At 38.0% G+C, this 557,434-nt stretch overlaps 52 protein-coding genes, 1 non-coding gene and 6 pseudogenes across 75 annotated transcripts; 23 read left to right on the top strand and 36 right to left on the bottom strand.

Moving 5' to 3' along the window:
- The first annotated feature begins 3,512 nt into the window (after positions 1-3,512).
- Positions 3,513-12,539, top strand: LOC131792006 (uncharacterized). Its single transcript, XM_066169586.1, has 10 exons — positions 3,513-3,794; positions 3,885-4,682; positions 5,452-5,686; positions 6,766-6,941; positions 7,702-7,935; positions 8,404-8,609; positions 8,880-9,414; positions 9,695-10,064; positions 10,565-10,765; positions 11,114-12,539. The coding sequence occupies exons 1-10, from the start codon at positions 3,633-3,635 to the stop codon at positions 11,746-11,748; spliced, it is 3,552 nt and encodes a 1,183-aa protein (XP_066025683.1). The 5' UTR covers positions 3,513-3,632; the 3' UTR covers positions 11,749-12,539.
- Positions 12,500-33,834, bottom strand: LOC131792007 (centromere-associated protein E). The gene is made up of 22 exons (XM_066169599.1): positions 33,722-33,834; positions 32,759-32,926; positions 31,857-31,960; positions 30,989-31,066; positions 30,151-30,238; positions 29,906-30,003; positions 29,361-29,460; positions 28,345-28,468; positions 28,211-28,269; positions 27,722-27,849; positions 27,320-27,358; positions 26,831-26,886; positions 26,447-26,545; positions 26,102-26,216; positions 25,847-25,951; positions 25,386-25,437; positions 24,854-24,957; positions 23,741-24,542; positions 23,158-23,232; positions 13,837-22,889; positions 13,485-13,569; positions 12,500-13,161 (listed from the first exon to the last, which is right to left on the bottom strand). The coding sequence occupies exons 2-22, from the start codon at positions 32,772-32,774 to the stop codon at positions 12,908-12,910; spliced, it is 11,634 nt and encodes a 3,877-aa protein (XP_066025696.1). The 5' UTR covers positions 32,775-32,926; positions 33,722-33,834; the 3' UTR covers positions 12,500-12,907.
- A 1,860-nt stretch (positions 33,835-35,694) lies between these two features.
- LOC131792179 (von Willebrand factor A domain-containing protein 5A-like) lies at positions 35,695-62,050 on the bottom strand. Of its 2 annotated transcripts, XR_010718157.1 has the most exons (4): positions 60,713-62,050; positions 59,299-59,416; positions 55,157-56,623; positions 35,695-36,350 (listed from the first exon to the last, which is right to left on the bottom strand). XR_010718157.1 is itself a non-coding variant. In XM_059109557.2 (3 exons), the coding sequence occupies exons 1-3, from the start codon at positions 61,930-61,932 to the stop codon at positions 55,400-55,402; spliced, it is 2,562 nt and encodes an 853-aa protein (XP_058965540.2). In that variant the 5' UTR covers positions 61,933-62,050; the 3' UTR covers positions 53,402-55,399. The 2 variants fall into 2 exon arrangements, 1 of the variants encoding a protein (XP_058965540.2); XM_059109557.2 differs by lacking the exon at positions 35,695-36,350 and having other exon boundaries at positions 53,402-56,623.
- Positions 36,345-46,069, bottom strand: LOC131792074 (von Willebrand factor A domain-containing protein 5A). Its single transcript, XM_059109439.2, has 3 exons — positions 44,759-46,069; positions 43,350-43,467; positions 36,345-37,764 (listed from the first exon to the last, which is right to left on the bottom strand). The coding sequence occupies exons 1-3, from the start codon at positions 46,066-46,068 to the stop codon at positions 36,583-36,585; spliced, it is 2,610 nt and encodes an 869-aa protein (XP_058965422.2). The 5' UTR covers position 46,069; the 3' UTR covers positions 36,345-36,582.
- LOC136282197 (von Willebrand factor A domain-containing protein 5A-like) lies at positions 40,063-40,932 on the bottom strand (annotated as a pseudogene).
- On the top strand, positions 47,023-50,629 carry LOC131792017 (uncharacterized; annotated as a pseudogene).
- A 2,238-nt stretch (positions 62,051-64,288) lies between the features above and the next one.
- LOC131792139 (papilin) lies at positions 64,289-83,472 on the bottom strand. Of its 4 annotated transcripts, none has more exons than XM_059109510.2 (20): positions 83,251-83,472; positions 83,023-83,129; positions 82,352-82,440; positions 76,968-77,086; positions 76,335-76,389; positions 75,513-75,615; positions 75,010-75,140; positions 74,216-74,333; positions 73,467-73,547; positions 72,172-72,335; positions 71,633-71,774; positions 71,238-71,364; positions 70,443-70,647; positions 69,642-69,815; positions 68,836-69,015; positions 68,156-68,338; positions 67,245-67,386; positions 66,548-66,958; positions 65,579-66,097; positions 64,289-65,007 (listed from the first exon to the last, which is right to left on the bottom strand). In XM_059109510.2, the coding sequence occupies exons 3-20, from the start codon at positions 82,421-82,423 to the stop codon at positions 64,859-64,861; spliced, it is 3,075 nt and encodes a 1,024-aa protein (XP_058965493.2). In that variant the 5' UTR covers positions 82,424-82,440; positions 83,023-83,129; positions 83,251-83,472; the 3' UTR covers positions 64,289-64,858. The 4 variants fall into 4 exon arrangements, with proteins under 4 accessions (XP_058965493.2, XP_058965494.2, XP_058965495.2 ...); XM_059109511.2 differs by having other exon boundaries at positions 82,987-83,129; XM_059109512.2 differs by lacking the exons at positions 83,023-83,129; positions 83,251-83,472 and adding an exon at positions 82,548-82,779.
- Positions 83,473-87,626: 4,154 nt separating this feature from the next.
- Positions 87,627-90,046, top strand: LOC131792180 (carbohydrate sulfotransferase 6-like). Its single transcript, XM_059109558.2, has one exon. The coding sequence runs from the start codon at positions 87,762-87,764 to the stop codon at positions 89,016-89,018; it is 1,257 nt and encodes a 418-aa protein (XP_058965541.1). The 5' UTR covers positions 87,627-87,761; the 3' UTR covers positions 89,019-90,046.
- LOC131792181 (DNA-directed RNA polymerase II subunit RPB9-like) lies at positions 89,315-93,083 on the bottom strand. Its single transcript, XM_059109559.2, has 6 exons — positions 92,930-93,083; positions 92,747-92,801; positions 91,934-92,007; positions 91,180-91,254; positions 90,042-90,093; positions 89,315-89,864 (listed from the first exon to the last, which is right to left on the bottom strand). The coding sequence occupies exons 1-6, from the start codon at positions 92,992-92,994 to the stop codon at positions 89,805-89,807; spliced, it is 381 nt and encodes a 126-aa protein (XP_058965542.2). The 5' UTR covers positions 92,995-93,083; the 3' UTR covers positions 89,315-89,804.
- A 132-nt stretch (positions 93,084-93,215) lies between these two features.
- Positions 93,216-100,562, top strand: LOC131792019 (uncharacterized). 2 transcript variants are annotated; one of them, XM_066169595.1, is made up of 3 exons: positions 93,216-93,528; positions 98,788-99,126; positions 99,498-100,562. In XM_066169595.1, the coding sequence occupies exons 2-3, from the start codon at positions 98,808-98,810 to the stop codon at positions 100,121-100,123; spliced, it is 945 nt and encodes a 314-aa protein (XP_066025692.1). In that variant the 5' UTR covers positions 93,216-93,528; positions 98,788-98,807; the 3' UTR covers positions 100,124-100,562. The 2 variants fall into 2 exon arrangements, with proteins under 2 accessions (XP_066025692.1, XP_058965363.2); XM_059109380.2 differs by lacking the exon at positions 93,216-93,528 and adding an exon at positions 98,144-98,468.
- LOC131792147 (uncharacterized) lies at positions 93,625-96,548 on the bottom strand. The gene is made up of 4 exons (XM_059109520.2): positions 96,197-96,548; positions 95,466-95,558; positions 94,844-94,969; positions 93,625-94,363 (listed from the first exon to the last, which is right to left on the bottom strand). Exons 1-4 carry the CDS (start codon positions 96,263-96,265, stop codon positions 94,253-94,255), a joined length of 399 nt encoding a protein of 132 aa, XP_058965503.2. The 5' UTR covers positions 96,266-96,548; the 3' UTR covers positions 93,625-94,252.
- LOC131792009 (uncharacterized) lies at positions 100,413-132,925 on the bottom strand. Of its 3 annotated transcripts, XM_059109370.2 has the most exons (57): positions 132,730-132,925; positions 131,319-131,417; positions 130,524-130,653; positions 126,668-126,748; positions 125,779-125,897; positions 125,393-125,453; positions 125,069-125,122; positions 124,840-124,926; positions 124,590-124,637; positions 124,313-124,481; positions 123,782-123,879; positions 123,344-123,454; positions 122,728-122,784; positions 122,532-122,565; positions 122,362-122,441; positions 122,196-122,264; positions 121,964-122,065; positions 121,480-121,555; positions 121,028-121,134; positions 120,578-120,698; positions 120,388-120,413; positions 119,955-120,053; positions 119,428-119,578; positions 118,975-119,075; positions 118,643-118,759; positions 118,379-118,435; positions 117,951-117,984; positions 117,360-117,439; positions 116,844-116,912; positions 116,195-116,290; positions 115,670-115,745; positions 115,228-115,334; positions 114,706-114,826; positions 114,572-114,594; positions 114,016-114,172; positions 113,764-113,864; positions 113,505-113,618; positions 112,913-112,969; positions 112,319-112,352; positions 112,106-112,185; positions 111,785-111,853; positions 111,478-111,579; positions 110,704-110,880; positions 110,122-110,239; positions 106,353-106,381; positions 105,923-106,120; positions 105,637-105,724; positions 105,294-105,388; positions 104,920-105,033; positions 104,689-104,745; positions 104,484-104,517; positions 104,297-104,376; positions 103,641-103,709; positions 103,307-103,408; positions 102,518-102,593; positions 101,936-102,048; positions 100,413-101,331 (listed from the first exon to the last, which is right to left on the bottom strand). In XM_059109370.2, exons 3-57 carry the CDS (start codon positions 130,623-130,625, stop codon positions 101,209-101,211), a joined length of 4,920 nt encoding a protein of 1,639 aa, XP_058965353.2. In that variant the 5' UTR covers positions 130,626-130,653; positions 131,319-131,417; positions 132,730-132,925; the 3' UTR covers positions 100,413-101,208. The 3 variants fall into 3 exon arrangements, with proteins under 3 accessions (XP_058965353.2, XP_066025680.1, XP_066025681.1); XM_066169583.1 differs by lacking the exons at positions 130,524-130,653; positions 131,319-131,417; positions 132,730-132,925 and adding an exon at positions 128,909-129,261; XM_066169584.1 differs by lacking the exons at positions 130,524-130,653; positions 131,319-131,417; positions 132,730-132,925 and adding an exon at positions 127,318-127,722.
- A 1,034-nt stretch (positions 132,926-133,959) lies between these two features.
- On the bottom strand, positions 133,960-145,965 carry LOC131792105 (cytosolic phospholipase A2). 2 transcript variants are annotated; one of them, XM_059109476.2, is made up of 16 exons: positions 145,657-145,965; positions 143,410-143,507; positions 142,879-142,960; positions 142,081-142,227; positions 141,468-141,583; positions 140,792-140,829; positions 140,313-140,448; positions 140,047-140,183; positions 139,309-139,534; positions 138,807-138,924; positions 138,073-138,210; positions 137,213-137,326; positions 136,790-137,065; positions 136,055-136,251; positions 134,969-135,158; positions 133,960-134,706 (listed from the first exon to the last, which is right to left on the bottom strand). In XM_059109476.2, exons 1-16 carry the CDS (start codon positions 145,865-145,867, stop codon positions 134,483-134,485), a joined length of 2,448 nt encoding a protein of 815 aa, XP_058965459.2. In that variant the 5' UTR covers positions 145,868-145,965; the 3' UTR covers positions 133,960-134,482. The 2 variants fall into 2 exon arrangements, with proteins under 2 accessions (XP_058965459.2, XP_058965460.2); XM_059109477.2 differs by lacking the exon at positions 142,081-142,227.
- Positions 145,966-147,254: 1,289 nt separating this feature from the next.
- On the bottom strand, positions 147,255-148,956 carry LOC131792136 (XK-related protein 8-like). Its single transcript, XM_059109508.2, has one exon. It carries the CDS (start codon positions 148,496-148,498, stop codon positions 147,299-147,301), a length of 1,200 nt encoding a protein of 399 aa, XP_058965491.2. The 5' UTR covers positions 148,499-148,956; the 3' UTR covers positions 147,255-147,298.
- A 311-nt stretch (positions 148,957-149,267) lies between these two features.
- On the top strand, positions 149,268-156,759 carry LOC131792170 (DDB1- and CUL4-associated factor 4). 2 transcript variants are annotated; one of them, XM_059109547.2, is made up of 13 exons: positions 149,268-149,747; positions 149,853-150,013; positions 150,402-150,475; positions 150,584-150,695; positions 151,474-151,535; positions 151,938-152,016; positions 152,313-152,365; positions 152,911-152,981; positions 153,164-153,253; positions 154,201-154,334; positions 154,475-154,648; positions 155,369-155,486; positions 156,086-156,759. In XM_059109547.2, the coding sequence occupies exons 1-13, from the start codon at positions 149,450-149,452 to the stop codon at positions 156,280-156,282; spliced, it is 1,623 nt and encodes a 540-aa protein (XP_058965530.2). In that variant the 5' UTR covers positions 149,268-149,449; the 3' UTR covers positions 156,283-156,759. The 2 variants fall into 2 exon arrangements, with proteins under 2 accessions (XP_058965530.2, XP_058965531.2); XM_059109548.2 differs by having other exon boundaries at positions 154,234-154,334.
- A 486-nt stretch (positions 156,760-157,245) lies between these two features.
- LOC131792020 (uncharacterized) lies at positions 157,246-166,075 on the bottom strand. Its single transcript, XM_059109381.2, has 10 exons — positions 166,043-166,075; positions 162,260-162,800; positions 161,423-161,529; positions 161,228-161,297; positions 160,839-160,922; positions 160,346-160,460; positions 159,775-159,906; positions 159,542-159,628; positions 158,898-158,959; positions 157,246-158,402 (listed from the first exon to the last, which is right to left on the bottom strand). Exons 1-10 carry the CDS (start codon positions 166,073-166,075, stop codon positions 158,368-158,370), a joined length of 1,266 nt encoding a protein of 421 aa, XP_058965364.2. The 3' UTR covers positions 157,246-158,367.
- A 2,198-nt stretch (positions 166,076-168,273) lies between these two features.
- Positions 168,274-184,118, top strand: LOC131792135 (inositol-trisphosphate 3-kinase A). The gene is made up of 9 exons (XM_059109507.2): positions 168,274-169,631; positions 176,098-176,200; positions 177,107-177,247; positions 177,921-177,993; positions 178,608-178,656; positions 179,351-179,500; positions 179,950-180,051; positions 180,903-180,974; positions 181,632-184,118. The coding sequence occupies exons 1-9, from the start codon at positions 168,831-168,833 to the stop codon at positions 181,824-181,826; spliced, it is 1,686 nt and encodes a 561-aa protein (XP_058965490.1). The 5' UTR covers positions 168,274-168,830; the 3' UTR covers positions 181,827-184,118.
- Positions 184,119-184,602: 484 nt separating this feature from the next.
- LOC131792146 (uncharacterized) lies at positions 184,603-187,250 on the bottom strand. Of its 2 annotated transcripts, none has more exons than XM_059109519.2 (5): positions 187,192-187,250; positions 187,091-187,127; positions 186,921-186,978; positions 186,078-186,151; positions 184,603-185,857 (listed from the first exon to the last, which is right to left on the bottom strand). In XM_059109519.2, exons 1-5 carry the CDS (start codon positions 187,243-187,245, stop codon positions 185,733-185,735), a joined length of 348 nt encoding a protein of 115 aa, XP_058965502.2. In that variant the 5' UTR covers positions 187,246-187,250; the 3' UTR covers positions 184,603-185,732. The 2 variants fall into 2 exon arrangements, with proteins under 2 accessions (XP_058965502.2, XP_066025695.1); XM_066169598.1 differs by having other exon boundaries at positions 184,603-185,860.
- A 64-nt stretch (positions 187,251-187,314) lies between these two features.
- Positions 187,315-193,938, top strand: LOC131792144 (DNA-dependent metalloprotease SPRTN-like). 2 transcript variants are annotated; one of them, XM_059109517.2, is made up of 6 exons: positions 187,315-187,665; positions 188,070-188,178; positions 188,436-188,480; positions 191,365-191,439; positions 192,216-192,239; positions 192,715-193,938. In XM_059109517.2, the coding sequence occupies exons 1-6, from the start codon at positions 187,388-187,390 to the stop codon at positions 193,597-193,599; spliced, it is 1,416 nt and encodes a 471-aa protein (XP_058965500.2). In that variant the 5' UTR covers positions 187,315-187,387; the 3' UTR covers positions 193,600-193,938. The 2 variants fall into 2 exon arrangements, with proteins under 2 accessions (XP_058965500.2, XP_066025691.1); XM_066169594.1 differs by lacking the exon at positions 192,216-192,239.
- LOC131776864 (uncharacterized) lies at positions 188,551-190,795 on the bottom strand (annotated as a pseudogene).
- A 1,194-nt stretch (positions 193,939-195,132) lies between the features above and the next one.
- Positions 195,133-197,374, bottom strand: LOC131792021 (sphingolipid delta(4)-desaturase DES1-like). The gene is made up of 3 exons (XM_059109382.1): positions 197,363-197,374; positions 196,658-196,809; positions 195,133-196,031 (listed from the first exon to the last, which is right to left on the bottom strand). The coding sequence occupies exons 2-3, from the start codon at positions 196,737-196,739 to the stop codon at positions 195,133-195,135; spliced, it is 981 nt and encodes a 326-aa protein (XP_058965365.1). The 5' UTR covers positions 196,740-196,809; positions 197,363-197,374.
- Positions 197,375-202,688: 5,314 nt separating this feature from the next.
- LOC131792183 (sphingolipid delta(4)-desaturase DES1-like) lies at positions 202,689-204,560 on the top strand. Its single transcript, XM_059109561.2, has 2 exons — positions 202,689-202,809; positions 203,434-204,560. The coding sequence occupies exons 1-2, from the start codon at positions 202,728-202,730 to the stop codon at positions 204,330-204,332; spliced, it is 981 nt and encodes a 326-aa protein (XP_058965544.2). The 5' UTR covers positions 202,689-202,727; the 3' UTR covers positions 204,333-204,560.
- Positions 204,561-206,972: 2,412 nt separating this feature from the next.
- LOC131792110 (aarF domain-containing protein kinase 1) lies at positions 206,973-212,131 on the top strand. Its single transcript, XM_059109482.2, has 8 exons — positions 206,973-207,182; positions 208,085-208,168; positions 208,607-208,969; positions 209,145-209,303; positions 209,505-209,621; positions 210,007-210,153; positions 210,584-210,781; positions 211,219-212,131. The coding sequence occupies exons 1-8, from the start codon at positions 207,036-207,038 to the stop codon at positions 211,576-211,578; spliced, it is 1,575 nt and encodes a 524-aa protein (XP_058965465.2). The 5' UTR covers positions 206,973-207,035; the 3' UTR covers positions 211,579-212,131.
- A 1,823-nt stretch (positions 212,132-213,954) lies between these two features.
- LOC131792104 (tubulin--tyrosine ligase) lies at positions 213,955-219,272 on the bottom strand. Its single transcript, XM_059109474.2, has 9 exons — positions 218,819-219,272; positions 218,465-218,546; positions 218,011-218,219; positions 217,504-217,636; positions 217,042-217,174; positions 216,495-216,562; positions 215,790-215,883; positions 214,960-215,078; positions 213,955-214,364 (listed from the first exon to the last, which is right to left on the bottom strand). The coding sequence occupies exons 1-9, from the start codon at positions 218,991-218,993 to the stop codon at positions 214,214-214,216; spliced, it is 1,164 nt and encodes a 387-aa protein (XP_058965457.2). The 5' UTR covers positions 218,994-219,272; the 3' UTR covers positions 213,955-214,213.
- A 172-nt stretch (positions 219,273-219,444) lies between these two features.
- On the top strand, positions 219,445-221,782 carry LOC131792022 (cofilin/actin-depolymerizing factor homolog). The gene is made up of 4 exons (XM_066169597.1): positions 219,445-219,631; positions 220,134-220,159; positions 220,389-220,669; positions 221,366-221,782. The coding sequence occupies exons 2-4, from the start codon at positions 220,157-220,159 to the stop codon at positions 221,529-221,531; spliced, it is 450 nt and encodes a 149-aa protein (XP_066025694.1). The 5' UTR covers positions 219,445-219,631; positions 220,134-220,156; the 3' UTR covers positions 221,532-221,782.
- Positions 221,783-223,041: 1,259 nt separating this feature from the next.
- LOC131792097 (kelch-like protein 12) lies at positions 223,042-226,507 on the top strand. Its single transcript, XM_059109467.2, has one exon. The coding sequence runs from the start codon at positions 223,042-223,044 to the stop codon at positions 225,079-225,081; it is 2,040 nt and encodes a 679-aa protein (XP_058965450.2). The 3' UTR covers positions 225,082-226,507.
- Positions 226,508-227,786: 1,279 nt separating this feature from the next.
- Positions 227,787-250,116, top strand: LOC131792054 (ribosome-binding protein 1). Of its 4 annotated transcripts, XM_059109411.2 has the most exons (39): positions 227,787-228,576; positions 230,198-230,319; positions 231,003-231,075; positions 231,593-231,638; positions 232,311-232,383; positions 232,572-232,718; positions 233,071-233,114; positions 233,694-233,841; positions 233,992-234,321; positions 234,703-234,786; positions 234,909-234,952; positions 235,089-235,200; positions 235,900-235,995; positions 236,673-236,710; positions 237,207-237,318; positions 237,897-237,992; positions 238,360-238,404; positions 238,508-238,555; positions 239,127-239,192; positions 239,505-239,600; positions 239,966-240,058; positions 240,486-240,956; positions 241,584-241,664; positions 242,333-242,368; positions 242,934-242,972; positions 243,532-243,627; positions 243,731-243,784; positions 244,485-244,538; positions 245,014-245,101; positions 245,628-245,722; positions 246,310-246,423; positions 246,498-246,554; positions 246,925-246,958; positions 247,059-247,141; positions 247,378-247,446; positions 247,740-247,841; positions 248,131-248,206; positions 248,491-248,597; positions 249,089-250,116. In XM_059109411.2, the coding sequence occupies exons 1-39, from the start codon at positions 227,907-227,909 to the stop codon at positions 249,209-249,211; spliced, it is 4,362 nt and encodes a 1,453-aa protein (XP_058965394.2). In that variant the 5' UTR covers positions 227,787-227,906; the 3' UTR covers positions 249,212-250,116. The 4 variants fall into 4 exon arrangements, with proteins under 4 accessions (XP_058965394.2, XP_058965395.2, XP_058965396.2 ...); XM_059109412.2 differs by lacking the exon at positions 244,485-244,538; XM_059109413.2 differs by lacking the exon at positions 241,584-241,664.
- A 6,350-nt stretch (positions 250,117-256,466) lies between these two features.
- Positions 256,467-267,258, bottom strand: LOC131792130 (apoptosis-resistant E3 ubiquitin protein ligase 1). Its single transcript, XM_059109502.2, has 19 exons — positions 266,973-267,258; positions 265,996-266,388; positions 264,994-265,202; positions 264,224-264,461; positions 263,756-263,919; positions 263,312-263,480; positions 262,598-262,851; positions 262,436-262,513; positions 261,990-262,131; positions 261,229-261,347; positions 260,820-260,898; positions 260,574-260,686; positions 260,038-260,217; positions 259,346-259,471; positions 258,871-259,000; positions 258,347-258,405; positions 258,148-258,234; positions 257,528-257,703; positions 256,467-257,037 (listed from the first exon to the last, which is right to left on the bottom strand). The coding sequence occupies exons 1-19, from the start codon at positions 267,124-267,126 to the stop codon at positions 256,935-256,937; spliced, it is 2,973 nt and encodes a 990-aa protein (XP_058965485.2). The 5' UTR covers positions 267,127-267,258; the 3' UTR covers positions 256,467-256,934.
- A 1,424-nt stretch (positions 267,259-268,682) lies between these two features.
- LOC136282637 (tetratricopeptide repeat protein 28-like) lies at positions 268,683-271,761 on the top strand. The gene is made up of 3 exons (XM_066170314.1): positions 268,683-268,756; positions 270,243-271,667; positions 271,735-271,761. Exons 2-3 carry the CDS (start codon positions 270,273-270,275, stop codon positions 271,759-271,761), a joined length of 1,422 nt encoding a protein of 473 aa, XP_066026411.1. The 5' UTR covers positions 268,683-268,756; positions 270,243-270,272.
- Positions 271,762-271,774: 13 nt separating this feature from the next.
- LOC136282244 (tetratricopeptide repeat protein 28-like) lies at positions 271,775-274,479 on the top strand. The gene has a single exon (XM_066169592.1). It carries the CDS (start codon positions 271,869-271,871, stop codon positions 273,861-273,863), a length of 1,995 nt encoding a protein of 664 aa, XP_066025689.1. The 5' UTR covers positions 271,775-271,868; the 3' UTR covers positions 273,864-274,479.
- Positions 274,480-274,635: 156 nt separating this feature from the next.
- On the bottom strand, positions 274,636-285,560 carry LOC136276924 (protein sel-1 homolog 1-like; annotated as a pseudogene).
- On the bottom strand, positions 284,876-297,714 carry LOC136282246 (apoptosis-resistant E3 ubiquitin protein ligase 1-like; annotated as a pseudogene).
- Positions 297,715-300,753: 3,039 nt separating this feature from the next.
- On the bottom strand, positions 300,754-301,203 carry LOC136282638 (uncharacterized). Its single transcript, XM_066170315.1, has one exon. The coding sequence runs from the start codon at positions 301,201-301,203 to the stop codon at positions 300,754-300,756; it is 450 nt and encodes a 149-aa protein (XP_066026412.1).
- Positions 301,204-302,165: 962 nt separating this feature from the next.
- LOC131792026 (uncharacterized) lies at positions 302,166-302,657 on the bottom strand. Its single transcript, XM_059109386.2, has one exon. The coding sequence runs from the start codon at positions 302,655-302,657 to the stop codon at positions 302,166-302,168; it is 492 nt and encodes a 163-aa protein (XP_058965369.2).
- Positions 302,658-303,550: 893 nt separating this feature from the next.
- LOC136282639 (tetratricopeptide repeat protein 28-like) lies at positions 303,551-305,885 on the top strand. Its single transcript, XM_066170316.1, has 3 exons — positions 303,551-304,439; positions 304,515-305,719; positions 305,865-305,885. The coding sequence occupies exons 1-3, from the start codon at positions 303,551-303,553 to the stop codon at positions 305,883-305,885; spliced, it is 2,115 nt and encodes a 704-aa protein (XP_066026413.1).
- LOC131792024 (tetratricopeptide repeat protein 28-like) lies at positions 305,884-307,216 on the top strand. The gene has a single exon (XM_066170317.1). It carries the CDS (start codon positions 305,891-305,893, stop codon positions 307,214-307,216), a length of 1,326 nt encoding a protein of 441 aa, XP_066026414.1. The 5' UTR covers positions 305,884-305,890.
- An 805-nt stretch (positions 307,217-308,021) lies between these two features.
- LOC131792025 (protein sel-1 homolog 1) lies at positions 308,022-321,178 on the bottom strand. The gene is made up of 23 exons (XM_066169588.1): positions 320,945-321,178; positions 320,732-320,799; positions 319,314-320,082; positions 317,516-317,557; positions 316,821-316,890; positions 316,662-316,740; positions 316,368-316,454; positions 316,030-316,143; positions 315,554-315,635; positions 315,212-315,282; positions 314,681-314,761; positions 314,129-314,185; positions 313,945-314,013; positions 313,385-313,462; positions 312,770-312,832; positions 312,540-312,627; positions 312,297-312,362; positions 311,370-311,452; positions 310,738-310,903; positions 310,119-310,193; positions 309,259-309,431; positions 308,710-308,832; positions 308,022-308,239 (listed from the first exon to the last, which is right to left on the bottom strand). Exons 1-23 carry the CDS (start codon positions 321,027-321,029, stop codon positions 308,117-308,119), a joined length of 2,712 nt encoding a protein of 903 aa, XP_066025685.1. The 5' UTR covers positions 321,030-321,178; the 3' UTR covers positions 308,022-308,116.
- Positions 321,179-321,279: 101 nt separating this feature from the next.
- Positions 321,280-328,006, top strand: LOC131792158 (N-acetylglucosamine-1-phosphotransferase subunits alpha/beta). Its single transcript, XM_059109531.2, has 3 exons — positions 321,280-323,849; positions 324,427-325,096; positions 325,768-328,006. Exons 1-3 carry the CDS (start codon positions 321,303-321,305, stop codon positions 326,466-326,468), a joined length of 3,918 nt encoding a protein of 1,305 aa, XP_058965514.2. The 5' UTR covers positions 321,280-321,302; the 3' UTR covers positions 326,469-328,006.
- Positions 328,007-328,529: 523 nt separating this feature from the next.
- Positions 328,530-333,440, bottom strand: LOC136282247 (aspartic and glutamic acid-rich protein-like). Its single transcript, XM_066169596.1, has 4 exons — positions 333,309-333,440; positions 331,490-331,851; positions 330,917-331,021; positions 328,530-330,456 (listed from the first exon to the last, which is right to left on the bottom strand). Exons 1-4 carry the CDS (start codon positions 333,421-333,423, stop codon positions 330,241-330,243), a joined length of 798 nt encoding a protein of 265 aa, XP_066025693.1. The 5' UTR covers positions 333,424-333,440; the 3' UTR covers positions 328,530-330,240.
- Positions 333,441-334,168: 728 nt separating this feature from the next.
- On the bottom strand, positions 334,169-336,145 carry LOC131792096 (potassium voltage-gated channel subfamily A member 2-like). Its single transcript, XM_059109466.2, has one exon. The coding sequence runs from the start codon at positions 335,947-335,949 to the stop codon at positions 334,639-334,641; it is 1,311 nt and encodes a 436-aa protein (XP_058965449.1). The 5' UTR covers positions 335,950-336,145; the 3' UTR covers positions 334,169-334,638.
- A 2,067-nt stretch (positions 336,146-338,212) lies between these two features.
- Positions 338,213-344,118, bottom strand: LOC131792118 (transmembrane protein 26-like; annotated as a pseudogene).
- Positions 344,119-345,282: 1,164 nt separating this feature from the next.
- Positions 345,283-353,889, top strand: LOC131792120 (uncharacterized). Of its 3 annotated transcripts, none has more exons than XM_059109494.2 (8): positions 345,283-345,418; positions 347,266-347,945; positions 349,811-349,874; positions 350,152-350,288; positions 350,733-350,795; positions 351,530-351,608; positions 351,816-352,936; positions 353,588-353,889. In XM_059109494.2, the coding sequence occupies exons 2-8, from the start codon at positions 347,313-347,315 to the stop codon at positions 353,714-353,716; spliced, it is 2,226 nt and encodes a 741-aa protein (XP_058965477.2). In that variant the 5' UTR covers positions 345,283-345,418; positions 347,266-347,312; the 3' UTR covers positions 353,717-353,889. The 3 variants fall into 3 exon arrangements, with proteins under 3 accessions (XP_058965477.2, XP_066025688.1, XP_066025686.1); XM_066169591.1 differs by lacking the exon at positions 345,283-345,418 and adding an exon at positions 346,784-346,899; XM_066169589.1 differs by lacking the exon at positions 345,283-345,418 and having other exon boundaries at positions 347,221-347,945.
- Positions 353,890-353,952: 63 nt separating this feature from the next.
- Positions 353,953-355,477, bottom strand: LOC131792198 (uncharacterized). The gene has a single exon (XM_059109578.2). It carries the CDS (start codon positions 355,443-355,445, stop codon positions 354,210-354,212), a length of 1,236 nt encoding a protein of 411 aa, XP_058965561.2. The 5' UTR covers positions 355,446-355,477; the 3' UTR covers positions 353,953-354,209.
- A 122-nt stretch (positions 355,478-355,599) lies between these two features.
- Positions 355,600-370,420, top strand: LOC131791997 (tubulin polyglutamylase TTLL5). Of its 2 annotated transcripts, XM_059109356.2 has the most exons (35): positions 355,600-356,364; positions 356,779-356,879; positions 357,486-357,568; positions 357,835-357,941; positions 358,308-358,371; positions 358,655-358,721; positions 358,925-359,007; positions 359,268-359,337; positions 359,709-359,793; positions 359,899-360,000; positions 360,387-360,478; positions 360,562-360,669; positions 360,858-360,939; positions 361,203-361,264; positions 361,635-361,717; positions 362,306-362,499; positions 362,776-362,838; positions 363,301-363,360; positions 363,572-363,632; positions 364,032-364,100; positions 364,273-364,327; positions 364,737-364,859; positions 365,250-365,463; positions 365,655-365,726; positions 366,059-366,113; positions 366,300-366,394; positions 366,878-366,929; positions 367,205-367,323; positions 367,407-367,574; positions 367,713-367,749; positions 367,807-367,891; positions 368,179-368,283; positions 368,557-368,640; positions 368,967-369,648; positions 369,838-370,420. In XM_059109356.2, exons 1-35 carry the CDS (start codon positions 356,225-356,227, stop codon positions 369,914-369,916), a joined length of 3,801 nt encoding a protein of 1,266 aa, XP_058965339.2. In that variant the 5' UTR covers positions 355,600-356,224; the 3' UTR covers positions 369,917-370,420. The 2 variants fall into 2 exon arrangements, with proteins under 2 accessions (XP_058965339.2, XP_058965337.2); XM_059109354.2 differs by having other exon boundaries at positions 367,713-367,891.
- A 624-nt stretch (positions 370,421-371,044) lies between these two features.
- LOC131791998 (BTB/POZ domain-containing protein KCTD3-like) lies at positions 371,045-379,426 on the bottom strand. The gene is made up of 18 exons (XM_059109357.2): positions 379,293-379,426; positions 378,626-378,679; positions 377,975-378,020; positions 377,344-377,417; positions 376,884-376,942; positions 376,419-376,499; positions 375,543-375,710; positions 375,323-375,407; positions 375,101-375,231; positions 374,746-374,814; positions 374,387-374,502; positions 373,943-374,030; positions 373,553-373,669; positions 373,067-373,393; positions 372,843-372,939; positions 372,197-372,329; positions 371,725-371,782; positions 371,045-371,495 (listed from the first exon to the last, which is right to left on the bottom strand). Exons 1-18 carry the CDS (start codon positions 379,334-379,336, stop codon positions 371,248-371,250), a joined length of 1,995 nt encoding a protein of 664 aa, XP_058965340.1. The 5' UTR covers positions 379,337-379,426; the 3' UTR covers positions 371,045-371,247.
- A 988-nt stretch (positions 379,427-380,414) lies between these two features.
- LOC131792159 (UTP--glucose-1-phosphate uridylyltransferase) lies at positions 380,415-390,139 on the bottom strand. 3 transcript variants are annotated; one of them, XM_059109534.2, is made up of 14 exons: positions 389,846-390,139; positions 388,673-388,801; positions 387,703-387,810; positions 387,079-387,261; positions 385,938-386,152; positions 385,604-385,741; positions 384,863-384,947; positions 384,670-384,738; positions 383,875-383,906; positions 383,619-383,715; positions 382,770-382,848; positions 382,460-382,626; positions 382,204-382,308; positions 380,415-381,636 (listed from the first exon to the last, which is right to left on the bottom strand). In XM_059109534.2, the coding sequence occupies exons 2-14, from the start codon at positions 388,724-388,726 to the stop codon at positions 381,529-381,531; spliced, it is 1,440 nt and encodes a 479-aa protein (XP_058965517.1). In that variant the 5' UTR covers positions 388,727-388,801; positions 389,846-390,139; the 3' UTR covers positions 380,415-381,528. The 3 variants fall into 3 exon arrangements, with proteins under 3 accessions (XP_058965517.1, XP_058965515.1, XP_058965516.1); XM_059109532.2 differs by lacking the exon at positions 389,846-390,139 and adding an exon at positions 389,692-389,831; XM_059109533.2 differs by lacking the exon at positions 389,846-390,139 and adding an exon at positions 388,891-389,007.
- A 2,659-nt stretch (positions 390,140-392,798) lies between these two features.
- Positions 392,799-412,126, bottom strand: LOC131792073 (kinesin-like protein KIF16B). The gene is made up of 34 exons (XM_066169585.1): positions 411,908-412,126; positions 411,366-411,730; positions 411,185-411,254; positions 408,795-408,914; positions 408,384-408,500; positions 407,841-407,873; positions 407,324-407,385; positions 406,669-406,787; positions 406,495-406,564; positions 405,711-405,783; positions 405,547-405,614; positions 405,354-405,454; positions 404,968-405,111; positions 404,777-404,874; positions 404,296-404,382; positions 404,091-404,210; positions 403,789-403,911; positions 403,581-403,632; positions 403,272-403,406; positions 402,906-403,006; positions 402,567-402,673; positions 402,418-402,462; positions 400,385-402,058; positions 399,520-399,726; positions 398,981-399,015; positions 398,819-398,883; positions 398,173-398,273; positions 397,694-397,765; positions 397,460-397,556; positions 397,253-397,295; positions 396,428-396,507; positions 395,705-395,782; positions 395,299-395,376; positions 392,799-394,937 (listed from the first exon to the last, which is right to left on the bottom strand). Exons 2-34 carry the CDS (start codon positions 411,410-411,412, stop codon positions 394,833-394,835), a joined length of 4,527 nt encoding a protein of 1,508 aa, XP_066025682.1. The 5' UTR covers positions 411,413-411,730; positions 411,908-412,126; the 3' UTR covers positions 392,799-394,832.
- A 1,307-nt stretch (positions 412,127-413,433) lies between these two features.
- On the top strand, positions 413,434-427,971 carry LOC131792151 (Fanconi anemia group M protein-like). Its single transcript, XM_059109523.2, has 19 exons — positions 413,434-414,135; positions 414,281-414,453; positions 414,676-414,753; positions 415,317-415,475; positions 416,244-416,378; positions 416,544-417,110; positions 417,526-417,732; positions 418,353-418,516; positions 418,970-421,884; positions 422,347-422,465; positions 422,819-423,765; positions 424,091-424,673; positions 424,858-424,923; positions 425,367-425,478; positions 426,119-426,245; positions 426,435-426,514; positions 426,679-426,776; positions 426,867-426,961; positions 427,703-427,971. The coding sequence occupies exons 1-19, from the start codon at positions 413,550-413,552 to the stop codon at positions 427,815-427,817; spliced, it is 7,326 nt and encodes a 2,441-aa protein (XP_058965506.2). The 5' UTR covers positions 413,434-413,549; the 3' UTR covers positions 427,818-427,971.
- Positions 427,972-428,200: 229 nt separating this feature from the next.
- LOC136282641 (cation channel sperm-associated auxiliary subunit epsilon-like) lies at positions 428,201-432,413 on the top strand. Its single transcript, XM_066170318.1, has 11 exons — positions 428,201-428,341; positions 428,433-428,481; positions 428,731-428,807; positions 429,332-429,410; positions 429,980-430,056; positions 430,466-430,556; positions 430,645-430,775; positions 431,237-431,329; positions 431,843-431,912; positions 431,992-432,039; positions 432,375-432,413. Exons 1-11 carry the CDS (start codon positions 428,253-428,255, stop codon positions 432,411-432,413), a joined length of 843 nt encoding a protein of 280 aa, XP_066026415.1. The 5' UTR covers positions 428,201-428,252.
- On the top strand, positions 432,379-445,656 carry LOC131792030 (cation channel sperm-associated auxiliary subunit epsilon-like). 4 transcript variants are annotated; one of them, XM_066169883.1, is made up of 25 exons: positions 432,379-432,409; positions 432,776-432,848; positions 433,111-433,228; positions 433,505-433,572; positions 433,885-433,920; positions 436,318-436,407; positions 436,790-436,870; positions 437,067-437,142; positions 437,418-437,513; positions 437,692-437,775; positions 438,006-438,085; positions 438,167-438,249; positions 438,937-439,012; positions 439,249-439,314; positions 439,414-439,461; positions 439,870-439,953; positions 440,164-440,213; positions 440,701-440,776; positions 441,455-441,553; positions 442,273-442,340; positions 442,682-442,781; positions 443,044-443,127; positions 443,448-443,602; positions 444,003-444,203; positions 444,756-445,656. In XM_066169883.1, exons 2-25 carry the CDS (start codon positions 432,846-432,848, stop codon positions 444,982-444,984), a joined length of 2,151 nt encoding a protein of 716 aa, XP_066025980.1. In that variant the 5' UTR covers positions 432,379-432,409; positions 432,776-432,845; the 3' UTR covers positions 444,985-445,656. The 4 variants fall into 4 exon arrangements, with proteins under 4 accessions (XP_066025980.1, XP_066025982.1, XP_066025983.1 ...); XM_066169885.1 differs by lacking the exon at positions 444,756-445,656 and having other exon boundaries at positions 444,003-444,207; XM_066169886.1 differs by lacking the exon at positions 444,756-445,656 and having other exon boundaries at positions 443,374-443,602; positions 444,003-444,135.
- Positions 445,657-447,533: 1,877 nt separating this feature from the next.
- Positions 447,534-453,011, bottom strand: LOC131792107 (retinol dehydrogenase 12-like). Its single transcript, XM_059109479.2, has 5 exons — positions 452,910-453,011; positions 451,782-451,904; positions 450,403-450,552; positions 449,235-449,783; positions 447,534-448,211 (listed from the first exon to the last, which is right to left on the bottom strand). The coding sequence occupies exons 1-5, from the start codon at positions 452,983-452,985 to the stop codon at positions 447,901-447,903; spliced, it is 1,209 nt and encodes a 402-aa protein (XP_058965462.2). The 5' UTR covers positions 452,986-453,011; the 3' UTR covers positions 447,534-447,900.
- Positions 453,012-454,586: 1,575 nt separating this feature from the next.
- On the bottom strand, positions 454,587-458,602 carry LOC131792069 (retinol dehydrogenase 12-like). Its single transcript, XM_059109434.2, has 5 exons — positions 458,497-458,602; positions 457,878-458,009; positions 456,825-457,088; positions 456,175-456,468; positions 454,587-455,453 (listed from the first exon to the last, which is right to left on the bottom strand). Exons 1-5 carry the CDS (start codon positions 458,576-458,578, stop codon positions 455,140-455,142), a joined length of 1,086 nt encoding a protein of 361 aa, XP_058965417.2. The 5' UTR covers positions 458,579-458,602; the 3' UTR covers positions 454,587-455,139.
- Positions 458,603-461,675: 3,073 nt separating this feature from the next.
- LOC131792102 (retinol dehydrogenase 12-like) lies at positions 461,676-465,126 on the bottom strand. Its single transcript, XM_059109472.2, has 4 exons — positions 465,019-465,126; positions 463,716-463,844; positions 462,357-462,905; positions 461,676-462,117 (listed from the first exon to the last, which is right to left on the bottom strand). Exons 1-4 carry the CDS (start codon positions 465,023-465,025, stop codon positions 461,804-461,806), a joined length of 999 nt encoding a protein of 332 aa, XP_058965455.1. The 5' UTR covers positions 465,026-465,126; the 3' UTR covers positions 461,676-461,803.
- A 1,453-nt stretch (positions 465,127-466,579) lies between these two features.
- On the bottom strand, positions 466,580-471,173 carry LOC131792137 (retinol dehydrogenase 12-like). Its single transcript, XM_059109509.2, has 4 exons — positions 471,081-471,173; positions 470,056-470,184; positions 468,851-469,399; positions 466,580-468,578 (listed from the first exon to the last, which is right to left on the bottom strand). Exons 1-4 carry the CDS (start codon positions 471,160-471,162, stop codon positions 468,265-468,267), a joined length of 1,074 nt encoding a protein of 357 aa, XP_058965492.2. The 5' UTR covers positions 471,163-471,173; the 3' UTR covers positions 466,580-468,264.
- Positions 471,174-476,144: 4,971 nt separating this feature from the next.
- Positions 476,145-477,506, bottom strand: LOC131792031 (transmembrane protein 145-like). The gene has a single exon (XM_059109392.2). It carries the CDS (start codon positions 477,477-477,479, stop codon positions 476,145-476,147), a length of 1,335 nt encoding a protein of 444 aa, XP_058965375.1. The 5' UTR covers positions 477,480-477,506.
- A 600-nt stretch (positions 477,507-478,106) lies between these two features.
- Positions 478,107-490,959, bottom strand: LOC131792003 (sodium channel protein 1 brain). Its single transcript, XM_066169647.1, has 21 exons — positions 490,772-490,959; positions 490,525-490,653; positions 490,082-490,176; positions 489,605-489,799; positions 489,095-489,155; positions 488,732-488,876; positions 488,011-488,145; positions 486,909-487,415; positions 486,637-486,825; positions 485,671-486,012; positions 485,099-485,297; positions 484,327-484,613; positions 483,295-483,468; positions 482,707-482,817; positions 482,067-482,330; positions 481,832-481,885; positions 481,222-481,359; positions 480,639-480,752; positions 480,314-480,457; positions 479,930-480,056; positions 478,107-479,484 (listed from the first exon to the last, which is right to left on the bottom strand). The coding sequence occupies exons 2-21, from the start codon at positions 490,620-490,622 to the stop codon at positions 478,214-478,216; spliced, it is 4,650 nt and encodes a 1,549-aa protein (XP_066025744.1). The 5' UTR covers positions 490,623-490,653; positions 490,772-490,959; the 3' UTR covers positions 478,107-478,213.
- Positions 490,960-503,473: 12,514 nt separating this feature from the next.
- On the bottom strand, positions 503,474-543,752 carry LOC131792001 (sodium channel protein 1 brain). The gene is given in 35 exon segments (XM_059109363.2): positions 503,474-505,671; positions 505,674-505,739; positions 505,742-505,973; positions 505,975-506,082; positions 506,084-506,148; positions 506,151-506,415; positions 506,417-506,503; positions 506,505-506,525; positions 506,527-506,565; positions 506,567-506,659; positions 506,661-506,825; positions 506,827-506,897; positions 507,353-507,484; positions 508,220-508,358; positions 508,661-508,774; positions 509,075-509,212; positions 509,928-509,981; positions 510,167-510,436; positions 510,845-510,946; positions 511,301-511,474; positions 511,747-512,321; positions 512,473-513,229; positions 513,907-514,095; positions 514,908-515,270; positions 515,593-515,739; positions 516,278-516,422; positions 516,548-516,611; positions 517,432-517,635; positions 518,261-518,352; positions 520,082-520,210; positions 522,027-522,103; positions 522,496-522,627; positions 529,419-529,540; positions 540,343-540,412; positions 543,732-543,752. Coding segments are annotated over 34 exon segments (5,418 nt in total). The 5' UTR covers positions 540,401-540,412; positions 543,732-543,752; the 3' UTR covers positions 503,474-505,642.
- Trnaa-ugc (transfer RNA alanine (anticodon UGC)) lies at positions 542,362-542,433 on the top strand. The gene has a single exon. It is a non-coding gene; the product is annotated as a tRNA-Ala (tRNA).
- A 1,356-nt stretch (positions 543,753-545,108) lies between the features above and the next one.
- LOC131792190 (fibroblast growth factor 2) lies at positions 545,109-549,347 on the bottom strand. The gene is made up of 5 exons (XM_059109568.2): positions 549,108-549,347; positions 548,863-548,896; positions 548,312-548,432; positions 546,512-546,624; positions 545,109-546,121 (listed from the first exon to the last, which is right to left on the bottom strand). Exons 1-5 carry the CDS (start codon positions 549,164-549,166, stop codon positions 545,924-545,926), a joined length of 525 nt encoding a protein of 174 aa, XP_058965551.2. The 5' UTR covers positions 549,167-549,347; the 3' UTR covers positions 545,109-545,923.
- Positions 549,348-557,434: the final 8,087 nt, after the last annotated feature.

Consider the following 557,434-nt stretch of genomic DNA (forward strand, 5'->3'; position numbering starts at 1 on the left):
GTGAGGCACACTTTCCAAGAGCCTCACTCCCAGAGTTCCGCGTGGTGCAAGAACAATTTTTTTTCTTCGTTGATTTTTTTGACTCGTACGACGGATTTCGCCGTAGAGGAGGGATTGTTAGCAGTCTAACACTGGCTAGTAATACTCACAAGGTCTATTTCCTACTTTCCTATTACAGATCATCATCTTGATCCTTTAGCTGCTGTTTCATCGAAAACTTTTTTTTAGAAACGATTGTAAGCGCTTCGTTCTTGTCTTGAATTGTAGCGGTGGTAAGTTTGAGTGATTTGAATTGAGATCTTAATTTGATTCATTCTGAATATTTGATGAAAAAGAAAATTGATGGGACAACGACTCAGATATTTCAAGCTGGAATCGGTTGTCGTTCAAGGAAATTATTTTTTAATTCAAGGAACATTAAGGAAGGCACCAAATATCGTTTGCATGGTTTTTAATTTCGAAAATTCAAGAAACGATAATTCATTTAACAAATGGTTGATTACGAACCAATAATTAAAGAAAAAAAAAACAATGGGTGTGTTCAAAGTTTCCCAACTAATTAATTTTCCTTAATTTGAAGATGGCACGGAAGTAGGTTTAGAAGGGCGTGTCTCTGAAACGTGCCGACTGCTGTTAGATTATTTAAATTAACAGACACTCCTTTCCTCAAAGTTCCTGCCTCGAGAGATCAAAAGAACGCCGCTTTTCCGTGAAAAGGCGTTTTGAATTTGAAATTGCCGCTGATTACGATAAATTAGGGATCGTATTTCGTAATAGCTGGCGTACACGAGGTTTTGCTGGACTCGACTTGCGAAATTCAGAGTTTTCTTCAATTGATGTTTGGTTTAATGAATTTTCCAACGAAAGTGTCAGTTAAATCAGCTATTTTAAGTTCTCCATTGATTACCCAACGATTATGAAATACTGGCGAGTTGCCATCTTAACTGCGGTTGGCTAGCGGTAAAATCTAAAGGAAAACTTTCCTTGTTGGTCTTCTCTGTCAGTTATATAACAGCCCTCTCTGGGCTTGACAGGTCATGGTAAACTGCCGTTTATGGAGTTTAACCATAGCTGCTGCGATGGAAAACGAAAGCAAACGAGAAATGCTGCCAAAAAAGGACGAATGGTTTTTAGTTGAGGAAAAGATATTTCCTTTACAGTCCTCCCAAGGGGACATTTCAAAAGAGAAGACAAAAAATCCTTTACGATCTGTTGCTAGTGGAACAAATCATCTTGAAGAAACACGACAGATAATGATGGCGCCTTCCTCAAACGAGCATGTCAACGAGTACAGAGTGCAAACTACCTCAAGGCGTCCGAGAGAATTAATTTCAATTGACAATGTGTCTCTGGTAACTTCAAGGCAAGGAAAGAAACTACCATACGGTCATACGATCTCTGCTCCTCTTCCAGCACGATCATCAGCCAGGATATCCCCATGGACTGTTTCTCCCGACAGAGGACCTCGTTCCGCTCCCGTGCAACATTTTCCCTTCGTTTTCCAATGGCCTTCGGTCCAGGAGGAACCAAACTCCAAGGAAGTGTCAAAGGCCACAAATGGTACCGAGAGTAATATGCACCTCCCCCACCCACCCTTGCAACGTGCAACTCCTAAAGAGAAAAAGCCATCTGTCTTACACCAGAGATACAAGGGGTTAAGCAAACTACAAAAGGCTGAAAACAGTCCCATCTTTCCACAAGATTGTTTGTTATCCAGGCGCAGATTAAAGAACAGTAACACAAACAAAGTGACACCTTTCTTTATGGGCCAAAATTCCCCAAGGGCAGAGAGCTCTCTATCGCGTAATTCAGCTGTCGAAAGCAGAGAAATCCCGCCGCCCGGTTTCCAGGGTTCACGGTCGAACAGGACTCAGAGTTCGGCAGACGACAGAGTACAACCTGAGAAAGAAAGGGTGAAAAGGAATCGTTTTATCACAAATCCATCCAGCCATGGAAGGTCTATGAATGGTTTTTCCCCCGTTTCCAGATTGTCTATGCCAACAGCACTCTCGTATTCACGGCATCTACGAGCGAGCTTTCAGCATACTACTGAAACGAAACCTGATCAAAAAAAATAATTTCTGATTATGGCCCTGGGTTGTCACGGCATCTACGAGCGAGCTTTCAGCATACTACTGAAACGAAACCTGATCAAAAAAAATAATTTCTGATTATGGCCCTGGGTTGTAATTTCTGAGTAAAAATGATGATAATAATGATTATTACCACTTTAATTAAAGCTTAATGTTTCCGCTTCCGAAAGAACCTGCACTTTTTCTTCAGGTAATATTGACGCCACCGTGAGTAGTGCGTGTAGTGAGTAGACACAAAATTAAAGTTCGCGTTTCAGTTCAGGACAAGACCTCGGGTAATCATGATTGTTTTTGGAGTAGAAGACAAGTTTAGACCGAAATCCTCGATAAAGTAATCAAGACCCGCGTACGTTGGTAAGCTACAACGTATTTTGTGATTGTGTTATTGTAGTTTTGATTTAAAGCGAAACTTATCGCTGGTTTTTACCCCTCTTTTTGGTTCATTTAACCCTTTAACACCCAGAAGTGATTAACATCCGACTTCTCCCTACAATATCCATACATTATCCAGGGAACAGGTAATGAGAATATTCAAACATATCAAGTAGAAATTGTTGTCTTGATCTAACACCAAATTCTCGTAACTAATTTAAAAGGAAGTATGTAGTAACTGGAGGGGAGAATTGACTATCAGATCTTGAGAGTTAAAAGGGTGAATTGCCACATGCATCATGTTGCAAATTGAGATTATCCTCAAAGCTGTGATCGCTCATTACTGAGGTAATTTCCTCATGTAATTATTTAAGTTCACCGCTTCGATATCAGAACGCCCCTAGGAATAGGAAAAGGAATAAATAACTTTATTTCACTCTCTGAGACTCTGTCTTACCTCTATTAGTGGTTGATAACAAACTTGACGAAATACCCTTACAGGTCCCCCCTCGGTGATCAGTCCCCCACTTATGTGCCTCCGTTTTCCCCCTTCCCCTAAACTTAAGTCACAAAAATAACAATATCAGTGACGATGCTAGGATAATACTTATTCCGTACGATTGTTATTTATTTCCTGTAGAAAACACCAAAGAAAACTTTTTGTGAAACCTCTGTTACTTTTGTTTTTAAACAATTTTGTAAGTTCTCTATCCTCTTTCAGGGGTGCAAATGGAATCATTTGACCATCGAGATTCGTCATTATTCACACTTACTTTTAGCCCAATAATTTATGCTTCATTCACATCTTTTTTTCTTTTTCAAAGTTTTAAACACGAAAATTCGTGCTTCCTTCTGGTTGAGCTGCTTTGTGATTTATGATTCTACTCTCGCACTGTACACAGTATTCATTACAGCTAGGCAACAGTCGCAAGAAAGACGTTTGCTATCATCAATGAGTTTTTAAGAGGCCCCTCCCCCACACACCCCCCCTTCCCCCTTATGTGAAAGCATGATGTTAGGGGCTTATTACAGGTCTTTTAATACCTGTTGCAATGTAATAGCACGAAAATAATACACGGCTAAATTACTTTGGTCACGCAATTATCTAGGGCGTCTGTTGCGTGACCTGGTTACCTAGGACCCTTGAAGGTTCGTGTTCCTGGCAACATGGACAACGCTGACTTGGAAAAGCTCTCCATTTCTCCGGGAAAACTAACGCCGAAATTCCATCATAACACGACTGAATATGCAGTTACTCTTGGAAGTGATGTTGGTCAGATCAAAGTCGATCCACTTACAAGTGATTCCGGCGCATCTTACTCCATTTCGGTGAGGATTATTGTTCGCGCCAGAGAATTATTGTTCGTGCATGAAAGCTCGATATGTAGACATCCTGCAATCTTATTTTTGTGTTTACAGGGAAGTGGTGGTGGAAAGACGGTACCTCTCAAAGAAGGAGAAGTTACTCCCGTTAAAATAGAAGTAACTGCAGAAGATGGAAGCACAATCAAAAATTATTTCATTCACGTTACGCGGTTGTCTGCAAGTGATGCGTCTCTCTCCGAACTCAAACTTTCCGTTGGCTTTCTTTCTCCAAATTTTGCTTCCAAAATCACAAATTATTCTGCTTTTGTTCCGTTTTCTTGCTCTTCTGTTGAGGTAACTCCCGCCGTAGCTGATAAGAAAACTGCAGTTAAAGTTAATGGAACTGAATCGAAAGAACCAACAGCTTTGAAATATGGCGACACAGTTGTTGAAGTTGAGGTAACCTCACCGGACGTCAGCAATAAGAAAACGTACGTGGTGGTGATCTCAAGATTGAGGCTCCCAAGACCGATTACATTTTCAGACGAGAAGCAACAACTGAGGTTTCAGTGTCCCGTTTGTCTGGGAATTCTTTATCGTCCAAAGTCCATTAAAGGTAGTGACCCCAAGCATGTCTTCTGTAAGCGCTGCATCGATGAACTAACTCGAACCTCAAAGGTAGACCCGTTAGATGGCTCTCCTTTGGCTGATGTATGGCGTATCGATGAATTTGAGCTAGACAAGGAGTTATCTTCCCAACAGGTGTTCTGTGTTTACAAGCACTGGGGTTGTTATGCGGAAGTCGAGCTTTGTGATCTGGGGTCTCACCTGCAGAAGTGTGATTTTAGACCTGTCGAAGTGGAGAAATCTGGCGAGCTCGTCCCAGCTAAGGATTTAGAGGAAAAGTCAAAGGTAAGATTGTTTAAGAACTGGATATTTACCAAGGCAGGAGAGAGCTGTAAACATAAGTTTTTTGTTGTTCTTGTGGTTGATTCGTACCAAATTATCCATCTTTTGTTGGTGTTTAGTGCAATTACCAATTCCTGTAATCACTGTTGGACTAAGATCTGTTATTTGACCTGTTATTATCAGCGGTAACTAAGATGGCACATGAATCGTGAAATTAAATAAATAATCACTGTCTTCATGAAAATACAAACAAAAAAACTCAAAAAACAAAAACAGCCTCCATCTGGTTACTTAAAGAATTCCAAACAACACCATGGCAGTTGACACATATAGTGTACTGTCCAACAACTTCAACAACTGATCTGCTCTCTTGTACCACACTGTCTAATTGCTGTACAACCATGATGTGTCATCTGTCTTATTGGGGCCAGTTTTCATTAGTGATGGAGGCAGAATGAGAGGATTGTCTATCTCATGAAAATGAAAACTAATTGTTTTTAAGCAGGGTTACATCATAAGCTCAATGGAACTGTAGACTGAAAAGTCAGAACATTTGAATTTTGTTCACGACTCAATTCAACACTTATGATTTAGTAACAGTTAAGTACTCACATCATTGTTGCAATAGTGAATCTTAAATTCAAGGTAAATAGACTGGGATAAAGAACAAGGTCTGAACAAGAGAAAAAGAAAGAGAAAAGATTAGAGAAAATTGTGAAATTGAAATATTTCAAAGAACACTGATATGCCTCCACATTTCTTGCGCATGTAGGAGGCTTCTAAAGGTTGCCCTGACTGTAACCGACCAGTGCGTAGTTCCGAGCTGGAGGAACACAAGACTTACATGTGTACTAGTAAACATACCAACACAGGTGTGAAGCACAAGTCTGAAATTAGAGCATGGGAGAAGAAGCTTCAGATGGAAACAAGTGAAAAATCTGCAGATAAGTTGGTTAAGACTGCTGAAGAACAAATTAAAGAATGCTTCAAGGTTTTACCACGTCATGGTGAGTACATTTTGTTGAAACAAGTTGCCTCTTCTGCCAAAATTGGTGCAATGCCTAAATTTTAATAATTAGACAAAGTGTACATGCATTTATGATGAACATTTGCAGTGTAACCTTTTCAAACTTATTAAATTGCAATCCCAATGATTCTGTCAAAATCAAGCCCGATTTTGTTGCATGACTTGTTGGATGTTTATTTTGTTTTTGGCAGCAATCAAGTGTACTATTAATATTTGTCAAATACTGTGCATGTAAATTCAAACATTGTGTTGCATGTAGCTGCATCTAGCTGCATCTAGCTGCATCTAGCCGTCAAACTTCACTGGAAACTCTTCAGGCTCTACAAGCTACTTCAATGATAGAAAACCCTAAAAATTGTCAGAAAATCCTGCCAATATTTTTTGACATTGTTGGACAACATTGTTGCACTAAACACCATGGACATTTTCGATAGTGTGCTATTATTGCTAATTAAAAAGGTTCATTAGCTTCTTAAAAAGTGACCAATGAAGATAGAATCAGTATGTTGGTGTAAGCATTCAATTTTTCGGTGAGGAACTTGTGTCAATAAACAATTTTTTTATCAACTGAATCATTCTTTAACCCTTTAACTCCCAAGATCTGATTGTCAATTCTCCCCTCTAGCTGCCACACATTTCCTTGTAAATAAGTAACAAGAATTTGGTGTTAGATCAAGATAAAAACTTCTACCTGATAAGTTTGAGTATTTTCATGACCTGTTTGCTAGATAATGTCTTAGATATTACAGGGAGAAGTTACATGTTAATCACTCTTGGGAGTTAAAGGGTTAAGTATGATCTTAATTTCTGAGCCAAGCATTTGTGTATGTTTTCAACGTTCCTTTTCCTTGTTACAATCATAGAGAATGCCAAACCTCTGAAAACAGCTGTCTCTACACAGTTGTTGAGCTTTTTTGTTTCAGTGCAACACACATCATTACTTTGGATTCTTACGGTGACTTAAACATCCCTTTAATGGCGACAGTTACTTATGCTCTAGAGTGGCTTATGTGAAAAGGTATAACTCTAAAACCATTGGATTTGTGGTACAATTTTTAGGAAATGCAGGTCATTATGATGGAGAAATTTCTCCACTGAGGTATCTTGAGAAGGCAGCAGAGTGGTTTGCAACAGCCATCAAGTTATCACCTAAAAAGGCAGATCTTCATTTTCAATTGGGGCAGGTATTAGAGGAAGAACATTATGTACAGGATGTTTATGGCATCAAACCTCAAGTAAGTTAATGCCTTTGTTACAACTCAATGTGGTTCATGCTGTCAGACCATATTCTTGTCTTCAATTTATGACAACACAAGGACTTGGCAGGTTCCCTTGCAGTTCTAGCAGTTCATTAGTATTGTCTTTGGAAGCTACGGTACAATACTACTTTCAATTTAAGCATGATGAAAATTTTTTCTTTCTGTTGAGTTAAACTTACTGAGATGCTTTTATTTATCATATCATTACAAGTAAGCCACAAGTCAATCTCTCCTTTTACAAAGTTAACATTTTTTATCCAAAGGACATTCATGATTATGAAATTAAAGTTTTTCACTTTCCAAGTGTCTATAAGATATCAGATAACTCTTTACTACTCCCAAGTTCTTTGGCCAAATTTTAATTGCCCTAGCTGTCTAATGAAACCACTGTTCTTCAAGTCACTATATTAGGAACCCTAATTATCAATTACCTTTAACTTTTTAACTCTCATGAGTGACAAAGACAGAATTTCTCCTTACAATGTCAATACAATATCAACCAGAGAAGTAATGAGAATAAAGAAAAATATCAGTTTGGGAATAATTAGTTGATCTGATACTAAATTCTCTGAACTAAAATCATAAAAAATTGTATGGTTGACAGTAAGGAGAAGTACAAATTTGATCTGGGAGTTAAAGGGTTAAAAAACTGATAGTAAGAGCTGATAGTAAGTACAGTTTATTATAACTACATGATCAGTATCAAATTACCAATGAGTTGCTTCTCTTGTTCAAGAAATCTTCTGATGATGATGATGAGATGGATTTCAACATGAAATCCAAGGAGAGCTCAAAGGAGGATGATATTCAAGCCATCTGTGAGATGCGTGGAGCAGGACGGAATGCTCCCCTTGCCCTCCAGTTGAAGGCCATTGATGAAGAGTATCACTACCTGCTGGATCAAGGACAGTCTGACAGAGCAGACTATGTTCAGAAGTTGTACGCATGGAAATCAAAACAGGCTACACAGGTGAGGGAATCTTGAACTAGAGATGTAGGTCAGACCTCTGTTAATAGTGGACTAATGCCTTGTCCATCTTATGTATTACCCACAGCAGTTTGTCAAGGAACAATAACATTTTCACTCCTGAAGCATCCATAATGATGCAAAGTAGATATTTTGTGTAATGTATTTTCATGAGTACTTTTCCTTTTTCCAAATAGTCCTACCTTTCTAAAAGTTGGTGAATTAAATTTTTGCTACTTCAATTGAAAAATACTAACTACACCATTCCTGTCTGATTGCCAAATGTGAATAGGAGATGATTGTGCATAGTTGTGGATTCCTACTTTGGTTCAGTGCTACCCATTCTCCAAACTTTACATTGTTTGTTTTTGTAATGCAATCAGTACCACCCCCAACAAGTTGCAGAGAAAAGGTATTTGACGATTATTCAAGTGTGAACATTGGTAAATTTATGTGGGATCCTGTCTACAGAACAAAACAGCTCAGCTGGCAAGCAATGAAGAGGAATCCCTTGGCAAAGCCTACCTAAAATACTTAGATGCCCTGGTAAATGGAGCTGATAATCACTTGTACAACTTGCATGTTGGCAGAATGCTTCTACTTCAAAGCAAACCAGAAGAAGCTGTGTCTCGTCTTCAAGTGGCTGTGGGATTAAAGCCCACTAATCTTGAGGCAAGGTCAGTGTGAAAAACAGAAGGATATAGGACGCATGTCATATATGAACTTCATAACAGGCCTCGCTCACCATAGAGTCTCTGTGGCTCAGTGGTAGAGCATTGGAGTGCAGAATCCAGAGGTCTGAGGCTGAGTTCCTTATGGGGACTCAGAAAAAATGTCTTTGTCTATTTCCTGACTGAGCTTAAAACTAACCATCTGTCTTATTCCATTTACAAAGGTCAATGTAGTGTGTGATATGTTTTGTGATTTTTGTGTGTTGTCCTTGGCAGATTTTACCTTGGCTTGGCTTTGAGCCAACAAAAAGATGGTCCTGGCAAAAGGAAAAATGAAGCTGTTAAATATTTGTCAGAAGGGATTGAACATCTGCTCAACCAAATGACCCTTGATGCAAATGACCCAGGCAAGGAAAATGAAAGATGGCAACAAATAAACCTGTCGTCCAACAACTTGGCGAGACCTGATAACATACAGTGGTTGCAGGGATGTGGTCTCTTTAGCAATGTGTGCAAGCAAATGACAAAACCACCATCAGGTGTTATGTCCAGAGTGAACGTCCTTCATGCTGCTGCCATGCTTGCATCTCACGTTTTGTCCAACCTTGTAGCCAGAGGTGACACCTATCATCAAGCTGAGTGGGTGTTATACGAGACTCATTTTGCTCTCCTTCAGATGAAGCTGGATGATGCCAAGGCCGTAGGGAATCAAAAGAGTGGCGAGATTTCTTCTTTTTGCGAGAATTTGTCTGCTTTACTAAACTGCTCGGTCATTCCACCTGGAAAGCAAATTCTTGAACTGAAAGAAAAGGTGAGAATGGTAGAGTCCTCTCGTGACTCTCTGTTTAATCAAAAGTGTCCAATTGTTGCTTTGATTAAATGAATGCTTCTGCAAATTTATTTTCAATGGGTAGCCGTTGTTGTTTGATTTCCATCTCTAGTATTTGTCCAGTTGTTGCTCTGATTAAAAGAATTTTTCTAAATATTAATTTACCATGGGCAGCTCTCTCTTTTTTATTTCCATCTCCAGTTTCTTAAGGCTTCATAATTCTCATGTACTGAAAATATTAATATGACTTGTTCATTTTCAGACCTGCCAGCAAGCTGTGCTACTTCAGTCATGTAACAGCCGTGCTCTATATCGCTTGGGTGATGCCCAGCTGAGCCTCTACGACAATGATGACCCTACCTCTGCTAATGCTAAGCAAACTCTCAAGGATGCTGAGCTGAGCTATCGAGCGAGCATTGAGCTTGAGGGCTCCTCTTCCATAGGTGGAGAGGCGCCGGTAAAGATTACTGAACAACGGTGGTTTAAAGAACAGGAAGCGAAGAAAGAGGCAGAAAAGAAAACAGCTGCAGCAGGAGGAACTCCTCAGAAGACAGCTTCATCGCAAGCTGGTAAGGCTGCATCCCCTGCTGGGCGAGGTGGCAACCAAGCGGGAAGAGGTTCATCCACACCAAGTGAGTGACTTAAGTTTTTCATTACTGTAGCGTTTGTAAGACTTGCGTTTCCCTTAAATTTAAGAAGTTGTGGAAGCCACCCTGAGTTGCCCCTGCCCCACGAGCTGTTCATGTCATTTCCACTGGCAAATTAAGCAAATTAAGCTTCCTATCGAGGAGATCAATACTAGACGATTTTGAATGGCTGATGAAGTAACGCTAGGAGGAATAGCATGAGGATACCTTGAAAATACAAGAAAATACCAGTAAGAGGATGAAAATTACTGGGCATGTAAACCTATATGAGACACAGTGATTCTCAACAGATCCTGCCATACGACTTTTTCAAAAGCCCTAAAGATTTTCCCTTGCTCTTAGACACACACATCAAGACATGTGCCCCTCTTATTAAAAGCTGCGTACTACACAGGAAGGTTCCGCAGTTTTCGACCATAAATTAAACTTGCCGTAGTACAATGCTTTCAGTTTTTTTTTCTTACGTTTTACACTTTATTTACCAGCACGTAGTAAACCTGCCATGGGAGGACGAGGTAGCTCACCCTCCACTCGAGGTGGAACTGCTGCAGTAAAAGCACCAGCTGGCGGAACCCGCGGTAAGACATCTCCGACTAAACCTGCTAGTACCGCAGTGAGGGGTGCTGCCACAGGAGGGAGGGGTACTCCCAGAGGAGGGAGCACTCTAACTACCAACAAACCATCAGGTATTTTATATTACATTACGTCTCAAAACCAAAGACTTCTCGAGCCCTTGCACCGTCGTTCCGAATTTAAGGACTGTATTTGAGACTGGTTTCGAGCTTTCTATCCCGGATTAAGCATTGAATTAATTACCAGATTTTAGTCGTTTTCAGTTACTGCTCTTCAGCCGTACGAACATTCAACGTGTTACAAATAATCTTGGAATTTTCAGCTTCTCAACGTTTTCCGGATTTTTAGCCATCACTTATTGTACAGCTGTACCCACGTTTAACTTATTTTTACATATGTTGCATCACTCTCGTATTTTTTAATACTTTGATTCATTAAGCTGTCCACGTCTTTACTTCCAGCTCATAAATCTGGGACATGCTCACCAACCAAGCCACAAGCCTTGTCCAAACAGTCATCACAAACAAAGCCAGTCGCACAGAGCCCAACAACACCATCCACGCCGGTCAAACCTGCCACGTCCAACCCCACGACTGAACAGAAGCCCAGCGGACCACCCAACAAACCTTCCTACAATGCTCGTTTGGGATTGGCCCGCGTGCTTATGCGTAAGGGAAGTGACAGCATCAGTGAAGCTCACAAGTTTTATGAAGAAGTAATCTCAATGGCACCATCAGTTCACGATGCTTACATTGAATTAGCGGACTCTCTGATCAAGTCCGACCCTATGAAGGCTGTTGATACTTACAGCAAGTACCCGTTTAAGGAGCCGCTGACGTTTGATGATGCATACATCTACGGTGAGATGGTTCGTTTGTTGATGAAGAATCAGAAATACGACGATCCCAGACTGGGTCCAAGTATGATCTCGCTTGGTAAAGTAATGGGTCTGACTGTCTTGGAGAAGTACGTTGAAACACTCGACAAGACTTTCAAGTATAGTAAACTGCTTAAGCAAGTGTATGCTGGAGTTCATAGTAAAAGCGTCGATGATCCGGATTTGCAGCAGTTTTTCAAGTTTAAATGTTGGGTTTGAGAATGCGATTGCCAAAGAAGAATACCTCTAGGCCCTCTATGTCATAACATTTCTCCGGTAGAGAATCGTATTTTGACAGTTTTACAGTTGTATTTCGAGAGTTGAGCATAGGTACATAGTGAACGTATGTGAGGCTGGCCATCCGCTTTAAAGACTTATACTCCTCAATCGTGAAACTAGGGCACATTGACTCGTGCGTTGGGTTAAATGTATTTTCCTTCGATGCACATGGCACTGAACAGCGGTTGCAGTCAAGAGATGTCAGTAGCAGTTTTTCGATTGCAAGTGTTTGGTGTGTGCAAGTGGGCCGCTGGTCAATTTTTTGTCGTTCTAGTTATCTCGCAATAGTCTTAAAAGAAACTGAACTTGTTTTTGATCGATATTTATTGTCTTGTATTTATTCACTGACAGTGTCTTAAAGGCACTGACAAATGCCCTTACTTAAGCATTGATATGTTACTCGTTTTGATACAGCATTGCCATTTTAAGAAAAAAGTGCTAACTTATTTTTATGTTTATAAATACTGAAATAAATGTTATGGTGCTTTTAACCTATCGTACTCACTCATGCGCTTTCAGTACCGTCAGACGTTTGAAAAACCAATATACCAGTGTACTCGTGCAGTATAATTTTTTTATAATTTTGCTACTGTATTCAGTATAAAGACAGAAGGAAAATAATTACCAAGAGAATTTAGCCTCACCTTAGAAGCTGGCCAACGTATTGCATAATGTTTAAATATATTGTTACATAAAAAATTAATCTTCTCTTTTCAGTGAAAATATCGTGAAATATAAAGCACAAAATCAGAAACACCTGTTTCAGTTTTATCATTGATTTAAGAGGGTTTCTGCGATTTATCTTCATTCGAGTCGACTACCATTGACACATGTTGCATTTAGCCTTTTTCTATGAAATGGTTTGAAATTCTTTTACACTTGAGTTGGAAAGTGGACATTTACGATAACAACAGCCTTATGTTTTACCTGTATGTTTAACGTATATACTCAGTCAAGGTAATTCTTACTAAGAACTGAACAATGAAACCCAGTACATTTGTTTTCTTTCTTATTTACAAATCTGCATGAAAGGAATCGTGTTTATACGTCTGTGAACACTTGACGGAAATCTTACATAATGACTCGTTCAAAAGACAAATTACTTCGAAGACTTGGTTTTTTTGCTGTGCTGGAATTTCCGTAGAATCGTTTTGATCTTTTTCTTGCTTTTGCTTTTGCTTTTGTCCCCTAGCTCGTCTTCGTGTTCGTCTTCAGTTTTTTCGTGGTGTTCAATTTCGTTTGGATCACTACCCTCACCAGGGTGACTTGCTTCACTGGTGAAGGAGAGCTGACTTCCTCGTCGTGACACAGGTTCAGAATATCTTGATCTGTCTTCGCTGCTGATCGAGTCTCCTATTTATAAAGCAATGACATTTCATACTTACAAGACATTTAAACTAACGAGAGAAATAAGTGCTTAGTTTCTGCTGGATAATGGTACCCTGTTACTTGTTACTTCTTCTGTGATGTAAAGTGATCTCCAGGTGGCTGTGACATATTTTTCCCATAGTTGCCTGCTATTTGTGAAAGTCTAAGAGTGTACAAACAGACTAGTGATTCCTATTAGGTCGTTGTCTACCACAAACGAGAAATTCCAAGAACTCTTTGTTACTTTAGCTTTACCTCGAGTACTATCTTCTCAGGTAGACCAATTAAAACGACCATACATAACTTACCGGATCCAATAAGTGTTTTGCCATATTGGTCGTCATCAGTGTCTTTTTTCTGGAGCTCTTCGGAAAGATTCAGTGGCGATAATTCCTGCGTGAAAGTTAACAAAAACATTCAGAGGATTGATCAAGAAAAACAATGGAAAGTCTGCTTTTATCATCTTAGAAGCTTCCAAAGTGACATGGCATCTAATAATCCTGAGATGGTGTCATCAAAAATACTATACAACGTCTTCATTTTCACGAATTAGAGATGCGCCTCTTGTTGTGTTTGTTGTGAAACATGTTGTTATGATTAAATTTATTCAATGGCAAATAAAATATTTTTGAAACGTCGAGGAGACGTTTTCTCACATACCGGACCTTGCGAATCTTCTTTTGACGTTTGCCGCTGGCAGAAAGTAAGATCGCTAATCACTCTATCGTGTAGATGAGTCGTGTTTTGTTTGACTTGTTTTTCCTGTAAACTCCTGCGCGATGTGCTCCTGTCACCGCGAGACACAGATCCCCAGAATGGCAGTTCATGCGACGCGGAGTCGTCACTACAAGGTCCATTTAGTCTCCTTGAGTCTTCCCTAAGCCTCTCTATGTCCAACTGCAATTTCCTATTCTCACTTTGCAAGTTTACCAGCTCTTTCATGGTTCTGTAGCTCTCTGCTTTAATGTTTGATAGATCGGATTTTAGTCGCTTGTTCTCAGATTTTGTTGCAGACATGTTGCGTTCAAATTTGGCCTTTTCTTTCTCCACTCTTGCCATCTCATCTTGAAGAATCATCGCCTGTTGTTGCAGCTTGTTATTCTCTTCTTTGATGTTCGAAACCTCCTTCTCCATCCGTTTCACAGATAAAGCCTTGTCGCACATTTTCGTTTTCAGGTGGTTGTTTCTGCTGAGTAGCTTTTGCACTTGACTCTGGAGATCTGCGTTGTGCTTTCTTATAATGGCCAACTCATTTTTAACAAGAACATTACTGCATTTCGTCTCTGCGAGCTCCTTTTGCATCCTTTGAAGGACCCGTATTTCTGAACCCACTATGGAGCTATCCTCTGACGAGATTTGATCAGAAGAGATGCTTACGTCGAGATCTGTGATCGAAACGAGAGAGCTGCTAGTATGGACCTCCATACTCGAATCATGGTCATCCGACTCCTCTTTTTCAGCTCCGTCAGCTTTGTAATGCTTTTTATGCAAAGAGGAACTTTCCTTTAAGGCTTTTCTTTGGTGTTTTTTGCGCAAACTTTTTCCCACTGAGATCGCCTCCAGCTCAGTACTTTCCACGATATTTCTTTTAGCAAGAGGTAGCAGCGATGATGATTCGGTGCTCACTGCGGCGCGGTGTTCTCTTCCATTGTCACCTTTTATCAAAGTGGGAACTTCATTTTTCTCCATTTGACGTTGCTCATCACCAAATCTGTTTCCAAATGTTTCAGATTTAAGATTGACTTCGACAATAGGAGTGGGAGTGACTGGAAACTCATCAGTTGTTGTTCCTTCTTCATCGCCTTTAACCTGATTTGCTTCTGTGGATTTTGGACTAGCTAAATGCAATTGATTTGTAAGATCTTCACCAAGCCGAGAATGTTGTGTAATAGACGATGTAGACTTCCTTGAAGAATGTGTCCTATCTCCATCGCTTTCATCTTCTGTCGTTCTCGGTGAAAATTGCGTACAGTTGTCTGTTATTTCCATAATCTTGAAGCTCTTAAGCATGCTGTTTTCGGCTTTGAGAGCTGAAAGTTCTGCAGTCATTTTTGAGTTCTCATCAAGAACACATGAAAGTACTGTTTCCAATTTGGCATATCTTTCACTAATATCATACCACTGTCCTTCCGTTGTGTGTTTTGATACACTTGCATTTTCGGCTCTGGAGCGAAGTAACTCACCTTCCACTGCCTCTCTTGTTTCAATTGCATCAGACAACTCGATCTCCAGTCTTGCTTTCTCACTTTCAAGTTTTTTCTTAGCTTCCTCGATTGAATTCTTTTCTTCAAGGAGGTCTTGCATATTTTGCTGGAGCTCTTCGTTTTCCTCATCGTTTAGAATCTGTTCCTTCAAGACGGCTTCATTCTGCGTTTGTAATATAGCTACCTTTGCTCTGAGTGATTCACATTCACTCAACAACGAAACGATTTCTCTTTTCATGGACAGCTGTTGTTCTTCAAGTGAGCCAATTTCTTGTTGATTCTTCTCATGGTCTTCAGAACGTTGTTGTAACTTCGACTTTAGGTTGGAGATTGTCCACTCCAATTCACGTCTTGATCTTAAACTCAAGGACTCCTCCTCTCCACCGTCGGGAAGATCTTCATCCCGTTGTACATCTTTCTGAGGAGGACTCACGGTCAACTCATCTTTTTTAGAACCATCTTCAGGCTCACTAATTATTTCTTGGTTATTTTCACCATTCCGTAGAGTTTGTTCACCATCTCCATCTGAGTCACTCTTGGTTTTCAAATTTTCTTTCGTCGTTTGAACTTCGCTTTTTACAGCGCTTTGCTCTTGATATGATGATGTTTCCATAGGAATAATCTGTTCATACACTGAAGGCTCGACATCGTCTTTCGTCGTCATGGGAGAAGTGTTTTGTTGGTTTTCTTCACCAGGAGTACTTTGATCATTTGGCGAATCTTTCTCAAAGTCCTCTAAACACAGATTTAGTCCTGTACTACTTTCGTTGTTGATTGTGGCAGTATCGTCTTCTTGGGTTATTATAATTATTGGAATAGGAAGTCCCTGAAAGCGATTGTTATCCATTAGAATTTTATTGATCTCGGATGTCTGTGCCTCGTTGTCTCCAGCCTTGTTTGATTTGTTACTCTCACTACGTACTTCGCTGGACTGTGGAAAGACCCTGTGACTATTGATGTCGTGATATTGTTGACAAGCCACGGCGTTCCCGGATTCCTTTACATCGGTTGCTGCAGTTATATCTTTAGGACCTTCTTCATCTCGGTTGACAAAAATATCAATGGTGGAGTAAGTTTGGACGCTTTGATCTTGGCGATTTTTTATGTTAGCATCCCGATTCATTGATTGCTTTTTCTGTTTTTCCAATGATCGTAATTTAACCTTGACGGTTTTTAATTCATCGATTAAATTATTATTCTCATCTTTCCTTTTTTCCATTTCTCCCTTCAGCTGATTGTTCATGGCGTGTAGATCTTCGATTTCACTCCGACAAGTTCGCAACTGTGTTTCCAGTTGTTCTATTTCCTGCAGCTTGTTTTGACAATTCTGAAGTTCTCTCCTTAATTCGTTTTTCATCTCAGTCTGGCAAAGTAACTCTTTTTCGAGCTCGGTCACCAGTTTTTCTGCCTCTGTGCTTTTCTTTTGAATATCTGCAAATTCAGAATCGATTTGTTGTAACTCTCGAAGTTTCTCTTTTGCCTTACGACAGTCTAGCCTTGTGCTTTCAAGTTCTTTCAACAAACTTTCTTTTTCTTGGCTGTACGATGACAGCAACAGCTTTATTTCTTGCTCTTGCTTTATACAAGACTCTTTATTCTGCCTCAGATCATTTTCTACGGCTTTATTTTGATTTGTCGCCGCTTCAAGTTCTTGGAGTAAACTTTGCCTTTCTTGTTTCAAAAGTATATTTTCCTGTTCTTGTCTAAGAAGAGTTTCGTCTTCTTCACTTTGGGTCCCAAAATCTTTTTTTTCTATCGAGTTAATCTTTTGCATCTCCCTTCGGCTTTTCAGATTTTCTAGTTCTTTCGTTACTTGCTCCAGTTCACGTTGTAATTTTTCAACGTTAGATGGGACTGGGAGTAATTTACTGTCCTCATGAGAAGACCCCATCTTGCTCCCCTCCTCTGTGTTTTCTCGCAAACTTGCAAACTCGTTGTCCATACGCTGGCCTTCTGTCTTGTCACCACTGTTTGGTAGTTCACTTGCATCACAGTCGCTCTCACTGTCACTGGACAACATGACACTTTTTTTCAAGTCAATCAACGGCAAGGCACCTGAATTTTTCTCCAGTTCATGGACACGTTCGCGAAGTATGTTTAGGACGTTTTCTGTTTCGCTGACTTTGTTCTTTAAATAAGTGTTTTCTTTCATTGCTTTTGAGAGAGACTGTTCTAGCTGCACCTGTGCTCTGACGAAGTACGATGCTTTCTTCTCCAATAGCAGATTTTCTTTTGCCATTAACGAAAGCCCAGCTTTCACGTCTTCTGAAAAGGGAGCACTGACCTTCTCATTTCCGGACTCAGTGTTTGTTTCTTGGTCGCGACTACTGGTCAGTTTGTTGTTCTTCAACTCGTCGAACTCTTCATTTTCTGGCTGAGGTTCGGTTGTTTCTTTTAAAACAGTGACACTCTGAGAATCCTGGTCAGGAACGTGGATGTCGTGAGTGTTTTTCGTAACACTGTCTAGTTCATCTTTCAACGTAGTGTTTTCACTTGCATGCTGTTCAATCATCTGTCGCGTATCATTTTCACTGTCTTCACCATTTTCGCCCTCCGATTTAGAACTTGCTTTGTCTTCCTTTGCGACACTTTGTTCTTGTTTTAACGTGTCCTTCAATTTGTTCCCTACACTCGGTACCCTCTTGTGATCATCCTTCCGCCGATGCACTTCATTATTTATCCTTCCCTTCAAAGCTTTGTTTTCTTTCTTCAAAGCATCGTTAGCGATCTCCATTTCTTTTATCTTTCCATGTGTTGTTGCCAATTCGCTCTCAAGATGTTGATGCATCGTCTGTAACTTGTCAATCTCATTGTTCAAGGAAGCGTTCATCTTCTCTATTGAACTTACCTTCTCTCTTTGCTCGGTAACTATCTCAAGCTCCTTACCCATGTCATCTATCCTTGCTTGAAGTTTTCTGTTGCAGTCATGAATACTTTCAAGTTCTTTCTTCAAAAGAGATTTTTCCGCTTCCAGTGATTCCTTGGTAGATTGGTGATCTGTTATGGCTTTGCTTGTGTGTTGAATTATGTCCACCTCCTGAGTTAGTCGATCGTTTTCCTCATGGAAGCAGTGAAGCTCTTTTTCCAAGCTTTCCAATGCCTTGGTCTTTACCTCCAGCTCCTGTATTAATTTATTAGAATCTTCACACTCGTTTTCGAGTTTTTTGTTTAGGTCGCGTAACCTCTCAAGCTCTATCTCCAAGTGTTCTTGCCTTTCTTCATTCTCATTTCTGTGATCCTCTTGTCCCGGTTCGGATGCAAGTTTAATATCTGAGAGTTTTTGCTTGAGCTTGTTACATTCGTCTTGAACCCTGGTTAGCTCTTTTTCCAAAAGTCCTTTCTCTTTTTCAAGCAACTTGGTCTTTTCCTCAATTTCCTTCTCGTCATTTGTGCTCATTTCTTGCTCATCCTCTTTGGCCATTTGTGGCTTAGAATTCGAGGCAAATGGGTCGTCCTCATTTGCCTTTAACCCCTGATCCTTAATGTGTTCAATCTGCTTTTCGAGAAGTTCCTTTACACTTTTTATCTCCTGTAATTCCATTTTTAACTGACTGTGATCTTCGGTAATTTTTCTTAGCTCATCTTGGAGTATTGTGACTTGTTCTTGGTCTTCTCTATGCAGCTTTCTGTATTCGTTCGATTCTTCAGAGGCTTCTATATTCATCGGCCAATCTGCCTTTTTGCTTTCATGCGTTGTCCTTTCAGGTACTTTCTGCTTAACTTCTCCCTGCTTTCTTACCTCGCCGATTTCTTTAATTAGTTCTTCTTTTGCTTTTTCTAGCTTAGCAATCTTCTTCATGGTTTCCTCTCGTGCTTCACGTAGAGCTTCGAGTTCGTGATGGAAAGAGTTATTTTCTTTGAGTGCATCTTCCAACCGCTTTTCCAATATCTCTTTACAGACGCTTGCCTCATGAAGGTGAAAACTTTCTTGTCTCTTCTGGTTTTTAAGCGTGTTAATTTCATCTTTGATTGTCTCGCATGAACACCGCATCTCCATCAGTCGTATTTCAAGGTTTGCTGCTCGCTCTATGTTGTCATTAAGTTGGGTGGTTAACAAGTTCCTTTCGGACTCGCTTTGATGAAGGTCACTCTTAAGTCGTTCACAATCGGCGTTGGCACTTCTTAACTCAAATTCAAGTTTTAGCTTATCGCTGGTAACTTTCAGGAGATCTTCTTCAAGTTTACGCACTTTGGGTTCGTTGTCAACAGCTCTTTTGCCAAGTTGAACATCACCTACAATTTGCTGAAAGTTTAATGGGTGACTGGTACTTCTAGTTCGCTCAAGTAATTCGGCTCTTGACTTCTCGTTCTCCTCCTGCAGACGGGCTACTTGCTCTTCCATGTATGTTTGCTTCAATTTGTTATCTTTCTTTTCACTTTCATACATGGCTATTCTTTCTTCCAGAGTCGTTTGCACCCGTTTTGCATCTTCCAGTGACCTTTCTAGCTGTCTGTTTGTGTTCAGACCCACTACTAAATTTTCCTCAGCTACTTTCAGCTTCATATTTTCACTTTCCAACTCTGTTATTCGATCTTGCAGGATGTTCTGCTGATGTACAACATCTCGCTGGGATGTCGTGATTTTCTTGCTAGCTTTTTCACCAACGAATGTGACTTTCTTCAAAGCTGCATTTGCAATTGACTCTTTGTTGATTCCTTTTTCCTTCTCAGTAACTGCCTCTTGATATTGCCGTCGAAGAATCTCGTATTCTCTCGTCAGTTCAGCGTGCTTTTCTTCAAGTAACTTGTATTCGTCGTTTGTACTTTCTGAGCAACCTTCAATCTCTTGGACAGTGTCATCCTTGTCTGACGGAGTTTTACATTCGTCTTCGGTAGCTTCATTCTTTGTTTCATTGGCATATGTCTTCACCTCTGCTTGAAGTTTGTCGATGAGATCATGAGCGCTCTCCAGATCTTGCCTGTACAGAGCTAAGACCCGCTCACTCTCCGCCAACTGTTGTTGTAAATAACCATTTTCGAGTTTCAAAAGTTGATTTTCATGTTCCACAATCTTGCCTTCATCTGCGGGTGATTCCGCTATGGAAGAAGATGTGTCGGCAATTTCGTCTTCACTTGTATGAGTAATGGTATAAAACTTCTTACTTGGTGTTCCGCTGAATGATTTTCCTCTGTGGCTTGGCTCGTCTGTAAGAGTGGCTCGAAGGCTCAAACTGCTAGACTTTTGTTCAGTACTCAACCCACGGTCCTGGGTATTTTGTGTAGCCGAGGCAAGTTCTGTCTCAAATTCTATCACCCGGGAGCTAATTATTGCCAGTTCTTGCTTCAACTTGTCTTCCTCGTTCTTTGCTTTGGAGTATTCACTTTCTAACGCTTCCTGATACTCGGCCATACCTGCTAGCTCCTTTTGGAGGTTGGCATTAAGCCGTTTCTGTTCGGTCACTTCAGCCTCCAACTCAAAGAATCGTTCCTCGTTGTCCTTAAGTTGCTTCTCTCTTCTTACCGTTTCCTCGGTAATTGAAAACTGTTGTTCTAACAAATGACTTTTCTCTTTTTTGATAGCTCCCAGCTCAAGAAGAGCTTTCTCTCGATCTTTCCTTGCTATTTGGTTTTCTTGATCAAGTCTTTGACATTCCTGAGACAGCAATTCGTGCTTGGCTTTCCAAGAGCACAGCTCAGATTCCATTTTCGATATTTCCATTTCGAGTATTTTGTTGTTTTTTTCGAGTCGCGTGCTCATGTAAGCGATCGCTTCGATGTCTTTCTCGAGACGTGTTGATTTTTCCCGGTATCTCTGAAGCTCTTCTGCCATGCTCGAATTTGTATTTCGTAAATCTGTTATCTCACCGGAGAGCCTAACCTTTTCCTTGGTGATCTCTGAGACTTCCTCTTTGAACCGACTGCAGGCATCCTCACTTGTTTGAATGACAGTTTTCATCTTGAAGGACTTTTCTTCAACAATTTTAAGTGATTTTTCCAAACGAACTTTTTCTTGTGTTGCGTTCCCTAACTTGACTTTAAGCTCTGCATTTTCTTCTACCAGAGAAATGAATTCAATCTCATTTGAGACAAGCTGCTTCTGCGGAGGAGTTCGTAGATCAATTTTAGGAACCTTTGCTTTCGTAGGTGACCTGAGAGGAGACTTTGCCTTTGTTTTGAGTGGTGATAGTGGATTATCTCTGCGTAAACTTTCCGGCGATCTGAAAACAGCGTTGCTGCTATTGCTATCTCTTAAAAGCCTCTCCGTTTCCGATCGTAAAGCCTTCAGCTTTCCATCGAGTATTTCGTTTTGTGTTTTGACGTTAAAGTACTGTTGTCGCACTTCTTCACAGGTTTCTTTTTCATCGACGATCTGGTTTTCCAGGTTTGTTATGGTCACTTGTGCTTCCGCTAGCTGGCCTTTTTTGTGATCCAGTTCCTCCTCCAAATCTTCGTTTGCTTCTCTGGCTTCAGTTAACTCATTTTCAGCTTTGTGCAATTTCCTTTTGAGTTCTTGTATTTGTTTAATTAATGCCTCTCTCGATTTGCCCCCTAAGTCCTCATTTACTTCATTTCCAATGTTGCTTTTACCTTTTTGGCCGTCACCGACAACCGGTTGCTTCTGTCCACTCTTGTGCGGCGACGACGCATCAAACGTTTTTTCTTTACTGGGACTTGCGCAAGGTGAGCGTAGGCTACGGGCAAGTTTTGTGATAATGATTTCCTCATCACTGTCGTCAATGTTTGCATCGGAAAGTGTTGGTTCTTGCTCGTCGGAAATCTCATCCTCACTCGCTATTTCTTCGGCTTGTTCCGGCATAAGCGTATAAATCTTTGAGATATTTTCCATACACGTTTTCAAGAAGGCTTCTCTAGTTTCATTTCCATCGGACATCTGAGAACTGTTTTCACTGTCGTTACTCTCATGCGAAGCTTCCATGACGTCCGAGAGTTCAGGATATCCTCGGGGCACAGGTTCCTTTGGTGACTCAAAATTCCCACTTTGCTCTAAATTTTCTTGGCTTTTTGATTTTTTGACGTCACTTTCCAAGTTAGATTTTTCAAGCTTTAGATGAAACAATTCCGATCGAAGTTTTGTCACGTGGCTCTTGATACCATAAAGTTCTTCTTCGACCTTCGTTCTCTCTTCCATGGTCGAAAATAGTTCTGTTTCAAGAAATGTCGTGTCTTCGTGCATCTCAGTTATTTCCTTTTCCAGTTCTGTTTTGGTGTGTTTCAAAGATTTCAGCTTCTCTCGTCTTGGTGAAATGGATGCTGTTGGCGAAATTGACCCAATGTCTTTGCTGTTAGAAGAGCTCTTCTTACCACCAGTGGTCTTTACTGGAGGAGTGCTTTGAGGCGAAGAGTTCGTAGCGGTGCTCTCTCCTGAAGCATTGTGATTAGCTAGCTTTCTCTTATCCTCCAGTGTTCCACATACCTGTCTCAGGTCCAGCAACTCAATCACCAGGAGACATGCTAGCAGAGCTTTATCAATAATGACAAAGCGAAGACAATTCTCCAAGATTGCGTTCAAGTCTTCAGAGTTAGCCCACATATCTGCCTCGCTTAAACCTAAAATAGAATTTTAAAAACAAGATGTAAGTGGCTCAAGCAATTTATACCATTCTCCCAAATTTAGATATGAAGAGCATGTTATGCCATTGTTACACCCAACTTTTCCCTAGGAAAATAAGCATAAGCTTGACGTAGTTCTTGAAATAACAAACCAGCTGTGTTGTATTGACCAGAATAACTTTTCTGTTATTGTTTGTGTATTTAGTTATTTATTAGTATAGGGAAAGGCTAGCGAGATTGGAACAATATGATATTTGCGACCTACCAGGCATGTTATTGCGTCGAAACATGATCAGCTTAGTCAGTTTATTTCCCAGCTCGTTCCATTGCGGACATTGTCCTAAGATTTAAGTAAATATAAGTTAAAACCTGCCAGTGACTTAGATAGAACACAATGGTCAAACGTTCAAATGGCCAAGAGCCTGCCTAACATCGCATTTTCAGGCTGCCAGAGCAAAGGTGTCGTACAGGAGATACAAACATGCCTGTAAATCACGGCGTTGTAAAGTTCAAAGCAAACGAGTGATCTAAAAGTTGATCCTTGTCTAGTTTCCCTTTCTTCGGTCTCCTTTTACAGACTTTTTGTAAGATTTGTGACACAAGTTATTTGTAACATTTTCCAAACAAGTGCGTGCGCACAGCTGGTCAAAGCTGACTTGCTCCGCATGCCCCACATTTGACCACTGTTGTGAAAAGTTGTGAACCAAGGCTTCCCCGGTTACGTCACTCAACCTTTGTACCTCACCGTTAAATAACTGACAAACCTATAGTCCTTAGATAGCCTATTGGTAAAATCTATGAGATAACGACAAGGAGGGAGTTGTGCTAAGAAGCTGGCTTTTACTGACCTTCATTTTTGGTGATTTGTTCGTCAAACAACGTCGACAATAAACTGAGAACTTGCTGCTCCACCTTCTCCTTAGAGCTGGTCAGGCGTGTTAATAATGCCTTGGTTTTAATCATGGGGTCTTCCTGATCATGCCCACGTTGGGTAACGTCACCACTAGGAACAGAGCATGCTTGGCCGCTGGGATGTGTGCCAGGCGAAACTGACGTCCTGTCCTTGCTCTCTCGACCCATGAGTTTACCCAACATTCTGCGCACTCCACCCGCCAGTCCAGAGGAATTTTCATCGGGACTGCTATTGTACATGGGTAGGCTGAGACAGGGTTCTTTAGGGACACCCCTAGGAGAAATTTTGATGGAGCAGTCTTTGGAGAACAATTCCACCGAGCCCGCCTTAGATAAATTAAACTGCAAATATTCCTTTGCATCGGAAGCTGCCCGCTTTCTTTCGTTTGCATCCAGTTCAGTGTCAAGATGGAGGTCTAACAACTGCAAGAAACACCCAGCATTGTTCAAAAGTGTTTCTTGGGTGTCAGCCAATGCCAGATGACTTTTAACTTTGGCTGGAAGTGAGTCATCTAAAAGGATTCCCTTAGCTGCATCCGGGTTTTGTAAATTTGCTAACAATTCCATGGACATAAGCTCGGCAAGTAAGACAGCCTCGACATCAGGGGCACTTGTTCCTATTGGTTGAGACACTTGTTTCTTCAGGCACACCAGCTCTGTTTGAAGATTATTCTTCTCCTCTTTCTCTCGTTGGACACTTTTGGAAAGATTAGCAATTACTGTCACTAACTTCTCGTGCTGTGAAAAAAAGGAAATAAAAAAAAAACGACTTAAAAAAAAACCCGATCTCTTGAAACCCGTGGCTGTGCATGCTCTTGGTGGGCATTTGATAGAAGTTAACTCCTACAAAAAGGTGAAATGCAAACAATTTAAAAATAAGTATAAAACAACGCCAACTTCACAGTGAAAAATTTTCTCTTATTTTCATATTAACTGTGTTCATATTAGTTATTGTTAAATTTAAGGTTTCGTTTGACTTCAGGTTTAGTTGGCGATCGCTTTTTCATCCATGTTGGTGAAGGGCTAGCAAAATAGATAATCAATCTTACATCTTTTCCTGCGAAATTCTCGCTCTCCTGGTAACAGCTTATTGCAGATTTCAGCCGCTGTATTTCTCTGAGGTACTCCAGCTTCTCGAACTTGTATTTAATTTCTAAACAAAACAGAATCACACCGTCGGTTGAAAACTTCATTGTACTTTAATAAATGTTTGGCTCAGTGAACTATCACTTTGCCAGAGCGATTTTCAAAAGAAACAGCTGAGCTCTGAAAATGTGTTGCTTTTTCATTTCTACCTCAGAGTGCATACCCAATTAGCCTGCAATTAACTAATGTTGCAGGACGATTAGTTCTTTTGCCACAGATTAGCGGAGGTCGTTCCTCATCGACTTGCCGGACTAGAACTAGCTGCTTTTTTTACTTACTTCGTTTATTTAAAATATAGGAAATGGAAAGCGAGAGGTGAATAGGCTGCACACAAATTAAATTTCAACCCCAGCATTTATTTTGAGTCTTGTTAAGCAACTGAAATTAAAGCAGGACTGTGCTCGGTAATAAAAATAGAATTCAACCTCCTCGTACCTTGATCCTCGAGTTTTTTCGCCAGTCTTTCAGCCAATACTTTATAGTCCACCTATGAAAATGCCATCGTAGAAATGGGAATAAATTGCTTTGACTCATGGTAATAAAAACTGCAAATGTTTGATTAAAAATTTCCCCCCATAGAGTGGATCATCTATCATCATCTCGTCACGCAATTTTTAAGCAGAAATTTTAATTTCATTGCACTCCTACAACATCTTGATGACGATTGAAAACAACTATGACACAATTTCTCACTTTTGCTCGTAGGAAAGACTTCACGGCACATTAATCGAAAACTACCAAGTAGGGAAGGATAGTAAAATTCCCTCATCTCGTCCATTTATCTTCATATCTCTATCAACTCGAAAGTCTCCAGACTAAGTCTCTCCTTTTAAGAAACCATTACTTTAATCCATTTGAATTTGTTAGCAAACACTCGTGGTAGTTCATGTATTCACCTCAACATTAAGGCGGGCCACATTGGTTATTCTCATGGCTCGAAGACCGAAGTTTAAACTGCACTTGGTCTCGTTTACTTCGCCGAGGGAAGGTGCTATGCAAATCTGTGGGAAAAATAGCAACACTGAGATAAATTGAATTAGGATGGTAAAGACCGTGTAACTGCTGTAATGAAAAATAGACAGAAAAAGAGCGAGAAAACATCTTAAGGGGCATAACCTAAATCAAAGAAAGAAAGTAAATTTGCCGCTTACGATGAAATTTGTTTTTCCATTGTCACCAAGGCAATCCTGTAGGAGTCTGGTGAGAGTAGAATTCCTGTATGGCACGTGACGCTTGTGTCCACGTGCAAGGGCGTGGATCACATTCCTGAGGAGTCAGAGTTAAAAACTGATTGGAAGCGGACATTTGGTTGCGAGCAGGCCAAAGGGTCAAGTAATTTAATGTGGAAAGGAAAATATGTAAAAAAAAAATTTGATTTCCTAAATGAGAATCTCCTCGAGGTTTTTTAGAGGATTACGGATTCAAGCTACGTTTGAGATTATCTATCATCTTGAACCTTAAAGCATGAACATGTTACAAAGTTCATCTCCACCTACCCAAGCTCCAATAGTGAAGTGTTTAAATATTTCGCCTCAGTTAATCGTACTCCTTCCGCCTTGGTTTTGGTTAACCTTTCACTTCCGGCTAAATCACACCTAAGAAAATGCCGGAAATACATTGATATTGCGTGTCAGTGGTAAAAGGTTAATCTCGTACCCAGGTCCTATCGTGTAACTGCTTGGCTGTGGAAGGTCTAAGTACGAGACTTAGCAGAAGGGTATTGATAATAAACGGTGCAAACACAAGTTTCATTCTTCAGGCTGTATAGGCTCACTTACTTTTCATTCTTAAATTATAAAGCTACTTGATCTGGGAAGTTTGGCAGAATAAGGATGATTGAAAGGTTCTTGGATGGTATTTTAATGTGATTTCCTACTCACAAATTGATTTTTCCTTTCACAATGAGATCGCCCTCAAAATTGTTCCCATTGTTGAGCTGTGTAAGTGAAAAAAAGTCAGCAAAAAGTTCATAAGTTACGTTTGGTTGAAAAATGTACAGTATTTTGAGCCTGTTTCAAAGGAAACCTACAGTATTCTTTCTGATGGCCGCCTTGTAGAGGTGAGTGCTTGGTGTAAGCTCTATTGACTTAGAAAAGGGACTTCAAAGATAGGGGCTTGAGGAGACTTTTGAGATAGGGGCTTCATGCAGAACGTGCGCTTGATATGGGAATCCTTTGGAATGAGGGTTTTTTAATTCAATTATTTGTACCATTCTCTTTCATGGCATCTGCCGAAGCAGTTCATTTCGCATTATAAGGAGGTGAATGACAGAGAAGGAAAAAAATCTTCGACTCGTTTCCACGACGAGGATGACATGTGGATTTAATCCCATGGATTAACCCAATAAAGCTTTATTATCAAAATCTTACCTCCTTCTCCATTAACTCTTTCAAACACTCTCGTTCACGCTGATGTTGAAAAAGGAAATAAGAATAGTAGTTAGTAGTTTGCCGAGTAACCTTCCAAACGGTCTTTCAACGAGATAACACGTCAAATAATTCAAAAGCTTTGTGTTGAAGTACATATTGAGAGAGTCGATACAGAAAAGTGTGTATACAACACAAGATTTTCAAATGACAATGATTGATTGCACGGTTTTTTTTTGGTAAAGTTCATGCATTTTCTACCAAACCTTAGACTCTTAGTCTGAACCAGAAGAGGATTAAACCTCTCTTGGTTTGAACTAAAGTCATGTTGAGTATTGTTTTACCTTCAGCAGTATACAGGTGTCTACTCAAAGGTTGCGCAGATATTCGAACTTAGTCCCTTACCTTGTGATGACTTTTTCTTTCTTGTTTCAGTTCCTTTATGAGATTGTTAATTGTTTCGTCGACTGCCATGATGGACTCTTGAACTGCCTCGTGGGATACAGTAGTTTCACCCTTGCTCGGGGGTTTTTCTGAAGTGAAAAGTTTTGATGGAAGACGTTTAATTCTTATTTCGAGTGAGTGACAAAGAAAGAGAGTCTTGTGCGAGAATTTGAATCCTAGCCAGGAGCACTTTTCTTGAAAGTGTGGGTAGTTGCTAGCTCTGAAGAGTTTTGTCTTTTGTTTGTCCCTTTACATCAAAATCAAGAAATAAATTGATTTGAAACACAAGGGATAAAAGTCTTTGGATCAGGTATGGACGAAGGGGAAGGAAGATGAAAGATTTTTTGCGCAGTTGTCGAGTAAAGAAAGGTTTTTGTTCATTTTTGTCAGCTACGAATTACCAGTGCAAAGATAGCTTCGTTGGACGTAAGAAATGTTTTTTCTCCTTACCATTAGCAATGTGTGCCTTCAGTCTTCTTTCTATAATAAGCTGCATGATTGAGTGGGATCTGTTGAACAAATCGAATTGTTACGACAAATAACTACAAAAAACTGAAGTGATAGTAAGTTTTTGAAGCCATTACCTGCTGGAATGCCGGACCATCTTGGTCTCCGCGATAACGAGATGTTGTTTTCCTATCTCTAAGAGTGCAAATACATCTCCAGCACTTTTTACTTCGTGTTGGGTCAAGTTTGCTACGTATACTCCTGAAAAGGGAAAGTGATGAACATACGTTATCGCATTATGTTAGGTTAGCGCGTGGGGATTCGAAGTATCAGTGATTGAGTGGCAAGTTTTAAACCTCGACTGGCAACGTGGTGTTCATGTCTCAACGGCTCACGCGAAGCAGGCGTCGGTGAGGAAAATACTTAAATGTATTAAGAGTTAAAAACTCCGACTGACTGGGACTTTGCTGTCAGCCATTTGTAAGCGTAGACTACAAATCGAACCGGCGAGACCTTCGAAATCACAATCCACTCAGGGTCATTACACTAATCAGACAAGGTTTGTGAGTGGAATGAGACAGATGGTAAGTTTTGAGCTCGGTAAAGAAAACGAGAAGGATGTTTTTCGTCTTGTTACGAGCGTGGTACAAAGAAAAAATTCAAAGCCCCCATGAGGAATCGAACCTCAGCACTTCGGAATCCGCGCTCCGGAATTCTCAACAACTGAGCCACAGAGACTCTAAGGTGAGAAAGGCCCGGTACGAAGTTCATATATGACACGCGTCCTGCATACAGCAAGGATCAGCAATGTCGATAGCGTCATGTTTAGTAAATAGAATGAGAAAGATCCTATTGGGCCTTGCTCACCATAGAGTCTCTATGGCTCAGTGGTAAAATATCAAAACGCGGAATCCAAAGGTCTGAGGTTCGATTCCTCATGGGGACTCAGAATTTTTCCTTTGTCCCACGCTCGTGACAAGACGAAAAACATCTTTCTCCAAGATTTGCGAGTTTAAGTTATTTGAAAACTACAGAATAAAAGCCGCTTTTACTCAGAAATTTTCAATGTTGCTGTATGAAATTATCTGATCGATGATCATTTACGATCTTGTTTTGGCATTCTGATTGAATTAGGGCACTTGAACGCGCTTACCTTTCTTTGGATGCTCTCTGACTGGTAAATCTACTGTAAACCGCGGATTCAAAAGATCGTAGACCTTCTCTTGGTAGACTTGCAAAAATGAGCACATGACCTGAGAACGAAGAACATCAAATGTCATCTTTTTCTCTCGGATTACGTGCATCCATTGTCGTGTCTTAACAAAAGTGTTTTTAAAGCATGTAATCTTATGATAGATTTAAATCGTACATAAAGAAAAAATCCAATGCAGATACAACTTGAATTCTGAATCCCCCGCCGCCATCATGGAGAGGCATTTTCTAATCAGAGTTTATATTTCTTCTTCAAATGTTACCCTGGATATTTGCAGTCAAGTTAAGTCATATTATCCATCAAGAAAAATTTCCAAATTATCTCCTTGCACATGTTCGAAGAGCACACCGTTACGATTTCGCTGACAAGTACGCCCGTATGACAGCCTTTAATTCTTCATCATCCTTCTTTTCATGAGAAATACACATCGATAAGAGCTGAGATTGGTAAGACAAACCAAAATGTTAAATATGTTTGGTCCTCACCTTGTAGTTGTGAATCTCATCGTTGGCGATTTTTTCGAAACAGTGTTGGACAACTCGCGTGGTAACACCATCATCTGACAGAAGTGTGAAGGTTTTGCCTGAAAAAATTTTCATAATAGATTATCTTTAATTGTTAAGCAGTTTATGAAAGACTGCACAACCGACCAAAGAGACACAGGATGTAAGATTTAGAGCTGTTCTCCCTATCTCTCTTGTGTTTAGCTTAAAGTATTCATTTTCCTTACCTGTACCGGTCTGTCCGTATGTTAGAAGTGTTCCTTTATAGCCATTCAATGCAGCGTAGACGAGAGGTTTTCCAACCTTGAGATATACCTTTAAGCAATTTAAACCATAAAATATCAGGCATTTCCTTTATACAAATCTATTATATGGCCTAGCTCCTCCTTACGGGAGAAGACTTTTCTTTTTCTGACACTTGAGATAAAAATATCTAACATTTTGCCAGCTGAAAGAAATTTTAGAGACAGAACCGACTTGTGTGCAATGTTTGTCACCTTAAGGATTGAAAGCAAAACTGACCGTTTAAGTGATTATAAAACATGAAGTAACGTGTTGGTCAAATTTATGTTATTTACACGTCATTTTGCGATGATAATGATGATAGTGCCCTCCTCGACATGACAACCGTACTTATTCGATTAAACACCGCGGCGTTTATTAAATTTGTCGTGATTCGAGTGCGGTGTTGATTCGAGGGCGGCGTTTATACGAAGGCGGCATTAACTTAAAATCCAAACAATAGTATGGTGACTGACCACTTTAATTAAAAAAAAAAAGAAATATGTCTTAGTGCTTGTCTAAAAGATCATTTTTTTATATTGTTGTCAGTTTCACTATTTGCATGTTAATACCACTGCAATACACAAAGTGAATAAAGATCTAATGTCTGATATGCTTCCTCGACATAAGAACTAGTACATTTAAAAGGATCTGTGTCTGTTTTACTCAAAATTTCTAACTGCCGTCGAAGCAATGATCGCTGTGTACCTTTTGAGTCTATTATTCGAGGGCAGTTTCAAATAAATATGGTATTTCGAACAGGATTAAATGTAATACACTAACCTCTTGGTTGGATGCTTCTGGGCTAAATACGCCATCAAAAAAATAGTTCGTTCGGCTTCGTGGATCCAGCACACGTATCTGTCAACACAATAAACAAATGGTATTATGTATGAACTGAGAGACTGGTGGTGTAGATCACAAACACCCTGTTCTTTTTTTATCATTTATTGTTCTTGTACAAACAACACTAGTTACAGTTCAAATTTGCGTGCACTATGCTACGTAACATTTCATAACGTTACGTAACGTGGCATGTGTTTAGACCGTATTGTTCATCACAGTTTGTTCAGTTTACTCAGTAAGTCCGCTGGCGAAGCAGAAGTTATATTTCATTGTATGGCACGTCTTGCAGCTTCTTCGCCGTTAGGCAGTAATTCTACAACATCGCAACAAATGTAAGTTTTGTATCACGTAATTTTCATCGTTATTTTCGTTGTAGTTTCCCTGAGCATATTTAGTTTTAGGCGTATTTAACTTGATTTACATTGTAATAAGTTTTCGCTCGCTATTTTACATGCAGTTTTAACCGATCTGATTAATACCAACTTGTATAAGCAATTGTTGAGATTAAATATATCGCAAAGTCGCGTTAAAACTGTCCGACCGATTTGCTGAGAGTTAGTCACCCATGGCAGCCACATATGGGTACTCAGGGGTTATGAAGTTTGGAGACGTGTGTCCAGGAAAAAGTCGCATTTAAGCACAAATGTAAGCTAATAGTCTTGTAATGGGAAAAGCCACATAATTACCACTGATTTAAATCGTATCACACTCAGAAAAGGTCATTGTAGCGGCAGATGACAACTCTGAAAGCGGAAGTATCTAGATGTACGCGCTGCAGTCCTATTTCACGATTCGCTCTGCTTACCAGCGAGTGTTCTTGATGAATTTCAATGGCATTCACTTCTCGTTTGTCCTTCTCTCTCTCCGTGAATGGACGCACGCGGACGTACACTTGAATTTTTCCTGCTTCTGATAGAAAAAAAAACGAGAAATCCCCATAGATTCAAAAGGCAAGTATGGCTAGAGGTGCATTTCGTAATACAAGAGGTCGTTTGCGGGAATGAATTGTACACATTCCTTTTTTTACAGAGTTGTATATTTGGAGCAAATTCATGAAGCAAAGGTAGATGGTAGAGAGCTCACATATCAACACAAAGGAGGACATAAGCAGTTAGCCGTATTATTTGGACTACGATATTCATTTGCCTTCCCCGTTGTCTGATGCAGTGATTTAACGGAGAATTATGCCTCAGAAACCATATGATCTCGGTCTCTGTCCTTAAAAAGATTGTGTGAAATTATAACGATGTGCAGGTTGTGGAATTTCACAAAAAACCAAACCCTTCGACAAAGAATTGTCTCCAAATGCGCCCATAATGTAGCTATGGGCGAAACCATCTTGGATCCTGCGTAGCAGCCTGGTCATATGTTTGTGACGTAATAGGCTTTCGTTCCTCTTTCTCCCATGCCAAGGTGATTCTCTTCAACAGTCAAGAGCACACGCTCTTTGCGGACTGCCCATTCAGTTCTGGCTTTGTATTTACGGCCAAGTTATTCTAAAAGTTTATTTCCAAAGTGACTGCGTCTAAAGTTGAATCTTTAGCACATTTTAATGCACCACTCATACGGTTAGGTTACTCCTTGGAATATAGAGCCTCTGGGGCGTTTTTACCTCTTGGATATAATTTCACAGAATCGGAAAAATTACTTAAGTTGACCGTGTATTAGTTCATGTGATAACTGTGTTAGCATAAACTTCCTACAAACCTTTTCCTTTGCTCATCTTTGTTTTTCCCTTTGAGCACTTTTTGATGAAAGACAGCTATCATTGCTCATCACGCGCAAGAGCCTGGTGTTAGAATTTGGTCGAGATTGCTTTGAAATCTTTTCGCCATTTCTTCATCTGAGTTCACATTATTCCGTTCCGTCCTGGACCTTTGATAAAGAAAAATAAGGATAGATTAGTTACAGCAAGAGAAAACAACGTCCCGTTATTTATCTTGGTTACAAATATCAAATGCTAGCACCAATGACATATTGAACCACTTCTGAGAGTAAGGAAAACAGTTGACTAATCTCACAGAGAAACATACTTCTGGTCCATCACTCTATTTACTCATTGTCTGTTTTTCAGTGCACTATTTTATTGTCGTAAGACGCAATCTAATACCGACTCGTTTCTGCCCAGTTGTATTTACTACCAAGATTCTATTCTTGTTTTAATCACTTATTTAATTTACTAATTTTTGAAAGATGCTATATCTAACACTATGTATAGTATCGAAATTGACAGCTATTGTAGGAAGCCACGTGAATCACTGGTTATTTCCTGCGGTGGAAAGTGGGTTGAAAAAACTACAGATAATCAAAAAAGCGTTAGTTCTTTCAAATTCAAAGGGTAGTCCTTCAATTAAAGTCATTGTTTGCGAGCGCAAATTAAAGATTAAACACCTGAGAGACCTTGGCTTTGGACCATCGCCGCGAACGTCAAACTACGTCGCATATTTCCTTTGATTGTCCTAATTTTGTACCTATCTCTAATTGTCAACAGTTTTGATGCGTCTAAGAAAAACAGTTTTTTCCTTTAATAAGCCATTGCACTGTTTCCAATTTAGATTTAAGTTCACTAAGTGTTTCAAAGCGGCTTTAAAATGTTTTGATCTTCGCCAGAACAAGTTAAAGGTTTCTTTGGACCAATGAAGCAAGAGGACCATTAATGGTTGTACTTACCAAATACGATGAAAAAAATCGCTTTTAACTTTTTCCCACAATTACTAATGGCTAATTTGATTAAATATCAAACTCTACACGCCACAAACCGACGTAAACATTGCGTCTTCGCGTGAAGCCACTTTCTTCGATGAGAAATCAGCGAAACGAAGAGAAACAAATAATTAATTATTGATCGGAGTAAAACGAGAACTTCGGAGAACTCGGGCATGTGGCGATTGTGTTTTACGGATCATTTGTTTCAAATCATCATTTCAGTCATTTCTGTTCCTTTGTTCCAGTAGAAGGGTAAGGCGAGGGAGGAATGGGGGAGAGGGAGGGATAGGACCACGAACGTTTAGGCAAGAGAGAGAACTTGAAGATCAAACATTAAGCTTGCTAACTTTCGCGAAAGTACTTTTAAGAATGCAAATTTTTCACCATTTATCACTCATTAGTAGTTTTTTTGTTTGTTGTTGAACTGAACCATTCTTTTCAATTGTATTTGATTTCTATCAGTGAATTTATATTTTTGCAAAGAAGGTGTTTTACTAACACGCTTTCCTGTGAAAGAAAAGCAAAGGCATAACATACAAGCGATTTAGAGTCGCGCGACGTTAATTCGTATGGTAAGGTTTGATAACTGTTTCAACACAAGACGTTTTAAACTAACAAGCTGGTATTTTCAGCAGGTTTACCTGCAAAACAGGTAGCCGAAATTAGGAAAAATCCCCGGTAATGAAACCTCCTCCAAAGCACAGTAGAACAAATTTGCACCAAACCTCATTCCACTCTGCTAAACTCTGAGTTCTTTTTTATATATGATAAATTTGAAAGTAACGACCAACTCCAAACCACGTGATCGGGTTCGATACTCGACAATGTTTATTGTATTGTGTTCTTAGGACACTAAACCGGTTCTACTGGATCACACGGTGCCTCTCTCTGCCGAGCGAGCAAGCAAACGACTCTAGCTTTCTCCCACCTCGTTGCTTCTTTGGTGCGTCAGGCGCGGAGAAACAGTAAACTTTTTAAAGTATCTCCTATTAAACCCGTTCAATCAAACTGACTCTGTTTTAAGCTCTTTCCTCAACAGCTCTTTATACATGAGAAGGTGAAATAGCCCGGTTACCAAGGCTACAAAATTTCTGATATTAGAGTGAAACCCATAAGTATTTTCTGAGAGTATTATTCATAGGAAGACTCCTTGTCACATTAGGAAATTATTTCGCAACACTACTTATATAAACAAAACAACAGCATCACACCAAGTATTTTTTACTAACCACGGAGAGTTCATGTCGCCAGTAAAAGAGAAACTATTTCTATATTGGCTTCTTACAAGCATGTTTAATTTTTTTTTTTTTGGGTTTTCTTTTTTGGTTTTTTTTTTCTTTTTGGTTTTCTTTTCTGGCTTTCTTTTCTTTTCTTTTTTTCTTTTTTTTTTTACAACCTTTCATAAAAATTTGAATAAATTGTTCACTACTGCTAAGATGCTAATCGGGAAAATTTGTTTAACAGTTAAGAGCTTCTTTAGTTGGTGATCAATTCCTTTATTCTCGTGACCTTAATGTGCGATTCAGGGGTGATATTATAGGGAGAAATTAAATGCTATTTCGTAAGATTTCAATTATCGCGTACAAAAGAGCCTATCAAATGCTCTTTTCCTAATCCACCATTAGAGGAAATATCAAAAATTACTGGTGACTGTTCCCAGTCTCCAGCCGATCATCACTTTCTCGCTTCAGAGGTAACGATTAGGAATGGTAATTAACCCTTTACATTCTGACATTAAAATTCATATTCTCCACACTGTTCTCTTTACATTTTCTATGGTTTTGAAAAGAATTAGTGATCATTTCCAATATTCTCATGACCATTACATTCAATTCAAGAGATACTGAAAGGAGAAATTAGAAGTCAGTCACTCGTTTGAGTGAAAGGGTAAAATCTTTCAATAATTGAACGCATACAAGTTTCGCACATTATTCACTTTTCAATCTTTATTTCAAGACTTAATGCCAGTTAACTTCCTATTTATTTAGAGGGACACTACAAGTATAACATGTATGACAGAGCTACTCAATTAATTTGATTTAAAATTGTGAAAATTTTCGTCCTTAATTCGTTTGCCTATGCATTACGTTAAAGTAACTTTACACGCCAACTGCGGTATATTTGCGGAACTCTTTTGACACTCGAGAGTAAAAATTCCCACAATTCACAAAAACACGACAAAGTATTCTCACTACATTATAACGCCTGCTGAATTATTCTTTGTCAAAGGTGCGAGACTAAAGACTGAACGACTGAGAGAAAACCAGTGGGTTTCTTGGCCCCTTGGTAATCTTAGTCCCTTTCGTTATGTCGCTTCTGTGCAAGTTACCACAGACTGGCTCCCTCGCACAGGCCATGAAATAGCCTTAAGCTGGTTGAAAATAAGCACTACTTAACGACGAAACGAGCAGGAAACGAGCAGGAAACAAGCATGGTACCGATTTTTCTCTTTGTTTCTTTAGATAATTTGAAAACAAGTTGGTAAAAAAAATCATCAGAATCACCGAGTTCGCACTAAACATTGGTATACGTAAATCATCATACTAATGATAAACTAACTGGGAATCTTGCCTCTGATCCAAAATTGATCGGCCTACTAACAAGAAAATTTCCGTCCCTATCCGGCCAGATCAAACATAGTCTATTTTTTCTTTCATTCTATTCTGATGGGATTTGAGTCAGCACCACGACAAACCTGGATTAACGGGTAGCCTACGTTTAGCTACTAAAGTAATGACGCGAGTTAGGTTTTGCGTTCTACATCAAATTCATGTCACTAAGGTAATTGTGAAAAAGGTGTAAAATACTGGTAATTATTTATCTGGTTACAGTCCAGTATTGACCTGAACTCCCACTGCGGTTGCTGCACTCTCTAGCACTTGATCCAGTGTTAAACTCCCCGGGAGATTCTTTTTCAGATATTTTTTGCCTTTCTCAGCGATCATTTCCCATTCATCTTTCTGATCCGAGTACTTCCCCATCAGCAGCACCAGAGCCAGGGCGGTGGCCCATATCAGCTTTCCTTCAGCTGTGTCAGCTGCAATCTCTTTTGAACATCCTTTGATCAAATCACTTCTACTTACATCGCACAAGGACGCCAGCTGATCTGTGAGGTCCCACGACCCTGACGCTTTCTGTAATGAAATAACTGACAAGGCAGACCGAGCACCTTTCTTTTTCTGGTTGTTGGCAGAAACTTCACGAACAGGAGCTTCAGGAGCTTCAGAAGCCTTTCTGCATAACTGTTGAAACATTAAAGGCCATGTAGCAGTTTGATTGGATGACCCATAACCCTTCTGGTTGTGAGTGGAAACGAGAGGAGCACCATGGTAGCTTGCCTTGGTCATTTTTGGCCATTTCATTTTTTTTAGAGGAGGTGGACGAGCTCCAGATGAAAATCCGGCTGCCCACGGAATGTTGGCAGACTGTGTTCTCGTTCTTGTTGCTTGTCTCCTATCAGCCGCAGACGTAATCATTGAGGCAAAGTTGGCCACTCGTTTTCGAAGCGGTCCAGATACAGGCTCACGGCTGTCTTTGTCAACAGCCACAAACGACGTTAACTTTGATACAACATTGGCCGACTTGCTGATGCTGATAACATAGCTCTTAGCTTTCTCAACCCTTGGCCCACTGTCGCCCAATTCATTGACGTCACCTTGTTTTTCTTGAATAGAATTCTTGGCTGCTAGCCAATGAAGAAGGATTCTTCCTTCGGTTCTTGCATCTCTATCCCAGCTGTCTTCTGTGGCGGGGGATGCAAACTGAATGATATGATCCACTTGAGCATCATTTTCTGCGTTACCTTCGAGTTTCACTTCATTCACTCCGCTACCGCTTTTTTTGTTTTCAGACGCCTTCAGAACGCCATAAACCACAAGCCTGTCTCCACTGAAAAGCGGAGGAAGAGACGAGGGGATCTGCTGCACAGTCCAGTCTTTTTCTAGTTTCCAGATTATGCTCACATCTGTGATGACAGGTTGCCGGGCTCGCTTTAGTGTCTTTATTACCTGTTAATTTAAAGTTGAAAACTGCCTCAGTCTAAAAGCACCCATCATTTCCCAGCGTTTTTACTATCGTGTGCAATAGTACTAATTAATCTAGGTGAATATGCAGTAGCTCTCCACGATTCAACACCAAAAAGGTCTTAACGAATAAATCAACGGCAAAAAAAAGAACATCACGAACCCCATCCACACCAATCTGGAAATTTTGAAGAAACAATCTTGGCCAACGAGGCCTTGAGGAGAAATTTAAAAAAAAAAAGAAACAGTGAACTTCCTACTGTGTGGTCGGCTGAAAATCAACGTCCTTCGCAAAACAATGACACTCGAATTAGACTCATAGTTTGCGAATCTAGTAAAGAAATCGTAGGTGCAGGTTTTAATTAGCACTAAGGAAGAAACGTGAGTCAGAGCCTGAACAAATGTAAGTTTCGCACACTTTTCTCGTTTCCAAAATGTGCTTCTTCACTTTCAATTTATTTATAGGAACGTTACATGCGTTTATAACATCTCTAATTAATTTTTCTCATTAAAATTGAGAAAATTGTTCACTTAACTACGTTAGACTACGTAACACGTTAGAATTACTTTACACATCGACCGCTGTATATTTGCATAGCTTTTTTAACGCTTACGGGGAAGAATCCTACAATTTACAAAGACACAACAAAGCCTTCGCAATTAATTCGAATAAATTATTATGCCTCCTAAATATTTTACTTTCAAATGTGTTAGATTTCCATCTCAGTAATTGAAGTTTTCCCAACGGCGTCTGTAAATTATCACTGATGCTAAAAACACTCGCAAAAGCTTCCTGAGGTGTAAAAACAACAACAACAGCAGCAACAACATCTCCAGAGCCTATGTGAAACTTTTAGCTGGTCGAGACGAAAGATTGAGCGGGTGAGATAAAATTTGCAAAGATCATCACCCCTCAGTAATCCTAGTGCCCTTCTTTCTTCTCTGTAGCCTGCTTCGCTTTTTTGCAAATTACCATAAACTGGTTACCTGGTACAGGCCATAGATAGCCTCGAGCTAGTTGAGGAAGGAACTTGCTACACGACAAAACAAGCAACGAACAAGCGTTATACCAATGTTTGTCGTTTTGCTTTAGATCTTTTCAAAACAATTTGGTAAAAAAGTCATCTGAATTCTCGGGTTAGGAAAGAGCACTTGTACGCCTCATACTGAAAACTAATTTAATTGAGAATCTTACCACTAATTCCAAACAGGTCGGTCGGACAGGTCTACGAACAAAAAAAATTTAATCATTAACCCTAATTGTCCGGTTAGATCAAATAGAGTCTAGTTTTTTCCTTTTCCTGATGCAAAATATGAATCAGCACCAAGCATACTCGGTCTACCGGCCGGCTTAAGGTTAGCGTCTTCAGTAGTTAATTGAGCAATGTTTTACATCAAATTTGTGCAAACGACACTGAGGTAATTGTGACATATTGAAATAATGGAAATATTTGGCCAGCCAGTCACAGTCCAGAAAGAACCGGAACTTCCACTACAGCTGCTGCACTCTCTACCACTTGATCCAGTGTTAAACTTCCCAGAAGATTCTTTACCAGACATTTTGTGCCTTTTTCAGCGATCATTTCCCATTCATCTATCTGATCCGAGTAATTTCCAATCAGCAGTACCAGAGCTAGGGCGGTGGCCCACATCAGCTCTCCTCCAGGTGTGTCAGCTGCAATCTCTTTTGGACATGCTTTGATCAAATCACTTCTATTTGCATCGCACAAGGACACCAGCTGATCTGTGAGGTCCCGAGGCCCTGACGCTTTCTGAAATGAAATAACTGACAAGGCAGACCGAGCACCTTTCTTTTTCTGGTTGTTGGCGGAAACTTCAGGAACAGGAGCTTCAGGAGCTTCAGAAGCCTTTCTGCATAACTGTTGAAACAACTGTTGAAACATTAAAGGCCATGTAGCAGTTTGATTGGATGACCCCAAATGACTTGTCATCACTTTACTGTCACCTTCCCCATCGACAACAGTTTCAGGTGCCGCTAGACCTACTGATTTTAGAGCTGGATAAGAACATGCTGCTTTATCTCCTTTTCCTTTCTTCAGTGAGCCCCCAAACAACGAAGAGAAGAATCCTTTTGAATGAGCGGACATCTCTCCAGAAGGAAGATGGGGAGGTGCTCCGAATGCACTTCCGCCTCCCAAAATGTCAACTTTTTTCGTCTCTCCCGAGGGATTTACGCGCACTAACAGTCTTATTCGCAGCCGTTCTTTTGATGTGTCACGGTGGCTCTTAAAGCTGATCCTCCTCAAGGCGTGTCTGAGCCATTCAAAGACCAGAGTTAATTTCAACTCCAACTGTAGCTGCTGCAGTCTCCAGTATTATAGCGACAGTGACAGTTGAAGGAAGATTCTTCTTCAGCCATTTTTTGCCTTTTTCAGCGATCATTTCCCATTCATCTTTCTGATCCGAGTATTTTCCCATCAGCAGCACCAGAGCCAGGGTGGTGGCCCACAACAGCTTTCCTTCAGCTGCAACAGCTGCAATCTCTCCTGGACACCCTTTGATCGAATCATATCTGCTCACACCGCACAGGGACACCAGCTGTTCTGTAAGGTTCCACGACCCTGACGCTTTCTGTAATGAGATAACTGACCAGGCAGATTGAGAACCTTTCGGTGGTGAGATAACATCAAAAGTTAAAGGTTCAGCCGCAGCTGTGATTTCTAGTGATGTTTTAGTCAGTGCTGCTGCCTTTGTTTTCTTTCGTGACCCTCCAAACAGCGAGGAGACGAATCCTTTTGACTTGATATGGGATTTTCTCGTAACTGCTGTGTTTTTGCTCTTTTTACCTTCAGAGTTAAAATAACCCGAAACATTTCTTCTTCTTTTTCCCTTTGCCGAGCAAGTTCTGGAGTTGTTTTCATACTTGTGAGACGCCTGCGGAGCCTGCGAGGTGCAGCTTTGAACGTATGCGTCGTGTTGGAGTTGCGACGGAACATCCCAAGTCCTGCCAGTGCTGTGAATAATGGAGTTCATCGGACCTGGCACAGGCTGACGGCTTTCTTTATCAACTACCACAAACGAAGTGAACTTTGATACTACATTTGTTGATTTGCTGATGGTGATTACGCCAGTTTTTTCTTCTTGAAACCCTTGGCCAAGTTTGAGTGATTCATCGAGACAGGGAAATCTTTCTCAAATTTCACCCAGGAGCTCTCCTGGTGCGTTGAATTGCAAAGAGAATGCAACCTAAATATTCATTTTTATGCACGTCGTCTACTTTATTTCGTTTGAACTCCTGTCAAAAACAGTTTCACATACACCGTGTATACCGATAATTTTAATATTTAAGTTAAATATACCAGAGTCATTCTTTGCTGAACGAAATTAAATTACAAAAATTTGGTTTTACTGTATTTTGGCATCCTGCTACTAACAGTGCATGGAAGCCCATAACAAAGCTTTCTTGATGACACATATAGCACAACATTTCTTCTTTTTCAAGCTTGTAAAATTAAAAAATTAAATAGTAATAAAAATGACAAAATTTGGGATTTACAATTACCAAGAAACACATTTACATACAGTATACTAATTACCATATTACTTTCAGACAAGAGCAGTGAATATATTCCAGTAACATAAAATATCACAATAAATTGAGATGATATAATATGATTAGAGTTAAGTGGAGTAATAATTTTATCAAATCTGTACAGTTCATTCATTTAAAATGTAGTTCACACCTTTGCACTACTGTGTCACTTCATTTTAGGAGGTTAAGTGCATAATCATGATAAATTCAACAGCTTTAAGAAGGTCTTTGAGTAAGTTCCTAGCTGTGTAGTTTGGTAACGATTAAACTACTGCATGTCTGAATTCAAATCTACACCAGCAATGCCAGTTGTGGTGATCTTCCTTGGACCAGTAAGTCATTTTCATAAGTACTGTGTATCCAACACCATTCTTTGCAAGATAACAAACTTTGGCCAGCCTTGAGGTGAGTCAGTGAATATTTAGACTACAATTCTTAAAAACAAGCAAATGTACAGCAGAAAAAGGAAAATTCATATCTAAATTTGTGACAGAAAGATTTCCTTTGCATTAAGCAAAGATGCCAACCCCTTGAAATCTGAAAGTCTCTTCTGCATTAAACCAAAGTGTAAAAAAAGGACAAAATTACACCAAAGTACAAAGATACATGTACAATTCTCCTTGAACAGAGCAACAGATTTTCCTACTTTTGTGTAACAAAATCCTATCTGCCAATTCTTTGACAGATATGATTGAAGGAAATGGATTCATCAATTATGCTTGACTCTTCAACCCATTAGAGTGACTGGCATCTAGTTTCTCCTTACAATACCACCATGGAATCAAACATGAAGGTCAAGAGAAGACAGGAAATGATCACGAACTTAAGAGCCTCTTGATTCTTAAACAAATTCTTCTTGCTAGTACCTTACAAAATATATAGAGAACAGTATGGAGAGAATGCATACTGATGTTAGGGTGAGAAGGCTTAAATAAAACATTACACGAGACTACCAAGTAATGCATGTCATGCCCTTTTCTATTTTCACCAATCATGTAAAACACTTAACAATAAACATATAAATATTAATTTAATGCACCCTTACACTTTGCAACAAAATATAAAACTTATACCACATTTTTTTAGTATTAATGTTACAAAATATAAAAGTTGTCATTTGATATAATTCACAACTGGGGATATTTAAAAATATGTTGTTTTGAAAGATGTAAAACTTGGCATTAAGACAAGTAGGTCATGCAGTATCAATTGTACTCAAATAATCCTGTCATGCCATAAGGCATTCTAGAGTGCAGAGAACAGCAACAACAGAGTCCTGTCATGCAATAGGGCATTCTAGAGTGCAGAGAACAGTAACAACAGAGTACTGTCACCCAATAAGGCATTCTAGAGAGCAGAGAACAGTAACAACAGAGTACTGTCACAAAATAAGGCATTCTACAGTGCAGAGAACAGCAACAACAGCAAAAAGAAACTAGAAAGTGATGACCCAAAACTCCTCCAAGGTTTTAATGGAGAATGGCTATTGAAAGTCCTTGTCAAAGAGACCAAAACAGAGTATACATATGTCAAATATTTTCACGAGATTGTCATGTGTAAGTAACCTTTAAAGTACATAGCTTTCAGAAAGACAACTACTGCAACAATCACTTCAAGAAAAAAACAGTGCCATCATACACTGTAAGCCTTCAGTAAGCTTACATAGAAGTCTACTGATGTGCCAAAAAGATGCAAACTTTTAACTACAGCTGTATAGCCTCCCACGAAAAGACACTTCTCCTTCCCTTTGCTCAGTACAGAAGTAGTCAGCATGTGTCTTCCATCTTCAGTATCTAATGCTTTGTTAATTTACACAAATGATGAGCATAATGAACTTAATCATGTTGGTGATTATAAGTGTCTGTAAATAAAATATTAAATTCTCTAACCCAGGAGGTGTAAGGTTCAAAAGACAGTTCAATGGTTCTGGTTCTCACTCAAGTTGTCTTTAAAATTATCTACTGATCATGGAGGTTTGACTATGACAAAACAGATTTCAAGTAAAATAATTTCATACCTTGGCCTGCAACCGGTCTTCCCTGGCTGTGACAAACTCTGCAGTCCCCTTCCCCACTCTGGCAACTCCTTTGACGAGTGCAGTTGATGCACAAGCCCCAATGCCAAATGTAAAACACCTACAATAATTGAACACAATTGAATCATGAGAAAATACTCTTCTTCGGAACCAAGTCAAGAGGAAAATTTGTTGGGAAAAGGGTAGGCCTTATATTACAAGTCCAAAATGTGTTTATTTTCCGGTATTCCCCACAAATTTTCATTAAAATTTTCAACACTCTCACAGTTTATTTCTTTACAACTGATTGCCAAAAAAGTGAGAGACTATGCCCTCTGACAGGAACCAGAAGGTCATTCTGCAGGAGTGTAGCAGATTATCCTTACGACCCTCTAGCTGGGAAAAATCATTGATATAGAGAGGTACTGATAAAACCAATTTTTTTTCACCATGAGATATCAATACACCTGTAATAACCAAAGTCTTTACACCAAATACCAAGAATTCATGCAGGATGATGTAATTAACCCTTTAAGTCCCACTAGTGACCAAGAAAGAATTCCTCCTTACACTATCAGTACAATATCAAGCAGACAAATAATGAGAATAAAGAAAAACATCAATTAGTGGATTATTTGTTGATCCAATTTCAAATTCTCCAAACTAACATCATATGAATTATATGGGAGACACTAAGGAGAATCAATAATGAGATCTTGGGAGTTAAAGGGTTAGGACTCATGATGGGAAAAAAGATCTTAAATGCCTAATACTACATAAAATCCCTAACAGACCTACATGTACTAATTCCTATGTTTTCCAGGTAAGGTACAGATTATACTGTTGGCCTAAAAGTCCCAATTAAAGATTAAAACACATTGCAAAGTGCACTGAGGTATGTGGGGGGGGGGGGGGGGGAGGGAAGGGGAGGGGAGCAGGGTGCATCCTGTGTACTAAACCAAGTGTATACTCCACCTATTATTTTTCCTCCCCTGATTGTTTTTGCTTCTTGCACACAAGCCAGAGCTTTTCATTCAAATAAAAAAGTCCAACCACATATAATTTTGCCAAGCATGATCGTGATGAAATGATTTGAAAAGACAACGAGACTGAATGTTTGTCAAACTAATGTTATGCTGCTCTGGTAATATCATTGGCACTTAAATGTGTGTGGGAGAGGGGGGGCAGAACTGCTCTTTTTTGCACTTGAGGGGGCTGTAGTCTCCCTGTATCCCATCCCACCTCCCCCCCCCCCCCCACTCTGCTGCTTATTTTATTGCACTGAAAAATTAGAAACAGTCAAAATTCTACATAGAATCACTACAAATTAATATTGTGAAATATGGAGATAAAACATTTCCAAAGAAGCAAACACAAGAACATTTCAAATAAAAAAGAACAAAAATGCATACCTGGCGCTGTTGGAGTGCTTTTGGACCAAACTTATAACCTGCTGAGTATTTCCAACCTCACCATCGGTCAGGAGAAACAGCTGTCTTGGGTGACCTTTAACCAGGGGCTGAGAAAACACCCACTGCAAAGGGGAAAGGATTTCGGTTCCTCCGAGATCGGCTTCCATGCTCCCAGCAAGATCGGTGGCTTTCTTTAAATTCTCGTCATTGTACAGTACACTTTTATCGAACAGTGTCTTGTAGCTGCTTCCAAAACCAACAACATTAAAATAACAACCGTCCGGCAGACTCTTAATGAATAGAAGGAGTGTTTCCCGAGCGCTGTCATTCTTACTTCCCCACATGCTCCAACTGCGATCAACCACAAACACAAATTCGCCCTTTTCCGACGACTCTGAGGTTTTGAATTCTGGGAAAAAATTCAGCATGACGACAGGACTTGCCATGAATCCTTCTTCGTCTTCCGTTCCTTCTGTTTTCACTCCTCTCTCTACGATTGCTTGCGGTTTAAAAGGCTCGCTCGTCAAAATGTGTACCTCTACGTCTTTGTCAAACGTATGCGCTTCTGCGAGCGTTATACTGGCTTGCGTTGCATCGCTCTCGTTTATCTCGACCTTCAAAGTGTTAGACGAAGAAGTAACCTCGCTGATGGAGGAAATAGCTTTCACTTTCATCTCAAACTCGAACCCGTATGGCGATGAAACGGCGGCTAATCGTGGAACTTGTGCGCTCAGACTGGGGGCAGTGTCTTGAGGAGTGTACCTGGGATTTAACACTGTTGGCAGCACGAACACGACTCGACCTTCGGATTCGACGGCAAGCTCTGTCACGAACCGCAGCTCGACGACAGCCTCCTTCTCCGGCGGTAAGTTTCCAACGCTAATCTGAAAAATGTCCGAGCTTTCTTCCAGCAGAAACGCGCTGTGACCGCTACTAATGGCATCGTCATAGGTATCTTGAGCTTCTTGCTTCTCTTGTACCTCTGCCACGATGGTTCGACCATCGATTGTAGCTTGGAATCCACACACAGCTGCCTGTTTATCCAGAGGAAAAATAAAAATTGCCTCAATGGGATTGCTCTCCTTGTTCGAGTATTTCATCGTTGCCAACACGTGTGCTGTAAAACCCTGCAAGTCGACTTTAATCTTGATGCTCTCCAAAGGAACTCTCGAACCATTCTCTTTTTGCACAAGGCCAAATCTTCCAGCCATTCTCGAACTATTCGCTGACAAATCGAAAGCTCCAGTGCAAATAGTTCTCAATTTCCTTGTTTGATCCTTCTTAAGCTTTTTATTCTCCAGCTGTGACATTTTTGGTTTCAACGTCACTTTCCTGACGTCATGTAAGTGAAAATTAGGTTTGTCAGGCTTTTTACCGTATTTGCATTCTTCATATAAAAAAATCTTTGCACTTTCTTTCCCTAGACGAACTTAGCTAATGATATAAGTAATTGTACTTTGTTATTGATATTTTGTTGAGATAAAAATTAAAATTCGCCACCCAAAACATCCGCGTCACTTAGATAACGTATTGCGTTACATAGTGTTACTGTTGTGTAACACTTGCTTACCTGGTGATTTCGAGTCACTGATAAATGCATGAGTTCAGCAAAAGTTATTTCGCCCCATGTTCAGAGATGAACTTTCGAAAAAGTATCATAAAAACAAGTCCTTCGCGTAGATTTTATTTTTAAAAAATGACGAATTGAAAATTGTTTCAGCTGTTTCGGAGTGATCAAGTTTCGCACGTGTAAAAATTGGGTGTGACAAAATGATAGAGCAAAGTTTTCACACAAAAATTACACGGTGGTTCGTTGCTATGCGATTTCCTCCCACAGCGTCCCTGTCGTCACGTGATCCAACAGGCCTTTGTTGTTTTCGCGTTCGATGGCTCAGTAGCGGTGGAGATATTGAAATTCGCTGCTCGGCAATACAATAAACAATATGAATACATTTGCATCTTACACAGTTGCCCAACATTCCAGTTATGGCTTTCTAATAATAAAGCTTGCATACGCTTCCGTTTGGTAACGAAAAGCGAGTTTTACTCAGTCCCTTTCTGAGACAAATTCCTGGTTTAAACGCTAGCTAAAAAGGTCAAAATCGTTACTTTCAGGGGTAGGTATATTCTTCCCATACTAAAGTATGTTTTTGATTTCGGGACCCCCCCTTAGGATTGTGTTTTCAAGGTGAAATCGTTTAAGAATGTGAATTTGGCGCGTTGTGAGGGGGAAATCCATCCTGGGTAATTTTCTATTCTCGTTGTATCCTACCTGGAGCAACTTCAGAATACCCCGCAACTCATTTACATGTCATTGAATAAGAATAGCGTGTATTATGTTACGCCTCGATCTTCAAAGCCTCCCGACACATGTAAGTGAGGCGGACCAAAGTTGCGGGGTATTCTGAAGTTTAGCACCGTAAATTTGTACATTTTAAACCCCGATTTTATCGAGCGCTCGATGCTTCTTTCTGGCAGCCATATTGGATTCTCTACAGATCGCCGATCGTTGTGTATAATTACGGCAGTGAAAAGACCATTCGAGGAAGAATCTTCGTATGGCCAGCAATTTTTCAGGGGATAAACGGGACGATAGGTAAGCAAAGCAATTCTGAACGTCGAATTTGCGTTTGTGTGGTTATGTTGAATAACTTAAATTTCTTGCTCACTTTGCAGTCGAAAACGCAGAAAATACAGTAAGCCTGATTCTCACCAAGGACGCTGTGATTCTAGTAGAACTTTTCACGCATTCTGGAAGAGTTCATCTTCACATGTAGCTTTGAAAAGAAAAGGAGAGTTACAAGAACAAAACAAAAGGCTATCACAGGACATTGAAGCCAAAAAGGCTCGGCTGGATGAATATGGTAATATTATAACTTTGAGTGTTTTCGAAACGTGCAAAAGATTTCATTTTTACCACCATGCTACTCTGAAGTTCGAACGGAAAATTAAGTTATGTATGTACAACATTCTGTTCCTTTAGTATTTTACTTACATGTGATTGCAAAAAATGTTGAGATCTAATTCCTCTGTTTGTTTTTTTTTGGTTTTTTTTTTAAGAGGGACAAATACAAACTTCTGTTGCTCAGAAAGGTGCAGTAGAAGAAGAGCTAAAAAGCCTTCAAAAGAGTGTGGAAGAAAAGGAAGATCAAGTAAAGCAACAAGAGGAAAAAGTAACACAATTAAATGAGCAATATCACAAATTTAAATCTCTGCTTGAACAAAAAGGCTTTTCAGTAGCTAGGAGAAAAAAATGCCAGTACAACTTATGATATGATTACAAATGTCAATTCCAGCACTAAGTACAGACGAAGACAGGAGACAAAAAATGTATTAGAATTTATTCATGGGGGAAAAGAAGGGTCAATATATGGGGCTTGGGGTTATATTTCATCTACTGCTGACAATCAAACCATGGACAAACTGATTTCTGGACTTAAACGAGGGAAATATCTCCAGGGTCTGTTTGACAAGACAATGAAAGGGTATCAAAATTCAGATGAGGCTTTGAAACAAGCTGTTTTTATGAAGTACCAGAACTTTCTGTCTGGCAGAAAGTATGCCCTTGTCTGCAAAACTCAGTCTTCAGTTTTTGATCCAAACTCTGATCTATGGGTACCCCGTAACATAAAATGTTTAGGTTTGGACTTAAGGGTGCCAAATATAGCTATTTCTGACAAATGGGAGGAGAATTTTGTGAGAAGTCTTGACATTGGTCATGTTAATCAAATTCCCAATGCACCGGGTGTTTCCAGAACAATAACTGGGTTGGTGTTTATGATAATTGATCTGCACCTTAGACTTCCCTATTTATTCCGTAAGCTAATTTGTTTAATGACAACATAAATCATTTCATCATGCAATTTTCTGATGATGGGACCCCTGAGTCAAGTCAGCTAACCATGTCAATTGGCAGCCTAAAATCATGGAATTTTGGGGACAGTGTGAGAAGCAGGGATTTCCAGTACATTTTACATTGTGTCATTCAAGGGGAGAAAGATGAGGTGTTGCAAAGTATCTGGAAGCAACACACTGATGAAATGGAAATGTTAGAGGGTAATGTATTTGTTGTTTCTAACAAGCAGTGTACTGTAGAGTTTCAGCCCAGTGCTGATATGAGCTGGCAAAGCTGGGCTAACAATGAGTTAAATCAAGCTGCCACTTACCCATCTCCTTATGCTAACGTAAGCAAAGGAAATATGTGTACTATGGGTGCCACTATTGGGATGGGGGAAGAAGATTTATTCAAACCTTATACTCTGGAGGTCAGAAATTCCCATGTTAAGAGGGTAAATGAGTTTATGATTTCCCTGCCATCTTCCCTGAGTGAAAAAAATCGCCATTCTAGAAAACTACAGTTCATGGCAGAGAATGGAATTCGCCAGTTAGGCACCCCCCGAATTGGAATTTTTGCAGAGCGGCAGCACCCAGAGCCTATCCACTGTGAAATTAATGCATGGCAACATGTGTTAAATATCATATACAGGGTAGCAGCACAAAGAGGTGTTTTTACCAAATTTATTGATATATTAAGTGCCTCAGCTGTAGAAAGGAGAGCTGATCAAGGAAATGGTAATGGGAATAGAAAATCACAAGTTTATGTTCCACATAATGATGGTGCTGGAGAACGATCTACTACGGTTGATTTTGTTAATGCCTCTAACCAAAAGTTTGTATGTGACCTGGACAATGCACTGTCAAGTAACCATAAGGAAGATTTTGGTGAACTTGGTTGTGGGTTGGGGTATTTAGCTTCTGTGATTAAGGATCACTATAATGATGAGGCTCAGAGGCACAAGAAGCTTCCAGTACGGTTGATAGGAGACCAGGCCATTGCTTTGGCAAACTTTTCTTTTAGGCTCATTGATGCCCTTAAAGTCTTAGATGAATCCCCAGCCCAGAAACTAGAAAGATTAGCCTTAGGAAAAATTGCACAATTCCTTAGGAATGCTGGGGCTCTTTTTAACAAAATTGAAGTTAGCCCTTCCTACCTTGGTGAGCTCACAGAATTTTGTACACTTTATTTTAATTTATATGCATTATTTTTTCATCGAATGTTAATGTAACTGTGTGGACAATAGGGTATGCCATACCATATCATGCAACTAAACTGAAATTTACAAAGTGGGTTATGGTATAATATCATTACAGACAAAGGAGGCTAAACATTCAGGGGTTAAAAATGACTTGGATTTGACAAACAGATCCAATACAACAACTGAAAAAGGGAAATGGTGGCAAGTCATGAGAGCTAATTATGTAAGAGCATTTTATTTGCCAGAACATCAACCAATGCCAAGTTCTTATACTTCTCACTTTAAGTCTCGGCTTCCTTCTCAGCTAAATTCAAGCAGCTTTTGCAATTGTGGAAGAGAAAAGGAAATAAATGATTATATATATGAGGTATGTGTAGATGCCAGGGTGACTGTCCAGTGTGCAGAGGGACAGCAACTAATACCTGAAGTACCTTCATCATTAAAACCAGTCCTATGCTCAGTATGTAATGAGAGATTTCCTGATACTGTAACATACCAGGCTCATAAAAGTGTTCACTTATGCAGCAAAAAGCCTGTTGGTCCAGTTACAAATAGCCGTAATCTAAACCCTAGAAATATGAAAGTGACCTAAAAATGGAGTTGCAAAGTAGGCAATTAAGCACTAGTGGAAACAAATATGTTCTTATTAGACGCCTTGAGGGTACATTAGCAAGTGAGACTATATAGAATAAGACTTTTCACTGTCAATGTATCACCAGAAAGCTCCATAATCATATTTTATTACCATTTATAAAGTTTACATAAGTTTACTTTTTAACCAGGTAAATTTTAACTGCAATGTCACCTAAGATTATTTATCATTGAAGTTGTAATAAAATTTAAAATAATATATTTTACACACCAGATGGAAAGCTCCCTGTGATTTCGGTTGTTAACTGAAATGTTATTTTCTAAGAACATCCTGGCCTTCGAATCTCGCCGGCGAAAATACTTTCTCCACTGCTTGTATACAAGATATAAAGAACTTTACAAAATTAACTAACAAGTTACAAAAAATAATAAATAGGGAATAATACATAGGCGCGCGTAGATATGGAATTAATCTTCGAGTGTTTAACTCGATAGCTCACGAGTGAGCGCAGTGAACGAGTGAGATGTCGAGTTGAACACGAGAAGAGAAATTCCATATCTACAAGCAACCATGTATTATTTTGTTTATCGTATAAACACAATAGCCCTTTTCTGGGAAGAAAATCCGACCTCATTAATGAATGCAAATGAAAAAATGAATTGACTATCCTCGAATAACAATCGTAGAGTGCGTTGGCGCTGACTCTTAAGATGGAAAATGCTTTGAATCATGATTACAAAAACTTCCATATATACGCGCGCCTATGTATGATTCCCAATGTATTATTTTTTGTAACATGTTACTTCATTTTGTAAAGTTCTTTAAGTCTTGCTGAGGGAATATAAAATAATTAGCATGCTATCGCATTTCATTTCGTGAGATGGTTGATTATACATGGGACCAGGGAGAGTAAGATTTCAGGGGGAGGTAGAGGTTTCGTTCGATTCTCGTATTTCGTGTACGTGCCATGTTGTCGTTTCGCCTTATTTTAGACATTTATGCCTTGTTTTAGATGGTTTTAGATAGTTTGCGAGTGGTTGTTGATGTTTTTGAGGTGGTTGTAGGTGGTTGTTGAAATTTTTGAGGTGGTTGAAGATGGTTGTAGGTGGTTTTAGGTGGTTTTAGGTCGTTCCTTGTTTTAGTACTTACGTGGAATACTAATGGAATTACCGCAGCAACGAACCACCGTGTTATTACCACTTTTTATGATGACTTGGTAATATCTTAAGAATGTGTAACGTGTGGGTTGGTAGCTGTCGCACCACGTACACATAATTGATATCATAAGTAAGACTTTGCCTTCAATAGGACGACATCAGACATCACGTCGATAGACATGAGATCAATAACCGAGTAAATATTTGTCTTTATTTTCGGCGCAAAATGGAAATTATTTTTTTAATAGAAAAAATCCGAGCCCCAGATGGGAAATTAATGGAAATTAATTTCAAAATACAGTGCTCAAAATATCGATGAGATTCTCGTGGTAAAAACACTTCGCTCAATATTTCTAACGCTCAAATAATTTCCCCTCGCAGATATGAAACGATCGGTGCCAGCTAAGCTGTCATTCTAAGTTCATCACATTTTCTCATATCTGTACCAAGGACTATATTTCATGAAAGTATGAAGAAAGCCGAGAGAAGTGTAGACACAAAAGCGCTACTCCAGTTGTGTAAAGGGCTGATAACACTATCGAACACTATATCCAAGCATAAATCGCTATCCAGCGGATAAGAGTGAACATTAACCTACTTCTCTATATTTCAACAAAGGATTTTTCGGAGTTTGAGTAGCAAATGAGCGCGCGTCTTCAACACCTGTAACTGTTTTAGTATTTACGAAAATTCATTATCCACAACCGTTTAAAGAAGTTCACAGAAATCGATTCGCGAAGCGGTGTCTCAACTATCCTCGCTTTTTATGGGTATTCATCTTCACCTATCTCCACTACTTATTATAATAAATTGAATACATTCTATAAATAGCTCTTATTACACTAGTAGAAGACATTTTTTGCAACCGCCATTCCATGAAGATCAAACATGAGTACTGTATGCATTTGGATTGCATATTAAGCATGTCGTTTATGCAACTGAGACCATTCCTAAATAATAGGTTTTTCTCAGCTGAAACTGTAAATTTAACGCCAACAGTGTCGTTACTGAAGCGGCATGGAGTTTTTTTTGTTGAGCTCCGTTTATTTACTAAATATGAGGGTTTTGATGGGGTTAACCGTTAGCCTTAAAACGTCGAAATTTCAGCCATGTGGGGTGAAAATTGACAAATATTAACCGTTGGTCACAAAAAAGTTAACTGTGACGGAAAGAAATTAACCATGAGCCGTAAAATGGCCGAAAATCTTAATCGTCAGTCGTAAAAGCCATCATTCCATTATGACTGTTTTATCTGTGCCTTCTTTTCTTTGTAGGTTTCAATAATTTAAGTCTGTCCTGTACCTGGGTGAATTTAGCGCCATAAGTGTTTTCTTGAAATAACGAGGGTGGTAAACTTGTTTCTTTAATTTTGTATCCTAAGTATTTGAAAATTCTATGATTAAAATCCTTATTTTCAATAAAAATAATACGTTAAAATGTAGTCATACAGTTTTTTCTACATAAAAATGAAAGTATCTAACTCGCACACCGGTAATGGCTCATGTCATAGCATTTCAACGTACATACTTATCTACCTCGAGTCTACCTATTCCCGGTTAAAATGAAAAGTTTCTGTCTTGGTTACCGCGCATGGTAATCTTGACAAGATATATACACTTACCTGTACATTTCATCGCTGATCTCTTACATTTCTCTCCTTTCTCAGAGACCACTTTCAAAACTCCTATGCAAGTTGTCAGGAGAAGCCTGATTTTCACGTAAAAGTCAAGCAAAAGACGAATTCATTTGGTGTCCAAGAAAAATGTGACAGAGATATAAAGCATTAGAACGCTTAAATTAATAGCTTCTCGATAAAAGAAAATACTATATGTATACGTTCAATGCTGTTTGTGTTTTCGAATATTTAATAACATTTTATTTCAGCGAATAAGAAACGAAAATGAAACACCAAACTTAGCGAAATCTATCGTTTCCATCAGGCAGAGTATAAGCCTTCTCTCATAAATGTTTCTTTAAACATTTTTGCCTGTGTCTGCAAGTAAACATTACATTTGTTGACACAGTTAATAATGAAATTTTAGCAATAAAACTACTAAGCTATGGAACAATCTTGACTCAACTATAGATGTCGTTATCGTCATCGCTATCGGTATTGATGTCGTTATCGTTGTCGCTATCGGTATTGATTTCGTTATCGTTATTGCTGTCGCTACCGTTATCGCTATCGGTATTGATTTCGTTATCGTTATTGCTGTCGCTACCGTTATCGCTATCGGTATTGATTTCGTTATCGTTATTGCTGTCGCTACCGTTATCGCTATCGGTATTGATGTCATCATTATCGCTAACGGTATTGATCTCGTTATCGCTATCGGTATTGATGTCGTCATCATTATCGTTACCGCTAACGGTATTGATGTCGTTATCGTTATCGCTATCGGTATTGATGTCGTTATCGTTAGCGTTATCATTAACAGTATCATTGTCGTTATCTTCACCGTTATTGTAATCGCTGTCGTCATTATTCGGTTAACTTTCTATTTATTTAGAGGGACGTTGCATTTACAACGTGTATAACAGTGCTACTCAATTAATTTAAGTCAAATTGTGAAAACCTTCCTAAATTCGTTAGCCTAAGCATTACACTCCAACTGCCGTATGTATGCAGAACTCTTAAACACATGAGAGCAAAAATTCCTACAATTCCCAAAAATTCGACAAAGTATTCTCATTACATTATAACGCTTGCTTAATTATTCATTGTCAAAGGTGCGAGACGAAAAAATGAACGACTGAGAGAAAACCAGTGGGTTTCTTGGCCCCTTGGTAATCTTAGTCCCTTTCGTTATGTCGCTTCTGTGCAAGTTACCACAAACTGGCTCCCTCGCACAGGCCATGAAATAGCCTTAAGCTATTTAAAAATAAGCACTGCTTAGTATAGGTAATCACATGAGGCCAAGTACTATTAAGGATTAACTGCACGAGAGTTTTCAAAATTTTCCAAAATTGCCCGAGTCGCGAAGCGACGAGGGCAATTTGGAAAATTTTGAAAACTCAAGTGCAATTAATCCTTAATAGTACGAGATCTCATGGGATTACTTGTTTATCAATAAAGGGCAAAATTTATACGAAGGAAAATCACGTGCGCAGTCTATTTTTATCTTTCGCCCACTTTTCAAAAATTCCTTTCCAATAGCCTGTGCTTCGTTTTGTGTTTTTGTTTTCACTTTCGCATTTCAAAAGTTCAATTAATTCGTCGTCCGCTTCAATAAAACGACAAGCCATTGTTGCAACAAAAACTTGATAACAAATTTCAAGATAACGAACCGTTGCTATGCAACGGATTAGCCAATCATTAACAGGTAATCATGCCCTCTCTTGATTACTAAAAATGCCCTCGATTAAGAAAAAAATGCCCTCTCTCTCAACCAATCAGCGCTCAGTAATTTTTCCCTTTATTGATAAACGACGAAACGAGCAGGAAACAAGCATGGACCGATTTTTCTCTTTGTTTCTTTAGGTAATTCTCAAACAAGTTGGTAAAAAAGTCATCTCAATCATCGAGTTAGCACTAAACATTGCTATACGTAAGTCTTTATACTAAAATAAAAATTGAATTGGGAATCTTGCCACTAATCCAAAATTGATCAGCCGGATCGGCCTACTAGCAAGAAAAATTCCGTCACTGTCCGGCCAGATCAAACATAGTTTATCTTTTTTTTTATCCCAATCTGATGGGATTTGAGTCAGCACCACGACAAACCTGGACTAACGGGCAGCCTACGTTTAGCTGCTGAAGTAATGAAGTGATTAAGGTTCTGCGTTTTACATCAAATTTATGTCCATGAGGTAATTGTGAAAAAAAGATTTTAAATAGTGTTAAATATTTATCTGGTCACAGTCCAGTATTGACCCAAACTCCCACTGCGGTTGCTGCACTCTCTAGCACTTGATCCAGAGTTAAACTCCCCGGGAGGTTCTTTTTGAGCCATTTTCTGCCTTTTTCAGCGATCATTTCCCATTCATCTTTCTGATCCGAGTATTTTCCCATCAGCAGCACCAGAGCCAGGGCGGTGGCCCACAACCGCGCTCCTTCGGCTGTGTCAGCTGCAATCTCCTTTAGGCATCCTTTGATCAAATCACTTCTACTCGCATCGCACAAGGACACCAGCTGATCTGTAAGGTCCCAAGACCCTGACGCTTTCTGTAATGAAATAACTGACAAGGCAGATTGAGAACCTTTCTTTTTCTGGCTGTGAGCGGAAACTGGAAGAGCACTATAGGAACCTATCTGCATATCTGTTGGAGGATAAAAGGCCATGTAGCTTCCACTCTCACCTTCCACCTTAGCTTCAGGTGCCGCTAGACATACTGATTTTAGAGCTGCATGGGAATGTGCTGCTTTTTCTCCTTTTCCTTTCTTCAGTGAACCCCCAAACAGCGAAGAGAAGAATCCTTTTGACTGAGCAGACACCGCTCCAGAAGGAGGAGGGGGAGGTCTTCCAAAAGCCTTTCCGCCTCCCGTAACATTAGCCGCTAAACAAAAGTTTTGTGGCCCGCTTAGGGCGAGTTTCATACCAAGTTGCATTGATTCAAGGTTGACCACTTGTTTTTTAAGCGGTCCAGATACAGGCTCACGGCTGTCTTTGTCAACAGCCACAAACGACGTCAACTTTGATACAACATTGGCCGACTTGCTGATGCTGATAACATAACTCTTAGCTTTCTCAGACCTTGGCCCACTGTCGCCTGATTCACCGACATCATCTTGTTTTTCTTGGATGGAATTCTTGGCTGCTAGTTGATGAAGAAGGATTCCCTCTTCGGTTCTTGCTTCTGTATCCCAGCTGTCTTCAGTGGCAGGGGATGCAAACTGAATGATATGATCTACTTCATCGTCATTTTCTGCGTTACCTGTAAGTCTCACTTCATTCACTCCGCTGCCATTTTTTTTGTTTCCAGACGCCTTCAAAACGCCATAAACCACAAGCCTGTCTCCACTGAAAAGCGGAGGAAGAGACGAGGGGATCTGCTGCACAGTCCAGCCTTTGTCTAGTTTCCAGGTCATGCTCACATTTGTGATGACAGGTTGCCGGGCTCGCTTTAATGTCTTGATTACCTGTTAATTTAATGTTGAAAACTACTTTAATCTAAAGCCACTTATTATTTCCCAGCACTTTTACTATCGTGTGCAATAGTAATGTTTACGTTAGACAGTGTTTCTTGTGTTTGTTAGTAGGAATCGACTTCATTTTGGTTTGTGAAGATGCAGTAGCTTTCCACGATTCAACATCAACGGCAAAAACAGGAACATCAAAAGCCCTATTCACACCAATCCGGAAGAATTTCAATACAGAAACTTAGACAACGAGGCCTTGGAGAGAAATTGATAAAAAAATGCCACCGACTTCTAGGACGGCAGGAAATGAACGTCGTTCGCAAAACAATGATGCTAGAGGTTTACTTACAGTTTTCAAATCTAGTCGAATAATCGTGGGTGCAGATTTTAATTCTAAAGAAAAAGTGCAGTCTTGAAGCTACACTGTTGAAACTAGAAGATGGTTTATAACAAGGAAAAAAAGATTACAAAACAATAAATTAAAAATTTCCGTTAAATTTATTACAATGATCAACAAGAGAAATGAGAGAAACGCCAGTTTTTTCTTCTTGAAACCCTTGGTCAAGTTTGAGTGATTCATCGAGACAGGGAAATCTTTCTCAAATTTCACCCAGGAGCTCTCCTGGTGCGTTGAATTGCAAAGAGAATGCAACCTAAATATTCATTTTTATGCACGTCGTCTACTTTATTTCGTTTGAACTCCTGTCAAAAACAGTTTCACATACACCGTGTGTACCGATAATTTTAATATTTAAGGTAAATATACTAGAGTCATTCTTTGCTGAACGAAATTAAATTACAAAAATTTGGTTTTACTGTATTTTGGCATCCTGTTACTAACAGTGCATGGAAGCCCATAACAGAGCTTTCTTGATGACACATATAGCACAACATTTCTTCTTTTTCAAGCTTGTAAAATTAAAAAATTAAATAGTAATAAAATGACAAAATTTGGGATTTACAATTACCAAGAAACACATTTACATACAGTATACTAATTACCATATTACTTTCAGACAAGAGCAGTGAATATATTCCAGTAACATAAGATATCACAATAAATTGTGAATATATAATATGATTAGAGTTGAGTGGAGTAATAACTTTATCAAATCTGTACAGTTGTTCATTTAAAATGTAGTTCATACCTTTGCATTACTGTGTCACTTCATTTTAGGAGGTTAAGTGCATAATCATGATAAATTCAACAGCTTTAAGAAGGTCTTTGAGTAAGTTCCTAGCTGTGTGATTTGGTAACTATTAAACTACTGCATGTCTGAATTCAAATCTACACCAGCAATGTCAGTTGTGGTGATCTTCCTTGGACTAGTAAGTCATTTTCATAATTACTGTGTATCCAACACCATTCTTTGCAAGATAACAAACTTTGGCCAGTCTTGAGGTGAGTCAGTGAATATTTAGATTACAATTCTTAAAAACAAGTAAATGTACAGCAGAAAAAGGAAAATTCATATCTAAATTTTTGGCAGAAACTGCCTCTTGATTCTCAAACAAAGTCTTCTTGCTAGTACCTTACGAAATATATAGAGAACAGTATGGAGAGAATTCATACTGATGTTAGGGTGAGAAGGCTTAAATAAAACATTACACAAGACTACCAAGTAATGCATGTCATGCCCTTTTCTATTTTAACCAATCCTGTAAAACACTTAACAACAAACATATAAATATTAATTTAATGCACCCTTAAACTTTGCAACAAAATGTAAAACTTATACCACATTTTTAGTATTAATGTTACAAAATATAAAAGTTTTCATTTGATATAATTCACAACTGGGGATATTTAAAAATATGTTGTTTTGAAAGATGTAAAACTTGGCATTAAGACAAGTAGATCATGCAGTGTCACTTGTACTCAAATAATCCTGTCATGCCATAAGGCATTCTAGAGTGCAGAGAACAGCAACAACAGAGTCCTGTCATGCAATAGGGCATTCTAGAGTGCAGAGAACAGTAACAACAGAGTACTGTCACCCAATAAGGCATTCTAGAGAGCAGAGAACAGTAACAACAGAGTACTGTCACAAAATAAGGCATTCTACAGTGCAGAGAACAGCAACAACAGCAAAAAGAAACTAGAAAGTGATGACACAAAACTCCTCCAAGGTTTTAATGGAGAATGGCTATTGAAAGTCCTTGTCAAAGAGACCAAACAGAGTATGTGTCAAATATTTTCACGAGATTGTCATGTGTAAGTAACCTTTAAAGTACATAGCTTCAGAAGGACAACTACTGCAACAATCATTTCAAGGAAAAAACAGTGGCAACATACACTGTAAGCCTTCAGTAAGCTTACATAGAAGTCTACTGATGTGCCAAAAAGATACAAACTTTTAACTACAGCTGTATAGCCTCCCACGTAAAGACACTTCTCCTTCCCTTTGCTCAGCACAGAAGTAGTCAGCATGTGTCTTCTATCTTCAGTATCTAATGCTTTGTTAATTTACACAAATGATGAGCATAATGAACTGAATCATGTTGGTGATTATAAGTGTCTGTAAATAAAATATCAAATTCTCTAACCCAGGAGGTGCAAGGTTCAAAAGACAGTTTAATGGTTCTGGTTCTCACTCAAGTTGTCTTTAAAATTATCTACTGATCATGGAGGTTTGACAATAACAAAACAGATTTCAAATAAAATAATTTCATACCTTGGCCTGCAACCGGTCTTCCTTGGCTGTGACAAACTCTGCAGTCCCCTTTCCCACTCTGGCAACTCCTTTGACGAGTGCAGTTGATGCACCAGCCCCAATTCCAAATGTAAAACACCTACAATAATTGAACACAATTGAATCATGAGAAAATACTCATCTTCAGAATCAAGTCAAGAGGAAAATTTGTTGGGAAAAGGGTAGGCCTTATATTACAAGTCCAAAATGTGTTTATTTTCCAGTATTCCCCGCAAATTTTCATTACAATTTTCAACACTCCCACAGTTTATTTCTTTACAACTGATTGCCAAAAAAGTGAGAGACTATGCCCTCTGACAGGAACCAGAAGGTCATTCTACAGGAGTGTAACAGAGAGTATACTACCCTCTAGCTGGGAAAAATCATTGATATAGAGAGGTACTGATAAAACCATTTTTTTTTTTCACTATGAGATATCAATACACCTGTAATAACAAAAGTCTTTACACCAAATACCAAGAATTCATGCAGGATGATGTAATTAACCCTTTAAGTCCCACTAGTGACCTAGAAAGAATTTCTCCTTACACTATCAGTACAATATCAAGCAGACAAATAATGAGAATAAAGAAAAACATCAATTAGTGGATTATTTGTTGATCCAATTTCAAATTCTCCAAACTAACATCATATGAATTATGTGGGAGACACTAAGGAGAATCAATAATGAGATCTTGGGAGTTAAAGGGTTAGGACTCAGGATGGGAAAACAAAAAAGATCTTAAATGTCTGAATACTACATAAAATCCCTAACAGACCTACATGTACTAATTCCTATGTTTTCCAGGTAAGGTACAGATTATACTGTTGGCCTAAAAGTTGCAATTAAAGATTAAAACACATTGCAAAGTGCGCTGAGGTATGTGGGGGGGAGGGGGGGGGAGGGGAGGGGAGCAGGGTGCATCCTGTGTACTAAACCAAATGTATACTCTGCCTATTATTTTTCCTCCCCTGATTGTTTTTGCTTCTTGCACACAAGCCAGAGCTTTTCATTCAAATAAAAAAGTCCAACCACATATAATTTTGCCAAGCATGATCCTGATGAAATGATTTGAAAAGACAACAAGACTGAATGTTTGTCAAACTAATGTTATGCTGCTCTGGTAATATCATTGGCACTTAAATGTGTGTGGGAGAGGGGGGGGCAGAACTGCTCTTTTCTGCACTTGAGGGGGCTGTAGTCTCCCTGTATCCCATCCCACCTCCCCCCCCTCCCCCCCCACTCTGCTGCTTATGTTAATGCACTGAAGAATTAGAGACAATCAAAATTCTACATAGAATCACTACAAATTAATATTGTGAAATATGGAGATAACACATTTCCAAAGAAGCAAACACAAGAACATTTCAAATAGAAAAGAACAAAAATGCATACCTGGCGCTGTTGGAGTGCTTTTGGACCAAACTTATAACTTGCTGAGTATTTCCAACTTCACCATCGGTCAGGAGAAACAGCTGTCTTGGGTGACCTTTAACCAGGGGCTGAGAAAACACCCACTGCAAAGGGGAAAGGATTTCGGTTCCTCCGAGATCGGCTTTCATGCTCCCAGCAAGATCGGTGGCTTTCTTTAAATTCTCGTCATTGTACAGTACACTTTTATCGAACAGTGTCTTGTAGCTGCTTCCAAAACCAACAACATTGAAATAACAACCGTCCGGCAGACTCTTAAGGAATAGCAGGAGTGTTTCGCGAGCGCTGTCATTCTTGCTTCCACTCATGCTTCCACTGCGATCAACCACAAACACAAATTCGCCCTTTTCCGACGACTCTGAGGTTTTGAATTCTGGGAAAAAATTCAGCATGACGACAGGACTTGCCATGAATCCTTCCTCGTCTTCCGTTCCTTCTGTTTTCACTCCTCTCTCTACGATTGCTTGCGGTTTGAAAGGTTCTCTCGTCAAAATGTGTATCTCCACGTCTTTGTCAAACTTGTGCGCTTCCGCGAGCGTTATATTGGCTTGCGTTGCATCGCTCTCGTTTATCTCGACCTTTAAAGTGTTAGACGTAGAAGAAATCTCACTGATGGAGGAAATAGCTTTCACTTTCATCTCAAACTCGAACGCGTATGGCGATGAAACGGCGGCTACTCGTGGAACTTGTGCGCTAAGACTAGGGGCACTGTCTTGAGGAGTGTACCTGGGATTTAACACTGTTGGCAGTACAAACACGACTCGGCCTTTGGCTTCGACGGCAAGCTCTGTCACGAACCGCAGCTCGACGACAGCCTCCTTCGCCGGCGGTAAGTTTCCAACGCTAATCTGAAAAATATCCGAGCTTTCGTCGCTCTCTTCCAGCAGAAACGCGCTGTGACCGCTGCTAATGGCATCGTCATAGGTATCTTGAGCTTCTTGCTTCTCTTGAACCTCTGCCACGATGGTTCGACCATCGATTGTAGCTTGGAATCCACACACAGCTGCCTGTTCATCCAGAGGAAAAATAAAAATTGCCTCAATGGGATTGCTCTCCTTGTTCGAGTATTTCATCGTTGCCAACACGTGTGCTGTAAAACCCTGCACGTCGACTTTAATCTTGATGCTCTCCAAAGGAACTCTCGAACCATTCTCTTTTTGCACAAGGCCAAATCTTCCAGCCATACTCGAACTGTTCGCTGACAAATAGAAAATTTCCTTCGTAAAAAAATATAACGCTTTGCGCTTGAAAGCTCCAGTGCAAATATTTCTCAGTTTCCTTGTTCGATCCTACTTAAACCTTTTATTTTCCAGCAGTGATATTTTTGGTTTCAACGTCACTTTTATGACGTCATGAAAGGGAAAAAAGGTTTGTCAGACTTTTTACCGTATTTGCATTTTTCATAAAAAAAATATATTTACACATTCTTTCCCTAGACGAACTTAGCTAGTAATATAAGTGATTGTTCTTTGGTATTGATATTTTGTAAAATAAAAATTCGCCACCCAAAACACACGTTATCTTAAGTAACGTATTGCGTTACATAGTGTCACTGTTGTGTAAAACTTGCTCTCATGGTGATTTCGAATCACTGATATATGCATGAGTTCAGCAAAAGTTATTTCGCTCTATGTTCAGAGATGAACTTTCGTAAAAGTAAAGAATAAAAACAACTCCTTCGTGTAGATTTTATTTAAAAAAAAATGACGAATTGAAAATTGTTTCACCTGTTTTAGAGTGATCAAGTTTCGCACGTGGAAAAATTGACGTGACAAAATGATAGAGCAAAGTTATTACCACTTTTTTGTGATGACCAGGTAATATCTTAAGAATGTGGAACATGTGGGTTGATGGCTGTCGTGCCACGTACACAGAATTGGTATCACAAGTAGGACTTTGCCTTTTACGACGTCAGACACCACGTCGATAGACATCTCATCAATAGCCGAGTAGATATTTGTCTTTATTTTCAGCGCAAAATGAAAATTAATTTCAAAATACAGTGCTCATAATATCGATGAGATTCTTGTGGTAAAAACACTTTCCTAAATATTTCTAACACTCAAATAATTTCCCCTCGCAGATATTGAAGAAATGTAAAATGGTTTCCGTGTTTTCATAGCCTGATGTAAACACGCGGGAGGTTGGAAGAACACGAGATAAGCGTAGGAAACCACGACGCGAAGCGAAGTGGTTTCCAGCTTATCGACTTGGGAGGTTGGGAGAACACTCGATAAGCTGGAAACCACTTTGCTTCGCGTCGTGGTTTCCTACGCTTATCTCGTGTTCTTCCAACCTCCCGCGTGTTTACATCAGGTTATGTAAACACAGAAACCATTTTACATTTCTTTTATAAAATAACTAATGAAAGAGGAACGAAAACCGTGTTTACATACGCTCATGTAAAATGGTTTTATGGCCAATTAGAGCGCGCGTACTATTTGAATTATTTTATAATAAACGATCGGTGACAGCTAAGCTGTAATTCTAAGTTCATCACATTTTTTTATATCTGTACCAAGGACTTCATTTCATGACAGCATGAAGAGAGCCGGGGGAATTGTAGACACAAAAGCGCTATTTCAGTTGTATAAAGGACTGATAACACTATCGAACACTAAATCCAAGCATAAATCCCTATCCAGCGGACAAGAGTTAACAAACGTACTGCTCTATATTTCATCAAAGAATATTCGGAGTTTAAGCAGCCAATGAGCGCGCGCCTTCAACACCTTTTACTGTTTAAGTATATAATAAAATCCATGATCCGCAATCCGTTTAAAGAAGTACACATAAATCGACTCGCGAAGCGGTGTCTCAACTATCCTCGCTTTTTATGGGTATTCATCTTCACCCATCTCTACTATATACCATATGCATTATAAACTGAATACATTCTATAAACAGCTCTTAACCGTCAGTCGTAAAAGCCATCATCCATTATGACCGTCCTATCTGGGCCTTATTCTTTTACATACAGATTTCAATCATTAAAGTCTGTCCTGTACCTGGGTGAGTTATGCGCCATAAGTGTTTTCTTGAAATAACAAGGGTGGTAACCATTTTCCTTTATTTTTGTATCCTAAGCATTTGAACATTTCATGAATAAAATTATTATACTCAATAAAAAATACGTTAAAATGTAGTAGTACAGCTTTCTTCGGTATAAAAATGGAAGTATCTAACTGGCAAACCATGGACGGCTTATGTCATAGCATTTTAATTTATTTTCACAGACTTATTTGAGTCCACCTATTCCCAGTTAAAATGAGAAGTTTCTGTCTTGGTTATCGTGCATATTAATCTCGACAAGATATATATCTTTAATTCCATCTCTGTTCTTTTCCATTTCTCTCCTTTCTCAGAGACCATTTTCCAAAATCTCATGCAAGTTTTCAGTAGATGCCAGGTTTTCGCGGAAAATTCAAGCATAAGATGAATTCATTTAGTGTCCAAGAAAAATGCGACAGAGTATTAGAGCATTAAGAACGCTTAAATTAATGGCTTCTCGATAAAAAAAAGACACATAGATAGGTTCAATTCTGTTTGAGTTTTCGTATATTTAATGATATTTGATTTCCCCGAATACGAAACGAAACTGAAACACCAGACTTGACGAAATCAATTGTTTCCATCAGGCTAAGTATAAGCTTTCTCTTATAAATATTTCTTTACGAATTTTTGCCTGTGTCTGTAAGTAGCTTCTGATACGAAAAGATTGCATTTGTTGACACAGCTTATGATGGAAATTTTGGCTATAGAACTTCTAGACTATGAAACAATCTTGAATCAACTATTAGCAAAAGGTACGATTCGAATTCATACAAAAATTCAGCTGTCACTGTCTCTTGACAGTGAAGAAAAGATGGCATCGCAAAATCGTCACGACTGTTGTAGTTCGGAAGCTGTTACTTTCACCAGTAGAATTGACACCATAAAAGTTCGATATAGCTCTTCTTAAAATATGTTTTTGGTTTTGTAAAAAGCGCGAGTACTTTGCTAGTGTTCTGCTCTCTGCTGCTGTACATGTGATAAAGATATATTCCTTATAAGGACAACAGTCATCAACTGGAACACTCCTGAAATTGTTTTTCCATGGAGTTAGCCAATTCAGTAATCACAGGAGGGTAAAAGATCTTCACAAGTCTTGCAGCACGCTTTCTTGTAATAGGGAATGCAACAGTAATTTACTCTCCTGACAATCTGACAGTGGGCTATCGCTGGATTGTCTTCGCATTTGTAAGGAGGCTCTGTTGGTTCTGTGAGACCAAAAAAATAGTCATATCAAAGTGATATCTTAGCAAGTGTTCAAGATGAAACACATACCCTAGTCTCGTCATCCATGGCTGCATAATTGTCTCAGTAAAAATGGATCACCATAACAACAGCTGTCGTTATCTTTATGGTCATCGTTGTCGTGGTCGTTATCGTTATCGCTAACGGTATCAATGTCGTAATCGTTAGCGTTATCATTAACACTGTCATTGTCGTTATCGTCATCGTTATCATAATTGCTGTCGTCATTGTTCCAATCAAATTTGCCCGCTAGGATAACAGACACCCAGAGTAAACTACCTAGGAAAAGTCAAATCTCGTCGAGCTCTCATCACACGACTGAAAAAAAATTCTGATATGGATCTCAAAAAGAAAAAAGAAAGTAAAAAGCCGCAAGATTCCCTGTGTCGCTTTAATTTAAATCTTGCTCAATACCCTCGATCTCAGCTTTCCAAACCCACGTCCAAACATGCAGAACTTGGGAATTTTCGTGGGCATTTCCCAGTTAGCAACAAAGATTGATTAAAAAAATAACATCTCTGAGGCCATACGTACCTTCTCTCTTTACCACATACAAATACATTTGGTCGCTAGCTCCGCTGTAGTTATTGCGACCACTGCACTGATAATATCCGCTGTCAGAAGGCTGAACTTGCGAAATAACAACATCGGTTCTCGACACCCTCACCCTTCCCTGCTTGCTTATGAGAGAATTGTCCTTGTACCACTCCACTATGGGGCTTGGTACACCACCTGACTTGCACGTGATCTTAACATCTTCACCAGGACTCACGGTCTTATTTTTCGGTGATACAGAAATGGAGACTGGGACTATTACAGCTAACCGGGCTTCTACAGTGTGCATTGGACCGACCCAATTAGTTGCAAAGCAAGAGTAAACGTCATTATCTTTCTGTTTAATGTCAATGATCCTCAGGTCACCATTTTTAAGTATTTGTATCCTTTCTGAATCCAGACTGCTGACAGGAACGGCGCCTTTTCGCCAGCTGATGACGGGAGCTGGATAGCCTGTTGCTCGGCAACGGAACAAAACTTCGGTGCCAACGTAAGCCACTGAAAATGTAAAACGTACCGAGTCACTTGCCCGAAGATTTCACTGGAACAAATTTCTGTCTTGTAACCAAATCAAAGTAATCGAAACGGTGTTTCAGAAAAAACGAAAAATCTCACAAAAATTAAAATTTTGAACGCGTCCCAATTCGTTTTAAATGTGCATCTGAGCCGCATCATTTTGCCCCTTTTTTTTTCGACGCCTACTTGAAAATTGCTTGGAAATCTCCATGATATAACTTGCCCCCCAGCACCTTCCAAATAACAAAAGGAAGGCACTTTTATCGAAAGTTCAATGTTTTCTGAACGAACCATTTATCTAGTCAGGTATTGGAAATATGCAACGAGTAGATAAAGTTTTGAAAAAAGAAATACTCCTACAATTTATCTTTGTATGAAGAAAATTCCTAAAAATCTACACCTGATCCTTTTTTTATAATCCCGTCAACTTACTTGTATCCTTCGGAGGTTGGACGATCTGCGCTGCCTGCAACTTTCGAGCAGTTGTCGGAGGCACGGTCGTGGTTTCTGGTGTTGTTGATGGAGGCACAGTCGTGGTTTCTGGTGCTGTTGGCGGAGACACAGTCGTGGTTTCTGGTGTTGTTAACGGAGGCACGGTCGTTGTTTCTGGTGTTGTTGACGGAGGCACAGTCGTGCTTTCTGGTGTTGTTAACGGAGGCACAGTCGTTGTTTCTCGTGTTGGTAACGGTGGCTCAGTCGTTGTTTCTGGTGTTGTTAACGGAGGCACAGTCGTGGTTTCTGCAGCTGTGTTGATGACTTTAGTCATAGTATTTACTGTGGTAATTTTTTGTGTCGTTGGCTCGGTGGTAGTAATTATCTCTGTTGTTGTTACCGTAACAGGAACTGTGAATAGAATCATAAAGTCGCTGTTAGCGAATCCTTGTGCTTTTTCACAAGAGTTTATTAAAAAAGTTTTTAGTCTTACGTTTCCTTCAGCTTAAGTGCATAGTCTACGAAAAAGATTATGCTCTTAGCGACGTCGGCATAAGATCAAAGGTCACAAAGAGGCAGAAAGACGAATTGACTTCTAGAAAATAGTATGTTACCCTGAAAAAAAGAATTGCGCTCGTTCTGTTCCTGCGTAAGAAGCTCTCACTTTAAAGTTCGTTTAATACATTAACAAGCAAACCTTCGCACTCTTTCTCGACACATATCTCTTCCGACACAGGTTTATCTTCCGCTTTGCACCATTTTTCTTCGATGTCCTCCTTTGAGTCCGCGAAGCACTTAACACTTCTTTGTCTGACACCCTGGCCACAGGACTTGGAACACTATTTGTGTGAATTAAAACGCAAACTCAAAAAACTTAAATTCTGGTGCGCCAAAATAAAAACTCTTAGTGCGAGCAAAGACTGTTATCTACAGAACTTCAAGCTCTTTGTTCGCGCATTTATTTTGATACTGGACTGACTAGCACCGAGGGTATTTTAGTGTTATCAACTGAGTTGATAACCTAAATTGGCCACCGTAAAGAGTTTAAAAGCTGACATTTTGAGCGTCAGCCCTTCGTCTGTGCACTCGGCCTCGGCGGGGCAATTAGCGATTCTTGTCTATCGCTTCCCGGTAAAGAAAGCTGAGTAACATGCGATCTGATCAGTTTCAACGAGTCCTTACCAGGGGTACCGCCCCTTAAACAACTAAGTTGACCTTTATCTTATCTTAAAACTAATTAAGCACAACTTAAAACCAAACAGTTTCAGTGTGTTGGTCTTCGTTGCCACTCCGATTGCCACACGACCAATAACAATAGAATCCACTAAATATGGATTTCATTCATGTACATCGAGTAGCGCAAACGAAAAGACAGAGTAGAAATATAACCACGAAAGTAATTGTAATTTTCGTCGAATGGTTGTTTACAGCCAAGAATCTATGTAGCTTATAAAACTTTGGATCTATTTCCAGCGAATTTGAGTTCTAAAACTCTTTTGTCAAACAGTTTTAGGTTCTGCAGAGGCTTAAGCAGTAATGCTTTCCTGAAACCCTTTTGATGTTTATTGTTTTAAGTTGAATTTTGAAACATCGAGATTGACCTCTTACCGGTTCCCAAGGGTAGATATACCAGCCCGCCTGGCAGGGTCGGACAGAACACTTTTGTATCTTTGACATCTCTTGTTCTCTTTTACACTGATCACTCGGCATGATGCGAAGGGTTTTCGCTCCTTCTCGTTTGGCACACAAAACATTTCTCATTTGCATCCCCAAACCACATGTAGCTGTACACTAGAAAAAGTCACAGAAAAAGAAGATACTAGTTATACTGTCTAAGTTGTCTAAAGTACAGGGTGTGCAGATGGGATCCGTGAACCACTTATTATGGCCGTTTTGCTCTCACAAAGAAGTTAATACGATTGTTATGGAAATGATACTCTAAATATTATCCGTACATAAATACGTTAAACTGACTGAGGATATGGAATTCATTTTTAACTCTGACAAACTCATTCTTTGCTTAAATACCTGTTTTATTATCTTTTTCTATACAAATTTAAAATCAAACTGTCTTGAATGAAACATCACGCGGTAAAATAAAATTCGGTTAGATTAGAAAGATATGGTATTTGTTCGAGCGTTGATCCGATACGAAGTTGATACGAAGTCTTCGTGTAAATTGAATAAGCGACTTTTATTTTAAGTTATCACACTGGAAAAGGGTCTATCTAAGGTCTGTTTCAATACGGAAAGACTTTATCCACTAAAACGTGTTTCATGGTGCTCACCCTACTCCACTGGGAAGCGTGCCACATGGCGGGGCACGGGGTTTTGCTTAAGCATTCCTTCTTGCTGATTGGTCGAGACGAAATGTCACAAAGTTCATCCGGGTACTTTTCCTCGTTGTTGGCGATGCCCACGCAATAAACCATTCTGGTGCTCATTCCCTTTCCACATTTTGGATAACACTAACGATTTATAAACAAACAAGTAATTATATATTATTAGTAAGAAAGACCGTTAAGGAAGGTGTCACTCGTTAATTTGCCACAAGCGTGGTACAAACCAAAAAATTGTCCTTTAAAGGAATCTAGCACCAGATCTTCGCAATATGGAAAGCACGCGTCACACACGAGCCTTGTATGTGGGCGAGTTCACCAAGTAAAACTCTATGATGGTGCATCGACCATAAAATCAGCAAACTCCCTGATTTGTTCTTTTTCTCACTTTCGTGAGAAATGAAAGATACCTTTCTACGTTATTGCAACTATGTAGTACATGTTTATTTACTGCTTTAAGAGTATCTCGATCTCTTTGATACTCCACAAAGAATTATCCAAAAACTTCTTTTACTCTTTTTCTTTAATTCGATGAGAAAGGACCAAAGCTTGATTGGAGTATGTAGAGAAAATAATGTCTGTTACTAACTTTTATATATCTCTTTTGAAACACTTAAATAAATCTGAGTTGAAAATTAACCAATATCCTCGACCAAATGTATCATGAGATTGTAACTCATATGTTTTATATCATGTCCATTTCACTCACCTAATTAGGACTTTTCACACAAAGAAGGAAAAATCTACAATCCTACCTCGCTCCAGTTCGACGCAAGCCAGGTTACAGTGCAAGGACCTGGGTTACACTTCTCGGTTTCTTTCGGCTTCGAAGCGAGGTCACAGCTTTCTTGGGGTAAAATAGCACCCGTTTCAAAGGCCTCACACGTAACATTTCGGTATTTATTGCCCATCCCACAAGAGGCAGAACACTGCAGGATAGAATTAAGCAACGATCGATGAGTTCGTGTAGTGCATCGGTTATCTTATTTAAAAAGAAAAAGAAGAAGAGCATTTCGAGAATATTTGCCCAGGTGAAAATAGAGACGCGCAGGCTCCGATTGGTTAAGGATTGCGTCATATCTCGCCATAATCACCCTGCGTGGGGTGATTGTTTAAGGGCGTTTGGGATCAAACTGGTTGCAATTGGCTTCTTATAAGGCATTTAAAGCCTGTTCAAAACTTTGCTCAAAGTCAACACAATCATTACACATTATCGCGCTATATACAGCTTCTGCGCCTGTCAAGTGCAGTCTAGAAAAAGAGCATGCGATCTACGAGCCAGACTCCCTCTCTCAGTTTTGTGATTGGTGAGAAGGTGGAAGCAAAGGAATGAATAAAATCTACGTTTTTGGAAATTCAAATTGAAAGAATTATTCGCCTCAGGAAGATTAAAAAATTCTTGAACAGTCCCCTCAACCTTGCGCATGGACAATCTATCAATATTCAGTTCTCCTGGGACAGTAATAGGTTCTGCCTCAGAAGCGATTTTGCCCTTAGACAAACGAAATCATTTTAAAAATCTTTTTTTTTCACGATAAACAACTACAAGTACATACCGATGACCATTGACCCATAGACCACTCAGGACAGTTTTTCTCCATATGGCATGCGCGCATAGTGATCGGTTTTGGATCTGAACACTGGTCATCTGAGATAATGGCAGTCTCCCCTCCTTCTACCGCGCGCTGACAGTGTACCCGTCTGACCTGTTTGCCTTGACCGCATGTAGTAGAGCATGCACTCCAGGCACTTACGAACCAACTACAAATGTAAAATGGACCAATACGAGGAAAGGTAAGTCAGAAAGAAATTAAAAGCAAGCTCAAGAACACTGAAGCGAATAATAACCGATTGCTTAAGGCATAAAACGGCCTTAAATATTGGAATGGGTGCGAAAAAGAAAAAGAAAAATCCCCAAAAAGGAAACAGGCCGGCCAACGGTACGAGTCTTTTAAACAAGGGTGCTCTTATTTGAGGTACACCCTAGGCCACAATGGAGAATGAGACACTGCTGACTGTCAGACACTCGAAAAAAACCATAGGAACAGTAATATTTATAAATGTACACCGAGGCCCAAACGCAATCAACACGAAGTCTCCTGCACAATCGATCGTACAACCGCACACACGCTCCCCGGGACAGATAACCGAAGTCTCGCGTAGCATAACTTCCAGATGTCACTCAAACGCAACAGTAACGAAAGTAATTTCCAACCATAAAAATGGTACTAAGCGTGACATGAAAACCTCGTAAGGAACGAGGCGGGCACCATAGTGGGTATATGTATAAAAGAAACGCTAATTTTTTTAGCCCCAACCAGGAATCCGGTATCCTTTTGTTATGGTCTTACCTTGAGGGACAAGGTTGAGTATTACATCTTTTTTTGTGGGATGGTTTCTGATCTTCAGCACAGTCTGAGTCAGAAACTTCCTCTCCGTTGTCATCACGGACACAAAATACTCGTCTCTTTCGCTCCCCTAAATAAAAATCGAGAAAACAAACCAACAAATTGAAAGTTCATCTTTATAAGAGGCCTACAGAGCTTCTTCTCGCAAAATTTTAATTAGTATTAAGCGATGACGTTGCTCCAGTTGTTTGAATCTCGATGTAGGCGAAGAGACATGTTTTTTAGCCTAGAGAATTGATCTATGATTGCAACCGTTCGGGTTTTGCATCCTAAAAACTCTTCCAATTGTATTCAACCACATATTTTTCAGTCCATGATTTTAACATTCACGCTCTTACCTCCTGCGCACGTTTTGCTGCATTTATCAAACTCGCCAGTTCTCCAGGAAAATTGAGATGGCTTCGGGTCTATTACCACTGAGTTTGGAACAGAATATTCGTATGAAATTCCTGGGTTTTTTTCTCCTTCCATAAAAAGAACCTGTTAGAACATCTACTATTAGTTGGAAAAGTATTCACAGTGTTTTTCAAAAAGTTAAACATTCAGAAGAAGAACCACATGTGCTCAGTAGAAAGCAATTTTAAATTGGGAGGATTGGTTTTGCTTTGTTATACTTTGTTATTGGTCGAAAAAAACCTGCTCCACACCCTCTCGTCAATCATTTACAAACCTGAAATTGATCACGAATTGGTCACGTGGGTTTCGTACACGTGAAACGCAGTAATATATCCTTACGATTAATTCGCTTCCTCCAACCCAATGGCTTAGCTGATACAATTCTTCGCCGGTAATGCCTGCGAGCAAGCTCTCGTGCGGAATGAGGTCTTTCTCTCTCATTGATGCATTAATAAAACAAACGTGGTTCTGGTTCACTTACCTCCACCTGTACAGGAACTGTTGTAGGTCCCAAAGCGAATATCCTCTCTTGTCCAAACCTGGTTCGCTCGTAAGTAAACACGGTGCCCGCAACTTTGTACTTGGCGGGATTTTTGATGAGATAGCCTCCGTTAAAGAAGTAATTTCTGAATACGTCAGAGAGAGCTGGAGAAAAAACAATAGAGAAAGAGCAAGTAAATGTGTATTCTACGTGATACATTGTAACTTATGCGACGATAATAAGCTTGACGTTTCGTTCTGATACAGAGACAGCCATATATCAGCTGTAACGATAAGTGGTTTTGTTATGGCGGATTGCTAAAACATTGACCGCGAATGTTGTTAACTCTTTACGACCAAACATCAGTGTGTATGTTCTCATTCTGTTCGTCATCAAGAGATTACAAACTGTCTATAACCTCTTGCCTTCACACGTTTCCTAAGGCGCTGACGAGGAGAACTTGTTTTAAAATCAAGAGCTTCTTTAGTTGGTGATCACTAGCTTTATTCTTGTGGCCTCAATGAGTAATTCAAGGGTGGTATCATATGGAAAATGAAATGCAAGTCACTCCTTGGGGTTAAACAGTTAAGGACCGAACGTTTGATCAGAAGTTATGGGCGTCTGATCTGTGATTCAACATCCCTCGTGGACCTACATATTTTGCTTTGTTACATATCTTACACAGGAATATGCTATAAAAATCCACAATAAAGTAAAACTTTAAAATGTTTGCTCAAGATAGGTGTTTGGTCGGTCTCGCTCCCAGTGTCTGCTTTATAGAAATGTTCTCTGAATACAGGTTCTCTAAACACGAAATATGTGAAGAAAAAAATCGAATATTTTATTTTTTCAGCTTGTTGTAAGACATATCTTCGACCTTGGGCCGACATATAACATGTCTTGCTGTAAATAACTTAGCTGACGCAGCAAGTGCCCCATAAAATCGGAATTGACCTGCAGTCTATAGAAGAAAAAAATTAAATATTTGATTTTTTCAGCTTGTTGTAAGGCACCTGTCTGACCTTGAGCCGACATATAACATGCCTTGCAGTACAAAACTTAGCTGACGCAGTAAGTGCCCCATGAAATCAGAATTGACCCGCACTCAGTATAAAAGTTAGGTGCGTATGACTTCTCGCTCTACATGTTTAAGCCAGAACACGCATATTAGCGGGTGATATGTTAGAATAGTTGACGATGAAACGTAGAAGGTGTTGTTTAACTTCACAAGTTGACAAAGTGTGACGTAGAAAAGGAAAGGCTCTAACATCTCGAAACTAGAAAGCTTGTAATACCTAAGAAATGCGTCGAGGGTGCCATTTCCTGAATATCAATATTGGTAGCACTGGCAGGAATCGTCAGAATTTCTTTATATCCTGAAAAACAATTTAACAAAACAGATAAATACAAGTGGGAAATTAAAGCACTCACTTAGAGGCTTCTCGTGTGGAAAACTAATCCCTATTCTAATAAACACCCCTACGGAGAAAGTACCCTCATTCCAACAAGCGCCCCTATTTCAATAAGCGCCGCTGTTCTGTTTCGGTAATAGCACTGTTAGAGTACATGTACATTGAGATCATCCTACTTTAATTGGTCACTAAAAGCCTCACGACAAAAAAGTGGTCTTCGTCTCAGTCTCTCAATTATTTATGTCGCCGTGAATGCACGGTTCTTTGATACGAAAGTTTCCGTCTTAAAATTTTGCGATGGTTGCTTGGCTAATCGTTCTAGCAAAGAAGGATCCAGGGGGCAACAAATGCGCTAACCAGTCTTTTTGAACCTCAGTGAAATAAACATCAAAGCTTTGCTTCAAATACTTCTTTTTCTCAAAAAAAGAAATAAGCTCCCTGTCCCTGTTTCGAATATGCACCCTCCCCTGAGGTATCTAAAGTAATTAGGCGCCCAGGCACTAAATCGAATCATTACGGCACTAAAATTGACTTCTCTTCTGGGGCAGATTCGTTCATAAAACTCGTCTGATTACGGAATATTCGTCTACCGCCAGCCAGATTATACATGACTCAGAAATTTATAGACTCACCATCGCCTTCTTCCTTGTTCACCCCCTTCTGTGTTTTGCAATTCTGTCCTTTACCATTACACACTCGACATTTATCTTCTTTCGCATTGGAATTCAAAATGAGATCGCAACCAAGTTTCTACGAAAAAATAAATCATGTCTGACAGGTCAGCTTAAGCCAGGCATGTAGAATTGTCCTTACTGCACTTGCGCAACAAAACGTAAAACAAACATGCACAGTCGGCTCTAAGCGCGATGAACGCAAGTGGCAAAGTGGCTTCGTTTTAATCTTGATTTTCTAAGACAATTGAACATCCGCAGAAAAAAAATCCCCGTCAAGAGTAGGAAATAAAACCAAAAGCAGTTCAATCCAGGAGTTATTTAGACACCTAATTATAACATTTCCTTCTGATAACATGCAAACCTATGTCTGTCTATCATTTTTAAAAACTTGTTACATGTTTGTGCAGCTACTCGAGATTTCCACATGCTCATCGAGCGGGAAAAGTCGATCCATTCTCGGTCCCTGGGCTGGTATATCAGAGTGAAGCGTTATTGAGCGACACACTTGAATTCCGCAGTGATCTCTACTCTTACAAGTATAATTGGGTGGCATCGAATTTTCCCAGCAAAATTCTGATGGTTACACTTGAACCCTTCGATGGACTTGCATCACTTCTCGAGGAGAGCTGCTGTTCTCCTTGTCACTCAAACAGGAATAAGCTTTGGTTCAATGGCTTCCGGGGTCGTGCGCCGCTGACTTACAGATCCAAAATGTAGACAGACCATTGCAAACTTATTACCCATTAACATACCTCACATCTTCCATCCACACAAATATCATACGTGTCAATATTGCACGTTGTTCCATCCACCACTTTGTCTGCCCAGCGCATGAAGAAGTACTCTCCTTTCGGCATACAATTTAATACGCATTTTCCGTTTACTAGACAGTAAACAAAAATAAATTACTCTTACGTTTAAAAATCAAATGAAAATTGGAAATAATAGGTATGGAACACCGACACTTTTCCAAGATTTTCTCTCTCTTTGGGAATTTAAAATAAGTTCAGATAATCCAAGGGAAGGGAACTGAAAACTTTTTTGAGCAGAACTAAACCGTACCAAAACTGTTATCAAAATCCTGAGAGATATTTTTATAAATGTGTTTATTCGGGTTAAAGATTATGGCTTTTCTGAAAAACGCCCGTCTGCAGCACTTTGAACCGGCAATGGCCTAATTTATATTTTGTTTACTGTAATAATTAGAAAGATTTGATTACAGAAGCAAAATTTTCTTCCTTGTTTGAAATCATACCTGGTATATATGGAACCCATTTAAATCTTTGCCCATCCACTATCCGATTGTTGAAGGCTTCGCATTGCTCGAGACGGAAATCCCTGGATCCTTCTGGACAATCCTAATAAATAGAGGAAAATAAGAGGTGCTGGAAATTTGAAATATTACGGTGCTTGTACTCAACAAGGTATACTTAACGCATTTTATCATTAACACATCTATTTTATGTACATAAAACAGGCTTTTTCTATTCCAGAAGAAAAATGTTTCTTCAAGCGTTAAAGCTGTTGACTGTCATTAATAAATCTTTGAAGAACAAACTGAAAGTATCATAGAAACATAAAACAAAATCCTTTTTGAGAATAGTGCTAAATGTGAATCTCGACACTGGCTTCTCTTCAATCTTTCATCCCAAATGTTTTACTTCAGAAAGTTGGAAAGTTTGATCAGTTTTAATAGTGCCTTTGCCTTCATTATCTACTTAACCCATTAACTCCCGTGAGTGACCAAGACAGAATATCTCCTTACTATATCAATACAATATCAACCAGTAAGTGTTGAGAATAAAGAAAAATATCAATTTGGGGATAAGTAGTTGATCTAATACTAAATTCTCGGAACTAAAATTGTAAAAATTGTATGGTTAACAGTAAGGAGAATTGCAAGTTTGATCTGGGAGTTAAAGGGTTGATCTAAGATAAGACTGGTCAACAACTGAACTAATGATAACTTGTTAATAACGTGAAGATAAAGTAAATTTAGACTGGCATCAAGAGAATGTCAGTTGGTATTCTCTTAGTGGCATCGATTGAGAGGAAAGGTATGGAAATAACCTATTACCTGGATGTTACATGTTCTATAAATGCGGTTACCTCCTCTGCAAAAGTCATCTGGTCTGAGAAAACAAAAACAAGATAATCAAAAAAGTAAAACTTTTCGACTGCAATATTAAATCTTCAACACAATTTTTGTTTAAATTTTGAAAGTTTTGGGAGTGTGGTGGTGAAAGTATCATTGTTGTAAATTCTGGCACTGTTTTGGTCCAGATTTTTTACCCTAACTAGGCCAGGTTCCATAAATTATTTCGGGTGAAAAACAAAATCCTTGTAGTGCAACTTCTAACTCAAAAGGAATGAATGGGTACAAGTAAATTGGATGGAAAAGAGGAAAGCTTACTAGTTCGACGAGCAATCTTCTTTTTCAGGAATAAAAAAACTGCATTTTTGAGTTATCAGTACCATGGCATGAACGTAAGTTAAAGTATCCGTATATAGCTCCGATCAGACGTAGAGATCCTAATTCGTCTACCTCTCCACAGATCCACAGTTCATATAATTTTAGCTTTTTATCTGGCAAGAGCGTAACTATTTCTTTTGAATAATATATCCAGTGGATCACCCGAACGTAATGGGATGTTTGATCAAATGAGAAAACAAAGACACAAACAAACAGACAAACATTTGACTTGGTAACCTTTCCTTCTCCTGGCACTCTCGTTCTTGATAAGAAACTCCTACTCCGCAAGTTCGGGAGCAAGGTTTCCACTCGCTCCAAGGCCCCCACTTTGACGATGATCCATCGTCACCTTGAGCCTACATACATTTGAAAAGAAAACGATTGAGAGGTACACAAGTTGGAATCATGCGATTTATGCGTAGTTACGAGAGATGTTCACCTATCAGATCACGCGGTCATTTGGCTGAGTTCGTCAGAATAATGATCTATAATCATTAGACTAGGGAGAAAAATAACGTGGAATGTTCTAATAAAATTATAGACAATGAACCACTTTATTTGTCTAGAAAAATTTTTCCCCTTTTTTGGCTCTGTCTCAGCAGCCTGACATTTACTGTAAACTGGTCGATAATGACCTGGGTACCAGCCGTCTGATTTACTAGTTGACTGGAAACGTGAAGCAGTGCTTGAGAACCCTTTAGAAAGCACGCTTACGTTGGAGACAGATGGCTGGAAAACCCTAAGTTAACTGAAACCTTCTGGTATAACTATCTGTGACTTCAAGGGAGACAAATCCGTTAATGAGAGGTTCTAGCACATCGGAGATAAATCTTTCCCGCGAATTAGAATTGGATAACAAATTAATAGCAATTGCTGTTGGTAGATGTCACATCCTTCTCTACTTTAATATTGCATGATGCAACACGATTTTTTTGGCTCTGGCCAAATGCTTCTCTTGGCCAACTGCCATTGTATATTTATTTCAGCTCATCTGATTCGCAATCATTCTATGCAGACGACACCGTTAACAGTAATTTTCTTGCAAAAGTCAATCACGAATGACCGTTCTAAAGTGCAAACACGATTGTACTAAGATATGGCCGGTGGATGGACACTTCAAATGATAAGCTCCTAACACTGAGTTCTAATTATTTGAGATGATCTAAATCCGTTGTAATGGGGAGCAAAACCAACCACAAACGCTCTTGTTCAACTTTTACGTGATTCTACCCGTTAAATTCAGGCTCACCGCAAAGGAATCTAAAGCACGAAAATTTGAAATACTTTCGTTAATTAGAACCGTACCGACCATACCCAATCGAAGAGCTCTTTAAAGTCATTTGCACTAAAAGATTGTCAGAATTGTCTCGTCTGGAACGGGGGAGGTAAACCTTGAGAGTGCTATTTCGTTCAGACTTGCCGAATTATCACTATACTCTGTGGCAAAGTCATAAAAGTCTTTCAGCAGTGCCCTCTTAGGCGCTAATTGAATTAAAAGGTTGTTTCGTATAGTTTACCGGTGGGAGGGAAATTTCAAGGAGATAAAAGGCAAGATAGTTTTACTAAAAAGGAGTCTAGACATTTCATCTCATGCCATTTACTAATTCCTCTGTCTCAACATTTTGTGTCTCTAATCATTACTTTCATGCCTACCGAAATACTGACGCGAAAACAGATTCCACGCGAGTATAGAATTTTCCACCCGCCAGATTAACCGTAATCTAATGACGGATTAAACCATAACTCTTCTCATGTTTGATTCGTAATCCCATAATCTCTTTGCGATTATTTTGTTAGCCTAATTGCCTGACAATTCAAAAACGAACCTGCAGGTTTTAGATACTGAGGAATAATCCGTCCAGAAGTTTTGATGTCACCCACGGAGTATAAAATACATTAATTCTGATTCAACATCGTTCGGACATGCTAGCTTTCAATGGGTTTGTGTACAGTGTTGTCTGCCACGGTTTTACGGTAATGAAATGTATGAATGCTACACTTGAATCTCAGCAACAGATTAGGCGTTGACCAACTTAGTAGATGACCTTATGAATATAGATACAACACAAAGTGCCCCTTTTCTAGAACCTTACCGACATTGCCTCCTTTCCGCAAACATAATCTTGAAATAATCAAACAATTGCCTATTAAATTAACCTAATTAACTGTTTTCGTCATCGACATCGACTCCGATGAAAAGATAGCTGATTAGGTATTCCCCACCTTTTTTTCCAGTCAGTAAACCGCTTGTCGAAAATAAGCCGTCCCTTTCAAACATGTATGAAAATACCGAAATCTGCCCGAAACACCAGGCGGGATCACGCAAAATCCCATAAAGTACGTCCTAAGCGTGCGCGCGGAGCGCACAAAATTCGTGATCGATTCAAGGATGGTTTTTAGGTGTTTTATAAAAAGGTTTTGTTATCGCAATGAATCTAAAGACAACGATAAGCTAACAATAGATAAGAAAAGTCTTTGCTTATCAGGACATGCGAATATTCTCTTAATTTGAGTGACTGAAGTCATAAATAAACATTTCCTTCAATTCTATGTCATCAACTCGTTGTTGATATTTGGGAGAATCAATAAACGCTTGTCATTACTTGTACTCGCGTATGCGTTGAGATTATGGAAAGATTATAATTGATAAGATACATTGCGGAAGAAAAATTTCTCTCACCACACTAAATGAGCAGCAAAAGATATTCTTCAGCAAAAAGCAAACATGTTATGTTGAATTGAACAATCTGGTGCGCTGACACAAATTATCCTATTAACTCTAAACGAAGAAAAATCAGAGCTTCATGATATCGCTAAGCCAAGGTTTCGAAGGTTATCTATTACTTCACGGAGGTTATCATGTGGCTAATTTAAAAGGCATATACAAGCATATAGCTCTTAAGTACATGCCAAGGTTTTTTTAGTACAAGGAGGTTGCGTCGCTCTTTTAAACTAAGTACAACAAATGAACAATTTATTGACGAAACACGGAGACGTCGAGAACTTATTTTGACTTAGTTTTACAACAAAGATTGGATTATAAGGAGTATATGGGAAGGAAATTACCTCTAAAATGATATAATTGCTGAAAAGTTGTCTCGCGTGTCACTTTTGATAGTCAAACTTGCCTGCGAACAAATATCCGTAATGGATTAAGATGAAAAAAACTATTTGTGGGGTGCGTCAATCGACCTTTCATCTTTCGCAATTGTTATTATTACTGTTATTAATTCCAAACAGTATAAGCTTACGGACAAAGCAAATCAAACAACGTACGGTAATGTACCACAGAATTATTAAAGTTATCAAATTGTAGGAATCAATAGGGCCAAAAGATATTTAAGTGTATTTAGAACAACCTGGAAAATGAGCGAAGTTTTAATTTTCTCGTCTTCCCAGTTTGTTAAATTGTCGTTCGAGATCATAGAACCTGGCCATTTGCTTTACGAAGGTTTTTTCCGGAATTTTTGGATACTTGATATGTTAGCTTTTATCTCCGGAAACAGAAAGCTGTGGTGTCTTAAAAAAGTATAAGCCTAAAAACAAAGCAAATCAAACAATGTACGATAAAGTAGCAGAGAATTAAAAAAGCTAACAAATTGTAGGAATCGATAGGGCTAAAAGATATTTAAGCGCATTTAGAACAACGTGGAAAATAAGCGAAGATTTAATTTTCTCGTCCTCTTGGTTTGTTTGATTGCCGTTCGAGATCATAGAACGTGGCCATTTGCTTTATGAATGTTATTTTTACTGACTTTTTCGATACTTGATATGTTAGCGTATATCTCAGGAAACACAATGCTGTGGTGTCTCCAAGAAAGCTGCCTCTAATTCCTCTTTAACCATTTTAAACAGGTTTACAAAGAAAGAATGCATTGAATTGTTAGCGGAGGCTCAAAAGGAGCCTTTCGTTTAACCAGATTCTTTATTTGATGCCTCTACGTCCGGAAAATGTCGAATAGCTAAATAAGTTTTATCTTCGGCTTTAAAAGAAACTATCTCATAGTTTTTCGTGTGGAGAAATTTCCTCTGAATTTTCCAAAATCGTCGCGATGACAAAAATCTTCTCTATCTCCAGGCATTTAATTTTTATCTCCTTAATGTTCATCTCACATGTCCTATATAGCAGAGGATGTATAATTCAATACTTCGTCGTAGTTAAAGCAGTTCTCTGTAACGCATGACTGATTGACCCAAAGCATACCAACTTCTGAACACTTCTTAAAATTCATCGATGGGGAAAACTGCTCATTTCCAACGACCGAATTAAATTCTTTCACAAGGTGCAACCTTTGCGTGATTCCTATTGAGTATCAGCCACTTCAGGGTTTAAAATCCCCTTTTCATCCCTACCTGTCGAGATTTGCTTTCAAGTTTAGGGTGAAAAATCCTCTTTGGGTTTTTTTAATTACCCAATAAAGATAAATTTAAGGCGTGCGTAGCTTTGTTGATGTAATGATATAGGGAGAACACTTGTGTTGTTGTCTGACAATACTTATTTTTAACTTTCCTTAGACATGAACACAAGGTATCCCGTTGTGAAGAATTTAAAAATTTCGAGGTTTCAAAGGGTGAAAAGTATAAATAAGGAAACGTTTGTGACAATTATGGAAAAGGTAACTAACGAAGGTCGCAAACTCATGGCATTTTGGCAATTTGACATTTTCCTCTTGACAGTTATACAATTAGCGCTCTCGGCGAAACTGTTTAGGAATGAAAGACAACCCGGCGATGTGCTTCTAATAACCACAGGACATGGGTCGATAGACAATCCCTAACTTGAATTTTAATACTGCGGTTATTGACTGCGTTTTCGAAACGAAGCCCTGGAATGCAACATGGGAAAGACTTCAACATTGTTCGCCCTTCGAGAATATTGTAACACCTGTAACACTTCAATCACGCGAGGTGCAGTTTTCCAGATTTAAAGTTGAAATAGATATCTTTTAAACACCGCGAAAACATCTTCTCACGGAGCTTTAGGAGAACAACAGTTTGGTCAATTTTACAGGATATGTTCGGGCCTAGAATAGCATCATTAGAGAATTTTGAGCGCGCCCTCAATGAATTTGACAGGGTGTTGTAATCATTGGCAATTTTTTCGTACAAAGGTCATGATTCAACCCAAAGGTAATCAGTTCCACACGTAAAAAAAAAAACAAAAAAAGAACAACATCGGGGAGTATCTCTGCGTCTCGCCTATTTTGGATAAATTAAACTTTTTAAGAACTAGATGTCTAAACCATTCACAATTATAATTGGAACGGCGGCGTTTCGTTGCAATTCAAGCGTCAATTTTCATGGCAAACAGTATAATTCCTGTTTACGTCCGGCTTCCCTTTTGAAAACTTCTTATACCAATATTTTTGTTTTCCACCCCCCAAGTGGGGCATTAGAGGAGTAAGTCAACAAAATACCAGTGGGAAAAATCCCTTGTTTTGTCGCCTGACACCCCCTCGTCGTTCTGAGAAAAACGACAATCTGGCCAACATTAACCCTTAGTTTGACTATATACGGGAGCTCGAGGACAAAATTAAATCAGACAGTGTAAGTTACGGTTAAATCTGCGGGGAATACATGACTATACAACATTACTACGGAGAAACTGTGATATTTCTCACCTCTGAACCGGTTGGCGCCAAAAGCCAACACAAGCCGGCAGAAAATGACAATAACCAGTGCTGGACCTTCATGATGACGTTCACTGAAACTGGACAACACAAACTCATTCGATCGTGAGAATCTAAATGTTGTATAGTCGAGTAAACTGATGAAAGATAGTTTAATTCACACGTAATAATCTAAACAGAAATTTACCAATAATTATCATTCACCACTCATAAGAAGTTCACGCGGCAGATCAGTTCGTTCTTTTGGCTAATAACCTAAATAAATGTGACGTGATCCTCAATTTTGAAATCAACCCTTGTTATGCAATTAAAAACTGTGCACCTCTCGGTCAGAACGTTTGTGCCGCACTGCTTCTCTGTTCAACTTCTAAATAACCAACGCAAACTGTATGCAAATCCTTAAACTCATATCTCGTCCCGAAGCATTAGAGGATAACTTTCAGCTATTGCGATGACACGTGCTACAGCGCGATTTGGGACTTCCGATCGCGCAAAATAAGCTGAGGAAATTGAAAGCTTAGAGCAGAAATTTACTGATCTAATCAGTAACGAAAATAAATGTTTCTCATGTTTAGCGACAAATGAGGTAAATCATCCAATTGCGCACTTCTGAAGGCAGAAATTACCTTCAAGACGAGTGAAGAACACAACTTTTTCCTTACCAGCTCGTAATTTACGTTTAGTTGACCAAGGAAATCAACAGAGTAATTCTGGAACGAGGAGTCGGCTGTCCTAAACTCGTGAGTCGCTCAGTTGAATTTTTTAGGTCCTTTAAAATAAACGCATATTACCTGGTTTAAGCATTTGAGAGAACTGAGAGTAAGAGTGAAAAATTTGTACAGAAAGGGATTTTATGTCATAACAGAAAACACAAAGGCTATCTCACACACCTTTTCCGGAGCATTGAACCGTTTCAAGAGCTTCTCTGACCCTCACAGCCACATTTATGTGTGTCTGACTAATGCCTCCAGAAGTTTTGAAACCGAAGATGGGTGTTACGATTCACGATATTCAAAATATGTTCATCATATTTGATTCGATCATTGAAAGGTTCTTTCATGTCTCGATTATCTCAATTAATGTGTAACGTCAACATGTTGACATACAAGACTGTCGTGTCCTTTCTCTGTGTTTGGATAAAACCACAAACATCCAAGGCTTGTAGTCTCATGTTATTGCGAGGGACGGAAATTATTACGGTCTACTTAATCTGTTACTATTTTTTCCCGCTGCCTTTCCTAAATTAAAATTCCCGAAGACTTTTTCACGAGTTTTTTTCTCCCGCGTTACAGATTTTCCACTTCAAGCCGCGGTAGTATTATCGATTATCATTCTCTTTCATTTTTGTTCGAGAGCTTCCAGGGTTCTCCCGTCTCCTGTCTCCTGCCATAAATACACAATCTGTTCAGTTCGAACCTCAGACCTTCAGATTCCGCGCTCTGATGCTCTAACCACTGAGCCACAGAGACTCCGCGGTGAGAATCATCTTTTTCTATTTCTTTACCGAGCTGAAAACTTACCATCTCTCTTAATTCTATCAACAAGGAAATTCATTGAAAATGCGCAAATTTTCTTTCGTAAACGGAGTCATAATTTACAGTATGAGCATGATTTCTCTCAAGCATAAAAAAAATCCACCCTCTAAACCCGCAAGCGGTAACAGGAGTTCACGTACGTGCTGACTCAGAAATATGATACCTGTTAAGACAAGAGTACACACTTTTTCACGGCCAAGTTTGCGAAAGCAGCCCCGCGCTTTCCAGAAGTTCAACCGGCACGATTCGAGAAATGTCATGTGAAAAGAACTCTCGAGAAATGACCCTTAAACATTTCTTGATCAGGTTTAAAGGTATTTTTGTGTGGCATTAACAACAAGTTGGCTGAATAAGTTTTGAGTTTTTTACATAGAACAAGAAGCATTGGTAGATAAGAGGATTTGTCATATTTTTAACCTCTGTCAATAATTTGGTTCTAACAACTAGCATTCTATTTTAGTCGAGTACTTCTTCTAAAAAATATTTTAAGTGCTAGGCTAATAATTTTCTAAGAATAACTAATGAACTTCGGCGACCACTTTGTAGAGAGATTTATTGGCCTGTAATTAAAATATGTAATTTGAATTTTTAATGATCGTGTGTTTATCTTATCTCATCATCTACAAGAGCAATTTTTATTTTTTTAGGTCCTTCCTTCCTTTTCCTTCCGGGCATAACAATTTCATGAAAAAAATCTCACCTTGAAGCCATAAAAAAAATACAAGATTATTTTAAGCATTACAAGGTTTGGTAGTTTGTTTCCACTGGTTCCATCAGTAAGTTTTTATTTGAGTAATTCATCATTCCTTTCAATCAGAAGCCGACTCCAAAAAATTATATTTCTTGGTGACAAACGTAATAAAAAAAAGAAAAAAAAACTAGAGTTAATTGAATTATGATGTAATCTATATCGGATATTAATAATTATTTTTTCTTATCGCAGTTTATCAGAAAGAGTTGTAATTAAAACAACGCTCCATTCACACCCCTGAGGACAAAACAACAAATTACAATTCATTAGATATGATAACCCTTTATTTCCTTGGCTGTTCCAATAACCTACAGGTCTGTGTGGTGGATGATTGAATTTCGTATACTATAGGTCGTATTTCACGACAATTGACGTCAAAGTACACTGAAGAAACAGAACATTGAAGAAGTGACACATCCGCCCACGATCTTAAGAACATACTTTCCTTTTTTTTTTTTTGGCACATACCTCCCATCTGACATTATTCAAACGCTTTACTTTTCAGTTCACTCCAAAAAAAATAAGAAGTTGTGCACCGTGTTGTACCAGATAAACAAAGCAAACTTAAACACGTATAAATATTGCAGAAAGTTTAACCTCGGTGCTACATTAACTAACACCGCCAGGAAATGGGTCGGGTTTAGGTGTGGGCCAATAACAGCACCCAAAAATTGATAAATAATCGAATAATTATTTTTGTACATAAAAAACAATGTCTTTCCATTCAGCTTCCTTAGAGTGTCGATGATGAGGCTATAATCTTCAGTTTAAGTGTTCAAAAATAACACACGCTGGGATTTTTTTTTGCCATTTTTAAATAGCAAGGCGTGATTGGTGACCAGACAGGCTGACGTTCAAGATAATTTGTAAAAAATGAACCTCGTCTGCATCATTTTTTTTTTAAATAAATAGAAATAATTTTTCTGAAAAAAGGAATTTTGGTAACTTTAATACTTATGAGTCTGTAGACTGAATATTTTGTTCCTTTGTTTGTTCTTTTCTGTTTTCAATCCTAAAGCTTCTCAAAGTCATACTACAGAATACTAATTATATTACACAGAATACTAATTATATTTCAAAACAAACTAGCAGGAACTGTTCAAGAGAAACTTTTGCAGCTTTAAAGGAAGAGTTTTTATCACTTTGATAGTGGACTAATCCCTTTAAAAGTGGACGTGACAACAGATATCAAAGCATGAAAAGGTTCAAACTGAACAATCGGGAGTCATGAGACGTCGCGATGTTGTCGCGACAAAAATTCAGAACATCCAGACGAACAGGTTAAAGTATAGCTTCGTGCCAGGAGCCATTACCATTATGGGCTCCTGCTACGTGGTTATACGAGACCATGACAATAATTACATGAGAACCTAATCAAACCAGAAACAAGTCGACTGTCTGTTTAAATATATTTAATAACATTTTAAAGTGAAACTTTCCTTTCGATTACATCGTTTCAACTGTTTTCATTTGTCTATCCGCCATTTTGAATTTTTATGCAGGTTACCGCTGAGCACTGTTCGTTATTCCATGTTCCTCGTTTCCCCGTCATTCTATACTTCAGTAACGTCTTTCCATGACTTACCACTACATATTTATTCAAATATAAAACTCAACACCTTTCCTATTTTAAAATCACCGTGACATAATTGCTCATGGGAGGACAAAGGCGACAGCCTTGAAACAATAGTCGTGTGCATGAGACCTCTACCGAACAGACAGTGCGAGACGAAATTTGTTGATGTCAATGATGAACTACAAGAAGTTGCTCAGGATCAGGAAGTGATTATTCCGTCTAAAGAAGCAAGTCAAATATCAAAAAAATTCATTATTACATTAATTGCATTTCTAAAACGATTAAAAATTTATGCACCTGTTCCTCTATTTGCGCGCTGAAATTAACCAAGCGGACACCGAGGGTCTCAATGGTGTGATGTCTTTTACGGCTAATGGTTAAAATTTCGCTATTTTACGGTTAATGATTAACATCTGACCATTGTTGTCACCAGATGTTTTCTTACGGTTAAATTTTGTTCCGAGTAATGATTAAAATTAGTCTATTTTTACGCCTGAAGGCAAAATTTTTAGGCTGTTTTACGGCTAACGGTTTACCCCATTGTGATTCCCCAATCCCCCATCCGATTGATAAAGGAAAAGAGCCCCCAGTCACTCTCCAATGGAGCGGAATATTTACTAGATAAAACCCTTTATTTGTGTAAACATGTCTGTTGTGTTTCATGCACATCAATACTTAAATCGAATGCTCGTGTTTTCAATCGGGATATAACCATCAAGCGCAGGAGCACTATGCCAACTCTCAGCTTAATTCATCCTTGCGTCTCGCTCTCCACACCAAGTAATAGTTGATTACCAGAGTCCAATTTCTTAATTGGGCACGGGCCCACTTCTTAATAAATCTGACAGAATTAGACAGCTGAATTGGGGCTTAAAGTATAAACACGTCGTCTCTTTTGAAAGTTTTCAGTGATTATTATATTATTTTACAATCAAGTCGTTATCTTAGCACAAAGAATCGCCCCAAAGAAGACCCAAGTCTTACTTCGAATATCAAATATCAGAGTTTGAACTTAGGACAATAATTGGCCCATTTTCTCTTATGATAGTGACACCGATTCCACCAGTTGAAAGAAAACAAAGAAATGTATGCATAATATATTCAAGTTCTACTGGCAACGTCGTCTCTAACAGAAAAATGCTCAGAACCGAGAGTACAATTTGGAAACTGATTTAGATACAAAGCGTGGAACTCACTAAAACTATAACGAAAGCTCTTTTATCGAACACGAATAGATTTTTGCACACAAAGCAGAGTAATTGTTTCAATTCATTTACTTCAGATATACATCTTTGAATATTCTTTCCTTACTTTCTCTCAACAGATTGCATACATTACCATGCGCTAACGCTAACCCGAAATTTGAAAAATCATGTAAATAAGATCTACAATAGGCGACTCGTTCTTTCCAAAGGGTGTTGAATTTCCTAGCAACACGTATCGTATCATTTGAGCGTTACGCACAATTCGCAAGTCATCAATTTTCTTTCCCACATTTTGCTCTCGTCGCTCTGTTAAGAATTCGAAACTTCAACCAACATGACTGTAAGACGAATGCGAATGACAAGGATTTTAAAATCTATCCCATTACTAATATGTCTGCTGGTGCTGTGTTTGATCGCTTATTTTACCTTGGAGTCGTACTCTACTGAGCAGGTAAATATACGAAAGACTCAACAAACTGATGAAGAACAAGATTTTAGTAATTTGGAAAAGGACCTGACTGACTCAAAAATGGAATTCAATGATGGATCAAAAGCAGCAAGGAAAAATCTTATCGTCGTTTCACACGGTCGATCAGGTTCCACACTCATGGGGGATATTTTCAATCATCATCCTTCTGTATTTTACATGTATGAGCCTTTACAGTCCGTCGAAAGAGTCCATACGAATCTGAAGCCTGAATCGGATTACAATGACCTCGCCAAAGAGTTTCTATCCGGCATTTTTCAGTGTAAATTCGACTCTCCCGAATTATTAGCGGATATCGAGCATTTTTATCGCAAACCGGATCATCCACGTGTCAGTAAAGCCATTGCATCGCCACCTTTATGTCCTTACAGTACTTCTGATGAAAGGTGGGATCAACACCTTTGTCCTGCCATGACTAGCGAGTCTTTGGGAAGCACGTGTAAAGAGCATTACGAAATGACAGTGTTAAAGGTCCTCGTAAATCGTGTACCCGATAATAACATCGGAAGTATTTTAGGAGCATGCGACACAATGGATACTAACTGCAGAATTATATTCCTCGTAAGAGATCCCAGAGCTGTAATCGCTTCCGCGCTCAGCGTGGGGTTCTTCAAAGACAACCGGGGAGATTCTTCAAGGCTGGGAACTCGAGAATTTAGCTACTGGACCTGTAAGGAGACTGAAGACAACTTGGAATCTATAAGAAAACTGCCGAAGTCTCTGCGCAACCGGATCAAATTCCAACGCTACGAAGACCTAGCACTGGACCCGTTGAAAGAACTTTCAGCTCTCTACGAGTTTGCTGGGTTGTCTGTCCTGGATAGTGTGAGGACTTGGCTTAACGAGACAACACGGCAGAGCAGGAGTGCCTGTAATCATGCACAGGACGGGGAACAAGCTACATGCACCAAGGATGACGCATGGCTGGCAGCAAACCGCTGGAGATGGAAAGTGCACCCTCATGAAATTGATGTTATTGAACATTACTGCCGAGGTGTGATGCTTCTAATGGGTTACAGACCTGTAGACAGGTCGCATGAATTACTGGCTAATGTAAAGATACCTCTTTTCAGCCGCAATTTTGAAGCAAGGAACTGGTTTTAACGTTGAAAATAGTCTGCGCAAGTTCCTCCATCGTAGGTCTGCCTACAGAATTAATTGCACTGTTCTTAAATTCAAATTTAAACAAGCTTTTCCGAGTCCATGGAATAAAATGTTACATATGTAACGATACTATGGAAGGAAAATTGAACAAATGAGAAGAGTGAGCAATTCGACACCTGCACCACCACGGAGCCATGTGACAGCCTTTTACACAATTAAAATGAATACATACGTTCTACAGCGTGTGAACCATAGGGATCAATCTGGATCAACGTAGCAGAAGCGCCAGACTAGTGTCTGAGAGGCAAGGCTCGAATCCACTCGAAGATTTTATTTTCTTTTTGGAATCGCAGCACTACTCCTATAACAACATTCTGTGATTCCTTATCAATCATGAAACAAAACAGAAAGCCTGCTGAGTCTAATTATCTTTTTTTCACGAACGACCGCACCAAACTTATCACAATGTGCATGCTCTTAAATCTCCTAGCGACTCGTTAAACCTTTTCCTCATGGGCAATGAAATCGATAGGAATTAAAATTTAATTTAGGGAAAAATAATGTGGAATCGGGGCTAACCACGTCATTACTTAGGACAGCGAAAAACTAAGTGAACTGAAAAACACACAGTCTCTCTCTTCTTATACTAAACATTAAATGTTTTCGAACAGTAATAATGGTTTCATCTTGCTTTTTCCTGATGAGCCATTAGGACGTCTGCAGCAGGAGTTGGTAATGTTCCCTTTATAATTTTTCACTGTACGTTGAAGTTCAGTGAGTTGTCTCTCATTCAGTCCACCTGTTTCCACAGTTAACCGCTGTACACACATAGTACAATCTCATTTGCTGTTAAAAAACAATGAGAAAAAAGGATATGTTCAGATTGGTTCACGCAGAAGGTTGAAATTTCAAAACCGAGTTTACCGGGACTTGATTGGGAAATATGAGAAAAAAATGGATAGATAATACGTACTGAATATCAACAGGTTAGTTAGATTAACAGTAGATTTAAAAAAAACTTACATCTGCTTTGCTGGATTGTGATTGGAAAAACACTGCCTCACTGTGACCACATCTAAAACAATAAAAAATGGTCAAAAAAGAGGAACATGTGTATGTATTAAATCAGTAGGAGGCATAGAGGTCTAATGTTAATCAGTTGAACAGCTGATCAAATATTCAGGGTTTGGGCTGAGACTGGGCCACTGTGCTGCTACACTCTTGAGCAAGACACTGTTCACTTACAGAGCCTCAGTCCAACCAGAAGTATGGATGGGAACCGATCAATGAATTGTACAGTACACACTAAGAACTCATAAATTTTGAAATCCCAGAAGACTACTTAAAGCAAAGAAACAGTTCTTTTAATTCAAGTATTGTGCTACTGTTAAAGATAAATGTAGTTTCTCAAACAAAGGTATATGTATACAAGCAAATTAACCCTTTAGCTCTGATTGAGATCTGATTGTTAATTCTCCTTTCTAGCTGCTACACATTCCCTAGTAAACTAGTTATGTGAATTTGGTGTTAGATCAAGGTAACCTCTACTTGACAAGTTTGAGTAATCTCATTACCTGTTTGCTGGATAATGTATGGATATTATTTGGAGAAGTGACATGAAAATCACTTTTGGGAGTTAGATGGTTAAGTAACTATGACAAATGACTCTATGAGCAACAGGTAAATAGTTGTTAACCCTTTCACTCCCAGATCAAATTTTTAATTCTCCTTGCTGTCAACCATACAATTCTTATAATGTTAGTTCAAAGAATTTAGTATTGGATCAACTAATTATCCCCAAATTGGTAGTTTTCTTTATTCTCATTGCTTGCCTGGTTGATATTGTATTGATATTGTAAGGAGAAATTCTGTCTTGGTCACTCATGGGATTAAAGGGTTAACCATGACAAGGCATGGTTAAATTACAGCATTTAGAATGACTCTGCGTACTGGTTACACAGTGCATCAGGTATAGAGGTATAGTTTTGACCCCTGATAAGCCACTGTGAAGCAAAATAAACCACTAATTGTAAATTCAAATTTTCACTGGATTGCTGTGAAATTTTCCCTTGCTTTGTTTAAAAGTCAACTCATTCTATTTATTTATTTTTTTAAACAACCAATAGAAAACAGTTTTTGTGCCAAATGGAAGTTCACTCACTTGGGACATAAATGGTCCTCTGTTCTTGGTAATGTAGGATCAGCAACAACATCTGTTACAATCTGTGTCAGTTCACTGTATCATAACAAAAATATATGAATGTGGGAGTGTTATGATTCATTTGGAAAGATAAGAACACTGACTGATCTAAACAGACAATTTATGTGACCAAAAGCCAGTTGGTGCATCCAGGGATTGAATTTGTTTCAATTATTTCTCCGTGCTATGTATTTTGGCCCAATTATGAGGGACCAAACACACTTATTCTCCAACTGCACTAAACAGAGTATGAATAACACAAGAATCAACCACAAATATTGAGCAATATAGCAAGTTGTTATCTGGAAAGTTCTTTTTTTGTGCATAAAAAAACCTGTTTGACAGGTTGGCCACTCTTGTGTTATTTGTTTCAAAGGAATACACATCATTGTTTGTATTTTGACTCAGCCTGTGAGATTGTCAAAATATGACACAACTAGTAAAATTATTCAGCAATAGTACACTCCAAAACATCTAACTAGAAATATGTCACAGATGTCATGAGTTCAACTCCTGTACAAGCCTGCATATCTATTTTTTCCTGCTTTAATTTTTAACAATTGCTTAAGTAGTGTTCATCACTATCAAAATTACTCTCACACTTAAGATATATATAGTCAAAATTCCTGTTCAAAATTCCTAGCACCTGATATCAAGCTTTCATGAAAAAAGAGTTGAATGCATGTTGCATTTGGTCTGGCTATGGCCCACTTACTTGACTTCATGTGTGATCTTGTTCACATAGATGCAACTGTTGTCGGCTTCTTGCTGATAGTCACAATTTCTACACTGAGAAAGGTATCCCCAAAGAAAACTTTATAAAACATTTTTTTCTACATTGTGAAATCAATATTAAGCCAGTGGTTTAATATTAGCCTGTTAGTGGCAATCCACAGATTTTAGAACAGCAGACCATATTCACTCTGACGAAGGGAAAAGATTAGAAAAGGCACCTTTCACACTCTTTGCAGTGGCCAATTTACATTATCAACTCAATTGATAATACCAAATTACTTGTCACCCTCTGTTTAGCCTACAAGTAGGAGCTTATATTAAAACTTCACCTTAAGACACTTCCACCTATTACAACATCAGCTGCCACTTAAGGAAAGAGTTGCTGAAACTCATGCAAAAACAAAGGCAGGGGGAAGAAACCTTGCAAATTCCATGTTCCTTAATGCTTCATAGTGATGTCTCTTTTTTTAAGCTGTATTTCAAATAACTGAAAGTGGGTTGTTGGTTTGTAAACTGCAGGTCGATGATTTCCAATTACCAGAGTAGATAAATTTCAACCTAGCAACAGGTTCACATGGTAATTATATATTTTAAAAACAGTAATGTTTGAGGACACGTGTAGATGAGTGTACTTGAACAACTATAATTCCTTGTAACTCTGAATATTTTGCCATGCGTCAGAAGCTATATGTAATAGACAATCTGTGAAAAACAATGAAGTTTTTCTTGATGTCGATCGGCCACAATACCGCCGAATGGTAGAAAGTTCTTAGGAAATGAAACTTTAACTTACAGCATATAACAGTATCTTGTTATCTTTGTCTTCCTTTGGGTACAACATGTTGTTGCTACAAAGGAAAAGAAGTGTTTATCCGTAAGCTTTTACAAGTTAAATTTAACTATAGACAAGCAAATGAAACATAAGAATGATTTGTAGGTAATTTACAAAATACCCGGCACAAAAACACAGTCTTACCATTCTTGGCAAAATTTAATGCCCACAAAACCCGGTCCATTATCTGAATGATTTCGAAAACTCATTCTCAAGAAGAATATTTGATGAGTTACAATAACACGCGATTCGACATGAAGAAAATGAAGGATCTCACAAAATGGCGACCAGAGGAGTGGGAAACTGGGAACTCTACGTAATAAGACCGCTGACTGCTTGCTTGGCCTCCCAGGTGTCGAGCTCTTTACTATAAGACACGCTCACGCCTACAAGACATAGTGAATTCCTAATCGCACTTGTGGGTCAATACGAGGGAAAACGTAACCCAAACGAAAAATGCAATTGGTGGAAGAGCAGGCGAATGCCACTGATTCGACTTTGGGTGTCAGTGGCCATGTGGGGCGCGGGGAAACGCCGGCTTGCAGACACATTTTGTCTCTAGCTCGCAGCGAAGTAACCTTTTTTACATAAGTGGACGGGATATTCTCGCCATCTTGCTTCGAGAAATTTCTAAGGGTTTTGCGTGCGGTATTGGATGCGAGTTAGACAGCAGTTCAGCCAATAGAAGTGGTCAAATTTGGGGTGCAGAGTTATACTGCAAGAATGGCCCCAGGGGGAAGTGGGTAAGTTCATCATTACTTGGGAACAAATACACTGCGAATTACAAGTGAGACAACTTATTGAAAATTCAGCTCTGCTGTGCTCTTTCGTAAGCGTCCTCGCTTTTTCCAATTGTATTACGTCACGAGAAAATTTCCCGCATGACAATCCTGTTCTGTAAATTCTAATTTTATTGTATTCTCCATTGTATATGTTCAATCAGAAATCTCGTTCATCGAGAAATGATTATTTCACGTTAGGATTAAACGTATCGTTGTAATTGTTTTGTCCACGTTCGGAGTAAAATGTTTGTACCACGTGGACAAGCGATTGATATGCAATTGCTAACTTAAGGCGCTGTCCATTAATCATTCACCAATCAAACATAATAATCTCTTCCTAATCTATGTTTGAGTTGAAGCCTAATACGCTGTTCGACATAAGAAACGATGAAATTAAAAAATTGTTGGAATCGCTAAGAGCTTAAATCGGTGCGCCACCTTGTTCATCTCGAGGTCGGTTGGCTCACTGAACGATGTTCCGCGTAGATCACGGAACTGAGGCGGCGCAAGCTAGATCTCAAATTTCCCGGTAGTAAAATGCTTACACTGCAAAAAAACGGCCACACAAGGATAACAGGGCAGAAGATTGCAAAAATGTTAGTACGCTGTAATTCTATTCTTTATGAATGTTTCTAATAATTAGTTTCAAACGGGTATTCCCACAGTTTCTTGGTGTTCTGGAGGGTTAGGACTTTGAGCCACTCGTTGATGAAGAACCGTTAATTGCTGGTAGTTTAACAGTACTTTGTCTGGGTTTTCCTGTTGAGCTGTCTACCGCTTGAACTGGTCCGCTGACCTGAAAAACAACAAATAAATGACCCATGAGATAAAAACAAATCGCCCTTGTTCACTACAAAATACTTAACAAAAATTCGAGCCATGGAGCAATTCCGTTTACGAGTAAAAAGTATTAATAGATTGGCCTAAACAACATACTTCCACAAAGTGTCCCAATACACCAGGAAACTGTGGGAATACCCGTTTGAAAACTTATACTGAACTACTGTATTCACCGTGATCTGATTTTTAGATAAGGCCTCATCCGTAGATAGATGGCAGATATTTTTTACACGATCCAAACGTGAGCTATGTGAGACGCCTTCTAATTTAGCAATTTGCTGATGGTTTTCTTATTCTTGGTTTTTGGATATGGTTTGAAGAATTGGCCAGGTGATATCTTGTAAGTGCGAGGTAGCAATAATTATTCAAGTCTACCGATTGAGTCATCTTTCATCTCTTTTCCTCAAGGGATGACCCTCGAGACAACTCGTTATACCTTTCTCTTTGTCTCGTTGGTACTTGTCACGGGAAATCTCTTCTTTTTCGATGTCATAATATCCACAATTCTTTGCAGTAGCTTGTGGTTTTGTTTTTCGATTACAGCCTGTCGTTGCTCTTCGGCCTGTAATGATCAAAAGAGGACCGCAGAAAATTAACATTCGTCAGTGACTGACGAAAACAGCCAGAGAGTGCAGTTGCTCTAAAATACTTAAATGATCTTTGTTTAATGGTCTTCCTTTGGACTTTCAAAATATAAAATCCTCTCTATTGAACAGCCACTATGTTAAATTAGTACCGAGGAAAGGAAGATGTGTAAGTATTAAAATTCTCATTTTTATGTCCACTCTAGCTGACGCTAACAAAGGTTGGCAGTCAGGAAAAGAGAAAGAATTGACACGCAACCAATGAGATCTCAAAGTAAACACAAGAAAACTTCCCGAAGTGCGGAAAAACTTAAGTAACTAAATGGCGATCTATTCTAAGTCAGTCATCGGATTGCGATGATTATTTGAGAGTGAAGCGTGACTTTTTTGGAACAATCACAGAGCGAAGAGAGAAAAAAATCAATATAGCCCCGAGTTGTTTTCAACATTCGATAGAAAATTAGGAAAGCTCACCATAATCCGCCTGAATCTCATTTGCATCTGGGCCTCTTCGTCGTTAAACTGAAGTGTGGTTTCTCCTTTTAACGTAGATTTTGTCTCTTTAAGCTGCAGGAGAAAAAGTACTTCAAAAAGTACCACAACAATGAAAATACTGAACGAGGCTTTGACTGGTAAATTATTTATGCAATCAAAGTCCTTTAAGCTCCTTTTAGTGCTTGTCGACATGCGTGAAGGTTTATGTTTGTACCAAGCGCGCGCTTATTGCGTAAGTCTAGAGATTCAAAATCTAATGTAGATCCCTCTGTTTTGAGAAATTACTCAAATATTTGGTAAGCATGTCAAGTAGAACTTTTATGGAAACAATTCCTTAACAACAATTTTCAAGGGGAAGACGTGTTTTCGAGCAATGGAGTTCTATAAAAACACCTCATGGTAAACCACAATAACAACTGCATTAACAAAGTAAACAAGGTAATGAAGGGATAACAAAAGCCAATTTTCAAAGATTCATGCATAACCTACAGTACCTCAAATGAAGCTCTCTTATTTCCTGAGGACAAACCTCACACTCATTGACTTTTCTAAAGTAGATAACAACTCTTGACATTGTAAGGTTTGCTTGTTGTTACTTGACACAAACACCAAAACATACACACGAAATTACAACACCGACAGGATTTCTTTACTTTGATTCCTTTAATTGTTTCTCCCTCAAGTAAAAGATGAATTGATAATGTTCTTACTCTCTGTCGGTGTTTTTCGTAAGTCATCTGCTGCCATTTCTTCTCCAAAATGTTTCCCGACTGTGCCATCTTTGTCACGTCCGTCGGCAACTGAGTTGAGAATGCACGCGAAGTTGTAATGGTTTCCTGAAGTAGATCCTGAAAGTACGGAAATACCTCTGCCGACAAACTTCTTGCGTTGCAATTGTTTATCACCCGAACGCAATATAAACAGCAACGTCTGCCCTCAACATAGCTGCGAATGGAAAACTCGAATTGTTATATCACCTTTCGTAATTTAATTAGTAGAATACCTAACTCCTCAGTTTAAACAATCCTCAGACAATGCCACTGTCCTTGCTAATCCATTGAATTCATTGTATCTTTAGAAACCAGATTATTTCATAGACACATTTCACAAACCTACATTGTCTTGCAAATTTTTGAGTTTGTAATTAGAGATGCCAGAAAACTATGCCGTATACTTCCGGCACTTTGAGAAGTAATCTATAAATTGTTGTGTTGTCTACATGAAATAAATACGGTTATTCCTAAAATCTATGCAATCTGTATGATCTCACATTTTTTTATGGTAAACAAAGAGATTTGAGAGGAGAATTATCCGTCTAAGGTGATTTTGAAATTGTGAGTAATTTGTACAGATTGACAATTTATAAACAACATATGTACACTTTCAGGAAATGAAAGCAGATTTACGGAAAGCGCATGAGACTGGCATAGAAAATTGGCGCCGAATATACATGCATTCTGACATGGCAGAAAAGATTTTTGTTTCCAAAAATATGCGTGTAACTACCACGAAAATTCGTCACACTTCCTAGAAACTGCAGCATACTCTGGAAAATTGGCCACTGATTCTACCACGAGTTCATATAACAGCTGATCAAATTGAACAACCTTATTTTTTTTCGCTTTAATGGCAGCTGTGCAAAGCGTCCCTCAATTTGTGGACATGATTAAGACACGGTCAAACTTGAATCCAGCGCCCATCCTTGAGCAGTTTTGCGACATCTTAGTAATGTTATCATCAAAGGTCAGAACTGGTTTATTGTCCACCAGATATTTTTCCTTTGTTTTTTTTTCCTCAGCAAACTCTCAGAACTTTGAAATCGATGGTCCCTCTTTGGGGACATGGGCTTAATCCAAAATGTCAAAACATTTAAAAATGGATTAAGGACAGAGTGGAGGTAGTGCAGCCACCAGATATTGCAAAACCATGGTCTAACATAGAAACCACATTTTTAAGGGGGCCCCCCACCCCTCAGGATAATAGAGCTATTCCCCGTCGAGTTCTCCCCGCTCTTCCCCCCATATATTTTAAGGCCTCTCCCCCCCACCCCTCAGCGTAATAGAGCTATTCCCTGTTGAGTTCTCCCCGCCCATCGCCCCTTATATGCATCGTGCTACACTCAAATCTAGAGGGTCATAAAAAGATCTTTAACAACGTTTTATGAATATCTCCTTCTAAAAGAAGATCTTGTGTTTCCTCGAATCACTTTTCCTAACCAAAACTTCGCCGAAAAGTCATATTTGCAAACCCGCCCAGAGGATCAAGAAAATCAGGTAAACAGCTCTCCCAGTAAACCAATCTTCTAGAAATTTAAAAACTTAGTATCTTAATGTATAATGACAAAGATAAACACCGGAACTAAATTTAAACACACTGAAAAAAATTTAAAAGGGTACCAACTATTTGTTTAAGGGTTTTCCGAAGTCCACTGGACCAATGAATAGTGCACCTTTTAACTGTTAGGGAGAAAAAAACCGCAAGTAAAGATTATTTTTTTCCTCTACAACTTTTTTCCAAATTATGCTCTTTCTCAAAAGTGATATTTTCAAAATTGGTTGGTTTCAGCTTCATTTAGTTAGATTCGTGTTTGTTTATATAGGACTTTAACTGCATTTGATTTACCAAGTAGATATAAAAAAAGCTCCTTCGATTGTTGTTGTTTGTTTTGAGTCTTGTTAAGTAAAGTTAAACACTGTTTACCTGTTGTGTGGTGATCATATTGTTTCTTCCATTAACTTGACATTGGCACTGGATGTTTAGAATAACTGACAATCATCGAGGGTGGTTATTAACGAGTTTGACGAACCATCCAATTAGCTGCGTCATGGCACAAGTAAATCCATAGTAGGGAAAAACTTCTCCTTCAATCGCTCTGATTCAAGATGAGAGGTGTTTTTGTCAAGTCCTTCTCCTCTCTGTTCACACTCATGCTGATAACGCCCTCTGTTTTGGCAAGGAGTTTGCATAGCAGTCAAAACAAAGGTAAGAAAACATTTGCCTCACTTTGTAACGAGTGCTATGGAAGCGTGATTCTTTATTTTTCTTGCAAGGCTATTTCAGTAAAATTAAACCTAGCAGGGTTTACTACACGCGCTTAGGTTGGTCAAAGATCTAGAGCCATCGTGTTTCATACTGACGGATGAGCCCATTGCTATTTTACATGCCCACTTGACCAAACTTAGAGTTGAGAGAACACGAGAAACCTTTGCCGTAATTATACGATGTTATATACAACAAAACTATATTTATCGTTGAGAATTAACCGCCTTAGTTATTTGTATCGTTCTTGTTTATCGATCAGGTGATTGCCGTTCTCTGAAAATGAGGAACAACGCAGGAAATCACGCCAAGAAATGTTATCCTGGGTACCCTCGAAAACAAGTCTCCTATTTGCCTTACCGAATTTGCTACCGAAGATTCTTCGCAGGTATGAAACCACCGGAAGGTTTGCGAAGAAGCAATTCGCACAATCCCAATATTAGATATATCTGTCAGAGGCCAGATGAAAAACGCAAGAGTCAATTTGGAACAATGTTTGACGAAAGTTTGGGACTGGCCGTATTTTCAGCTTACACCTTAACAACCAAAGATGTTGATTTCCAGCATCGAGCTCGCCCAGCTTCGTGGGCCAAAACACCAGGTATTTGCTTAAAATTTTGAGCTAAAATAGCTTTTTTTCGGAAATTTTCAAATTGTTGGAATCGTATCGCGAAATCAGAAGAGGCTGGGGTTCGAATCATACCGAGGGGCTCAACCTTTTAATCCATGTCCTTGCTCTCCCCCACACATCTTGATGACAAATACAAAAGAAATCACGAAATGGTCCTCACAAGAGAGCTGCGTGCAATTAAAGAAATTGCACGCTAGTTTATATAGTTTCTTGTTCGTTGGGTAAAGCAACCGATAATGGAGGCTGAAGGTAGAATCGTCACGAGAGACTCGGGTTTCTTCTTTCTAACCTCACGCTATAGTCACAAATGTTTAACATCTTCCTTTATCTTAAAAAAATAGGCATTGAAAATCAGGGAAGTGATGCAATATACCCCAGCTTACCATACGTTAGAGGTCAATTGGTACCAGCACTTACTTTATCAAACACCGGAAAAGGTGACGAGGGTTGGCTATCGACTTTCACCTACACAAACGCTGTTCCACAACGGCCAGATTTTAACATGGGAGAGTGGTTTGAGTTTGAAAACAAGATTCGATCTTATGCCAGAAATGACTGCATACCGAATCGTGGCAAGCTGTATCTTCTAACCGGCACGTCATTCGTTCATTCCGAACCTGACTGGCCGATTTGGCCGAGAGATCCTAAGAGACAACCTTGGTTGGCTAATATCAAAGATAATTATCTCATTCCTGATAGTCCTCCGATAGCCATTCCAGTATCTTTGTGGACGGCTGGTTGTTGTATTGACTCGAAAAATGGAACTGTGACGGGGAATTTTGCGGTGATTGGGAACAACGAAGAAGATCCTCAACTGATGCACACGAGGCAAATTTCAGTAGAACAGTTGCAAAGAATCCTCAAACAAGACGTAAAAGCAAATGAGAATTCAAACAGAGTGAAGCTCTTCCCAGCCATACGAGATTGTACGAAGGAGTCCAAAGAAATCACTTTACCATGGGCTTGAAGGGCTGCAATAGGTCTATACGTGGGTGGGGTGGGGAGGAATATGCACCTCTCCTCAGAAACTTTCTGCTATTACACTTGACTATTACCAGTCCCCCAAGGGGCAAACATTTCCCAAAATTGAACCGTTAATTGTGATGAACGATCCAGGGCGATTCGAAACGAAAACTCAAATTTGAAAAAGTGCGAAGGTTGTCAGAAAGATTTTGTGTGGTTGTATGTTACATCATATATAATAGGCCAAAGTTGAAAAGAAAAAGAGAGAAGGCAAAAAACACATCAAAGCTGGCATAACGTTATATATTTTCTAAAACTTTCGGCTGTAAAGTAAAATATAACTTCTATTGCGCTAAATTTAAATAATGAGAGTAAGTACTATGGAATTTTAATTACAACTTAAGTTACAATTACACCATGTAAATCTAAAACTATCCTTTTAATTCTCACACTTTCATCCTTTACCTCTTTTCTTGTTGTCACTATTCATCTTAATTAGCATTGTTCTACTTACTATATAATTCAACTTCCAATGCTTTGTACAGTAATTAACTGAAGATGACAGAAGTTTCTGTCGAAAAATGTTTTACAGACTCAAAAGTTTTGTTGCTTTCTCTAAATTCTTGACTTGCCTGCTAATATCAAGACCCTAAGTTAAAATTGAAGTGACTGTGATGATTTCTATAACTAAACGTACTTAGCTTTGGTTTTGTTTATATAAGAACAATAAATGATCCTTCATAAAAATTAGGGTTTCTAAATATGCAAAGTGCATGTATGGATAAATAGAATTCTTTCAACTATGTGTAACAAACTATTAAATAAAATTCCTTAGTCTACCCAACTTGATGAGTGTTTTCTCAAAGTTTGATGTAAGACTGCCTTCCTGATTTTTTTTCTAAAAGAAGTGAATAATTTCCCTTGCAATCCACTCTAAACATCCTTGAAACTGTCCATTGTGAAAATTCTTTAATATGTGCACAGGAATGTCAAAGTCCATTCTTGACACAATTCAATATGGTATAAATTTACAATTGTTTTTAACGGTTACTCAAAAGCAACAGTTGGTTATTTTCCTTTTGTCGATTGCTAATCACCGACGATCTGTAACAATAGTTTTTCAAGGTCTCCTTTCAATTCGTTCTCTATCGCAGTCCTTAACGTCTGTCCTGTCTTCTTTTGATATTCTGTTTTAACCTCAGCAAGATCAACCTACACAAACAAGCAAACAAAAAGATTAACCAAAAAAGAACAAACTAAAAAGCGAATCTTAATAACAATAATAATGATGATGATGAAAGAGCATAAATATAAGGGCCGCGGAAACTAGGGGGGAGTAAAGTAAGCCATAATAGTAACAGTAAGCCAAGTCTGTTGGAAAGTCAAATAGAATTTACCACAAATTACAGTTTTATAAATAAGAAAAGGAATTTAGACTTGGTTGAAGTTAAGCCTGAGGATGATTAGCTTCTAATTTGTCACAACACTATCATTAATGGATCAAGCATTAAACTCATACGAACAAAGGAAACGAATGTCCATAAGCTCTTGATTTTTAATTAAATTCACCCTGTTATTTCCAGAGAAAATTTACGAAGAACAGAACGGAGAAAATCCATGCTGATGTTGGAGTGTTTTAGGGGTTAAAGGTTTTTAGGTGGTCAGACAAAGTAATCTCAGCGTTTTCTGCAAAGGGGTCATGAGAACAGATAATTTAGTCAACTGGAAGGCGCTATCCTGATCACACACCAAATTCTCTCCTCTAATGTTCAAAGAAACATATTGCAGGGGGAATCATAGTTTCATAACAAATCACCTCTGATCTTGTGACCACAACACGAGTGACTGTTTTACTGTCAGATCCTATACCACTGATTGCTTTTTCCAACGTTTCAGCGAAAAACAGCGGAGGATTTCTGGTACATCGAACTAGAAAAAAGAAAAAGAAAATACCGTGAAAGGTTTGAACCCGGAAGAAACAGTTGATCTTGTTGTTTAATTGTCAATCATCATCCATGTAATGTTGTTAGTGACAGTGATTGAAAAGCTGAGCAGAAGTCATTATCAGTATCAAATTGACTCCAATGATGACTTTCGGTCGGGTTGTCAAAACTTCAGTCGCGGTCAGTGACAACGTTCCCTCTCTGGATTACTCTCACCAAGAAGATCACACTACACAATCGAGAGAAAATTAAATGTTCTTATCGTGGATTTAATATTTTTGAGATTATTGGAGTTCACGCAAAGATAAACACTTTGTTGGGAAACCATTTCGGGAGGAGATCCTAAAAGGCACAGGTTTGAAGGGGGGGGGGGGAGTGTTATTAACTTAGGGGTCATTGGATAAGGAGGTTAAGTAGAGCCTTAGAGATATTAAAAGCAATTTTTTTGGCTGTACCTATCGCTTCAACGGTATCGTGGAAATCTCCAGTGAGCTCAGAGTTCACAGAATCCATGATATCACACTTGGCAACCTGAGGGATTGATGTCAAAGAGATAAAAAAAAAGTCAACAACATCCCTTGGCCGCTTGAAATCTAATGATGTTAAATATCAACACGCCAGCTGGTAACAAGTAGTTGTCTAACTTTAAAACAAATTATGTCATAATATTGAGCAGAAATTGCCAGCAAGAGAAACGATGACTGAGTTGCATCATTGTTTGTACTTGAATATGAAAAATCAGTAGCTTTGTGGTATCCGTAAGAGCGGACCGCAACTTCTTCGACTTTCCGATATGTCATTTAATGGGGAGAGCCCCCTTATTCCACACCCGTGGTATCATCACCATGGTTTCACCGTTGACCGCATTATAATTTCGTTGAACGAGCAGGAGGCTTTCAGTTTGACAGGGTTTATCAGCTGAGAGCTGTGTGCAAAACGGTTGTTACAGATGAAGTTTGTGGTTTTTTTTTACCCTAATTGTTTTTGGTAGATTATCCACGCATCAGAGTTACACGTAATTATTAAAACGGGTTTGTGCGGTTCAAATCTTCAACGGGGACGCAAAATTTAAGACTGAATTTAACGTTGTTTAACGTTGAACGTAGAGAACGTTGAGTGGCAATTGAAAACACCCTAACCATATTTCCATCGAACTACACAACACAATTTCACATTCTACTCATCTTCTAACTAATGTCAGAAAGCTATACAAAGAGGAAGCGCATTGAGGTTGTTTAACTCACATGTTTGTACGCTTCAAACGTTGCTTGCAGCTGCGTGGTGCTTCTTGTTGTAAGAATTTTAACAAACACAGACTCATCTGTCCCCCACTTGTCTTCACCGGCCTAAAGGACATAAAAAATGTATTTAGAAAAAGATTTTTATCCAAGTTTACATTTTTACGGTGTATTATTGTTGCATTTGATTTGGACTTATGTTCTTGTATAAGATAAGAGTAAAGACAAGAGATATAACAAAACCCTGCAAATTCGTGTAGGAACTTAAAAGATCAGTAACCAATAAACTGCTGTTTGTCCACTGAGTTGATCCTATACACCAAGATTGCTTCGTACTAACCTCCAAAAGTTTCGTAGCATCTTCATAAGCAAGATCTTCATCGACTTTTTCTGAAGTACTTCGTTTTCCCTATAAAAAGTTAAGTAGTGTTCACGGGTTAGATCTGTAATGTATTTTGAAAGTAAGGATTGGGTAAGTGTCGGAAGGATTGAGTAAGCCCTTAAAGAAGATGTGAAAAACGTGCGTTTAACATTTTTTCTAAAATTGTAATTTCTGATGAGCGTTCAACCTAGCCAAGCTTGTCACGGATTCTTCTTCAAAAAGGGATCGATCAGAATCCTAATTAGTGACATTTTAGTTGAACACCGTACTCAGAGATCACAACAAAATTTATTTGAATGAAATTTAGAGAACAACAATCACTCTATCGAACACGTGTTCCTTCTTGTCAGATAGAATGCGACCATTGGGGAGGCTCTTTATTTTAAACACTCTTTATGATAGATGGGTTCTTTTCAGTGTCTTTTTCATTTGGCTCCGAGAACAAATTTTTCTTAACAAAAGAAGAAAACAATGGAAAGGGGAGCTAGAAAACTGAACTCCAATCGTGAAGTAAGGAACAGAGCTATAAAGAAAGTCGCGAATAAAAGGGGAACGTTGAACAAGTGAAGCTAACAGGTTTGATATATTTTAGTGTAGAGAAGAACGCATCCTACCTCCACCAATTTTATTAGAGTGGATTGAAGATCCCCACTAGTTTCACTTTTGATTTCCTCCGCAAGGTCTTTTCCATGAACTGTTGAAGGGAAAATAAATAAATTTTTTGTCATGAATAGTTCATTCGAGGGCATTATCTATCGCAGGAGTGATTTAGAATATGATGACAAAAACAATATAAGCTACCTTCTTTAAAAGTGGATTTGATCGCTTGGATTTCCTGTAAAAATACAACAGTCAAATTAGTTTCATTATCAGGATTGAAAATACCAGATCTGGAAATGTTAGGTTATTATTTAAGCAGAACACGCAGCGATATCTGGGCTTTTATTTTAGTATGGAATTGTCTTTTGCTTTGCGCTTTACTACAAGAAGGATTGAAAATACTTACCTCCGAGCTACGCGAGCATAAAATCTCAATGAGGACAGCCTCGTCTGTTCCTAGACCCTAAAAAGGAGGAGGAAAAGGTTTATCTAGTTTCAAAGGCACAGTTTTTGTCTTAAAGTATAACCAAGATAAGACTTTGCTGATCTCACTTGATATCTCCTTACTTAAATAATTTGGTGGATACTATACATAACGTCCCATGACTATGGAGACCCTGATTACTAGTCAACTTACAGACATAGCATCATGTAGTGAGTTAGCGTCGTATAATTGTGGCGTCGACATAAGAGCTACTATAGCATCTTCAAACTTTCCACCAAGCTCCGACTTCAATTCATCAACAAGGTTCTGTAAAGAGTTAAAATTAATAAAAAAAAAAAAGGTGAGAGGACGGTAAACAAAAGAGAGATACTCTCAATTTTCACATTTATACAAACTTTCAAATTTCCTGTAGATTGATATGTAAGTTTTTAAGTTTTTCCATCTTCGGAAGTTTATTGTAAATCAAGGAAACGTTTCCCTCTGGTTAGGTGGTACATTCTCATATCTCACCTGTTAACAAAGTGTTCATATGATATGTTAGAAGTTACATGTTCATCAATAATTACCTTGTCGTGCTCCTGCTGATACTTAGCAGCAATCTCCTGCCGTTGATGATTTGTTCGCGCTGCAAGAACCGCCATGATGGCATCCTCGTCACTTCCTGCGGTGAGTGAAATAGTTGTCGGAAGTCACAAGCTATAGACGATTTTTGCCTAAGCGTATTGCATGATTTACGAGGCTTCAGTGTGAAGGTTATCCAACTCTGTGAGACAACTATCTCTAGCAGAGTCTCGGAGACATAACGCCGCAAAAATTGGGGATTTTAAGGTAACAAAGATACATCTTCGTGCCTTTCCCTGATTGATCTGCGAGGACTTTCTAAAATCACTCTTTAATTAATTTTCTCACCAAATCCCTTCATGGCCTTCTTCAAAGTCTCGGCGTCCTCTGCTGCGTTGAAATTATCCGCTGGCTTTAAAGTACCGTGGTTTTCGGGCTAAATTAGGAAGAAAAAGTAAAAGCCAAAATCAGACGCAATTCTAGCCCAATGTCCCTCGTCAATTCTTTTCATCAACAAATTCATTGGTTGGGAGGAAAGTAATTAGAACGTTAAAAGTTAAATCTGACTTCCTCTGCCACAATTTTGTGATGAGTCAAGGAAAGTCTGCGATAGTTGCAAAATCAATTTTTGTACCTTCTCAATGTTCAGTTTCGGTCTTTCTTCCTTTTTCTCTCCTTCCTGTTCACCGGACCCTTTGCCACTTTCTCTCGGTTTCTCAGCAGTCTCCATATTCTGATCCGCTGCGGTTACTTTCGGCTTGCTCTCAACTTCCGGTTTCTTGTCAGCGTTGGGTTTGCTTTCAGGAGGTTTCTCGCCGCTAGGTTTTCCGTTCTATGAAGAAAACTTAGTCTATCACCTTATGTGGATCAAATTTCTTCTACAACGATTTGCCATTTGGATAAATTGTTCGGATTCTTAATCTTAAATTTGCATGGAAAATGCACAGGTTGGATCTAAGTTCCCTATACTTCTTTTAAAATTCTGTAGACATTCCTTTTGATATAAGTTGATTTAATACGATTGAATAAAAGCTTAGTCACATGAAAGTTAGTTTCTGTCCTACCTTTTTTGATTCTTTGTCAGGTCCTGTATCTGCGAAAAAAAATTTCATAAAATTTTAGGTTATCCTTTTGAAGAAACGAAGCTAGGAAATTTGTGCGGTGAAGTTGTGAGAGGAGATAAGTAAGATAATTTAAGCAGTTAAAAGCATAAACGAGTTTTGAGTTCGTATGACAGAGTTGAGTTATAAACTGCTCGTCTGGCTTTACCATTAAATAAGCGCATTGCATATTTATACGGAGACTGCGCTCTACAAATTCATCATTATCATGAAGCGTTAAATGAAAGGTAACAATTCAAAGTACCACATTTATTTTCTTAGCTGGCTGGTATGACATTTAGCATGCATAGCTTGTAGAAGTATCATTTCAGCCCCAAGTGGGAAGTTACTCTATCAAACATTTTTTAAACAACATTTCATCGGGCTTGGCTGGCAGTATTACTCATTCAAGACTTTGAGGGCCAGAAAAAAAACATCGATACCACTGAGCCCACCTTTGCGATTCACGATCAATATCACTCCAACCTTAAGCTCGGTTCAGACAATCTATTATTACGATCAGTTACAGTAAACCTGAATTCTCAACCATACATGGAGTCCTTAAAATGACCGGCTTCTTATCTTGTCTCATTGCTTTACCCTTGCCGCCCTCTTGTGAGAAACAGTACTTCAAGATATGCAAGACTTACACACTGCAGACAGCTTGGGGGAACACGCGAGTGATCAAGTCAATGTTATTTTTCTTGGCTTTCTATGTGAAATTGAAGGAGGATTTGCCAAGGAAAATCCCTGAGCCACTGAAAAAACTACGTCCCACCCTTTTTTCAGATACATCGTGAAACATTTTGCGATATATTCCAGTGAAATTCCAATCTACAGATAACTCTAGTCTAATACTTGCATGACTTTAGGAAAGTAACGGAAGAGTGAAGAGAAATCATATCGTATGGAAATTTAAGCCTGGTTTTATGTCACATTTTACAGTTCGCTCCTTCTAGAGTAGAATCAGCTGGTATAGTAGTGAGAAAAGTACAAAAAAAAACCTTTTCTTCAAGTTTGTAGGAAAAACGTGGCTTCTCGCAAAAGTTAAATTTTTGCTTCATTTGGAAGAAAGTTCACGCGCTATGTCTGCTCTTCAGCGCACCAGTCTGAGGATAAAATATGTGATCGAAGTCGGAAAAGTTAAAACCCACGCAACTCCTTTAAGTTTCTGCCAGGAGCAGGGCGTCTGCTAAAATGCAAGTTTCGAAAATTGGGCAAATGTGGTTGATTGACTATATAACTAATAAGTGACTAATTAGTGAACTTCCAAGTCTATCAGTTAAGGGTGGATGGAATAAAACTCAATTACTGAATTAACGTTGAAAAGGTACTTAGTGCAATATGGCAATGTAAATCGATGAAAAAAACACTAGAGTTGCTCTTTTAGTTCTCCGCTTGATGAAGTTCTGGACCATCGATTTTGGTGCGCACGTCCGCTTTATACAGAGAGCTAATTTACGACGTTGGAACTTTGAGCTTATAAAGTCTTTCTAACTATGCTTCGTGCTCCGGTTTGGGTTTGCCAGTGTTTTTTCATCTATTTCGTCATGTGTCTATTTAGTTACCTGTGATAACCAATACACATGACTAGTAATTGAGTGCTGAGTTTTATTTGAGAGGGTACCCTCCCCCCCCTTAGAATTCTTGCCATCATTGATAACTTTCTGTTCAATAGTTGAGCTCCTGTGAACGAGGTGCGCAAAAAGAAAGGTAGAGAAACTGTGGTTGTCATCAAATGGCCCCTCGGCCCGTGACAATGCAAAACTGTACTTTGCGTGAAAAGCTGCTGGACCGAGGCTCAGCCAATTTGTTCATATACTGCAAGAAAGAATTAGCTCTTGGGAAAGAAGGGTGAAACGTTAAGGAAGGAAGGGTTATGAAAGAGAAGTACAAAGAAAAGGAACTGTTTCGTCTATCTGAAGAAAATTAGTTTGCCTCTCTAATATTTTTGTGTAAAAAGGTGGAAAGAATTTGTATAAAAGGAGAAAAACAGAGAAAAAAAAGAAAAGACCATTTTGGACATCATACGCTTTGTTCAATTGACGTACAACTAGCTGGCTGCCCGTATGCAATTCCAGTGATATTCGTATCTCAATGCAAATTCTTACTGTTTGCACACGTATTTTCAATTTTTTATCAGTCCAGCTCGGGGCCCTCTGAGAATGGATATTTTGCAAAGAATCCATTGCCTCTCAATCGGAAGATGTCACGAGAGAAATTTGACTTTGAATGCAAACAAAGACGTGAAGCCTTTGGATCTTCATCCACATCTGTCATTATCGAAAGGAATAATAGTCACTTGAACCAAAAGCAGCGCTTTAAAAGATACACAATTTTAATGGGGTAACATATCTCCTTAGGATTTCTCTTAAACCTTTCATGACGTTCGCAGCCCCTGCCTCATATGGGCTCAATTTTGGTTATGGGTTCACGAAAGTTTTATGTGTTATACTGACCTCTGCGCCATATAGGGTCCGATTTTATTCAGATTTCTTTGCGGGGTGGGTTGAGGCTCGATTTTAAAGTTGATAAAAAACTTGTTTCCCTTTGTTTAAAATCGTTATCATCATTTAAATACCCAAAAACATTTTAAATGGAATTTTAAACCCATGATAAATTTATCCCTAGTGAAACAAACCCGTAGATCAGGGGCGGGTCCAGCCTCAAGTAGAGGACGGGAGTGAGGGCGGAGGTAAACGTATTTTTACAAGAAATACGGGCACCCCGACCCTTGGGGCATCAGAATTGATATTAAAAAAAAAATGGTAGGAGGCACCACAATGCCCCTCCCCGAAATCTTGATTTTAAGACGGTGGAAAAAGTTATCGAAGTTCAAAGCGCCATACGCATGAACGAAATGTTCGTCGTGACGGTTGTTACGATGTGAGGGAGACCATAAAAGGTGGGAAGGTGATTTACGAATTATTTACAGGGTCTACCACACATAACAAGTGCAACACAAGTGCTTTGTCACAAAGTGCATTTTTACAAGGTGCTTACATAAAGTACATTCTGAGTGCGCCATTTACTTTAGAACGTACACATTGAGGGGTAACCGTTAGTAAATTCACAATTGTCAATCTAATGAGTAGGTGCATTTTTACAAGGTGTTTACAAATGGGACATAAAAATTGTGCCGTGTAATTTACAATGTCCACGTGAAGAAGCCTACATTCCGCACTATAAGCCCTCTAGGTGCCAATACGTGCATATCCACATGGTGTTCATTGAGAGGACGTTTAACTGTGCCTTACACCTAAGCTTCTTCGAGCCATTATGTACGAGATGATTACACATTGGAATAAACAACTGCGTCTCATATGGGACGATTTAGATTTTCAGGACTTGCACGCCTCACAAAGATCCTTCTTATGGTAATGTTTCTGTAATTACAGTATTAAAAAGTCATTTCCAAAAAGTGGAATATGTCGATAAAAACAGGCATGCCATGCGTTCATTTAAAAAGTCCAAGTTCATGCTTACCGCCCGACGAAACACTCAAAGCCAGGGCTCCTAGCCAAGCCAAAAATTTTCATGCAGTCCTAAATATTAAATTATTATTCTCAAGGAAATATCGAAGTCTTTTGGACTGAACATAAATACATAAGTACATAAATTTATAAATCGGATAAAATAAAAGACTTTAACAAAACGCATAATTAAAGCTAAATTTTAAGTTATTTGTTTCAATTGATTTATAACTGAAAATTCGTTTTAATTTATTTTATACCTTTTAAATTCGGTAATAGAAGTTTCTTCAATTCATTGCTACATTTTGCGTCGATCTCAGCTGCAAGCTTTGGTTTGTAGGTTTGGTTGTATACTTTCTCTACCTCAGCAATCGCACCCTGGGATGAAGAAAGAAAATTGGTTTAGCAAACAGATCTAAATATCCCCTTTTCATGTCCACATTTAATTGCACGAAGTTTGGTTAAAAATATACTGTAAAACTGTATTTTTTTTTCTCTCACGAAGTGCTTTTAAAAGTTGCACACATAAATCTGTTTTGCTAAGGGAAAATAATGAAATCTGCTCCCTTATTTTCTCTTGGTTTTGTACAGTGACAAGTGATTAGACACAAACGTGCTCTGATTGGTTGGGAACTGCATGATTTCTTTTTTTTTATTTTGGCACTGTAATTTCACCCTGAAAATCTCGAACTTTCTTTTATTTAGACGCATTCTTGCCTGGCCCATAAAAAAGAAGACGGGATTTATTTGTATTACAAAGTAACTTCTAAAAGATAAAATAGACAAGCTGGGGGAGAATGAAACAATCTATGAAAACGTTATACCCTCAATAACATATTCACCTCTCCCAAAACAATCCGTGCGACTGTTGCTGTAGATTTGCCTTGAAGTGCAACTTGCAGCTTATCCGCGAGGAACTGGTTCTGATCTCTGATACACTTGACAAGTGTCTGCAATCCATCCCGAAGGTCACCTGACATCTCAGAGTCGATTGTATCTTCAATTTCACACTTGGCCCACTGCAAATAGATGTAACTCAAATTTTTTTTTTTTCGTTTTTTTTATTTAAACATATTTTCCTTTTTTTTTCCCAAAAGCACCTTGGGGGGATTACAATCAACTCCAACTATCGAAAATCAAACTTTCAAATCAAATCTAAACTGCATGGTGAGTTTTTATCGCTGCTTTTTTGATTTGTTATTGGAAAAAATCCTATCAACCCAACGAAATGATTTTTCATGGGAAAACAACCTGCTGCAGCTACATTCGCAAGCGAGCACAGTTGCAATTGGAAAAACAAACTTGTCGAGGGCAGTTATCGAGAAAAACTTGGTTTGGTAAAATTTCCATTATACCCTTCAATTTGTTGGACAACTGCCCTATTCTAATCATTTGCATCAGTAAATTTCCTTCATGATAAGTTTTCCTTCCACAAGTTGCCATACAAAAAAGTTGGCTGGAAATGTTTGTCTAGTAACTTCTAAGTCAGCTTTATTAGCTATGAGGCCAAGAAAAACTTGTCGAGGGACAATAAGCAACCTTCATTTCGACAGAAAAACAGACCAAAAATTTTTAGACAACAGTGACCAAAAACATACACTGAATTCAGTGTTTACCTTTTTGTATTCTGGAAGCATTAGTTTCAACTGAGGAAAGCTACGTGTTGTGAAGATTGCGATGAAAGTTTCCTCGTCTGTGCCCCATTTCTTTATACCAGCCTGTTGAGAATAATTAAGAATTAAAAACTGATAGACGGTCAACGGTGCGATGTGAATCTCTGAGTTAAAAGGATGCAAGCGGAAGGTCGCTTTCAACGATAGAATTATGTAATCTAAACCATCTCAAGATTCTTGACTTTTCCAAAAATTAGTTAATGGGAATTGTGCTCTCTCTTCAGCAATTTTGATTCCAAGTGATTCTCACCTCCAACAAAGATTCTGCGTCTTTATGTGCCAGGTCGTCACTCACATCAGTGCCTTCGTCCCGTTGACCCTAAAAGCAGGGAATACGAAATCAACAAATTTTTCCTTGATTCAAATTTCATTTACCTCAGTGTTTACATACGTTAACTTATGAAAATAGATTTTGAGACAAATAAAAACATAATGTAAGCCATGGATAAAAGGAGAGGGTTGTTCGTATTCATTAGTTCGTTTGCTCGTTAATCGATCCGTTCTTTCGTTTCCTCATTCATTCCCGTGTTTGTTTGTCGGGTATACTGAGGCCATTTTTAAGCACACAAACCTTGCTGAGTTCAACAAGCAGAGTTTCGAAGTCGCCACTTGTATCATCCTTGATAACTTGTTCCAACTCCTTCCTGTACTCTGACAACAACACAAATGCCAACTGTTAGATACAAAGAGTAAAATCATGACGGTTCCTATATTCAACTGTTATGAGGATAGCTGAAGGTATTAGAAAAATTAAAACCTCAATCATAAATAAGAAATGTCTTACTTTTCTTGTAGGCTTGTCTTATTGCGGCGATTTCCTGTTGATTAAAAGAGAGAAAGTTTTCAAGTAAAGTATATTTCTAAAGGAAATGACAGGACAGGCTATAAGCCTGTCCTTGCATTCATTAAGAATGTAACCAAAAGGGCTGCACGTGCACTGCAGATTGTCCGGTAAATGCAATTCACACCAGCTTATACCACGTTTCCTTCGAGCACCCAACGCTAAAATTCCAAACCAAATCATCACAACAGCCAATCAAAACAAAGGAACATATCGCGAGAAGCCCATTAAAAACTGAGAAAATATAAGCGTTGAAAGCCTCAAGAGCGGGAAAATGTGAATGACCGAGTCACTTCTGGTTTTAGTTTGACAAAAACTTAGTTCTGAGGTTGGCGCGAGTTTTCTCGACCGATCAGAGGGCGAAGGAAAACGCTATTAGTAAAAATCCCAGGTCACATCCCACCATTTTAAAATTGACTTACTATATAAATGTACCAAGGACTATAGAAAGCCAATCAGATGACGACCCTGATTATCTTTGGACTCCAGTGTATATCTCAAACAGAAAAAAGAGGTCGGAACATGACAAATACCTACCGCATTTGTTCGCGTTGAGAATACTTCAATTAGCACGATCTCCTTCGTGAATAAACCCTAAAGGTAAGTACAGATTTGTATAAATAAACAAACCGCAAGTTTACAAACCGACAACGTCCAGTGTGTGACAAAAGGTAATTATGACCCTGTAAGCATTAACTGATTGTTCCTTTGTTGCGTCGATATTGATATTGACGACGACGTATAAAAGATACGCGTACTGTTTCTGATCGGTAGTTACTTGCGCGCAAATTTCAATGGAAAGATTAAGCCACAAGGATAAAGGGAACAACAGCTACTTCAAGATGAAAAGTACAAATTCTACAAGTAAAGAAATGGCTGACAAAGAAGCTCAAGAGAATTCAGGCGTCAGAAACTTCGAACCCGTCCCTCTTACATAACGGCCCGGGGCGTTACTACCACAGGAGCGAAGAAGCCAAATGTTGGGATTGAGGAAACTTTTAGTAGTTTCTTCGTTCTGTAATGGAAGCTAATCACAATTGAATAATCTAAATTATATTTTGACCTTTGGATGATATTTAAGAAGAGAAATGATCCCAAGCTGTTATTCGTTGAGAAACTCCTGACCCACCTTCATAGCCAAGTGCAAAGTCCTTGCATCGTGCTGAGCTTTGTTTAAGGACATGGCAGCTAAAGCTTCCAGAAGGTCTTCATCTATTTTCTCATCCAAGGCTTCAAACAATTCCTGATAAAAATTACAAAAAACATATCGAAGTTATTTAAAACGCTTGCAAAAGTTTTAAGATAAAACTCTGGACACTATCAACCCTCTCGAGGGGGATTTTCCTAATTAATTCACATCAAGATATGAAGAATAATACAAAATTTACCTTTCCATATCTCGCGTTGTAGTCCTCGACAAGCTTCTTGGCCTGTTCCTTATCCTTGAGATTCCGGCATACAATCTCTTTTATTTTCTTTTTGTCGTTAGCTTCGTAGGTTAAAAAAGAACAAAGAACATACATTTAGTTTAAATAGCTTGAAAGGAGAAGATCTATTGCAAAGAACAATAGAGAGTGGTTGGCACAGAACCCCGCATCCCTCTCCTAGATAGTGTCCCTGAAATTTAGGACAATACCCACCGTCGATCGCTGCGCGTAGGTCTGCATATTCTTGTTTGTCGTCTTGATGCGTTTTCTTTTGCTGGGAGGGTTTTCTGTTAACAGTAGGTTTCTTTCCTCCACCGCCTACTTGTATGACGTCAGCCTTTTTCTTTTTCGAGTTGTTGCTAGCTTTTTCCTTCATTGATGAAAAATTCAAACGGAATTTTTTGTGAGCATTCAATGTCACGATTCTCATAAACGTCTAAAATTTCATTGAAAGATTAGCCGGTTGGTTCGCTCGGGCGGTCGTAAGCTTGTTTTCCTGTCTAGTGTTAATTCGTTCGGCAGCTCGCTTGCTTACTCGGTCATGTGCTCGCTCGAACTGATTCGGGCGGTCGTAAGCTTGTTTTCCTGTCTAGTGTTAATTCGTTCGGCTGCTCGTTTCATTGTTTGCTTACTCGATCATGTGCTCGTTCGAACTGATTCGTTCATTTGCTCGTTTGTCTGTGAATTTAATTCAGTCGCGTTTCCCGGAAGCGAATAGCGCAGGAGAATTTATCGGTTACAAGTTAGGCAGCTGTTACAATTTACTCACCTTTTCTTTCTGTTCCTGGCCAGCTATCATAAAAGGAAAACAAATTATTAAAAAAATATAAGGAATAATGTAGGCATTTTAATGTTGGACGGCAACAAAGAAAGAATGAGCCATTAAACGAAATAAATATTTACCTTTCTTGAGTTTGGGTAGAATCAACTTTTTCATATTTCCACTGAACTTTCCTTCAGCGTCTTTAGAGAGGTCATTTCCAGAAAGCTTTTTGTACCTTCCCATGATGTCTGCTAATTCAGCCTAAAACGAACAAACACACGGAACAAGGTGTAAGTATGATGACACCAGCAGGAACGTTTTTCGTCACGGAGTAACTTGGCTGAAAGGTGTGATGATTAAGTTAGGATGTATCCATACTTCTGTTTTTCCCATGTACTCAACTACTTTTGACGAATTGCAAAATTGTAACCTAACAATCTGGATTCGGTGACAACAACGATGTTACCACCTTAACCAAATCCCTCTCACAAATTTCTTTCGTAGCAGACGTAATAAATTGCTAACAAGTTTGCATCCCACCAGCTCGGATTCTAATCTATTCTTTAGGTTATTTACAGTTGCTATTTTAGCGAAGAGGTTCTGATTACATCTGTACTTAAAATAAAGTTACTCATTTTAATTCGATCATGTAAAAGCCCTACCGTTGAACTTGTAAGGATAATTCGACCTGGCGTGTCTGTTTCACCCTCTTTTAGTGACTTCTGAATTTTGTCAGCGTAAAACGCTGAAGGATCACGAGTGTATTTAACTATTAAAGAAACAAAAGAGGAAAATGAAGTTTTGGGCAGAATTCGTATCACATATCGTAACTTGCAATCACCCCTCCTTTCCCCTCCCTCCTACGGATAAGAGTTACGCCCATAATTCCTTCTTTCTTGAATCATGAGAACAAGAAGGATATTGATCCTGGTAAAAATACACTCTGGCTACAAAGCTTGACGAAATAGATGGAACCATCTTCCTCCTGAACATTTCCCGCAAGCAAACATTTCACCAAATCGTAACAAAACGCCTCTCTCAAGCTATCACTTACAAGCCAGTTAAGCCAACACTGATACTGCTTACGAGTGGTTTATATTTTACCTAAGGCTAAGAATCCCTTCTCAAGGTCTTGACTCATTTCCTCCTCGATGCATACATCCATTTCTTGGTTTGTTAGCTGTAGTTTTAAAAAAAGAACCAACATCAGTCACCCATGGATGGCATAGCTTACTTCAGGAACTAACTTTAGTACGCCCAAAGTGGCAATTTCTGGGTTTGTACATCTAGAAAATTCTTTCACGTGCAATCAGTTTTGACGTCTTCCATCCTCAAACGTTTACACTTCTCTTGATTTTTTGGACCAATGTTCAACGAGTGTTAAAAGCATTGTGGGTTTGTATTCTGCTTCACCTTGTGATTGGTCTAAAAAAAAAATCTTGCCATCCTCTCAACCAATCAAATGCAAAACCAATCTGTACTTAGTCTGTAACATTTTCCCGCGGTTCAGCCAGTTTGTTTCTTTTTACTATTTATCAGTTCTGATTGTTTCCTTGTAATTGACTGTTTGGTTTTGGTTTTAGAACACTTAATCGTACTGCATAATCAGTATAATTGTCTCAGCTTTACCTTTTTATATTCTTGGAAAACCACTTTGAGATGAGGGAAACTTCTTTGCGTGAAAACCTGCACAAATTTGTCCTCATCCGTACCAAGGAAGCTAGCCTTTAAAAATACAGAAGGAAGAAAAAAACGGTGATGATAATTCCAAATCAAAATAGTGAAGAAAATGGATCTTTTCTTCTACCCAAAGGACGAGCTATTTTGCACTCGTTTTAGACGCACACATTATCACTTCGCAAGAAACCCAACAAAGATCAGTGGCTCGCTCGAGCTCGTCGGAAATCTTATGAAGAGTTATGAATCCAATCTTTTTGTCTTACTGCACGGACTGTTGTCTCAGTACACGCATTTAATGAATTTTAGTTGACTGATTTACACGAACCTACGTGCATGTTCTATTACACGCAGGTGCGTGTAATGACGCGCAGTTTGCGTGTTTCGCGGTGCTGCATTGGAGTGTCAGATAACGATATTCCTAACAGCTCATTCTGTTTCAGGTATATGAAGCGCACAGGAATAACAATAAAAGCTTGTTTAATGATGTGTGTTTTCTCATTAAACCCTCATCTGGAGTGAGAAGATGACAAACAGAGCCTTCTCGTCTGGATTCACTATAGTAGCTAAGATAACATATTGCTTCAGAAAACATGAATACCTGCATAATTGCCTCTGCATCCTTTTGTGCTAAACTTTTATCAACTTTGCTGGATTCATCTCGTTTACCCTAGATCAAAAAGGATGACAGTACAAAAATGAGTTGAAAGAAGACCAGAGTGCCTCAGCGTGGCTCTCTGATCTTCCCTTTTCCAGATTTAAGCCCTCAGCATTTTTTCAAAAGTCTGTCTGTTTCAGTGTAGGGGTAAGTCTCGGATAAGCCGCCGAAATTATTTGACTGTGGAGATCCTGGGTAAGAGCTGCACAGAAACTATGTAAGGTCCTCCTGAGTGACCCGACAATAATTTTGACCAACAATTTGCGAGTACTCCATCTTGTTCCTAGCAGTTATCAACACTGTACACGTTCTGACTCTCCCTAAAACTAATTTTGACCTTGGTCAGAGCTAAGAACGGCAATTCCGCTGTGCACGAACTATCAGGTGGACACATCAACTCTAAAAAATTTCCTCCAAGCCAGAAAAATTCGTTAAGCGATAAGACGACTTTACACTTACCTTGCTTAATTCAACCAGCAGATCTTCAAAGTTGCCACTGGTGTCCCCTTTGATATCCTTCTCTAGCGACTGGCCATACACTGTGTAAAATAAACAAACATAAGAACAAGCAAATAAAAAATCAATGGGTTTCTGTATATCAAAATCCTGAGGACTGCAAATGATTACCGTTTGAACATCTTACTCTTTTCCCGCGCTTAGTGCCGCTTACCAGTGTTAAGTTTTCCTTACACTGGCCGGCCACAAGCTTACGCGCCCATTGCGGCTGCTTCAACGTAAAAGCACTTGAACCGTGCACTTTTTCCCTCCCTTTTGGCGGTTACCTGTTCGTTTTTAATCATCTATTTCTACATATATATTGGTAGTTTATTCATTGCGTCAATCATTTTTCATTCACATGCTGTTCATTTTCATTCATCTATCCTTACGGTCACTAAAAGTTTTCCACCTTTTCCACCTGTTTGTCACAATTCTGTTTTAAGATCCTTATAATCTTAAGGGATTTTAAAATTTCATGATTTATGTTTTGTTCTGATGTCTGACTCTGACCCAATAACTCGCTTTATTACTTCGCCTCAGCTGTTTACTTACTCGCTGTGTACTTCTCTCTAATTTTGGCCAGTTCCTGATCGGAAGAAAAAAAACATTTAAATCTGTGTTCCTACGTAATACATGTATTAATAAGAAAAGAACAAATTTGTCTTAGAAAAGCCAAGTGCGTAGTAAGTTAACCCTTTGACTCCTAAGATTGACCAGCATCTAATTTCTCCTTGCAATATCACCCCTGGATCAAACACTAAGGTCACGAGAAACAAGAAAATGATCATTAACTAAAAAAGCTCTTGACCGTTAGACAAATTCTCCTTAACAGCACCTTAGGAAATGTATAGAGAACAGTATGGAGAATATGCATACTGATGCGACGGTGCAAAGGGTTAATTAAGAGAGAGAGGCTACCACCTCTTTTGACTCAAAGATCAAAAGCTAAAGACAGGCAGACACTGCACATGCGAACCTACCGCGTTACTTCTTGAACAAAGAATCTCTGTCAACACATCTTCATCAGTGCCCAGGCCCTACCGAGACGGAGATAAAAGCAAGTAAAGTGATTCAATAAATTTTTCGAGGTAATGACTTTAAAAGATATGATCATAACTGCACTCGCTATGGTAATTTCCTTCAGTAAATAAAATAAACCTCTGTAAATTGAAAAACTTGTGTCAAGATTCAAGAATTTATTATTAAATCAATTAACATTCAAGTATAAAAGTTTCTTTTCCCACCTTCATGGCGTGGTACATGATTTTCGCGTCATAAGAATCACTCTCCATAAATAAAGAATCTGCGGCGTCTTGTAACTGTTCTTCTTCCAAAACCGGTTTGACAGCCTCCAGTAAATCCTGCAATCACCAAATGGACCTTTATTAGTCATTTATAGATTAAATGTGAAAAATTACAGAAAAATGACCATTCGATTCTATTCAACCAGAAAGATGTGACGATAAAGCAAAATCCCGAACAGTGCGGAAAGGTAAAAATTAGTCTATTGATAACAAGTAAAATGAAAGCAATCAAAAGAGATTATTGATTCCTATAACAACATCGATGTTTTCACCTGATCATGTTTTTCTTTGAATTTATCCTTCAGTTGTTGTAATTTGGATTTTTCGTCGCTGTGTTTAGCTATGATGTCCACAACTTTGTCTTTATCTCCAGCTGATGTCAAAAGAAAATATGTAATTTTAGACTCATTAATACTTTGAGTGTCTACATTTTATACATAAATATGAAGCCGTCAGCCGATCAAATTATGGGAACAAAATAACCGCTTAGATTACAGCGGCTTTATCGCAGACAACCACACTAAATCATGTTCACAAGTCACAAGTCGGAAGTCGTAAAGTCGAGGAAAGTGATCTTTACAGGAACGAAAAAAAGGAGAAATATGAAGGATAATGCAGAGAAAGTCCCAGTTGGTTTTCAATATTAAAATCAGTTTACACGTAAAGTCAACATAAAATGGAACAATTCAGAAACGCAGAATGTAAACGTTTAAAAGCGCACGTACCATCAATAGCTTTCTTTAACTCATCGAGATCTTTTTCCAGAGAGGCTTCCTTATTCTCGTTATTTTTGCCTGCATTTTTGTCTGTTTTCTTGTCGTTCTGACTCGCTGCTCCCTTAGGTTTGTCTTTGGCAGCGTCCTGTTTCGCTACAGGCTGTAGAAAGTAAAGTGGATGTAAAGCTTCTAAATTGTGATAGTATTTACGAGATCATTGAGCGGGAAGGGGGGGGGGAAGTATCCAAGGAGGGGGCAGCAATGGGGATGCATGTGACTCTATTCTTTTCTCTGTTCTAACATTTCGACACAACTTTGACGTGTACCACCCCCCCCCCCCTTTACCCCAACGGCTACGCCCATGTCGTTGGGTAGCTGATAAGAACAAAAATTCAATTTGGGTCGGCAAAAACCACGAATTTTGCATGCTAAAGTAAGCTCGCTTTAAAACATATAATATACCAGTTTCACTTTCACATTCCCCCAGCTCATCTCTAGGCTACATAAGGTTTTTTGAAGGAATCACCAACACTTACGCGTGTATTTTTATCAGTTTTCTTGTCCTGCACTGCTGTGGGTTTAACTTTAGGTTTTTCTTTCACAGCTTCTTTCTTCGCCTTGTCTTGTTTCACCGGCTATGAAATGTATTGTTTAAGAAAATGAAGACTTTATGGAGTTGTATCACTTGCGTCTTATCTAGTTGAGAAATTTACACTGCTTTTCCCATTTGAAACTTGAGTAAAGGAATTTTTTTTTGTCTTTGATTTTTATGATATCAATTTACTCAGTTAAGAAGATTACTCCGTGGTTTTTCTAAATCACTGAACACGAAATTCCGGGAGATAAATTGTAGAGTTTATAACTCTTTTTGAGTGTTTATTCCTCCTCAGTCTTAGGCGACAGTTTCTTTCAAAATCAGCCTTTTGATTTACAAACTTAAAGGTACTTTTCAATTTAAATACAACATACCTTCTGTTGTTTCTTGTTCTCTGCACCTGAAATTATATAACAAAAACGCTCAACATCTTTCTTTAGTCCACTGGTTTCGATTTCTCGCAGGAAACTCAAATTTTCAAAAAATTTTTTAAAAGGCTTTCGTCCCACGCTATTCTTAGATGCTAAACATATCATTATTTTGTTACTATTACCATCATATTACCTTTTCCTAGCTTTCCAAGCAGAAGCGTTCTCAAATCTCCACTGCATTTCTTGCCGATCTCATCCGCCAGTTCAGCTTTATGAGCTTTCTTATAAGCTGCTTCAAGATCGTCCAACTGCGCCTGCAATAACAGAGACCAGCTAAGTCAGCTCACCATTAAAGTAGTGTCAAGCCGAAATTGTAGCCTGGGTCAGTAATGGATACGTGCAATTGAATGGTAGAGGAGTTTTTCAGTTAAAACCATGATTTCTCTTAGAATCAGTTTTTCTTTAGTAGTTCACGATATTCAACGTGTTTTCAAAACTTTATAGTTTCATTTATGCACATTTGTTAAGTTTTAGGTACAAGCAAATATAGTGTAATTAACCAGAATCATGCATCCCTCTTCAGTAACAACAGCATCAACAAAAAACACAAAATTATTTCCAAGAGCATTTCTTTTGCACTCACCTTATTTTTCCCGAGAATAATTCTGGCCACAGTCTTGGTGTCGCCCTCCTGCAACGCGTCATGAAGTTTGTCCGAATGAAATCCGGTTGGATCACGGATACATTTAACTGTTGAAAAAAATCGACGGAATAAACTATTTCTTCAAAAGCGAGCTAAGTGAACAGAGCATCACACCAAACTCTCTGACGCCTGACACTATTGAAGAGATTCAGCAACTGTTTGTGAAGGTTTGTAGGGCGCATTTCGTCTGAGTATCGGAAAACTTTAAACCAAAGGGAATACAGCACTATAATCAGACGATAGGATACTATCTCAAGGAAACCATAGGAAAAGAAAGAAAATACATGAAAAAGTCGTCAAATAAGAAAAAGTGTGAGGTGAATTACAAAGCAAATTACAGTGTGGTGCATTTTACTTGCAAAAAGAAAGCCAAGAGGGGGGAGAATGCTTACCAAGCGTTAGAAACGCCTTTTGTAGATCCCCGTCCATTTCGTTGTCGATCGACTCTGCGATATCTTTACTTGTTAACTGTAAAATACACGGGTTAGTTGTTTAACGAGTTGCATGAATGTAACGCGCGAGGTCTGGAGACGAGTGGTCACTCTTTAACAAAGCAGAAAATAAGAGAGCGAGTTTCTTTGGGTAATGACTTCTCACAAGAACAGCAAGCACCACTCCAACGAAAAATTTCGACCTCAAAAAATTTCCCATTCGTTTAGACGATTGTTTCTTTGTTCACTTGATAAACAATATCTGCCGAAGAGCACTGCTATTTTCCCGCGACAAATGACAAATGCAAAACAACAATGGTAATGGCAGAAAAACTCATTTTGACATTTTACAACAGCAACCTCTTAACCTCACCTAAAAGTAACATGTTGAAGTCTTGACCTTTAAAGATAAACACTGTTTTATTATTACGTTACTCTGACTCACTTTTTTGTACTCTGGAAAAGTTGCGCCGAGTTGTGGACGGCTTCTAAGCGTGAAAATGCGAATAAACTTGCCTTCATCCGTTCCCCAGCTGGCCGTACCCGCCTTGAATACAATACCACAAATAAATAAACAAGCACACGAGTGAGCAATCGAAGAGACAAGTGAACGGACGAACACGAACTAATGAACAAAAACACGAGCAAACACGCGAAATGAGTGCGATATATTTTACCTCGTAGATTTCCTTTGCATCTTTCTTGGCCATCTTGTTGTCAACTTCAGTGGATTCATCTCTTTGGCCCTATTAATGTCAAACATTCACTGTTTAAGTACGAAATTCGAATATAAATTTGGGTGGCTTTAAATTCTTTACTTCTTATGTGAGTCATTTCTGTTACCTTACTAAGTTCCACCAGTAAAGTTTCCAAGTCACCACTAGTGTCACCTTTCAAGTCTTCTTCTAACGAATGTTCATAATCTGCAACGATAAGAAAGCATTTTGCTCAGTTCCAATATTACACCTTATCCTTTTTACTGCTTTTATCTTTAATGGCTCAAAAATACCCACTTTTGCTGTAAGCTGCTCGAATTTCTTTCAATTGCTGTAGAGAAAGAGCATGTAGCAAATCGATTAGTTAAAAAAACATAATGAAAGCCTGTGTCAAATTCACCTGTGATAAATTTATCGAAGACAGAACAGACTTCAACTCATGGATCACAGTTCTGTCCACGAACCTAAATGAAAAAAAGGGGCAAAAACGTACCGCGTTTGTCCTGGTACATAAAATCTCTATCAATATGTCCTCATCGGTACCCAGGCCCTACAAAATGTAAATGTTTTAGCGAGAGTTTGAAAATATGTTGAGCAATGAAGGGATTCTAGCCTTGAGATAAAGTTACGATAAAATTGTAAGAGATGCGGTGGGCCAAGCAATATCCCTCTGGACGTCGAATCGGGGCGTTAAGACACTTCGTTCTCATCATTTGGCCCCTCCGAACCCAGGAATAAAAATGCGCTTTATCAGACGGAGGGAGAAAGCTAGCGACTGGCATCTGGCATGCTATCGAAACCCGCGATGAGTTGAATAAAAATGTAGTAGATTAAAACTGCTGTTCACTATATTATGACAAAAACGTAATGACAGTCCCAGAAACAGAAAAACAGGAGTCAAGTCGAGACTTTCCATCGTCACGTAATTGCGTGTTGCGTGCGCATGGAAATTAAATGCCACTACACGCAGAATTCTACACGCAGCAGCCAGTCAGACGTTGTACATATCTCGAAAGTTATTTCACCAGTTAACGAAATTTTCGCATCGAACGTACACGCGCACGGATGGATCACAGTGTCTTATCTTCACATTAACTTGAATAACTAACCTTCATGGCTTCGTAAAGTTTTCTAGCGTCCTCTTCGGCACCTGAACCAAGACAGTCTAAAGTTTCTTGTAGCCCCTCGTCCAGTTTAGGTTTTACTTCCTCCATCAAATCCTATTCAGTTTTCACATAATGAAAAGACGAGGAGAAGAAAGTAATTGAGCGAGAGATACTGGGAATGTTCAAACAACGCGAGAAGATTTCTTTTTGTGAAACACTGCAGCTATGGGTTCACCGGTGCAACATACGATAGTTTTTTTTTTTTCGCAGCGCGCGTATTCTTTCATCTATCTTATTAAAAATATGGAAGAGATAAACTTTCAAATGATCACGCTTGGACAATATCTGAAAAAGAATTGTGATTTTTTGAAATTTTAAAATTTTTGTCTTCTTTCTTATTGCGGGGAATCACAATCATAAAGATATCTTCCTTGTTCTTACCTTGTCGTAAAGCTCTTTGTACTTCTGTTTTAGTTTATCCATTTTCTTCTTTTCTGATACTCTCCCCAAGATTTGAAGAATCTTTTCTTTGTCGTTCTCTACGGAGAGAGAAACAGATGAGACGTATCTTATTTTGGTCCACTTTACCTGTGGCGACGAACTTTGATCGTCTATTTAAGCAACAGACCGCACTTTCTGTCTGTTTACTGGCGTGATTTTGGGAGAACACGAGAAAAGTTTGTCATTCACTCGCCTCCAGCTCCTAACTTACAAATTTTTCTAGTGTTCTCCAAACTTTCCGCATAGGTTATTACGCCGGTAAACAGGCAGAAAGTGCGGTCTGTTGCTGTAAAATAAACTCCAATTTTCTAAGGTTTTACCGGTGCAATATACGATAAGTTTTTGACCAATCAGGGTGCTCGTAGTATCTCATGCAATCACTACATAATTTTTTCTGATTGTCCAAATTAAAGACGCTCAAATTAAGAGAAGGCCTCGAACGTTTACTGAGTTTTAAAACATTTTTTTTACCTTCAATTGCTTTGTTGATGTCTTCTGCGTCCATGATCACGACATGTTCTGGATAATCCTCTTTCTTCTTACCGCCGCCATCTTTGCCTTTCTTTTTGTTCTGGATGGGTGGAAGTTTTACTTGTTCTTCATTTTCCTTCTTCACATTTTTCTCGCCATCCGGGCTATCCTAAAACGCGATTCAGGATAGCAGAATATAAGCTGCTTCTGGTGAGCAACGGGTGCAAAATGCAAAGAAACTTCACGGTAAATTGTAAAACGCGTTGGTTTAACTTACAACAGGAGGCAGTCTTTCCTTTTCTTCTTCTTCGTCGCTATCGTATTCCTGAGGAAAACAATTTGTCAGAAAGCTGAGAGTGTGACGAATTTGGGGTAGTAGATAGGTTTTCCACCAGGGAAGGGGGGTAGAAATTAAATGCTGTAATGGTTTTTGGAGGCAAACACATACCAACCCCCTTTGCACTACACCCTTATAGAAACTCAGCGATAACTAAAATAGTGCTCTTTTTAAAAACGTCAACCTTTACCTCGTCTTCATCCTCAATCTCTTCATAGTCCTTTGTTCCCCCATCCAACAGCGTCAAGTAATACTGATGCTTTTTAAAATCCTTTTCCTGCCAACACAATCACATCAAACATCAACATACTAATCTCGTCCAATATGCAAACAAATTTTTGAGGAACTAGGAAAGAAAATTTGACAGTTACAGTCACTAAAACAGATTTTCCCACACGTTTCATATAAGACAGTCTTACCCATTTTTCTATGTCATAATATGGCTGAATATTCTTCAATCTCTCTTGTTGTTTCTGAAAATTCAAAGAAAAACACCAGAACCATACTGAGAACTCATCAAATTCTCCTATTCTTAGTGTGATACAACATTATCCTACATCATATATTTGCCACCTCAGTTGAGGGGTTTTACTACTATCATAGGCCAATAAAGTGTGCAAAGTTGTCAGTGTGCTCACTGCAGTTATAAGTCAATTAGCCTACCTTAGTAAGTTGGACATATTATAAAAATTCTTCTTTTTACAATAAAAATGTTAAAACCACAAATATCCAAAACAACACACCTCATTTTCCAGTTTTATTCTTCTCTGCCTTCGTTCCCTAAAGCTTCTCAACCTGTCATGGCTGATTAATGGCAACAAAAAGACATTTTTGGCACTGCTCAAATATAATAATTGCTGATCATCTATTATAATAATTCCTCAATAATCACTTTGGGTCTTTAAACATTAAATATTCTGTAAATGTTTAAGGGTGATGATTCCAGTTCAAAACAATTGTTAAGAACTTATGGTTATGAAGCTGTATTTTTTGTCTCACATTTCATGCATACAGATGACTAATTTTCAATCAATATCAAAAATTTACTGAAATGCACTCATCAGTATGTTATATGAAGTGTCATTAAAGGTTATGAAAGTGAAATAAACTATTTAAAAAATTTCCTTACGTAGGTCTCCAGTCCTTGTTCCAGTTATCAACCCTTGCTGGGGATTGCTTGATTTTCATCAGCTGATTGAGAATCACTTCATTTTGCCGATCTATAGCAGCTTGCCTCTCCTGTTGCATCTGAAAGCAATTCAATGGAAAAGGAAACTTTGATGTCATCTTACTGCCATTTTCAAAGGTGGACTGCCCTTGTCTGGCATAAGTTTCCATCAATGAGGTATTGATTTTAAGAGATTTGCCATAAATAGCAATTATAACTAAATTCTTTCAATATCAGCATGAGTTAATAGACTTGGAAACCTGGTTTTCATCATAATTCATTAAACAAGTGCTGAAAAGAAGTTGCGTTAAATCTCTAAGCAGCAAACTTCCCAAATTTTGGTTCTGCGGAGTTTTTCTCCATCCTTAGATATGAATCTCAGCAGAGACTTTTCAATTCTTTCCAAGTATCACCATGAATAATGAAGCAGGGTGGAAAGAAAAAAGAGAGGAGATCTCATTTCACCACTTATATCCCCCTCCCTCCAGTACTCGTCCAAAAACAAACAAACAAACAAACAAAACAAGTAAGGTTGCAAAATTTCAAAATATCTCATTCAATGTCTAGAAGTCCAAGGTTGCCAGTACAGCAGGAAATGGACTGGAAGGTCAACCCCTCTTCAGATGTGGTCACAGTTTGGAGGCTGTAATGCTACAACCCTTCTCCGAACATCTGCGAGGTACCTAGCTGATTTACTAAGAGGTCAAGAGCTTCACAGAAAGTGGAATTTGGAATATTCAAAATAAAAAATTTATGTATTTCTTCTTAAACAAAGCCAAATCATAAACTTTGCCCTCACGCACAGCACGCTTTTTTTTTTCTCATTTCGCTGTTTCATCATGTCACATACCTGAAGTTTTTTAACAGACAGCTGAAGATGTTGATACTCTTTTGGTGGCGAAATTTCAAGATACGGCTTCACGTTTTGCAACTAAAAAAAGAAAATTTAAATTTAGTTTTAATCACTAAATAATTGGATTTACATGTAATTACTGACAGCATGATAGCTAAGAGAATCAACACGATTAAGTTAAGCAATCTTCTCATCGAGAAAGTTTGTTTCTGAGTTAATTTTGGATCTTTTGAGACTTGAAACATTTAGAAACCAATTTAAATGAAAGACTTAACGGTTAATTAAAGAAAATGGCTATTGTTCAAACTGCAGTAAACTTATAAAATGTCAATCGAAAGTAACACCGGTAATGTGCAATTACTATGTAAATGACAGAACGATCAAAATTAGGAAATACCGATTATTCTAGAACATGTTTGTCCCGCAAAACATTTAAACTCACAACACCGCAAACTAACATACTAAGCGGGCAAATTATATTTGAGAAGATTAAACGATCGCTTCAATGAAACAGGTGAAAGCGGATGACAAACATATGGAGTGCAATTACAATCGCCGGCATAGAGACAGACTATGAATAAGAATTACAGTAGTCACATGAGAAAATTGTGGTTGTTTTCTGTCGATATCAAATTTTCAGACCTTACCCGCTGATAATAATCTTCAGTCTGTCGCCTTCGGAAGCGTCGATCGACAGGATTGCTGCGAAATCCTGTACTCATTGCTCTGTTTGTCCAATCGATGTTTATACTTCGCCGTTAATCAAATACTCTCCGTAAATTTAAGTGCGAATGTTGACAGAATCTTTGGGTTTTGTAACCCGCCTGAGCTGTTGGGAAATCTTACTTCGCTACCTTCGGAGCGTACATGAGCCTTTTTCGTTCGACAGCGACGTTTTCACACGAAAAGAGAAGAAAATTATATAGGCACATAATCTTTTTGTCAGCCCTTATTGTTGTTTTAGTGACGGTGTGAGAATTGCCTGTGTTATTCAAATGAAGTTCGATTTGCCTGTAGCGAACAAACAGAGCCCTTCGTTCCTAGCAACTCGGTTAACACTGGGAACCACCCTAGAGCTGCCCATAAGTCACGCAAACTCTAAAAATATCTCATTCAGCTCACATTTCCTCATTTACTTCCTGAATTTCGAGTTACATTAGGACTTTGAAGCGAACGCCTTAAGATGTATGTCTGCTCTGAAGAATCATTTCAAGCTTTCATCCAGCCCTTGTTAGTGTCTTAATTTAAATAGCGTGACCTTGCAAACAAAGTCAACATCAGATCAAGTAAAACCGACCAATATAGGACTTTTTGAACACTGAGAGCCACGCAATTTGTATCGAAGTTATATTTTGCTTCCAGAAACAAATCATACTTGACCATTTTTTTATTCAAATAGCAGCTGATTTTGAACTTTTGGAGTGGTATATTTGGTTCGTTCATTAGAATTATACGGCGGCGTAGGTAAATATGATCTTATGTTGGTTTAAATAAATGTACTGTCAGCTATAGTGTGCGATTTTTAGGCTAACTCTGTACAAATATTTTGATGTACTCAGAGAGTTATTTAAAATTTGTTTCATGACAAAATCATTCTTTTATCGAAAATAATTTCGTTAAATTGTCCTGTCCTTAAATTCTATAAAAGGTACATTTTATGGCAGCTACCGTAAATGAATCTATCAAAAGTCCATTGGAGTTTTTTAAGCATTTAACACATAAATGATACACAAAGATTCGAGACTGATTTGACGTCTTCAATTTTTAAGGGTGGATCTTTATCAAAACGAAAGTGAAAAAATATCGTTTTACGCATCAGACATCAGAATTACCAAATGATTATTGACAATTGGAAACATTCACATTGATGATAGATAAACACTAATATGTAATCTACATCATCGTAACATCAGTAAATAATTGATGTTTTATTTGCCGTTACTTAAAAGCTAAGAGCATAAACAAATAAATCCCTTGAGCCTCTGCCTTCCTTCCTGGTCGAGTTTTCTCGAAGCACGTGGAAGAAGCTGGCCTAGTCTTCCACATGCATTCTGAACAATCGAAGGAAAACTAAGAGAAACTATCGCCAACTTCTAGAAAATTTCATCTTAATATATAATAAAGCCAGATTGATACAAAGAACCAACTGAACGTGAAATCACGCGAACTCTAGCGATTCCGGCCCTGAATGAACGTTTAACACCTTGATAAGGATTTTTGACAACATTTGGCTCATACCTTTGAGAAATACTCCTCTTTCCTTTCGTCATTAAGTCTCCTCTCCACTGTTTTATTGCAAGCGGGCAGCTTCTTCACAGGTAAACAACTATGCATGGCTTTGCTGAGAAGCACACCTGATCACTTGTCCTTAAATTTAAAATGGCCTCCAGAAAGAGTTGTGCAACTTCAGAAACTAATCAGGCGCTGTTATGCGCGCAGATCTGAGAAACTTCCTCCCCTAAATTTTCCCAGACGAAAATGATCAACTGACTTGTATTTGATGTTAAATCGTGTACAGATTAATCTGTTTATCTCCCTTTGTCAATTGGGTTATCGCGTGAACGCTACACCTTATAGATGCTGCTTTGCTATGACAACGCAAGAGTAGCTAAGTGTTGCAGTTTCAATTTGCATGTTAAGAAGCGACAGCAGGAAGTATTTTTCTTTCAGAGTATTCATGTGGAACAAAATTAGGAATGAAAATAATACAGCGCCAAAGTCTGCCATTTAAAGAATACTTTCCTCTTCAGACTGCGATCATTGGTTAAGCCGATTTTACTCATCAGTCAGCGTAGTACGTCTACAAAACTAACCTGATAATAAACAACTTTAGATTTTGCTTGATTGGTGAGCACAGGACTACCATCGATAATTGAGCAAAAAGTCACCCAAACAAGAAAAAAAAAAGACCATTAACAAACAAATTCAAATCCTTTCTTTTTCCTGTGTTAAGCAGCTGGAGGACAGTAATTTTTAGCTAAGACCATTTTCATATTGTGATGTTTCTTATTGACAAAATAGGAATTTTTTACGCTAGCGGCGAAATTCCCAACCAAACACAATCGCCATTCACGCTCCAGTCAACTTGACAGCTCACTATTTCTCGCAACAAATAAATACAAACCCTTAAATACCTGTCACCATATAAAAATATGAGACCAAGAAAGATTATAGAAGCCAAAGATTTTTTACAGTTTTTCAAGATTAAATTTCACATACGAAGCTTTGTTCATTGCTGATTTAAGCAGTGCGTAGGAAATTTGTCTCATACAAACCTAGTTTATGGTCTAACTCAAAAACGAGGTTTCGGTGAGTGTCCGTAAAGCATCCGAACGAAAATTCGGAAGCACCGAGCGAAGTTCGAATTCTCACGATGATTTACGATTTTCTTTTCGTCCCACGCTCGAGACAAATCAAAAAATCAATATCTTTCGTTCAAATAACAAAAGTTTAAACTAAGTTTATCTAATCGCTTGAAATTGTAACTTTCAAAGATTTGAATATCTAAATTGATATACTCGTCGGTATATAGCGCCTTTAAAAGGCCAGCCAAGCGAGTTTCGGTTATGCTCTCACAGAAGTGGCTAAATATCAAATGCATGGAGTGTGTTCCACAGAGTAGCTCAAGGGAAATGAAGAACTGGAACTAGAAGAAACCGATGACACAGAAGATTTATCAACGAAAACTTAAATCAACTGCGCATTTAGCAACGAAAGGCATTACCATGCTTACTTATGCAGCTCAGTCATTTTAATGCAATCGAAAAAAAAAGTCGACGAAAATGTTGACTCTTTACATATTATAGTATTGTGCAGTGAAAACTGCTAGTTGTGAGAAAAAGATGATAGTTACCTTTTTCCTGTGTTTCTTGTAGTTCTCATAATTCCACATCTTAGTCAATAACTTACTGGACGGGGGAAATCCGCCATTTTTGTATGAATGTAGTGACGTCATTGCTTGTGTTTGGTTGAAGAGAATTTATCTGAAAAAGAATCGATCAACACTAAAGTAAAAAAAATTCTACATTCTTCACATGTTGAGTCGAAGGAAAAAAGGGATCAGATCTCATCCACTCCTAAGAGAACAAAGTAGCAATAAAAAGAGATTGCAAAATCTCTAAACCCAAGAATAACGATTATTCATGTTACGTATCCTTGCAACGATTATTCTTATAACGTATTCGGACGACATCCGCTCAGAATGTCGAAACTTCTGTCACACCAAACCATCATAGTGGATTTCATGAAAAGCTGGATCATCCCTCTAGTTTAAGATAAGTATTCGATAAGTATTCCACAGGGGGGGTGTGGGGAGGGAGGGAGGGAGGAAGGAAAATGCTCTCGTGTTCAAACGGGAGGAGAGGGAAGGGAACTGGGAAGAAGCTGCAGTATCTTTGGGGATTCCACATAATTTATTCTATTTTGTGGGAAAGCAGGCCCCGGGCTCTGCTGTTCCTGTATACTCAGTAAGGAGGATATAGATCAGAAAAGGCACTGAAAATGATTCCTTCCAGAAAGATATGCAATGAGGTTTCCAATTGTTAAATTACAGCTATATATCGATCGATCGCAATACGGTTGTCATCGATCTTAAGCCTATAAAGGATATAGAGTGCGTTGAAGAGCATATGAAGAACATAAAACTTACCTTTCGTAGTATGCAGTTGGTTCAGGTTATTCACTCGCTGTCTCCTGTGCATTTACCTCTTATAGTGCTTCTTAATAATTCCGCATGGCGCCTCACAATCTGTAATATGGATGAGTGTTAAAATGAATGAATCGGAAAAATTAAGGAAATGAAGCACAAGCTAAAGTAACAGTAACAGACGTACGTAATTTCGCATTTTTTAGATAAATATAATTTTTGTACATTTTTGGCACTTTCGTTAAATCAGGAGACGTGTATGACAGTTTGAAAGATTTCCAAATTTGCTGACATGTGAAAGCTAATGAAAGTCAATGAGTCGTCATTTACTTTCGTCAATGTTACCTGGCAAAATGAAAGACCAAGATATAAATATGCTGGAACACTGATCATCAAGGAGTTTTAAGGACAACGCAGAAATAAAATGGTAAAATTAATCTTTTTATCTAGAATGAGCAATTTGTCCCAAAGTGAGATAAGGGAATTTATCAATAGCTATACAACCACAGATCGCAGCAAGTTCTTTTTTATGCAAAAGCGCGAGCGGACACTTGGAGCGAATTTATTAAGATTGAACCTCTCTGAAGGAGGATGCATTTTGAACCACTACAATGGATCTTAGGACTCGCGGTGATGCCTGCAACGATAAAAGTTTAGCCTCAGTGGGATGTAACTTAACAAGTCAATCAGATATGTATAGCTTGTGCGCGCCCTACAGTGCCCTAAAATGAGGTAGAATAAATATATTTTCTTTCAATCATTTATTTTTTATCTTGATGAAAATTTAAATAATTTTCTATGGCCTTGTTGAATGTTTGAGTCAGTGAAAGAAAATTATGAAGGCGCGATGTAATGTCGATCAAAACCAGGTAACAATCTACGTGTTAAAATTTGCTTTTCTGCACAGGCAGATGTTGCTTTCAAACCACAGGACTTATCAGAGGAAAACGCACTATTAAAATGTACGAAGGACCGCGATAAAATTAATTGTTTACAGTTTCAAGTTTTGAATTAGTAAACAAATTTTAAACATGAAATGTTCCTGAATATTAAAAACCACTAACTTTCTTATCATGCTTTTAAATAAAATGCGTGTTGTAACTTAAAAAATCCTTCAATATTATCATTGTTTGATGGTGGGTGGAGAGATCTTTAGAGTCCATACGAGGCAAGTAAAACAAAAGCAGTAGTTTTCAACGATCGTTTGACAGCCAGCGTCTTAATATGTGCACAAACTTTTATTTTTCCTTGGCAGCCAAAGTTAAGCTTTGACTAGGTTCGATTCGCAATTGAACGTGGACTGAATTCTTTTGACAAAGAAACCAGCTGAAAATTTTCAGGAATGCGTCTTATAGTATACGAATATCCATACAATCTAGTTTATGTTTACAGACTCAAGGAAATTGAGCAGTACCTTGAAATAAACTGCATCAGAATAAACGTCTTCCATGGAAACTTCTTAACCCTTGAAGCGAGAGATCATTTCGAACCAAACTCTTGAAGGAAGACCATTTTCTTCGCATGCCATACGAAAAAATTGATTCAATCCAAAAATTTTGCACAATGTGAGGAAAATTTTCGTGAATTTCGGGTCACAGCCCGCTCAAATGCGCTTAACATGTAGTTCAACTTAAGATGTATTGCCATGGAAATAGCGCTGATTATTCTAACACATCTTTATTAACTTGACGTATATAAAACTAAGTAAACAAAATTTAATAACATACAGAAGATGCATTGTTTGGGTCTGTTTAAGATAATAATTAAAATTCAGTCTTCCCGCTCCTGACCAGTTTAATGATTTTATCGTCACGAGATTTCATTGATTTAAAATCAGCGTAAAAGTTTTCTTCCTTTGAATTATTTGACTGATGAATGAAACAAAACAGAACGAGAACTGATCGCTGCATTCACCTGCGCGCCACTAAATAATTGATAATCCTTGTTGATTGGTAGAGCCGTCTTCGGGGCGATAATCTGCTTACACTGCCGACGCATTCGTGATTAGACGCGCAGTAACATAGCCTGTGTTTGACCTCTTGGTTCAATTAGTTTAAAATATATTTTTTCAAATGTAAATGAGCAGAACAAAAGGATGCTTTCATCAGTTTCCGTGCGAAATTATTGTTTTCAGTTTTAGCAATAATTGAAAATTACCATGTGCATTCAATTCTCGGCATTTCCCTAACGCAAACCGCTAAACATGTGTGATATATCGTGAACATGTAAAAGGATAAGAAATAAAGTACATTTTGAACTCGGCCGTCAAATAACGAAAGTTGTTATTCATTCTCACATGAATGTGGATAAAAGAAAAAATTATAGAATCAAACTTGGACCTCCGGATCTTGCAGTCCGGGATTTTATTCCTCGATTCCTCTTGGGGAGTTCATTCCTATGACGAAACTTATAAAAACTTCCATTCCCTCAATCTCATATATGGGACAATGTTGGATTGACATGATACCTGAATCCCAACAAACTGTTCATTAGGCCGTTATTGAAGAGTTTGTTACTATTCAGGCGCAGCAATGTTTTAAAGTTACAATACCAGATTTAAACCTGAATTTCTAAGACTATCACAGATTCTATGGGTGAAAATTGTTCGTCAACAGTCGTTCAAGAAAGAAATTTAAAACATTGACATTTGAAAAAAAAATAGTATTTTATTTATCTGATGTACATTAAATGTCTATTAAATAAAATTTATTACCATATCTGGATAAATAATACATATATGATTTATCATATAAAGCCATCAGGAAAGCAGTGTGTCTAACAGAGGAAAACCATAATATTTTTTACAAAGTTACCCATAATATTTGTTGCTTAACAGGATCGAATGAGATGCGACGAGAGCACAGTCTCGTATTCATGATTCCAGTCCTTTCTCGTGCAAAGACAGCCTAAGCCTCAACCATGAATCATAAGAATTGCCTATAACCCTTTGAAAAATTGTGGCTAACGCTTACGCACTACGTACTGATAAAGTGTTGCCTTATAATCTCTTTATTGCTAGCCATTGGAGGAAACTCACACCATGGTTGCTACAGAACCTCTGTTATGCTCCCCGATGGAGAGACCTCTTTGTTGAGGTAACAACATTTTTATTCTTGGCAAAACTCGCGTCAGTATCGCAAAAAAAAATTAGTCTAAAGTTCTATCAATCACGATGATTCCACAGTTTGTTGACGCCGTCTCTTTACACAATCTGCCAGAACGTCTTTAATGGTTTGTTCACCGAGTAATGTGTTAAATTCATTGAGATCAGCCAGGCGGCTAAACTCTTTTTCCCGATAGTGGAAGTTGAACGTGCTATAAGGGTTATGGCGACCTTCGAAAAGTGAAAAATTAGCGTAATCTATTTCTTCTTCTGTACAGCGAAATATCCCTAGAAAAATAAAAGAGCAAAATGGTACTAAGATTTTTCTTTTGTTGAATAAAGTTCAGCCTTTAGGTATGGTATGGGCATGCAAGACTCGGGGTTAGCGTCTTAGGGGTAGTAAACCATGCGAAGTTATCGTTATCATTTTCCGATACTTTAAATCATTACTTGGTAAAACTTGGATACCATAACTCATCACAATCGTTTGATCTACGTACAATCTAACAACTGACTCTCGTGATATAAAATAATAGGAAATAAGTAATACCTGGTCTAGATTCTTCCTTGAACGTTTTATTCGCCAGCAAAAAATGGATTAAAATTGGGCAAGTTGGATCGCTTGGATCACGAAATATATAGAACTCTTTTATGCCGTGTTTTCTGTACTGCGATTCAGCTGTAATGGGAGGAAATTTCATGTTGTGTTCTCTGGCCCATTTTTCCGCCAATAACAGTTCCTAAGGAGACACAGATAAAACAGATTGAGGTATATGAAGATCAAATAAGGAATTCGTATTGGTGAGCTATATCTGGGCTGAAGTATATCTAAAACCATAGCTTTCGACCGCATAGACTTTCAGTAACATACAGATAAGGCATTTGACCGCGCAATTGCAACTCGCCAAAGATATGAGCTCTTAGCAAAAGTTTTAGGACGAAACCCTTCTCCTGTGACACACGGGAAGAATAACTTTACCGGAGAGTTTTTGACCTCAAGCCAAGATTATTTTATCATATTGCTATGAACTATTAAGAATTTGAAGTATTTGGGAACTACTAAAATTAGGAATGTTCTGGGTAAGCTTTTGGGGTTTGTTAGATTATCTTGGACTCAGACAAGGGTGCGAGTCTTGTGAGCCTGGGTTTGCTATTTGGTGCAAGACCACGCATTTATTTTTACCCTTTTAGTGATGTGTCCTTGGCCATTGTAGTAGGGCTTAGTTCTCGTACGATAATTGTTATCGCTAGTCGTGTTTGCATTTGTCCTTGACCTTGCTCAGAGTCCTCAACAGGGAGTTTTAATTAGGTTTTAGTTCTATAATGTCGGATTTTTTTCAAGTACTTTGTTGTTCATTTCGAATGCCCAAAAATGCCAACCGATAGGGTATTTAAGAGTGAGTACTTAGAACTGAAATAGTTAGAAAAGAGACAGAGCCTCAGGGAGTGAAATGACGTTTCTGAACAGACTTCTGCTGCCTTCCTTATGCGCGTGGTTTTCGAGCTGGCTTACCCCAACTGTCTAACAATATGTTAATGACAAAAATTCTGCTCAGGCTTGTGCTAAGTCGGTAAAAGCCTACAACTGGGTTTATCTTAAGTAGTCGAATCTTCAGATGCAATCTTTTTACAGTACCTCAAAAGGAAATTCAACATCTCTCTTTCGTATACTGAAGTCAAAAGATATGAAAACATCCACTTTGCGTTGTGGTCTCAGTAGGGGAGGGAATGGGGAGTTGAACACGAGCCCGCTGTCAACCAAGTAAATATGACGAGAATTGAGAGCTAACTCGTCAGCGGCATCCGCCGTAACATCTTCATCATCATCCCCTTCTGTAAAACATGATAACAGTATGAAATCTATATTCACAAGACTGTTAAGGAAATCAAATTGAAGTAAGAAGGTAAAAGAAAGCTATCCACTGGAATACACGTAAATTCTCAGAATTAGTTAAAAGGCGGTGACTAAGGATTTCCCAATTTGTTACAAGTAAATTGTAAACTACAGCCCGGCTCTATTTCCCTATTGCTTCATGCATGCCTCAGTTTTCGTACGACCTCATTAGTTTGCAGTTGTTTCTCTTTCGTTTGTGGCTAATTAGGATTCCGTATAAGTTTGCGGATACATGTGAGAATCAGATTAACTGCGCACCCTACCGCTTTCCTGTTTGGAAGTTTGATAAACCAACCAAATAATCATTTGGTTTTCAAGTGCAAGTGGATGATTTATGCGATGTTATTTCAGTCAATGTAATCATTACTCGCCAGTCTCGCTCCTGAGTTGCTCATGGCCTGTTGTTCATTCAATTCAACAAAACTAAAGAAGCCGATGGAAGAAATTACAATAATTCTGATTAACAGAGGCACAAACCTGAAAGAATTGGTGCCGCTAAAATTTGAAGACCGCGAAGAAAGTTATGTACCAGTCCCGCTCGGCCAGTGCGCGTTCTAAATACGGCAAGTTTATCTACAAGGACTTCAAAGAATCGACCAAAGAAACCTTTTCCCTCTTTATCCTTTTCCTTAATTTCATCACTATTATTGTTTTCGAGCATGACACCATCCACATCATCATCGTCATCATCTTCTTCATTATCGCTGTCACTATCTACGTCATCACGTCCATCTTGGCAGTCAATCATTTCCCCTAAAATATAAAATTGAAACCTTAAGTATTTGCAAAAATGGTATATAACTGTCAAAGCTTGACCCAGTTTCCATGTCATGAAGTGGCTAGGAGTATGGTAACTTCTACTGGTTTTTACGTGAAAAAAGACCATTTAGAACCACATACTCAATTCCTCTCTGAGATCTCCACGATTACTCATATCAGCAATTGTGTCATCTGGGATTCTTCCTTCAGTGAGAACACGCTGCAGGAGTATGGTGAACGCGCTTCCCCATAAACCTACAATCACATTAAAAATTCATATTAATCACTGACGACTTCAATGATGATAAAACTGGAACAACTGTAAATGGTTGATTATTTTAGCAGTTAAGTCTTTAAAGTTCACTCAAAGCAAAATTTTTAATGCGATAATTAAAACGAACTCGTTGGGAAGCTCAAAGCGAATTGAGACAAATGGCGCACAGACATGACGAAATATTCTCGGAGGACACATCAAAGTTTTCACTAAGGACGGAGTGTCAAGGTGAGATCTTCGAAAATAATCCGGCCTTACAGAAAGGGATCATATGAGAAGGCCAGGTTGAGGTGTTTGTTCAACCAGCTTGAACTTACATCAACACCCCCCCCCCCCACCTCCCCCTTCTCCCTCCTTGTTTGGTATAAAGGGTCATGAGCCACTAAACTGGATGTGGTTTTCGGGTTCTCGAGTCTTAAATAGGGTATATAAAACTTCACTTTTTAGCCTCCTGAGCAAATTGTCTCTCTTTATCCAAAGTCTTGAGTAGGATGTGAGCCTCAGCGAAGCAAGGTCCACAAGTGAAATATTGAAAATTTTCTTTGCACCAAATTTTAAATTTTCTGTCCGAATTTACTAGATGTAACTGGACGAGGTCAACGTACCAAAACCTTTGAAAATATTTGTCTCTAATAAGGTCGTGGCCCACGCAGCACGCTAAGCCCCACCCACCCACAACCTCCCCCTCCTCATGCGTTGGTTGACAATCAAGAGATCACTTACTTACCTTGTAAATAGTGAAGTGGAGGCTCAGGGTACGGAGTAACAAGTTTACCACAAAAAAACTTGCTACCAAAGCGTTCCGTCCTCATATAAGTCCCATACCTTGCTATGCCTATTTCGAACGGAGAAAACTCCAGCCATTCTGTCAATAGTGAAACAATTCAGTCATTTGCAAATCTTAAGCACATAATTAGGCTTCACTTTATCACCTGAACCACGGGAAAGAGATCTAACCCTGCACATGGAATGTTCCAGAAGAGTTGGAAAGGACTCAGCCGTGACTTTACACTAACAAATACCTGTTGGCGTTCGCTGTTTAGCTCTGTTTTTTAATTGTACAGTGCGATTTTTTTCGGATGCGAAAAACAGCATGCTCCACCTACTGATAGTACATGGTTTTTATCCATAAGTTATTTTGCATACAACTTTCGTTGTATCCAGCCGTAGGTGCTAATCAAGGGACTTTCGAACTGATTTATTGGCATCACAGATCATGACAGGCGGTTTTTAAGTCGCTTTTTCCACCTAAGCATAGTAGGCAAAAGAAAATTCGCCGTTCATTCAGTTTGTGGCCATCACCGCCACTGAATGAGCTTCGTAAAACCACGTTCAGCTACAATCGATCTACGCCGATCTCCAGCCGTTTCAGACGGCTGGTTGTCATACTCAAGCTTCCCAAAAAACGTGGTGAGAAGCAATATAGGCCTTCAGGTTACTATGCCTACTAGTTGAACCTACCACAATATTCTTTGGCAGATACGTCTTTTTTCACATGCACACAGGTGTACAGTGGAAATGGTACTGTGGCATCTTTGATTTTCTTGCGTTGTTGACTTAGTTTCGGAATGTCGTCTCTCTGTTAGAAAAAAAATGAATAAATAAAAAGGGTATTAAAGTTATGTGAATTAAGGCTATGTTCGAATTCGCTTTGTTTTATTTTGTTTGAACTTTCGTTTATTTTCGAGTTTTTGTTTTTGTCTTTTGTTAATCGTCACATCAAAGAGCGACCTCGTCTTTAGAACGTAAGGAGAACCAACCCCCTTCTCCCTTTACTACGTCGTTTGAAGAAAAAAGCCTCCTGGCGATGAGGTTGTCTTAACAACTGTTATAGAACGGATTTTTGGAAAGAAAATTTTCAACGAGAGTTTCTCCACTACTGTACTATTTCCACTGAATAGCTTTATTTCACCACTAACTATGTAGACTGCCGGCTAGAAAAGAAAAGGCTTCACTAACTTACATCCTTTAGGATTGTTTCGCCGACCAAATAACCAAAGAAGTCAGTAAAGCTGACTGGCTGTCCTTGCCTTTTCTTCTTTATGATAATCTTTAGATGTCTGTACATCCAAGATGGCGTTATCAACAGCCACATCCAGTTATCATTAACGTTTTCTTGCAGTGTCTTCCGGATCACTCTTGGATGAACGTACGGCCACTCAGGGTGAGAGTACAAAGTAGACAGATACCTTGGAAATCAAAACATTCGCGTTAAGAATACTACCAAAATCAAATGCTAAGATCCATTCATTCTTTGGCTCGCTTGAGAATGGCCTAAACCATAATTTCTTGCCTAAACGCATCACCTGACGCACTGCCTGTTTAAATGATCCTAAGAAAGGAAACCAAAGAGTCAACATCGCGGGCAATAAATGTTTTGACATAAGTCTATTTCTACCCATTCCATTTTGCCTCGCACACAGCAAAAAATATTTGAAGATAATAAACAATTGCCTCCATTTGACTAAAAAATATGTTTTTATATATTTTAAATTTTTAATAAAAATTTAATATCATCAATTTTCCAACAATGAAGTAACAACTAGGCCAAGATATCCACTTGCAACACTTCCACAACCACATGTTTTCTTATTAGCAAGCGCCTTTATTCTGCGCGAAATTCACCCTTTAGTTCGCCTATTCGTGCATCCAGCGACATCTGACAAGAGCATGTACAAACAAAACACGTTGAAGTACTAACCAAGCTGAACCTGATAGTCCTGCTGCATACATGGCACAGTCCAACACACCCATGTCCTTCAAAGCACAGAACACACCACTCAGAGACACCATGGCACGAAACCCGCCCCCAGACCCCAGAACAGCGACCGTGGGAACCTGATTCAAAAATGCAAGTCACGTCAACAAAATTTTGAGCCAAAACTAAAGTTAAAACTGTCACATAACAACCATCTCTCTAAAAATACAAGAAACGAAAGACGTTGCAAGGATTTACAATTTACTTACTTCGTCGATTGTTTTGGGTCCACGTTCACCAAGAAATGTTTTCATCGAGTCAAAAACAAACCGTTTTCTTTTCGAAAGAAATTCCTCTTCCTCCTCGCAAAGTTCCATGCTGTATCGCATATCTTCGCTTGCGGTGCTGTAAAGTAATGGACTTACAATCAGTCGTCAGGCGTGTTACCGGGACTCACCTCTAAATTGGGAACATTTCCCCTGAGAGGATTATATATCAGGATGGGGAGGGAGGGGGGTGGGGATGAACGGTTGGTAATAAAGGGAAAACTTAGCTGCACTAAAAAAATCAGCTCCCAAGACGACAAACATACGGAACAAGATGAAAAATAATTCTTGTTTGATAAAATTCGAGCAAAAGAAAATCCCAAGTCACGAGTGAAACATAATGGTTTGTTTTCAAATTTTCACACACTTTCAGTCGCACTAAAGTTCTAATACAGAGACTCAAAATCAAAAACAGTGCATACCAATTTTCCACTCTCATTTCCACGTCAACTTCAGACACCTGATAAAGTAAAATTTCAAAGAAAAACAAAGTCTAAGACTAATTTAGCAAAATGGTTTGAAAATCGATTAAAAACAGGGCCGTAGCTAGCATGAGGCAAGACGAGGCAATTGTCTCATCTTGATTTTGGCCTTTTTTTCATTTTGAAGAAACGTCTAATTAAGAAAATAATCCCTAGAAAAAAATTGAGCATTTCTGAGCCTCTAGATTTCAACATTTTCCGGGGGGGCATGCCCCCAAACCCCCCCCCCCCCAAACTTGCCTCGTCTTGTTCTGAAGTCTGGCTACGGCCCTGAAAAACACAAAATCTTAATTGGGACAAGTGTTGCGTGACGTTAGCAGGACTCGATAAACCTTAACAGGGTGATTTAGTGATATCAACTGAGTTTATAATGTAAATTGGCCATCGTAAAGAGTTTAAAGGCTGACGAAGGGCTAACGCTCGAAACGTCAGCCTTTAAACTCTTTACGGTGGCCAATTTACCTTTTAAACTCTGTTGATAACACTAAATTACCCTGTTATGCTCTCCCACCGACGCAGCACCACATTTTCTTTAGAAACTTACTCCCTTTGTTCATCGATAAACTTTAACCAGTTTCTCAACCCAGTTTCCATGGCTCATAATCAGTTGTTTTACCTTCCGAAACGTGAACGTCTTCTCATAAGTCTCGTCGACCTTCAAGGTTGCGAGATCGAAGATTTCTTTCTCGACCAAATCGTCATGAAACAAGTCACAGTCCATCAGTGTTATTTCTGAAAAAAGAACAGTTGTATTGGAAAATTCTAGATTTTTGGAGAAAAGGCTGATAAGATTTCCTGCGTTTTACAGTTTTTTAAACTGCTTTAGACTTAACACTTTTGGATCTTTTTTTTTTTTTCAAAAAAGAACCCAACAAAACAAAACGTGCAATTATATCACCTTTGTAACCATTTCCCAACCATCCCTGAGCCAAATTCTCACCAGCTTACCAAACATGACAACAAAAGACAAACAACTAGGATGTTCTCTTGAGCGCAGAGCTTATGACTAGCAATCTCCACTAAGTTGAACAATCATTTGCATCATTTGACCTACCAAACAGGTATTATTCTGTGTGCGTGTACGTGTGTCATTTTTTGGCAGATTGAGGTAAGCCCTTGGTGAGCGCGAATCACGCGCTAGTCACGCACATATTTCAGCTGACCTTGCTTCTAGTAATGTTTGGACTGTTATTGTGACGTACCCCTTTATACGTGCAATGCCTACTTACGTAACAAATTCATCTTATCCGGGTCAAGAAAAAACTGGAACATTTCATCCCATTCCGGATTAGAGGTATTTCTCTGAGCCTTGGTTCTTCGTTTCCCGTTTGGTGAAGTTGGTATAAATAACTTGACATAAGGATCAGGAGTATCAACTGAAGAGAATTATACGGTTGAATGTACTCATTAATAGGTGTACACGATTGGCTGCTTTCTCGAGGTTAACGTAAATGCGGCGTGAGTGTTTTACGAGGTCTGGAAACAAAAATGCCAGACCCCTCGCCGGCCCGAAAGCTATGGGCGTTGCTCTCGTGCCGCGATACCAGTATGCGCCTGCTTCCAGACTAATTTTATTTTTACAGTTACTACAGTTGATTTAAATACTGAAAAGTATTTGAAAACGTTTTATTTTAATGCATTATGCAGCCTTTGGCAGATATTATTAAGGAACCGTACTGCTTTCCTACAACACACAGTTCTGGATCCCTAACGGTTTCTCGTCTAATAATGTCAGTAGTCTGCGCAAAAATTGCGTCGTTCGTCTCTGTTTATCATTTAATTACCATATCCAACCCTCTAAAGGGTTTAAAAATACGTCTTCACTTATCCTTTTCAATGTCTGCTTTTCTGTCATCGTTTCCCTCGCTTTTAACCTTTTTAATCACAATTTGTCTGCTTAAAGTCCACTTGAATCTTGAAAAAATTTCAGAAACAACCGAGGCTTTTTAATGCAAGGGACTGAGCCAAGAAAACGTCTGATAAAGGTGACTACTTTGAACATGCACAAATGTTTATTAAATACTTACTCATGCCTTCCAAGTCGCCTACAGTTATATTACGTCCACGAAGTACTCTGATTGTAAGTCTGAGACATGAACGATACGTCGCCTGTAAGTCAAATAGAGAAACATCACTGGTGAAGCAGATAACTGAAATTATACCTTTCTTTCTCGAGTGGTCCTTAAAATCGATTGTTAATCTGTTCTCAACCTTGATACACAATATGTTTTCTTTCTGATAAAGAATTAACGGCGAAAGGAAATGAACAAATAGAAAAAAATTGAAAAGAACATCATCGTTTATAATATTTTAAATTTCCTTTTTCTTTTCTATTGAAAAGAAATACCGTCTTAAAATAGGAAAGTGATTTTCAGTCTTAATGAACATTTAAGGAAGATGTAGAGTAGTTGTACATTGTCCCTTATTAAAACACCATGTCGAATTAAAAAAACAAACAAACAGAATTTTAAATTAAACGTTTTACTTCTTCTACCACAGTACTACGTCTGCAGATGGTTTAAGAAAACGATAAAGAACTAAGCTTGCAAATGCCTTACCTGCACGAATCTTCGCTTGGGCCGTTTTCCGAAATCTCTCTGCGATCCAACATTTGTCTGGGTGTTGTTTGCATCGAGAGAATGCGGTTTTCTCTCACCTAACAAAAAATCCAAGCAACTGTCAAAACTTAGTCATGTGTTACAGTTCTCCTCGCACGCTCGTATCCATCAATTACCTATAGAAACGCATACCATGTTTTATCGTCCGTACATGAAAGCTGATGGTTTGTGAAACTTATAGATATTGATAAAGAACACTTCAAACTTAAAGTACTAGTCTGTCCTGTTTCGAAAAAATCTTGCATGCTTCTTGAAAGTAAAATTCGCCATAAGGGTTTCGAAATGGCTTCAAAGAAGGAAACGGTATAAGAAAAGACAGACATACAAGCTACAATTAAATTTTAGAACGTGTTTTGTTCTCATGGATTACCCTACAGAAATGCCTCAGACATCACCAGTAGAGCGTGGATTTATTGTCCTCACCCCAACAAGTTCGTAATTAGTTTTCCGCACATGTATGTACGCGTCGCGGACTAACGTGTTAGTGAGTCGGGTAAAATTTACGCACAGCGCCATACTATTGCTAAACAAATCTGTTTTCCCAATGGCAATGTATTGTTTTTGTCATTGTTTTCTCTATCCAGGAACTGAATGCATAATGTAGTATGTGGCTGCGCGGAAATTTTACCGTGAGTCGTTCGTTGAGAAATAGTAATATGTTGAATGGAACACATTTGCAACAACTCGATGAGGTTTTCGTGACTGATGATAAGTTTTCCTAGTTTAATTGAACCACGAAAAATGAATCGTCCACCCACAGTAATTAACCTTGAGTCGCATTAACAAACACAGTTTGTAAAACCATGAGACATACATGTCAGGCCTTTGTCTAGTAAACGATAGCTAAAACTGACACAAAAACCTAATTGTGACGAAGTCATTAAATTATTTCAACCAGCGTTAATGAGCTCAACTGAGCGTCACCAGAAAACCTTGTTTCAAAGGAGAGTCAGTGAGACTCGAAGACTGAAATTTACGAAACAATTAGTTGGCTTCGTTATGTTTTAAGCAAACGCTACGCAATTTTCACTTCAATCTATTTCACAACTTACCGCCAACACATCCGTTCTTAGAGCTTCTTCAAAATACTTAACAACGATGGCAAAATTTTGTTTCCATAGCGTTTTTATTGACATTTCAAAACATTGTAACGCTCACGTTTGTCAAAGAACGAAGAGCAGAATTAACGTCGAAGACATGGGCGAAAATTAAGCTACTGAATCAAAACCTGGTTAGGGAGACTAACACTTACAAAGGATATACTGGAGAAAATATACTAGAGACTTACATGTACACCCAGATTGAATTAGTATGATGCGTATTTAAAAGTGATGGACTAAACACTGACCCCAGTCCATAGGTTACCCCGTTGGATTACGCAAATGGACTAACAAATACAACGAGAGTGGGGCGATTGTTTTAAACATTTAAAGTCCTTCCAACAAAAAATTGCTCGAAGTCATATGTTACTTCCCTTCGTATTGGTCATGAATTAAGGCGGTAATTAGATAATAATATTCACTGTTTTGTGCTTCAGTATAACGATTGACGCAGATGTTTGTCATGCACATTAGAGATTCTTCACAGTCAGCCATCCGTCTAGATTCAGTGATAAATGTAGTTTACAGCAGCAATGTGATGCCAAGGTGAAGCAAAGCACAACAACACGACATATTGTTTAAACCGTCACGTTGCTATTGCTCTAAATAAGAGAAAACGTGTTTAATTATGAGTCGACGTGTTTACAAGCGTGACGAGTTGAAGCTCTAAGTAGAAGCTCTACGGTATAGCATTGAAGTGGACACAAGTATTAAGTGCAATGCCGGTGGAACTGAAACTCTGAATTAGACTGCTGAAACGATTTATTGCCATTCCCCGCGCTGAGTCGAAGTTAATTTTGGCTTTCGACTAAAAACTACTGCGTGTCAGTAAATAACGAAGGCACGAGCAATGTAGGAATATAGATAGCAGTGCTCTCAATAGAACTCATTCGAAACAAGATTTTGTAACGTTGGTTAATATTGGCAGTCTTTACGGGTAGTGCATGAACAGGGGATCAGTCCATCACCATATTAAATTATTGAAGATAAGGTCGATAAGTAAGAAGCGCAAAAACGGCATAATTTAAACTGTCATCTGTAAGGATTTCGAATGGATGAAGAAAAGGTATACTGCATTGCTTCTTACCTCGACAAGCCAGTTGATTGAGTTGGGTCTTAGGATGAGCAGTTTGTCTTTCTGGAGTCGTGGACTCTTGGCTAGTCAGGTGTCTGTCGTGATTTTGATGATTAACGGTTCCATTGCGGTTTACTTCTCCACATTGTTCCTTGTCTGAGCGCGATGAAGGATTTACGCTTTTGATCGAAGATTTACGCACCTTTGATGGCCTAGAACCCATACTTAAGAACAGCTACGTGCTACGTTTCTCCTCTCTAAGTTTTTTAGACTTAAAAAGAGCAAGGTGCAGGATTGCGGAAAACTTGTGACACATGTCACAAAGTTTTTTTTTTATCATAAATAAAAGAAACAAAGTATGCTTACAATTCGCAGCTTCTAGATTTTAATGACGTCATTAACATTTCATCTTTGTCAATGCTTGTTTACTATAGCTGCCGGCAGCGTTTAAGATGACGTAATCAAAGCAAAAATTTAAATATTTTTCTTGTTCCAGAACCTTTTTCGTTCGTCTCTCGGCGCCCTTTACTTTTAAAGTTCGTCGCTTTAAACCCTTGAAAATCTACTCCCTCCTCAACTCTTCCCTCCCCTCCCCCCCTTCCCCTTTTGGCATTTGCATCAGGTCTATTGATTGAGTATTGAGAAAGTTTAATGGTAATCATCGACAAAATGACAGGGCAGAACTCATTTTAATACTTGTTGAAGCATCTCTTTTTGTGAAATACACTCGTTGTTGGCGTCACTGTAATCTTAAGGAAACCTACGGAACTGCTGGGCTGGAATTACGACAAGGGGCTTAAGTTTTGTCTACAAGGCTACAAGGCGTCTTCTAGGTTAGTGCAATGATATCCTTCATTTAAAGCATCAGCCCCGAAGAAGACCAGAGGCGCAAGTCGAAGTTTTGAGCCTTTTTAAAAGGTTAAAACTCTTTACACCATAACATCAGAACTGTTCTGTAAACATTTCCTATGTTACCACTGTTTGAAAACCACGAGCTTCTTTAATGGGCGATGATTTCCTACATTCTCATATCCTTAATGTTTGATTTAGGGGGGATACTCTGAGGAGAAATTTGTTGCTGGTCACTCTTAAACACGAAGGCGCGCTATATAGGGAGAGGTGCCTTAGGTACCTCTGGATCATTTGTCACTCAACCGTAATGGCATAAAGAACTCCAAAACAGCTTGAGCTGCAGCCAATGCAAGGAACTGACCAGAGGCGTATTTCTCGGTAAATTTCTACGTTTTCATCACAATGGAAGAATTTGTTGAGGTTTGTATCACCTTCCTCCGAACGAAACCTTCTTCATTTGTGGCGGTAAATTTGAAATTCGAAATGATTCGCTTCGCCATCGCGTAAAACTGCCATGGCGTAATTTCATGTCTGCTTCTAAATACTGGATGTAGATGACCGTAAGAATAAAAAGAAAAGATGAAGAAATGAGAAATGACTATGAGAGAGAACACTTGCGCATGGGTAAAGTGGGAAAAGAAGCCCCTTTTGATAAACGGAGGGAAGTAGGAACAATCCTGTTAAATATACGTTAAAAACCTACACAAGTTATATAAATATTTAAATGTCTTTCCCTTTTATGGACTCTTCAAGATGTAAGCAGTGTTTTTGATCGTGCATTTCATTCATTTAATTTTTATTACTATTCTGGTACAAACTGTGGAATATATCTAGAGTCACGCGGTTTTACCTGTGGATTCGATTGGTTAACAAGGATATCGATGGGCTGATAAGATTCTAGACCGTGAATTTCTGGCTCAGGATCCGGCGTCACCCTTGTTGGTTTGTGAAAGAATGAAAACGTGAAAAAAATGTGTATGACCGTCCCTACTACAGACAAAACAATGACAGAAGTTGTGATAACTTTAAAAATCCACGGATTCCACCGCGAGTCACTGTTCGTCTTTGACCATGAGTAAAACAGCAAAATCATCACAACGTTTTCACCGGTAAAACAAGAGTAAAAGAGAGTTGAAGAAATCACGGATCTGCCAAGTTTTATGTCGAACAATTTGGCATTGAGATCCATTACTTTAAATCCCAGGTAAACGAATACGTAGCATGGCATAAGTAGCAAAGCAATCCACCAAACTTCTTTCTCGCTGAAGTATTTGTGATTTCTATAGACATAAATTGTTATGCATATCAACTCATGGAAAGCCAGGACAGCTGAGGTAAACCATTTGAAAGCAACAAGGAAAGCTACAATTGACATCCCACGAGCTGCGATAAGGCAAACGTTGTAAAATATCATAGCCAAAAAATGTGTTACTGTGGCCTCTTTAACAAAGCTGCAGTACTCGAACAAGGTCATTACCCAAACGAGGTTTATAAATGTAACACAAATCGAGAAAATTTGTATCGGATAAATTTTTTGCTCTTGAATGACTGTCACGTAAATCTGAAGAATAATTTGCGGCATGTTTTCCAAAAGGCCTTCTACATAGTGATAAACTTTTTCAGCTCTGTAATCCTGTCGAAGTTTTTCGTCGTCCACGAGCCAACCCCGGACGCTTCGCACTTCGTCATAATTCCGTAAACAAACGAGTAGAAGCTTCATCTTCAGAAAGCCAGATCCGCATGGATTGGCAAAGAAAATAAATTTTCCCACCAGTACAATCTTGCTCTCTTGTTTGCAACGTTGCAAGAGGTATGCAAGTGTTAATAGGAACGATGGCAAAACTGCAAACGCCAAGCAAAAGCCAAACCAGATAAACTGTCGCTGTCGGTAATAAGTTGTTGCTGTCAATATGTCGGTTGCTACGTCAGAACAAGTTAGGAACGCACCAAAAGAATACTTGAGAAGTTCGTATTGGCCAAGTCGTATAGTATTTTCAGCCATTTTCCCATTACACTGGTTCACTGATCATCGAAGTTTTGATGTTGCTTGCACAATTGTTAAACGTGAAAATCTAAACTTGCTCTCAATCCGTCTTTGGTCTGAAAATAAATCTCATCGATGAAATCATGCGTGACTAGTGTGTTATCATACAACGTAGTAATGCAGCAATTTGTGATCTTTCTGTCGGCTGCAGACGTTCTTTTGTCTTGAATTAAATCGTTTTTCGTCCAGAATTGATCGACGATTTGATTCCTTCATCGTAGAAGTTAAATATATCTCACCAAAAGCTAAACCACTAATTAGTTTGCATATCACCTTACGGCATTTGCAATGAAAATTAATTACATTTCTGACGTACACGAGTCACGGCCGACCGGATAATACATTTTCTGAAGAAATGTCTTCTTCGATAAGTGTTTTACTGGTAAAATAAACGACGACAGTTCTTGCCGAAGGAAAATCTTTCTCGTGGATTGCCCTAAATCGCAAAAATAGAGCTCTAATTTTGTCAATATTTAACTTTGTCATGTTTTATATTATCTGAACAAAGCTCGCATGTGGTGATCGTGATGTAAGCTGAAAACCATTTATGACATTTTTTATTAGCCTATGAAAGCCTTTCATAATCCCAAATAATAATTTTCCCTGATATGACGAGAATATCTTAAATGTGTAACTTCGTAGATTTAAGTGTATTTGTAAATTTCACGTTCACGCGAATCAGGTTTGTTATTATGTCACGCAATAAATGAAGAGACAGAAGAAGACTGGGGCGGGTTATGAGAACTGTTGTGAAACATTTTAAGATGGTGGAGGGACTACGCGAAGCAACGGTTTTTGTGTAGCAAATGCATTTTTCCCATCCGATTTCGATCTAAACTGCATGGGAAATTTCCCTTTTGTCTGAGGGATCATAGATTTATATTGGATGAGCTTTTCGTTTGGTGAAAAATGGATCAAAACGAATCTTCCGTACCGAGACGTGATGCATGTGGTCGACAGAGGGAAACACACGGAAGAAAAGATATGACTCTTCGTAGGAGAAACTTCTCTTTTCCATCTGAAGAGAGATCAAAAACCCTCCAACTGAAAATTAGAATGATGAACTTCAATAAATTTCGGAGGCGAAAAGGGCCGGCTTGGACAAGAAGTGAACAGGAAAAAGCGAGGTCTTCACATTCAGGAAGCAGTAAAAGTTGTACGTTGGAAACAGCTGATTCAAATCAACCTCGGAACTCTGGTGTTCGAGATATCCTTTTACAATCCTGTCAAAAGCCGTAATTGATATAATTTTCCATTAACCGAAGTATATACAAAAACGATACAGCCATTATTGTTCCTTTACCAAGACTACAAATTCCAGGGTTTTATTATGATCCAGAGAAGAAGCGTTATTTCAAAATCACCAAAGATCACCCTGGCAAAAATTTTGCGATATGTCAGGATGGAGGATATAAGAACATCTCATCCAATAATCATAACAGAGTAAAAGCTGGAGATATTAAGGTTATCAAAGTGAGTATAACTCTATTTACAAGTTTTTTACATTTTGCTTCCTGGAAACGGTTATTTCCACTCACTATGATTGTTTTCGGATTTTGCAATTCTTCAATTTGCTGTCAAAAAAATTTAAGTTTGCAGTGCCTGCAGTTGTCATTGATCAGCCAAGAAAATTATCTTGTCTCTTGACCAATCAGATGCACACAAATAAAATCTAGACTCAGTAATTTCCAGAATGACTGTGGTTGTTAAAACGTCCAACTCTAAAAACTTGTTGATGACATTCAGTGAGGTAATTTTCTGAATGGTTACTGGCCATTCAACTGATGATCTGTGATGTTCACAGTTATAAAATTGCCAATAATTATTAAGATTTCTTGTGTTTACTATGTTACAATTTCAGAAACCATCAAGAATTTCTATCTTAAATAGTCTTCATGATAGGGAGTACTCTCTCAGCACACAAACAACTAGTAGGTAAGTCAAGAAAATGACATGATTTTTTTAGATTAAAAATTAAACAATCACAATAGATATTTGATATACACTCAAATTGAAATTTCATAATTAAAATTGATTTTACAGGAATATATTAGAAAAGCTTACTCAACTGGTAAAGGTTAGGCAAAGACTTGTGTTAGATCCTTGTGCTGATCACCACCTTGAACTGGATCAGTTTGCAGTGTCAAGGATTGAGGTAAGTTTCTGTCGACTCTTTAGAATCCATCAAGGGCATAGCTAGGGGGGGATCCAAGGGTGTATGTGACCTCCCCCAGTAAGCCTCTTTTTGTCACATTAAGTAAAACACAGCATGTAAGTTGACATGACAATCTGGTGATTACCCTCTATTTGACACAGTATGACCTGCCTTTGAAAAATCCTGGCTATGCCCCTGTCCATCATTATTAATACCTCCAAGTGTGGAGATGAATTAGGTGTCTTGCTTGAGTCTATCTAATTTTGTTTGTGGATCCCTTTAGTATGGAGTTGAGCTTGGGAAAACCACTGAGCCATCCCATCCTCCAACTTTTGCTGTACAACAACCCCATAAAGACAATCACTTGCCACAAGATGGTTTTGTCCATCATTACTCCTAGAAAGTGTTCTCCCTTACTTTAAGCAGGAAAGGTAATAAGTTTTCAAAACAGTAGTCAAGAGCAATTCCCTCTACTTGTTGGACTTAAAAAATTCTGAGATATTTAAGGCAGTAATAGGAGAAACTACAGGCTCTAATTTTACCAGTTACCACCTGAAAAGGAAAGCACTACAGTTTTATGTTCTAAATATATTTTATGTTTTTTTGTGAATTTATAGTAATGAGATGTTAAAGTTGCATTACACATCCTTGTACAATATGTTTTGTCACTGCATACTCACCAGAAATTGTGCCGTGGATGAAGTAAGGGGAACTTGCTTACCAACTAACTAATAATTATCATCAAATCTGTTTTTTATGTTTAATTTATTCTTTACAGCCTGATGCATGCTATGAGAGGATACTAACACTTTATGAGACCAAACCCACGGGGAACCAAGTGTAAGATGTTTTTTAGCATTCTAATAACTTATAGAAATGTGCTACAAAGGGAAACGTAGTTCTTTTTCATGCAACCCCAACTGCCTCCCGATATCACTTGAAACCTTACACTAACTTGTGACAGTATAACTCACACACCACTAATCTCTTACTCCTCTGAACTTGTCGCAGATTTTTCATATTCTACTTCTGGTAAATGCAAATTACTAGGTAGTAATAATAATGTATAATAAATATAAAAAGATTTTTTTTTTTAAGTCATTAGATATATGTAACAGCACATGTTAAGATCTGCAACTCACTGTGGCATTTATTGCACAGTATTTGTGCAGTCTTCAATCAATCATCACAGTAAATTTTTGAATTCTTTCACTATTTCTGTTTGTGGTTTTTTTTCTACAGAGTACAATTTCATGATTTAAAAAAGGACAGAAACAATAAGTTTGAAGTAGTGCATAATATGGCGATGATGAAAAACCAGGTATTTTCATGTAACAGGCTGATTGAACTTGATTAAAATTCGTAATGTTTTCACATTCACTCAAAGTTGGTTCATACATGGTTTTCAGCTTGAAAATTTTGCAGAATTTCACTGGTTCTCTATCATATTTTAGGCTACTTGAAGTGATAAAACTTAACTTAATAGTTGAAAAAACAGAATTATTTAGAAATGATCATGATAAATTTAAATGTAAAATGGCCAGTGGATGTCAAAGATGTTTTCACTTCTTAAATTTAAGAATGAATGAATTGCTTTTTGTTGTTGTTGCTCATTAGAAAATAACAGGCCTTCTTTGGAGTCCACATGAACAAACAAAGAACATGTATTTGTATCCTTTGTAGAGAAATATCTTGTAACCATTTGTCTCAAATGTTGGACAAACAAAAGTGTCTCTGGTTGAGTCAGGTTAACCCCTGAGAGTTTTAACCCCACTGAGATTCTTTGTCAAATGAGCTGAGAAGAACTTAAGTAGTTAGGCCATACATACATCATTCTGCATGGTAAATATGTGACAAGTGCCTGTAAACTGCTAACAGTGGGCAACATTAAAAAAGTCCTTTATTGGGGGGTGAAATGATATCCACTGAAAATTAACTATTTATTTTGAGCATGTTTATCAAATGATTGAAGATGTTACCAATCAGTCGCAAGCATAGGAAAAATGTTGTTCAGTTGAGGAACTGTTTTACAAAGATGAAGGACTTAACTGAAGGAGGGAATTCAAAGAGTTATCTGGCATTGTTTTTACATATATCTTTCATTTTCATATCTCTAGTGAACTGTTTTACCCTGTTACTGAGCTAATTTCAGTTGTAGTCTGTGATAGTGTGGATTTCAAGTGTGAAGTTATTTCTCTAACGGTATAATTTACAGAGTATCTTTACTTGGTTATGGAAATATGTCTGGGGAAACCATGATTTTTACAGTGGAAGGTGCTTCACAACGTAAGTGTTTGCTTTCCAATGAGATTAAATCTGACCTTTTTGAAGCATTTAATGTTTTAATCTGAGAATAATTTCCAGTAATAGCTGCTAAACACGTTTTGGAGGTTTTCAGCACTAGATTTGTTATAAGTACATAATTGTAGCTTAGAAAAACTTGGTATTGTTGCTCTGGTTTTACACAGGGATAGTTGGTCGAACTTCAGTACAAGGGAATTCAGTGTGGGCTAATTCATGGAACAGAAACCCTTTGTACAGTAACATGATCAGTATTGGTGAGTGACGATTGTTTATAATAACTTACAACAATTATTTATAATAAAATTATCTTGCAGTCAGCATAATAAGGAGAAAATATTGGGTTTGGTTTCTTTGCTTCTTTTCTTTGCTCTCTTTTTGATAATTGACAAAATGGTGAAAAGACAGACTACCTGCTGACTTTCACTGATTCTGATGGATGTTTTAACCCTTTCACTCTCAAGATGTAAACATTAATTCTCTATACCATTCCTCATATGTTGCTTATGATTCTAGTTCTGTGATTTTGATCTAAAATAAAACAAAATTCCTTTCTTGATATTTTTTTTCTTCTCATTATGTTTCTGCTCAAAAGATATCGAAAGGAGAAATTCAATTTTGGTCACTCCTGAGAGCAAAAGTATTGATTGGTTGACTGTCTAACCAAATACCACTGGACTACCAAAGGAAGGAAAGATGAATGACTGGACTGGCTGGTCGAATGTTTAACAGACTGACTTAGGCTGTCCAAATGATTGACTGAAAAATCCACTGACTGTCCTGTCTTACTGACTGACTGATTGACTTCCTGTCTGTCTGACCAGTCAACCAATAGACCACCCTGTCTGACTGATTGGTTGATTGATTGATTGATTGATCAATTGAGTCACTCACTAATCATTTGTATAATCAATTAACCAACTGAATTAGTAAATGATTGACTTTGACAGACTGAGCGACTCAGTATTGATTGAATGACTGATGGACTGACTGACCTACTGGCGCACTGATTGACTGACAGTCTGACTTATCAACTGACTGACATTCATTTGTATTGACAGATTGAGTGACTGATAGTTAATTGACTGGTCGAGTATTATACTAACTGGCTGTCCAACTCACCAACAGACTTGCACCTGACTGATTAACGAGATAACTGACCAGTTCCATAAGCTTAATGAACTCTATTCCTTCCCAAACATAGAATTAAACCTATGGATGATATTTTTTCCCCTAGGAGCAAGTAAGGTAGCTCTAACATTTGATGTATCCATGAAGAGACGTGTGATACATGTCAAGTGTCAAAGTGCTGTGCTTGCTCAGGAGTTCTCATGGAGTGTAAGTTGATGTTGCAAAATTTGTGCAGGTTTTATAACATGATAATAATTATAGGGTGTGTGTTGTCTTCTCTAATTATTTAATAGCTCCATACTTCTTGTTGCTCAAGATATTTTTCCTTGTTGATTTTTTTCCCCCAGAATCCTGTTCTCTATAATGGCTCACGTGATGGTTGCATACGTACATGCGATGTGCGTGTGATTGGTCCCAACTGGCCAGTAATGCGTCTTAACCAAGGAGAGCTGGCATCAATCACATGCCTACGGGTTTTGCATGATGAAAACTACCTGTTGGCCAGTGGTTTAGATGGATCGGTAAGGATTGACTTGAGAGATGAGACATAGGGCACAAGAAATGTTAACTCTTTAACCCTCAAGAATGACCAGCATCTAATTTCTCCTTACAATATCACCTCTACATCACACATTAAGGTCACAAGAATAAAGGAAACAATCACCAACTTGAGGAGCTCTTGATTGTTAAACAAATTCTCCTAGTCAGCATATAAGGAAAAGGTGTAGAAAATAGCACAGAGAATATGCATACTGATGTTGTTGTGTAAAGGGTTAATAGTCATTGCAAGATGCAAATGGAGTTCCTTCTCAGTTGTTGTTTGTTATTTTTTCCTTTGGCCTTCATATCAGCGGGCTCACACTTCAATTTAGCAAGTTCTTTCTTGAGCAACAAAATCTTGTAAAGAAAGAGTAGAAATGCACCTCATACAGTAGAGGCAATGACTTGTTTAAAAACACCAGAATTTTTGTTTCCACCATGTGTTGATCTTTTAATCACAACTGTGCACACAAATTACAGCTGTAATCACTTTGGTTGGGAAATATAGTTAGTATATTTGTGAACTAAGCTTAAATTAAGTCAGTAATGAATGCAAACATTTATTCTTGAGAAACCTTTTACATGTACTTTGAGACTATAAATTCTAACCATTTGCTGTAAAAGAGAAGTCTTTGTGCCCATAATTTTTGTGTCAATCTAACTTTGTCTCAGAAAGCTACATCTTTTTTTTTTTTTTTCAGCTGAAGTTATGGGACATAAGAGCTAGGGCCTGTGTGCAAGATTATAGAGGGCACGTAAATGAGATCACACATGGGCTACGCTTCTATGTGGACCCAACTGACTCATTGATTTTTGCTGGTAAGCTTGATCACTTCCTCATTGCACTCATTTCTGAAAAGTACATGACTTGCATGAAATTTTCTTTAGATGGACTTGGATCAGATTATATTCAAATCAAAGTAAAAAAGAATGGCTATTAACTTAGAACACTCCGAAGTAGTTGCTGATTGATATAACTGATGTTCGTTTGGATGCCAAAAAGTAATCCCAACTGATCCATTTTGAGTTTGGTAAATTGGACCTTCAAGAAAATGAAAATTATATTTTTTGGGCCCTGTGTTACCTTACTATTGAGTTTTAAAGTTTTAAGGAAAGGTATGTTCCAGATTGAAAATGAGATTATTTTTAGCTTCACCGTTTAAAAGTGTGATGATAGTATGTGAAAATGAAAGCCACTGCAGTTTAAGCTTCTAAAAGTAATCTAATCTTTAAAAGTCATCTTCCAATGTGTTAAAACAAACATCATGGATTCCATTACTTTGAACCCAGCTGATAGTTCAGAAAATTTATGATCTTCAGCTTGACTGATTAGCTTTTAGATCATGGGAGCAAAAGCAATAACAGCAAGGCTTGAGAATTTATTTATGAAAAGTGTTTTTCTTGACACTTAATTGCAGCGGGACAAGATTCAGTGACACGCATCTGGAGTATTGGAAGTGGTAAACTACTTCACACAATTCCATTTCCTGCCACTGTGGACAGATCTCTCAGCCCCATCCCAGCTCTGTACTACTCAGAGGAATGGGGTGGTAAGGGAGGCATGCCAGGTCTCCTGTATGGTGCTGGTGATTCAATTTATTCATATTCCTACTGAGGAGGGGTAGGGAGGGTGGCACTACCAGTGTACCATAGCATGGTGGTGGTGATTGAAAGGATCTGTAGTGGAGTGAAGAGATGGTGGGGAGATGTCTGCTTTCTTCTGGTCAAGGGAGAGGTACATTTGGTAAAATGATCCACCTATATCAGAAAAAGTTGATAAAGAACAATTTTTTGACAATTAGATGACATATAGATCTGGAAGTCCATCTCACATTGACTGCTTGACAAGTGAATTTAAAGAAAAGTCATATGGTTGGGCAAGATGCGAGTCCTTCAAAAGAGAAAGGTGCAGGAAAATTTTCACAAAAATGGAAGCCTTTTATTGTAGGATGGCTGTTTCAATAATGGGTCAAATCAATAAAATTTAATGTGTGGTTTCATTGATAAGTAAACTAACCCTAGGATAAGTAAGATTTCAAATACCATTGACTCTGTAAAATTGAATTCAATAAACTTCGCATTTCTTAAAGAACTCTACTAGTGTGAAATATCATGCCAATTTTAAAAGTTTGTTGGAAAATGGGTGGCCCAGTGGTCGCACACTGGGATCAAGGTCAAGAGATCAGGGGTCAAGCCTAGTGGGGTCAACACATGGGAAAGAAGACATTTTACCCTCACAGCTGTGCCTCTGTTTACCCTGGAGTATAGATGGGTACCAACAATCTGTCAGGGAACTCCAACTGATGCAATGCTATAGGTGTAAGCTGTAAATGGACCAATGTCTCATCCACAGAAAGTATGTACAGTTGCTTCACAATGTGGAAGTTAAGATAAGCTGGGGTAATGTGGGTCATGGCTAAGGCTCAAAAGCAAACTTCACTTTTTTCTTAACCTCTTATGAACAAGCTGAGTCAGTTCACAGGAAAATAAAAAGAACTGTGTGTCGTTAAGCTTTATAGTTCATGCACTGTTTTGAAACAAAGATAGTCTCTTGATGATAGTCACACTTTTAATTCATTTTACATCTCTCAGTTTACAAAAATTTAAAAAAAAAATATGCCCAACTTCTTTAGTGAGAGTTAGTAAGTCCTAACTCCATATACTATAGTCTACATACTGCACATTAATCGTTTGCTGTCACATTTGGTACTCAACAAGTTGATAACAGAAAGAGAAGGTGCTATAAAACTCTTTCCTTAAAAAGGGTCTCAAGGGGTGTCTGAAATAAATTGAAATTATGAAATTAAGCTTGCAGTGTATCATGCACCCAGTCTCTGATGTGACCACCAGGAGAAATAACTAATGTTGATGGCTGTTACATTGTGAATGTCCAAGCATGAACATTATGACTGTTTTCAGAGTTTCCAGTCAGACCTTGTTGGTGTCTTTGATACATGCCTCCATGCAGAAGGACAAAACACTCTGAAGTGAGTATCTCCAAGGGAAATATGTCTGACTAAGACTTAAACATTGACCTATTTTCTTAAAGATACTATTGAATTAAAAAAAAGCCCCTAAAATATGAATATCCTAAAAAATCCTAATAAAAGCCCCTAAAATGTATCTCCAAAAGAATAACTCAATGACTAAGTTTTTGCTTATTTCCTGAGAAGATTCTTGCTTTAGAGTGTTTTGTCTTTCAACATGGAGGCATGCATTGGAGACAGGAAAAGGGAATGACAAGAAACACCTGAAAACTGATAAGATCAAACGGTGACACTGAAAAATCTTAACTTACTCCAGAGCACTACCTTTACCAACAAGTACCAATTGTGACAGCTATCAATCACTACGCCACAGCTTGCCAACTGATCTGCCATGGGCGGCATGCAACATTAGTGATGCAGTATACAGAAAATTTTAGGAAATAATTGTTGGCAACTGTTTACAAAATATTACGAAATGAAAAGAAAACAAGAAATATTTCCCTCCCTTCCCTGACATGATATAATAAAGTTTACAGATTATTTTAGGAATTACTCAAATGTGACTTTTTACAAAATATGTGAAACAAAAAGACAATGAAAAAACATTCCCTCCCCTCAAGCTCCCTGGCATGGTATAATAAAGTGTAACAACAAAAGAGTATTTGAAATGAAGACAATAAGAAACATTTCACCCATAATAGTATCTGAAGTTGCTAATACCAATATCGCAAAACAGTGTCTGGAATGCCTAAAACAGAAAAAACAAAAAATTGACATCAATTGAAATATGCGCTTAAAATTATAACATTATGCAAATTACATGCTGATTGGATAAACTTCCCAGGTGTTATGGATCTTAACCCTTTCACTCCCAAGATATCATTAGTAATTCCCTTAACTAAGTGCCATACAATACTTATGATGCTAGTTGATATTGGATTGTCTAATACATCACCCAATTGATACATTTCCTCATTCTCGTCACCTGTCTGCTTGATATTGTTTTGATATTGTAAGGAGAAATTCCGTCTTGGTCACTCATGGGTGTTAAAGGGTTAAAGCATTTTCCACTTTTTCTTCAGTATAACCCCTAATTATACCTGTTAGAATTTCCACTCACTAATTAAATGCTGTGGAGTGGTAAGAGTGAGAGTTAAACTTTAATGTCACCGTTGTGACATTAAGCTGTTTGAGAACACAACAGCGCTCATGTGTTTGTAACATTGTTTGTTGCAATACTTACTGTGGAACCAGACAAGTTCACAAATGTCATTTACCAAAGAAATCTTCCGTTTCATGTCATTCCTGCATAAAAATTATGACCAATTAGAAAACTACATTTGATATTCAATTCACCAATAGTTCACAACACAAATCTATAATTATCAATCTTTAAGTCGCTTATTTAATCTTCCAAAGTTTGGGTTCTTTATGTTGATGGAAATCAGATTAACATTACCTTTTGAAACATACATTACATTTGAAAAAATCTTTAAATACACCCAGCGACCATTCTTGTCTGTTTTAAGCCCAGAAGATTGTGCCTTCCCCCCTTCTTCTTAACCTGAGCTAACCAATTGTACATCATGAATTGTCTTCCCTCATGCCTTATCCAGTTTAGAGTCTTGTTTTCACTAAGAACTTTAAGAAGCTCCTTGTGATTATTTCCCCTTTGTTCTGATAAGCTGTTTTGATGACTTTGGTGTTAGTTTTAAGAACTCAAATGAAGTGCTGTTACTTTTAGTTAACAGCTAGTGGAAACTGAGGAGCTTTGATCTGCCAAGCCATTCAGTTTTAATTTAATCAAGGTTAGATTACATTGGATATCAAGCAGTATCATGTATTACTAACATAAATGGAAATACAGAATTTGCTCTTTATACTCACTGCATAAACAGCTTTGAAAGCTTGAAAACACATTTCAGGGTTAGTTTGGCCCTTAAGATGATGCAACTTTTCAGATCTTTGCTGAACCTTAAAAAGAAAAAATACAAAAAAGTACATTTTGATCCAGTAATCAGGTGTTAAAGATAGAAAAAGTCATCAGCTACAAGGAGCTATTTTTTTTAAAGTTATAAAACACTAAATTGTTTTATACATCTGACTCAATCTTCTCTAACCTTGCCTTCAGGAGGTGGTAGAATTTCTTCGCCAAATGAATTGAGCCGAGCTTTGATCCATCATCCCCTCCATGGATAATTATGGTAAACTTGTCTGTGGCAAGATTGTCTTTAATGTACTTCTCTACGTTTCTAAATTCAGTAACAGGGTAAAGTTAATTAATGATAAAAGTGTTACTTATTGGCAATAGGAGATGCAAAATCTTTGAATGCAGGAAACAGAAATAGAGACATCTCTATAAAATATTCCCTGTATTTCATACTTGACAGGCCAGCCTATTTCTCCTGTGTTGTTAAGGACCAAAGCAAATAAACAACCATCACCTTTGACACTTCCTTTTAACCCTATAACTCTCAGATCAAATTTGTAATTCTCCTTAGCGTCAACCATACAATTCTTATAACATTAGTTCAGAGAATTTAGTATTAGATCAACTAATTATCCTCAAATTGATATTTTTCTTTATTCTCATTACTTATCTGGCTGATATTATATTAATATTGTAAGGAGAAATTCTGTCTTGGTCACTCATGGGAGTTAAAGGGTTAACATACAGGAAGCCTCACTCACATGCACAGATTGTTGTCAAGGGCCTTTGATTTTGAGCCTGGGAAAAATTTTGATACCAGAGGTACTTCCTTGGTGTTCAACAGAAAAATGTTATCTCCCACCTCATCACAGTGCTCTAATAGACAAAATAATAAACATATTTCAGAAAATAATGAAATGCCAGATAACTATGTAACAATACCATACATTTATACCAAACAAATACAGTAGCCACATTATTTGTTTGAAAGCAAAGTTCTGCTCAAATTGTTATTTTTAGTAGCAATTTGGATCACAACTTGACTTTACGCAAAACCTTACAATCAAGGTTTTCTTGAAAAAGAAAAAAAGTAACAACAAAGCTAAGCCATAAGAGAGATTTTAACAGAAGCTTCCATTTTGATTAAAATATACAAATTTAGGAGTGATTTCAATCATAGAACTTATTGTTTACTAAACCTGAAACAAACTTACAGGTAAATTAGAACTAAGCCATCGTGATCTAATCACTTACCACTTTTTGTGATGAAAGTGCTGACATTCATGTCACTGGTAAGATGGGGTTGATCTTCAAAGGCCACTTTATGGGGTTGCATTTCTGACCAAAATAAAAAGCATTGTTGATGATTTGTATTCCCCTTTTGATTCCCCAGTTAATCATCTAAAAAAAATTGGGATTAACTGACATATACCTTATTTCCCTATGCCCACACTCTAATAAGCACCTTCTGCCAAGTAAGCCCCCCCCCCCCTGGCCAAAATGTCAAACAAGCATCCCTTTGAATAAGCACCCCCCTCCTTCCTCACTTTTTAAAATGACCCTAAGCACAATAGGATGCTGTTGTCCTGATTAGTTCACCCAGCTGCTAGTTATAGGCAGCTATTTGCAAGATGCAGGTTTACCTTTCAGTTTGTCATCTGTCACTGGCGCAACTGCTGAAGACTTTCGGCGTTGTTTGAACCGGCCAAATCTCTATTCATGATGAAATAAAATGATAATGAAAGATCAATAATGATAGCTAATGATTAACCATGTTTGTTCAAAAGGAAATCAATTGAACCTCAGAGCTGGTGTACTTGATTACAAAAGCTACTTACCTTTTTCTTATTACCAGCCTTAGGTAATGATGGACACTCTTGTTCATCCTTGGACGAATCAAGGGACGAATCAAGGGAGGAATCAGAGCTCAAGTCCTCAATGGGCACTGTATGGAGAGGTGAAATAAGGTCTCAGTTGGTCAGGAATTTGTTATGTAGTAGACAGCATAGTGTAAATGTGTGAATAATCAAGGAAAATTCCTTGATTACTCCACATAAAAAAACACTACCTAATTTTCACTGGTGTTGAGATAAATAGATCTAGTCTACAGAAGTGTAATAATTGCAACTGGGTTTTCTTAATTATGACTCAAGTTGTGCATTACCATGGGTTGCTGTGTGCAGCAAAGTGTGCAGGTATCTCCACAAATTGGCTGACGGTCTACTTCATCCACAGGTAAGAATGTTACTATATAATTTCAAGTTGATTGTTCTCATATTCCTTTGCCAGGAATACAGAACATAATACAGAACATAAGAACTCTAAGCATATCAACTTAATCCTCAGTCGGCAGGTGAGTGTGACTTAAGTATCAAGGAGTCACAGGTTCAAATCTTAATTGTCACACCACGCTAAAGACAAGGCTTCTTAATTTTTTAATTGCTTTAATTGCAAGGATTGTTTTTACAAATAAGAAAAATATGCAAACCAATCCTCTTAGTCATAGTTATACATAATCCCTGTCTCACAATCAATCATTGTAACGCTCACCTAAAATACAGAAGTTGATAACTCCATGTACAGAAACAACACTGGAACTGTAGTTATAACAGACAGATTAAACATCCCTTGCATAAACAACCTTGCACTTATGCTTACTGCTATGAAGGGATTACCTTGGGCAAGCTTCACAGATGACTCCAAGGTATGCCCAGTTGGGCTATCTTTCTCCTGGCTGTCCAAAGTAAAGCTGTCATCTGCAGTACATTTACTAGTGTCTTCCTCAGTAGTACAGCCTTGCTCAGATTTAGTGCAATCCAAAATAACTTTCTCTGTTGAACCAGGGCTTAGCGCTTTAATTGCAACATCCTTTGAACTTGATGTCAAGTGATTGCCTTGGAGTATTTTAATGTCATTGGAGTCTGTAATCTGAGAAGTTTGCCCAGCTTTCTCTAGGAAATGCTTTCTAGGGCTATCTGGTTGCTGGCTCTCCAAAGTAGAGCTGTCATTTTCAGGAGTAGATCTATTCTCAGAAGCATCACCAGATTGTGTGGTTTCACTTGAAAAATATCTGTCTGTCCCCTCAGGGCTCGTCACCCTTAGGACAAGACCATGTAAGCTTGATGCAGCTGTATGGATAATGTTATCAATAAACAAATCAAGTTGTTCTTCATCAATGTCAATTGACTCTGGGGAATACCCAGTACCAACAGTATTCTGAAAGAAATAATAAGTGCAAGATCACCAATGAATTTGCTTATTATTTGAAATTATACTCTTATTGAAATCGATTTATAAAAACAGTGATAGAAATAATTTTATGGCCATTGCTTTTGACACAAGTACTGCCTGGAGTGAAGTAAAAACACACTATAAAGGGGTAAGTTTCTAAAGAAACTGTGGTGCTGCGTCGGTGGGAGAATATAAAAACACACTAATTTGACAATATTTCAATGAAAAAGTTAAACTTTGTAGAGACTTTTCTATGGGAAGTAGCACACAAGCAGTTTGATGCAGCTGACTGAATTACATCATTGATGAAAAACAACTTGACCTTTACATTGGAAATGATTTTCAATTTAAAGGTCAAGCTGTTTTTTATCAATGTTTATCGACTCCTGAGAATACCTGGAAACAACTGAATTCTGAAAGCAATCATGATCAGTAGAAAGATATGCAAGCTTAGAAATTGTGCAAGATCGTGACTAACAAATTTACTTCATTGCTGTAATATTCTTAATGAAATTAAATTAATGTAATTATTTATAGAAAGAATTTCGTGACCATCTCTTGATAAAGAATTGCTTGGAGCGAAAGCATTAAGAACTTAATTAACTCTAATTTGGAACAACATTTGAAGCCAGTCTGAAGACTCAAGCATCTACACAGAAAAGTTTTACTTCCAAATTGTATATTGTGCCTTGGAAGTTGAGGTAGCCTGACACATGCACTCGAGATCTAAATGGGTCCAGTTAAAATTCTGCTAAAGGAGAAAGAGACAAAGAATAGGGCGCCATATTATAGCGAATGTGTAGAAAAAAATAAACACGCTCGTTCCTTTAGAGTTCTCTTTCCCGTTTTTAGACTGTGATACGCTAATTTCAATGCAGTATCCTTCTTTTTTCATAAATCTACAAGCAAATGAAGAAAAACACGAAGACAAAGAAGCCCAACAAAACATATCCTTCCTGAAAACATTCCGGTGCTAGAATTCGCTCGAGTCATTTGTAGTTATAGTTTTGACATGCTTCTACTCCCACAGACAAATACATTCTTCTACGGAAATTGCGTCGTAAGAAAGCCTTGCATGTAAGTTCTTTTAGCTTGTGATACAGTTCCACTTTTAATGAATTATGATACAAAAATTTCTAGATTGACATCGACTGGGTCAAAACTGAAGTTTCGATGATAACTCTGTGTTTTTGTGACTTGAGCCCTAGTTCCCGAGTAAGAATTCAAGAAGTCTTTTAGATTCAAATGAAAGAATTTGTGCGTGACTTACAGCCTTATATTACCACACTACGTCAGTTGCTGACTAACGTCAAAGTCAAAGACGAACCGAGGAACAGACAGGGAGCAGTATATAAGATCAGTTGCTCCGACTGCCACGCCTCCTACATCGGTGAGACTGGCAGAAACCCCACAACTAGACTGACTGAACACAAATAAGCGACGAGGAAAGGCGATGTCATCAATCACATTGCTGAACATCACCGACTTACGAACCACACTATTGGCTAGGACTCTCCGCAATGCCTAACCTACAGCACCACCTACTTTCAACGACTGACCCAGGTAAGCTGGTTTACTAACTTGGTAAAGACTCCCCTCAACAGGTGTCAACCTTTACCGGCACCATACAAACGACTCATTCACGACATGAACATAACATACGAACCTAACAGAGTGACCTAATTTTATTAACGGATCGAGACCGACCAATCACGACTGACTTACGCCACTTGAGTTTTACAGCCAATAACATCACGGCAAAACTGACCAATCGGTTTATACAAACCGGATTAGGTACATTCGACTGACAACAACTATTCACTTGACTACTTCCGCTCAGGTTGTCGAAAAGTTAGTCACCAGTACCGACAACAGTCCTTCTAAGGACTACACTCACCCGGACGATCAAACTACACTATTACAGTCCTTATAAGGTTGTCATTACAATCAGCGGTCTGTTACTGGATGATTTAGTGACGTAATCAATAGATAACTAGTTGAAATTTCACATTTTTGCAAAAAATCGAAAAAGGTATATCAAACAAACAAAAAATATGTTAAACGTAAAATTATTTTCTCAAAAAACCATGTGCCTTGCTCGTTAAGATATTTTCCCCCAGTTTATCAGCGCGCTTAAAAATAAGATATCATTGTACGCTAATGAACAACCGAAATTGTTTTCCAATCGTATTCAGGAATAATTACGGCATAAAACGTTTTCCAGAGTCCTCTTCTGCCTTAGAAAATTCTTTTTCTCTCCTTTGTCAACACTTACCTGGTTATTTAACGATTTGCCATAAATGTTAGATCACTGAATCCGGCCCAGATTAATCTGCCACTTGAGGATGAAGCGCGCGCGCATTATATCTCCATTTCGGTCTTGCAAAGATTTATGAACTTTCGTTTGTAACACAAAAATCTCTACTCCAGTTGATGAGAACTTTCAATGTGCGACCTATCTGCGCAAAAGTCTGAAATTTTTGAGGCCCCGATTTGAAATGCCCTTGCCATTCATCCTTTTGGCCAAACGACGAGTCCACCCTAAGCGCTGAGATTCCGTCGAAATCTGAGAATCTGCTGTCGTGTTATCCTTTCCTTCCTTTTTTATATTTGCAAAGGACATATTCCAAATTCGGAAACTTGTGCGTTGTGATTTGACACGTTTAGCTTTCCATTAGTAACCCCAAAATTTCATGAAAAAAAATTTAAATGAGATTTCCTTCGCGCTTCGTTCAAGACTTTTTCCTTTCCAACCGGCCTCGCTTAATTCCGTGCGCAGAATGCATTTCAAATGTTCCCATTTGTCCAGGAAGTGTTGCAACTGTAATGTAGTCTATAAATGGTGTTGAAAACATTTGCGAGATGCCTCCGTCAACAAAAAACAGAGCAAAGCGATTGCAAAGAAAGAACTGAAACCACCGTTCGAAACTTTGATTTTATTTCTGTTTTGACATTACTTATAGCTAATCCTTTACCCGTATTAAATAATTTATTTTTGGCGTCACATTTTCTTTCGCTCTCCTCTGGTCTTTAATTCCCTCACTCTATCAGTTTTCATCTTCTTTCAGTACAGTCATCTTCTTCTCACATCATACCACTAAACTTATGGGCGGCTGAAGCCCGAAGACTTGGCACCCGAAAAAATCCGAATTTTTGCAACGACTCATCGCTAGGACACCTTCCAAACGCCCTCAGTTACGAGGTAAGAAACAAGAAAAGGCACTTACCTCAAAAGCTTTTGATCTATTCGCTTCTTCCATTTTTTCCATGAACTTTGACTTTATCCTCTTAAACGAACTGAACTCTAACCCACGGAAAGAGAGAATGGTGGAGAGAAGTTTGCGCACATCGCAATGACGTAACAGACGAGATAATTACTATACGTAATATCTGCCACCTACCCAGGCGCCTTTGCGCTGGTTTGGAAATAGCGTGGGAAACTGAGGAAAACGCCCTTTGCGCGGACCACCCTCTGGCCACAAAGAGTCTCATAAACGTTTGAGCATAGACCGTGCCACGCTCTCTCGGTCAGCCGAAGCTGTTACAAAAACGGGTGGACGAGCCAGTGGCTTCGCTTGCCACGGGGCTTTTTTAATGGTCTCCACTGACTTAGAAATTGGCATAAGCTTCATCGCAAACGGAAGGTCGGGAAAGATCCGGAGCTTGTGGGAAGTATTGATAAAAGGAGGACGCTCTACCAGTATAAACCAGCTTAGAACTGCTCGAAAGTGCTCCGTTTTGAAGCTAACACTTGAACTCTGAAATTCCGCTTCGTGGCATGGAACATCCCAAGCGCTGACCAAACCTGAATTGTAGAATAAAATTCACGGCGCGTTCTGATCCAATTTTTTAGCAAACCATTTCAAGAGTGTAACACGCCGCAAGCAGCACTGACTAAGGACAATATACATTTGAAAAAAAGACATGAGAATTTTCATGCAAACTGTGAACCTTTTCCCTGAAGGAAAAAGAAATGGGACCAGCCTCGGCCTTTTTCACAGAGCCGACCGTCCTCCTGTCAATGCTTTGATTCGATAGCTTACGGTCTTTAATTTGCCACCGAAAAAAACATATTCCACCAAAGCAGTGAAATTTCTCATAAAGCTAACTGAATTAATCAACTTGTCCAATTTTCTGGTAATTTCGGTAAAGACGATATGTATACTTTCGATATTATACTTTCGGTTCAATTTTTTTCCCATCTTTTCTTTTTTTCCTTCTTTTTATCTTTCTTTCTTGAGAAAAGCGATTGCATCTTGTTTTCTGCCGAAAATACCGCGTTCACTTTAAAGATTAAGAGTAGCCTTTTCCACGTAGTAACCATTGTAGCCGGTTACACCTGTTGTTGATCCTGAGCAGATAATAGCAGACATTTTGAATCCTTTGCGGCGAACCGTCAATCCTAAATTGACGTCAGCATAACCAACATGGCCGCCGCAAATTCTGCCCAAACGGTTTTTCATTAACGATTGAATAATGCATAGGAGCGTTTTCTGTTTCCTTTGGACTGCGCGGGAGGTTCAGGAAGCAGAGCAGAAAAAATACATATCTTGTCCGTTTTGTTCGTTTCTTTGTTTGTTTGCTTTGCTTAAACTCATTGACCTTGCCTTCGTAACTCCCGCCTGGCAAACAAACAAACAAAAAAAGAATGAAAAAATACAAAAATTGAAAGTAAATACGGCTGGCGTGCAAGCGATCTGCTCAGGTGTGAATGAAAGGGTAATGTACGTAAAAAAAGATCGTAATTCACGGGTCTGCTGAGAACTCAAAGAAAAAAGTGAAAATGTATCGGAAAAAAGCCATCGTGTGTTCAAAATAAGCTCACAAGAAGACCGTCAACAAACGATTTGACTTCCTCAGAGAGGAATGACAGCTGAATGTTATATTTAAGACACTGCATGTGTTAGTGAAAGCATTAATTAGCAGTCAAAGAAAACGAAAAATTATATTGTGAATCTGTGCTGATTCCTTTAAAAAAACTTTCATTAGTGAAATTTACTTGAACAAAGATAATAGTTATGTAATAACGATATATATGCCAGACAACATGCTGAACAATTTTAATGTGCCTCTTGAATAGCTCCGAGCTTGATCTTTTTTTTTCTCCCCTCTTGATGAATGAAAATGGGAGACAATTCCGAATCTCGATCGCCCCAAAATTTCACGTTTTTCGATAAATTGTAATTTGGGTCATATATCACCAAAACAATCGGACTAAAACAAATTTTGCTTCAAGCGCTCACTAGCTACATTCAGTTGTTGGTTACATCGGCAGTAAGTGAATCGATAGACTTTGCGTGCTTGAAAGTGTCAAAGCTTCGTAACAATCGATCACATGTGTCAAAGCATTACTGAAAGTGACATTTACATTCATCCACATCACTTGTCTTTTCTATTTGTTTATGTCAAGTATAAATTTTTGTAAAAGCAAATAAATGGGTCTCTAACCTAACACAAAATACTAGAATATACTGATGTAGCTTTAAGTGGAATTTCTTTGGAGTTTACAGCAGGGATTCGTGTTGTATACGGTATGAGGGCATACGTTTGACATTTTGATTGCTACGTTGACACACGGGAAGAGAACGTGTGACATAAAGCTACATATCAGCAAGGCTACCACCGAAAAGTGCTATGAAATCGCGGATCGAAAGGAATTAATTTAAATAATTTCGAACAGATTTCAGTTAAATACCGACCTAACTGATGTTGGAACCGACCCATGGAACAGAGGTCGTCACGGCTTTGGTTAGAGTTGTAGTAATCGATTGTTTCAGTTTCTACCGTGTGTTGCAACTCGAAATTTGCCTCTCGTCAAGCGAATCAACAGTGCCTAATTTCAATCAAGAATGGGAAACACACGCATCGATAAGACAGGATAAGCCATCTTCAAACGAACTCGCGTGCACTGGAGTAAACAAAAGCGATATTTCTGTCGAAAATTTCTCAGAACCAAGATAATATCCGTTGGAACTCAGTCAGCCGATCACACATTCCACTCGGCCATGCAATGCGATGAGCGACCGTCAAAAAACATGGAGGTCGACGTCTACGACGGGCGCATTCGTGGAAGAAATTCTTCACAAGTATAATTGCTATTCGGAAACCGATAATTTCTTCTCAAGAATGTCTAGTCAAGCCTTGGCCGATCGAATAGCGTCATTGAAAGGACACGTTTTCTCCAATACAAACAGTCATTCCGACAACTGCGATCAAACCAATAACTGCGAAGGAGGCGAAATTGACTTATCAAATAATACCCCTCCCTTGAGGCAGCGTATGTTAACTTATGCTGATGCAGAAAACAATCAAAGCACCCTTCAGGCCGACTCAAGCAAGTCTGTTAAGGAAAGCGATCAGCGTGGACAAACTAAACCAAGTTGTTGCGCTTCGAATACGAAAACCAACGAAGACATTTTGGATCTCAGTGCAGAAATCAACTCAAATTTGGCGCTCACGAGTAGAACTCTCCCGGGGGATGGTGAATTTGGATTGTCGACTCGATCGTCAGCTTCGAGTTCCTGCGATAAAACAGATGATAACGAGGATGTAATTTGCTTAGATCACTCTAACCTGTTAGTGACGACCCCGGTAGTTGTAATAACGCCGGCTGTTATGGAGGAGTGTGTGGATGAAGGGAAAACCATCGCTATGGTGGATACGAATGGTGATCTTTCTGCCACCATGTTGGCAAAAGATTCCACTGATACTTGCTCTTTGTCAAGTTACGGTTCTTGCTCGGAAAACGAGATCCTTACCGACGATGAACCATCAGATGATGAAATGAGACAACCATTGGAAGACAAATCTGATAAGGTACCAAAACAAAACTCAAACTTGTTGAAAATTCAGTCACTTTATTTACCAAGTGTACTACTTTTTGCAATTCGCTCATGTTGCCTTGCTTGCACAATTATTGTGAATTTTGCCGGTTTGTTTAATTGTTTTGTTCACAGGTTAGAAATTTTAATGAAATACTCTCATCATCCGTTTAAATAAGGTCTCTTTTGATTTCATAAAATAGTGACCGTTTACTTAGAGTATTTCAGTGTTTATTTGCTTTGGCAGCACTGCGGATAAGGAAGGCTTCTTTTGTTGATGTTTCTTATGAAATATGTTTATCTCAGTAAGCATTTCCTGAATATTATTATTATTACTTCAAAGTGGCCAAAATTTCTCTTCGAAATGGCTTCTAGTTTGTTTTGACCTCAATCGCGTATTTTGACTTAGCTGCGTTCAGTAGGGCTTTCCTTAGCAACCCCAGATTTCACATATATAATTTTTTAACTTCTACCGTAGACATTTGCAATGGGATGGTAAGAAACGTTTGTCAATTTATTTATTTCCAACCGCCGCAGGGTTGGTCACGATCATTTGTCATTAGCTGCGATTGACGTCATTTACCACTTGGTTGGAAACTTTTGGCTCGCCAACTAATCGTTCTCGATCTATAATTAAATGAAATATTTTGAAGCAAAACTTTTCAAAGAGCGATATGAAATGTAAATACAGTTCAGTTTACCCAAGCCTCTTGATCGTGCTTTCCTAAGGATTTTCGCACTGTGTTAAAATCTCATTTCTCCATCGGTTATCGGTTACAAAGTAAAGCACCTTGAGAGAACGATTACAGAAAATCATTATATTATACGAGTTTGAACTATTCCAATGTTTTAAATTTGAACATTTCTGTGAACAATACAAAGATATGCATAGCCAATGAATTTAGATATTCTGTATGCCCTTGATTTTCGCTTTATTTAAGTACAGCACTTGCTATTTTTGTGTGTTAGGGTAGAATATCAAATTGCAATTTCCGTTGCAGATAGGTGCTAAGATGTTCCCTGTGATCACATAATTAGGTCACATTGTAATCTTGGGATGAAAATTACTCTTTTGATATTTGATCATACCGTGAATTGTAGCAATCACAAGGTCATTGCAATCATTGTTTTACAAAATATCCTTGTTTGTGGTTTAAAAATACCTCCACCTGCAACTGAGGCTGCTAATTTTGGCAGACTGAAGTGCTTTGAACTTACAAACACTAGCAATTATTAATAACCATCTTAAAGAACTTTTAGCTTGACCATTTTTATGATAATCAGAAAGCTTGTGATTTGACTGACAAGAAAAAAAAAATTCTTAAATTGAAGGGACCTGAGTCACTTTGTTATCAATATAACAATACAGTAACTGTCTCTCATTTAAATCCAAAATCAAGCAGGCAATATTTTGTTTGCAAATCTTCCTTGCCATTTTTGCCAAAATAGAATTTTAAAAAATCTTAGTCAAAAGTGACATTTTGATGACTTCAAGCATGCTAATAGCCGTTAATTGTGTTTCATCTTGCATGCAGAAGTATAAATTGTAAAATTTGAATAATTTAAATTTTTTATTATGTTGAGATAAATTGTGGTAGCATTTTGATGACTTCAGGCAAGCTGATAGTAGTTAATTGTGTTTCATCTCACATGCAGAAATATATAAGAGGAACTTTTTTTATTATTGGCATTGGTGATCATTGACATGATTTAAAAAAAAAAAAAAAGACTTAAAATGAATTAACAAGATTGACAGCAAAACTTATTAGCTAACCACAAAATGATTTTTGCATCAAATTATACATGTGTGTAAATTAATTGAAGCTAAGGAAAACATCTCAAGCAAAGTTTAAGGAGAAAATAAGCACGGAAATATCATAGTTGTGAGTATTTTTCAGGCTTTTGTAGACAGCAGAATATGACAGATTACAGTAGTTCATCTGTTTAGCTTAATTATGTAACAACTATGAACTGATTGTGAATTGTGACAACATCAAACATACTTGCAATGCAGATAATGTGTTTTAAGGCAATATTAGAAATGTCACAGGCTAGATATTTTGTAGAAACATGTTAAAACCCTGAAACCCTTCATGGTCATAGCAAGTTTTACATAATTTATATATGGTGTGGTATTGCATTTGTGCATGATGGAAGCTGAATAGAATAACACTCGCATGCAAAAAAAATTATAAGTACTGTGTAAGTCAGCTGTGACAGAAACTGTTCCACAAGGAGTAATAAAAGGTCATTAAACTAAAGTTTCAAATTATTCAAATTTTGATTAATAAGTGAATTTAAATTATTGAAAAAGGAGTAATTTTTCAAAGTTAAATATGGCATCTCTTTAAAATGATCCTTTTGTTAGAATGTGGAATTTTATTTTGTATGTTATGTTTTATGTAATTTCTAGCAAGTCTCACATTTACCTTGTAAAACTATAATCATTTGGTTTTATTATATATATTACGTGATTTTATGGTTACAAAGCTCATGTAGTATTTTGTAATAGCCATTTTTATTTAGAATAGTTATATAACACTATCAGGATTCATGCAAAATTTTATTTAATGATATCTTTTAAATCCTATTTGATGCGTTGCCAAGGTATTTACGTCTAGGTTGCCGATATCTTTGTGATTTGAAAGTTATATCTATTTTAAACTCAGAAATATGCAATTTTCAAACAAGATGATTTAAGTGATAAGTGCAGAATTTTAATTTGTGTAATTGTCACAGCCAATGAGAACGAGACTGATAATGTGTTTCGGATCCTTGATTGATTTTCTAAGAAGTCATTGGAGACCAAGGTGTCATGAAAGAATGAAGATTAAAGAACTATATACTTTGAATTAAAGAAAAGCATTTAAAAATTGATTGTTACTCTAAATAAGTGTTTCTTTTTAGCTAAATTATCTGTTTTTCATTTATTCACGCGTAACATCTCAAGTTGGTTTAGTGTCCTTTCTAAAGCTAGGAATTATTAATGCGCATTGAGAAAATCATTTTTGTGTTGTTTTTATATTTACTGCTTTTTGAAGAGGTAGCAGTTATTAACATATTTAATATTAAACAAATTAAATTGGTGAGCATTCATCATCATTGCAACTATTTTACAACCTCTGCATGTACATCTGAAGGTTTGATACATTCAGTAGCATAATCTGACATGTCTGAACATATAATTATGTAACTAAGTTGGTTAATATAAATTTTTGGATTGGAATGGGGTGTTTCAATGCTAAAAAGCAGCAGAGTCATGAAACATTTTCAGTGTGATATGTAGTGTGTTCCTTCGTTTGTTTTGCATTATGAGGCCAATATATGTTTTCAATATGAAAAAAGGTTGCAGGATATTTCAACACTTCTTGTGATCTCGAAGGTTAGCATAAAATCTCTAAGAATAATGTATACAATTTTATTAACAGTTCTTTCAAGATTTTTATAGATAGTATGGTGATTTATGAAAGACTGTGGCAAGATCCCATTACAGAGAATCTTCTAGGTGATATCAAAATCCTTTTTTATTTTGTGATATCCTTAAATGAAAATCTGTAATAAATATGAAAATCCCTAAAGGATTCTGGAATGAAAACCTAATAGGATTTTGGCATTTTTGCCTGGTTTTTTAAGGCTACTTGATAGATTTTTCAAGAGTAATGGAATAATGGAAAACTGTAAGGATTATTCTGTCACTCTGCAGTCGGATATAATGATTTTCCTGAAAAAAAAAAAAAAAAAAACCTCAATTCTTGGTCATACACATCAGTGGGAAATGAGCCATTTTTTCTCTCTGATTTTTCCCATGAATGTATATCATAGTATTACCAGTTTATGTAACTTGAAAAGTTGAAACACAATGCTTTATCTGTGGCAAAACTGAAAAAAATATCTGCATTTTTAACTTACAGTTTAATAATAATGTATTTCAGTTCCCATGAATATAATTTGTTTCCCTTCAAATTACCATTTTTCTCCCAGTTAGGAAGCATTGTTTTTGCTTACAGATTTATGTTACTACAAATGTATTTTTCTGTAACTTGGTGTGAGTCCAGGCGGCAGTTACTTGGAAATGAAATTTCAATTGTTCAAACTTCCTCCTACGGTAATTACAGGTCGATGTTTGTATTGTGATGGTACTCAACTGTGCGGAACCTTGGTCATTAGATCTCCTGCCATTGAAAGCCCAGCCACACGTATATGAATTTTAAATTACATTCATTTGTCATTATAGTTGTTTCTTGCTTATAATTCAGGTCACTCTTGGGGGGAATTTTACATAACAATTAATATTTCTCCAGACAGTTAATGTGAATAAAGAACAACCTTTTTATAAGTTGTATTTTTCCACAATTGCAACCAGATTATTACAAACCATGAAATCATCTGAAGGTAAATTTTTTTTTCCCTTGGGTGAAAAGTTTTTCCCTTAAGGATTAATAAGGTTTTTGTGCTCAAAAAAACCTAATAGGTGATTGTGTGCATTTTATGATTCAGTTCTAACACCTGCTTGTAGATAAACAGTCTGGTTTCTTGAACATACAAAATCTCTTTTCGACATTTTGGAAGATTAAATATTAGTTAGTTTAGAAAAGCTAGGTTATCTTAACAATTCAATTTAACATTACCTTGAAATCTTTTAGAGAGAATGTCTTGCCAAGATATTATTAATTTGACCAAAAATTAAAAGAGGTATCCAGTAGTGTTCCATTTTTCCCAATTCACATTTTAAAAGGCTTACACAGAAAGCTTTTGAATGGGTGATGAGCAAATGTACAAATATGGAAAGATTTTATTTCAAACTTTTGAAATATTGATGGCCTCCAAACAGCAAGGAATATTTCTCACACCTGAAGATACTGTGTTGTAATTTTAACCAGTTAATCTTACCTTGCTCATCACAGAAATTGATATACAGTCAGTACATTTTAAAGGAAATATTTTTTTTATTGTCTTTGAGACCTCCTTAATGTGCAATGAGTTAAAAATATCTGGGTGTGAAAAGTGTTTGTGTTACAGCTGTGGTAACAATCCTGTGCTACATGAATTGTGTTTGTGAATTCACTTTTTTGAAACACCTTTTAAAACTGTGCAAAATGTAATTTTTTAAGCTCACTTCTGTTAATATTCATTTACCTTGAAATGCGTTTTATTTTGCAGATTTTAGATTAATATTTTAGTTGCATGTTCATGTGTATCATTTCATTTTAAGTTTCAAAGCATTGAAAAATGTTTTTCAGTAAGGATTTCTATTGTTCCACAAGTGCAAGTCATCTTCTTTTGTTTTCCAATCTCTTAGTTGCATCCCACACTTGAAAGTAGATTTTGTTTTTGGAACAATAATGTACTGTGTCATATGTTTAACTAATTTTTTTTTTTATGCTTATTTTACACATACATGAAGCTCAGAATTCAAGTTCTAACAAAGTTATCATCAACCTCTAAATTTGAGTAAAATACCAAAAGCTATCTGCTGGTGATGTAAATGACAAATGAAAACTTCCAGTAATGTTGTTGTACAACCATTATACAGTTGAATTTGTGGTTAAGTGATGTGAATTGGAAATTTTCTCACACAGAAAACGAATATTTTGTCATCAAGTTTTTAATTTATTATTAATTAATTATTAATAATTATTTTTTGGGGATTGGTTATATTTTTATTCATGAAAGCTTTAAAATTCACTCTTTATGAGTTTGATGGCAGCAAATGTAGTACCTGACTTATTTCCTGGTGTCTCTTATCAATCTCTAAAACCATAGGATAGCTGGGGACAAGAGAGCTGAAGGCAACAAAGGCATTAAGGGAAGGGTGGAAGGGAAAGGAGAGAGATTTCATCCATGCCATCTACCCCTCCCCCCTGTCTGCGCCTCTTGATTTAAAAAAAGAGATAACTGGGGACGAGTAATATTTTACAAACCAACTCCATCCCCCTCAGAAAGCAGGACTCAGTAGTTTATGTTTATTGTAACTCTGTTAAGAAGCATGTTCGTAGATTTACAATGTGATATTACTTAATGTAATGATCGTGTTAATTTATTTTGTAATAGTGTTGTTTGATCTTCCAGGTGAGTGAAGTCCTGAGAAGGACTGTTGTCAGTAGTGGTGACTGACATTTCAACAACCTGAGCAGAAGTCATCATCAGAGTTAGATGGAGGCCGACTAATCACAACCAACCTATGTCAAAATGAGTCTTACAGCTAATAACATCATGGCAAAGCTGACCATTCAGTTTATACAAACCATACTAAGAACATTTGACTGACAACAAGTATTCACTTGTCTCTGATGATGACTTCCGCTCAGGTTGTCAAAATGTTAGTCACCAGTACCAACAACAGTCCTTCTCAGGACTACACTCACCTGGACAATCAAACTACACTATTACATGTTACCCCTGGGTTCAAACCATTTACTGTATTAATTTATTTTGATTAAAAGTGATGTGTTGCCTTGCAGACCCATTCACGCTGGAAGAAAATTCGTAGTATGATCCACTGGTCTCCATTTGTACAGAACTTTAAAAAGAAGTATCCCTGGGTGCAGTTAGCTGGACATCAAGGTCAGTGTTAAGGAATTACTTCTTAGAGAAATTTTATATTAAGTGTTTGAAGTAATTCATGACTTCTTTCAATTAGATAATTTGGTTTTTATCAGCTGAGTTGATGATGTAAACTGGCCACTGTGAAGGGTTTCTTAGGTTGATGTTCTAAGTGTTAGCCCTTTGTCAGCCCTTTGTCAGCCTATCACAACAATGACGAAGGGCTAATGCTCAATATATTAGCTTTGAGACTCTTTCTGGTGGCCAATTAACATCATCAACTCACATCAACAAAGCACCACAGTTTCTTTAGAAACTTACCTCCTTTACTACTTTCAATTAGTTTGCTTTACCTTGCTCTATGATTGCTATTAACCAATCATTGTTCCAGAAGCTATTCTATCAACCAATCATACACAAAGGTACAACCAATCATGACTTCATAGCCCACCTTGGTAGTTTGTCTGTTTTAAATGTGACTCCTCATAGGCTGATATTAATGTGAACCTTTGATATGATTGGCTGTTCTGATTACTTTTCGTTTTCAACAGTCAATTACAAACTGCTCCAACTCACTATTAGTTCTTGTTTTGCATTCTACTTGTGGAAGGTGCAGTGGTCATATGATCAGTATGCTGGGCTCTTGATCAAATGATCTGTTGTGAAATTTGTTGCAGGATTTGTATGGGGCATGGAAAACCTGGAAATTTCTAAAATCTAATCTATATGTCTTTTCAAGGCCTTGAAATTCATAGAAAATAACTGAAATTCATTTTATTATTTAAAGATCTTTTTCGCATTACTTGGAAACTAACTCTCCCATGAAGTTCATAGAAACCATGCAAAGAATCAGGGAAAAGATCATGGGAAAGTTCAAATGAGTATGAGCCCTGTCTTGTAATGACAGCTTTGTTTTCATTATCAAAGGGTGTTTTAAACCAGGAGAAAATGGCACAATTCTAAAGAAATCCACAGACAAAGAGAGAGAATGTCTTGTGAGGCTAATGAAAGACATTTTGAGACCTTATATCCCTGAATACAAGAAAGAAGTTAACAAAGGTGGAGAACGTATCCTTTCAGTTATAAAATGACAAAACTGATGGAGTTTATTAAAAAAATAGTTAACAGTCAACTCCTGCTTTTGCGGACACCCTTGTGGGGGGGGGGGGGGGGTTTTAGTGTTTATAATAGTGACTTGGTAATAGCTGGGTACAAGAGGAAAAAACTGTTTTGTCTCTAAACATATGAAATATTACAAATCAGCAAAATATCTGGCTACAAGATGAAAATTGGCATCTTAATTTATTTTCCTTTTTCAAAATGTTGCTGTATATCATGCCAGTCAAATGTTGCACCTTGGGGGGAGGGGAGGGCATGAAAGTGCCTACATTTCCATAATAGTGAGAATCCATAACAACGTGAGTTTGTTTCAGTCCTTTCTTTATGCGTTTCGCCTGGGGGCTGGCCCTTGTCTGCAATGGCATGGTGTCCTTAAAAGCAAGGTGTCCACAGGGCTAGAGTCAACTGTATACCAGTCCTTCAGCATTGCCATCCTATCATTGCCTACAAATATTGTGGACACACGTACATGGGAGAGCTGTTTTTTAAGAGAGTTGACAAAGAAGTTCTTAATCTTCCCTGTGCTGGTGAAATATTCCTTTCTGCCAATTTTGTTTACCTCTTTAAGAATCATTTTAAACTGGTTTGTGTGTTCATCGGATTGTCCTTGACAAATCTAAAGGATATCTTGAAATGCAGGATTTACTACAAGAATTTGAAACTCCATCTGTCATGGACTGTAAGATGGGAACAAGGTACCTCTTAATTTTGTCATCCTAGCCTAATATATATCTTTTGGAAAACTTTTTTTATTTAGTTCACTATAATGTCAGGAGAGATTATCAGTAATATGATTTCATGTGAGCAACACTTATAAGATCTAATTGCTTGCTTATTGTTTTTCATGAACTTTGTAAAATTTTATTTATTTTGTTCTTTATTTTTTTTCATATCTCCTTGTTTGTGTTTTTGTTGAGTTTGTTAGCGTTTCTCTTTGTAAGTTACACCTTTTCACATGTTTCTTATACTGCATGTTATTTGGCAGTCCTCTTGTATTCAAAGCCAGTTTTTTTTATGCAATATCACTTTTCAAGTCAGTTTATCTAAATTTGCGCGTGGCGTAGTTCTCTGTTTAGAAGTCTTCAAGTTATTTGATTTTGCAGTTATACAGTCATTAATGATAATAATAATAATAATAATAATAATAATAATAATAATAATAACAATAATTAGGCATTATATCAATGTAAGTTTTTTTTCCACTTTGTTTGTACTCATTTTTTTTTTTGTAGTGTTTTATCTTAATTAGTCAACTTAACTCTAATTTATGACCATGACTGGAAATCTTTTTGCTTTCTTTGATTTTCAGAACATACTTAGAAGATGAATTGGCAAAGGCAAAGTCAAAACCCAGAAAAGTGAGTACCACTTAATAAGCCATTTACTCAACTTTTAAGTTTAGGGGAGATGGTAGTCATGTGTACATAGAGTGTAATGGACTCAGAATGAAAGGTGCAGGCTGTGACACTAAGCTCTGGCAGGGTCTTTGCATTTTTTTCTTGGAAGCTTGAAAAATTTTGGGAGGGGAACTCTTCAGATGGGTTACCCTGTGCTGGACAGGCCACCCATCTGGAGTGGGAGTTATAGTACTTCTTGTTGCCTCATGCTGCAGAAACTGCAGTAAGTGTGACAGGATGTCCTCTCTTGAGAACAATCAAATATAATTTTACCTTGGTTGGAGGTAATGTTGCAATCTAATTGGCAAATTTGCCATTGTGAATAAGAGTACAGACAGTGCTGCTTGGGTCAACATGTCATGATGTCAGTCATTTGATGTTGTTATTGTCATTGGTTTAAAAAAAAAAAGATTGACTGTGGTTTAGCATGGTCTGTACTCTAATCAGCAATGATAAAATTGGAAGTGGACCCACACTGCTGTGCCTCATACAGACCATGCTAAACCACTGTTAATTTGTTACATTGATTAATTTAGAATTAATGAGAAATATATGGCAGATAGTGTTGAGAACTGAAGATTACATCTTGGGAGTGAAAAAATGAATCCCCTTTTCTACATTTTCCAATTGTTAATAACAATGATTCTTTTCGTAGGATTTGTTCCAAAAGATGGTAGAAGTAGACCCCAGTGAACCCACTGAGGAGGAAAAGAGGGAAGGTGGAATAACCAAGCCACGTTACATGCAGTGGAGGGAGCAGCTGAGTTCAACTTCAAGCCTGGGTTTCAGGATTGAAGGAATTAAGGTTTAGGATACACTTTAAGCTTATAGTGATTGTTTCTAAGCTTCTCAGTTTTTGGAACAATTTCAAATAGTCACACAGTGTTGAAAGTAGCAGGATTGGACTGGTGTTATTTTAGTCTCCAATGTGATTGTTTGTTGCAAAGCAACACTCCTTTCTTGGGTGGGGGGGGGGATTTGTGAGACCTTTCTTACAGTTACTACCATTGTTGCATTAGTGGGCTTTTCCAATGATGGCTTGAAAATAATTACCTAATCACAATGTGTGAAAGCTTTACTATTCAGTCCAGAATTCAATTGACAAATTTTTAATTTAGTTGCTTGGAAATGTTTGCATTACTCTATCTAACACACATCATGTGATGATTGTATAGTATTGACTTACTATTGCATGTTAAGGTTTTTATATAACTTTGTGTTAATCTTGTATCTTGATCTTCCCTTTCTTTGAAGAAAGGTGATGAGAAGCCCAACAAAGATTTTAAGAAAACAAGAACAAAAGAAGATGTTGATAAAGTTTTTACAGAGTTTATTGGTGATGATGAACAGATAAGAGTAAGTTTTTTGTAGTGGTATAAAAACTTCTTGCTGCCATGAAGTGAAATTGTGCACAGAATCCTAAAGAATGTGATGGGATAGAGAAGCATCAACTAAAATTGTTTTCAAATTTTACAAAGATCACTGACCGGTTTTAGTGGAACAAATCACTCTAGATGCTGTCTATCCTTCCCCAATAGCCACCTCCCCCAATGGCCTCCCTCCCTCCCTCCCTCCCCTCCCCTGTTACTGTAGGTGCAGTTGTTCAAGGCTGGGTTAACCCTTTAACTCCCATGAGTGACCAAGACAGAATTTCTCCTTAAAATATAAATACAGTATCAAGCAGATAAGTGACATGAATAAAGAAAAATATCAATTTGGGGATAATTAGTTGATCCAATACTAAATTCTCTGAACTAATATTATAAGAATTGTATGATTGACAGTAAGAAGAATTACAAATTTGATCTGGGAGTTAAAGGATTAAGATAATGCATTCTAAGTGTGAAATCAGACTTTTGATCTTAAAGCTTTAAATTAAAGGAAATACAGTATAAATTTATTCTGTTTGCAATTTGATAATTGAGTGCTTTAAAAAGAATACAGAAAATTATCCTAATGGTGCTTTTGAACAAAGGAACAAAAAAACGTGGATTAACATTTAACTTTAGGTTAGCACTAATCTGCATTTAAACAACTGGGCCCTGATCTGTACAGTGTTTTGGAATTGACTTGCTCTGACAAAAATGTATGTACAGTTGAAGTTTGAGTTTTACGTCTTCTTTCTTGTTTAGTTTTTCTTAATTTCAATGAATTGATAATGAGGGAGTATTTTCCTGATATTCATTTATTGTTTATTATCCATTTAGAAAAAATATATAAGACGACTAAAAGCTATAAGAGCAACTTTAGAATCTTCACCATTCTTTCGCTCTCATGAGGTGAGTGAATTATGCTGTTCTTGCCTTGCATGTAATTTGCTAAGTATAAACTATCCTTACTTGAAGATCCTTCTCCCTAAACTAAGCAACTTCAGCATTTGCAAATTGGTTTGCTTGCAAGGAGGCTTGCACAAAATGTAATCATGTTAATAGTCTTGCTAATTCTTAACTCACTACCTCACACAGATGGAATATGGGTGTGGGGGGTATCTGGGGGCCTACACTTCATCCAGGTAGCCCCTTAGTAGAATAACATGCTCATGTCATGGCTGGCAATTACTTGCAATGTAATGCAGTCAGGATTGCCCATTCCAGGGTGGAATGGAGTGTGCCTGTGAAACAAACATTACAAAACTGTTCAAGACCCTTTGAAAACAACTTCTGCTAAACAGCCTAAGAACTACAAAATCTAGCCATAATAAAGTTGCAACATTCCATATTAGCCTGTACTTATAAGATTTACCACAGTACTGTCTGGAAGATTCTGCCAATCCTTTGGCAGTTACTTTTGTTAGATCATCATTAAGATAAATTTTAAAATATTTTTCAGTTTTCACTCTGAAAATTTTCAAATTCCTTTCTGGTGTTTGAAGACATTCATTTTTTGTGATGTAATGTTATTACTAAACATATTTGTTGTATCTGTTTACACTCCAGGTGGTTGGTAGTTCACTGTTATTCGTCCATGATGCAGATGGCCGGGCCAGCGTGTGGATGATTGATTTTGGTAAAACCACCCCACTTCAAGATGGAATGTGGTTGAATCACAGAACGCCTTGGGAGGAGGGCAACCATGAAGATGGTTACTTATGGGGTTTGGACAACATGGTTGACATTTGGTCACAAAGATGATCTTTACTCTGAATTGTAGGAGCTTAGCTAAAAGTAATTATTGTTGACAATTCTCTTTTATAAAATTATATCTGTCAATGAATGCATGTGCTATATGTAGGTTTTGTTTCAATGTAGACTGAGGAATGGAAGGAAGTGGTTACAAAAGTCGTAATGCTTACCAAGAAAGTCATAGAATGCATGCTTTGGTGTAAAAATGATATAAAATCATCATACTTATAGTATGTTGGAGGGGCCCTATGCTTTTGGTAGTAAAGTTCAAACAATTAATATTTTTAAGTTCTTAAAGCAGAAAAGTAGTGAAAATCATGGAATTGTGAATGCTGTAAAGACTGCAAAACCTGTTGTCAAAGGTTATTACAACTAACATTTCATGTTGGTAGACTGGCTTATTGTTTAGGAGTGAGATCAAAGGAACAAAAAAAAATTACTGTTCAGAGATGGCCTTAGAGAGAGGAAAAATATAGAAATAGACTGTAGAATTCTATGAACTTTTAGAGCTCTTCCATCCCAATCCTTTGTGAATCAGGCAATCCAGAAGGAAATGTTTACATACAATCTGTGAAAAAATTATTTGACACTTGACTGTGTTAACCTCCTCCAAGGAATTATTATGTTGCTGGTGAGGAGTCAACCTGTATGCTTTAGACAGTTTCTAGATAGTGCACCTTGAAAACTTATTCTGTTGTCTCAGTAACCTGAAACATTGTCAGCCTGCCTTAGAGCAGTGTTACAGTTTGAAATGACTCGAGAATATTCTCTAGGTCGTTAGGCAAAATACCATAGGTCATGACAATTTAACACAAGAATTGTAAGAGATAGCAAGGAAATTCAGGGATCTCTGAAGTCTAGTGGACATTAAACCACAGGTTGCCAGAATTCACATTTTCCTTTATTCAACAGTGTATATTCACAGAAAACAAAGCCCTACAATATACATGGAAGAGGGGGTGAGGCAGTAAGGGTATTTCATGTAGGAAGAAAATTGCTATGATAAACCGAATTTTGAAATCTCAGCAGCAATGTGTCAACTAGTTTTTCACAGATTGTAGATGATGGACTTTGAAATGATGGACTATGGAAAATACAGGGCTGGTGTGTTGTACCACAATATTAATGCTGTGATTTAGCACGTTTTACCACTTTAATTCCATAGAAATAATTTACAATACAATATCAAGCAGACAAGTGATGAGAATATAGAAAAATGTCAACTAAGAGATTATCAATAACTGATCCAATGCCAAATTCTCCAAACTAACATCATAAGAATTGTATGTCAGACAGTAAGGAGAATTACTTAGGAGATCTTAGGTGTGAAAGGTTAAGGATGTTTACTTGTTTCCTGTTTTCCCCCAAAATCATCAACTGCGCATGCTCTGCTGTATGTTGGCTTGTTAGGCAAAAATTTGCAGTCATTAAAACGATGCTAAATGCTAGTCAATTTAGAAAATAATCAGTAAGAATAAATATATTCATTGTCATAGTTAGTTTGACAAGGGATTTCAGTTGTCCGGGGAAGATTGTTTAACATCATCAGTACTCAACTAGCTATAAGCTGTTTCCTTCACTGTTGATGGTTTCAAAGTGTTAGTTCCCAAGTGGAATTTCAGTCACTGTGAACCACAAACATTTGCTTCAGTAGAACTGATGCCAATGTTGATGCTTATTAAAACCACTGCAAAATTTTCATGCCACATAGTGAGTCAGAGACCTCTTACAATTGACTCATGGCCGCTTTACCCTGCCTCATCCCTACTTTTTGTTCAGGAAAGGGGCACTCTTAAATAGGCTAAAGAGATACTGCATTTGTAGAGACAACTCAGTCTGTCTCTCAAAATAGTCCAAAGTAATTCAATTTACAGTTTCATTTATTTACAAGATGTACATTGTCTATTTGAGAAGTGGTCAAACCAACTCTGTCAAGAATATATTTCTTAGTCTGTAACTCTGACCTCTTATTTAAAACGTTAGCATTTTGGTTTACTGTGACTGAGTACTCTAATACTCTGACTTGTAAATATCTAATGCTCATTAACTGTGCATGTGATAAATGAAGATATGTACATTGTATATTAACAGTTAATGTTGAAATTCAGGGCTGTTTTTTTTGTCCACTTTTTTGTTACACGGTGATTATGTTAAATTTCAGTCACTGTCATGATGTAACGACCATTAAATTTTTTTTGTACAAACTTGTTTCATTTTGCTGATGTAAGCCTCATTTGAAACTCAGCTGAGTGCACCACCAAGCTTAAATCTTTTTACATAAACACATTCAAACTAATTTCTAGCAGAAATATAATAAAATACTGCATTCTTTACCAGACACAAGGAAAAGAGCCAATGAAGGGTGCAGGACAATTTGTTTAACAATGGAATGGAACAGAACAGTGAAAAATTAATATCTTGCGGCACTGCTGGGAAAAAAAAGCAGGCATCCCTGCAATAGTTATTTGATGCAGCATTACTTAAGGGTTGCTGCATCTAAGGGGTGGTCACTTCCAGAACATTAGAGTAAATAAGATTACAGAACATAAAGAAATTATAGTCTTTGAGGAGAAATGCTCACCTTTTCATCCTGTGGCAATACACTAAATGGAAAAAATTAGGTTCAGAAAAATTTTCATTGACCAAGGGATTGTCTTTCGAGAAAGTGACAAAGGGTGGGAAGAAAAAAAATATATTATGAAACACCAATAAATAATTATGAAATAACTAGAAAAATACAACTTCCACAAGCTGGAGCAGTATCTGATAACAACTTCAAGACAACTACCTTTCATTACTGTTTTTAATGAGATGGAAACATGAAATACACAGTGAGCAAGCAAGCGTTTAAGAAAATCATAGGCTAGCATATACTAGTATCAAAGGCAATGAGAACTTACAATAAATAACAATTACTTGTCTAGTTAAATTATACAATAAACACCATACTAGGAACAGACTTGGAGAATTTCTATCCATTATAAAACATTGCAAAGACTTGTAATTAAGATTTAAGAATTTAGCAATCATTTTCACAAGGGTTCCTAACCTTATAATCCCCTATGAAACCAAAAACACAGAAAAAAATCCAGGAAAAAAAGTAGAATGACATGCAAAAGAAAACTACCATTAACAACAAATTTTAAAGTTAAAAAAAGTGTTTTAACATGATGCCAAGCATTAAACATAAAAAATCCATCTGCAGTACAACATCTTGAAGAAGTCATTGACAATGGCTGACACTTTGATTGCAAAGTGTGATTACCTCCTCCACAAAATTTCATACTACTGCTCATACTGCTTACATTAATGCTCCTAAATGAACTTCCTGTTCAATAATACTGCTCCTGAAGAGATTTTTACATTGAATAAAAAAAAAATGATCAACATTTCAATTCATATGGCCCAGACAAAAATTACACTACAGCTGCTGTAATGAAACCTTCACTTAACCCTTCAACTCCCAGGATCTGACTGTTAATTCTCCCCTCTAGCTGCTTCACATTTGCTTGTAAATAAGTTATGAGAATTTGGTGTTAGATCAAGATAACAACTTCTACCTGATCAGTTTGAGTATTCTCATTACCTGTTTGCTGGATAGTCATGGATATTGAAGGGAGAAGTTACTTGTTAATCACTTCCTGGAGTAAAAAGGTTAAGTAACACCAATCACTATTTTCTGAGAGGATTTTTCCACACAACCTCTTATTATACAATTTTCAAAAAAATCCCACTTCAGGAGTTCCTGAATCCACCTGCACAACTCTGGTTCAAAAAATGTATAATAGTTTGTATTTAAGAAATCCTGGCAAAATGTCAAATCAGAAGAAGTCTTGAGGGACAGCAATAAAACTGCATTTGTAACTAAATAACAGAATTACATACAACAGTTATTGTATGTAAGGAAAACCAATGTTATAAATCGTCGAGTTTCTCCGGCGCCTCGATCACTAGTCCCTCGTCTTCACTAGCAGATACTTCCATCATATCTGAGCTGCTTCCAGTACATAACAGTGATCCACAGGTAGACACTGGTGAAGCTGCTAACAAAATATTTCCAAGATCATCATTTTTTGTTTTTCAATAAATCACTTAGGAAATAGCAACAGAACAATTATTGTTTACATGACTTGGGTAATCCAGAATTGCATTCACTTGAGATTCTTTCATCCCCAGAAGGGTATATAATTTGTTGAATTGATAACCAAGATCCTGAATATAACAAAAGCTTACAACAACTAAATTACCATCTGGACTGACCTGTACTCATCATAGCACAAGCAGAAGCTGTCCTTGATATACTAACAGAAAAAGTCCTCTGGGCTTGTCTTGCTCTGAAAAAAATGCATTTTACACAAGAAATTAAACATACCATCTTATTAGGGCGAGTCAACGTTGAAAAGCTTGTGAGTGATCACCCCCACCCCTCTCCTTATTATTGACCATTGCTCACCCCCTTGGTACAAATTTCTTTCTCTACCCAGCCTTCTACTGCCATTAAAATCAAAGATGACAGCCATAATTTCCACAAAGAAAACACTACACACTTGCTCGCCAAAATTATGCCTGCTCTGCTGGCTACTGTGTATCATGAGAGCTGTTTGATTAAATATCCCAGCGAATATTACCAATGTTCGCCTAATACAGTATTGCTGACCCAAAATAAGAGAGGTATGGGTTCACAATGGGGCTAGGTTGACAACTTTTTGAGGAGCAAGGAAACTGGCACTAGACTTACAGGACAAGGTCTTCATTTGTAGCTCTTCTTCATCAGTCAACAAGTTTGCTTGTACTAATTTTTACTCAAGTTTAATAACAGCACGCTTCACTATTATGTAACTAATTGCTCCTGTGGATCGAAGCACTCTCTGTACACAACGGACAACGTTGGGTCATGCATGTATACATCCCATAGAATGGAAATGTTTTCTCTCTGTATTCTTGGGAAGGCAGGAGCAGAGAGTGAAGATAGGGGCATTGTGCCGAGGAGAAGAGAACAGGAACCAGAGAAGTAAATTATATAATCTTGGCTGATTGGCTGTACAGTGTTTATAAAGCGATGCAAAAGAATTTCTGGAATATCTATTGACAACTTGTACTCACAAACTTATTCCTGCAGCTTGATGAAGAGCCCGAACTGTCTGTAGTTTTGGGCTTCCGGCTTAAAAATAAAATATCGCAAGGCTGATTAAACATGGGAAAGTTTCTAGCATGATGGATTGACACACGTGCAGTGCTCAATACTTTCTCCGATTTACTATCGGAACAAATACCTTGTGACGCAATCCGTCCACTCTGTGAGCTTGCAGCCTTAAAAAAGAAACGACCTTTCAGTATTTAAACGTCATACAAGGAATCATCATGGCGAATTTACCTGTAAAATTAAGCGAGAAGCGCTTCGTAAAGTTCGACCGGCTGACGACGCCATTTTGTTTTTGCTAGAGTACCAGTTTTTCACGGTCCAAACGCGAGAGACTGGCTCGAGTACACAAGCAGATAAGTTTTAAGCACTATCATTCAGTTAATCGTCATTTTCGATTAATTTGGCGAAAAATTCGATCGGTTTACCAATGATCGACATATCTGAGGATGTCGATTTAGCCTATGCCCTAAGCTTACAAGCAGAGCTCGATCAGGAACAGGAGAACGAAGCTTCAAGGCACAATTCATTGGTTTCGTCCAGTTCCCGTAAGAACACCATTCCTAAACCAGTGTCAGTTGTAGATGAATCTTGGGAACTTATTGATCCTATACCGGACATACGGCAGTTATTTCTACAATTTAATGATGCTTACTTTAAAGGAATTTTGGGATCTGTAGAAGTAAAATGGAGTCCACGAATGACTTTGTAAGTAGGAGTTATTCTATCGGTGTATATTGTCAAATCATCTTGCTGATTGTTTTGGCGGTACATTTAACTCTGTGACTCCCTTGAGTGACCAAGAGAGAATTTCTCCTTACAATACCAATACAATATCAAGAAGTCTAATGACGAGAATAAAGAAAAATATCAATGAGGGGATTATCAGTAGATTCAATCTAAAATTCTCCAAACTAACATCACTAGAATTGTATTACAGACAAAAGGGAGAATTACTTATGAGATTTTGTGGAGTGAAATGGTTAAGCTACAGCATAAGTAAATTTATGTGATATTCATGGATGGCTTTATTTATTCTGGGTGCATTAAATAAGATTAAGACTTTTAAATTGACAAAGTATAAAAAACTTAACTTGCTACTTGCATGACAGATGTGCTGGATTATGCTGCTATGAAGGCCGAGGAGGACTGTGTTCTATTAGGCTCAGTGCACCTTTACTCAAGCTGCGTCCAAGAAAAGACTTGGTTCAAACCTTACTGGTAAATTATTATTGCATTTTATAGTTTGATATTACAGGCAGCATTCTAAAGACACTATCGATGTATTTACTTGCTTCACTTTATGTCAACTGGATGGAGGATTGTTTTTACATTTCTAAGACTTCAGCATTCAGTACGGTATACATAAATGTAAAATTATTCCTGCGCTAGTAAACATTTTGTGCAGCTTTTTCGTCAGGTTAAAGTTTCCCTCTGAATTTCTCCAATTTAAAACATATTTATATTTTTTTTTCTAGCATGAGATGATCCATGCTTTGTTGTTTGTGACACAGAACAACAAGGTTAGTAACCTTTGGTAATAAATTATGCTTAAAAAACACATCTTTTGCTCTTGGATGAACAGCCTTGTGTTTATTGATTATTATTCACCGAATGCAAATATGGCGGACCACTTGGGAGGACTGGGTCTAGTTGTGCGAAAGCGAGGCTAGTGAGGCCTCGAGTTTGTTTTGACAACGCGTCCTTCGAGTCCATCGAGTAAGTGTTTTGTAGTCGTTCTGTTCTACGCTTTTCGATATGGTTACGAGTTGTTGTGTCCCTGAATGCAATCCTAAAATAATGCAGTTTCAATGTGTCCTTTAAATTGTTCCAAAATTGCACGTCAAATGGAATTCGCTCGATGCTCATTCCCTTACTGGTGTAGACGATGAAATCGCACCACTTTGCCCCGGTCACACCCATCAGCCCTTGCACTTGGACATGGTATTTATGGGTGCGTTTAAGTTTAGGCTTTCCATCGACTTCTTCCATGAAAAAGCTGCTATCAGAGCATGCATCCAGTGGGGTGACTCAGTACTTGGTTTCTGGGCACTTGACCTCAGAAAGACCAAATTGATCAGAGCATCCAGGATCAATAACCTTGCCATCTGGTGATGCACCCAAGTATGGGGCATCCATACTTATTACAAGTCCTGACTTAAAAACCTTCACTGACTTGTTCATAGAGGACATATATGTTTGGTATTGTTCTAAGGCAATTGGCTCATATTTAAGTCCATGATTAGTATATCTTGATGAAAAAGGCTTTGGATTTATAAGATTTTGTACTAAAGATTCATGGTTTCTCTTTCTGTCCCGTATAAGACCAAAATTGGAGGCAGTAGATCGGAATTTCCTTTCCAACTTCCATTCAGGGCACTCTGATTGGCTGCGTGTTTTAATTTCAATGCCATTCAGTTTATCTTCATCAACTTGCAGATCCTTTAACAGTGATTTTTCTGCTTCTGAAAGATCAGCAGGTATCTCAAACTGTTCATTAGACTGACTTGATAGGCGAAATCTTGGATATGTCACAATATGCTCACCATGGTTGGCAGGGTTTGCCCTTGGGATAGACGTGATGTCACAAAACACTTTGAAATTATCTTCGGTCACTGCAAGTTGATAGCTAGCATACGAGTCTTGTGGACTTCTGCCAAATTTGGTTTCTACTAAGGGAATAGAATCAGCCTTTGGGGTCATAATCTGTGCTAGGGCCATATTTGGGTTCAATTCTTTCAAGGTTGCCAATAGTTTCTCTTCATCTGCCTTTTGCCCCCGTATATTATTCCTTGCCTCATATAGTGTACATCTGACACCAGGTTCTCGAGCTGATGATCTGGGCTGCTCCAGGTAGGTCTTTGCTACAAGCACCTCCATTGCTGGTTGTGGATTTATAGAGTCTCCTCTTCCCTTCCTATGCCACCTCTGTAAAGAGGAAGTACATGCTTGCTTTGGCTGCATGTCTTCTTCGTTTTCAAGTTCATGGACAGTTTTACATTCATATAATGAGAATTTGCAAATCTTCATCAAGAGTGCTAATATATGGTTACAAAAACCAACCTTCCCAGCAACGCAGGAACATGTAGCATGTTTCACTTCCCCACTTAAAATGCACAATGCGACTTTCAAGTTGTGTGGGGCATCATTCTTCCGAAAACTGTGATAGCAGTGAGACCGGAAATAAAAGTAGTTGTCATCGCTTGCTGCGGAGATACCCTTCAAATATTCGTCATTCAGAAAAGTTGTCGCTTTCCGAATACTCGTTGGCACTGAATGGGCTTTACTTGTCGGATCAATTCTTTTTCCAGACTTTGAAATGTGGTCATTCATTTCGGCGCGGGTAAAAAAGGGCATCCGCCGTATGTCTGCAGACCAGCCATCTGATGGGAAACTCAAAGGATGCTGAGTTGCGGCAATTCCGGAGTTGTCATCTTTGTTTTTATCCAAGCGTTCCTTGCGCTTTGTATATACGGAGTCAGGATCCGGATCTACTATATTTTGATCACGACCTTCTTTGATATATTCCTCAACCCTAAACAGAAGGGAAGATAAGATCATTTTTAAACTTTGGTTACCGCAATTGCAATCAAGGCAAGCGAGGCGCGAAATCTCCGCGAATCGGTCGAAGTACGAGCATCCTACCTTTTCACTAATTGTGCTTTTGTTTTCAGTCCTTTCAATGTATCGCCCCTACATTTCAGCCAGAAACGAAGTTCTTCATTTTTTAGCGTGGCAGGCGATCTACCTCGAAGAGAAGCTCCAGGAATATCGTCTTCTGTGAGCGCACGTGAAGCAGCCATTCGTGACGATCAAAACACAGGGAAAAGCCGGCCTCACTGGCTGGCCTCACTAGCCTCGCTTCCACGCAACTAGCCCCGGGCCGCCCGAGAGGTCCGCCATATTTGCATTCGGTGTATGGGTCAAAGTAAAATTTACTCACTTGTCTCATTAAAGGGAATTCTTGATAAATCACCTGATGATCAGAAACAGTGTCAAAGTGGAAAGATTGCAATTCACAGTTGATGGTGACCCTACACAATATGATGAACAATTTACATTTCATTTATCAATATAGCCATTATGAAAAAATGTATAGAGAGCATATAATCCTCATTTGTTATCTGAGACAAATTAATCAGAATATACTGTACCTTTTGGGTACTCCACACTACTTGCATGTTTTAATCTGCATGTTTGCTTTTGGCCACATCACACCCTCAATGAATTCTTCTATATTAAAGCAGATTTTGGGTCATTTTTTAAGGTATTTGTTCAGTTGATTCAACTTTTTAAGAACCTCCTCAATTCTATTGGAGATAGAGAGTGCTGGTTAGTTTTGTTATGTTATGTTTCACAGAAGAAAAAAAAACTAGCTAAAGTCACTTTTATTGTTACTGTCCTCAGGACCATGATGGTCATGGACCAGAGTTCCTTAAACATATGCAAAGGATAAATGCAGAAAGTGGAGCAAACATTACTGTAAGTATTTTTTTCAATGATCCCCACCTTGCAGAGGTGGGAATGTTTCACCAATATATTACCAATATATCACTTTGCCTGGACCTGGGTGAGATGAATTAGGATCTTATCTTAATTATGTATTTCTAGTTTTCAAAAGAGAGCTGTCTCAGAGACATACACAACACTAGCCTGCAGAGCAGGTGTAATTTTGGTGAGCAAATGCCCAGTATATTCTTAACAAAAATTGTGGCCATCATCTTTGATTTTAATGGCATAAGGCTGGGGAGAGAAAAGTTTGTACTAAGGGGGGGGAGGGGGCAGTCAACAGTTAAAAATAAGGAGAGGGGTGGGGGTTGGGGAGTGAAGAGTACTCACCTCTTCTCACTCTTCCCCCACCCCCTACCCCCACCATCCACTCTAACTCCAAATCAAACATGGCCGGTCAGATAAACGATCATGAGCTTATAATGTTAGCTCACCATAATAAGACACCTGCACTGCAGGCTAACACAACACCCACAGATCTTGCACAAGTGAGTGTTACTGAGTACAGAAAAGTGTACAAAAGGATCAATATCCTCCAATCACAAGTCAGAAAAGGATCCTTTTGAACAACTTGAACTATGCATGTGTTTTCAAGAGGTTTACAACCTAACTCATGGCAATGAGATACTCATTTTCAATGATGAATGTAAACTTCATTGTTTACTTGTGTCTGAAAATTGAAGTGATAATTAATTGTCAACCAAACAATCAGCCACTAAACCCCCTTTTTTTGCCCTTTTTTGTTGTAGGTGTATCATAATTTTCATGATGAGGTAAGTATTCAGAAAAATCATGAATAGATGTTCTGTAATGAGCTCATTGAGCTGTTTTGATTTATAATTTGTAATCTTAGGACTAAGTGGAGTCCAATTCAGTTGGGAAACACACCTGAATCAGCACTGGGTGACTGTGAACTCGAAGATTTTTAAATCATAAGAATGATAACAGGCAGAATTATCCTGTTCTACTACACTGTCTAGTTGCTAGAATGACATGAGCACTGTCTGAGAAGTGCTCAAATCAGGCTACTGATAACAAATAAATTTAAGAAACATGATAAGTTTTGATCTAGTACTGTAGTATGTTAAACCTGGGTGCAAACCATCAACAGGAATCAGAGAATGACAAATCAGGAATGGTACGAGAAGGATGAAAAAAACCACAGTGATTAACCCTAAAGGTTACTATTGCTATGTAAATGATTTAAAGAGAACTGCAGTATGAAATAATGGTCTCCTATTTTATTAGGTAAATGTATACCGTCAACACTGGTGGCAGTGTGATGGCCCTTGCCGCAGGAGACCACCTTATTATGGGATTGTAAGGAGAGCAATGAATCGAGCACCGTCACCCAGAGACACTTGGTGGGCAGACCATCAGCGAACGTGTGGTGGGACATACACCAAGATTAAAGAGCCAGATAATTATGGTGCAAAAAAATCTGGCAAGGCAAAACAAGGAAAAGGTGAAAAAGAAACAGGAGTTGCCAAGAACAAGGGGCATGTGCTTGGTGGAGGAAATTCTGGAACACTGCCAAGATTTTTTAAACGCAAAACAAGAGACAGTGATGATAGCAGTTGTAATTCTGAATATGACCAAGAAATGGTGAAACGGAAAAAGAAAAGCCTTGTAGATGATGGTGCTGTTGCTTTATCAGATCACAATGAAGACACGAAATCAAAGTTGAACCAGCCTGGTTCTTCACAGTGGACTACAGATGTGATACCATTTTCTGGGCCTGGCAGAACGTTAGGCTCAAGCTCTGACCAACATGACTCAAAAACATTTACCAAGGAATCTAAGAAGCCTGCTTTTATTGAGATAAAAACACCATCACCAAATAAAACTAAAACCAGCTCTTCACCAACTCTCACAATTGTAGATGCTTTTCAAAGAGCTAAAGATAAACACAAAAAGTGCAACAGCAGAGGTTATGACTTGACTAGTCCAGTATTGGGATCCCAACAGAAGCCAATTGAGTTAATAGCAGATTCCCCCGGCTCATCGACAAGGGAAGTTAAACATTTACACAGTGATCGTTTCAACTCAACTGATACAGTGCTGTGTCCTGTGTGCCAAACATTAATTTTAAATTGCAAGATCAATCAGCATCTTGATTCGTGCTTACAGTGATATGTTGAAAAAGCCGATTTTCAACGTATGTATGCTGCTGTATTTCACGTAAATTTTTAAGCGGAGAATGTTATGGATTAGTTGATCGATCCAAAGTATTCAATCCAGGCTTTTGACCAATGAGATGCAAAGCGAAAGCCAAACGCGCCTTGGTCATCTGCATTTTCCCGCGCCTCGGTCATCTGCATTTTCCCGCGCCTCTGGCAGTTTGCCTTGTTTTCCTTTGAGTTTCGAACAATTTCATTTCTTATTCCTTGGCTTTATATCATGAGATGGAACTGAAAATACTCTAATACGCGTAATAAATAAAAGAGAAACAATATACTCAATAAAAGTGCTTTTAATAAACTTTGCTACACTCTACCTCGGTGTCTTACAAGTCTTGCGGACCCGTTTCAGCTGGCACTAGCCTTCAATCAGTTTTAGGGGAAACAAGACCTTTGTGGTTGACTCTGGATCAAGATATTCAGTTCGTGCCCCAGCTGAGTCATTGTGCAGTGTTCTCCGACAGAACGTTATAACCATGACGTGCCCCTCTTTATCCGGGTTCCAGTTGTATAAAGGTCGGATAACGCAATCCAATGGATAAATCGCTATCCAGCAGATAAGTGATAGCGAAACATACAGCGTTATCCATCGGATAGAGTTTTATCCAATGGATAGCGCTATCCAACCTTCGAACAACCGGGGCCATATGTTCAAATAGGTACTAACGAACTGTCAGGGAACGGTGAGGGGGTTGTTTGCGACTTATTGACATCCATGCAGAAGAAATGATTAAAACAGAATTCTTTTCATGCCACAGAGACTGGTTCAAAACACTGGCAGTTAAGGATGAGTTTAGTGGACAGCGAATATTCCAAGTGAATTTCGCCATTGATTGGTGTATGTACACTTAACGACTTTTCGTAAGGCCGACCGAGGTCATTTGGCCCTTAAACTTCGTTTTCAGTCTCTAATTTGAAAAGCGTGTGAAAATAGTTTGCCAAACATGGACTTTCCTGGTGGTAAGAGAATAACTTTCACCGCCGGCTCATTCCTGGCATATTAGAGGCATCCAATCCCGCGAAATGGAACGCGATTCCGATGGAAATACTTGTTGTAAAAGTTGCCTAATAAGAAATAAAACAAGACTTGTTCAGGGCGAATTAACTTAGCAGGTCGGTTTGAACTATCGCAGGAACGGATTTATGAGAGAAAGGAGAATAATTGAGGCCTCTTTATTACACCCTTAAAGACTAACCTGTACTGAGTCGAAAAGTTTGTAACTGTTTAAATAAAGAAAGAGGTGAAACTGAGTCAACAATGATTTCAACGTTCGTGAAAAGCAGCCTTGCTTTAATTGATATTTGCTCGAAAGTAAGGTTTGAAAAGAAAAGTGCGTATACGAGTTGTAATGGCGATTTATTCCCAGCGGCTTTATCACGGTTGTTTACGTCACAACTTCCAATTTATAACAACCGACCCTTAAGCATAATTATTATCGTTAAAACATTTCGTTGTCGGGGAGAGCATGCTGGCAGACCATGAATACTAGGCAAGCTCTATTCCTTTACGCTTTTTGACTTTCGGCCTCTTGACCCTAGCATAAGGGCCAATTCTGGGATCTATTATAAAATCCCACATCACTTTGATCCAAGAAGTATGGTACGGTAGGTTGTCGTAATATTCCGCTGCAATCTTCTTTACCAAAGGGAGCTTTGAACCTGGGATACTTGGGAAATCATGATGCTCGTTGTGATACCCGACATTAAATGTCAGATAGTTTCCAGGACCGTAGTAAGAATATGTCTCAAAGCCCTCTTCGAACATGTAATGTTCAGCTATGAAGTGGCCCGCCATAGGATGTAAGCCTGCTCCAAGGATCGTACTGCTAACCATGAATACGAGTGACTTCACCCCCCAGAGGTACACTACGGCGCAATTCACAGCAAATTGAACAACAATGTTGAGGATTTCCAAGCCGTTTGGGGCTATGGGGTTGATGAATAGAGGCCTCAATGCATACCAAAAAGGTTGCAAAATTACCCAGACTAGTTTGGTGATAGAGTTGTAAAACATTCGAGCTTCAAAACTGGTTGGCAGGTCGGGATCCATTTCTTCCACTCCCATATAGCGGTGGTGGAGGAGGTGGTACTTCTTGAAAGCAATTGAGGAAGGAATACCTGTCGGTAGGTTCGCTAAAATGCCAAAGAGTCTGTTTAGTAAAGGCCGGCCGTTTCCGAATGGGATATTATGGCAGATGTCGTGCACCCCAACGATGAGGGCGTGGCTAGGGAACGCCCCTATGAAGTAGGCTGAAAGCAGTAAAATGGTCCAAGATACATCACGCAGGAGAAACGTCAGTGCAAACTGAGCCACTATCAAAGACAGGATTTCGTACTTGAATGAAGGATCACTGCCCATAAGTCTCTTGATCTCGGGATATTTGGCTAAAACAAAAAAGAGGAAAACACAGAGTTAAAGGTCTTTTTTCTCAGTAATATTATGCTATTAGCGACAAAAGATTACTTGAAGCACAAAAGAAAGATGTATCGACTAAGGAAGAATGTTGGCTTGATTAAATATATGTACAGCTGAGTATAATTTCGATGTGCGATAAGTTATAACTTGAACACGTATGATGCTCATTAAAACACCTTTCTGAGAACTAATCTTGCCATGCAAGATTAAAACATTTCACCGCTTGTGTTATGGAAGTAATTCAATGAAAGGTTTCCAGGCAAGGTTTGATATTTTTATTCTAACAGCACCGACAGCGCATCAGGTTAGAGGCTGGTTGTTTGTGGTAAAAAAAGAGCATAGTGAGGTATAAAGGATGTGCTTAAAAATTGAGGACCTTGAATTGTGGTGAAAGTTTTATCAAGGAGAAATGATACCCAAACGTAGAAAAGAAAAGGATACGAGAAAATAGCTTATTTTTAGAAATACACATTATTTAAAGTGAAATAACGGGTTGTAAAAGCTGGGAAGGAACAAGTAGCTAGTAGGTAAATTAAATTTTTTACATGAAAGATCTAGTTACTTTTAGAACTTGAAAAAAAAAAGTACAACATACCAAGAATTTCTTTTCTTCTAGTCGCATGCGGCTCTGCGGTGTAAGACCATTCAAAGTCGCAACGTGTTACTTGGCCGCCCATCTTGGATGTATGGATAGTAAATGCAGCCAAAGCCACGGAACAATGATTTTAAACGACAGCGTATTTGAATCTGAATGACAAATTTTGGATGCATATTCAAATCAGCAGAAACGTAGGCAGGACATGGTCGTCAACATCTGGAGGGTGTATTAGTGATGCGAATAATGATTTCAACATTTGAATAATTAGCTTCAAATTTAATTCTATTCAGTGACGTTTGACCTGACATGGTTGCAGAACTTATTTCATAAAAGCAAGTAAGAATAGAACAGAAAATCGAGTATTTCTGTCGTTACGGTTGAACCTAACCGACAGGAAAACACTGCTTCCACGAACTAAACTACTTTATTAAAGTGCCAATGACGCGCCTTTTTTTGGCGTAAATATTCAGCTTATTGTACGTACAAACCAATTCCGCAGAAGGAAAATTTCAAAAGACTTAGAACTAGGTTTTTTAGGGCCCTAAAGTGCTTTTACTTTGTCTTAAAAGTGTCCCGTGGACTGGTAACAATTTAGCAGGTGATGACGTAGAAAAGTGTGAAACTTCTCACATCTCTTGCGATTTTGTATAAGTCAGCGCTGAAATACTCTTGAAATAATACCTGCTAGCGATGTCTACCTACCTTCAGCGAGCTCTACCGAGAGTTGTAATACATCGTACTCAAGTACTAAAGAAGAACGACGGAGAACCGCACTGCATCAAACGAAGATTTCGACGAAGACTGATAAAGACGGTTTCTCGCCTGAGTTGTATAGGACGATACCATACCGCGTAACCAATCACATAGCCGGATATGGCACACGTGACCACTAAGAACAATAGACTTCACACCCATAGGTGGTCGGCAAATTTACAAAGTAGAACAAAGGGACAATAGATCGATTGTTTTCAATTCGACGTCATTGAGGGGTGTTCCTGCATGCCATCACTAGATAACAATTATAAGTAAATATGTGGTGGATTATATATATGTGTCTAAGAGGGATTTTGTCATCCATGTGGGAGTCTTTTTTAGGCCATCTTGTAAACCTTAAGTCTTTCAAACCGGTGAATCTAATGTTCATCCGTTTCTAACATCGTCCTCACTCACTTTAGCTCAACAAACAATGCATGCGCAGAAAATGTAAATATGATTCAAAATATCTAATTAGTCAAACACCGCACATTTTACAATGGAAGGAAAAGTTTTTAAGTCGTGTGAGAATTAATTTTCAACACTAAAGCGCGATAAAAAATCCTAAAGCGCAGTAAAAAAAAACTCATAATCCATATGAGAGTTTTTTCCATTTAAGCGCATGAACAATAAAAACTCACACAAACAAATAAACGTTCAACATGTTTATTACAAAAAGTTTATTATTACCAAACAATTTTATTATTACAAGAAGTTAATTACAAAAAACAAGGGTGAAAGAAAACAATCTGAGCGAAATTTACAAAAAGCAAGGAAAAAAGTAAATGCGAAAGAAAAAAGCCTAAGCGAAATTTACAGCAAGCAAGGAAAAAGGTAAGGGCAAAAGAAAAACCTTAGCAAAATTTACAAAGAGCCACGACGAAGCTAAATTCTTCGTCCACGAAACGTTCTTTTACGTTCGGTCAAAATCCCAAAGGGCCTTTTTCTTGAGCTTTTGTGAATATCACACTGAGTGTGTGTGTAAGCGTCTGTTTAGTCCCAAAGGCCTTTTTCTTGAGCGTTTTGTAAATATCACACGGTGTGGATGGGTGAATCTGTATGTTTGTAAGGGTCTGTTTGGTCCCAAAGGGTCTTTTCAGCTTGAGCGTCAGTCACGTTCGGGTTCTTTGCCTGATCAAAGGTCCATGCTATCAAAAGGTAAGTTTCTTTGAATACACTTTACAATGAAGGAAAGAACAACGCTTCTTAATCAATACAGCCTCTTTTGCTCAATTAAAGAAAAGGTGCATGCTATTCAAAGGTTAGTTTCTTTGAATACACTTTACAATGAAGGAACGAACAACTGTGTTTAATCGATACAGCCTCTTTCGCTTAATTAAAGAAAGAGTCCTTGCTATTCAAAGGTAAGTTAATTAAGAAACGAACAGCGCATTACAGTATACAAACTAAGAAACATTTGAAATTGTAATCACAAAACTTGCAAAACTTCGGTACCACGATGGCTTGGAAACCAGAGAAGTCAGTAAAATGAAGGAGGACATCCAAAACAGAATCCTGGTAACAACCATGTAAATCGTTTCAGCTCCTCATGGTCAAGACAGAACAAGTTTCATCCAAGTAAGCTCACCAAGTCACCAAAATGTTACAATTGCTGAAAAGAAGGTCACCTGATTTCAAGCTGCCTGGAAAAGTGGAGAGTGGCGCAGAAACAAAATAGCTTGGAGCCTAAGCCTAACGGTTTTATCGCTAAGACTCAGGCAAGTCCTATAAGTGAAGTCAGTGGCCTGTCCAAATCTGTCATAGATATTTTTCAGTCCTTCATTCACGATGGTTCGGTATTATTGTCAAGTGATATTTCCGACTCCATACCAATCAAGATTACAAGAGACACTGGAGCCTCGCAGTCTTTACTGTCGAAACAGTAAACCGGAAACTAGTCGAGGTCGAGCTCGGGGGCGTGTCTTTATTGTTGTAGCGAAGGCAACTAACTGTGATAGTGTCCAAAACATTGAAGAAAGGAAGAAATTGCTTGTCGATAAGCGTTTGTGCTTCAATTGTACAGGTGTCCAGGTGACAAGAAGGAAAGACGAGAACCAGGTACGACTGCAAATTTAATCGGAGATTCTAGTGTTATTTATCCGGTTGTGGTTATAAACATGGGCGGATATAAATTCAAAGCCCTGTTGGACAGTGGCGCCAGCCATTCCTATGCTTCGGTCAAGTTCGACACCTCTCGTTCTTAAAGGTGTAAACGTGTGATACCTTCATGTTTTGCAATTAGAAAGTTATTATCACTAGCAGGTAGCAACTTGGGGGCGGTGCGTGTGAACGCCCCTTCTTCTCCAACTTTTGTAATCATGATGTTGTTATGTAACGGTCTTCTAAGGCAAGTTTCTCTTAACATACCCCTTTAGATGTGAATAATATTCCGTCAATAGGATAGTAATGATTTATATATTACCAATCTCGTTTCTGTTCTGGCTGATCTCAACTGTAAGAATAAGAAATTTAAGGTAGAAGATGATTTTGTAACTGCGCAAATAACTCGAAGGCGCATACCGAGTAAGCAGAAACTGTCACACGTAATCTAACGTGATTCCCTGGCTGAGATGGAACGATGACGATACAAGAAGATTGACGATTAATAGTGTCATCTGCAGTGTCACTTTTATAAACGGTAACCCATCCACACCGTGTGATATTTACAAAACGCTCAAGAAAAAGGCCTTTGGGACCAAACAGACGCTTATACACACACTCAGTGTGATATTCACAAAAGCTCAAGAAAAAGGCCCTTTGGGATTTTGACCGAACGTAAAAGAACGTTTCGTGGACGAAGAATTTAGCTTCGTTGTGGCTCTTTGTAAATTTTGCTAAGGTTTTTCTTTTGCCCTTGCCTTTTTCCTTGCTTGCTGTAAATTTCGCTTAGGTTTTTTTCTTTCGCATTTACTTTTTTCCTTGCTTTTTGAAAATTTCGCCCAGATTGTTTTCTTTCGCCCTTGTTTTTTGTAATTAACTTCTTGTAATAATAAAATTGTTTGGTAATAATAAACTTTTTGTAATAAACATGTTGAACGTTTATTTGTTTGTGTTAGTTTTTATTGTTCATGCGCTTAAATGGAAAAAACACTCATATGGATTAAAAATTTTTTTCTTTTACTGCGCTTTAAGATTTTTTATTGCGCTTTAGTGTTGAAAATTCTCTCACGACTTAAAAACTAATTTAAAATCATATTTACATTTTCTGCGCATGCATTGTTTGTTGAGCTAAAGTGAGTGAGGACGATGTTAGAAACGGATGAACATTAGATTCACCGGTTTGAAAGACTCAAGGGTTACAAGATGGCCTATCAAAGACTCCCACACGGATGACAAAATCCCTCTTAGACACATATATATAATCCACCACATATTTGCTTATAATTGTCATCTAGTGATGACATGCAGGAACACGTCAATACATTAATAACGTCGAATTGAAAACAATTGATCTATTGTTCCTTTGTTCTACTTTGTAAGTTTGCCGACAACCTATGGGTGTGAAGTCTATTGTTCTTAGTGGTCACGTGTGCGATATGCGGTTCTGTGACCGATACATGTGACATGATACCTTCATGTTTTGCAATTAGAAAGTTATTATCACTAGCAGGTAGCAACTTGGGGGCGGTGCGTGTGAACGCCCCTTCTTCTCCAACTTTTGTAATCATGATGTTGTTATGTAACGGTCTTCTAAGGCAAGTTTCTCTTAACATACCCCTTTAGATGTGAATAATATTCCGTCAATAGGATAGGTATGATTTTTATATTACCAATCTCGTTTCTGTTTTGGCTGATCTCAACTGTAAGAATAAGAAATTTAAGGTAGAAGATGATTTTGTAACTGCGCAAATAACTCGAAGGCGCATACCGAGTAAGCATACGCTCAAGCAGAAAAGACCCTTTGGGACCAAACAGACCCGTACACACATACAGATTCACCCATTTACATTTAACTTCGTCGTGGCTCTTTGTAAATTTTGCTAAGGTTTTTCTTTTGTCCTTGCCTTTTTCCTTGCTTGCTGTAAATTTCGCTTAGGTTTTTTTCTTTCGCATTTACTTTTTTCCTTGCTTTTTGTAAATTTCGCTCAGATTGTTTTCTTTCGCCCTTGTTTTTTGTAATTAACTTCTTGTAATAATAAAATTGTTTGGTAATAATAAACTTTTTGTAACAAACATGTTGAACGTTTATTTGTTTGTGTGAGTTTTTATTGTTCATGCGCTTAAATGGAAAAAACTCTCATATGGATTATAAATTTTTTTTTAATGCGCTTTAGGATTTTTTATCGCGCTTTAGTGTTGAAAATTCTCTCACGACTTAAAAACTTTTCCTTCCATTGTAAAATGTGCGGTGTTTGACTAATTAGATGTTTTAAATCATATTTACATTTTCTGCGCATGCATTGTTTGTTGAGCTAAAGTGAGTGAGGACGATGTTAGAAACGGATGAACATTAGATTCACCAGTTTGAAAGACTCAAGGGTTACAAGATGGCCTAAAAAAGACTCCCACATGGATGACAAAATCCCTCTTAGACACATATATATAATCCACCACATATTTGCTTATAATTGTCATCTAGTGATGACATGCAGGAACACCCCTCAAAGGGACTGTACCGTACTCGCAACCTTTATATCTTCTTTAGTACTTGAGTACGATGTATTACAACTCTCGGTAGAGCTTGCTGAAGGTAGGTAGACATCGTTAGCGGGTATTATTTCAAGAGTATTTCAGCGCTGACTTATACAAAATTGCAAGAGATGTGAGAAATTTTCCCACTTTTCTACGTCATCACCTGCTCAATTGTTACCAGTCCACGGGACACTTTTAAGACAAAGTAAAAGCACTTTAGGGCCCTAAAAAACCTAGTTCTAAGTCTCTTGAAATTTTCCTTCTGCGGAATTGGTTTGTACGTACAATAAGCTGAATATTTACGCCAAAAAAAGGCGCGTCATTGGCACTTTAATAAAGTAGTTTAGTTCGTGGAAGCAGTGTTTTCCTGTCGGTTAGGTTCAACCGTAACGACAGAAATACTCGATTTTCTGTTCTATTCTTACTTGCTTTTATAAAATAAGTTCTGCAACCATGTCACGTCAAACGTCACTGAATAGAATTAAATTTGAAGCTAATTATTCAAATGTTGAAATCATTATTCGCATCACTAATACACCCTCCAGATGTTGACGACCATGTCCTGCCTACGTTTCTGCTGATTTGAATATGCATCCAAAATTTGTCATTCAGATTTAAATACGCTGTCGTTTAAAATCATTGTTCCGTGGCTTCGGCTGCATTTCCTATCCATACATCCAAGATGGGCGGCCAAGTAACACGCTGCGACTTTGAATGGTCTTACACCGCAGAGCCGCATGCGACTAGAAGAAAAGAAATTCTTGGTACGTTGTTCTTTTTTTTTCAAGTTCTAAAAGTAACTAGATCTTTCATGTAAAAATTTGAATTTACCTACTAGCTACCTGTTCCTCCCCAGCTTTTACAACCCGTTATTTCACTTTAAATAATGTGTATTTCTAAAAATAAGCTATTTTCTCATATCCTTTTTTTTCTACGTTTGGGTATCATTTCTCCTTGATAAAACGTTCACCACAATTCAAGGTCCTCAATTTTTAAGCACATCCCGTTTATACCTCACTATGCTCTTTTTTTACCACAAACAACCAACCTCTAACCTGATGCGCTGTCGGTGCTGTTAGAATAAAAATATCAAACCTTCCTTGGCAACCTTTCATTGAACTACTTCCATAACACAAGCGGTGAAATGTTTTAATCTTGCATTGCAAGATTAGTTCTCAGAAAGGTGTTTTAATGAGCATCATACGTGTTCACTTTATAACTAATCGCACATCGAAATTATACTCAGCTGTACATATATTTAATCAAGCCAACTTTCTTCCTTAGTCGATACATCTTTCTTTTGTGCTTCAGGTAATCTTTTGTCGCTAATAGCATAATATTACTGAGAAAAAACCTTTAACTCTGTGTTTTCCTCTTTTTTGTTTTAGCCAAATATCCCGAGATCAAGAGACTTATGGGCAGTGATCCTTTATTCAAGTACGAAATCCTGTCTTTGATAGTGGTTCAGTTTGCACTGACGTTTCTCCTGCGTGATGTATCTTGGACCATTTTACTGCTTTCAGCCTACTTCATAGGGGCGTTCCCTAGCCACGCCCTCATCGTTGGGGTGCACGACATCTGCCATAATATCCCATTCGGAAACGGCCGGCCTTTACTAAACAGACTCTTTGGCATTTTAGCGAACCTACCGACAGGTATTCCCTCCTCAGTTGCTTTCAAGAAGTACCACCTCCTCCACCACCGCTATATGGGAGTGGAAGAAATGGATCCCGACCTGCCAACCAGTTTTGAAGCTCGAATGTTTTACAACTCTATCACCAAACTAGTCTGGGTAATTTTGCAACCTTTTTGGTATGCATTGAGGCCTCTATTCATCAACCCCATAGCCCCAAACGGCTTGGAAATCCTTAACATTGTTGTTCAATTTGCTGTGAATTGCGCCGTAGTGTACCTCTGGGGGGTGAAGTCACTCGTGTTCATGGTTAGCAGTACGATCCTTGGAGCAGGCTTACATCCTATGGCGGGCCACTTCATAGCTGAACATTACATGTTCGAAGAGGGCTTTGAGACATATTCTTACTACGGTCCTGGAAACTATCTGACATTTAATGTCGGGTATCACAACGAGCATCATGATTTCCCAAGTATCCCAGGTTCAAAGCTCCCTTTGGTAAAGAAGATTGCAGCGGAATATTACGACAACCTACCGCACCATACTTCTTGGATCAAAGTGATATGGGATTTTATAATAGATCCCAGAATTGGCCCTTATGCTAGGGTCAAGAGGCCGAAAGTCAAAAAGCCTAAAGGAATAGAGCTTTCCTAGTATTCATGGTCTGCCAGCAAGCTCTCAATTTTAGCGCACCGGCGTTTCTTTGCCCGAGCGTAACTATGAGCCCTTGAGCAACGCGAACCAGGGAGAGGTCTGGAACAGGTGTATTATTGATAAGACTCCCGGTAAAACTTTCCCCGACTAATCTCAAATCTTCCCGCGGGCGTAGAAATGCATTACTACTAAAGAAGGCTTGCTCCAGGCTAAAGCAGTCATTCAAGGCCGAACTTTGTAGATCAAACTGATTAAATAACTTTTAGATTTTAAGTTAAACGAACTTGGGAATAAAATAATCGCAGTAATTAGATATCCAAAGACGTGACTTCCGCTATGAAGAACGAAGGAGACCAGGGTGACAAGTGGCCTTCGGGATAAAGAAGTTAGGTCTCCTTGACAACGAAATGGTTTAACGATAATAATCATGCTTAAGGGTTGGTTGTTATAAATCGGAAGTTGTGACGTAAACAACCGTGATAAAGCCAGTGGGTATAAATCGCTATTACGATTGATATGCGCACTTTTCTTTTCAAATCTTCTTTACGTTCGAGCAAATATCAATTAAAGTAAGGCTGCTTTTCACGAACGTTGAAATCATAGTTGACTCAGTTTCACTTCTTTCTTTATTTAAACAGTTACAAACGTTTTGACTCAGTATAGGTTAGTCTTTAAGGGTGTAATAATGAGGCCTCAATTATTCTCCTTTCTCTCTTAAATCCGTTCCTGCGATAGTTCAAACCGACCTGCGTAGTTAATTCGCCCCGAACAAGTCTTGTTTAATTTCTTAATAGGCAACTTTTACAACAAGTATTTCCATCGGAATCGCGTTCCATTTTGCGGGATTGGATGCCTCTAATATGCCAGGAATGAGCCGGCGGTGAAAGTTATTCTCTTACCACCAGGAAAGTCCATGTTTGGCAAACTATTTTTACACGCTTTTCAAATTAGAGACTGAAAACGAAGTTTAAGGGCCAAATGACCTCGGTCGGCCTTACGAAAAGTCGTTAAGTGTACATACACCAATCAATGGCGAAATTCACTTGCAATGTTGGCTGTCCACTAAACTCACCTTAACTGCCAGTGCTTTGAACCAGTCTCTGTGGCATGAAAAGAATTCTGTTTTAATCATTTCTTCTGCATGGATGTCAATAGGTCGCAAACAACCCCCTCACCGTTCCCTGACAGTTCGTTAGTACCTATTTGAACATATGGCCCCGGTTGTTCGAAGGTTGGATAGCGCTATCCATTGGATAAAACTCTATCCGGTGGATAACGCTGTATGTTTCGCTATCACTTATCCGCTGGATAGCGACTTATCAATTGGATTGCGTTATCCGACCTTTGTACAACTGGAACCAGGATAAAGAGGGGCACGTCATGGTTATAACGTTCTGTCGGAGAACACTGCACAATGACCCGGCTGGGGCACGAACTGAATATCTTGATCCAGAGTCAACCACAAAGGTCTTGTCTCCCCATAAACTGATTATGCCATTAAAATCAAAGATGATGGCCATAATTTTTTGTTAAGAAAATACTAAGCACTTGCTCGCTAAAATTATGCCTGCTCTGCAGGCTTGTGTTGTGCATGTCTTTGAGACAGCTCTCTTTTAACAACTAGAAATACATATTTAAGATAAGATCCTAATTCTCTCCACTCGGGTCCAGGCAAAGTAATATATTGGTGAAACATTCCCACCTCTGCAAGGTGGGGATCATTGAAAAAATACTTACAGTAATGTTTGCTCCACTTTCTGCATTTATCCTTTGCATGTGTTTAAGGAACTCTGGTCCATGACCATCATGGTCCTGAGGGCAGTAACAATAAAAGTGACTTAAGCTAGTTTTTTTTTTCCTTCTGTGAAACATAACATAACAGAACTAACCAGCACTCTCCATCTCCAATAGAATTAAGGAAGTTCTTTAAAAAAAGTTGAATCAACTGGACAAATACCCAAAAATGACCCAAAATCTGCTCTAATAGAGAAGAATTAATTGAGTGTGTGATATGATTATTTTTCATATGGTAAAATGAAAAATAAGAGAAGGCTTGGGTATGAGTAAGGGAGACAGCAGCCGGCAGTTCACTGACGATTTTTTAAGGTTTCACCCAATCATGGCAAGTTCGCCCCCTTCTGGTTCGCTCGATCAAAAAATATTCAAATTTGCCATTTCAATTTGCCATCAACCATTTCGCCTCCTACTCTTTAACCTCGCTTCCGTACAACAGAATGTGTTCTTTTTCTGAAGAAATTAAAACTCATTCCGATCAATATGATAATTGACTGCGAAGCAATAACGATTTAGATCAACAAGCAAATTCTTAGATATGTGAACTTGCGCGCAACCTCGCGAGTAACAGAAAGCTGCTCTTGTACATTGGTCCGTATGTCACCGAAAAAAAGTGGAAAAGTTGATATGCACTGCGCGGGAGTCTGGGAGTTTCGCACGGCGCGCTAATATCTATTTTTTAATTATTTTTTTTTTGCTGATTTGTTTCTTACCTCTCCAAAAAGGAGGAACTGATCACAGTCTGGATTAATCTGATATTCCTGCACCGGGACATAAAGTGAACATTTTACATGACAGTCGTACTGAGGTCGCTGACTACTTGTTACGTAACTTGTTGGACCGGACAGTCACTTTTGATAGGAGTTGTGATCGCTCAACGCGGAACGTACATGTGAAATTCTTGAGTCGATGAAGTTGCTGAGGAAAATAGTTGGATATGGAACAATTGTTGCCGGATTGACTGGTATTACAGCTGGTCTAGTGTACGGACCAGAAGAACTGAAACGTGAAATAACTTCCAATGGTTTGGTGAGAGTTGCACGGGCTGCTCGAACGGTGTGTACCTATGCCTCAATTTTTTAGTTCATAGAAACGTTTATTTATTTATTTTTTCATTTCCAATCAACTAAACAGTCGGTAATGGCTTTGCCAAGAAGTCTGGTGAGCGCGAATACCTTGCTGCGATATTTCCACCACGAATCCTTTTACATGCTTTGTATTCCAGGTGTACATGTAACACTGACTGGTGAAAGAGTAGAAATGTCTTGTAATACGTTCAATCCATTCCCTTGGGGTGTAGTAACATATTCTAAAAAGTGTACTAGTTGTTGCTGTTTAATCAAGGGGTGGGAAGAAGGTGGTTTTTTTTTCAACAGGGCGCCCAATACTATCATAAGGAGCGCCATACTAAGGGCATTGAACAATGTACAGCCACCTCAAGATCAAAGAGGTGGCTGCATGCTGCTGATTGCCATGGCCACCTTCTCACCATAGCTACCTCCCATCAAACAGTCTTCACATTTCCCCCTTATTTTAATCCCATTTTAGTCTTTGCACAATGACCAAAAACTGCAGATCCCAACTGCCCAAATAACCTCTTGAAAAAGGCCAATTTATCTTTAAATGATCAAATGGTTTGCCTTCTTTTAGTTTAGGTTTTAACAGTATGTGTCAAGGTATTTCTGTAGTTTCTAAAGAGTTCAGGGTGGTTTGACATGTTATCACTTTATGTTTTTTATTTTCTTCTCCCACATACTTATAGTTCTAAAGTTAACCCTTTAACCCTTAAGAGTGACTAACATCTAATTTCTCCTTACAACATCACCCCTGGATCAAACATTAAGGTCATGAGAATAAGGGACATGATTGATGTCAGGGAGTAAAGGGTTAACCAATGATCTTGGACCCAATTTAGCAATTGGAACTCACTGAAATGTGTTTTCTTGTTGTGACCCAAGGTGATTGTTATTAGTTATGACTACAAAAGAACGCTTTGGGGAATAGACAGAAGTTCAACTAAATATTTAGAGCTCAAATCTCAGGTGAGTGATGGATACAGACTGTTCCCCTTATGATTGATGTACACCTGGCAGTACCAGTTTTGCTTTAATGACTCCTTACATCTACTGCTCCCAGTTACTTCTGAAGTGTCAATCTCCATTTTAGTAGAGTAAATAAGACACTTAAAATAAGTCTCTTTCACTACAAAAGTAGTGACCAGGAATGTGTGGTGAGCTATTATGAAGCCCTAGCAGAATTTAATTACTGGATCTTATAGGCTATAGTTTATCATCCTTCTCCTATAGACAGCACAGTGAGATAGGAAATTCATAGACTGGAGTCTGAACTGTTAAATACCAGGCTTCTGCATCTCCTGAAGAGGATGTGTTCAAAAATCCTTTGCTACATTATTACCTTTATTTCCTTTCACAACCCTGGTAGGGCCACCACATTTTTGTGTATTATTTTGTGCTCAATAGGTTCATTTGAGATCTGCTGAGAGTCTGCGAGACTTGTGCTGTATCAATGGAGGAGCTTATATCAAAGTGGGTCAACATGTTGGCTCCTTAGACTATCTTTTGCCCTCAGAATATGTACAGACCATGAAGGTCCTTCACAGTGATGCCCCACAGAGCCCCCTTGGTGATATTTATCACGTTTTAGAGGAAGAACTAAAATGTAAAGTAAACCAAGTCTTTGCTAGCTTTGAAGACAAGCCCATAGGAGCTGCGTCATTAGCACAAGTTCACAAGGCAACACTACATGATGGTAGAGTGGTGGCAGTTAAGGTACAACACAGAGATGTTCAAAAACATGCAGCTGTTGACATGGCAACACTTGAGGTTAGCTCCTGAATCATTACTTCAAAATAAAAATTAATGTAGTAAGTTATTTGTCTGATGAAGTATACTACATGTTCGAAAAAAAAAGTCACCAGAGCAGTTTGGAAACCTTGACTTGCTGCATTTCCAATATTTTTTAATAAGTTTGATTGAATTTTGACTAAATTTTTTCTAGATTTTAGCTGTAGCAGTTTCATGGTTGTTTCCAGAATTCAAGTTTATGTGGCTTGTGGAGGAATCTAAGAAACATCTTCCTCTTGAGCTTGATTTTGAGCATGAGGGACGAAATGCTGAAAAGATTGTGCAGTTTGTCAAGAAATTTCCATTTGTTAAGGTTAGTCAGTCAGTGAGTTTTTCCATGGAAAGGAATCACCCTTTTCTTGAAACCTAAAGGCTGCCCTTAAAGATAAGTTGTCATTCTGCTGTTCAAAAATTAACTGTTATGTCTAAGTATACTTTCTTTTTATTTGTTTCATTTAAAGCAGTGAAGATGGATGCATGTTTGTTATTTGAATTTTTCACTTCTTCTTTAAAGATTCCTGAAATATATTGGCAGTTTTCAACCAAACGTGTGTTAACAATGGAATTCTGTGATGGGGGAAAAGTGGATGACCTTCCATATATGAAAAGTCACAAGATATCCTCTGATGAGGCAAGTTCAAGCTTCTTTCTGAGTGGATCATTTTCTTAAAGGTCTAGAATTGCATATGATGGGTCCTCTGGTTCGTAAAAAAAATTATTATTTAAACTGATTTGGTTCTCATTCCCAGAATGCCAGCAATTTCAATTGGTGATTTACATTTTTGTCATACAAAAGACAGCTAAGAAATATGCAAAGGTTAAATGCTCATGAGCAAAGTTGTATGTGTTGAGTCTCTCGTTTTACTTTGTTCTTGTTGTTGTAGCTGTCTCGGTTTGTAGGAGGTCCCTGATCTCCTGCTCATGAGAGGTGAGGGTGTAATAGACAACATTGTTCACTTCCAGATTCAAATTTTTTTCTTTTATTTCTCTTATTTATTTATTTATTTTTTAATCAGATTGCCTACAAGCTTGGCCTTCTCTATAGTGAGATGATATTTGTTAATGGATATGTGCACTGTGACCCTCACCCAGGCAACATTTTTGTCAGGCGGGATCCTAGCAATGGGGTTGAGATTGTCTTCCTTGACCATGGCTTATATCAGGTATGGGAGGTCTTAAGTCAAGTGTATCAGGGCTTACATAGTAGGTGAAATACTACGGATATGGGCTTCCTCATTATTTTTTTTGAGGTTTACATGTTCTGATATATGTTTAATTAGTATTATAGAATCGTTGTTGTTCATCGCAGTTATGTAGATAAAGATGTAGACTCAGGCTATTGATTATAGTGATCATGATGTTTCCATTGGTGTACTGCTTGTCTTCTTAAAGGACTCTTTGATAGGGGGTGAAATAAAACGTTAACATAATAGTTTGCAGGGCAGTCAAACAACCAACCATCAATAAGTGGCAATGGATTAGTCAAAACCAAGAATGGTCAAGGAAGGAGTGGATTAGATGGAACGTATATGAATAATAAAAGGCTCATTTTTCCAACTGCACACACCACCTCCTTTGACTTTCCCTACGCAGACGTTATCCAATGAATTTCGAATCAACTACTGTAAATTGTGGCAGTCGCTGATCAAGTCAGACTTGGAAGGAATCAAACAGAGTAGTAAGGTGTTGGGTGTGGAAGAGATGTACGGACTTTTGGCCTGTATACTGACCGCAAGGTCCTGGGACGTAGTCACGACAGGCATAGATCAGGGACCAGTCACTGAGGATGAGGTTTGCACGGGTTCAATGTATCATTGGGTAGAGATACGTGAGGAGAATTTAGGCTTGGTACATCAGTAGAGGAGGTTTCTTGTTCACTGATTTCCATTCGAATTGAAATTCTGCGTGGCGAGAGGAAAGGCAAAGAAGCCACTGGGAAATTCTTGAACAAGGACTAGAGCCAAACTTGCACATTATTGAATGAAGTTGCTAAAAGCGGTACTTAGATTGAAGTGATAGGCTTCTATTGGTAATTATCTCTAAAAGTCTCCCTTCACTCTTGAACTCTTGAAGCTCTGCCACTTAGACAAGTGAGGAGAATCATGAAAATTATCAGCGGGGAGATATCTTTAAATTCTCACTTTAAGCCAGCAAAAAAAAATTGGGGGGAAACTCGCTGTAAGATCTCAAGAGTTGATTCAAACAAAATGTATTTTATCTTCCAACAGGCGGAGCTTATCCGAGTGAACGCAGCCACATATGTTACAGAGATTACGGAGCTGTTGAACCGTGTTCCTAGGCAACTGCTGTTACTGTTAAAAACAAACGATCTGCTACGGAGTATAGACTACAGACTGAATACCAGCGCCACATCGCGCTCGTTCATTACAATGTCACGTTGCTGTATTCGCGCTGTAACCAAGCAACGGCTAGAAAATTGTCACGGCTGGGTGGAGTGGGTCCAAATTCAAGCAGATTCTACCATAAACCACCTCAGAATTTCACTATATCAGATGTACGCTTCTAGTGTTGTTTTATCGTTCAGAAGACTTTTAACAAGACTTATGGGTGGAATGCCGTTTCTTTGATGACTGAATTCGTAATATTGATAATGAAATGGACAAGTTTTTGGCGTCCCTGATATATGAATGTTTATCGACATACATTAGCTCGCTGAATTATTGAAAAGGTGAAAGAATAAAGGTGGTGTTGCGTCGGTGGAAGGTAGAGCAAGATAGTTTGGTTTTATCACTGAGTTGTTACGTTGAAGAGGTGATTTGCGCCGATTGAGGATTGAAACAGTTTAAACTTCTGTGACCCTTTGTAAAGCCTAACCTATGCTTTTACGATAAAACTGAAGGCAAAGAAATAGGCAATAAATTTATCCGTAATTGGACGAAGGGTTAGGTTATTCGTGTTTTAAATAATCCGGTCTAAGACAATATAGTTTATCAGAAGCTTAGAACCTGTCCCACATTCACACCAGCAAAACATGTTTAGTTAAACCGGGTTTAACTGAATGAAGATCAGAAACAGAGAACTGAAAACTGAATTTTCAATAAGATTCAAGTAATCGCTAACTTATATTTTCGGTGTGCTACATGTGAAGGCGACAAACATCGGTTCACGCAGCTTCTATGCAAGGAGAAAAAAATTTTTAAACCGTGTTTGATAAAACAGCATTAAAATATGGTTAAATTATTTCCTTTTGGTCATACACATTTTAAGGTGGAAGTTGACGTTGTGGTTGTATAGTCCATCACAGATCCTCTATGGTAGAATTCCTACGACACTTGGTCTGTGACCCGAATTTGAAGTCCTACTTGTCGCATGCCCTAAAGTTGGAACCACGATATCAAGGCAATGACTTGATTGTCAGCGCATGGTAGTTTTTGCCAGTGATAATTTGCTCCTGAGTTTTTCGTCCGTTAATAAGAAACCACAACACGGCGCGAAAATTGGAATTTCACGGAATTCACAAGAGATGAAACTCGTATCCCAACAGTGGTTGTAAAAAAATATTTCTTCGATTTCACTGGCTTTCATTCAAATTTAGTTTCCATAATTCGAGATAACTTTCGCGTTCATATTATTTTCGTTGCAGTAGTTCACGGTTTATTCCTCTATTTCTTTTTCATTTTAAAAAATTGCGCATCATTTGTAGTGAAGCCATAAATTTTATTGCTCTCTGTTTTCATTACCTGTAGTTATTCAGTTAATCACTGTAGTCCTACGTCCATGTGATAGATTTTTCGTTGCCAGGACACGAGTATCCTTCAAAGCTATGAGTACAAATGAGTTACAACGAGATTTTTAATTGACCCAGTTTTCGCTGTGGGGCATGGAAAACTCAATGGAGTGTTTCCTTTTCACTCTTTTACCCACAGGCTTGCTTGTGGGCTAACAGTAATGAGTAAATTTTACCACTTTCTAGTCCCTGCCTGGATACAGAGCTTGATTTCATGTTACTATTCACTAATCGGCAAAGATATGTTATGCAAAGTTGAAGTGTCATTTTCTCCAAGACTGCTAACAGTCTTTGACCTTTGTCCTTGTTGGATTTCCCTGATTTCTCAGGGAATCTCGTAGATTAGCAGTTGTTAAAACAGCTTTTCGCCGAAGTGGAGGCGATGCGCGAAGCAGCGGGGTAAATACCCACCGCTAACCACCGACACTGAGGTGAAATTTTTTTTGTCATAATACCTAAAACATAGGTATTATACCAAAAAAAAGATGATTTAAACTCATTCACTCTTGCAACAACTACATTTTTTCGGGAACAAGTCCCTCGCGGGTTGCTCAAAGGTCAATAATAAAGCCGGTATATTCTGAGTTTGAGTATTCAATCAGAGCGCGCCTTCAATACTATTCACTGCTTTATGCATCGTCCGATTCGAAGGATTTAGAAGAAAGATAAACAGATGCGGCTAGTGACTCAATTAGGAGCTTTACTGAATTTCCCAGAATTCGTCATAACTGCCAAGGAGAGCTGACCACATAAAGTTCTGATCAATGTCCCTTTTTCGGAGCCCATATCAAGGCTCGCACGAGGAAGGGTTCTCATCAAATTTTTTGCATTTTTACGACGAAGGAGCCATGGTGGAAGAGCAGTGACAACAAACTCGTGCAGTTTGACCAGTCTCATTTTCTATCTGTTTCTTGTACTTTATGGGTATTGACATACTATGCTTGAACAGACCCTGTGACATTTTACTAGTGTACTTTAAGACCGTTGACTTTTAATCCTACTATAACATGTGAGAATGGTTTGAAGGAACACGAACAATGATTGGAAAATTTGTTGTGTCTGAATCTTCAAGCATTAGGTGCAAATTATTGTATACAAACGGCTTAGTCCAACTAAGTCGACATTTAAAACAACTGGCAGCTGAGAGGGAAGAATAACCATGGGTAGCTGCTGCATTAGCCTACTTTCTAAGCAACTTTCACAAAAACACAATGCCGACACGGCCTTTCTTTTTATTTCGTAGCTTGCAGCCCTTAATGTTACACATTAAAGTTTCGTTTTCAGAAACAGATGTGGGGCTGAAACCCGCAATTTGCCCTCTTAAGCTAGACGATCAGCATCTCGAGGCAAACTCATGAGTTTCCTTCTCTGTGGTGTGTTTCACACAGTTGGTGATTAAAATCAACGAGTGTGATCGTTGGATGTTCTGTACGGCAGAAGCAGGATTCAGGCGTGAGGTTACATCGAAATGTTTTTCAAATAATCACAAAGTGTCCCTTTGTCGTATCTTGAGTCTTGCTCTCTGACGAATCACTCTCAAAAGGCTCGTCGTTTCTAGAATCTCTTGGAAAGAGAGGGTCTATGGCTTTTCTCACAAGGTCTTTAGCTAGGTCTGGTAATAATGCCCTAAAATATCACAGAAGAGGAGTCCAGTTTCCAGAAATACTCTGATCAAGCTAAAGCGACATACCAAGATAGTTATTCATGTGATTAAACCTTCTGATAGCATAGAAAAATTATGTGATATTAAACCAAGTATTACATTTTTATTATTTAAACATCTAAATCCGTACTTGTTGTTGATATTAAGCAGTGAAATTTCTTGTTAACAAGCGCACAGGATATATGCAATTGGAGGCACCGTTTAGTTGCGAATCTCCAGGCGCCTTAAGTCATGTGGCCTTGAAAATATTTTTTTCCCGGGAGACTCTTCAGGGTCGCACGTTTTAGCAAATCTGAATTGTAAAATTCGCATAGTCGAGTAATTTGCAAAGTAGTTGCAGTTTATGAGTTGCTGGGAAAAATTGCCCTGCACACACAATGATCAAATTGATCAGGAAGTGCAATCATCCTAGTGAGTTCTGTCCCTGAAAATAGCTGTTGTTGGGAATAGTTTTCACTGACAATTGTCCTTATCAGGATCTACCCCACATAGAGGATCAAACCACACCTTTGGTTATTTTATATGTAATGAACACTTCCTACAACAAATGGTACTTACTTTGCACAAGCAGGAGCCCCATTTACTTCCAGGAGCCAGACATGAAACTGGGCATCAATCATAAAGTCAAACCCAAAGAGTTGAAAACTGTGATAACTCAAACCTTCCGTAGTCAATTCCTGAATATTTAATAAAATTTTGCTTTCAATAAGTTTGTTTGATTAATAATTCAGCTCTAAACAGAAGTCAAGGCTCAGAATACCAGCATTTCAAGATTTGGTTTCAAGTTCTTTTGATAAATAACCACAATGAAGATTTCAAATTTAATCAAATTCAATTCAAATTTACCTAGCTGAAAATAAGCTGTTTTATACCTATCTAAACTCCTTTTGTGGATATGAAAGCAATCTTTGCAGTTATGAACACTACTTAAGCAAAAAAAAAAAACAATTCAGGCCTGTATGGGATTTGTTAGCTCAGTTGGTAGAGCACTGCACCAGTATCGCAGAGGTCATGGGTTCAAATCCTGTACAGGCCTGAAATTTTTTTTTCAGGCCTTCTTTTCACTACTGCCTAAGAAGTGCTCATAACTGAGAAGATCACTTTCATATCCATGTCTTTATCCACAGTTCAAATATATGACTTTCATATATTCACAGTCGTTTAAACTCCTTTTGTCCCACCAAGGGCTGACATTTCACAACTCAGCTCATTTAAATGTTGGTTTACTTTACCATGACAATTCAAGAACACATTTTCATCATGAACCAGGTAACCCTTGACAATCACAACATCTATTGTCTTTATTTAACATTTAAGATGTAGGTCACATTTACACTGACTGAGGCAGAAATCACAACAAGCATTGTCGTACTATCAAGAATTCTCACCTCTTTGAGCCCAAGCAGGCATTTCTTAACAATGGAATTAATCTGAGGTAAGATTGTCGTAGCAAGAGAAACACCAAAAGTTTCCTCTAAATACCTATATACATAGAACATAATGGCAATAATTAGTAAGGTTGAATCCTAAGACCTTAAAAATGTGACCTAAAATATGCTTCTAGCAAATGAAATTTATACACTTATCAAGTCAGCAGAAGTGAAGGTGTTTACCAAAGACAAATTACAGTTCTCAAAAATTAGTAAGACAGCAAGTGCATGTTGCACCAATACAATTGCAATTTACTCTTATTTATTTAGCATTATTATTATTTTTTGGTATCTTAAATCTATTTGACAAATAGATTCCAAATTGCCATGCATCTGTTCAGTCATAGATCACAGATGACATCAAAATGAGGTAAGAACAAAAAAGTGGCACACGAGGCCCAGCTGAGTGTGTCACTGATGTTCTTACCACATTTTGACATCATCTGTGATCTATTACTGAACAGACACACAGCAACTCGGAATCTATTTGTTTTATATAATAAAGAATTAAAATATACGGAAAAAAAATTTTAATGATGACATCATCTATATGTCTGTCCTCCAATACATCAGAAGTAAGAACCAATCAGAATGCTTGCATAATTGAGCTTATTATATAAAACCCAACAGATACCTCTGATTATTAACACAAAAGGTTCTTACCTTGAAAATTCACCATAGAACATTTCATTTCCTTCTTCATATAGTCCAAAATTACCAGAGTATTCCTCCTGAGAATAAATAACTAACACTGCAGAGGATTGGATTTAACTTTTTGAGAGGAAGACAGCCTAAAAATACCAAGTACTGTTACATGGAGTAGTCTGTGCCTGCAAATTATCCTTATGAGCAACACTGATGGCTTAAAGGTTTTTTTTTTTATTTTAACTCAGGTTTTCCTTGTCAGATACACCACAAATATAGAAAACTGGACTAAAATGATACTGAAACTGAAGGCAGAGACAGAAAAAGTTGACCTGGTCCAAGAAACTTGTGTTACATGGAAAATGCTAAAATGCCCATGAAAGAAAGAATGGAGAAAGGAAGGAAGAGGAGAATGGAGGAAAAAGAAAGATGGAAGGTCATGTAATCAAATCCTTATAGACTGAGTTGGGCTAAGCTGAAGGGGAAACATTTAGTTCTTGGTCATGCAGTCAGTCTTAACTTACATCCAGCCCTCCTACTCAGTCAATAAGTACACATTATTCACCTGTATACAATGATTTGTCAGATGACTAGTGATATTTTTTAAGTTATCAACATCATATGGTTCAGATGAGGTTCTTAGGACTCCTTCTGAGAAAATATAAATGGTGTATGTATGATCCAGGAGGACCCAGCACCTGAAAGTTAGTTAAAAAAAAAAATTTAAAGATCTTGAAATATAATTGTTATTGTTATTCTGTGCAATTTTATTGATCGGTTGATTTCAATTGATCCACTTAAACATTGTGGGAGAGATATTCAAATGAATATGACTGTGCATCATCCTTTGCATTCATTTGATGTTTCTGAGTGAAGAGTAATCAATCAAACTCTGTAAGAAATCTTCCATTAATGTGAAAGATAATGATGAGTTTCCGAAGATGACACCTAACATCTGTGTTCTTTACACAGACTTACAATGTGCCACTAAGTGAAAGATGGAATAAAACAATGTTTCAGCACTGACCTTATATCAAATTTTCTGTTTTTATCCAGCAACAAAGGGTTTTCAATGTACTTCTGTACCACAAATCCTTGTGTCCGCTCATCAACAAAAGCCACAATTTCTTCTATGTCATTAGAAATGAAAATGTCCTTCCCTAGTTTATGACCATATAGAAGTATAAAATTCATATTAATTCTGATTCCTTCAGCACTTGATTTCTGGTGAAACATTTTGTTAGAATCTTTATGTTAAGATCTACTGAAGGGCTTAAAATAATATTTTAATATTTCCTAGAGGTAGTTTCAATATTTGATCTGAACATTGAGAATTCACTTGTCAGGTAAACATCAGAAAAGAGGGATTGTTTACATTACATTGGAGATTACTAGAAAACAACCTGAGAAAAATGAAATGAAAAATTTTTATACAGTTTGACTTGAGTGTTGGTTCTCCTCCTCCTTTAACTACCTGTAATTAGCTATATATAACTCCACTTGTTTCAAAAAGTCTACGCAACAACAATGTCACCTTTAGCTCCAGATGAAGATTTTGCAATCCAGACTTTCTCCTTAAGGCTGTTGGCAAATGCTTCAAGCTTCTCTCTTTCATCCACATATTTTGCACTGAATTTCATTCTTGAGTCAGATTTTGATTTAAGTTGTGCAGGTAAAATGATAAAGGAAACAGGAATCCATTGATAAGTTTCAGCCTCACTCTGTGTTATTGATCTAACATACCTAAAGGAAAAAAATTGCAATTTACCTTTACATTACAGCCAGTAGAGCCTACTTTTTTCAAGGAATTTACACACATGGGGAATTCTTTTGATTAATCAAAGTGTTTTTAGTGAATTCAAAAAAGTCACTGTTACAAATTTGATTACTAAAGCCAAAAAACTGAGCAAATGGCACTCCTTGTAAAAACTGCATGATTTCATCTTTCATTTGTTCAAATGCAATATCATCCAACTTAATCCACTTACTTCACTAAAGGTACCTTTTTACAGAGAAGATTTTCAGAACCTCTGTAGTAATTGACTGCTTGACACAGCCCTGGAACATGACCTACAAACCAAAATCAAAACAAGCCTATGTGAACATTTCTATCCCCTTGTTTATTGCCTTTGTGTTTCATTATAACCTTGTCAGATCTAGGTAAGAAGATGCTTCAATTCTGCACGGTCTATATTTCTCTAAAAGACCAATTGCAACTCAATATGTGGTGTAACATTATGTTGCACAATTCTGTGCCTCAAATCCTTTTCAACCATGTGCATCGTAAAACGACATGAAGGAATTGGTCTGATCTTTACAGGGTTTAATACAAATGTAAATACCTAGCCTTGTATAATCTAGTCCTTTCCTTTTCCTCTCTCCAAACATCAAGTTGAACCGTTCGAAATCTTGATGAACTTCTCTCCATTTCGTCTCCTCCGATGATCCTTCTAATAACAGGTTTTTAACACAATTATACACTGAACTCTCCTCGTCTCGATTCACTAGTGTGTACATTGCTAAAATTTTAAATATGTGCAGCAAAGCGAATTCATGTTACCCGCCATTTTTTTGTTATTAGAGGACGCCATTATGAATATTCTTAGAAACAGCTGGACGCTTAGCCGGAAGGCTCAGCTGAGCATCCCTTCCCCCCCGTCTCAACTTTCAAAACTAATGGATTTTAAAATGGTTTGGTATATAAATGTTTACAATCAATAAGGACAGTGGTGAGCAATCTACAAGGTCAAAGAAACATAAAACAACGAGAAAAATTTGATACAAAAATTGATCGAGGAAAGAAAAACCAAAACAGAAGTCACGAACAATGAAGAGCTGCGAGAAGGACTAAAATAAAGAGAGTGTTTTGATGCAAAGCGAAAACCAACCAATCAGCAAGCCACTTTTATCTAAATTCTCCAGTCAGGAGAGACTTGGCTGCAGGCGCGCCGAGCAGTGGCGGGAAAATCGTAAACTAGACTGAAAAGCTACCTCAGAAACCAATTACCATTAATTTTTCACTTATGAAGCAAATTTAAGTTCAACTTCAGATGTTTTCCATTCTGACTTCACTGATTAATTGAATCTTCGATAAACATACGTCACAGATACACAACAGTCTTTGCTAACAAACTACTACTCCTGCGAATTAAAAGGTAGGCCACTTTTTCTTTCATTAGATTCAAGTAAACTCATCCTATACTTCAAAATATATTTAAAAGAGTTTAGAGCAAGTGTAAAGCAAGTGTCCGGAAGCTTCAGCAGTCTTAGGCATTCGAAAGAAAGCAAATAATAGGATATTTCGGACAATGTGAAGTACTAGGGAAAATGCACTTTAGGGGAAATGGTGTTTTGCCCTGATTCAGCGGTGTAAACCAAAGTGAACTGCACATGGAAGGTGTTTTCAAAAAGATTTCGTCGAGCCAAAGCTTATGGTGTCTAAATTACAAATATCTAGTCTATTACCTTAGAAATTCCACTTATGTTCCATTTCGCAAGAGAAGATGAAATGATTTTTCAGCATTTTGCAAAATTAACTTCTCGACTTTTTCCTTACTTTGTCAATTACAGTTTTGTTAATAAATTCGAAAAGCATAATTGGAATTAAAATTTGGGACACGACTTACAATAGTTCATCTTTATTTCTTTTTGTTTCAGAGTGAATTTGATCTGCAAAGAACATGGTGAGTACTTTTTTCTGATATGGTGAAACAAAGTTTTGAAATTAGTTTCTTAAAAATCTTAAGCGCCGCATTAGCTTGTAATTTGCTGTGGAAGAATCTTTCTTTTGCGACCAGAGACACGAGGTGGAGGCACAAGAACTTAAACTTTGCTACAGGTACTCAGAAACCAGTAATAAAGATCACAATATCAGATGAAATACTTTTCGATACTTAATTTTCGTGTTTTCAGTCTTCTGGGGTGGAAGTAGACCAAGCTGTCATGGATGCTTTTAATGACATCAAGCTGAAGAAAAGGCATGCATACGTGGTAATGATGATCAAAGACAAAAAGAAGATCGTCGTGGAAACCTTAGGAGATAAACTTCCTCTAAACTGCTCTGAATCCCGAAATGAGGATATATTCAACAGCATGAAAAAGTCTTTTGGAAACGAACCTCGTTACATACTTTTTGACTTCTGTTTCACCAGACCGAATCATACTACAGCGCAGAAGTTAGCATTAATCAGTTGGTAAGACTTTTTCAAAAAAATTTTGCTGTATATCCAGTCCTCCTAATGCCTTTCGTGCGAGTATAATATACTTTTTAGCCACATCTTTTATAGTTTCATCTTCTTGGTATCCTGTAAGGAATTTTTATTTGTAAAGAAGACTCAACCGATACTTGTGAACACATCCAATTCTGTAAAGAAAACTTTTTGAATAAGTGTAAAGAGCAATCGCGCACTCTTATTCAAGTAGTAAAAGCACTATAAAAAAAAGTTGAGAAGTCATTACCATTATTTTGATGATGATTATTATAATTATCTTTATTTTTAAGTACGGAGTATCTAACTTCGAAGAAGCGCTGGAAATCTAGTTTTTCTGCGCCGGGATTTTAATTCTTCAAAAAGATTTGTTCCTCCCTGATCAATCCGTATTTCTTTTGGTGGTCCGTGAACTTAAAATTTTTTGATCCACCTGAGGTGTGTACGATTTATTTTTGATGATCGCTCGAACTCCTTGCTTCAAAAATACTGAGACAATCTGTTTCCTCCACCTTAAGACTTAAATACATACGTTTCATTCCTTATTATCCTTTTACAATAATAACAATAATGGTGATGATTAGATGATTAAATGATAGATGAGTTTCGCACTTAGCTAAGACATGATAATTCTTCATTTTTGTATTAGAGTTTGATTGCCCATTTCTTGTTCTTAAACAGGTGTAATGATGATGTTGCAATCGGCAAAAAGATGATCTACGCCAGTTCAAAAGATGCGTTGAAGAAATGCTTCACCGGACTGAATATCGAGTTCCAGTGTACAGACCCAACTGAATTTCAACACGCAGAACTGGTGAAAGAAATGATCCATAAAGACAGGGTATAAACCTGATAACACTTTGGGAGTCACTTCTGAACCCTTACTAATTTGGCTTTTGATGGAAAATCTTTTTGCTGTAAATTTAAGGCATGCATTAAAAGATTAGAGACCTTTCTTTAGAAGAAGTTACCTTAATTCTGAAACAACTGCTCGTACATTGTTGAAATATTGCTTCTGTTTCGTTTGGCAAAATCCACTTTCCTCATATTACTGATCATCTTGTTGCGTGATCTATAAAAAAATAAAACAACTTCTATGCAAGGAAAATCAGTGTGTTGTTTGTTACTTTAACTCTGAGAAACCACCGAAAAAAGGTGTCATAGACATTAGGGCTGTTTCTGTTACCATTCAGTTCAACCTGGGTTTGAGTCGAGTGGTTGCATAAAACGAACTTCACCGCCGAAGGACCCGAAGCTCTCAAGGGTTGTTAGCAGATAAATTCAAGTCAAGTTTCGAATAAGTCAAGACCAAGTTTCTGCCACGGCCCTTCACCTTCGTTTAGTTGCTTTCGTGGTTCTTGACAATTTTTGCATGAATCAGCTAATTGTTTATGTCACTGGCCATTCCAGACCAAAACACCACGCCTCAAGCTCGACGTTGCCCATAAATGCATCATGAGGATTTTTCTCGACGCCCACTTTCGGTGCAGAGGAAATCACTGTCACTTCTCTCTTTACAAGTAGGCCATTCATCGTACTATATACAGTAAGTGAGTCACGCAGGTCGAAGTATTGAGGTACGGTACATTTTAAGATTACAGTCTAACCTGTACTCTCGTACTAATGGGTCATCCTGTAAAGCGGTCGTTTGTCAAGGACCCGAAGTTGTTTCCCCCTAATCATTGCAATTTTCGCCTCTATTAAGCAATGTGGTCACCTTTGAGTGACTTCTAGCGGCCTTTTTGTTTTGTCTCCCACCTGTATTGAACGGCCACTTGAAACGAAACCACTAAAATAAAATTAAGAAGGATCTTTCAATTAAAATATAATCCATGTTTCTCTCCCAAACCTTGCGAGCTAATGTACCAATCATGTTTGAGGAAATTGTGATGGTTATGATTATTAGGATTATCAATAAAGGGCAAAATTACTGAGCGCTGATTGCTTGAGAGAGAGGGCATTTTTTTCTTAATCGAGGGCATTTTTAGTAATCAAGAGAGGGCATGATTACCTGTTAATGATTGGCTAATCCGTTGCATTGCTAATCCGTTGCTTCCCAGATAAAAATAGACTGCGCGCGTGATTTTCCTTCGTATAAATTTTGCCCTTTATTGATAAACAAGTAATCCCATGAGACCTCGTACTATTAAGGATTAATTGCACTTGAGTTTTCAAAATTTTCCGAATTTTGGAAAATTTTGAAAACTCTCGTGCAATTAATCCTTAATAGTACTTGGCCTCATGTGATTACCTATACAAATCAGACTTGAAATTATTTTGGCGGGAAATCGATAGCTTGGCACGAGAAACCTGCTTTTGTGTCCCGCCATTCATTGCGATACATCTTTCAAACCAACATGGCGACCGCCACTGAAATCGAAAACAGGCTGAGTGTAGCGAATCTTTTCGAGCTACAAGACAATGAGAGACTCGTGGAGTCTAATTCCCATGTTCCTGGCCGAACTATGTTCAAGGGAAGAGACAGCAATACTTTATCTTTGTTAAATGCATTAAGAGTCGAAGGAGAAGCAGGTTTCTGCGATATCATCCTGGAGGTAGAGGGACGTCAGCTGACAACACATCGTTGTATTTTGGCGGCCAACAGCCAGTTCTTTTACACCATGTTCGGTAGCGGTATGAAGGAATCAAACCAAAAGATTTTGAGCCTGTATTCAGTTAGTTTTACAGCTATGTCGCTTATTCTCGATTATTTTTATACCCGTGAAATCCTCGTCGATGAGGACAACGTTTTAGATTTGCTACATGCGTCGAGTTTCTTACTTGTAATACCAGTGAAGAACGCCTGTATAGACTTGCTCTCCAAACAGCTTACAAGTGAGAACTGTTTTAGCATTCTTCAGGTAGCAGAGCAGTTTGGTGCGGACGTGCTGGCAAGAAAGGCAAAGAATTTTATCAAGGTAAACTTTTCCATTGTAGTAAAGAATGAAGAATTTGCGTCGATTCTGCAAAATGATTTGGTGTCCTTTATTTCTGATGATGAGATTCAAGTGGAGAAAGAGGAGGAGGTTTATCAATGTGTGTTGAAGTGGGTTGAACACGATGAGGCCAATCGTGCCCCTGCTTTACCGGAGCTACTGAAGCACTTAAGAATGGCTTCTCTTCCAAAAGGATTCCTTCAGTCAAGCAAAGAACCACTTTTGAAGGCAGCTAAAATTCTCACTGTACCTGCCCCAAAGAAAGTGAAAAAGAGAACATGGACAAGGAAATCCAGAAAAGCAAAGGATATGAAATCTGTTTTAGAGAAGCAGGTGAGGCCATCAACAGAGATGCATGATGTTCTTGTTGGTGTTGGAACTGGAGACTGCTGTAAAGCATTTTGTTATGATTTCAAAAAAAAGGAGCTTTTTTCCATGGCAGACTTGTCACTCTTTCGGTATGATCGACATTTGGCAGTAGTTGGACGGACCCTGTATTTAGTAGGAGAACAAAAGTATGGAACTGAGGGTGTGAAAAGGGTCAGTGCCATGTGTTTAGATGATACAAAGAAACTGTGTTCTACACCAGGAGTTAAAGTTCAACTTGAATGGAAAGCAAAAGCATCCTATAAAGAACTTGGAGCAAAGGGATCCCTTGTTGCCTTTCATGAGCTTTTGTACTACATTGGTGGATGGCAAGCATCTGGTTGCTGTGGTAAAGTGGAGTGTTACAATCCAGAATTGGATGAGTGGAGTACTTGTGCAGGACTTGATACACCCAGATGTTGGGCTGGCTGTGTGGCAACTGAGTCCCACATTTACATTGTTGGTGGAGGAACAAGTTATAATAGAAATACAACACTTTCTAGTGTTGAAAGGTATGACCCAGATAAGGATTCTTGGTCTTATGTTGCTCATTTGAGAGAAGCCAGGTCAATGCCAGGGTGCGTGTTCTGGGGTGACAAGATCTATGCCATTGGAGGAATTGATCCAAGTGGAGTTCAAACCACCAGCTGTGAGGTGTATGCCCCTAGAATCAACGAATGGCACACCATTGCAAAACTGCCCTACCCTCATTGTCCAGTCAACAATGTTATCATTGTTAAAAACCAGGTTACTGTTCCTCTCCAACCTGAGACCACATCCTTCTCCTGCGATGCTGTGAAGTACAATGTAAGGTCCAACAAGTGGCAGAAAGTGAAAAACCTCACCATAAGTGACAAGATAGGCTCCTTTAACCTTCAAACCATTAAGTTACCACAACTGATTTTACAAAGAATGTGTAAAGAATATTGGCCAACAGATTTCTTTGCAGATTGGAGAGATTCTGATGATGAGGATGATGCCTATTTTGACAGTGATAGCGAAACTTCAAGTTTTGACTGGAATTGGAATTCAGCTAGTGATTTTGATGATTACCATATAGAGTCTGAAGGTGAATTTGATTACTTGTTTTTCTAACCACTGTCAAATTTTCCTAAACCCTGAAGATACAGGTGATGCAGGATATGCCTCTGGCTGCTTTAAATACTCTAACCCCTAAAAACTGTTTTGCATTTTCCCTTTACATTGCCAAGCATCTTTGTGTAAATTGGTTCAGAGAATTTGGGGTTACTACAGAGAAACATCCTTGAGCTTATAGCTTATATGTTGTCGTCTTAAGCTGGCTTTAAACTTAGTGTTAATGTAGGAAGGAGTTACCTGTCAACCACTGAGTGGAGTAAAGGGTTGTGATTTCTCTTTGGATATAACTACAAGAATGTGTAGCCAATGGCTGTGATTTTTTCAATGTTTTAATCTGGCCTGAGGTTGTAGATTGGTATTGAGTTTGCTTGTAGGTCTAGATATGTGATTGGAATTGAGTTGAGTTTTCATAATATTTTAACAAGTTACATAGGACAAGAAAAATTAGCTGGTAGCTGGTTAGGGTTGATTAGTGCTGATTTACTGATTAGCGCCAAATTGAGCTTTCATAATATTCCAATAAGTTGCATAGAACAAGGAAAATTGACTGATTGTTCTCCTAAGGTAATGGTGTTGGTTTAGACTTGAATTTTGGAGCTCTAAGAGTAAGGATGCCTTAAACTTGTGGCAAAGCTATAATGTACTTTTCTTAACTGGTTTTTTCAACTTCCTTGTTATACATTTTTTTTTTGTGATTGAGAACTTTTGCATGCAAGTGAAGAATTGTTCATTAGAATAGCACAAACCCACATGAGCCACCATTGCTCTGTGAAGCAGAAGAAAGAAGCAATTAATCATGTTGAATAGTTTTGTTAAAAGACGTCAGACTACCAGTGCTTTGGGGAGATTTTGGTTGCAGTGGTTAACAGAAGATTTTTTCAGATATTTCACAAAATGTCCCCTGGTTGGTGACCAAGCTTTTGTTTTTTTTAAATCTGCTTTTGTTTTTTAATCTGCAGTCCATTATTTTACTTCAGGTGGCCAAATGGCAGCCTTGTAATGAGTTAAGCTTGGAGCCTTGGCAGTGTTACTGTTAATGTAATATTTGTTTGTGTGGTCAATTGATTTGGTCATGTTTATTGTTGAAGATACTTTAATCAGTTTTATCAACATATCTTTGTTGTAAAAGAGGCTGCTTTTAATTTTTTAACATTTTATTGGCCAATAAAAAAAACCTTAGGCAAAAAAGAGAAATTGGAAGGTGGATTTAGTTATTTGAAATACTTAAGCAGATTAGGATCTCATCAATATAAATACAAATTTTTTTGTCTGGTGTTAATTATTGAGGAGCTTAGTATTTTGTTAATATGTTGTTTGTAATTTAGGACTAAGAGCTAAATAGACTTTCACATCTTTCTATTGCTGGAGAGAAATTAAATGTTTCTCATTCAAAGATAAGCTATTAAATTGGTAAAAGGCTGTATTTACATTTGTTCTACTTGTCTTCATCAGTCAAACCATTTAAAGCTCACACAATCATTATTGGAATATGTCAAATTTCCTCGTTCTCATCCTTCGTGAGGGTAAAAAGGTTGACTTGACTCAGCCTTTTTAAGAGAGATTTCTCCTGGGAAAAGGTAAATAGGGATGGAAATAAATCTGGAAGGGGAGAGTGGAAATAGAGTACAAAACTGATTGGATAAATAGCATGATAAGTACATTAATGAAATTAAAGCTGAGCAAAACGGTAGTCCAGAGGAAGATTTTAGCACTAACTTTTCAACCTCAACCAAAGAGGGAGAGAAAATGCATGCAAGAGGAATTTTAATGAAGGGAAGGTACAGCACTTTCCTTCATTCTGTTAAGCTTATGTTGGAAGGCATGCTAGAAACAATGGTAGACTGAACTTTTACCGAAAACCAGTTCCCCTTTTGTGCTTGAGATGTCTTCAGATTCTTTTTTCAAATCCGGACGCCTTCAACCACAAATCTTTAGTCCTGTTTACTCCGCGGCATTTCTGTGATATCTCATTCAAGCGCGCGCAATATAGACCAGTTTGTATCTAGGATACTTTTACGCAACGACTCTGAGGGCTGCATTGAGAAATGAGCGTTATTGAACTCTCGGTCATTAGACACAAGTGGAGAAAATAGCGGGGGACGGGCAAAGAGAAAACGAGGGAGCTGTTCCCGTGACAATTACATTCGAAGTTCGCGGGCTTTTTTGCCTACCACGACGGACTGGAGGGGGAAACAGGCCATCTCCTCTGATGATCCAAGGCCTTCTTAAATAATGACGAAGTAACATGTAGTGATATAAGATCTTAAGACGTCATTAAGACGTCATTAAAACGGATTTCCGAAAAGTTCTGCACTACAATCATTGACCCGAGAGACCAGTGCCTGGTAAAAGACGTATTTCCTTTTGCCCTTTCTCTGATTATCAAGTAAGTTTCCCTAACAGAATTAGGGTAGGAATTGATATCAGTATTAAAATATGATATTTTTGACGCCTGCACTGCAGAATATTAAGCACCAGGTTCTTCTTGTCGGTACTAGCCCAAAAAACCTTTTTTCGAAATCACCTAGAACATTGAAGAATTGCACTTTATTTCCGTAAGATTTAAAACCACATACCACTCTTTTGTCAACACAGCTGATCACTACGTACTTCCGGTGGCGTGCTGAATGTTCATTGGCTAGAACCCTTTCACGTGTCAGTCAATACTGGACGCATGCTCCATGTTTGGGATTGAACTTCCCTTGAATTTGTTGTACAGTATTCGCGAAGTCTGATCACTTTTTTCCGTGAGGGACGTATTAGCTTAGAGCTAAAGCTAAGCTTCTTCTTCTGTTTTTTTTCAAGGCTCTTTGAGCGTTAAGATGCAGCCTCTCGATCCTATAACTTTGGCTATCATTGCAGTTGTTGTAGCAATCGTGCTTTCTGCACTTCTTTTACTACTCTTTGCAACTCGCGAGGAGCGATATGAGGATGTTCTCGCAGCTCAGCGCTCTGAACAAGAGGCTTACATGGCTCGCACTGCGTCTACAAAACCCGTGAAACAGCGGAAGAAGTCTGGAAAAGGAAAGAAAAAGTATTCAGATGATGGAGAAGGACAGGAGGAGGTTTCATCTCTCCAAGTGGAGGAAACGATCGAATCGAATGTGGAGATATCGAGATCAAGTAACCTTGATACTATGCCTGATGATGAATTCCTTCCCGATCGTCCTGAAGAAAAGATTCCCACAACCGAAGAGAAGCCTGGCTCTGGAACTGCAAAAGACCGGCAAGGGAAAAAGAAGGCGAAGAAAGCTGTAGTAAAAGAAGACACGAGTTCCGTGACCGATCGACATGTAGTTCTCGACAAACCACGTGAGGTGGCTGAAGAAATGGTCTCCGAAGTTGTTGATTCTACAATCGAAAGCGAACCTGATAAACCCGAGGATTTCGAAAGTGAGCAGCCGAAACCCCTGAACAGCAGTGAAACAGCAGCTCCCGCGAAGAAGTCTAAAAGCAAACCCAAAACAACAAAAGATAGGGACCCCATTCAAGGTGAGCAGAAATTTTAGTGAGATATCGTACTATATTTCCTCCTGGTCAAAATTATTTGCGCTACTTTCCAAAAGCTTACTCTGGTTTGGGGAAGAAATACAACAAAGAATGAAATAATTACATCTGCTTAAATAAAATTCGTGCCGTCCTGACAGTGGAACATAAAGACCTTTGTAATCGACCAATAGTCTGAATTTAAATCAAAGTTGTACACTTCAGCGGGATGAAAGTCAACGTGGCAAATAGAGAAAATTGTAGTATAACATTCTTTTTCAATGGATCTTAATTGAATGCATTTGGTTAAATAAACCAAGATCGCTTACAGTGGCTTGGAAAAGTTAATGGATCGCTCGTAAGAAATGGAAAATGGAAGGAAAATGTTTCTTGAATAGCTATTATATTTGAATGTTGCTTAAATTATTCAATCAAATCGTTGTAATGTTTTTCCTGTGTTATGCTGTGCTGATATGTTGTAGTGGTGCGGAGTCTGTTTACATGTTTATTTCTGTAAAAAGAAAATTTTCTTTCATTTTCATTGAACGACGTTTCAAAGTAAGCGTGACAGAACATCATTTTCTGGGACACGTAGGGTTTTGTACTGGCCAAATTTAAATACCTCATGACTTGTTCAATTTCGTGTTTCTTTCTTAGTCGAAATTTTAGTTCCACATAATCATGCATAAGAACGCGCCAAATTACATTTTGTGAACCCATTTTTTCCCCACAAATATTCTGTCTGGATCTTAGAATTTGGTTATAAATTCACTTTAACGAAATTACTCTTAATGAAATGAAAATAGACGTTGGTTTACATAGTATTTTGAGAACTGAAAGTGTTTTATTGATTTACATATAGACGAAAGGTATTCAATGAATAATGATTCGTCTGGCGGTTGTAAATACGACTCAATATAAAACTTCTCCTAATGTCTTCTCATTACTACATGTAAACACAAAACAAAATTTAAATTTTATTGTTTCACCAAAAACTGCACAGCTCATGAGATACTGATTTTTAGCCCTTTTGTTAAGTTTTGGAATTTATGCTCTAATTTAAATTTCCTAATGACATAAGACCACAAATTGCTACCCTGACACCCTCTAATCAATTCATAATAAATAGTTGGTCGTATTTTTGGTTTCTTTTAGGAAACCAAAAATATTCGACATTCTTGAGTGGGTTGTTTATTTTGTTGAAAAACAGGATGTAAGGCCAATGTTTTTTTCTTTTTGTGACAGACCACCTTAGTAGTTTGAGTGAATTTTGATAACTCCAATGTGGTAGCTGCAAGATTTCTCTGTATCTCAGTTGTTATTGTATTTTGATCTAGTAGGTATCATGCATTTTGTGATTTGATGGACTACAAGTGCTATGACTGTGACAATGACTTCAGGCCTAAACAATAATCCTTTTGAGGACCTCTTGACCAGTTATAAATAGTGAAAATTTACATGTTAAAACTTTTGAGGTCATCTTAGTTTGTAATGTGTGGTTGGTTAAAAGTAAACTAGCCTTTACTATTATATAAATTTTAAAACTTGTAGTTTGTTGAAACAGAGTAGATTTGTTGACAAGTTTATATCAGATTTTCTAATTTATTTGTCTTTTCTCCTCATTTAGGTGAGGTGAGTACTAAACGCCTCATGGAAATGGTGACAGCTTCAAACCTGAACTCAACTGAAATTCAATCTTTGATTGATGTTCTGCTCAACAAGCAAGGAGAAAATAGTCAGTGGAAGAAGGTAGGGAAGTTAGCAATTATGCCTCCAACAACTAATGGCAGGCAGCCCCAGTAGCTCCCTTCCCTCTTTCAATACTGTAAGATCACATAAAACAAAGTGCGCTATTGTAAAGAGGGAGAAGTGGTGAAGATAAGGGTACCAGGAGTAAATTTAGCCTGCTATTGCTGTCTCTATGGTTGTATTTTAATAGTGGAGCTCACAGAGGGTAGCCCATAATTATACAAAATAGTAGTAACCCATCAAGCCAAAAATATTTGGATGTACGACCATACAAGGTGCTACTTTTAACTTGTGTGGTCAACTGTACCGCAGGCACATCAACACCACGGCTTTGTTCAGTAGTCCAGTGGTCAGAGCACTGGGCTCCGAGTCAGACTACCCAGGTATTAGTCCTGGCTGAAGCAAGGTGTTGGGACGTGTGGGGGAAAAAAAAAATGCAAGCTCCGCTTTTAGGCTTGGCTAAATCTATATATTAATTTTGTTGGTGATTGTAGGCTACAACCTTAGGTCACAAGGTGAAAGTTACTTTATAACCCAAAACAGACGCATCAGTTTTCTTAAGTATGACAGTGATAGATAATTCAGTTTTGATTTCCTGAACCAGCATTTAGATTTGAATATGAATTATTATTGTGTATATTTCTATGTATTTTCTAATGTAACGGTGATCTTTTTCTTAATAGTCATCTTCCAAAGGTGATACATTGGAGTTGTTGAAGAAACAGCTTCAGGAAAAAGAGACCCAGATATCAGAAGGTGTGTAAGATCTGAAGCCATTTAATTATACAGGTGTTTAGCATAATCCATCTTGAAAATTTTAGAACTTCTGGAGTTCTTTTTAAGGAATGAAATCAGTATTTAAAGGATTTCAGTCAGTCATGTTCCCATTCTCTTAGCTACAGATGCCTTCATAATGTAGTTCTGTGGTTATACGCATGGGATAGAAAGATAGATCTGATTTTCAGTTTGGAAGCCAGAATGCTTCTATGAACTTCCAATTACTGATAACTCAGACACTCTTCAATGGGTTTGCTTAACAGTTTCTCTATCAGCAAAAATATTAATTTTGTGAGCATCAGTTTTTTAACATATTTTGTACTGACCTGAAGTTAACCAATTTTGAACTTCCTATAAAAGTCGAGCAGTGTAGTGAGCTGGTGTATTAAATGATGCACATGAAGGTGATTCCTTCCAAAAGTTGAAATGTTGTCCTTCATAAAACCACAATGCATTCTTAAAGTTACAAGCTGAGCAATGTCATCCTTTTTTTTAGAGCGTCAACAATCTCAGAATGCTGCTAATAAGCTAAGGGAGTTGAGGTAAGGACAATGTTCAGACCTGTTCAAGTTCAATATTGTGATTTTTAAACTCCTTGTAGCTGGTACTCTTCTTAGCCAACAGCACTGATACCTATACATACCTGTATTTTGTAATTTATACCAGAAGTGTATATGCTATTGATAGTGAGGCCTAGTGAAGGGTTAAAATGGCAAGAAACACAATTCTGAAACATAGCAGTACAGAACTTTCTAATTGGCCTACAAGAATAAGTATGCAACATTGAAATTTTACAACAATGTAAGAAGTACCCAAAGAAACAGAAATTGAGCATATCATTGAGACAGAGTGATAGGAATGGGTTTGATTTTTTCATTGTAATTGTTATTGAAGTGCATGTGCTGTTGGGGTAATCTCTGAAAAACCTATTGCCAACAGACCCTGATTATTTCAAGACACTCTTATATAAGAAGTAAGCCACTAAATTATTACTGTAAATTTATCTTGGGGGATGACCACAAATTTTGGCCTTCTTAGGGTGCTCATTATTTAATGTCCATGGCATGGGCTTTTGTCTTTTGTTTAGAAGGTTTGTAAGGTCTGTAAGAAACTGGAACAAATGAACAGATTTGTAGTCTGACAGACTAGTTGGTCAAGGAACTTTGAACTGCAGTTATTTATGGTATGATAATGTATTTTTTTTTCCCTCCAAGGGATGAACTACAACAAGAAAAGCAAAAACTGAAGAATCAACAAACTAATGCAACAAGTAAAATCAATGCTCAGGTAAGTTGAAATGCTCAACTGCCACTGATATGGATTAAAACAGTAAATCATGCGAAACTTTTTAAGACTGCTGCAATGCTGCCTGTCAGAGTAATGCTTTCTTTCCTCCTCACACAATACCACAGCAGGGTGAGCTAATTTAGTTAATCATGCAGACATGTTGTGACTAAAACAATCTCTCCTTACAGACCAAAGAGATCCAAGCTCTCCAAGCTCGCATGCAGGCTTCTCATGATAGCCATGCATTGGAGGTGCAAACTTTGCAAAGTCAGTTGCGCCAGCTGCAGGATGTGGTGGCATCTTCATCTGTGGGTAATGTTCAACGCCTTCAAGAGGTAAAGATGTCTTTTATTTCTTTCTTCTACCCATCAGCTTTTAAAGCCATTTCCCTTTGTAAGTGATATTCTATTCTCTCAGGCATAACCTCACCTCCCCTTCATTATTCAGTACCATGGTCTACTTAGATTATTTGTTACAAATTCACTCTATCTATCTCGCTCTCTCCACTATTTACTAGAACTTAGTCTCTCCACCCTCACTTTGTTTTGTCTCCCTTCCCCACCCCACTATACACCTTTTTCTCCCACCCTCCCCTGTCCTATTCTTCCACCTGTTGTCACCCCTCTCTTACCTCTAGCAAATTATGTATTATCCTTAGATGACTTTTTTACATTATTGTAAAAATAGGAAAATGCTCAGCTGAAGAATGCATCCATGAGAGCAACACAACTGTAAGTAAATCAAGTTCTGTTCAAGTTTAAATGTAATAAATTGAATCGGAGAGTACATTTTTGCAGCAATTGTCTCTGTTTGGTCATGCACCTGTTTGATATTCATCTTTTTTGCTCTTCCACTCACTTGATCGTTCTATCCATTCTCTTTACTATCCTATGGTTTTGTTTTAGAGTATTTGTTGTTTAACAAAACAGAATATTCTACTTGATATTCTTCTTTCTTCTCATCACCAAAGATTGTATTGATGTTGTAAAGCCCCCCTATTGATGTTGTAAAGCCCCCCTTTACCCCTTTATTCACTCCTGGGTGTCAAAGGCATAAATGAAATGTGGGTGCATTTTGTTATTGGAAGGTGTAGTGGCCTGGGTTAGTGAATGGGACCTCCACTTTGGGTTGGGTTCTTGTTCTGGCCAGTTCATGGTGTGTGTTCTTGGCCCAGTCAAGTTGCTCTCACAATGCCTCTTTCAACCAAAAACAGGGACTAGGTGGGGGAGGGGGGTTAACCAATACTCTTAGTCACTTCATCATAATGAAACTAGACTGACTTCATCTTTGTCTTCTATATTTGGTTTTAGAACTGCAGATAAAGAATCTCTTACCACAGAGCTGACGAAACTACAGCAAACATACCGTCATGTTAAGGGAGAACTTAGTACCAAAGTTGATCAGTTATCAAAGAGTGAAGAGCAAGTTCGGCAGTTGACAATTCATCAGAGCAGTGTGGTAAGAAATTGGAGAACTTTTTAATATATCACTAATAGATGTATCTGTTTGGGTTTTGTTGACAGTGAAGTGTTAAATGATGTGTTGAACCAATTTTGTTTTTCTCTGTTGGATATCACTTAGCAGTGGGTGATGTATTTTCTTTCACAGAAAGAGGCAGAGAATGTGTTATCAAAGCGACTGGCTGAAGTGAATGAAGAGCTTCATAAGTCTCAGGCTAGAAACACTACATTGCAGAAAGATCTGAACTCAACAGCACAAGCTCTCAGAGCTGAAGAAGCCAAAACATCTGACTTGAAGAAGCGCATGAGTGACCTTTCAGCTGCTGACTCGAACCAAGCAGATGCTCTGAACTCCTTGACAGCCAAACTTCAGGAAGCAACAGCAAGGGTTTCTGAGCTGGAAAAAATATGTTCTGATGTAGAAGTTCAGTTGAAGAAATCACAAGAAACTCAAACACAAAAAGAGAAAGAGATACAAGTAAGTTGAGACTCAGAGGAAAATATTTGCCTGGTTTGGCAAAACAAAAATTTGGATTATATGCTCAGACCCTAATTGTCTGTACTTTTAGACTTGTTTAGTAAAGTTATGGTTTTTTTGGTAGCATGTTTGGGTCAATAATATCTGCATTTCCTGGAAGAGTTTGGATTTGGGGGGGGGGGGGGTTGCCTTGTGTTGGTATTATAGTAATTCATCACGGTGGGTTGCAGCAATATGTCTAAGTTTCTCAGGTGCTTGTGGTTTAAGTTCCAGTCAGTGAGTGACAAGGCTTTTTTAGTGGACTTAATTGACAAGACTAGTTTATACTCCCCTGAAATTAAAAGACAAAGGAATCTAATGGTTTTGTATTTTACAATAAAGGTACTTCAGGAGGAACTTAAATTGGCAAAGGAGAGTGTGCAGACTTCTGTTGCAAATCATGTGAACAGTGCAGCTCCTGCTGAGGTAAACAAACTTGCCACTTCAGATTTCAGTGAACTAGTTTTAGTTCCTTATATGAAATTGTTCTTCATGTGATCCAGCCTTTGTGTAGTGATGATGTAATTATGATTTGATCCATGTTTTAGAATGGCAGAGAACCTAATGTGTCTGCAAAGATCCAGGAAGATGCGTAAGTGTAAATCAGATATTTTGTGTATTGAATACTCCAGGTTTTTAGTGAATGGTTGTAAGGGTTTTTGTGGCGCATAATTTGTTTGTATTGTTGTATTGGTGTAACTCAGCAATTTTTTTTTAATGAAATGTAGGCTAAAGGTCAAGGAGGATGTCATCGCTGAACTCCATGGCAATGTGATCAAGAAAGATGAAGAAATTGCCAGTCTCAAGAGCCTCTTAGATGAACAAAAGAACAAAAATAATGTAAGTTAAAATGGTGCAGTAGATGTAGTGTTGATCCCCAGATTGTGACCATCTTTGGTCAGTCTTTCAGTGCAGAATAGATCACCAAGACCATCAAAGGAAGTCTTACCAAAAGCTGATTAAATATCTGTATTCTCCCTACTGTTCTCTATACATTTCCTTTGGTACTGACCAGGAGAATTTTTTTAACAATCAGAGCTTCTTAGGTTGGTGATCTTTTCGTTATTCTTTTATGATCTCAGTGAATGATTCAGTAGTAGTGCTGTAAGGGAAAATTAGATGATGGTCACTCCAAGGGTTTTAAGGGTTGAAATTTAAAAACAAAATGAAGATACAGACACATAAGACCAAAACAGTTTCCTAAGAATCCTTGTTAGGAACTTACAATATCCCTTACAATGGTGTGTTATATTCACTCAAGTATTTTGACAATGATTATTTTTGTTAGGCTGATTTTTTAATTGTCTTTTTTCACTATGGTTAGTTTTCACTCATCCTGCATCTGGTATTCTTGATCCTTTTACATCTCATCTCCAGATTCTCCACTCTTACTTTGGAAGAATATTTAAAAGGCTCATAAAGAGAATTTAGATCTTAATCCTGGGATTGGAAGGGTATACCAAAAAAGACCTGTTTCACTGCTGAGTTGTCAGTGCTTAACCTTTTTTTGATACAATTGAGTATTCTTTTGTAACTCAGGAGCTTCGAAAGAAGAACTGGAAGGCTATGGAAGCCGTAAACGATGCCGAGAAAAATGCTCAGGCGCAAATTAATAAGGCTCTTGAGGCAGCCAAGGTACCAAGACCTTCTGCCAAACACTTATTAACAATATTAACAACTTCTTCTTGATTCACAACATGTTTACAACACTCTACCATCCAGTCATAAACAGATCTCAACAACAATCTTGTGCATGTGGTAATAATTATCTCTCTACTTAATCATTAACTTAACAATCTCATACTGTCCTTTTCTATTCAAAGTGGAAGATCAGACTGTTTTGGATTATCACAATAGCATCATGTCAAAAGCAAGGCCTAGCTTTGTGTCTTCCCTTTAGTATTGCCATAAATCTGGCACTTTAAAAGGAATACTTCACTCTGGTCTCATTCCAACTATTATTATTCCAGAGTCGTGATAAAATGTCAGGGGAAGCCTGTATAAGGTGTCAGGTTTGCATGTGATGCATAGGCTCACATTTTCTCCTTTCTCTCTCTTCCTGTTCGTGTTTGTGAAAATCTATGTAAAAGTTCAATCTTAAGATTTTCTCCCATCAATTTCTGGATATGTGTGCACAAGTTTCTCTACTTTTTGAAATCTTTTATGTCTGCATGATGCACTGCTCTTTTTCCTCTTTATGTTGCTGGAACAGTGTTGTGTTTCATTAAAATGCAAACACTAAACAATGTTAGTAACTAGTGTTGGTAGGGTTAATTCTGGTAAACATTTCCTGATGTTTGTTTTGTTTATAGGCTGCAAATGATGCTGTGGCTAACGGACAGAGTGATGTGTAAGTGATTACCTATACCTTCTTATTGAAGCTGCTGTGATGATCTTAAACACCAGGGAGAGATGGAAAGATTGGATGGAAAGAGAATGATTGTCTAAGTTTGTTGAAAGGAAACTTCTTCAGGTCAAAAAGGATGACACTGGTACATTTTCTAGTGGCAATTAAAATCATTGTGCTCTGGAAAGAAATTTTTTCCTTGCATAAATTTAAAGAAGTTTGAATTTGTACATTTGATAGCAACATGAAAATGAGGAACATTTTTTTAGAAACAATACTCATGGAAGGGTTTGTTGCATGGAACCAATACAGCAGCTTGTAACTCTGTTTGTCCCAACCTTAATGAGTATGTTGAACAGAACACTGTAAAATGTTTTGATTCCTGGTGAAAGTTGCTTCATGATGCCATACACATTCAGTTTTGCTGTCCAAGTTACTGATAGTTTACTTGCATCAGTTCCTTTTGAACTTAATGATAAAGTTTCTTCTTTAATTTCAGTGTGAAGGAAAGAGATGATGCAATAACAAAACTCAAGGAAGAGCTCAAGGAGAAAAAGGACGAATGTAGCAAACTAGAAAATGCTGTACAACAACACAAGGATAAGAATAATGTAAGTATGGATGGAAAAAGATTTCAACCTGTTCAGTTCTCACCAGTTCTGTTATAAAGCCTTATCATAAAATAATTCAAATAGTATACGCACTCTGATTGGCCATAAAACCATTTTACATGAGCATATGTAAACACTGTTTTTGTTCCTCGATAAGCTGGAAACCACTCTGCTTTGCGTCATGGTTTCCTACGCTTATCTCGTGTGCTCCCAACCTCCCGCGTGTTTACATCAGGCTATGTAAACACGGAAACCATTTTATATTTCTTCACTCAAAAATACCAAGCGGTGCCAGAAAAGTAGTATATCACGTGCTGTGTTTGGTTGTTAAACATTGTACAGCCAGGGATGTGTGCAGTTTATTCATTGTGAGCAATTGTGTGTTTGAGTCTTGAATAAGAAAATATTTAAACCTATAAACCATGTTTTTTATATACAGAGATGATACAGGTTTTGTTTTAGCATAGAACTGAACTGATTCTCTACTACTGATAACATTTGTGTGAATGAGACGACTCTCGTGTCCCTTTCACATAAGTGAATGCTTTACTCCTTCATTTCTCTTTTGGGGTATATAGGAATTACGTGAAAAGAACTGGAAGGCAATGGATGCATTGTCAGAAATGGAAAAAAGTGTAAACAGTAAAATCAAGAGTGCTGTACAAAGTGTCAAGGTATGATCACCTGAAATTATTGTTAGTATCACCTGGCAACACTGACATACCCAAGGAAAAAAACAGCTACTCCTTTTTCAGCTGACAGGGGCCAAAGCCATGATCTACTGAATAAAATGTATTGGGAGATTCATTTTATGGTTGGTTTTTTAGGGTTTTTCTTTGGGTTTTTCTTTGGGTTTTTCTTTTTTCTTTTTTTTTTTTTTCTGGGAACAATGTCTGGGTTCATGGTCACTTTAAGAGGTGTTACACAAAGGAAAATAAAAATCTTATGGCAATTGGATTTTTTTTTGGTAATTTTGAAAATCTTGCTTTAATGTCAGTGCAAATCTTACAACAGGAAACTAACTGTGTTTGTTGTTGATAGGATGAAAACAAGACTATTTTGACTGAAGAACAAAATGAGACAAAGGTAATTATATTATCCATTATTGTTGTTTTGTTTTGTTTTGTTTTTTACTAGTGTTGAATTAAACGCTTTCAGCCATCTGATAATTCATTTTGAACATTTGTAGGCAGTCCTTTGTAGAGTTCATCCAAATGTCATGGTAGACACCACATTGGTGAGTGAAATATATCCTAAGTACCCAAAAGTAAAATTAATGAACTGTTTTTGCCCACTCTGCTGTATGCTTCTAATTTTTCTTAAACCCTTTAACTCCCAGAAGTGATCAACATGAAACTTCTCCCCATAAGATCCTTACATTATCTAGCAAACAGGTGACGAGAATATTCAAACTAATCAGGTAGAAGTTGTTATCTTGATCTAACACCAAGCTCTCGTAACTAATTTACAAGGAAATGTGTAGCAGGTAGAGGGGAGAATTAACAATCAAATCATGGGAGTCAAAGGGTTAAAAGTGTTTTGACTAGTTTGTGAGAACAAATAGAGGTAAGAGTGGTAATAGCATGAGATTATCTTCATAGTCTAATGGTGCGCATTTTTCAGTAGGAAAGATACTTTTCTTTTGGCATATCCAGCCTTACAGCTAAACTGCATTTGAATAGACAAATCAAAGATTTCTGTCCATGGGAACTCGAAAATGGCAGTCACTGAATAAAGGTTTTTTGCAGTGTTTAACAAGTAATGGTATTAACATGTATATCATATACATTTGTCTTCTTGTCTCTCAGGCATACAAGAAGTGGCTTGGGGAGTTTGAAAAACAAGCATCCAAATCCTCTGGCGATAGTGAAGAGGTTAGTATTAGCTGCCTAAATTGTTGTCACCAGGTGCGTCCATGCAGAACTTTCTGGGTCTGAAATTGTAACTGGTTGGCCACTAATGCAACTGGTGAACAGAATTTTGGTCAGTTTCTAAGCATGCCTTCAAAAAATGTTGTAGCAAATGAAACCAAAAAAGTTGATTTTGGACCCTGATTCACCTTTAATTTGGACATTTAAACCTCAAAGTTAGGAATTATCTTGAACTTGCAAAGGTCAGTTCCCTTACTTTAATGCTGCTGGTGTATTTTTGTTTTCCTCTGAGTTTTTTTATGTTTTTTATCATAGTTGGAAGAGCTTACCAAAAAGTTTGAAGAAGTACAGGCACAAAAAGACACTTTGGTAGCAGAATGTGCTCATTACAAAGTCACACTTCAAGAAACAGTAAGTAATGAATAACCAACTTCAAGATCTAAGATGATCAGATGTCTCAAAAAGACCTGATCTAATAATTTAAAGAACTCTTTTGGTGGGAGGTAAGCATCTTTTAGCTAGTCAACCCTTTAACCCCCAGATCAAATTTGTCTTTCTCCTTACTGTCAACCATACAATTCTTATAATGTTAGGTCAGAGAATTTAGTATTGGATCAACTAATTATCCCCAAATTGATGTTTTTTTTATTCTCATCACTTATCTGGTTAATATTGTATTGATGTTGAAAGGAGAAATTCTGTCTTAGTCACCGGCTTATGGGAGTTAAAGGGTAAAGGAATGATATTGATTTGGTTTATGTGCTGTTTTGTCTCAGGAGTCCTTGCTTAGAAAGTTAGAAGACAATGTTGAATCTGAAATGGACAACTGGCAAAAGATTGTAGAACGAACTCAAAGAGAACTCAAAGAGGTATCCTTAAAAATTGATTATTAAATCTAAGCTATCCATATTTTTGCAACTGTGATGCTTTGTTGAATAAGACATATCTTGCACAATGGGATTTGTTTGAGGAGGAAAGGCATAGGAGTGAGCTCACTTGCCTTCCTCTGGTGTGGCTGTGGTCAGGGCTCTAAAACTTCATTTCATTTGGATTGAGTTCATTTGTAGTTCTCCTCCTCAAGGGATGACATTTTTCAAGGATCCCTCGCCCTTCTCTCTGTGCATGGAATTACCATTTTAGACTCCCAATTATTCTGAAGGCAATGTGGATCCACTGCTAAATTATCAGTGATCAGTTCAATAGTAAGCTTGTAATGTTCTCAATATTAAATGTTAATATGTTAATGCAATGTAAAACATAGAAACTCAGTTTTTATCATGCCATCTTGTGTTGTAGGCCAATGATAGAATATCAATATTAGAAGGAGATCTTCAAAAGACCACAGGATCAGCTTCTTCTCAGCTGGACACAATAGCATCTTTAGAGCAACATCTCAAGGAGGCCAGGGCTGCTGAGAGTGAAGCAAAGCAACGATTCTCTGAATTACAGGAACAGCTCTCAAAATCTACAGTCTCTGAAGACAGTGACAAAATAAGAAATCTTGAGAAAGAACTTGAAGTGCTAAGAGCACAAGATAGAGAACTTACTGATACAATTTCCAAGCTAGAATCCACAGAAAAAGATCTTATAAAGTGCAAGCAGCAAAGGGAAACTTCAATCAAAGAAATTGCTGAACGTGATAATGAATTGAAAACAGCCAAGGGTGAGCTTGCCAAGGTTCAAAGCTCAGAAGACGAACTAAAGAAGAAAGTGGCATCACTTGAGGAGGCCTTAGCCAAGGCAAATAATGACCTTGGAAAATCACAGGTGTGTTGGCAGTGCTCTGTTTTATTTTGTTTTATACTAGTGCAAAGCCTGCAAATTATACCACTGGAGGGGGGGGGGGTGTGTGTGAATGGGGGAATGGTTGACACATTGTTATTTATTTGGCAGAATTTGTAACATGCTAAAACCTTTTGATTGGAAGCTTTTTTTTCTAACTAACATTTTTGGTCAAGTGAATGGCAAGTTATTCATCTCCTGAGGAATCATAAATTTTTAAAAATTTACATTTGACAATTTCTTAACTAAGATTTTAAGGACTTCAAGCAAATGTGTATGAACTTAATTAGCCTCAATTTAAATGAACATGTGACAAGCAATGCAACATTTTTACTTTTTTGAAAGCAAGTTAATGTTTCCTCAAAGCAAGTTTATTTATCGTAAGGTTAAATTAAAAGTAAAATTAAGCATTGGATAATAGTTTGAATTAAACCTATAAGAAAGGTTTAGGTTCATGGAAATCAAATGGTAAATAGGTTGCGTAAATTAAATCAAACATTTATGTTCAGGTTATAAAGTAATTCTTAAAATATCACAACAGCATAGTAAAGCTGGCTTTTAAAGGACTCATTTAATGTAATTCTAATTATTAACCAATAAAATCAAATGTAGGAATCACTTGACAGTTTAAACAACAGCCCTGACAAGAAAAAAAAGGGACTGAAAGGAGCACTGAATAAAGTAAAGAACAAGGTTTGTACTGATGGACTGTGGCTTCTCTTACAGCAGGCTTGGGGTCTGGGTTGTGAATGCCGTTCTTTAGATATTTGATGGAAATATATAGCTATCAAATTATTATACATTCTTGAGTTCTGCCTATCAAGTTTAAATTACAATAATTTGCCTTTTTGCTGAGTAATTTTTGTAATTCCATTTTTGAACCTTGCATCATTTTGTATTATTTTTATGACTTAAATAAAATATCAAAATGTATTCACTATGATTGTAAATTGTTTTGGTCCAAAAATGAATTCTTTAAAGAGGATATTTACTTATGAGGTTTGACAGTCGCCAGGATCTTGTGTAACTGAGGAAAGATTTGCACAATATTTTTGGAAAGAAATGTATTTTATTACAGTACTTATCAAGAATAAACTATTTCCATAAGCATGCCATAAAGCATATAAAAATAAATTTAAACTGTGTTTTAAATAAAGCCCAGGAATGTTTATCCTCTCTTTGATAAGAGAAGGTTAATTGTTAGATCCATATTCATAGTTTATATGACAAATTTTGACAAGGAATCTGCAAAGGCATAGTGGTGTTTTCATTTCACAAATGTTTCTCTTCGTTTAAAGTCTCTCTCGGGGGCTGTTGGAATTGAATTTCATTTTCACGTTATGACATCTATTTTATTACAGAAGGATAAAGAGAAGGATGACGGTAAACTGGAGGAGGTGAGGTGTTAGATTGTCCGCTAAATCTATACAATTGAGTTCTCTAAGTCTTAAAAATATTTATGGAAGCTTTAATTTTGTAAAACAATATGAAACCTTGCACAGGGACAACAATTCCGATATTTAGAAAAAAATAACTTCAAGGTCTTTTTTACATGGTCGTGGAAAATAGTTTTTGTCTGAATTATCTGAAAAGGGGTAGCTCGTGCGTCAAAAGCAGCGTCCACGATAACATGCTTTTTATTCTGTGGGGGATTGAAAAAGTAGTGTCTTGTTGTGTTCTTCTTCCTTCTGTTCTGTACACTGAACCCTTATAAAGTGTGTCCATTCTAATGAAACCTCTATGGCCGAATGTCTGTATAGAACAATTTTCCTTTCTGTAGTTTCCAAAGTAAAAATGTAACCGTCTTTTGTCATTCGTGTTGGTGGAAGTATTAAATGCTTCTTAAGTTTTGTTTTGTCTTCATTTTGAAGAAAGGGTTTGTGAGCCTGAGTGAGTTGTTTTGGTTCTTTATGAAGGAACAGAAACTTAAATTGGTTTTCTTACTCTGTCCGTTTTCATCAGGCTGAACGAAGGATATCTGAACAGCGAGCAGAGATTGATGTGAGTACCGAGTTGTACATCAGTACATATTGATAAACGCAATTTCAGTATAGAACAGTAGACACTACCACATGGCTGGGAGATTGGGTAGCATACTTATTGGTGTGCTGGCCTCTTAATTGACTCTGAAGAGTACTCCTCTCTACCCGATAGTTGGACCAGGTACTAGCAAAATCTTTGAGAAATCTGACGGAAAGCTGGGGGTGGGGATCCTTCTACGAACTGTCATTTCCACCCAGGGGAGAGTAGCAGCACTCCCAGACACTCTGTGTTACTGAAACAGAGATAAGCTTTTGAAAGTGCGAGTCTCGATGCTCTTAAGCTGAGCTTATGTGTCTGCTGGGAGTAAACGATACAAACACCACCGGTAATTCCACCAAAGCGTAACGTTATTTAAGTCTATTGTTGTAAGGTTACTGTAATATATTTCAAGTTTATTTTTAGTTAAGGATATTGAGTTTTTTGTTGAATATTAAAATTGAGCTTTGGGAATTGTTTGGTTTTTATTTTTAGTATCTTATGCTTAGTTAACGACATGGTTGTCATGTTTTTTTCGAAGGATCTCAAGAATTCTAAACAAGAATTGGAAAAGCAGCACAAAGCGTTAGAAGTTGAATACAAAGAGTTGAAGAGACTTTCAATTTCTGTTGAAAGCGTTAGTATTTCCACTTCGTTGGAGATTTTAGCCTTTAAAATGTGCTTATCAACAATTTTGTGTGTAACTGCGGGGTCTGAAATCGTTTGCTTTGTTTTTCCAGGAACTGGCTTCATCGCAACAGATAGAAAAAGATATTTCAGAAGCGATGAGTGAGGTATGTTCCCTGTTTTCAGCTTATATTATTTTATGTAGGACGACTTTTATTGGTTTCATTTTGGGGCACTAACTTTTTGCAACTGATACACACAAGTAATAAACGCGACTGGAAAATTTATGGCGATAATTTTTAAATTGTAACAGTATTAATTCTAATATTAAGACAATTAAGCTTTTAATATAAATTTAACTAGAAGTGATGGACAGTTTTATCAAAAGTTTTTAATATTTTAGCTAACTACCTTTTTGATAAAGACCCTTATTAAGATGCTTTGTAATGATTTTGATATACAAGTCAGATGAAAATTCAAGTAAGGACATAGTTGATGTTGAAAAACTTCGGCAGCGCTGTAATAAATTGACGAAGATATTGAAATATGATCGTAAACGCAAAGCAGTGATTTGTTTTCGTAAATCCTTAAAAGTAATTATAATTTTTATAGGCCTCAACCTATGTCGCACGCTTGCGTACGCATAAACTTTTTATTTTCTTTTTGCAAAATTTTGTAAATTTAATTCAAGAGATACATGCATCAACGTTTTAAGACGGAAGGGCAGTCAACATGTGACTTTTTCTTTGCCAAACGGAGTCGACTAGATCCGGATGATTATCGCTCGTTATGCAAAACCTCTTTTTTCGTCGAGATAAATATGATATCATAATAACGCATACGTCACGTTGCTTTCATGTTTAACAGACAGCTATAAGCCCCGTCAAGCCCCGCCCTGCCCCCAGTGACAACTCACTCAAAGTAAGTACCGCCTCGTGCCCAAAGGGAGCATGCGCAGTCAAACATGCGCAGTCGAACGAGCGCACAGTATACATATACAAATCTAACATGTTAATCAGCTGAAATTCGGTGCAAACTGACATGTTTTCTTTTCTAACTCGTATGAATTTTTAACTTATCGTGGCCCCAATGTAATTATAAAGTTGAGAAAGAATTGCTCTAACTGTGATCCTCAGTTTTGTTGCACAGTAGTTTTAATTTTCCTTAGTAAAATAATTGAATTGTCAGGGCAATTTGCACTGAATTTTAGCTATAACACGAGTATATTTACACCATTGTCAAAAGTGGTCTTAGTGTGTTCTTTTAGGAGTGAAGAAGCTTGCCTTCAACACTGAATAATTCTCCTGCGCTTCAGGAAAACAGACATAAAGACAGTTTGTTTTTGCGTGATTTGATTATTGTCTTTATTCTTTTCTTTTCTCGTTTTCTCCTTCAGCCCCAGTTCCGTGGGACATTGAAACCAGCAGATAACTTCGATGCCTTAAAAGACGCAGAAGCTTTGAGGAAAGCCATGCAGGGCTCTGGTGAGGGACATGGCTTACGTATAAAAATACACAAAAATATATTTAAAAAAACCTTTTTTTTCAAAATCGCGGTTGAGACTTTACACTAGTAGTTATTGAAACATCCTGTAGTTGACAATACTGTAGATAGAGAGAGGGGGAGGGAGAGAGGGGGGGGGAGAGAGGGGGGTGAAGGGGGAAACAGCCGTTAAGGTAGCGACCAAGGAGGACAGGAATATCTTTTGTCGCAAGGTCACCATGGCAACTTTGTTGCAGCCTTCTCCTAAGCACCCCTGCCAACAGAACACCAATAACTTGAAGTTTTCAGGAGGCGTCTGGACAACTATGTTTCTTGTCGCTTTTACAATTGTTTTTCCTTGAGATCGATTTTTAATTTATTTTTTGCGCCACCAGGAGAAAGTTGTTTTTTTTGTAAAGTTACCTGGGAAATGCTAACCTATCTTCCAAAGATTTTGTGACCCAGTTGAAATCATGTGTGTCACGCATTCCTTCACTCTTTTCCTCACGTTATGTGTTCAATCAACAGGAAGTGACAAAGACGCAATTGTGGCCATTCTTGGAGCTCGGTCAAATAAACAGAGACAGGAAATTGCGGCCAAGTACCAGCAGAAGTACAACAAGGTAAATTTTAAAAGCGATCACAGCAAGAGGTTGATAAAACAGCTCTAAACAAATCTTTGTCTTTTGTTGTCGTTAGCGATAGAATAATATCAAAGCGAAATTTCAAGGCTCTAGATGTGCCACGGATGTGCGAGATCGTTCAGTTTAAATCCAAAAATAAAGCTATAAATTGCTATTCCCAAGCATTCTTCCCATAGTTTGTTGGGGTTCCACTGCATGTCACTTTCAGTATCACTTTTGGGCGGAATTTGATCGTTTTGTAATTTTAACCGTTTAACCCCAACGAGTGAGTAGCATGTAATTTCCTCGCATAGTTTCACCCCTGAATATAACATTTGGGTCATGAGAATAAAGGGAAGTCGTCAGCAACTGAAGGAGCTCTTGACTGACTGTTGAACAAATTCTCCCTGCTCTTGTCGTAAAAAGGGGCCGAAAACAGTATGGAGAATTTGCATACTTTGTTTGGGTGTAAAGGGTTCAATCATCGTGAGACTCCAGAACAGCCAGAGTTAAAGTTATCCTAAGAAGTTGCCTTGAATCCTTGCTTACGCGTGGTGTCTTCTTTTTCTTCTAAATGTTTTACATAGAACCTCACGGATGACTTGAAATCAGAACTGAGTGGAAAGTTCCAGGATGCAGCAGTCGCTTTGATGGCCGTTCCAGAAAATTACGATGCAGTTTCTCTTCATGACGCCATGTCGGTAAGTCGTGGACCTCTCAGCTGTTTTCCGCTTTATCTGCTCATATTTAATCATGGTTGGTGTTTGTTTCTTAGGGACTTGGAACTGATGAACAGGTCCTCATAGAAATTTTAAGTTCACGGACTTACGAGGTGAGTGCAGTTTGCTGCAGAAAAAGTTCGTCGTTGTAGTCATGGTTGTTTCAGTGGCGTGAAAATTATTCACTGCTTTCATGGAATCACAAATTACCACGCATGTGTTAACTTTGCATTGTGCGGTGAAACAATTAAGCAGTGAAAAAATTATTTTCCTAAAAGTTGTAAGAAGACTGACTTTTCAGCAAATTACCTTTTGAGACGAATTCTTTTAAGTTTTTGTGCTCAAAATGGTTTCCTTGAGTCCAATTTTGTTTTCTCGTGGTATTAGCCACATTGCTAATCACACAGTTGTATGTTTTAAAGGAGTTTTAGTTGTTTACGAATCATCAAAAAAGTTAAAGCCTGTGTTATTTTGAATTTACAGGAACTTCAAGTAATGAAGTCAGCATATACGAAAAGTGAGTGGTAGAATGTTTCTAAAGCCCCCTCTTCCTCCCTCCCAAATTTTTTTGTGGCCTATTTGTAAACGCTTCCTTCATTGGCCTTTCTCCTCTGTAGTTTATACCGGTAAAGATGTGCTTAAAAAGATCAAAGAAGACACTGCTGGGGAGTTCAGGACAACTCTTATGAACTTGATAGAGGTAACTGCTGTAATGCCATCTGATTGTGATTGGACCAGAATGTATAATATAAGTTAAAATGCACGTGATCAGTTCGTGATCAGTAACAGACTTGGAAACAGTTCGATAAATAAGTTCACAGTAATAAAAGTTTTGACACTGATAGTGAATTGGTAGATTTAATGATGTCTTGCTGTATCTTAATTGTTAAGCTTTCGTTGTTTGCTCAGCTGTTCTTGATGTATTTTGTCCGACAGAAAAATCGAGATAGCAACGAAAAGGTAAAGGAGGACCTGGCAAAGACGGATGCCAAGAAACTCTTTGAGGTGTGTTTTTGTTTTGATTTATTTTTTTCTTATTTTGTATCATTATCTTTTTATGTATTGACTCATATATCTATTTTATTATTTCTCCATTTTCAAGCGTTCTGTTACATTGATAAAATGACCTTGTTTGGGCGTCGGTTCACTTTGCTCTGTGATTCATCGAGAAAACTCCGGTCCACTTCAAAGCGTTCTGTACTGGTCGATCATCAGAAAAAAAATAAGGAACAGAAACAGGGCGTGAATGGTGGCTTGTTGGTACAGTCTTTTAGTTGATTTTTTTTCTTTTTTTTCAGGCAGGGCAAGGCAAAAAGGGAACAGACAAAGCAGTATTTGTCGAAGTCCTTACAAGCAGAAATTATGCACAACTGCGAGCCACCTTAGACGCCTACAAAACTGTAAGTTTCCGTGAGTGATTTAATTAACTGAATCTTTTTCTTTTAAGATCAGAGAGTTACTTCTCGAACCTGAATACTTTGACTGGAAATAGGGGTCAGGTAGTAGTCAATTTCCTTCGTTGAGAATTATTTTGATTCTTCCTTTCTACTTGATCGCTGATCACCTCTTGGAGGCAAAAGGATCATCAAATGGAAATGGGGAAGAAATCTAAGTTTGGAAATCATGGTGTGAAGCAATTGTTTGTTTGATTGTTTTATGCTATCGTAACTGAATGCTTTATGTTGGCAGTTGGCCAAAAATGATCTCGTGGATTACATCAACGAGCACCTAAAAGGAGATTTGCAGAATGTCTTCAGGGCGATAGGTAAGTAACATAGAACTCGTACTGTTTACTGTTTTTAATGACGAGTTAACCGCATTTCCGAATATAAATTTTTCTTCCAGTCGATCACTTTTGTAAATATTCCCTTATGTTTCGAGCTAGTTGTAAAAGAGAGTTATTTTACCTCCTCTCTTATTTTTTCAATGGTGCTTCATTTGGATCGATGATGAAGTGAAAACGCTCATTTTTAACATGGCTCTTACACTGTTTACACTTTGTAACCTACTGTGTACGCAAATATTGACCGAGATTGATTTAATTCTCAGTCCGATGCGCTCAGGATCCAGCTCTGTTCTTCGCTGAGGTGTTGGAAAAGGCGTTGGAGAAAGGAAGCAGTAAAAATGTTACACGTGTGCTGGTGACAAGATCAGAAGTAAGTATGAAGTTTCATTAGAGTGTCTAAAACAATCCATGATAAATTAAGTTTTGCTTCACCTGGCTCTTTGTTTGGTGTTGAAAACCCCCATCACCTTTTCAACTAATCAGATGTAAAACGAAAACCAATTGTAGCTTTGTCACTAACGATTTCCTGTTCTTAAGTTCACACGTATTCATATGAGTTCTCATCAGTTCGTTATGTTATTTCCACTGGATTTGATTGGACATGGTGATTAGTTTGTAATGTGTCGTGTTTGGAAAAATTCGAGCTCCGCACGGAGACTCGAACCACACGAATGTGAGGAGTGTTTCAACGTTTTTCTGCATTCAACGATCGAGCTCAGAGGTTCGAAATTAGATTTCTCCTGGGTGACTGGGATTTTTTCCCTTCTTCCTCCTCGTCGTGGCAAACGTGTGAAATATTTTTTTCTCTTTCCAATGGAAACGGAAAGAGAATAACTAGAGTTTTCTCCTTTGTCATTTCAGATTGATCTGGCTGATATAAAGACTCGGTACGAAAAGAAGACCGGACAACTTCTGAAAGATGTTGTAGCGAAGAAAATGAAAGGAGACCTCGAGAAAATTCTTCTACAACTTCTGGGCAATTGACGAAAGGGCAAGGGGAATTAAGACGGGTTACACCCGTTGTTCATCTAGCCTTAGTTAAAATTGTCTAAAATTTAAATTTGAAAATGGAATTTTGTTGTTCGTTTGGGTTCCTTGTGATGCATCATTGTTACGCACTGCTGTTTTCGTTTCGTCCAATCCTAGCAAGCGCTCGGTCATGTTGAACCGTGAGCATGTCAGGGAGATTGAGACAGGTTTTACAATATTTCTGTGTACGTGTCATTTTAGTGCGAGCAGATTGCAACACAAGGAATCCAATGTAATTCAAACTTCAAAACACGTCTTATCATACAAAATAACAATATTACATCTTGCTCCGGACGAATCTTCGGTGCTCGAAATATTTTTTGAATTTCGCCTCTTACATAAGTTAGGCTTTGTACTAAATTATATATAAAGCAAATTGTCTTTTGGGGCACAACCCCCAAGGAAAAGCGTAGACGTTAATTGTAATGAATTTGACCCCATCTTTAATTGATTAATTACTAAAAAGGCGGATTAGTGGAGAATTAATATAAAATAATCAAACCAGAATTAATTTGCGTTATTTCCTGAGCGTTAAAGTCGCGTATCGTTTGAAATTCAAAAGAAATTTAGACGTTTTATTTTGATTCAATTGTTAGTGTCATGGTAGCTTTAGAAAATTGGTGTGATTGCAGTGAACATTGTTGTTGGTGGCTGCAAAGATCGGGTGATATTTATTCTTCTTTTGCTGTTTTAACAACCAGCTTTGTTGGACAGAAACGGTTTACACTGTGTAGATAGTAAGCACAATTAGAAAACTTGAAAGCCAGTTCTGAAGGGAGTTCCTCTGAGCTGCTGTAGATTCAGTTGAAAATTTTGTAGAGTACTGAATAAAACTTTCGTATTTCTGCCTCACTTAGAAACACTTCACCGAATCGATAGTTACCGTTCCTAGGAATGATCACTGCCTAAATTTTTCCATACAATTTCTAATAAACCCTCCAACAGACAGGCAGCAAGAGGCAAGGCAATTATAAATTGTGGGTTATTGCCCGGATACAACATCAAATAATAAGGAGAAGTTGAAGTTCTTTGAGGACGCAGACGACGCCTCCTGGTGATATGCCATCGTCACAAGTTTTAGGGATTTCCGAAGTAGACATGAAAACTTCAAGACTGGACGGATTTAAATTGCAGTATTCGTTGTGCTTGTTGAGGGTTTTTTTCAAAAGTGGTTCGCGTCTTCCCTTGCTTGATTTAAAACAGACATACTACGCGATGTAGTAAAAATTGACTCGGTGGAGACTAGTAATGTCTCGGAGAGTTTGGTTTGTAGTAGATAAGTTTAAAGTTGTCAAGAAATAAAGCACCAACGGTGAGATTGTGTTGTTAAGGAGGTAGTTAACCCTTATTTGGTATTCAATAAAACAGTGGCATATCTTTTTAATGATTCAACCAAACTCCATGAAATTTGGACAGAAGATAGAACTTATCGAGTTCAAAAGATTGACATGACATATAAGGTGCCACGCCCACCAGTTGCCATGGCAACCTCAGAAAACTGCGGTTCACTCTATTTTATGGCAAACCTATCTTGGCAAATACATACAATGAAGCAATGAAACTCTGCAAGGACACTTTTATGGTTGTAAATTGTGCAATGAGTGAAATAGTTTTTGAGTGTCGCCAATTCGAAGTCGCACTTGTTTAAAGTAGCACGTTTCCATAGCAACCAACTGAGTTGCCGCAAAGCGATAAAACTAATACACTCATTGCACAATACTGCTCAAACTACACATCCTGTGAAAAAATGGTAATAATCCATTGAAAATTGGCAAAGATATAACTGCCACAAGTGTGTGAATGAGATTTTAAGAAAAATGCCTTTAAAATTTAAGACATGAGCTGTGAATGTAGTTCACCGTAATTCCCTTCCATTTTGGCAGTCAAGAGGCTTTTTAAGTTTATGATCAACTGAGAGCATTAAGTATAACTGGAAAGTTTTTCTCCAGCCAAAGTACATGGCTGGATGGCAAAAAAAAAATCAGTTTAGTTTATTTCTCTACATGAATATGCTGCTCTTTTGAAGGGGCCACAAATTCAAAAACAGGTTACATACATACATACATACATTCTTTATTTGATAAGTAGGTTGTGTGAAAGGCAGCCAAAGGGCTGATGTGGACCTACTATACTAAATATTAAGAATTACATATATATAAAAATTGCAATAATAACTTAGAACTACTATATACAAATAAAATGGTGTTCACTAAGACTAACATATAAATCTAAAAGTAAATGAAATGGTCCTTTCTGTTGGCAACTACTGTTGCCTCTTTCTCAAATGAAAAATTGTCAATAGTCTTAACATGTTTACGTAAAATTTGTTTAAAAGAATAAAAACTTTCAGGTACTTTAACTAATCTATTTACAAAATTCCAAATAACAGGACCTCTGTATCGTAGGGAGTTCCTGCCGGTCTCTGATCTAAATCTAATGACATTAAATTGGTTAGGAACACGAGAAGATCTAGAAGAAACTCTTTTAGAAAACAGTTCACATATCGACTGGGTCGTTGTTCCAAAATATACTTTGTGCAAGAGAAACAGTACAGATTTTTTATAGAAGTAAGAGATGGGCAGCCAGTCGGATTTCATGAGACATGTGTCATCTGCCATCGTTGAGTCGAGGTTATTCACAATACGAGCTGCTCTTGCATGAATATGGTTTAGAGAGTTCAGTGCGGAAGGAGAACAATTTCCCCATACCGAAATTCCATACGTTACACTGGGGATAATTGTTTTAAAGTATATTTCCTCGAGAACCTTCTTCGGAAGGATTCTCATTCTCTTCAACGCTCCAACCTTCTGCGTAAAAGATTTCTTCACTGAGTCAATGTGCACAGACCATGTCAGCTTATTGTCAATTTTAACTCCAAGACAAGTGGTGTAATTAACCAGGTCGATATGGCCAGTGTTAAAGTGGAGGGGAGGTATAGGCCCAACAAAAGAGGTTTTACTTAGTATCATTGCTTCAGTTTTAATTGGGTGGATGGTTAGCTGATTCTTAATGCTCCACAGGAGAACTTGCTCCAATGATTTATTTAGTGACAACATAACCTGGTCAACATTTGGTCCAATACAGTAAACTGTAGTGTCATCTGCATACATGTATAGATCTCCCGAGTCGATGTGGTCAGGGAGATCATTAACATATATGGTGTAGAGCCGGGGGCCAAGAAGCGAGCCTTGAGGGACTCCATATCGCACATAGTCAGTGACCGACCTGCAATTATTAACTTCAGCAAATTGACATCTATCAGTAAGATAGCTCATTAGCCATTCATGAAGAGATCCTGATATTCCAATGGCGTGTAGTTTATGCGATAAAATATAATGGGGGACAGTGTCAAAAGCTTTCTGGAAGTCAATAAAGACTGCTCCAACTGTCAGACCATTGTCAATTGCTGTCTTCCATCCTTCAGTCATAGAGGTAAGCATTCCTTCAGTCGATAGTCCCTTGCTAAACCCCCACTGTTTACAGCTTTTTATGCCACAGCTGTTCAGATGGGTATCAATTATGTTGCAGATCTGGCTTTCGAGCAGCTTGCTGGGGATACTTAAAAGTGATATTGGCCTATAATTTGAAGCATCTGCTGGGTTTCCTTTTTTAAAGATTGCATTAACTTTTGCAATCTTCCATGTGTTAGGGAAGCTGGACTGAGCCATGCTGCTCTTGAAAACAGTTACAATGCCCTCTAGGGCGGATGTTCCTGCAATAGCTAAGCTACGAGAAGAGATGCCATCAGGACCAGATGCTTTGTTAATTTTAATTGTCTTGATATCAGTTTTGAGTTTGTTGATGTTGACCTCCAAGACCTGCACAGTGGGGGTAACTCTGTACATGAATTGATGGGGTTCATCAGCTTCGGGGAATTTTTCAGCTAGTTCCTTGCCAATATTTATGAAGTAAGAGTTAATCAGTTCAGCTTTCTCGTAGTCATTTGTGATTTCCTTATTTTCAGCATCTCTGAGGGGGCCAATATGTTTATTCTTAGGTTTTCCAGTGGCCTCGTTCACAGTTTTCCAGAAAGATTTTGAGTCCTTGGTCTCTGTAAATTTCTTTTTCCAATATTGAGCTTCAACACGTCGTAGCATCTTAGATACTTTGTTCCTAGAGGATTTGTAATCAACCCAGAGTTTATTAGTAGCGGGTGTGCCATCACAGGCTTTCAGAAGTTTATATCTCTTATTCATCTCTTTCCGGATCTCACTGTTCATCCAAGGTAGTGAATTTTTTCTAACCTTGGCTTTACGTAAGGGAATGTGACTGCTTGCAATAACATTATACATGCAATTCCAAGCCCAAGTGATGTCATCCAAGTCCTCAAAGGTGGAACAGACCCACCAGGGAGCACTTTCCAGGTCATGTTTGAAGTCTTTCGGGTTTTCCAACACGTTCTTGAAGTTGTGGACATATTTAATAAAAGGCTTTGGATTCCTGATCTTCAGCTTGTAGATAACGTAGATGAATTTGTGATCAGCTATGCAATACTCAATCACATCAGACTTTGAGACCTTTGAGGTATTGATAGTCAAAATCAGATCGATCAAAGTGTTAGAATGTGCTGAGGTTCTTGTGGGTGCTTTTATGATGTTACAAAAGTTATAAGATTGTAAGATGCGTTTGAATTTCGCACCATTTCCATTAGTAGCAAGCTGATCTGAATTGAAGTCACCAGCGATCACAACATTCCTGCGAGACATCCAAATTGTACTCAATACTTGGTTGAATTCATCAAAGAAAGATGTAACGTCAGGAGGTCTATATACACAACCCACAAGTAATCTTTGCGAGTGAGCTTTCAATTCAATCCAGAGAGCTTCAATGCCGTCGTTGTCATATTTGGATATACGTACACAATCTAGGCTAATGTTAAAGTAAATAGCGACTCCGCCTCCTACTTTGTGTGACCTATCTCTTCTCAGAATTCGGTATCCATCGATGTTTACTTCGTTATCGCTTATATCTTGTGTCAGATGCGTTTCAGAAATGGTTAGGATATCCAGGTTGGTATGCTGTAAAAGTATTTTCACTTCGGGGAGGTTCTTACGGAGGCCTCGCACGTTCGAGTGACCGATGGATACTCCTTGCTTTCCATTGTCTCTCACCACGTGAAGTGCATCAAACAGAGGGGAAGCAGGCCCCGGGTTAGGACATATGTCGCCACATAGTTGTAAATATTCAAAGTTGAAGCTTGCATCGGAGTTGCTGTAGTAGTTGACTCTCGAATTCCTGAATCTGACTCGAGCTTTCCACACGAATCCAATATGGCGGATATTGAGTCGAAACAAAATGGATGATATCGGTTTCAAAAACCAATGATTATCCCAGCTTTGCTTGTTTACTTTGACGAGGCGCATATCTAATCCGATGTGTGCATCTTTGCCACTTGAACATGCCAATATGTACAGAGAAAAGCCAAAAAGAAACCAAAGTATAGGCGAACTAAAAATTTTGCTTCTTCCCGCCATGATGACCGCTGACCTTCTGCGAATGTGATTTCCACATGTTCCTCTCTGCTTGTGGATTCTGCAACTGTGATCTCCACATGTCTTCAATTCTATCAGGGTGTCGATCCTTAGTAACTGCAAACAGTCTCCGAGCAGCATCTTGCATTTGAACCTTAGCATGTTCTACAGCAGCCTTTTCAATTTGAATCAAGTGTTCATTGAAAGATTTCTTGGCTACTGGTGGGGGCAGATTCATCCTGGCACAAAAATCTGTTAATCCAGCCTGGCCAAGTTTCTGGGAAGCCAACACTGACCTCCTGTTGACTTCATGTGCTCCTCCACCAACATCTCCAAGTTTCTTGCTGGTTTTCAAGTCAGTCTCATGATTACAAATTGAGCATTTCAGAAAAAGACATTCAGCAAGTCCTTCCCTCTGATAATCTCGCTAATAGAGTTTGAGAGTTGATTGGGGTTTGCGACAAGAGCTGCAAATTGCAGCTGAAGCAATACCTTCACTCAACAGAGTGGTATCTTGCAATTTAAACCCGCTTGCAACTTGGGAAACATCTGCTGATGCGACTCTGAGTCCAACGCTTATCGACTTCTTTCGGGTCAGGGTACCTTCTTGCTCTTCAAAACTCGAAAACGAAGAATTGTGAAGTTTTGAGGCGGAAACATTCACTCTCACAGGCAAATCTTTGGTTTCACGGAGGTCAATTTCGTCTCTGGCTTCACCTTCGCCGCCGCCATCTTGATCTGCTGGCGCTTTCTTTGTCAGCTTTGGCCGTTTGTTTGCCCCATTGTGGCCACAAAAACCTTTTCTTTTTTTTCTTCTTACCGATCTAAATTTCCTTTTTCCATGTTCCACCATCTCATGAAGCACAACAAGTAAAAATATTCGAAAAAAACAATCTAAATTCACCACACCACGCTTTTGAGAAAATCGCAACTTCGAATCTTCGACAACCGCGCTGTATCATGGTTACTGCAAATGAAAATCTAGACTGGACCCTGTGAAATTTGGCTTTTAAGGACTGTGGAAACGACTTTTAGGGGACTTTTGACCCAACGCGGAGCAGAAAGTCCCATGACAACCAAAATAAACAAAGTGTAAACAAACGGTTGCTATGCATCAATAATGGACCGCTCCCCAATTAATTAGCCGTTTTAGGCGGGATTTTCAAATTTTTCAAAAAATAAGAGTGGATTTTAAAAATTGAATAGATAAGGGTCTTAGGGGGGATTGAATAAGTTTTTATGAAATTTTCGAATTTTTTCTTAAAATAAGGGTTAACTACCTCCTTAAGCTCAACATCACTACGTGTCTTCGCTACGATCAAGGGTGGGGAAGGTAGGGGGTCACGAAGATCCGGCGTAATCTTGGTGTCTCTTTGGGACTAAAGAAAGCCTGAACCACACCTATATAGATTCTTAACGAACCTTCGGGGAGTCGACACCAACCCCCTAGGGGAAGGAGTTGTTAAGTTCACCCAACCGCATATTCTTAACCACGCGTGTCTGAGAAGCATTCGCTAAACAAAGTACAAAGCGAGGGGTAACAAGGGCTGAAAGAGGCTAATTCCGAATTACCTTTGGCCTCGTGTTCAAAACGAGGCCTGATGCTCATCCATTCGTATGAAATGAGTATAATTTGCATGTGATTGAAAACTTATAATCACAGAAGAGGCTAAGCACCAGGGCTCACTTTGAGAACGGGCCAAAGGTAACTCGGAAATTGCCAATTGAACATCACTTAATCACTTTACCAGCTTTAATAAGAAAAAGTTGTTTTGAGTTGCACGTAATAAAATCAATCAGATGGGTTTGAGCAGCTCCTTTTACAAAGCTACTTTGTTCTGTCTACAATGTGCCCGATTTCGCAGAATCGTTATGTCAGTACTGCTGACTGTACGGCTATTAAACTTTTGATACTATTTCCTACAGAAAATACAAGCGAAGCGTTACTCCTTAAGCCCTCAGTACGTTTTCGTAGGACGTTATTTCTAAGAATTTGGTTATCGATCAATTTCCCGCACTCGGGGATGACTTGCTCTCTTGTTACTTCTCTAGATGCTTAACAACGCGCAGATGCTGTGATGAGAAAATCCCTTCCGATCAGAGAAATGCGAGGGTCTGCGTACTAGAGAAAATGTCTTAGTCCCAGTCAATTTTCCATCCAAATAATTTTTCGAAGCACATCTAATGATCTTGTTAATTCTCCATTCTTACGCAAAACCAAATCCTTCGCTTCCCTCGTTTATTGCAAGTAAAAGTTTCTTCTGCATCTCTTTGAAGGACGAGTAGGAGGGTAAACAGAGCTGGTTAAAACTACAAACAAGAAAAGGTTCTTAGAGTAAAAAACTGTTCATTCTTGACCATCCTGTAAAAAGATTTATTTTGGGCGTTTGATAAAGTAAATTGGCCACGGTAAAAGAGTTTCAAAGCTGACGTCTCAAGCGTTAGCCCTATGTCAGAGCGAGTGGAGGAATTGTGGGTTGTGTATGTGTTTATATGCAGAAAATGGTGCTATGCTACTGGTGGGATATTTTTTCAACGTTATGAATGAAAGGACAAGTTTTACATCGCACACAAGCGCATTTGAAAATTCCGAGGTAGTCATTAGTTTGTAATGAACTTCCGTCCAAGAAGTTGCCTATATTTTGGTCACGTTTGATGTAATAAGCGGAAGTTGCGAAAAGATCTATCTGCATATCGGGCCCAAACGATCCATTAAGATTACTGATCTCTTCACGCCTGGGCCGAGCGTTCCCAGGGTCCTCTCCGTCAAGCTAAGTAGCGGATTGTAGACTGTACTTACCAAGTATGTGCTGTGGGAAGTGCGTTTGTAAATGGAGCGTACGAGATCTGTATTTGGGGAGAGAGTTCAACAAATCCCCCAGGGGGAAGTTGAGAAGAACCTGTGATAAACTGCACCAGTCGAGCAAGCTCTTCTTGAGTAAAACTTGTCACAATCGTCCAAAACCACTCCAAAGTCTGAATAAGAAAAAAAGCTTTATGAATTGTAGTTAGAACTAAAAAAATACCCTCGCCACTATGTCCGCGCCGTTTGGGCCGCTACACTTTCATCCGTCGATTTCTTTATCGGGCCCCCTCATATCATCCCGAAAACTGCGGGCTATTCTGCAAACAAGTACTACGTCGCGACAGAATTACGAGACGAAACGGCTCTGAGCTGTGAAAGAAATTATCAACATTTTGAAAAATTTAAGAATAGGTATCCCTAGTTCTTGATTCCCATTGCTCCTGATTGGTCTGGAGCACTCGCGTCATGCACCCTCTCAACCAGTAAGATGCAAGACTAGAACCAACAGTGACTTGATCATTCGCGTTTTTCTGCGCTTCAGGCAGTTTGTTCCTTTAATTGATCATTAGTAACAGCGCTCTAACTACCCAAGTAATGACTAAAGTTAGCTTTACCTTTCTAAATGGTGCCATATCATGCGTAACAGTATGATTGTTTTGGAAATCTGTAACACTGATGTTTCCAGTCCCACACATCAAAAGCTGCGGAATACAGAGAAAATGAAACGGATACGCAACTAAAACTGACCCAGAAAAATATAACCAAATTTAAAATGAAAACCCGTTGAAGAGTATTGGTCACAGGGCACATTACCTCCAGCTCATATTCATCGAACACACTCAGCAGACTGTCTGGTACAATTTCATTCAAACCTACCCAAAAAAGAGAAATTACTGATTAACTTCCTAGTCGCGCCTCATTGACATTGACCAATGTTCCTTGGTCATGAATACCAATTTTTGCTTGGAGTTTGTACGAATTGCATATCTCTGTCACGTGAGAAATGACCCCGTAGTCTTTTGGTTTTTTGGGTCGCCGTGTTGAAATAAACGTTTGAACTCTGCTCTGTCTAAGAACTTAAAATTGGAGTCAAATCACCAAAAGATGTCCCCTAGTTTATATTTTTCTTTCTTCTATTAGCCTCGGGAAATTGCATAATCAATCTCGTTCCCAGATTCCCTCCTTCTTCCCGCCCAAGGAAGAGGAGAGACCCTGGGACAAAGTAGGTGCATAAACAACTATTGAAAATACCACGCAAAGAATGGAGTGGACTAATGGACCATGAGTAGACTGAAAAAATACTTAATGACGAGGCGTAAAGTCCTTTTTAATCGTACCTTTCACAAAAGCTTCAATCTCCTGTTTAACAGAGGTTGCAAGACGATACTGAGCCAATAAGTCCAGATATTCTTTCTTGTTCGATTCTGTGACTGGTATCTGAGCTCCACCTGGTTTTAACTCCTCCAACTAAGGGTTGAAAAGAAATTAACTTCAGCTGATGAGAACTGTTTAAGAAGCCAATCTATAAGTATGTTACCACTTTACTTGACATCTCCAAAAAGGAAGGTTTCGACAACACTGATGCAAGTAGCATGCTGGAATCCGTTCCCATATGATTCCAACTTACAGCCAAGCTCACCTAAAGGTTGTCCTGAGCTCAAATGGTAGAGCATCTGGACTACGAAAATCGGGAGATCTGAGCTTTGGATACTCGAAATATACAAGTATAATCACCAAAGGTTGCAAAAAACACTCAAGAGAAAGAAAAGTAAGAGATGAGATGTTTAAGAATTCGAAGGACCTTTATCCCACCTTCTCTAAGCGCCCCTGCTGATCGTACTCCTCCTCTGCAAATACTAGTGTCAAGTCCTCCGGGTCATTCTCCTCGATGAATTTGATTTTGCTCCGATAGAAGTCCTTGTCATCAATCTCGAAGTACTTTTTTGTGGATTGAAAAATAATTATCGGTTGAAAAATGTTTACACAAAATATTGAACATGGATCAGAAAAATGTAACGGCTTTTTAATTAAATACAAATTCTGTCACAGTCTGTGCATTCTCCTTTGCAAATGTTCTTATGATGTCCCGGAAAGCTAGAGCATTGCTTGACATCAAAAGAGCGGCTGAGAAGGTAACCGGCGAAAGTTGAAGCGATCAGCGGTTAATGTGCGACAGCGCCTAAGAGAAACTGTCATCGTTGCCATTAGGCTCCTGAGAAGGACACAATATATCTTGAAAAATGAAACGTAAATACCCCAAAATTTTTGTTAAAATAGTTCTAATTCATTCGCCCCTGGCTAATAATCGTAAGTTTCTACACGTGTTTGTATTTTCCTCAGCGACCGAAAAAAAAAGACTCCTACAAAGGCGCCAAGTAGAATGAACTTGTTTAAAACTGAAATGCGTCAAACCAGATTTTTGTCTCGGATTGCTCGTCTGTTCAAAAATTGTTCCACATAACTATTTTTTAAAAATATTACTTGGAAAAACTTTGTTGTCTTACCCTGTAACTTACACGAAGACCAAGTAGCTGAGCAAGGAATGATCTGCTAAATCGCGCTTTCACATTTAATCTCCGTGTTGATCCCATAGCGGACTCGTACAAGCATTTTCCCACGATGCGTCCGGCGAACTCGTAAAATTTAACTTTCAAATGAGCAGGTCTCCGCGGATTCGGATGAACCTTGAACACACAAAAAAGGAACAATGAACATCATAATTCTTTCTACCGGCGCCGAAAACTAACTATTTTCTTAAAATTGTTCTCCTCAAAACATTTTAGACAGGCTGTGGCGTGGTAGGACCTTTGATCCTGAGTTCAGAGCACTGCTACCCTGACGGGCTCATCGTGTCGTGATCTTTGGAAAGACCCCTTCAACCTGACATTGAGAGTCTGGCGTGGAAAGAGAGGGAGCATTATGCAGGTTGTACTCCAACTTGCTCCATGCAGTACAGACCAAAACTCGATGGTAGTTGTGAATTACAAGGCTGCTCCTTTACAATAAAGCAATACAGAGCACCAAACACTCCTGCACTCACCAGAGCTTGAGGATCATCAGCGTCGAAGCGACTGAAGAATCCAGCTTCGTGAGAAAACAGCGCCTTGCATAACAACTCAAACCATTCACGCCGCAAGCCACCCCAGTCAACACCTTGAAAAGTAAAAGAGACAAACATGGTTTTAAATATAATTACCAGTTCTACTCTGATCTGAGACTAAGTTATCTTATATTCCACAACAAGTAGCTTCAAAATAACAGCGTGAAAAAAATTATCATAACCTACCTGGTTCGTCTTTAAACGTGATTTTAAAATATTTTAACCAGTCGCTGGAATAGAATGTCTTCATTGTGGCTTGATAGGACTACGGGGAAAGAACACGCGCTATTTAGCACTGAATAATAAAAAATAATATCTAGCAATCGCACGTTAGTTTATTGGGTTGAATCTCACGTCGTCAAAGAAAGTTTCTGTGACGACGTGAGATTCAACCCAATGACGTGCTGATTTTAGGATCTACGACTGACTCGCACCACGAACAGAGAAACAAGCGATGCAGAGAGGATCTCTAAATACCTTGGCATTCATATTCGGACAAACTCGCTCAAAAAAAAGGGCAAGGGATGAGTTTCCTCCTCAGATTATTTTCGTTCCATTGCATTTTAATCAACGTAGCTCGTTGTGCTAAACTTACACTCTCCAAGAGTTTACGTCGATCTATCTTTAACTTCACTTCACCCGTTTTTCGCCCGTGGTAGTTGAGTAATTCACGATAAAAGAATTCCTGTTTGTCTTTGAAGCTCTCTGACCCTCCTGTGAAAGAAAGTTAAAATGAAAGTTATGGTGAAGAGATTACTTAAAATTTTAATCTTGGAAAGCATGGAAAAATTGAGGAAACTGTAAATGCCTTACTGCACTACAAAAGATCTGCAATCAAATTGTCACAAGATATTACTATTACAAAGCAACGTCGTCTTAGAACGTCACGGAACTACACCTTATTATAAGTAGGTGTATATGTTATCTAGTGGCTGAGTGGTGCTCATAGTGAAAAAGTGTGGTCAATATTAGACAACGGCTTTAAAGGACACTAGGAAAAATCTCTGTGTTGATAGACAGATAAAGGAATTTTTAATTGACTGTCGAGCCGGTTAATCTTGGATTGAGTTGGTTTTAATTCACTTTGTTCAACGATTGGTCTAGAAAAATTGCGCCACCTTCTCAACCAATCAAATGAAAAACTGCCAACAATCACTCATTAGAAAAGCGCTCTACTACACATCCTTTCCAATCCTGGTCAATCTTCTCCCCGCCACTGTTTTGGTTTTTTTTTTTTTTCGCTATTTTTGATGTTTTCTTATCTTACCAAACTAATATTTTGTAATTTTCCTCGGCTGAAGAGACAGTTCGCGCGTTGCGACTATAACAACATCGTCGATCATCTGTTCAACTGACCTATTTTCGTGAGCAAAAGTCTTGAGAAGGTCGCCACCAATACATTTCTTTCTTTGCACATCACAGTTATCGGAGGCTGCGAACCATCGTCTACAGTAAACGCTGGATAATCGACACTACGGTCAGGGGGATGCAGAATAATCTGAGGGAGGAGTGGGTACATAAAATATTTAGTTTCCCGTATTTTGCATAATCAATTATAAACAAGAAAAGTTCCTCTAAATATCAATATGACGAAACAAATACAAGCATTTTAGAAGTTTTGCACGAGTAATAGAAAACCTTTTGTGGAGAGATGAAAAGAGGGATCTTGATTCAAGTTAAAAGTGTTGTAAGAAAGATGATTTACTCTTTTAAAGGCCTTTCCACTTAAGAACAAAAATGGTTGCTATCAAAATATCACTTGTAAGTCATAGAGGATAAAAAACACAACTAAAACAACATACCTTTGTTGTGGGCCGAACTCGGAATCCATACAATCTGTGTGGAATAATCCTCATGTAAAATTCTTTGATTTGTAATTGCTACAAAATTAATGAAAAAAATTTGAAAAACAGCTCCTTTAAGATATTGTTGTTTGAATGAAGCAAAGAAAAACAAAAGCCCACCTTTTTAGAGATGTAACAGTAGACTTTGCGAGACTTTTTCAGGCCATTGATATTCAATCCAGTTATAGCAATAGAAGCTTGTTCAAAATTACTGGATGGTCTTCTTGCCCCAGAGGGCATGTTGGCTGTAGCAGGGGTACTTGAGCCAGAAGATGCTGCTGGAGATGTATCATCGTTCACCAGAAGATATGCTTCATACCATACATTCCAACATTTATTCTTTATATTCTTGTTGACATGTTCAGCATCTTTAGCTAAATATATGTATAAAGGAAAGCAAAAACCAAAACATTTATTGAGATTTCTCATAAAATACCACAAGCAAGGGATATTGAAACAGGTGATTTTACATGTATCAGAGAGGGACTCAAACTGAAAAAGAATTGGTCCTTTTCAAACTACAGCACTCACTCTTAATCACATGACAAAGTAGGAGATAAAACAAATTCTCAAAACACTAAACAAATAAATTTTTAAGAAAATTCTGTGACACCTCTTGAAAAGCAGCAAATTGGCTGTCTTGCAATACAATCTAATAATGGCTGGCCACGCAGCCCAGCCATCATTAAACAAATCATTTAAAAATTTCTGAAAGTTGAATGCTGGACTATGCAACGTAATCCTTGTTTTTATTTCTTAGATGGTGTGATATAAATTATTACAACACTATACAAACTGAACAAAACAGGTAGCAAACACATATTTTGCTCTTACGATTGAGGGAAATGACACTAAGCTTTCCTTGATTCAGTGTAACTCCATTATATTTAACAACTGCATTGAAACATCCTTCATCATCCAGCTTTATGTGGAGGACATTATTCTTGTCAAATCCATCTGGTAGAATCACAAGTTCAGGGTCTGTCTTTTCACTGCTTCCAATCTGACAAAACAATTAAAATATAAATGTGTCAACTTGTAGAGATAAATCCAGGAGCTTTACACACATTAAAAAATTCACCACCCTACTAACATTTATACAGTCAATCGAAAAAATCATGTCCATGCTAAAACAAATTACTTTCTACTTTAACAGTGTATATATTGCCATATTATTCACCAATTAAAAGCCTGTTTTTCACAAATGCCATCTATCTAACCTATAAATATTAGTTGTAACTTAAGTACTTACACTCAAGTGGCAATTCTGTCTCCTACCTCAGTTATTTCCACACAGTAGGAGTGAACATCTTGAACTGAAAGAGGACAGACATTCCCAAACTTGTCACGAGCCTCAACAGTGAGAGGAGTATATATCCCTTGCTGCACCTCAAGCAGTGAGCTGCCTTCTAGAATACTGCATTTGGATGGATCAACCACACCTGTCAATTAGTAACATCACAAATTAAATGCAATTGCAAACCAATTTAGAATCCAATGAACAAAGAGGAAGAGTACTATTGGCTACCCCTTAAATTTGTCACATTTTCTGGACAGTATCTAACTACCTCCTGGGTGGATAGAGGCACTGTCAGAGAGAATCATGCTCCACACACAAAACCCAATAACCAGTGTAGCGTTAGAATCTGGACATTTCAATCCAGAGCCCAGCATATCAACATATTGCTGTAGCTTCTCCCATGCCCAAAAACACCCTTTTAGTTAATTTATCTAAGGATACAGAACCTGGTAAAAATGTTTTTGTAAATGGACTGTCCCTGATTGGTTTTCCCTTCACCAGAACAGATATTTTATAGGCTCCAGCCTCTCGGACAGTAAAGGAAACTCTCATGGCATTCCCATCTCTCCATTTTTCACCACCATATTCCCGTGATGACACAATGAAGTTGTTGTTGTGCATTATTTCAACTAGGATGTAATCTTCTTTTGATACAGAATATGGAGTGGCATTCATTCTGTAAAACTAAAAGAAAACAGACAAGGCAAGAGTTAGTAATAATTTCCCAGTCTAATGTAGTTCTCCTTTTTCCTTTCACCTCCACTGTAAGAGTTTTTCTTGCTTATTAATAAGTAATAAACTTATCAAGTGCAAAATATAAACCAAAAAAAAAGTCTTTAGCTAGTCTGATATGGTAGTGAATTATTGAATAATGTACCATAGTATTCCTCTTCACAAATGTGTAACATACCTATTAAGTAGCTAGACAGCTATATCACAGAATGATTTCAAGTTGCAAGACTCCACGAAAGTACAAGGTCTTGCACAACAGCAGCTTTTGAGAGGTCTACATGTGATCTAGCACTGATAATATTTATGTCAGATTCCTTACAGACCTTTCGCCAGCTTGTTTTGCAAAAGACATTAAACTTACTTGCAAGCAAAAAAAAATATCACTAATAATATAAAGGCCTGTCATAAACACCACAAAATAAGGCTGGAAATATAAATCTCATTAAACTAACTCTTTTATACATATTGCAATTTCAACAAATACCTTGAGGATAAATGACATTGATTCACCCACAATATGGGGATCTTCCCACTCCCAAATAACTTTTGTAAATGAAGGCTCAAGGGCTAAGCCAAGAACATATCCAAAGAAACTAGACTTGTGTTGCTGACTTCTGGATTTGATTCTAGAGAATCCAACACTGAGACATACCAAGAGTGCTATGCTGCCAACCATGACAAGAAGCACTCTACCTATAAATGGAGATACAGTCATTTTATTAGTCACCCATCCTAACAACCTTAAATCATTTGGGTTCTGTTAAACATGGAAAAAACTAATAAGTTTCCCAAATGGTAACAAAAAGTTCAGGCCTTTCCTCTCCTTGGGGAAAAAAAAGACTTTAAATATTTTTTACACCTAAGCACATACTACAATTTAAGAAGCCATCTCATGGTAAGGAATGTTCTTATCAAATTATGACTTAGTAATGTAAGTGAACTGAGTAGTTCACTGTTCTTGGAAATTCATCTTGTCTAACAGAAGTATCAACATCAAGAGTTTGTAGATTTAATTTTTGCAAATCCTTAGATTGTCATTGGTCCACAAAAGTTAGTTTCTGCAAAAAAATCCAGAAATAAAAAAGGGAAAAACCTAAGATTTGCCATCTCTGGTGCAATTATAGCTCCAAAGGAGTAAGCTGTTTACTCCATCATGTTCATTTGTTTGTCCTTTGGACTCTGACTGTTATGAGTTCTCTGTCACTAAGACTTAGAGTGTGCTGTAACTCAACATCTCAAGTAATACAAGCTGAGAATGTAGCATTTCTATGTTGATATACCATTACTACTGCTTGACCATGAAATTGGAAAAAAAGAAATAGTTTTCAGATGTAATTTCAATTATCTTTTTTGACAAAAAAATGCTCCCAATAAACAAAAAACAGTAAAAACTCCCAAATAAAAGTTCTGCCAATTTTCAGTGCAAAATAAGTAGATGACAAAAGGGATGATTCATTCTCTTTTGCAACATAAAAAAAAAACTTACCTACAAATTTTATGCTCCACCAAGAAAAAGAAAACAACATTAATACACCCCTCAAAGGAGGAGAATCTACAAAGTGACCTTGTTGCTTTTCAACTGCTTCTTGAAACTTTTTAAAATCCTCATCAGTAACAATCTTTCTCAACAAATCAGATTTGTGGTTTTTTATCAATCTATCCACACTGTTTATCCCTTGTGACAACAGTTTTGAGTAATAGGTATCCAAATGAATTTGTTGTAGCCAAGACAGAAGTTGTAGTTCAAGTCTGGCTTTCTGTACAGCCTGCTCTAGTTTTTCCTTCTCAGATGTAAATGTAAAAACTCCCCAAAATGATCCATGTCTTGTTAGAAACCTTGTAGCATCAAGGGTTGCAAACTTGACTTTAGTAAGAATACCTAAAAGAAAAATGTCATCATCATCATCATTTATAAACAACACAGAAAAATACCTTAAAAAGATCACGATATCAGGGTCCAAATTGCAATCAACTAAAAATTTACTGATTGTCACCAGAATTTTAACTCTGGTCGCCAATAGGCGACTCATTTCAAGTTTGAAATTACGTATGTCCCCACTAAGAAACCAACCAGCACCCTATCATTATAGCTTGTTTTTTCGAATCGTATAGGCTACGTTATATGCTATAAATTATCAAACAATATCATATACTGACAGAAGTTATTCATTATTTATGTTGCAGAAGAATTGAATGTGATAAAAGCAAAAACAAAGAGTGGGAAAGCCTCACCTATAAATAATTCTATAAGATATATTTTTAACCGTAAATAACAGCATATCAGAAATACTTAATATAACCATCGTAAGTCCTTGCCATGTACTGGATCATGGTAAACTGTGGGGAGTTCTCTAAATTATTACGTTTGAGATGTTATTTAAAGAAATTCGATTATGCCTCATGAAGTAACAATAAATTACATTGCACAATACTTAAATGCAAGGAACTAACTATCACACATACCAAATTTGTGCAATTTAGTCTCATAATCCAGAAGATCGTGCTGCTCTAACCAAGAATGCAATTCAGCTTTTTCTTCGCGAACAATAAAATAAACTTGCATGCGATAAAACAGAAACCCCAAACCAAAAATCAAAACCGCGATCTTGTTAAGCATCTTGGGTAAATATTATGCATAGCCGAGCTCTTAGCCGCTTTAGAGACGTTAGAGCTTTCCCGTTATTTCTTCATCCATATAAATCAGAATTTTCTGCATGAATTTTACCTCGCATGGTCTAGAAGGTTTCGATTTCAAACAAAATTTATAAATTTAAATTCGCGGGCGCAAGTGCTGGTCAGTTGAAGGACGATCGCGTGACAGCTCCATTACTTTCGTGACTAGGTGTCCGTGACATCAGTAGATTTCTAAGGTTTTCCTGATCAGTTTCATCAACTGTCCAAATTTGAGCGTGACTGACATTTTCAATGATTCAGAATCACCATGAGGCGTGCTATATTTACACTCTAATCTGAAGAGTAAAATGTTATAAGTCTCTCTAACCTATATCAGTCAATCTGTATAGCTGTAATTAATTGCTTGATCAAAGCAAGGGTCGAGTAAGCGTTCAATCTCGATCTGATAAAAAATAAGCTTTGTGTTTTGAATCCAACTGAAAATGAAAATAAGTTTCCTGAACAATCCGATTTTATAAGAGCACCATTGTATTCATTTTAGGTTTTATCCAACCCTATTTTAAAGATTTCTGTGACGTAGTTTGTCCGTTACAATTTATAAGCGTTTTACATGCAGCTCATAAAGTCGTCGAGTTACTACTCTCTGAACACTTTTGCTTGATTTTATTTGAATTCTCCTTTCTAGCTATCAGAAAATCCTTGTAAATCACGAATAAAGAATTTGGTGTCTGATCAAGAGAACATCGTTAGGCTGATAAAAGTGTTTCTTCTCGTCACGTTTTTGCTAGTTAATGTATAAGTATTACCAAGAGAATTTACTTGGCAATCATTTCTGAGGATCGGAGTTGTTTGTCATCACTTTGTGAAAGGCAAAACAGGAGAAACAAAAATATGGGGTTGGGTTGTGGAGGATACTGTAACAACTTACGAAAAGTTTTAACCTTCCACGTTTCCTCCTTCGAGCAAGAAATTTAAATTTCCATTTTCTGGAAATTTTGCCCGCGTTATTCAGTTTCCGTAGTGATCAAACCACGTGCCATTAAATTTGTATTTCGCTCCATCACGACAATTGAAAGTGAAGGGAACTATCTCATTTCTATACATAAAAAAACATATGACTCGCCGGTGTAAAACTTGATTCTTTTGCTCAGTAAAGTTTCCTAGTTCTATCATTTTTTTCCTAGTTTCTATTATACGTATGAACATTTTCTGGTTGTAGTTGCACGAGAGCGAGAATTGTCAGGCCGAAATTCTTAAACTTGAACTTGAAGATTTTGAAAATATTCCAACTTGTGCAATGCAAAAGCTGGAGCCAGTAATAAACATGAAAGAACACGTTTTATAATAAAATCATTACAATCGTATCAGGAAACGCTATCGGTTAGAAACTGAAATTAAAGTATGAAAATAAGCCCATGCAAATAAGGAAAAATGTCGTTTTTAGACAAAACTAAGTCTTTCATTTTCCGACATCGACATTATAAAATGGTGATAACGCGAGAAGAAGCTGTATTGAATCTTTGACTGGTGGATTTATTGTTGACTGGTCCGAGTTAAAATTCAGAGGAAGCAGCTCTCCGACCGGAGTTTTATTTCAAGGCATTCAATTCTTGGTAAGTAATAACTAGAAAACTGATTCAGTATTGATCGTGTCATGTTGTCCTTCAGAAGAATTTTAACTGAAATGGTTGTAATAGGAGTTTCCAGTGAGGTTTTGAGCTACTGTAAAAATAAAAAAAATAATGAAAAAAAATGAAAAAAAAAGGCTTCGAGCTTTCGACGATCCACGGCATGATCAGGAAGCTTAAGGCTCCACTGGATACTTATATACCATATCATTTCACATTACGTTTCTATATGAGAGCATCGATCATATGTATACGAGTAAAATATGACGGAACCGAATTAAGTGCCGCTCTCGCTAAGAGCAGTCCTCTCGACTTCTCGTCGCTAAAAAGTTTTCTTTGATTTTTTGCCCATGAAAAGGGTTTAGAACGCATGTTTCAAAAATCGGGCTAGTTAATGGGGTTCCGTGTGCTAAATTTCGGGAGAAACTGCAAGAATTCTTTCAGGGTGTATGCGTGTTGTTTTGTAAATATCAACACTGTAACGTATTTTAACTCGTTTGTGTGTCCTTTTAAGCAACGCAATATGTCTGTAATGACCAGAGTGCCAAATTTTATTCTTCAATTTTGATCTTCTCCACACTGTGCTTAATTCATAATCTGATATTTTAACGTAAATTATCGAGAAGGCGCCTTCCGATCACCTCTGTTTACTTTGTAAGTCACGCAAGCGCGCAAGCGTTACGACCGATCACGTTTACGCAACGTTTTAGGACAACTCGGCACCTATTCTCCATTCAGTTGTTATGAAAACCTAAAATCCTCAACATAGAAGATATAAACTACGCACTAATATGCTTTTTCAGCCAGATTAACGCCTGCGTTTTGAGAATTCTTTCGTCCAAATTAGTGAACATTTGATATGCGAGTTAACGTCGAAGAGAAGGGTCTCCTCTGACACGCTGGTATGAAAAATATTTCAGCTGAAGTTTCCATATTTTGTCTGTGAACTAACTGAATACATGTTGTAACTTTTAGCAAGATAGAATTCCGTGAGCTATATTATTGCAGTCGCTGCGCGCTGGACAAAATCTGTGAAATTTACACTCGGTTTGTGGCGACGCAAAAAGAGAGAATTGGAGAACTACTAAACTATTTTTGAAACATGTGTCCTAAACCTTTTTCATGGGCAAAAAAATAAAAGAAAACTTTTTTCCGACGGGAAGTCGAGAGGGCCGCTCTTGGCGAGAGCGGCACTTAATTATTCACACCACACGTGATAACATTATAATTAAAAATTAATAGTGAAATTTTTATCCCTTATCCAATGATTTTTGTCAGTTCCGCTTTAACGATGCTGCCTCTCTTTGCAGTAATCGGAGTTTTCAAATTTTCAACAGCAGTTTCTACCCTCACGTTATTATCTTGAGTCATCTGAGACTAACGCTAGCTTTGCTGTAGGCCAATTTTATGGAAAAGTTGATACCTGTTCCAAAAACGTACTTACTACACTTTGTCATATTTTTACGCTTAGTTTTATACTAGATAAAAAGCACATTGAAACATGGCAGAAAAAAAATCTGACCTGCTAGAGCAACGAAAGCAAGATCTCGTCAATGCGAAACTCGATGGCGACCCAAGGGAAGAAATGTTCGCTTACAAAAATCTTGGCAAAGCGTACAACGAGGTTGATGATACTAAAAAAGCGATAGATAACTTCATACACAGTTTAAGGATTGCCCAACAAGAACACGACAGAGCTTACGAAGGCAAAGTGTCCCTCATTCTTGGATTGGCTTATGGTAAACTCCAAGATTGTAAACAAGCCACAACACATTTTAACAAATGCCTCACCATCTACAAAGAGTTAAGAGATAGAGCTGGAGAGAAAGATGTACACCACGTTCTTGGCCATTGTTATCAGTTCGTGGTTGATTATAAAAAAGCCATAACGCACTATAACAAATTCCTTATTATTTCAAAAGAACTAGGAGACCGAAATGAAGAGGGACGTGCAAACCAACACATTGGCCAATGCTATAATGCACTCAGTGATTATAAAAGAGCCGTAGAACACTTCAACAAGTACCTTGTTATCTCCAAAGAACTAGAAGACCGAGATGGAGAGAGACGTGCAAACCAAAACCTTGGCCAATGCTATCATGCACTCAATGATTGTAAAGAAGCCGTAGAGCACCTCAACAAATACCTTGATACCTCCAAAGAACTAGAAGACCGACATGGAGAGAGAAGTGCAAACCACGACCTTGGCCATTGCTATCATACACTAAGTGATTATAAAGGAGCCGTAGAACACTTCAACAAGTACCTTGTTATCTCCAAAGAACTAGAAGACCGAGATGGAGAGAGACTTGCAAACCAGCACCTTGGCCGATGCTATCTTAAACTCAGTGATTATAAACAAGCCGTAGAACACTTTAACAAGTACCTTGTTATCTCCAAAGAACTAGGAGACCGAGATAGCGAGGGAAATGCAAACCACAACCTTGGCCATTACTATCATGAACTCAGTGATTATAAACAAGCCGTACAACACTTCAACAAGTACCTTGTTATCTCCAAAGAACTAGGAGACCGAGATAGCGAGGGACGTGCAAACCGCGACCTTGGCCATTGCTATGATGCACTCAGTAATTATAAACGAGCCGTAGAACACTTCAACAAGTACCTTGTTATCTTCAAAGAACTAGGAGACCGAGATGGAGAGAGACGTGCGAACCACAACCTTGCCGAATGCTATTGTGCTCTCAGTGATTATAAACGAGCCGTAGAACACTGCAACAAGTACCTTGTTATCTCCAAAGAACTAAGAGACCGAGATGGAGAAAGACTTGCAAACCACGACCTTGGCGCATGCTATTTTGTACTCAGAGATTATAAAGGAGCCGTAGAACACCACAACAAGTACCTTGTTATCTCCAAAGAACTTGGGGACAGAGTGGGAGAAGGACTTGCAAACATTTTCCTTGGATATAGTTATTACGCCCTCTGTGATTATAAACAAGCCATACAGCACGCGAAGCAAAGTGTGATCATTGCCAAAAATACTGGGAATAAAGTTGAGGAAGGAAAAGCTACATTGTTCTCTGGACGTATTTATCAATATCTCGGCGATTATGAAAAAGCAAGAGAGGTCTATATGCAACAACTTGCCATCGCCAAAGACGTAGGGGACTGCGATGGTGAACTAGACGCTTACAACAGACTTGGGGTTGTTTATGACACCCTTGGTAAGTTCAGCACAGCCAAAGATTACTATGACACAGAACTTGCCATGGCTAAAGAAATCAAGAATAGGAAAGCAGAGGCAAAGTCCTACCTCGGTCTTGGCTCAGCTCATCTGCAGCGAAGAGATTTTATGAAAGCCATCGAATTCTTTGGCCAATTTCTTAGCATTGCTGAAGAAGAGGAGGTAGGAGAGCCAGAAGAATGTGTCTACCACAGGTTGGCTGAGGCCTATCTTGGACTCAATAATTTCAGGGAAGCTTCTAACTGCGGTGCAAAAAGTGTTGTCTGGGCAGAAGAAAAAGGAATCAAATGTTCCGAGAGATGGGAGAATAACCTTGGCCGTACTATGGAAAGCTTCAATTTCGTACATGAAGCTCTAGATCATTATCGGTCCGCTTTAAAGGTCTTAAATCATGAGAGGGACATTATGAAGGCTGAGGACGCTCACAAAATATGCTTCCGAAATTCTCGTCAGTCCACGTATGATAACGTATGCAGAACTTTGTTGAAACTTTCAAACTTTGGCGAGGCTTTGTGTGTTGTTGATCAAGGAAGAGCACAAGTCTTACTAGATTACATGAAGCAAAAATATCAGATGGAATTTCCTCTGCCCAAGACATCAGAACCAGACATAGCACGTTTGGCATCCACACAAACTATTTTCATTGCACTTGAAAAAGAGAAGATTAATATATGGCTGTTGACCAGTAACGGAAACGATGTTCAGTTTCGACAAAAGGAAGCAAATCACGATTACAAGTTCGGCAATGATCCCTGTCCCTGCTGTTTAAAATGTTTGAAAAAAGCAGCTTTCAAAGAGAATGAGTTTGCTACTCGAGTTATCTGCGAGGATCGTTCTATGAATACATTGAAGCCGGATCTGTTGGAGCAAGACGAAGACTCTTGTCATGAAATGTCGGCTTTACTGTCAGAGGACCACTTTCTTCTGGATATGCCTAGAGAGGAATCGCCACTGGACAAAGAAACTTGTCACGAAATGTTGAAGTCACCACAAAGTCAGAGGAATTCCTTGCGGCTGTTGTATGACGCTGTTATTGGTCCCATCGCGAACGAGTTGAAAGGTGATGAATTACTCATTATTCCCGATGGTCTACTAGGTCTGGTTCCCTTTGCTGCCTTCGTCGATAAAGATTCCAAGTACCTCAGCGAAACGTTTAAGATTCGCATTGCTCCGTCACTGACCACTTTGAAACTAGTCAACGATTGTCCTGAAAACTACCATTGTAAGAGTGGGGCGCTGCTTGTGGGTAATCCATGTTTCGAGGAGATAACAGATCTCCTTGGAATACCTCGGTTTCAGCCATTGCCTTACGCGGAAAAGGAGGTGCAAATGATCGGAGAAACTATTAATGCCACACCACTCGTCGGAAAGGAAGCGACTAAAGACGAAGTACTGAAACGCATTGCTTCTGTCGCTTTGGTCCACATCGCAACGCATGGAAGCGCGGAGACAGGTGACATTTGTTTGGCCCCAAATCCTTCAAGGAAGTACTGGAAACCGGAGAAGGAAGACTACATGCTAAAAATGTCAGATCTCAAAGCTCTGAAGCTCCGAGCAAGACTTGTCGTGCTTAGCTGTTGTCACAGTGGTCGAGGGGACGTTTCTGCCGAAGGCGTGGTCGGTATTGCATGGGCTCTCTTGGCTTCTGGTGCCCGCTCTGTTCTGGCGTCACTCTGGGCAATTGGTGACGAGGCTACAATGGAGTTGATGAAAACATTCTATAAACATCTCAGAGATGGCGACAATGCTAGTACGGCTCTCAATAAAGCTATGAAATGCCTGAGAGAATCTGAGAAGTTTAGTGCTCCAAAGAACTGGGCTCCTTTTGTGCTCATTGGTGATGACGTTACGCTTGAATTTGAAGAAGACATCGAACAATGCTAAAGAAATGAGAACAGTGTTCCGTCACTTGATCATTTACACGTGGATTGACTTTTCTATGTAGACAAGTTCAAGGCGCTGGTTTAGAGCGCAATTTTGCGATCCTTGTATTATTTTATTCTGTGATTTTTTTCAAAGTATGTCGTGAAAATCCCCGTTATCAAGATGAGCTTTTAGTACCTGAACATTTTAATTTGTCGAGTTGACCAGTGATTACGTAGCAAAAAGGTGAACAATGATACAACTAGTTGATGTAGCTTCATACACGACTTTGAAGCGTTGTGACTGATTTAATGACTAACAGGCGACAAAACGGCGCTCAGAAGTAAACCTTTCAAAAAGTCAAATTTTTCTTGCGCATCATAATTAAGTTCCCTCGTAGTTCGAGTTTGCATTAATGTACGATAATGAGTTTGAAACAAAGGAAAATAAACAATTTTGTAAAAGAAGAAACTGCAATCAAGTTGTTCTGATGGGAAATTCTCCGCTAAAAAAATCTCAAATGGTCATGCAGTGTTTCTGAAAAAGAAAATTAAGAACTAGAAAATTAAGAACTAGAAAATTGAAGGATAACTGAAACAAATGAATTGCGATGGCATAAAATTCAAAGGATCTCTTGGTTAAAAAGGAATTAAACGAGAGATGATCCAGCTTGTAAATCCTGCCTTGAGTGTCTGAAATCTCAGTTTTTCGTCGATGTAAATCTTTTCCATCCTTAGCTTAGCCCTTTACAGCAAATAGAAACCCCAAATGTAAAAAATCACCCAACCACAAGAAACCGGAACATTTTATTATGCTTAAAATCAAAAATTTTTTGCAAAGTCATACAAGCTACCGTTACTGTACAAATTCTACAAAAGATGTTTATTGTCTCCTTCGAAGTAGAAGAAGAATTCCAAACAGGAGGGCAAGTCCTGTCATTGCATAAATATCCCAGTCATCGCCAGCAAAGTTGGTAAACTTTGACAAGTTCAATGATCCGTAATTCTGAAAAACAAACGATAAAAAGGGAAAACTATAAAGAGAGACGTTAATTTGAATATCTCAAAGATTAGTCTGGCCCAGTCAATCACAACCTCTTCGTAATAATGGTTGGCTGTGCCAGGCTCTCTCGGTCAGAGGAGACAAGCAATATAGCAGGGGAACAACGCTTGACGATTGTCATGGGAAACAAAAGCGGAAATTTGAGTCCACTTTAATTATCCTATTTTCCTCTCGACATTCCGTCCATTTTCTACTTCTAGGGCTATTCTGTGATCTTTTGAACGATGTATGTACATTTTACATCTCTCAATTCTGTTTAATCTATTTTTCAAAGTATCTGGGAGAAGCTTTGTGAAAGCTATCAATGCCGGTAACTTTGTAGAAAAAAATTTCTCTACGTGAAAAGGCGAAATTCTGAAAACAGATGTGGGAGGTGAATTTAAAGCTTTAAGAGGCAATTTCCTCTGATACCTCTTGAATCCACTCCCAAGTAAAAAACACGCCTAGCTTCAGCAGAGCAAGAGAGACAGGAGCCTGGGCATCAGGGCTGGTCTGAGCTGCCATGTCATAAAACCTTTTGGCAAGATGAATGTCCTGACAGAAAAAAATGACACAAGTCATTGATATTTAACAAATAACTTAGACCCTTTAGTTACATACCTTTTCAACCTTTAAATTTCAAGTAGTGAGTAACATAAAGTTGTCTGAATTTCATTGTACGGTGGGTTTAAATTAACTTCAGGGAGAGCATAACTTTTAACAAACCGGAAGCTTGTTTGTCTCAAGTTTTGAAGATTTTGGATTCAAACCCAAACTTGCAAAGTTACAAGAATTTTGGATGCTTCTCATGAACTTCAGCTGTATGCTTAAGAGATGGGTTTCAAACTTATGTAACCATCATTAAATCAGGGTATTTCTTGCTCTTCTGCTCTGGGAAGAATCATTCTCTACAACCTTCCATGACCTGCATTCAAATTTAATTTCACTTTTAAGTGTTCCACCAGAAATAACATTGCTTTACCTGTCTCATACCCAGTCCTCTCTCGTGCATGTAGCCCAGATTAAACATTGCCTGCGCGTTATGTTGCTGTTCAGAAGCCAGTCTGTAATGGAATGCCGCTGTTTCATAGTCAATATCTGTTCCATATCCATAGTAATGATAATCACCAACTTTCACTCTTGCTGCAGTGTTTCCTTTCAATGACAATGAAGAAAAAATAACAGTCAACTACCTGTAATTACAGTGCTAAGATCTAATGTGTAGTTGTCTTTTTAAACTTCTATTCATTTTCTCCTTAATCATTTAAGAGAATTTGTTGTTACATCAAGACATCACCCATCAGCAGACAGGTTTATTTACTCTCTGTAACTCCTTGCTAATGTTTTGATATTGTGAGGAAAATTCACATGTCAATCACTTCTAAGGCTTCACTTCAAGGTTTTACTTCTTCTCAATCACTTCCTAGTAAGTTAGGGCTAATACTGAAAGAAGTACATTCATTTTTTTACTCAACCACCAAAAAATGAAGTTTTAAAATGTACTGTTGAACAATACCTCAAACCACTGTGGAGTGTGTTTTGTCAAATTAACAGCCTCAAAAGTTGCTCTAAAGTGTGCATTTTGCACACATAAGTATTAAGCAACAAACATACAATCACAAGGCCTGTTTTGCAGTCATTTTGGCAAACAGCTGTCAAAATATCAACCTGGGAAATAATTTGACTAAAATATAACTTCCATCACACAAATGGATATCATATCTCAATCTCATGTGCTTCCATGTCCTTTGAATACTGCCACTACTGCTTTGATCAAGCATTTTGATGCTTTACAATTAAAATTGTAATGATTCCTTCCAAGTTAATCTAATTTACCTTGAGAGGCTGCTCTTGTCCAGTACAGCAGGGCTCAGGGAAATGTTTCATTCTCAAGTATCACTGAAGTCAAACCTGTCGCAAATACAAGCAATTACTATCTGTCCACTACATGAGGTTTCCCAAATCAATTGTCTAGTATCTAGACACACCATGCTTTCAGATTTTCACAAAATCCAAATGTTAATGGTGATAGTGCCATGATAGGGAATACCAAACTTTAACCAGAACCATGTGTTCAAAATGGTAGAGGGATCTCATAAGGACTAACTCTATTTAGACTATCCTTCCTTTGAATATCAATTCCCTTAATTCTTTCCTCTTCCAGACTTTTTCTTAGAGCCTTGAGTATTAAAGAAAATAGGGCATTAAATTTGATACCCTACCTCTACCATTAAGCACTACTCAGAAACCGCAAATGGAAGCAGGACCCTCAGTGAACAGTGTATGTAGCCAAGATTTAACACTGGCTATGAATTTTGTTATTATAGAGAAGCCAGTCTGTTATAGTAGACTGCTGTTTCAGAGCTTAAATGTGTCTTTTCATAATGATATCCACAGTGCTGACTTCCATACTCTACACAACATGGTGGATTACAAAACAAAAAACTTACCATGATCAAGAATGTACGCTACATTGCTTTGTGCAACTTCATATCCCAGTTCTGCGAGCAAAGCATACTTCAGCAAGGCAGTATCTATATTACCAGCTCGGTATGCCTCGTGTGCTTCCATTAACATCTGTGCTATCCGTCCGCGCTCTGCAACATTCTTGAAAAGCTGTTTGGGAAAAGATAACCCACACCCAGAACAATGTAATTAATTATGTCCTTCACCAAAACTCAGTGTATATGGCAGTCTACAACAAACATAACTTGGTCCTAAGGAGGAAAGGGGCAGGTATGATATATCTGGTGTATAAATGTTTTGATTTACTTGAAGAGCCATTCGTTTTTACCAGCATACTTAGCATGGCTTAGTTATCATCTCCTGGGGTGTAAATATAAATTACCTAAACATTTGCCTTAAACTGGAAAAATGACTGGTAACCAACAGTTATATACAATATTCTCTCCAGCAAACCATAGCTTTTGCTTCACAACAATTTCATACAACAAAACAGGACTAGGAAAGCAATTTCTGTTCACAATAGAAATGTAATTAAGACATGGGTTCATTTCAAACAATCATATTCCATTGTTTTCTATAGACTCCTTAATCTTTCCACACTTTAACTGAAAACCTACCTCTGTTGCAGTGTTACAAGATCTCAAGACTCCTGTTCCAGATGCGTGCATGACAGCAAGATTGTAAAATGCCAGGACATGACCTAAAATAGTACATTTAGTGACATAAATTCTATGACTTATCAAGCCTCCAAAACTGATTCTTCATGCTCACTGAACTAATTAACCTTTCAACTCTCAGAAGTGATCAACACGAAACTTCTCCCTCTAATATCATCACATTATCCAACAAACAGCTGATGAGAATATTCAAACTTATCAGGTAAAAGTTGTTATCTTGATCTTAGACCAAATTCTTATAAGTAATTCACAAGGAAATGTGTAGCAGCAAGAGGGGAGAATTAACATTCAGATCTTGGGAGTTAAAGGGTTAACAGTGTCAGCTGTGAGATACGTTGCTCCATAAAAGTACTCCTCAGAATTTGGTTGATTAAATATCATTCTAGTCAATTAAAGGATTGATTTTTATTAACTGTTATAACAGGGCAATCTTTTCATATACTTTTTTTTTTAATTCAGTACATTTTAGACCAAGGAGTGAAATTCACTTGTGTAGTGTGATTGTCCTTGAGAGGGCACAGAGGTAGTCAAAAAAAGACTAACATCCATTTCTATTAATAAATCTTTGATAATCTAGTTAGAAGTCATCATCAGATTCAAGTGAAGAGTTACTCCATAGTTGAATAAAGTAAATCTGTTTTGTGAAAACTGATTGGTCAGTTTTATTACAATGCGATTGGCTGTAAGACTCGAGTAGCATTTGTTGGTTGTGATTGGTACTATTCAGGACTATTGTCAGCTAGATTATCACATCAGATAACTGTAATTGTAATAATGTGCTTAAGTTGTTGGGGATAGTCAAGAGCATCCCTTACCAGTCTGTGATGCTAAATTAAAGAACTTGATGGCCATCTTATAGTCGCGCCTCACACCAAGTCCATCTGCAATGAACAATAACCCAGTTGGAGTGAGAGACAGATAGTTTGACTCATTACATTAGGGTGGCAAGCTTTTAGGGAAGCCAGCGATGAGTACCAGTATTCCCAACCAAATATTTTAAGGATAACACAGTTAGATTTCAGCAACACAAAAAAAGGAACCAACTTTAGGAAAGAACTTACGGTAATACAGTGTTCCCATTTGGAGATGTCCATCAACCCAACCTTGCTCAGCAGCCAGTTTGAAGTATTGGAAGGCTTTCTCATAGTCCTGTTAAATTTAATGCAAAGGCAAGCTTCTGATCATTAATCTCAAAATTGGCTGATATGCATTGACAGAAACTTTTATTCAGACACACTCCTACTTCTTGCTCTATGGACTCAACAAAAAAGTGACAATCTTAGTTAACTCACCTTCTTCACCCCTTTCCCAAACATGTACATCAAACCCAAGCCACTTTGGCCAATAGCATTACCCTGCAGCCATAACAAAAGGAAACAAGAATAAGAAAGTTCTCATTTGTAGAGATCTGGAAGCCTCACAAACACATCACCTTTCAGGTATTATTCACTTACAGCATCTGCAGCTTTTTTGAACCACTGGAAAGCTGTCTCGTTGTCTTGCTTGACAGCAGTACTTCCCTCTGAATACATCTGAAAAATACAAGTGATTTGGTGATTTACATCTACATTTGCTGCAAGTAGAAAATGAAACTTCCATTAGCATTGAGCTCTCCTTAGATAAGATGCTAACCAGTTATGGGTATATTGTCCACTACGGTAATCATCTCCACACAGGTTATTTTGGCCAACGTTAATACTAGAAGTGTGCACAGTGATAGTCGCATATGAAAAATCAGGTTCCCTCAGCAATAAACCATGCAACTAAAAACTTACAACTGGTTTGAGTTTCACAAGGCATGAGGGACTTAGATTGATTCACACTCCTGCTTAACTTCCACAACTTACCTTATTACAGTACAATAAATGGTGTATCATATTCCAGTAAAAATTTGCCTACTTGCCTCTTTAATTCTCATGGAGAGTGTATCATAGGTGCATAAAAACAAAGATAAGGTTATGACATTGTGTACATTGAGATCACAATAACTGATATTAACTGCATGACTGTATACCTTTCCCAAGTAGGCCATGGCATTTGAATTTCCTGCATCAGCAGCTTGCTGGAGGTATCTGAAGGCTCTCTGAAGGTAAAAAACATTTTTTGGTTAATTCACCAAAAGGGTTTCATAATAAGTAACTTTAAGTCCAAAACGAAATGCCACATTTCAGAGAAAAATAATAAAGAAGAGTCTTACTGCATGATCCATTTCAACTCCACGCCCTCCTTGGTAATGTAACTGACCAAGGCCAACCTACAGAAATGTTTTTTTAAATACAGAAAATGTAAATATGTCAAAAACATCTTTACTACTCTATTGTTCCTGAAATAATTATTGAATCAGAACAAATGCCTGGCCTTCGTGCACCAAGGTGCAAGTAGCTACTGAAATGTGGAATACCAGACTTGCAGATATTTAGAGCCTTCTTATCAGCATGCCAACACAACTGCATGTATCACCATAAGGCAATGTTTGTGTGTGGTGAAAATCAGCCAAGAGAGACATTGATTTGTCTCAAAGGGCAGAAATAGAACAAAGCTTTGAATACATACAATGAATCGTTACATTAATGCTGATTAGAAATATCCCTAACCTTGGGCAACCTGTGCTATTTTGCTTCAAAGATTAAGAATTTTCCTCTTAAACATTACACTGTACTCTTTCTACTATAATTCTTTATGAAAAACCTGCTTTCTGGCAGGAGAGTCCAAGTGAAACATACCTGAGCCTGTACATCCCCTTTATCAGCAAGAAACTGGTAATACTGAATGAGGTCTTCATCTAGCACTGAGCTGCTTCCACCCTTAGAACACAAATATAAATTGAGTGAGTTACCTCAGTGTTTTAGGGATTTGTCTCAGTCTGTCATTGTCTTAGTTTTCCTGTCATCATGAGGGAGTGAAACATAGCAACTAAAAATCACTATTGACTTTGTTGATCCTAGCATGATGCAGGATGTGTGTCATATGAACTTTCTAATAGATCTTGAACTAGCCATAGAGTCTCTGTGGCTCAGTGGTAGAGCATTGGAGCATGGAATCCAAAGGTCTGAGGTTTGATTCCTCATGGGGACTCAGAATTTTTCCTCTGACCCACACTTGTGACAAGGCGAAAAACGTCTTTCTCTAAGAATCACTTATTTGAGCTACTTTCTTCATTGCCAACAACTCTGCCCCACACAAATACAAAACCAAATCAACCATAAACAAGAACTGTTTCTAAGTGGGCAGTAAAACATATTCTGCATGCAATTCACCTGTTCTTCTTCATCTATAAGCCGTATTCTTTGAGTGGCAGCTCCACCAGTTACGGGAGACATCCTCTGCAACTATAAAAAAACTTCCTACATGAACACACGGTAGCTGCCTTGTGGTTACAACAGAACTTAAACTACAGTGATCTGATGGGATATTCACCTTCTAGATGGCATCAATTTTCCTGTGTTATATTTATAGAAATTACCCTCTGAATGATAGCTACAAGCATGTCCACCAACACTGTATTGAAATTGCTAAGAAAACTTAATGTACAACATAATCCCATCTGGGAGTCAAGGGTTAAATAGGACCTAAGTATATAGTTTGTCTACATAACATACCTTTGTTGGACACTCTACGGTAATAAGTCAGTGCAGACTCACAATTAGCAGCTACTCCTATCCCTGCCCAATAACGATAACCCTACAACAAAATAATATAGCAAAAAGAAAAACTCTTAAATTTCTGGTCACTATAAGTGACCTAACATATTTTCTTATGAGCTGCTTCCTTGTCAACCTGAAATTTGGAGTATTTGTTTTAATTAGGAGGAAACCGAGAAGACCTGGAAAAATATGCTTGGAGTAAGAACAAGAACTATCCAAATGATTTAAAGATCAAACAATGGCCCCTGAGGTGGGAAGCAAGTGAACAAAACTTGTTGTTTCCAATCCCCTTGTTATTGTGTCTTCTTTGTGCTATTATCCTATTAAGAGGGTAAAACACAAGGAAATACCAAAATAATAACAATAATAATAATTATAATAATAATAATAATAAACTTTAAAGAGAGGAGTCTATGAAGAATGTTGGCAAAAGATCTTACCAGAGCCATTTGAGCTTTGAAGTCTCCTCCTAATGCACTAAACATATAGTAAACAAGAGCCTTGGCCTGGCTAGAGTTGACACCAATACCAGTAGCATACAAGAATCCTAGAGTCTGCAACAAATCAAATCAATTTTAAAATTTCATACCACACCACATGTATATGTTGTGGTTAGCATATAAGTTTTTCTTAGTTTAAATCATTCTGAACCAATTTGATTTTCATTATCCTTTTCTCCTTAAAAAAATCAATTAAGGAAAAATTGAACTACAACATGCACACTGTTCCCTAGCAATGAAGGAGTGGACTGAATGAATACAGGAATTTATTGCCATTACCTGTTGGCCAACAGCTGAGCCTTTGTTGGCAAGGTCTGTCAACATCAGCACTGCTTTGGAAATGTTGCGAGGAAGATGATCACCAAACTGTCCAAAACAAATCATGTATAGGAATAATGTGTTTCTGACTTGTGTAGAATAAAATGTAATATAAAGAAGTGGTTATACCAAGTTTTCTATTCCCAAAATTCTGTTTCAAATATACTGATAACAGGATGCCTGATTACTTTCAAGTTATCATCAAAAGTCCACTTCACAATTGTATTTTAATAAAAGGATGTATATACAAACCAGATAGGATAGAGCAACCAGTTCTTGAGCCTTGGTAAAGTTGTGAAGAAAGGCAGCTTCTTCCAGTAAGCTATATGCTCTGTAACAATAAATGGTGAGTATAAGTTCATAGAGACACATTACTAAAATCGACAACACATAAATGTCCAGTTCATACATACTTCTTGTAGTTTGGTTTTGTTTGGTTTAGGAGTGCTGTGGCATCTTGGTAAAGCAAGTGGCCAACCTCTTCTAATCAAGCAAACATAACAAAAACTTCTATTTTCATAAAACTGTTTTTATTTACTGGAATTGCACTTGGAATATAGAACAAGAAGTAAAGTTGAATAGCTGTTGACCAACATCAGGTACAATGATCATGTACTATAATTATATAATGTGATTTTTTTCCTACTCTGTAGTGACTTTTAACCCTTTACCTCCCATGAGTGACCAAAACAGAATTTCTCCTCACAATTTCAATTTCAGTATCAAGAAGCAAAGTGATAAGAATAAAGACAAATATCATTTAGGGGATTATTACCAGATTCAATACCAAATTCTCATTATTCACATTATAACAACTGTATAGTACTCACTAAGGAAAATCATTAGTGAGATGCTGAGAGTGAAAGGGTTAATTGAAGGTGCTATGTTTCAAATTTCCTAGCCTTTATAAAAGGATGTGGTCACCTGGTTTCAAGACACTGACAATGTTACTTCATCAGAGTAATAGGTCATTAAAATGGTTTTGTTGCTATTACACATTGACCAATTTTGATCACACATTACCCTCAACTCTTTTACTTGACCTGAGCATAATTGAATGAGAAAATACACACCGCAGTATGAATAACCACATTTGTAGGCAAAATCTAACCTTTGAGTTCTTGATTTTCTTTCTTTATTTCTTGGTTTTGTTCTAAGGAAGGAAAACACACAATGTGTTAAGATCATACGAGTCAGACTGGAACCATTTCCAATTACATTACAGTGAGGTAACTTTATTTCAACCCTGGAAACTGTTGATAACATAGATGTAAATGTTGGCAAAATAAATTGTTTTTCTCCTGTGTCCATCCTTCAGAAAACATAAGTAATTATAACAAGCATGATAAAATTAAACATACTGTGAATTACAGTCAAACCTGTATTAGGTGGTCATGTACAGCCAAAGGCAGGGTGACCACTTAACCCTTACACACCTGAGAGTGACAAGCATCTAATTTCTCCCAACAGTATAACCCCTGTATCACACATGAAGGTCATGAGAATAAAGGAAACAATCACCAACTAAATATTTTCTTGATTGATAAACATATTTTCCTCATCGGCACCTTAAAAATTGTATCGAAAACAGTAAGGAGAAAATGCATTTTGATGTTAGGGTGGAAAGAGTTAATACAGTTTCACCACAACATTAAGGATCCACATTTTACTGTAGTGGCCGTGAAATGCAATCAAAAACTCATTTTTGTCCTTACAATCCTAAGAAGAAAGATAATCTGCCATGTGTAGAAGACATTTGAACTCAAAGTACTAACATGGTTTTCATGAGAGAAAACATGGAAATAATTTGACTTGAAGGATTTTTCTTAGTTTTATTTGAGTGGTTCTGCTTAACCCTTTAACTTTCCAAGATCTGATTGTTAATTCTCCCCACTTGCTGTTACATATTTCCTTGTTAATTGGTTACGACAATTTGGTGTTGGATCAAGACAACAACTTCTGTCAACTTGATAAGTTTGGGTATTCTTGTTACCAGTTTGCTGGACAATGTATGGAGATTATAGGCTGAAGTTAACCATTTCTAGGAGTTACTGGGTTACATTACAGTTCAATAGAGCTGGAGGACAATACAAACGGGCCATTAGGACTTAGTTAAAGGTAACCACAACCTCTCGATGGAGGTAGCCACTTAACAGAGGTTGACATTACAGTAATAAAGGAAAACAAATCAGAGACTTAAAAAACTGACTACCTAATACAGGGTGACCATTTAATATGGTGTTGCTTAAAACAGGTTAGATTGTACTATAAAATAAAGCTTAGCATGTGACAAACTTAGGACAAAAATACAACCTGAGAGAAGTCCTAAGCAAACAATTACATTAACTTAAACATACCAGAAAATAAAGCAGAGTTTTCATATCTACCTTTGAGCTGTTTGATCTCCTCCTGCAAATCTTCTTGTTCTTTAAGTTTATCATCATCATACTCATCATCAAAATCTTCTGATTCATCCAAAGGCTTCTCTGTCATTTTCCATGAATCAATACTATCAGTTTCTTCATCATTTAAACCTTTCTCACTCAAAACATCATCATCCATAGTTTCATCATCCTCCATATCATCATCCACATCGTCATCATACAGCTCATCAACATCATCGTAATAATCATCATTGTCAGACCAATCCTCTATTCCCTCACGTTCAATCAATTTCTTTTTTGCTCACCCTTTTCTTGTCTAAGATTTCTTTCTATTACTTTGCTGCGATGTTTCTTTCTTATTTTCCTTACCATCTACTCTTGCTGACCAAGCAGCTGCCCCTGTGCCAGAATCATATTTATCATCCATGGTTTCAGGAAGACCATGTTGAGATAAATGTTTGACCTCTGCGAGAAATGCAGTCCTTAATTTGTGTTACCATTGTTTGGCGACACACCTTCATTAACACTTCCTCACTATCAACTTAATATCAGCTCTCCTTATTGTCTGCCGTTAATGTCTGACTTTATCAGAACTAAGAACATAAAATTGATGTAAAATCACTGAAAGATGTCCCCCAGTTGATATTTTTCTTTCTTCTTTTAGCCTCTGGAATTTGCATAATCAACCTCCTTCCCAGATTCCCTCCTTCTTCCTGCCCAAGGAAGAGGAGAGACCCTAAGCAAAGTGGGTGCACAAACGACTATTGAAAATACCACGCAGAGAATGGAGTGGACTGACAGACCATGGGTATCCTGAAAAAATACTTAATGACGAAGCGCAGAGTCCTTTTTAATCACACCTTCCACAAAGCTTCAATCTCCTGTTTAACAGAGGTCGCAAGACGATATTGAGCCGATAAGTCCAGATATTCTTTCTTGTTTGATTCTGTGACTAGTATCTGAGCTCCACCTGGTTTCAACTCCTCCAACTAAGGATTGACAAAAAAAATTGACTTCTGCTGATAAGAACTGTTTAAAAAGCCAATCTATAAGTATGTTACCACTTTACTTGACATCTCCAAAAAGGATTTCGACGACACTGATGCGAGCAGCATGCTGGAATCCGTTCCCATATGATTCCAACTTACAGCCTATCTCAACTAAATGTTGTCCTGAGCTCAGATGGTAGAGCATCTGGACTCCGAAAATTGGGAAATCTGAGCTTTGGATGCGCGAAATATACACAGCCTTTTTTATTTGCTCTTCGCTTGTTACAATAGGCCATTTTACAGTTGTGTATTTAGTTGCCAAGCCTTTGATTTGGAGACTGAGATATTAAAGGTAACCATATTGTGATAGAGACCAGTATCCAGTGTCATGTATTACATGACGTACTGAGCGCAGACAGGCTTCATGTACTCATATATGAAGTAGGTAAAAAAAGAAGAAGCACATGGTCGATCAGTGTGTAAATCTTATCTGTACGAATCCAAGGCATAGTATATGCATTAGGAGGATACAACATTGGCGACGAGGATGGGATTCCTAAGTTCGATTGTCACTCGGAACCTGCCACGTTAGGACCACGCTGGACGCGATGGTTCACATCTTTTGAATTGTTTGCCGATGGCAAAGGTCTGATTATCACTGAAGGTACAAATGCAACAACCAGACAACGAAGAAGAGCTATGCTACTCCATTTAGCGGGACAAGATGTGCAAGAAATTTTCTCTACTCTCGCGAACACCGGCGAAGCAACGGACTACGCCGCCGCTGTAACAGCACTGAATGGCTATTTTCTCCCCAAAGTTAACTCCGCTTTTGCGCGTCAAAAATTTCACCGACTCCAACAACAGCCAGGTGAGACCGTTTTGCAGTTTGTAACCCGACTGAGAAAAGAAGGGAAAGACTGTAATTTTGGGGCAGACTTTGACAATCAGATAAGAGATGCGATTTTATGCAAATGCAGGTCAGATTATGTCAAACGTAAATTGCTTGAAGAAAGAGATGAACTTACTCTCGCACGCACATTAGAGCTTGCAGAACAGTGTGAAAGTGTAGAACACCAAATGTCTCAGCTTAGCTTGAGTGAACAGACTACAGAAGCACACAGGGTCTATGAAAAACCTGGGAGACCAAAAGATCAACAAAGAAACAAAGAGAGCAAGAACAGAGACAGTCAGTGTCCTCGTTGTGGGTGGAGTGGTCACCTTGGTGGAGATCCGAAATGCCCTGCCAGAGGTCAAACATGTAAAAAATGTAAAAAGAAAGGTCACTTTGCTAGTGTCTGCAAAACCAAACCAAAGAAGCCAGGAGTCAATCAGGTGCAAGAAGAACAAAAACCCGATGGGGAGCAAGTCGATTATGCATTCAGGGTCACCAATAAAGGTCAGTCAAATATGCTCAAATTGTCTGTGGGTGGAGTAGAATTGGAAATGTTGGTGGATTCTGGGGCCACCAATAACATTATCGATGAATGTACATGGGAAGATCTGAAGGCTAAAAAGATCAAGTGTAAATCACAAGCAGCTCCCGTTGACAGAAAATTGTACGCTTATGCATCCAGCAAACCCCTCCCAGTAAAAGGTAGCTTCACATGTGAGGTACTAGTGGGCAGAGGAAGAGTCCAGACCGAATTCCTGGTTATCAAAGGAAAGGGAATACCACTCTTAAGCAAAGACACCGCAATGAGGTTGGGGGTGCTGAAAATAGGTGTTGACATTGCCACAATTGCTGAAGGCAAACAGACGCTGCAGCAAAAATTCCCTGAAGTGTTTAGTGGGATAGGAAAGTTGAAGTCCAAGCAAGTAACATTGCACATAGACGAAACAGTGAAACCAGTAGCCCAACCCCTGAGGCGAATTCCTTTCAATCTGCAAGAGAAGGTAGAAAAGAAGGTTCAAGAGTTGTTGAATTGTGATATTATAGAGGAAGTAGACGGGCCTACACCATGGGTAAATCCAGTAGTGATCATACCAAAGGCAGATGGTGACATACGACTCTGCATCGATATGAGACAAGCGAACAAGGCCATAGTACGTGGCAGATACCCAATACCAACTGTAGATGAACTGCTACACAATATGAATGGTTCCAAAGTCTTTAGCAAGTTAGACTTAAAGTGGGGATACCACCAATTGGAACTTAATTCAGAGTCACGACAGATCACCACCTTTGTGACGCACAAAGGCTTGTACAGGTACAAACGTCTATTATTTGGCGTGTGTTCAGCGAGTGAGCAGTACCAACATGAGATATCCACAGCTTTAGCTGGAATAGAAGGAGTCGATAATATATCTGACGACATCATAGTACATGGCCCGGATCAGGCAACTCATGACCAACGCCTATATAAGACAATGGAACGCCTCAAGCAGCATGGCTTAACTCTCAATGCTGACAAATGCCTATTCAATGTGGACAGAGTGATTTTCATGGGAATTCTTCTCTCTGAAAAAGGGATTGGCCCAACAGAAGAAAGAATCAGAGCCTTGCAAGAAACAAGGGAACCTGCCACCGTCAGCGAAGTAAGAAGCTTCCTGGGATTGGCCAATTATAGCAGCAGGTTTATTCCTCACTTCGCTACTATCACTGAGCCACTAAGGAGCTTGACCAGAAAGGCTGTTCCATTCCACTTTGGACCTGAGCAGAAAACCGCTTTTAAGATTCTGAAACAGAGCATGGCTGACGCAGGAACACTTGCATATTTTAACAAAGGCGCAGCAACCAAAGTAATAGCTGATGCCAGTCCAGTCGGCCTCGGAGCTGTGTTACTACAGAACCAAAATGAAGCATGGGTGCCAATTTGCTATGCAAGCCGCAGCTTGACAGAGTGTGAGCGCAAGTACTCCCAGACCGAAAAGGAAGCCCTCGCTCTCGTTTGGGCATGTGAGAGGTATCATGCATACATTTATGGCATGAAATTTGATCTGGTAACTGACCACAAACCGTTGGAGGTCATCTACGGGCCACGTTCCAAGCCCTGTGCCCGCATCGAACGGTGGACAATACGGTTACAACCCTACGACTTCCGAATTGTATATACTCCAGGGCAGAATAATATAGCTGATCCTCTTTCCCGCCTGCTTAAGCAAGACAAAGTGACGAGTCATCCACATGGGGCAGAAGAGTACATCCGATTCGCAGCTATCAGTGCCACTCCCCAAGCATTAACCACGAGAGAAGTCGAAGAAGCATCTGCAACAGATGAAGAATTAAAAGTCCTGAGAGAAGCAATCAAAACTGGCAGATTTGAGAAGTGCAAAAACTATGCACCAGCCGCAGGAGAACTGTGCGTGATTGGACAGCTAGTCTTGAGAGGTACCCGTATTGTGTTACCAAACAAACTCAGAGCTCAGGCAATCAGCTTAGCCCATGAAGGACACCTAGGAATTGTGGGAACAAAGCAAAATTTAAGAAGTAAGGTGTGGTGGCCTCGTATGGATAAGGCAGCAGAGAAATTCTGCAAGTCCTGTCACGGATGTCAACTGGTATCTCGCCCAGACCCACCTGAGCCATTGAGATCCACGACATTACCAGAAGGTCCTTGGCAAGACCTAGCTATAGACCTCCTAGGACCACTTCCTTCGGGACACTCAATCATTGTTGTTGTGGACTACTACAGTCGTTATTATGAGTACGCCATCATGATGTCAACCGTCACAGAGAAAGTAATTGACAACCTGGAAGAGATTTTCAGCCGCCATGGCCTTCCTCTGACCATAAAGTCCGACAATGGTCCACAATTCCGCTCCGAAGAATTCCGGGAATATTGTAAGCAGAATGGAATTGTTCACACCAAGACCACACCAAAATGGCCTCAAGCCAACGGGGAGGTAGAGAGACAAAATGCATCGCTGATGAAGAGGATCCGCATTGCCCAAGCCGAAGGATTAGACTGGGTGAAGGAGCTAAGAAGATATGTGACTAAATACCGAGGTATTGATCACGCGACAACCGGTAAGAGCCCTGCGGAATTATTGTTTAACAGAAAGATGAGAGGAAAGCTACCAGAGCTACGTGCCGACCATCACTTGGACCTGGAAACTCGAGATAGAGATGCCGAAGTGAAAGCAAAGACCAAAGTAATAGCTGATAAATCCATGAATGCAAAACCATCAGAAGTTCAAGTTGGTGATCAAGTCCTGGTGAGGCAAGAGAAAAGAGACAAGTTTTCCACGCCATTTAATCCAGTACCATTCCAAGTGGTTAGCAAGACCGGTAACAGTGTTGTTGTGGAAACTCCAGGTGGAACGCAGTATTCAAGGAATACATCCCATGTCAAGAAGTTTGTGAGCCCTGACAATCCGGAAGAACCACCTGTCAGTGTCGATGTACCGACAACACCTGAAATTACCGTGGTACCAAATCAAGTGATGAGTGGATCTACACCAGTAGTGCCTACAACACCTCCCAGTAGACCCCTAACTCATCTCACACCTTTAGCACAAGCAAGTGCAGGAAGCAAATCTGGTACAACCTCTGCTAGTAAGAATGCAGCAGTTGATCAAGCAACAGTACCTAGCCCACCAGCAACACCAAAAGGTGGAAGACCTCAGAGACAGAGGAGACTCCCTGGGAGATATAAAGACTTTGTTTTAAAATGTTGAACTTCGTTTGAAACAGTGAACTTTGATTCGAAATGTTAAATGTTGTTTTGATACAAGGACTGCTTAGAACCGGTGAATCTCGTGTTGAAATTAAGCGAATTAGTTATTACCAGCTCTCCGTCCAATTTTCAGATTCGCATGTTTTGTTTTGATTAAGTCTTAAGGACTATTGTTTTCTTTCTTCAAGAAAAGGAGGGATGTCATGTATTACATGACGTACTGAGCGCAGACAGGCTTCATGTACTCATATATGAAGTAGGTAAAAAAAGAAGAAGCACATGGTCGATCAGTGTGTAAATCTTATCTGTACGAATCCAAGGCATAGTATATGCATTAGGAGGATACAACATCCAGTTAGAACGATAACAGAGTAATTCACATTTGAAAAGTAGCAACGTTTGTACCATAACAAGGTCAACCTTAGCCTCATTTCTGTTCAAAAAGGCTTGGCCACCAAGCAGGCAACTGTAAAATGGACCATTGTTCCAAATCTTTGTATCAGACAAAATATTTTTGAGGCTCTTTTCTCGTTTTAAGCCCTGACAACTCAGGCCACAAGTATATTCACAAAAAGTTGCAAAAAATACCCAAGAGAAAGAAAAGTAAGAGATGAGATGTTTAAGAATTTGCAGAACTACACCTTTTTGTAAGAAAGTATATATGTTATTTAGCGGCCGAGCGGTGCTCATAGTGAAAAAGTCTGGTCAAGATTAGACAACAGCTTCAAAGGAAACTGGGAAAAATGTCTTTGTTGATAGACAGATAAAGAAATTTTTAATTGACTGTCGAGCCAGTTAATCTGGGATTGAGTTGGTTTTGCTTCACTTTGTTCTACGATTGGTCTTGAAAAATTGCGCCAACTTCTCAACTAATCAAATAAAAAACTGCCACCAATCGCAATTTGGTCACCCGCGTTTTCCCGCGCTTCAGCCATTTACCTGTTTTACTTTGAGTTCTCAAGGGCTAATTGTGATATTAAACCTTTCTCCTGATTGGCCTTTGTGATTATTTCAAACTTACGTCACTCATTAGAAAAGCGCTCTACTACTCATCATTTGCAATCCTGGTCAATTTTCTCCCTGCCACTGTTTTGTTTTTTTTTTTCTATTTTTTGATGTTTTCTTATCTTACCTAACTAACATTTTGTAGCTTTCCTCGGCTGAACAGACAGTTCGCACTTTGTGACTACAACAACATCATCAACAACAGTTCTACATATAAATAAAGGGGGTAAGTTTCTGAAGAAACTGTGGTGCTGCACTGGTGGGAGAGTATAACAGGTAATTAAGTGTTAACAAAATGAGTTGAAAATGTAAATTTACCACCGTAAAGAGTTTCAGGGCTGATGTTTTGAGCGTTAGCCCTTAGTGTGATGTTCAATAAGTCAGCCTTTAGACTCTACCATGGTTAATTTATGTTTTCAACTCTGTTGTTAACATTAAATTAACAGTTCAACATAGCTCTTTTGAATCATTTATTCAACTGACCTATTTTCGTAAACAAAAGTCTTGAGAAGGTCGCCACCAATACATTTCTTTCTTAGCACATCGCAGTGATTGGAGGCTGCGAACCATCGTCTACAGTAAACGCTGGATAATCTACTCTATGGTCAGGGGGATGCAGAATAATCTGAGGGAGGAGTGCGTACATAAAATATTTAGTTTCCTGTATTTTGCATAATCAATTATAAACAAGAAAAGTTCCTCTAAATATCAATATGGTGAAACAAATACATTAAGTAATTTAGAAGTTTTGCAGAGTAATAAAAAACTTTTTGTGGAGAGATGAAAAGAGGGATCTTGATTCAACCTGAAAGTGTTGTAAGAAAGAAGATTTACTCTTTTAAAGGCCTTTCCACTTAAGAACAAAAATGGTTGCTATCAAAATATCACTTGTAAGTCACAGAGGATAAAAAACACAATCAAAACCCCTTTGTTGTGGGCCGAACTCGAAATCCATACAGTCTGTGTGGAATAATCCTCATGTAAAATTCTTTGATTTGTAATTGCTACAAAATGAATGAAAAAAAGCACAAGCAAGGGATACTGAAACAGGTGATTTTAAATGTATCAGAGAGGGACTCAAACTGAAAAAGAATTGGTCCTTTTCAAACTACTGCACTCACTCTTAATCACATGACAAAGTAGGAGATAAAACAAATTCTCAAAACACTAAACAAATAAATTTTTAAGAAAATTCTGTGACACATCTTGAAAAGCAGTAAATTGGCTGTCTTGCAATACAATCTAATTATGGCTGGCCATGCAGCCCAGCCATCATTAAACAAATCATTTAAAAATTTCTGAAAGTTGAATGCAGGACTATGCAAGGTAATCCTTGTTTTTATTTCTTAGATGGTGTGATATAAATTATTACAACACTATACAAACTGAACAAAACAGATAGCAAACACATATTTTGCTCTTACGATTGAGGGAAATGACATTAAGCTTTCCTTGATTCAGTGTAACTCCATTATATTTAACAACTGCATTGAAACATCCTTCATCATCCAGCTTTATGTGGAGGACATTATTCTTGTCAAATCCATCTGGTAGAATCACAAGTTCAGGGTCTGTCTTTTCACTGCTTCCAATCTGACAAAACAATTAAAATATAAACATGTGTCAACTTGTAGAGATAAATCTAGGAGCTTTATGCACATTAAAAAATTCACCACGCTACTAACATTTATACAATCAAAAAATTCATATCTATGCTAAAACAAATTACTTTCTACTCTAACAGTGTATATATTGCCAAATTATTCACCACCACAGTATAACCACTTCAAAAATGTGTAACATACCCAGTAAGTAGCTAGACAGCTATATCACTAGCTACTAACATTTATACAATCAAAAAATTCATATCTATGCTAAAACAAATTACTTTCTACTCTAACAGTGTATATATTGCCAAATTATTCACCAACTAAAAGCCTGTTTTTCACAAATGCCATCTATCTAACCTATAAATATGAGTTGTAACTTAAGTACTTACACTCAAGTGGCAATTCTGTCTCCTACCTCAGTTATTTCCACACAGTAGGAGTGAACATCTTGAACTGAAAGAGGACAGACATTCCCAAACTTGTCACGAGCCTTAACAGTGAGAGGAGTATATATCCCTTGTTGCACCTCAAGCAGTGAGCTGCCTTCTAGAATACTGCATTTGGATGGATCAACCACACCTGTCAATTAGTAACATCACAAATTAAATGCAATTGCAAACCAATTTAGAATCCAATGAACAAAGAGGAAGAGTACTATTGACTACCCCTTAAATTTGTCACATTTTCTGGACAGTATCTAACTACCTCTTAGGTGGACAGAGGCACTGTCAGAGAGAATCATGCTCCACACACAGAACCCAATAACCACTGTAGCATTAGAATCTGGACATTTCAATCCAGAGCCCAGCATATCAACATATTGCTGCAGCTTCTCCCATGCCCAAAAACACCCTTTTAGTTAATTTATCTAAGGATACAGAACCTGGTAAAAATGTTTTTGTAAATGGACTGTCCCTGATTGGTTTTCCCTTCACCAGAACAGATATTTTATAGGCTCCAGCCTCTCGGACAGTAAAGGAAACTCTCATGGCATTCCCATCTCTCCATTTTTCACCACCATATTCCCGTGATGACACAATGAAGTTGTTGTTGTGCATTATTTCAACTAGGATGTAATCTTCTTTTGATACAGAATATGGAGTGGCATTCATTCGGTAAAACTAAAAGAAAACAGACAAGGCAATAGTTAGTAATAATTTCCCAGTCTAATGTAGTTCTTCTTTCTCCTTTCACCTCTACTATAAGAGTTTTTCTTACTTAATTCAGCTGATCTCTGAGTAATAAACTTATCAAGTGCAAAATATGAATTAAAAAAAAGTGCTTGGCTAGTCTGACATGGCAATGAATTATTGAATAATGTACCATAGTATAACCACTTCACAAATGTGTAACACACCCAGTAAGTAGCTAGACAGCTATATCACAGAATGATTTCAAGTTGCATGACTCCATGAAAGTACAAGGTCTTGCACAACAGCAGCTTTTGAGAGGTCTACAAGTGATCTAGCACTGATAATATTAATGTCAGATTCTGTACAGACCTCTTGCCAGCTCGCTTTACAAAAGACATTAAACTTACTTGCGATTGAAAAAAAAAACACTCACAACATGGAGGCCTGTCATAGACACCACAAAGCAAGACTGGAAATATAAATCTCATTAAACTAACTCTTTTAAATATATTACCAAAAAAAAATTGATAAATCAATAGGTATTATATTCAGGTCTCGCTTTCTCCTATCCTCTACAACCAAACTCACTTTGTACTACACCTTAATTTATCCTTATATCGTCTATTGTAACTGTGCCTGGTCGTCCATATACATATCTAACTTAAATAGAATTTATTACTTGCAAAAGCGAGCTGTGTGGGCTATCACCAACTCAGACTATCAAGCCCATTCTGCTCCTTTATTTTCCATATCAATACATTTGAAATTGCCAAATTTATGTTTTTATTATAGAAATAACTTATTGCCTCCATTGCTTCTCAATCTTTTTGTAACGAATAGCCAAATTCACAACTATGGTACCTGAACAGCTAGCAATTATCGAACACATTTGTGCTGTACAAATCTCAAGCAATTTACAATTCTCTATCAAAGTCCTAAAATTTGGAACTCTCTTCCTGTTTCAGTCACTTGTTTGTCAAACCTTCTTAGCTTTAAGACAAAAATGCAAGAGTTTTTACTTAAATAATCACTGAATTGGCCTAGGCACACATTTGCAGTACTTTTTCTTTACTTTATTTATTAATGTAAATGAGGGGGCTCTCTCATTAGCCCGGTGGCTTCCTGGGTCTCCTTGCCTTCTAGCTATGACTGCTATAAATAATTTTTTTGTATTGTGTAAATAAGGCAAATAAAAAAACGATGATGATGATACAATTTCAACAAATACCTTGAGGATAAATGACATTGATTCACCCACAATATGGGGATCTTCCCACTCCCAAATAACTTTTGTAAATGAAGGCTCAAGGGCTAAGCCAAGAACATATCCAAAGAAACTAGACTTGTGTTGCTGACTTCTGGATTTAATTCTAGAGAATACAACACTGAGACATACCAAGAGTGCTATGCTGCCAACCATGACAAGAAGCACTCTACCTATAAATGGAAATATAGTCATTTTATTAGTCACCCATCCTAACAACCTTAAATCATTTGGGTTCTGTTAAATATGGAAAAAACTAATAAGTTTCCCAAATGGTAACAAAAAGGTTCAGGCCTTTCCTCTCCTTGGGGAAAAAAGATTTTAAATATTTTTTACACCTAAGCACAAATTACCATTTAAGTAATTGTCTCATGGTAAGGAAAGTTCTTATCAAATTATGACTTAGTAATGTAAGTGAACTGAGTAGTTCACTCTTCTTGGAAATTCATCTTGTCTAACTCAGGGGAAACCAGTGTTCTTCAGAGAAGTATCAACATCAAGAGTTTGTAGATTTAATTTTTGCAAATCCTTAGATTGTCATTGATCCACAAAAGTTAGTTTCTGCAAAAAAATCCAGAAATAAAAAAGGGAAAAACCTAAGATTTGCCATCTCTGGTGCAATTATAGCTCCAAAGGAGTAAGCTGTTTACTCCATCATGTTCATTTGTTTGTCCTTTGGACTCTGATCGTTATGAGTTCTCTGTCACTAAGACTTAGAGTGTGCTGCAACTCAACATCTCAAGTAATACAAGCTGAGAATGTAGCATTTCCATTTTGATATACCATTACTACTGCTTGACCATGAATTGGAAAAAAAGAAATAGTTTTCAGATGTAATTTCAGTTGTCTCTTTTGACAAAAAAATGCTCCTGATAAACAAAAAAAAAAACTCCCAAATAAAAGTTCTGCCAATTTTCAGTGCAAAATAAGTAGGTGACAAAAGGGAGGATTCATTCTCTTTTGCAACATAGAAAAAAACTTACCTACAAATTTTATGCTCCACCAAGAAAAAGAAAACAACATTAATACACCCCTCAAAGGAGGAGAATCTACAAAGTGACCTTGTTGCTTTTCAACTGCTTCTTGAAACTTTTTAAAATCCTCATAAGTAACAATCTTTCTCAACAAATCAGATTTGTGGTTTTTTATCAATCTATCCACACTGTTTATCCCAGTTGCTACAAAAGTTTTGAGTAATAGGTATCCAAATGAATTTGTTGTAGCCAAGACAGAAGTTGTAGTTCAAGTCTGGTTTTCTGTACAGCCTGCTCTAGTTTTTCCTTCTCAGATGTAAATGTAAAAACTCCCCAAAATGATCCATGTCTTGTTAGAAACCTTTTAGCATCAAGGATTGCAAACTTGGCTTTAGTAAGAATACCTAAAAGAAAAATGTCATCATTTATAAACAACACAGAAAAATACCTTTAAAAGATTACGATATCAGGGTCCAAATTGCAATCAACTAAAAATTTACTGATTGTCACCAGAATTTTAACTCTGGTCGCCAATAGGCGACTCATTTCAAGTTTGAAATTACGTATGTCCCCACTAAGAAACCAACCAGCACCCTATCATTATAGCTTGTTTTTTCGAATCGTATAGGCTACGTTATATGCTATAAATTATCAAACAATATCATATACTGACAGAAGTTATTCATTATTTATGTTGCAGAAGAATTGAATGTGATAAAGGCAAAAACAAAGAGGGGGAAAGCCTCACCTATAAATAACTCTATAAGATATATTTTTAACTGTAAATACTTAATATTACCATCGTAAGTCCTTGCCATGTACTGGATCATGGTAAACTGTGGGGAGTTCTCTTAATTATTATGTTTGAGATGTTATTTAGAGAAATTCGATTATGACTCATGAAGTAATTACAAATTACATTGCACAGTACTTAAATGTAAGGAACTAACTATCACACATACCAAATTTGTGCAATTTAGCCTCATAATCCAGAAGATCGTGCTGCTCTAACCAAGAATGCAATTCAGCTTTTTCTTCGCGAACAATAAAATAAACTTGCATGCGATAAAACAGAAACCCCAAACCAAAAATCAAAACCGCGATCTTGTTCATCATCTTGGGTAAATATTATGCATAGCCGAGCTCTTAGCCGCTTTAGAGACGTTAGAGCTTTCCCGTTATTTCTTCATCCATATACATCAGAATTTTCTGCATGAATTTTACCTCGCATGGTCTAGAAGGTTTCGATTTCAAACAAAATTTATAAATTCAAATTCGCGGGCGCAAGTGCTGGTCAGTTGAAGGACGATCGCGTGACAGCTCCATTACTTTCGTGACTAGGTGTCCGTGACATCATTAGATTTCTAAGGTTTTCCTGATCAGTTTCATCAACTGTCCAAATTTGAGCGTGACTGACATTTTCAATGATTCAGAATCACCATGAGGCGTGCTATATTTACACTCTTATCTGAAGTGTAAAACTGTTATAAGTCTCTCCAACCTATATCAGTCAATCTGTATAGCTGTAATTAATTGCTTGATCAAAGCAAGGGTCGAGTAAGCGTTCAATCTCGATCTGATAAAAAATAAGCTTTGTGTTTTGAATCCAACTGAAAATGAAAATAAGTTTCCTGAACAATCCGATTTTATAAGAGCACCATTGTATTCATTTTAGGTTTTATCCAACCCTATTTTAAAGATTTCTGTGACGTAGTTTGTCCGTCACAATTTATAAGCGTTTTACATGCAGCTCATAAAGTCGTCGAGTTACTACTCTCTGAACACTTTTGCTTGATTTTATTTGAATTCTCCTTTCTAGCTATCACAAAATCCTTGTAAATCACGAATCAAGAATTTGGTGTCTGATCAAGAGAACATCGTTAGGCTGATGAAAGTGTTTCTTCTCGTCACGTTTTTGCTAGTTAATGTATAAGTATTACCAAGAGAATTTACTTGGCAATCATTTCTGAGGATCGGAGTTGTTTGTCATCACTTTGTGAAAGGCAAAACAGGAGAAACAAAAATATGGGGTTGGGTTGTGGAGGATACTGTAACAGCTTACGAAAAGTTTTAACCTTCCACGTTTCCTCCTTCGAGCAAGAAATTAAATTTCCATTTTCTGGAAATTTTGCCCGCGTTATTCAGTTTTCGTAGTGATCAAACCACGTGCCATTAAATTTGTATTTCTCTCCATCACGACAATTAAAAGTGAAGGGAAGTATCTCATTTCTATACATAAAAAACATATGACTCGCCGGTGTAAAACTTGATTCTTTTGTTCAGTAAAGTTTCCTAGTTCTATCATTTTCCTAGTTTCTATTATACGTATGAACATTTTCTGGTTGTAGTTGCACGAGAGCGAGAATTGTCAGGCCGAAATTCCTAAACTTGAACTTGAAGATCTTGAAAATACTCCAACTTGTGCAATGCAAAAGCTGGAGCCAGTAATAAACATGAAAAAACACGTTTTATAATAAAATCATTACAATCGTATCAGGAAACGCTATCGGCAAGAAACTGAATTTAAAGAATGTAAATAAACCCATGCAAATAAGAACAAATGTCATTTTTAGTCAAAACTAAGTCTTTCATTTTCCGACATCGACATTATAAAATGGTGATAACGCGAGAAGAAGCTGTATTGAATCTGTGACTGGTGGATTTATTGTTGACTGGTCCGAGTTAAAATTCAGAGGAAGCAGCTCTCCGACCGGAGTTTTATTTCAAGGCATTCAATTCTTGGTAAGTAATAACTAGAGAACTGATTCAGTGTTACAACTATTGTAACGACGTAATATCACGGTGGTCAAGAAACCTGTTTTCTTTATTTGTAAATCTTAGAACATCGCGCACATTGTGACGTCATAATTACATAATTTATGACACTCTCCCGGGCCGATTAGATAAGAAACAGTATGGAATGATTAGCAAAGGATAAATGTTTAATAATAGAATTGTGATGAATCTGATATCGTTCATGTCAAGTATTCATTTCTGATTGTTCCCGGATTCTATGAATTGCCTTCTGAGCGGCAAGTCGTACTGGGGGACGTTGTTTATCGGCTATAGCTTCTTTGTCTTCCTTTTCAATATCTTGTGCACTGTTCTCGCTCGACACTTCCAGTGGATAAAGCTTCTCTATAGGTCTTAATAGTTCACTACCAGAGCTTATTCTTAAAGATACAGATCTGACTAATCCGTCTTTCCCTTTATGTAAATCAGTAACGACACCTATTTTCCACTGATTACGTGGTACATTTCATGTATGAGAACAACGTCTCCTAAAGCAACTGCTGTCTTGTTTGATGTTTTCTTTTGATAAGAGTTATATTCACGCAGACTTGTCAAATATTCCTTTTGCCATCGAGTCCAGAAGGCCTGTATCATTATCTCGTGATACTTTGCTCTCTTCGTCAGCTCTTTTGTTGAAATACCAGTTGGGATATAGTCTGGATCTGATTCTTTGACGCTAACCCTTGTGTCTGGTAATGTCAGAAGACGGTGTCCACATAAGAAATGTGATGGGGTCAAAGGAGAGGCATCGTTAATATCCACGTAAGGATATGTCAAAGGACGGCTGTTTAACACTGCCTCTACCTCAATGAGTATTGTGTTTACTGAGTTAAATCATGTTCAGATAGGCTTTGCCTATAGTAGGTAATTTAGTGTTAACAACTGGGTTGAAAACGTAAATTAGCCACCGTAAAGGGTAAAAAAGCTGACGTTTCGAGCGTTAGCCCTTCGTCAGAGCGATTAAATCGATTGATTAAATCAATCGCTCTGACGAAGGGCTAACGCTCGAAACGTCAGCTTTTTTACCCTTTACGGTGGCTAATTTACGTTTTCAACCCAGTTGTTAACACTAAATTACCTGCTATACTCTCCCACCGACGCAGCACCACAGTTTCTTTAGAAACTTACCCCTTTATTCATTTGCCTATAGTATTTTTTAGACATCTTTTCACTAGTCCAACAAGTCTTTCGTAGAATCCTCCCCACCACGGGGCTCGTTCTGTTATGAATTTCCATGTGATGTTATGGTTGGCGAGGAACTGTTGTGATGCATTTGGCTTGAGGACTTGGTTTTTCATCGTTTGGAGTTCTTGAGCTCCAGCTTTGAAGGTTTTTGCATTCTCAGAAATGATACATTCGGGAACTCCTCGTCGACTGATAAATCTTCTGAATGCCCTAAGAAAGGCATGGGTTGTCTGATCTTCCACTAACTCGAGATGTAAGGCTCGTACAGCGGCACAAGTGAATAGACAAATATAAACTTTAGATGAAGTTTTATTTCCTTGGTCGCGAACATAAAGAGGACCTGTGTCGTGGAAGGGTCTGTGTTTTAATGGGTGCAACTCTGGTTTTAGCCATTGTGAACGCAGTGTATATTTCAGCTCCTGACATTCCTCTTAGGTAAGCTACTGCTCCGTAAGCTAATTGACTGCTGTCACAGAATATATGAAGTTGTCTTTTAGAAATGCTTGTGAAGAAGTATGGTCTGGGTATTTCAATCGATGTCAAATTGCTGATATCGCTGATCCAGTTTAGCCATTGGTCCTTATGTTCGCTTGGAACATCCTCATCCCAGCTTAAGTTTTGTTTCCATTGATCCTGGATCATGATCTTTGCTTTAACTGTAATGGGTTCAACATATCCCAGGGGGTCAAACAATTTTGACTCAAAGCTGATCGTGGATCTCTTAGTAAGTTTTGTGATAGCTTCTGATTTTCTGATCATTTTTTCGAGTGAAAGGGATAGCATGTCATTTGTTGAATTCCACGTCAGTTCTAGGATTTTTGTCGTTTGAGCTGCATATACATTATTTTCTTGTGCTCTGCGATTTAAAGCGGTTGAATTAGAGGTCCGCTGTCGAAGATCCACGCCTGCTTCTTGTAGATAACTTCGCGACAAGGAATAATATTCTAAGGCTTTATCCAGTTCTCTTTTTCTTTGAGGTGATATCGTATTGTTGCGTTTAGTAGAGAGGGTTGAGAGCCCTGCTCCAAATAGAACGCGGCAAAATCTGCAAGCTTCCAAATAATCCGCACTGTTAACGGATTTGTTAATGTCTTTTAGCCACAAGAATCTAGGCCAGATTAATAAAGGTTCTTTGTGATCCCGTATTGAACAGGATGCGAGCTTGACGATATTGTTTACCGGCTCTTATCTTTGTGATGGCGGATTGCATCAGGATATGATTTGTAGGATGAAAGGAATGCGTTCCTCCCATGTGGGTTGAATTCTTGGCTATGGTATTTATAGGTGACTGACTACTATTTGAATTTTTGCTTTCTTTCATTTTATATGATGAGCTTTGTGTTGGATTTCTTTGTTTTTCTCCGCAAATTGAAGTATGGTGTTTCTTCTTACATTTCACACATCGACCTTTTGAGTAGCATTGAATTTTCGTGTGTTTGAGTCAGTTGAGACATCTTTGTTGGCGTTGAAGGATAGATCGCCGTTCCTCTACTGATGTAATTTTGTCACATTTCTCTGGGCGGCGTGTTTCCGCGCCGTAAGTGCATGGTCGTGATACTTTCGGTTTTCCGTTGAGAAATCTTTGTTTTTGCTGAGCATTGGTTAGTAGAGCGCCAGCGGTTGGTACGAATAATTCTTCGTCCAAGGAATTCTAGAGAGAATTCTAGAGAGGATATGTGGCCATTCTCTCGTGTTTCAATTTCTTGTCGTATGGCTACCCTCTATCTGTCCAGGGAGCTATCTGCCAAAGGATCCGCTTTGAATATTAAGCGGCGTATGTCTTCGGGCATTTTCTTTAGGAGTATGAGAATTAGCAAACTTCCATATGATTCGGTCATTACTCCAAGTGTTTCTAAGCCACGAATATTGGCTTCGCATAGATCGTCAAATTTCCTCAGATTTTTTGTGTCACTTGATGGCGCGTGGATCTTGGCTAATGATTCCATGTAATAGTTGGTCAAACTTTGGGTTTTGCCAAAGCGATCTTTTAATAGCTCAGTTGCCTTTCTATAATTTTCTTCAGTCAATGGCAGCCCGGAGATAGCGCGCGCTGCTTCTCCTTTAAGCATTCCATTTAGATAATTCATTTTTCCAACATCACTTAGTTCAAGATTTTTATCGATAGCTGCACTAAAGTTATCACAGAATGTGAGCCATTCAAGTGGATCACCTCCAAAGGATTTGATGTTTATCTTGGGTAAATTGATAAGCATTCGGGGCGTTGATGCTTGTTTGAAACTACTATGATGGTACTGACTCACCGGTGTTTCTTGTTTACTCTTGAGAAATTGTTTAATTTTGAATCGCTAGTCCGTTATATTGTCTTAAAACAATAGGGCTGATTCTGTGTCTTTTAGAATGTCTTCCTCTGTCTCCAAAGACATCACAATTTTAGCATCCATCTGCGCTATTTCCCCAGCTCTTCGTGTGAGTCTGTCCACAAGTGCCTCCAATTCAGCGTGATCTGAACTCTTTAAAGATACGAGTTTTTCTGCCTTGTTAAAATCTTGTGTACAGTGTCCTTTGTAGGCTGCTCGGATCGATTTAATTTTGTTTATATCTTCTGTCATCCTAGTCACGGCACCAATGTTACAACTATTGTTGTAATAACGACGTAGTATCACGATGGTCAAGAAACCTGTTTTCTTTATTTGTGAATCTCAGAAGAACATCGCGCACATTGTGACGTCATAATTACATAATTTATGACGTTCAGTATTGATCGTTTCATATTGTCCTTCAGAAGAATTTTAAAATGGTGATAATAAGAGTTTCCAGTGAGGTTTTGAGCTACTGTAAAAATAAAATAATGATCACAAAATATTAAAAAAAGGCTTCGAGCTTTCGATGATCCACGACATGATCAGGAAGCTCAAGGCTCCACTGGATACTTATATACCATATCATTTTACATTACGTTCCTATGTGAGGGCACCGGTCATATGTATACGAGTAAAATTTGACAGAACCGAATTAATTATTCACACCACACGTGTGCTGTAGGCCAATTTTATGGAAAAGCTGATATCTGTTCCAAAAACGTACTCACTGTACTTTGTCATATTTTTACTCTTAGTTTTATACTGGATAAGAAGCACATTGAAACATGGCAGAAAAAAAGTCTGACCTGCTAGAGCAACGAAAGCAAGATCTTGTCAATGCGAAACTCGATGGCGACGCAAGGGAAGAAATGTTCGCTTACAAAAATCTTGGCGAAGTGTACAACGAGGTTGATGATACTAAAAGAGCGATAGAAAACTTTATACACAGTTTAAGGATTGCCCAACAAGAACGCGACAGAGCTTACGAAGGCGAAGTCTCGTGGGATCTTGGAGATGCTTACTATGCACTCAGTGATTATAAACAAGCCGTAGAACACCACAACAAGTACCTTCTTATCTCCAAAGAACTAGGAAACCGAGATGGAGAGGGACATGCAAACCATCACCTTGGCCGATGCTATCATGCACTCAGTGATTATAAACAAGCCGTAGAACACCACAACAACTACCTTGCTATCTCCAAAGAACTAGGAAACCTAGGTGGAGAGGGAAATGCAAACCGCGACCTTGGCAAATGCTATTATGAACTCAGTGATTATAAACAAGCCGTAGAACACCTCAAAAAGTACCTTGTTATCTCCAAAGAACTAGGAGACCGAGATGGAGAGGGACGTGCAAACCACGACCTTGGCCAATGCTATTATGAACTCAGTGATTATAAACAAGCCGTAGAACACTTTAACAAGTACCTTGTTATCTCCAAAGAACTAGGAGACCGAGGTGGAGAGGGACGTGCAAACCATCACCTTGGCCGATGCTATCATGCATTCACTGATTATAAACAAGCCGCAGAACACTTTAACAAGTACCTTGTTATCTCCAACGAACTAGGAGACCGAGGTGGAGAGGGACGTGCAAACTACAGCCTTGGAAGATGCTATCATGCACTCAGTGATTACAAACAAGCCATCGAACACTTTAACAAATGCCTTATTATCTTCAAAGAGTTGAGAGAGTTGCCCATAGCTGATTACAAAAAAGCCATGGCGCACCTCAACAAATTCCTTTTTATTTCAAAAGAACTTGGAGACAGAGATAGAGAGGGACGTGCAAACCACGACCTTGGCCAATGCTATTATAAACTCAGTGATTATAAACAAGTCGTAGAACACTTGAACAAGTACCTTGTTATCTCCAGGGAACTAGGAGACCGAGGTGGAGAGGGACATGCAAACGACGACCTTGGCCGATACTATTATGAACTCCGTGATTATAAACAAGCCGTAGAACACCACAATAAGTACCTTGTTATCTCCAAAGAACTAGGAGACCGAGATGGAGAGGGACATGCAAACCACCGCCTTGGCCTATGCTATAATAAACTCAGTGATTATAAACAAGCCGTAGAACACCACAACAAGTACCTTGCTATCTCCAAAGAACTAGGAGACCGAGATGGAGAGGGACATGCAAACCACGCCCTTGGCCATTTCTATGATAAATTCAGTGATTATAAACAAGCCATCGAACACTACAACAAGTACCTTGTTATCTCAAAAGAACTTGGGGACAGAGTGGGAGAGGGAAAGGCAAACCTTCAGCTTGGACATTGTTATCGCGTCCTCAGTGATTATAAACAAGCCATATGGTGCGCGGAGCAAAGTCTGATCATTGCCAAAAATATTGGGGATAAAGTTGCGGAAGTAAAAGTTAAAAGTTGCTTGGGCGAAACTTATCGATTTCATGTCAACGATTATGAAAAAGCAAGAGAGAACTTCATGCAACAACTTGACATCGCCAAAGCCGTAGGGGACCGCGATGGTGAACAAGACGCTTACTACAACCTTGGGTCTCTTTATAACATCCTCGGTAAGTTCAGCACAGCCAAAGCGTACTTTGACAGAGAACTTTCCATTGCTAAAGAAATCAAGAATAGGAAAGCAGAGGCAAAGTCCTATTTAGGTCTTGGCCAGGCTCATCTGCTGCGAAGAGATTTTATGAGAGCCATCGAATTCTTTGGCCAATTTCTTAGCACTGCTGAAGAAGAGGTATTAGAGACAGAAGGATATGCCTACCAAAATTTGGGTGAGGCCTATCTTGGACTCAATAATTTCAAGGAAGCTGTTAACTACGGTATGAAAAGTCTTGCCTTTGCAAAAGAAGAAGGAAAAAAATGTTGCGAGAGAATGGCGAATATTCTCCTTGGCCGTACTATGGAAAGCTTCAATCTCCCACATGAAGCCTTGGATCATTATCGGTCCGCTTTAAAGCTCGTAAATGATGCGAGGGACATTATCAAGGCTGAAGATGCTCACAAAATATGCATACGAAATGCTCGTCAGATTGAGTACGATGCACTGAGCAGAACTTTGCTGAAACTTTCAAACTTTGGCGAGGCTTTGTGTGTTGTTGATCAAGGAAGAGCACAGATCTTATTAGATTACATGAAGCAAAAATATCAGATGGAATTTCCTCCGCCCAGGACATCAGAACCTAACGTAGCACCTTTGGTTTCCACACAAACAATTTTCATTTCACTTGTAAAAGAGACGATTAATGTATGGCTGGTCAGTAACGGGAACGATGTTCAATTTCAACGAAAGGAAGCAAAACACGATTACAAGTTCGGGAATGATCCCTGTCCCTGCTGTTTAAAATGTTTGAAAAAAGCAGCTTTCAAAGAGAATGAGTTTGCCGCTCGAGTTTTCTGCGAGGATCGTTCTATGGATGCATTGAGGCCGGCTCAGTTGGAGCAAGACGAAGACTCTTGTCATGAAACGTCGGCGTTACTGTCAGAGGACCGCTTTCGTCTGGATGTGCCTAGAGAGGAATCGCCACTGGACAAAGAAACTTGTCACGAAATGTTGAAGTCACTACAAAGTCAGAGGAATTCCTTGCGACTGTTGTATGATACTGTTATTGGTCCCATCGCAAACGAGTTGAAAGGCGATGAATTACTCATTGTTCCCGATGGTCTACTAGGTCTGGTTCCTTTTGCTGCCTTCGTCGATAAAGATTCCAAGTACCTCAGTGAGACGTTTAAGATTCGCATCGCTCCGTCGCTGACCACTTTGAAACTAATCAAAGATTGTCCTGAAAACTACCATTGTAAGAGTGGTGCGCTGCTTGTGGGTAATCCATGTTTCGAGGAGATAACAGATCTCCTTGGAAAACCTTGGTTTCAGCCATTGCCTCACGCTGAAAAGGAAGTGCAAATGATTGGAGAAATCATCAACGCCACACCACTCGTCGGAAAGGAAGCGACTAAAGACGAAGTACTGAAACGTATTGCTTCTGTCGCTTTGGTCCACATCGCCACGCATGGAAGCGCGGAGACAGGTGACATTTGTTTGGCCCCAAATCCTTCAAGGAAGTACCGGAAACCGGAGAAGGAAGACTACATGCTGAAAATGTCAGATATCAAAGCTCTGAAGCTTCGAGCAAGACTTGTCGTGCTTAGCTCTTGTCACAGTGGTCGAGGGGACGTTTCTGCCGAAGGCGTGGTTGGTATGGCATGGGCTCTCTTGGCTTCTGGTGCCCGCTCTGTTCTGGCGTCACTCTGGGCAATTGGTGACGAGGCCACAATGGAGTTCATGAAAATATTCTATAAACATCTCAGGGATGGCAACAATGCTAGTACGGCGCTCCATAAAGCTATGAAATGCCTGAGAGAATCCAAGGAGTTTAGTGCTCCAAAGAACTGGGCTCCATTTGTTATCATTGGTGATGACGTTACGCTTGAATTTGAGGAAGACATCGAACAATGCTAAAGAAATGAGAACAGTGTTCCGTCACTTGATCATTTACATATGGATTGACTTTTCTATGTAGACAAGTACAAGGCGCTGATTTAGAGCGCAATTCGCGATCCTTGTACAATTTTATTCTGTGACTTTTTCAAACAAGTTTGTCATGAAAATCCCTGGTAGTAAGATGAGCTTTTAGTACCTGCACATTTTAATTTTTCGAGTTGAACACCAGTGATTACGTAGCAAAAAGGTGAACAATGATACAACTAGTTGATGTAGCTTCATACACGACTTTGAAGCTATTGTGACTGATTTAATGACTAACAGACGACAAAACGGCGCTCAGAAGTAAACATCTCGCTGCCTTTTTCTTGTTGTAAATGAGGATAAAAATATTTTGGTCAAATGTTTCTTGCGCATCATAATTAAGTTCCCTCGTAGTTCGAGTTTGCATGAATGTACGATAATGAGTTTGAAACAAAGGAAAATAAACAATTTTGTAAAAGAAAAAACTGCAATTAAGTTGTTCTGATGGGAAATTCTCAGCTAAAAATTTCAAATGGTCATACAGTGTTTCTGTAAAAGAAAACTAAGAACTAGTTCCCGGAAACTGTTAAAAATTGAAGGATAACCGAAACAATTGAATTGCGATGGCATAAAATTCAAAGGATCTCTTGGTTAAAAAGGAATTAAACGAGAGATGATCCAGCTTGTAAATCCTGCCCTGAGTGTCTAAAATCTCAGTTTTTCGTCGATGTAAATCTTTTCCATCCTTAGCTTAGCCCTTTACAGCAAATAGAAACCCCAAATGTAAAACTCACCCAACCACAAGAAACCGGAACATTTTATTATGCTTAAAATCAAAAATTTTTTGCAAAGTCATACAAGCTACGGTTACTGTACAAATTCTACAAAAGATGTTTATTGTCTCCTTCGAAGTAGAAGAAGAATTCCAAACAGGAGGGCAAGTCCTGTCATTGCATAAATATCCCAGTCATCGCCAATAAAGTTGGTAAACTTTGACAAGTTCAATGATCCGTAATTCTGAAAAACAAACGATAAAAAGGAAGAACTATTAAGAGAGACGTTAATTTGAATATCTCAAAGATTAGTCTGGGCCAGTCAATCACAACCTCTTCGTAATAATGGTTGGCTGTGCCAGGCTCTCTCGGTCAGAGGAGACAAGCAATGTAGCAGGGGGAACAACGCTTGACGGTTGTCATGGGAAACAAAAGCGGGAATTTGAGTCCACTTTAATTATCCTATTTTCCTCTCGACATTCCGTCCATTTTCTACCCGTTCTAGGGCTATTCTGTGATCTTTTGAACGATGTATGTACATTTTACATCTCTCAATTCTGTTTAATCTATTTTTCAAAGTATTTGGGAGAAGCTTAGTGAAAGCTATCAATGCCGGTAACTTTGTAGAAAAAATTTCTCTACGTGAAAAGGCGAAATTCTGAAAACAGATGCGGGAGGGAATTTAAAGCTTTAAGAGGCAATTTCCTCTAATACCTCTTGAATCCACTCCCAAGTAAAAAACACGCCTAGCTTCAGCAGAGCAAGAGAGACAGGAGCCTGGGCATCAGGGCTGGTCTGAGCTGCCATGTCATAAAACCTTTTGGCAAGATGAATGTCCTGACAGAAAAAAATGACACAAGTCATTGATATTTAACAAATAATTTAGACCCTTTAGTTACATACCTTTTCAACCTTTAAATTTCCAGTAGTGAGTAACATAAAGTTGTCTGAATTTCATTGTACGGTGGGTTTAATTAACTTCAGGGAGAGCATAACTTTCAACAAACCGGAAGCTTGTTTGTCTCAAGTTTTGAAGATTTTGGGTTCAATCCCAAACTTGTAAAGTTACAAGAATTTTGGATGCTTCTCATGAACTTCAGCTGTATGCTTAAGAGATGGGTTTCAAAATAATGTAACCGTCATTAAATCAGGATATTTCTTGCTCTTCTGCTCTGAGAAGAATCCATCTCTACAACCTTCCACGATCAACATTCAAATTTCATGTCACTTTTGTGTGTTCCATCAGAAATAACGTTGCTTTACCTGTCTCATACCCAGTCCCCTCTCGTGCATGTAGCCCAAATTAAACATTGCCTGTGCGTTGTGCTGCTGCTCGGAAGCCAATCTGTAATGGAATGCTGCTGTTTCATAGTCAATATCTGTTCCATATCCATAGTAATGATAATCACCAACTTTCACTCTTGCTGCAGTGTTTCCTTTCAGTGACAATGAAGGAAAAAAACCAGTCAACTACCTGTAATTACAGAGCTAAGATCTAATTTGTAGTTCTCTTTTTAAACTTCTATTAATTTTCTCCTTAATCATTTAAGAGAATTTGTTGTTACATCAAGACATCACTCATCAGCAGACAGGTTTATTTACTCTCAGTAACTCCTTACTAATGTTTTGATATAATGAGAAAAATTTACATGTCAATCACTTCTAAGGCTTCACTTCAAGGTTTTACTTCTACTCAATCACATCCTAATAAGTAAAGACTAACACTGAAAGAAGTACACTCATTTTTTTTATTCAGCGGTCACTAGAAAATGAAGTTTTCAAATGTACTGTTGAACAATACTTCAAAACACTATGTTGTACGTTTTGTCAAATTAACAGCCTCAAAGGTTGTTCCAAAGTGTGCACTTTGCACACATAAGTATAAACAACAAATGTACAAATACAAGGCCTGTTTTGCAGTCATTTTGGCAATCAGTTGTCAAAATATCAACTTGAGAAATAATTTGACAAAAATATAATTTCCATCACACAAAGGGATATTATATCTCAATCTCAATTGCTTCCATGTCCTTTGAATACTGCTGCAAAATGAGCATTTGATCAAGTATTTTGACACTTAACATTAAAATTGTAATGTTTCTTTCCAAGTTAATCTAATTTACCTTGAGAGGCTGCTCTTGTCCAGTACAGCAGGGCTCGAGGAAATGTTTCATTCTCAAGTATCACTGAAGTCAAACCTGTTGCAAACACAAGCAATAACTATCTGTTCACCACATGAGGTTTCCCAAGTCAATTCTCCAGTGTTTAGACACACCATATTTACAGATTTTCACAAAATCCAAGTGTTTATGATGATACTGCCATGATAGGGAATACCAAACTTTACACAGAACCATGTGTTCAAAATGGTAGGGGGATCTCATAGGGACTAACTCTATTTAGACTATCCTTCCTTTGAATATCAATTCCCTTAATTCTTTCCTCTTCCAGACTTTTTCTTAGAGCCTTGAGTATTAAAGAAAATAGGGCATTAAATTTGATACCCAACCTCTACTATAAAGCACTACTCAAAAACCACAAATGGAAGCAGGACCCTCAGTCATGTACAGTGTATGTAGCCAAGATTTAACACTGGCTATGAATTTTGTTATTATAGAGAAGCCAGTCTAATATAGTAGACTGCTGTTTCAGAGCTTAAATGTATGTCTTTTCATAATGATATCCACAGTACTGACTTCCATACTCTACACAACATGGTGGATTACAAAACAAAAAGCTTACCATGGTCAAGAATGTAGGCTACATTGCTTTGTGCAACTTCATATCCCAGTTCTGCGAGCAAAGCATACTTTAGCAGGGCAGTATCTATATTACCAGCTCGGTATGCCTCGTGTGCTTCCATTAACATCTGTGCTATCCTTCCGCGCTCTGCAACATTCTTGAAAAGCTGTTTGGGAAAGATAACCCACACCAAAACCAAGGTAATTAATTATGTCCTTCACCAAAACTCTGTGTATATGGCAGTCTACAACAAACATAACTTGGTCCTAGGGAGGAAAGGGGCAGGTGTGATATATCTGGTGTATAAATGTTTTGATGTACCTGAAGAGCAATTCATTTTTATCAGCATACTTAGCATGGCTTAGTTATTGTTTCCTAGGGTGTAGATATAAATTACCAAAACATTTGCCTAAAACTGGAAAAATGACTGGTAACCAACAGTTATATACAATATTGTCTCTGGCAATCCACAGATTTTGCTTCACAACAATTTCATACAACAAAACAGGACTAGGAAAGCATTTTCTGTTCACAAATGAAATGTAGTTAAGACATGGGTTCATTTTAAACAATCATATTCCATTTTTTTCTATAGACTCCTTAATCTTTCCACACTTTAACTGAAAACCTACCTCTGTTGCAGTGTTACAAGATCTCAAGACTCCTGTTCCAGACGCATGCATGACAGCAAGATTGTAAAATGCCAGGACATGACCTAAAATAGTACATTTAGTGACATAAATTCTGACTTATCAAGCCTAAAAAACTGATTCTTCATGCTCACTGAACTAATTAACCTTTTAACTCTCAGAAGTGATCAACACGAAACTTCTCCCTCTAATATCCTTACATTGTCCAACAAACAGCTAATGAGAATATTCAAACTCATCAGGTAGAAGTTGTTATCTTGATCTTAGACCAAATTCTTATAACTAATTTACAAGGAAATGTGTAGCAGCAAGAGGGGAGAATTAATAATCAGATCTTGGGAGTTAAAGGGTTAACAGTGTCAGCTGTGAGATAAGTTGCTCCGTGAACATACTCCTCAAAATGTGGTCAGTAAAATATCGTTCTAGTCAACAATAGGATTGATTTCTATCAACTGTTGTAACGGGGCAATTGGCTTTATTAATCATGTAACAGGTGCCTTGAATCAATCTTTTCAGAGACCTTACCTTTTCTTCCTTTTTTTTTTAATTTAGTACATATTTTAGACCAAGGAGTGACATTCACTTGTGTAGTGTGATAGTCCTTGAGAGGGCATAGAGGTAGTCCAAAAAAGACTAACTTCCATTTCTATTAATAAATCTTTGATAATCTAGGTGGAAGTCATCATCAGATTCAGTGACGAGTTACTCCATAGTTGAATGAAGTAACTCTGTTTTGTGGAAACTGATTGGTCAGTTTTGTTACAATGTGATTGGCTGTAAGACTCAAGTAGCATTTGTTGGTTATGATTGGTACTATTCAGGACTATTGTTGCCTGGATTATCACACCAGATAACTGTAACTGTAATAATGTGCTTAAGTTGTTGGGGATAATCAATAACTTCCCTTACCAGTCTGTGATGCTAAATTAAAGAACTTGATGGCCATCTTATAGTCACGCCTTACACCAAGTCCATCTGCAATGAACAACACAGTTAGAGTGAGAGACAGATGGTTTGACTTGTTACATTTGGGTGGCAAGCTTTTAGGGAAGCCAGCGATGAGTACTGGTATTCTCTACCAAATATTTTAAGGATAACACAGTTAGATTTCAGCAACACAAAGAAATAAACCAACTTTAGGAAAGAACTTACGGTAATACAGTGTTCCCATTTGGAGATGTCCATCAACCCAACCTTGCTCAGCAGCCAGTTTGAAGTATTGGAAGGCTTTCTCATAGTCCTGTTAAATTTAACGCAAAGGCAAGCTTCCAATGATTAATCTCAAAATTGGCTGATATGTGTTGACAGAAACTTTTATTCAGACATATTCTCCTTCTTGCTCTATGGACTCAACAAAAAAGTGACAATCTTAGTTAACTCACCTTTTTCACCCCTTTCCCAAACATGTACATCAAACCCAAGCCACTTTGGCCAATAGCATTACCCTGTAGCCATAACAAAAGGAAAGAAGAATAAGAAAGTTCTCATTTGTAGAGATCTGGAAGCCTCACAAACACATCACCTTTCACAGAGTGTGAAATTAATTTTTTTTTCTAATAGCCACTTGGCTCCTAAATTTTTCAAAGTGGTAGCCAATGCAAAAAAAGTTGGTCGCCATTTTTAAAGACAAACAAAACCTTTTTTTTTTTTTTAACGCTGTCAGCGTTTTAGATAGACCCTCCAAAATTAAGTTCTGCAAAGTGGACACTAGGATAGGTGATATACAACGTTCAAGTTCACCTAAATCCAAGATGGCGTCTAATTATCGATCGAGATGCGTGTGCTGCGTTTTGGAAATTAAACAAACTTAACAAGGACGTTTCTCTTTGAAAATCTTTCAAATTCTCTATATCTCTAAGTATGGTTATGATGAAGCATTCTAGTCGCCAATTTGGCGACTACTTTTCAGGATTTGGTCGCCAAAGTAAAAAATGTAGTCGCATTGGCGCCTGTATCAGGCGCAATTTCACGCCCTGTTTCAGGTATTATTCACTTACAGCATCTGCAGCTTTTTTGAACCACTGGAAAGCTGTCTCGTTGTCTTGCTTGACAGCAGTACTTCCCTCTGAATACATCTGAAAAATACAAGTGATTTGGTGATTAACATCTACATTTGCTGCAAGTAGAAAATGAAACTTCCATTGGCATTGAGCTCTCCTTAGATAAGATGCTAACCAGTTATGGGTATATTGTCCACTATGGTAATCATCTCCACACAGGTTATTTTGGCCAACGTTAATGCTAGCAGTGTGCACAGTGATAGTCACATATGAAAAATCAGGTTCCCTCAGCAATAAACCATGCAACTAAAAACTTAGAACTGGTTTGAGTTTCACAAGGCATGAGGGACTTAGATTGATTCACACTCCTGCTTAACTTCCACAACTTACCTTATTACAGTACAATAGATGGTGTATCATATTCCAGTAAAAATTTGCCTACTTGCCTCTTTAATTCTCATGGAGAGTGAATCGTAGGTGCATAGAAACAAAGATGAGGTTATAACATTGTGTATGTTGAGATCACAATAACTAATATTAACTGCATGACTGTATACCTTTCCCAAGTAGGCCATGGCATTTGAATTTCCTGCATCAGCAGCTTGCTGGAGGTATCTGAAGGCTCTCTGAAGGTAAAAAATAATTTTTTTGTTAATTCACCAGAAGCATTTCATAATAAGTAACTTTAAGTTCAAAACGGAATGCCACATTTCAGAGAAAGATAATAAACAAGAGTCTTACTGCATGATCCATTTCAACTCCACGCCCTCCTTGGTAATGTAACTGACCAAGGCCAACCTACAGAAATGTTTTTATATACAGAAATGTAAATATGTCAAAAACATCTTTGCTGCACTGTCGTTCCTTAAATAATTATCATATCTGAACAAATGACTGGCTTTCACCAAGGTGCAAGTAGCTACTGAAATGTGCAATACCAGAATTGCAGATATTCAGAGCCTTCTTATCAGCATGCCAACACAACAGCATGTATCACCCTTAGGCAATGCTTGTGTGTGGTGAAAATCAGCCAATGTAGAGACATTGATTTGTCTCAAAGGGCAAAAATAGAACAAACCTTTGAATGCATTCAATGAATTGTTACATAAACCCTTTAACTCCCAAGATCTCACTAGTAATTCTCCTTCTCCTCCCTAACCTTGGAGAGCCTGTGCTATTTTGCTTCAAAGATTAAGAATTTTTCCCCTTTAACATTACACTGTACATACTCTTTCTACTAAAATTCTTTATGAAAAACCTGCTTTCTGGCAGGAGAGTCCATGTGAAACATACCTGAGCCTGTACATCCCCTTTATCAGCAAGAAACTGGTAATACTGAATGAGGTCTTCGTCTAGCACTGAGCTGCTTCCACCCTTAGAACAAAAATGCAAGTTGAAGGAGTTACCTCAGTGTTATAGAGATTTGTCTCAGTGTGTCATTATCTTAGTTTTCCTACCACCATGAGGGAGTGAAACATAGCAACTAAAAATCACTATTGACATTTCTGATCTTAGCAGGATGCAGGATATGTGTCATATGAACTTCATAGTAGACCTCACCAACCACAGAGTCTCTGTGGCTCAGTGGTAGAGCATTGAAGTGCGGAATCCAAGGTCTGAGGTTTGATTCCTCATGGGGACTCAGAATTTTTCCTCTGACCCATGCTTGTGACAAGGCGAAAAACGTCTTTCTCTAAGAATCACTTATTTGAGCCTCTTTGTTCATTGCCAACAACTCTTCCCCACACAAATACAAAACAAAATCAACCATAAACAAGAACTGTTTCTAAGTGGGAAGTAAAATATATTCTGCATGCAATTCACCTGTTCTTCTTCATCTATAAGCCGTATTCTTTGAGTGGCAGCTCCACCAGTTAAGGAGACATCCTCTGCAACTATAAAAAAAACTTCCTAAATGAACACACGGTAGCTGCCTTGTGGTTACAACAGAACTTAAACTACAGCAATCTGATGGGATATTCACCTTCTAGATAACATCAATTTTCCTGTGTTATATTTATAGAAATTACCCTCTGAATGATAGCTACAAGCATGTCCACCAACACTGTATTGAAATTGCTAAGAAAACTTAATGTACAACATAATCCCATCTGGGAGTGAAGGGTTAAATAGGACCTAAGTATATAGTTTGTCTACATAACATACCTTTGTTGGACACTCTGCGGTAATAAGTCAGTGCAGACTCACAATTAGCAGCTACTCCTATCCCTGCCCAATAACGATAACCCTACAACAAAATAATATAGCAAAAAGAAAAACTCTTAAATTTCTGGTCACTATAAGTGACCTAACATAGTTTCTTATGAGCTGCTTCCTTGTCAACCTGAAATTTGGAGTATTTGTTTTAATTAGGAGGAAACTGAGAAGACCTGGAAAAATAGGCTTGGAGTAAGAACAAGAACTATCCAAATGATTTAAAGATCAAACAATGGCCCCTGAGGCGGGAAGCAAGTGAACAAAACTTGTTGTTTCCAATCCCCTTGTTATTGTGTCTTCTTTGTGCTATTATCCTATTAAGAGGGTAAAACACAAGGAAATACCAAAATAATAATAATAATTATAATAATAATAATAATCTTTAAATAGAGGAATCTATGAAGAATGTTGGCAAAAGATCTTACCAGAGCCATTTGAGCTTTGAAGTCTCCTCCTAATGCACTAAACATATAGTAAACAAGAGCTTTGGCCTGGCTAGAGTTGACACCAATACCAGTAGCATACAAGAATCCTAGAGTCTGCAACAAATCAAATCAATTTTAAAATTTCATACCACACCACATGTATATAATGTGGTTAGCATATAATTTTTTCTTGGTTTAAATCATTTTAACCAATTTGATTTTCATCATCCTTTTCTGGTTAAAAAAATCAATTAAGGAAAAATTGAACTACAACATGCACACTGTTCCCTAGCAATGAAGGAATGGACTGAATGAATACAGGAATTTATTGTCATTACCTGTTGGCCAACAGCTGAGCCTTTGTTGGCGAGGTCTGTCAACATCAGCACTGCTTTGGAAATGTTGCGAGGAAGATGATCACCAAACTGTTAAAAACAAATCACATATGGGAATAATGTGCTTCTGACTTGTATAGATTAAAATAGGATATGGAAGTGGTTATACCAAGTTTTCTATTTCCAAAATTCTGATACAGAAGTACATTTTAAATACACTGATAACAGGATGCCTGATTACTGATGTCAAAACTCTGTACTTCCTAATTTTTTTAATAAAAGAATGTATATACAAACCAGATAGGATAGAGCAACCAGTTCTTGAGCCTTGCTAAAGTTGTGAAGAAAGGCAGCTTCTTCCAGTAAGCTATATGCTCTGTAACAATAATTGGTGAGTATAAGTTCATAGAGACATTCCTAAAATCAACAACACATAAATGTTTAGTTCATACATACTTCTTGTAGTTTGGTTTTGTTTGGTTTAGGAGTGCTGTGGCATCTTGGTAAAGCAAGTGGCCAACCTCTTCTAATCAAGCAAACATAACAAAAACTAATATTTAATTAAAACTGTTTTTATTTCAAGGAATTGCACTTGGAATATAGAACAGGAAGTAAAGTTGAATCTGTCGACCAATATCAGATACGATGGTCATATATTATAATTATATAACATGATCTTTTTTGTTCTCTGTAGTGACTTTTAACCCTTTACCTCCCATGAGTGACCAAACAGAATTTCTCCTCACAATTTCAATTTCAGTATCAAGAAGCAAAGTGATAAGAATAAAGACAAATATCGTTTAGGGGATTATTACTAGATTCAATACCAAATTCTCATTATTCATATTACAGGAACTGTATAGTACTCACTAAGGAGAATCATTAGTGAGATGCTGAGAGTGGAAGGGTTAATTTAAGGTGCTATGTTTCAAATTTCCTGGCCTTTATAAAAGGATGTGGTCACCTGGTTTCAAGACACTGACAATGTTACTTTATCAGAGTAATAGGTCATTGAAATGGTTTTGTTGCTATTACCCATTGACCAATTTTGATCACACATTACTCTCAACTCTTTTACTTGACCTGAGCATAATTGAATGAGAAAATACACACCGCAGTATGAATAACCACATTTGTAGGAAAAATCTAACCTTTAAGTTCTTGATTTTCTTTCTTTATTTCTTGGTTTTGTTCTAAGGAAGGAAAACACACAATGTGTTAAGATCATAAGAGTCAGACTGGAACCATTTCCAATTACATTACAATGAGGTAACTTTATTTCAACCCTGGAAACTGTTGATAATGTAGATGTAAATGTTAGCAAAATAAATTGTTTTTCTCTTGTGTCCATCCTTCAGAAAACATAAGTAATTATAACAAGCATGATAAAATTAAAGTATACTTTGACTTGATGATTATATTACCAACTTATTTTAACACAAACTGTGAATTACAGTCAAACCTGTATTAGGTGGTCATGTACAGCCAAAGGCAGGGTGACCACTTAACCCTTACACCCCTGAGAGTGACTAGCATCTAATTTCTCCCAACAGTATAACCCTTGTATCACACATGAAGGTCATGAGAATAGAGGAAACAATCACCAACTATATATTTTCTTGATTGATACAGGGCGTGAAATTGGGCCTAATACAGGCGCCAATGCGACTAAATTTTTCACTTTGGCGACCAAATCCCGAAAGTTAGTTGCCAAATTGGCGACTAGAATGTTTCATCATAACCTTACCAAGAGATATAGTGAATTAAAAAGATTTGCAAAGATAAATCCGCGGCAAACTTCCTCGTTAAGTTTGTTTCCAAAACGTAGCACATGCATCTCAATCAATAACTAGACACCAACTTGGTTTTAGATGAGCTTTAACGTTGTATATCATCCATCCTAGTGTCCACTTTGTAGCACGTTAAAGATCTTTTCCCTAACTTAATTTTGGAGGGTCTATCTAGAACGCTGACAGCGTAAAGAAAGATTTTGTTTGTCTTTGAAAATGGCGACCAACTTCTTTTGAATTGGCTACCACTTTGAAGAATTTAGGAGCCAAGTGGCTATCAGAAAAAAAAGTTAATTTCACGCCCTGTGATAAACAAATTTTCCTCATTGGCACCTTAAGAATTGTATAGAAAACAATAAGGAGAAAATGCATTTTGATGTTAGGGTGGAAAGGGTTGATACAGTTTCACCACAACATTAAGGATCCACATTTTACTGTAGTGGCAGTGAAATGCGATCAAAAACTCATTTTTGTCCTTACAATCCTAAGAAGAAAGATAATCTGCCATGTGTAGAAGACATTTGAACTCAAAGTACTAACATGGTTTTCATGAGAGAAAACATGGAAATAATTTGACTTGAAGGATTTTTCTTAGTTTTATTTGAGTGGTTCTGCTTAACCCTTTAACTTTCCAAGATCTGATTGTTAATTCTCCCCACTTGCTGTTACACATTTCCTTGTTAATTGGTTACGACAATTTGGCGTTGGATCAAGACAACAACTTCTGTCAATTTGATAAGTTTGGGTATTCTTGTTACCTGTTTGCTGGACAATGTATGGAGATTATAGGCTGAAGTTACACGTTAACCATTTCTAGGAGTTACTGGGTTACGTTACAGTTCAATAGAGCTGGAGGACAATACAAACGGGCCATTAGGACTTAGTTAAAGGTAACCACAACCTCTCAATGGAGGTAGCCACTTAACAGAGGTTGTCATTACAGTAATAAAGGAAAACAAATCAGAGACTTAAAAAACTGACTACCTAATACAGGGTGACCATTTAATATGGTGTTGCTTAAAACAGGTTAGATTGTACTATAAAATAAAGCTTAGCATGTGACAAACTTAGGACAAAAATACAACCCAAGAGAAGTCCTAAGCAAACTATTACATTAACTTACACGCACCAGAAAATATAGCAGAGTTTTCATATCTACCTTTCAGCTGTTTGATCTCTTCCTGCAAATCTTCTTGTTCTTTAAGTTCATCATCATCATCCTCATCATCAAAATCTTCTGATTCATCCAAAGGCTTCTCTGTCATTTTCCATGAATCAATACTATCAGTTTCTTCATCATTTAAACCTTTCTCACTCAAAACATCATCATCCATAGTTTCATCATCCTCCATATCATCATCCATGTTGTCATCATACAGCTCATCAACATCATCGTAATAATCATCATTGTCAGACCAACCCTCTATTCTCTCACGTTCAATCAATTTCTTTTTTGCTCGCCCTTTTCTTGTCTGGGATTTCTTTCTCTTAATTTGCTGCAATGTTTCTTTCTTATTTTCCTTACCATCTACTTTCTCCAAGTGAGCAGCTGCCCCTGTGCCAGAATCATATTTATCATCAATGTTTTCAGGAAGACTATCCACATGGTCTTCCCTTAATTTTTCTCCTTGTTTATCATTTTCCTCACTTGACTTTGTTAAAGGAGCCTTTCCATTTGATTTAGCAGTTCTATCTTCTCTATATTCCCCACTTGAAGGTTCATTTTCCTGTCCAGATACTTCTTCCTTACTGTCACTATAAGCTTTTTGGTTATCTAAGTCTGCTTCATGTTTTTGGGATAGAGTCTCAATATTGTGGACCTCTTTTTGAACTTCTTCAGTCCATGAGTCTAAATTATCAGTTTGTTCACTTGGTTTTTCATCAATTCTTTGTTTATCACCTTGTGCAGAATCTTTAACAACAGACTCCTTAAAAAAAAGATAGAACCCATCAGCGTTAGCTACTTAAATGCTTCTCTGAACAAGACAATTATAACTCCCTAATGTGACCAAAAAGGAAATTCTCCTTGCATTGTTGAAAAATTTCAAGCAAAAAAGTTGTGAGAAGAAATAAAAATATCAGCTGAGGGATAACAAATAGTGTAATATCAAGTTCTTAATTCTCAAATCTAAAATTTTCAATTATCTGAGCTAAAACTGAAAAAAGAGTATAAAAGACAGCATAGTGAATTGATTTTCAGATCTTGGGCTAGGAAGGATTTAAAAAAAAATTCCATGAGAGGGATGTCTATTCAGCTAGAAACCAAACCCTGAAAGGAAAAACTAGTATTTCTCCCTTGTCTTGAAAGAGCCCTATTTTTCCCTACACCAGCTGAAAACAAATCAGGCTCACTTAGTTAGTAACAAGGGTTGGACGGGAGGGGAAAGGGCAGGTATTTATGACAGTGAAGGTGGGGGAAATCAAATAGATTTAACAAGAAAGACATGTAAACGCAAAAATCTCTAGATTAGAAATAATCACAGGTCTGCATCCGTGTATTTATAGTAAAATTAACGCATCCTAGCCCACACAGACACTCAAAGGATTTCATGCATCCCAGAACATTAATCTCCATACCTCCTCCGGAGCGTTGTTTACGGTGTTCCCAGGAGAATTGTTGTCACCTTGTTCTGAAAGTTCCTCACCTATGCACCAAATTATACAATAAAATCTAAAAATAACTACGATATTTTATTCAGCACAGCTATCTATGCCATTAAGCTCCGTATGATTTATACTATGAATGCAAAATATTAAACGATGGTTGGTTTGATGGATATATATACTTACATAATCCCTTCTCTGTCAAAATTAAGAATACGCTATAAAACAGGCTTGTACGTAAGATATTTCGTAAAAGTATAAAACGCATCATGCCTTTTTTTGCAAGCTTATATGAGAAAAAAATATTACTCTGATGGCAATATTTGTCAGTCAGGCACAGTTCAGCCTACAGATGTCGTAAAATTTAAGGTAAATACGTGTATTTTCAGATGTTTTCATCATCTCGTCCCTTTTAACGAAACGATGCCACGTAGGGACGCTAGTGCGCATGTCGTTGAAACAGCAGTAGAAGTCACGCGCTGATCAGTGGTCATTCCCCTTGTAATCATATGACAGGTGAATCGAACATGGCGGACACCCGGCGATGTTTAATGGTCCACAAAAGATTCACAGAAAGCTCCAAGATTCAGTAAAAATGAAACGAGCAGTATGTCAGACGCTTTGGAAGCTTGTACAAAGGCAGACGTACACATGCCTGTCGTCCCGATATGGAATATGGCTCTGTATCGGAGGCATGTTGTTGACCTTAATCTCAGCATTTCAGTTTGGGGAAGTTTTTCTCGAATGGAGTATGCAGAAGTATGCAGTCACGTTTAATGCTTACCACGATAATATTCTTGGGAATTCGTATCAGAGCAGGCTTTGTCTTCCGTTACCGATTGATATCGTGTATACATGGGTAAACGGAAGCGATCCGAAGTTACTTGCAGACTTACAGAAACTCAAACTAGAAATTGAACTCCAACAAAATCGTACGAGATTGAATGAAATAGAAAAGATGAGAAAGGGAACAAACGCTACAGACCAGGAAATTCGTGAGCTTCTTGCTGCAAAAGCTGTAAAATCAAAGGAGAAAGAGAAGAAGAACAAAGAAGGAGCAGCAAAAAGTGAAAATAAAATCGAGAACTCTCGCTGCCCATTTGAAAATTGCGTTCCTGCCTTTTGTGTTATTGTAGAGAATGGTCTCCCTGGTGACGTGCAGTTATCACAAATACGTGCGATTGATCCCTCGCTCGCGAAAGCAACTAATTATTACAACATATCTTCATCTGGTTCAAAAATAGAACACGTAGGTGTAATTCAATTCCGTGGAAAAAGCGACACTAATGACGCTTTGAAAGTTAAGATCCGACTTCGGGAGAAGAGTTTTCAAAGTAAAGAAGGTTACTTCACAAGTGATGCATCACGGCCTAATGCAGTTAACAGTGACAAAGAGATCATGATTTTAAACTTAAAAGGAGAGAATGAAGTTGAAAAGGTTAAGAGAGATTTGAGAGACCACTTTGGAGACAAATTTGTTAATTTGATTTTTCATGCTGATAAACTTATTGGTGTAGCTTACTTCTCTGACAAGACCACCACCTCTTCTGCTTTGAAATTAACTTTGCAAGTGAATGGTAAATCTTTAAAATTAACCCCTGCACTGTTGATCTGGGGTTCATTTTCTGTATCACATGGCGCAGATACTGAGGACAAGGAAGATGCTGACATTTCTGCAAGTCGTTTTGCAGACAATGAAGAGCTGAAATATTCTCTCCGTTCAGTTGAAAAACATGCACCTTGGGTGCGAAAAATTTTTATTGTCACAAATGGCCAAATACCATCTTGGCTCAACTTGGATAATCCACGTCTTAACATAGTTACCCATGAAGAGCTCTTTTTGAATAAGAGCCATCTTCCAACATTTAGTTCTCCAGCTATCGAGTCTCACCTTCACCGTATTCCCGGATTATCCCCAAAGTTTATATATCTCAATGATGATGTTATGTTTGCTGATGATGTTTGGCCAGACGATTTCTACACTCATGCAAATGGACAAAAAATATATTTAACCTGGCCCGTCCCAAACTGTAAAGAAGGTTGTCCATCCTCATGGGTTAATGACAAGTATTGTGACAAGGCTTGTAATGTGTCAGAATGTGATTGGGATGGTGGTGATTGTATTGGAGTGAAAAGGAAGACACAGTTTAATTATCAAGGATGGCAAAGTCAACATGGAAGTTATCGCATAATGTTTTGTTCTCCAGGATGTGCAGATACATGGGTTGGTGATCGCTATTGTGATGTAGCTTGTAATGTTGCTCAGTGCGGTTTTGATGCAGGTGACTGTGGAATATCACAGTTCAATGAGTTGTATCATGTTGATGTTAATCACGATAGTCAATCTGTCACTTTACCTCGTGGCATTTCCGTGCTTTATTTCAACATTTCAACATTTTTCAGTGAAGGAAGGGTCACCTCTGGTGAATACTCTGAGATGCGCTGTGTTCGTTCTGCTACTGTGGCTCAAAAATTTAAAGTCTTTACCCTCACTTTGCGAGATAACTTTACAGTGGAAGGTATTCATTTCAAAATTGAAGGATTTATGGACAAGAATGAATCAAGAAAAGTGGTTGTGAACTTAAATGTAACCATAGACACAAGAAAGTTAGAGGAAATCCAAAAAGTTCCAACAACAAACCCAAACATCGGCAAATTAAGGATGACAACAACAACAACAACAGAGGTGACACCTTCTGCAAATGTACAGTCACTCCCAAGGACTATTTATCCAATCAGAATTCAGAATGCTAATAGATCGCTGAATTATTGGGTGGTGGCTGGTAATGAGTCAATTACCAGACCAACATGGCCTCCCTTAGCCAGCCATGAATATGAGATACCACACATATCAAATGACACAGTTTTGCCACAACATGTTCAAATCTCTCTGGAGGAGGTAGAGAAAGAGTACAAGAATGGTGACCTGACACAGAGAGGTTATGCAAGAAAGAAAGCTAAGATCTTACATGACTTTTTCAATGTGGTTGCCACTGAACCAGCTCACTCACCAGTAGCTGTGTTAACTGCACCTTTCCCTAAATCAGAAGTAGAGGTAACCCCTCCTGCAAAGTTACTCACAGGACAGCAGGTTTGTTACACCTTAGTATGGGTTAGGTCCTTATAAAGGGGGAGGGGGGGGAATGGAAGGGAGCACAAGTTGTTTTGGCCATCAAAACTCATGGTCTTTTATTGTCTTTAATTTGATTACAGTGAGTTTATTCTTTGGATTAAAAGTTTATCTTGACATTAAAAAAGAAAATATGGTTGATTCCAATCCCTTAATCCTTTAACTCCCATGAGTGACCAAGACAGAATTTCTCCTTACGATATCAATACAATATCAAGCAGACAATTGATGAGAATAAATAAAAATATCAGTCAAAGTATTATTAGTTGATCCAATAACAAGTTCTCAAAACTAACATCACAAGAACTGTATGGCAGACAGTAAGGAGAATTACTAATGAGATCTTGGGAGTTAAAGGGTTAAGTTTCCTTTTAATTTTTGTTGTGCTGACTGTGAACCTTAGAGGATTTTTGATTTTCATGTTTGCATGCTATTTAAAGGCATTAGAAATACTATTTCACTTTGCTTATGTAATTCTAGTTTAGGCAAGTTTCAAGACTCCTCCATTATAACTTGCTTTACACTTATTTACTCCTAGGAAAATAGGAAAGACAAAATAATTGTTGATTCTGAGCATCAAGGAAGGAAGCTGTTATCCTTAGAGGTGTCTGAAATCGAATCTCTTTTTGCTGAAATTGGTACAAAGAAAGATCAAGACCACAAAGCAACTGAGGATGAGATATTCTTGGCTGACTGGATTGCAAATACAAAACAGAAACAATTGTCATTTGAAAAAGACCAAGTGGAGAGCACACAGCGGTGGAGAAGTCGTTATGGAGACTGGTCACCAAAAATATCCCAAAGTACAACAAGTTTCCTCCCTTGGGAAAGGCACAAGACATTTGAGGAGCTTCTGAAATATCATGACAGGCAAAAGCATTCACAAGAATTCACAAATGATCACAAACCTGGTAGAAAATTACTGGACACTTTTGCTGATTCATTGCTTCATGTTCATCGGATCTATAACCGTAAGTTTGGGTACATGGGACGTAAAGTTCCTGCTCATATGCCGCACATGATTGATGTAAAAATCATGGAAGAGCTGCAATCTCTTTTGCCAGAAGAATTTGACCAAACATCCTCACATAAGCTACGAAGCTCTGAGGACATGCAGTTTGCATTTTCTTACAACTATTTTGTGATTGGTCAAAAGAAGGATCCAAACGTTACTGAGTTCTTTGCTGATGTTGATGCAGATCACTCAGGTGTGTTGAATATGTTTATTTGAACCTTTGCTGATGGATGCACTATACCTTGTAGGCAAACATGAAGCCCCAGTTCCATAACTTTTAAATAAAGGTGCATTGTTTACAGACCTTTTTATTCAACAGAAACTTTAAAGGTGCAAATGGGTCTGTTGTAATTGACCTTTAATAGTTACCATTAGTGTACAATAGAGAACACATACATGTAAGCCAGTTGCTTTGTGGATACCAGATACTGATTGGTTCATTTAAGTTTTCTACATGAAGCAATGATCAACAGTTCTACTAACCATTTTGTTTCAAGATAGTATGAGAAAGATCAGTGCATTACAAATTTCAGCCTGGTTTTTTTTTTAAACCTTTAACCCCTATGAGTGACTGGTATCTAATTTCTCCTTACCATATCACCCCAGAATCTAACATTAAGGTCAGGAGAATAAAGGAACTGATCACCAACTAAAGAAGCTCCTGATTGTTGGACAAATTCTCATTGTCAGCACCTTAGGAAGTGTTTAGAGAACAGTATGGAGAATATGCATAATGATGTTAGGGTGTAATGAATACAATGCTACAAAATACTTTTCTCAAGTCTGGGTAAAAGACCTATTCATTTACGAACACTTAGTTATATCTTACTCACTAATGCAACACTTTTTCTTTTAATTTTTTAGGAGTATTGTCAGAGAGAGAGTTACGTACCTTAGCTGCACGGCTTTACACATTACCATTGGACCTAAATGACTTAAATTCACTTGAGAAAACCCTTTTGAAGTGTGACAACAAATCAGTGCCAGATACTAATTCATCCATTCCAAGTTACCACGGAATGCCATCAGTTTCACTGGAATTCCTTCAACAGTGTGATCCTTTGTTAAAAATGTTGAATGACTCTTACAAGGGTACAGCAAAGTACAAATATGAGACTGTGGGAGATGAAGACGTAGCATTTCACATGATTCGTGACAATGCCACAGCTGTCCTGCGACAGTTGGATAATATCAGAGGGAAGAAAAAGAAATTTGTTTGCTTGAATGATAACATAGACCACAGCCAGAAGGATGCAGAACTCATCAAAGCACTGCTGGTAGACTTTTATGAGTCTCTCTTCCCCATCCCATCGCAGTTTGAATTGCCTCAAGGATACATGAACAGATTTCTACATGTTAGTGAACTGGAGGCATTTATGAAGGAAAGAGATATTGTTAAATTTTGGACAAACATTATTTTGGTAGTATTAGTCTCAGCAGTTTTTTTTTCAATTTTTCCAGGAATTTTATTTTACTTAAGCCAACTATTGTGTCCATTAAGAAGGCTTTTTTCTTTCTCTCAAAGGAATAGTTCCTCAGCTACTTCACGTCTCATGACTGTTTAAAAGTACATTAACTTTTATTGACATTGTTGAAAAACTTAGGACTTTCTAATTTAAACTGGAGGTAACAAAGCAGATTGGGTTAAAAGTGTGTGTACCAAAAGTGGTTTAATCCAGACAAAAGACCTAGTGAAGGGCTTCTATTTGTGGTTTATTGACATGTAAGTGATGTATTGTTACACAGAATAATTTCGTCTTCATTCTATTGCTCAATCACCCAGAGATTCTATAGTAAAAGAATGCTGCATAAGTTTCCTTTGTACTTCTACAACTCCTAAGCATATGAAAGCCATAGTCATGTTTTGCATATGAACAAACATAGTAAGATTTTGTTGTCATTTAATAGAAGTTCCTTACCCAAAAAAATTTTTAGGTGTTTGTAATTTTAAGAAACAATGATATGAAATGATCACTGAAAATCATACATAATGAGGTTTCACTTTGTTTAGCTTAGGTCAGTAAATTCTACATACTTCTTATATGCAAAATCTTAGAAATCTAGTCATAGTGTTTAATTCAGCTGCTTGTGAGCTGAATGTGAATATTGAAAAATTTCCACCAATACTAGAAAAATTGAATCTGATTTATTTACTTGTTTTCATACTTTTTAGATTCTTTATAAACAGGCAAAATAAAGTCAAGGCGAGTTTTTAGTCAAAAGCTTTATAATAATTAGAATTATACTACATACGTAGAAATGGATAGACATTAACTTTCATGTTTACTTGATTAAATATCAACCTTAGATGAGTGCCAAAGATGGAGGAAAAAGTTACTAATGTTCTATACCCAGAATGAATGCTGCACCCAGTGAGAAGAATGAAGAGTTAATTTTAGGACTGGGAGAAAAAAATGAAAGGTGCAATAATGCACCTTAGTAAACTACACCATCCTTGAAAATTTAGATTGACTCTTGATTAACTTTCAGAGGTGATGAATATGTTACTTCTGCCTGTTAATATACATTCAGAATTCAGCAAACAGGTAACAAGAATACTCAATCTTATCAGGAGAAAGTTAATTATTATCATGGTCTCACACCAAATACTTTTAACGAATTTACAATGAAATGTGTAGCAGTAGAGGAAGGAAATTCACAATCAGATCTTGGGGGATAGGTAAAAGAATGAGACATTAGATCTTGAATCATAGACTTTATTCCTTGGAAACATTGAAAATGTTATGATGCGATGGTGTTATGTCAAGTAAATATGCTAATGCTAAAAGGTAATAAGAAATTTATCATATTTTGCCTACATTGTGGATACTGTTTGTTATTTAATAAAATTATTACTGTCTGATGCAACAATGACCAAAAACTAATAAAATAATACTCAATGGAAAAATATTTTTAAATGGGTGATCAGACTTGGTTATTTATCATGAATGTACTCGGCCAGAACAATTTTCTTAAAAAGGCTGATCACTGGTTACTGTCTGAAAGAGGTAAAAGGATAACATTGTCAAAGATTATTTAGTCAATTACAGTATGTAGTGCATATTTTTAACATTGAATGACTAATTAAATTCAGAAAAAATGATATGGAGACATTTGTTATAATTCTATCCAAATTTCCTTAACATGAAGTAACTAAGAATATCGCTTTACCCCCTCTGTCCCATGGATGTGGGACCATTCCATTGCAGGGTTACCCCCTTAACATTTCATTAAGCCTGATAATTTGATGGTAACTGTTTTCTCCTGGGTAGAGGGTGGTTCTGTGAGGATAACATGTTATTCCTAAGAACACAACAATATGACCTGGCCAACTCTTGAACCCAAGCTTCCACCTAAAGTTCACCACCCTGACTCCAGAGGCATAAGTATGGGCTCATAAGCAGTCACAAATAAAGACATCAAAAGTGGCTCGAGTCTAGTGATTCTCTGGAGATTCAGGGGTTAAAAAAACTGGCTTGTCTGCTGCTATGCCAACAGACAAGCCAGTTTCACCAAAAGAAGGGGGGAAATCTTCTTGTCCTTGACAAATGAACAGTAACTTTTTTCAGTTCTGTTGGACTTCCATGTAGTTGAGAAGTGTTTCCTAACAAGAATTCACACATTTTGAAACAAATGATTGGCTAAAAAATTCTTTATTCCCAAAAACATCTTTATTTATAATTTTCCCCAAAACCTGTTATAAGCTAAATTGCTGCATATTTAATATGTTATTATACTCTATTATGCCCACTGCTTTTAATTATTGGGCCAACTTATAATTTATGTCCTTGCTGAATAATAATTTTACTTTAATAGCTTTTTTTACCCATCTTTAGGAGTCCATCATCTATATGAAAAGTTGGTCTTTCTCAAAATTTTCTATCTTAATCATAAGCTTTTTCCTGTAATTGTGAATGGTGAGCCAAAGAATCCCCACCACCAAATGAAATCAATGGATGGAAAATTCAATAAACAGAAATGGAAATATACATATGTACCACAATCCTGAGTATCTAAGATTAAGAGTCAAATAAAACTCCAAAATATTACATTTACTAAAGATAAAATTTACTTTAAGCATTTTAAGCCACAAAGGCAACAAACTGATGAGCACATAAATTAACTCCTTAGTCTTGTTCATGTAGTATTCATGATGTCATAATGTAAACTGATGTATGTATATACAATAAATGCAATTTACAGCTGTAGATCACACATATATAAACTGATAGAGAGTGTGGTCTACTGCTATTATTAGATAAACTAGGGGTTAACTGGATCAACAAATGTCAGGCTTTTGACAAATCAGGCTGCTTGCACCATCTCACTTATTTTATAAACTTGCATGTATCCTCTTAACTACTTAAAATAAAAAAAAGTTTTTTAAAAATTGATAGTTCCACCGATTAAAAGTTATGCAAAGCAAAAAAAGGAAGTTGGAAAAAATGCACATTTCAGCTGAGTATTGCAAATCGTACAAATATACAACATATCAGCCAATCAAAGCAAGGAAATTAACACCAATAGAAAAGAGAAGTAAAAAACAAGTAAGTTGCAAGAGGAGAAAAGTTGCTATTGGTTTTAATTTTGTCTCTAATGGAGTGAAAATGGTGCAAGTTGTCTGGATTGATCTTCAAGCAAAGCAAAGAAAAACAAAATAAATCTTGGATTTCTTCCAACATACAATTGCAGACTGCTGTAACCAAGATCATACTCTACTCATTTCGGTGATGATACATTGATTAAAGTGCTCTAATTGATTGCTCTTCTTGATTAAAGTACTCTAAAAGCAGATGTAGACTTGATAGATGAGTCCATTTCATGCAACAACATACAACAATTACTCAAAGCCTGATGTTTATCTGTGCCTGAAAGACATGTTCAACAGCAGATGAGGAGTTTGGATCCAATCATCTGTTCTACTACATACATGATAAATTGTGACAGGCCTTGCACACAGACAAATTTCACTTCCCAAAACTTGAAATTTTCCATAAAAACAGGAATTTCAGTTATAATTTTTTCTGCAATTTGGGTGAATTTCCTTGGCTGCAACATTAGCAAACAGATGGTTTCAACACTGGGCACTATTGTGTTACTCAAACTAAAGAACAAAAACCAATTAAAAACAAACACAAATGGAACTGGAAGCATGCAGACCAGGGTGTATCTCACCACAAGGTAACTGGACTGGATCGGTTTTAAGTGTCTGCATGGTCTTAAGCCTCCATGTTCCAAACCACAATTCTTTTACTTTATAAAAGAGAGCAAAAACTGTGGCATAAACACCATTTCATAAAATGATATTACAAATTACCAACACCCTTAAGTTCTATTTTAATAATCTTCATCAGGAACTGCATTAGTATCTTCCCCAATCTCTGAATACTGCCTGGCCACAGCATCACCCCTAGAAGTTTCCTGTGGTGCATCAGCTTGTTGGAGGTGTCTAGGTGTATCCTCTTCATCCTTGTTAATAGTTGAGTATCTGTCCTTGTAGCTTTCATCACCTTCTACCACTATTTTACGGTCTACTGAGGTATCAGATGAGCCCTATACACCAGAGGGACAAAAACTTATGGAATAAATAATTGTGTAATTAATATTAAACAGCTCTGCAATCTAAACAGGAGTCATACTGTCCTAAGTCTACAAATAACTGTAGATGGCAGTTTTCTTTGTTTACAGAAAAATCAACTGGCCCACAAAAATGTAAAGAAAAACATTTCCATAGAACATTCCCTGATATTTTGTACCTTTCTCCTGTTGATAACACAAATGTAAAAGCAACATTTGAAAAAATATGCATAAATGGTAATCACTTGCTTGACCATTTAAAGTGAGTCACTACAAATCAGATTAGAAAGCCATGGCACCAAATGCTAGTAAAAAACTATTTTTCTAGTAAAACATTCCTCAACATAATTATTACACTGTCCCATTTTTGTGTCTGGTTAAGAAATTTGTTAACACTAAAAATAGCAGCCAAAGTTCTAAGTCACACATTACTTACAGGTCCATTTTCATTGTTTGAAGAGAGGGCTTCATCAATCTTCCTTTCCATTTCATCTATTGTCATTTGCATATTCTCATTTACTTTGTGGAGTTCCTTAACTCTCTGAAAAACAAAGAGAAAAGTAGAATTCTCAAAAAAATCTTGCACTTATAATACGAAGGCCTCAAAATTGGAAATCCTGGCCATTAATTTCCTCATTTCCTTCACCTGCTTCAAGCCTCAACCATTCTTCTGACTGTCATTGTCAGCTTAAACTATTATAAGCCTGACCTACTTAACCTCTTCCTTAACCCTAACATCAGTATGCATATTCTCCATACTGTTCTCTATACATTTCCTAAGGTGCTGACAAGGAGAATATTAAGAGCTTCTTCCACTTGGCAATTGTTTCCTTTATTCTCCTACCCAGTATGTGTGATTTGAGGGTGATAGTGTAAGGAGAAATAAGATGTTAATCACTCTTAGGGGCCAATTTGATTTGATGCCATCATCTATCCTAGGTTCCTAGTGGCTCAATAGTGAACTTACCATGAATATGAAAGTGATCTTTGCAGTAATGAGTGAACTTACCCTTTCAAAGTCTTCCATTCCAGTTTGCTCTGGTGAATACACTTCGACATCATCATCATCAGGCAACGGCATTCCTCCTTCATCACCGTCCATCATTCGATGATCTTCTGAATTTTTCCCCTCATCTTCTTCTTCCTCACTGTAACCTTCATCGTCATCTTCATCCTCTTCAGCCTCCTCATTATCATCCACTGATCTGCCGGGTATACTCACTACTTCCTTATCTTCAGCTCTTTCTCTACTGTCTTGGTTGTAACCGTCATCTTGGTCTTCTTCATTTGCTGGATCTTCTTCATCCTCTGAGTCCCTAACATCCTCTATTTCCTCCTCTTCTGCTTCCTCATCTTCATATTCCCTAGGATCTAAACAATATCAGATTTATGATAACATCATGTTATTAGATAGAAATAAGCGAGATGGTAAGCTTTTGAACTCAGTAAAGAAATAGAGAAAGATGTTCTTTCTTCTTGTCACGATATTTGTTTCCTTATTTACAGTGTCCCCAATTAGCACAGCAGTGCTAAAAAATACACAGACACTTAAATAAAGTTATTATTATTATTATTATTATTATTATTATGGGACAAAGAAAAAATTCTGAGTCCCCATGAAGAATCAAACCTCAGACCTCAGATTTTGTACTTCAATGCTCTACCACTGATCTAAAGAGACTCCATGGTGAGCGAGGTCTATTATGAAGTTCATATGACACGTCCTGCATACTGCTAGGATTAGCAATGTTGATAGCATAATGTTTTTAGATAGAAATAAGAGAGATGGTAAGTTCATGTTATTGTTTGGTTGACAAAAAAGACAGTTCTTTTCACTGCAAAGTACTGAGTCTGTGGGTGACTTGGGCATTGAAGGGTTGTAAGAGATGTTCAGAGACATGCACTCTACGTACAGTTCACTTGCTGTAGTCATACAGGTTGCAGTGTCATTTGTTTAGTTACCTGCAGTAGATCAGAGAGTGCTTCATCAGATGAAGTCATCATTGTAGGTTGTTTTTTCAAAAAAGCATGGTCAGGGTATTTGTTCTCGTTGAATAACTTCACAAATTCAGCGCAAATACCAGGTGTTGTTTGTTTATCACGTTCCCTAGTCCCTGCGTGTCCCTGAGTCCCCGCGTCCCACGTCCCCGAGTCCCACGTCCCCGAGTCCCACGTCCCCGAGTCCCACGTCCCCATCCCACTTTTAGTCACAGCCCATGTATGTGTAACTTTTGAGCAAATGTGATTAGGCTATTGCATCTCAAATAATGCTGAGTCTGAATGCAGGAGTCTAATTTTCACGGCACTTTGTGAGGCAGAGGTTAAATAACCCACAGATTCCAAACTGCAAGCAAAAAATTCCCTGTGCATTTGCCTCCGCTTAATACAGTAATTTATTTGTGTGTAAACTAGCATAAAATATATTTAATCCATTTTAGACACTACTTTTTTTGTTATTACATTTTAAACCACTGAATTATATTCTTGACTTAAATTCAACAAAATTTGTACTTAAATTCTTGACCTTAAGCTTAAAATTATTGAAGTCGCGTTCATCCGCCTTACCTTAATTACGGCCAATTTACGTATAATGTAGCTTTCAAATGAAAAAAAATATATGATGACATAAACAAAACATAATAAACGAATCGTTTCCTCGTGCTTCGAAGGATTTGTAAAATGATGTCGAAATTGACTTCAACTTAGGTGGACTTCGATTCTGAGCTGGTACAATGTTTTGTTTACAAGTACAATATTGCGCGAAAGTTTGCGTGGTCGACCGATAAAGCGATTAGTAGATCGTGATTTTCGATAAAAGATAATCTTACCTTCAACATGTCTTGAAGAGGATATCGATAATCCAAGAACATAAAGCAAAACTAAAATAAAAGCTTTCCTGGAGCCCTGCATCTTCGAGATTTTATTAGTGAAAAACACTTGCATCAACACTGGAGATTCGTTAGTACTTTGTGTAAGCTAGACACAAAATGCTTAGCAGCCGAGCCTGAGAGTGCTATGAAAACGAGGCGAAAGAAAATGTGGGGTTCAGAGCCACCTAACCTTTTTGCTTAATCAAAGTAACTCTTAATTCTTGTGATCACTGGAAGTGAGAAAATGGATGGATTCATCAAATTAATCTTTGGATTGATCGTGAAACAAAAATAAATGGCGCTTTAGACTTCTCTATTTATCAGGGATTTATTTCCGGAGAATAGATTACAATTTGTAAGAAATCTTACGGTCAAGCCCTAAGACAAACTTGGCGGTGTCAAGCTTACGATGTTATATTCTTCGATCAAGGAAGATTTCGATTTTACTTTTTTTTTCATGTTACGCCAGATGAAATCTCAGACATGTTTCTTGAATATTCAACTCTGCACTAGTTTCGGAAAACGAGTTTTAATAAAGCGGAAATAGAGTAATACTATATAGTATTAATTGTCATGTCTTCTTCTGTTTCATCTGTCAGTTTAGTAAGCTGTGGTCATGGGTGACTATTTTCAGGAAAATTAGGAAGAGGAAGGGTGGGGTGGGTGGAGTCTTTGCCGGTCTTCTAGCTTCTCCAGCTGCAATAGTTCAACCAATCACAAAGAGCAAGCGGAAAATTTGAATAAAACAAAGACGATTGAGTTTATTTACATATGATATTTTTTTACATTATGTGAGTCGAAATATAAACTTCATTTGTCTGTTTGCTTCATACGGCAGAAAAAAAGCGCAATTCGCTACGTATCCAGTTTCACTTCAAGCAAATTATCGGTATAACTTTATAGCGAATTAGTCTGAAAGATTCGACCAAATGGAAAAGCCAAGCTATAAAATATGTCTTAAGATAGCGGATTTTTTGTAATCTATTAAGAGGAAAGCTGTTGGTTGATTTTTTAATCTGTAAAACGTTCCGGTGTAATACAAGCCAAAAATTGATGTCTACTTGCAACTTGTTATGAAAAGATAATATTTCGAAGTTCTGATGCCATCGAAAAAACATGAGATATTTTTTCTTTGTCTAATTACGAGCTCCAGTTATACTTAACACGTTTTTCTTTATTCATAATTATTCTGCGCGTCCTTTTATTAGTGACAACCCACGCACTTTGATGATGAACGCTAGAGCGCTGCGTGTAATTCACAATGATTCGTACCTTGAAGCAAATGACACTAAAATTTGTAACTGGCTAATTTTTTCCTCTTTTTTTTCTCGTAATATAGACGAAATTTCGTGACGATTACAGTACCAGGTAATGCTATTACCAACACACCTGCTATAGTGCAGATAGCACCGAGCAGCTTCCCCATTAGAGTCTTTGGAATCATATCCCCGTATCCGACATTTGTTATTGAAACTATCACAAACCAAGCTGTAGCGGGGATACTGGAAAACGACTCCTTTTGCTCCTCATATTCTACGTAGAATGTCCACCCAGAAAAAATAGCGGTAGTTATGAGAATAAAAAACAAGATCATGACAAGTTCTCGCCAAGTGGAGCGCACTGTTTTGGCGAGAACTCTGAGCTCTTCCAGATGTCGGGTTAGTTTTAACAACCTGGGAACTCTTAAAAGTCTTATGGCGTCGATATTTTTGTCATTTTTAGATTCACTCAAAGAGAGCTCGAAGTAGTAGTATGGCAGAATAGCGGCTAGGTCTATCAAATTCAAGATGTCGAGGATGAATCGCAATTTGTTTGGACATGAAATCAATCGCAGGATAAATTCTAAAGTGAACCAAGAAATGCAAACTTTTTCCAAAATGCGCATTGATGTGGGGGGTTCCTCCTTGTATTTAGATGAGTCTGTGGATCCTCTAAAATGTGTCTCCGCGCATAGAACGTAGATAGAAATTACGATGAAAGTAACGGAGAAAACCGCAAAAAGTTTAGCAACTTTGGAGCACTTGGGATACTCAAACCACAGCCAAAGCTTCGCTAATATAACATTTGATGGCAGAACGACTTCTTCATCATCATCTTCATCTTCGATCCCACACTCGTCTCGTTTGAATTCACTGACAATTTCTTCCTCGATTTGAAAAAATTTCAGCTCGTCGCAAAATTCTTGTAATCTGATGTTATTCGGTCGCGTGAGGAGACCATTCGATTGGTAATAAAACAGGATTGCATCAAAAGCATTGCGATTCCGATTAAAAAAATATTCTTGTCTCGTTTGATCAAAGTATTGCTGTCTTTTAGCGGGATTTCCAAGAAGGGTGTTCGGAAATTTCGCCAATGTTGAATAAAGAGTTTCATACTTTTTTCCACTAATGTTTATCTTCACTCGTGTGTCATACAGTCTTCTGTCCTCTGGTGTAGAATCTCCCAATGAGCTGAGCGCTTCTGGTGGGCAACTCGCCCGTCGGTTATAGTTTTTACTGTACAATTTTGGCTTGACCCTGAAGTCATTGGTAGCCCTTAGAGCAGATTTCATCTCCGCTGTGTCTGATGTGGTGGACAACTTATTTATATATGACAACATATCAGACGGGCCAAGCTTATCACAATCACATCTCAATTGCTGATTTGTTCTGTGAAAGAGCGTTTAGTTTTAGCGTGAGAAACCACTACATTGCGACGTCTGGGCGATATGTTTTCAAAATGGTCTGCCTCCTACTGAGTATAAAAGTTGGTTGAGCGCCGATATGCTCTCATTAAGAGTTCCAATATTCTGCTTCGCCGCTCTTCAGTGACTGTGTGAATTATTCATGTTGTTGTTTGTATTTAGCTTTTTTTGTATATCAAGAGAACAACCCCCGCGTTGCTTTTGATTGATACCTTTCGGTGAAATCAACACGAACAAGTTGTAAGATTGTTAAAAAGGATAACGCAAAATTGTCCTTTAATTGCTGAAGTTTTTTGCCTGAACAGTTACACTGAGGCGATTAACGACAATAAAACTCAAGGCGTCAAACGATTGCTGCAAGTTATGTGTTATGACGGTAAATAAAACGAAACAATGGAAAGGGACAATCAAACAACACAGGAGGTGTTATATTCAAAAATTTTAACAACCTCTTGAATTTACATGCGTATCTTTTATTAGGAGCCGAAACAATCTTTCTTTTCTAATAAACAGACGTATTTGTTATAGTTTAAAATTTACTTAGAAAGCTTATTTTCCTTTTTAAATGCTAGCTGGTTTTTTTTCAACAGATGCTATTGCAAATGAGCTTGTGATTAAAGTTTGGGTTTGTCGTAAAAAAACTTTATCACACTTTGTCTTAACTATTTATAACGGAAAGATCGCACGGATGCCAAAAACCAGTGTTAAAAGGTTTGTAAGAGATAATGAGATACCAAAAGAAAACATGGAAACATTTGAAACTTTGAGCGATAATAATAATTCCGGGTTTAGTTTGGGTTAAAGACAGGTGCAAACTTACGTTGGAAAAATTATACAAAACCAAAAGCATGAAATAAGCAAGTTAGTTAGCTTGATCTATTTGACAGAAGCCATCAAAGAAACTGACCTGGATGTTATGGAGTGCTGTCGAGTTTAAAGGCGTTTTCATATATTGCAATGACCACTTTTGACAAATTGTTTTCGAGAATATTGACGCTGAATTAAGTTTTTCGAAATATGGACGCCTAAATTTGAATACAAATATTTTTAATGGTTTATTGACGTCATCCCTAGTTCCTAATTTGTCCCAGCTGTCAAAAAACGTCGGCTTGTTTGAGATCCAGCAAGATGTGATACCCCGAACAGTTACGAGTTTTTCCTCCAAAATCAGTCATTTTGCAAAAATATCAATGTTGAGTATTTCAATCAATCCCTTGATTTCCGACAGGTCTTTGGAAGATCCCCTGTTAAATGACATTTTCTTTAAAAATGAAGCCAAAAGAATTTCTCAAATCTTGGGAAAAAAAATTGCAGCTTTGCGATCATTCGATTTTGTCAATACATTTCCTAATGGGAAGCATTGAATGGGGTGGTGTCTCTTAACGGCGAACGGTTAAAAAAATTCTGGCCATTTTACGGCTTATGGTTAATATCTTTCCGTTGCCGTTTAAATAAAATTTTTAATATAAAACATTTTTTTAGGACTACCAGTTAAAATTGGTTAGTTTCAATGCTGAACGGCTAATTTTTTGCCGTGTTACGTCTAACGGTGAACCCCATTGAGACCTCTAAGGGGATTAGATTAGAAAGATTCAGGTCGTGTTCTCTTGTGCACACCGAATTTGAGTGTGCTCGAGTCTGTCTCTGATACGCATTAAACGCAAGTGCTCTTCAGGGCTCATGTGTTTAAAAACGTGCATCATCCTTGGCTGAGTGCCATAATTATCATCCCCGTTTATACTTCCTGTACAGCTTGAGACTGCAAACAGTTGGAAAAAATTGCGACTCTCCCCTCCTCCCCGCTCGCGACCACGTCGAGTTCCTAATCGAGTTGACTAGTGCCCTGTTATCAAGTTTCCCGTATTTAATTTGGAACCGTATTCATTGAAACAGGTCGGTCCTGAAAGGAATAAAGGGGGGTAAGTTTCTAAAGAAACTGTGGCACTGCGTCGTTGGGAGAGTATAGCAGGTAATTCAGTGTTAACAACTGAGTTGAAAACGTAAATTGGCCACCGTAAAGGGTAAAAAAGCTGACGTTTCGAGCGTTAGCCCTTCGTCAGAGCGATTGGAAAGGAAGGAAGCCTCTAAGTCGAGGTCCGATATTTGACAAAGGTGTGTTCCTTTTTTTCTTCATCTTATTTTTTCTGATAAAAAAAACAAGTTTATTTACTACTCTAAGAATTTTTCAGTATTCGAATCTATGGAGAAAGTAAGTTATACAAATGTTTTTAAAGCTCTAAAATCTACTGATAAGTTGCTGATAAATAAATACATTTAAATATACAAAGTTACACTAATTGTTAAAAAAGGCCCAGTTTTTGAGACTTTGACCCACTTGCTTTACTCTCTTCTTTCAGGAAATAAACAACAACTATCACATATTACCAACCTTGCACTGCAGTGTAATAAATAGTGAGTCGCTACGGAAATTGAGAGTAACTTATCTAAATTTTGAGAACATTATCAGTTTGTCTGATCGGGAAGGGAAGAGCCAGAGAAACGTAATTAACTAGATAAAACAGACGTAAACAGATGCCAAACTGATAAACGGACTCGTGAAGCTACGGATAGACTACCGGACTGTTCCACGGACTGTTCCACGGACTGAGGAATAACGCGTAGCAAGCTACACGGAAAGTTTTAATTTTGGTCGGCCATTCCTCAGTAAAAAAAATTAATACATGAAATAGTGGTGCGTGCAATTGCAAGAGGCAGCCACACCCAAAGAACAAACGTTTCCCAATTCTTGTCCTGTTCTGAAATGGCTCAACATTGAACGAAGTCGTAATACCTCTGCTGCGTCAAAACTTGTTCAAATCATTTATGGTTAGTGTAAAGTCATCGCCAAGTGACGATGAAAACATCTTGTCGCAAAGGCCAATGAATCCATTAGTTTCGGCATGATTTCGCATTTCCTGGAAGTTATTTAAAAAACTTGGAAAATGAAACTTCACATCTATGCCTTTGACAACTCATAAAAATCACTATCTTTATCAATTTCTTCTTCGTCTTCACTCGATTCCATCACCAAAATAACAAGCCTGTAAATGAGCAAAGCTAGTGCCATTGCGTTCTTGCCGGTGAAGAAGATATGTAACAAGGCGTCCACTTGATAAGCAATTATCAAGACAAGCCGCACGATAAGAAATGGTCCATCCTGCATTAACATTAAAGTCAAAATTGAATACAAGTCACCGTGGAGTTTAAGTTTCTGCCTTTGTTTTATCTGCTTCTCGAGGATTTCTTCCTCACGTCGGACTTCTCTTTGCACTTGTACAACCTCTAATGCTGTGTCGTGAATGGAGAATCTTGCCTGTCTTCCGCGATCTTTATAAGCTTTGAGTTGTCTCATTTGGTCGACAGCTGCGCGCAAATCTGTGTTCTTTTCAATTTTAGCCAGTTCATCTTTTTGCTTCTGTTTTATGAGTTTCTTGATGTACTTTGGTAACTTTGTATGATCGTCACCCGATCGGTCTGTCTTATTTTCCTCTAGGGCTGGTGGCTAAGAAAAAAAAAGAAAATAAAAGATTGTTAATGTTTCTTTTTTACAGATCTCAGATTAGGCCCTGGTTGAGTTATAGTATTGTGCAATTTGGCAAGATATTATGCTCTGACAGTACCCACCCTCCCTCTGTCCTTCTTACCCCCCAAGAGTTTGCTGTCCTGGAGGGAAATGAGGCTTATGTGACTGTCTGCGAGTGCCTCAAGACTGTTAGTGGAAATTTTGTGAAATCCTTAAAAGGCGGGTAGGCGGAGGGGGGGGGGGGGGGGGGAGAAATGAAAGAATAAACTGCGATATCCAACCCAGGAGGGAGGTGTCGTTCTCATTACATATGTAAGGTCTTACACGGTCGCCATATGCTCGACTCCTTGTTGAAATAACATTTGTCGAGCTATTGTTCTGGAATCTTCAGTTTTCGACTCCTCGAAATCACAGTACATTACAGAGGGGTAAATACACCACAGAAATTGAGGTACTCTCGGACAGTAATAAGCAATAGGGGCTCGTAAGTCTAAAGCAAACATAGTACATTGAACTTGGTTTTTTCTTCCCTTTTTCTCTGCACATAAAGTCCACACTTACAAATTACCTGATCTGATTGGTGGTTGATTTCGAATTTCGCACACACAATAAAAAAAAAAAGTCAGAGGGACCCTACAAATCAACCAATTACCACGTCATCTCAAGGAAACTTTATGATTCAGTCTTGTTCCTGAACAGTCAGTGATGAATAAGCAATGCGATGAAAAAATCTGACAAATGATTGGCTCAAGAAGAATCCAATACAGAGCGTAAGTGACGTACCTTTGTGTCGGGAACAGTCTCTGCTGTGGCAGTGAACACGAGAGTAAACTGCAAGAACGACCAAGTATATGTGGCCAGAACAGCCAAGGCTACTCCCTGTATACACCACAGATTTGGCTCTTGGTCAAAAACTTCAAACAATTCTGTGGTAAAATTAAGAAAGTAGGTTTAAGACAATTCTAAATTCCCTTTCCCTTTAGCTTATAACGAATCTCAGATGGCAGGCTTTTACGCAGAAAACAAAATTAAACATAAAAGGTTTCAAACTCAAAGTCATAACAAGAATCATAAAATTGTAATTTACCCATGATATCCGCGGCATTTGCCACATAAACCAATAAGAGCGAAGAAAGCTGATCACGTGTTAGTTCTCCTCTGGGAAGCAACCAGCGGCCCACAATGATTAATAGGATCAGACCGAGTTTGGAAAACTTCTGCGCCAGCTGACCAGAGTCTGTCCTGACTGTTATCTGGTGAACAAATACAATTCAGTCATATACAGAAGAGCCTGCGCAATAGGAAGTTTCTTTTGCGCTTTGAAGTCAGTGAAAACCCACGAGATTCTAAGCTACTGTATTATGAGCTCGCACTCGATCCCAGCGAAGTACCGTTAGGTATAAACGCACATACAACGCCATATTCGAGACAACATCACTCTCATTTTAAATACCTATCATCTGTTTTAGAACTAAAAAACATGACGTCACGGGTAACCTTAGGACTTCACGACAAGGGCCAATACACCTTGTCACTTCCTGCCACAAAAACTGCGGATGAGCACTGGAAGTAAAAGGTCAGCAAACTCATGGCGCTTTCGACCTATTACTCTCGGGTCGCCTAATCGTCAGTTGTCAATACCGACACCAGTCCTTCTCAGGGACTACTCTCACCCGCACGATCAGACTGAACGATCATAAGATGACATTTGGTTTGGTTTTCATAAAGTTTTGAATATTTTTATGTAATTCTCCTTCAAAGGAGCAAGGACGGCTCTGAAGTCAGGTGCCCTTAAGAAATTAGGTTTATCAACAGTTTACACAATGTGGAAGAAACCAGATAGGACAAATATTACACGGTAAGTAAAACAAACTAACAAAAACAAACAGAGTTTCACCTTCCAAAAAAATTGAAAGGTGTTTTACAAAGGCGTACAATGAAACTAAAGGGTACATACCAATCCACCAAATTTATCGTAATTCTGTTCTGCAGTTAACGTGCAGTTTTTTGGACCTGATTCGAGCTTCTCATTCAATATCGCTAACTCAGCCACCCAGATGGCAGGTATCACGGTCGACATGTATAGAAAGCTGCTTGGCCAAAAACTAGAAAAAGAGTACAAAATTAATTTCATATGTTGCTGCTTAGGCGGGATTTTCACCAATGAGGTCCTGCCTACAAGAGCTTTTTGTTAGGGGATGGGACAATTAAGGATGGTTTTGCTGAGGTGTGCCGCTGACGCCTTTAAAGCCTGACCCTGTCCTCCCCCCAAAAAATATATCTATTTCATTACCCCGTGCAAGGCAAGAGATGTTAATTAAATTAATAAAATTAATTTATCGGCGTCATTCACCGACAACGAGCGCTTCCAGATAAGATGTTTGAATCAAACTTAAAAGACTTTTTACCACACAATAATGACTGCAATATAACTGTTAATAGTGGTAACAATAATAATGATGATAACAATAGCAATGAAATAACAAGGCTAAGGGTCAAATGCTCCTCCCCCCTCTCTAGTAAGGTTACGCCCATGAATACCTTGTTAAGCAATCTCTGATGTAAACAGATGTAGAGACTTCATCCGATTTAAGCATACAGACTGAGGGAAAATGATACCCTCTGTAGCTTGAGTAGTAATGCAGTTTGGAAGTGATGTAGAACTAAAATATTAGGACAAATGTCGCTGTATCTGAACGTCAACGTCCGACGATATTTAGACGTCTTCAAATAGCAGTTTCAAATTTATAATTCTACCCGTTTTATGTGTAAAAAAAAAATGAATACAGGACTCACAGCGACTATTCATTAAGTTCGTGAAACTAAAAATAAATTAATGTTGAAGCAACGAACAATTTGCATCAACAATTTGCGTGCTAAGCGTAGGATATGTCAAAATGATTTCGAAACGTTTGAGATGCCGACCCAGTTCAATTGAAATTTGGACAACACAATTGTGTCTATAGCCTTTACGCGCCTTGATTTTGAATTATTGCAAAGAAGGGATGTTTTAAAGGCATTTTTGGATGCATCGTACGAAAAGAAATGTCCCTACATTTGAACTTGTGACCCATTGCTATCCAATTACCAGATCGGCAGATTTCCGTCTAAGAAAACTTGTTTGAACAACCATCAGTTAATTACAACTGGTTCAAATTTTCCGGCTAACTCGTGCAAGAGTTGTTGTCTCAATTTCGGCCTAAATTTATGATCAGCGAGCCTCGAATGAGAACATTTTCTTACTAGGTGAACCTAAAAAATCGCGATATTGAAGAAAGTACTTCGTGCAAAGATATCGGACTGCAATGTGTTTATCTTTTGTTATAACCCAGTCAGTATCATTTCAATGGTTTTTCATTTATCCCTCGGCTAACTCAATCAGTACTTAAAACTGCCAAACAAACCGCAGCTATCCATCGCTAACAGAAGGATATTGTTCGTATATATTTCTCATCAAAAACTGATCGTATCCAAACACACATTTGACTTTCCTAACCCTGATGACGTATTCAAAGCGAATAATTTATCGAAGCGGTGCCACTAGTCTTAATTTGGTGTACGATCGTCTTTGTTAAACCAAGGAACAATTTCACACAGCTGTTCAACAAAGCACTTATTTTCGATTGCGATTAAAAAAAAACATGGAATCAGAAAACAGAAGCCCGACGTTTTGATTAAGTGGTAATTAACAACCAGTTCTTCGCTTTCACAACCACAGTGTAATAATGCGTTATGGATGATAACCCTTAAATCCACAGGATGTCTATAAGCTAATAATATTCTCGCACAACTGATTGCTCTGAAATAGTTTTAAATATGAGAGAGTCGCTATTTGCTGATCATATCTCGATAGAGCAAGGTTTCCAGATATTAGAGCGCCACTTGAAAAAGATTTATCAACAACCAAGTCAAATTATTAAGTATAAAGCGAGTTAATCTAAATTTAAATTCATATGCAATTGAGTAAATGCAAACATCAGTATGTCTAAGCGTACTCGGGTTTTAGTTTGGCGTGTTTTCGTATTAAAACAAACATACCACATTGCGATCACTCATTTGCAAAGAATCGAGAAAATAAGAGAAAGAGAGAAGCCACGCTATGAAAATCATCACAGATATTCTACTTACTATTTATATTCTTTGCCTTTCCGGATGACGATGGTGTAAAACGATTCAATCAAAAGTAAAAACAGTCCAGTACATAGCCACCAGTAGATTGTGTCGTTATTCTTGTAAAGAACCACAAGATACACGCTTACTACTCCGTGCACAAGAAACATAACCCGGGTGAAGATTCCGCTAAAGAAGGTAAAGAAAACCATGGCACATTAATGGCGAGATGACTTCCTTAGAAACGCAATCCTTCGGTATGTGGTACTGCGTGAGTAATCTCGCGTGATTTACATGTTGTGATGTTTGACCGCGATGATTCCATGGTTTCCCCACTTGAAAGGTGTTTGATAGTTTGTCAAACCCGTGCTTGATTGACAGACCTGTCGGCATCGAAATGACTTTGTAATTTCTCAGAACAAAAGAGCGCTAGACATTCCTATGAAGACAAGATCTTTTGTGTCTATTGTTCTTCTGAACCTCTTTTGTGTGATGGATTTCATCGTTAGTTACGCACAGTGAGTGCACACGTGACGTCCTGTCATTGTAACGCCATCGCACCTTATTAACCCTGGAAACACCCGTGGTTTTTATCATTTTCCGTGAATCATACGGATGTCGACCTCTTGAAGTCTGTCTAATCCTTAATAATGCTCCGTTTATTTTTTTTTTAATGTTTTGATAAATGAAACCACAGTATCGAGCATCAAGCAAAAATTCAGTCTATTGGCCAGCTTCCCGACACTGACGTTATCCAAGTGTCGACAGTAACGTCAAGGTACGAATATGACGCCATGCCGAAATTCATCCGACACCGGCCCGATTTACATTCGTTTTTGTGTGCCTTACTACTTTCTGTTTAGTATCTCAGTTGCAGCGGTTCATTGTAATGCTCATGGTTTTAGTTTGAGGCATAACGGAAAAAAAGCGGAAGAAAGTCTACTGACATATCCACAAAGAGAACCCGTGTGCGACTTTTTGAAGTTTTCAAGTTTTCTCATTGCTAGGCTATGCATGTAGGCGTAGTGGACAAGACGAACATCACCCAGAGAGAGGCAAAGAGAACTGGCAAAAATAGAGTCCGCTAGATGCACGAAAAGTCAACGGCATCAAAGGTGCGCGTCAAGGAATTCCTCGGCTCTTTTTGCTTAACGTCTATTGTGACCTTCAGCTTAACGTGGGCAAAACATAAGTGTAAAAGGAAAAAGAAAATAAGCAAAAAAAAACCCTAGCCTGAAACAGGTCAATCTGCAAATTTTAGTGAGTTTCGGAATACCCATAACATCAGCATGGCAAAACCCTTTGTTCCTCTCACAAGCCATCCTTTGCAGAACGACGTCAATTTTTTTTAATTTCTGGGAAGTGGAACATCGGCGGAAATTTTATTCAGCACGGCTCCTACGACATTTTTTTTTCTTTGCAGCCTTTTATTTCCTGAAGAGAACAAATTCTTTTAGCAGCACATATTTCGATGGCACTTTTTATTTAAAAAACTAAGAACAAAAAATGTAACAATCTCTGTACAACCCTACAGTTTTCTTTTCCAGGCTTTGGTCCGACTATGACGGAGTCAGGAGTTGGGAACTAGTGTTCAATCTAAAAGAGCTTTTTATGTTCCATACGACAAGCACGTAAATCATTTACCGAGCATTTTATCCAGGACTAGCTAGTTGGTGGTACATGATCAAATTTAAGTGTAGTGAGTAAATTAGTTGCTAAAACGGGATTATCAGCCGGCCCCAGCTGTAAAAGGTAAGAACTGATCTAGAATTCCAGGTTACCCACACACCCGTTTTCAAATGCATGACATAAAATATCGCGCTTACTGCTTATCGTCCACAAGCGCAACTTCTCAAAAATATGAGAACCATAACCTATTAAAAATAATCATCTACATAGTTTCTTTTAAATTCATGGTCGAGTTATTATTATTATTTTTAAAAAAAAACAGAACAACATTGGCAAAACAAAAAGTGTTTACAATAAAGTTCAATATTCTATTTCAATAGCTCATAATTTATGATTTGCCTTTTGTAAACCAAAAGAGCGTCTCTCCTTGAGAGAAAAAATGATCATATTCATTTAGCAGGTCCATGAAAGGAAAAGTTTTACTTTCCATTTGTTGTCCTTGCGTGGCTAATTTTTGCACTAGATACTGCTTGAAAAAGAATACTTAAACATAGTCTTTGGCATTTGATTTACCTCAAACAACATCAATATTAAGATCACTTCAAGCTATAACAGACGAGATGATAATTTATACACCATCTATTTTTAGATAGATTTTGGCGCATGCTCTTGGCGGTAAGCTTTTGATCCGTGAAATGTTGCATAATATTTTCACTGTCAGCAATCTCTGTCTAGGTCAATTAAAGGCAGGGGAAATTGGGGGCAAGCGAGGTGATAATCTGTGCAAAATTTCTTTTGTTACAGTCTCCCAAGTTTAACTTGCGGGAAAATTAGGGAAGAAATGCGGATGCTGTTGAAATGAAATTTAAGCTTTTCAATCGCTTTTTTATGACAGTCTAGCTTTACACGCAAATTAAGAGTAGATTAGCTATAAAAATGCCACTAGAAAAAAAATGAGGCACCGGCAAATAGGAAGAACGAGTTTAAACCAAATTCATTCTTATTTAATGACTTTCTTACGCGCAGATTTGGTTTCAGGTTACAAAAACCAAAATTCTGGAAAACGCGTGTTGAGTGACAAGTGTGGGCGTTGAATTTTGCCATCATTATGTTTGAAATAATAAGTGTTTAAAGATTTGGCGTCCGAGTGATTGGAGCGCGACACAGATTGAAATCAACAAGTTCGAAAACATCAAGATTTTCATTAACGCTACTCCATTAATCTTACTACGAAGATGTTTATTTAAATCAAAGTTATCAAATCGTAAACTTTTGGTGAAATGTTTTGATTAATTCGAATGCATGGGTGTGTTATATTCGTAGAGAGGTAAAAATATTCTTTCTATGAATTCTAATTGCTTGTACAGTTGGGCAGGTGCCAGACACGACAACGAATCACATTAGCATATATGAAGCAGCTGATGGTTACTTTCAATGTGCCTTGTAGTTCAACAGAAAATTTGCATATGGTTTATTGCATTGAACAGAGACGAAATCAAATTGACAAAGGCTTTTTCATAACCGAGATTATTCAACCCTTCAGGAAAGAAAAGTTCCATTTTTAGAAACTACACTAATTGTCAAAGAACACACCATTAATCATTGTAAGTATTTTCTAAAACTTTTTGTTTCAACGAAGCGCATGTCGCAGTGAAATACTTTGCTTCAAGAATCATATTATCTCACTCCGCCGGGAAATTTTACCATATAATTTCTACTTTTCATACGCGCTTTAACTCATCCATGTCGTAAAATCATTACCAAAGCGAATATTTTATAGAAAAAGGAATATATTAGTTATTGTATGAGTCCGCGCTTAAGGCGTCATTTGATACGACAATTATTCAAAATTTTCTTCCGTACCTAGTTGATATGCGCATAATTTAGAAAACTGAATCGCAAAGAGAAACAGTATTATTCCTCGCCTGTTTATTTATTCTCGTCCTACTAACTTTTCAATCTCTCGTAAGTGATTTGTCAGGAAAGTTTTCGCTCTTTTCGTGAAAAACACTCAACTATGAACAAGCCAATAGAAAAGACTCCGAAAGTTTTCATGAAAACTTCAAGCAAAAGTCGAGGAGGTAAAGACGTTGAGTTTCGTTCGAAAAAACAAAAGAATGAGTTGCATATATTGAAGATGTCACAAGAATGGGATCTGAGGAGACAGCAACGTCGTTTAGATCGACAAAAATGGGTCGAAGAGCGACGGAATCAGAAGTTGCCGATATGGCAGCGCGTTGGGAATCTACGAGTGCAGGCCAACGAAGAAAAGATTTTGCATGAAGCTGGCAACCAAAATGTAAACAACAAGGAGCATACCGAAAATTCAAATGAGATAAGCAAAGCTGGAGTTGCTAATAATCATAAACTGGAGGAGAAAGTCAGACAAACTCTATTAGAACCTCAAGCTAAGGAAAAAGGTGACACGCTTCATGACAAGTCCCCGCCTGGATCTGAGTTCGTTCAACAGCGACACAGTACAGACCAGAAAAGAGATTCTACGAGTAAAATACAGTTTATTAAATCTGAACAGGCCAGAACAATGAAACAGTCGTTCTTATACAACGTGAAAGCGTTAGAGACAGCAAATGTCTCCACGGCACAAATCAAAGAACACGGCACTAGCATAGCAGTTAAGAACTCGTCGAAGGTAAGACGGTTTTTGAATTTGTTACAGCGCTCACACAAGGTTTATTTACACTTTCGTGCGATGTAGACACAAAGATCAATACAGGCTCGTTAATATTTGCATACCAGTTCCTTGTTTCGAAAAGATGATAAAGCGGTTTGAAAAATTATGCGAAAAAAAACAGGGGTTCTAAATGTGCGCGTCATGAAAAGTCGAGGTAATGAGTTTTTGGGCGACGAGATGCGCCTGTGGCATAATGGCAGCCTTCAATCTTTCGCGCAAATTAACAGACTTCTTTTCAACTGATAATGAAACTTTTAGGGAAGATGACACTGCCATAGAAATTTATTATGTAGTTGAATTTGGCCATTGCAAATATTTCCGCAAAGTAATTTCGGAATACGAAATATGATATTCGAGCCGTCGAAAAAGCAGAAGGAAATTGAAACTGAAAAAAAAACCGACTCATTTAATTTTTTCCCCTTTAAGCTAATAAATAACTGAATTAAAAAGATATAGAAATACAGTGACTGTGATTCTTTTTCTAATAATTCAACTTTCGCTCTCCTTTTTTCACTGGCGGGCCAAAATATATCTGTAATTGTTTGCTTTAAGTTTTGATAAAACGAATAGTTTCTTATTTGCTGTCCTGTTTACAGGTGCAAAGAACGCTAAATTCACTATCTCAGGCAAGAAATCACGTTATGTGTAATGAAAATCTTGACGTGGCTCGGTTTTCTCGCAAACTTTTGGTCGAAAATGCTTTGTTCATACCGGCTTTGTTTGTAAAATTTTCTTCAGACCAAAGATAACTATTGCGAAACAATACGTTATCAGAGCATATCAAATAGAGGGCTTGACAACCATTGTGAAAAAATAATTCATCCAAAATCATTTACCACTGATTGGCTATAAAAATCAATTGATTTTTACAAAGCTTTTCATTCACTTCCTCAATCTTCCGAAGATATCCGAACACTTCCGAAGATATCCAAACACTTCCGAAGATATATTAGATGAAGTCGTGATCAGAGATGATTAGCTCTGTTTTTGATTTTAAACCAATTAAGAATACTGAAGAAGTAAGATTTCGTCCTCCCAAAAAAGAGGAATCTCTCGTTGACTCGCCATCTGTCAAATTTCACATTTCTTATTTAGAGCTCCAGAGTAAAATTTTACTTAAAAAAAGACAAAGAAACTATTAACTGTCAACTAACTTTTGGTTGAGTTTAGATGAAATTTAAATTTTAGAATTTAAAAGTTATCTTTATTTATTCTTGGCTGTGTTTATAACACAAAGGCTAGAAGACCTGAGTAAATGAATGAAACAAATGCTGAGAAAAACGCATGACAACTGCAGAAGACAAACAAGTTGCCTTCACAAAAGTTTGGCTTGAGACTCGAACCAGGGACTTCTGGATTGGAATTGCAACACGGCCAACTACTTGGCTGGACAGTTTTAAAATATTTCATTCGGAAATGCTGAAGAAATGTTAAAGGGGAGGGTGCGAATCACAAAAATACTTCAAGCTAAAAAGATTTACATAAACAAAAATAGTTTATGTCAGTGCGCAATTTACTTTGACAAATCGATGTCTTTGTCCGTTTTTTTTATCCGATTACTAGTAAGTTAACGACTTGATAAACCTCTCGCGATAGATAGATAAAGATAGATAGATAAACCTCTGCGCTCTCGGAGAAATGCAATACTTAAACAATTTTATTACTAGCTCTGATTATTTATAAAATTTTGAACGAATTTTTATCATCAATGATCCAGTAACACAGACAAGGTATTGTATATTAAAGTATCCTTACCAACATCAAATTACTTGCGAATTTATGCCGAGTCTTGCTGATTATCCTCAATATTTTTTTTATTGCAGTCTCTGACAGCTAACGAGAATTATGAGGTGCAGCATTATGAGAGCAAAACAGGCCTGGAAAAAGGTAAACAGATTGGATAATTTTCCCATGCCGTGTAGTGACACCATTCCTCATTTACAATTATTACAACGATTACTACGTGAACGCGGTAACAATATTCTTGCACACTTCCATTTTTCGCGAGCCTTCATCACCATGCCATAGCTGTCAGGGTAGAAAATGTTCTCGAAAAACGGATCAATTCTACTCCGCAAAAACGATCCTCCTCTTACGATGTATGAGCTTTTCAGATATGGTAGAGAGATATTGTGTTGAAGAGGTCTTGTTTCCAAATTTACAGAAACCAAACCCGCACACAGTCCTAAAAGAGTTGATGGTTCTGTAACCATTCAAAAACTTCCGACAGTAGAAGGAGTGCGGAAAGAGAGGAAACGAAAGATAGAGTCAGGAATTATTGATGATGAAACAAGACTAATGGTGAGTTTGTTGAATACAATTTCTCTATAAAAAAGATCACCTTTAATTTGTTTGAAGAGATAGTTGAATTAACGATATTTTGTAGTGCATCAAACTGTAGTAAATACTGATGCCCTTTTTGAAAATTTGAATACAGAAATTTGAAATATTTATCACGAGTCAAGTATTAAACCTAACAGTTGATGCAATGTTTTGTTTCTGATCAGATAAATATGTAACCGATCGTTAGTTCAAAAATTACCCAAAAAATGTAAGGAACTGGCCAAATACTAGGAGAACTACGTCAATAAAATGTTTTACTCTTTGGACTGTGGTAATATGAGTTTGACTGCTTTCGAAATTGGCACATGCAGCTCAACTTTCACAAATTACCACGGCCTTTAGCATCTTTATGATTGCACTCTCGTATTAAGGGTGACAAAGGCTATCTATTTTGAATCGTAGCCTAAACTTATGTGCGTCGATAAACCAACAACTCTGGAGAATATTTTTGAAAGAGAAAACAAGGTAAGTCTACATTATTTACTGCTAACCAGAGGTAACATATATTAAAGAAATAAAAAAACGCACCGAGTGCATTGTTAAATTATATAAGCACTTGGGAATTTTTATGAACACGAGAGAAGTGCTTATATAACTCAACAATGCTCGAGGAACAATTTTTTTTTAATCTTTTATAAAACAGTGCACTCGTGTGACGTAAGGTGCGTGCTCTGAACATTATATATATATATATATATATATATATATATATTTTATATGTATTGAGATAGAAAAAAAATAGAGACTACACTGGATGAAAGTGAAGTCTTCTTATTTTTCCTAGCTCAATATATATCGCGCTCTACTTCTATATATCGAGCACTATACTGCGGAAAAATCGAAATACAGACTTCCCATCTATATCTATATATATACATATATATATATATATATATATACACCTCTTACAAGCCTCGTTTTCTCGGTCTGCAATGTAACTTGCGCTCGGATCCATGGCCCATGCAGGCGCGAAGTGCACTAACCATATCTGAACTGAAATGGAAAACGCCTGCGATTCCCCCCCCCCCCCATTCCGCCCCTTGATATCCAGTTACTGTCGTCATTTCAGCAGAGATTCGAACGTTGAGGTATTTTGTGCAAGCACTGTAACTTGATGGTTATTGGTAACATATTTGCTCATTTACTTCAGCGAAGAAGTTAAAGTAAATCGATTGACTCTTCCTCTTTTATCTTTGTAGCCTGGCATGACCTCAACATCCAGCAATTCTAATACAATATTGCACCACAATCAAGGAGACCTGGGCACGAGCGTCAAAGGTTAGCTCTCGATAAACTGGACACGATAAACTTTCGAGAAGAGACAGTCAAATTAGCGCCAGATGAATTAACGAAAAGAGACAGGAGACCATTGCACAATGGTCTCCCGGAAGAGATCAAGAACTAATTTAAAAACAGCATGTGATAAAGATGCATCATACGGACCAAAAAAACTTCCTAAAATAATTGTTATTTTCTTTTGAATAGGAGAAAAAAGTGTGCCTCAAATAACACAATGCTACTCTTTGGTGGACCGAAGAGAAGACGAAAACTCCTTCTTCGTGAAAACGCCACAAAGCAAGTCCACCCCAGCCGCAGTGTCCATGACGACACCAGTTGTCACGACGAGCCCGTCTTTCGCTGCCAAGGGACAAACGTCGTCACCATCTGTTGCTCTGGATCCCGGATGTATTGTGTACCTTTCAAATTCAACGGCGCAATCGCACTTGTCTGGCATCCCTCGGCATCCTCGGTCGGGTTATCTAGTCCCAGTGTATAAGACGAACAAAAGAGAGCCAGCCTATGCATTTTTACCGGCAACTTCTCAGCATTCCCACCAGGTGAGGGGAAACTTAAGCCCTGAAGGCCACCCGTCAAAGTATAAAAGCGACGATTGTGTGTCAGTTGGAAGCACAAGCACGCCGATGTCGTACCCGTTTCCACACTCCACGCCTTGCATAAAGGAGACACATGGTGCGTGTACCGGTGTCGTTAGCAAGGGAAAGGTCGTTCACCCTGCACAATCACAACCCTCTTTGTACAAAGACAATGCGTCGTCGAATGCAAGAGCTATTTCAGGTTACGAGTCAAGTAGTAGCAGTGCAGCTGTCACGCTTACGAACACATCGCAAACAGATCCACCTTACGTAAACGGTGCTCTTCTAGGCGGTGAAGGAAAGCCTCATTTGCCCGGCCGTACACACACGTACGCGCAACATCACAAAACAGGTGCTCACGTAGGTCCCTTGCGAATGATAAAAGATGAGAGAACTGACTCTCCGATGGCTTCAGATGATAAATTTTCCACTGTCCCTTCAGAGAAAGTCCATTACCCAGCTGTTTGCCGTACACCTGACTCTACGCCAAGTCAAACGCCAAGCACACAAGATGCCATCTTCAATCCCATGTCCATATATGTTAGGCCCAGATTGGTACCCAGGGAGGTGGTTTCAGTGAGTCATGGGTCAGAACTCAGTCCCCCACTGGTGGAGTATATAAAAACTGATGCCATCTGCGATAAGGAGTTGACTAAATGGGACGCAAACAACGTGCGAGATTTTATTGCTGCAACAGACTGTAAGGATAAAGCGGAACTTTTTCTGGAGGAGGTTTGTATCTGACCAAAGAACTTTGTAGTTTTAATGTCGTCTGTTCCGTTAAAAGTTTGCCTTTTAACATGGAAAGTTTCCTCTCTTAGCTATTTTTCGGATATATCGAAAGTGAAACTGGTAACACGCAGGCCAGAGGTCCGTATAGTGCCTCTGATTGGTTGCAATTTAGCATCAGACAATCAGAATTGATCACCACTGATCTTAACGCAGTTCTTCATAAAGACGAGAATGATCCTCGCAGATATTCTGCCGGGTCTGCAACTCTCTTTGAAACGAACCTATCCTGAATTAGAGAACAACCGCGCACTTTCGTGATGAGTATGGTAAAGACGTCTTGATGAGTATGGCAAAAACTTCTTGATAAACTCTACCCCCGCCTCGCTTAGCAAAAATAATATTTTGAAAATACAAGTCGAAAGGTGTTCAATTTTTTTCATTTTGCATATGACTACTAGAACTGTCTTCCCCAGGCTTCCCACGAACCTCATTCTCAAGGCCTTTCCCTTGAAATTGAAAAATAGCCTTAGAATGAACTTGGTTTCCCACAAACGGTTAAGAAAAAAAAAGGGGAAAAAGAAAGCTGGGAATATTCTACAGCTTGCATTTTCATTCAGTGACTAAGTTGTATTTTTTTCTTCCATTTTGCAGGAGATCGATGGTAAAGCTTTACTCTCACTTTCGCCAGAGATGTTAATGAAAGGAATGAGCCTGAAATTGGGTCCCGCTGTAAAACTTTACAATCATATCGTCAATCTCAGAACGGCATTGTCGATTTAGAGTATTACATTTACTTGGTCTTGGCAAAAATATATTTAACTCATTTGAAAGCCGTTCCTTATACATGCGAGTGAAAGTTAATCCAAGTCATTGATCAGTTGTAGATATTCGTACGCGCTATTTATTTTGGACATTTTGTATTATGATTCATACGTGATTATTGATTGGTAATTAAAGAAAAAAGAAGCTTAAAAATAAAAAAACTTTGTGCAATAGATTCAAGCAGGGACATATCGGAGACGGAGGTGGGCGGGGGGGGGAGGGAGGGAATGTTGCTAACAAAAGCTAACTTATTTTGTGAGAATTTGAGGGGGAGAGGCCATTCCATAATATCCTCCACGTGGAATATTCAGAGAATCAAAAATAAAGCAAGACTCGTTTGCAACAATCGTTACTCCTATTACTAAAACAATAAGAATCCACTTCCGTGTTTAGCTCACGAGGATAAGTTTGACCTCATATTGTTTCTCTCTGAATCTGTGGTGTGACATGATCACAAAACTTTCACGCCAACTCCACACATTGCAATAAGTGTTGAAAACCACGCAAAATTGGAGCCAAAAGTGACCTCGCCTGCTCGGAAGCCACAGTCAGTGTACTGTGCATATTGAATGAACAGAGCCAGTTGCGTGCGGCTATGAAATGGGTGTCCTGTATCCCATTCGTCATTCGAAGTTAAGTTAAGTTCTTTGAGCATTTCATTGCATCTTGAAGTCACTGATGCAGCGCAGTAGCTGGGGTAAACAAAGGCATATAAATAAATTGCACTTATGAGAGTGACTTGATAGAAATCATACCACCCTGTAGCATTTTTGTGGAAAAACTCCACCATGTCTGCTACATAAATGACTGCTGTTACAGCCAATAAAAACCAGTGAATCACAAACCACGGCTTCAAGGAGTCAGAAGTACAGAAGATCTGTTCACAAAGATGTTTATGAATGCGTATGATGTCATCTAAGCTACTGTTGATAGAGTTTCTGATTTCTGCTTGGCATGATGTCACGCAATCCTTCATTGCGTTGGTGATCAAAGAAAATAGAAAACAACTAGTTAGTGTTGCCAACCGGGGAATTATGCCCAGGGAGATTGACAAGTTATTGATAAAAAGTCCTTTAAATGTCAAATTAAACCAAACAATCATTATCACGAGAGAGAAACCAAACAGAAGCAAGGTGCAATTCATGCGGACCCACAATGACCGACCTGCCGAGGAGTAGGCCTTTTCTAATGTCACGCAATTTGGCGTGTGACGTTTCGTGTTCCACATACACCAGAAGAAAGCTGTATTAGACATCAGCACAGCGAGACAGGCAACCAAGGATAAAATATTGACCAACTCAACTCCATGCAGAAATGCAAGTACGGGTATGTTATGAGTTGATGTGGAGTTTTGGGAAGCATTTGGACACATCCATTGATCGAGGGGAGTTTCAAAATGGCCGCAAAGAAAAGCGTAGTACACGGCTTCAAAGAGATAATAAACATCCAGAAATAACACGATTATTGCCATTAAAACACGTAATCCTTTTCTGGGATTCCAGAATCCCACAGCATGAGCGACGCCCTTCAAAAACACGCCAGAACAAAAAAGGTTCTTCGTTTTCTCAAGGAAACTACCGCTTGCGTCGTAGGAAGGGCTACTTATGTTCGAAGACTCACCACATAATCTTTCCGAAGTTATCAGATCCACGAATTCCTGGTTCTGGTCAAGGCATTGCTCCATCATATAAAGAGGACTTAAAGATTCCGTGTAGTAACGTTTCTGCTTTGTGGAAGGTCAAATAGACGATTTGTGACGATCACGCGATGCGAACTTGTCACGCAATTTGATGCCTTCCCAGAGATCCTTGCTTACTTGGATGGCAACGAGGAATGTACATAAAAATGGCGGATTTTTTTAAACCGGTAGAAAAGCTTATGCTTATTTTCTGCTAGACTTTAAGGAGTTTCTTCACCTTGGATCACAAATTCAAAGTCGTTGGGCCCGAATATTTTGTGGTCAATAGTTGAGCTCTACTGGCGACACGGTTTTTTTGTTAAGTGCCTTGACAGTTCACGGAAAGAGTTGTTAACTGCTCGCTTCAGTAAGCATCGCTGGAATTTCTTCCAAGCTTTGCATTCTTCTCGTCATTCTTCCATTGTGCATTGGAAAAGCGGAAAGAGACATACTTAGGCTTTTATTCTGTAGAGATAAACTGGACAAATTTACCCTGGAATGATTACTTTGTTGTAGGTTTAAGCAAGATTAATTGATGGACTAATATCAACAAATTATATCTGTTAAATCAACATAGTTGTGTTTCAGCAGAGAGGCATAAACAGCTGGGGAACTTGTCTCGGTGGATGTATCAAAACATTATCATACTGCCGTTTTGTGACTCTGTTCTTACTTTTGTGTTAAAGCAGTTATTCTGACAAACAAAGAATTAAGTTTATGAAACTTCTCAAAACAAAATCAAATTAGGGTTTGAGTGACCAAACAGTAGCTACAAAGAGGCTATAAGTATGGCCCGGCCACAGATATGTGGTGGATATTCTGATACAGACTCTTTAGTGACAGAAAATGATGAATGTGGAGAAGAAGCTGAAATACCAGTGGCTTCTCAAGTGGAGGAACCATCAAAGGAATTGCAAGAAAAAACTAGGTAACAATGTTGATAATACAGCTCTGTGATAAAACTGCACAACATATCCCCTTGGGCTTAACTACCATGTAATGATATTTTGAAGATATTTTTGTACTGTCCCATGGACCTTCAAACATTGGGTCTACATGGTTTAGGTTTTAAAGCTTGGTCAATGAACAGGAAGTCACTGTCACTGATTTTCCCTTTTATCATAAAATTGATCATCAGATCTAGCACTTGGGTAGGGCATTTGAACACAATTTTGGTCCAAGAATTTGAACTAACCAATCTTCAAAAATTAGTTGGGAGATGTTGAAGCCTCGAATTGATCAAAGCCCAAGTTTTGTTGATTGAGATTGAACCTTCCCTCTGAAATATGCTGTTAGTACTACCCTCAGCATTAATTGATTAAATTTAACTCTCCTTTTTCAGCATCATTAAGTGGACCGGTCCCAATAAGAAGCATCCATTGATTAATTTCTCTCCCCATGTTTTATTACTGACTTTGCCTCCAGAATCAAAAGCAGAAGCAGGTAAGAAAAATCTTTGAATCAAATAACTCATATTTAATGTTAGTTTTATTGCTACAGCAGAGTCAGAGTGACAAGAATTCCTATAAAAATTGATATTCAATCTATGCCATATCTTTGAGTGAATCTTGAATGGAGCAGTTGACTTGTAACATAGCCAGTAAACCAATACAGAGTAACTGGTACAGTTTAAAAGCTGCCAGCTCAGACACACAACATAGATTATGATTAACTGAAGTTAAGATATGCCTGATGTTTAGCTCAGTTGTAGAATTTTAAGCCTGTGAGAAATGCTATATCAGGAAAAGTAGGATATTTGTCGAATCATACATGATTCCTACACAATATCATATTAAATTTGTCAAGATTTAACTCCCAATAATGTAGACTTTTATTAGAAGAGATAGGAAGGAAGTCCAGTAGAACCCAGAGGCTAATTAAGGGAATGGGTTCCCTCCTATAAGAGGCTTGAACTGATACAAAATAAAACAACAGTCAGTGACAGAATAGAGTATGGGAGTATTTTTTAGATCTTAAATAAATCATTTGAATCTGGGTTAGTGATGTTTATTTATCAGTAACCCGATCTTGTTACTGTCTTCCTAACAGAAAAATATCATTTGACTTACAAATTTGTCAAGACAGAATGCAAACTTGTACGAAGTATCTTGAATGTTCACTGCTTTAGAGAGGTAAAGATCTGAGGATAAATGGTAATCAAAATTATTATACTAATGGGTAATTATTATAGTAATTTCTAATTTTTGAAATGCACCACTGAATAAAGAGTGATTCTTACTAGATGCATTTTCTAATAAATTCTAAACTTAAGGAACATTTTATGAAATAAGCTGTTCAATTGTATTTGAACCACGTTTTGATTACCAGTACTTGCTCTATCAATCTACAGGTAAACTCCTTTCTTATTATAAAACATATTTAAATTTTCCCTCTTCAGGTTCATCCCAACAGTTCAAACTTTAATTTGATGTGGACTGGCTCACACATCAAGCCTCACACTCTCAGAGGTCTCCAGGATTTCCAAAAGATCAACCATTTTCCAAGGTATCAATGGTCAAATTTAATAATGGTGCCACATACTTTAAATAATAATGATAGATTGGGTGAAGGCTGTCAGAGCAATTGAAAAACCAAAAGGGAACCCTTGGAAAAAAGATGGACAGGAGCTACAACTCATTCCCAGTTGTCAAACACAGGCCAAGCCAGTGCAAAGCAAGTGCCCTCATTACTTTGCAATCCCCAATCTCCTGAAATTCAGTGAAATAGTTTGTTCTCACCTCTATCAGTTACAGTTACCCCTATAACCTATGCTTCTTTAGGAGATCCCTCTGTGTAGATGTCAATTTAACCACATCTAAGAGTGCTCTATTTTGAAATTGGACATTATAATTACACTTTGTTTTGGAACAGGTCTTATGAACTGACCAGGAAGGACAAGTTGTACAAGAACATTCAACGAATGCAACATTCAAAAGTACAGTACTGTTTACATCATCAGTCTTTATTTTACTTTGTCATAAATGTGTAACTTATCTCTAAAATATCAGGACAGTAGGTAAGAAACAGGTGATTGGATTAGTCAGAGTTATCAGGTAACAGCTCAAGTTTGTTATTTAATTTGATATTGTAAGCATCAAATGATTTTAACCAATTAAAAAGGGACAGAGTCTGAAATAAAATCTTCAGAGTTAAAACTTGTGGTAATGAGCATGATGCTATCATTCCAAACTAATAAGCCTATTGCTTTTTTTTCTAAGGGTGTCAAACATTTCGATTTCATACCAGAAAGTTATATCATACCTGAGGAGTTTAATGAGTTTAATGGTAAGTACTGTTTAGAAGGATCTGTAACACTTGATGTATGTTATGAACTATTATAAAATTGGTTTGTCTTGTGCATGAACCTTTTCTGTCAATCATGTGGATGACACACATTTTTCGATCACATGCAATTACAGAACATTGTAATATTTTACAATAAAAAAAAACTTTAACCATTATTCTATATACTTGTATCATTATCTTAGCGGCATTTCTAAAGGACAGAAGGCCGTGGATTGTAAAACCTGTTGCTTCTTCACGTGGCAGAGGAATTTATCTAGTCAATCATGTGAGTTTACTGAGGACTATTTGCATTATACATATGTTCTTGTTGGTCCTAAAAGTTTGTATGCTGATGTAACAAAAAGTACAATCAAGTTGCGTAATTACTTACTCTTACTTATTTCTTGATGAGTGGATCCTACTCAAAAATATTCTTTAAAATGAATTTTTCTCAATTTTCTTAAGACCTTTTTGTCAGCTCTGTATTCTAGAAACTGTAATATATTTCACACATTGCTAAAAGAACTCGTTGATCCTTCTTTCCAGCCGAGCCATGTTCCACTTGATGACAATCTCTTAGTCTGCAAATACATCAGTAATCCGCTGCTTGTTGATGGTAAGATTGATGTACTTGTCCTACCATTGGAAAAGACTGCTACACATGATGATGGATGTCTTGTCTACTGAAATTGGTCACCAGTTCTGCTACTGTAATTAATGTTTTCAGATCTTGTTACTCAATTAATATAATAGGAGTGCTAACCAATAACCACAAGTTCAACATCTCGTTAAAGTGTGAGCATTTTTACTTAGGCTTTACATTCTGAAATTACTTTATTTCAGTTTTCTTTTGAGAAGAAATTTTTGCTGACCATCAAAGGCAAATTGGACTTATTCTGTTTTCATTATATGACATTTTGATATTTGTGACATGCTATAATAGAATGATTATGACTGATATTTACAAGCTGTTTGTTTCTATTTTAGGTTTTAAGTTTGACCTGAGACTGTATGTTGGTGTGACATGTTTTGATCCTGTCAGGGTGTATCTCTATGAAGAAGGTTTGACAAGGTTGGTCATGATATTCAGAGAGTTTCTTACACCATGCACTGTATGAAATATAAATATGGTCTAGAGATGCAATATTGAAATATAATTGGGACTTGTCTCTTTCAGATTTGCCACTGTGAAATATGACAGGACGGGCAAAAACATTAAGAATGTTTGCATGCATTTAACAAACTACAGTGTCAACAAGAAAAATGCAGATTTTGTCAGGTACGTGTGGTAAAAAAAAAAGCTTTCTGAAGTTGGAGTGTCATAGGCAATCAATTTTTGTCAATGGGTGACTTAAACAACCTTACTTTTATGAAAATTTTTAAGAGCTTGGTACACCGCATTTTTGAGGCAAGGGGCTCCAGGCCAACAGAGATTAATTTCGTATTACAGGTTTAAAAAAGTTGGTGTATGAATCTATTTCTGATCTTCTCTTTGCATCTAAATGTTTATGATTTAGATCATCTGTATCCTTTCCCTGAAAGAAAAAACGATCTAAAAAAACTTTCTCACCAACTTAAAGATAAAAATTGGAATAAGTAGACATAACAGTAGTTGAACTTAAACTGTTAACAGACAATGAAAACCTTTATGTTTGTGTAATTAAGGTGTCCAGATCCTGAAGTTGAAGATTTTGGAAACAAGTGGAGCATGAGTGCCATGTTGCGTTACCTCAAACAGATTGGCAAAGACACCACAGGTATGCTAACTAATCAGAAAAAGTTATTGAGAAATAGCTAGTGAACTTTAGGATCACCAATATTGTTAATTTTTTTCATGTAGCTCTTATGATGAGAATAGAAGATGTAGTGGTGAAGACCATCATTGCTGGAGAGCTTCACATCGCCTCTGCCTGTAAAATGTTCATGCCCTATGCAGGAAACTGTTTTGGTAAGAAACCTCTGAGAAAGGTTTTTTGACCATTTAAAAATTTTGCTGCCGTCTCTCTGTTATTTTGTGTCTGTCTCGCTTTCTAAGCTCTTTTATATTCCAATTTAATGCAACCCAGCCTGACGAACTTAACCATTTAGTGTGGTTGAAATAAATTATTCAGCTGATACCTAGATCTTATCTCGTAGAAATATATGGCTTTGACATCCTCGTGGACGAAAATCTACGTCCGTGGTTGCTGGAAGTTAATTTATCTCCATCTCTTGCTTGGTGAGTTAAAATTTCATTTTATTCTTCAAGTTGTATTTTGATTGATTTTAACGATTTTATCGTTATTGTTGTGCTTCAAAAAAGGCAAAACAACACGTTTCGAGAACGTTTGAGTAACAGGATCAAACGAGCTGTTTAGGTGTTCGTTTACAATTTTAGGATATGTGGTGTAAATGTGTCTTGTACCTTTTACCTGTTTATTTTTTGTGTTTTGTTCGTTCGTTCGTTTTTAATTTTGTTTAATTTGACTCTCATATTTATAGTGACTCGCCGCTGGATCTGAAGATCAAGTCTCATCTAGTATCGGACATGTTTAATTTAATTGGTGAGTGATGCCTGGTGACAGCAAGAGAAATTTTCTCGCATCTCCATAATATTGTGCCGAATGTATTCTTTTGTCAAAATTTAAATTCACTAAAAACATCATTAGCGTGTCAGACAGCACCCAACTCTGTTACTTATTTACTTTGTTACACTACTAGGGCACCAATTGGGCTAGAAAACTCATGCCATCTTTCAACCAATCAGATACAGGGCTTAAACGAATGTTGGTGACTCGCATGGTTTTTCAGCCCCTGATTGGCTGCTGTGGTTACTTTACTAGCCCTGCTTGACTGTACCATCGTCGTAGTCTATTCTAGATCCTCGGCTTTGAGTTTCTATGTACTTCTTCACAGTAAATTGTTTGTTTGTAGGTTTTACAGCTCATGATCCAATGGTTCGTAAACTTCCTAACCGGCGATTTGTTGCTGATAATCCACCAAAAAACAGATATCAGGTAACAGATCTCTTGAATTGGAAACATCTTTCCTCAGCATAACGATTAAAGTCTACGTGTAAAATGTCTGTTCTATAAAGATTTATTTTGCTCCGTTTTATGGTTGGTTTTAAAGCCTCTCTTGGAATGCTTAACATGATTTCAATACTACAAGCTCGTTTACCTCTGAATTTAATAATGCAAAGTAATATAACTGGATAATTGTGTCAGAAAAAAAATGACCAAAAACATGCTAAACAGGTGGGTTATTTCATGAAGTCGAGCACCACTTTTGTATTGTCAATACTAATGTTCAGTAACTATACCGTTTTCCAAGTTTTCCTCTTGGTGAATTTCGTTCAAGTGGTCGTTAAAAACCAAGGAAAATACCGTCCTCTGACCAATTAATTTCATTTATATTGGTTTTTTAAGCTGAATTTCTTTAACCTGCTTACCCAAATTATATTCTTTATTTTACTCATTACCGTTATAGGTAACACTTGTTTTTCTGCGACTTTGTACCAATAACTCGAGTCCTCCATAGCCTAAAATTTGTTTTTTGATTATCTTTAACAATATTCGTTCAAAAACCATTTTGTATTTATACAGAGGCAGCGATCAGCCACAGCTGGTGGAGTTGTGATGCCAAACTCACGACCCTTGTCTTCAGGAACGAGAAGAAAAACTGAAGATGGTTTGTCAGCAGAGGAAGCAAGAATATTACGTCACACGCGCGAAGAATTCTCCAGGAGGGGTGGTTTCGTCCGCGTTTTCCCTTCCCCTGACTCCTGGGAGCTCTATGGGTAAGCAAAGTGTAAGCAACGTGTGCAGAGTTCTTTGCTAAAACACGTGGATTTGATGAGAAAATGAGGACAGATGAAAAATACCACGCATTTGTTTTGGGGGGTAGAGGGGAAATTTAAACATATCTGTAAGGACCAGTTTTTATCGGAAGTTGCGCGCTGAAGCAGAAAGATTTTGTACCTGTTCAGCAATCCCGAAAAATAATGACAAATATTCCTAACATTAATAAATGTCTTCATTTTATGAGTTATTGATATATTTTTCTTTCATTTTAGGTCATTTCTAGAGCATCGTACAACCCATAATCATATGTTGCATTCAAAACTGTTTCCTGGAAGGTAAACTAATCTAGTTATTTTATTTTAGATTTGGAACAATTTTCTGATTTGACCAATCCACACTTAATACTGAATATGGATTTATATGGCGCTATTCAGCCAATATTCCATAGCGCTTTACAATCATAATGCTAAGGTAAAGACTTAATAAATTTACAAAACAAAACAAAAATAATAATAATTATTATTAAATAAATACATATGTCAAAATCGATTTTAAAAGTGATAGGCTTCTTTAAAAAGACAAGTCTTTGAATTCTTCTCAAGAATAACTATTGATGGAGATTTTCGAATGCTAAGAAACAATTCACTCTATAGCCTTGGCGTTGCAGCACTGAACGCCCGGTCTCCATAAGTCCTACGTTTTGTCGGTGGAATAATGAGCAGTTAGTAGCTACACTTCAAAACGCTCCTGAGCACACAATTCGGTATGAATTAATTCGGTAAACACTGATTTTACAGAAAATCCTCCCTTCAAAGACCCAGTACAGCAAGCTTTTCCTCGGCAAGTGCAAGGGCAAGGTAAGTTTAACTAGTGCTTTATATTTAGCTTCATGTTTAAACTCAAGAGTACGTGTAATCATGATTTCACGAGGGAGTATTTTAGTCAAGGAGAGTCCATTTAAGTCAGGTTGGCAGGACAGATTTTGCCTCTCTAAAATATAAAAAAAATTAGTCTTGTCAGCGAAGTCTCCCATCCTTACATTTGTGTTGACATCGCATTCTTTTTCAGGAGCATAGCCTTGTACGGAGCTCCTCAGTCTAAAGTTAATGTGATAGTTGAACCTCCTGAGGTGAGAACAGATTCACTTATAATTACACGAGTGGCATTACACTGTTTGGAGTTTTGAGATGGTCCAGAAAATATTGTTAGCTTAGGAAAAATTACTTAATAAACAAATTGATTTAAGAAAGAAGTAGACAAGTCGCTTTTGTTTTAAGTGAATTATTGTATAGTTTTGACGGTTTCGAAAATAATGCTGTACAAAAGTTGATTTTAATGTGTCTTAGATATCCTTAGAAACTTGTAACGAAATAAATTTGACGTGCGGATGAAAATCAAGCAAATAAAGCAATTGCAGTTAAGAGGCCTAAAAAAATTCAGGATTAGAAATCCTCGCCATTCAAAAAAACTTCGTTAACGAGAAGAAGAAATCACATTTTAATTCCAGTATTTTTATCCCTTTTATCAGGTTTCAGGGGATGTCTCTCTTGGTATCAAGGAAAGACTTATTTGTTACGAGAGAAAACTAGACAGTTGGGTATGTAATACAACTTTTCCGATGTGAAATGAAAGTTCGTGAATGTGCAACAAATTGTTAAGTGGGTAGGATAATCGATCAGAATTTTAAGATGCTCCGTTAATCCTGATTTGTCCCCATGACCCTAGCAGTAAAACGTAAAGATAACATTTTCTTTTGTCTTATCCAATAGAGTCCGTCTCTCCTCCGAACGAATAAAGCCCTTGGCAGCACGACTCCGAGTGCAAGTAATGTTAATGTTTTGAGCTTATAGGAAAGTTTTTAATTTTTCTCAGGAATACTATGTGCGAAAACACTGCGTAATGTTGTCAAAATGCCACTGCTCTGAGCTCAAGTTGCAAATTAGTCCGAACACATTAAGTTCTGAGCAGTTTTTTAGAAGAAAAAAGCCATAGACGTGTTTGTAAGGAAGAATTTTACATTTGTAGATTTTTAGCGTACTATTTTATACTACTCTGTCTCGATATAAATAATTATTGTGTTGATTGTAACATAAATGAAATGTCGATGTGGGGAATTTTGGCGTTAAACTAATACTTTGTGATATCTCCACATTTCTCAACAAAATCAATCCATATCTGTTTTTACACCGTTTGTGGAAACATTATTGAATTCTCGTCACGTGATTTATTTAAGGTACCCCCAACACAAGCCAAGAGATGTCAGAGAAACCACGTGATACTTCCATCGCGCGCACTACCCCCGATGGACAAGTGGTGACGAATTACATGGAAGGAAAATCGGTTTCTTATCCTGGAGGTATGTTCAAGTGACTTGTGCTTCTTTCTTATTGGTCAGTACTGTATGAATTCCGCCAATAATCACAACTCAGCTAACGCGCGTGCGCAGCGACTGTTTTGTTCAATCGCTTGATTAGGACTGTTTTCGTTCCCGATGCCGACTCGTAGTCTAACTTATCAAATTCTTTACTTTTGTCTGGTAAGCACTTTGTGAAATAATACTCCGTTAAAAAGACAACGATCAATGCGATGCAACATTATCACAAAGGACTTTTTCGAAATTGATGATGCTAGCGGTATCAAGGACGCTTGTCACGAATAAACCTAATGAAGGCCTAGCTCCTTTTTGAGTTCTCTGTAGTTCAGGCGGAAGAGGATACTCGACTTTTTTCCTTCATTCTTCTTTTAGGACCAAAGCCCTCATTGGACTCAGAGGGAAAGGCACCGCCGTATCGAGTGTCCTCAGCAAGCCCTCAACCAAGACCCTTCCAGGAAGCCACGCGTGTGCAGAAGCCACCACTACCAAGCAGCGGCGAAACAGTGTCAAAACGTGTCTTATCCGCGCAGCCGCGATACCAACCAATCAGAGTGGAGGAAATCATGGCAAAGGCGGGAACCCTGACGTAAGTGTTGGAGTTTGTAGTATACCGTTATCGAGTCCATGGCTACTGCAGACTTAAACATGAAGTTTGATTGTGCTTGGTGTCTCATTCTTCTAAAAATTCCTCCTGAGATTTGGTTGATATGTTTTGGCTGCTCGTGAATCCCGCCTTCTCTGAAGGGAGTGACGGAGCTGTTATATTTATATTTACAGGAAGCTGCAAGCCAGGCAGGCATTTGCAATGTATTTACAAAGAGTTCAACAAAGACTGATGCACGAGACAAGGTATGAATTCAACCCGAGAAAGCACCTCTTTCTGACTGAAAATATTATATTTGCACCGTTTTGTAATTACAGGCAGTTTTTAGGGGAGTAGCATGCCCGTGTGGCTTAAGGCGCCAAATTTGCAGACGGGAGCTTCCAGATTCACGCTTTCAAGTTGTACACTCAGTTGGGTTGTTTCTCGGTGGTCTAGAGTTCATCTCTTCCGCTTCGCCATTCGTTGTTGATTGTTTCTGGACAAATTTCATTGAATTTTCTCTAATTTAGCCGAACATATTCAGATTCTGGAGGTGAAGATGTCAGCTATTGCGTTTTTCTTTTGTTTTCTTTGTCAGCTATGACTCAGATGATTCCAGAGATAGTAGAGAATCCAAACAAGACGACCAAATGGTTTGTGCAGTTTACATTGAATGTCTCAATAAAAACTAAAATTTTGCAGCGGTATTACAACACAAAAGAACGTCCAGCCTGCTTCTTTCCTTTTTTTCCCTTCGATATCACTACACAGCTTCCCTTTTATGTTGTGCAGAGACTGAGAATAGGAGAATCTCTTTCATTTCATATTGTTATTTTCAGAACTTGGTGATTCGTTTCCTGAAGAAGGCAGCGAGCAATTTACAACAGCCTTTCAAAGTTGTTGTACCGAGCCACAAGTTACCGTTACATGACAGGTGAGATACCGCTTGGACCGATGATTATCTTGGGAAAATTTTGAAGAAAAACGATCGTCAATTTAGAGGAAATTCAGTTAGTTTCAAATGAACGAGTTGAAGCCAAAGGCTGATTAGAAGGCCAGTCGTCGTCAAAATTTCAGCACACCACTTTATTTAACATTTTTGACTGTTAGATAATCGACTCGCTCTCTCAAGTTCAGTTTTTATTCTTCTCCGAATGTGCTGTCGTGAGATGAGCTCGGGCTCATTTCCTGAACATCGGCTAATTGTTGCGCCAAGCGATCCACTTGTGTAGGTATCAGGTAGTTAAGACTCGTCTGTAAGGGTTAACCTTTCTTCGAAATACAAAATTCAAGTCAGCTAAGGCTAGGTTAAGTCTTCAGCTGGTGAGCTGATAATGTGAATTTTTCAGTGCGGAGAACGTTTTGCATCTGTTGTCCAGGGAAGAAGTGTGTTCATGCGCTTTTCCTTTTCTTTCAGGCGGAGAATTTTGGCTAAACAGCTCGGGGATTTCGTCCGCGTCTATGGAAAGGTTTACTTCTCTTTACTTAATATGGAAATACGTTAGGGCTCGTACGTCTTATCACCATCCTTGTTTTTTTTCTCTTTTTTTTCTATCAAATCCTGTTTTCTCCTTTCATTGTCTATTCATCCAAACTAGCTAGGTTACAGGCTTCTGATCATACCTAGAGCGGTGTGTGATATGACACCCATTCCCAAGAACCAGAAAATGTACAGTAACCTTACAGAAATTGAAAGTACAATTTGTCTATATTTTACAGCTTTTGAAATGATATTTGTCAACAGGAGACCATGCAATTTCAAAAGCGACTAGAAATCAACCGCACGTATGGGCTATCAAGAAGCAACTCCTTCACCGGTGAAATCCCGGATGAAGAGTTCAAGGTCTTTATGGCAATTGCAAGGTAAGGATGCATACTGAAAGAGATCTGAAAATTCTAACTACGAGGAAAAAATGTGAAAAAACTTGATTGCTCCATTTCTACAGCGAGACAGAGTTGGAAGATCTTTTAACTACGTATACCAAATTGAACAAAAACGCCAGCGTGTTTCTAGGAGGCCGGCCAGAGAGGAGCTCGGAAGAGAGTTCAACTAAGGCACCTTCAAACGACTCTGGTCTGCACAAGAGAAAAGAAGGAGACAGGTACTCCAGGAGGTAAATATGGCGATTTGTTGTTTCGTTGATGTCAGAAGCTCCCAGTTCAGTGACTGTAGTTGTTTTTTCACTTGTCACAACTAAGGAACTAATCTTTGTCTAAGGATTGAGTTAATTTCTCTCTGCATGTTTCTACAGCTCAAATCCCACCCCGGATGGGGACTTCATCAGGCCCACAGAGGACCTCAGCAGCACGGGACCCATGGTCACAGATCGACACGCACGGGCGCTAACAGCTGTTTCAGCGTATGGCACCTCGGTGGCCCTTAACAAGACCCGACACAGGCCAATGTCGGCCAAGGTTGCAGGTTCACCAGGTAGGTTGAAAGTGGTAGGCCAGAATTTTTTAATTTTTCATGTTTTAGGGTGAAAATGTTTTTGTGATAAGATTCAATTGATGAATTGATTTGTGTGTCTTATAATTCTTCTTTTGCTGGAGACTCGACCCGACATACTTATGACATAGCTTGTCTCCTATTAGCTAGTAACCAGATTCCGAAAATTTAACTCAGTTCGCCACAACAGGTTTAGTAGAACTTAAGACTTCTGTTACCCAACTTTTAGACAGGCTGACGTGTTAACTTATTCACACATTTTTCATCAGGAGCTGATAGAATAAATCAGGTTGGTCGTCCTGTGTCAGCCAAGCCATACTCACGTTTCACGAAAACGGATGAAGACTCTGGTGACCCTAGGAGCTTGGTTGGAGGTAAGAGATCATGTGACTTGCCAAGATGAGATCTCTCTCTTAATAACCTTACCCAAGTGTTTTCTCAACTGTTTGCGTAACTGATTACTCAGGACTTTTAAAGCTCGGAGAAAATTAAGTTTTTGTGCCAGGTAAAGATCTCTTGCAAGCGAACCTAGAGGTCTGGGTCGAGTTCACGAAGGCGAGGTTTACTGCCAAACTTCTCAAGAAAAATAATCTCTTATATATCGAACACGTGCTATTGTAACATGCTTTTGTTCAACGTGTTTACAGCTCATACTCACAGTGTCCAGCGGAGTCGCGTTTCCTCGGCACCAGTCCGACGCCTCAGTCAAGGATCAGACAATGAGCCCAAAGGTTTGATAAAACCTGATTGATTTTAAGTTACTAAATTGAAACAAAACTTCCAAGACAAGAACTTTTGGCGTGATATATTTTCGTTGAGTAAATTTGTCCCCAGTTTAGAAAAATTCAGCTCAGTTCTTGCGATGATGCATGCGTAAAAAAACCTTTTTATATATATTTTTTGCCGTCGTTCAAATATAAACCATTTAATAATAGATCAACGGAAGTATTCATTTTTCTGTGGCTTTCCCCAACACAAATTCCGTTTGGTAATAGGTAATTTAATACTTCGCTTAGTTACCATCTTAAACTGAAATGAATTTAATTCATTACTAAAGGTCCCAGTGTTGCTGATGAGCATGCAGTCACCTCTGCTCTTCAGCGGTTGGCCAAACGACAGGCTGCGCGACAGTATTCTGCACACAACACTTCTGGCCGCAGTGGAAGTAACTGGGACGAATTGTTTAAAAAGATGGACTTCAATCACGAGGTCGAAGTTACCTCCCCTCTCAATGTAGATGAGTTCATCAGTGTCCGTGACGACTCCACCAATCCGTGGTCACATCCTGACGGGAAAGCACCACGATCTGCTCACAGACCACATGACCGACATGCAAGTGCGAACGCCACGTTCGAAACATTTGTCAACCACGACCAACAGCTTGACGGCAGTCATAGTCACGTGGTTTGGTTTAACAGTGCTGCTGACCAAGGCCGTTCCTATACTGCAGGTGCACGCTCTTCTGACGAGAAAACTATTCATGTTGACTTGAAAAGAGAGTACGACAAGACACAAGAAGTGGAAAGACAGGAGAGAAAAACAGCTGGCGAAGCAGTTAGAGGTCCAGCTGTTTCAAGAGAGGAGTATAACAGACAAATGAAAGTCTTAAGTCAGAAACTTTCCGAAGAGAAGGTTCGCCTACAGATGCAGTTACAGCAATATCCATGCTTGCCACGCCCACCAGCTGCTCGACCGAACCCAGGCCCCAAGAAAGTTCTTAGCCACAACAGAATGATTAGGTAAATCACACATTATTGAAACCCTAGGCCGTTAAACGAAGTTTTGCTGCTTTTTAAGCAAAATCAAGTTCTACACCATCTCCAATTTAACCAAACTGTTTATTTAACTATCGATTTTTAAGTACAGTGTTAATTTACTCTCAACAAACAATTGTTTCATTTGTTTTTGTTTTGTTTATTGACATTTAGGTTGGCTGCTTCCAATCCTCCGCCCGTTTTTGACGTCATCACTGGTATGACAGACCTTCCAAATGGTGATTCTCTGTGATATCAGTGCTAAACTTCCTCATGTTAATTATCAACTTGTCGTCACAAAGGAAGTTGTCTGAAGGAGGATTCGTCCAGACGTGAAGAAACATTTTACCACTCGGAACTCATTTTAGCAGCGAATTATGTTACTTTTGTATGTAAAGTCAGTTGCGCGCAATTAAACGTGGATGTCCCTGTAATTGAACTGACTTTTTAAGTCTTGAGTTCAGGAGAATTGCCAGGTTTCGTACGTAAAATCACAAGAAAAACTACTCATTAAGTTCATCGCACATTTTTATTTCAATAAATTAACAATTTCTGCGATGGGAAACCAAACCAATCAGAAAGTCAGTATTTAAATAAAGTTATCCTAAAGTCAAACTGGCTTCATTAAGTTTCACAACTTTTTTCTGTAAATGCCAGTTGTTCGAAGTAAACGTGACTTGTTGGTTGAAGAAAACGCTCTGGAAAACCCCGTGCCATGCCACGCCGGCTCCGTGTCATTTACTAACAATTTACGGAATTTCAACTCCAAAATGTAAAATCCGACCCAACAATCTATGAATTATAAATCAGTTGCAACTGTCGCGACAACAAAATATGAGACTTCAACTCCCAGATGTGATTGTGATTGGCATTTAAATTCTTTTTCAATCAATACATACCCCTGCAAATGAGTCATGAGAAGACACAAACTCATCAATTAGAGGGTGTAATCTTAATAAAACACCAAATTGACAACACTATTACACTTTGAAGGAGATAACTTATCAGATCTTGGGAGTTAAAGTGTTAAACATAACCTTTTCATTAGTGATGGAAATTTTCAAATATGTCCAAGAGAGTTACTGGCATTAGTTGTCGAAACAGAAAGCCAGTCGTGGAATATTATTCCTTCGCATTTAAAACAAGGTTTTGGTTGACATGGTAGTTAACTACATGGAAAGTGATTTTTGCTACCGTGAGAATTAGTAGGGGTGACAGCAATAAGTAAAGTCAGGTGGTGATTCCCACAAACAAAACTTAACTTCGGTGTGATCAAGGTCGATTACCTTACTACTTACCTCTTTAATGCCATTTAACTAAGAATTGACGGATTCTTTTAAGCACGGGGCGACGACCAATTGAGCGATAACCGAAGCGGTAACCGAGGAAAGGGAAAATTTTATTCCAATCGTGTTTGAGTCTTTGAACAATTAATGAATTCAGCGTCTAGCCATTGAAAAAAAAAATCGAATACAAAGGTGTCAGGTTCAAATATTCCGTACTTTATGTTTAGAGCCTGTTCTGGCTGTAAATTATGTTAATATTCCCAATTATTTGTAAGGTGTTTTCAATACATCCAACATTTTAACATTGCGACACTAGAATTCCGTACTTGGACTTTCCACCACTGCCTTCAGCCTCCTCGCGGTCATCTTCGCCCAAACTGGGCCATGAGTAAGAAAGCTTTAGTCGTGAGCCCGTGAGATTTGTGTGCAGGAGTGACGTGGCAGGCGACATGGAGGGAGTGGTACAGCGTGAAGCACTGAGGTCACATTGCTCTAATGTTCTTAACAGTTCGCCTTGCGTGACATTGCCAATATCGTCGCGTTCGGCTGTGAAAAACGAATGTAACAAAATAAGTTACGCGCAGTTTTAACGCTCTATGTTGGTTCAGTAGAGCGAACAAATGGTACTTGGCAACTCTGAATATATCCTAGCTGTGAGTGCATATTTTATGTTCGAATCCCTTAAGAGGTCTTAAGTTTGTGTCCTCATACCAAAGATATTCTCAAAAAGGTTTTATTAACTAAGATTTTCTGGTCCCTTATTAGAATCGCTCACCTGAGTTTTCTCCTGTGGTTTTGGTTGCAATTTCTAAAGCAGTTGTCAAGTCCCACATCTAAATCATCGCAAAAATAGATCGCATTAATCTAATTTCCTCGAATATTTCCGTAAATCTCAGCTAAGATTACCCAGTTTCACAGCCACGTCAGGCAACTGGCCATTCGAAATATTCTCTAAGCAAAGTGGTTTAAGTAAGAACCATGAATATGAAAATAAATTTCTAAAAGATCCAGGGATACTATATTTCATCAGCGTTTTTCTGAGCGTCAAAACTTCTTAGCCTTTTTTTTCCTTTAACACTCCATTCCCCTACAGTTGGTTCTTGTTCAAAACATCCTCCAAGCCAAAGTCAAAAGTTCGAACATGTCTTGGTTTAAGTTCTTGTTGCGATGAAATATCCTTTGTTATGATTTCAAACCCATTTAAGCACAGAGAAGAATCACTCTGCATTTATTTCATAATTTCTTACTTGTATACATCCGTTCGAATGTCCTGTTATCAGGAACCGCCGGGGTCTGGATCCCATTCGACTAGAAGCATCACATTCATGTACACAATATGAAGTGATGTTGCTGCCGTCCACTGAACGTATCGTACAGACCCTGTAAAACAAAAACAACCGCATAAATAAAACCTCCTCAAAGTACGCTATTTTTATCCTGTAGGTCTCAGCCTAGTTGTTTCTTAACTGACAGTACCATCCAGTGTTGACGATTCTGGGTCAGGTTGTTTGAATAAGCGAAACCAGAGTTAGTGTAAAATTCCTAATTTCAACTTCTAGCCACAAAAAAAAGGGAGAGCATGTTTGGCTAACCCTGGATTGACGCTAATCACCTCTGGATTACAATTTTTCATTTTTTAAGTTTTTATTTTCCACTCAGCCAGTAGCCTGGATACTCTTGTTAATATCGTGTGTTCCGAGGCAATTCTCAAATGATTGTTCTTTTTCACACAAGAAACTTCAAGCGACAACATCACTTTACCTGAGCTCATTCCTTCAAAGTACAAAGACCACCTGGTTTAATATTTCAAATCTGGCGTAGCTAGATATGGCACCATGAGTAGGGAGGAGGTGGGCTTAGATTGATTTATAGATTTCAACTCAGATTTGTTACCTTTTTCCTGTGGAGGAGAAACGCACAATCACGTGATCGGTGTCAGGTACGAGCTTCTGAATGAACACTTGTTGATCATCACGCTCGCCGAAGGGGCCTAGAAACAAAAAAAGAGAAAAAAAATGCAATTTTTGCGAGAAAAACTCGTAAAAAAACCGACTTTAGAAACCGTCTTTCTCCAAAACATGGCAGACGAAAATTCAGGTGATGAGATTCCCACTCACCGATGCCATTACCAGCTAAGGAACTTGGATGAGCGTCCTGCGCCTCGAGAGAAACTACGTTAAAAGATGCGAGGGGCGTGGAACCTGGTTGCGTGGAGATCATGCCCCGAAAACGCGTCACGTTCCACGAGCGCACATGGTTATACTCGGAGCAAATGGAGACAAGGTTTTTCTCACTTAGCATGACTTTTATAACTGGGTTCCGATGTACCATGAATGTCTGGAAGAGCTGTGGTCCGTGGCCTACTGTCTCGGGATGTTGAACGATCACTCGTACCGTTCCCGAGCTTGTACCGTATGCGATCTCAATCCAGTTACCACTTAAACCTGACACACAAACGATATGAAGCAAAGATTTTCAGTTGGTAACAACTATTTTTTAGTTAATATTTAACAAAAAAAGTAAAAAAAAAAAACAGGACTTTGTCCTATATTTCTATTTGCAGACACAAGGTTCCAGGACAAATCTCATGGATATTCACTCACATGTCTTGGGTGTTAAATACACACTGAGTGCAGTCACCATGTCTTCATTAGGATCTTTATACAGCTCTGTAACCAGAAGGTCGTTATCCTTCATTCTCAGTGGAAACTTTTGCATATCTGTGAAGCAAACAACATATTGCCTAAGATAAGGGAGAACGAAACGAGTTAATTGATGCAACCATGTGCTTCGCGCATCTCTGGCTCCCTATTCTTGTATGAGGTTAATGTTGGTAATACCGAGTTGGATTTGTAAACGAATTCGGGAAAAAAAAATTGTTGATCTGTATTTCCTTTTTGTTTTATATGGCTGTATTCCACTAAAGACGGAGTCAGAGTTTACTTGGAGCTATAAAAGTGCTTGCGACCAAGTGAAAATAACTTACAACGTACCAATGTAATAAATAGAGCCATTTGTACAGCCAAGAAGAAGGAAGGAACCAGCGGTGTCATAGCTGGAAATCGGCGTCACTTCTTGGATCTAAACAAAGACAGTAAGGATAAAAAAACGTTACAACAGAGTTCAAGAAGATGCAGGAATACTACTACAGAGAAGGATTTAGTATCACAGTAACTAAGAAGCTGACATGATCATATGAATAAAGGGGGTGTGTTTCAATGGAAACTGTGGTGCTGCGTCGGTGGGAACCGAATTTAAAGAGTTAAAAAGCTGACTTCTCGAGCGTTAGCCCTTCATCACAGCGATTGCCAATAACCAATTCGCCAATCGCTCTGACGAAATGCTTACGCTCGAAACGTCAGCTTTTAAACCCTTTACGGTGGCCAATTTACGTCATCAACTAAATTACCCTGTTATGATCAGATATTGTTTCATACCTGCCAATGTTGTGTCATTGAATTCCACACCCCAATTTTTCCTGTGTGGCTTGTGGCTACAAGTTGGCTTCCAATGAAAAACAGAGCATCTACAGTGACACCAAGATCAAAGGTCCCTGTCCCCAACAGAAAGCAAAACCATATTTCTTATATTGCTTAAACCAGAGTGTCAAATATACAACAATTATAGCTGTTATTACGATGACCTTTTTAACAGATGGAATTTTTTTTAATCTGAAATGCTGGACTCTGCCACAGACTGGAAAAAGCAATCACACTTATTATGAACAGCCACAAAGACCTTATTATTGATATAAATGCACTGTAGAAGCAACCACAAGATGCAATGAACAACTCACCAATTTCAAATTTCACAACATCTTGAGTGTGGTCAGTTGTGTTAAAGCTCCATAACCGAATTCTACCCTCTGAAATGCAAAGTTAGTTGGTTCCAGTTATACAACTTAATACTAGGTCAGTTCAAAACACTTACGCTCTCATCAAACCTGTGAGGTCTCATGAAAGTGTGCCTATTACACTTAACTCAGTTGGTAGAGTATCCAGTACAATTAGCTGAGGTTAGAAACCCACAGGAGACTCAGGTTTTTCTTTGTCCCTGCTTGTTATAAATTTGTTAAATCTTCCTTAATCTTGAAGTAATGTTGAGTTGATTATGTGTCCCTCAACACCCTTAAAACGTTTTAATAAACCAACCTGATGAAACTGCCAGCATTTTGTCTCCAAAAGAACTGGATGACACCTTTGCATTCAAAGCCATTCTTTCCACAGTGTTATGCAGATAAGGAGTAGAGAAAATAAGCTCCCAGCCAACTGAATCTTTGGATCTAAAACAAAGAAACAAAAAAACAGAGGCACAATTAGTAAAGCAAAGAGCAGCCTTTTGACAACATGAGAAGGAACCTTCAGGCCACTCACCGGTAACAAAAAACAGAATGTGCAAAAGCTACGGCAACAAAACTGTGGTGTCCTATCACCATCAACACTTTCCTTGGGTCTACATCTGTGAAGGGAATCATAAATACATGACTTTGTAAAACAAAACACTGACAATCATTAACGCCATCATTTCAATAATGCCTGGCAAAGCTCATCTGCAGTCTGTTGTAACAACCTTCCTATTTAAAAAGACACTCACCCATAACAACAGCACCTTCATTATCATCAGGGACTTCTCTGACACCAACATCTCGGTAGCTTGCAGTGTCAGGTTCATAACGAGAGGTGCTTATTACAGTTGATGTAGAGCTTCTCCTTGTGAGGGCAGCTGATGATGAGTGCCTTGACACAGGAGGAGCTGGAAACTCTGAAAAGTATATTGTTTAAAATGTGAAAACACTTTTCATCTGAACTGCACAAGTATGTCATAGCAACACCTCATCATTTCAGCAATCTTCACGCTTATCCTTCCCCTGATTAGCCATGGAAACACTTGTTTTAAACTCTTATTTTCATGATGTGTTATCTTAGTATATGCTTGTATTTTTTTTATTTCTGCCAAGTTATTGGTACTCCATCTTTCCCACTATTGTCGGTAATGAGGCCTTCACTGCAAAAATACTGAAGAAGTACCAAATATAGCACAAGGAAATGCAGCATAATTCACACACTGCCTGTAATTTGCTCTCACAGTGTCTTACAGTGCTTGTTACAAACAACCTCCTTACAAATTATTGCAAATGCAATAAACATAAAAAGTTTACTTTTTGTAATTTTACAACAAAAAATTAGTGGAAGCCACCCAGCTGGAACTCTTTGCAAACTTCATGCAACAAAAACAAAAGGTTTAGAATACATATCATTTTCAGAATGGCTTACAGTCCCACTGTTATAAATCTACTGTCAAACTCAGAGAGCTGTGAACACCAGATATTATACATTCCCAAAATATGTATTCCCAGATCATATATCATTGTACCAATTTGTCAGCAAGTAATTTATCTGGTTTATAGCTTGACCATATGCCAGATATTTGTTGATGGGCACCCAGGGAATTAATTGACAATCCCATTACCTGGAGTGTTGAGATATCCATGGAACAACACATTGCCACATTTGGAATTGGATACCTCTTCACATAAGGCTAGCCTCTTGGCTGCAAAACAAATGAACCAAATGAAAATGAATTCAAAAGTTGTATCTTGCATCACTTGGTGTAAAACATACAATTCAAGCCCATGCTCTGGCAGAGCCTAGATGCCATGGGTGACCTACTTTAATTAAACTTTTCTTTACATGACTTATGAAAGTTTGTGTTATTGATAAAAGCTCAGATTCTTTGACCACAGACCTCAGGTCACCGGAGATCATTCTAAGAACACAATCTTTTAATTCTACTTGGTATGCATATAAACCACAAATAATATCAAGGATAAATTTTTACCTTTCAAGTCTAATTGATTAACCTCATTGTTGGATGATTTAACAAATTATTTAACCCAGTCTATGGTTGAAATGTCATTAATTTATTCAATCTTACCTAGAGGAGTGATCCCATAAAACTCAGCTTCATGTTTGATTACCCTTAAGTCTAACCCTCTGTAAAGCAAAAAATATTTAGTTTAATATATTTGTTTGTTCTTAAATGCTTCACAGGTTAATTTGCAAGTAATATAAACCATTTCTTTCTACAATTTTTATTAATTATTTTCAACAAGAATGGCAGAGTCCATTATTTTAAACAATCAGCTAGTTCTGTCAAAGAAGATCTGCAAATCATAAACAAAGTTAAACCCAGAGTTTCAACTCTGAAATCCACTACTGATATTTCACAGCATGAAATAAAAACAAAAATGGTTCAACATGAGAAAACTTTCCAAAATACTTACTTTCTTCGTCTACATTTGATACATTTTTTAAATTATTTTTTGTGCAAATGGGGTTTGTTTCCCAGATCTTACATGGACATAATGAATGAAATTGTATTGAAAATACAATACCTTGCATCAAGTTCTTTGGTTCTTAGAAAATTCAATATGGGAACAAAGGCTTCTGGATCTCTGTCAATAAATATCTATTTTTGAAAGAGTGACAATAATTAGTATGGACCTTTCATGAGCTCTAACACTGTAAGACAGATAGACAAATGGTGGGAGTGAAGAGAAGTTTCAAGTACCATATGATTAAAGAAATGTAGCTGGCAATTTGTTTAGTAGCACAGTACATGGTTTGGACTCAGCTGAGAGTAACAGTTAACTTGGTATTATGATGGTCCAGTCAAGTGTTTAAAGAGTGACTCCTGAGCACTGATAGGAGAGACTATTCTAAATGTTATAGGTAAGAAGACTCATAAAGTATGTCAGCTACAATTGGTCAGTTTCAATCAATTGGCAAAGTTATATCTTTGATTTTGATCTGGTTTGTTTGTGAACACATAAAAATAGTCACAGTGTGTGACATGAGCAGTGTGTTCCAAATTTATAAACCACATTCCCAGTGAGTCAATTGTTTAAAGTTATTTATGTTGTAGGTTGACATTGAGCAGAGTCCTAGCAAATGGTATGGTTGGCATCTCCACAATGATTAGGATTTTGATTGTTGAAATTACAATTACAAGGCCACAGCACTTACCGCTCCTGTTTCATCTCTTAGAGATGAAATTCGCCCACTTAGTAAACTAAAAAGAAAAATAATGAATGGTCAACATCTGGAACTAACAGCTTACAATATTACAAAATGACCAAACAACAATTCAAATTCAGTTTTGTAATAACTGATGTTATTCATTGTTAATTCTTTATTATAAATGGTCAAAAATATTTGTCATGAATAGAAAGTTCCATTTATACTTCTATTTTAACATACTTGTGACATTAGATAATTATGGCACTGTAATAAAGCCCACATTAAAGCTTAACCATTGTGACATGTTGGCTAATTTTAGCAACACCTTCCAAGTTTCCAATTCCAAGAAGGGAAACAGCTACATAGCAGAGTTAGCAGGACCATTATCCCATCATGGACTTAAAATGTAGTCATCTAAATGTGGGAGTTGTATAAATGAGGCTTCTAAAAAAGAAAGCTTTTGAACTTCTTGTCATTTTAGAGCAGGTCTATCAATTTCTGTCATAAATAAAGTTATCAGCAGGTCATATGGCTGGGATTCACCTTTCCAATATGATGTAAGTAAGTCAATACGAACATTTGTAGAGAGAACAAAGTCTTTCGTAGCCGTGCACCTCTGTACACTTCCCATTAATTGAAATTAAACATTTTTATTACCTAGAGAAAAATGAGTCTGGAATCCACGTCAGTGTCTGCTTAGAAGTCGAGAATCTGCAGAAGTTCAACATGTTTCAGAATTAATATGAAAAAAAGTATAATCATTACAAATTACAATCAGTCAGCGACGAGTCGATTCACCAAAATTATATACGTAAACTGAAGACGGTAGTAAAGGTTCTTTGGATTAATAAGATGGCTGATATTGTAAGTGTTAATTCAAAATTATCTTTATTCAGGTCTTATACTCCAGGCTGTTAGCGTGGAAACAAACTAGCCTAGTATTGGTTTGATTTCAAATTTCTGGTAGGAAATAAATTAATTAGGAAGACCTAGAACGTAACCTTTACCTTCCATAAATTAGTTCAGCTCCTATCAATCGAGAAATTATTTTGAAAAAGACATTTCATATTTTTCTGTACAATTCCAATTGTCTACCAGCTTGAAGCTTTATGAGCTCAATTTCCACTGATTACTGATAATTTCATGGTTAATTTTGTTTGTACAAAAACGGTTTCGTCTCTATTGCATAAAAGTACCACTCTAAAGCAAAATAGGGGGTTTGACGTATAGCAACACGCAAAGTAACAACCCTTATCATTACCAAAGGTTCTTTGCCTATTTTAAAACAACAATAAAATAAAAAATTGCAGCGAATTACACATACTTTCTTCCACCAACATTGAGGGTGACAATTTCTCCCAAGCTCATTTCCCACCAAGTGTTTTCAGGGAAAGTTTTCCAGTTGTCAAAATCCCTCCATCATTTCACCTGTCTGTATGTTTACCAAGATGGCGGCCGTTTATGTATACAAAAAAAGTGTGCTCGTATTGGTCAGTTTAAAGTCCTCGACAGTGACGTAATAGACTTTTCTGGGAGGTTCGTATATAAAAAGTCACAACATTTTGCTGAGTAAGACAGGAATATTACTCTTACGGAAGACCAAGATCAATGTATGAAAACAAATTCCTAGAAAAAAATAGTCTCGTTCGCTCTCGTTTCATTTTCTTTCAATCATTAGTGATATTCTAAGTTGCCTTTGTAAATTTTGTAACAAAGGCAATTACCGCGAAAACTTGCCAGAACAGCGGTAAATTTACCGTGATTGCACTTTGAAGTTTCAAATATGTTTCCGTATCAATCAAATTTGAACATTTTTAACGCCTAAACTATCAAGATTTCAGTATCAATTCTCTCTCTCTCAAGTGTGGTCTCTGAGAAAAATTGGTTTTAAATCAAGCAGTATTCCCCGATTAATATTGTACCTTTCTATCTTCACGTCACCTTCTTGTATAATGTGTTAGTGTAAAAGAGTTACTTTCAAAACATACACTCTTACTTGATCAATGTTTAAAGCAATACCTTTGTGATTCCTTAGGTGAGTAGCTTCCACTTGAGTTGGAATTATTAAGAAGCTTTTCTTTTCTGGTGTGGCTGTGCCTCCGGACCCTCTGAGGCGCAAGGCGCATATGCCTCTGGCGCCCCATTGGTTTCTCTGTGCATACTGTGCCCGTGCCAGGGGAGGGATGGGGGAAAGAGAAAGGGAGAGGGTTCGAAGACTGGAACTGAGAAAAAGAGGGTACTCGAGCCAATCGAGCGTGGCCCAGCCCAGGATTAACAAGAAATGCTGTAACAAGGACTGAAATTATATCGAGCATTACAATGGACCTTACGCGAAAACGAACTGGCTTTCTGATCCTCAAGAGGGGAGATTTTAAAGGATGATTATGTGTAAAGAAGGAACACATGGGTCAAATTTCAATGAAGAAAACAAAGTAAAAAATCGATGTACATGAACTTATAAACTTTATTGTATTCCCAAATTCCGAGCTAAGTACTTGCCTCCATCTTCTCAAAAGCAGAGAAATAAAGTAGTGTGCTTAAATATATTATCACTACTACCATTTGTAGGAAATTTGTTCACAATTTATGTGATTTCCATGTACATTCAAGGTCCCAAGATTTTGCCGATGTAAGCTTTAATCGAGAGAAAGTTGTCGACCGGAGATACGTACAGAAAGGGTGAAATTCTCGCCAAATTCTGCCTCATTCTCTAAATGTATTGAGGACATGAGGTGAAATGAGAGGGAATGGGCTTCATGCAACAGCTACAGTTTAAGTAATAATTTTTCCTCAAAAAGCAAATTTTGTCCTCTCCTTGTGTCATGGTTTTTAAGGGTCAAAACTAACGAGCTTGACTTGATATCGAGGTAAAAAAAGAAACAGGAATGTTGTTCGTGATCTTGTTCTGAATCTTGTCGCTGTTTGGAAAAGGTGGAAAAAATTAGAGCAGATCACCGCTAGGCATGCAAACTAGCAAGTGTTGAAGGTACTTAAATGAAGCAACTATGATTGCCCTGATCACTGTAATAACTAGTGTTACTCCGTATCATAACCCGCCTTGAAAGGATATTTAAAGGTAATGTTGAAAACGTCCATGCACTCGATATTTTGGTCATATGTTGTTTTACAACAGTTTCTAGAAACCTTAAATAAACTGCTACAATCAATATTTACCCATTATTACGTGAACTAGACACTGACTAACAATTACAAACGACACTTCATAACACAGTGCAGAAAACGTTACTCCTAACACGGCATCACGCAATCGCACCTGTAGCGTCACGAGTCAGACGAAATATTTTTCAGTCTATCCCAGGCTCATTGGAGACGAGCGAAAAATAGGGCGCGCGAAAAAACTGCAACACAGTCGTTTCCCTGACAACACCACCGTCGCATCAGCTTGCTGGCCATTTTTCGCGCGCTCATTTTCTCGCTCGTTTACTCCAACTGACAGTTAAACACAGGCTAAATATTTTTTACGATTAATATAACGAGAAAAATCACAGTCAACATTATCGGTAACTGATAAAATACGTAATAAGCTTTTTTCCTGTTTGTTAATGCTGTAAAATTCTCAGATTTCCAGAAACAATCTTGTTTTCTAAAAGTGAACCTGAAGGAATATCAATCCTTTCCCCATGATTGGCTATGATTATAACTGTTCCCTGTTAAAATGACAAAAGAAAAAAAAAGAAAAAAACGAAATAAAACACCACAAAATCATCAGGCAAAATCAAGCCTGTCATGCAGGCGTCTTTTTAGGGCGCATTGGCCTTGCAAGCTTGCGACTGTATATCCAAAAGGCCATTATTGATTTAGAGTTGGAGTGGAAGGGATGAGGAGGGGAGGGGAGAGTTGCAGTGGAAAGGATGAGGGCGGGGGTGGAGGGGGTGGGGGGAGAGAAGTCGAGGAGACTTCACTGCCACACCCCCTCTCCTCTCTCTCTCTCTTTTTTTTTTTGATCGTGGCTCACCCCATTGTTAAAAATATATTTTCCTCCCCTGCCTTCCACTGCCGTAACAATCAAAGATGGTAGCAATAATTTTCAAGAGAATACTGTGCAAATGCTCGCAAATTACGGGTGCAATCAGATCCATTCAAATGTTTGCCTTGCAACATGGAATTTACGATAGGTTGACTGAGCGATGTACGGAAATTTGTACAAACTAACTCTTGAATTTAACAATTTGGCACACATTGTGAAGACCATCCTTCCATGTGTGACGACCTACCTTCAAAGACACTCCTTTGCCAAACGTGACGTCACCAGACACTGTCAAATGATCCAGTTCAATTAAATCGGGAATGGTCTCAAAACGATTCAAGAAATCCTTCACCTATTGATAAAAAAATAAAATTAAATAATGACAGAAACTTTGCTGAAATTGACTACAAAAAAGAAAGACAACGAAATGATAGCGGCATGTATTCCATGATTTAAAAAATGCAGACGGAGACAAGCTCTAATATAAACTTCTGTCCACGCACCTTTTTAAAATAACCACCACTGAGCTGCACTATGGGCACAGACGGAAACTGTCTCAGCGGACTCATCTCGAGTCGACCGTGCTTCATGTCATACAGGTTCGACATCACCAGCAGTAGATCTGAACAAGTCTTGACTGGGAGGAAACGTCTACGTGGTACATTAATACCTATACAGGCAGAGAGAGGACGAAGCAGGTTTAACCAAAGAAATAAATAATGAGCTTGTGATTCGCTTAGTATTCTATTAGCGGGAAGGAGTGGGGGGGAGTGGAATTGACAAAAATTACCCTACACCACCCTTCACTCTTACCATGAGCTCCTTCAAAGTTTTTCATAGCAGCACCCACAGCTGTCTCCAATTGAATGATACGCATTCCATTATCAAGGGTCTAGAAGGGCAGAGAGATAGCATGAAATAAATTGACTTTAGATGTCATAAATTGACTGATAAATTGTTTTCTGTCTTGCAATTGCTTTAAAGTTGACTGAAACCTCCAAGAGCGACAAGCACTCTCCATCCCCATTCCAGAATTCAACGACTGTTCGGAAGTTTCGACCTCGAAATTAATTGGTACAAATATGACGAAAATTAGAGAAAAAACGAGTTTCTTTTCTCGTTTGACTTCCCATGCAGACCATCTACAACGTAGCACCTCTGGGGTGATCACGTGGTTTTCAAGGGGAACATAGGGGGAATCAGTCGTCTCTAACTGAGTTTAAAGGGAGAACAATAGAAAGTTGACTACTGATGAAATGGAATCATTAGACTACTAAAGAGGCTTATTTATGGGGGAGGGGAGTGGGGGGTTAGTTAAATATTATTGTGACATGTCCAAAATCCTCCAACCTCCCCTCCCCAACACCCCCCTGGGTGATAAATAGTGGCCAGTCCCTCACTCACTCTTGACATAAACAATGCTTACTGTAATGATTCAATTTTGTGCCCAGGGGGCTTATTTACTTTGGTTAACTACAGGGAGGGCACTTATTTGGAACAAGGTGCAGCACTTATTGTGGGCAGGGTGCTTATTCTTTTTTTGAGAATGATCAAAGCATTAGCAAAGACTGCCAGATCCTCACAAATGATACTTTTCCAAGTTTTAAAACCTATTAAACAGGCTAGTTTGAATAACTGAATCATATCTAAGTAGATCTACACCTTGTTGTTGATAATAACTTCCATGTGCATCTTGTCTTCCTCAACAAGCCTCTTAATTGCAGTCAACTTCATCCACAAGTTGTTGGTGTTGAAAATTCTAACCACAAAAAAACAAAAGTACCACTTGAATAAATAACACTTGATTTTTAATCTATTGCAGAAACACATAGTATCTTTAAACCACTTTAACAACTATTTTTTCCTCTCCCCAGAATTTGTTTGGACAAGAATTAGCCATAGAATGAATGGAACATACCTGAATTTGTTAACTGATTTGAACTCATCAACCTAAAAAAATAGATTTTCATTTAATCACATCAACTTGGGATTTATTCTTAGATACATTTACTACCTCCGTCTTCCAGAAGAAAAGTTGGGCCCAGAGGGAACCTAATTCCAACAACAGTGACTTTATATCTCAGTTGGCTTAAGCATCAGATTGACCACAACATATCCTGTTAAACTCCTGAAATTTTCAGACCATTTAACTTAATTCAAATATACAGTTTACCCTGAAGATCATACCCTCATTACTAAGATTTTTTAAAATCTAATTCTTGATGGTTCCTTTAGATTTTTTAAGGGCTAAGATAATTTACAAAGTAACATGGCATAAATGTTTCTGCTCTCTGTGTGCAAACATACCACAAAAGAAATATGCCACTTATTTCAACAATTTGACAATTATAACATGGTTGGTAAATTTGTGTAATCAAATCCAATTGCATGATCATGCTTCATATTCCTATTGTGCACGCTCATGACGTCAGCAAACAAATCCCTCAAGAAAAAAAATTTTCCATCGGGTTGAAAATGTTATAAAACAATTGGTTCATGCGTCAGCTTGTGTTCGTTGAGATATGAAGCACTTGAGAAGTTTGGAGAGCACTCAAGAAGCTAGAGTTGCTCTCGGCTATGCCTTGAGCAACTCTTACACATCTTTCATGCTCTCCAAATTTCCTGTGTGCTTCATATCTCGATGAATGCACGCTGACATATGAATCAATTGTTAAGTGATGTGCATTGTAAAAGAAAGGACCTTTTTACTTACATGTTCTTTAGGAACTTGTGCAATTTCTAAAAGTCTTTGTTTTCCTTCATATTCTATGAGGGTTCCTCCCTATGAAAATGGAAATTACTCTCTTAGTCTTGCCATAAATGCACATCAAAATACATAGCTGGATTTCTGGATTTTTCATGCAATTATCACTTATGACTTAAGTATTAAGAGTGCTTTTCCTTACCTTTACATCAGCCCGTGTTTTATCAGTGACTTCCATGACAAACTCAGGAGCTGGTGATCGCGAAGGATTTAACATGTAATTTAAAATATCTGAATATGGTTAAGGAAAGTTTGGTTTCTCTCAACACAATTCTGTTTCAGTCCTTGAGGCTAACCATGGAATAAAACAGTTGAGTTATATCTATGAGGAAGCCTACATCAATAACAAGGTAATTTAACCCTTGAAATATCAGCTTTGAAACTCTAAACAGTGGCAAATTTACCTCATCAACTCAGTTGATAATACTGAATTACACAGTTATACTCTTCCACTGATGCGGCACCACAGTTTCTTTAGAAACATACCCCCTTTATACATAAATAATAACCTTAGAAACTTGTGTGTCTAGCAAAATATCAGTTATGACTTAAATCCAGAGAGCCAATTTTCTGGTCTGTGCCATTCTCATTAGTGACAAACGGTGGCAGTATAGGGAAGAACTAGAGGACTGGACAGAGGGACAACTTCCATTTGTCAGGGGAAACTAGTAAGAGTGTCACATCAAACGTAGCATCATGGTTCTTTTTGGTTAAGGCAAAATGGTTTGGGAAAAGTGTGAACCTTTTTCTAAACAGATTTCAATTTATCCCCCAAGAGTCTAGTCTTGAAATCTGCTACAAAAAATTGAGGAGGGGGAGGAGGAAAATACTCCCTGTTTGAATGTGTTGTCACACTTCTGCAAACTTTCAACAGTGTTAAAGGATATTTACATCTACAGTGGCTCCTAAGTTGTCAATATTTGACACAAATATATACTCTTTGCCATCATCAATGAATTTTTGGACAAGACCAGAGTTGTAGAATGAGCCATAAATATCGCCATGACCTGGAGGGTACCAGCTGTTTGAGGAAAGAAATACAGTGCATGTATCAGATTTGAAACTTGTGGTTTAATTTTATTCGAGGTAACAAGACCTTTTTCAAGGTATAAATTAGCACCTGCTGGGAATTTCAGTCCCTCAAAAAACTCTCCACTAGGATACATATTCCCTCTGCCTATACTTGTAATCTAATGTATGTATCTGATATTACTTACCATTCAATATTTGACTCATTTTTCTGAGCTCCTATGAGTCTAGGTAAGGGGAGCAGAGACTCCTTTACAATGCGGGGATGTTGGCTCTGATTAAAGCAGTGAATTTGAACATTATTTGCTTTGTACTTCCTCAAGGTCTTCTGAGTCTCTTCGTGTGTGTTGAAAGAATTCATAAGGACAAGTGGAACAGAGCAGCCATACTTGTTGTTTAAATGCTGTAAGAGAAAGGGTGAAAGGCATGAATTATAAATCTTAAACTTAGAGATTTTATAAACCTTTGGAGTTTTGTCACTCTCCTTTCTAGAAACTACCAAAAAATAACCAGGGAGTGCTTTCACTAAGCTCTTTAATTCCTAAAAGTGATTAGCATCTAATTTTTCCCAACCTTGTCACTGTTGAATCAAACATCAGTGTCATGGGAATAAGGGAAATGATTGCCTAGAAGCTCTTGATTGAGAAACAAATTATCTGTGTAAAGTCCATGTGTACCATAGGGAAATTGTAAGGAACAGTTTGCAGAATATAGATTATGATGTAATAGTGTAGAGAGCAAAGTTATGTTGAAATAGATATCCTCTCGAAAAGAAGTCTTTTTCCAATGTTTTTCCACTGAGGTCATTCTTGATCTGATATTTTGAGTAAACACACCATAATCATTAGGATAGATGAAGACAACTTCTGAAAAGAAGTGCAATGGTATTTTTTTGTGGTGTTAAACTAGCCAGCCATTACTCTTATTTTTCCCCTCTGTCCTCTTATTTTATCTTGCTGCTTCACATTTCATACTTCATCAGTTGCTGAAATTTGAAATTTCAAAATTCCAAAGAGAACCTAAACAGTAATTATTCCCAAGAGTGAAAGTCTCAAAAAGTCCACAAATAAACACCATCAACTGACTCAAAAGTGCGATAGAATTTGTGGTCTTAACCCAGTAATTCCCATTAATGACCAAGACATAATTTCTCCATACAAACTCCATACAATATCCATACAACATCAAGGAAACAAGTGACGAGAATAAAGAGTTATATCAATTAAGGAATTATTAGAATTACTAATGATTCAGATCTTGGGAGTGAAAGGGTTAACATAATTGATTTTAAAGCATGTCACATTTCATTTCAAGCATAATTTTTGTTACCTCAATTTGCTGAACATTCATGTCAAGGAAGGTTAAATCCCGACGTAACGAGATAAGACTTTTGGGTCCAGTACATCCCATACTTGTACCCAAACCTCCATTAAGCTTGATCACCACAAGTTTATTGAGGACTTCCTTAAAAGTGCTAGCTGGAACCTCTGGTATTGCATCATACATGACAATCTAAAGGTTAGATTGTTATATAAACATTAGAGAAAATACTGTCTTACTGCTGAGTGATGTAAAAGCACTGTAATCAAATAGGATGACTGTACTAGGATTATAGATAGTTGATTGTTGAATAAAGACAGAATGTAGATTTAGCAATGAAAGAATGAGTGTCTCCTGACTGACTCAATAATCCAATACACAACAATGTACATCCAGTGTGCTGGATCAGTTGGACATATCAATATCAACTCTTTTATTAACAAATATTGGATGCCACAAGAAGTGTTATATTGGAGTTATCTTAAATCATCTTATCAACACTTTTTACAATTACAAACAGAGACATAAGAATCATTGTCATATCGTTGTCAAGAATCTTCTCAGCAGAAAGCATGACCAACTAGATGTAATCCCTAAATCTTTGTATAGATAGTTCATGAATGTTCTACTCACAGATCCTTCGGGAGGAGGTTTGATTTTGTCCCAGAGTACTGATGGACCTTCTTCCTCAAGATACCTGCCAAACAACTCTTTGAAGCCTTTCATATTCTTCAATGCTTCCTAGAAAGCAAACAAAAAATCCAGCATCTTGAAAGTCTCCAACATTTTGAGGATGGTGTTAAAGGATTATGGTAAACCAGCTGTTTATATGGCTTTCTGCAAGAATCCTCTCACTGGCAGAGACGAAATATTCCTCCACCACCATGCAGAATTCTTTGGCTAAGTTTCAATGACCTGAACAATTTATTCATTCACTAATATCCTCTTGTTACTTGAAAATATTTCCCTTAGCTTTTTGGATTTCTTGACGAAAACCCTGGATTGATAACATTTTGTTCCTGAAAATTACGTTCTTGATTCAAAACGTCTTAAACGAAATGCACATTTTTAACTGGCTGAAATCAGTGATCCAGTCTCAATTAGTTGTAGATAAATTAACCATGGCAAAGACTTAATTGGATTGTTTTTATTGAATGATCTTAGGATGAAATCAAACATATATTCCACTTGTGAGTGTGTTTTCATACTTTTCTCTCTTTCTCGAATCATAGGCAACGAAGGCAAAGGTCATCCTATATCAAAGATATATACCTTGAATAAACTTACACCGAAAAACAAATGCTTTGGAAGGTAAGGCAATATTGAGGTATGGCTTTGAAGTCTTTGTACCCGAGGTATATTATCGGGAGAAACTTTCTGTTCCTCTGATGGGATAAGCTGTTTATCTTTATGACTATGCATCCCTTAATTCACATTTTGGACACAGGTAAGAATTAATTATCTCCAGTTACATGTTAAGCCGTGATAAGCCGGTGTCAGTGTTTACACTACCTCTGAATTGCACAGCTGTGTTTAGATTTAAAACTTTGAAGGTGGTTTGCAACACTAAAAGCTCTATAAATACAGTTCAGAGAGACATTACCTCCTTCTTGTCTTCTGGTGCTGTTTCAAGTAAAATCTTCAATTCAGAGTCCATTCGTTCAAAGGCATCTCTACGAGCGAGATTTTTGAACTCGACCACAGGGTCTGACTTTTGATCTGAAGATGTCGTCTGAAACAACGAATAATCAAACACAGTCACCACTTTGCTCGCAACAGAAAAAGAACATTCACACGAGTCCATCGCATCTCACGGCTTACCATGATATGTCTACGTTGCAATGACGCTAATTACTCCCTAACAAAGGATACAAGAAATAAAATATTTATCGTAGAGGTAGACTCTCTCCACTACATGAGTTAATTACAACTTGTTTGGATCCCAGACTCCCACGAGCAGATACAATAGAATGCGTGATTCCGTGATAGATTGATAGATTTGCTTTAATTTCATGTTTGATTACTTTCTTTGTTTAAGAGTATTTAGTAGTGAAAGTAATAAAAAGACAAGAGACACTTTATTGTAGCAGAGACTCATTCGCACGATATCGGAGAAGGATTACAGAAATACACTTCTAAAAATATAGGTATCATTTCTTGGGATACGCCTCAACACAGATCTACAAATCGCTTCCCTCCAGTTTGAAAGATCAGTTCTTTTCATTTTAATGGTGATTGAATTCAACTCATAAGTTAATGAAATCAGAATTTTTTCTCCAAAACGGGACCCAAGATCCTTTCTAGTTACACTCCTAACAATCCAGTCAAATTTCGCTTTTCATTGTAATCGTCGTTTACATATATTACAGTAGTGCCTATTTTACTGCGTGGCATTTTGAAAGTTTAATCAACCATGATAATTTATCACAGCAACCCTAGATAACTCGACCAAAATGAAACAAAAACATGGCTGAGACTCTTACTGTTTGTTTCTACTTTCACTGTAGAAGCAGTTCGTTGATCGGCCTCGAAAACTCGTAGCTGCATAATTGTTTGTCTACACCCGTGGTATGCTAAAATCGATTGGAATATTTAGTTACGTAAGGTTAAAAGTTCCGGTACCTTGAATGATTTCCAGACATCATTTTTACAGTCAAGGTTATCTACTGTGTTTGAAGCCATGGTGGCTTCCTCCTTACAATCAATGGCTGAATCCGAAAAACCAAGTTAAACCTGGGTGGAATTTACTACGGTTAATATTAACAGATGACGTGACCTGATAACGTGACTCCAATGGGACTCTTCTCCACCCAGGGGTTATAATTTCGCGATAGCGTTCTGTCTGAGAAATCTGATCAAATGATGTGGGTTACTTGCGCTGGACTATCTTTTCATCACAATACTCCTGGTCGCTTAATGAGACTGCGACAGACTCAGGCTCCAGCAGTGCGGACCACCTTGCTCATGAGCAAAATCCTATGACATTAAAGCCTCCGATGACTCCAAGGTTTATACCACACTATGATGGGTCACTCCAGAGAAGTCCTCTACTTTGTGAGGAGAATCTGGGAAATGATAATTGTGATCTGCGATAAAATCAGACATAAAAAGGTCAAAATGGCATGAAAGATGAATTCGGGCCTCGACTGGCTGGACTGTTGCTCATGCTTACCTGCGGACGATAAGTGATGAAGTATTCCTTGATGGTAAATTCAGTTAAAACAATCTCAGAATGAGATTAAAACCTCAAAAAGTGAGTTCAGATGATTCCTTCAGAACCCGCTATAGAGGGATGATCCGAGTAAGATTCCATGAATAGAACGACGCGATCATAATAACGCGATTCTCCTTGCAACTTTCATGTTTGGCAAGGGGCCATGAAGCCATGAAGGAGTGTGTCCGCATGTGTGTGTTGGGAAACAGGGAAGGCGAAGGGGACGAGGAACGGGTGGGGTGAGGGTATTTCCCTATCTGCTCTTTTTTCGGTTACACGAGGAGCCCCCGACCAAAACTGGTACTTTTTTATTTAAATAGAAATATATATCTGACAAGCTGTAATAAGTAGATCCAAACTGGGACACAGACCGCTCATCGTGTGGCATATTGGGCTCTTGTCATTATAATATACTACGTACCACACAAGTGAATAGTGCTTTTTATCTTCGCCCTGATTGGCTGGTTCAGAAGTGATTAGCAAGAACTATTCACCTTCGAGTAACCGAAAACATCGCGTGTCAACAATGTAATTTCCGAGCATTTCTTAGTATGTTGACAGAAATAATTTAATTCTCTTTGGCTTCTGTGTGATATATGCTAAAACGATTATTCACCTCAGTGTCGGTGAAAGTGCTGGATATTTTCTCTACTTCGGTGATTAATTGTCTACTTTTCAGTTAAGTATCAAAACTAAGGGTTTGGGACTTCTTTCAGTTCTTAAACATAGGAGCAAGAAATGTTTATGGATAATATTATTTACACAGGCGAATTTGCGTTCTTTCGACTAATGCAGGTTGCTGGTGTACGCAGCACCGGTATAAAAGAACACGCCATCAAAATAGCTGTGTGTGATTTCATATAAGAACTCAGGAATGAGAAGATTTAAATTACCTAACTCGGCTCAAGAGCACTTTTTCCATGCCCCAGGGATGATGTGGTTTTCCCAGTACCCTATGAGATATATTCCATACAATCTTGCAAGAATAAAGAGCTCATGAATTGAACAGGGGAACCGGCAAATTATGTAATTGGTATTTTGCGCCTTTCGTAATACAAATTCATGATTCTGTGAAGAGCATGATTTTTTAAATTGAATTTTCTCAACAAAGTGTGGCTTACCTTAGTCTTGACATGCGGTGTTTCAAGCCATCACTCCGTTACCTAACGAGCTAACAAGATTTAAACTGAAAAATTGATTGGCAGTCCTTAGTTTTATTATTTTGAACGTCCCACAAAGATCATTTGCATATAAAAAGGTACAAGTGATTCAAATGCAGGGATGGCCTACCGAAGTTAATTACACCCTCAAATTATACTGTTGAATCAACTGGTAGTTACGAGGATGAAATGTTAACTGTTCATTGGAGACTCTCTAGACTCTCTCGTGCAACTTCGAAGTGATTCGCGCTTATTTCGAAATCGCGAAATTATCTGAAACAATCGCGACAAAACCGAAACATTGCTGTTGGAAACGTGGACGTTTCTTCGGGTTACCTGGCATCCACATTAGATTGAATACTATTGTGATTTAAAATCATATATCCAACGCCATTAGTCAAAAGAACGAGTTAAGTTCGGAATCATAAACATTGCAGTGCTCCTGTTTTGCAGGTTTACAGCTAAGAGAGTACAGACGGAAAAGACAGAAAAGGAAGCAAAAACGAAAAATTAACTGGATAAAAAAAAAAGATTAAAAAATCCAACGTTAGTTTTAAGCATGCCAATCATTGATCACCTTTTATTTTCATGTAAGTTAAGTCATGTCACTCTTTTCTGTTATTCATAAGCGCTTGGTACTGCTGCACAGGTAATTTGTGATTTACTCCCCTGCCTGCGGGCGTGCCACGATCTCATTAATGCTGCGGCGTGAGCGTTTGCTCGCGGGTAAGTTTAGCAAAGCCAGCTGGCGAGTGATCTGCAAGGAAGCTGGCTGTCTGCAGTGCTAAACCACTTCCTCATCTCTCGCGGGCTATCGTTACTCAGGGCCTCAAACTTTATTGCAGGCAAAGTAACGCTTGTACTTGCTCGAAGACTAGAAAGATTTATTTCAATGCCTCTCAGAAACTGAGAAAACAAAAGCGCGAAGAATAATGATTCCGGCACTGGATTATTTTGCCCAGTATGTGAAGTTTTTATGTTACTTGTTGTTCTGTTTGTTTGAAAAAACCATCGAATACGATCTGGTGTTTTTTTTTTCTATTTCCTTTTACCGGTAAGCCCTCCTCATTCACAATTAACACGATTTGTGGCCTTCGCTAGATACACAAAATCTCGCTTCCAAAGTAACTCCTTCTTGAACTCTGAACAATTCCATTTAGTACTACATTATTTGACACGATAACAATAGATTCACACTTTAAAAAGATCATTTCGTTTCCCTCAGCGTTGGGACTGTGAACTGGCTTCTCAGATGGGATACAGATTATGCAAACGAATTGACGATCGCCTGATTATCTTCTTTTAGAGTGGTGGGGGCAGCTGCACACAGGTTAGGAAAAACAAACGAACCAGACTCTCATTAAACTTAATTTTATTCAGCACCGCGGGTAGCTTCGAAAAACGCTTGACACCTCTTCTAAGTAATCATAATTTCCCGAAAACTCCAGCATAAATAAGGTTAATTAACATCAAACTGTATTTTGTACTCCTAGCGTTATTAAATATAGAGCCCTGTTTTATCAAAACTGGCGAATAATAAGTATTTTATTACTAGCTGCAAATCACATGTGTAGCAAAGCCTAGGAATTAACTTGAAGAACTGTTTAAGCGCGTTGTTCTCAGTTTGAGAACCTCAAGAACATAAAAAAATTTTCTTTACACCTGTGCAGAATTATAATTGCAATAATTTAAGAGAAAACAAAAGGTAACGAAAGTGCATAATAGATGAGGTGAAATTTGGATAAATTTAAACAATTTCAGTACAGTTTTTTACTTTTTAATTAGTGGATTTCACTGGGAAGTATTCTTCGCGGAAATGTTTCTGTGGCAGACATTTCATTGAGCACACAAATACTCTGTATAAATTAAATAATAAAAGGAACAAAAAAACATTTCTCATTTGCTCGAAGAAAATGAGAAAGATTTAGATGTAGAGCTACATTGACACGACCAACAAACGGCGAACCGTGACAATTTCAATTCAGCCTTTTCCTCGTTTGAAAATAAAGTTGAAGGCTGAATCCTGAGATCGAAAAATCACCAGGTACCTGGAGGATCTGGTTTCAGAAATAAACTGCGCTTAACTCTTAAAAGCTCTCATAAGGGCCATCGGTCAGTCAAATTGTCCAGACGGAAAAGTTTATCGCCTTTGGCACCCGGGTCTTGTTTAAGCAGAGCTCTGAGAAAATTAAACTTTCGCATTTGTTGCGAAAAAATGCTTTTACTTTTCTGTCACATATTTTCAGCAGCTTGGAGACAAGGAAGAAAATCTGAAAAGGTAAACCTCTTTGCCGTTCGCGTCAACAATAAACTAAGTTCTAAATTGGGCGCAAAGACTAAGCTTAATAAATCCTTGTTGACTTTTTAAACCACTTAGCCAATCAGATCGCCACATAATCATATGCGATTTGCATCTTTTTAATTTTGTGCGATTTAGTTTTATCTTATCCCACTGGCACAGAAATACAATTACATCACAAGTGTTCCCGTTCAAAAACATCTTAATTCAGCCCTCTAAATGCCCAGCTCTTTGTGATTGGCTGTAAAGCATAGAAAACCGACAAAAGCACATCAAAATTACTAGAACACGATTATCCTCCATATATTTAAAATGGCGAGAAAGCTCCTTTTAAACTCACTAACTATTTCTAAATGTTTCTTACTTCCCCAAAATATTAATTAATTTGTCCTATTACAAAAAGATTTTTATTTATTTATTTTTTTATCCTTAGATAAAATATTCCTTCATCATAATGAAACATGCAAGTGAACAAGAAAATATTACAATTTGGACTAAATATTTGAGTGTTTTACACTCCTATTTGTTTTCAATCCGTTATTTTTAACACTATAGAACAATTTTCAACTGAGTGTCGAAAGACATCTGGAATTGCTTTGGTCTTTTTACTTAACTCTTTTCTGTGATTGGTCGAGAAAACTCGCCCCATTCTCTCAACCAATCAGATCCTAAACTACAAACAATGGTGAGTGAGTCACTCGTTCTCATTGGCTACTTACAATGCTTAAAAGCTTTCTTCTGATTGGATGCCGTAATTAGTTTGGGTTGATTTTTCGACACCCAATTGAAAACTGCTTTAAACGTTCAAAGCCTATGCTTCAAACGTCTTCTGCAGTGAATTTAATGACATCTATCGATTTATATTAACAAGCTGCTGCACACAATAACACTCTTGTTATGTCTTTTTCTTAAAGCAGGTAAACACAATAATTCTGACTGAGATAAACAGACTTACGTTACACGTAGAGTTAATTTTTTCTCCTGAAATACATACATTCATCTCTCTGAATACGCCAAAGGGTTCCTTATCTTGACTCCAGCGGCCATCTTTACTTCTGATGGTGCCGTGCGCTGTCATTAATCAGTATTGTCAAGGAGGTGTTAAGTAGCTCCGTAAGAACGCAATACTGAGGGGCTGGCGTTTGGATAGCAGGTCGATCAGTCGCCAGGGTAGCGTAGAAGAACCAAGATGAACCTGAAAACAGAAAATTTCAAATAAGTAGAAAGCAAAGCTACACTGATAAATTAAACCTCTCAGTGCTAAGGGCAATCAATTTCTGTGGCACTCAGTGACTAGGCGTAGTGTTGCTCCTGTTGGATGGAATGCTTGTCGCATCGCATCGTCCTAGCTGCGCTGACTGTTCATCGCTACCCATCCATACTCCTGAGTAGAGAGGGGCATGGTGAGAAGACAGCGTTTTACGCAAAAACACACCACAACTAAAACCCGGAATAGTTCAAGCTTGGACCTTTGATTCAGACAAAGGTGCGCTGAACATTTGGGCCATGGGTCTCCCATAGAGTGAGAGTGAAGCTACTTTAAGAGAAAGAATCACCTTGGTGATGTACCACACAAGAGACATTTCTTGTCCTTCAACACATAACGGTTCTACAATCCATCCACTGGACATGATCTTTGTATGAAAAGAAATAATAATGTTAAATTATTTGCCCTGGAACATTCAAGAAAGATAGCTTAGTAATCGTAAAATGCTTTATCTGATCTAGGATATCTTCCATATTGGTTACTGGACAAGATAATAAAATCTTTATGAAAAATACAATTATCCCGGAAATATACATAATTATCCATTCTAGTGCTGCCCTCTGCAGAACAGAGAACGGAACGAATCTGCCCCCCCCCACCTCCCCCCCACTGAAATTAACTCTTCACAGAGTGGGTCTGGTCCCAATCCAGGTTCTTCGTTCACGTAACGAAACATCTAGGCTCTTATCACCAACCTGTCCCCGGATGATTGAAGGTGTCAGAGGACACTTTGGATGCTCAATCGACTGAGATGCAAGCACGTACTTGTCACCCTAAAACAAAAACAAAAACAAAAAAAATTGGTACAACGGCGCCATTTTCAGTTGATTGTCAAAAGTACCCCGGTATTGCAACAGATACACATTACTTTTAATCCGAGGTTAGACTTCGAAACTTACGCCCCCTCTCAAACAATGAATGCAAATCTAAAGCGAATCGCGACTCGGTCACCCGCGTTTTCCCGCGCTTTAGGATTTTGTTTATGTTTACATAGAGTTCTCATTGGTTCCTTGCAATATTGTCCCTTGCTCTGATTGGCTACACTCATCACACTTAAGAGTGAGATCACGACGTTTCAGGGAAGGTTCATTATTTATCGCCGAAGAAGAGGGGGGAGGGAAGTTGAAGGATTTTTGGATCACACGGTTTTCAGGGAAAACGGAGGGGGGATCAGTTGTCGCCAATAAAATAGCAACAAGTATATAAGAAAATTGAAACGAAGAAGGGGTCAATGAATATTACAGATTGTCATGGGGGTGCAGTAAGTTTTATCGAGACGCAACCAGAATATTCTGGACCCCCCCCCCCCCCCGCGAGATAAGTAATGGGCCGTCCCTTAGTTTAAAGCAACATAATATCCAACAACCATTGTGATCTCATAAAAAATCACTTTATGATAAAGGTATTATTCAACTTACCTCTACGCGTTCTTTAGAGACGTAGCAGAAGTCACGTGAATGTGTCATAAAGCACTGAGACGTCTCATGAAGCATATACACTGTGACAAACAAACATCATACGTCAGTAGCAAACCCTTTGGGTCGGTTATTTAAACAAAGTTCAGCCGTTGTTTAACGAACCGCGCTCTAAACTATTTTCAATTTATCCGTCTCCTTTATCTGAACATTCAATTTTGTGATCAGTGTCTAGAGGGCTAAATTCTAAAAGTGGAAGGACATTTACTCAATTAAATCAACCCTCCTATAGAAAATACCTAAGGCCCACTGCTTGCGTAAAACCGCGATTTCGGTTAGACCGCATGTAAATGATTAGCCTTTTGTCTCTTAGGAAAGATCAACAGTATAATTCTAACAATTTGTCAAGTAGACAGAAAAAAGGGCGACTCGTTTAAACATTTGGTTGTAAAATACTGCGATTAAATATTGCCTAAAATAATTTAAACGTCAAGCAAAGACAAAGTTTCGACGTTCAACACATCTAAGCAGGAATGATTCTGAGTTTGAGACACAGGTTCATGGTAAAACAGCCAAGCTACTGTAATTTATGCGACGCTCTGTTTAATAAACATTCTACATTTTCACTGGTTTTCATTTTGTTATTTTATCTAGCATCTTGAAATTTCTAATCCGTTTCATTTTCTGATTTGATAACGTTAGTTAAATGTCGAAAATGATTTGCTTTCAACCGTTTTTTTGTTTCAAACTTTTCAAAAATGATTCGAGCACTGAATGAATATTGTTTTGACGTACATAACACTTATCATAAAAAATGCCTAAACTCACCAACTTTCAGTCCTTCTTCCACATGCTCTACAATATTAATTTTCTGCAAAAAAATTTAAAAGAAACACACACAGAAGTTGAGGCGTAGATCGCTAAAATAAGGTAAGCTTCCTTCAGCGAAAAAAAAAAAAAAAAAAAAAATATATAACAGTCTCACGATTGTGTCATTTAAATTATCAAATCTGAACTGATGCACGACATGTCTACCTTGAGCATGTTGTCGTAAATATATCTGGACAGCGGGTTCTTGACTGCCTCCCACACGGTCGGTGGTGGTGCCGGGATGACTCCTCGCCCCATAAAACTGAAAAATCAACACACAGTTCCGGAGATGGAGTAAGAAAGATGGCAACTCTTGAGCTAAAAAGAGAGAATCAAATTACCACGTATTTTTTGTCCGTTATCTATTCTTTCACTCATCAATAGCTACAGCACTCTTACCAGTGTAGGAGACTGCCACTGCACTCTTCCCTTTTCCGCACGATAGTGACGTCTTTCTGAATACTGTGAAACCTAAAAGAGACACACAAGTCATAATCATTAAAATTTGCCTGAAACTGAAGTAAATCAGGAAGGATAGCGATAGATATAGATTGAACTTGGTCTTTCACTGGCACCAGCTTCATACGAAATCGAATAAATACTTTTAAGTATATAAATTAAAACGTCCAGCAGTTCTTAAGTTGTTGATTGCTGAAAACAGTCGGTTGGATTGGAAGAATATTTGGGACAATTTGATAGTTTCAAGTGTTACTATAGTCACACTATAACCGTGACAATTTTTTTTCCGTTTTGGACGAACACCTGTGAGGCTTTTTCACTTATTTGACAGCGCTGCAAATTCGAATCCTAAATCTATATCTCTACAGGAGAATATTCATTGCAATCAAACACGAAAAAAAAAAAAAAAAAGCTCTTACGTCCATCCACCGTGAGAAGAGTCGTTTGTCAGACGCTGTGGAGACCTAAAAGATGCCGGTGCCGTTTTGATCATCTCGGGAAGACCTGAAGCAATTAGGGCCTGAAAAAGAAAAACGTTCTTTGATATTTTTCCTTGCATTATCAGCAATTATTTTTCAGGGTTCGTATTCATTTCTGCGCGAAAGTTGAATAATTTTTGGAATTTATCGAAACTGTATTTTCACCATCAAGACTCAAGGTTATGACTCATGTAACATGATCTGGACAGAAACGCAGTTGTCGAGAGTTTGCCCCAAAATTAATAATAGTCCGATCGCACTAATTCAGGAGTAGGTTATTTTGGTAAATTGGGCTACCTTTAAAACATTCACACCTTGTAACTGAGAACTTGTTGCTCATTTCATGAGGCTATGCCTCCACTTCACATGCTATTCCCATTTTCAATTTTGAAAATTCTGTTCTCTTTTGGGAAATCAGGGCTGTGCAAACCTTGTCGATGCCTAAAACAGACAACTTGTCGAAAAAAAAACAATAAAAGGATGTCTTCTAAGTAAGACACAAACTATTCAAGGAACCTGTATTGCTCACGGTAGAGATAATTCGACATCTGACCAATAAACACCTATGCATCAATCCGTGACCTACCTCTTTTAAGACCTCTGCCGCAGCGTGGTTACCAAGAATACGAAATTTAATGTGAAGCCGATTTACTGCAAGCAGATGTAAAATTAGTTTATATTAATAATTTCGCACAGTGAGAATTTCATATCATTTTGTTGAGATTTGACCAAGCCGAAATTAACTTACCAAGAGGTTTTTCTATCACTTCGTAGTCTTCAGTTCTGCAAAGAAAAACATTAGTGGTCATTGGTAACCAACAGAGAATCTTGGGCGGTGTAGAATGCAACTTTTTAATTCAACACGAAGTAAGATATCATGCCGGGTTCGTACATATTTTTGCGTACTTATTTTTGTCAATTGTTTCCAGTTTTGTCCAAACCAATACTTCAATTTCCAGAATCGGGTTTATTACTGAGATCACAGAGGCCAATGACTGAGGTCATCCAGCAATTGAACACAAGTTTTTCCGTTATTTCAGTAACGTTTATTTTCTTTGTCTCAAACATTATTTGGCAAATTTCTGAATTATGAATTCTGGATTCTATTAACGTGCCTTCAATTCTTCATCTGCAAGAGACTGGGCATAAGTAATTGCACTGAAGATGTAGCATTACATTTCTGATTGGTTAAGGCTATGCGCGCTAATGCCTAATCTGGTAGCTGTGCCCCTCCCACCCTTAGGGGAAAGAAAATATCTGGGAAGGAGACAACTAAGCAATTCTTACTTGAGATTATCCAAATAGCTTTGCTTCTCCTCCTCCATTTGTCTCTTCAAATCAGATATTTCTTTCTCTTTTTGAAGTTTTTGTTCTTCCAGATCCTTTAGTCTCTCTTCGCATTCCTCTCTGTCCTCCTCGCTGGTTCGTAGTTTTGCTCGCGCTTCTTCCAGCTGCAGATGGATATTTTCTTTCTCCCGCCGCTCATTTTGAAGCCTACCCACGTCAAATAGTATATAGATTTAGCCAAGCCTAAAAGCGGAGCTCCCATTTTTTTTTCCCGCACGTCTCAAGGGCACAACGCCTTACCCCGGCCAGGACTAGAACCTGGGTCGTCCGACTCGGAGCCCAGTGCTGACCACTGGACTACTGAACAAAGCTGTGGCGTTGGCGTGCCCGCGGTACAGTTGACCACGCATGTTAAAAGTAGCACCTTGTAAGGTCGTACGGTCGTACATCCAAATTTTTTCGGCTTGATGGGTTACTACTATTTTTTTTGCGAGCTCCGCTATAATAGACTCAAATGAACAAAAGTGACAGCCTCTAAACGAACTAAGGTTTTTACGGATTGTCACGAACGTAGTTCGACCGAAGAATCTAAGTTATTTTGGGTGGATTTTAACCCCTGACGTTCCAACAGAAGGCGAGTTGATAAGGCGCGCGTGAAGGCACTACAAGGCCCTGTTTTTTATGATGTGTCCCCTTTACCGAAAAAGTGTTTCATGCAAAGACGACCACTCACCTAAGCACCAACAACACAGGCTCTCATTTATTCGAGCTAGAAATTAGCCCTGATTTTCTTTTGAAAAACGTTGCGCACGACTTTAAAGCTGCATAAACGTGACAATTTAAGATCTTTTAAATCCTTCCTTACCTCATTTCACTTTCTTCCACTTTCTCGAACGTCTCTCGAAGTTTTCTCGCCTCCTCCTTAAAGAATTCCAGTGCTTCTTCATTGTGCAGATCACCAGATGACTTCACACGAGACAGCCTTCCTATACGCGAAGTAATTAGTCGCCTTTCTCTGGCTCTTTCCACATGGAACCGTTCCTTTTGTCCTGAAAGTTTCAGCAGAGCGACTTCTTTCTCTTTAATACCATCCATCATCTTCTCTGAGATCTTTCTTTGCTGCTCGTGAACTCTGTCTTCGTCTTTCTCAAAGTGAGCTCGTTTAGCGACGTATTCAAGGAATAAGACATCTTCGTCGCTACCAATTTGCCTTAATCTTTTCTTCACTAAATTTAGAACTTCGAGTTTCTTTTCATCATTTGCTCTGACATCGCTTGTTGTTTCCCCTTCCAGCGTATCGCTGGAATTCAAAGATGATTCAAACGTCTCTGAAATTAAACTTTCAATCTCGCCATACTCCTTCCACAAAAGTTCCACATAACGTTCACGATCTTGGTCTACCAAAGCAATGTCTTGCTCTTCTTTAATTTTTAAGCTTTCCAAACACAGACGAATTTTCTCTGCGTGTTGTTGACGAGATGTTTTGTACATTTCTTCGAGTTCAGTTATCTTAGCCTCGTTTTCTAGAATTTGCCGTCCATAGAACTCGACATTTGTGATCTCACGCGTTAATTCACTGCGTGTCTTTTCGATTATCTCCTCTTTTTCGTTTTTAAGCTCAAACAATCTTTGCAGTTGTTGTGTTACTGCGTCATCGTTAGCTCCCCCTGAGACAGACAATTTTCTGGATGGAAAATTCCAACTGGCTCGTCTGCGTTGCCGCAAGTCCAAAGCTACAGTTTTAGATGTCAAACCAGCGTCTGAAATTCTCCGTGTCTCGTCACTGTAGTCAACCTTGGTAACTGTTCTTTCGTCAAAATTTTCTTCCGAGCCCACTGAATCGTCTACAGAGCTTAGGAAAGTCATATACTGATCGTGTTTTTCTGCTATTAGCTGGATTTTTTGTTCTAACTCGTCAAGTTCGGCTAAATTTTCGGCGAGAGTCGAGTCTAAGGTCAGTTTATCTCGATTTAATTCACCCTCAGCTTCAGCCTTGGCTATTTCAAGTTTCTCTTGTAACTCTAACAACTCGACTTGTTTTTCTTCCAATCCTTTTAAATCATTCTCCATCTCCAACGCATGAAGTTCCTCTTGACGGACTCGTTCGATCTCCGCTTGAGCAATCAATTTCCGCCGGTGCAGCTCAATGTCAGCCAATTTCATTTCATATTGAACAACCTTCTGCCATTCGCCCTCCATAAAACGAGCCACCTCTTCCCTCTCCTTTGCTATTTCTTCCGCGGCTTCTTCGGCTTCTCTACACTGTTTAAGTTTCATTTCGAACAGATCCTCCAGCTGCTTCTCAATCTCTTTTCTCGAATCCTCGTGCTTCTTGTCCATGTTAAGTCGAACTTCTTCCAGATCCTCGCGCGCTTTATGCGATTTTCCATCGTGAATCTCGCGCAATGTCTGAATATGCTCTTTTTGGTTGTCAATCTCTTTCTGCTTGTTATCGATTTCAGTCTGGAAGGTTTTTTCTATCTCCAGCCGCCTGACTTCTGCTTCTTTGTGTCTGGCGATTAAATCTGTCACTTGATTTCTGCAAAAATAGATAGCGATGTACACCGTTAGAGGTACAGCCTAGATGAACAGCTAGTTTCGCCCTGGCGTACGAAATCCCGGCAACAACAACTATTCACATTTTGATACAAAAAAAAAAATTAAAAAGCACTTTCAAAGTTTCCCTTCCTCGGAGGAGGGGTGCGTTAGAGAGGAGGATATTTTTCAACAGTTTCCCTCCGTCCTCTCATTCATTTTAATTTCTGCTGATTAACGTAAGAGTTTGTAGAATATTACGCACTAACACAGCTCAGATGGGCATGGTCATCACAGACCAGCCGATTGAGGAAAATGAGAATTTAGGCGAGATTGAATTTAAAAGAAACTAATTCAACTTACTTTATTTCTTCTAAAGAATCTGGCCCCGGAAGATCGATTTCAACACTGAAAGAAATTAGAGTAATGATGAGTTATCTCTCGATGCCCCTCTCTTGATTTTAATGTTTAATATAAACAAGCTTGCAAGATTCATGGAATAAACTTCGTACCCAGAGTCCAAAGTCATCGGTGAAGAGGAATCGGATCTCACACTCAGGTCTCCATGACTACCACGGACAGGTGAGGTATGTAAATTAGTCAAAGACTCGGTCGATTCCTGGGGCGAAAAAGAAAGACCATTACGATTCTGTCGTTTCTTCCAAGAAAGCGCACGAGTTCCTTCTTTCTTGCAGTCCTCTTGCGTGTTCGCGCGGGAATGGTCTCGCTCTACAGCTTGTGCGATTACGTGATTGTGTATTTTTTTTTTTGATGTTAAGCCTTCATTTTTTAGCATATGTGCAGCAGCCAGAGAGGACAATCAGCCATCAGATATAGGGAGAAAAACTCACCGTGGTGTACAGAGCAGAGCGCCGTTTTTCCCTCAGTTTTGCCGCTTCGGTTGGAAAATTGAATTTGAACACATCGCTCTTGCCAAGAACAATAACATCACCTACGAGAAATGATGTGCAGTGCTTGGTTTCGTTTACTCTACAATAATTAAATATCACTGTTTAAACAATGATCAACAAGAAAATTCTACTTGGAGATGAAGAAATTTATAGACACAAAAATATGATAATGAGAAAAAATCTAGTATTTCCTTAATATGCGACCGAGTTACATTAACCTAAAAAAAAGAAGCTCTCAGCTCGGCGGGATTTTGATCACAGACAAAATCCTCAAAGATGTTTCACAGGAGAACAAATTCAACTTACCCTGGTTTAGTTTCGTTGGCTGAGACACAGCCACCCCGTTTACCCAACACAATGAAGAAATCGGCTCAAACGTGACTCGCCCTTTGACAAAATCCAGCACACAGTGTTCTTTGTCGATATCTTCGCCTTCAAGAACTAGGAAAAAGGAAAAGTAACATCAGCATCTAGATGGTTTACCTCCAAACATAGCACTTTTCACAGAACTCGGTTTTAATAACTGAATGGCTGCAAAGCAGACGAGAGAACTGTTAGCGAATAACTCAAAAATCTCATTACACGCGTTTACATTGTCTAATATCGTGGACTTACCTATATCTTGCGGGTTTGGCGCATCTTCTCGTCCAATATGTGTTTTTCCATGCTACAGAAAATAATATTCCAGGAGAAACAAAATCAATTTGGCGTAGAAAATTGGGCCTGTTGCCTTTCCGCAGTTTAATTGGGCTGACAATCAAAGCGTCAACTTTATAAAGAAAAATTTATTTTGTCTTGATTTGCACACAGTTATTTTTTTTACCATAACACGATACAGCATTATCTCTGTTCTGAGTGGATCCTCCTCCAAGCGAACCAAGTGAGGGAGCTCCAGATCAACGAGAACCACGCATGATCCGTGACGCCGAAGCTGTAACTCGCTCTCCTAAAAAATGAAAATAAAACGCAAAATGATCGTTAATCTTCGCGACGTAATCGCCTAGTTTTTTAAATCTTCACTTTAAAAAAGAACAAAACACACTGTCGAGTTCATAGAAGATCTAATTACCTCGCTAACAAAGCCAGACAGCTCCCTACAAATCTAACCGACCCCTCCCCACCCACCTGCATGATCGATTTTGCCTCCTTCCACTTCTCGGTCCAGTCTTTCGTCAGCTGTTCGACGCGCGCCTGATTTTCTTGAAGTTTCTGATTGACTTTCATGGGGTCATTTAAGGTCTTTTTCTGACAGAAAATATAAGGAATTAGCGTCAAAACTGAACAATGCCGGTATCATTAAGAATGATTCACGAAGAGTGGCTAAACTTACCTCATCGCCCGTTCCGGAAGTTCGTATGAGGGCTTTGAGACGCTCGATTTCAGATCTAAGTTCCCGGATGAGTTTGACGTTCGGATCCTAGTAAAGAATTTAAAAAATCTTAGAATTTATGAAAACGAAACTTCTCAACTATTCTATGGGAGCCCGAGCGAAACAACTTTACTTTCAATATCAAAAAAAGCTGAACTCAAGTATGCGAGGAAAATACGTTGGCAAGTGATGGCTTCAATCAGCCGCAGTAATTTTCTAGCTATTTGCACTAACCCTCAGCAGGGTGAAGAGAGAGTGGAACCTCTCTCCGCCCTGGCCCCAAGGCTATCGCTTTTTGCATAAGCTGCTTGGTTTCCCGCGCTTGGAAAAAGCTGCACGATTCTTCGCGCTTACTATTACCTGCGCGGTGACTTGCTTCAAAATATTAAACAACCCTTCAACATAAAATATGCAAACTAACCGTAACTTAGGAAGTGTTTACCTCGTTTATTGTCGGCATGTTGATGATGCTCTTTGCTCGATGCGCATACCGCAAAGTACTGAGCGTTTCACCGTAGTTGCATTCAGCAGGAGAAATGGCTGAACAGAAACAAACATTCATTTACAAATTGATCGCACACAAAGGAATGCAAAATTAACAACAAAATCAAATCTTCCCCATAAGAAACCAACCTGCAACCATGACGGTCTTAGAGTTTCCGCCCAAACTGTCCTTGAGGAGAAACGTGAGGACAGAATCACGGTAAGGTACGAACAGCTTCTTCCTGAATGAAGGGCGCTTGAATCCAGATGAAGATGCATTGATAGAGTTTTCCGCTAAAAGAAAAGTACAGTTAGGTAAATTTACCACCATTAAGCCGGTTGAGCATTTGTTGCTGCTGATGAGAGATTAAGTTATGGCGAATTCTCTTACAGGCATTAAAAATTTTGATACGCGAAGTCTGGTAGAGTCATTGAAAATAGAAGATGATTTCTTGGCGGAGGTTCTGCATTCTAATGAAAGAACTGCCTAATAAGACCTGTCATCTATGCAAAAATAAAAAGAATGCTTTGTTTACCAAGAGTGGAAATAACAATCCCCAATGTAACGAGGGATTTGTTGATATTCGCTCCTTCTTTAAGCCTTTCACCAGCAGCGCCACTCGTACTAGCTCGCTCACTAGAAAATGAAACCAAGACAAGTTATAAGTCGGAGGAATATTTACTACCTACACCTGAAGAAAAAGAACGGAGATATGTAGAGAGACAAACCTGCCAGCCAGATCTACTAAGTGTATCTTGCTTATCGTTTCACTGGGCATATCTCCCATGAATCTGGCCTGAAAAATATTTGATACAATCACAACAAAATTAATGATAAATTTAGTCCTAGTTGGTTAAGTCTTTGTCTAAATTCTTGTGATTTTCTTCTCTACCTGAGTAAATTTGATTGTAAAAATTGCATGTGAACGACTGCTAGTATTGTTCATCTTTGTTGAAGCAGTTGCTCTGAAAGAGAAAATACACAGTTAACAAGAGGATATTTTCATGTAACAGAAAGGTCTCTGGCAGGGCTATATCTCATTCCTTAAAAAAACTTTGAAAAAACATCTGACTGTCCTAGAAGTGAGGAAAAATGAACTGATTGACAAGTAGGATAATTTGGTTTTATCGTCTGAGTTGTTAATGTAAATCGGCCATCGTGAAGAATTTCCTTACAGCTAACGTTTCAAGCATCAGTCCTTTGTCGTTTTGCTGTGACAGGTTTTTAGCTGGCTTGTTTCTGTGTTGGATGTTAAGTTAACTACCACTGAGACCACAAACAACAGCTACTCACAGCTTACAATTATAGGTCCGTCAAAGTCAGTGATAGGTGAAATTCACGCTTCCTGCTGTTAAATTAACTACCACTGAGACCACAAACAACAGCTACTCACAGCCTACAATTGTTTGTCAGTCAGAGTCAGTGATAGGTGAAATTCACGCTTCCTGCTGTTAAATTAACTACCACTGAGACCACAAACAACAGCTATTCACAGCCTACAATTGTTCGTCAGCGGTCAGTCAAAGTAAGTGATAAGTGAAATTCACGATTGTAAAAACGTATATAGCAGAGCTTAGCAATTGGTGAAAAAAGCCTGAATTTTTTTCTGGGGTAAATATCTTCAAGATAAGTTGCTTGAAATAGCAGATTAACCCCAATAGCCTTAACGTACAAACCTTAGCCTGTTTCCTTGCTCCATAAGAACTTCAATTGAATCATAATCAGAAACATGTTGCTTTGTCAACCCTACAGAAAGTGAAAAACAAAGAGAGTTCATTCATATGGCCTTAATTCAATGTAAACAACTTAACGCAATTTAATGAACGTGAATAATGTGTGTTAATTGTTACCTTCCACATACGGCCCTTCTTTAGGATGTTCACGCACTTTTAAATTCTGCTGAGGAAGCTTCTTCAACTTCTGCGGCCTCAACAGGTCACGGGCATTTTCATTATAAATTTCAAGATAGCTGCAACAACAATAAAACATAATAATTGAGTATGAGTATGGTAATCTTTTAATTTCCTGCTATGTACATTCTTCCCCTCCCCTCCCCTCCCCTCCCCTCCCATTACCCTGCCTCCCCCCAATTTTTTTTTAAACTTTATTCTTAACTGTTTTAGGGCTCAACAATTTTGAAAGCAAGAGAAATAAAAAGCCACACTGATGCAAATTATTTGCATGGTGGGGGGGGGGGGGGTGTGACAGAAAAAGTGTCTTATTGGGGATATATAACTCTGAATACAGTGTTGATAATTAGGATTGAAGTTTAACCCTTTACACCCTAACATCAGTATGCATATTCTCCATACTGTTCACTTTACATTTACTAATAAACTGGCAAGGAGAATTTGTTTAACAATCAAGAGGTTCTTCAGTTGAATATCATTTCCTTTATTCTCATGACCTTAATGTTGGATTCAGGGTGATATTGAAAGGAGAAATTAGATACTGGTCACTCTCAGAGATTAAAGTGTGAAATGATATCAGTAGGTCAATGCTTACCTCACTTCAGTTCTGAATGATGAACTCAGAGATGTGTTCTGGCTAATGTATTCAAATAATCCCTGTGAAGAATAGAATATTATACAGATGTTAAATTTCTCAGGCCTCAGTGTGGTGTACTCTCTGATTAATCTTATAGCACCCCCTTGCAAAAACTGGAATCAAAAGCAATTAACTTGTATGGACTTTCATGTTTTTGTACAGTTAAATGAGGTCTCATACTGGCTGAACTTGAGGTCATATATTCTTGAAGGGCACATACCTAAAACATCAGCCTAAGAAAACCTTTATGAAGACCATTTTCCATTATCAGCTCAATTAATTAAACCAAATTATCTTGTTATTCTGCCCCACCAACCCTGCATCACAGTTTCTTTAGAAACTTACCCCATTTATTTTCAGTCTATAACTGAGAGTTATTTTGTTTCTATTGATAAACCCTATATTAAATTTAATCCATTTATAATGGTCAAGTGGAAATCCAAAATTAATACAGCCCTAAGCATAATACAATTACCTTGCAGATTCTGGGAATGAGTCCAACTTCTTCCTACAAATAAAAAAATTGTTAAATCAAATAAAAAATCTTATAGAGTTAATAACTTGAGAAAACCTTTCTGTCATTACAACATAATAACTTTTGAAGGTCAAGACATTAATTTAAATTATCTGAATGGAACTGCTAAAAGTGCTCTAAAAAGCGACTGGAGAGGGGTGGAGTGTATCAGTTTCCAGGGCAGTGGGGTAGGAGTGGGAGGGGAGACTTGTTAAAGAGAGTATACCCCAGAATGCATTTATTATCATTTTAATTATAGTCGTTATTCAAATTTAATATTAAATATTATAACAGTATGTATCTCATGGGTTGAAAGGCTTTCATTTGAATATATGGTTAAGGGTATTTAAAAGTGGGAATTAACGCAAAACTCTTATTAAAACAGGTTTTTTATATTCGAACACACTTGAACTCATTAAATAATATTGTACAACTGTTACATATTGATTAGCATTGAGTAATTGTAAAGAGTTCAAATATTTGTGCAAAGCATAATTGTCTTACATTTGTTCCCATCATGGTGTAAGTTTTCCCAGCACTTGTTTGACCATAGGCAAATAAACAAGCATTATAACCTTCAAATGCTGATTCCAAAACTCCCTGACCAAGGTCACTGAAAACCTGCAAAAAAAGAAAGTTACTCTACATGTTAACAGTTATGAAGCTAATATAATATTGGTGATAGTGCATATGTCATAAAACTTTTGACAAATGGTTTCTGAATTGTTGAAGGTCATTTATATTTTCTAAGGTTTGCACCAAAGTTCAAAATTTCATAATGTAGCCGTCATTACTGACAATAAATTGAAATATATTTCATGCTGATCTTGGTTATTGTCATATTGACAAACCCATGCATGTTTGATCACACAGTGTGTCCTACTAAAATATCAATTTCAAACTTTTTGCACATACCTGGTCTTGGGAAACAAAATTTGAATCATTAGAGTCAGCCGACCAATAGGAGAAATCAAAGATAAATTCCTTCTTGATATCTCTTGACTTGTCTCCTTCCAATCCAACCTCACCATACAGCTTAAATGGCACAAAAAAATATTTACTTTTCCAAATATTTATTTCACTATGAAGATACATCAGAGTCACCAAATAATAATGTCTATTCTTGGTTTTCCTCATCTAGACATATCTGCAAGAAATGCTTCTCCCAACCATCAATCCATTTTACATGCAATCTACCATTTGGAATGTTATTATTCCTAATCAAAATAAAAAGCAATGTTCAGCTGCTTTTAAGTCTGCATTACATCAAGTAAATGATAATCAGAAAAAACTGGGGAAATATACAACATATATCACCTGTGTCACTCAAATGTTTAGACAGTTTAAAGTCCAGATCATGGTATTATTTTCTTTGGCAAGACACTTATTACCCTAACATTCCCCCTCTCTCTCCACCGAGGAGTATAAATGGGTAGTGGTAAATGGCTAGGGAAACATGACAAACAACTATGAAAGGGGTGGGGGGTGGGAGGATTGGAAGGGTCGACAGGAGGGGCGGAAAGGATGATCTATGACAACTTGTATAAACAGGAAGTAGCAACACCCCTGTGCCCTTCAGTTGCTCAAAATCCAGTTGAAAGATAACCTTCATTCATGAGAGTAAGTAGTATAAAGCATGAACTATTATTCATCACCAGAAATAATTAGGATCAAAAGGCAAGGAAAATTTTGTGAGATCACCAAATAAATATACTGACTCTGATATAGATTTAAGATTTAAGATGCGTTAACACTTTAACTCCAAGATCTGATTGTTAATTCTCCTCTACAACTGTTACACTTTTCCATGTAAATTAGTGACAAGAATTTGATGTTAGATCAAGATGACAACTTTGATAGGATACATCTAAGTATTCTCATTACCTATTTGCTGGATAATATATATATATATATATGAGAAAAGTTGCATGTCAATCACTTCTGGGAGTCAAAGGGTTAAGTTAACTGATATTTCAGGATTGCCCTCTGTCATGGCAAAGGAAACAATTTCAAGCCATGAAAAAAACTATTCATTCACACTTGATAATCAAATTTAATTCTAGACACTCAGGAATTTTAGACATCAATCACACTGACACCCTGACATCATTTGTAACAATTTTGCAAGTTAAAAAGTGGAATAACTGTCACAAAATCTCTGTGTGATAATTTTTATCTAGGGGAAAGGAATAAAACTGATATTTATCCTCTCAAAATCTCCCAAGTGTGATTAGCACATGTACAAATGTATCACAAAGGGATGAAGGTCAGCAATTACCAGTCCTTATATGCAACTCAAATTTCCCCTCAACAAACAATTACTTTCAAAAGCAATATTAACCATTACATTCTATACCTGGGCATAACTGAGTGCATTCTTATCTTTATCTTTTAATAAAATAAACTTAGAACTAAAAATTAGCAGTCAGAAAAGAAACATGGCAGACAAAGAAATTGAAAAAGTCTAAGTGTTTGTAAAGAAACTGAATGGCGTGTTTAAAATCACAGCAGGAACAAGTCCCATGGGTATCCATCTTTGAAATGAACGACAAAACAATTAGACTTTATAATAAGCAGACAAGCAGATTCGAAGTACACTGCTCTAGCTTAGACATAAATCTTTTATTCTTTGCTTTCGAGCACTGCGACGCAGTTTCTGCATTGAGAAAAAGGCCAGGTTTGAAGTTTCTTCGCGAATCTCATATTGTCAGGTGAACAACGTTTTGATAAATGCAAAGAGTGTTTCTGGGTTGAATTTCGTACATAAACGCATCGCGCGTTTCATGATTACAAAATTAGCCTAGCCCTGAACTTTGCTTCAATAGATGACAAATAAATGATCAACTGGAACTCTAGATACTTCAAAACGCCCTTATTCAAATATACTGCGGTTGAGGATAAACGTTCGGAGCACTTCCGAAACGCGGTAGTCAGAGTCATTACCAAAATCCCGCCGATTTCTTCGACGAGGAACAATATTGATCGAATTTCTTCTGGTTTATTTGTGAATAAAATGCCATTTATGTTGTAAAATAAAATAAATCCCGGTGTTTCGAACAGTAGATAGAGAACTTATTTACATAAGTTCAAGACCTTACTCGTGACCGCTTCCAAGAATTGAAGCGACTTGGTGGATCTTGTGATAATGAACACGTCACGAGTAAAATATGGAATCTTATTCAAAGCGCTGTTAGAAACAAGGATGTCATTCTAAGTCGTGAAGACTTAAAACTTTTGTTGGACTCGTGTAGGGATGTATTTTAAAAAAAATTTAAAATATCGCAGTTTTCCTCATTACTTATTACCTTCGTGTTGAATATCGTTGTCTTCTGTCCCTCCATTTGAATTATGCATTTGGATCCGAGCTCTAATTCCCTAATAATAGAAATTGAGGCAAGAAAAGTAGTAAGTAGCTCATATTCAGCTAAAGTTGCATCGAAATAAAAGTAAAATAAAACAACATTAAAGAGTAATTCTGCAACTCACCTGTTGTTTAACGGACGAGCACGGACTGCCACTTTCAATGAAGCCATTGTGGAGTCCACAGCCACGACGTTTGCTTCCTACACCAGCTCCAAAGGATGACACAAATAAAATCAAACAAGGTCTCACTAGGGTGCCATTATTGTTGAACGAACTCTAAAAGATTCTCTACTGTTCCAGCAGCGGTGTTTTCACTCAAACTGCTCGGTCAACGGTGATACATGATTTCTCGTGACTCGGCTTTGTGTCGGGACGCTGCCTTTCAGCAGTCGTCAACTGTTCTCCGTAGATCTCATGCTGAGCACATCTTCACAGCGATATCACGCACAAGTGAAAAACAGGAAGTCCTTCCTCTTAGCAAATCCGTCCTTTAAAAATAAAAAATTAAAAAAAACGATAGTCTGACGAGTATAAAAATTGGTGCTTGTTGGCAGAATGGGAAGCGCCGTGTGTGGCGTTATAACACTACAGCGGAAATGGGCGATTTTGCGGATTTCCGAGGAACGTTAAACTCCGAGAAGAATGCAAGGAAACGTCGAACCTACTTCCAGTGATAACTTGTGCAAGATCGAACTTGAGATCCAATCTTGCTCGATTAAGATGATCGAGAGGTTCTCAAATCACGAGTCTCGATTCGAATACGTCCTAGTCCCGGAAAATATTTATTCGCGGTTGTTTCCTTGACCAATGAGAGCTGAGTTGATATTGTACCTAGCCAATCAGAGGTGTTGTTTAGTAGAGATTGAATTTAAAAGGAAAAGCCCGCCAATTTTTGCCACAAATTTCAGCTTTCCAGAAAATCGAGAGAATTCCGAACTATTGTCATTCATAGTTTGAATTTCGATTGTTTAAGGATGGTGTTTTTGGTAGAATTTTGGAAATTTGAACGTTATTTTGAAATAGAAATTGGCGCTGTCGCCTTTTTTTTTCACCTTCCTGGCTTAAAAGTCAGGAAGGTGTTGACGTGTTAAGACATGTAAAATCACACCTCAGGTCAAAGCACAATAGTCATTTAAAGATTTTAAAAAATTCTGCCTTCAAAATAGATCCGATTTTTACTGTGATTTTTGTTTACGAAGTTCGCTGCCCCTAAAGATAGATTTATGTAGCACTTGTCTAGTCAAGTCTAGAAATTGTGTCATATCTATTTGCATCAAAACAAATAACATGAATTGATTTTGAAAATAGAAATATTCCGTTCTAAAAAGATCAGAAGAACCGCAGAACGCAGATGAGATCCCATTCACATCCGAAAATCTTTCTCTTTTTGGCCTCGAAAAATAAAAATTCTACTCATAGAATGATAAAACCGAAAACTGCCTTTATTTTCTCAGCTGTTGTTTTCATTGCTTTGAATAAATTAAAAATATTGGCCATCAAAAGAATATTCATTGTCAAGTGCATTCTTAAGACCTGATTAACATTGTTTTCGTGTAAAACCCCTCCTAAAAAACATTGAAATGCACAGGGCAGACTTTGATCTCTGTGGAGCTCTTAGAAACCCTCTGCAACGCAATGACAATTCAGTGTTAATTCTATCGAGTTATTTTTAAAATCTTCAAATTATATAATTCACTACTGAAGATAAACAAAGATTTAAGCCTTTGAAACGTTTAGAAAGTTGGACTTGACCGTAAACCGTGAACCCTTACTGATGTCCCTGCTAAGCTAAGGCATCACGAGGTAAATTCTGCAGCCAGAGATATGTCACTAGTTGGCCTCTTTTCTTTACTTGCACTTTAGAAACTTGATCCGGTTAAGTGTCTTGTTCTGAGCTTCCGTCTGTCTTTTACTCCTAACGACCCCAGTTGTTGGTAGGAATTGGGGAGGGGAGGTCTAGAGGCGCTTAAAAACTATTATTTTGACTTATTTAATTGAGCATGAAGAAAAATTTTGAGCGTAATTTGCGGCAAAATATAATGTTTTCATGGGTGAGTTGCTTGTGAAGCGTTGTCCCTGCGGTCGAAGCTCGAAGTAAGCTGGTACTTAGTTCCAATTTTGAGATTAGTAATTGGATGATTTGCATCACATGACCGTAGCGCGCCATTTTTAGTCCGGCAAAATCAAAATGGCAGCCTTGGCGAAAAAGAATCATGTGTGTCCTGATTGTTTCATTTTGTCGCCAAAATATAGCATTTAAAGAGGATCAAGTTTTGTTAATCCTTTCCTTAAGTTATAGGATGCGGAATGAAAAAGTCCAACGTGTGTCAAGCCACGTTGTTCCAGAGTTGGGGACGACCAGCTCAATCTACCTCGTTGAGAAGTACAAATTCGAAGACGCCTGGAGCAATCAAAAGTCAAGTTCACAACGATGCTGTAGATTTAATAGAGATAGGAGATGATGACGGTGATGATGAATTACTGGCTGCTGCAGAAGGAATGTTTCCTTTCGACGAAGTTGCGTTTGAAGCGAAATACAGTGGGGGCTGTGAAGTGAACGCCAATAACATCACCGAGAAATCCGACGAAGTTGAAATTATTCCAGGTTTTGATGTCGAGGCTGGAAATGTTTGGATTTACCCGACAAATTATCCTATAAGGAATTATCAGTTCGATATTGTTGAGAAAGCTCTTTATAAGAACACCTTAGTTACTTTACCAACCGGATTGGGGAAGACTTTCATTGCTGCTGTTGTTATGTACAATTTCTTTCGATGGTACCCACAGGGAAAGGTTATATTTATGGCTCCCACTAAACCACTGGTTGCACAACAGATTGAAGCGTGCTATAAAATCATGGGTATTCCGCAGAGTGACACAGCAGAAATGACCGGTGAGGTTTGACATTTTTTTTTTGTTTTGACATCACACTTATTGGTTAATTTATTTGTCAAGGTACATTACATGAATTATGAACTGGTTTATTTTAGTTAGCTCAGCAACTTAGCTTCGAACCTAATGCTCTCCAACCTTTTCAGGAAACATGGCTCCTAATAAACGGCAGTCTTTGTGGAGGATGAGAAGAGTTTTCTTTCTAACTCCACAAGTTCTGCAAAATGATCTGATTCGTGGATCATGCAAAGCTGAAGAAGTTATCCTTCTTGTTGCTGATGAAGCTCATAAAGCTCTTGGAAATCATGCTTACTGTCAGGTAAAGGAAAGAAAAAACATGATTGTACTATTTAGTTCACATGGACAAGCACATGCATATGTGACAGATTTTTTTTGCCAACACTAGTGTTACTAGGATGCTGATATACTTACTTGATACCCTTCAGTCTTTTTTTTGTGTTTTTATAAAACATCTAATTCAGGAGAAGGCCTAAATATGACATTGTGTTCTTGTTAGTAAGTTGTATTATGTTCCATTCAGGTTGTAAGGGAAATCTCTGGCTATAACAGGAATTTTAGAGTTCTTGCTCTCAGTGCAACACCTGGGGATGATCTAGAGGTAAAAAAGGAAATCAATAGAAACAGCATTTATGTTAAAAACATAAGTATATAAACTATTGAAAAAACAGTCTAACTTATTTGCAGGGCAGTCCAATGAAATAATTTTGAGGGGTGGAGGATTTTTAAGATCAATAATACTTTTGATGTTCTACCCACCCCTAGTGACAGTGCTTTTCTCCTTGAAGCTTCATTGATATCTGAGGCTCAACAATTCTAATGCAAAACAAAAGGAATTTCATCATGACTTTTTTTCAAGGAGGCAAACTGGTGCTTAGGAACTTCAGTTTACATCAGACCCCAATCTTGCCCTAACATCAGTATGCTTATTCTTCATACTGTTCTCTACACATTTCCTAATGTGCTGGCAAGGAGAATTTGTTTAACAATCAAGAGGTTCTTCAGTTGATTGTCATTTCCTTTATTCTCATAACCTTAATGTTTGATTCAGGGGTGATGTTGTAGGGAGAAATTAGATGTTTGTCACTCTCAGGGATTAAAGGGTTAAAGTTACTGTCATTACCTTGAGCTGCTTCTCTCTCACTTTCCTTACTTTGATTGTAGGCTGTTCAACAAGTCATCACTAACCTCTTGATCTCACACATGGAGCTGCGCTCTGAAGAGTCCCCTGATATTCAGCCCTATACACACAGTCGGCAGGTTGAAAAAGTGGTTGTCTCTCTTGGGGAAGATATTGCTAAAGTAAAAAGTTCATATCTGAAGGTACATTAGATTCTCCCTTAGTTAATGATGCCCATGTAAATAAATTAATTATTATGATGAGATCCAGTATTGAAGGAGAGACTCTCTGATGTCTTTGCCTGTCATGCTGCAGCAAAATGCTAGCCTGCTTGCAGGGTGAATGAGATCTTGATTTTTTTATATCTTGTTTTTCCCTTCCTTGCCATGCTTTTTTTTGCTCATACCCACTAACTAGCTGCCTAGGAAAGGTTATGGCTCATTCAGAGTTCAGAAAAAAATTTTCAGATTCAGGACTGTGCATTAACAGTGACTGAGGGCAACAGGTGATTTACTGTTGTCTTATGGAAGCTTGTGAGACTTGACTTTTATGACAACTGTTAAGCACAGGGCATGTCAGATTTCTTAGACAAAAACCGTAAGGTACCTGATGATTCATGGTCATGTACAACTTCAGATTCAAGGTGCTCTTTGGGCCTTTCCCTTTGGGCCTTTCCCTAATAAAATTATTTCCTCTTGTTCTTAACAGTTGGAAGCTATCAACATATTTTAGAATGTTGTAGAATTCTTTCTTGAAACTTCAATATCAGATCAGAAATTCTAGCTTTCAGCTGTCATTCATTTCCCTTTTTATTCATTCACATTACTTTAACTTAATTGTTGGTTAATATCAAGGTATTAACCTTTAGCCTATAAATGTATTTATCCTAGCAATTCAGGATAATGAAATGTGATGATTTTATAACCGCTTGGGGTTGAATGAATAAAACTATGATTAATTTTTTCTTACAGATCCTTGAAGCCATTGTGGGCCGTCTGTTTTGCCAACGAGTGTTGTGGAACAAAGATCCTCAACGTGTCACTAAATTCATGTTGTTGACTGCACGAGACCAGTTCAGGAAGAGAATGAATGAACAAGGCGGATGTGTAGGAAAACTTTTTATTTTAGCGTGAATTAATCTAAAACCAAATCTTAAAATCTAGCATTGCAATATGACTGGGTTGAAAATTCAAAGCTGTGCATAATACTAGCAGCGAGCGACGCTTTGTAATGGTTTTATATTAAGCTATCTATTTATATACCTTTTCAAGGATCGCAATCGACTAGGACAAATTGAAGGGGACTTTGCTATGTGCATCAGCCTGTACCACGCGTATGAGCTCCTACTCCAGCATGGAATTTTGTCATTCTACAACTTCATTAAAGCCATCATTGATGGAACAAGAGGGATGCCGCGCGCCAAGGCCGAAATCATGAAACACCACGAGTTTACACAGCTGATGGATGAATTGCGAGAGGAAATTGAACCTCCAGTGGAAAGCAGTGCGAACGAAAGCCTTCTCTTTTCGCAGTTTTCACCAAGAAGGCGCGCGCTCATGAATGTTCCAAAACCGAGTACTACATTCAAGAGTCATCCCAAGCTCTTGAAACTTAAGGAAATTGTGCTTGAACACTTTGAGAAGTTCCAGGGAAAGAGTGATGAGGACTCAAAAGGCGTAGCTACCCGTGTGATGATATTTTCACAGTACAGAGACAGTGTGAACGAGATAGCCGCGTTGTTATCTCGTCATAAGCCTCTGGTGCGAGTAATGAGTTTTATTGGACAGCAGACAACTGGAAAGAGTGTCAGAGGACTTTCACAGAAAGAACAGTTGCAGGTATTACCTTGGTTATATTGTACTTTGAATTAACTAGGGATCCCATTGGTTTTCTTTGCTTCGCTCAGTGATTGTGTAGAAAACGCGCCCAGCCCCCATAACCAATCAGATGCTTAACTTAGACCAACGGAGAGTTGGGTCACCCGCGTATTCCCGCGCTTTAGGCCGGGTTTTCACGCGGGTGCGAAGTGTTGATTGAACAAGTTTGTTTCAATTGCCAGATGGAACAATTTGGTCGCCGAAAAATCCGATACAGTAAGGTTTTGCCTCATGATGAAAAATGAAAACGCTCTTATCCTGTAGGAAATCCAGGCGTGTTTTACTTTTTACTCGTTTTTTTTCCTTTTTGGCACCAACCGAGAGTTGTGCTTGTGTCCGATGTGGTTAATTCACCTGAACTCCATTACATCCTTAGGTTGTACAGCGGTTTCGTCAAGGTGGTTACAATACATTGGTAGCCACGTGCGTCGGCGAGGAGGGTCTGGACATAGGCGAAGTCGACCTTATTGTGTGTTTTGATGCGCATGCGTCTCCCATACGCCTTGTGCAGAGAATGGGGCGAACAGGAAGGAAAAGAGACGGACGCATAGTAGTTCTCGTGACCGAAGGCAAAGAGGAACAGGTACTAAATAGGCACAGTTTCTGTATACTTGGTTTCCATATGATTGCTATGATCGCAACTATTGTTGTGCTCAATGAAGAAAGAAAGTTAGCAATCGTATTTGCGGATCGTGTGGAAAGCACTCCATTGCAGCCGCAAGGACCCTGATATCAGACATAGACCTCAATTGAATCCTTTTCATTTTTTTGATTTCTGATCGTTTGTTTTGCAGTCGTGGACGTCGTTTGAAAACTAATGCTCATAAATCCCCGAAATTCCAACTTAAAATGAAACGGTTTGCGTCATTCTATTTGGAACGTGTTTAAAGGATGGACCATTGATTAGGATGACACATTTTCTCTGATGTTCAGTGGAATTTAGAGAAGTTTGAATCTTCTCCTTTTTCCTTAAAGCCAATTTTCCAATGGAATGGTCAGTTTGGATGGTAAGAACCTGAGGTGCAAGTTGTCCAGTTGTCAGAACAGAAGTGGATAAGCTGTCATTGCGAGTTTAGATCTTCTTTTGAACCTCTCCAGTATTCACTTAAAGGCTAATTCATTTACCTTTCATACCACTACAGTAACTCAGGGGCGTACTTAGTGTTTTCGTTATTTTGATATACCTTTTTTCTTCCTGGCCAGGTTTACATGAAAAGTCAAAGGAGTAAAAAGTCGATACACAAAGCTGTCGCCCAGGCTACCAAATCTTTTGATCTCTACTCGGACAACCCTCGAATGGTTCCTCGTCATATTGTTCCGTCTGTGCTGAAAATGGAGATGACTGTTGGGAAGTTTATAGGTCAGAGGTATGGCAGAAACTTCTTTTTATGCGCTAAATTAACCTTTAATTCCTTTTTCCCGCTTTTTCATGGACCTTTCTTGAACGGTTTGTCAGGGCCTGGGGTATGTCTATCGATCAGTTGCATAGTCCGTCTTTATAGCCTTTAGTCAGACAGTCAGTCGATCGGTCGGTCCATCTGAACGTGGGATCGATCGGGCAGTCAAACAGTCAGTCACCTTGTAGTCAATTAGTCAGGCAGTCAGTAAGTCAGGCAGCCGATCAGTTAGTCAGGTAGACGTACAGTCAGTCAGTCAAGCAGCTAGTGAATGCGTCAGTGAATCAGTATGTTACAGTTGGTCAGCCAGTCTGTCGGTCGGTCTGTCTGTCGATCTATCTGATTAGTCGGTTGGGTTACGGATAAAATATTGTGCCCGAAATAGGTCCAAATGTTTTAGACGGCATTTTATTTCCTTCACAGCAAAGGGAAAAAGAAGGAAAGGCCTTCAGAAGGAGCTGACATAAAAAATTTCACAAGTAAAACTGCAACAACCACATCAAAGAAAGACAACGGTCTCTTGACCTACGAGGAATTAGTTTTCTGGCAAGAACATTTTAAACTTCCCGATCACGAGGCGGGTTTGTCACCACAACTAGCAATTACTAAGAAATCGAGGCGTTCATCAGCAGGGGCTAGGAAATCTGTCGTGCAACCCTCTTTGACGGAATGGCTCCCCTGGCAGACTACACTACAACCTGTGAAAGCTGTTACGCATTCCCGTCGCACAGAACATTTTGTTGAACTGTTGGAGTTCACGGAGCTTCATAGTGGCGGAGGAGTTGACGATGAAAGCTATGACCTGGAAATGATGTCATTTTTGAACGAAGGAGACATCATAAAGCTGGGGCAAAAGGAAAGTGATGAAAATAATAGTGTTTTGCCTGAAAATGATGGTACTGTTTGCGAGGGAAGCGAAGGCCGACGCAAGGTCACCAAGAAAAGCAAGAAGACGCGAAAAAAGCTTGAAATGGAAGGTGGACCTGATTTGCAAGTTGACGGAAAGTATCCGAGCAAAGAAGAGAATTCAGTTGGTGATACCAGCGATAAGAACTCGAAGATAAGTGGCACGAAGTTAAAAAAGCGCTCACCGAAAAACAAAGCTCGTTGGAAAGCGTTTCTGAAGCAGTTTGACGATAAAGAAGACGAAGATTTCCAAACTGATGGCATGAACGTGGCTTCAGGTGTAGACGAAGACGATGAAGTTAGCAATTGTCTCCTAGGACAACCTGGCGATACAGTGATGGAGGATTTGCCCGATGTGGGAGAACACTGGGAACCTGACAAAAACCCTACAGAGGCTGATGGTGAGTGTGCAAGCCTTGGCGACAAGAAAGAACCAGAAAAAATGGAAGGAAATCTAGATGGTGAAGGCAGTGACCTCTCCGATGCAGCCTCTGACGAAATGACGAGTCTTTTTCCCAGTGTAACTACCCAGTCACAAGGAACCATGCCAGGTTTTCTGCCTCTGAAAAATAGATTTTCAGTCACAGTCGGGGCAGTGCCATCGCCACCCAACTTAGACGCTTTGGACAAAATGAGTTTGTCGTCTGAGAGCTCAGACTTGAATGACTTTAACAAAGACATGGAGGAGATCCAGAGAAAATATTTTGTAAACTCGCTTGATTCAGGAGCTGATTTGCCGCGAGTTTGTGTGGAAAAAGACTCGTTGGAGGAGGAACCATTTCTTATGGCTGATTTTCTTGACACGGAGGTTATGGAAAGTAAGGATTTAGAAAATAGTAGCAAAGAGCAGAAAGATTTTGTTTCCTCATTTTCTAACGAAAATAAACCTTACAAGGACCAGGTTATCTATCAAGAAATGCATAATTCGACATATGGAAACCCGAAACCCAGCCATGGTGTAGACATGCTTGAAGAGCAAGACGAGATTGCCGCGAGGAGGAAGAATTACGCGCAGGAGGTCACGATGAACGTGCGCGGAATCTCGAATAGTTTTCTGTCAGACTTGGAGAGTAACGTCTTAGAAAAAGCAGTAAATGATTCTGGCAAAGAGGAGAAAGGGTATACTGAAGATCTTTTTATGGACGCGGCAGATGATGATGCCCTCACAGATGTAACGCTACCTACAGATGGTAATGTTGGTGAAAAGTACGCCAAAGATGACAAAAACAGGCCTGGCGACGAAACCTTGTCACCGAGAAGTGAACATGTGGGAGAGATATCGATTAAGAAAGACAACCATGAGGCTAAGAAGTGTGAAGCTAAGTCGGAGATTTCGGAGGGTGTTGGTGAACAGTTTTGTACGGCAGGGTCTTCAGCAAAGATGGATCAGAAAAGTTCAAAGTCTCATGGTATCAACGGCTTACGACACCTTTCAACAAATGAGCAAAATTCCAGAAATGATGGAACTGAAAAGATTTTTAAGGAAGGAATTGAACTGCGTGCTTCATCTTCACTTGAAATACGTACTAAGGGAGAACATCCGAGCTCAACTCCTCACAATGATATATTTATATCAGACATTAAGGAATCAAGGAATTCTGGCGCAACCCCGTTTATAGAAACAGAGAGTTTACAAACTGGCAAGTTAGATTTGGGAAATAAGCACCAACCGGGCTATTCTTGGAACGAGTTACCGTCGTCGGAAATAAATAAAGAACCACACATAAATGCGCTTGGAAAGAAAGTAACTGTGATTAATGAGAGCGGCTCGGTTGGTCACAATGTTGGTGATAATGGTGGTCGCAATGTTGGCATTAATACTGGTGACAGTGTTGGTAGTAATGCTGCTAACAATCCTTGTAGGTCACCGCTACCCAAGAAACTAAAGCTTAGCTTGAAACGCACCTCGCCAAAAGACAAGAGATCTCTTCCGATGAAAACAAAAGACAATGGTTTACTTTTTCCAGGGACGAAATCGTTGAACTTGAGTCGCTCAAAGTCGCTCAGCGATAAATCAGTGAACAACAATTCCTGTGGAGTGAACATAGAGATACCAGAAGTGAATTCGTTAGCTAGGCCCATGGAATGTAGCAGCCCAGAGACATCAGTGAAACAGTCTTCAAAGACAAGCATGGCTTTCACTGGCTCATCTCTCGACCGTGAGGAACATTTAGCGAATTCTTCAAATTTACGAACTGAGAATGGCAATGTTGTAGCGGTAATGGAAAGTGATGATGAAGATGAAAGTGTCATCCGTCCTGTGGGAAGGGCGATTTCTCGAAGAAAGAGAGTTTTGTCGAGTCCCTGTTCCCAAGAGTTTAGAAAACCGGCCAGTCCTGAGAAAAGCAAGTCCAATCAGCGCATCGGTTTTTCGTCATGTAATCCACAGCTAGAATCAAACAGCGATGAGGAGTTTGAAACCGGTAAACCAGGTTAGTTTTCACCGTTTTTTTTCTGTTAAACTTGTAAAGAACTGTTGAACAGAGCTCTTCTTTGTACGCTACAATTTCCTCCCCCTTCCCCCCTCCTCTCTCGCCCCCCTTTTCTCTAGATGACGTTACTGTTTACAGATCCTGTATTGTCTCTGATTAGCTGTTTTAAAATACACATTTTGTACTTTAAAGTGACCAGTCGGTTCGGCGTCATTTGAGAGAGACTAGTGCCATTTTCTCCACCAGTCTGACTTAGCACTATAGTCAATAGCGACTTGGTCACTTGAGTTTTTCCGCACTTGAGGATGGCTACGTGTCTTCTGCTTGTGATGTGTACTTTCGCTCGTATCCTAATAGACAATCATTCTGTGGATCTCAGACCTAAGATTCGCCATGCTCTCTAACTTTAGGGTGATAATATTTGTAAGTTATGTGCTTTAATGAGGCTGTTTTCTTTCTTAGCTCGAAGCCGATCTGACGTTGGAAGAGCTCCTTCCGCTACATTCAGGGCTCGCGAGAGAAATTCTTTTGAGATCGGTGGGAAGCAACGTTCGCGAAAGTCAGTTTCTTCTCTCCCAAAGGTCAGTTATTCTCTCTAACAATTTGTGGGTCTACTTTGAGAAAATACATTTCGGTTTTTTTGAATCGTGTCATGTATCCAGCTAATCACTCATTAGTTTAAAGAGTTGTTTCCTTGTTTAAGAATGTATGTACGAATTTATTTAAATATTAAGGTATTATATTTAATAGTTATTTACTATCTAGTATTTAATACTTTACCGGCATTATCTTGAACATTTACGTGATCTGTAGTGGTTGGGAGTTGGACCAGAGGGATGGGAACGGACAGGTTTGACATTAGTTGGGCTGGACACAATTGAAATAAAATCTACGCCATTAATATTTTAAAATTTTTGTCTTGTAATCCTAACAGAAAATCAACAACAGATTTCGGAAAAACCACTTCTTAGACGATGAAGCTGAATTGTCAGACAGTGACATCAACGACTTCTCGTCCGATGAAGCAGACAACTGTGATGAGGACGAAGATGAAATGGACAGCTTCATAGATGATGCTACTCAACTGACTCAAAGACCTCCTTCGGCGGCGAAACAGCATCACGCTAGCTCCCCAGTGGACATGATGGCGGTATACAGACAATCTTTACGAAGTCCTCTTTGCGGCGCGTTAAAATTTCGAACGCCTTTGTTCCATAAGCAACGAAATAAGTATAAAATGGTCTATAAACGCGGAAACGTTGATGATGATAGCCAATCCGAAGCAGAGGAAACTTACGAATCAGAGAGCGTTCTTGAAAACGAGGTTAAGTCGGATAATGAGAGCGAGGCAGAAATTCAACTTGAAACCGAGGTTGAGAATGGTCACTGGAACGGTCAGGCATGCGCAGACGCATCTTTCGAGGGGAGCCAAATCGGCCGTCCGGCGAAGCGTATGAAGCGAAAGCGAATTTTAGAAGACAGTTTTGACGGGGAAGTTTCACCTAAGCTGAGCAAGGTGAATTCGTCGGCTATCGGTTGCAAGGAAGGAAGTAATGCAGAGGACACTACAAAACCCGATGCCTCACAAATGAAAAAGACAAATCAGCACAGAAGCTGTGCATTTGGGAACTTTTCGATCGAGAGAAACGGTAGTAGGAAGACACTTCACACTGACTTCGTCAAATCATCTGATGTTGTGGCCGCGAAAAAAGAATTTCAAAGGAGCGACTCGGCTCTAAGGCGGTCAGCGGGTGGTAAGGGAAGTATTCGCAAATCTGGGGCTTTCGTGGACGACTGGAGCAACGATGTCAGTGACAGTGATTTATTGGTCGCCCTTGACGACAAAGATGTGCGGGCTCCGGAGAACGCAAAGGCCAAAAGGTAAGTGAACTTAAGCGTTAGTGGGAAACAACAACCCAAAATCCTGTGCGAACCTCTCCTCTCGTCCGGGTAGAAGTCCACCCCAACTCTCCTTACCAAACTGTAATCCAAGTGCTTACTTACTTGCCGTATAACGCCGGACGAATTTTGTTTTCCAATTACACCCCCAGACCCATTTCGTGATCTTACTTTTTGGAACCTTTATGCGTATTCCTCTACCTTTCCAAATATAAATATGTCTGCATTTGCTATTTCAAAACAAATTCATGTTGCGGAATCGAACCTCAGAAATTCTATTTACAAATTCATCATGTTTCATATTTAGGAAACCTTCAAGTGACCAACTGAAGGGTGACGGCTTGGATCAAATTGATGTTGCCATGGATATAATAGATAATGATGCTGCCATGGATATCAAGAAGTCTCCAAATTTCTCACTTGGTTTTGACTTTTTATGGGAAGTGGTTTATGCAAATCGTGAAAATACAGAAAATGACGACTCCTCAAAAGACAAGTCAGCGATACTAAAGGAAAGAAATGAAATCTCAAATGAAACCTTCACCAAGATAAGGCAGTGCTTGAACCAGACCTCAGAAAAATGGTACCAGCTGCCACTTGATCCACAAGCAAGGAATAAAGGTTTTGTTGAGAAGGCTCCACGTCCATCCACCACAAAACAGATAGTTGAACCATTGAACGTTACAAAATCGAATATCTGTGATGAAAGGACAGTCATTTCTGGTCAAAGACACACTTTGAAAAATCCACTTACGCTGCAGAACAAAAGTTCACTGCATAATGGTAGTCAGCGTCCATCCGTCGGTACGCATGCGAAGATGCAAGTTGTAACTCCTTCTTGTCGACCTAATAATCTTGGTTCCAGACCAGCGATTAGCCATTTACTCACAGTAAGATATGATTTCACCACATTGTTTTATATAGAGATATTTCGTCGGATTTTGTTAAATCGCCGTCGGAACACCCGTAGACTTTCCGATTTATACCGTTCACGGCCATAAGAATTTGCACGAAAACGGCTTAAAGAGATTTTGTAAAAAATTTAGACCTCTTTAATTTTTATTGTATTATTAGTCTTCACAGAAGGACAAGGGAAAGACCGTTATCCTAGTTGACGCTCGGGAAATCTCCAGTTCTCAGGTAAGTAACTTCTTCTGAATTTTATTCCGTGTTGAGAAACCAGCCAAGATTTCTTAAATGCAGTCCTATTTGAAACAAAATTTTTCTATTTCTTACTCTTCCCTTGGTAAAAAGGTAGCACGATCTCTCACGAAAACGTTGTTGATGGTCCCATCTCAACTGTTTTAACATATGATAATTTTCCTCGGGAATTATGGCTTAGCGAAGGATATGGCAGCAAGATGCAAACATGGTGGATGTTTCAGCATAGAAAAATTCATTTGGTGTGGCACTTAATCTTTGCTTTCCTATCCAGTGGATCGCGATTGCCCTACTGTGAGCCTTTCTTTGTCTTTTCAGTTCTCGTGAAATATTAGAATTTGTTTCACTACTTCGGATACTAGTTACTCTATACAGTAGACAGATTTTATTCATTGTCTTCCTTCCCTCCCCACCCCCCACAGGTTGTGTCAACTTTACGCCTAAAGCACAATATCAAGGCGGAAGTATGTCAGCTGACCAGCTGTGATTACATTGTCAGTAACAGAATGGCTGTGAAGAGGAAAACAGCTTCCGGTATGTTATGGTTTTGAGAAGTTCTTCCTGCACTCATGCGAATTATTTTATCTCGTTTTATGATGTTAGTCACTACCCCCATGACTTGAACATCGCCGGTTTGCCGATTTCCTTTGAGTTAATCTTTCGTGACTGGTTGAGAAATCACACAACATATCGCCAATTTATTTTTATGATATTCTTTAATTAACGCACAAACCTTAAGAGAGATCAAGAACATTATCGGCTTTAAGGGGATATTTTCCCTAGATTGAAACGTTGTATCTGTCAACAAAAGGCGTTGACTTCTGAAGCGTCTTTCGATTTTCGGAGTTTTTAAATCTCCTAAACCAATCACAGGTCTGATAATCGCACGGTGAAATTCAGCAGCACGCAAGCGCTCTTTCGCCGCCCAAAATAAGCCGAGCAACTTCTCATTGACTGAGTTTTTGACTGATTGCTGTGTAAACCCCCAGAGTAGTCACATCAGCCGATCAGATCGAAGGCAAATATCACAAGTAAACACACAAGTAGCCGCCTTAGGCGCTGGAAGATGCGGGTTGCAAAGATTGGTTATAGCAATTGGTTTTAGCAAAATTGTATTTGATTGACAAAATACTGATTAACTGTCGTTGTCTACACTTCGAACTTTTCTGTTCAGATGTTGCTCATGGAGCAAACAGTCACAAGCTTGTGGAGTGCATACGCAGAATGTGTGATCTGTATGACAGGCCTTGCTTGATTATTGAAAAAGACCGCGTTAAACCTGGAGAAACAGAGAAAAACTTGTGAGTATAGTCATCTTTTAACCCACCCTCAAGCAAACTTTCAGTATTTTCAAAACAACTGAACTTAAGGCATTTGTAACATAGAAAATCTCTTAGCTTAGTACTTTATGGATATAATATACCATAAAATGTCTCTATCTCTAAATAATCTACCCATAAATTTATAACTTACTTGTTTTCGTATTGCAGTATTAAAACCAAAGCATATATTTTCACTCTGGCTAGTATTGCGCAGACTCACGTCAAGATGGTGTTCAGCGACTCACAAGGTTTGTCATATGATGTGATTATTTCAGAAAACGTCGGCCTAATGAGTTTACATATGGCCTGGTACTCTGATTTTCTGACGAGAAATAGGATGTTCCAGTTAAGAAATTAATTGGAAAAGCAAGCTTTAATGTTGGATTGTTTTTTTTCTGTTTTGTTATCTTAGAGGAAACTGCTCGCCTTTTAACGGATCTTGCCACCGTTGAAACTATGAAGGGAATGGCGATTACAGCGTCAACTGCTCTGAACAAGGAACACGAACAGGTAAAATATAAAGCGGCAAAATTCTCTTAGATTACCTAAGGTACATTAAACTTAATATGCAGTTTTTCGTGTTTTCTTCTAATTTTTCAGTTTTTCCGTGTTGTGGCAAGTATTCCACGTGTCAGCTACGTTACAGCCCTTAATCTGTGCTCGTCGTACAGAACACTTGGCGAAATCGTGAACAGGTAAGGCTTATCTGGTCGGTTTTACCAAACTGACATGTCCCATCGTTTCGCATCGGCAACTTGTCTATCAAGAGAGACAATTCGTAGCCAAAGGTGTTCAGTATGGGACCTTCATGGGTTTTAAAACAGGGGTGCACTGATTACTCCCGTTCTTGGAGAAATTTTAAGTCTGGAGTTGCTACAAGTTGTTACTGATCTGATCCCTATGACGAGATGGAAAAAAATTTGGGCAACTTGATTCGCAACGAGATTTGCTAATTTGAGGATTTTAGTCGACTTCAGCGATCATGCATAACTTCGATTGTCTGTTACAAAAGAATCAAAGAGCAAGACATACTGTACGTTAGAATATCAAGTCTTCCCCATTTTGAATATTGATGAAATTTTTTTAATGTTATATAAGCCCTGGCTTTGTGTTTATGAAATGAAAACTGTTCCAACTGTAATGATTGTGCAATGGAAACAGTGTGAAACAGAAATTTTCCCTGTTAGTGTGAAGAAACTCAAACAATGAGCCCTGGTGACAAATCGTGCTCGAGACTGCAGTAATTAATGGTAGTATCCGAATGAAATCTGGAGGCGATATAACGTATGCTTAATGCCGAAGATTCTAAACGTCCGATTTCAACGTTTTCGCACGTTTTGAGACGATAGCATTCCACGATGCGGACGCTATCGTCCGATTTTCAGCGCTTCCGTCCTTTTTCCTTTATTCGTTCATTCCTGATTTTTACTTCACAGCACACCGGCAGAGCTGGAAAAAAGAACTCCTGGCTTGTCAAGTCCTCGTGCTGCCGAGATCCACAAATATCTTCGACACAAGTTTAACTCCAACATGATTTCTGTCAAGAAATGAATATTTTAGGTTCTTTCCACAATTGTGCAATAAAAAATTAGCGCGTTTAGGTAGCACGGCGCCTCTTTCGTTCTGAATTGAAGAACGTTTGAGAAACAAATATATCAAACAGAACAATTAATTTAATGAAATGAAAATGGAAATTATTTAAAATAAAAAGATGTAAAATGTTTCAGACTTGGTCTGTTTTGTGTGCTATGCTGTTTTCATGCCCATCCCGCTCACGTGATAGGATTTGGCTTCCCTGTCTAAATCTATTAATGATGGTCGCTCCATTTCTCCTCACCTTACGCTCTACTTACTTGGAGACTTTTGTTTCTCTATACTCGAGGACGGTCTGGGGACGAATTATTATTTCTAAATGGTGCGAAGTGATGAAGGCGCAAGAATTGTGTAACTTCGTCTTTCTTCTTTTTTGATCCAATTCCCTGAAGAATGATCGTTTTCGCTACGTTTGTGCTCAACATTGTTCAGGTCATCATCTTTTTCTGGCTGCTCAATATTTCTAGCGAGGAGATATGGCGGTGAGTTGCCGTTTAGAGATTTCAACAACGGAATAGTCATTACAAATTTAGCTTATGTAGTTTTCATCTTCTCGTTTCAAAATCGAAAAAGATACTCAACCAGAGAAGGTGATGGGACTTTGTTTACTACACGTCATACGGTAAGTAAGGTCAGATAGCTCTGTGAATAAACCTTTTTTTTGCGAAAACCAAAATCTTAGAGCCTTACAGTTCTGCTAGATTTGTTTTAATGAAAGAAGCTCATGTGTACATGTTGGTTTCTTTGCGTCCAAAGTGATCATGACCTTTTTTATCAAACAGTTATCTATGAACTTCCACCAGCATTTGTTTGTGGGTTGATTTGTTATTGCCAATTGGTCAAGCAAATAGTCTTTCCTTTTTTGCGGTAGATATTTGTGGAACATTTAGAAGCCGGTGAAGAGGTTGAATGGTGTTACCCTATGGAGTGTTCTCTCAAGAACAAGAGGTAAGCCAAAGAATTTATAGATTTTGCATCTAACGAAATAAATCCTGAATTTAGCAGACCTCCTAGTAAACAGTCACCTAAATTAGTCCTCACTTAAATTGAGCCCTTGAAGGTTTGTTTTTTTTTTATATTTATAATGGAAAGTGGTACGGTTTCAAAATTGCAGTCCTATTCTAAATGTTTTAGGTTGTAAGAGGCAGATGTATTGATAAGGCAGCTTGGTCCACAAATTTAATGATGAAAACTTTGTCACAATCTTACTTGCAGACAAGTCTTTTTTATAGTGATCAGTGCTCATACATAATAAGAAGAAGTCTTGAAATATTTGAGTCAACAAAGTAGCCAATCAGTTGTATGGTTGATGCTGTGATGGGCTGAAAGATGAGCTTTTTGTCTTAGTGCAGTTCAGTACAGCTTGTATTAGACATACATGGAAACCTGGAAGGGTTGATGTGTAGGTCTGGACTGTTTAGTTCAGGTTTCACTGTAATTTTATCTGGAAAAAAAACACTCTGTGTTTTTAGTTTTATCAGTGCTATTCTGCATTGTCCAAAGCCAGGATTTCATCCTATTGGTCCTATCACAAGAAACTCTGATAACCAGGTTAGTTATTGTAGATGGCTTTGATAGCTTGTTTGTTTGTCTTTTGTTTTTTGGGTTAGAGAGACTGTGTATTAAATAATTTGATTACAGTCTTCTCATACATCGCACAAAAGTATAGAGAGTACATTCATGTTATTTGCTGAAGCCATTTCCTCTAACCCTACTGGCTCCTTACAACCAGAGCTGATCCTGGTTTAGATAGCTTGTTTAGACATTCAGGAGTGTTGGTATTCCACTGTATTTCACCACCTTGCTAACATAAAAGGCTTTTGAACATAGACATGAAGAAACCTGAATTAATTTTAACCCTGGGTTAGCGCTAATCAGACTTCAAACAACCAAGCCCTGAGCTCTAAAGACAGGAAGGCAATTTGTTTCGAGGCCCAAGAAAAAAAACAAAAATATTGCTGATGAGCCCAAATTAAAGCTTCTAGATCCATCATTAGACAAACTTACCAATGAGGTAATATTTAAAAATGAAAAGGTACAACTTAGGCAAAGTTGATTCCAAATGACTGTAACATTTTTTTGTGTTAAGTGATGTTTTGTTTGTTTGTTTGTTTGTGTAGAGTGTGAGGCACATCAATGTGGTACTCAGTCCATTTTACTATGAGTGGTACCTTGGTTACAACAGACAACAGCAAAAGTGAGTATGGTTTTCAAAGAGAGTGTGTGGTTTATAACAGTGCAATGGACAAAAAAATCAGACATATTGGTAATTAACATGTTTTTGAATTGAGAGATTGGTACAAGACCAAAGCAAAAGCTATCAAAACAGTCACTACATCACAAGGAAAAAATGAGAACTCAAAGTAAATAAATAGAAATAAATGAAAGCAAGGGAAAAATAGAACAATTAAACTTCAGTTAGTTCTGTGGCACATCTCATTGTCAAGGTAGAGGAGGTTTTCTATTCTAGACCATTTATAGAGAAAAGTGTAACTAAACCAAATGGAACTAAATGATTAATTTCCAGATAACTTCTTGTACTTAATTAAACACTTCCAGGGGCAAGAAAAAAAACTGAAAATGCTGGCTGATTTTTTTCTTAACAGTGGAAGTCAAGAAGAGTTCAAGCTATGGATTATTGACCCAAAGCATACCTCTGAGTTTGAGAAGAACAGAACAGTTTTGTTTCCTTCTCAAGTTAGTCTGACTCTTAATAGTGTTCCAATTTGCATTTAGGAACTTTCACAGTCATTGAAACTAGATTTGTTTTATTTCTTTTTTCCAGTATTCAAAGGAGCTTACAAGAGTTTTTTTCCAACTTGGGCAAAGGCCATCTGTGAAACTGAAAATGGGTCACAGGTTTATTGACTGGGATGAGTTACAGATTGACCGTCAGTCATTTAATGCAACACATGGGTAAAGCATCAATAGCACTAAAGACATGTGTAAATCATTTTCAGCACAATACCTTATACATGCACTGACTTAACATTGCCATAAGACAACTGCTATACTGTCATACAAACTATTGAAGTAACTTATTTTGTTTTTCAATTCCTTGTTAGTTAAACAGGTAACCAGTTATCTCTCTGAAATTTTTGGGAAAAAAGGTCTCATTACAATTATAAATTTGTTCTTCAGCTTTAAACTGTAATCTTTATGCTGAATGGTTCATTATGAGGTAAATGTTGATTGCTTGAAGGTGGTGCTGCTGTAATTTTTTATAAATCAGCTCACAGGCATGAGAGAAATTGTGTATATTACATTGTTCTTATTAGTAAGAATAGTTTTTTTCAAATCACCACTAGGGAATTAGGTCATATCTTTGTCTGCATATCAAAATATTCAGAATCTGTTTTTTATTACATTTGTTGTAGCTACTGGAAGTTCTCTGTAAACAGTGCAATTGATCATCAGATGAGTTTCGAGCTAGATGGACAGTCAGTTGCTCTTCATGATCGCTTTATCAGGTTGGCTTTTAACTGCTAACCTCTTAAGATCATGTAATTGTTGCATGTTTTCCTTCAAGATCATGATCTTGTTATTCATCTCACAATCATGTTTAACTTTATACTTCTCTATTCATTATTCTTCTTCATTTTCCCTTAATTTTCATCACTTATTTGTTGGATGATATATCTTTAAGTCAAAGGGAGTAAAAGGGTAAATAATATTCATTCAGTAATGACTTTACAACTATTGGTAAGACACAAGCAGATCAGGCACTTTGCATTCAAAGTCAAAATCCGACTTGAAAATCACATTCAAAACTGCCTTGAGTCTTAAACATTTAATTAATCTTAGCAACACACAATTATTATGATGGTAATTGTAACATGTGATGACATTTTTTCTATACTTTTCCAATTTTGAGATTTTATCAATTTTATAGTTTTTATTACTGGAGCTCAGTACAGTTTGTTCTATAGATTTTTATACTTAATAACAAGACTTAATTTCACATGTTTAATAAATCTCTGCAGGAAAAGCTTTGTACAATTGCTGATAACCAAGTTTGACTTTCCTGCTGGTAGCATTCCAAACCAAGCAGAGGTAAAAAAATGAAGAAATGAGACTTTTCTTAAAGATTACTTCTTGTAGACATTTCTTCAACACTATGGTTCATTCACAGGAGGTCTTGAAAGGAGGAAAAGGTTCCGAACAGCCTTTCATTGTTCAGGCAAGAAAATTAGTTTTCATTATTTGTTGAATATAATTTTGTATAAATCAGCTCTGACTGAATTGTTTTGAGAAGGTGAAAACTTTGGATATGCTTGTCAATATGCTACTCTCTGTCTTTTATATTAAAAAATCTTGAATGAATAGTTGTTACTGATTATAACTTGTAATTTTAAAATTACAGTTTATTATAATTTAAACCCTTACATTGCATTTTTTGGTGATTTTTAGTCTACTGTGTTAATACATGTATCCTCTCTTTTGTCTTTTATTTCGCTTTTGTTTTGCTTAAAGTTGTGTGTTTATTTTTCTGAAGGTAAATTTCATTTATTGTAGGATCCATGTGCTCCTCATGTTGCCGTCCTAATAAGGTGAATGGCTTTGTATAACTAGTGCATGTGAAATGAAAAAAGGAAAGTAGCTTGAGAAAAAAATAAAACAGGTGCAGTCAAGGATACTGCTATTGAATGGATAAATTTGATCTTGCCATCTGAAAATGTAATGTGCATCAGGTATTCCAATGGCTACTGTTATGCTTCTTATTCCTGCATGGAACTGGAGAAAATTTGTTCTGTTTGAGTTCTACCCAAGTTTATTTTGACACTCGCGTCACAACCACCAATTTAATTTGAAATTAAGAGTCATGATTATTGCGCAGGTTTATATGTTTAAGTTATGTGATTAGATAACTTGGCAGTTTGAGTCTGATTTTTTTTCCAATTGTTTTCTGATTTCAGCTCAGAATTTCTTCTCACCCAAGACAATTTTGCTACTGCTATCAAACTGAAGGTGCCATCCACTGCACTAATGGTATGCTTTTTCTTAGTTGTTAATCATGATCATGTATTCTTCCATTTTAGATTCTAAAGATATTATCTCTCTACCTTAAATCTGTTTTTGACTTCATGTTTATTTGAATGTCCTCAATTAGCAGACTATTTGTAGGTGGCTATATTGTAAGACAATAAAAAGTCTACATGAACCTCCTATATAGCTATATATATTCATGAATTGATTTGAAATTTTTGATATATTTATGGTGTGATTGTCTTTGCACTTTACTTGTGTTTAGCAGTCTGAAGCAATTGTCAAGCTGGCTCTGTTTTCGGCAGAAAACCTTTTGGTACTCTTAGAGTCAGGACAACTTCTCATATTTAATGGAACAGGACAAACTTGGGGCAATCCATTGGGTAGGATAACTCAAAATGAATTTAACTCTTTAATAAGTCCTTAGAGAAATAAATGTCAACAATTTGCCATAAACAGTGTATTTATAAATTATTTGTTTTATGTCTTTAACTGTCTCAAGACTCTTGACACACTTCCTGCCCAAATTGTGTCATATGTCAGTGCCTGGAAATGAGAATTGTATGGTAAGCTTTTTTCCTCAATACTAGACATTCATTAGGCTAGGTATTCAGTAGAATGCTATGTCATCTGACTTTTTCCCTTTGTTCAAACCACAGGATTACCAAATTTTGGGTTGACTGGTCTGGCATCACACAAGATATGTTTTGAAGGTGCAAACAGTGAGGTATGGAAACACTGGATTACAAGGTTTTTATATAAGGGCTGTCCAAAAACTATGAGGCTAAGTATGCATTTATTAAATAAGTGATAAAGAGATATCACAAGTTAACAAGTTAAATCGTTTTCTTTTCGGTACTCTTATATAGAATTGTTTCATTAATCTGGTATCATCATTACTGAGTGCAGTTTAAATTTTCCTTTGTACACATATGAACTGTATTTAATTAGCACAAATTTCAGCAGCAACATTATCTTTTCCCTGACCTCCCTTTACTGTTATTTTCTCTACTTGATTTCCTTTACTTCCCTTTTTTAGATCATGAAGAATTTGGTTTTGGGATGGTCAAATGAGGTTGGTCTCCTAAATGCGCTTTTACTTTACTAATCTCATTACTAATCCACAGTCTTGTGTAACTGAGCTGACTACACAATATAATACTAATCTCTCGTCTATCTTTGATCAACATGCTCCTGTGAACGAGAGATGGGTCACTCTGCGACCGCATTCTCCTTGGTATACTGATGAACTTCGTAAGGCTAAACAAGACAAACGTCGTCATGAAAGAAGATATATTTCATCTGGTCTTCAAATTCACCAAGAAATATTTATTGATTCCTGCAAACACTACAATGATCTTCTAACAGCGACAAAGACAAACTATTATCGGACTCTGATCAGCTCCTCTGACCAATCACAACTATTCAAGATGGTATCTCGCCTATTCTTATCGAAGAACATTGCTGCACTCCCTAATAATGATTCATTGGATACATTGACCGAAACGTTCAACGATTTTTTTATCAAAAAAATTGAGAAAATAAGATCGGATTTGGACTCCCATACTGCCCAAGCACCCGACATCAACGTCAATTATCCAGTCACCTCGTCGTTCCAAACTTTTCAACCTGTATCTGCTGATATTGTTCACAAACTTATTGTTCAATCTCCAACTAAGTCTTGTCAACTGGATCCCATTCCAACACGAATTCTAAAGTCAATTCCACACTTGACGCCAATTATAACCAAGATTATCAACGCCTCCATGGCTAACGGAGAATTTCCTGATCAGTTAAAACAATCCCTGGTATGTCCATCTTTAAAGAAGCCTTCATTGGACCCGAACTGTCTCTCAAATTACAGACCGATTGCAAATCTATCTTTTCTCTCAAAAACAATCGAAAGGGTGGTCGCAAATCAAATATACAGATTTATGGCCGAGAACCAGTTATTTCCAGCGATGCAGTCAGCATACCGCAAATACTACTCCACTGAAACTGCTTTAATAAAAGTCTCAAATGACATCCTAAGAGCTGTAGATCAAAAAGAAGAAGTAGTACTTGTTTTGCTAGACCTTTCCGCTGCGTTCGACACGATCGACCATAACATATTACTTGAAAGAATGGAGAAACGTTTCGGATTTAGAGGTATCGCACTAAAATGGTTCAAATCATACCTAGAACATCGTGTTCAGTCAGTGAAGATCAAACACTCCATCTCTAAGCCTCGACATATCTCCTACGGCGTACCCCAGGGATCAGTACTTGGTCCACTACTCTTTCTAATGTATACCTCGCCTACAGAAGACATTGTTGCTGAACATGGCCTAAACTGTATGATATATGCCGATGATTCGCAACTTTACATAAAGATAAACTCCTCTGACAGAATGCTAGGCATGGAAAGATTGAAATCATGTGTTAATGCAATCATGGAGTGGGCCAAGAAAAACAGATTGCAGTGCAACCCTTCAAAAACAGAAATCATTCATTTCCTCTCACGCTTCTCAAAAAATCCTCCTTTCTGTAATATCAATATTGGAGATGATATCATTAATTTATCTAATACTGTCCGAGACCTAGGCGTCATGCTTGATTCTGTGATGAACTTACGCTCGCATATAAATTCCATCTGTAAATCGTCGTCTCTAGCAATCAGAAATATTGGTCGCGTTCGTAAATACCTCTCGACGCAGCAAAATGAAAGATTGATACACGCCTTTATCTCATCGAGACTTGATTATTGTAATAGCCTATTGTACGGTCTACCGATTTGTGACATCGAAAAATTCCAACGGATCCAAAACACAGCTGCCCGCTTGTTAGTCGGTGCCAAATCAAGAGACAGTATAACACCTATACTTATGAAACTTCATTGGCTCCCGGTCACAAAACGAATTCAATTCAAGATACTGTTGATAACATACAAAGCACTAAATGACATGGCTCCAACCTATCTTGTTGAACTTCTTAGTCGATATATTCCAGCACGAAACCTCCGTTCATCAAATATGAATCTACTTGAGGTCCCAACAATTCGAACTAAAACGTATGGGCAAAGAGCATTCTCCTACGCAGCACCGTATTTGTGGAACCAACTACCTGAATGCATAAAAAACGCCGAATCTGTTGACTCCTTTAAACGCTTATTGAAAACTTATCTTTTCAAAAATTAAGCCACCAGATTATTTGATATCGTACGTTGTCAATATATGCATAACACGTAATAATTCATTAGTTTAGATAGAGTAGCGAATTGCATGTATAGGATTTTTATCGAAATTTTGTTAATTTGTAATTGTAAAGCGCATAGAGTTCAATTTTAATGCGCTATATAAGAACTTATTATTAAATTAAATTAAATTGTGTCTCACGATTATACTGTTTATGTAAAAATTTTAGAACACATTTAATGCAGTCATTTTGGCTTCTGAATAATCTTTTTAACTTGTAATTGTTGTAACTTTTGCAGAGTAGTGGCAATAGGATTTACCTTTCAAAAAACAGTGGGGTTTCCTTTCAGCAACTTCTGTTTCCTACACAGAGCTTCTCTGTTATATCTGTATGTAAATTTCATTCTAGCAGTCTTTGTCTGATTGTCTAGCACTCTTTGTCTATCTTGATTGCTTTAAACGAGATCACTATATGTTAACAACATATGAAAATTAAATATTTTAAGTTGAACTTGTAAGAATGTTGAAGGTGTGGCCTGAAATGTTCTCCTTTCATTACGTTAAGAACTTTTTTTAGCCTCAGCATATCAAAACAATAATATTTCTTGGTTTGTGTAGTTTCTCATTCGAAGTCCAATATAATTCCAATTTAGTGTGATGCTCTTTACATGCTCTGGTCTGAAAATTCACTAAACCTGACCCAAACTGCCTTTGAGTTGGTTGAAAAAGTGTCACTTTGAATGTGTTCATTACTGACTTTCTGTTTTTCAGGTGCTGCATGTTGAACTACATTGTTTTTTCCCTGTTGCAACTTTCCTGGTAAATACCACAAGTTATCAAAACCTGGAAAAGGTAATATTACTGTCCTAACAATAATTTTGATTGCGAGGACATTTAAAATATTTTTTTTTCTGTCATTTTACCTCATTCTCTTCAACCCGTGCTTGTTTAATTAATACTTACTCTTGACCAGCTTGGATTACCCTTGATTTGCGTACTTTAGTGTTTTAAGCAAAAGAGACAGCAGAGTTTTCTTTGCATGTTTTAGACAATGTTCATGCAGTATGACTTTATGGAGGATGCCTGGATACAAGAGGAACTTACACTTTCTGGTTTTAGTCGAGGTACAGTTGTAAGGAAAAATGTAATTCTCACTTTGAATTTCTTCCTCTAATTTTGATCAATTTAAGAAGCTTTTGGTGCACTTACAGGATACACTAATTAAAACTAATTCTACTAAAAACTACCACCTAATATCTAAAAGGAGCCTGCTTAATTCCACGACAAATGAAAAGTAACTGTTGCAGTAACGAACATGTTTCCATTTACCTGCCTTCAATTCAGAGTATTTTAAGACAGTCTTGTTCAATTAATCATTCTTTTATTATTCCTTCAACAGATCCCCCAAGCCATTTCTCATTTATTCCTCCAAGTACACAGTATTTGATTGCTTGGGGTCAGAAATTGTTTGCTTTTGGAAGACTTAATGGAACAGGTTATTTACTGGATAATTGATATCATTAACTAGAAGTCATTGACAAAAATAACATTGGCAAATATAACAATTATTTTGCATCATCAGCACATCAGCTTCTAAAACTTTTAGGTCAGGCAGATGCTACTATTATTATTACTGAAAATTTTTTTGCCATCCTTATTTCAACTGATTCCAGGGAGTGTTTTTAAGGTGAAGAGACAAGAACATCTCTCTGACTTTGCTCTTAATGTCAATGAAACTATAGTGTCTTTGATAACAGGTATGAACTCTTGGGTGTTTTTTTTTTTTCCTTTTTTTTTTTTTAGGGCAATATGTTTCTTAATTACTATTACTTATTACATTAACTGTTGTGCATAACGGTTATGGAAGAAAAACATTGTTGGTTAGGCCAATTGTGTTCTCATTTACTGCTAACATGTTTACAACTAATATCAATGGGGTTTTAAGTGAAACAGCAATCAATACTTATTAAATTCAAATGATTTTCAGGTGGAAATGGAGATTTTGCTGTGCAGTTTTCAAACAAAAGGTTATTTTATGGAAGAGCATTTGTTGAACATGTGGTTGAGGTAAGTGTTAACTATTTCTGTTTTGATATTTTACTGCCTTTGTGCAACTTTCTTATCCAGTTTCAATTTATTTTTTACCAGATTTTTCTAGGAGAAGACCCATCTTCAAATTTTACAGTGATGTTTGATATATTCAGTTCTTTGCTGCTGATTACAAGCAATGGGTATGTCTTTGAACAAACACTTTTGGCAGTTTGTGTTGTTAAGTATAATCATACTCTGATGTTGGATTGGTGTAGTTGCCATGGCAATTCATTGTCAATTCCACATATTATTCAATCTGATTAACCGCGCCAAGCATATTGTTCAAATAAAATAACGTATGAGAAATCCATACAAATAAGCAAGTGTCCTTCTCCATAACCTTGAAAATTGCTACAATATCTGTTATGGTTCTGTAATGTTCTATTTCTATGATGTGATTCTTAAGTTAAACAGATCCTCATACAAAAAATAAAGGCGGAAATAACAAGTGATTAAAACACATGTGTGCCGAGGTTTGGCCTAGTGTCAAATGACAAAACCTTGGCAGAGACTGGGCCAAGTGCACAGGAGACCTAACATTTACAGTCATCAATAATATCACTTTTATTTAAGTTGTTGTTGACAGAGTGTAGTGTATCCATTACTACTTGTTCCTGTTGTCTGTGTCAGGTGATGAAGTTGAATGATTACCAGAACTTATTTACTAGTGATGTCATTTTTCATTGGTTGTTCTCTCTAATGTATTATTCTTTGGCCTTTATTATTTTCATTTCATTTCCATCCAGACTATTCATTAGATTGTAATTAATAATTCTTTTATTGTTAGTAAATAAATTAAATTAAATCATGCTTCCTATCCTTTTCAGGGGCATAGTTAAAACAAGAAAGCTGCCTCTGGCAAATGAAGTATTGAATGCAGTATTCCCACAAAAATCATGTCCTGTAAGGATGCAGATTTACAAGCAATTATGTGTAAAAATTATTGTTTTGATCACCTAATATAACACATCATTTTTGACTTGTGGATAATAAGAAACAAGATGAACCCTAAAAGTAAACAGCAATAGCAGACAGTTATGAAAGTTGGAATAAAGTATGGGCTTAAAGCTAAAGATTTGGCCTAAATCCATAATGCTGTATAACTACCATAACTGTTATTGACTATGTTTTTATTACAGTATTTAAAATTCACTACTAGTGTCAGTCCAGAGTTGTATTTCATGGACAAGGGAGATGAAACAAAGGTTGGTGACTTATTTAAATCATATTTTTCAGTCTCACTTACCACAAGTAAATGGACAATTTTACCAACTGATCAATGACTCCAGGTTGTTTTCATTCAGGTCTGGGCAGTTCTTATTTATCCCAGGACAGAACCTAATGATGTCAGGGTATGATTTGCTCAGTTAATAAGTACTGATCTTTGGGGGAAGAAATGTTAAAGCAGAAATTGCTAAGGGAACTTACATGTAAGGACTCACCTTGAGGCAGATGACTTGGGCTTACTCAAAAAAGTTTATATAATTGATTGAGAAAAATTGGTGACTTAAGATGAGTATCAATTGACCCTTTAAGAAAAAAAATTGACGACAGTGGAGTCACAAATGTCTATCTTTGGCCATGTCTACTTTTAAGCATAAAGTTTTCAGTAATTTTCACTCTGAATCATCTCCAGTAACTGTTGTATTCAACTAAATAGGACTTGTAGAGGAGTCCATTAGGGAACTTTTATGTGTTTTAGTGTCCTTTCCCCTCTTTTGCACCCACTGATCTGTTTAATATTTACAAATTCAATATAGCTGGAAATCTCCAGTGTTGATGTTCTCCAAATTACCAGTGAAGATCATGTGGAACACTATAAGGGACTTGTGACACTGAATAAGGTGACAACAGAAGCTATTTATGCACAACAATGTTCACCCTTTATTTGCCACTTCATGCCATGCTATTTACTTTTGATATTTCAATTGTCACCTGAACAAGATCTTCAAATGATTCATTTAGTTAACATTTAGTTAATTATGAAAAGATCTCATCAAAAAAATAACTGTACCATTGTCAAGTCTCTTTTACTTTTTTTTTCTCTATTGTAGACTTTTACATTCAGATACAACTTTAGAAATGGAACTTCAGTGCAAAAAAAGTATGTGGTTGGTTTCAGTTTTTATAAGCTTTCTACTTTTGCAGTTATATGTTATTTTGATTTTTCTTTTACTTTTTTTTAATGTCAATTAGGGTTGATTTAACCTTTTCCCTTTTAGTATTTGTAATTTTAATTGATTAAATTTTTTTAGATTTATAGCAGAGCTCGCAGAGCGTAGCCCCATAATTATACAAAATAGTAGTAACCCAGCAAGCCGAAAAAATTTGGATGTACAACCATACAAGGTGCTACTTTTAACATGCGTGGTCAACTGTACTGCGGGCACGCCAACAACACGGCTTTGTCCAGTAGTCCAGTGGTCACTGCACTGAGCTCCGAGTCGGACAACCCGGGGTCTAGTCCTGGCCGGGGCAAGGCGTTGTGCCCTTGAGACGTGCGGAAAAAAAAGTGCGAGCTCCGCTTTTAGACTTGGCTAAATCTATATATTATTTGATTTCTCAATGTTTTTTCTTTTCACTGATCCTAGCTCCTACATATCAACTGCAGTTGCTGTCCAGCTTTTGCCAAAGGTTGGAGAATTGTCCTGTGAAAATAGTCTCCAGGTATTGCCACATGTTCCAAAGCTTCTGTTCAAAATGAGTTGTGCAATTAATTCCATATCTTTGTGTATTTAAAGGTGTCTAAGCTGGTTTAAAAATGGCTTCTGGTGGTTTTAAGGTGGACAGTAATTGTTAGGCATTGATTCATTTTGGTTCTAAATAACTGATATGTCCTGGGACCTGAAGAAAATAATTGAAAAATTAAAGAAAATGACCTCAGAGTCTAAAACGAGGAAGGGTATTTCTGAAAAAAGAGAAAATCCAGCCTCCACCATTCCATGTCAACAGCTATTGGTGCCTTACAAAGCACGTATTACATTAAAACAAGTCATGACCGAGAGGGAATCACTTCACCTTACCGACGCATTCAAACCGATCAATCAAATCTGACAAGCACTACAGTGAGCGTCATAAAATCATGGCAAAACTAACCAGTCACTTTCCTCTACACCGAGTCATCACTTTTCATTATTTGACTCAGGTCATGATGACTTCTGCATGCATTTTAAACGTTAGTCATAATCATTGACAACACAGCAGACATTTTCTTGACAACTCTAACCCTGACGGTCACTCCAAAAGATAACCCTGAAGCAAGGGAATATTTCCTGAAGCGTTTGGCAACATAAGTTTGTAGTAGTATTGTAAGAAGCATTGGCTCTAACCTACTGTTAAGCACAGGTGCTACATATTCATGTTGGGTGTCCGCCACTCAAGAGCATTGTGATAAGGAACTGTACTTCATCAACTGGTGTGGAGTCTGCACCACCCTTATCCACGGTATGGTAAACAATTTATGTTTAAGTCGTTTCTTACAAGAGAGGATAAATTTCATTCCCCTTTTCTTTCCAAGTATTGAACTGTGCATCCTTTTCTTCCATTAATTTATGGAAATCGGCAAGTGCACACCAAAAAAATGGTGGCTCTGGTTTCAAAGCTGGAGCTCGTCAGGGATGTGCCTTTGAAAATCATTTTTCCTAAACGAGTTAGGCAATATATTGTTTTTTTTTCCCTCTTGTTTAGAGTTTAGAAATAGCGTTCATTTCCTGGTAAGATTTAACAGAGAAAAATTATCAGAGCAGATTACGAAATAGTATTGGAAATGTGAATTTAGCAAATACTCGTTTATAGAGTTAATTTTGATGTTACTACAAGGTGCTGCACCTAAATGAGCACAGGGTCTTATGTTTTTATTTCAAACTTTAATTAAGTTCCTCTAAGACAAAAGATAAACAAGTAGGCAAAAAACTGAGAAAATTTCCGGGCAGACCCTTCTGTTAAGGAATTTCCATGAGCTATGCATCATTTAACGATGTGGTTAGTTAACATTAAAGATAAACTAAACGGATGTATAAGAGCTGCCCACGATAAGGAGTATTGCTTCTTTCCGTGGCTTCCCTTGTTTAACCCAGTAAGCAGCAAGCATTTTGACAGATTTCCCTAACGGGGATGTTTGTTGGCCACAAGTTATACTGACAGAAGATACTTCAATATTTAAGGATTATGGCCAAAATCCCTGCCGTTTGAATGCTGCCATTTATGGAAATATCAGGCTAGTGGTAGATCTGTAAGTTTATATCTTTTGACTTCAATTTCACGTATTTAAATGCCTGCTTAATGGAGCCAGTGGGTCCATCGAAATAAGTCAAATCGAAGGTGAAATTTCGTTCTTTTCTCTGTAACCAATCACCAATTGTTAACTTGACAATTTTCAAATTCTACTTTGTCATCTGCATGGTAATGCATCGTTATTGTACAAAAATTGTAACCAAAGATTCATGAAAAAGGCTCGACGTGTTAGCATAGCTTTATCGTGGAAAGGTTTTAAAGGACGTGTACTGAATGGGACTCACTGATTCTGAAATGGAACGTAAAATGTTCTTACCTTTGTCTGTTTTGCTGTGTTAGATACGAAGGTGACAAGTTCGTGGAAGAGGTGCGCTCTGATTATGTAGTCTGGGAAGAAACAGGCAGAACAGACTATGGATACACTGCAACCATGAGTGAGGTACACATCATGTACCAACGTAACAACTATTGCAGCGAACACAAGGGCTAATTAGCAAACTGTAGTTCAAACTCTCAAACTCTCGCAAATTCTCGTTCATGACACACGGTCTGCATGTTATGACCTCAAGCCAAATATTTTCCCATCAGGCCTGACCGAACTCAATCACTAAGTTCATAGTCTGAGCCTAAGCGGAGTAAATTAGAACAAGTCAGTTTCTTTGGCTGAATTTAACTAAGGCTGAATTTTTTTGTTGTGACAGGTCAGGTGTTTATCTGAAGCCCAAACGTTGAGAAAACTTTCGGAAAATACCTCCGAGGATTTAAACAGAATCTGGACACAAAATGTAAGATTATATAGTGTGCTATGTGTTATGCAACTTTGTTAGTGAACAATTGCTTACAACAATACTAATGTTAAAGCAAAGAAAATAAAATGAATGGGTAGAAAATTGTCTTTGATTTTCTCATAATTTGGCTCGTAAAAAGTACAATCTCTATTTTAAAAGCGTAAACATCAGATGAGAAGCTTATCTTGTTACAGATGTTTCTTTCCGTTTTTTGTTTTTACTTTTGTTTTTGTTTTTTACAAGTGTGGGATAAAAAAGGATCTTGCATTGTCCTTGTCATCAAAGAGGGTTGATGAGTGTCAGTCTTTGTGTTCCAGAAATATCAAAGTTGTTTTGAGGTCAGTAACGATGGCAAGACGTTTCATGGAAGTCAACCGTATGAGATTCTTAACTCCTCAGGAGTCTCTCAGCTGGTGTTTCAAGGTTCAGGAAGCTTTCACTTCCAACTCAGAGTTGTTGGAAACCACTTGAGGTAAAAAACAGTTTAAGGATTAACATGGATTATGAAGACAATTATCTGTTGGAAAGTAATGATGACTTTGCAGTTTTTAGACGATTCCTAATTTTTTATCTCTAAAGAGTGAGCAAACAACGAAAACTAACGCAAAGAATGTTGGGGAAGAATACAGGCGAGAGCTCTTCATGATCAATTATATGTATATTTAACAGAATTGTATTTTTAGTATAAGTATTATTCTCTTTTCCCCAACTTGGAAACAAGTTTGTGTGCGGGTCTGATGTCACTGAATTTTACAACAAAACCGGTGCAACACATTATGAAGCTGATAGTGCCAGTCTCTATTCGTGTCATTTGATCAATGCATTGATGTTTTTATATCGAAAGTTCACTTTTGTTTTTTGCTTTCCAACAGTTTCTGTGAGCTGACCTCACGGTTCTCGGTACAGGTAACAGACAGGGAAGGGAAAAATTTCTTGTCACAAATTGCGTCTGTTGCTGTGGTGACCCTCATTAGCACAGTGCTTCTTTACCTAAACTTCGCAAAGTATACTAAACGGACACTGAACAGACATCAGGCAGATGAACAGGAACAGCAAAGACTACAGGAACTCAAGTAACAGAACAATTTATTGTGTTAACTCTTTGTTTTTTGTTTTCAGTTCTGCATTTTTGAATTTTTATTCCTAGCTATTAGGACATCTCAAAGTTATCCAGGAAAGCTTTATCCGTTGCAAATACCGAGTACAACGGTATTTTTGGATTTCGGAGAAGCATTAGCCATAGCACTGGTGATGACCTCGAGCTCTCACTTTGTTTACCCCCCTCCCCCCTCCCCCCTCCGTCTTTCCCTCAGGTTTGATGAACCGCCATACCCTTTTTGGGTGGTGGCAAAAATATTTGATATTTCATGCCATGAAAATTGAAAATCTCGGTGACAATTCAGGAAATCCAAGATTAAAACTAAGGATAAACAGGGGAATTCGACCATGACTTGGAAAACTGAAGGATAGGTCGGGAAGCTCAAGATTCCGAGGAAAAAGCGGTAAAACCAGGAAAAGCAAGGAATGAACTGGGAAACGAGAAACGTAGAGAAAGTCCTTCCAAAACTTCGCAACACGTCAATGTTTTTCTTCAAATGTTTGTTTGTATGTTTGATTTCTTGCAGGAGTCTTTTTACCACTTTCCAGCAAGAAGATGGTGCTGGGGTGACTCATCGTCGTTCAACTAGCCATAGTGTACGTCGCTTCACAGGCACCGCCATGCTGATGACCAACCGACTGCCAGAAGAATGTCTGGCAGAAACCGCTAAAACTTTCGCTGAACCAATTGCAGAGTCTACAGAACCAAGTCACACTTCTTTAAGATCCAGGAAGTCTTTGCATACAGACAACTGATAAAAAGGCTCCTTTTTATCTAACATCTAGACTACAAGACTAATTTTCGAGTTCCGCAGCTCTCTAGTCGTCTTCAATTTAAAGTGATGTAGTCGAATGGCGGACTACTAAGTCACCGATTCACGTAAAAAAATTTTTTTTTCTCGTTCTCAAGAGCGATACGTTGATGTAGAGGACTTACAGGTATTGTTTTAGCATTTCGCTTGAATTGTTTCAGCCAGTTTAGTAATGCATCGTCAAAAATAGTCCTGCATATTTTGCCCTGATAAACTATAAAAAGGAAGTGTCTCAAACTTCAATAACGTTTGTTTTCTCTTCGCTTTTACCTAAAATCGATGAAGGACCAATTCTCAGTGATCGACTGCATTGGATGTAAGTAAAGACTTATAGTTGGTTTTTCCAGGCGGATTTCGTAGAAACCGTTTCCCTGGTGCGCACTCATTTCAGTGAAACAAGTCGGTACGCTTGAAATCCCTTAATACCGTACGCTAATTATTCGTGCTTTGACCGTTAGTTTGACAGCTCAACTCTCACGGTTGCAGTTGCATTACAGATAGATGCTTTTGTCATTGGTAAGGTAAATTTAAGCAGTTTTTGTTAAGCCTTGTTTATTCAAATGGTTGTACTTGACGGAAACAGAGACAATAATTAAAGCCTTACTGAGCTTATTCGACGGGTAGTTTATATGATGGGTGTATGCACTGATTTAAGCTGCACATACGGGGTCTTACTTTACGTTATTTAGTAAGCAAAACATCTTAATATGGGACACTGGTTTGAGTGATACCACATAAGAGGTAGATCACCTGTCTGACTCAGGTCATCCCCAGTCTACTCCCCGTCACACTTAAATCTTCTGTATCCCCTGACGTCACAGATTATACTCGCCAGAGTTAGGACTAATCTGGAATTATTCGTTCGAAGTGAACAGGAGACGTAGGTTTTGGAGGCATTATATGTCTATTTGCCACCTATTTCAAGTTAAAATAGACCGACGATAAATACAACCATTTTCAAAGGGAAAAGCATAGGTTGTACCTTCAAGACTACTTAAGGTTCTTTAGTTAGTAAAATAACGTAAAGTGCTTTTTTGCCTGTGAAAGTTTTCTCGAAAATGTATAGAATCCCTTCCCTTATGTTTATTTTCCAATTCTATCGTGCACTCGTATGCTAGCTGAAGAAGGCAAGGTATGCATATTTTAAACCTTGTACAAACTCCCAAGGTATAATTCGTATTTTTCCCTTCCAATTGCGATACATTTCTTTCATTTGTAAGTGAGTTCAGATAATTCATTTATAGCTTGTTTTATTCAGTGCGTCTGATTTCAAAGGTTGATTTCACATAAGGTGACTTTCTTTTATCAACTGGGTTGATAATGTAAATTGGACACTGTAAAGAGTCACAAAGCTGACAAAACCATCTCTCGTAATGATGTTGTGGAATCGAGAATAACGTATTTTTAAGAGTGACTTGGAAACATCATAAACCGAAAGAGAACGAGAATTGATTTCCAGGAGAAATAATGACACAAGCTTTAGATTCTAGTACAATAACTTCACATGTAGCTGTTACTCGAGCCCTGAGCACCATTTCTACAAATGTAACTGTTTCTGTTAAACTCTATTTCGCTATCTAAGCGGGAAAATGATCGCAAAAATTTCAATCGCCATATTTTATTTCCAAATTCTGGTAACCATTCACATGATGTGCATAAATACATTTAATCATTTATACTCATAAAGTAAACTTTCGTAATACATTAAAACAATTCATATTACACTTGAAATCTTGTTATACAACAGAGCTAAAGAGATGTCGTCATTGTCAAGGCTGAAACATGTAAAAAAAACCCACTGCAGATTTCGCCTTGCCCAGCTGGGTAAGGCTGATCAGGTAACGCAAAGTTTGCCAGGCATTGACTACTACATTATTTCATTTGGTTGTCAATTTTTGCTAAGGTTAAATTCTGTCATTTCAGATCGCGGAAATCTTGAATTAATCTTTTGTCATATTCTCGGATAATTGTCAAAAGCAATCCGAGATTTGTTTTGTTTTAACTCTCAGTGTGATTGGTGTAGAAAACTTGTCCCATCCTCTCAACCAATGAGATGCAAAACCAGAATCAATAGGGTCATACATTACTCACATTTTCCCATGTTCTAAGTAATAATTTACTTTCTTCTGAAGGGCTGTTAGAGTCACTTTTGTTTGGTTGGTTTAGGTTTGTTTACAGACTCAATTGAGATCCATTATCATCTCTTCACATCTATTATATTTGTGTCAACCTATTACTTTTCATTTACTCCAGACAATTGACTCCCAATAACTTGAAAATTCCTGTATTTCAACCCCAGTAGGTGCTCTTGGATAAAAATTTTCAAACATTTCACTAGTGAGTAATCAGATCAACGTTAAAAAGCAACAAACTGTTGCACTTAAAGTACAAATCATCAATATTACAAGCACCGATTTCTCTGTTTTGACCCCCAATATCTCTGGAGGCCAAGGAAATTAATCTCACCAATTAAACTCTTAAGATCTTATTTCCAATTCTCCCTACTATCTGTTATTCATTTAATGCTTTTAAAGAACGGAAAAAGGTTTGGTAAACTTTCATCCTTAACTCCCTGAAGTGATAAATATTTTAAATGACACTTACTGACCAACTTAGCACACACTATCTGGCAAACAAGAGATGGGACTGGCAAAAAGTACTAGCTAGAGGGTATTTCTTTAATTATTCACTAAGAAATGAATGGCAGCCAGAAGGGAGAATCAAGAATCGACTCCAACTAGTTAAAAGGTTAACAGGAGACAGACAATTGCTGCTAACTTCTTTAAAGAAAACCAAGCATGGACATAAATTTGAAAACAACTCCCTAAAAAGATATCTTGCTGTGATTCCATGCTAGAGGTCATTGTTTATCTAACTCTGTAAGCTTTTCGCTTTCCTTCCATAGTTCCTCTGCTATTTTTTTATCTTTGGCCAAATCACTGCACTCAACCATTGCACAGTCCTTAAAATATTTTCCAGAAACATCCTTAAGCTCCTCTGCAACAGCACAGTAGATGGACGTCTGAGCTCCACTGTTTATTGTTTTAAAAAAGAGATATGACACAAACCAAAGGAGGGGTCTTATAATCCACATCTGAAGAATCCTAAAATTCCTTGTAATTTCAGTTCCAACAACCCCAGGATGAAGAGCATTCACAGTGACTCCTGATCCTAGACAAAGAAAAAGAACAACAATAATAAGACTCTTTTCAATCATATACTTCACAATATAATATACATGATAATGTTATCACCCATATAGAAGTTGCTGTGCCTTCATGGTCAGTGCACTGGACTCTAGGTCAAGAGGTCCTTGTTTGAGACCTGGCTGGGTAAATGTGTTATGTTCTTGAGCAAAACTCTTTGTTTTCAAAGTGCTTTTCTCCACCCAGGAGTATAAATGGGTACTGATGAATTGTCAGGGAAGCCTGATAAAATGCTGGAGGGAGTAACATTGTGATGGACTGGCATCCCAACCAGGGGGAGTAACGATACTCCTGAAGTTTGGATGTCTTGTATTCTGCAGCATACACCTTTATTGATATCTGACGGGCTATACCAGCAACTAAACTACTCTCCAGGGCCCAGTTGTTCAAAGGCTGATTAGCTCTAACCCAGGGTTAAATTTTAATCCAGCTTTCTTTATTTCTTTGTTCAAAAGTCTTTTTGGGAAAATTTTCACTATTCTTTTTAGAACATCCAATGATCAAATTGCAAGCAAAAAGATTTGAACTGAATTTTCTCTTAAAGTTTTCAGACCTGAAATCAAATTTCACACTAACCCTGGGTTACCTTAACCCAGCTTTGAACAACTGGGGCCAGATCTAGTTACAAGCTCGGCTTTTATAGGTACAGTTGAGGATCTAGAACGTTCTGTAACATTACAACAGATTCTATTTATATATTGATTCAGGGATGACTCAGCATGACACAGCTACTTCTAGAACATTCTTGAGGTCACTACAACTCCTTGTTTTTTATATTAAAGAAATTGGATAAGCATTGGCTGAGTGGTGGTCTGAAGGACAGTGACTTTTTAGGGCATTTGAGTACATGATACATGAAGTGTAATTATTTTTTGACACGTGATCTAGTTTGGAAATGGAAAAAGCATGTGGAGTGATTTGGTGTAATTTTGGAGTTTACTTTTCAAACTTTAAGTAACAATGTCAGCCATAGTAATAGTTAAATTACCTTTGATTCTCTTGCTCATCTCAATGGTGGAAAGAACTTGGCATAATTTGCTGTTATTGTAGGCTTTGATAGTTCCATAACCTTCCTTCTTTTGTGACAGGACTTTGCCAACATCAACTTGTGACACCTCAGCATGCTGCCTTGATGACACATTAATAATACGACTAGGAGAACTGGCTTTAAGTTTATCAAGGAGAAGATGTGACAACAAAAAATGACTAAGATAGTTAACTTGAATTGTGTTTTCAAGCCCATCAGCTGTTGTACAGTAGGGCCCAAAGTAACCAGCATTGTTTATCACGACATCCACCCTTTGTTCTTCTTCATTTATCTCTTCTGCAAATCTTCGTACTGACTTAAAACAAGACAAGTCTAATTTTTTCACTTCTATATTTCTATTTCCAGTGTTTTCAATGATTTCTGCAGCAGCATGTAATCCCTTTGTGATGTTTCTGCAGCCAATGATCACCCTCGCCTTTCTCCAAGCCAAGATTCTTGCTGTTTCTTTACCAATACCTGTGTTTCCTCCTGTTATCACCACAGTTTTTCCTAATGTTGTACAAAAAAAAAAGATTAATTCATTCCTTCAACCCTTTAAATCCCATGAGTGACCAAGACAGAATTTCTCCTTACAATATCAATACAATATCAACCAGATAAGTGATGAGAACAAAGAAAAATATCAATTTGGGGATAATCAGTTGATCCAATACTTAATTCTTTGAACTAACAAGAATTTTATGGTTGACTGTAAGGAGAAATAAGAAATTTGATCTGGGAGTTAAAGGGTTAAGAAGCAATCATGTTTTGAGTCATTTTTTGTGCTGTGAAAATTATTTCTAAATGTCAGGGGACCAAAATAAATTGTAACTTAGAAAAAGAAAATGAAGTTAAACCAAGAAGGAAGAGAGTTAGCTAATTAGATGAGGAGGATTAAAACAGATTGCCAGCAAGATTATAGAGATAAAAAAAACAAAATTTATGATATTTTTTCAACATTTTTTGGTTTCACGAAAATGTTTGTGTGAGTATGAACTTCATAATAGCTTGTCAATCTTTGTTAACAGCATAAACCCATGGCACCAACAAGAAAACCTCAATAATGGTTGGGTTTTTCAAATTCTTCAGGTTTGCCATAGCTTAAACAAGAAGGAAATACTTATGGTACCTGTCATCTTTGCTGAACTTGGACATGATGGCCCTTCAAAATGTATTTTAGTGAATGCTCCTACCACAACTATGCCAACAATACCAAAGAACAGAAGAAAAGCTCCATGTATCTCCAGTTTGGCTTGTTTGTACAGATCATGAACGTTAGCTTGATTGAAAGACAAGACACAAAATTATTGTATCATTAAAGAGTTTTACATGCCATAATACAAATGAATTATTGAGTGGATTGTCTGTACTCTTGGCATTCTTTAGCATGCTTCTGTTAACTAGAAGTTAGAGGAGGTAATAATAATAGTAATAATAATAATAACTTTATCTCAGTGTCAGTGTATTTTAGCAATGCTGTGCTAATTGGGGACACTGTAAATAAGGAAACAAATATCGTAAATGAACAGAAACTCGTTAAAAACCCCAACTGGTAGGAGGCAGACCAGTTGGCTATTTACAAAGCGTGCAGGAGTTGAATTCGGGGCCACTGAAGACAAATCCATCCAGTGGCAGGGAGGAGGACTTGAACCTGGGACCTCCAGCTTACAAGTGCAGCGCCCTAACCACTAGGCCACGCTCGCCTCCCTAAGTATGGATTTTGCACCATTTTGTTCCAAATGATGTATCTGTTGTTGTCTTCAATTTGGATAAGATGCCACTTATCAAGTTTACACTTGGAAATTCAAGTAAGCAATAGCAAAAAAGGTCACATTCACAAACAAATCCCTTAAATGACCCAGGATTTCTGGGAGTTAGCTCAGGTGTCATTTGATGATTTCTTCCCCATTCTGCTACACTGTAGTACACTGTGAGTAGTGTATTACATTACATAGCATTACTATTGTAAGGACATTTCCTATTACTCAATCATCTTGTAAAACTACTTTCCTAAGTAAACATAACATAACTAATTACAAGCATAGCACAGTAAATGTACTATATTGATACTGAATAAAAGACAGTTGAATCAGAGCAGTGAGAGGGATCACTTGACCTATGAATACTCTCTATATAAACACCATAAAACCAGCAAACTGTCTAAACTAAAGTCATTTCTGTTAATTCTCTTGAGATCTGTCAAACAATGAAGTAATAGTTTATCAATAACCTAAAGATTTCAAAAAAGGGAGATGGCTGAGTCTTTCAATGTTTAAAATGTTCACTGCTCTTGACCCTGTATTTAGTGTGAACTCAGTTCTACAGGTTCCCATGACATATATCACAAGAAAACTCAGCCGCTTCAGGTCAAAAACTGATTTTTTGTGTATTTCATATTTGAGAATCAACCAGGAGATCCTCTACAAAAAGGGAAATTTTAACAAAAATGAAACATTAACCCAGTAGTTGTTGTTATGATTGACATTCAAAATGTAACAGTGGTTGTACCTTGGGCACACAGGCCACAAGTTGATCGACAGTGCTTTGACATCCACTTGACATTTTTCTTGCATTCTCCTTTGGATGCCCAGTGGCCACATCTTGGATGATGATCCTCACAAGGTGAGGCTCCTTAATATGAAAGAACATCGTGTACATTAACATGATTTAGTACCAGCAAAGGGGAAGTACATCTTACTGATTTTTACGACATTATACAACTCAGAAACTTAATTCTGTGTTCTCCTACAGTTACTTACACTTAATGATCTATAAAACTAACATGTAACTTTGAGCAAAAAACAATTATTTAAATGGCGAAAGGGAGAAACTTTGGTCCAACCATTAGCTTAATTAACAATTCCTGTGATTAAGAATGCAATTCATTTAACAACCATCGAATGAATTTGTCATAAAAACACTTCTACTGTATTCATCTACAATATTTTTCTGAACAGGAAAAGAAATTTGAGCATTTCAAACACCCTTGACAATTAAGAATCTCATGGCTGATAATTTTAAAAATATTTAGAAAAAATGCAAAGTAAGTTAGTGCTGTGGGTATATTCCTAACCTGAAGTCACATGTAAAAATTAAAGGCGGTGGCATTGAAAGTGTTGAAAGGATTATTGAAGATGAATATCCTTGTGCACTGTATATGTTACTCATAAATTATTAACAAATACTGGTGAGGATTCAGAGCCTCTTGAAATTTCTAGCCTAGATTAATGTATCAATGTATTGAAAGTCTTCACTTAAATTAAGCTTACCATTCCATGACTTAAGTTTAATAGAATATATTCAGGTTTTCTTACTTTCCTAACTAAATCGTCTGTATTACGAAATTCCCGTGAATCAGCTGTCATTAAAATAATAACAGCTGCTGGCTACGGTATTAGTATACTAAAAAATTACAGATTGGAAACGCATACAAGAATCGATCTGCTACAAAAATACACCAACTAATCTTCTTCACAAAAATTAGCCAGATTTTAGTTAAAAATTGACAAAGTCACAAATAAATTTACGAGAAATATTCAGAGTCGAAACAATGCTAAGTATGGCGACAGCATTTCTTGTATGTCAGATCGCGTACAAACAAAAGTCTTAACTACGCAATATATGGATAACACTCACCAGATGCATATGATAAGATTTCTGAGAGGTAACATGAAAGAAATATCACGAAGACTACCTTCCCTCTTTGAGCCATAATGCAGAAAGCTTCCGACAACAATAATCCAGGCGTTCGAGAAAATGAGGGGGGAATGGAGACTAAATCTTCCAGCTGACCTGCTGATTATAGCGCTTGAACCTGACTGAGGTTGAAGTGATAGTGCCTAGCGACCTTATTTTTTCCTCTCAGGATTCCTTGGAACTCGCGCGATCCAGCGTGGAGAAGCTAAAATAATGGCTTTCGTCCGAAAACTTTCAAATAATCAAATTTGAATGACTCCTTGTTTCCCTTGTTCGATCATTTCTTCTTTCCAAGCCAACACAAAAATGTTTGATGTGTACCAACAAAAAAATACTATACAACTGCTTGTTTAGCATATCTATGTCCCATAGACATGCCGTTTAGGTGTAAAAATATACTTTACCTTTAAGTCACCTCTGCGGCGGTCTCTTAAGCATCCCGTGAAACCTAAATTGAGCGTTACTTGACATCCTAGCAAATGTTTCGAAGTTGCAGGAAACACTGTCAATTCGCGAGGTTACACCCTACCTACACTACAGGTGCATATTTGGCGAGTGAGATGTAAATAGCCTAAATTTTGTGAGGGGAGTTTTTTTTCAATATTTGAGGGGCAATTTCCCCAAGTTGCATGGTTTTTCTTTTTCTTATTTTCATCTTTTTTTTTTTTGTTCTTTTTTTGAAGGTTTTGGGAAAGAATTTGGTTCGGTTTTAGAGAGGGTAGAAATATGTCAACAAACAATTCCATGCAATCTATGCTATGACTAAAATGGTTTTGACATTTATCTAAATGTCATGATGAAATAGTGAGTAAAACCTGACGTTTTTCAAATCAACCTCTCTTGTTTGCTTGTTGTACATCATTTATTTTGTGCTTGAAAAGACAGCCGTCCTGCCCCTGCTTGAAGTATAGTGATCTGAGATGTGGAAATAAACAGGAGTATCTTTGGTATTGACTGATTCCCCGACCTCCTTTAAATGTACCCATGCATACAACCCAGTGAGCTTATGACGAATGGAGATGGAAAATATTTAACAGTTATTATGTTCTAAAAGATCTACGGGCTGTTTGCCGAAGTGGAGCTACTGATAACCAGTATAACTAACCAAAACCTATGTTTTTAAGTGTTCATAGTGCACTGACTAATGAAAATGTACTCAAAAAAAGTAATGTCATACTGGTTCAAGGAGGGATTCGGTTTAATTTTGTTGAATATAATAGAAAGAGTCAAACGATCAATCGGTGGCTTTACGGAACGTTACAGCGAAATTTTGAGTCAGTCTTTCTGATGATTAACTTCAGTTTTCTAAGGAACTTTTTTTCCAGCATTGAGCTTCAAAACACGGTGATATGCGTGTTTACGGTATTTCATTCCTTTCCCCTCGGCGTCGGTAGAGTGTCGGGGGTGTGTCGGCCGACACGTTGGTCGATGCGTTAGTAGGATCGGATTCGTGATCTCATTAAAAAATATATACATATTTATATCCTACTAATTTTTTGTTTTAAGTTCCACACAAAAAGCACAATAAGAAATTTGGATTTAAATTCAACATCCATTTATATCTCCTGCTACTCTTCAAGCTGTCAAACCAACACAATATTCCTCTTAAAAAGTGAATAACATGAAAAAAGGCATCCTTTATTATAACTATGCCACTATCTAGCCACTATTTTCAAAAATACAAAACCTGAATATGATATATGTAAGCTAAACATCAAATAATACTGCCAAACCAAAGTCTGAAATAACATGTGACACCACTGAGTAGAGGGCACGCTATCCAGGCCACAACTGGTGCTAAAATGGATATAACAACTTTCTACTACGATGACATGATCAATGCTCCTAACAGAACTTTGCCAAGGTTGTATAACATAAGTTTATGTAAAATATATGGTAATAACCTTACATAGCTCTATGTCTAGTAATTGTAAGCCTTAAGTAATCAAGTTTATTCCTTCTGACTGATTAATATGCATGCAATGCCTATCACAGCTACTTGAGGGACAATGCATTGAACTTGAGTGAGGAGAAGCAATACACATGAAATAAGAGACATGAAAGAAAAACCATGTCACTTAGTAACAGCTTGTAAGCAAGCTCTGATTGGCACTGGAAAACAAGCAAAGGTTCTCTTCTACTTGAAAATGTACATGCATGACTACAATATCTAATATTTCCAGCTTTCTCCAGTGATCCTCTCACTAACATCCCACAACTTCTTTGCCAAACCAGGATCTTTTGCCAGTTTATTGCCTTCTCTGACTTTACAATCACTGAAGTAAAGGCCTGAGACACCTTCCAGCTCTTCAGCCACTGAACAGTAGATTGATGTCTGTGCTCCTTGCTTACAATCTTTCAAGAACAAATATGCAATCAGGGTTACAAATGGTTTCAGGAATGGATTCTCCAGAAACTTGTAGTTGCGCCAAATGTCCGAATTGACACCACCAGGATGAAGAGCATACACTGTCACTCCAGTTCCTAAAACAAAGGAAGAAGAATCATCAATATAAGAGCCATCTTGATACCTCATTATAATCCTTAACGTCAGTTGAAAAAAAATTTAATTTAGTTCGCCCAATAGTGATCCTAATGTAACTTGCTTAAGTAACACCATTCTAATCTATTCAATTTTCTTCTGATACTTCAAGTGGAACCTTTAAATAGACTTTAAATTATAATTTATAGAGTTTCACAATTTTCATTCAAATCATAATCAAGGTATGACATCACTTTGATTAAAATGTACCACAATATACTTCACCACAAATGAGCTTGTGTTTGTTTTACCTTTCTTACTACCACATGTTTTCAAATTTGCCAAAAGTTGCTCTGTATTTGCTGGTTTTTGAAAATGTAGCACATGAGAGTTAAACAGCCCATAACATACTGAATTTCAAAGCCATCCAGGTCTTTACAACAGGAAAGGATTTTTGGCTTCCTCTAAGCCAAGAAAAATGAAAAGCTTACTAGGTCAGCAGATACCAAGTTGAACATCATTATTAGTGAAGAAATCCACAATTTCAACTTCTAGACAGATTGAATCCAAGGTCCAATCTGCTAATATTCATTATAATTGTTCTCAAGTCCAAAACCAAGACCAAATCCTCTGATAACCAAACCGTCTGGAAAAGGACCATCCTAGGTTGCAATATAATTGGACCTGGTTGTCTTGAGCACCCAAACATTAATTTTTACTCACCCTCCAGTCTTCGGCTTAGTTCCTTTGTGAACACCACTTGGGCCAACTTTGATTGAGCATAACGTCCAAATCCTTTATCAAACTTCTCCTTAGAAAGTTTAAAATCTTCAAGCTGGAGAGTAGCAATCTTTTGTTCATGTGCCAAGGATGAAACATTTACAATGCGACTTGGTGCTGATTTCTTCATTTTGTCCAACAGAAGTAGGGTCAGAAGAAAATGGCTGAGGTAGTTTACTTGGAAAACACTTTCATAACCATCTTTAGTCAGCCTGTAAGGGGCACCAAGTCCAATCCCTATGAAATGATATTTTATGGAGAATTAACTTCAACTTTAACCCTTTACACTCAAATATCACTGTGCATATTCTCCATACTATTCTCTATACATTTCTTATGGCACCAACGGGGAGAATTTGTTTAACAATCAAGGCTTTTCAAGTTGGCAATCTTTTCATTTGTTCTCATGATTCTAGAAATAGAAATTAGATGCTAGCCATACACACTTAGGGGTGAATGGGTTAGAGATCTGTAACATTTATAATTCCTTTTTGAACAAAGTTTTTGTGTTTTTGTCTTCATATTGTAATTTTAGATAAAAGACTATTGGTTAAAGCTTTAAAGTCTCTCAGCCTGTTTTCTTAATTACTCACCTGCATTGTTCACAAGAATGTCTAATCTTTCCTCTGTTTCACTGATGAGCTTAGCAAAGGCTCTCACAGACTCAAAGGAATTCAGATCTAAAATTCTAACAAGGACTTTATCACTTCCAGTCTCAGCAATAATGTCCTTTGCTGCATCTGTGGCTCTCTGTTCATCTCGGCAAGCCAAAATGACCTTAGCACCCCTCCTGGCAAGGTCTGAAGCAGTCTCCTTCCCTATTCCAGTGTTTGCCCCAGTTACAATAACAGTCTTACCTAAACAAAGGCAGTGTTAGCATAAAATTGAGTGTCCGCACAAAGAAACATATCGCCAAGCTCATTTATTGCCACCAGTCATCAAAATGCCATGATATGAACTTGTCATTTTGACCACTTATCGACTTTGAAACTGTATAACTCCATTCAGCCAGAGACAAAAGAAAAAAAATTCCTGTGACACTTTAGATGAAATACTTTTACATAGCAACACATATTTATAAAGCCTTTACTATACATGCACTCAATCACAGAAGAATGCTACCACTAGTGGATTTTTTTCTTTTACCTAATAACTTAGATTAACTAACATGCTTTATAACCAAAGTATAGCTTATAGGTACATCATAATGTGTTGGGGTGTGGTGGGGGCATTCCCCATACCCAAAATCAAACCTAGCAAGATGCACTTGATTTACAAATGAATCCAATACCTTTTTTATCTGCATGTCGATTTTAAAACTTAGAATTGGTAAAATTTACAGAAAATTCAGCTCAGATAATATATTTTGGTTAAGTTCTCTTTCTCTGATGTTCATTTTCAGCTGAAGTTCAGAATTCAAAATAATTTATCTTCTCCCATGGTGTCTTTTGAAAATCATAACTAATCAAGAGCAAAATGGTTAAAATCTACATCTCTCTTATGACCAAAACAGCTCGAAAACTATACCTTTCAGGGCGAGATATACTCAAATCGCCTTTGTGGGGATTAGTAATTAAACCTCCACCCCAAAAGGCCATCATAAGGGCTAGGCAAATTATAAATTTTTTTTCACAATGCACTCATACCATCTAATCTTGCCTTGCTCCTGCACACTCCTCCACCAAAATACCACTTAATGATCACCGCCAGACAAATTGTTGACGCTGTGACAACTAACAGCCTTGTTGCAATACATTTGGAGTTAAGAAGCTCGCCTTCTGTGATTCAAAAAACATAGTTAACGCTCATTGTCATTGGCTTTGCACCGTACACAAATTCTCACACGTTAGATAGTAACAGAAAGAAATTCCACTTTATGATAAAATTAGAGATCATTCGATTTTTCCCTTTTCTGCTGTTAAGCTAATTAATAAAGATCGAGGTCAAGAAGTTTTCACTTGACCGACCCCAAACCGAGAGTTTGCTAAGGAAAATCAGAGACTGACTCAGCGAATCAAAATATGTGACAAAAAAACGCTATCACGTTAGCCATCAGTTTCTTTTAGCAGACAATTCACATGCAGATAAAATCCGCGTTAGAGGGGACACCTTGAGTCAGAGGGAACCTCTTTACAGCGAACACGCGCAAGCATTAGGCAACACGAAAGCCTAAAATGCGTTAGTCACGCTATGCTCGAGAGGGACTCTTATTGTTTTGGGCTTGGTTTAAAAAATAATTGTAGTAAGATTCATTTGAGAACAAACCTTTGTTTGTCTTTTCACCGTAGGCTACCTCAAAACAACGAGAGAGCGAAAGAAACATAGCACACACCAAAAACACCGCCATAGTTTGATTACTCACCACGTTGCGCGCGCGACGTCCGCGCCGATCAAAGCAAACGATGGGCTCTGGGGACAATAGTGATCACATCTTACAAAGTTTCCTCCGTAATCTCGAGAATTTTTTGGCCGAAATCGAGATAAGCTGGTGCTTCCATGACACAATTTCTTTGGTGCCCTTGTTTTTAACAACTCTCGCTAAGTTCACCAGAAGCAGGTGGGTGGGGGGGAGGGGAGGGGGGACACTCCTTTATTTTACATGAAAGGGGTTTGTGCTTCCAAATAGCGTAATTTTTCCTGGCTTTCCAAAATAAAAAGGGATTACAACTCCACCATCAAATGTCTTGAATAGTGAATGTCAACACACAAGAAAGCTTGAATGGTGTGTGGATATTTATGGTGGACAGCCTCAATGTTGTCTGTCAATTCTACATATTGTTTTAAGTATTATATGTGGCTCCATTGGGTGGATTTGCCACAATCAAAGATATTGTTTTGGTTAAACTGGGAAGTGAGCTGGATCTCACAATGGGTCAGAGCGCCAATTAAGCCTTAGCACAAACTTTCCTTATTCCCATTTCCTCTCCTTTTTTTCTGCCTCCCCCTAGGGTGGATAACAACACCTCAAGCAAACTGGTGGTCATGATCCATATATATTTTGGCTTTTTCATAATACCACAAGTTAGTAAAGCAGTAATAATTCACAGGTTATGGGTCTTTAGTCTTTGTCAGGGTAAACAAATGTATTACCAAGCATCTTAATGATAAAGACATCCATAAATTCTTATCATCCTCAAAAATTAACTTTTCATCATAGACTACCCAGGGCTAGAACAATTCAAAACTCTTACATGTACACTACACCCAAGGTTTCAAGAACTGTACCAAGAAATGTACCAATAAATAGCTACAAAGATGTTCATCTTCATCTTATTCTTTCCAGCTTTCTCCAGTGATCCTCTCACTGACATCCCACAACTTCTTTGCCAAACCAGGATCTTTTGCCAGTTTATTGCCTTCTCTGACTTTACAATCGCTGTAGTAAAGGCCAGAGACACCTTCCAGCTCTTCTGCCACTGAACAGAAGATGGTTGTCTGTGCTCCTTGCTTGCAATCTTTCATGAACAGAAATGTAATAATCATTACAAATGGTTTAAGGAACGGGTTCTCCAGAATAGGTAATAGTAAAAACCAACAACAAAACAAGGTCACGCGGACAAGCCTTCAAGGTCAAGTTATCTGTCACGCTGGGAAGGACGATCGTCAGTTTTTTGAAAATTGATGTTAAATTCGACTCTTCTTAAGTACCATTTGATTGAGAACAAACCTTTGTCTATGTTTTCACTTAAGGTCACCAACACACAGCAAGAGAGCCAAAGGAAAACAACCGCTACCAGTAACTTGGCCGCCATTCTCGTTTTAACACTAGCTCTTGTGATAAACGTGACCACTCACAGGCGTCCCAAGCTCCAGCTGTAAAATGATCATCTTGTGCAAAAAGAGTCATGGGAAAAAATAATAGAATGGAAATATATACGACTGCCCTTAGGAATAGAAAAACAGTCAAATTCTCAATAAAAATACCTCACCTTACTTTCAAAGAGCATTACTTGTTTTGTTACCGCTTACTTTGTTGCAACGAGGTCGTTTCAGTGAGTTATCCATTTCTAGGGTTACAACCCCTGAGGGAAGGACAAGGCTGCACACCGGCCGATCCGAGCACAGGCGGTCCAAGCTCCAGCTGTGAGATAAAGAACAGATAGAGAAGCCATTTTAGTGAGTTATCCATTTTAGGTTTACTACGTACATATAAAAAGCTTCAGGGCTTTTCTTATGTACGTAGTAATCCTAGTTAGAGATGGATAACTCACTAAAATGGGTTCATTTCAACAAAGTAAGCAGTCAGATAACAAGCGATACGCTGTGGAAGTAAGGTGAGGTATTTTTATTGAGAATTTGAATTATTATTTTTAATTTGTTAGAGCAGTCGTAAATATTCCCATACAAACTCTTGTAATATTTCGCCATGACTGTTATTTCGCATGATAATCTCACAGCTGGCGCTTGGGTTACCTGTGATCCGAGAAGCAAAAAATCCAATCTTAAAATGACCAGGCGGCCTCAAATCTAGCAAATCAGAATTCAAGCACATTTACTTTAGTCTCATTTCGATTCACTAACAACTCTATCCTCCCCATGAAACCGACGCTAACCCGCAGTTTGCTTTCAAAATGTCCCAGTTTTGACGTTTCTAACGACTCGCGTGCACGACCGTCAAAGTCAGCTCGGTAACCCTGACCTGCAGACCTGATTTCTTCCACTCTACCCCTCTTGTTTACCTAGAAAAGGTGGGAGAGGGGGGAGGGGCAAAGGTGAGTTTATAATTTAACTTTTTAGCATCTTGATTTGGGATATCTTTGTAGGCTCAAAGTCTAGAGTAGGGTTCATATTCCTTGGGAAATAACTTAGCTGACCTCCTGTGTTGAGGCCTCCATGCTGTGCCTGGCGAGCTGCTGACTGACACTTGGTTATCATATGATCACAAGGTTTTATCCATTCAATCATTTCAGTTGTTTTTTTTAACCCTCTCTTCCACTCCAGGGACTCTCCTCATTAAAGATGCCCAAACAGATTCCCTTTTGTTTGGTAGAGCGCTGCACCAGTATCACAGAGGTCATGGGTTCAAATCCTGTACAGGTCTGAAAATTTTTTTCAGGTCTTATTTCAACTACTAGTTTAGTAGTGTTCTTAGCTGCAAGGATCTCTTATATTTGTTTCTTCACCGCAGTGCAAATGTATGAATTTCATATATCTAAAATCATTAAACTTGTAAGTGTTATCAATGGGCTGGTGTGTGTAGTACTGGCACATTTTTGAAGTCATTTTCTCAATACACTCTTTGGAGAATACTAGATGTCATTCTACCAGATCTCTATGCTACAGCCTACAACAGCTCTATAACTTTGGTCATGTCATGCTGCACCAGTTTGGAGGGCCTAAGCTGTAACACAGTACCAGGACTTCCCCTCTTGATAGAGAGTCATTTTTGCTAACTCATGGAATGATTTGCTAAACTTTATAAGGCCATCAAACTACCTCTTAGCTCTCATAAAACATTATGGCCTAGTTCCTTTAATTGATGATATTACAGTTCACGTGTCTTAAAAGGCTATGCAGTTGTACTAAGCTACAAAGACAAGTTAAGTTAACTAAGAAAATATTTCACTAAAGTTTAATCTTTCCAGCTTTCTCCAGTGATTCTCTCACTAACATCCCACAACTTCTTGGCCAAACCAGGATCTTTAGCCAGTTTGTTAACCTCTTTGACTTTACAATCACTGTAGTAAAGGCCTGAGACACCCTCCAGCTCTTCTGCCACTGAACAGTAGATGCTAGTCTGTGCTCCTTGCTTGCAGTCTTTGAAGAACAGAAACATCACTAGCATTACAAATGGTCGTATATAAGGTTTCTTCAAAACTTCCAAGTTTCGCCAAATGTCTGAACTGACAACACCAGGATGAAGAGCATAAACTGTCACTCCAGTTCCTAGGGGGAGGCAAAAAAACAATTTAAAAGAGCCCATTTACCAGAGCTAATAAACAACAATAAATTCCTAGACTCTCAGTGACATCTGTTAATTGAAATATAATATATTTCCACAAAGTAAATTTCAAGTTGTAGAAAAGGAAAAGTTTGATAACAAGACATTACAATCGCACATGTGATAACAACAACCTATTTCTGTGGTATGATTGGTGATCTGTACTCCAGAACATGTAACTCACCTTCCAGTCTTCGACTCAGTTCCTTTGTGAACACCACCTGGGCCAACTTTGATTGAGCATAACGTTGAAATGCATCACACTTTTCCTCAGACAATTTAAAATCCTCAAGCTGGAGTTCAGCATTCCTTCCTTCATGTGCCTGGGATGAGACATTTACAATGCGACTTGGTGCTGATTTCTTCATTTTGTCCAACAGAAGTAGAGTCAGAAGAAAATGACTGAGATAGTTTACTTGGAATACACTTTCATATCCATCTTCAGTCAACCTGTAATACTCCCCAAGTCCTGCATTGTTTACCAGTATGTCCAGTCTTTCTTCAGTTTCATTGATGAGCTTGGCAAAGGCTCTCACAGACTCAAAGGAAGACAGGTCAACAATTCTAACATGGACTTTGTCACTTCCAGTCTCTGCAATAATGTCCTTTGCTGCATCTGTGGCTCTCTGTTCATCTCGGCAAGCCAAAATGACTTTAGCACCCCTCCTGGCAAGGTCTGAAGCAGTCTCCTTCCCTATTCCAGTGTTTGCCCCTGTTACAATAACAGTCTTACCTACAAGAAAATGGCAAAGTCAGCAAAACCTTGGTACAAATTTGTAACTGATCTCTGTGCAGAGGTATACAGATTACATCAAGCAGTGACAGATATTTTATTTATTTTTGTTGTCAGTCTTGCTGAAAGGCAGCATTTTAAATAAACATAAATTGTTGTCATATGTAAATTAAACTGTGGTATCCATCCTGAGGACTAGCTGTCTTGCACTGAGATTAATTTTATATTCATCAAAGTATAACAGAGATAGGATGAACTTGAGCTTAACCCAAGCTGTCAAAAAGCCACGGCAACTGAATGTTCACACATCACTGTTTTACAACAGCTATAAAATAATGATTCTGTGTGCCAAGTTTCATGGGTCAGTAACCATTGTTAGCTCAAGTCTGATCCTGTATAAATTTCATCTGCAACACAGACATGTTGGCCAAGTAAATTTCTCACACTAGGCACAGTGGTATCAGGTTAACTCTCCACTTTGAAAAATTTGCTACCTGTGGCAAATTGACTCAAGCGTTATGTGCAGTGTCTCAAATATGGAACTTTAACTGTTAAATGTTAAACTTACATCATGTGAAAGCTTACATCTTTTATTTTATCATTTTTTGGTTTCAATGATGGAAAAATTAAAAGTTCACACAAACAGGGTGAAATCCAAAGAAAGAGCCTTTAATGTCAACAACTCACTTCACCACAAGTGGCAAGTTTACTACAGCTGGTGGTGGTGAGTTTGTTGTGGTGGTGAGTTGATTGTAAACCTGCTTAGTGTATGTTTTAATCTTGATTAACTCTGCTGAAATGCAGTCTTACCATCTAATCTTGCCTTACTCTTGCACACTCCTCCACCAAAATGCCACTTAATGAGTCCCACCAGACAAACTGTAACTGCTGTGAAAGCTGCCAGTTTTGTAGCAGTACTTTGGAAAATCAATGTATCTCCTTGGTGTGATCAAAGAAAAGAACGATTGTAAGAAAAATGACATTTCATTACACTTCGATAAAATACTCATAATAGCAGAGCTCACAGAGCACAGTCCCATAATTATACAAAATAGTAGTAGCCCACCAAGCCAGAAAAATTTGGATGTATGACCATACAACCGACCATACAAGGTGCTACTTTTAGCATACACGGCCAACTGTACCACGGGCACTATCTTATAATCAGTCCTCTACACAGACACAGAGAAGTTGCAAATGAAAACCATTAATATTACCATAGTAGGGGCTTTAGTTTTGTTGAAGAGACATGCAGGTAAAAAAAAATACGAGCTCCGCTTTTAGGCTTGCCTAAATCTATATATTAATAATAGTAATAATAATAATATTTAATATTTATATTGTACATTTTCTACAAAAAATAATCAAATGCACTCTTAAGACAACATAAAAACCTTTTGAATTCTAAAATACTTTAAGATGCAAACATATAAATTATGTGTTGTGTTTCAATTTTTTCCATATTTTTTTTATTTCAAAACCAGATAAACTTTGATTGGAAAATTTTCAACTCAAAGAAAAATTTGCATCAAAGCAAAGACAAACATTGTGATCCAAATAATTTTTACTCGCCCACTCTTTCTTATAAAGTGCAATTGCATCCATGTTTGAGTTATTATTGTTAAACCTCGAACTAAGTAGGGGTGGGTGGATGCAAAAAACTTGCCCCAGAAAAAACAATGTGTCGTAAGTCAGCATTTTCGCAACGCTCAGTTGTAAAGTAGGCATTTTCAGATGTCTCCAGATGAACGAAAGTTTTTTGAAAAGCTATTTTTCACTGGAGAATTATCTGGATTAGAGTGAAACATAGACCCAGTCCAAAGAGTATTGGTTACTCCTGAAAAATTAAGATCTACCCAATTCACAAATACAACGTAACCCCATCCAATGTCGTCTAATTGAGCTTCAGGTATCTGTGTTTTAATTGGCCCTCGATGTATCCGAAAGAAATAAACTCTCAGAACATAACAAAATGTTTCTGTCTCCTAATAACGAAAACAGCTACCAACGGATGCCACTCGTCGCGCCGTTTTCAGCTGTTATAAGTTGGAAACTTGCAGGGACTCCTGAAATAATTGAAGTACATTTGTGAATAACAGACATAAATACAAACCTTTCATGGTCTCTTCACCTAAAGATACCTTTAAAAAGCTGGAGAAAAGGAGGGCTACAGCACTAACCGACAGCTTCTCTATTTCCGTTTCATACCATGACAGCAGGGATAACCGAAACGGACTGGTAATAGATTAGTCTCCGGTCTCTCTTTATCTGCGCGGTTTAACGCACAACAAAGGTAAAGGTGTCAGGGCGTCTTAACGTTAAGAAGCTCGCGATTGTTTATTCGACTGGCCATTGTTTGATTTTAAGTTGGTACAAATTTATTTCTCTCTCCAACCTTCCTCTGCTGTAAAATTCAAAGATGGCAGCTATAACCAAGCGCTCGCCTGCTCTGCAGGCTGGAACATTTGTTACTTAAGGGTTCAAGGAATTGAACGCACAAGAGTTTTACCCATATGATTAAAAGCGTATAATTGATTAAATCCTCACAAAAATCATTTGATTGTTCCTGTCAGTCAATAGTTGACCGCAATAACTCTGATCTAATCAATTAGTTGTTTGATTCCTACAACTACACTTTGGACCGGAAAGATGTGGTGATTCTGTACTCCGTAAGCGATCTTAGCATGAAGCAAGTGAAGGCAACGACACTTTCAACAGAAGTACTCCTCTTCCTCCCAAATGAAGTACTTCGGGATTTTTGCTGGATAAATTCTAAACATGGACGATACATTATCCTCATAAGCGATATTCCCACTAAATCAGATGGAAACATGGTCTCTGGTGCAATTTGCGGTTATCACGCTTTAAAGAGGGAGTTTTTATTTGGCGAATATCAAACAGTGGTGTCTCTAGACCAACTGGAGAGTGTAACGTGAAAGAACTCAGTCCTAGTAAAAGAAGTTTTGTCCTGAATACAAAAAGTTATCGAAACAAGACTGGTAGATTTGAATGAGACAAATTGTCAAACTGAGCAAACACGGACAGAGGCTCGATAATGCCAAGAAATAACTCGTTGGATTTTAAAGAACAATTACTTATTTGAGCTTAAATTTACCAACGAATTTCTTAAATTTGCACAAAGAGAAACAATAAGCGTGAAGATGGTTATACAATTAGAAAAATTACAAAGACAATCATTTTAGTCCTGCTGAATCAAAAAGGCAGTTCGCCAGTTGTTTGAATTGAACTCTCCTGGGAAAGGTGTAAAGGACAGGCCGAATCCTACAGCCGTGGAAAGATTCACTCTGACGCTCAAAATGAAGACCTACGGCCATGATCTTCAAGATGAACCATGGCCATCACGTTTTGACAGCCTGCGATCGACTACTTGAAACATCCATGATCAACCAAAAAGATAGCATTGCCTGCTCGATATGCGATCACACTGTTACACTGACACTTGGGCACGAGTTACATACGCTGCCAAACATAGGCACGGTCAATCGCGATTATTAAAGACAACTAACAACATTTTTTTTAAAGTTAATTAACCGGTCTTTCCTACCCACCCACCTCTAGATCGCTTAACATTTGCATGAAGGACCGGTGAGAATTATCTATCAATTATTTTGATATTAAAACTACTTTTTTCTCTTTTTGAGTTTGAATAAGTTCGGCATCAAAAGGCTTAAAACAAAATACACGATGTCATCGGAGACTTATGCGGAAAAATTATACCACGTAACTAACTCTGTTTACCATGGCCTATAAGATAACTTTCGTCACAACTTTTGCTGCTGCTTAGGGACTCAGTAATTACCTCGGTGCAACTATAAGGAGCAGATTTAGGAGAAGTGAAAAGTTAGGGAAGGTACAAAACTTTGCATTAGTAATGATTTCCAGGAAAATTCTCCGCGACATCTTTGAACTAGCATTCAGAATTAGTGTTAACATTATAAACCGAGTAAGATTTTCAAATAACAACGTACTTTGTCATAGCAGCTGTTACTTGGAAGATGGAAACAATAGCGAAAACAATAAATCTTCTTTGGGGACCAATGCTTTGCTACAGAACAGTATGGGATAATACGGAATCTTTCTTCAAACGTTTCCCACGCAAACTAAGAGGAATTTTGTCTATTTGTTTTGCTTTGAAATTACTTTTCTAAAACACAGATCGCAATGAGGCAATGAGATATTTGCAGCTGAGTTCCATGTCCCAGGTCCCATGTCCTTTCGTGATGTTAAACACGATTAGATTCGAGGCATAATATGTAAAATGCAGTGATAACAGAACTAGTTTTTATAACTGAAAAAAATCCACGTGATTCACAAACGTCGATACTAAACCCAAAAACGTTTGGCCTCGTGTTGGCAAAACAAAATTGAAACAGACGACGTAAAATCACCTGATTAAGAATTTGCCTGATACTTTTTTCCACTGCGGAATATTTAGAGATAAAAGCAATCATTTCTAACTAAATAAACCGAACGGAATTTTGCCCATATCGTTCGTTATGGAGAATCTAATGCAGGCGAAATTCAAGGCCAGATTTGCCCCCGGTTTCTTATTTACCTCAGAATGCAATGGTGACCATTGTGCTAAACTTCGAGAATCTTGGCAAATGCAACCTTCGAATACACCTAACAAATACGTTTTCCTTGCAACGTGAAATCCGCAAATGATTCCGCGCTGAAAATTTCCGTCCTTAATCGTGTATCGAGAATGAATAAATACAACGGGTGACTCTTCAACCCGAGAAATAAAAATCTGTCCCGCGATGTAACCTGGTTCAACAGCCATTGCATAGTTTGGCTCAACTCGGAAGTTTTTGGATGTAGCAGATACATATATCTTGAAGTGAACAAACCATCTCCTGCCGGAATTTTTCAGAGAAATTGAATATGTAAAGTACGATTAACGGTAAGCATATTGCTAAGCGTCGCAATGGAAACGTGCTATAATTGTGTTTAATTGCTTCAGTCGCTCGTAGAAATAATAGCAAAATTATGTTCAGCTACAACGAAAAATTTCGTTACTATTGAAAAGGAAAAACATTAATTTGTAAGAATAAGGCAAACATTGGGGAACAAATTCGCAGCTTGTTCCATGTTGCTCTGCTGCCATTCATATCACGACAGTTTTGGAAAAAAAATTCACGAATATGACTTAAAAAGGAGTAAACATAAACATGTGTACAAAAAAATGCTATTATTTTCATTATGGCAAATGTGGGACAAACAGGCCACATTTTCTACCTAAATGTAAGGTCTTGATAAACAAAATTTAATTAACCGACATCATACCACAAAGCTACAAAGACAACTTAAGTTAACTAAGAAAATGTTTCACTAAAGTTTAATCTTTCCAGCTTTCTCCAGTGATTCTCTCACTAACATCCCACAACTTCTTGGCCAAACCAGGATCTTTAGCCAGTTTGTTACCCTTTTTGACTCTACAATCGCTGTAGTAAAGGCCAGAGACACCCTCCAGCTCTTCTGCCACAGAACAGTAGATGCTAGTCTGTGCTCCTTGCTTGCAGTCTTTGAAGAAGAGAAACATCAATAGCATTACAAATGGTCGTATATAAGGTTTCTTCAAAGCCTTCCAGTATCGCCAAATGTCTGACGTGACAGCACCAGGATGAAGAGCATAAACTGTCACTCCAGTTCCTAAAGGGAGGCAAAAAACTAATTGAAAAGAGCCCATTTGCCAGAGCTAATAAACACCTATCAAATCCTTGTTACTCTCAGTAACACCTGCCAGTACCTCTTGAGATTACACATTTTATCATTAATTGAAATATAATATATTTCCACAAAGTAAATTTCAAGTTGTAGAAAAGGAAAAGTTTATTAACAAATCATTAAAATCCCACATGTAATCACAACAACTTATTTCTGTGGTTTGATTGGCGATCTGTACTCCAGAACATGTCACTCACCTTCCAGTCTTCGACTCAATTCCTTTGTGAAAACCACCTGGGCCAACTTAGATTGAGCATAACGTTGAAATCCATTGAACTTTTCCTTGGACAATTTAAAATCCTCAAGCTGGAGTTCAGCATTCCTTTGTTCATGTGCCAGGGATGAGACATTTACAATGCGACTTGGTGCTGATTTCTTCATTTTGTCCAACAGAAGTAGAGTCAGAAGAAAATGGCTGAGATAGTTTACTTGGAATACACTTTCATATCCATCCTCAGTCAACCTGTAATTTCCCCCAAGTCCTGCATTGTTTACCAGTATGTCCAGTCTTTCTTCTGTTTCATTGATGAGCTTAGCAAAGGCTCTTACAGATTCAAAGGAAGACAGGTCAACAATTCTAACATGGACTTTATCACTTCCAGTCTCTGCAATAATGTCCTTTGCTGCATCTGTGGCTCTCTGTTCATCTCGACAAGCCAAAATGACCTTAGCACCCCTCTTAACTAGATCCAAAGCAGTCTCCTTTCCTATTCCAGTGTTTGCCCCTGTTACAATTACAGTCTTACCTAAAAAAAAGTAAAATGGTAAAGCATAAAAAAAGAACTTCCAATCATGTAAATTAAGATTAATTTTATATTCATCAGGGTATAACAGAGATAGGATGAACTTGAGCTGAACCCAAGCTGTCAAAAAACCATGGCAAATGAATGTTCACACATCACTGTTTTACAACACCTATAAACTAATAAGATTCTACATGCCAAGTTCCATGGATCAGTAACCACTGTTAGCTTAAGTCTGAACTTGTATAAATTTCATCTACACCACAGACATGTTGGCCATGTAAATTTCTCACACTAAGCACAGTGGTATCTGTACCACTATGACAAATTTGCTACCAGTGGCAAATTGACTCAGATGCCATATCCAGTGTCTCAAGCATGGAACGTTAACTGTTAAATGTTAAACTTACATCATGTGAAAGCTTACATCTTTTATTTTATTATTTTTTTTGGTTTGAATGCTGGAAAAATTATAAGTGCAGATAAACAAAGTGAAATCCAGAGAAAGAACCTTGAACAATGATCATCAACAACTTACTTTACCAAGTTTAGTGGCAAGTTTAGTGGCAAGTTTACTGTAACTGGTAGTGGTGAGTCAATTGTAAACCAGCACAGTGTATGTTCTAATCTTTATTATCTCTGCTAAAATGCAGTCTTACCATCTAATCTCGCCTTACTCTTGCACACTCCTCCACCAAAATGCCATTTAATAAGTACCACCAGACAAACTGTGACTGCTGTGAAAGCCACCAGTTTTGTAGCAGTACTTTGGGAAATCAATGGGTCTCCTTGATGTGATAAAAAAAAAAAAAAACATTAATATAGGAAAAATGAATTTTAACAACACTTCAACAAAACACTTATTAGACAACACTAAAACCTTTTGAGGTTTAGCATATTTTGAGAAATAAACATATAAATTATGTCTCAAATTTTTTCCATATTTTTCAAATTTCAAAACCAGATTAATTTTGATCATACAGGTCTTACTTGGTTCCAGATCTCTAAAAATAATAAGAGACAATGAAATACAAAATTGGAAAATTTTCAACCCCAAGGAAAATTTGCATCAAAGTAAAGACAAACTTTGTGTTCAAAAGAATTCTTACTCGCTCACTCTTCCTTATAAAATACACTTGCATCCATGTTTGCGTTATTATTGCTAAACCTTGAACTAAGCAGGGGTGGGTGGATGCAAAAAAAGTTGCCCCAGAATAAACATTGTGCAATTATTTAGCATTTTCGAAACGCTCAGTTGCAGAGTAGGCGTTTTCAGATGTCTCCAGATGAACGAACATTTTTTGAGAAGTTATTTTTCACAGGAGAATTTGTCTGTATTAATTAGAGTGAAACACATACCCGGCCAAAAGAGTATTATTTACTCTTGAAAAATTAAGAGCTACTTAATCCACCGTGACAAATATAATAACAAAACCCTTTCCAAAATCGTCTAAATGAGCTTCAGATAACCGAGTTTTAATGGGCACTCGATATATCTGAAAGAAATAAACTCTCATAACATAACAAAATGTTTCTGTCTCCTACTTTCCGCTAACTGACCAAACAGCTAACACTAGTAATTGTGCAACTCGTCGCGCCGTTTCCAGCTGTTAAAAGCTGGAAACTTGCAGGAACTTCAGAAATAATTGGAGTACATTTGTAAACAAAAGACATTCAGACAAACCTTTCGTGGTCTCTTCACCAAAAGATACCTCAAAAAAGCAAGAGAAAACGAGAGCCACAGCACTAACCAACAACCACTCCATCTTGTTTCCTGCGATAGCACCGGAATGATCGAGAACGGACTGGTAATAGATTAGTCTCCGGTCTCTCTCTATCTGCGCGGGCTAAGGCTCAAAGCTAAGGTAAAGGTGTCTTATCAGGACGAGTTAATTTTAAGAAGCTCGCGATCGTTTATTCGCGTGGCCATTGTTTGATTTTAAGTTGGTACAAATTTCTTTCTCTCTCCAGCCTTCCTCTACTGTAAAAATCAAAGATACCAGCTATAATTTTCACCGAGCACTCGCCCGCCAAAATTATGCCTGCTCTGCAGGCTGGAACATTTGTTACTTGTGGGTTCAAGTAATTTAACGTACAAGAGATTTACCCATATGGTGAAAAGCGTACAATTGATTAGATCCTTACAAAAATTATTCATTGGCTCCTACTAGTCGATAATTGACCGCAATAACTCTGATCTAATCAACTAACACAGTTTACTTGTTCATTATTAATTCAAGCGAGCTTTTGTAAAGAATATGTACATTTTCTTCAGGGTAAAGATAACTTAGAGCCCAAATGGGAATTTGATTTGAACGGAATTTGCATTGTAGTTGTTTGATTCCTACAACTACACTTTGGACCGTGAATATGAGGTGATTCTGTACTCAAATTTAGTCGTGCAACCATATTGCGTTTTCTTGAGTCATGGCAACCAACGGTTCTGAATACAAGACTGTGGCACGTTTAAGCGATCTTACCATTCAGCAATTGAAGGCAACGACACTTTCAACAGAAGTAATTCTCTTCCTTCCAAATGAAGTACTTCGAGATTTGTGCTGGATAAATTCGAAACATAGACGATACATTATCCTCATAAGCGATATTCCCACTAAATCAGATGGAAACATGGTCTCAGGTGCGATTTGCGGTTATCACGCTTTAAAAAGGGAATTTTTATTTGGCGAGTATCAAACAGTTGTATCTCTGGACCAACTGGAGAGTGTAACGTGGAAGAACTCAGTCCAAGTAAAAGAAATTTTGTTCTACATACAACAAGTTATCGAGACAAGTTGTCAATCTGAACAATCGCGGACAGAGGCACGATTATACCAAGAAGTAACCCGTTGGATTTTAAAGAACAAATACTTCTTTGAGCTTAAATTTACCAACGAATTTCTTGAATTTGCACAAAAAGAAACAATAAGCGTGAAGATGGTTGTACAGTAAGAAAATTACAAAGACAATCATTTTAGTCCTACTGAATCAAAAAGGCAGCTCGCTAGTCGTTTGAATTGAACTCCCCTAGGAAAGGAAACAAAGAACAGGCAAAACACAATTTTTATAAAGCAGCTGACGCACATTAAAAACTATTCTTTTTTTTTTTTGCCTCAACACAGAAATTTTTTTTTTGCACGGCCTCGTAGCAAACCCAACTAGTATACATTTGGAAGCGTACGTTGCCTGAGGGCCACAAGTTTATTAGCCTTTGGCTATTAAGTGCCACCCTCTTTAAATAAAGGCTTTATTATTATTATTATTGCCACCATTTTATTTTTGGAAAGTGTGAGCGTGGAAGCCTGAGAAAGAGATCCAAAGATAACCTTGAGACCACCTTGAGGTAGGCTGGTCTCCAACGCTCCGTGGAAACTGAATCCTATAGCAATGGAAAGACTCACGCTCCAAAAACTATGGCGATGATCTTCAAGGTTGACCATGGCAATCAGGTTTTCACAGCCTGCGATCGACTGTTTGAAACATCCATGATCAAACAGAAAGTTGGCATTGCCTGCCCGAAATGCGATCACACTGTCACACTGACGCTTCATCCTAATGAGTTACATGCGCTGCCAAACATAGACATGGCCAATCTCGACCAGCAAAGACAATTAACAACATTTTTTTTAAAGTTAATTAACCGATCTGTTCTTCCCACCCACCTCTAGATCGCTTAACATTTGCATGAAGGACCGGTGAGAATTATCTATCAATTATTTGGAAATTAAAACTACTTTTTGCTCTTTTCGAGTTTGAATAAGTTCGGAATCAAACGACTTAAAAAAAATTCTCGAATCATATGTAGCCCGGAAGGGTAAGCTGTGGTAAACGTTCTATTTTTTCATTTGAAATTCTAAGGAAGTCTTGATTCAGTTCAATCGTCAACCAGTGTTGATATTTCACTATCCACCTGGCAACATGTCCATAAAGGTAACTTGTTTGTCTTGATGGCCAGCCTGTCGGTTTACAGATATGGCGGATTGTGTCCCTGTGCGAGGAGCCCAACAGCTTGTATTTAGTGATATGTTGAACTATATCTAAAGGTGACATAAAACACATGATGTCATCGGAGACTTATGCGGAAAAATTATACCAGGTAACTAACTCTGTTTACCATGGTCTATAAGGTAACTTTTGTCAGAGCTTTTGGTGTTGCTTAGGTACTCGGTAATTACCTCGGTGCGACTATAAGGAGCAGATTTAGGAGAAGTGAAAATTATCCGTAATTTTTTGACGTAGCATTCAGAAGCGGTGATTGGTGTTAACATTGTAAACCGAGCAAGATTTTCAAATAACAACATACTTTGTCATGACAGCTGTTACTTGGAAGATGGAAACAATAGCAAAAACCATAAATCTTCTTTGGGGACCAATGCTTTGCTTCAGTATGAGGTAATACGGAATCTTTCCTAAAACTTTTCCCACGCGAACTAAGAGGTATTCTGTTTGTTTATTATGCTTTGAAATTACTTTTCCAAAACACAGATCGCAATGAGATATTTGCAGCTGAGAGCCGTACGTGTCCCAGGTCCCATGTCTTCTCGTGATATGAAACACGAATGGATTTGAGGCATAATATGTAATATGTAATGGAAACAGAACAAGTTCCACGTGATTCACAAACGACGATACTAAACCCCAAAACGTTTGGAATAGTGTTGACCAAACAAAATTGAAACGCATAACAAAATCACTTGACTGAGAATTTACCAGATACTTTTTTCCTCCGCGAAATATTTATAGATAAAAGCAATCAATTCTAATAGGTAAACCGAACGGAATTTTGCCCATATCGTTCGTTTTGAAGCATGTAATGCGGGTGAAATTTAAGACCAGATTTGCCCTCTATTTCTCACTTAACTCAGAATGCAAGAGTACGTCGTTCATATCGCTTACCTTTCGAGCTGATTTCGCTGCACCATTGCACTAAATTTCGGGGATCTTGGCAAATGCAACCTTCGAAGACACCAAACAAAAAAGTTTTCCTAGAAAGGTGAAATCCGCAAGTGATTCCGCGCTGAAAATTTCCGTCCTTAATCGTGCATCGAGAATGAATAAATACAACAGGTGACTCTTCAACTCGAGTGAAAAAAATCAGTCTTGCGATGTAACCTGGTTCAACAGCCATGGCATAGTTCTGGCTCAACTCGGAAGTTTTCATGTAGCAGATACATATATCTTGAAGTGAACCAACCATCTCCTGTCGGAATTTTCCAATGAAATTGAATATGTAAACTACGATTAACGATCGGTAAGCTTATTTCTAAGCGTCGCAGTGGAAGCGTGGTTTAATTGTATTAAATTGCTTTAGTCGTTCGTAGAAATAAAAGCAAAATTATGTTCAGGTGCAACAAAAAATTTCAATACTATTGAAAAGGACGAATATTCATTTGTAAGAATATGTCAAACATCAGGAAACAAATTCACAACTTGTTCCACGTTCCTCTGCTGCAATTCTCATCACGACAGTTTTGAAAAGAAAATCTCATGAATATGACAAAAAAAGCATTACAGCTCAAATGATTCATGTTCTATCCTTATGTAGGTAAAAAGCGTCGTTTCATGGATTTTGGGCATAAATATTTGACTGAGGAATTTTGAATTACGCTCTGCAGGTGCATCAGTACAAAACACCTATAATTTATTTTCAACTCATTCTCAAATTTTAAATATTTTATAAAATAATTCACAAAATGTCGGCTCTTTTTCATTAGAAAACATGATTCCCACTAGCTGAATGTAAGCACAATTAGAAGTTATATGTTTCAACGTGCTACCCTCAAAGTATGATTTTCCAGTTTCATGGCTATATTATCTCTGATCTCTGTTTTATTGAAATCTTTTGTATATATTTTCGTTTAAATCAGGTGAAAATTTCTTTGTTAAAGAAAAAACAAATTAATATATAATTAACACAGGCAATTGTTTGATCCAATTTGGCATGACATCGAGCAAAGACGATAAAGTATTTTGTAACACTTTCAGTCCATGTGATTAACTAATAACAGAGCAAGCATCCCAATTAAAAGATAAGATATTTTTGGAGTAAATGAAATCTAAAACAAAGGAATGAAGACGTTTATTTCTTTTCTAACACTGTTGTGGATTGGAGAATTGGGGATACGAAGAAATGATATCATTTTAACGACAAAGAGAGATCAGATTGATGAGAGAGTATATAAGAGATTTTATTTTGTTATTGGTCATTTGTAAAGTATTTGATAAGCACTGATGAATCAATAGAGGATTAGCGTTTCCATAAAATGTGTAACCTACACAGCTGGCGGTTAGTGAGCGCGCTTTGAAGTGTCACACACGACAGAGTATTGAAAACAGGCAATTGGTTCGTGAGAGGTTGGGAACGAAATAGTCTATACAGCTACGAGGAGATGAACGAAGCGAATCCTGTGTTCTGATTGGCTACACAAACCATGCTCTATTTTTTGTGTGCTAAAGAGAACTTGGCCTGTTACCGTCATATTTATATCACTGTATTAATGCACACCTTTTCACCCCACGTGAGCTCAAAGATTTTAGTTGGAAATAAAATTTAAGAGAGTGCAGTCCAACTATCACGGTTTAAGACTTTATTAGCAGAAACGTTCTGCAAAAATCACTTTGAGGAAAGTTCTCAGTTGAAGTATTGCTCCACTTTGCTGCAGTTATATCCTGAGATATTCCAGCGAGATTAATTAATTTGCTTTACGAAATTGTGTGTTACACACAAGTATTATTGCCCGCTTTGTCTAGCTTAGAAATGATAATTTAAGTGCTCTGTTCGCTGAAAATTGTTCCAATCTTGAACTTGTACAGTATCAACTTCGTTTACAGGAACACGATGAGGGAAAACCACATCAACCATACTTGGTAGCATAAGACGCAAAATTCCGCCAAACCCCAGTATATCAAGCCAAGTTGAGCGAAAAAGTCGCATTATTTTCATTGAACTTGGCCCGCTGAGAAGGAAAGAGAATGCTAAGGTAGATAATGGTTCAAACAAAAACCACACGGAACAGAGAGCTCCAAAATAAAGGTAGAATATTTTCTTATCAGAATGATTTCGGAAGGACAAATATAGCCCAAATGCAAAGCAAACCCAAGCAATTATCCGTAGAAATTGATACCCTTTATCTGCAAGACCTTCGAGAAAAAAATGGGCAATCAGATGGTCGGAAAATGCCTGTTTGTACGCGAACAGACATCCGTAGGTAAAGGCGAGCAGCGAACAAAACTTAGCAAGATCTCTGCTGATGCGGGCTTTGGTCATCGTCCACCCATGTGCCAACAAAATTAGTAGCAGAATAAAAGTGACTTGGCTTGTAAGATGGAGTAGCTCTGCAGCATTTGTTAAATAGGGAATTTGTATTCCACCTCGGACATAAGGTATGTAGTATATACAAATAAGAAGCTGAGCGATTACTTCACAGCTTAATGATGCCATGAACACTTTGAAGGCCTTGTGTAGTTTGCCCACTTGAAGAAGCCTTCGTGCAAAGAGTAAACCAATCCCAAATAAAACAAGTATGGATCCAAATGACACTGCTAGATTCTCAACGCCATGCATTTCTTCACCTGATAAATGTTCCTCCCAGTTGTCACTGTTTGTAAAAGTAAATTCATAAGAAATGTCCAATCCCTGTGAACTATTACAGTGACTTAGTGCAAAGAACCACCATTGGTCTGGTGAATAAACACGAAGAATACCCGAGCATTTCTGAAGATTTTTGTCGATGATATGGAAGCATTGTGATGAATAATTTCCTGAGATGTTTGAACTGCCGTTCGTCGGTGTACTTTGAAATTTAACAATTCCCTGAGCACGAGAAAGCTTAGATTGGCAGTCCATGTCATTATTGGTTGAAACGGTTTTATACGAGTCGTGAGAATAATACGCCAAACTCGGACAACATTCTCCTGTTACAGAATATTCCACTTTGTATTCCAGCTTTCCTTGATCATCAACGAAGGAAAATTCAGAGACGAACACCCAACTTTGTCCATTTTTGATATTTCCAGATAAATATTTGCCAGATGTACAGCATAACATCAAGAACAAGAGAATGCATGGGAAGGTAGATTGTCGCATTACCGAGGAAGCTTACTTTCAACTGAAAGTTTGGCGACTATAGAATTTCCTGCTCTTGATTCAATTCTTGCGTCACGATGCATTGCTTCGTAACCCTTTATGACATCAAATCATTCCGCAAGTACAGAACAATTGGGATACTACGCGTGCTCTGATTGGTAAAAAACATGAAGTTTGTTGTATTGGTTGACCAATAGAAATCTATAAAAAAAAGTTGTCCGGGGAGCCCCCACCTCAGCTAGAAGGGTCTGAGGTTCTCTGTTCTCTGTTCTCACTCCAGCGCGGCCTGAGCGTTTTGTATTTCTTTCAACTGTATAATAATATGCGTTTAGAAAAAAAAAATAATAAAAAATGGACAGCTCGCTACATCAGTCTACCGATGACATAGCTGTTCAGAGTTTCATACACTATATCTGATATTGGTCGGTCAAATGCATGCGAAAGTTCAAAAACGAGAAACAACCAATCAACGACCCCTTTGAATCTCTCCTTTGAGATACATCATCAAAATAGAAAAACATTCATTCTAGTTATTTACGCTTCACTGGAACAGAAAAAATGAACGCATTCGAAAAGAAAGTTAAGCCGATACGTTAAGTAACGCTGTCGATTGTTTTCTTTGAAAGAAGTTTCATCTTTAATATTCTTTACAAAACTTGTGATATATTTAAATCAAACGCAGTTAAATTAAAAAACAGTTATCAAATTTGAAGTGGTTTCAGGATGGTCAGTATTCACTTTTCGTAACTTTTAGGTTGTTCCGATACTTTTTCGTTCTTTAGCGGAGCATTAACAAGTGCTTCTTGTCTCAAGACCTCCTCTCTGTTGAAAACGGCTCTGTCGAATGAAGGCGTCCTTGTTATAGTTACTTTGTAGTTTTCTCTGCCTGCCTGGCGAGAACTTTTGCATAAGTCGGGGAGAGAATCACTCAGTCTCTTTTCAGTTAAAACTAAGGCGGCTACACGGCTTTTTGTTTCCCCTAAGTGCGGGATCATTCCCACATCTACTGAACTTTTTGTCTCACCAAGACTTAGTCTGAAAGCTTCTCTCCGTTTCCTCTCTCGATATCTTCTGATAGCACGTGTTATGACCCTCGCAGCCGCAATCTGTCGCTTTTTGTCCATTGTCGTGATGGTTGGACGGTTCTCATTAGAAGCAGGAAAATTAGTTTTAAATCTTTCTTCCATTCGTTTCATGACCATGTTAAACTCCTCGGAGTTGCTATCTTCGTATCCGGCTACAACTCTCTTTACCAAAACTTGCAACAAGTGCAGACAGAAAATCTTGTCGTCTTCGTACAGCGGTATGTTCAGCAATGCGCATGCGGCCTTGTTTGGCTTCTTAATCTTCAAGTTTCCTCCTAAGGTGTGCAGAAAGTCTGAAAGATCCTTGTAATAAATATACTGGGTGCCATCGGGGTCATACAATTTCCAGTGCTGATAAAACAAGTCTACATCCTCTCCGGTAATTCCTATCTTTTCCTGCTCCATGACATTGTTGTAATTTTCCAATACAACCGCCACATACATGTTAATAAGAACTAGGAAAATAATTACGATAAAGCTGGAAAAATAGCAAACAGCAATCCAACCATTTCCGCAGTTTCCGTTGGAAAGTCCTTTATAATTTGGATCACAGTCGGGCGGTTTTATCATTAAGGGCTCTAAAACATCGTTCCAGCCCGCTGCTGTCATCAGACGAAAAATCAACAACATCGAGTTTAAAAAGGTTTCAAAATTAACCACTTCATTTAACGCTCCTGTCTTCTTGACATGCGCGAAGAATGACATCCCAATAATGGCGTAGATAAACACAATAAGAAAAAGTATGGCACCCACATTGAAGAGAGCTGGCAAGGAAACAACCAGTGAAAACATTAATCGTCGAATCCCTTTGGCTTTCTCAAAGAAGCGTAGTAGTCTTCCAACTCGGAATACGCGAACAACGCGCAGTAAATTGGGTGTTATGATGATTCCTGTTTTGTTTAAGCTCTCCACTATTATACCTGAATCATAAAGACAAATGAAGGAATAAATGAGATAGTGCCACTCCGGGTCGAAAGTGGGACGTAAAAAATCTGCGCACACCGACAAGGACATATCTTTTTTCCAAATCAGCTAACAAAATCTATAATATTATAAGAGAGCAAGAGCTTATAAATTTTTTATAATCTCTAGAAGAGAGAATAATCCTGATCGCGAAAAAGATTTTCGGACACGAGTTACAAAGGGTTTGAGATAACTGAGGCTGAAAGTATCGGAGAGACGAAGTTATTAAATTATTCCTATTTAAAGACCGCGTTGAGCGAATATCGGTAGAAGCCCATACCCCCAGTCACACAAATCTGTGCAGTTTTTTTTAATTTATCATGAAAGTTTCTCGGAATGACGAGACCGAGAGCAGCTGTGCTGTAACTGAAAAAAATCAAAGGTTACCAATAATTTACTTACCCACTATGGAGAGTAAAACAATGACGAAGTCAAACACATTCCAGCGCTGTAGGAAATATCCCCATCGTAGGGCAATGATTCGCAACAGGGCCTCAATGATGAAAATACAGGTGAAAATGATATTGAAGATATGTGATGGACGCACATGGCAGTCTCTTATTAAGGAAAATATCGTATATTTACAGCTAAGAAATATGATTCACTAACTTATAATTAGTTGCATGCTATAAAAAAATTCCGCCAGGTTTTTCTAGCTATAAGTAAGAAACCTCTCGCACGCTAATTGGTCGATTAGTGTGTTTCATTGAAAGTGTGCAGCCTCTGTTCTCCTTGTCGCAAAATACTCATAAGTGATAAAGTAAATAAGGATTATTTTTGACAAAGGATATCGAGCACCCGTGTGACTTGTGGGGGCTGGCCATAATGTTGCACCATCATAACTATCATGTTCACTGTAATCACCAGGATGATAAAGATCTCAAACTTACGATTTTCCACCATATCAAACACCATTGCTTGATAGCGATTCTGCAAAAACATAATTGTTGACAGGAATCAGTGGTTCTCGTCACTGGATGGGATGCTACTCCATCGCGGGTTACCCTCCCCCCCCCTTCCTTCACATTTTACGACATAAACACAGACAAGGAAGATGTAATGTTAAGTATTGAGTCAAACAGCAGAAGTTCCAACTTTTCTCTGTCGTTACCTGTGGTCTTTCAACTTTCTTCTTTGGTTTTATAGCTGCAGCATTTTTTATCGCGTTCATCCAGCTTCTCTGGTTTGGTGTAAGAAAGATATGGACAGAGCCACAAACCTCCATCTGTGGAAAACAAAATCAAAAATATGTTTCTCACCTTGATGGAAAGCATAGTAAGGGCAGCTCAGCATTTAGAGTCAGTTACAAAAACCTTGCGATGTCTGAGAGTTTTCTTTTCTTGTGGCCTGTTTATTTTCTTGAACGCGGGCACATGGGGACATTTTGCACTGCAACAGTTTATAGCGTGGAGAAAACATTCACGTTGTTTAATGCATCAAAGGTCCTATTCAAAACAGTTTTGTCGCGTATTGTCGGTAGAGCGTGAAAAAAAATCAAATCTTTTACAAGACCTTTCTCTCTCAGTGTCTAGGATCTTAGCAAGTCGGCTAAATGACATGTATAGTCTAATAATATACAAATCATAAAAATGAAGCTTGAGTTAAGTTAACTTATTTTACTGGTCTTCTCTTATCCCGGAAGAGAAGAACACTCAGGCAGGGTTTGTACATTGATAAGATAGAAGTTAACTAACCTGTTGCTTGAGATGATTGAAGTTGTCAATAATGACACCGATGAAGAGATTTAAGATGAAAAAAGATCCAGAGATGATGAAAACGATGAAATACAAGTACGCCGCCATGTTGTTTTCCCTCACGGGTTGTTGATCTACCTACAAACGATAAATAATAATAACCCAGTAACCCTTTGATTTAAGTCAGTCTTAAGATCAGATTCCCAATTCTCCTTTCCAACTGCTGAGCATTTCCAAGTATATAATTTAAGAGAATTTACGGACTTGTCAAAATGATACTCCCTATCTAATGATTTTTTCAATTCTCACTTATCGGTTTTCTGCATTGACACTTAAAGTGAAGAAAAACATGTCCATGCTATGTTAAAAGGGCGAATGTATCATTTCAATGGAAAAATAAAACTTGTAAAACAAGGAGATAATATATCGGTAGGTGGAGCGGTTAATTTACAAGGTTTGCAAGCACATATGATTACGGCCTTGTTTCAGTCTGATTACGCTGTTCTTAAACTGAATGAATGCGGTCATAACTTAAAGGAAATCACGTGGCGTGCTGTTTAATTCTGTCGATGTAAACCAGCAGAGGCAAGACAGAGTCGATGTTTCTTACTTTAGTGGCATCAATAGCGTCCTCCATTATCTCCATCCATCCTTCAAAAGTAGCCTGAAAATATGATACGAACAATTACAAGAATTATAACTGACGTGGCTAACTGTCTTAGCGACCTAAATTCACGCGTCACAAGAGACCATCACACAATTAATGAAATAATCCGAAAAACGCATAGAAATACAACCAAATAAATCCTTTTTTTAAACGATTTTACAAAAAATATTCAGCTTACTACTTGAAGAAGGACTAAGAATCCGTTTCCAGAATTATCAAAGTTGACATTAGAGTTAATCCAGCGGTCTCCCCTCTGAAGGCATACGGTCTTATTTGGCACAACAGAAGCGTCATATTTGACGCCGCGCGCGTCAACACACTTGTAGAATTTCCCGCCAAAAAGATTGACTCCCATGATGCTGAATATCAGCCAGAATACCAAGCACACCAGCAGAACGTTGGCAATCCCAGGTATGGCGTGAAACAGAGAGCTGATGACCACCTGAGAATCGAAATATATACGTGCTGGTAACATGAACAAAATGGGGATAACTGTTTCCCTCTAATTTTTGCGACACGCACACCAAATTTAGATCATACATTAGTCTTTTTCTTGAACTGAAGACATTGTACTGTCGCATGGATTAGAGTATTAGCAAGAAGGTCAAGTGAGATCATCAGGAAGGTTAGCTCACACATTCCAGATCTGTCGATCGACGAGAACATTCGAAAAAAAAATTTCCCAGGAAAAGGGAAATAATGAGCGATCTCTTCTGAAAATGAACCTCTTTTCTAGGCTCGAACTAAGATTAAAAGGCCAACGTGTTATTGTAAAACTTGTTTGAATAAAAACATTGTATAAACATAAGATAACTCACCCTCATTCTTTCAAATCTTGAGATCGCCCTTAGTGGTCGCAGAGCTCTTAACGTCCTCAAAGACCGAATAGACATGACCTCCTCGTTACCAAACAGAGCTATAAGAGAAACCTATAAGAAAAGTTAAGCGGATAAGTTAAATTAAGGAAATTTAATCACATAAATGAGGAAGGAATGAGAATGACGTGAGAGGGCAGGAGATTGTTTTTTGCTCTGCTGCAAATCAGTCAAAATGGATACCCACTTGGTGATCGTCAAAAGCTGAGATGAAGTCTATACTGTATAACTTTCTTAAGCAAAATAGCCCGGGGGAGCTGGATAACTCTTTCGATGACAAAACAAATATAAATTTTATTTAAATGTGTCATAGAGCAGCCCTATTAAAAGGAAAAGCTTTTCTCGATAAACAGAGCGGAGCAATAGTGAACGAGATGGGCTGGAAAGAAACTACTGAATGAAATTTAGATCCTCTAACCTCGGAAACAAGAGATTAAAAATGGCAAGATCTAATATAGATTCGACCTAGAATTTGCCTTTGAGCGCAGTTTTTACACCTGGAAATTTTCATCATAAGGTAAATTTACTTACCACAATAATCGCGACGTCAAGCCAGTTCCAGGCACTTGAGAAATATGTGGTGAAGCCGAGACCGATGAGTTTGAGGATAAATTCAAGCACAAACACAACAGCAAAGAAGATATTTAAGACCCTCAACACTTCCTTTAATATCGGTCTGCTGTCTAAGTGCACATCCTCAAAAGCCTACGAAAGAAATGTTTACCAATAATTATTGAAAAACTTTGGTACGTAATTGGCTTTAAGGTTCGTCTTTCTAATTCAAATTTCGTCTTCGAACTATAGTTCGAAGACGAAATTTGAAAATATCGGTTACATCGATATATCGGTTACAAAAAATGCCTTTTATGCCACAGACCTTAAACAAAAACGTTTATGACACTTTAAGAGCAATTTTTGGACTGATTGTTCGATTTCTTTTATCTGAAAACCGAATCATAACGATAGCTCCCCTATTTTTCTCTACCTACCATTCCCTGTCCCCATCCCATCCCTCCTTCCCCCCCCACTCCCCCCGCCACACACATACACCCACACAACTAGAAAACATACCAAAAGCTATGTCCTATGTCCTATGTCCTAAAGAAATATTATAAAGGGAATTATGTATGGAATCGATATTTTCACTGAGGAAGAAAGGAATGTCTAAACATCTTGTCGGAGACAGCTGCGGTTGTTTTTTATCTACTTGTCTTTACTAGGAATCTAACACACTAAATATTTAAGCATAGGAAGGGGGTGGTTTTTTTTTTAGTTAATTGTGTTTACAGAAATGGCTTGGTTTTTCCTCACTCCTTTTTGTTCCGTCAAATTCCTTTGTCGCTTGCTTTGATCAAATTGTACCAGCGGCGATCCATAGTCATTCGTGCGCACTAGGCAGTATATCGTAAACACTGTTTTTGTGTTCCCAATCTCATTGTGAGTTTATTAATATATCATCACTTGTTCATAATTTTAAACCATTTGTTGTTTTAACATTATCTGATCGCTATTTAGTAAAGAAGTAAGTGTTTCTATGTTTCGCATAAGAAAAATTTCACTTACCAATGCAATACTGCTCGCTGCAATCAGAAACACTATGAACCATTCAAAGTACTTGTGTTCCACAAAGCATTTCACCTTGTAACGAATCCAGATCCAAATCACGTGACAAGTTGTCTCATCAAACTTCGTGCAGCAGCCGTGTATCGTCGGAAAACAGCTGTCGACTTCGTATTCCCGAATGTTCAGCGAACAACAACACACTCGTCTTGATGGCGGATCATTCGGGCTTGTCACACAAGAAGCTTTCCTCGATGCTGGACTAATTGCTTCTGCATGGCCGTTACCGACTAAAAGACAAATTTTTTTGGTGTAAATATAAAATGAAACCAAATTTTGAAAGGCTGACGTTCTGAGCAGAAACCCTTCGTCGGAACACAGTTTTACTCCCATGCAAAATTCGTCAGCACTTTTTATCTATCGCAATCAACTCCCTGTTCCTTAAATCATTAAAAGCAATAGCTAGTCAATACATCTGAGTCCTCGACGAAAAATCAAGTCTTAGACCCCCGAATTTCGCGTTGGGACGTTTTACCAACTGAACTACAGTGAGTTCGTTGATGAAGCAGGCCATGGAAAATGTACATATGTGATGAACGTTCCGCATACTTATAAAATCAACAATGTTGAAAGCGTCTTGAGAGTAACAGAACAAAAAAGATGGTCGGTTTTAGGTTCGGTTGTCGAATAAAGAGACAAAGCACATTCTTTCTTCATTATAAATTGAGTTCATGTGAGGAGTAGTGTAATAGTTTGGTTGTTTAAGTTCACTTACTTTCTATCACCTCATCTGTTTGTGTGTCTTTGTTCGGAGCGGGCCACACCTTGGATTTCATCCTTTTTATAAAGTTGGATGCAATTACAACTTTCCTCAGCCGACCTAAGATACGGTTCTTTTTGTTTCCTCGAGCGGAAGACAGCGAGGCTTGGCCAGCAAACGAACTCAGTAGCAGTGCCAAGAAAAGATTAAGGATCTGAAATAAAATGCACTGTTATCGATCTTAAAAAGCAATTTGTCAAACTTATGGAAAGAATAACACGACCTTTTAGAGTGTGAGAACAAAACAGAGCTTCTAGGAGAATTAATGTGTCAGAAAAAAAGGTTCTGAATTTCATCGATACATCATCAAAGGGTAAAACGCATTGGGAAGTTCGACCTCACAGCATTTAGCAGTTTTAAAATGTCCATGTTTAGAATTGTCTGTAAAATACCCTCGGATAACGATTTTTGAACACCTTAACCGCAAAAGATCGGATTCCCGTATTTCATTTCCGTTTACATGATAACATGTCCTTTCTTTCATTGCGCATGGAGACATGTGACCTTGCCGTAATTAATTTACTCACAATAAAGTGTCCTAAAAGAAAAGCTGGTATGAAGAGTATGATAGAAGCGGGTCCTGCAGCTCTCATGCAGTCCCATAGAGGCTCAATCCACTCCCCGCAAATAATCCGAAATATTAACAGAAACGAATGCCAGAAATCTGTAAATCTCCACCGAGGGACTTCACCATCGAATTTATCCGCTGTGTAAGATGAACCAAATAACTGCATTCCGACCACAGCGAAGATATAAATGATGATGGCTAATATGACGGACAGATTGGCAAGAGCTCCCAGACTTTGACCTATGGTGGCTAAAAGACTGGACATCGTACTCCAGGATTTAGCGAGCTTTAGAATGCGGACCTACAAGATTCAAGATAAAGAAAAACACTCTTATTTATTGGTTTCAGAAAGATTTAAATATTGTGAGGCAAACGCGCGCTACGAAAAAAAAAAGTTTTGCTTTATCCTGTTGGACGCGATTCTCAAGTAAACATTATCAGCTGAAGGAAACTGATATATTTTGCTTCTTTTGACAAACTACTTTAAATTTAAGCCTCCAAACTTAAATATGGATTTTAAAAAAATGTTATTGAGCCTAACAATCTGTTTCCTAGAGCTTATTCGACTGCGTAACATCAAGGAACGAGAATTTTATTTCTTGCCCTTTTTAAGAAGGAGAGTGTATCAAGGTTAAGTCCAAGGCTGAATGCTTCCTTGTATGATCAAAACAAACGGACTTGGTTCACTTTTTGAGACCTCACTTCACCACTCTCCGCTTTTAAAAAATTTCAAAAATTTCATACTTTGGTTTTGATCTGGGTCTCAAATTATTAGTTAACCGAGCGGTCTGGAATCTCAGCGCGCGAACCGGGATAAAATTTCCGACTTGACTAAATGACAACATCCAGTTGTGTCGTGAGTCAATAGAATCATAAGAAAAACCCCCTAACTGTTCAAATTTTCATTTTTTGAGCCGGTACTTACCAATCTGAAAGACCTTAGAACACTTGTTCCTGTGTTGTCGATGAGGTTTGACAAAGTTAATACCGTATCTATGAGACTAATTATAACAACAACTCCATCAAAAATATTCCACCGGCTTTTGATGTAACCACTTGGCTTGAGAGCGATCAACTTCAGAATCATCTCCATCAAAAATATGAAGGTGCAAACCTGTGAGACAAGAATCCCTCAGTTTAACATCTACATTCTTAAGAATGTTCGCGCTTTTAAAGTTGGACTGCTTGCATACTCACCAGATTAACAATATCAACTGCTAATGCCAAATCCTCGTTCATTCCATGATATTGTAGGGACATAAACAGCGTGTTGATCAGAATAATGATGATGATACCAGCCTCAAACATTTTATGTTCCACGATCCGCTTTACGTGTTTCCGGAACGGTCTCCCGAAACCACACTTCAACAAGATTCCAGCTCCGCAGCAAGAGCAGCACTTTTTAAGAGGTTTAACATGACTCTCACCGGAATTGTTATTCTCTGCAGTTTTATTCATAACTTTTGTTTGCTTTGAGTCTCTTTCACTTTGATTTATTTGGAAAACTGATGCAGATTCTGCCTGCGTCAGAGCCAACGAGTCATGAGTTTTATCATAAGCTGCCACATCGAACATGGCTCGGTGAATTGACTCGTCCAGGACCACATCTTGTTCTCCGTACACGAGACTCATAATACTTCTACGGCTGCGCAGTGAGAAAGAAGAGCCTTGTTGTTTCTGCTGGAGACGTAAGCTGTCATTATCCTGAGAAATAAGAGAACAGAATGTTACTTAGGAGGATGAGCATGACGTCACTGCCCAGCACCATACGAAAAAAATAATTTCTGTCCGTCTGCTTCCCGTTTGAAAACTAATTGTTGTGTCTCATAGACAAACTTATATTCAGGGCTATGGAACTACGGAACTAAATCGTACGAATACTCATATGGTTGATTCGTGTTTTGAGTTTAGCAGGAAGCATATAACTTAGAAGCATCTAAATTACCCTGTATTGTGGCTTAAGAACAAGCGGAGATTTATTACCTAACCAATCAGAAGAAATGATGCTGGTGGTTTTGCCTAAATGTGAAATTATATATTCAAACAGTTTTTTTCTCTAATAAAAACGCAGAGCCACTTGCTAATAGAGAACAGAAGTTTGAGGCCTAATCCTCATCGGCAAGCGTCGAGTAAGATATGGTATTTGATCCATTTGAGGAGAGACCAGAAAACGTTTTCTAAAAATTTGTTTTGGTCCAACTTCGCACCTAAATTTGCCAGTCGGTCAAATGCTCCTGGTTTCGCTGATTGCATTAAAACACCAGATTTCACTGTTTCGCCGGAAAATTTTATGACTTACCTGTCGAGAGTTTTGCACTTCATTTTCATAAGATGCAGCCACCACAGCAAGAACAAGATTGATGAGATAAAATCGGCCAAACAACACAATGCTTAGGAAATAAATTAAAGACCAGGGACCCATGGCAAATAGGATCTGATGAAAAGACAGAAATGTTCAGCTGTTAATACCACTCGTGACTTGAGTATAACAAACCAAACAAATGCAACAGAATGAAAGAAGGAAACACTTCGTTATTGCGATTATCATTATCACTATTATTGTTTTTAATATTTTCATTTAGTTATCGTACTTAGTTGCATTAATGTTAGATAATATTCATTGAAAAGATAAAAATGCAGTTTAAATTGTACGTAAAATTTTGTCCGTCTGTCTGACTTTCTTTCATAATAAAAATACGAATTTTCGAATGTCTGCCAGCCACGCGGGCTAAGTGTTTGACCAACTCTCTGTCTGCCAGTTTCGAAGTAATTAATTGAATTGTGTGGCTTAGAACGCTGATAGTCTGAATAATTGTCTGATCGTCTGACTGTCTTTTAACCAGCTTGATTGATTAACTGCTCGGCTTCTTTCCAAGTGTCTGTTTGCCACTGAGTTTGTCTATCACAAGGACTCTCCGACTGTCTGCCAATCAGGTTGACTGACTTTCTCATGCAACTAACTGACGTGAATTATTTGTTACGCAGTGTGTCGTAAGATTTCAGAAACTTTTATCACTCACATTATTGTACACATTTTCCCAGAAGTCTAAGGTAACAAGTTGAAATGACGTCATAATAGCCCAGCCGAAGTGATCAAAGCTGGTGTATCCATAGTTTGGATTTGCGCCTGCGTGAGAAAGACAGCTCTGATTGGCCGCGCAGTGCCTGTCGGAGAAAAGTAGTGAAGACATATAATTTTTCTCTCCAGGAGTTGACATATTTATATGCATTGTATATTAGGGACAAGACACTTCTTGAGTTTGGTTCCCATATCATTTAGCACACTATGTCACTGCTTCGTATCTCTCTTTGATTCCCCCAAAAATTTGACAGGACGATCAGCTCGTTTCAAATCATATGAAATGAAGAATATATTCACTTACATCGCACCAGAAATATTTCCGCAAACGATAGGCTGTCCATCGGGATCAAGTATCCACACATCTACGGGCGCAACATGTAAATGTGACCAAAGGATTTTATTTGAACAAGGATTTGTTAAGATATGAGCTTAATAACTTATACAAACCATTTCGTTTAACAAGACAAAGTCTAACTTCTGTTCTTGCAAGCGATTTCCGTGTGTAGTGCGTTTGTCCCATAATAAATCACTGATAAAGTCAAGCTGTGGTGGGAACAAAATCGTAACACCCGAGGCGCAGCCAAGCGTGCCAATGCCGTACTTACTACCTTTTGACATTTTCTGCGATCTACTGTTACAGAACAGACGCATGGTAACATGGAATCTATTTGTTTAAACGAGGATCCTCTCTTGATTTGTTTCATATAAATAAATAACCAATTAGTTATATAGTTCAGTTTGTTTTATGATTACTGATTGACCTTATTTATCCTGTATGCGACATTAAGTTATAACTACATGACGTACTCACTTGAGTTGGATGCGTAATCCTTGTACGAAATTTGAAGATTTTCTGGCACAGGCTCCGCGCATTTATTTCTTAGTACACCCACAAACACTTGCATTCCGACAAGTGCGTAAATGCAAATGAAGAACATAGTGAGAATGAGTACATCCCATAGCATCTTCATTGAAACCAGGAGGGTGTTTACCATCATTTTTAGCCCTGCAAATATGAAAAGTATGAATTGTTAGAGACTAAGACATCTGCTAGAGAATTTAAGCAAAGCCTTTGTCAGCAACCTCCGTAACTTCCTTGAATATTAAAAAAAAAACATTGGCTGCCCATGCTTGTGTATACGACTTAAGTTTTTCCTCAGCTTCGCCTTTTAAAACAGCAACTTTAAAACAAGCTATAGGGCGGTCAGAACGTTTGCTTTACAACATTTATTGAGGCACATTTCTCTTCATCAACTCCTGGTTCATTTAAAACTTATATACATCGTACCTTTCACGGCTGAAATTGTCCGCAAGGCTCTAAAAACGCGAAACGTCCTAATCCCTGACAGATTTGCCAGCACGCCAGGAGCGAGTGTTACATACCTAAAGAAAGATAAGGATCTCAAATAGTTAACATTAATTTTATGTTATATGAGCTATGTTCGACTAAGTTTGGCCAAGTTTCGTAGTACCAAAGCAAAGAAGGATCAACGACAAACCATAACAACTATAAACGTTATTCAGTCGGGTCTTAACTGATACCATGGAAACTCCTTGAAAACAGAAAACCCGAATGAGCTCGTAATTACAACTTCTGATTCCGGTGTGCAAATTTCTAGACCAATCAAGGAGCGCAAGAAACCAAAACCAAAGCAGTCGTTAATTACTCAGAAACTAAAATGATGAATAATAATGAACAGAGCCACCGTCGAGATAATTGAAGCTACTTACCCTAAAATCACAACCACAAAATCTAACCAATTCCAAGGGTCTCGTAAGTAAGCATATTTATGAAGCGCAAATCCTTTAGAAATTATTTTCAAAATCATTTCAATGGTATAAATAGCTGCAAAAACATATCTAGTGAAAAAAGAAGAGACGAGCCGTTAACAATCAAAAAATATGCAACAATCCTCGCTGGGAGAATCTCAAAGTAATCAGATATACCCAAAGAAGATTGTTGAAAAATAATACTTACTCAGGCTCCTCCGGTGGATTTGTCAGTGCTAGAAAAACACAGTTTACTAAAATAGTCAAAAGGACAAAAAATTCAAAATATCAGAGAAGTGTTAAGGAAATCATTGCAGCAAGTCTTCGGCGGTAACATCAACTGACAGTAGAAGTATATAACCGTGGTTACATGCTTCTTCTGTTGCTAAATACCCGCAGGTATAAAGCTCTATTGGCAGATTATTTCCAAGCTTGAAAAGGTTTATGCTCAGTAGTTTTATATCACATAAGAATCGCACAAAAAAAAACGCATTAATTGATAGCCTGAGGTTCGATAACCGGAAGATGATCGCGAAATGAGTACACGGTCCTCTTGAAAGGCACCGGAAGAGAACTACAAAGTATAATGTAGATCGAGTCAAAGTCTTCGCATCTGTTAAAATAAAAAAGGATACTGATTTGTAGTTATGTACAGTGAAAACTTCCTCACAGGATGATTTTGACCAAATATGTACATGGACTTGGCTTTGTTAAGTCTGTGGACATGGGGTGTTCCAAAGCGACTCGTAATTACAATAAACGTCTGAAAAATAAAACATAAGATTAACAACAGTTTATTTTTTAGTTAGGGTTTCATAAGTTTTATTCCTGTGGGCAAACGGGTGAAACTTCTAGACGACTTATTTATCGGAAGGTATTTCAACTCGCTTAAATCCAAAATTTCGCCGGCAACGAGACTTGCAATAAATCGAATTTTTCAAGTGAAAATAACTTAAGAATTTTGTCGCCATCAAGCAGACGCTCAGCGGTTTTTCTGGCGACTCGTAAAAAGATGCTATCTTTTATCTTCTCCAAGCCGTTTCAATAATTCACAAAAGTCACTTAAATAAATGTTTGATAAATGCAAACCTAGGGCAGTATTCTGGATGTATTCCGGTGTACATTTGAATTTGATACCGGCGAATTCGGTAGTGGAACTCGATTCACTAAAGATCCGCACAGCACTTGTGTATAATTTCCCGTAGTTTTTCTGGACTAACCCGTCGTTAGCTTCTAGATATGGTTCGAAAATCTCCCCTCTAGCAGTTGCTATAGATTCAATTGTAAATTAGGTACGAAAGTTGCTATAACATTGAGATAACATCCTCAGGCAAATACGTATGTGCGCTATCACTTTCCAGCTGGACAATGCCTCGACATTATCCAAAAAAAATTGCATTGAAAACTTAAGGCGTGATCTTCGACGGAGCACGGAAAATTTTAAGGCCATTTTATAAGCGATAGGAATTTAATATGAAAAATTGTTCTGCAAGACAGAGCCGATCTGGCTTCCTAACCTAACCGCAAATCAACTGACCATAAACGTCACATATATACATTTATAATAGTATTCAATCGTATTTGCAAATCAAACGACCGCGCGCCGCACACACACGGAGCCAAAGAACGAGAACACTCCAGTGATCTTTGTCGATTTCGTTTTCAATTAGTGAAGCGTTGACAACAGGCGGAATTTTTTCGATATCGTTACATTATTAAACAAGTGAAATTCGTTAAATTCGCTGACACAATAATAAAGGTTTTCGGCAGCTGCTTCGCAACATCTTTACACGATTTGAGGCGGTGTTTGGATAGATACCGAAAATCGGAAGGGAGATTTTTAGGAAAACATTAAATGAAAGTAAATTGTGTACATACATGTATAAGTACTCAAAATTAAGACCAGAGGCACGAACGCTCTTCAAACATGTCGACAGCATGTTGCAATAGTAGTGGCAGTATTCTATTATTTCACCTCCACGACTGCACCGTGAGAATGGATGACTTAAAATTGATTTGAAAATGATCAAGTTAGTTTGAGCCGTCTGCACTTCTTTTCAGTTAGTCTTTCACTAATTTCCATTGCTTCGAAATGACTGGGACAAAATGTTATGTTAGAGTAATCTTTCTCAGTGGCAAACAATAGATTCTTGATACACGCATCTAAAAAATATCCTCGACAGATGGTAAAGCACTTAAAGTGTTTTCAAAATCCAATACGTTCTTAGATAAGGAACAACGCTCAAAGGAAGTAATTCTTCCTCCTCAAGGCCGTCTGATGATCTTAACAAAACCCAGCGTGACTTCTTATTTTGCATTTTTTCAGGTAAATACAAAACATCCCAATTACGGCTTAAAAATGGAATATATTTGAGTCAAAATTACATGCAGTTAAAGTGTTGGCATAGATAGCTTATTTGAAATCATTTAAGAAAAAATGCACGTTTGTTGTTCTTTGAAGTAACCGGCGAATACGAGTCAACAAGCGAGACGATTTCGGAAAAGCGTCAGTCTGCATTGTTTAATAGTTGTCATTGTACATATATCCAATGAAGAATTTTAAGATGTTCCGTGAATTATATTTTGCCAATTAGGCCCCATAGAGGTTGTTGATCATGGATTTACTTTTAATTTGTACAAAGACCACATAATCATTTCAAAATTACAGTTTTAAGCTGTGTGAGCGGTAGCAAACGGGTACATTTGGTGCAATAATATAATTTTTAAAATACGCATCCGAAATTTGACGAAATCTTTGTAAGAATTCGCCTCTGAATACTCAAGATTTCACCTCTCTAACTTCGAGTACCTTTCAACGGTGGCCAGACGTCTTGTAAGTCGTTTATCATATCAACTTAGACCCACGTGCGAAAATGGATATATCATTGCCGAATCTTTATCACAATCAAGAATTATTTATGTTCACAGAAAAGTAACGCAAGATTTAGTCGTAATGTATTATGAGCCTACCTCTGAAGAGTTAAACTTATCAAGGAAGTCCACCCAGGTTTCACTAAGAGCATCCATGTATGGTGTAGTTAATAAAACGTTGTCATAACAAGAGCGGAAGATGAATTCATCTCCGGAATCAGAAGCTTAATGCAAAAGAGTATAGACGTCTAAAGAGATCAAACATTTCATCTCAGTGACCAGGTGTCCGCTCGTTTTATAGCTTACGCGAAGACAAAAGTTTGAGGTTTTGCGTGTGGGAACCTGAATAATTGAATATTCCTGACAAGCCAATGAGGAGCAAGCTATACAGCTACGTTGCAGAAAACGGATTTTTTTCCTCTGCAGTTATTGCGTAACAATTAACATCTACAGTTGGAGAGAAGCCTGTAAAAAAGCTGCGGGCACTTTTCATCCTCCCTTTAGAACAAAATTGTAAGGAAATCCTGTTATCGTGCGGTTTTCTTCAAAAGATTTTTTTTTTCATTCGATTACGTCTTCGTGAAAAGCTTTTAGAGAATGAACGACAGCAACCATTGGAGTTGCCACGGTAACACAGTATGCCTCGTACCTCGAACAAAGAGAAGAGAAATGGTTTGTGATATACAAATCTTGTTCGCATTAAAATGCATTAACACTAACATGCTTTGTTTGGCGAGGAGGTGGCTGTTTGGTGGTTTTCGTCTCACTACAGTAACCGTTTTGATTGCAGTAACTAAGACATTCACAAAGAACGGCGAGAAGCTTATACTTGGCTGAACGGCATAAAAGAAATAAAGTGGCGTAAACGGGCCTGCATGAAACTCAGCTTTTCTATTTTGAGGAAATCTTGAAAACAAAAAAATTCAAATGATTTTAAAGTGCCGATAGACTAAGAACCCACAAAAATGGAATAAAGATAAAACTGAAGCTTGTTTAGTCTGACGTAAATCATGAAAAATGGAGAATGGAAATCGTTTTTCCTTTTTTTTTTAGTTTATTTTCCATCTCTTAGCAATAAGGTTTTTTTTTACATCTCGTTGTTATCTATCTCTATCTGACTATCAGACAACCAGGTCTCAATATCAGTGATTTTTGCAAGATGGAGCTAGAAACGGAAAAGCTTCAAAATTTGAAGCTTTTATCGGCGTTACTGAAATAGACAGATGCTCAGAAATGAAAAATTAAGAAAGCATTCTTCTTAAGACAAATGATGAACGAATCCGAAGGGCATCCATATTTTTAGGCAATTTAGGCAACCATATTTTAGGAAAATCAGAATGTCTAAGCCTAAAAAAATCTATATCAGCAGTAAGAATTAACAAGAGGGAAATATAACGGCCTCTTAAATGGTTTGTAACGCAGTTAGGTGTTGTTAGAGCCCGCGATCCGGTTTCGTCAGGTTCACATCTTTTAATTAACCCTTTAACTCCCGGAAGTGATCAACATGAAACTTCTCCCTATAATATCCATACAATATTCAGCAAACAGGTGATGAGAATATTCAAACTTATCAGGTAGAAGCTGCTATCTTGATCCAGCACCAAGTTCTCATAACCAATTTATAAGGAATGTTTAGCAGCTGGAGGGGAGAATTAACAATCAGATCTCGGGAGTTAAAGGGATAAACGTGCTCTGTGTAAGTCATTCCACTCCCACACCACTCAACGACCTCTGACTCTTACGGTTTGCTTGTCAAGGACGCGACGCGACGCGACGCGACGCGACCTGGTAGATACAGAGCAAGCTCACGTGAAGGCTACGTTCATATTAACCAAACTGAATATCACTTTAAAGGTTTCCAGCAATATACCAGCTTTTAACGAGATCAAACTGTACGCGAGATGGTCTCCTTAGCAGTTATTTTCGTCTGCTCATATTCGAGCCACATCCCTTTGTCGATGTCATAGCCAATATCCTCCAAATTCACCTGCTATAAATCGTCCAATCAGAGGTTGTTCACTATCTTTGTAAATATCACGTAATCAAAATGCCTCTGCTTGAAAAAAATTCTTCATTTTTTAAATTTCCGATTTTTAATCCCCTTATCAGTATCTAGCATTAGAAATTATGAGAAAAAAAAACAATCTCCTGGCAAGCTTGCTTGGGGAGTCCGTTACATTCTGGTACTGGTTTACTTCTAGAAACTGGCAGAGAAAATCTATTGTAGCGTGTAGACTAAACATTTGAATTGAGAAAAAGTATCAAGAAAACACTTGAGTTTTGTGAGGAAAACAGATTGCAGAATTCATTCACTTTGATGATAAATTATGAATGATCAAAAACATGCCGGAGTGAAAGCTGTTTGTTTTGTAAAATTCTATTACCCTTTACTTGTGCCACTGTTGTATAAGAGAACCGCAGCTCGCTTCTACGACTAATTTTTTGTCTCTCCGAAAAAGAGCTTACAGATTTGTCAAAGAATTTCTTTCCTTTCAGACTTGTAGCGCGCTTAGCCTTGTTTATAAAATTATCCCCAACGTAACGGTTGGAAAGACCGGAAGACTGAGAAAGTTTCTATCAAAAGACATGATTCTCCGAAGTACTTAAACTTATTGCTAAGTGAATGACGACTCTTAAAAAACTTTCATATTTATCATAATTGGTTTTTCAAAGCAGTCCGACTAAGGATACATTTTTCCTTTAAGGATGCTTGAAAACAGGCACTTAGAATCACAATGGAAAGTGTAAACGATGCTATGTTTTGTAAACAATAGCAATAGATACAGAAGTTGTGTGGCGTTTGGCATTGAACCATTGCTCATGACATCTCTCCTTTTCGACCAGATTATTCTCGTAACATTACTACGATCCAGTAAACCAAGAATAAAGACATGGTTTGAATTACAAGTCATTAAATGCTTTTGAGAGATTAAACTCCCTTAATGACCAAAACACCTTGACGACTTAAACTAATCTGGTAGAACATAGATAGAGTGAATTATTCCCCGATCTCCGTACGTATAGTTCAAATATAACTGTGCTTGATCATCTGTCGGCCGAAGTGACCTAAGACTTACTTTATAAATTTAACGATTTACTACTAAGATATCCCGAAGGAAAAACAATTAGTTCCTCGATGTGAACGAGACTTCCGCACAAAACCCGCTTCATCATTATGAAGGTCTGTTAAACTGCTAGAGGTAAGGGTTAGTTTCACTTATAGTTCTAGGGGAAATGACATCGCGCACGCAATAACTTGTCTTGAGAAGCCTTAACTTTCCATTATTTTACTTCAATGTAAAGTCAAATTAAGTTTCTTTAACCTCACCTCATCATTACAGTCATGTTTGTCTGCCAGAGGTCGGTTGAAATATCTGGGCCGCTCAGGACACAGTTTCTGCATTATATTCTTAAAGAAATCTCTGACAGGTTTTCCATCATCACTACTCGTGTCGCTACTTCGCCGGGCCGCCCGGCTGAACTGGCTTGCATAGCTTATTACACTGGCTTGTGATAGTCTTGCGGCTCCTGCGGTGTGCTGCTGCTTCAGTTGTGTGACATTACCGTTCTGTTGCTGTGAAAGTAGAAATATTTTATTAATTCTGAATCTGAGAAAGTTCTAGCTTATTTATCTAAAGTTTCTTTCTATGTCTGCATGTCTTGATTACAAAAAAACCGTAACCTTTGTCAGGCGTCCAGTTGATAAAACGCAGCGAAATAGAAAACGGCGCGGTAGTGGCGACCGAGCGAGAACGAGGGAGGCTTGGATCTAGTTCCTTGTAATTTCACTCGTTCGCGTCTATCGCGCCTCGCTTTGCTAACTGAACGCCTGAAACAGGTTAACCACAATGTAGACACTCACTGCTGAGCTCTCAGTAAATCGATGCGCTTTTGTGTTGCGAGCCTTTTTTATAATACACCTGACAAAAAAAACCAGGGGAAAAAAATGAATAACCTCGAGTTACCAATGTGCAAGGTCACAACTGTGCCAAAGATTTAAAATACCTTTCCAAAGGAAACTGGAGACACGGATCGCTTTAACCTCCGAACAATTTTTAAATACGATGTCATGCTCATCATTTATATAGTGTGAATAGTCTTGACCAATTTTTTTCAATTTTTAACTGAGAACCCTCAAGGTGAAGTTATGCAATTGAGTATGTGCACGTGCATGTATATACATGAATGTATTTCATCATCAATAAACCATGAGGGATCAAGAGATAAAAATGGGTTCAATTATTTTCTCTTGCAACAAACAGAATATACGTTCTCTGTGATGTGTTGTTACTTTTGATATTGACAGACATGTAACTGACGAAAAAAAATTATTTTCTTTGTTTTGGACAGGGCAACACAGTTTCGAATAAGTTTACAAAAAAATTTGGCACTGAGCGAGAGGAAAACCAAGAAAAAAGGTTAGCACGAGCTGTTGGCAGACAAGAACAACAGTGGCAAGGATTTAAAAGTTTTCGTGGAGAGTTTAAGAAAGCGAGAACTGGAACAAATCTGGCAGCAGTTGAGCGTTACAAGACCAGAGTGCGAGTTAAGTCATATTACTTTGCCTGTCTATAACAAAACACAATTTTTAATTTGTTGTGCGTCTGTTCGATTTTGGAACACAAACGTCGTTAAAATAAGCGAAGAACTTCATTAATTTCTGCTTTTTGTTCCTACCGCATTGATACATAGAGAACAACAAAACGTCTTCAGAGGGTTTGTTTTGTTACGAACGTGAGCCAATATATTTAGACAGAGAGAACCATAGAACACTTATAAATGTGCTTGGCAGTCTTTTCGACTTTTCGAGATTATGTTCGGGTAAATTTTTCATATGCCATTGGCGTCTGGCCTTCGATTTTTATCCTCTGGGAAAGGTTGCAACAAACCAATCCGATCTGAGTATGCCTCAGTAGACGAAAATAACGTTCATATCGTAAATCAGCCTCTTGCATCCCCAGGGTCAATAACATATTAACGCGTTGCCCGCTCACATCTTAAATCAATTGTAATGGGTCAGTTTATTCCGGATATATATATAGTGAGTACTCATTGAACGCAGCCATGCATATTACGGAGAATCATTGCGGAGAGAATCCTTCTAAGGATTATTTGCTGGAGTAAACAATTATAAACTAGGCGAGAATTTACCAGAAGAAACTGACAAGGTCGGTTAAGGATGGAGATTGTTTAATCAGATTTCTAGAGAGACGAATCAGAAGATTTAAGCTTCATTTTGCAAGACACACGGGTCGTAACACAACTCGCTTCTGTGCTCTTACCAGAAAGCAACGTACATACACTTTAACGCAGTTTTGGTAACGGTTATGGATTAGTAGTCTAAGAAAGTTAATTGGATTTCCGTCACTCCACACACTTTTTCCCTCTTAAATATGCCATTAATTGTGTTTGTTGTTATGATAGACACGGAAATATTACTTGTTGATGCTTAGCTTGCCAAACTTTTATTTGGCGCTGGGAACGAACGCAAACTTGGGCGGTGAAAGTTTGCAGCCTTAAATGCCGTGTCATGTCTTGTTCTTGCGGTAACTTTACAACATCAAGACCCGCTTTGTGAGAACTTTACTCTCCGTGAGTACTGCATTGAATTAAGGTGTCAAATGTGTTCTAAACTATACAGAGCTCTTTGTCAGTGAAACTGAAACGAAACCTTGCCATGAGAAACAGACTTCTCATCAGTCTTCAATTTCTCATTCCAAAATTTTAAGGTTGCACCTTCATTTCAATAATTTAAAAACAAATTCTTCTCCATTATTTCAAACGGGGTGACTTGTCACAGACTTCTTAACTTCGCTCCTTTCTGAACAATTTAGAGCTTAATCAAATACCATACATTTAATTTGACCCACGAAAGCTGGCAGAATTCTTACAGATGACAATTATAACATGGCCAAATCATGCGAGGAAAATAAAAATTTTAATTTTGCCGGTCTGTGAATTGGCTATTTGTTTGTGAACGATTTCACACTCAGATAAATAGGATAATAATGAGACTCAGAGTCTGGTAATTGTTTGCATGTGCAACTTAAGAATATTCCCAAAACAGAAATACTTTGTAAATATACCTCAATCTTTACTTACTCTTTTAAGACTAGAAAATTTCCTCAGACGGAACATTGAGCCAAAAACGATATGTTGCAACAATACATCCATTGCTCAGTTAAACGCCCTTTTTAGGGAACAAAGCAAAAACGTGTTTACAGGTTTTTTTCTCAGCATATCGGAAACTATTTTTTACAGCTGACAAGCTCGTTGAATTTAAATTGAAATTCGACGGTGAATATTTATAGTTTAATTTCAGATTGTTGTTGGTTGAGTAATGTTATGAGTATGTGCCCGTTCCTTATTTCAGATCGGAGCTAAGTGAAAGGAATTGTTATTTAAGGCCTTCAAACACTGACCGCCAATGTTCATGAGTTTTCACAAAACCTTTCCAACTTTCAACTGCAGTTAAGCGGTTAAATAAACAAGCTTTTTTGCATCAAATGCATCTATTATGAAAGAATAATGGACGATAATCGATTACGATGAGGTAGTTACAAGTAAAGTGGTAAATTAGAACAGTTCAAAGTGTACTATTTCTCCAAAATTTATTACTCGGTTCCGAGGGTTTTCCAGTATGTGTTTCAAACGATACCTTTTATGAGATTCAGAGCTCTCATAACTCATTGTTAAGATTTTGGCTTTGAACTATCGACGTAAATATAAATTTAATTTGCCGTTAAAAAGGGTAACTTCGAATACCTTGAACAACATTTAACTGGATTTCTTGAAAGTAGTTTGCTTTCGAGGATTACAGTCATAGAAATTACAAAGATGCATGTGAAATAAGCTCTAAAAGTTTCTGTTTAAACGGGTATCAAGACATAATTAAATTTCATAGAACCTGCGAACGCTCTGTTTCCATGATACTGATAAATTTACCCTGTGTGAATGTTTATCTAACAAAGAGAGCCTTGAAATCCGTGCTGTTAAATTAAGCTTTCTATTTACAATATTTAGCTTCGAACGGCTTTGTTCAGATGAGAATTAACGACATTAGAACCCCGAACACATGAAATTTTCAAAGAAGACTGTTTCGTAGTTAATCACAATCAAAGTTAATCGTTTCACAAAGTTAAGTCCTTCAATGGTGTCTTACCCTCGCGTTCGCTTCCTTCATGTTTTTCGTGTTTTCTTGTCCTCACCTGTCACAGGCAAATGGAACGAAGTGTACCTTTTTCCTCGACCGGAATTTCAACATCTTTTTTTCACCAGTTACCAGAAAAAGCGATCCACAGCATGAACCAGTGACTGGTTTTGTTTCCAGGCGAAAAATTCAAACCATTTCTAACATGTTAACCTATTTTTGAATTCTTTCTTGAAATAATTGGTATCGACGTAAGCGCCACATGCAAAGTTAACGAAGCTGATGGGAAAAATTACTGCTAAGAAACCAAATCAACAAAACTTCGCTTAGGAACTTATTTGCATGACATAGCAAGAACTTGTCCTTTCAACTGAAAGTTCAAAATAAAGTGAAGATGCAAATACAGATCCCAAGAGGGCATAAAAACAATTACTGATCTTTCCGCTTACAACGGACTGGTTCTTGTAAGGACCAAATTAAGAACTAATTACGTCTCAATACGAACAGCTTCCAGTCAATATTACGGCGCATTTTTTTCCGGCTAATTGCGAATCATAGGCCATAGAGATTTGACACCAGATGCTTAGCTGACTGGTAACAAGTTAACAATCATTTGAAATATAATAGAAAAAAAGAGTCTTGAAATTGACAGCGTGGGCGAATTCTGAGACGAGCGGCCAATGTGAGCATCTGAAAATAGCGAATCATGACTTTTTTAATGTGTTAAATATCAAAAATTTCAACATAGCTTGTAAATCCCTTTAATAAAATTCCCTTGCGCGAGGGTGCTTCATACTCACATTGTGCTTGCTAACGACGAGTCTGTACCAGTGAGGCGTGTAGCAGAGGGAACTTCTAAGCTACAACGTTGAAATGTCAGAAAACAAAGGGTTCATATATCAGCTGTGCTTTCGTCGAGAGGTACGCACTTGAAAAGTTTGGAGAGCAATCAATAAGTTTGGGGGCTATCGGTAACGACTTGAGTATTATTTGCTCACTTTTCAACAGTCCCCAAACTTCCCGTGTGCATCCCATATCCTGATAAACCCAAACTTACGCCTGGACCAATTGTTTGATTGTTTTTGTTTTTCTAAATCTAATTATTTGAAAATTGCACTAATTTTTGTTTCGAATCGAATGAAATTTGAACCAGCAAATGCAATCGCAACAGTTAATTACAAAAACTCCTGCGCTGATGAATTTCGATATACTCTATCAACTAAAAAACTTTAAGACCTACAGTCTACTTGAATCTATTTTCCCGACCGGGGAAAGAAAAGTATTCATTAAAAAGAAAGGATTAAAAGTTGTCACTTTATAAGAGAATATGAGAACTCAAGTTTCAGTTATCACGAAGGTAAATTGCTGAATTTTCATGTTAAGTTAAGGAAATTAAATTCACAAATTGTATGTAGTTAATGGGGCTTTTTCAAAACTTTTAGACAGTTGAGCCGGCGAAAGTAAAACGTTCGAGCCGCGCAAAACTTGGGTGAGGGAGGACGAGTGAGAAGGGGGCCTGAAGAGAGCTTTACTGAGCAAATTTTTCTGTTTCCCTGTCATTCATCCCGGTCATTATCACGCGAAATTTGTCTGTTTGGACTCTTGCTAGAAAACTGGGCCAACAATCTCAAGTCGAGCTTACTGGTAAAGTTACAGGGCGAAAAACTCAAACAAAGTTTCTCCTATGTGAAAAAAAAAACAAAACAAAAAACCAGCAGATGAGCGATGAACTAACAACAGACTGATTAAACGAGCAATATATATAAGCAACGTTTTTTGCTCACGTTCCTTCCTGACTTGCCAACGTAGCTTACTATACTGCTTGCATCTGACGCTGACCTCATGTTATTCGGGTGGATACTGTAATAATTAGCACTAAACTCGAGACAGCATCTGTTTGCTGCAGTGTCTAGCGTGGCTTGCGAGACCAAACGTTTTAATGACTTGGTGTCGGCGTCTAAAACCAAACGCTATAGGTTCCATCTCAAGCAACTCATTCACTTTCTCTACTATTCTCTGTTCGATGAGCTGTTCATAAGCAAGATATAAGCAAATTAAAAGAAAATTGAAGCAATAATTTCATTTAACTGAATCCGATTTGGACTCTTATTCAATGGCCTTAATTTGTCTGCCCTCAGACGGAAGTTGATGGAAGGATGGTGACTGCGCGCTCTTAAGATATAACGTCTGTTTAGATGTAAACAAAATAGTATATGGAGGTTTTTGACCTTTTGCAAGTTCGTCCCCTCCACCACAAATTCTCCTCATCTAATGCAACCAGTTTGCTACCACCACCACTACCAGTCCGCCCCCAAATCTTTCAACTCGTTTCTCAACGGAAGAACGTGCTCTTCTCAAGGGAAAGCCTGGTCATTTCGATCAAAAACAATATGGGCGAACTGCACGAAGGAACGAACTTGTTACATTTGATCAGCTTAACTATTCGTAATGAGGGCGAACTGGTGGATGCGATCTTGCGATTGGGTGATTGAGATCCTGCTCTATCAACCGACAGAGCTGGATTCCCAGCTGAAGCAGTACGATAGCCTTTACAGCCAGGGATCGAGCATTAAAGGTGGGAGTATCGAGAATGGCGCCCAAACCCGCGCACACGTTGTCCTCTTTTCAAGCGTACTCTCAATATTCGTGCACCTCGGCCACACTAGCTATCGTATAGACTATTCCTGAGTAAGGAGAGGGGTATTGTGTGTCAACCGACTTTTCCCGAGTAAGGAAATACTCAGACAGGCCGACAGACGCTTTCATCTGGAATCAAGCGTACACGCATTGGCCTCCCCGCCACCGCCCCCCTCGCTCCTTCCTTCTCGAAGAGGCGAACAGACATATAATAGCTTTTGTAATGGAAATATTCAACCAGAAGCCGTAAGGTTTATGTGTTCGCAGAGTTTAATGGTTTTGACGTATAAAATTTGTACTTACAAAAATCTCGGTGAAAACGAACCAAAAAGATCCCACTAGTGCTTCCTCGTAACGGAATAAATTTTTTTTGTAGTAGCGAATTTGGGAAAATTTTGACATAAATAAGTTGCCAAATCATTTGGCCTTTTCTGTTTAAGATATTAAGCAAAACCTCGCCCTTTGTAAATCTAATCAAATCATAGTAGAAACTCCAACACAAGATTGCCTATTACATCAAAATAAATAAGTTAGCTGAAATATTTTCTGCAATTTATTGCTGAAAATTGTCACAAATTTGGTAATAAGCCTATTTATTTCAATGCAATGTTCCTTGTGGTGCGTTTTCGTGATTTGATAAAGTTTACGGTCCAGACTGTGGTTTGTTATTTTCAACAACTGCAAGCTGGAAAGCGCCACATTTTAAGCGAGCCTTCACATTCTCAATAAACGCTATCTTTAATACAAAAAAACGTATCTCCGCGGGTGAATTTTGTGATAAACATTTGTCAATTACGCGGAGATATCAACCTTAAAACGAAAACAAAAGTATAAAAAGCTATCTTAATAAATTCTTGTGAAATTTAACTTTCACTTGTCACTAGCGAACAATAAGTATATTGTATTGTTGATAAAGGACTTGAGCCCTCGAACAAAGGTCGCTGATCCGCATTCTTACCCAGTCAAACCAGTCCATAACTAACCGTTTCACCGGCAATAAGTTACCATAACACCTTGGCACAATCTTATATTTACATAACTACGCTTTAGCACTGGAGCAAGCTTAACGTACCGTAAGAGAACAAAATATCAACATTATTTTTAAATAATTATTAATTCCAAATAGAGAAAATGGAAATTTTAATACTAGACACTATGACTGATGTTTTACGGTCCTGCTCTATTTTGCTAACCTTGTACCAGAGATAAATGTTGTGCAAATCGAAGCCTCAATAAATGTATAAATAGTAAGTTAAAAGCGCCGTTAAGACAACCACAGAATATCAAATGTTGTCGCCTTAGAACCGATCTGAGACATAAACAAAAAGTAAGCTCTGTCAGAACTTATTTCAACAAGTTTTTTAAAGAGCATTGTCTGATCAAAGCTGCTTTGTATTTCACGGTTAAGGAATCAAACTGTCTCATAGAATAACGAGGCTTAACCGTACACAACAGTAATCTCACTGATAACGTTATCAGCTGATTCCACGATAAAATATCTACTAATTTGACTCAACTAAAAATTAGGCGTTGACCTTTCCCTCTCAATAAAGAGAAAGCAAGAAATTGCCTTCAGCAGTGCAGCTGAAATTTAATTATTTGTGCCAAAAAAGTTTCTCCTCAGTAAGGAGAGTACCATAATAATAAGATAAGAATTATCGCATTCATTCAACTTACACAAATATTTTAATTTGAACTGGAATAATTGATTGATTTAAAATTGCGAAATACGTCGCCTAATTTAGCAAGGCGGTGTGCAATACAAAAACACAATTGATTTTTTTAGATAGTTTAAATTCGGTCAGCTAAATTAACCTTAAAAACTGGACATAACATCGACAAATCTCATTCAGCGAGAACCTCAAAGAGGATTGAGCTCACTGCAAAAATGCAATAACCGTCTAAATGCATTGCTTCCCTTCAGCTACGATCAAATAATAACAAAAATATTTTTAAGTATATTTACAAAGGCATTGGCCTTCTGTTATTTTTAACGTATAAAATATACGACATGCAGCCGCGGAGCAACTGTCATGCGTACAGCGGATTCACGCTTGTAAAGGTTTTGTCATGGGGGCATAACAAGATAGCTCCGCGAGGGCCCCAATCGACTAATTATTCCAGGTAGAGTCCCTCTCATTGATCAAGTATCTCAGGCTCCACGAGGCATTATCTGGCATTCATTACCACTGCATATACGCAACATTCAATAGTGCTTAACTTGCTCTGTTCCTCCATTTTTTCAGTGAACAGTTTAGCAAACGATCCAATAAGCTTAACGACTTGAGTCCGCATTAATTTCGTTTTGAACCCTTTGCATTTCTAAAAGTGACGCTCCTAATCACCACCATACAAGTAATTGTGATAAGAATGATTTTGACAGTGTTGTTGTGTTGCCGTCCGTGACCTTCCTCCTGTTCGCTAACAATGAACACTCAGAGTGTTTGGGAGGGTTTAGGTTTCTCTTGGTCCACAACAGTAACTTCGGTAGGAGAATCGTCCTCCGTGTTTTCCTCACCTTAGTATTTTCCTCATCTTCATCTTGTGCATCTGTGGTTGATTCCTCCTCGTGTCGCTTCGCTTGACTTAGCCACAGCATGCCTATCACGCGAGTGTTGTCTTCCACTTGTTTCTCCTTCCACCCATGAGCTTTGCCCTTTTTCCGAAGTCAGCTCATCAATGCATGAAAAGCTCCTCCCCTACTGACTCTCAGCCTTCTTTTTAGCAAGAAAATCCTTATGGCCTGTTGAATTTGTCACCGCCGCCTTAATCTCAAACTTATGCTGCTCAGGAAGAGACCTGAGGTCAGTTTCCTTTTTGCGCATGTTTGCGAATCGCTCCTCCAAACGATCCACTAACATGGGCCATCTCATGTTCTTCGTGACCTTCTACACCTCCCATGGCGCGTCTTACGAGAACTTGCATAGATCCACGAGATAGATGCGATATCCAGTTTTAAGAGGTACCTGTAATTCACCAAAGAGGTGCCTGTTTGGTTTAGGAACTTGAAGCGGCGGTTCCAAAGCCGCTAGAAAATCGCTCAGTTGATTGACATGAATGGTAATGTTGTTTGCTTTGGGATCGAACTCCTCCCAAACCTGGATAAAGGTTTCTAGATCATCGTCTGTCACACCAATCTCCTCTTGCTGTTGTGCCTCATTGAAATTTTCTAAAATAACAGCTATATACATGTTTAATCATTATCAAGAAAATAATCAGAATGTAACTAACGAAGAAAAACACAGCAAGAAAGCGATTTCCACAGTTTCCATTGGGTCCGCCAATTATCCATATTCGGGTCACAGTTCGGGTTCAGATACCATGAGTGGATCAAGGATGGTGTTTCCAACCCGCGGCTGTTCCAACCCGAAATAACAAAAGCATGGAGTTTCCAAACGTTTCAAAATTCACCACGTCCGTAATGCCGTTGCTCTTTTTTGACATAACCGAACGATGACATACCAATAATGGCGTATATGAATATAATCAGGCCCAACAACATAGCAATATTGACCAATCCGGGCAGTGATTTCACCAGAGTAAACAGCAATCGACGAACACCTTTTGCACCTTCAAAGAATCGCAGCAGTCTTCCCAGTCTAAAAGACCCTGACAACTCGTAGTAAGCCTGGTGAGAAGATCATTTCCTTTTTCAACACGTCTTCGACAACGATGCCTGAAAGAAAGCCACAGAATTAAAACCTTTAAACAAGTCTGTTTTAAGTGATGTGTAGAACACCGTCTCAGCACGTTTGACAGTTTGCGATCACGATCACGTATTTCACACAACCTTCTCTGCGCCACGTACCGCAGCAACTTGGTGTGGTTTAAGCCGAACTGTTTCCTTAATTTCTGACAACGATAATCAGCCTTCGATAAATAGGGAAATTCAAAAGAGACATATAATCGTTTGTCTCATAATGTGGTCAATTCGAATGTGGATCGCGATGTTTCGACTGCATACAGCTAGTCTTCTTCAGGCGGAAAGGAAAGTTCACCCAAGGATAAGATAGAACAACTAAGTATCAAACTAGTTCGCTTCTTTTGCACACAGAGTACATTTAAGAAAACTACCATTAAAGGAACGGATATAAAAGAAGTCTAGTTTAGAATCATAAACTAATAACTTACCAACAATGGAGAAAACCACTATTACGAAATCAAATACATTCCAACCCATTTTAAAGTAATCCAGCCGCATTGCAATCAGCCTTATAACTGCCTCTATAATGAAGATCCCAGTGAAGATATAGTTCAAATATCGTAAAGGCCCGGCAAAAAAAATCGAGCTCTGGTTAAGGAGAACTCTTTCAAAGCAGAACATCACAATAAACAGTGACATATAAGATTGGAAAATAGTGATTAAGACAAGCCGAGGAAATAGCTCTCGCTCGTGAGGCCAAGCCTAACATTAGTTATGTTAAAGTTCTAGTTAGTGATGTATAAGTGGCCTTCATTTTATCAAAAATAGAAGGAGAAGAACAGACACGATTGTCCTTGTCATCCTTGCATTGTAAGACAGAACAAGCAGCCTTGACGTAACAACCAGATTTTCGCACCTTAATGACCCTAGCGTTTCCCTTAGTATGGGGCTCCGCTACATACGGAATAAAGTTTGTTGGAATGGGAACTTTAGATCCGTTTCGTTTTAGAGAAAACAAGTTGGAATATTCAACCACTGATTACGGAACTATTTTACTATAGTACTACTGCAGTGGCACTACCGCGAGGAGTGCCACGGGGTTTTGTGAGCAGAGTGCGGAATGCAGGAGAACTAAAAAAAAAAAAAAAAAAAAAACGCTGCAAGCAAGAAAAGACGAACCCCAAATTGAACCCAGGAAACAGCGGTGGGATATGAGCACCCCAATCACGGTACCATCCCTGTTCTCTCCACTATGGCTTGATTCCTCAATAAGATACAAAGTTTTGATCGAATTAAATATATTTGTTTTCATATAAAAATTTTTTTTGGTAAAACTTTCCTAGTTGAAAGGATATTGAGCGCATCGGTGAAACTCTCCGATTGGTTGTGATGTTCCATCATCATTGTGACCATGTTGACGAGAATCACAGACATGATGAACACTTCAAATTTCTTTTGTAGGATCAAGTCGAACAGCCACGCTCGAAACTTGTTCTAAGGACAAAAGAGAGAGTTAAAAGGTGTCACAAGGAACTAAAAGGAATTTACTGATTCAAAAAACTGCGCGACAGATCTTCACTGCTTGGTTATAGAATCTTAATATAACCCATCAAATGACTATTTATCTTGCATACCACGCTGTCTAAACAATTCTGGACGTCATTCAAACTTTGTTCGAATTCGTCAGTCGAATGTTTACAGCTTCACTAGTTATTGTTAGATATCCATCAGTACGCTAAGGACAAAGGCATTTACGATGGTTGTATCAGCTGTAAAAGTTGGAAATGTTTTCCAACCTGTGGTCTCTTGAACTGTTTCTTGGGTTTCCTGTAGTAAGTCTTCTTGAGTGTGTTCACCCAGTTTCTCTGCCCTGGTGTTAAAAACATTCCAAGTGCCCCGCTATCTTCATACTGAAACAAAAATAACACGATGAGTCTGGCCCTGCACACGCTACCACGTACGGCCCTCGGACGGGGAATTTCATGGAATATTTTGCAAAAGAAGCACGCCCGGGCCGCGCGGGGCCGCACGGATCAAATGATAAAACTGCGCCAAGAAACATTTCCTTAAAAGGGAATTTTTTCTTAGGAATCAAGTGAGTTCAAGAGGAGGACGAACATAAATAATATTTCTCTTAAATACTTGAGTCAACTAAATTACCTTTTATTACACTTCAATGGAAGAAATGTAGCGGCTGTAGAAAAACTCACCTGCTGTTTGAGGCGATTAAAATTCTCAATGATGACTCCAATAAAGAGGTTCAAGATAAAAAACGAACCCATGATGATGAACACGACGTAATAGAAGTAGGCGTAGAAGCTGTTCTCATATTTTGGCTGTTGTTCTTGCTAAGCACAAAAAATAAGTACAATAATAATGATAGATGATTATTAGGATCCTCATTATCATCATTATCATCATCATCAGCGTTATAACATTGCTTGTTCAGCCACGAAAATTTTAAAACAAAGCTAATTTGGTTGTATAAGAAACTACATCTCAATATACTATCTAAGTTAGGGACATTTTCAATCTTGACTCTGACAGCTGAGAGGATACTATCACCTAAACATGTGCGTTTACGCGTTCACTTTGTGATGTTTCCTGTGAGCCTAGTTACTTAGTTACAGAATCCCAAAAATGTTAAGAAAATAATTATTTAAGGTAACATGGCCAATTTGCCAAATGAAACTTGGCAGTTTTCAATTTGGAGATAATCTCGGGTGTTATTCTAATGTTACCAAAAGAGTTCCAAGTAGCTCTACCCTCAGTGGAAACTGAATTCCTATGAATATCAGTGTCAGGTTTAAACAACACTGGTGTTAGATTCCTCAAACGGAGATCTGATCACATATCCCATGATTCATCAATTTCAACGATATAATCAATTGGCGAATTCAGAGATCACATTATTTCGTTAAGTTTGCCCTCGAAGAGCGAGTCAGGTGAGCGTCAGGTTTTCCTTCTAAAATTACAAATAGAATCTTTTTTAATAGAGCCACTATACTTTATATATCACTGACATGGACTGTAATACAACAGATGATGTTTTGATTCACTTACTCCAACACTATCCACAGAATCGTCCATAACTTCAAACACTCCCTCTAGGGTAGCCTGCAATAAACATAGCTTAGTGTAAATACTACTTTTATGGCTAAATCACTACGAATCTTGTGAAGTCTCAACAACTCCACTGCAGTTTGAAATGAACCCAATGCTTTACCTCCCAACAGAGAAAATGTTTCTAAAAAGTGCTTCATTAAAGTCATTTCTATAGATAAATAATTCCTGATACGTACAACTTGAAAGAGAGCCAAGAATCCTTGCAGTGAGCTATCGAAGTTGATTTTAGCGTTCCTCCAGAGCATGCCCTCTGACTCGTTACACTGTGATTTGTTCATGACCACATCTGGCGTGTACTTATCAAGGGTCTCGCTATTGAAGCATCTATAGAACTTGCCGCTGAACAACTGGTAGCCGACAATGCTGAAGATTAGCCAGAATATAAGACACACCAACATCACGTTGACGATAGCTGGGACAGCATGCACCAATGAATTGACGACAATCTAAAATCAGAACACAAACAGGACTTCCGTCATGCAAGGATCGACAAAGCTTGTCACGCTAGATGTGAAAACAAAACAAGCATTGATCCTGGTGTCACGCTATGTCACCCATAAGGTTTCGACTTAGCAACATTGACAAGCTAGAAATGTTTTTTAATAAACAAGACCTGAAGAATTACCCAATAATCTTTGCTTTTTGCTACGCTATATTTAGCGAAACCAACTACTTCTTCAAGGATAGTTTGCAAAACAACAAGAAAAAGAAACTTAATCCAACGCTAAGTTTTATAACGGAATAAAGAAATCAGTCTATGAAACATTTCGTGTGGTTCTTGCATCGTGACAGATACGTCTTAAGACCGTAGCAATACATGCGTTACTCATGAGAAGCAAAAAGTTTCAACTTACCTTCATTCCTTCAAACCGAGATATCGCTCTGAGAGGTCTTAGGGCTCTGAGAGATCTGAATGACTGTAAATTCTTACTTCCGGTGAGACTTGCGAGGGAGATCTACCAGGTAATTAAAAAAAAATGGAAAAAAAGACTTAACAAAGAGCAAGACAACCTATGTAAGTTAAACTGATTCGCAGATAATCTTATCAGTGCCGGTTACATAAAAAACCTGTAAAGACGCAGATTTTGAAAACGGCTGGTTTGACCACAAGCAAAACTCTTGAGCTAGCAATTTTTAAATTTAGTAACGCTAACCCGACATCGCCCTTTCAAAAGATCGAAGTTCAAACATGAAGAACCAAAAAGATGCATGTCAAGCAAAATAATATTGAGAGAGGTTATTACAAGATTATCCGCGACAAGAACACTTTAAACGACTCATCATCCTACTTCAGAGTATACAAGACCTACCGCTACAATGAAACTGTCCAAACAGTTCCACAGGTTGGAAAAATATCCCACGAAACCCATTCCGACGATTTTAAGAAGCATTTCAACGGTAAAGGTGACTGCGAAGATGTAGTTCATCACTTTTAACGTCTGACTCAAGACGGGGTTGTTTTTCAAATGAATGTCTTCAAACACCTGAAATAAAAGAATATTCAAGTTTTTATATGCTCTTGTGTACCACAATGAGATTTACCAATGCTTTGTTTTCAAAGCCGATCAGTCAACTACAAGGCTTGACGAAGGCTATTCTGTTCTCAACCAACCAGCGCTCGAAAGCTGTATTCTCGACCAACCAGCGCTTTCGAAACAGATTAGTTGAAAAGTTTGAAACCATATAACTCTGACTATCTCAAGGAGGGATAAAGTAAAGAAAATTGAAAGGAAAAATAACTGTGAGGTAAACTAACCAGAGTTAAACTACTGATCACTATCATGGCGAGGATAAACCACTCAAAGTACTTATGCTCTACAAAAGCACAGATATTGTAACGCAATCCATGCCAACTTCTCCGAATGCACGATTCCTTGTAGTTGTCACAGCAACCACTGTCACAGTAACAGAAAGTTGGGCAACACGGACGCACTCCACCCGAAGGAGTCGTGTCATCGGTATCTACCGTGACTATGGTGTCACGCTTCGATTCATGGCCTGGGCTGTTGGGTGGAATACGTGACTCTATGTCACCCAAACTGACATCTTTATGTGACGATCCAGCAGACATTCGCGAATTGCCATTTATCACCACGGGAGCGGAACCATTGGCGACAAGATCTCCATTACTTAGGTTGTTCTCACTAGTTTCCAGTCTATCGTCGCTTTTAACGCGGTTGACGTGGGGAAGTCTCTTGTTTGGATCGGGAAAATCCCGTATCCTCCTTGCGGCGTCTTCCAAATCAATAGCGGTGGTCAGCGAATGGCGATTTTCAATCGGCAGGGAGTTGACTTTGGTGTTGCGTGCCACAGGCTTACCTGGTGTTTCATCTGAGAAGTAAACACACACACACACAAAACATCAGTCGTCTGGCTTGGGGTGCTTTCATTCTATCACGTCTACCAAGACGGGAAAAAAAAAGTTTCTTGTCATGAAAAAAGAAAGAGAGAAAATACGAGCAGAGGTGAAGACAGAACTTACCAAAGCCGTACTTGAAGCCGTTAAAATTCTCTTGTTGCGTCTGACCGTTGGGTAATCGATTTACCATAGTCATCTCATATCCATTCTCTTGCTCTCCATTCTTAGGATTGTTGGACAATATGATTGCTGCTTCTTTTTTGCACCCGTCGTCAGCTGGGCTGACTGTTCGTGAGTGCGCATCCACATCAGTTCCCTCGCCTTCTTCATCAGGTCCAACTTTGCTCCTACTTCCCGACAGATTTTTGTTTTTCCTTCCAAGCATACGAAGAATGTTTAGTCGCCTCTTCTTTTCTTTCTCCTTTTTCTTCCTCTTCTTCTCTTCTTCCTTCCTCTTTTTTTCCTCTTCGTCCTCCGGTTCATCACCCCCCGCACTGAACGAGTTCAGCAGGAGTGCGAGAAAAAGATTTAAAATCACGAAATTGCCGATTACAAAAGCCGGCAAAATGAAAAAAATTGCCGCAGGAGAAGTAGCCTTCATGGTCCACCACAGTGGCTCAATCCATTTACCGCATAATATCCTAAAAATCACCATGAAGGAATGACCGAAATCATCAAAATTCCAGCGCGGGAGTTTACCATCCTTAAACTTTTCCGCTTTGTAATAAGACTTAAACAACTGCATTCCGACCACCGCAAACATGTACACAATAATTGCGAGGATAACAGTGATATTCCCTACAGGTCCCACACTGCTTCCTATCGTGTTCAGCAGATCTCCCATTGTTTTCCACGACTGGGCGAGCTTCAGCACTCGAAGCTGCGGAGTAAAATACAAAGAACCGGTTATCTTACAGCTTTTAAGAGGAAAATCTTTCCAGGCATTAGGTACACTTGGGAAGAAAAAACCGGAAATGTTTTGGAAGAAATCTTAAAACTGAACATTGAAAACCACGATGAAGGATCCGAGGTTAGCAACTTCCCATCAGGTTACTTTTTTGGTGACAGGCTCGTGTCACCGAAAAAGGGTGCGCTTTCGACTTTAGGACTCAAGGCAAAGAGAATTTGGTGAAAAAAATAAAAAAATAAAAAAGACTTAACTTAACAATCTAATTGCTACACATGTCAATTTCACACTTTGTACTTTTCCTGACCATCGTCTGAGTTGTTTAAAACAGGGGAACCAGACGGTAAAGTGTTCACATTTCCACTGGGCCTTTTAAAAATTTGGATTCACATGCTACGCTGCAGGAGGAGAGGGAGAGGTCTGGACTTATTAGAGACGGTAAACTCATTGAGTTACCCGCAGAACGACCAGTTGTAATGGCCAAGCTCATCTTTGAGTTCTCGGTAGTTCGGTAGTAGAACATTGAACCGACAAATCGCAAGGTCTGAGGATTGAATCCTTACAAAAAAAGCTAGATGTTCGCTTTTGTCCCACACTCGTGAGAAGTAAAAAAATTCCCTCTTAAACCTTAAAATTATATAATCACATACCAATCTGAACGTCCTTAGTACGCTGAGACCTGCTCCGGTGATGGCACCAGAGTATGTCAGCACCATGTCCAAGATACTCAGAATAACAATCGTCCCGTCGAACAGATTCCAGCTATTTTTGCAGTACTCTTTTAAACCGAAAGCAATCAGTTTGAGAATCATTTCCATGATGAACACCACAGTAAACACCTAAAGAAAAAATTAGGGGTCTATGTTAGTCTTCTCATACCTTCGACAAACGTTTCGGTAAAACTCTGTCTGGCCGTACCATATTCACGATCTGATATTTTAACTTTATTTAACCCTTTAACTCCCAAGATCTTATAAGTAATTCTCTTTACTTCTCCCATACAGTTCTTGTGATGATAGTTTGGAGAATTTGGTATTGGATCAACTTATAATTCCAAAGCTGATATTTTTCTATATTCTCACCACTTGTCTGCTTGATATTGTATTGATATTGTAAGGAGAAATTCTGACTTGGTCACTCGAGGGAGTTAAAGGGTTAAAGCGATTTTAAGTCATCACGAATATGATAAAAAGACAAATCTTCCCAAATCGTGACTTCATGTTTTAATGGGAATTTCCATAAGGTATGATAAAAATGCTGTTGAACGCCGAGTACGGTCAAGTCTGAAAAAAAAAACAAAAAAAGAACCAAAAAAACAAAAAAACAAGGAGCAGAGGGAAAAAAAAGGCAGCTTTCCTAACCGCTCCCCTATTAAGGCAACAGACCGATTTACCGGTGTAAAAATCAACGATTAGAGTTTGCAAATCACTCGCCTCCGGCACGGCCAATGTCTTAACATTGCAATATGACAACTAATTTTAAACATAAGTCGATTAATTATATGCCCTGTTATTCCTATATGATTCTTTTCCACCCCTTTGGTTTGATGTCCGAATCAACAAAGAACACTTCTTTACGGTTCTTCTGCGCTCGACACACCCACTGAAGGCCATCAGAAAGGATTGAAAATACACCAAAAAGAGTCACTAACCAGATTGCAGTTTTCGAGAACCTTGGAAAACACTTTGTCCATCTTATAATGTTCCAACGCCATTGCTAGAGTATTAAGCAGTATGCACAGAGTGATGAAAGTCTCGAAGATGGAGGAGTTAACTACACAGGAGACTTTATTTTGTGTCTTTCTCCAACAGCTTGGGCTTCGAGGAACCTCCACAGTTAATTCCACTGGTTCCTCTGGTTCAGGGGGGTGTTCTGATTCCTCTGGATGTGCTGTTATGTAAGCCTCGCGCTCCTCAATGCGCTGTCTATCCTCCTGGTACAACGGCTCTGGCTCCATATGTCCGTCAAATGAGTAGGTGGACGCGCTGCGTTTTAGTTTCGCAAACGTTTCCGCCTGAAGGACAAAGATGACAGATGCAAACGAATGAGATAACAGGAATGTTTAAATATGTAAGAGGGAATCAGGCTTTTAGGTTGAAAACCGCATTTGGTCGAGGTAATTTACATGAATTGATTCAATTTTAGGGAGATTGATTTTCGTAAGCGGCTTACGAAAATTAATCTCATTACTAAGTTCACTATCACCTAGAAATTGACAAAGGTCGTGTGAAACCGACTGTCGTAACACAGCACTGACTCTTCGTAAATTTGTGTACTTCGCACGGCTTACTGTGCTGCTGGAATACTTCAGGAGTACAGTTCCAATACTGACTTACCCTCAGAGTCTCGTCTTGCAGCGCAGCAGTCTCTTGTTCGTAAGAGAGTGAGACAACAGCCAACACGAGGTTGATCAAGTAGAACGGACCAAGGAAGATCACAAACACGAAATAGAACACATACCAAGATCCTTTCGTAGCAATGACCTGAATAGGAATATTTTACAATGTGCATTAGGGGCAAATTAGACAGAAAATGTTACTAATTCACCATATTCGAAAGAGAGAAGTTCGCAGTGAGTGGAAGGCGGAGTGACCTAGCAGCTGACCCGCTGTCTTCTGAAGAGAACAGGTCCAGATTTGAGCCCTGGCTACGTCATTGTGTTCTACAAAGACACTTAACTCTCGTTATACCACTCTCTGACTTGGAGTGTTGATGGGCAGCGGTGAACTGTCACGGGGTCTGACAAAATGATAGGGAAGGGAAGGGAAGAGGGAGGGGAGGTTGGTTCCCACCCAAGAGGAGTAGCGATAACGCGCATTCGCCGAAAATGGCCAACAAAAGAAAAATTAGAAAAGCGGTGATCAAGTCCACTAGGAGATGCATCTAGCGAGATATCAAATAGTTGAATAATAAGAGTGCGTTAATCGCCCCACGAGTTCCAATCAGAGCACAATCAACAAGATTATTCCTACGTCCAAAACGAGATTAAGACCCGCTCTACCTCAAAAAACGTTTACTCACGCTGTTATAAATGCTTTCCCAGTAATCCATTGTGACCAACTGAAGAGATGTAAGCAAGGCCCATCCAAAGTTGTCATAGCTGATATACTCGGATATAGGATTGTCCCCGGTGTTTGGCATACAGGTGTAGTTTTCAGGACATTGGCTGTGCGCACAAATAATAAAAAAAAAAAACGTCAGGTAAAATCGGCAACACAGGTCGAATTGGAAGGTTAGCTAAGGTCGCAGGTGCGAGAACGCGAGTATCACGCGCGGGAAACAACGACTTACTAGGCGGCAGAAGTATTTCCACACAAGACAGCTAAGCCATCGCCCTTGAACACATGGTGGTTACCTAATAAAATAAGACAGAAACATCGTTATATGCCCGGGAAGAGAGCGCCCAGTCTCCTTAAGGGGATTGCAACAGATACTAAGAGACAAATGGCTTGATAAGACTGAGAAAGTCATATCTGACGACTAACATCGATGATCGTTAAAGCAGGTTTCTCCGACATAAAGGGACTCATTCATGCACCTTTTTTGCCTGTCATACTTGGCATGGCAGGACCCTCAAACTTGGTCACAAGGGTTGGAGATTTCGCCGTTCGTAGTGTTTTGCCCTTCACTGACCATTGATCTTCAGTCTACAAGTATCCAACATTTTAAGGGGGGGATGGGACGATGATGTTGTGAAGGCACATTTGCAAGTCTTAGACCAAAATTAAACATTTTAGTGAATTTTCCCCCAATTTGCGCATATTGTCAGAATATGCCGTCTGTCTGACATAGCATAACTGCACCATTAAACTGCTGCTCTTTAAGATGATTTTTCGCTGAAGCTTTGACAAGCCTGTGTGATTTCTCTAGCTTTAAGGAAACTGCACCACAATTTTTTTTCCAGGATTGTACTTTCTTTAGATCGTTGGTTTGATGATATTTTCGTATCGTTGTATCGTCACTGTGGAGGTCATCAGTTTCCTAACTAAGACTAGGTCGACTCGTTTCTCAGCTGACAAGTTATCATCACATATCGGGCCAAATAAGTGAATACTGCTCGGCCGAGGCAGAAAGCATTTTAAAGGCACTTTTAGTTAACACGACGGCACGTTAACTTCGCTTTGAATTATTGTAAATCTAGAACATTTACTGCTTCACAGAAAATCGAGCCTTACTTTCATTTTTCAAGTAATTAGAAAAATCGTCCGGATTTTGCGGCCAGCCATTAGGGGGGTTAAGAACACACTTCCACTGCATGATACCCACGAAAAGTTGAAGGCCGATGAGTGCAAAGACGCATAAGAAGAAAGTAGTAAGAATTAGCACATCAGAAAGCATCCTAATTGATTTCAATAGCGTGTTAACCATGGCTTTTAAACCTGTAACAAACAGAAAGAGAAAATGAATTAAAAAGTGTATATCAGATTAATCTATATTGTTCAAAACGTATCAAGGGAACCAGTAAAAATCAAACGGTGTTACAAACACTTTTTCAGTTTTCGAACAAACCTGAATCTCTTTCTCTACAAAAAAATAAGAACGCCTGGTAAGAATTGGTCGATCACACAGCTCCACAAAAGTGGAGCATTTTTTTAAAGCCAAAATAGTCAATTCATATCTTGAGTCCACTATCCTGGTGAAGATTTTTGGAAAAAATGTGAGGAAGTCTCAAAAAAAAATCGACTTGAATTTTTAAATTGATCGGTCTAGACGCTAGTTTCGTCAAATGTCAAACGCCTTGAGATATTCATGAGTCAGATATCTGTTAACACAAACGTCCTTTTAACGGTCGCGTGCTTAGTAGTCAAGAACGAAGGCTGTGGGTGACCTTTGATATGATAGATACGAGACCCTAGGAAGGCTTCGCATCATAACAAAGTTAACCTTACCCTCAGCCTTATTCAAAGGCTCAGTAATGCAGCACAACTTGGCTATTCTCGCGCAACAACTCTTCGGCACAAAGTTTGCTTTTTTAAAATACACAAATAGCGAACGTTTCTCTACCTTTAACTGCTGATATTGTCCTCAAAGCTCTAAGAACTCTGAAAGTTCTAATTCCTGATAAATTTTCTACTCCTGGAAGCATTGTTATATATCTGCAGAAAATAGCAGAACAAAAGGGTTAAGAGTGAGACCTTGTCGTCAGAACAATACAATCCTTTCCTTTCACAATGCAATCTTCTTCTTTGTCCAAGCGATTGAAGCACCTTTTCTTTTTAATTTAACATTTTCAAATCTAATTCAAAGGTGCGTGCCTTAGATCATAAACCAGTTCATTTCGTTTTGCTTAATGATAATAAGGTTTTTTAATTTAAACGAAATAAGGCGAACAAAAATCAGGTTTTCGAGCCCGTAAAGTCACCAGTTCTTTCGAGAAAAGAGCTGAAGCTATTTTTGGCTGCTGGCTTAGGTCAAGTTTTGATCACGTGCTTTAGCTGATGTAATCCGCACGTGATTTGATAACATAGTTATCATTACATAACATGCAATCAATTAACAATTGGTTCATACGTCAGCGTGCGTTCATCGAGATATGAAGCACGCGGGAAGTTTTGAGAGCACGAAAGATGCGTAAGAGTTGCTCGAGGCGTAGCCGAGAGCAACTCTAGCTTCTTGAGTGCTTTTCAAACTTCCCAAGTGCTTCATATCTCAACGAACCCAAGCTGACGCATGAACCAATTGTTTTATAACATTTTCAACCCGATGGAAAATTTTTTTTCTCGAGGGATTTGTTTGCTGACGTCATGAGCGTGCACAATAGGAATATGAAGCACGCTCGCGCAATTGAATTTGATTAGACAAATTTACTAGCTATGTTATGAACTCTGTTACCAAATAACGCTCGTGATATATTAGCTGAAGCACGTGATCGAAACGTGACTTACGCCAGCGGCCAAAAATAGCTCCAATGTTTTTAATTCTACGAGAGCAAAATGTTTTAAGTACAATGCTGACTTAAAATAACTGAATACTGTTAATTAAAGCAAAGGTGATTGTCGCCATGACAACGACGAAGTCTAGCACCTTCGTCCACTGCGCGGCGATAATTCCAGAAAATAGTAACAATGAAGTTGATGGAACAGAAGCAATTTTGAAACTTTAAGTTTTCTGGTCTTTGTTCAACAAAGCATCAAGACAAAAAAATTAAATCATTTTTAAGAGTCATCGAGATTATTTAATGTTCAAAATTCATGAAATATTAGCTTGGTTTTCGTTAGTGACAGAATTAGAGTGATCATAGGAATGCGAGATAATTCTGCACTGTGACACAATGCTGGAGATTTTCAGGTTATAAATAATAGACAGCCCTGACGATTGCTTCATTGGCTAAAAACTGTGTTTAAAATAACCAAAAGTTAAACCAGCTAAAAATAGACTGCTGTGACAGCGTGAAACCGAAAACAATTTTCAACTCACAAGAACAACAAGCAACTTATTTCAGACAAAGCCAGACAAATAAGTACAAACAATATCATAAACATCCTTAGGGCCCCCGTCATTATTCATCGCCTCAGCGGGGGGGGGAAAGGTATGGAGGATTTGGTATGTGTCACGATAAAACTTACCTGATCGTCCTTTAAGGCTCTCTAATATTCTTTTGACTCTCTCTCCCCCCCAGTCAATTTTTTTTAGACTCCCTCTATGTACTCTGTTGGCGACGACTGAACCCCCAGTTCCCCCTGAAAACCATGTGATCCCCGCAAAAGATTCTCCGACTCCCCCCCTCCCCCCATCAGTACTTTGTCACTGATACCATGATACCAAAGAGTTCTGATTGGATGATAAAGCTTACAGATTATTACAACGAAAACCTCATTGACTTACCCTAAAATTACTACTAGAAAGTCTAACCAATTCCACGCATTTCTAAGATACGCGTATTTATGAAGAGCAAATCCACGGCCGATGATCTTAAGGAACATCTCCAGAGTGTAAATAGCAGCAAAAACATATCTGTTGAAAAAAAAAAAGCAGTCCCCATATTAGCATCTTGACAAATATTTTAGAGTGTAAATCTACATTTCTAGTAAAGAGCAAAAGCGTACTAGAACTAACGGAATTGGCCACAGATCACACACAATATGTGTTCACACATAATATGTTATTTTGCACGAAGGAGAAGAGGAAAGAGATTCTTTAAGCTTGTCCTTTCCGTTGCAAAGTAAATAAATAAATAGATAGATTCTAATAAAGAAATGGGCCTCCACATACATCAGTTTAATATCGTCAATTTTTTGACGTCAGTCTTTTCAATTTTGTTTCCAAGTTGTATTTGCAAGTTTTAAGTTACATTAAATTTCGACAATCCAAATCGTTTTCTTCGTCGATGGATGTTCTATTTGTAGTTGTTGCAGTCAAGGCAAAATGGAGACAATTCACTCTAATAAATGTTAATCACGTCCGTGGTAAACTTAAGCCTATCCATTATTGGGAAACAATTCTATCATCATAGCAACCACCGCCTACGTTTTCTACGAGATAAACATTACGTGTTAAACTTGATAGCATCGTAATTTTACATCACGAGAGAAGGGTATTTATTCAGCAACGGTTAGCAACGACCAGCCACATGATACACAAATATTCGTCTGCATATCAAACGAAAAAATAGCCTTTACACAAGAACGTTGACCGCCAAATTTCAGCTTTTTGCAATAAGAGGTTTCACCATTTAAAACCTTTGTTTGACATTGGCATGATTTATTGGCTATTAAAATAAATATACAAAAGAACACATTGCTTTAAAACCTTTCCCGTTTCAACAGAACTCCAATAAAACCTCACTGTCGTCTTAACGACGAAATGAGCAATTTCATCAAAGGATAAACTTAACCAGCTTATCAACGGCAATAAATTGAAAATTCTCCCCATAACGAATAATCCAAGTACAAATGTACAGCTAAAGTTGCCAAAAAGTTTTAATCCGAGAGGACTGTTACCAGGCAACACTTAATAAAATTCGAAAAATGTAAAAACCGCACAGAACCCAAAATTATTAGACAGATATTACTGAAATATAAGGATTTCTTCTGTCTTAAATACGATATCTTTGATGCACGCTGTGAAGGTACTAATTTTATATTTTACAAGTCGTCATGGTTACCACGCATACCAACAAGACGTTTGAGGTAATTAAAAAGTTCTTTTTTGTGCTTAAAAACATTATTGAGAATGAATTGGCGCCTTTGTGACTCAAATAAAACTTTCCCGACGAGGAAATTAATTTCTCTTCGTATGTCAGAGATAGAATAATATTTCCGGGCGCAAATTTTGTGCAGGTGATTTTAACATTCCGTGCACTTGAAATGTGTCTTCAAGTTAATACGACTTTTGTCTTTAATATTTCAATGCCATCTATAAAGTAAACAGAACATTACACGGCCACTCGGTGATATGAATTTCACCTTGTTGTGCTAGTAGCATGCCTCACTCCTTCGCTGTGTTCACTTTTGAAGGATACCATTAGCAATCAATCAACATAAAAATTCGTATCCCCGTGTGACTATGTGATATCCTTAAAGAAATGTTTAAGTTCCACGCCTCGCTATAACCTTAATCTACCAGAACGTTACTGAAAGTTAAACATTTAAACCAATTAGAACAAGCGAGGCGTTTTTCAGTCTAACTAGAAAAGAGTTTGGTTCATTCTCTTTAAATGTTCTCATAACCAACCAAAACTTTTGTGAAAGATTATTATTATTTTTTAAGTTTTTTCTGCGAAGGAATTTTGATTTTAAACTATTAAACAAAATAGAAATCTTGTACTTACTCAGCCTCATCCGGTGGATTGCTCATTGCTAGGAATACACAGTTTGTTAAAATTGTTAACAAAATAATGAGTTCAAAATATCTGAGAGTTAGTCAAGGAATATGACAAACCAAGAGAAAATCCAAAAATATTGGTTTTTAGCAAGGTACCGAGAGATGTTCAAACTACACAGAAACACGCTCAAACGACAAAGAAAAAGCCTGCAAGTGATCACGGAAATTTGAAAACACAGGATAACAAGTACATGTCGCACAAAAAAAATTGTGGAAAAATAATGATATTTACAAAATAATTATACATAAAAACAAACAAACAAACAAGTTATTAACAACAAACACTTAGAGGGATATTACAAACAAAAACATTCAAAAACGCCTGTACAAGCAGGTTTCGCGGCCCTAAATGATTAAAAAAAAAATAATACAATTAACGCAACTATCTGTTCACAAATTGAAATGTAATAAAAAGGATATTGATGAGTTATTAAAAAGAGGACAAATCTTCGAATCCTGTTGCGAGGGCTGAAGAGATAAAGTGAGTCTGAGGCATGGAAACGATACACATACTGTTTACCAAACTTGTTCGCAACAATAAGGAACGTCTGAAAAATGAGAAAACACAGAAGAATATCATGAAAATAAACTTCACTTCTGACACAAAGAATACCTGAATTGACTTTGATAGGAGATAATCCGCGGTCATGTAATCAGGAGTATACATTCTACCATTCGGTAATGAGAATTTATAGCGTCAATCATACCATAAATTTGCCCTCTGGTAAAATAATTAAATTTCCAGTGTTACTTTTACGAGGTGGTTATAGTTTAGCTACATATATACATATATCCGGCAGAATGAAAGTTATTCTAAAATACATACGAACGCTTGGGGGCAGCTTTTAATGGACAGTTTTGAAAGGAAATGTCTACAGATTGCCAAGGTTGGTTGAAACGTGAACGGGAAAGACAATATTTTATGGGCGCAGCGGCCACTAAGAATGTCAACTGACTTACTTTGCAATAGAATGTATTGATTGCGGTTCCTGAATTGGTGAACGGAAAGGTTTTGCTGTAATCTTTTGAAAGCTTGTAACATGGATAAAGGCCATGTAAGCTATTTTGTTGTAATAAAGATAAATATTCCGGCGCAATTTACAAACATATCGGTGGACGGAAATGGAATAACAAGAAAATGTATGTAAGATGACCAAAGAGTGTTTCCGAATTCATCAACACTCGATGTCAATTTGCAAGTTCACGGCAATTTCGGAAGCTATCTAGCCATCAATCGGAAGTCGAATCAAATCTTCACGAAAGACACCAAATAAAAATAGAGCGCCTCATTTATTGGCGATTTCGGCGGGCTTACTTTTAGCGAAGGGTGAGCGCGGTATTAGCTCTCTTTTCGGCAGAGCTGACGATTGGCTGATAAGTATCTCATCTCGAAAATTTAGACAAGAAGAATATCATGTCACTAGTACTGATATTGTACATTCAATTAAAAAGTGAATTTACTTATTATGCCGCGGGTATGTGTCTCCAAAACGAAAATCAAGAAGGTAATTGATAAATTTTGGACAAATAGCAAGAGCGCTACTTTTAATTTCTAATAAATAAGAAAATAGTTGAACAAAAGGATAATTTTTTTAATTCAACTAATACGAAATTAGACCCCAGTTTCGCAATGTAACTAAATTTGAATGTCTTCTGCAAAATGTTTATTTCAATCTTTTGTCGCTTTTGTGAACGAGTGCACCAGATAAACAGAAGTTTTAAAATTGCATTCTTGCAACTAGTGCGTTTCGTGGAGTGAGAAAATCATAAACGAAAGTGTGTTGATCAACTTCACACAAACACTTTAAGATATTTTTTCTTTCCCGCAGAGGAGCTGTACCTCATTTAATTTCATCGTACTGATTACGTCCAAGTCTCGTCAAAATAAATTGCTAAAAAACCGCGCGAACCTCCGCGACTAACGCTTCTGCTAAGGCAACCGGCCGAAGAGGGATACTCTCAGGGAAGATTTCTCGATAAAGTCTTGGCTAAGAGAAGTTGTTTATTCGCCTGGGTAACAAAACAAGCCTATTCTTAGCTGTATTGAATTCTACGTGGAGTTAGCCACATAACATCTTTCTCAGTTTGAGAATATTAAGAACATAGCGTGAGTATTAAAACATCTGTCGTCTTCGATGTTGTCGTTCCCTTCTCGACGGGGGCCCTAAATATTACTCTATTTCTTATTCAACCCCTAGATTTGCAACCAACAGGGGGTCGCGTACTATGAAAGAGACTCTTTTGTCATGGACAGCTTTGTTTTGGTCAAAATAGCGGACAAAGCTTTCTCGCGCGGGTAACAACCAAACGAAAACAGTTTCAAATTCCTGCTGGTTATAGGTGGAGGATTTAAGTTAACTACTTTGAAACACTCCCTGTTCATGTCTTTTTTTCACGGAGAGGGAGTCATGCTAATCAAGAGAGTCTCTTTCCTACAAAACTATCAACATTTTGAAGCCTTAAACATGACTTTTGAGCGAAAATCACAAATCAGTACCCCCTTCACAATAACATGTTTTGAAACTCCCGCGGGTAGAAATAACAGGATTCAAAACTCGCACAAAAGAGAAGACAACGTGAGATGAACGTAAGTTTTTGCATTCGCTTGGCAATTCCTACTGTTCGTCTAGGAGAAACTGTACACAAGCGAACAATAGCTCCGTAAACTCAATATCGAAACCAAAGAAAAAAATTATTCCGCCGATCGTATCACTGAAATTGAATTATTCGCCTTTGATTCGAGTGTTCACTGCAACATAGAATTTACAAGAATTTCAGGCGATGTGGTTCAATTTCATTCTAATTGGACGGTCATAGTCTAAAAAAAACAGTGCAATAAAAAAACGATACTCGATCAGTTTAAACAAAACAACGAAAAAAAACTAGTGAATTGACGCTGAATGTCTCTGCAGTTCTCATTAAATGGAAAAAGGTATGGAAATCCTTAAGACAGCTACAATTTTCAGTTAGGTAAACAAGGTATTAGGCTGTCACTCGCCGAAGCAACGAAATTTAAATATTTTATCAACTTAACAAATGGGGGAAAGGGCCCAAACAAAAGCTTTTGATAAATTATTGAAAGTATGTAAATCAATTCTTTGAAGGGCAAAATTTACACTATTAATATTTCATTTACAGTGGCATCGAGAGTTGTGAAAGACCCATCTCCTTGCCGCCCTGAACTTAAATAACATGGCTTACAAAAGAAATGTTTGCGAAAAACGAACAAGAGCAGGCTCTATTCAAGAAACGGAAAACGATTAAAGTGAACGGGTGCCTGTAGGATTATAGAATGTGTGACAAGTATATTTACACAAAAAAAATTGAACGAAGTTCAAAGGAATGTATTGGACATCACTTTGTCCGATTGGCAGAGTCGTCGCTATCTGTAAGCTGTAAATTCACGGCAATTCTCCTGTCTAAACAATATTGTTTCATCATCAGATGCTTTTTCGAGTCTCTTTAAAACCCCTCCCAATTTTGCGGTCTTCCGTAAGTTCTTGTTTTATTTATAGGCAAGCAGGTTGCTGGAATACAAATGTAACATGCCGAAATCAAGTTCAGAACGGACGTACAAAAAAATCTGTGCAAAATGCGAGTCTTCGTCATTTCCCTTGCAAACAAGAATAAAGAATGAAGTTTGTTTTTCGTCACTGTCGACACGCTTTCGGGTTTATGTTCATCTTCGTTGTTAAAGTAAAGCTGAGAAGCTTAGTTTGCGATAGATTAAAAGAACTGTCATTTTCTTGATAAAGAAACTATTAATATTCATCGAAGCTGCGGTTCCGAATCTCGCCTAAAAGTATTTACAGCGTAGCCAAGAAATTCTACGCATATTCAACAATCATTCGCCCAAGTGTGCGAAAATTTAACGAAAAAGTTATTACTCCTTAGTCTTATCATAAAGTCAAAACGCAAGTCCGCCTTTCCTTGAACTAACGAAAACACGAATGACTTTTGATTAAAAAATAACACAAACGAGATACAAAGTGATTTAGATTTCTCAAAGGCAAAAGTACAGCTTCTACCGTCGATTTTCCTGCAAATTTTCGATCGCTGAGTTCAATGTTTAGAATATAATTCACAATATTCTTAAAATTTGCGAATAATTTCCAAGTTTAAGCATTGAAAAGCTAACCGAGATGAAAAATAAAGGAAATACTATCGAAATTCGACAGCAAAGAAGTCGTATTTGACTTTTCCATTGCCGAATGACATTTGAAGAAAGAAACGCATTTAATTCACGATATTGTTTGCCTGCGAAGATCAACGGAACATCAACGGAAGGGCTTTATTTACAGCAGACATGAAGCGCTCGCCGTTCGATACACTTCAGCTTCAATATAATCACTACAAAATAAAATTTACCGTCGAAATTTACTTTACTCCATCTCTTTCTGTCACAGCAGTATTTAAATTGAAAAACGAATTAGTCGCAATCGGATATAATTCATTTTTTTGAAAACGAACGACACTGAGTTGTCTAAGAAAGCGATTTCGGAATGGACGATATATCCACTTACTCAATTACACACAAAATAAAGGAAGAACGAAACTTACTGGCTCGCAAATAAATGTTGCGAATTTCAAAGCGAGGTTTTCTCCAATTTTTTTAACGTGGTCTATAAGGGGAATATCTACATTATTCCAAAAGCGACAATCGATTTTTGGCTGACTCGCAATGAGGAAGTCATAATTAATTCGAATATTTTCTACTATCAAATTCCAGTAAGAAAGAGTCATTTCAACCGACGATTTCAACGGTTACGTTGCATGCGGAAGACGAGGAATCAAATTCTGAGCACTGCTTTTCGCGAAAGTGCGAGGATCAGCCGTCGAAATATAAGGGAAAATACACACACTACTCAGCGACTCGGCTCGCATAATATTTAAATATTTACGCATGCTTAAGGTGTATGTGTAGAGTTTCCTTGCCGATTTTCACGGATAAAAACATCACATAAGGAAGAGAAAATTCGCTCGAAAACCGTTAAACTTCACTCTAAAGAAAGCCGGACAAATTATCCAAAACAAATCCGGTGTAGCCGCTAGCCAAAAATCTGTTGTAGTGTCGAATAACTTCGAACGCTAACAGAGAGCTGGCTAAAAAGCCAACCGCCCCGGCAAAGGTTTACGTCTGGAGAAGGCCAGATTGATTCAATAATCAAACGTATTCGGGAATGAGTGCCAGGTGACGAACCGAAGTGATATTGAACATAACTTACTTGTCCATCTTGGGGTTCGTAATCGCAATCCTTAAACGGTACTAGTAAATAGTGCGCCGCCAGTGGTTTATAGGGTTCTTCGGCGGCTTGAAGATCCTGACCATCTCCATCGCCATGAATTAATTGAGAGCGCCTGAACGCTTCTTCTCTAGAGTGTTTTTCATGTTCTCTCACATGGTGAGCTCGTGCTGCAGCAGATGCGGCTATCATGTTTCTGAAGATTCTACTGCTGCAAGTGAATTTCTGGTACACAGTCCACCTGCCGTTCTTCTACGGCACTGACATAACATTTGAAGTCCACTTTACTCGCGACCCGAACACAGCACAAAGTCGCTGAGTGCCCGACAAGAGACGTCGCCGATAATGCACGTTAACAATCCAAGGACTAGCAGCCGGTGCGGGTTCGCATTCTGTTCGCTTAGCGCGTTCAGGAAACCCAAAAACTGGTAGAAAAACAACATTTCGCCATGACGATGGTTCTGGTAAACACGGCTTCATTAGAAATAATCCTACACCTGGTCTGCTACTTGCCTGTACCTTGGGCATGCTGGGATACGATGGCTGTACGTCACTCCGAACATTAGCCATCTGATTGGCTGAATCATAACAACGCCGGTTTTCCCCGCACGAAGTGGCTGACATAAATTATGCTTCACCAAACACCACATTTTTGCGGCCTGCCCTCGGTTTGAATCTAACGCCAATATGCGTTAGGTGACGCAAAAAAAATTATCCACTTCATATTCAGTTTTGCCAAGAGCCTCACAGCGCGAAAAAGGCCAGAACGGCGAATCAATATCGACCGAGTTCTGAGAGCTTAGTTCGAGTTTTCAGCCCATGGAACTCGCAGAATGGAAGATCGAGAAATATGGTTTTTTAATTTTCGCTTCGAAATATATCTAAAAAACGGACGAAAGGAAACAAAATTGATCGAACTATTTTCGGCATCATTGTGGGTTGACAGTAGCTAATAACTTCATTGGAAACAATAGCGACCGACACAGCCATCCACACTCCACACGATCATATTAAACTTTGGAAAATCAGCTTCAAGATACGATTCCAGGATATTTAAGCCAAAAGGCGAAAGTCTCACGAATTACATAGCTTAAATTTCATCCGTTGGTTCTTTTGCATTTTAATATTAATTCATTACTTCTTCGCTCTCAAGTTTCATCTCATTATTCGATGAATTATTTGCCAGCAATGCACCAATACAACGCAGCGAGTTACCCACCGCTATGACAACTCAAAACAAGAACTTTCCATCAGTTTGAAACATTTTACGAAAAAATGCTTCAAACCGCTTGCGAAACAAAGACCTAACTCGTTCTTAGACACAGCGAATTTGTTTGAACTGATTATAAACGACTGCGCGAATGCAGAGCCTCAACGAGGATGAACAGACGAAATCAATTACAGTGAACACAAACAGGTGGCTGCGAATCCCAGAACATTTATCGAAAGGTGCAAAATTACACTATGAATATGCAAAACATTACCCAAAAAAGTCAAATTTTCCTCGCCGCAATTTCATAATTTACATCAGCGTCTACTCCAGAGTTATTACTGGCGACAATAAGCCATAAAAAGCTCACATCATCGGCGTTTTTTCCTTTATCAGGAACGCTTTGATGACTTTTCAACTTTGTGCAAAATAATTACAGTCTGGCAGTGTTTATCGACTTAGCGAAGTCCGGAACACGGTCTACTATATCATTAACTTGCCACTGGTAAAACACGAATTCACCGAAATACCTCGCAGCGAAATAAACGCAGACAATTGTGTGACAAATTTTAACAATTTTTTTTGTACGTTAGTTTTTAATCTGTTTGCCGCAGGACAAGAAGTCGACGAGCTGGTTGGCAACACTGTCACCGAAATTGTACACAGGAGTCTTAAAAACAAGATAAAACCAACAAAAGTCTTTTCTATAAATCGATCTCCAAGACTGGGTTTGAGACTTCGTACCTGTTGATTAATTTCTGGCGAATGAGTGCCACCAAGCAAAGCTCGCTAACCTAGGAGGCGGTTTTATTTTTGCGATTAAGATTTCGACGGGTACTTAAGTTATTTAACCCTAGCGGCGACTCTATAGCACGCTTGTACGTACCTCTGCCTTAGGCTCTCCATCTGCAACCTCCTCTCGTCTAGTTTCCTTTCCTCTGGAGGACAGAAACGTAATTGTTTCGGACATTGTACATGGATGACCATCATACCGTCGAATTTCGCATCCTTTAGGGGTCAAAACAGAACCCGATGTTAATACTTAATGCTCACGATCGCACTGAAAAGACAACGTAATTTTTCTTTGCAACGTAATTTTTTGCATAAAAAACCTGCTGCGCTCTTTGTTCTGTCTTCCAATGACAACCGTCTTGCCAATTACCAGAAGACCTCTACGTTTAGTGCGAAACAATGGCTTTTAATCAGAAACAAGCTGCCTACATTTGTCATTTAACCACTAGCGCTGAAGTATGAGTTCAACAATTGAAAACAGTTCCACTGCCATTTTACAGGATGAAATTTACATTTGCAGCATGAAGGCTGCAGAAGAGGAAGATCTTGCAGAAAGAAGGGCACACCATGTTTTCCTTTTTCTTATGGCACTAATTGGTTTAATACCGAAAACGTGAGGGCATGCTAAAGTGTCATCGCCGACTTTGACAGGCAAGAGGAAAGAGACCAAAATAGATGAAACAGAAGCAATGCGAAGAAAGAACTAAACGACTACGTAGACGAAGGGCTCGGAAGGAATTAAAAAAATAAACCTCGGAAAGAAACCAATCAACGAAAAACACAGAGAGAAAACTTCATTTAACAAAGTTAAATATCTTAACAGCTAAAATTTGTTCATGGAATATTCTCTTTTATTCTCGTACATGGTTTTTCGTAGCAGCTCCAAGAGGTACTGCGAATTGTTGCCCAAACCAGCCACAGAAGATACAAATCAGCTTGGCTTCGCCAGCTAAATTTTAACGCAAGGATTACCCATCGACACCGTGAAAGCTTATTGAAAAAGCAGCTGACAATATTATGGTGGAAGGATAAGTCCGTAGACATTGTATAGTCTTTTTCTTTATTTAATACTTTTAACACCTTATTACAAAGATATCAGTGAAGAGTTATTTTGTTGATCGTATTTTAAGTTTCTGCGGTGGCTCTTGCATATTATGGACCTGCCAACATTTTCATTAACACTTGTGCTAAAAGCGGCTCAGCTTTTTGCTCGCATTAATCTCCAGTTACTCAAACAATCATATTTCGTCAAATGACGACATTGCTAGATAAAGTATTTACTTAAACATCAAAGTAACATTTAATAACTAGATGCGACATCACGCGGGATCACGCGAGATCACGATAACGATCTCACCCGAATCGTCAAAGGTTAAGGAACCGACCAAAGACCATACAGCTATGTTTTTTTTCGTAAGTTCGTTTTTGTCAAGACGGATTGTAAACGACTTACATTAACACAATGAAGGAAAAGAAATAGTTAAAAATTTGAATATTCCTTAACGTCACCTGTTCTCGGAATACAAACTCTTAAATATTTAAATTCATAGAGAGGTTTGGGAAAAAACCCACAGGATTTTTCACAGCTCAGTAAAAAAAAGGAAAATTGTATTGGTCGTCTTTAAAATTAGCTGGTTGATTTTGGCTGAACACATTTGTGAATCCTTGTGAGAGAAAGCCATTTAAGCGTTTGAAGAGAGCCAGCAAGGGGAGAAAATGAAAATAGATTGGCTCTTTTATGATTGATTGACTAACTCACTATCAGCAAGGGGCGGAGTATCCTGTCAAAGGCTATAGAGTAATAAAAAAATGTCAATGAACAGAACACAGCATAACTAAATCCAATATCGTAACCAACAGTATTTTCATCATATTTTATAAGATAAAAGTTAGCGACTGAGGAAAAAAACGTGCATTTATTGCTTCACCGTCAATACGAAACAGCATGAGTTAAAATACCTAAAGACAAAACTTAAAACCACAGCAATAATTTCACAAACTGGGTTATTGAAAATGCCATAACTCCTGTCAAATAACAAAAGAAAAACCGCCAGTACGGTGTATTTCTCACAGCTGAGGTGTTTATTCGTTAATAAACTCGGTACACAGTCATGGTTCTTTATTTATACAACAAAACAACTCTAAAGAACAAAGGATAATGTAACTAAATATAAACTACGGATCTTAAGACAGCTTGGCCAGGATTTATATCGGCATATTTTTTGACTGTTAGAGAATGACAGAAAAACTGTCAACAAATTAACAAACGAGCTGCTCAAAGTACAACAAACACTAATGGAAAATTAAAGAAGATAAAGAGCGAGATAAGACGGTTGAAGAGGAACAACCGGTCACGACCGAAAGGAGGCTTCTTTTAATGTATAAAACACTTCAGAGGACGAAAAACTCAATGACTGCCGACACTGCGTGGATTCGCAACGAACGTTTTAATGTTCAGTTCATGTTAAAACTTAACAAAGACAAAAACTTTCTACGAAAAGGAACATAAACCAAATTTAAGAAAAGCCCAAAATTGGCTCCGCCCTTTGAAAAATAGCGAGGTAGAGCATTGTTCTCTGAGTCAAAACTTTGCCCTGTTACATGTATAAAAGGTTTTCTCGAGAAAACTTGTCCATATGAAGTGCTTGAATCAACAACATTAATAATTTAAAGCAACTTCCGCTGTGAAAACTTAGTACTAGCAGTCCGACGAAAATAACATTCAAAACTTGGAAAATACGGAGAGCAAGAGTGAAGTTTATTCTAAAGATACTCCCTACAGTCGCAAAAATCTCACTACACCTCGCAATTACAACCCAAAATGAGCGGTTCTCTCTCAGTCATATCAGTCATAGTTTCCGCTTCTGTACATCAACAGCTGATATACGAACGCGACTAATACCTTGTCATCTTTTGCCTTCGACCTTTACGAATCTCTTACAATTGCGTAGTAGTAGTATTTCCGTACATCATTAGCAAAATGTCACATTAAAACATTTAAAAAATTAAATTCAGACATTTTCCTTACAATTGTTCCTCATAAAAAAGCCTAAAATTTCTCTAACTTGAGCACTGCAGTATACCTCTAGCCCGATGTTGTCTTGTCGGCTTAAGAATGTTACGAGCGAGATGTAAGTTTAACTTACGATTGAGCGCGGAACAAGTTTTCATGAAAAGACGTATGAAAAAATATCAGATAATAGCTAATTCGATATCTTGGTCACAGACCAGTCATATCGAATAACAGACGCCAGACTGAGAAGAACGATATAAATATGCAAAATGCTAACCACACAATACAGCTATCACTGAGCCTACACATTTGAACGATGAGTGCAAGCATAGTTTCCCAGCAAATTGACACAGCTTTGTTGAATATTTAAGTAATAAAATTTAAGGCAACTACTCTTCCCATTTTCTTGGCAAGTTTAGGGGAAAATACCCCAAGAGGAAGGAACATCAGCGTCTCTCAAGCAAAGAAAGATACGAATAAAGATAAGCAGGAGAGTGGACGCAACCAGTAAAAAGTATTCTTTATGTTTTGAAACCATGAATATGTATACCCTTACACGATAAAATAAAAAACCAAATAGATTTTAGTTGTTGCTTTTTTTATAATTGAACAAAGAAACCGAAAGAGATTTCATAAGTTCTAACATGGCCCTAAAAAAAGCCAAACACGGTAAGACCAGCACTAATTAACAAAATGCACTTTTATCATTCACAATTAAAATTCAATGGAACAAAAATATCCCTAAGACGATTTTCAACTTTAAAACTTAAAAAAACTACACTGCCAACATTCAATTTGATTTAGAGCCCTGAGTATCAAGTTGATGTGTTTAGACTTCTGTGTTCGACTGAAAATGTTACAACTGACTAAATGTTTTCGCGTCCTTTTCCTTATTTGGATAAAATGGAAATGACAAGTTAATGTAAAATCGATGGTGAGATCAAAAAAAACCAAAACAAAATATTTGCGGCACCAAATCTGGCGGGATGGAGTAATTCATAAATTATGCTTGGTTCCTTTATTAGCAGAAGTGACGAGATAAAATCTCACTCGATATTTCCATTCAATTTGAGGAATTAGATTTAAAAATACCACGTGACGATTGATCCGTAACCTTTATTCCAAAGAGTAATTTGTCGAAACAGAACCTCACTGTTGTTTTCCGCGGCAATGTGGCAGACGTCTATAAGAGGATTAACTTTCAAAGACATACAACTTCAGGTTTATTGCATCCAAGTTATTTTACTTCGTGGTTGCAAAGCAATGACCGTAATTACTTTTTACCGCAAAGTTTATTAGTACATGAGGAAAAGCTTGCGATTTAGCCGAATTTCCTGCATGACAGCGAGCTAAACAGGTCCAACAAAAAGGACAGAATACAATTCTTAAAAAAATTGTTCATGATATTAAGGCAATTTGAAAATTTTTCAGAACTAGGGGGTTTAAAAAATTCACTTGACCAAGAAAAACAGTTTATTATTAATAGCCTGCGAGAAATTTCTTGCGTCAAATTAAAGCCTATTTACCTTCGAATTTACGTAAAAATTAACAGCTGTTTGTAAAGGAAATATGAGGGTACTTAACAAAATGTTGCGCCGAATATTACGAGTTTACTATTCAATATCAACTCAAGGCCTGCATAAGGAACAGGTAAAAAGACTAACGACGGAAAAACTGCTCAGTTTATCGAAAAAAAAAATGTATCGTTGCACTTTCCCGAAAATGAACAAATGTTTAGTTGACGAAGTTTTCAGATCTTATCTGCGAAAATTTCGTCATTTTGTAATTAAGCGCATCCCAAGAAGCCAATTACATGTTTTATCAAGTTTACGGGTACAGAAGACCACAGATATTGGTATAAATCATTTGACATTATGGACATTTTCTAAAACGTGTCTTGAGCAATGTTTCGCGAGAATTAGTCGCTCGGCCAAGAAAAAATGTTCTGGTAGACTGGGAACTATCCCGTTCTAGGTGTCCAGATTCCTCCGCCATTTTGAGAACGAGGCTGGTATAACGTCGTCAAAAATGTATACTCTGAGGATAATCAGTCAAATGCGGTTCATTTAAAATACGCTCTCAACATCAACAATGAGGAAATCGTTTTGTGAAATTCGTAATGTCTCCTCGACTTAAAAATATGATTGCGGTTTTGAGAAAAAAAGGAAGGATAGAGAACCCCATAACCCATTTGAACAGAATCTTCGACCTGTAAATGATTTTAGTACCTTTAGCAGCCCTCTTGAAACACTACGACAACACTCTTTTCATAGCGCATTTTTCAGCAATGTTTGATGTAAACTTCTGTTTCAATATCTTCCGTTCTCAACACGATCCTCATATTCCATATTTTAACGTCTTGTCAATTTAACAACCCTACCCGGTTTTATGAAATAGCAAAAACTTCTGTTAGCTCAGGCGCCTTTCACCAGTTTTTCCATCGAGTCAATCTTTCCGGCTCCTTTAACAAAAACTAATTACTGTCTGACGTCCCTACGTCTGAACTGCAATTGCGCCAATTTACCAAGGGACCATTGGATTGTTAAACTTGTCCACTTTCATCTTTTACCACTTTAGCCTCAGTTATAAGTTTTTTTCCCTACTTACGTATGATTGAAAAATCTAGCCTTAACAGAACTCCTCATATATGATAGGAAGTGTTCATGTATATTGTTTTTGTTGTTGTTGTTGTTATTTTGAAAGTACAACTTTTGTTTTGAGACAGAAAGCAAACGAAAGGAACGAAACACGAAGCGATTTCTCTGAGTTGCAGTGTCTCTTAATTGTCTTTAGACGAATTTACTCCGTATCATCTGAATTTCAGGACAGGAATTGCAAGCAGATCTCCAGCGCAATAAAATTTTCAAATTTTATATTTATTTCCCTCGAGGGTAACGACACAATTACACATCTTATTTACCTACCTATTCAGGACTTCAAAACCCCTTTTAAAGACGTGATTCTACATAACATCTATGTGTGAGTAGGTGTATGACGGTAAATCACGGCGCGGCTGCGGTTCTAGTTGGTGAGAAAAGGATTTTCAGGTGCCACTGTTGGCAGTAGCGTTCTACGTTTCCTTTTCCTGATTGGAAAAGTGCCAGGCAGATATCATTTAGATGACATGTCTTCTCCAAGCCGAAACATTACGTGCAAAGCACGTTCTGCCAGAATTTGAACAAGATTGGTTTCCATGTTCTAACGCATTAGGTTATAAGAAGCTACTTTTAATTTTGTATATAGAGCACGCGCAACCGTCGGTTAAGTACATTATTCGGTTTAGTACAAGTCGTTTCTATCTCACCGAACCAAAAAAGGGCGCAACACGAAAATAAAGTTTGCTTTTGGATTTAAACAAACTCGCAAGTTTATCGTGTCCCTAAAAGATTCTCAAAAAAACAAACGGAACAAACAAACAACAGATATCAAATTCTAACGTTATTTCCTTATTCTAACTTTCAAGCCGGAAAAAACCCTTGAAATTTTATCCTTTGGGGAATCATTTCAAACAAGGCTGGATTGGTACTTAACTGTTCGATCCTGGCAGTTTCCTTCTGAAGAAAGCCCCAGATTTGGTGTTAAACCAACGAAGCCGGAACATCTTTGGGTATTTTTCCACTCGCTGTTCTTGCCTGTGATCTGTTCCAGTTAAAAGTGCAACTGGTTTCGATGTACCGAGCTGGGTTCTTTATGCAAATATCAATCAAGCGTGAAAAGTTTCAATTAAAGTTTTCCTTTGTTTAGCGGATAATCGGTTACGCCTTTTTTCTATTTGCAAATTTTAGAGAGACATTCAAAATTGTCTTAAAATTCCTTCCCCGCGTTATCATTTGGCCGTTTGTTAAGCGAATAAATGACTAGAGAAAATATTTAACTTTTCTGTCAATAATGGTACATGTTCCAGAAAATGGCCCTTTTCGGAGTTACGACACTTAAATACCGTAGGTTAGGGAAACTTAATCAATCATTCAGGTGAAAATAAGTTTGACATTCCCGCGGATACCAATGAAAGTTCCATTGTAACACGAATGAACAAAAATCAAGGCTCACTGCACTAAAGAATATAAATTGTAATTTCAAATTCTGAGCGGTTTCCAATAAAAACGGTAGATTTTACAAACGCCGAAAGTTGAGTTTTTAGCTATGAAATTTGTATCGCTTGTGACAAATTGAAACCGAATGTGGCTGTGAAGTAACAATAGGCATAAAGAAGAGGGACTCGAGGAAGCTATTTGTGCTGATTTAGGGTAAATTACACTGTTTGGAATAAACTGAGTAGATAAAACGGTCGTAGGTAAGAAAAGAGCGTTCAAGAAATCACATGACATAAAACACAACAAGGGTTTTAACAACTTTATCCATAAGCGGCTGCCGATGTTGTAATAGGCGGCTGTACCCGGAAACGGGCTATAAAGGCGGAACCCAAACACGAGAGCCTGCTCACAAGCTAAAAAGATGGTAGAGAGAGATATAACAGGCGGCATTAGACTGCCGGTAACCAGACAAGTCCAGAAACGACTCTAATAGAGAACGAAACTATTTGCAGGCAGTAGGAAGAAAAATCACGTTAATAATGGAGCGAAACGAATACGACTTCCCTCGAAAAGGTTTACGATGTGCGCTCTCTCAGAACTTCTCCCCCTATTGTAAGTATAACTAACCGCATAGTGAGAATATTACAAATAAGTAAGTACACGGGTATATAGTGTAATTTGAACAAGATTGGTTTCCTGGTTCTAACGCATTAGGTTATAAGAAGCTACTTTTAATTTTGTATATAGAGCACGCGCAACCGTCGGTTAAGTACATTATTCGGTTTAGTACAAGTCGTTTCTATCTTACCGAACCAAAAAAGGGCGCAACACGAAAATAAAGTTTGCTTTTGGATTTAAACAAACTCGCAAGTTTATCGTGTCCCTAAAAGATTCTCAAAAAAACAAACGGAACAAACAAACAACAGATATCAAATTCTAACGTTATTTCCTTATTCTAACTTTCAAGCCGGAAAAAACCCTTGAAATTTTATCCTTTGGGGAATCATTTCAAACAAGGCTGGATTGGTACTTAACTGTTCGATCCTGGCAGTTTCCTTTTGAAGAAAGCCCCAGATTTGGTGTTAAACCAACGAAGCCGGAACATCTTTGGGTATTTTTCCACTCGCTGTTCTTGCCTGTGATCTGTTCCAGTTAAAAGTGCAACTGGTTTCGATGTACCGAGCTGGGTTCTTTATGCAAATATCAATCAAGCGTGAAAAGTTTCAATTAAAGTTTTCCTTTGTTTAGCGGATAATCGGTTACGCCTTTTTTCTATTTGCAAATTTTAGAGAGACATTCAAAATTGTCTTAAAATTCCTTCCCCGCGTTATCATTTGGCCGTTTGTTAAGCGAATAAATGACTAGAGAAAATATTTAACTTTTCTGTCAATAATGGTACATGTTCCAGAAAATGGCCCTTTTCGGAGTTACGACACTTAAATACCGTAGGTTAGGGAAACTTAATCAATCATTCAGGTGAAAATAAGTTTGACATTCCCGCGGATACCAATGAAAGTTCCATTGTAACACGAATGAACAAAAATCAAGGCTCACTGCACTAAAGAATATAAATTGTAATTTCAAATTCTGAGCGGTTTCCAATAAAAATGGTAGATTTTACAAACGCCGAAAGTTGAGTTTTTAGCTATGAAATTTGTATCGCTTGTGACAAATTGAAACCGAATGTGGCTGTGAAGTAACAATAGGCATAAAGAAGAGGGACTCGAGGAAGCTATTTGTGCTGATTTAGGGTAAATTACACTGTTTGGAATAAACTGAGTAGATAAAACGGTCGTAGGTAAGAAAAGAGCGTTCAAGAAATCACATGACATAAAACACAACAAGGGTTTTAACAACTTTATCCATAAGCGGCTGCCGATGTTGTAATAGGCGGCTGTACCCGGAAACGGGCTATAAAGGCGGAACCCAAACACGAGAGCCTGCTCACAAGCTAAAAAGATGGTAGTGAGAGATATAACAGGCGGCATTAGACTGCCGGTAACCAGACAAGTCTAGAAACGACTCTAATAGAGAACGAAACTATTTGCAGGCAGTAGGAAGAAAAATCACGTTAATAATGGAGCGAAACGAATACGACTTCCCTCGAAAAGGTTTACGATGTGCGCTCTCTCAGAACTTCTCCCCCTATTGTAAGTATAACTAACCACATAGTGAGAATATTACAAATAAGTAAGTACACGGGTATATAGTGTACATGGCTCTCAGAGGGCAACTTACTACAATAAGAAAAAACTCTGTCGACTTTACCACCTATAAATTTAAAAATGCCACAATCATCGATGGCAAAAGCGCCTAACTGCATTCCGCCAAAAATACTGTGACACTAGTGTTGTCAAATGAAAAGAAAAGCTGTGTTATTTGTTATTCAAATTTGTGAAGACGGAGGTATTTTATCCGATTTGAACAACGTTTCCGAGAAGTTCCATTTTCGGTGAAACATTCATCTGGATTAGTCTACGGTAAGCCTAACCATTGAATTTAAGTTGTAGTTTCATATAATTTTCTATCCGCTTTCAAGCACATGTTTCGTAAGCCCACGCGGCACTTTACCTCACGCGTTCCCTTTCGAATAGGAAGCATAGAACACGTCAATTAGTACTTTCCATCAACATTAAAAAAAACACATATTTGGACACATTTTCCTTTTTAAGCGGTGCAATGGCGATAAGTATTCTCAACACTAATATCAAGTTAGTTTTCATCAAACTCAGTTGATAATACCAAATTACCTAGTTTTTATCACGTTCCACGCTTAACACCTTATTAATTTATGCAACATAGAAGTGAATCAGACTGACAGGGCTAGGTGGGCGCTTCATGGGAAAACTGAAATAACAAGAGATACTCTCCACGAAACTTTGCTTATGACGCCAAACTGTTAGTCACGAACCTACAGGAATGGTTTTGAGAAACGAGAAACTCAGAACTCTTTCGATTTCATGTGTTTCAGTGAGATTTTCACATACAACATTGCTCTCTCGTCGAGTTAGCTAATTACTTATCAAGGGTCTACAAGTAAAGGAAAGGAAGATTATGAATTTCTGTTTCTAATAGCGGGTAAACCACAATGAACTATAGTACGATCAAGGTCGCTTCGCTTGGGGATGTATGCTACAAAAGAACTTCATTCATAATTCATGTCACGACTGGAGAGAACGCATGAAATCGAAAGTATTGTAAAGATTTTAACGAAACAACACTAAGTAAAAAAAAAAAGAAAAAAGAAACATACTATAACTCCAGTTGTCACTTTGATGGCCTGAATCTATCATCTTTTCTTACATTGACAAAAACAAAATTGAACGCGCGTATTAACATTAAGCGTACAACGTTGTGAGCAGAGGAGTTTCTTGCCCTACCCTCCCCACTCCCTCTTCATATCAGAAAACAATGACCACATGTCTTATAGCCCTTAGTAAGGCCTCTCTTCCGGGACATTTGAGCATGAAAATAAAATAAAGAGGCTGGGAAGATGCTGTCTTCTACTCTTATGCTCTTTTATTCAAAGAATAAAGTAAGGCTTACTCTTTCCTTGTGAAAGAGAGCAAAGCACAGGCAAGCTTTTTTACTCTGAGTACATCGGTAATGATTTCATATTGACATATAATGACTACTGATCTTTTATCACTCTTTCCTTGAGAAAGAGAGCATAGCACAGGCAAGCTTTTTGACTCTGCACCTGTTGGTAATGAGTTTACATTTACATGTATTCAATACTGATCAGGGGGAGTGTTTTATAGTTTAAGACCTTTTGATTCCACCACAATAGTTATTTGGGAAGAGATTCATTTACCATTAATATTGCTATCCTATTTAGCTAGCATTTTGTGGGACACTTAACTAGCATCTCAAGCCTTTTGCCACTTTGCTGCTCAATGTGTAGTACACAGAAAACCACTGACTTAAAGCTGGCTACCATAATTACAAGTAATTAACCATCCAACACAAACCTCTGGAGACAACCAATAACTGCTTCCAACGCAAATGGGAAACTCTTGATTTAGCCATCTAACTTGGCCTCTGAAAGGGCAAATATGATCAGTTAATACATAAATTATAACAGTAAATCATTATCTAGTTTACGAGTTGGTCTAAAATTTTTAATAGAAGAATACAATAGTTAGGAGCCAATAAATGAAACAGCACAAACATTTATGCATTGGAAGGAACTATGCTTTGTGCAAGACTGTATCTACATTCCTCAATTACCAAAAAAAAGATTAAAACCTGAGCTACAGTTTAAAACTTAAATTATTAAAATGAAGATCACCATGCAATAGATGCAACCTTCTTATCATCTTGAAATAAAAGCCCTTTTCTTTGACAGACATTTTTAAGTCATTTACAATCGGTTCACTAACACTTCCCATCTATCTTGAATCATATTTATTTTTCCTAACAAATTAAGTTGGTGGGGCTGCTAAAGTATTTGATACAGTTATTGTCCTCACATGCAATCAAACACTTTCGAAGGATAGAGTCGAAAAACACCAAGCATGTCACAGGACATTTACAGACTCATGCAGGGAAACCATAGTAACAATAATGGTAAAATGAAGGAGTTCTGGAAACAAATTGAATGAGTAGAAAATGTTTTTGCTATCTTTAAGTTGTAGAAAGAACAGTTCAACTCAGAATTATGCCTGTACTTTGTCCAGTATAAGAGCAAAACCCCATAGTTTTATCATGGAACACTTGCTTAAATTATTCTGAAAGAAGTATTTGGATTACAAAGACACAGATAATGCAGATGGCATGTTGTTCTCATACAGTGTATGTGCGCTGAGCAGTCTTCTCAGAAAATTGTCTAGGTTTCAAATACACATAAGCCATGAATGGAAGGCACGACAGTCATTGGCTTTTCAAAAGACATTCTTTTAACTTTCATCATAGTAGTTTCTTACAAGCTTTGCTAGCTATGAATTCAGCTGCTGACGTGTGCATAAGTTTAACATCTCAGTAAAAGTGAAATTTGAAACCTAAAATAACTAAACCACAACACATTTCCACTGTACAACCAAGAACCATAGAAAAAAATAGAATAAAGCATCCACACGCCAGGAATCAACAACACGCAGACGAGCAAAATTCGGACATGAAGGCTTACATAAGTTTTAAAGTGGTAGAACAAGCACGAATCATTTGTTGAAAAACTAGGACAGCATCCTTCCGTGTAGATGCTTACAACTCATCGATGGCGAAGCAGACTTCCCAAGTCAATGTACCTACTTAATCCATACTTGTTCCAAGGACGCTTTAACTAGATGTTAGATCTTACCCACAGCTGCAAGGAAGAAGTTAAGGTAACCAGCTGTGCAAAATCATCGACACAACATCGCTGGTCGTCTAAAGGAGTTTTGTAACTCTACTCGTCATTTCCTCAGGTTACTCCACGATTGAAGGTTTTGGTACAAAATTGCAGAGAGTGGGGTTCTGACGAGAGGATGGTTTTTAGAAAGAGCGCGAACATGACAAACATGGCCAACATGTGAACTTACAACAACTGCCCGATCTCACGAGGAGTCTGGAGCCGAATGCAGACATCAGTTGCGAAAGTAACGCATTTCATAATTTCAAGCACTGACAAGAATGTTGGCTATTGGCAACTTTAGATGTCGCCGATGCAGGACGTTTTTATTTTATTTTTCCGAAAGACAGAAGTAAGCTCTTCAAAACCATGGGACACACACACCCACACACCCACAAGAAAAACTTTGTACTTGGAGACGATTTGTAAAATGTCGGTCATGCGATTGATAGCTTTTTTTCTGAGGAAGAATATATAAATTTCGATGAAAGTTGAATTTCCCTTGGAATCCTATTTTATGTTAGTTTCATAGTAAAGAGTCGTCATTCATGGGATATGATATGAGATCGATGATTTTCTATTGTTTTGATACTGCGGCCGTCACGCAAACCGACAGTAATGTAATTTATATAATTAACTTTTTCCCATTTTCTTCATCCGAGGGGATGTAGCTCAGTGGTAGAGCGCGCGCTTTGCATGCGCGAGGTCCGGGGTTCGAAACCCCGCATCTCCACTTTTCGTTATTCTTTATTTCCAGGTGAGTTGAGTTTTAATTTTTTTTTCGTTGCTTATCTTCTTTTTTCATTTTTTTTCTTTTCTATTTTTAACCCAAATGAAATCGGTAGCCTGGATGAATTTAAGTTCGATTATGACCTTCGTCTACAGGGTTAGTAATACAAATGAAAAAATTACGCGCATCAGATTGGCTGAAAACGAGTGCCTTCTCGTGTATTAAGAGTGCAAATTGTAAAAAGCGCGCGCACGCTTTCAAAATTTCGTCTCTCTTGACTGTCTTTGATGTTTTTTCGTGTATTTTATTACCAAGTAAGAACATAATTTCTCTGCCAATTTGATGCGGTAAGCACTTGTTAGACTCCTTAGTTGTTTAAAGACTAAAATTGCACTTGCCCTACAGGCTCGTGCAATTTTGTTGTCTTCGAAAAATCTACTCGTGCATATTAACACCAAATTGCACTCGAAATCATGTTATTGCCTTGACAAATCGTCTGGTACAGGAAAATTTCCTATTAGACCAAAAAGTTAACACACTTTGATAAGGATGCCTTGTCATCAATGACATTTCTTGGCGACACAAACTGATATGATAGATGAGTCTTATTTATGCTATGTACTTGAACTGAAAATAAAAAATGCATAACTTTTTTAAAAGGCTCAGCCGAGTACGTATAAAGTCTTCCAATTTCTGTCATGTTTCCCTCCCTCGCGCAAAGTCGGCTCTGTGTTAAGAGAAAATCACAGATATTTGATGAATTCGATAACCTTTCGATCACTTCGTTATGGCATTTTCATCGTGTTTTATCATAAAAATCAACCGCCCGCTTCAAGAGGGTAGCAGTTAAAATAATTACTTCTCAAAGACTTTTCATTTCGCATAAGATACATCGCTCACTCAGGCAACGTATCCGATTAATGTACGCAAAAGGATGTCCTAGGAAGCATGTCACACTTTATAACAGTCATTTCAATATTCAAGGCGGCCAGGCCTATCTCAAAGAGCACTTTGAATGAAAAATAGAGTATTTTCTTCACTTTAGTGTAGGAACATGAATTATTCTGCTTAAATTATCAAAGAAAAAATTTGATTTATCATTGTGGGTCGACTACTTAAATGTTCGAAATTGTATAACCACGGATGGATGTTAATTTTTTCCATTGTCTTTGAGAGGAGAACAATATTACACTGATTAATCATGCAGCTCTTTCTCCGAAAAAAAAACTGACCGTCAGGCTACGATGCTACAAACGTTAATAGAAGAAATTACCTCAGCAAATGAATTACAAATGCATCACCTCGTAAACCGCTGCTGTAATTCCTTTGAAAAAGCTGTCAACGGTGCGCAATTTGATGTTCAAAAAAACGATGTGCAATTTATACGTCGCCGCACCATGGGTATTCCCGTTTTTCATCACCAAAAATTGTAGTCTTGCAACATTTAGCAGTGTCTGAATTGCAGAAAAGATGAATCCAAAACCAACTAACACCCATTACTTGAAGTTAATTGAATGCACAACTCCGTAATAGTCCGGGTTGTCAAGGGTACAGGTCTGGCGAAGAAAAATGTTTTGTTTAGTTTACTGGTGTGAATTGTTTTAAGAATAAGTAGGTGAATTTTTAATGTAAGTGTTTCAGTCATACTGCGTAAATTGCGAAGGGGTTCTTTAGTCTCCTGTGGCTAAGTGCTGTAGGCCATACAATTCATGAAAACTCCACCTCGGATAGTTATCGAGAATAACGGAGTCTATACTGCCTCAGTTAGAAATACGATCTTTCATGTTACGGGTAGAGCGCATTTCGATTGAGTGTCGTAAAACTGAAACCCGCAAAGTAATAACAACAGCCAGGTAAAAGACGGAAAAAAACCTTTAGAGCCAACAAGAACCTAAGGTGAAAACAAGCAAAATTCCCCAAGCGCGGGAAAACGCGGCTGACCATGTAGCGGTTGGTTTTTAGTTTTTAATCTGATTGGTTGACAAAGTAGCACACGTTTTCGGGACCAATCACGTAACGACTTAGACAAAACCGCCACCAACAGAGCATAAATTAGCATGTAATATGATCAAAATATCCAACATTCTAATCTGTTTTTGTAGAATTCCTTAACGCTCTATCGCCAATGCTACAATTTTATTGGCTATGTCGCTCTTGATAGAAAACTAGTAGACGGAGTAGACAGATGTTGTGAGGCGGTTAAGTAAATATAAAACATGAGCCTGTCTTGTTGGTAAGTTTTAAACGACAAGATAGATTTAAACCAAAATAACTGGATTCTTTGTACTCGATCTTTGCGCGTAATGATGAAATCAAGCGTCGCCCTCATTAGCTATCACGTGACAGAAATCTCTAGCTTATAATTTAATCTAATTAACCTAGTTATACAACCAGAATATGATTTAAATGATTAACTCGTGCTTTTTTAAAATGTGATTCTTGAGTTTGCTCGAAAGTCACAGTCTATATAAACATATCACTTTAGCACATATCATCCTAGTGAAACTGTTAGACATCACGTACGAATTAGCTGGTATATTTTGGTAATTAAATAAACACAAAAGAGGATGCATAAAAATTAAATTGTATTTATTGTAATTTGTGGACTGTTTACATACATAATGTACAGATTATAAATTTTTTGCGCACCAGCTTATATAAATAGTTTGTAGAGGATTGGTAACCATTCATAAGGTCGCCACAGTCGAAATATAAATAATATAAAAGCTAGCTGATAAAATACATTTATTTTTGCCATAAGTCTCAAAATACCTCATATTTTATGCAAACAATTATATTAAAAAAAACTTTCCAAGGAATGAAAGTCTAGTACTAAAAAGGAAAATTCTTGGACTTAACATAACTAATGATAAACGGGATAATAAAAGCACTCGCAAGCTTATTAAAAAATATTTTTGACCACTTGTCGTTGGTCTTCGTCGCCACTTTTAATAACTGCTTACATAGAGTATTACCCTTAATAATATGATATTCATGAGACATTTATATAGTTTAGGACGCAAAATGTATTGCTTTGAAATGAAATCCAGAGCTAAAAAATGGGATGCAAATAACCTTTTCAAAATGTTCGTGTAACTTCCTTAATCTTACGATTCGTCTTTACAACACGTACTGTCCGTAAATATGAACTACTCTGAACAATACATAGTATCGTGAGTTATTTGAAAAGACACTGAAAAAATGCGTTTTCTGATAAATTAGGAGAAGGTGAGGAGAATTTTCCTCCCCTCAAATAAATAGTACATAAATATATAAATACAAATGGTACTTAAAAATTCAAATTTATAATTCATACTTTAACATATTCCTTATCTTACAATTAAAACATTTACTCTCTTGGAAAGTATTCACCTTTTCTTCTTACTTGATAAATCTAGGTGTATTAAATAACCTTTTTCAAATCCGTTGTTATAAATACTTTTTTATAAGTAGACCTAGCTTAAATAAGTTACATTTTCACAGCGATACTTTTTTAAGGAATTGAACTGAGTGAAAAATACCTCACAAACCGTGCTGCCTTTTGGGAGAATGTCGTGTTGTGTGGTTGTTTCACTTTGCCACTTCGTTTAAAACCAAGATACCAGGTTGAGTTTTTGATCGATTGAAATGTTCTGTATCCGGAGAATGTGTCCTCTGTGAATAAGCACTGGGTAAAAATATTTCCGTGCACCTGCAGAAAACAAATGAACAGGAATAGCAAAAATTAGTCAGAAATCGAGAAAAATTTGTGGAAAGAATCCATGTAAGGGCTTTAAATAAGCCCTCACCAGATTTCCTCACTCGCTCTCTTGTCCGCTCTGTGATTGGTCAAATTCTCAACCGATCAAATACAAATCAAAAACCAACGGCTACTGGGTCACTCATTTTTTTCCAGCGCGTAAGCCACGCAATTTTCGTTTTTTTTTCAGATCCAGTTGATTCCCTGTAATGTTAACTCCTGAACTTAATAACTATCCATGAATTATTTTGTTTTGGAGTGACACTCAATCCAAACGCACTTTAGATATTCGTGTTACAAGGTGTGAAAAAAATAAGAAAATGAAAAGGAAAGAAAACTTACTTCTACTGTAAGGTCTCCGGCGTCGTTGACACAGAGATAGGAATTTTCTGTCACGGATCGTATTCTTACGTATACAGAACCGTTGTAACGTTTCGATTCCAACTCTAGCTTGGCTAAGACGGAAAAAAACCCAAAATCAAAATCCTGACTTAACCTTTAAAAAAGATACATGATCAACTTAGTTTATTAAACCAAATTATCCTATAATCCAGTAAATGTTGGTTGACCTGTGGCGAATCGACAAAAACGATTTTCACATCGTATGATACAAAACAGTTGTTATATTTTGCGAGGCAGATTTGAGGTTCTTTCTGGGCGTATATGAATCACGGATGAGTTTTAATCTGTTTTAAAATAATCTACCATTACTAAAACTTCCTGAGCCGACGGAAGTAGGTACACAAAGAACAAAACGGCACAAATTAGCTCCGACGTGAGGAAAGCGCCCCAGCAACGCTAAGCTAAGAATGTCTCAAACATTCCCGAACCCTTGCTAACATCTTTCTGCGGCATCAAGATCTCCCCCTAAAAGGATGTAAATATTGTGTGTGTGTGTGAAAGGGTGTTCTAAAATTTCCCCTCCCACGTTTGTGCCCAAAAATTCTTTAGATTCCAAACATGTTGGACCGTTGTAAACAACAACACGAACGAGGCTTTCATCTGTCTTTTAAAGGTGCAGACATTTATTCAGCCATTAAGGTGCTGAAAACACCCACAAGTGCTCAGAGTTGATAACCTTTAATGCTGTTAATTCAATCAACAGCGCGATAAGGAAACTGGACAAAAAGAGAGACCGAAAATCGCGAAGGGGCAAAATTAAGTTATAAAATTTGATACCTTCTTTATTTTGACGATTATTCTTGTGTTTGTATATTGATAATCTTGTTTATAAACAGTATTTGTAAAAACTGATTTGAGCAGGTTGAGGTATTTTCGAATGTGCTACCCAAATAATCCAAAAGTGAAAACAAAAATTATTCTCTGAACGAAAAAAATTGTCCCGCACAAGGATATAACTCTTCTAAGTGAGAGAGCTGTCATATTCCACAATAACGACTTATATGGATAAATCAATTTTCTTTGGTTTAGTTTTCGGCCAAACTTGCCGCCGTTAATTCATTCTTTTCATTTGCACATTTGTCGGCAAAATTCATTCGCACAGGACAGATGTACGCGCCGCTTTTGGCGGGAAAAAAAAACCTATTGATCTTTGCGGCAGGTCAGAAAAACCGCCACTTGAGCTCTTGTTGCTCTGTCTCTTTAATACGGATTTAATGGCAATATTAGAAAGCTTAACTGTCTCCCTGAGGTCCACTTGATTTCGCAACGCTCAGGTGCTTGCCAAATGCAGCGGTTCCAGACGAATTTTAACGCATAATCTTTTATGGCTGAATGCGTTTTTGTATCAATTTTTGCTCAGCAGCCGCAACAAGTGCTAGATTTGTAAGCCATTCAAAGAGCAACTTTTATCGGCCTCTTGCTTTGAAGTTACGCCGAGTACAACGGTATTTTGTCATACGAAAGAATATTGAAACTTTTGAAAACAAAACAAAGCAATCTTTACAACAATAAATCTCAATGATAATCCGATTGCAAAGTTTAATTGGACCGACTAACCGTGGTGGTTAAATAAAGTTCGTGTTGTGGGCCTTAAAGTACACTTATCAAAACCGCTTGGGTGGTCTAATCTCACTCAGAGAGGGTAGTTTATGATATAAAATGCCTGATATGATATTTTTAGATTCAACTCAAACATGAAAGCGATTTATTTACAGTTTGTGATCCAATATACAAGCTTACCACTTTCGTCTGTTTTGACTCCATTACCGTCCACCGAAGTTCCTCTGACTCTTATCAAGCTCCTTGAATTCCCGGACATTATCCAGACAGAACGGGCTACTGATATACCTGACTCAGAATTCTGAAACAAAAAGCACGTAGATTAGCTCGATATGGAGCTAGCAATGTCTACTGTTACATAATAACTGTTTATTTTTCATTGTTGTTGATGAATTGCCCAGACAATACAAATCAAAACTGCAAAATTAGCCTCCGCGACGTTTGGATGGCTCCATGAACGCATCACGAATTGTTTTTTTCTGATGGGAAAGGAAGTATTTCTAATTCCTTCCATTTATAATATCTTAAGTCTATTTTGATGTTAGGGGCAAGTACAAGGATATTTTTCTACGAGTCTGAGAGGTAAAGATTAGCTTCGAGCAGAAGTTTATTTGCGTGACCACGTGTATTGGGTAAAACCCCTGTCAAGAGTCCAACTGACGTAATTTTTGAAAAACAAATTTAGCTCTTTGAAAACTCCCCTAAGCTACATAATTGTATTTTGTACTTACCGAGAGAGCTTTTAGCAGCGGAGACGCCAAACTTCTGTGAAGAAAAATGAGTAAGAAAACGAACAATTTAATACGTTTAAGATACAGTAATAGCGAATAATCAGGAAATCACAGAGATGAGTTATAAAACAAATAATAGACATCGTAAAAAAGATTTGTTCATCACAACAAACGGTAAAGCCACGTGGACCGTTAAATTGACAAAACTAAAACTTGGAATCTTTTTTCAAACTTCCAGTACTCACTTTGTGAAAATAAGCACGGCCAGGGTTGACCAGAATAGAACTGCTGTGTTGTGTTTCATGGTTCTTCGTTCTCTGAAGTGGATATTCGTTATGTTGTCGATGGAGTTTACACGGCCGACAAAATCGATGTCTGCTTTACAGTGACTTTTGATCTGTTCTACTACTTATGGTTGAATGATTCTGTTCATTAAAAACTCGCTATTATATAAACCTGAAAACCGCAGACATTTACTCCGGAATCACTCCACCCAAACTGACAAAAACGTTGTTTCCTACGACGAAGCGGAAAAAACCCCGTTGAAAATCGTTCTCACGTTGGCATAATGACCTGTCTTGTCAGCAAAGTGCGGGCTTGTCTCAATTTGTTTTAGCGTTGCTCGACGGAAATGTCTTCTCGCGAATCGTGAAAAGAAAGATAGATTGCGATGAACAATGAATGTTGACGTTGTCAGCAGTTAGCGAATCATGTACTACATTTTAAGCATAATTTGTTGCTTTACTGGTTGGTCTGTTTATTTTGACGACACATATTGTTCAGCTGTTTTCAATTCTGTACGTTTCCGCAATTTTTTCATGAATCAGCGGGGAGAGGACTAATGGTGATGTCATAAGTAAATTTATACCCTCAAATAAAAGCAAGAGATCGAGGAACTTTAAAACCCGTTGCGGACTAAGCGATGTTATGTGGGATGTCGGAAGTGATGAGAAATACGAGTAAATTCTATTCCTTTATCATAAGGTGATCCCCGACCTTCCGGTAACTGGCAAAATCATTTAGGCAGGATCAAAACATTCCCTAAATTTCAAGAAAGACAAATTTACTGAGAAGGAAACGACGTCAAAATGTGTCGTATATTGGTACATTGGTATATTTTGGTTAATTCGCGTCATTGGGGTGACGATCGTCTGAAAGGAACTCTCTAACAGGATGGTTCTTAGAACTGTGTCACGCAATTTATTAAGTGTCATCAAAGAAAAATCTAACATGGAAGGAAACGATTGTAAATGGTTTTTAAGCTACGAAAGTTCTCCGAAACCACAGTTATTCATAAAGCATTCGAACAGAGCAGAAGTTACTTTTCTGATTAGTAATTTCATACAAATTTTGTGATATCAGTTGTCTCCGTGACTAACTGTAGAATATTCACTTCAGCTCTGCGTTGATGTCGTTTGATATTTTTAAGAATAAACTGGATTTCGCTGAGTGCTGGTAAAAAATACATTTTTTATTGCATCTTTAAACTGTAGAATTGGGCAATCTTGCTACTGACTGACAACGAGTTCTTGGGCCGCGACATTTCCACAAGTCGGGAAATTCCTGAATTTCACTTATTTGTATTTTCAGTTAACGGCGTGTTTAGCTACTTCTTCAAGATACAAATACTGTGGCGGAAACAAGCCAAGGATAAAAATATTAAAAACGTACTTTAATTGATATTCAGATGAATGAAATCCTTTGTGGAGGCGTGATAAGGAAACTATCTGTGTTTTACGTTAAAATAAGTCAGCGCGGGCGTTTGAAGGGACAAATATGCTCTAAAGTTGATGTATTGGACCTGTCACGCAAACCACTAAATTGCATGGGCAACGGAGTGCAACGGTGAAGGTTACTGTCAAACGGTTCCCTGTTATGTTTGTGAAGCAATCAATTCAAGTGCATAGATAAGATTCAGGGTTAATAATGATTCAAATACAACGGAAGTTAAGCGACATTAAGGGCGAAAACGTATGATTCTCCGTGAAGGGCAGAAGTGAAGTCGTAAATCCGGCCGATTTGTAAATACGACTTATGGAAGGCTCACACAGGGTCACTAAGTGAAGTTTGAATCACGTACGTGAAAAATGCCAAAGCCATTTCCTCACGTTAGGATGGAAAATTCGTCTCAAATTTCAGTTTGTTTTATTTTATCTTAATTTGTTTAAATCACTGATATAATTGTATTTATTGAATTTATGGCCCAAATATAAGTTATTCGGTCAGGCTCTTGTTTCCATTTTTAGTGGGAAAAAACCTTTCCGGTATTTTTATCTTGAGCTACATCTTACAGAGTTCCTTGTCTTTTTCAGCAGTGAATTGCTGAGAGCTGTATTTCAGTTCAACGCTTAATACTTCCGTTTTATGAAAGTTCAATTCTTTTCTTTAGAGCGCTTGAAGACAGACAAACTGTGCTATCACCACCTTACAACTTCAGTGAATTACGCCTTTTATAGGAATAGTTTCATTCTGAACACCGAATAAGGACTTCATAACATCATAACTAAAGAAGGTGCAAGAACAAATTTTCGCCGAAATTGAACGTTTTCCAAATTCATGTGGCGTTGTGTAAGTGCAGCTGGGTTCCAGATTGCTGTCACATTTTTTCCTTCGCAAAGCGAGATCACATTTGCCTAAAAAAAAAACTGTGCATGCTACGCTTTAAAAGAAGAAAAGGTAATGTTCACAGGGAATGTAGCCGAACTTATACTAAAGTTGGAAACTTTTCTTCGTATGCAAATCTTTTCGTGAAGAATGATAGCTTGTACAATGAAAGCTCAATTGGCCAAGAACGAAGAGTGACTTGATAGGAAGGCGTTGTTGAACGTATCAGTGGTAAAGTGGGAGAGGAGAAAATGAAGAGATTGTCAAAAGAAGAAATATCACAACCCTCTGCTGCTAATTTGCAGTTGATATTTCTAGAATTGTAGAGAAAACCATTAAAATTAGACCCATTTACAATGCTAAATTACCTCTGCCCCAACCTTCAGTAAGGCATTGTATACCTTTTTTCTCTTATCCTATTTTTTACGTTATTGGACTTGGGAAGATACGGTTTTCTTTTACCTGGGAACAACATCATAAAAAAGCATTATGTTTTTCCAATAGAGTTCAGTGTGACAATGAACGTGCATAACTTCCTCTCTTTATCAGTAAAGGAATGTATCACATTTAATAGTCATTTCAAAGTTCCTGTTATTGCACTTTAATGTTCTTTGTCCCATTTGTCAGCACTTAATTGTCGTCAATTGTGAATCAATGATATAAATTAAAGATGACAGAAGTAGATGAAAAGTTATGTCGAAACTAAAATGGATTTCGTCTGATTTGGCCTGAACAGTCAGGTTTCGAAACTCCTCTTTCTGAAATGAATTGATAGAGCTGTCCAAGTTCTCAGAGAAGTTTCCAACTCTTAAGCAACAACTGCAGAATTCTGCAGCAGAATAAAAATATGTCGATCTCTTTTCTACCCGCATAATTCCCCGGCTGACCAATAGTTTGATTTTTAAATTGCAGGCACGAGTGAGCCAATCTGAAATGGCTCTGGTATGGAGGCGTTAAGTCTTAAGGATGCTCGAATATTCCTCAATCGTCAGAACCTTCTGGAAAGACGTGATCAAAGTCTACAACTGTACTGGGACAACTGTACTGCATTTGCATCGAGTCTGAAATTCCATCAAAGCATTCTTCGTGTTTTTTGTTTTTCTTTTTTGACCCTTTGCCAGTTAAGATGCGGGAAAATGCACATTTTCATTGTTCTATTGATTATAGGAAGGAAGGCCCACTGTCTAGTTAGCGTACTTTGAAGTACTACTTTATGGGCAACAAGCCAATTATTACACACGTACTGTGACGATGATTGTGAGATAATTGTCGATAAATCAATCATGTTTGCACAACTGTGTAACTTATGTAAAGGAAGGATGTCACATTAGGAAAAATAAAGGTATAAATTGTCTCAGTCTAAGCAATTGTTTCCAGGGGCTATAACAACATTACATTACTAATTACAAACAGAAGGTTCATCCACAAAATTTTCATCCGATTTTCCTCGGTAGCGAACAGGATTCACGTAAACAACTGGTAAATACAAATTTTTAATAAATACTGTGACGATAAGAAGTTTGTCCAAATTCCTTCATATTTTAGTTATTTGTTTGGGATGAAATCTAGAGGAGAAACATTAAAAAAATATAATTTATTTCTTTGCGTGGAAAATTCAATCCATGCATTAATCAGTCTATGTTTTCGTATCACGACTGTATGAGGTCTCAAATAGTTCAGTATGGGGCTTCAAATATGTATATCTAGGCTCTTTTCGTGATTTTCTCGCTGCTTTTGTAAACCATGTTTGATATAACACAAACAGGAAATGACGGCGCCAGTACATACAGACAATCGTCGTTTAGAGAGGAAATATCTAGTCTGTTCACCTTTGTTCACTCAGCAGGTCTCGAATAATTCTGCCTGCAGAATTTACAGAAAACTAAATACATTTTCGGATGGCAGAACAGCAAGAAAGCATCACCGTCAGCGGGTGACCGGAACACTTTAAGCAAAGATAAAACACCAGTAGATTAGTCGTCAATCAAAACATAAGTTATTAATGTTAGAAATGGCACATGATTAGATGTATTTTATCAAAGTCCGTATATCCATAGGTTTGTAACTGATGCTCGGTCAAGATTTCTGACTTGTTTTTCTGAAGACCGAGAGACTCAATACTGTAAGAGTCGTTGACCTAGAGTCAATAATTCAAACCTTACTGAGTGGAATCCGTCATAATACTGAGTTATGAAACGTCGGTAGGAAGTATTTACACTGAGTTCACCAGAGGCAGAACAAACATCTATTGCAATGAACTACAACAACAATGCAGTTTTAATGAACGCTCTTTGATTGGAAAATATCTTTTGCGCTCTACAAGCTCCGATACATCATGAACAACTAGAGCGCAGTGGGTGATATCGAAACGCCTCTACAAGGTTTTCCCTTCCCTTTTTCCAGCTTCCTACAGTATCATGAATCGAAATATACTCAGTTGAAAAGTTAGGCCTCTTTGTTTCTTTTCTTATTCTGTTTTTGGCTCGTTTATTTCATTTATAATATGTGTTTCCTTTTAGTTCTATTTTGTTGTCGAAATTCTGATCAAATCAAAGTTTATTGTGTATATCCACCGTGGGCATCTCATGATTTTGGCCTATCTTGTACAGTTCCTGCTCCCTTGGAATTATGCTCAGAGGAATGTTGACTCCAATCGCTTGCTGACTCATCAGTTAATCGTAACTCGGCGACATTTTTGAGAAGTGTTGACGACGCGAAAACATGCCATTATCGTAAATGAACTTACTAATTAAAGACCAATAATTAACGTTTTATTTTCCCAATTTACGAACTTGGACAAAAATTTAATTGCATTTACATGAGAGTCCTCGTATTAGTACGTGCTCAGAAATTTGATGACAAAAAAGTGATGATAAAAGATACTTTAAAAGGAAGTCACCGTATCTAGGAAGGAACAACAATCACTTTGAGTGAATTAAGCCTCATCCCGTCTTGGAAACTTAAACATCACCACTATACATCCCTCAGTTCAATCCTCTTAATCTGACCACACCAGTTCATGCTGAGGAAGTTGTGGGAACAGGGATGGTCGGGCCGTAAGGTTTTTCTCCTCCTTAAATCGTAGGCCGGGTTCAATTCCCGGACTTCGCCTCACATATGCGTTGAGTTTGTTGCTGTTTGTTGTCCTCCGTCGCTCTGTGGTATTTTTTCGCCTGGGTTTTGGAGTTAACCTTTATACCTACAAAAACCAATACCTCCAGTTTTAATGCTACGTCATGGAGGAAATGCTGCAAAATACACAGATTTGTTATCGTCAAACTAAAAAAATTTCACACCGTCATTAAAAAAAAACTGTGTTAGTGTCTTGAGATTAACTGCTTCGTTTTTCTACCTGGCTGTCCTTTTCTCTACTTGGCGGACTTTTTCTATTCGCAATCCATTAGTTTTCAATTCATTATTCATTGTCTGGTTTTTTTATAGTTCGGCGCTTCTCAGCCGTTATCATTTGACCTCAAACAATTTGGTTGATTATATTTTCGCTTATCGATCCGATTTAAACAAAAATATTCTTGTAATAGTGTAGTCTTGAAACTTATTTTTATCAGGGAGAGAGAAAGTGCGATCGCGTTTGCATGGCTCTCTACGTTCATTTATTCTGCGAAGTTTTTACATCTTTAAAAAGAATCTGAGCGGTACATTTGACATATCAACATTTATAAGTACCTTCACTCACTTGTCTTTCAGTTAAGTACTGTGCAGATGTAGTAATTTTTAATTACCTAGCCGACATAAGACCACAGACATATCTTACTCATGAAATTCTATAATTAGCTGGACTTAATTCTCCTCTACAAGGAGACAAATTTGAATGATAGATGAATTTTTCCGCAAGACGCTTTGTGTTAACCGCCAGTCTTCGTATTGGTCTACTTACGTGGCCAAAACTATGTCTGACTCGGTTACTTTTGGCCGGAATGACGTCCCAGTTCCGAGAAGAGATGATTTAAAGATAATAGTATTTTCGAGAAATGTCCTAATATAATCAGAAGTATGTATCATAATGCTACACCTAGCTAGCGGATTAGATGGTCTTCCGCACAGATACAAAATTAAAAAAGAAACTATGTTTCGTGCAGAGCTAATTATGAACGCCGGAACCGCCTCCACCCGTACCGGGCCGCAAAATAAGAGCTTTGTAAACTATACCAATTAACACCACTTAAAAAAGAGTACACCCTCTTGAGATGCACTATAAGGAAAAGACAGGTGATTGATGGCAACCGTTTTTCGTAATTTGCGGGTGTTGAAATCAACCCAGGGGTTGGAAATATTTCTGGTAAAAGCTACGATCCTGGCAATATAGACACGAAATGTGGAACTAGCTAATAACCTTTTCTGTAGGCGTAAAATGGTTGAATTATCCGATTATCAATATTCGGAAGCATCTACCGGCTTGACACGAAGTGTTACGTAAGTTTTCCTCTGCCACAATTTGTCTATTTTTGCTCAGATCATGGATTTCATACCAGCCTGTATGTACTTGAGTGATTACTTTATAAAAATTGACAAATAAACGCTGGTAAATAAACTCTTTGCTTCTGGTGGAAGCAAAGTAACTAAACCTTGAACAAAACCACGAATCATCCGGTATAACCTTTAAAGCTTAACATCTCAAAAAATTGTGGTTAATACATTGGTTGGCATATCACGACGTGACATGCTGTAATACTGCACCCCATAACTTCCCGTCGAGTTGTTCACCAGCTAATGGAAATTTTAACCACGGCGCTGGACAGCAGCAATATCCATGGTCTGTTACGAACACAAGAACGTCACGAGCTCACGATATTGTTTCAAAATCGAATGCAACGTAAAATCTCGTGATCCAAATTACCACAAAGTCAGGTTTGCCAAAGGAAGAGGGAATCATGCATGAGTAGTAGTATGATAGACAAGTTTCATTTTCGCCTTCAGTCTATAGACATGTTTTTGGCACTTTCTGTGTGAAAAACAAACTAGCTATACAACATTAAAAGATTAACGACAAAGAATCAACAAATGAAAAATAAATGGTGCTCATTATGCTTTCCTCTTTTAAATTAAAAGGCAAACATCCGATGTCCATCGAACAATAAAAAGGCGATCCAGACAGTCTGTCGATAAACAAGTCTATTTCGTTTTGAATCAAATCATCTTGAGAATTAACGAAGTGTCATGCAAACTACATTCCCATGACTTATAAAACGCTGCCGATTTTTTTTTTTTAGAGAGATACCTAGATATTTCCTATCGTTCAACAATATTACTTTGTCAAGCGTTCTTCGGGAAAGTAAAAAGACACAGCAATGTGATACAATGCCGTTCGCCTGCAGCGGCTATTAAGGGAACCCAACTTGGCTTTGATATTTGGCCATATTCAGGGAAATTGTTTAGCAACCTTGCATTAACCGTTACCCAGATCAGAACTCGTTTTTCTTATCTCCTTTCTTTAATTTTTTTAAGGAGAGAGCAGAATATAGCTTAAAAATAACAAGTTAGGTGTGTGGTTCCCTCTCTTACTTACGTCATGGAATTACTCTAAAAAAAACAATAGAAAATTTATTTTCCCTTTTCGAATAATGACTCTATGATAGAGAAATCTTTTTCACTTTCACCAGCCAAAGGGAATTTCAGATTACACCTCTGCTAGAAACTGAAAATTATGTTAAACCTTACCTAAAAAGATAATGAGCATTATCTCCGAAAGAATTCGAATAAGGTGCGCCACCCGCATAAAAAATATTTTTATTAAATAAAAAAAACACGGTCAGGAAAAACATTCCAATCATTTGTCTAAGTTTCTTGGTAGTTGTTTTAGTATCCTATTCCGAAATCTTGTAGTCAAGTACTTAGGCTGGATCAGAGGGGAAGTTTATGAGCTTATTTCCCAAATTAGGCAAAAATCGCATCCCGTTTGCGCAAGGATCAGGGAATGAGGAAATCTGACAGCAAAGGAAACGCAACATAT

This window comes from Pocillopora verrucosa, chromosome 7 (assembly GCF_036669915.1).
Source record: "Pocillopora verrucosa isolate sample1 chromosome 7, ASM3666991v2, whole genome shotgun sequence".
NCBI lineage: Eukaryota > Metazoa > Cnidaria > Anthozoa > Scleractinia > Pocilloporidae > Pocillopora > Pocillopora verrucosa.

Bases quoted from the DNA above. Each gene is read 5' to 3' on its own strand.
- LOC131792006 (XM_066169586.1), top strand. From the start codon at position 3,633: ATGGACAACGCTGACTTGGAAAAGCTCTCCATTTCTCCGGGAAAACTA. The intron at 9,415-9,694 runs GTGAGAATGGTA...GTTCATTTTCAG, and splicing joins TTCTTGAACTGAAAGAAAAG to ACCTGCCAGCAAGCTGTGCT. The intron at 10,065-10,564 runs GTGAGTGACTTA...TTTATTTACCAG, and splicing joins AAGAGGTTCATCCACACCAA to CACGTAGTAAACCTGCCATG.
- LOC131792007 (XM_066169599.1), bottom strand. The intron at 31,067-31,856 runs GTAAGCAGAGCG...TTGTGTTGACAG, and splicing joins TTCATCAAGAACACTCGCTG to ATACGTGTGCTGGATCCACG. The intron at 25,952-26,101 runs GTAAGCGGCAAA...TTTTTCCCACAG, and splicing joins ATGGAAAAACAAATTTCATC to ATTTGCATAGCACCTTCCCT.
- LOC131792074 (XM_059109439.2), bottom strand. From the start codon at position 46,068: ATGTCACAGCTGGAGAATAAAAAGCTTAAGAAGGATCAAACAAGGAAA. The intron at 43,468-44,758 runs GTATGCATTTTT...CAATTATTGTAG, and splicing joins AAGCACTCCAACAGCGCCAG to GTGTTTTACATTTGGCATTG. The intron at 37,765-43,349 runs GTATGAAATTAT...TTAAATTAACAG, and splicing joins AAGACCGGTTGCAGGCCAAG to GTAATAAAGACACTAAAGCG.
- LOC131792179 (XM_059109557.2), bottom strand. From the start codon at position 61,932: ATGGCTGGAAGATTTGGCCTTGTGCAAAAAGAGAATGGTTCGAGAGTT. The intron at 59,417-60,712 runs GTATGCATTTTT...CAATTATTGTAG, and splicing joins AAGCACTCCAACAGCGCCAG to GTGTTTTACATTTGGAATTG. The intron at 56,624-59,298 runs GTATGAAATTAT...TTAAATTAACAG, and splicing joins AAGACCGGTTGCAGGCCAAG to GTAATCAAGACATTAAAGCG.
- LOC131792139 (XM_059109512.2), bottom strand. The intron at 75,141-75,512 runs GTATGATTTCAA...TTTACTGTCTAG, and splicing joins ATGGGTTCCATATATACCAG to TAAACGGAAAATGCGTATTA. The intron at 67,387-68,155 runs GTAAGAGGTCAA...TCACACAAATAG, and splicing joins ATATCTACCCTTGGGAACCG to TGTTCCAAGTCCTGTGGCCA.
- LOC131792180 (XM_059109558.2), top strand. From the start codon at position 87,762: ATGACTGTAAGACGAATGCGAATGACAAGGATTTTAAAATCTATCCCA.
- LOC131792181 (XM_059109559.2), bottom strand. From the start codon at position 92,994: ATGAGTTTTCGAAATCATTCAGATAATGGACCGGGTTTTGTGGGCATT. The intron at 92,802-92,929 runs GTAAGACTGTGT...TTTCCTTTGTAG, and splicing joins ATTAAATTTTGCCAAGAATG to CAACAACATGTTGTACCCAA. The intron at 89,865-90,041 runs GTAAGTTTTTTT...GTTTTTTAACAG, and splicing joins CACAATCCAGCAAAGCAGAT to CAAATGAGATTGTACTATGT.
- LOC131792147 (XM_059109520.2), bottom strand. From the start codon at position 96,265: ATGGCACAGTCGGGAAACATTTTGGAGAAGAAATGGCAGCAGATGACT. The intron at 94,970-95,465 runs GTGAGCTTTCCT...TGATCATTACAG, and splicing joins TGAGATTCAGGCGGATTATG to GCCGAAGAGCAACGACAGGC. The intron at 94,364-94,843 runs GTATAACGAGTT...GTTGTTTTTCAG, and splicing joins CCAACGAGACAAAGAGAAAG to GTCAGCGGACCAGTTCAAGC.
- LOC131792019 (XM_059109380.2), top strand. From the start codon at position 98,369: ATGAGAGGTGTTTTTGTCAAGTCCTTCTCCTCTCTGTTCACACTCATG. The intron at 98,469-98,787 runs GTAAGAAAACAT...TTTATCGATCAG, and splicing joins GCATAGCAGTCAAAACAAAG to GTGATTGCCGTTCTCTGAAA. The intron at 99,127-99,497 runs GTATTTGCTTAA...TTAAAAAAATAG, and splicing joins TTCGTGGGCCAAAACACCAG to GCATTGAAAATCAGGGAAGT.
- LOC131792009 (XM_059109370.2), bottom strand. From the start codon at position 130,625: ATGACGTCACTACATTCATACAAAAATGGCGGATTTCCCCCGTCCAGT. The intron at 122,785-123,343 runs GTTAGTTATTCA...TACATTTTGTAG, and splicing joins AACTTTACGAAGCCATGAAG to GGCCTGGGTACCGATGAGGA. The intron at 116,291-116,843 runs GTATTCATGTTT...GTATTTTTAAAG, and splicing joins ATGCAGAGGCAATTATGCAG to GCTAGCTTCCTTGGTACGGA.
- LOC131792105 (XM_059109476.2), bottom strand. From the start codon at position 145,867: ATGGGTTCTAGGCCATCAAAGGTGCGTAAATCTTCGATCAAAAGCGTA. The intron at 137,066-137,212 runs GTATGTGGTTCT...TTTATATTTTAG, and splicing joins AGATCTCAGAGAGGAATTGA to GGGAAATGATTGACTGCCAA. The intron at 134,707-134,968 runs GTATTACTTATT...TTATTTTTCTAG, and splicing joins CAAGGAAGAATCTAGACCAG to GGATATTTCGCTGTACAGAA.
- LOC131792136 (XM_059109508.2), bottom strand. From the start codon at position 148,498: ATGGCTGAAAATACTATACGACTTGGCCAATACGAACTTCTCAAGTAT.
- LOC131792170 (XM_059109547.2), top strand. From the start codon at position 149,450: ATGGATCAAAACGAATCTTCCGTACCGAGACGTGATGCATGTGGTCGA. The intron at 150,696-151,473 runs GTAAGTTTCTGT...TATTCTTTACAG, and splicing joins TTGCAGTGTCAAGGATTGAG to CCTGATGCATGCTATGAGAG. The intron at 154,335-154,474 runs GTAAGTTGATGT...TTTTTCCCCCAG, and splicing joins CTCAGGAGTTCTCATGGAGT to AATCCTGTTCTCTATAATGG.
- LOC131792020 (XM_059109381.2), bottom strand. From the start codon at position 166,075: ATGGAAGAAGCGAATAGATCAAAAGCTTTTGAG. The intron at 161,530-162,259 runs GTAATCCCTTCA...CTCTCCATACAG, and splicing joins ATCTGTGAAGCTTGCCCAAG to TGCCCATTGAGGACTTGAGC. The intron at 160,923-161,227 runs GTAAACCTGCAT...TATTTTGGTCAG, and splicing joins GACAGATGACAAACTGAAAG to AAATGCAACCCCATAAAGTG.
- LOC131792135 (XM_059109507.2), top strand. From the start codon at position 168,831: ATGAGCGACCGTCAAAAAACATGGAGGTCGACGTCTACGACGGGCGCA. The intron at 177,248-177,920 runs GTATCCTTTCAG...ACAAATCTAAAG, and splicing joins AGTTAACAAAGGTGGAGAAC to GATATCTTGAAATGCAGGAT. The intron at 180,975-181,631 runs GTGAGTGAATTA...TTTACACTCCAG, and splicing joins CATTCTTTCGCTCTCATGAG to GTGGTTGGTAGTTCACTGTT.
- LOC131792146 (XM_066169598.1), bottom strand. From the start codon at position 187,245: ATGGCGTCGTCAGCCGGTCGAACTTTACGAAGCGCTTCTCGCTTAATT. The intron at 186,152-186,920 runs GTGAGTACAAGT...CATTTTTTTCAG, and splicing joins CAAGCTGCAGGAATAAGTTT to AGCAAGACAAGCCCAGAGGA. The intron at 185,861-186,077 runs GTCAGTCCAGAT...ATATTTTGTTAG, and splicing joins TTGTGCTATGATGAGTACAG to CAGCTTCACCAGTGTCTACC.
- LOC131792144 (XM_059109517.2), top strand. From the start codon at position 187,388: ATGATCGACATATCTGAGGATGTCGATTTAGCCTATGCCCTAAGCTTA. The intron at 188,481-191,364 runs GTTAGTAACCTT...TACTGTCCTCAG, and splicing joins TTGTGACACAGAACAACAAG to GACCATGATGGTCATGGACC. The intron at 191,440-192,215 runs GTAAGTATTTTT...TTTTTGTTGTAG, and splicing joins AAAGTGGAGCAAACATTACT to GTGTATCATAATTTTCATGA.
- LOC131792021 (XM_059109382.1), bottom strand. From the start codon at position 196,739: ATGGGCGGCCAAGTAACACGTTGCGACTTTGAATGGTCTTACACCGCA. The intron at 196,032-196,657 runs GTATGTTGTACT...TTTTTGTTTTAG, and splicing joins TAGAAGAAAAGAAATTCTTG to CCAAATATCCCGAGATCAAG.
- LOC131792183 (XM_059109561.2), top strand. From the start codon at position 202,728: ATGGGCGGCCAAGTAACACGCTGCGACTTTGAATGGTCTTACACCGCA. The intron at 202,810-203,433 runs GTACGTTGTTCT...TTTTTGTTTTAG, and splicing joins TAGAAGAAAAGAAATTCTTG to CCAAATATCCCGAGATCAAG.
- LOC131792110 (XM_059109482.2), top strand. From the start codon at position 207,036: ATGAAGTTGCTGAGGAAAATAGTTGGATATGGAACAATTGTTGCCGGA. The intron at 208,970-209,144 runs GTTAGCTCCTGA...AATTTTTTCTAG, and splicing joins TTGACATGGCAACACTTGAG to ATTTTAGCTGTAGCAGTTTC. The intron at 210,154-210,583 runs GTATGGGAGGTC...TTCCCTACGCAG, and splicing joins TTGACCATGGCTTATATCAG to ACGTTATCCAATGAATTTCG.
- LOC131792104 (XM_059109474.2), bottom strand. From the start codon at position 218,993: ATGTACACACTAGTGAATCGAGACGAGGAGAGTTCAGTGTATAATTGT. The intron at 218,547-218,818 runs GTATTTACATTT...TTTGGTTTGTAG, and splicing joins ACTAGATTATACAAGGCTAG to GTCATGTTCCAGGGCTGTGT. The intron at 216,563-217,041 runs GTGAATAATGTG...ATTTATTCTCAG, and splicing joins TGACAAATCATTGTATACAG to GAGGAATACTCTGGTAATTT.
- LOC131792022 (XM_066169597.1), top strand. The intron at 220,670-221,365 runs GTAAGACTTTTT...GTTCTTAAACAG, and splicing joins AAGTTAGCATTAATCAGTTG to GTGTAATGATGATGTTGCAA.
- LOC131792097 (XM_059109467.2), top strand. From the start codon at position 223,042: ATGGCGACCGCCACTGAAATCGAAAACAGGCTGAGTGTAGCGAATCTT.
- LOC131792054 (XM_059109411.2), top strand. From the start codon at position 227,907: ATGCAGCCTCTCGATCCTATAACTTTGGCTATCATTGCAGTTGTTGTA. The intron at 233,842-233,991 runs GTAAGAAATTGG...TTTCTTTCACAG, and splicing joins CAATTCATCAGAGCAGTGTG to AAAGAGGCAGAGAATGTGTT. The intron at 239,193-239,504 runs GTTAGTATTAGC...TTTTTATCATAG, and splicing joins CCTCTGGCGATAGTGAAGAG to TTGGAAGAGCTTACCAAAAA.
- LOC131792130 (XM_059109502.2), bottom strand. From the start codon at position 267,126: ATGCTTAACAAGATCGCGGTTTTGATTTTTGGTTTGGGGTTTCTGTTT. The intron at 262,132-262,435 runs GTATGTTGTTTT...CTCCTCCCTCAG, and splicing joins GAGTTCGGCCCACAACAAAG to ATTATTCTGCATCCCCCTGA. The intron at 257,704-258,147 runs GTAAAGCTAACT...TTTCTTATTCAG, and splicing joins ATATGGCACCATTTAGAAAG to ACTTTGGAGTGGTTTTGGAC.
- LOC136282637 (XM_066170314.1), top strand. From the start codon at position 270,273: ATGGCAGAAAAAAAATCTGACCTGCTAGAGCAACGAAAGCAAGATCTC. The intron at 271,668-271,734 runs GTGGGAGAAGGA...ATTATAAACAAG, and splicing joins CCAAAGAACTTGGGGACAGA to CCATACAGCACGCGAAGCAA.
- LOC136282244 (XM_066169592.1), top strand. From the start codon at position 271,869: ATGCAACAACTTGCCATCGCCAAAGACGTAGGGGACTGCGATGGTGAA.
- LOC136282638 (XM_066170315.1), bottom strand. From the start codon at position 301,203: ATGATCAGAAAATCAGAAGCTATCACAAAACTTACTAAGAGATCCACG.
- LOC131792026 (XM_059109386.2), bottom strand. From the start codon at position 302,657: ATGCTTATCAATTTACCCAAGATAAACATCAAATCCTTTGGAGGTGAT.
- LOC136282639 (XM_066170316.1), top strand. From the start codon at position 303,551: ATGGCAGAAAAAAAGTCTGACCTGCTAGAGCAACGAAAGCAAGATCTT. The intron at 304,440-304,514 runs TTATCTTCAAAG...ACAAATTCCTTT, and splicing joins ACACTTTAACAAATGCCTTA to TTATTTCAAAAGAACTTGGA. The intron at 305,720-305,864 runs GTAAATGATGCG...TTGTTGATCAAG, and splicing joins ATCGGTCCGCTTTAAAGCTC to GAAGAGCACAGATCTTATTA.
- LOC131792024 (XM_066170317.1), top strand. From the start codon at position 305,891: ATGAAGCAAAAATATCAGATGGAATTTCCTCCGCCCAGGACATCAGAA.
- LOC131792025 (XM_066169588.1), bottom strand. From the start codon at position 321,029: ATGATGCGTTTTATACTTTTACGAAATATCTTACGTACAAGCCTGTTT. The intron at 314,014-314,128 runs GTAAGACTCTTG...TTTTACCTTCAG, and splicing joins GAGTTGAAATGGATCATGCA to AGAGCCTTCAGATACCTCCA. The intron at 310,194-310,737 runs GTAAGCTTTTTG...TGTTTGCAACAG, and splicing joins AGCCTACATTCTTGACCATG to GTTTGACTTCAGTGATACTT.
- LOC131792158 (XM_059109531.2), top strand. From the start codon at position 321,303: ATGTTTAATGGTCCACAAAAGATTCACAGAAAGCTCCAAGATTCAGTA. The intron at 323,850-324,426 runs GTTTGTTACACC...ATTTACTCCTAG, and splicing joins AGTTACTCACAGGACAGCAG to GAAAATAGGAAAGACAAAAT. The intron at 325,097-325,767 runs GTGTGTTGAATA...TTAATTTTTTAG, and splicing joins TGTTGATGCAGATCACTCAG to GAGTATTGTCAGAGAGAGAG.
- LOC136282247 (XM_066169596.1), bottom strand. From the start codon at position 333,423: ATGCAAGTGTTTTTCACTAATAAAATCTCGAAGATGCAGGGCTCCAGG. The intron at 331,852-333,308 runs GTAAGATTATCT...GATATTGTTTAG, and splicing joins CTCTTCAAGACATGTTGAAG to ATCCTAGGGAATATGAAGAT. The intron at 330,457-330,916 runs GTAAGTAATGTG...TCTGGTGTATAG, and splicing joins CAAACAATGAAAATGGACCT to GGCTCATCTGATACCTCAGT.
- LOC131792096 (XM_059109466.2), bottom strand. From the start codon at position 335,949: ATGTTGTCATATATAAATAAGTTGTCCACCACATCAGACACAGCGGAG.
- LOC131792120 (XM_059109494.2), top strand. From the start codon at position 347,313: ATGAACAAGCCAATAGAAAAGACTCCGAAAGTTTTCATGAAAACTTCA. The intron at 347,946-349,810 runs GTAAGACGGTTT...TTTTTATTGCAG, and splicing joins CAGTTAAGAACTCGTCGAAG to TCTCTGACAGCTAACGAGAA. The intron at 352,937-353,587 runs GTTTGTATCTGA...TCCATTTTGCAG, and splicing joins CGGAACTTTTTCTGGAGGAG to GAGATCGATGGTAAAGCTTT.
- LOC131792198 (XM_059109578.2), bottom strand. From the start codon at position 355,445: ATGATGGAGCAATGCCTTGACCAGAACCAGGAATTCGTGGATCTGATA.
- LOC131791997 (XM_059109354.2), top strand. From the start codon at position 356,225: ATGGCCCGGCCACAGATATGTGGTGGATATTCTGATACAGACTCTTTA. The intron at 367,892-368,178 runs GTAGGTTGAAAG...ATTTTTCATCAG, and splicing joins CAAGGTTGCAGGTTCACCAG to GAGCTGATAGAATAAATCAG. The intron at 368,641-368,966 runs GTTTGATAAAAC...TCATTACTAAAG, and splicing joins ATCAGACAATGAGCCCAAAG to GTCCCAGTGTTGCTGATGAG.
- LOC131791998 (XM_059109357.2), bottom strand. From the start codon at position 379,336: ATGAGCTTGGGAGAAATTGTCACCCTCAATGTTGGTGGAAGAAA. The intron at 376,943-377,343 runs GTATTGTATTTT...TTTGCTTTACAG, and splicing joins ACCAAAGAACTTGATGCAAG to AGGGTTAGACTTAAGGGTAA. The intron at 372,330-372,842 runs GTAACAAATCTG...TTTGTTTTACAG, and splicing joins TTCTCCTCCACAGGAAAAAG to GGTCTGTACGATACGTTCAG.
- LOC131792159 (XM_059109532.2), bottom strand. From the start codon at position 389,751: ATGGCTTCAAACACAGTAGATAACCTTGACTGTAAAAATGATGTCTGG. The intron at 387,262-387,702 runs GTGAGTAGAACA...TCTAACCTTTAG, and splicing joins AACCTCCTCCCGAAGGATCT to ATTGTCATGTATGATGCAAT. The intron at 386,153-387,078 runs GTAACAAAAATT...TTTCTCTTACAG, and splicing joins TGAATGTTCAGCAAATTGAG to CATTTAAACAACAAGTATGG.
- LOC131792073 (XM_066169585.1), bottom strand. From the start codon at position 411,412: ATGGCTTCATTGAAAGTGGCAGTCCGTGCTCGTCCGTTAAACAACAG. The intron at 405,455-405,546 runs GTTTGTCTCTCT...TTCATTTTCTAG, and splicing joins TTAGTAGATCTGGCTGGCAG to TGAGCGAGCTAGTACGAGTG. The intron at 399,016-399,519 runs GTAAGAATTGCT...TTTTCTTTGCAG, and splicing joins AGCTATTTGGATAATCTCAA to AACTGAAGACTACGAAGTGA.
- LOC131792151 (XM_059109523.2), top strand. From the start codon at position 413,550: ATGAAAAAGTCCAACGTGTGTCAAGCCACGTTGTTCCAGAGTTGGGGA. The intron at 424,924-425,366 runs GTAAGTAACTTC...CACCCCCCACAG, and splicing joins GGGAAATCTCCAGTTCTCAG to GTTGTGTCAACTTTACGCCT. The intron at 426,962-427,702 runs GTAAGGCTTATC...TTTACTTCACAG, and splicing joins CTTGGCGAAATCGTGAACAG to CACACCGGCAGAGCTGGAAA.
- LOC136282641 (XM_066170318.1), top strand. From the start codon at position 428,253: ATGATCGTTTTCGCTACGTTTGTGCTCAACATTGTTCAGGTCATCATC. The intron at 430,057-430,465 runs GTGAGTATGGTT...TTTTCTTAACAG, and splicing joins TACAACAGACAACAGCAAAA to TGGAAGTCAAGAAGAGTTCA. The intron at 430,776-431,236 runs GTAAAGCATCAA...CATTTGTTGTAG, and splicing joins TCATTTAATGCAACACATGG to CTACTGGAAGTTCTCTGTAA.
- LOC131792030 (XM_066169883.1), top strand. The intron at 433,229-433,504 runs GTAGGATAACTC...TTCAAACCACAG, and splicing joins AACTTGGGGCAATCCATTGG to GATTACCAAATTTTGGGTTG. The intron at 443,128-443,447 runs GTAAGATTATAT...TTTGTGTTCCAG, and splicing joins ACAGAATCTGGACACAAAAT to AAATATCAAAGTTGTTTTGA.
- LOC131792107 (XM_059109479.2), bottom strand. From the start codon at position 452,985: ATGGCTCAAAGAGGGAAGGTAGTCTTCGTGATATTTCTTTCATGTTAC. The intron at 451,905-452,909 runs GTGAGTGTTATC...TTTCATATTAAG, and splicing joins AATCTTATCATATGCATCTG to GAGCCTCACCTTGTGAGGAT. The intron at 448,212-449,234 runs GTAATTTAACTA...TTCTTTGTCTAG, and splicing joins GATGAGCAAGAGAATCAAAG to GATCAGGAGTCACTGTGAAT.
- LOC131792069 (XM_059109434.2), bottom strand. From the start codon at position 458,578: ATGGCGGTGTTTTTGGTGTGTGCTATGTTTCTTTCGCTCTCTCGTTGT. The intron at 456,469-456,824 runs GTGAGTAATTAA...ATCATTTCATAG, and splicing joins CATTCTTGTGAACAATGCAG to GGATTGGACTTGGTGCCCCT. The intron at 455,454-456,174 runs GTGAGTAAAAAT...CCTTTGTTTTAG, and splicing joins ACTAAGCCGAAGACTGGAGG to GAACTGGAGTGACAGTGTAT.
- LOC131792102 (XM_059109472.2), bottom strand. The intron at 462,906-463,715 runs GTAAGACTGCAT...ATTTTCTTGTAG, and splicing joins GAGTAAGGCAAGATTAGATG to GTAAGACTGTTATTGTAACA. The intron at 462,118-462,356 runs GTGAGTTACATG...GCCTCCCCCTAG, and splicing joins ACTGAGTCGAAGACTGGAAG to GAACTGGAGTGACAGTTTAT.
- LOC131792137 (XM_059109509.2), bottom strand. From the start codon at position 471,162: ATGGAGTGGTTGTTGGTTAGTGCTGTGGCTCTCGTTTTCTCTTGCTTT. The intron at 470,185-471,080 runs GTTTGTCTGAAT...TATCACATCAAG, and splicing joins TGGTGAAGAGACCACGAAAG to GAGACCCATTGATTTCCCAA. The intron at 468,579-468,850 runs GTGAGTGACATG...GCCTCCCTTTAG, and splicing joins ATTGAGTCGAAGACTGGAAG to GAACTGGAGTGACAGTTTAT.
- LOC131792031 (XM_059109392.2), bottom strand. From the start codon at position 477,479: ATGCGACAATCTACCTTCCCATGCATTCTCTTGTTCTTGATGTTATGC.
- LOC131792003 (XM_066169647.1), bottom strand. From the start codon at position 490,622: ATGATTTTGAAAATAATTTCTAAAGGATTTGCGCTTCATAAATATGCT. The intron at 484,614-485,098 runs GTAAGTGAACTT...TTTGTCTTTTAG, and splicing joins AACAGATGAGGTGATAGAAA to TCGGTAACGGCCATGCAGAA. The intron at 482,331-482,706 runs GTGAGTTATCTT...TTCGATTCTCAG, and splicing joins CAAGATTTGAAAGAATGAGG to GTGGTCATCAGCTCTCTGTT.
- LOC131792190 (XM_059109568.2), bottom strand. From the start codon at position 549,166: ATGAAACACAACACAGCAGTTCTATTCTGGTCAACCCTGGCCGTGCTT. The intron at 548,897-549,107 runs GTGAGTACTGGA...TTTTCTTCACAG, and splicing joins GCCGTGCTTATTTTCACAAA to AAGTTTGGCGTCTCCGCTGC. The intron at 548,433-548,862 runs GTAAGTACAAAA...TTTTTGTTTCAG, and splicing joins CGCTGCTAAAAGCTCTCTCG to AATTCTGAGTCAGGTATATC.